Genomic DNA, 547,811 nt, shown 5'->3' on the forward strand with positions numbered 1-547,811 from the left:
ATTCAACACATCACAGGAGCTTCTAACAAAGTTGCTGATGCACTCTCCCGTGAAAGTTTCCCAGAATCCAGTAGTTAAAAAGTGTTCTTAAAATCTAAAGTCTGTTAGTTATATACTTAGTAGTATATGTAAAGGTGCATGTGTTGTATTAATCTGTTTATTTTCAAGTTCTAGAAGAAATTGCCGCCAGTGAGCTTCCCCACTGTCTGCAATTTGGGGGGCGTGTCATAAACAGATAGCTAAGGGTTAATGTCTCTTTCACCTGAAACACCTGACCAGAGAACCAATCAGGAAACCGGATTTTTTCAACTTTGGGTGGAGGGAAGTTTGTGTAAGAGGTCTTTTGTCTGTCTGCCTGTTTCCTCTGAGCTTTGGAGAAGTACTTTCTACTTTCTAGTCTTCTGTTTCTAAGAGTAAGGACAAAGAGATCAGATAGTAAGTTATATGGTTTCTTTTCTTTGGTATTTGCATGAATATAAGTGCTGGGTGCTTTGATTTGTATTCTTTTTGAATAAGGCTGTTTATTCAATATTCTTTTAAGCAATTGACCCTGTGTTGTATCATCTTAATACAGAGAGAACATTTGTATTTTTTCTTTCTTTTTTATATAAAGTTTTCTTTTAAGACCTGTTGGAGTTTTTCTTTACTTCAGGGAAATTAAGTCTGTACTCACCAGGGAATTGGTGGGAGGAAGAAATCAGGGGAAAGCTGTGTGTTGGATTGCTAGCCTGATTTTGCATTTCCTCTGGGTGAAGAGGAAAGTGCTTTTGTTCCAGGATTGGGAACGGAGAGGGGGACTCACTCTGCGTAGTTTCACAGAGCTTGTGTCTGTGTATCTCTCCAGGAGCACCTGGAGGGGGGAAGGGAATCAGGATTATTTCCCTTTGTTGTGAGACTCAAGGGATTTGGGTCTTGTGGTCCCCAGGGAAGGTTTTTCAGGGGGACCAGAGTGCCCCAAAACACTCTAATTTTTTGGGTGGTGGCAGCAGTACCAGGTCCAAGCTGGTAACTAAGCTTGGAGGTTTTCATGCTAACCCCCAAATTTTGGACGCTAAGGTCCAGAATCTGGGAATAAGGTTATAACACTGGTCAACGGGTTTCCCCTAGCAGGAATCTTGGGGCGGCTGGAATCAGTCTTTGCCTCTTATCTACCAGTACAGAATACATAACAGCTAATTATATTTACACATACAAACCACAAAAGTTTCATTACGGCCGGCAACCGGTTAGGCTTCAGGAAACGCGTGAGCCGAGAGAGCCTGCAGGGTGATCAGGCCTGGATACGGTTTCGACAGGAATTCGGGGGCTCTCCGCCCGTCCCCGGGAGGGGACCGGCAATATATAGTAAATTTGTCGTCATAGTTTGTGATAAGCCAATTGGGGGGTCGCGAGTGGCATATGCCCATACAAGGGAGGCAGACGGGCCCCAACATCTCTACCCAGGAAGCAACCGTCGCGAGGGGAACTGTGTCTCTGCAGGCTGGCTGACCACAAGGCTGCTTTTCCTGTTGCAAGTTCTGCTTTCAGAGCAGCTACGTGACCAGTGGCAGTTCTGAGGGCTGGGGGAAAAATCCGTTGGGGGGTGGAGGCCGGAGCACCCGTAGTCTGGCCCTGGGGCCCCACTTGGGGGTCTAACACCCAGAAGCACCAACTGCTCCAAGAGCTGATCACTCAACATCAGGAGTTCCAACACCAATGCATCCAGCAGCTCGCGGTGGCTCGGTCCGTCCCGGAGCAGCCCCCGCCGGGGGGCACAGATGGGGCCCCGTGGCCCAGTCCCCCGATCCAGCTGACAAAGATGGGCTCCGGCGATGACCCCAAAGCCTTCCTTGTCACGTTCGAGAAGGTGGCGGTCGTCGCAGGGTGGGCCTGCGACCAGTGGGCTGCCATCCTCGCCCCATACCTGACAGGAACCGCTCAGGTGGTCTATCGAGGCCTGTCTGCGGAGGCAGCCCAGGATTACGACCAGGTGAAGGCTGCAGTCTTAGACTCCCTAGATGTGAGTCCAGAAATGTTCCAATAGCGATTTAGAAGCCTGGCCTACCCCAGCGGGGCCCGGCCCCGTATGGTGGCCCAAGGACTCCACGAGACCTGCAAGCGCTGGTTGCAGCCAGAATGCCGAATGGCGGAGGAGATAATGGAGCAAGTGGTGCTTGAACAATTCACCCACATCCTTCTCCCGCGGGGAAGGGCCTGGGTACTCTGCCATCGGCCTGCGACCCTGGCCGCCGCCGTTTCACTGATGGAGGACTTCCTTGAGGCTGAAGTACTGGTAGGCCCGGTGGTTCGGGCGGCCCCACTGGGGGAAGAGTGCCCTAGCTCCGAGAAGAAGCCAGCACTCGCCCGGGCTGATGGACGAGTTGCATATTTTGGGACTGAGGCCCGGACCCATACCACGACAGCCCCTGGGTGACCTGCTCGGACCCCGACTCCAACGGCACGGGAGGGCCCCCGGAATCCTCCAGGGGACAACCCCAGGGCCTGGCCACGGTCCAAACGAACGGACCTGGGGCCCTCCTTTTCCTGCGGGGAGTATGGCCATCTACAGCAGGACTGCCTCCAACTCGAGTGCACCTTTGGCCAGGTCTGTTCAGAGGAATCCCGTGCCCGTCGATCCCAGGCCACCAAGATCACCGTGCCTGTGATGGTTGAGGGATACCCGACAACAGCCCTCCTCGACTCGGGCTGTGGACAGACGTTGATCTGGCAACGCTTGGGTCCGCCGGTTGATGCCCGTCTGGGAACAATCCAGCTACAATGCATCCACGGGGACATCCGACCTTACCCTAGCACTCGCACCCAACTGACAGTTGACGGGGTCACCCGCTCGATGGTGGTGGGGCTGGCGCCGCGGCTGGCATATCCGGTGATCCTGGGCCGGGACTGGCCCTAGTTTCCCGCAGTCCTACGCCGCCGCACAGGGGAGGGCCCAGAGCCCATGCCAGCCTTGGAAGGGGAGACCCCAGAAGCCGAGGAAGACGAGTCGGAAGCACCCGACCTTGCCGACCAGCCGGGAGGGTTGGAGGACATCTCCCTGGGAGCGGGGGAGGATCCCTTGGCCCCCACGGATTTTTGCTGAGACCAAAGGGCCGACCCTACACTCAAGCAGGCGTACAAACAACTGGCCACCATGGATGGAACCATCCTCGATCCCGACCGGGCGGTGCAGTGGCCGCATTTTGAACTGAGACGAGAACGCTTGTATCAGGTCGAGCGGGACTGTAGCGAGGCGGTGTGGCTTCCCTCCCCCTCAGGGAGGGTCGAGCCCCGTCAGTCATCCACAGGGGCAGAGCTGTTGAGCGGAAGTCCCGCCCCTCAAAGGGTCAGGCGGCGACCCGGAAGAATAAAAGCCGGGCCCCAGCCTTCAGTTGCAGCTCGGCCACCGGCAGGAGTAGACGTGCCTGCCGCTGCTCGTGACTGGGAGGCTGCCCAACTCAGAGGCCGAGACCAGGAGCTGCCAGAGCTGCCTCACCCCTACTACGACGAGGAGCTGCCAGAGCTGCCTCGCCCCTACTACGGCCCCGAGGAGCCCCCAAACCAGGCGTGGCCCGACTTCCCCAAAACCCTACCGGATCTGTCGCCCAGCCCGGATTGGGAGGAACCAATGGTCCTGGACGTCTCCGGAACAGAGGCCCCGGACCAGGTAGGAATAGAGGGGGAATTAGGAAGTAGCCCGGGGGCAGCTGACTCCGGTCAGGCTGCAGAGCAACCGTTGCCCATGTCAGTGTGTTGCCATGTCAGGACCCCACTGACAACCGCTACCAGGGCCCCGGGCTGGAACGCAGAGGAGTGGGTGGGCCTGCTTTCCCCCTGCCACCCGTAACCGGGTGGCAGATTCTCCCTCTTCCCAGTCGGAGAGGCCTGTAACTGTTTAACTGTGTTTGGTGCCCCGCCCGAACCAAGGGCTGGGCCCCCTTTGACTTTGCCACTGCTCTGCCCTGCTCCAAAGGCCGGGGCTGTTTAACTGTGTTGGTGCCCCGCCCGAACCAAGGGCTGGGCCCCCTTTGACTTTGCCACTGCTCTGCCCTGCTCCAAAGGCCAGAGCTACTTGTAACTGTGGGTTTGGTGCCCCGCCCGAACCAAGGGCCGGGCCCCGCTGACTTTGCCACTGCTCTGCCCTGCCCCAAAGGGACAGAGCTACTTGTAACTGCATGTTTGGTGCTCTGCCCTGCTCCAAAGTGTCAGAGCTACTTAGAACTGTATTTGGTGCCCCGCCCGAACCAAGGGCTGGGCCCCCTTTGACTTTGTCACTGCTCTGACCTGCCGAAAGGCCAGAGCAGACTGTAATTGCAGGGAAGACATCGAGGCTGGTGTGGCTCCCCTCCCCCTCCGGGGAGCCCCAGACCCAGCTCTTCGTGCCCTGAGGTCATCGGCAGGCGGTCTTGAAGCTGGCCCATGACATCCCGGCAGCCGGACACCTGGGCCACGAAAAGACACTGGCCCGGATACTGAGGCGCTTCTTTTGGCCAGGTATATATCAGGAAGTAAAACGCTACTGCAACTCCTGCCCCGAGTGCCAGCTGGCCGCTCCAGCAAAAACTCCCAAGGCGCCCCTACTGCCCATGCCCGTAATCGAGACCCCCTTCGAGCGTGTGGCTATGGATCTAGTAGGGCCTCTCCCGAAGAGCATTGCAGGGTTTCAGTATATCCCGGTTATGCTGGACTATGCCACCCGGTTCCCCGAGGCGATTCCCCTGCGAAACATCACAGCCCACACTATCGCAAGCGAGGTGGTGAAGATCTTTGCCCGTGTCGGCATGCCCTGGGAGATCCTCACAGACCAGAGGACCAATTTCACCTCACGATTACTACGCCAAGTGTGTGACCTTCTGGGGATCAAGCAGTTGCGGACGTCGCTATATCACCCACAGGCCAACGGGTTGGTCGAAAGGTTCAATCGGACCCTAAAGGACATGCTGCGCAGATTCCCCCAGCAGGACCTCCGCCGATGGGACTAGCTACTCCCACCCTTGCTTCTCGCAGTACGAGAGGTCCCCCAATTGTTGACCAAATTTTCGCCCTTTGAACTGCTGTACAGCCGCCGGCCCCGGGGCCTCTTGGACCTAATGCGGGAAACCTGGGAGCAAACCTCATCCCCCACACCCAGGGCCTATTGAAGTACATAATCCAGCTGCAGGAGTGTCTTAGGCAGGCGGGGGCTCTGGTCCAAGAGAATTTGAAAGCCACCCAAGAAACACAGGCCCAGAGCTATAATCGGGATGCACAGACCCGCGATTTTCAACCCGGGGACCGGGTCCTTCTCCTTCTTCCCTCCAACGAGTTCATGCTCCAGGCTCGGTGGCAGGAACCATATCAGGTGGTGAGAAAAGTAGGCCCATTCACCTATGAGATCAACCAGCTCGACCGGCGAAAGAAGCTACAGCGATACTACATTAACCTTCTCAAGCCCTGGCGGGAACGAGAAGGTCTTTTGATTAACCCCTACCCACCAGAGCCTGAGCTAGGACTCCAGATAACCGACACCAAGGACCAGAAGGGGCCCCATCTGTGTAGGAGGCACAGCTTAAGCAAACCCGGTGCCTCCTACAAGCCTTCTCCCATACGTTCACGGCCCAACCGGGATACACTACCCTGGTACACCATAGGATTCAGACGGAGCCTGGAGTGGTGGTCTGGGGCGCAACCCGGCCTCTGCCCTATCATAGGAGACTATAGTTGACGAGGAGGTACGAAATATGTTAGACTTGGGAGTGACTGAACCCTCGCAGAGTGAGTGGCGTAGCCCTGTGGTACTGGTCTCGAAGCCCCGTGGCTCCCAACAATTCTGCATCGACTTCAGGCGCGTTGATGCCCTCTCCAAATTTGATGCATACCGCATTCCCCGGATAGACAAGCTGTTGGCCCGGCTAGGAGAGGCCCGTTATATCACCACTCTGGATTTAAGTAAGGGGTACTGGCAGATCCCCCTTGATCCACCTTCCAGAGAGAAGACGGCCTTCGCCACCCCTACAGGCCTCTATCAATTTACCAGGATGCCCTTTGGCGTCCACAGGGCCCCGGCTATGTTCCAGCGCCTGAGGGACCGCCTCCTCCGACCACATCAGGCCTACGCTGTGCCCTATCTGGACGACGTGGTCATCTACAGCCGCCACTGGGAGATCCACTTAGAGCGGGTCGCAGCCGTATTGAGGTCCCTGTGGGCGGCCGGGTTAATGGCCAACCCTAAGAAGGGCCGCATCGGCTGGCAAGAAACCACCTACCTGGGGTACACCATCGGAAATGGACAGGTGAAACCCCTCGTGGGCAAGGTTCAGGCCGTTGCAGCCTGTCCCCCGCCAGCTACAAAATGCCAAGTCCGTCAGTTCTTGGGGCTGGCGGTGTATTATCAACGGTTCATTCCCCAGTTCGCAGCAATCGCCACTCCCTTGATGGGGCTCCTAACCCAGGACAGCCCACAACAAGTGAAATAGACCCCCGAATGTGACGAGGCCTTTCAAACTCTTAAGGCAAGCCTCTGCCGTGAGCCCGTCCTGTATAGCCCTGATTTTGACCGGCCGTTCATCCTGCAGACAGATGCCTCGGAGGTGGGGCTCGGGGCTGTCCTCTCCCAAAAGGTGGACAGGGAAGAGCATCCGGTCCTCTACATCAGCCGGAAGCTGTCTCCCCGAGAGGAAAATTATGTGGTGGTTGAAAAAGAAGCCCTCGCGGCGAAGTGGGCTTGCGACATCCTGCGGTACTACCTCCTTGGGGCCCCGTTCACCTTGGTCACCGACCACGCCGCCCTCCCATGGTTGGCACGCATGAAGGACCATAACATGCGGCTGCAGTGATGGTACCTGATGCTGCAGCCTTATGCCTTCACCGTTCGCCATAGGGCTGGGAATGATCATGCAAACGCGGACTTCCTTCCCCGCCTGGGGGGTATGGAAGGGTCTGGTCCTGCTGCATGGGGGCCAGCCTTGAGGGGGGGGATGTGTTGCGAGGCGCCCTGGCTCCCAGCTGCACCTGAGAGGGCCGAGCCACTGCAGCCTCCAACGTGGATGGAGTCACCGCCGCCCATTCCCACCCCCCAGAAGTCAAGAGGCGGGACAGGAAGTATAAAAGCTCAGCCCCAGCACTCACTTGGAGGCCGGTTGCCGAAGAGAACAGACGCGGGTGGCCGAGCTCCCCGTGCCCGGTATCCTGAGGAGCTGCCAGAGCTTCCCCATGCTTGGTATCCTGAGGAAACCATGGTCTGGGACCCACCAAAAGATGCCGGCGAAACACCGGAGGCACCTGAGAGGGCCGAGCCCCAATGCCTGATGTCTACAATGGCAAAGCTTTTATCACCCATAGCCTGATTAAAAATCAGTTCCTATGGTGATTCCAGATGCTAATTGAGGAGGTTCTCTGAATCTATAATTTATCGGAGGCATTCTTTCTTATAACTGTCATATACATTTCCATATGACCCACCTACATGTAACAACACTGAATTCAATTACAAAAAAGAAAAGATCTCAAGGATCAGAGAATGTAATTTCCAATTTAGCTTTTGTGTGGTGAACAGATTAGTGGTTATACTGAAAAGTCTTGCATTATCTGCAGAGGGAAGAGTGGGCATAGCACTACTACAAGAAACCAATCTGCTTATGGACAATAAATGCACAAGAGAAAAACAAGCTAACTGTCTTAACATGATCCTGTTAGCACCAAAAAAATGTGCAGTGATGGAATATTTGTTTATGCCATTGTTAAAATATGGCCAAGGCGGTTTATGCAATTAAACATTTTCAGTAACATCTCAGCGTATAAAAAACCACTAGAAACACATCACAATTATGGGAGAGAATCCAAATCCAGAAAAGTATAGGACTCTGGATAAATGTAATGAGTGGAAAAGTTCTCTCTATGGATGTGTGAAGATCATAATCTAATCTAAAGGCCACCTGGAGATTTTGTAATATTATGTAGTGGGATTATAACCAGTCTACTTCCTGCTCCCCTCCTGCAGCAACTCACAGATACACACACTTCCGTAATTACCTATATTGTCAAAAAAAGCCATATATGGGGTTCTCCCATGGGTGTAGGTAGTCTATCTCCCCAAAAGGCAGTAGCTAGGTCAACAGAAGACAGCATCTCCACCCAGAGTAAGGTTGGCATAGCTACATCTGTTGGAGGTGTGGATTTCTCACACCCAAGAATGTAGCTATGCCGAGGTATGTTCCCAGTGTAGACCAACCCTGAAATTCCAGTATTAATCTATTCTAAAGTCACTGCTCTACAGCATCTCTCCAGTCCTTTGTGAAGAAAAGAAGAAAAACCACCAGACAGATAATTTACTTTAGAAAGAACAGGTCTCGACTTAACAAGTCTGAAGGCCATTTGAGGCCATTTTTATCCATTATAAAAGAGCAATAAAGGGCACAGCTTCCCCCCACCCCCTCTTCAAATAAAATCTTTCATCTCTTAATTTGGTATGTCAAGACTTCCAAGAACTCAAAGATTTGCTGAGCAATACATTACATGGGTTTACTAGCTGGTTGAATTAATTGAAAAACTGTACAAAATTAAAAAAGAAAAGAAATGAGGAATATTTTTGTAAGTTAATTATGCAGGTATAAGGTATGCAGAGATAGATTAATGGAGTCAGAGATTAAGGACATAGGGGATCACTAAATCATCTGTTGTGACCGCCTGTCTATCACAGGCCACCAACACCACCCAGCACCTGCCCACTAAACCCAACAACCAAAATGAGACCAAAGTATTACAGCCCACAGGAGACCTGACCATCATGTGCCAGAGGCAGAGAATTGGAGGGCTCCAGGTGCATCAGTGCTTGAGGCCCCCCACAATGGCAGAGTGATGATTAAGTGAGATATACCCAGATTATCTTGCCAGGTAATCTACACTCACTCTCTGCACAGGAAGGTAGAAGAACCCTAAGGTTGCTGACCTGAGGGGAAATTCCTTCCCAGCTCCACACATGGCGATCAGTTTGACAGCTGAGCATATGAGCAAGTACCAGCCAGCCAGGCATCTGAGATACAGAATATTCAATACCACCTCAGAATCCTGACCCTCACTACCCAGTGTTTCATCTCCCTCTGGGGCCATCCCTGATGCTTCAGTGGAAGGAGATAAAAAACCCTCGCAGAATACTTTGGGGAGTGGTGGGAAAACTCCTTCCTGATGCCTTGATGGTGGCCATCTGAAACATTGAAGCGTGCGTTTCTAGGAACGCAAGACATAAAGTGGAAGTGAGCCCCAGCACTGTTGAGTCCTGCTCCTTACCATTACAAGCAATCCCATCATACAACTGCACTTATAAATTTGCCTTATTTGCTCTTAAAACTAGTTAAGTTGTTTCCCCCCACAATTACTACTGGGAAGCTGTTCCAGAACATCACCCCTCTGATGGTCAGAAACCTACTTCTAATTTCCAGCCTGAATTCATTCAAGGCCAATTTATATCCATTTGTTCTTGTGCCAACGTTGTCCTTCAGCTTAAATAGCTCTTCATCCTCCCTTGGTATTTACCTCTCAAATTTATTTATAGAGAGCAATCATATCCCCTTCTCAGCCTTCTTTCTGATAGGCTAAACAAGCCAAACTCTTCCAGTCTCTCTTCAGAAGATAGGCCCTCCATTCTCCGGACCATCCTAGTAACTTTGCTCTGCACCTTGTCCAGTTTAAAATTTATCTTTCTTGAATATGGGTGACTAGAGTTGAACACAGTGTTCCAAATGAGGTTCTACCAATACCTTTGTACAGTAGCATTAATACTTTTATAACCTTACTGGAAATGCCTTGCCTGATACATCCTAGGACCCCATTTGCCTTTTCACAGCTGCATCACATTGGTGGCTCATAATCAGACTGTGATGAACTCACACATCCATGTCTCTCTCCACCTCTGACCTTTCCAACGGATGAGCCCCTAGCTTGTTGCAGAAATTATTATTACTAGACTCTAAGTGCATGATCTTGCACACTATTGAATTTCTTCTCACTTCAGTCTTCAAGGGTATTCAGATCTTCCTGTATAATATTCTGATCTTCCTCTATACTGACAATGCCTTCCATCTTTGTATCATCAGCAAATTTCCTTAGCACCCTACTACTTTTTCTGACACGTTCATTAATAAAAATATTGAATAAGATTGGCCCCAAGACCAAACCTTGAGGAATTTCATTATTAACATCCCTCCAGTCTGATTATTCACCCCTCAGCACAACCCAATGTCTTCACTCCTTTAGCCAATTCCTTATCCACCTTACAGTGCTTGTACAGATCCCAATCTTCCCTAATTTAACTAATAATTGCCCAGGTGGTACCATGTCAAATGCTTTACTGAAGACCAAGTATATTAGATCTATTGCACTTCCTTTACGTTAAAAAAAATCAGTTATTTTCTCAAAGAAGGAAATCAGGTTAGTCTGTCATGTTCTACCTTTGATAAACCCATGTTGCATTACACCCCCTTTATCATTTATCTCTGCAAATTTGATTATTCTTTCCTTCACAATTTTCTCTAAAACCTTGCATACTACTAAGGTCAGACTAGCAGGTCTATAACTGCCCAGATCACTTTTCCCCATCCCCCTTCTTAAATATAGGTACACCATTCATACTCTCTATACTCTCCAGTAATATGGTACTGCCCCCATACAGATTGATTAAAAATCCTTGCTGCTGGACTAGCAATCTCACATGCTAATTCTTTCAGTATACGGGAATGGAAATGCACTCAAAATGGGGGGACCAGATAATTAAGCTCTTTACATTTTTCTTCCACGTTAGGCATGGTGATGTCCATCTCTAGACACTCATTTCTATCAACCATACTGCCTTCATACAGAAGTTCCACGTTATCATCATTACTGAAAACAAAGGCAAAGTATTCATTTAGTTTTTGGACCATATCTAAATTATTTTTAATCTTCTTCCTATCCATATTGCATAGCAGCCCAACCTCATTCTTCCATCTTCTCTTTTTATTTATATAAACTAAAAATCCTCTTCCTGCTTATTTTAGTTTCCTTGACAAGAATGAGTTCAGCTTGACTTTTAGCAATTCTCACTTTATTCCTACACTTTCTAACCCCACAATGTAGCTTTCTTTGTTGATCAGCTCCTTTTTCCACTCCCTGTAGGCTTGACGCTTACTCATAATAACCTTTTTGAGATGATTATTCATCCAGCTGCATCTGGAGCCTTTCCCTACAAGTTTTTTCCCCTTTCTTGGGATGAAAATTTCAGATAATTTTGTATAGCTAATGACCTGCCATTTCCAGTTCATTCAATATACTTTAATTCAAGGACATATGTACGTGGAGATCTAAAGGAAGCCATCTGTATGCATTTTAAGGCAGAATATGACTCATAACTTTGTACCATCATATTTCACATAATACCTAGCTCTTACATAGTGTTCTCCATCAGTAGATCTCAAAGCACTCTACAAATGGAGACCTGTATCATTATCCCCATTTTATATATGGGAAAACTCAGAAGCAAAGGTGATGTGAGTCTCCCAGGGTCACACAGCAGGTCAGTGGCAGAAATCCCAAGTTGCAGTCTCGTGTTCTATCCACTAGGACCAACTGCCTTCAATTAATCAATTCATAATATTTTTTAAAACACAGGAAGCTAGAAACTAAAGTTTAGGGAACTGATCCTGTGGTATTTCCCGAAGTAAATGTGCACCAAGTTCTCTGCTAGTGTAAATTAGCACTGCTACATTGAAATACTTTGGTCCTTATCTGTATTTTTTTCTTAGGGCACACATTCTATGTAGTTAGTAATTTCCTCAGAAAAACACAGTGTGGGTAACCAAAGAAGAAAAAGTATTCAGTAAAACTTGATAAACTTTTGTGAAACTCAGTCCAATGCCAGGATGTCCTATCCCTTCTATAAACCATTATGAATTCTGTTTCTTCATTGAACTAGCCCTGCTGTAATCTGGTGCAAAAGAAACTGAGATTCAGCATACAGCGAATGCAGGGCCAGTGCAAGGAAGTTTCGCACCCAAGGCGAAACTTCCACCTTGCGCCACTCCCCCCAGCTCACCCCGCCCACCGCCCCCCGTGGCAGCTAACTACTCCCACCCATCCTTCCCACCCGAGGAGTCCCTTGCGGCAGTTAACCCCAACTGCCACAGCTGCTAACCCACCCCCGCCACCCGGGGAGCCCCCCCTCGCAACAGCTGCCCTGCCTTGAAAGCCTGCCCCCCCACGGCAGCTAATCCCGCCCCACTCCATGGCAGCTAACACCACCTGCCATGGCAGCTAACCCCACCCAGGAAGCCCCCCCAAGAAGCTAATCCCACCCCAGAAGCCTCCCCACTCCCCCCCCCCCGGCAGAATCTAACTCCGTCCTAACCTCCACCACAGCTAACCCTGCCCAGGGAGGCCCCCCGCAGAAGCTAACGCCACCCGCTGCAGCAGCTAACCCCACCCAGGGAACCTGCCCCAGCTCTCCTCAGCTGAGCACGCCGGCACCGCTCTAATTCTCCTCCCCTCCCAGGCTTGCGGCGCCGATTGGAAGAGACTTAGAGCAGGGGTTGGGTCCTCAGCAGAGGAGGCAGAGTGGAGGTGATCTGGGGCAGGGAGCAGTTCCCCTGTGTGCCCCCCTCCACTCTAATTCACCTCCACTCCACCTCCTCACCTGAGCAGGCTTTTAGGTGTCCCCAACCACTAGGCGCCCTAGGCGGCCACCTAGTTTGCCTAAATGGTTGCACCAGCCCTGAGTGAATGCCATGAAAGAGTCAACATTTACTCAATACAGAAACACCCAAACTTTTGAATTGTTGTTTTGCAGCACTGATGCAGAGACTGCCTGACTTGACTTTCCAGGATGCTACAGTGGGCAATGAAATAACCCACCAATCCTCTGGGCTGTGACAAAGTGTGCAGAAAGAGACCGCTTCATTAGTATCCCCTTCATTCCTTATGGTTAGGCCTGAAGATTCGTGCCAAGTCCCCATACCCTGAGGAAGTGCACATAATCCTGTTAGTGTATCATGATCCCACACATGCAGTGTACTACATAGATCAGGGGTCTGCAACCTCTGGCACACGGCTCGCCAGGGTAAGCACTCTGGTGGGCCGGGCCAGTTTGTTTACCTGCTGCATCCACAGCTTCAGCCGACTGCAGCTCCCACTGGCTGTGGTTTGCCGTCCCAGGCCAATTGGGGCTGAGAGAAGCAGCGCGGGCTGAGGGATGTGCTGGCCGCCGCTTCCCACCACCCCCATTGACTTGGAGTGGTGAACCGCGGCCAGTGGGAGCCACAATCGGCCGAATCTGCAGATGTGGCAGGTAAACAAACCAGCCCAGCCCTCCAGGGTGCTTATCCTGGCAAGCTGCGTGCCAAAGGTTGCCGACCCCTGACATAGATGAACATGTCCTATATCAATCATCTTTGTCACAGCATCCCTACAGACAAAGCCACTTATAAACAAATGCGTAATCATTCCATGGATGCATTTGTGCCATTGCTTACAATATTACAAGGTTTAGTACACTTGGAAAAAGGAGTTTAATATTGGTTTGAGGTTAGAGAATGAATTAGATACTATAAAATACAATTGCCAGGATGACTGCTGAGGAGCTTGGTTTGACAATATTTCTTGCCTGTATAAGCAAGCATGTGGTGCTCTTGCAGGAGATTTTCAAGTATAAACATCACAGATCTATTTACATTTAATATATAACATGAGTCAGTCACCATTCACAACTACTCAAATACAGACTTTTGGGGGGGGAAACGGAGGGAGGAGGGAGGAATTTATCACACAATACTGTAGTTTTTTTAACAGTAAAGATAAATGTATAATATATCATGTACTGCTAGAAAACAATATAAATATAACAGCAAAATAGGTATCTTGATGGTATCAAGCTATATTGGGTCTGATTCTGAATTCAGACTGTTTGTAACTCCATTGACATCCATTAGCTATTTTATTTATTTTAAATTATACTAGTAGCACACACTGCTGGGGAAAGATAGTTTAATTCTTATGTTCAGCCAGCCACAATACTTAAAACAGTACTAGTAAGGACATGATGTTCAGTAGCAGTCTGATGCTTACCAACTATATAGCACTAGGAAATTCTCAAATCTGGTTGCGTGACCAGCATGCTCTCTGAGCTTCCTTACATCTCTTTACAGCTGTCAAGTATGTTTATAAAAAAAGAGTACAAAATAGGACCTTCCCAAAACCCATATTCTGCAAGTGAGCTGAGTCTTCCTGTAAAACTACATGGCAGCAGTAAACTTGTTTTTAAACAAAAAGAAATTGTTTTGTGGATAGAAAAAAACCCAGCTGCTATCACACTTTCTAATTAACTTAATTTACTTGCTTATAATAAAATTTATCAGTGAACCAAAACTGAAATATTGGATCTGAGAACTGATTCTGATGCAGCTTATATTTCTTAAAACAAAACAGTGAAAAGGCAATGTTATTTCAGCAGGATCTGAAGGGGACTACAGAATCAGTTGGTGAGCTGAATGCTAAATTTAGCACTGCATATAGGAAAGCCATCACCTCAGAAACAAAAAATGCTAAATCTTGCAGTGATTAAGTGGTGGATTAGCAGTCTGAATGCTTCATCAATTATAACCTTGTTTTGCAAACATTACATAAAGAGAGCCTCCGTGTGCAGTTTCTGCCTACCAGAGACACTTTGAATATCAACTCTACACTAATAAGCGGAGTACAAATTAGGATCCATGTAATTTCTCTATGGAATCTGACAAATAGGATTTTAAGAGTCAAGATATTAACGTAAAATGTTGCCATATATTTCTCTTCACTGGACGACTATCAAATAGATAGTAGGCAAGCCCTCACCCAATCTTATCTCTTCTACTTCAGTTATGGAAAGGTAATTTGTGGCTGTCAGTTCCATTGATCCTCTTCAAACAGGAAATGAAAAATGAAGTGTATAAATAATGGAGCCCTAATAACATAATTAGTTGACCCTGTGACAGTAGTTTTCATGAGATTAGCCAAAACCCACAAGATTAGTCCCCAAGGAAAACGTAAGGATGAGGCAATAAACACAGACTTCAGAGATTCACTGACTAGTCAAATGAATAATTACCTTATGTTAAGGTAATTAACTGGTCTTGCAGGAGCGGATGATGCATGCACTTACTGAGAGCAGAAACTGGTTCATTCAGCCCTGGATTAGGAAGGCACACTTGCAGGGACATCAGTCCCACAAACGCATGTCTTTGCTCAACTTCACATTATAAGTGTAGATGCCCATTCCACAGAAGCTGCAAGATTTCAGAATACTTCTATGGTAGAAGCCTGATTATACCCCCTGGTGTCGGAGGTAATTGCCAGGCCCACAACCGCTCTTATCAGCACTTCCTACTCAGATTAGTCCTGTTGGAGGCATAAATAGCTTCCACCACAAAACCCATTTGGGAGCTGGTAGAGATATTTTAGTAGGCAGGCACCTATACCACTGCTAACCTAATGAAACTTGGGAAGAGACATTTCTTCTTGAAAAGCAGTAGAGCATCATACTAAAGCAGTGCGGGGGGATTTTATTTGAATACTATTCCACTAGCCTCAAAGGGAGTTGCTCAGCTAAAAAAAACCCTATGCAATCCTGTACGCCTTGTGTAGCAGCTAGTGATAAAACCTTCCGTTTAAAGGGTATGTATGTGCACACATCTGTGGCAGTCACAAGGTTAGGGAGTAAAGACAGGAACCCACACAGCACAAGCCTGATTCCCCACAGCCTGGCACTTCATATGAGTTATTTTACACATGCTCTGATTTTACACTCACTTTTCACAGTCAAGTACTACACACAGTGCAAGACAGTGGAGAATCAGGTTCCTGCAGCCTTTTTGCGTTGTTTGCACTCACAAGTTATTGTGACAGATTCTGGTGAAGTTCTGTGCCTTGATGGGGAACCAGTATTCCCCTGCATCACAACTCGGCTTTATCTCTTGTAACTATGGGCGGGGAGGAAGAAAGTCAAAATTAAAACATGCCAGCAAATAGAAAGCCATGGAAATCCTCACAGAGCACAAAAACAAGACAAGATTTATGTACTGTTATGTGGGGACAGCTTTTCACTCAGCAGTGAAGCACTTTAAAGGCTCTTTAAAAGCAAAATCCAATAACTCAATTTTACTAGGCAGTAACCTCTCAAAAGAGGATAAGAGTTCCTCTTCTCCCAGTTAGTTTTACCTTTTTAAGGTATTTTAAAAAACAGCATGAGAGGTTGCTTAGAAGAGAAAACTTGTTTGCAGGATCATTGCTCTGCTAATGGCCACTCTCCCCCAGCAGGGCTATTTAAACAAGTGAGCTGTATGTTTCTACCACATATCATGGGATAGAATTCAACCTGAATGCACTTCAGCGCTGTATCAGATGGCAAGAACTAAGTCACCTCCCATTCCAGGCTGCTCTTTTCCAACAAGCTCATTTCACGGTATGGTTAACATAGCCTTTCGTGTTAAGAATGATTGCTCAAAGCACTTAGGGCAATGTTGTCTTAACGCAGTATCTATAGCGAGATGAAATGTAGTTCCTAGGAGGAGAATGGTTTATAAAGGTTAGTGGTGTGGAACAAAAACATCAAACCTTATATCAACACTTTTCTATAGCTGAAAGTTCCAATTATGTCTCTTCATGTATCAGACATTTCCCAGAAAGATGATGCTTGCACACTTCATTTTACTTATGGAACATATAATCACTTTTTAAAGGCTAATTCCCAGTATAACGGTTTCATATGACAGATCAGCTGACTTTCTTATTTCAATTCCACAGCTACCTAAATACTGTTGATGTTCTCTACCCATTTTTAATCTGGTAGCACTGCTAGCTCATCTTCATTCCCTTGCAAATGAATCTAGTTGAGATTAGCTCCCAGAAAGAAAGACAAAAAACCCACCACATATCAATTCACTTGATCAAATCAGTGTATTTTAAAAGAAGAAAATTTGACAGAAAACATTATTAAAACACAGATTTCTCTAAAAACAAAATATTCTAGAATAAAAAGGAGCATTCTACTTTCATTTCCTAGAATAATGTTGTGCTGGAGGTCATAAAATTTGAAATTAGATTAGGGGCTAGTTTCTGTCACCCTTACCCATGCCAAGTAACACCTTATTTCTCCAGTAGACAAAGAATTAGATTTTTTAAGAGCACCTAAGTGACCTTTGAACACAAAACCCACTGATTCTCAATGAGACCTGTACTCAAAGTCATATAGTTACTTCTGAAAAATCCCACCTCCATCAAACTATAATGACACACTAGGTTTACTGCCTTGTGGATCCACTGACCTCTTTTGCAGTTCATTACTTCAGAGATCCTGCAAGAGATCAAATGAAGCAATCATCATGTACATATTAGTTCTTTAAGTACTGTGCTGAGCAGAATATAATCAAAAAACTGAATGTGTATTTTGGTGGCTTGATTCATCAACTACATTTCTCTCATAGTGTCAAATAAATATGAGCTCACTATATTTGTCTGTGTACTTGCTTATCCTTCCATGCCATTTATTTTATGTCATCAGTGCTGCTCCATATTTCTTTGTAAATTTAAAATCAAGCATTTGCTTTTATGCTATTCATATTTTCACCCTCTGCTTGTCAAAGTCAGAAGCACACAGCAATGCACACTATTAAAAATGTAAGTATATGAACTGTATTTGAAGTCAAGAACCATCTTAGCTCATGGTGATGGTGACAGTTATTGAACTGTATCAGAGGGGTAGCCGTGTTAGTCTGTATCTGTAAAAGCAGCAAAGAGTTCTGTGGCACCTTATAGACTAACAGATGTATTGGAGCATGAGCTTTCGTGCATGCATCTGACGAAGTGGGTATTCACCCACGAAAGCTCATGCTCCAATATGTCTATTAATCTATAAGGTGCCACAGAACTCTTTCCTGCAGTTATTGAACTGTAGCTTTGAATAAGATACCTGTGTGTATCAAGTGGAAATGTACACTGAGATGTCCAGATTCCTTTGGTTAATACTATCTTATTGTGTCCATGAGTACTATAAATTTCACAGAGGTTTCCTATGGCCATGTACGAGAGGGGGTGTGAACATCAGAGATGATGTTGGATGGAAGCACCTGCTACAGTACTGTGTTCCACCCACATGGAGAAAAAAATGGCTTTAATCTCAAAACAGTTATTTGGGTCTAATGTTTTCCCCCATCTTTTAAGAGAACCTGAACGCTTTATGATGGACAAACACCCACAGGTTTGAAAAGATCAAAAGTTGCGTCTAGTTCAGTTAAGCACCTAGTGGTTCAGATGCCTATAGCGAGATTCCATTCTGAAAAGGGACACCAAAAATGGCCTTGTGTGGATACAGTTGTCACTCAAAGATTTCCACATCAAGTGTGTTCAGTTTACCATAAAAGAGATGTAGGGCAGTGGGGAAGAAGTCTAACTGCCACCCCAGAAAATTCACCCTGGACTCTTTGGATCACTAATGCCTAATTCAGTGCTTGACACCTAAGAGACAGATGCCTGTACTTAGGCTCTTCAGTATAGTTTATTTACATGGTCATAGTGCCTAAAAGCAAACATTGGATCTCTATGTAAAATGTGCAATTTCTTCTAATAGTTAAGTCAGTAATGACTGAGTGAGGAGTGTGTGTGTTGTTTATTCCCCATAAGAAGAGGCTACTTTAAACCATTGTGCTGGGTTTTGTCAGTGTCTTTATAAAGGCGAATGAAAAAAATAAAAATAAAGAGAGAAAAGATGTTTACAAAGGAACATAAATTGGTCTTGTTCATATTATTGCTGATTGCTACTGTATTCAGTTTATCTATGTGGTAAGCTATTTTGCACATGCGCACACACAAAATGGGCAAAGAAAATGGAATAGCAGAGTAGATGCACTGAATGTCAGAAGCAAAATAAAAAATACTGTTGGAAAATATAAATTCAGAAGAGGTAGTGTAGAAGAACTCATTTCCATGTCTCTTTAAATGGTCAAACAGAAGTTTATATTTTTTGCTCTTACGTTTTTATTTAAAGAATTAAAGATTGTCTTGCTTGGGTCATAAGCAAGCTGGAAGAGGAATCCCTGCATCGGAGTCCCACTAGAATTAAAGTAACTGTGCTGGACAGCTACTCAACAAGTTTCTAATATTTCAATTACTCCAACAAGGAAGATATGCTTATGTCTAAATAAGCACTTTACTTTAATTACTGTTGATTATTAACATGGTGATAATTTGGAGCTTCTTTCACAGTTACATCAATGCAGTTCTATGAACTGAATCATGAAGTTTCCAGAGGAAAGAAAAGTCCTACAAAAACCTATGTGATTCATTCCATAATGTCTTGCTATTTCTGGGAATTCAAATATCGTTATTAACATTCATGGGTAGTGAACAAGTCTGACTTGTCAACCTGAATTTGTCAACCCACTAAACTCAAAAACAATATAATTTTTTGTCATTCATATTTGCACTGCTATTTGGCTGAGAGGTTGTTAGGTAGGAAACTAATGAAATTTTTCAACATTTTTCTCTTTGTAAGTTACTGAGGCATCTTCTGTGTTGTTTACCGTTCTCTAGATTTCTGCATTGTATGGCTGCCTGGATCCAGTGTCCACTGAAGTCAATGGGACCTTTTTCACTGATGTAGTAGGTTTGGATAAGGCCCATCCTTAAAGATCTAAATACTCATACCTAAATGGCAGCTCTTTCTCTGCTCTGTGTTTCCCAACTACGGTTTTTTTCCTGGCGACCACATTTGCAGGAAATTCAGCTACTGTTACATGGAGTATTTACAGAGAATTCACCAAAAATGTTCCAGACTGAGAAGAAAAAAGGTTTTATAAATACAAAAATCTAAGCAATATAAGCACCCACCTCTACCCAGTAAAAAATCTTCAGAAGGGAGTATCGATACTAATATTTCAGATCAAATTAAGAGAATCATCTAGTTTAACTCACTGCTAAAATGCAGGATTTGAGGTGTCTAAAGCATTCAAGACAGATGGTTATCCAGCCTCTTTTTGAAAACCTCCAGTGAAGGAGCTTCTACCATCTCCCTAGGCAGTCTGTTCCATTGTCCTACTGTTCTTACAGTTATAATGTTTATCCTGAGATTTAATCTAAATCTGCTATGCTGTCGTACACTGAACCCATTGCCTCTTGTCCTGCCCTCTGTGGCAAGAAATAACTAATTTGGCAAAATTAGAGTGAGTTAAATGTTACATTTCTCTGCTCAGCCAATTATAGCAAATCTATTTCCAGCTCACTGTTAGAATATGACTGTACATGAAGTTCATTGATTGATGAAAAAACGTGAATAAGAACAAAAGCAACACATACCATTGAAATATGCTCAGGGAAATGTGAGAGCTCATAAGAATGTTGAGATGTGACTGGAGAAAGTCTTTGAGAAAACAAGCACAGAAAAGACAAGATAAGTGATCCTTGAGGGAAAAAAAAACCTGAAACCAATTAATTATAAACACAAAAGAGGACAATAAGATGACATCGTGTTTGCAGCAATATTCAATGAAATCATAAATGCGATGATACCCATAAATAGTGTTCAGATGATTTTCATCATGGCAAGAAGAAATAAATGGGAGCCAAGGCTGAAGTCAGTAACTCAGATAAAAAGCACAAAAGTTTTGGGTTCGTTCATGTTACTCCTTAAAATTATTACTACCTGGAAACCATGGAAGAATAAAAACAACCAAAGAAAACAGTGCAGAACTTCCCTACATTCACACTTTTCTGAAACACATCAGAACGGCCATACTGGGTCACATCAATGGTCCAGCTAGCCCAGTATCCTGTCTTCTGACAGTGGCCAGTGCGAGGTGCTTCAGAGGGAATTAACAGAACAGATAGTCATCAAGTGATCCATCCATTTCCAGCTTCTGATAATTATGAAGTGCTAGGGTAAAGAAAAGGGTATGTTGAAGTATATCAGGGGTTCTCAAACTGGGGGTCGTGACCCCTCTGGGGGTTGCAAGGTTATTGCATGGTGGGGCCTGAGCAGTCAGACTCCACTCCCAAACCCCACTTTGCCGCCAGCATTTATAATAATGTTAGATATAAAAACAGTGTTTTTAATTTATAAAGGAGGTCACACTCAGAGGCTTGCTGCATAGAAGGGGTCACCAGTACAAAAGTTTGAGAACCACTGAAGTATATGAAGACTTTAGGCATACGTCTGCCTTTGTTTAGAGGGAAGGATGGAAATGATGACTAGATCTGAAACTCCAACTAAATAGTTGAAAAACAAACAACTTTCAGAAGAAAGATTTCATGTAAATAATGACAAATAAACACAGGCTGGCACATCATCTCTTAAGTGCCTGTGACTACTGGATGGCTGTTGAGTAGCCTCCATGAAGTTAATCAAACTGCTAGTAGATAAGCTATCCACCTAATAACAGCTATCATTACAACTAGCATTAATTGGAACCAAGCTGCAAGATAGATCAAGGAATTTCACTCTTACAGGAGAGATTTCCACATAGCAAAGAGAAGCTTGAATTACTGGCTGCATCTATTCCAGGGATACAGAGAGGCCTTCCTTTTCCAAGGCCACTGATACTGTACCATTCACTAGCATCCAGGGAAGATCTGAGCTATACAGTTAAAAAAAAGTGTTTACAGCTTATCATGAATGATTAAAAAGATAATTTCTCATAGACTAAAAGGTATTGATTCATAACTGTTATTTTGTAGAAAGAGAGTGATGGTCTTTAGCTATTGGGTCAAAATAACAGACCAAATTGATCAGAGGGAATGATATAAACACACTATGTAGCTGTGGAAATGAAAGGTGTCTACATGTGTTCAAGACATCACTTAGTAAAATGCAGATTAGCCCCCAGAGATATAAAAGAGGTGCCAGTCGCACCACTTCATATCTGGGGTAAAAGGAACCGGCAGGTCTGAAGGCAGCATTCATTCCCAGGATGAAGCAGACACCAATTACCTCAACATCTCCTGAAAACATTCCACCTGAGAAATCAGCTTTAAGTTTTGACTGGAGTTCCGTAAGAGAGAGACAAAAATTAATGCATCTCCCAGACAGCCCAGCCTCTCCTACTTTTGGAGCTACACAGATTAACTGTGGGCCACTAATTGGCTGATGGTTATAAATAGTATCTGTGTAGCCTCCTCTCCAGGCAGAGTTTTAGCTACAAGGGACTCTTGGATTGGATTCTGTCCCCTTGCACTGGCAGAGCCCAATGGATACAGCCAATTATCTCCAGAAAACACAACAAGCATGTATGTGAATCTCGGTCCACCACTTTTCTCTAGCAACAACGGCCAAGATGTGACCTTACTGCTGCCTTCTGGTTTCTAATTATTAGTTAGAAAGAATACAAGTAAATCCACTAAACTTAGGGTATGTCTACATCTACAATTTTGCAGCGCTGGTTGTTACAGCTGTATTAGTACAGCTGTATAGGGCCAGCGCTGCAGAGTGGCCACACTTACAGCAACCAGCGCTGCAAGTGGTGTTAGATGTGGCCACACTGCAGCGCTGTTGGGCGGCTTCAAGGGGGGTTCGGGGAATGCGAGAGCAAACCGGGGAAGGAGACCTGCTTCCCCGCGGTTTGCTCTCGCGTTCCCCGAACCCCCCTGCAAACCGCAGGGAAGGAGACCTGCTTGCACCGGGGTTCGGGGAACGCGAGAGCAAACCGGGGAAGGAGACCAGCTTCCCCGCGGTTTGCTCTCGCGTCCCCCGAACCCCCCTGCAAACCGCAGGGAAGGAGACCTGCTTGCACGGGGGTTCAGGGAACGCGAGAGCAAACCGGGGAAGGAGACCAGCTTCCCCGCGGTTTGCTCTCGCATTCCCCGAACCCCCCTGCAAACCACAGGGAAGGAGACCTGCTTGCACGAGGGTTCGGGGAACGTGAGAGCAAACCGGGGAAGGAGACCTGCTTGATTACCAGAGAGGCTTCCTCAGGTATGCTGGGATACCTGCTTATTCCACGGAGGTCAAGAAAAGCGCTGGTAAGTGTCTACACTTGATTACCAGCGCTGGATCCTCTACACCCGAGACAAAACGGGAGTACGGCCAGCGCTGCAAACAGGGAGTTGCAGCGCTGGTGATGCCCTGCAGATGTGTACACCTCCTAAGTTGCAGCGCTGTAACCCCCTCACCAGTGCTGCAACTTTGTGATGTAGACAAGTCCTTAGATAAGAAACTAGAAATGGACTCATACTGTGAAGTTTAAATCTGAACTTCCCCACAGTTTGGGAGAGGCTGGATCTGGGATTTTGAGCTTGGGCCCCCATCTTTAGAGACAATGTCAAGGAACAAGCATATGACAGGTTTGTGCTTAATAATATGCCTTGTTTTAAAGAGCTTAGAATTAAATTAAAATAGAATGGGCCATAGAAGAAAATATAGGTTTTCCAAAGAGGAGTGGATATAGCCTGCCTGCTCTTTGTAATTTTGTCTGTCACTGTAGATGCAGGTGCTTTTCCACAGCTTTTAAACTGTGCCTGAATTGACTGGCTCGGTTGCCAGGGAAACTGACAGGATGATGCTAATAGACACTACTTAGGACACACTGTAAGAAGCTTAACAAAATTGTTTGACATGAAAAAACTCTGTCAGAGGCAATGCAACTTAGTTAACGGCTACTGTGAATCTTAGTGCAGAAGTGGGAGCTAGCTGAGATTGTTCTCTTCTTCCCCCTGACATTTCTTATGTAAGGTGTTTATTGGTATACACACTTCGACTGTCAGGATCACTTTGCAGCAATTTTTCTAGCCTGAGTTAGAAGCACACCTATCCCAACCATCAAGAATCATCTTGGACCTATAAACTGGCATCTAGGATTTTTTAAGTAATAAATCTTGTTCCGAATAAGTCTATGAATGTTCTCCAGATTTCAGAGAGATTTTCATTAAAAAACATATTTGATTTAAAACTTACCAACATTTTGCTCTCAAACTATAAATTCTGGAGGAGAGATCACAGGATGAGTGGCAATTTGCTATGGAGGATTTGATTTATTGCTTCAGAAAGATTTTATACCAGATGTGGCACTACTTGTAAATTAAACCCTAGATGTTATGTATTATTATGCTTTCAGGAACACGAGTTTGTCAAAAGTGTTATGCAGGTGGAATCATAAACTCTCCTGGCAATTTTTAAAGGGCACATTAAAGCTGTTCAGTAAAATCAGGTACAAAATAATCTAGACAGCGCTCACATATCTTTACAAAATGCCACTCTTTTATAATAGCCCTTTTATGTACTCAGTTAGAACAAAGAAATTTTTTACATGAAGAAAATCTCCATGAAGTGTAAGATCATTTTGCCCTTTTCACATTAACCTCCCTCCACCTCTTTCTTCACATTACTTCAAAGAATTTCTGTTACATATTGTTAGGATATAGATATTCAGGCCTGTCTGCAAAGGCCTATACTTTAAGAATTTGGGTGTATTCTTATCACTTAGCTAGTCATAGAGGTATAAAAGAAAGAATCAAAATCACTGTCTGTGTAATGGCCTTCTCTTACTATGACGGGCTAAGGCCTTCAGCTAAGATGTAGTTAAGCAGCCATAAGCTGGAAAGTGTATGGTCACATTCTCACATTCCAAACTAGTCACATTGAAATAAGGTGCTACTGGGCTATTAGGAATACAATTCTGTCCTGATATTCCTATTACCTCCAGAGAAAGGGAAAAGCCTAAAAGATGTAAAAGGAAACTTAGTTTGATCGCATCCTGTCTGGCAAGAACTCACTTATCAATAGACACAGCTGGAAAACCCTTATGTCTGTATAAATGTAGTTGTAAAATCCTCACTTCTGTATTGTTTTGTATGTTTATTTGCATGGTCTCTGTCTGGTTCTGTAATTTTTCTTGTCTGCTGTATAACTAATTTTGTTGGGTGTAAACCAATTAAGGTGGTGGAGTATAATTGGTTAAATAACCATGTTACAATATGTTAGGATTGGTTAGTTAAATTTCAATAAAATGATTGGTTAAGGAATAGCTAAGCAAAACGCAGGTTTTACTATATAGTCTGCAGTCAGTCAGGAAGTAAGGGGGGGGAATGGGAACAGGGACTGGGGGAATTGGGATCATGTTTTGCTAAAGGGGGAAATGGGAACAGGAACAGGGACACAGGCAAGGCTCTGTGGTGTCAGAGCTGGAAAGGGGAACACTAAGGAAGGAAACTAAAATCGTGCTTGCTGGAAGTTCATCCCAATAAACATCGAATTGTTTGTGCCTTTGGACTTCGGGTATTGTTGCTCTCTGTTCATGCGAGAAGGACCAGGGAAGTGGGAGAGTGAAGGAATAAGCCCCCTAACACATATCTGGAGCCAAATTCTAGTCTTAATTACATTGGTGTAAATCAAGAAGAACTGCATCAATCTGAAGCTATTCTGAAAATACAGCAGAGTAAAGTGTGATTAATCTGTGAGCAAAAGTATTGCCAAGCTTGAAATGAACAAAACTATTGTCAATGTTAGGCCTCAAACTTCTGTTTTGCAGAGGTGAAAAGGGCACACTTTACAGAGGTAAGCTAAGACTTGTAGTAAAAACGCACTGCAACCAGATAACACAGTATGCTGACTTCTATAAAGCGAGATAAGTTGTGCCCCTGGGCACAGCTTGTCTAACACACATTTAAAACAGTTGGCTAGAAGGAAATAAGTAGGCATAAATTATACGGTCAAAGCAACACAAGGAGATAAATAAGCATAAATTATACAGCCAAAGTGACAAAGCTAACCACATTAAAGTTTTGGCTGATCCTAATTGGTTGGCCTGTTTTAAGACATGGGCGACAGATCAGATAAAAAGTACAAAGGTTCGGGGACTGTGTGTGTATTTCGGTCATAAGAGAAACCTGACCCACATCCCCTGAACCGAAGGGACATGCACTTATCAATAGTCTGTTTCCAATGTGGAAAACGGCCGACTGAAGAGTAACCTATTTTCCAACAAATGCAGGGTAGGTTTATGGAATAAAGAAGTCTGGTTGCTCAAGCTGAATTGATCTCAAGTTGTATCGATACTATAGTGTTAAGAATAGTAGTTAAGTAGCTGATTAATAATAACTTTACATGTACTTGTGCTTGTCTTCAGTATAACTTGCTATTTATATTAATCCTTATTCAGTGTTGGTCTTTATTTTCTTATTTTGTCTGTGTTGCCTTTGTAGTTGAAAGTCATTTAAAACCTTTTCTGAGGAATAATAAGTAGTTTTAATTTTTTCTTAGAAGGGCACTACTCAACCTCATTACATCTGTGTTGGGTGGAGGGAAGTAGCTATCACCCAGGGCCCAATTAGGGTCCTGACGCATGCTTCCCTCTTCCTTTATCTCTGCATAAAGGAGCAAATCTGAGGAATGCGTTTACAGACTGAGGGCCTTAGTAGATATTTCCACACTGGAGTTGTTGATGCTGTACAGTTACCAGACCATATTCCCATATAATCTTATATCATGCAAAAAAAATTTCAAATGTAGCTGCGGGATGCTCCTAAAAACTCACTGCTTGGATGTTGCACTTGGCTGAAGACTACTTTGGCCCCTGACACATACAGGGTGCACTGGTCTTAAATACACTGCTTGCCATATCTTAGTGTTTAATTCATATTAAGTAGAGGCATCAAACATTAGCCAGTAACTATCAACATTTGCTGGTGGGCGGGGGGAAGATGGAAGGGAATTCCAAGCAATTTATAAGAAACAATGATTTTTTCAAACTCAAGTCTCATTAAAAGTGAAAATATATCCTGGGTTCTCTTTCTCATGTCAACACATGGGACTACACTCACTTGTGCATACAAATCAGGGATGGGAGTTTAAATAACGGAAAACAGTGAAACAAAGTTCAGTGAACTTTTTTCCATCCTAGGGTATGTCTATACTGCAATTAGATGTGTGACTGCAGCACATGCAGACATACCGGAGCTAGTTTTGATCTAGCTAGCTTGAATAAAAATAGCAGTGAAGCCGTGGTAAAGTAGGTTTCACCTGGGATCCTAGGTGGGTCCTTGAGCAGCTAGCTTGTGCTGCTGTGGCTTCACTGTGGTTGTTATTCAAGTTAGCTAGATCAAAGCTAGCACAGATATGTCTACACATGCTGCAGTATAAGCATTCCCCCATGTTAGGGGGAGGGGTTGTTTCCTTTAGCAGGGAGGGAGTTTTTTGTCTCTTCTATTTGCAAGTCCTAGTCAGACTAGAAATGTAAACACCAAAGAATCTTGGGAATTACTGGAAATAAACTGAATCGAAGCACAAAGTACCTGAACTCTTCTCAGATTTTCCATCTCAGTTTGAAGAAGAGCTGAACTTCTGAACACTTTTCTTAACTTAGGCCCAAATCCACAAAAGGACTTGGGTGTTATGACACTGAGCATTACAACACAACTTTTAGGTGCCTAGAAAAATCACAGGAACAACAATACAATCCACAAAGCCTGAGCTAGGTAGGGTTGCCAGGTGTCCGGGTTTTGACCGAAACACTTAGTCAAAAAGGGACCCTGGTGCTCCAGTCAGCAAAACTGACTGGGCTGTTAAAAGTCCAGTTGACACAGGATGGGCAGGCTCCCTATCTGGCTCCACACAGCTCCCCAAATCAGCGACATGTCCCTCGGCTCCTTGGGGAAGGGACTGCCACAGGGGCACTGTATGCTGCCCCCGCCCCAAACACCAGCTGCAGAAACTGCAGCCACTGGGAGCAGTGGGGGCAGTGCCTGCAGGCAGTGACGGCACACAGATCTGTCTGGCTGCGCCCCCGCCTAAGACCTGAGGCTATGTTGCTGCTTGCAGGGAGCCGCCTGAGGAGAGCGCTGCCCAGAGCCCACACCACAAAACTCCTCCCCAACCCCAACCTTCTGCCCTGCCCCAAAATCTCCCCTCCCAGAGCCCACACCCTTCCATCACCCAAACTTCCTCCCAGAGCCCACACCCTTCCCGCACCCAAACTCCTTCTGAGAACCCACACCCCAATCCTTTGCCTCAACCCACAGCCCCCTCCCGCACTCCAACCCCCTTGGCCTCAGCCTGGAGCCCCCTCCTGCACCACAAACTCCAGAGCCCACACCCCCAGGTGGAGCCCTCACCTCCCCACACACATTCCAATCCCCTGACCCAGACTGGATCCCCCTCCCTCACCCTGAACCCCTCATTTCTAGCCCCATCCCAGAGCCCATACCCCCTCCGATAGCCCAATCCCCTGCCTCAGCCCAGAGCTCCCTCCCACACACTGAACCCCTCAGCTTGGAGTCTCCTCCTGCACCCCAAACCCCTTATCCCTGGCCCCATCCCAGAGCCTGCATCTCCAGCCCTGAGCCTGTACCCGCTCCCACACCCCAAACCCCTCCCTCAGCCCGGAGCCCGCTCCCACACTTCAAAGCCCTCAGTCACACCTCCAGTCTAGAACCTCCTCCTACATGCCAAACCCCTGCCCCAGCCCAGTGAAAAGGAGCTAGTGAGTGAGGGTGGGGGAGAGTGAGCAACAGAGGGAGGGGGGATGGAGTGAGCCAGGGTGGAGCCTCGGAAAAGAGGTGAGGCAGGGCCTCAGGGAAGGAGCAGGGTGATCAGTTTTGTGCAATTAGAAAGTTGGCAACCCTAGAGCTAGGCACCCCCTTATTCTCTGAGCCATTGTGTATAAATATTTATAGAGAGTCATGTGGGGCCAGGGGGAGAGAGTGAGAGACAGAGAAAGAACTCTGTAGCCTGATGTTCAGAGCACCCACCTGGGATGTGGGAGACCCAGCGTCCAGTCCTCCTGCTCCAATGACTATTTAAATATTTATCCAAAGTAGAACAGCTTCGGTGGGAGAGACTGAAGGAGCCCTACATCAGAATATGCCAAAGCTCAGAGGTTATAATATCCCTTGGCTCTTAAGAGGTAGGATTTGAATAGGGGTCCAAGGCAGAGGACTATCTGTCTTCCCCTGCTTTGTGGATAGTTCTGGAGCATCAGCAGGAGACAGGCATCCAGATGCCTAAAATGAAGCAGCAGTGTGCATGACCAGAGGCAGAAACTTAACCACCTAGGGAACTTTTACAGCCAAAACATAGGTGTTAAGTGAGTTCAGGCACTTATGAGGTTAGGTGGTAGCTGAGCAGAAGTTGTGGATTGGAGTAGTGCCTAGAATGGGACTGAGGCTATGTCTACACTACGTAGCTTTCAGCAACACAGCTGTGCCGCTACAGCCATGCCGCTCAAAGGCGCGCAGTGTAGCCACTGTTTGTCAGCAGGAAAGAGCTCTCCTGCCGATAAAGAACTTCCTCCCCCAAAGAGCAGCATTAGCATTGTCAGCAGGAGCGCTCCCCTGCCAACAAAGTGCTGTTCACACCAGCACTTGTCATCAATAAAGCTTTTATCTTTTGGCGGAGGGAGGGGAGAGGGTGTTAACACCTCTGAACAACAAAAGTTTGGTCTTTCAATTGCCAGTGTAGACAAAGCCTTAGACACCTAAGCACCTTTGTGGATCTGGGCTTTACTACTTAAAGTTTGTTCATCACACCACACCCCCATCTGGCATAAATTAAGACAAGTTATGTTCAGATAGCCCTAGAGGACTTCAGACTTTTCAGTTCCAGGTTGTTTTCTGTCATCCTTCCATTTCTCCTCCATCTACTATCCCTTCCTAATACTAGCAATTCTGAAGGGCTGCTCCAACTTGCTGAGGCAGCAATAGCTTTCTAAGGGCCATTCTGTCTGATCATACATTACATGCTATTTATTCTAAAATTATGTAGCGGTCCTGTGTATATGGAAAATGTTACACCTTCTTAATAACCCAACCTGAAGCAAGGGCTCAGGATGATGTTTAGAAATTAAGGGATAAAACAAATTAAAGAAAAATAAATACTAAACTACAAGACTATTGTATATCATGCAAACATGAAGATTGTAGACTACCTTCATTCCATGCTTCGTTTCCAACCCATTTACAGACAATCCGTCTCTTGTGTTGTTTCAAAATATAAAGACCAAGCCTACTTAACACATACCAGTTAATCATCTTTGAAGCACAAATTTAATTCTATGTCTGGTATGATAATTTCTGTTATACCTAGCCCACAGGTAATAAATGTTGCTCACCTTCAATGTTTTGCTAACACTCCACCACACAACGATTCAAGCAAACTTAGGCCACACCATAGTAGTTTGCCAACATCACTTTCTAACCATAAAGGAAAATTAAATTTGTGAAATGGTCCAGATTAAGTATTGTACGTACAGCCAGAATTAGACATTAAAAACCCTCTCTTCTCACCTACCAACCCTGGTCATCTTTCAATTTCTTTTGTAGTCTCTAGAGGGAGTCCTAAAAATGAGTGATGGAGGTGATATTTTTATGGCCTATGAAGCTTAACTGGCTCTCTTCTTTCTCAAGAGTGAAGATTGTTTTTATTCCCCCTATCACTAAAAGTTAGTTCACTCCAATTATGGCTTCAGCAGAAGTAATGTTGCCCTTCAGGGAATACACTGACATTTCAAATTAAAAAACATTCCTACTAACAAGCCTATAAATCTTTCCAATTAACTATATTTTTCACTAGTTTATGAGTCTGTTTTCCAATTGACAATCCTAATCTCCAAGGATGGGTGGAGAACATCTTTGGAGGGATCTTTCCTTTTCTTACAGGAGGAGAGAGAACTGATTCCATCAGTAATAAGCCATTTATTTCATGCAAGCAGGCTAAACTGCACATGAATTGGAGAGAAAGATCTGTTAAAACTAGATAAGTGTCCTCTTTGCTGGTTAGGGGGCTCTGAGGGAAAGTCTGAGATCAGAGTCAGCCTGGAAAGAGCCAGCATAGAGCAAGGTGGGTTGAGTTGTGCCTCATTGTCTTAGGGGCTAGCTTGCTTTGTCTACTTCTGTTTTTGGCTACTGTGCGTTACTGTTCTGGTTTCTAAGAATAAAAGTAGTGCTATGTTGCAAATTTCCAGCAAGAGAACTGTATGTTTTTATCTAACTTCTCTGTTGGTATGTTGGGAACATAACACATGTTCTTATTCCAGAATAAGAGTTTCTCGTCTACACTGGCAGAGTTAGCGCTGGCAGTTACAGCACTGCTCAGAGAAGGCTGAAGGGAAACCACTTTTGTGTGTTCACACTGTCAGCTGCCTGCACAATAACATGTTCAGACTTGCAGCACTTTCAGCTGTTTTCGGAGTGATACACTCTGGGCAGCTTTCCCACAGAGCATCTCTTCCCCTTCTGCTGCTATGAGTTGTGGGAAAGCAGAGGGGATCACAGGGCATCCTGGGTCCTCTCCCAATGCCCCACAATGCATTGCTTTGCATCCTAGCAATCCCTGTGCTTCCATCTGCATTTGGTGCCATCTTTCAACAGTTTGTGTACTGCACGCCCTGCCTCTTTGGTCTGCAGGAATGGATCTTGCATTGTTGACCAATATGTTGCTCGCTGTCACTAACACATCACAAGTGGCAGTGGAGCTATTCCTTAAGCTACAAAGGTAAGAGACAAAAGCCTGGTTTTCTCCTGCCCCCAACAACTCACTTCAACGATTCCCAAAATCAAAGCACTTACCAGGGCCCTCCTCTCCTGTTTGCGCTTTGCCAAGCTCCGACAGCTGTGACTAGCTAGCCTCCTACTGGGTAGAGAAGAGCTCCTGATTGCATGCATCTCTGACATCTGAATCGTCCTCTGCCTCTGGCTCCCCGCCCCCTTCACATCCTCATCCAAGATTTCCTCCTCCTGGCTCGGTCCACCCTCAACTGTCATGTCAGCCACCGAAGTATCTACAGTGACCTTCACAGTGGAGGTGGGGCAGGGCCAGCTCTAGGTTTTTTGCCACCCCAAGCAAAAAAATATTTGGCTGCCCCCCCCATCCCAGTCCTGGCTCTTCGCCACACCCCCCTGCTGCCCCAGCAATGAGCTCTCCCCAGTAGCGTAGCTAGTGGGGTGCAGGGGAAGCCATTGCTTCCCCTCAGCACATTTTTAAAAAAGCCACGCATTAGGCAGGGTTACCATGGCACCAGGGGCAGGGCCCGGCCCACTCTCTGCTCTGAAGCTGGGCCTGCCCAGCTTCCCCCAGCTTGCTGCATGCCCCGCCCCTGCCAATCAGCTGTGTCTCCCAGAAGGAGGGAAACAACTGATCCCACAGCAGGGAGGGGAGGAGAAGACCTGAGCTCCAGCAAGCTGAGCTCCTGCAGGCAGGCTTTGCTGGCTTCCCCTAGTGTGCTGCATAAACCCTGTCCTGCTGATTAGCTGTCTCCCAGCAGAGGGGAGACAGACAGCTAATCAGTGAGGGGAGTGGGGAAAGAACTGAGCTCCAGCAAGCTGGGCTCCTGGGGAGGAGGAGAGGCTGGGGCCTTGGGGAAGAAGGGGGTTGGTTGGGGCATGCCCCTATAGGGGACAGGGGCACCCACCCACCAGTCAACTGTTTATGGAGCCGCTGAGGGTCCACAAGCCATCAGCTGTTTGTTGGGGGTGGGGCAGGGGTAGCTAACTAGGGGAGGGGGAGTGCGAGTGCTCGCTGTTTGGCTGGTGGCCAAAAACCAGCTAATCAGCGAGAGGAACTGCTTCTGGAGCAAGGGGCTTAGCAGCTGAGAGACCCCACCTCCTTCTCCTAACTGCATCTTGTGGCACTGTGGCAGGTGTGCCTTCTCTGGTTCTGCAGCAGTAGCAGCAGCTCCTTACCTCTCACCCAACTAAAGGTAGTCAGTAGCAGCAGCTGGTAAGTGTATTTCAAAGGGGGGTCTTTCTTGTGGTAAGGGTGGCTGGGGGGGAGGGACTGGAAACCCTCCAGGTGGCTGTGAGAGCCAGCACCTGGATGCTGGTGGGATGGCTGTCTGCATGGTGGCAAGCAGGGGGCTCAGCCAGAGGCATCTCCAAAAACATCCCCTGCACCTGGGCAGCTGGACCACAACAGGCACTGGTGGGGAGGGAGAGGCGCGTCTCCTGTGGGGTGTGGTGTCCCTGCTTCCCCTGCCTGCTCAGGCAGAGATGCCTGCCTCTCAGAGACAGTGGCCATGTAGTGTGCTTGGTTCCCCCTCCCTGGCATCTGGGTGACTGCCTCTTAGGGGGTGAGGGGTGGAAGGGAAGAGGCAGTGGGGAGGGGATAAGGGTGGGGGGGTATGAGAGTCTCAGTTTTCCTATCAGGGGAAATCTTCATAGCAGTACAATCTCTGCCTTGGGAGTGTGGATGGAATTGTCTCCCAAAGGAAGGCTGGAATGAACTATCTGCTGTTGTGTTTGGCAGAGAACATGGACTAAACACGTACTACAAGTCCAGGCACCATGCTGGGGGGCAGGGAGAGGTAGCCTGATTTTCCCTCTCCTATCAGGGGAAACCTGAATTGTCTCCTAAGGGAAGGGCTTGTGATCATGTTGGGAGGAGGGGGAGGCATCGCTGAGTCCCAGGGTTGAGTAATTCTCTGGTGATGATGGTCATTAAGTTACTAACTGCCATTCACTTGCTGCACATAATGGCTGGTGATGGTTGTTTAAATCAACCCAGCCATTTGGTCAATGGCTTGTTTTTTGGGAGTTGCCTTCTGTAACTTCTCTAATTTCATCCTACTCTCCTCTGAGTACAAATTCTGGTTCTAAGGACCTGGTGCCTGGATCCCATATTGCCTTGCACTGTGGTTGGGAATTAGTGCTATGACATGCAACTCCTCCTATTGTGCCAGTGTAGATCCTGCTGTTAGTACAGGTGCCCTTGTGTTTAGCTGAAACTTTGGACTTACTTTAGTGGGGATGGACTCAGACTGAGAGCTAAATTGACACTACTATCCTGCTGTGTGGATGTACTGTGAATTTTTGGCATGCACATGTGGTTATATTTATCTCATTGTGCTGATAGTACTACTTCCTTGGTGTGATTATGACATTATGCTAAGATTAATCGTGAAAATAGTGTCCTGGTGTGATGATGGTCACTCTGTGCTGTTCATGTGAATCTTGCATTTTTGTATGCTGGGTTGATATAGCCCTATTGTTCCCAGGAAATTAGAGCCACAAGGTGGGTGAGGTAATATATTTTATTGGACCAGCTTCTGTTGGTGAGAGAGAGAGAGAGAGAAGCTTTGGAGCTTTCATGGAGTTCTTTCCTCTTCTTGAAAAAGAGTTCTGTGAAAGCTCAAAAGCTTGTCTCTCTCACCAACAGAAGCTGGTCCAATAAAATATATTACCTCACCTTGATATATATTTACCCTCCCCCTCATATTACTTCACCCAGCTTTCCAGGAGTGAGTTTTCATGATGACACGGGAAGTGCTCTGACTGGTCCTGACTTCTCTGTATCAGCCCCTCTAGCTTGCACTGCAGCCCAGTACCTGGGGGCTGGGTGCCTGCAGCACTGAGACTCTATGAGATCAGGGACTCACAGACCCAGCTGGGAGGGGAAGGGCACTTCTCCCGAGTGCCTCATGATGCACAGAGCCAGTGTGGCTAGGTGCTGCATTGGAGAGTCTCCCAGTGCTGCCCCCCACCCCCTCTCCCCCATGCAAACCCCCAACAGACCCTGCACACCTCTGTCCGATTGTCTCTCTTATGCAGGGGACTGTTCCCCCCCCACCCCCGCTCCTGTGTGCTGCCTGCTTGCACGGGCCACAGATTGCAGAGCAGCCCCCTCAGGAGAGATGAGAGGGGCTGTCCCACCGGGTGTGTGCGCAGCTCCCCAGAGCACTGCTTTGTCCCATTATATCCGAATTTGTGTTATATCGGGTCGCTTTATATCGAGGTAGAAGTGTAATTTGATATATTGGGTGGTGCCTTTTCTATGTGTTCACTCCTCCGATGTTAGAACCTGGCTACGCCACTGGCTCTCCCCCCGCACCCACATCCCCTGCTGCCCCAGCTCTGAGCTCCCCCACACCATTTCCCCTACACACACACACCTCCTGCCGACCCAGCCATGGGCTATTCCACCCCCCCTTCCCCAGGGGCGGCTCTAGGTATTTTGCTGCCCTGAGCATGGCAGGCAGGCTGCCTTTGGTGGCAAGCCTGTGGGAGGTCCCCAGTCCCTCGGATTCGGCGGCACGCCTGCGGGAGGTCCACCGAAGCCGTGGGACCAGCGGACCCTCTGCAGGCATGTGACCTGTCAAGGTTCCTCCCCCACTCTGAATTTTAGGGTACAGATGTGGGGACCTGCATAAACACCTCTAAGCTTAAGTACCAGCTTAGATCTGGTTTCGCTGCCACCATCCAGATTTCTGAGTGTCTGGAACACCCTCTTTCCCCCTAAAACTTTCCCCTCCCTGGGTAGCCTTGAGAGACTTCCTCACCAAGTCCCTGGTGAACACAGATCCAAACCCCCTGGATCTTAAAACAAGGAGAAATTAGCCATCCCTGCCTCCTTTCTCCCACCAACTCCTGGTGGATCCAAATCCAACCCCCTTGGATCTAAAAACAAGGAAAAATCAATCAGGTTATTTTTTTAAAAAGGCTTTTAATTAAAGAAAAGAAAGGTAAAAGAAAAACCTCTCACAGACAACAGATTCAAAACACAGAGGATGTTCCCCTGGGCAAAAACTTAATTACACCAATGAAAGTACCCAGATACCCAATTTGATTCTTCCTCTAATTGCACAAGATGGGTTACAAAGAAATAAACATAAACCTATTTATTCCTTTCTAAAACTTACTACTCTGATAAGAGGCTGGTTCCTTGATCTTTTTCACTCCGGCTGAAAACTGAAAAACTGGCTAAACAAAGGAAACTTCCCTCCTTCTTTTTGAAACATCTTGTTCCCCCATTGGTTCCTCTGGTCATGTGTCAGCTAGGCTAGGTGAACTTCTTAACTCTTTACAGGTAAAAGAGGCATTAACCCTTAACTATCTGTTTAGGACACCGCCGAAGGCAACCTGTCTGCTGACCTCACAGCGACCAGCAGAGCGCCCCCCGTGGCTTGCTGCCCCAGGAACATGTTTGGCATGCTGGTGCCTGGAGCTGCCCCTGCCCCCTCCTTCCGCCACAGCCCTGGGTCACTGGTAACTTGCTCCCAGGGCAGGTCATTCGGCAGGAATTTTGGATGTGCACAGAACACAGACAAGATTGGTTCCCATATGGTTACAGAACTGCAGTAAAGTGGAACAATTTTCAGCTTGTGTGATTGGAGGATATCTGGATGCATATTATAAGACTGTCCTACATAAATGAGGAAAAGCTGAGGTGCCTTTATTATTCTTTTGTTCCACTCTTTCTTTCTATGGAGACTCAGGGGACAGGCAGCGGTTGGATAGGCACGGGAGTCCCAGGGGTTTGTCAGGGGACAGGTAAGGGGTGGAGTCCTAGGAGGAAAGTTTGGGGGGGGTCTCAGGAGGGGGCAGCCGGGGACAAGGAGAAGGGAGGCATAAATAGGGGGTGGGGTCCCAAGGGGCAGTTGGGGCAGGGGTCCCGGGAGGGGGCAATCGGGACAAGGACCAGTGGCGCTTAGATAGGGGGTGGGGTCCTGAGGGGCAGTTAGGGGCAGGGGTTCCGGGAGGGGGTGATCAGGGGACAGGGAGCAAGGCAGGTTAGATGGGTTGGGGTTTCTGTGGGGGGCAGTCGGAGGGAGTGGATGGTGGCAGGGTGGGGCTACCCTCGCTCCCCATGGAGTGTTCTATTTTTTGAATGTTAAAATATGGTACCTCTACCCTTCACAGTTCAGCTCTCCATTCACAGCAGGCTGCAGCATGAGGTCCCCCACTTCCTTTCCAGTTAGTAGTGGCCAAGGAAATGCTGGGAAATGTAGTTCTTTCCCTGCTCCAGGGCTGGCTCTATAGGCAGGGAGCTAACCAAGGAACTACAGCTCCCAGGGCCCCCTGTTGGTTCTCAGCACCCAAGCTGGATCCCTGCCGCCCCTGCAAATGGGCTGCCCTAAGCACGTACTTGCTTTGCTGGTGCCTAGAGCTGTCCCTGAGGTGGGGTCACCACTGAGGTTCACGTCCAGCTCTTTGTAGAACCAGCAGTTCACGGGTGCACCACTGGAGCAGCAGTTTGCCTCCCACGCCTTGTGAAGGTGTTCTGCAGCTCCTTCACTTTGACCCTGCACTGAAGTATGTCCCAGTCATGGCCCCTTTCTGTCATGCATCATGAAATCTGTCCATAGGTATTATAATTCCGATGGCTGGAGCGCAACTGGGACTGCATAGCCTCCTCTCCCCAAATGCTGGTGAGGTCCAGCAGCTTAGCACTGCTGCAAGCAGGGATCGCATGGAGCAGGCATAGCAACCTGGAAAAATGCGCTGAGACCACTGCACATGTCATCAAGCAAACAGGAAGGGGACTTTCAAAATTCCCAAGGAATTTAAGGGGTGGGGCTCACAGTTGGTTACCTGAGGGCAGGGCAGTACAGTTGAAACCAATGACCAGAGAGGCGAGAACATGCATTGTGGGACACCTCCCAGCGGCCAGTTGCAGCGCTGTAATCGACCAAGGTGTCTACACTGGCACCATAGCGCTGTAGCCACGATGCAGAAAGCTGTCCTCCTCTCAATGGGCGGGCTTTTTTTACAGTACTGCAACTGCGCAGTTTCTGCGCACTAAGTGGCTTGGCAGTGTGTACACCTCAGGAGTTACAACGCAAAAGCTGCTTTACTGTGCAGAAAGCTGCCAGTGTAGATAATGCCTTCATTTGCAGCAAACTGGGTTGTTTACCTTTCCCACAGTAGCCTGCTACAGATCAACTGGGTGGACCCTGCTGACACACACTAACAGCTCATTAATGTGCACTGATCTAATCCTTTTTGAAACTGGACTCTATCAAAATGCATTAACATATTGTGTATGTGCATCAGCATGGTCCACAAAGACAATTAAACCACCACAGATTAGTGCCAGGTAGATACACATCCCAGCTTACAGCAAACTAAATGTTCATGTAGACAAGCCCCAAACTAGCTTAAAGATTGGAAGTGGACTTAAACTGGTAAATACTTAATCCACTTTAAATCCATGCCCTATTTTATTATGGATTAACTTTCATATGTAGACAAACCCTAAAATGCATGGCCACCAGACCCATAAAATTAAAAGTAATAGAAATTTCGGCCTGCTTCGAATATGGAATAACTGGGAGCCAGTATGGTTTTGTGGAACATTTTGCATGTTTCCTCAGAGCAAAAAACGAAAGCTTTTAGAAACACTAGCTTTGATTACAAGATTAGCAATCCTCTGTTGGGATTGACTAATGCTCTTCTTACTCTGGCACAGGGCCCAATTCATGAAAAGCCTAACAGCTCGGTGCCCGGTCCTACAACCCTACTACACAAGCTGCATTCCAGGAACAAAGTACTGGATCCTGGAGATGTCTGATCTGCAGAGCTAAATAGTGATAGACAAGCAGAGTGAGGCCAAGTAAAACAAGATCTTGTCTACTCTAGGCTTTGTCCAGCTCCAGGGTCCAGAGCAGTGGTGATAGGCATAAGAATAGACAAGGAGTGGGCAGCCACTAGCACATATGTTATGTAGAGCCTCTCTGAAAAGGTTTAGATGGCATCATGATTAACATGCTTACAGTTGCCTGGAGCCCAGCCTATGCTGCAACACTAGTGTCTGCAACAGCAGGAAGTGGTTCAGAGAAAAGACTAATGTAAACACCTCCTTAAAGAAGAAACAGAGACAGGATAAGAAAGGTTCCTGAATCGCCCATGTCCAGAACTAGTAATCTGAAGGCAAATGGCACAAAACAAGAAAAACCAAGTTCCTGGCTCTCAGCTGCCATGGGAAAGCGGAGGAGAACTGAAAGAAAGTGTGTTCCTGGAATCGATGGGGAAAGAACATTAAGAGGTTTCCACAGATGGCCGTTAGAGAGAGACAGAGTGTTTGGGGAGAAGGAGTTTTGGAAGGGGCATAGGGAATAGTTTTGGAGGTGAGGATCCAAGACTCAGACCTGAGAATGAAGAAAGAAACATGGCAAAAGCCACTGAGCTTCAACATCCCCTACAATAAAAGACACATGAACAAGATTTGTCTGTAGTTGTATGGTGGCACAAAATGGGGGTTGAGCTGCAATGGAATATGGTACAAGAAGCGATATCTGACATGAGTACACCTGAAATTTTCATTTCTCTCACGCACACAGAAATAGGCTGAAGACCCAACCCAACAAAAAAACACTATTGATGGCCTTCTCCCATTCTTAAAGAATATTTACCTGATGCAACAAAACTAAATCCCATAAAATATGTTGCTGTACTATAGGGTTGTGGAATCGCTCTGGAAGAGATTATACCAATTAAGTGTCTGCCTCCCATATATTGCCATTCTATACGCTGAATATGAATATTTTATCGACACTCTCCTCCCCCACCCACCCTCAGTGACACACAAGTCTAGATAATTTAATACAGCTAACGGGAACACTTGACTCTGATGCTACAGTCAGATTAACAGGCTTTTGCCAGGAGGAAGCAGCCCTATATGTCTATGGTGCACTTTTGGAGGACATCTGCCAGTCTGCATCAAGGCTCTCTACTCTAAAAACAACAAAAGTCCTAGTGCAGCAAGCATGTTTGCAGATCAGGAGCAATGGCAATGCAGCTGCTGGCTCTGCAAGAAATCTAGAGATAACATGAAATTAGAAACATTCATCATCTTTTTCCCCTCCCATATTTGTCCTTATTAGAAACCATGACTAACATTATCTCATTAAGTACAGAAATAGAATGCATTATCTGAATATAGACTAGTAATGAAAGATGAATCTCATGGTCCATAAAGAAAATTGAAACAATAGCGTAGGATTGCCCTTACTACCTACAGCAGGAGAACACTGGCGAAGGTGCCAGTCAGGTTCTTTGCAAAGATTGGCTACCAGCTCTTCTCTGTTATCTAATGGGAGGTCATGTAGCTAGAGCAGCAACCTAGGATTCAGTGATCCTGAGTCCAAAGGGTACTGACATAAATTCACCATGTGATCTTGGACAGAGTCTCTTAACCTCTCCAGGCCTTATTTTTCTTATGGCCACTTTACAGATCAATATTCTCTACTTCAGAGTTACTGTGAAAGTTAATTAATTAACATTTAATACAGTGCTTCTAAATTTGGCTTAGAGATGCTATTTCTGTACAAGCATTGATAACCTGCCCTGTCCTGGTTTCTCACAGCAGCTAATCCACACTCTAATTTGGTGGACAGAAGGATAAAAATGGGTGAGCGAGACTCAATTTCAAACAGTATTTTTAATGAATAAAAATGATTTTTAAAAGAGATTAGAAACAGCGAGTCAGTGCACCAGTACTAAACAACAAATGCAACAACAAATTAAAATAATTTAATCACTTAAAATTGGAAAATAAAATAGGATAAAATAAAGGGAATGAATTAAAACAACAGAATAAAACAATAAGGCAGGGAATTGTACAAAGCTGCCATTATGAAGCAGTACTGGGACCTTTACACAGAGTGGACAACAACGAAGGCAAATTAGATGGTTAAGAGCAACAGCAGCATGGCCTGAAGCCATTGCCTCAACAAACAGACTGTTTATCAGGGTGTTAACTCCCTGCTGAATGGGTGTCAAATGGAAGTACAGAGGGTATTTGGTGAATGGAACTACAGAAATCCTGAACTACCCACCTACCTCTGAATCATAGTGTTCTTCATGCTTGCATCTCAAAAGTGCTTTACAAAGGAGGTAAGTACTATACCTGTGTCACAAACAAGAAAATTGAGGCATAGACATGAAATTACTTGCTAAAGTTACACAATTGGTCAGTGGCAGAACTAGGAAAAAAGCCCAGATTCCCCACCACCACCACAAGACTCAGTTTAGTGCCTTATCCACTGGACCTCGCTACCTCTCTTAAATAAAGGCAAAGCAGTTTTCTGTCATGCAGTCCTTGTAAAATAGCAGAAGAGGGTTAAATTACACTGACCACCATCATATAGAAGGAGAGGGCTGTGCTTCCAATGCTATGAGTGTTATAGTTTTGGGACTGTTCAGTGGCCGAAGATTAAGAACTGGGAAGGAGAAGTCCCCTTACGTAAGGAGTTTGGGTTACTAGGGGGGCTCATAGTAATGAAGTGAGCCCTTCGGTCTCTCAAACCTAAACTGCAATCCCTTAAAGCAGGCAGATGCTAGCTTCAAACATGCCCAAGCAGACAGTTAAGCAGCACCCTCATCTTGATCAAGCTCCCCTTCTCCCTCAGCTCCGTGCTACTGGAGTATGCAAGAGGGATGGTAGGGCATAAAAGAGTGATTTATTAGGGGGAGAGACATAGGGTTTTTAGTTACTCAGTACTCCTTGTTATGACGCAGGCTTTCCTCCCGCTGTAGCAATCTCATTAATGGTGCCCCTCTTCCGTCCTGACCCAGCAGTATTTTTTGCTGTGGAGCCCAATGCACTGCTCCTTATCAGCGCTGCTCACTATGGCCCCAATTCAGGAAAGCACCATCCCAGTTCAGCAAAGCCCTCAAGCACATGCTAAGCCCCATTGTCTTCAGTAAAAGGATTTTACCCTATAGCCCTCTTCCCTGGGGTCTTCTAAATGCAGAGAATTATATAGTTACCACTGAAATCCCAATCAAGTGACAACAGATACACTCTTCAGCAAGAGGGTGCCGAGTTTAGAAAGCCTCCATTGCTTAGTGTGGCTCATTGGCCATACGGGGTAGTCGTTGCTGTTAATGCAGTTTCTTCTATCAATAATGCTGCAACAGCTACTTTTCTCACTGTACAGAAACCTGAGGAGCAATGAGCCCTTCCACTGCTGAACCAAAATGAGAGTGTGTCTGCCTCATTAACTGGAAAACAATATCACGCTCTAATTGGTTCAGAAGACGAGGCAAAAATAGACAACATATGTCTTCACTCTTACAGAATCATTCAGTTAAAAAAAAAACATATTTGCTTATGTTTCCACTACTGTCTAGCAAAGTCTATAAGCATTAGATGCCTCACAGAACATTCATCGTCTCCTTCTGGAGCCATAGCTCACAGAGACAGTTCGCTCTCTACAAAGATGTTAGAAGTGACAAAGCCTCCCAGACACATGGCAGACGTGTCAACGGTTGCCAGGAAAAGCTAAAAGAGATCTTGTTGGCTACCTGAAAGGAGTGGTAGCCACAAACATCTGTGCCCTTTGACAAGGAACCCCTTTAATGGGTGTAAAAGAGAAGAGCCATTCAGAACATAGAAACATAACTGCCATAATGTATTAAGAACATAAGAACAGCTATACTGGGTCAGACCAAAGGTCCACCTAGCTCAGTAGCCTGTCTTCCGACAGTGCCAAAGTCAGGTGCTTCAAAGAGAATGAACAGAACAGATAATCATCAAGTGATCCATCCTCTGTCGCCCATTTCCAGCTTCCGGCAAACAGAAGCTAGGGACACCATCCCTGCCCACCCTAGCTAATAGCCATTGTTGGACATATTAGACCAATGGTTCATCTACTCCAATATTCTGCTGTCACCACCACCACCCAATACCAGATATTTCACAAGATAGACAATTATGGGATAACTTGTCCAGACAGATTCCTTCCTAGCTTCAGGCAGATAATTTTGGTTTACACCCTGAAACAAGATAGTTATGTATTTTAGTGCTATGTAAAGTAACTGTGGTGGTGGTTATCTGACAGAAGGAAAAGCAGACATGCAAAACATTGGTTTTAGTTAGTGCAGTGATTGTAATTTGAGCGGCTTTTCCCCACTCACTAAGTACAATGCAAGCATTAAATATTGTTAATGGCAAAAGTTTGGGAATGATGTTAACTCTTAAGAAACAAAATTTATAAGTTAGCATCCAGTAACCATTTCAGAACATCCTTGGTTCTGGATTAAAAAACTAGCAAGTGTAGTTTTCAAAGCTCTAAATATACATACAGGATACAAGGCCCAGTTTTGCACTTCCCACAGTCAATAGAGAATGCAGGATCAGACACACAAGGCACAGTTTTGATCTCACATCACTGTAAGATACCAGTAACTCCACTTAATGATTTACATCAATTAAAAACCTATGGCTATGTCTACACTACAAATTACTTCAGCATAATTTACATTGCTCAGGGGTGTGAATAATCCACAACCCCGAGCAACATAAATTACACCAACCTAAGCGCTGGTGTGGACAGTGCTATGCCATCTGGAGAGCTTCTCCCACCGACATAGCTACTGCCACTCCTGGAAGTGGAATTATTAAGCCAATGGGAGAGTTCTCTCCCTTCAGTTTAGGGCAGGTCTATACTATGGGGCTAAGTCAACCTAAGTTATGCAACTCCAGCTATGTGAATAATGTAGCTGGAGTCAACGTGCCTTAGGTTGACTTATTGCGGTGTCTACACTATGCTGGGTCAGCAGCAAAAACTCTCCCATCAACTTACCTTATGCTTCTCGTTCCAGTGGAGGACCGGAGTCAACGAGAGAGCGATTGGCAGTCAACTACACCCACTAAATCAACCCCCGGTGTATTGATTTCCAAGCATCGATCCCCCGGTAAGTGGAGACAAGCCCTTAGAGTGTCTTCACCAGAAGTGTTACGCTGCATCAGTACAGCTGCACCGCTCTAGCTGCTGTAGTGTAGACATTGCCTACACAGTAAGTGACAGGAGACTACACTGTGCAAAATACATTTTTAAATCTTAAGCCAATAGAAATACTTCCATGATTAGTGTGTGAGAATCCCAAGGGAAACATTTTAAAATAAACAAAGACATTCACTTGTCTGAAATCTAAGCATTGTGATGGTGTATGAGAGCCTAAAAGTAAAATGCTCGAAGATTGCTGTGTCCCCAAATATGAAAATTACTAACTTATTTTCTTTGTCCAGAATGAACTGCAAAAAGTGAAACAAAATAATAGTAGGCAGTAAACTGGTAAAATAATTGGTAAAATTCTGTTTTAGAAGATTTTTAAAGTCCTTTATGTAACAAATCACACGCATAACTTGTCCCTTTAATCCAGTCACTAACTATGTGGGAAAATACACCTTTTTCAATATAAATGGCATTAGTATTAGAAGAGCAGCTAGTGTACATTTGTCCATAGCAGTTTATGCCCTGATCCTGTAACAAGCACCATGCAGACAGACCCCTGTGCCCATGTGGAGCTCATTGCAAGGTCAAGATATCATTGCTGAGCTTGCATTGAAATAAAGAGCTCAAATCAGCAATAAAATGAAGGGAATTCAATAATTACATCCTCATAAAACTTAATACGGGGTTATTAACTATGTATTCCTTTCAACATGATTGTGATAACTATGAAATCCTCTAGGAATCTCTTAGCCATCTCTTTTTGTGCTGCTGTATCACCCTGCTTTCTAGCCTCTACCCCTCCCTCATCAGTGTACTGCCTAGCACCTTTTTAGTTTAAATGCCATACATATGGCTCCCCTTGGAAATCTAAGTATTGTACAAATCTTTTAATATGCAGGTTTGAGTAGAACCATCCAGAACTACAACAGATGGGAAATATTGCACCTGTGGATTAGAGATTTTACTTGGCTGGGTAATTGTGTGATAATTATACTTTTAGGTGCTCAGAAATTAACATATCTAGGGCAACTTGCTGATATAAATCCAAAAATGAGCAGGAGAGAAGAGCAACATTCCCACTCTGCAAACACTTTTCCATCATTTTATTACACCTGCATTTAAAAGAACAGAATTTTAAAGACTAGTCCATCAGCACTGAAATAAGAGGAATTCAATTACTACAGCAATTTGACCATATAAATCCAACAGGGAAAAAGCCTGTTGTGCCTCCAGCAACACAGAAAACACAGTCCAACCAATAAGCTCAAGCTCAAAAAGGAATAAGAAGGTACTGACCCTGCCCTGAAACATGTCCATGTGAAGGTTTAAAGACTAGAGGCCTGACTTCCAGTTATAAGAAGGCCCCTTTAACACTGCTCTGGCCCACTGTAAGGCCCTTTTACACTGCCAGAGCAGGGAAAAGGGGCCTTAATGTAAACAAGAATCAGAGTGTTGTCAATTCTTGACATTTTATTGTGAATCTCACAGTATTTGGTGGGTTTTTTTAAGTGCCAGCTCCTGGAGGCATGTGGTTAAACAAAAGTCTCAGCTTTAATAATAAAAAAGAAAAAGTTTCTACCATTCAGAAAACTCAGTGTGCCCAGTGCTTAATTTGTGCAAGGGCTAGCCAGGGTTGAGCCCCTGCACCTCTAGTCTTGACAGTTCATAGCCCCAGCACCTTTGGGCTTGCCGCGTCAGTTATGAGAATAAAAAAATTGCTTGAGCATCAGCACCTCTTTCATTATAAAGTAAGCACTGAGTGTACCCTAAAGGCTCCAAAGCCAGAGGGCCAATAAAACTCCTAAAACTTGTTATTTTTATGTTCTCTGTATGTGTATATATATTTCCTTACTATATGTTCCATTCTATGCATCCGATGAAGTGGGCTGTAGCCCACGAAAGCTTATGCTCAAACAAATTTGTTAGTCCCTAAGGTGCTACAACTACTCCTGTTCTTTTTGTGGATACAGACTAACATGGCTGTACTCTGAAACCTGTTATTTTAAAAGACATTGTGATTTTTAAGACACTCTCATAATTTGAGCACTGTGGACAGCAATACTGAAACCAACTACCTCTTTTTATATATGATAAGCGCATCCCTCTGCATCTGTGTTATAGACGCTATAAAGTTGCTGTTTACAATGCTTTACTTTGTAATGCTTTCTCCATGGTACCTTAGGTTCTGGAAACTGTTCACTTTGAATTCATGCACTACAGTATTTCCGAAGAGCAGCAATAGTTCATCATTATCCTTCTAAACTGGAAACTATCTACAAACATCTCTCTCATTAAAAAGGGATGTTTAAAGATGATCAGACATGCATAAAGCTCTCTCTCTAGTTCTAGTCAGGATTTTGCCATGGCAATGTCGCACCAGGCCTCCACAGGTCACAAAACCATCCTATTTTAGATGTAGTTCGAACCCGTTTTTAGAATCCTTTAAGTTTTTATAATTGGCTTGTTACATGTTTCCTCAAAGCCACCCTCACCTCTCCTCCCTTTTACAGATTATAAGCTAAGAAAGCCAGAAGGAGCAGACTTGATTTTGTGTTCAGAAAAACTGCCATTTGTTTGCATTGCATTGCAGGAGCTATGGGTGGAATTTTCAAAGCACTCTCCACCAAGATAACTCTGCCGCCATTGAAGTCAAGAGTAAAAGCCACTCGCTCCAATGGGAGCGGAGTTAGACCAACACTGAGTGCTTTTGAAAGTCCTATTTTACATGCTTCCTTTCCCTTACCCAGCATGGGAGGAAACAGAGAACCCTCAATTTTGAGAAGGGCCTACAACAACTGCATGGAGAGTTAGGGGGGTTATTAAATATCATCCCCCTACACACTCACAGCTTTGTCCCCCAAAAACCCCTCCATGCTCAGGGCCAGCTCCAAGCACCAGCGCAGCAAGCAGGTACTTGGGGTGGCCAATGGAAAGGGGTAGCACATCTAGGTCTTCGGCAGCAATTCGGCAGTGGGTCCCTCAGTCCCTCTTGGAGGGAAGGACCTGCCTCTGAATTGCTGCTAAAGAATGAAGTGGTGCAGTAGAGCAGCCACTGAAATGCCACCGGTAGCAGCTTTATTTATTTAATTTATTTATTTATTCCTCTCTTCGCTGCTTGGGGCGGCAAAAAAACTGGAGCTGGCCCTGTCCATGCTCACTTCCAGCAATAGTCACACGTTAGCAGAGGCCGGAAAGTCAGTGAGAGGGAGAGAGGAGTTAGAACACCACCCTGCACAGCATGTTTCCCCTCCAAACAGATGTAAAGTATAGTAAGAAATGCAGTTACAAATCTACCCATTACTATAATGTGCCCTGCTTTTTCATGCTGCAAGAGGAGAAGGTAGATACAAGTGGATGGGTGTGGACTGAGGAGAAGTGGCTGCTTCTGTCTTTCCCCTTTTCCACATACACCATCCTGAATGCCACCACAACTTTTCCCCAGGTACTCCTTCCCTCCCCACCACAGATCCCTCAGTTCTTCTCCTTTGCAATGTGGTCAACCTCACAGAAAAATGACCCATGTTCTCTTGCCCGAATCAACTCAAAACAAGTAAACAAGGCATCCAAATGGGAAAACAGTAACAAAATAACCTCCTGTTTCACATTAAGCACATGGTAAGAGAGCTATCCACTTCTGAGGGAGGGACAGCTGAACAGGGCAGAGGAAATATGGAATAGGTTACACCAGAAGAGAACCCAGTGGTACCAGACCTTTTCCTTGAGCTCAAATATGAAAATCCTGGATGCAGAGTTGGAATATATAAAGGACCTACTGCCTACTACATTAGAGAAATAAAAGTCAGGCCACTCTCTTACTTCAGGTAAGCGATCTCCTAAATAGGATGCATAAACCAGTGTTCTAAGTTCCTTTAGGAGCCAAAGGCACCCCAGAACCTGCTTACTGCGCAGGGTGCTGCCATGTTAATCATGTGAGTGAATCAAGGAGTACTTGCTTTTTGTAGCCCCGCACAGCACCACCTAGGGAGGGATATGCAGTTCTGCAGCCTCTCATTAAAAAGGATGGGAAACCACACTGCCCGCTGGTGTTTATTCTATTGTTTAAAAAATATCATTTTCCTTGAGATTGTTTGTTTTGGTTGGTTGGCTGTTGTTTGTGTTAGGTTTTTCCTTCTCTTCTGCCTTCATTGGTCCAGGTTGCTGGTGTCCCCTTCTGCCCCACTAACAGGAGGGGCTTCTGGAGACAGGTTATTTTTGAGGGAGGGTTAGAAAGGAAAAAGAGAACGATCATGGTAAGGAGAGAGGGACTGACTGGCTGAAACTAAATGGAGGTAGAGAGCCACCCAGCACAACTCCAACATTGGGTGAGCCTGGCCAGCCTTGCAATGTGCTGTTTGATGCATCGTCTGTGCAACTTCCAAGGCTGATGCCCTATGGCACCGGCCTCAAGTAAAATCATTGCTCCCCCTGGCATGAATCCTCATCCCCTCCTTGGCACAGCTGCTTCTGTGGGCACTGTGAGGAAGGGATATGATTTTGCCTCTCAGAGCCAGCATGGCCCATAGAATCCAGGTTGGATCTGCATAGGGATTCAAAATAAAAGACTGTCAGGATCCACTTCCCACCATTTCTCTCTAAAAGTGGTCCCTAGCCCATACTCTACTTAAGCCAGTTCAGGCCAGGCCTTAAAGGGCCAGCATTCCTGAGCAACAATCTTCCTGTAAATGAATCTGTAGGTGAAATAGTTGCTGCACCCCATTACCTGAAATTAGACTGATGTGTAGTTATTCAGGAAGATTCCCCTTCCCTTCACCCTTTTCTGTTAGTAGAAATCTAAATAAAAGCACTAGTTTCCATTTTTAAATCTCAGAATGCTAATTACTCTTCATAGTTCCCATGCTATGGGCTAAGTGCCAATTCCTGTGTCATAACTATAAAGGGAAGGGTAACAACCCTCCTGTATGCAAGTCTATAAAATCCCTACTGGCCAGAGGCACTGTCATGGTACAATTCCCCACTCTGAACCTTAGTGTCCAAAAGATGGGGTACCAGCATGAATTCCTCTAAGCTCAATTACCAGCTTAGTACTTGAAGTGCTGCCATCAACCAGGAATTCCAGTGTCTGGTACACTCTGGTCCCCCCAAAACCTTGCCCAGGGACCCCCAGGACCCAGTCCCTCTGGATCTTAACACAAGGAAAGTAAACCCTTTCCCTCACCGTTGCCTCTCCCAGGCTTCCCCTCCCTGGGTTACCCTGGAAGATTACTGTGATTCAAACTCCTTGAATCTTAAAACAGAGAGGAAAATTCACCTTCCCCCCTCCTTCTCTCTCCCCCTCCCAGACTCCCCTGAGAGAGAAAGTAATCTTAACACAGAGAGAAATTTACCTTTCTCTCCGCCTTTCCCTCCTTTCTCCCCACCAATTCCCTGGTGAATCCAGACCCAGTTCCCTGGGGTCTCACCAGAATAAAAAAACAATCAGGTACTTAAACAAGAAAAGCTTTTAATTAAAGAAAGGAAAAACAGTAAAAATTATCTTTGTAAATTTAAGATGGAATATGTTACAGGGTCTTTCAGCTATAGACACTGGGAATACCCTCCCAGCCTAAGTATACAAGTACAAATTAAAATCCTTCCAGCCAAATACACATTTGAACTCCTTCCAGCCAAATACACATTTGCAAATAAAGAAAACAAACATAACCTAACTCACCTTATCACCTAGTACTTACTATTTTGAATCTATAAGAACCTGTATCAGGGAGATTGGAGAGAAACCTGGTTGCACGTCTGGTCACTCTCAGAACCCAGAGAGAACAACCACCAAAAACTAACAGCACACACAAAAACTTCCCTCCCTCAAGATTTGAAAGTATCCTGTCCCCTATCTGTTTATGACAGGCACCAAAATCCTTTTACTTGTAAAGGGTTAAGAAGCTCAGGTAACCTGGCTGACACTTGACCCAAAGACCAATAAGGGGACAAAATACTTTCAAATCTTGGGGGCAGGGGAGGCTTTTGTTTGTGCTCTTTGTCTTGGTGGCGTTTGCTCTTGGGACTAAGAGGGACCGGACATCAATCCATGTTCTTCAAATCTTTCTGAACAAGTCTCTCACATTTCATACTTGTAAGTAACAGCCAGGCAAGGCATATTGGTTTATCTTTGTTTTCTCAACTTGTGAATTTTACCTTTGCTAGAGGGAGGTATCCCTGTTTTGTTGTAACTTTGAAACTAAGGCTAGAGGGGGTTCCTCTGGGCTCTTTGAATCTGATTACCCTGTAAAGTTATTCTCCATCCTGATTTTACAGAGATGATTTTTACATTTTCTTTTTAATAAAAAAATCCTTCTTTTAAGAACCTTACTGATTTTTCCATTGTCCAAAGACCCCGGGGTTTGGGTCTTTGATCACTTTGTAACCAATTGGTTAGGATATTACTCTCAAGCCTCCACAGGAAAGGGGGTGTAAAGGCTTGGGAGGGATATTTGGGAGAAAGAGGAACTCCAAGTGGTCCTTTCCCTGTTTCTTCTTAAATCACTTGGTGGTGGCAGTGTACCAGGTTTTAACCTAAGCTGGTAGAAATAAGCTTAGGGGGCTTTCATGCAGGTCCCCACATCTGTACCCTAGTGTTCAGAGTGGGGAAGGAACCCTGACATCCTGCAGATCAATATTGGCACACCTGAGCAACTTTACTCAGTGGCCCAGATTCTCCCCACATAGCTGGCTAAGCGAGCACCAACCTAGGGCAAGGGAATCCTTGATGACATACAGCCAACATTGTGGCCAGAGCATCATTACATCCTGGCTATCACCAGTTGCCATAAGAGCTCCTTGAGTGTACATGAGAGGGTTTAATGCCACCTTTACACCCTCGTCCCACGTTGGTCTGTTTGCTTCTCAGCCAATGCGATGAATCATGAGTAAAGCTTCCCTTATGAATAGATGTTACAGGACTGGGCCCTCAATCATGGAAAGGACGGAATTTATGCCTTTTTAAAAAAAATTACAGCACCGTAAGATTTTAACATTTACAGCGCCTAGACTTCATCATCAAGCTTATTCCATCTTCCCCTCCTCCTCTGCCTTCTGTCTTTGGTAAGCACTGCTTTCCATCTGGGCGTTACCATGGGCACTGAGCTAAAGCAGCAGGCTAGAGGGTGGCTCTGAAAACCTCTCTTCCCATGGAATCCTGCCAGCGTTTGTCAGCAATATAATGGCATGTACCACACAAACAATGTAACATTATAGCTCATTCTTTCCCTTTCATTTTCTACACCCTTAGTGGTAGCCAGAGCAATTTGTGAAAATGGTGAAATTCCTGCCTGGCCCATTTACCAAAAGATGCATCATTATGTTTATGAAAGTAATGTGTTCAAAGCAGCTTGGACTATAAATTCCACTCAATTGAAACCTATGCAGTAACCATCAACTAATATTTGAGCCACTGGACTGTCCATAAATGATGTTAATACTGAGACGCATAGCTGAGTGTTGCCTCAAATGGAAAGGAACATTTAAACAGTTTCCAGTTGGAGAGTTTTCAAAACAGAAATTGAATATTTAATTAAATCCTCACCAACTGCCTCCTCCTTCTAAGCTTTGTTGTTTTTTTAGTCAGGACTTGAATAATTAACAAAGTAAATATGGAATCCTGTAGTGATTTAAGACTGATTGCATCCTCCAGTGTCTTGTTTACTTAGACTATTGAATTACAGTGTTGAATCAGAATGAGTTGCAGATCCACAACCATTTGGCAAACAGCCAATCTAGATTTAGAATGCAAGGTGTGTAGGATTTCTAAACACAATTATGTCTGCAGTGAGAGGTTCCGGGATAGGAACACAGATCAGTGGTCCATCTACTTCAGTGTCCTGTTCCCAATACTGCCCAGTACAGATGCTTCAGGGGAAGGAGCAAGAAAACCTACAGTTGACAGTTATGAATACTCTGCCTACAGGAAAAGCTTCCTCTTAGCACCCATCAGTTACAGGTTAATTTATGCCCTGAAGCATAAGTGTTCATATCCCTTCCAAACTAACTGAGGTCCAATCCTCAGCTGGTGTAAATCAGCCTTCAATTTCAGCGTATATATTTTCATTTTTAATCCCTCTACTAAAATCCTAAGTGTTCATCAGCCATATAAACAAAAAAAGACTGGATGTTTGTTTTTTGAATCCTGCTAACAATTTGCAGCCTATAACTAAGTGCATTACTAAACTAATCCCTTCTCAAACATGTTTTCCCAGTAGGCTTTAAAAGGTAGATATTTGGTGTGACTTGATGACAGGAATGACTAGGTTATGGAGAATTAAAAGAAACTATGACATTTCTAATCACAATTATTTATTAATGTATAGTACCCAAAGTATGTTAGGCATCGTCTATGTGGGAAGCTTGTTTGGTATAACCTACGGCAAATTTAAACCAATGTTGTTATGCCAGTATAACACACACAACCCATGTAAACGCTCTTGTTCCAATGTAAGTCTGACTACAAGGGGGTGGGGGAATCATATGCATATGATTACATCTGCATAACTATATCTATACAAATAGTAAAACTCTGCCATGTAAACAAAGCCTTAGGTGCTTTACAGGAAACATGGAACGATGCTGCTGCTCCAGGTTCTTTCTTTCCCTGTACTAATTTACACCAATGCAAAATGGGTGGGAAGTGGTTGTAAAATGTTATATGCACTTGTGGCAGATAGAGATGAATGGAACATCAACCCTGGCATCATGGGTGGCATGGAGGAGGCAGGGCAACACAACAAGGGATGAGGCAGTTGGTGCAGACCTAAATACATACAAAGAAAAAAGTCCATCTAGAGTTAGACACCACAAGACCCTGTATACTATTCTATTTATCTTTCAGTTTTTTGTAGGACCCACCACCTTAGTATCTAAGCCCCGATATTGTACTCACAAAGACAGAAATAGCTAATTTACACTAGCTAAACCTAACAATTTAGGCTGATGCTACGTTCTCAATAAGAAAAGCAACAAATGCTCAGAGATATAACAACAGGTTTCAGAGTAGCAGCCGTGTTAGTCTGTATCCACAAAAAGAACAGGAGTACTTGTGGCACCTTAGAGACTAAGTAATTTATTTCTGCATGAGCTTTAGTGAGCTACAGCTCACTTCTATGGATTCATAGAATATAGAGATATAACAGTGGGGCTTCCTTTAGAAATAATCCCCTCCATCACTTCTCCAGCAAAAAACAATCTGCTTATCAAGCTTCCAAAACTCATCATAATAGAAGGGTATGGGTCAGAGCCTCCACTGATATAAATTGGTGTAGCTCCATAGGCTTGAGAGTTGCACTGATTTGCACTAGCTGAGATCCTGGATTGGTATGTTTTCCTCCCCAACCAAACAATCCACAGGCAACTGAACAGTCAGACAGCTGCTCCTGTATTAGAAATATAAAATGGATTCCCTTGCACCTTTAATCGTTGCTTGATTTGCTCAGCCTGTGAAATTGCAAGTCTGTTTGGATTTTGGGGATTCTATGTTTTGTGGGTGGTCCACCATTACCTGGTGTTTTTCTCTTTACTTCCCCCCTTTCCCGTCGACAGCCAGCCCTATATCTGATTATGGAGGGCAATGTGCAACTTCTCCCTTTACCATCACTCATCACCATCATCTGTGGGGCTCAAAAGCAATGCAAGTTGCTTTCTCCATCATTTTTGAGCACACTGGGCCCAATTCCTATTTGCTTTAATAACTTGCAGCTGTGCACTGCCAAATGAATGTAAGATACTTACTTTGCCCTAGTAAATATAGTGAATCAGGCCCATTAGTCTGACACAGTTCTCCTAAGTGCTAGTGGGCTTGCAACTTTAATTTTTGAATTCAGATTTCTCTTGTGGTATTCCAGCATTACGTTACTTAGCCAGCTGCTCAGCTGTGTGTCTCAGTGTCTTTATTCCATTGAACAGCAGAGCCCTTCTACTTACATGAAACAATCTGTAGGCCCTCTTTTAATTCCTTGGATTTTACTTATTCTAGTGAAAAACAAAACACATTACAAGTGTAGTTTATACAATGCCTCTTTTCCCCCGTAAGTGTCCAAAGAAATGAAAACAGCAAAGACACTAGATGTAATTGTAGGCAAGATCAAAAAGAAAAAGCAATGCTTATAACTTTAAAGCTTTTTATACAGTACAGCTTGGATTTTTGCCCTTTTTTACCAAGACCGGCCTGTACTTTTCCTAATGATTGATTAAGTCGCCATCCTAGAAATAGCTGCAGAAACACTAATGTCAAGTGAACTGTGAAGAATGGTGTGTGTAGTTTCCAGTACTTTGCTAATTATTGTCTGGGTAATGGAGCTGAATCCTTGCACAGCACTTGATATTTCTGCAGCAATTTGCCCTGAGGACTCAAAAGAGAACACGATACTTCTTTAGAAGTAGAAGTAGAGAGTACAGTTTAAAGGATCTAATTAAAATCTGTTTCATGGTATTCTAAGAAACTGGCCTCTAAGGATTTGGAAGAACATAACCCAGCCCTGCAGATAGGAAAGAGAATTTTACTAAGTAACAGAACATAGGAATGTAGAAACAGAAATTAATTCTATGGGTTCTACTCCTGAGAACCTGAAACAGAAGTAAAGGGAATGCGAAGATGTGACTATTTTCAAAACTCTAAAGCAGAATGTAGTATGATATTTAAGAAAAAAACATTAGCAATGTAATTAAGATAAAGCATTGGGATATCTCTAACTGTTGCAGCCACTATGTGGATTCTTTAACATCACTATAAACAATACTGTTGTAGAACTGAAATAGACTTGCTCTGGTTATGGAAGATGTATATTCCTTATTGAAACTACATGGAAATTAGGGTGACCAGATGTCCCAATTTTGTAGGGACAGTCCTGATTTTTGTTTTTTTTTCTTATATAAGCTCCTATTCCCCCCCCCCATCCCGATTTGCTGTCTGGTCACCCTAATGGGAATGCAATTTCTTGTACTGCTTTACATCTTACATACATGTACAGCTGCAAGAGAGACAGAAATTTATGGTGCTGGATTCAGGTCCTGCAGGTTAAAAAAACCTAGAAAACTAGGCTTAAGTTTACATGTAAAATTTATTTCTTTCAAATTTTGGGGGTGGTGCCTGTGTATTCTCACAGGGATTTGGCCCCTGAAACAGTTTTGGAATGCATTTATTTTAATTTTAGAAAGCTTTTCATTTAACCTTGAATTCCTTGAATGGCCATCAAATCAATAATTACTTTTGGTCACTTTCTTAATTTTCTTTCCAGTGCTTGCAGCAGGAGTGTCTGCACCTCTGAGATGCAAAATTGCAAGGTTCAGAGGTCCCTGCCTATGCCATTAAAAGCACCTTCACTGGAAGCAGTCAGGAGTTGCAGCTGACTCAGGCTCACTTAAGAAGATTGATGATTCACCTTTTAAGTGTATAGAGGTTACCAGCACAAATGACTTTGATGGAGGATTTGTGTGATTCTTGCAATGCAGCTGTGCTGGGCTGAAATCTGCTGGGGAAGAAGATAGCATGACATAGCTTGTGCTAGTGGAGTGAGATTACTGCTGTTAGATGTAGATTTAAAGCCTGATCCTAAGTCCGCTGATGTTAATTGGAGCTTCACCATTTATTTCAAAGGGCTTTCGATCGGGCCCTTAGGAAGAGGTGCAGGTACTGTAGAACTTGAAGTCATTGCCACATCTATTCCTGCCTTTTATTGCTACTTTCCTTCTTTACACTGAAGGAAGTCTAAGTGGGGAAAATTAGTTTGTGCCCATTTAAGTGGTATTATTTCTCTCCTTTGAGAGTATTGGCCCGTATACCAGCCTTTGTTTTCCGCTCCTTGTACTTTTGTTCTCCATTGTGATTTTGTCAGCTACCCTGACTTCACTCACTTTCTCTAATTCACAAAATAGATAAAACGAAGTGTATTCTTCTGCATCTAAAAAGAAACTAACAAAAAAAATCCTAACCTACAGCTAGAATTGTCACCAGTTTTAGCACACAGCTTATAATTCAGTCCCTCTATAGTAGTGTTTTCTGTTGCGCAGGGGATGAGTCTGACCTATGTTATTTTAAAGCCTCTCTCCCCTTTTATCTTTTCCATTGGCACTCATGCTCATAAATGACCTGATTCTTCCCCCTCAAGTTACGGGTTGATTCCCATTGGCATGGTATCTTGTATGAGGGAGGTGGAGGAGAAATGGATCCACTTTCTCTCCGTCTTCTCCAGGTGCACTGCCAAGTTTGGATGCAGGACCAGAATCTTAACTAAAAACATAGTGCAACAAGCTGAATTTAGCTTGGCATCTATTCTCCGCTTCTACTAACTTCCCTCTATCTCATCTCTTTGGGGAACCAATGAAGAGCCCATAATCTACCACCTAAAAAACAGGCAAGCAACTAGTCAGGTTTGCCAGAGTTTGCAGTGGGGTCCTCAGAAGGCAGCTTTATGACTGTCTTCGACAGTGCTTGTGCCAGGGGAATCCTCCCACAGCTAGAACCAGGATTTTTATGCCACTCCAGCCTTTTATGCAACATTAAAGGAGCCAAAATGTGTGGGGAGTGTGGGATAAAATATTCTGCTGTGTCTGGGATTTGTTGGGTTTGTATTCAGTCCTGTTCTGACATCATGAAGTGATTACAGATACTCAGCACACCATAGGTAGGGTAAATGCCAAACTGTCTTTGTTCTAGACAATCACAACTTACACCACACACCTCATCCTTAGTTTCCAGACAGAGACATCAGGAACTCCTACAATAGACCACAGAAAGTAAACTGCATGCAGTTTAATGTCTTTATGCTGGGGGTCAGGCCTGGAGAAAGCCATTTGGGGATTGAAATCAGATTCCAGAAAAATCTCAGTATTTTAAGACTATAGAGCCCCCTTTCCATATCACTGGCGAGACAAAAAGATGTAAAAAAATAATACCTAGGAGGTTTGGCAAGTATTTTAATCCAAGTAAAACAGTTATTTGCAATAAGCTTGTCTTTAACATAAAAGAAGACTCAAAGTCAGCCTAAAATCTGTGGATGCATAGATAACAGATCTGAGAAAGGGAGTAAAGTCCTGTGAGTCTGAGCAGCTGCATGATGCTTTTTATTCATGCCAAATAGTTTGCACGTTTCCAATACAAAGCTAATCATTTCTTATTCTGCAATATCTAGCTGCAGAGTGGCAGGGAGGATTAGTGAGTTTCACAGTAAAATGAGCTGTATCCAGCTCAGACTAAACCTGTTTTACCAATAAAAAACAAATGGAGCCACATCATCCAAACTCTGCCAGAAACGAAATCTACAAGCTAACCTAAATAGAAAGCACCGCGGCTGAATAAAAAGGGAGCATTTTTAAATGCCACGTGCATGGGTAAAGATTCAGACAACATCTTTAGCTTCATTATTTTGTCCCAGTCTGTCACAAAGCATATACAGAAATGCTGAATAGATCTTGTGCTAAATAGGGCTGCAGGTGACCCCTATTTTGGTTGTTTATGCAGTGGATGTCTTGTAAAAAATCTGAGAGCATTGAGTGTAGATCTGGAACTTGTAAATGCAAAACTGAAGGCTAAATTAGATAAAGAAGCACAAGCAATATGGCATAGTCTGATGTATTAGGAGAAGAACCCCTGAAACCTAAAGTGAAACTAAATTTATTTCTTACTGTAAGAAACAGCAGGTCCTCAGAAAAGAAAGCTACATTGGTTGCATATCTACAGCTCACTGCCAAACTGAATATGCAGTATTGGTGTAGCCATGTTTGTCCCAGGATACCCGAGAGACAAGGTAGGTGAGGGAATATCTTTTATTGGACCAGGTCCTGAAGAAGAACTCTGTAAGTTTCTCTCTCTCACCAAGAGAAGTTGGTCCAAATTGAATACTTCAGTAGATGCACGTGTCAATATCAGACTTTTAACTACTAACACGTTTGGACATTATTCTGCTTAAGAGAATCTATGCAGTAAATTACTTCATTCCAAAAGAAAATTAGAAGAGGACTGAAACAGCAGAACAGGAAGATGTTTTTAAAGGACAGGCTAAAAGGTAAGCTTCATAGAACCACATATTCAGTCTGACCTTCCAGTAAGCACAGCATAGAATGATAGACAATCAGAGGTGTGAAAACTGAGTTAGACTGGATGGTAGAACAGAAAGGGAAATATATATATAGGCTATGGCAGTTCCATCCTAGTAGTTATTTGGTAAATTTACTGAAGTTTATTTAAACTACAATCCAAAAGAAATTAAAAAAAATTACCCCCATAAGAATGGGTATGTAGAAATTACATGCATCAAGGACAATATCACAGAATATCTTTCCCCAGCCCCCACACTTGAAAAGAAAATCAGCCCAAAAATTAAAAAAAAAACCTGCAATAACTGTTATAGAAAGTTCCTTTATCCCTCAGTTTCTCTTCCCCCTGTGAATTTTTTTCAGCTGCCGTCCCTGGATCCCAAAAAGAGATTCTGGGATCCTGGCAGTGTATTCTGCATCTTTCTGTCTGGCTCCACAGCTCATCAATCTGCCTGATTTGTATTACTTTTGTTCTCCTCTACATCCTCCTCATTCCTCACCAATGCACTGCATGTTACCTCTATTGTCCAGAAAGCATATTGAGCTGAATGGAAGGATGAATCCCAAGGATCTAGCCAGCTCTTTGTAAAATAGGCTCCTTTTCTGCTCTGAGCTTGCTGACTTGTGGTTTCCTGCGCTTTACTGCACTGGACCCTGCAGCCTTTGATTTTCCTGTGACAATGGCTGCGTCTCCTGGTGATACCTATCTCAGCCACCTGGTCAGACACTATTGTACTGAACATGACCTATTTCAGCTGGCCCTGGATCTTCTCCTCTCCTCGCAGAGATATCAGAGCACACCTGTTGGCTTCTGCCCATTTGAGAAAATGCTCTTTTCCTTTTGAGACTCAGATGACGCTAAAGAAGTCAAATAAAAAAGTAGTTTTTTGTGAAAATAGCATGCAACTCCGTTCCACAGCGTTTACAGTTAAGTAGCTTTCATCCAACCTGGCCCCTATGCAGCAGAGTGCAGAAAGTGGACCATAACAGGTCACCTAGGCAGAGACCAGTACACTGTGGAACAATAGCAGGAAGACTATGTGGACCATTATTTGTGTACAGTTATGTACATGAGTACTATTTTACTAGTAATCTCCATGCACGTTGGCACTGCACCAATATGAACTGGCAAGATGCAGGACCACAGTTCCTCAAAACCAGTCTAGTCAAAACAGCTTTTGTAATGCCTGTGCACCAGGAATCCAAGATATGTGCTGGAGGGCACAGCTGGGACAGACCTTGATAAGCATGCAGGGTTAAATCACCTAGGTACCTTTGAAAAATGTATGAGTCTAAGTCCTATTTTCAAAAGTGACAGGCACTTCGACCCAGATTTTTTGGGTATTGTCTACACTACAATCAAAGGTGTGATTGCAGTTTGCACAGACATACTGACAGAAGCTTTAATCTAGACAAAACAGCTAAAAAACAACAGTGAAAATGCAGCGGCACAGTCCCCAGCATGGCCTAGCAATGCAAGTACATCACCAGGGTCCCTCACTGAAGCCTGTGTTGCAACATCTTCACTGCTATTTTCAGCTGTGTTTGCTGGATTAAAACTAGTGTGGATATACCTACCCAAGCTGCAATCACACTTCCAACTATAGCATAGACATACCCTGAAAGTCATAGACCTTGCAATGCTGAACAAAGAGTCTTAGATGGCTAAGTCCCATTTTCAAAAGTAAGTTGGGAACTTTGAAACTCAGTGGGACTCTGGTCCTAAGAGAATCAAGGGCCTAACTTGCTTAGGTGCTTTTGAAAAATCCCGCTAACACAGCCTGAAAAAGAAGAGTGTGGAAGCAGTAGTCACATGCTTCAAGTTTCACCATTGTGCCTATAAGCAATGCATCAATAAGTGAATGGGGCTGTAGAGCAGTCAGATATTTGCAACATATTATAAGTCTTTTAAATCGGCAGCTCTTGTAAAAAAGTTTGACTGTGTCCTCAGAGCACAAAATTGCAAGGACAAGTAAAGTATAACTTTGTGAATTGGGGCCTGATACTGAGAAAGATGCTGTAAAAGGTGATGAGAAATGCATAGTTTGTGGCCTTAACAAGTGGTGAGGTGTTTAATGCCCATCAGGAGAGATCTCTGTAGTAATCCAGTTAGCTTTTAAAGCATAATTATCACTTCACAGCGGAGTCTGGACTAGATAATTGAAAACTTCAATGCCTCTAAGATTCAAATAGACTCTTTGTGCAATTAAGCAATTATTTCCTGATTAGCAATGATTTTAACAGACACAGGTGACATAGAAGGAAATATGAAGAAGCCTGAGCTTTTGAAGAGTGACTCAATTAAGTGTCTGATTATTTTATCCATTTATGTAATTAGGTGGGCTCAGCTGTACTGAGTCAGACCATTAGCTCTTCACAATCCTGTTTAAGGAGATAGGAGTACCCACACCCCTAAGAATACACAGAAGAATACCAAAAATAGAAATATATGTGAGGGTCCACTCTCTTGCTTGGCTGAGGGTTGCCTATAACAGACGTCACTTCAAAGAAAGAAAAGCATGTGACTTCCAGGGATTAAAAGAAAAGCAAATTCAAAAGACTCTGAGAGACATATCTACCTGTAAGTAAAAGAGAACTAACATATGAAGAGAAAAAAAACAAAAAATATATCCTAGGCTCAGTAATCCAATAGAACACAATTCTTTTTTATCTTTTCTCCTCACCAGAGTACCTCTGCCACTGCTCATATACCCCTCAACATTTCACTTGACAGCAACTTTCGTTGATCCAGAAAGATTTGATAAGACTTGACACATAATGCTGCTCCCACAGGAGCTTCTCCCTTCCTCCACACTCCTGGGCCCAGTACTTCAAGGCTCAGACGCAGGAACTCAGTGTCACTGTCTTACCAGTATCTTAGATGCCTATATACAAATGCGAGAAGTATGGGTAATAAGCAGGAAGAACTGGAAGTGCTAATAAATAAATACAACTATGACATTATTGGCATTACTGAAACTTGGTGGGATAATACACACAACTGGAATGTTGGTGTGGATGGGTATAGTTTGCTCAGGAAGGATAGACAGGGAAAAAAGGGAGGAGGTGTTGCCTTATATATTAAAAATGTACACACTTGGACTGAGGTGGAGATGGACATAGGAGAAGGAAGTGTGGAGAGTCTCTGGGTTAGGCTAAAAGGGGTAAAAAAACACAGGTGATGTCGTGCTGGGAGTCTACTACAGGCCACCTAATCAGGTGGAAGAGGTGGATGAGGCTTTTTTCAAACAACTAACAAAATCATCCAAAGCCCAAGATTTGGTGGTGATGGGGGACTTCAACTATCCAGATATATGTTGGGAAAATAACACCGCGGGGCACAGACTATATAAGTTCCTGGATTGCATTGCAGACAACTTTTTATTTCAGAAAGTTGAAAAAGCTACTGGGGGGAAGCTGTTCTAGACTTGATTTTAACAAATAGGGAGGAACTTGTTGAGAATTTGAAAGTAGAAGGAAGCTTGGGTGAAAGTGATCATGAAATCATAGAATTTGCAATTCTAAGGAAGGGTAGAAGGGAGTACAGCAAAATAGAGACAATGGATTTCAGGAAGGCGGATTTTGGTAAGCTCAGAGAGCTGATAGGTAAGGTCCCATGGGAATTAAGACTGAGGGGAAAAACAGCTGAGGAAAGTTGGCAGTTTTTCAAAGGGACACTATTAAGGGCCCAAAAGGAAGTTATTCCGATGGTTAGGAAAGATAGAAAATGTGGCAAAAGACCACCTTGGCTTACCCTTGAGATCTTGCGTGACCTACAAAATAAAAAGGTGTCGTATAAAAATGGAAACTAGGTCAGATCACGAAGGATGAATATAGGCAAATAACACAGAAATGCAGAGGCAAGATTAGAAAAGCAAAGGCACAAAATGAACTCAAACTAGCTATGGGAATAAAGGGAAACAAGAAGACTTTTTATCAATACATTAGAAGCAAGAGGAAGACTAAGGACAGGGTAGGCCCACTGCTCAATGAGGAGGGGGAAACAGTAACGGGAGACTTGGAAATGGCAGAGATGCTTAATGACTTCTTTGTTTCGGTCTTCACTGAGAAGTCTGAAGGAATGTCTAGTATAGTGAATGCTTACGGGAAGAGGGTAGGTTTAGAAGAGAAAATAAGAAAAGAGCAAGTAAAAAATCACTTAGAAACTCAAGGAGTTAATAGAAGAGGTATCTGAGCCTCTAGCTATTATCTTTGGGAAATCATGGGAGACGGGGGAGATTCCAGAAGACTGGAAGGGGGCAAATATAGTGCCCATCTATAAAAAGGGAAATAAAAACAACCCAGGAAACTACAGACCAGTTAGTTTAACTTCTGTGCCAGGGAAGATAATGGAGCAGGTAATCAAAGAAATCATCTGCAAACACTTGGAAGGTGGTAAGGTGATAGGGAATAGCCAGCATGGATTTGTAAAGAACAAATCATGTCAAACTAATCTGATAGCTTTCTTTGATAGGATAACGAGCCTTGTGGATAAGGGAGAAGCGGTGGATGTGATATACCTAGACTTTAGTAAGGCATTTGATACAGTCTCGCATGATATTCTTATAGATAAACTAGGAAAGTACAATTTAGATGGGGGTACTATAAGGTGGGTGCATAACTGGCTGGATAACCGTACTCAGAGAGTAGTTGTTAATGGCTCCCAATCCTGCTGGAAAGGTATAACAAGTGGGGTTCCGCAGGGGTCTGTTTTGGGAGCGGTTCTGTTCAATATCTTCATCAACGATTTAGATGTTGGCATAGAAGGTACGCTTATTAAGTTTGCAGACGATACCAAACTGGGAGGGATTGCAACTGCTTTGGAGGACAGGGTCAAAATTCAAAATGATCTGGACAAATTGGAGAAATGGTCTGAGGTAAGCAGGATGAAGTTCAATAAAGATAAATGCAAAGTGCTCCACCTAGGAAGGAACAATCAGTTTCACACATACAGAATGGGAGGAGACTGTCTAGGAAGGAGTATGGCAGAAAGAGATCTAGGGGTCATAGTAGACCACAAGCTTAATATGAGTCAACAGTGTGATACTGTTGCAAAAAAAGCAAACATGATTCTGGGATGCATTAACAGGTGTGTTGTAAACAAGACACGAGAAGTCATTCTTCCGCTTTACTTTGCGCTGGTTAGGCCTCAGCTGGAGTATTGTGTCCAGTTCTGGGCACCACATTTCAAGAAAGATGTGGAGAAACTGGAGAGGGTCCAGAGAAGAGCAACAAGAATGATTAAAGGTCTTGAGAACATGACCTATGAAGGAAGGCTGAAGGAATTGGGTTTGTTTAGTTTGGAAAAGAGAAGACTGAGAGGGGACATGATAGCAGTTTTCAGGTATCTAAAAGGGTGTCATCAGGAGGAGGGAGAAAACTTGTTCACCTTAGCTTCCAATAATAGAACAAGAAGCAATGGGCTTAAACTGCAGCAAGGGAGATTTAGGTTGGACATTAGGAAAAAGTTCCTAACTGTTAGGGTAGTTAAACACTGGAATAGATTGCCTAGGGAAGTTGTGGAATCTCCATCTCTGGAGATATTTAAGAGTAGGTTAGATAAATGTCTATTAGGGATGGTCTAGACAGTATTTGGTCCTGCCATGAGGGCAGGGGACTGGACTCGACGACCTCTCGAGGTCCCTTCCAGTCCTAGAGTCTATGAGTCTATGAGTCTTCAGCATGCTAACCAAAGGACCACTAAACAGATGTACAGTCTATGCTTAAGGCACAATCATCCCACATTGAAGTCAGTAGGAGCTTTGCCGCTGACATGAATGGAGCCCATCTGGGGTTTTTTTTATTCTGAAGTTTAGGAGTGCTGGAATGACAGAGATAATGGTCCCCATTTCCAAGAGGCAAGTGCTATTTAAAAAAAAAGTTTCCTTGGCCTAGAAAAAAAAATTTTTCGGACATGAGTGAGTCAGCAGATAGAGAACACAGTCCCCAAATAAACTTAGGCAAGAGGACACAGAACGAAGAATATGTGAGGAGTCTTCCTCTCTCACAGCAGCCATAGCAAACTGTTGTTTCTGATTGGTTGGACTGTGATAAGGGTGACTAGCTGACCACTGCTGCTGATTATTGGTCACTCTTTCAGATTCAGCGACAAGCAGCATCGCTGACAAAAATGAAAGTTTGCAAGATACCCAAAAACTTGATACTGAGCATTTGAAGAGATTGACACCTCTGATGGCTAAGGTGGCAGCCTCATGACCCTAGTGCCTCAAGAAACGCAGAAGATGCTATCTAGACATTCTGGTGACATCTTGGATCACAGACATCATAGTGATCAAACAGCTGGTGCAGTGCAGTGACATCAGCATATTCTAGACTGTTTAAGATCTGATGAAATGCCCTATATAACTATTGATTTCTCCCATAGCATTCTCTTTTGGATCATTTCATGCCCTCTTAAGTCCTCCTTGGCAATGTTTTCTTGAAGAGAAGCTTCTAACCAAGAGATATTGCTTTTTATCTATTCCTTTCCCTTGGCTTGCCATCTTGTTCAGGACTGATTCTCCTAAAATTCCAGTCAGTCACCTTGAAATACAAAGCACTACATTAGGTCAAACACATCAATGAGAATTAAAATTCTGTAGGCTATACAAAGTTTTAGAGGAGTCTAAATGTAGGGCATAGCTTCGTTGATTTCAGTGCAGCTATTTCAATGTACTCCAGCTGGGCTTTGATGCTAAACTAATATTTCTAGCATTGTTGCCAACTTTATTTGACATGCCACTGCTGAAGTGCCCATGCAAAACATGTAATCAGGCTCATGAGACCTAACTGCTAAGCTCGTAGGGTCATGCTTCCTACTGCATACATTGGCCATGTTCAACAAAGAACATCACAACTTGCAAATCTTTAAAGAGACTTCAGCTTTAAAAACCACGCTTGTATCTAAAAGAGACATTATCATCTAATCTCTTTTAGAGTTCTAGTACTGTTAGGTGTGTTACTTGTAACAATAAGTACAAAATTCAGTTGGTTTACTTTGTACATTTGACAGCACTTTGTGCAGAGTGAGTTTCATTGTTTCCCTGTATAATCAGTTTTCCATTTTGTTCATGTGAGCGTCTGACACAGCAACAGAAGAGAGAAATGTTTTTTTTAAATATAACTGCAAAAATCACAAAAAATGTCTTAGGACTCAGAAGGAACTAAAATGGACACTGTGTAGAATCAAGCACATGGGTTTATTACTCACAGCATTGGCGGAGTGCCACTTAGCATATTAGGCTCAGAGACACTGCCAAGCAATTGATTACAATGGATTATATGGAATCTTCATGGGCAGAGGGAACTGATGGGGTGGGAGGTCCTGAGCTCCTGGATAGGTCTAGCAGCAAGACAAAATAACACAGTAAGCCAATAGTCTAAAGATTATATAATGTCTCCGCCCATGGTTTCAGGTTAACATGTAACATATTGTTAGTACCCAGGTATTTTCCTTTAAACAATGTATAAAATGTATAAGTATAAAATATATATGTTGAATTCTGATTTGGGATCCATAGGAATGAAGTAGCTCCTCTGATTGTCCAACAGGTACATTCCTGGGGGTTAAAGCAAAAAGACACTGAAAAGTACATGGCAATAGAAATTGTTTTTCAGGTTGCTCATTGTGTTTCTAACGGCTAACATTGGCATCTAGGAAGGAAGATGTGCACCAGTTAGAAGGGGAGATGTCATATCTCATACTGATATGCTTGAGCCTCTCCATGAACTCAAGGTTGGCATGTGGAGAGAGTCTGGCTCTCTCTTCCTGCAGAAGGAGTGGACATAGATACTCTGGTTTGTTTGAAGCTTCTGATAAAGACACCAATTCCTGCTTTCATCTGGCATTTTGCTGACCATGCTTATCTTAGTAAAAAACAAGGTTGTCTCTTGTTTGTTCAGCTTCTCTTAGCTAATATTGTTCACTGTTTGCTAGGCCTCTTTGACCAAGCTTTGGACTTTGGGCCTGTGAAAAGTTGTTGACATAGTCTGTTTCAGGATTTTACATGTACAGCACATGGATTTTGGCCCTACAATTCCACAGCAGATGTAGTTCTTGGAATTACTTTTAACTCATCTTTTGAAATGGATTAGATGTCAAGTTAATGCTGTCCCTTTAATTGCTCTCAATACAATGAAAATAATATTCTATATATATAGAGCATCTTTTGATCTGAAGATCTGAATATGCTTTGCAAGCATTCTCTGTACAGCACCACTGAAATGCAGCCGCCTCTGGGATAGAGACACTACCCAACCACAATGAAAGGAAAGAGAAATTTGATCAGAACACTGTAATATGGTGACTGAAACTGGAGAAAGGGACAGGTTTCAGGAGGGACTTAGTATGTTGTGGCATCAAGGGGCTCGGGAATGGAAGATGGCCCCCTGAACTGCTTACATATAAAAACTCAGCTGTGGCATATAATATTGGCATCTGTGCATGCTCTCTAATGAAGATATCTGGTTTTATAATCACATGGTCACTCCTTACCACAAACAGTGCAGGTGCTTGCTCTGCCATTGATGAGGCTCCACCACCTAAATCCATTTTTGCTTCTTGTGGTTTTCATTTTTAATGCCTGAATTGGGTGTACATTACTGCTATAAGGACAGTTGGATGTCCTCAAGAAACAGTAAGCTAGTATCCTCCTTTGTATGTATCCTTTGATTATACATCTTCTATTCCTCATATAGGACAGACTCTTAGGGATACAGATGCTCTCCGAGTTACCCAAACCCGACTTACGCAAATCCACACTTACAGAAAAAGTTCCGTAAGTTCTGTAAGCCTTTTTTTTTGTTTGCGTAATTGTTGGGTATACATTCCCGACTTATGCAAAATTCAGCTTATGCAAGGCATTCCATAAATCGGGGAGCATCTGAAGTTATGACATGACATAGCTGTTACCTTGGCAGATTGCCAGCCGTTTTCTGAACATTTTTATCATAGTATTTTTAAGTCCTGGCACATCGCTCTTTTGTAAAGGTTAATTATCTCTGGCTCAAGCAACTTGGTAAGTAATGACACTCAGATTTTTGTCCTTCTGCCCACCAGTCTCTGAACTAGTTGTACTAATGAAGCTTTGTGAGATGCACTGCAATACTCTAAAATGGGGTGTGCACATCCCTGGAGCCCACCAAGACCTTTTTTTTAAATGTGTGTGTATATATATATCATCAAACTCTTGGTTATTTGAACTGATATTTCAGCTAAACCATTTATCAAGCCCATGCCAGACAGACAAGATGTGCCTGAACTGATATATCAAAGAAAACTGCAGGAAGGAGCCACTTGCAAGTTGTGGGGCATTACTATGAATTCATTTGAAATACCCTGTGTCATGGTATAACCCCCACTCTGAACCTTAGCGTCCAAAAGATGGGGTACCAGCATGAATCCCCCTAAGCTTAATTACCAGCTTAGATCTTGTAGTGCTGCCACCAACCAGGACTTGCAGTGCCTGGTACACTCTGGTCCCCCCAAAACCTTCTAAGAGGACCCCAAGACCCAGACCCCCTGGATCTTACACAACGAAAGTAAACCCTTTCCCCCACAGTTGCCTCTCCCAGGCTTTCCCTCCCTGGGTTACCCTGGAAGATCACTGTGATTCAAACTCCTTGAATCTTAAAACAAAGGGAAATGCACCTTCCCCCCTCCTCTTTTTCTCCCTGTCTCCCACCAATTCCCTATTAAGTACAGACTCAATTCTCTCGAGCCTCAACAAGGGGAAAAATCAATCAGGTCTTAAAAAAGAAAGGTTTTTAATAAAAGAAAAAAAAAGTTGTCTCTGTAATTAAGATGGTAAAGGTTACAGGGTCTTTCAGCTTATAGACACTAGAGAGAAGCCTTCCACCCAGCACAAATACAAATTAAAATCCTTCCAGCAAAATACACGTTTGCAAATAAAGAAAACAATCAAAAAGACTAAACCGCCTTCTACTGGTACTTACTATTTGAACAGAAAATTAGAGAGCCTGTAGGTATGTCTGGTTATTCTCAGAACCCAGAGAGAACAACAGACAAACAAACAACACAAAACAAAGACTTCCCTCCACCGAGATTTGAAAGTATCTTGTCTTCTGATTGGTCCTCTGGTCAGGTGGTCCAGGTTCACTGCTTGTAACCCTTTACAGGTAAAAGAGACATTAACCCTTAACTATCTGTTTATGACACCCTGGCAAGTGAAATGCCATTTGCAGTGTGTTATTACATAGTTATTCAACATACTGTGCTACAGCTCAATTTTGTGTGTGTGTGGCTCTTCGCTCTTTTGGGGAGCGTGGGGGAGCAGAGACTGTGTCTTCCTATGTGTCTTTGTAGTGCCTAGCATATTTTGGTGCTACTATAATAGATTACTAAATCAGTCCATCCGCCTCTCTTTTCCACTAGATCTCCTACAGGTCAGCAGAAAATTACAAATTAGTGTCCTCATATGCAATACCTTGTCTCATTCAAATCCTATCAAAGATCCTAATATACTTACAGTTATATTCTTAATGATTGCTGCAATAGCTAAAAAGATATGATTTACAAAGATTAAAGAAACAAGAATCTTAGCACACAAGACTACGAAACAAGCTCTGGTCACTCTGTCTTTTCAGTTTGCAATTTTATATCCGTGGTTACATTATCTCTAGTCATTTAATTAATTGTCTGAGGTGAGGGAGAGAATTTGTTTTCATATCTGTTTGAAAAGACATCTTCCTCTTTCTGAGAGAAAATTAATTGCCTCACTGCCTCTGGAGCTGAACATTGTTCAATGAAAGAACAGTAGGTACAAGTATTTACTACTTCAAAAATGTGTCCATAAATGAAGTGATAAAACATTAATTTGACCATGTGCCAAGGACAGAGTTTACTTTTCATCATCTTCACCAAGAATCAGAGCATAATTCCCAGTATTGCTTGCAAGATGTATGTGGAAGAAGTGAAGTAACAGGAATCAGAGCTGCATTAACTTTTTGTGGGCCCGGCCCCAAACATAGTTGTTGGCCCCCATGGGACAAGGTGCAAGGAGGCAGGAAGGTCAGTCTCCAGAGTGAAGGGCTGGCTGGGGGCAATGAGGCACAGTGTGGCAGGAGGGCCCTGTTTACAAACCTGCAGCTGCCAGATGCACACTGGCCTGCCCAGCCCCGTGATGCCAACATGCCCCTTCCCCTTGAGGACAGGGCCACACATCACCCCCTTGCCCACTGCCCCTCCCTTATGCCCAGCGCCCCCTCGCCCAGAGACTTCCACTACAGATCTCTATGCCCAGGCCCCACCTCTCCCAGAGACCTCCCTCAACAACTGCACAGCACCCTGCACACCACACCACTTGCCCAGCGCCCTCCACCCATAGATCTCCTCATTGCCCACCACCTTCCTCACAGTCCCACTGTCACAGCTGCACAGCACCCCATATTCCTGAGGGGATTCTGCACCAAAAAATTAAAAATTCTGTAAATTTTATTTGTCAATAAATAAAGGTGAAGGCTCCAACATGGCAGTGGGGAGCACAGGCCACTGATTGCATGGACGTGGGAGATCACCCTGCATCCTCACCTCGCTTGACCCCACCCCAGGACAGGGACTCAGCCGTGAGGCTGCACCCAACCCTGACACAATGCAAGGGCCAGGCCTGCCCCAGAAACACCCTGGGGCCCTGCCGTCCTGTGCCAGGTGCACCAGGTGTGTGTGAGCAAGCTCAGCCCAGCAGCAGGATCCAAGTGCCAAGGGACTTAGTGGCAGGGGATCCAGGTTGGGGTAAGAGTTCTCTGTGGGGCAATCTGGGTGCGGGTGGCTCAGTGGAAGATCTGGATGCACAGAAGCTCATTGGGGGGGTTCCAGGAGCAGGGACAATGGGACTCTGCAGGGATCCAGGTGAAGGTGGGTGGAGGTCAGTGGGGAGGGTGTCTGGGGTGGCTCATCAGGTTGGTACAGATGGAGAGGAGGTGGGGCTTGTCAGGGTGAGGGTTCGATGGGCCTGCTTAACAGAGAGCCCCAGCTTCTGTCAAGGGGATGCCACATGCTGGGCTCCAGCTTCCCCCCTTACCCCCGCTTCCCCCATCCCCTTCTCTTCCCCATCCCATGCCCCTTTCTCACTGCTCCATCTCCTCCCCAGGCTTTGGGGGTAGTGGGGAAACCGCCCCCCAGCACAAGCCGGCAGAGTGGAGCTGGTGAGGCCAGGTCGCTCCACTTCTTGCCACCTGGTGATTGCAGGTCAGGCCCGACCCCGCTCTCAAGGGGCGGTGGGGTAACCAGACAGCAAATGTGAAAAATCAGGATGGGGGTAGGGGGTAATAGGAGCCTATATAAGAAAAAGACCCAAAAATCAGGATGGTGTCTATAAAATCGGAACATCTGGTCACCCTACAGGGCAGTGGGAAGTGGAGTGACCTGGCCTCAGCCTGCTCTGCTCTGGGCCCCTGGCTCCCAGCCTTAGGACTTAGGGGACAGGGGGAACCGCCCCCTAGCATTCACTGGCAGCGCGGCTGGCTGCTGGCAGCATGGAGCGAGCTGGGACTGGGTCGCTCCACTTCCTGCAGCCCGGTGAGTGCAGGGTGGGCCCGACCCCTGCTGCAGTCCCCCAGGACACATAGCTCAGGGGAAGGAATTTGCGGGGGGGGGGCAGAGGCAGCTTTCCTGTTCGGTTCAGCCAGCCATGGGATTGGGCAGGCCAGGGCCCCTTCTGACTCAGCTCCCAGTGCCATGGTAAAGCCAGTACTGCCAGGAACAAAGAATCTGTTCTAAAGACAAAACACACAAGAAGCTTGTAAAATTTTTGCTCTGAATGTAAATCAAATTCACAGGCCCAACTTATGTTATGACTTACTTGTTTTATGCCAATTGATTTAATTTGAATTACTCCTGAATTACATTGGTGTCTCTGAGATGAAAGCTGAAGAAAAAAGGCCTGAGGGTTTTTTAAAATAAACATTTATCTTGGGGGTTGCAGTGTTTCATTTCATTTGTAGGAAAATATGGAGAGTATACAGAGCATCAAATAAAAGGAAAATGCAACAAATGTAGGATAAGAAAAGAATTCCCATCTAGTTTACAAATACATTTGTTACAATATACAGATATTGGTAAAGAGGTGTAAAATTCTTGTCAGCCTTTTTGTAATGGATTATGTTCATAATGGAGAGTAATGTGGTTATTGCTCAGTGTCTAACGCTCAAGAGAATAAAAGTAATAAAAAGCTGAATGTTGAAGAGAAGAGAGTAGGGACTGTGGTGGGAGAAGATGGACAAGGTTAAAGCAAGAGGAGTTAGTGCTAAAGGTGTTTGAATGCAAGAGTCTTCCCTTGGCATGGGTTTCTGGGAAGACTATTATTTTGAGACTTTGACTACATCTGTAAAATGGTAGCAAACTCTAGGGTCTTGCATTGCAGGTGTTCTTGAGTCATTCTGTTAGCACAGGGGTTCTCAAACTGGGGGTCAGGACCCTTCAGGGGGTCACGAGCTCTCAGCCTCTACCCCAAACTCTGCTTTCCCTCCATCATTTATAATGGTGTTAAATATATACAAAAGTGTTTTTAATGTATAAGGGGGGTCGCACTCAGAGGCTTGCTATGTGAAAAGGATCACCAGTACAAAAGTCTGAGAACCCTTGTGTTAGCAGGTGAAGGTGCAGTTGTTATTGCTGACTCATACTATTACTACTGTAGGTGGCTACAATTAGCTCCAACAAGGATGGAGAGATGGGAGCCTCTCTCCTAAGCCCAGGGAGGTCAAGGACAAAAGTACAGCAAGGAAATCCCCAGGAACAGCTGAACTTGGGGAGAAAGCTTAGTTGAAGTTGATGCTGTGTTTGATTGATCATTGGAATGGGCAGCTCAAATTCATGCTGGGGAGGCCACTTGAATATTGTTACTCTCCAGCTACAGTTAGAGAAGAAAGGGAAAGTGTTGCCTTGTCAGCTCCACCTCCATCCCATCCCAACCCTGCTGCTGACTTTGCTAAGTAGAAGCACACTGCAGGCAGTAGGTTTGACTGAATAGCATTATACAGGGCTTCTGAATTTGGGTTTAGATGGCATAATATTTAATATCTATTAACGGAAAGTCAAAGGCTGCAGCAGTGTTAATCATCCATTGAAGAGGCCTTGAGCTACCATGGCAGCCTGTTTTAATTGGGTTTTTTATTAAGCCAGTTTTTCCTTTGTGATTTATCATACAGAAATGAAACATATTATTTAGTGTGGTCTTAAGTGATACCTCCCTGGGAGAAAAACAAAGCCCTGAAAAAACCAGCTAACGGTATATAAATTACTCTCCCTAAAATGCAAGCTGTGGGATAGCTCTCCACATCATTTAGTTACCACTGGCAGCTCTACAAGTACCCTGTGGTAGCCCATCTGGCTGGTAAAGTACCTAGCATCTTGCATTGGATGGACTCAAGAGTACTTCTGTGCCAGGCCTGGGTACACTGAGGATCAGGTACTGAACGAATCTCACTTCACCCAGCTGCTTTAACTGTGTAAACAAACCCCAGCCCTACAGCAATCTTACAGAGAGCTGAACCATTAACCACATCATTTTTAGCCCCTCATGAGTAATTTGTCTTCAGGCAAAAGTAAACTCAGCTCTCATTCCACACAATTACTTTAGTATAACAAGCAGTTACCACTGATGCAGTGGTTGCAATTGTGGCCCTATTGAAGCCAATGGGTGTTTTGTCATTGACTTCACTGGAGCCAGGATTTCACATAGAATGAAAGTTTTAGATTTTAAGGTGAGAAAGAACCATTATAACAACATAGTCTGACCTCCTGCATGACACAGGCCAGAGATCCCCAGCTCGTAACTTCTGCATCAAGCCCATTACTTGTCTGAGCTACAGCATATCTTCAAGGAAAAAAGCAATAGGGTGGAATTCACAAAGGGACGTATAATGCTGCTATGCTGTGTCTCACAGCATTGACCTCTTAGGCACCTAAGAAAAGAAAAGAAAAGAAAAGAAATCACCACAGGAACAGCACTGCATTCCCCAAACCAAGTTAGGTGCCTATTTCTCCCTACTCAATGTAAGGTGCCTAAGAACATGATCCACGAAAGCCACAGTGCTAGGTAGGAAGCCACCTCAGCTAGCCAATGGGAGACGCTGACCAGAGGGTGTGTGCTAAGTCCCTCCACTCTCTCAGAAATAGACACGTAAGTCCAGGCTGCAGAGAGGCACTTATTTCTGCTAGAGAGACACTAATGGGAACCAGCCACCTGCAGTCAGGCAACTAGGGCACCTACAGTGCTTCTTGCAGAAAAGAGATAGGTGCCTGCCTTGCTCCATGCAAAACAGCTGAAAAAGGAGCCCACATCATTACTTCTAGCCCAGTGAGTTGAGCACTCACCTGAAATGTGGGAGAAAGGAGACAGGGAGAGAGGATTTGAACAGAGGTCTTCCACACTCAGGTGAGTGCTCTACACACTGCACTGAGAGTCACTGGACCAGAAGAGGGAGACAGAATGATTCTGTAGTCAGTGGTTAGGGCACCCACCTAGAAGGTGGGTGACTCTGGGTCCAGTCACCTTGCTCCAGCAATTCTTTCATTATTTATCCAGAGTTGAACAGCATGAATGGGAGTGACTGAAAAAGCCCCATTGGAATGTCCCATAGCTCCATGGTTAGAGAGGTGGGACCCAATCTGGTAGGCAGCCTCTGAGTACATCTACCAAATCAGGCCCAGCACACGACTGAGGCAGGCAAACATCTATCTTCCCTCCATCTTTGAACTACTCTGGGGCTTCAGAAGGAGAGGGGCACCTGGGCATCTAGAGACAGGCAACAGCATGCATGCCCCATCACTAAAATATAAGCACCTAAGGAATTTTTACAGTGGAAAGTTAATCACTGAGCGAGTTTAGGCACCTATAAGGTTACGCAGCAGCCAAGTGAGAGTCTTGTAGATTGCAGTGGCCACACACAGGGGCTTAGGCACCTAACTCTGGAGATGAGACATCTAAGTTGCTTTTTGGATCACACCCATAGTCTTGATTAAAAGACTTCAAGCAGAAGTAGTTCTAGTGGTTAGTTACCCTCAATTAAAAATTTGTGCCTCATGCGTAGCCTCAGCTTCCAGCCAATGGACTTCTGTTATGGTGTGCACTCACTTCAGAGTACTCCCTGGAGTCCAGATACAACACTGCAGGGGTCTTCCACTCTAGTGCCTCATTGCCCATCCTGGTTTTGGGGAAGTAAGCCACTTATGTGGCCTACCCTTCTGGCAAAGTCACCTCTCAGTCCACTCCCCTTCCAGGGTTAACAAAAAAGTCCACAAACAGGAAAACCCAAAGTCTATTGGTCTTTGGCTCCCATCTGGGATTCATCATTCTTGGCCTCTTTCCCTCTTGAAACCAATACCTCCCCTCCGGATTGATCTTGTGGGGAGGCAGGGGAACCTAGGCTCACCTTTACCTCTGGGCTCCAGCCCAGAGACCCTGTTTTAGGTGGCTAAGGACTCCTTTTTCAATCCCTTGCCACTTCCATGGGCTGTTCCTACCTCTCCCCACTTGTCAGCATTTTCACTAGGTCTCTACAGACTCAGCTATTCCCACCCTAGTTTTATGGCTTCTTCCCAGCTAGCTGCTGAAGACCTCCTCAGAGACACTCCCAACCTCTATGGCAGCAGCTGGGCTGTATTTCAAGCAGTTCTTCTAGTTTCCCTCCTTAAGACGGGGGTCTGTCCCAACCCTCTTTCTGGAGCTGTGGATAGATTTCAGACAGTGTCTGTCTCTCTCCTTAAGGCAGGAGCCCCACATCCCTTCTTGGAGCTGGAGTTGTAACAGGCTAGCTGTAAGGGCCTTAGCCAGCTTCTCCTTCAGCTGGCCATCTCTGCCATTAATCCCCTGATGGTTCAGCAACTCAGACTTCTCTTGATGGCTACCTTGCTATGAGGGAGGAAGCAGCATATATGCTTTTCCCCTTCCTAAAACTCATCCCTGAGAGAGGGACAGGAGGAGGGACCTTGTCCCACCAACTCTGTGAGACTCCTGTCCTGATCCCAGGCCCTTAAGGAAACCATAAGGGGATTCCCCACTTCCTCAAGCACTACTTACTCCCTGGACGGTTGCCTGTTTCCCAACGCTTCATAGGTCCTGGTATATTAGGCATTCCAAAATCTTAAAATGGCCACACCACAGAATGGGGTGGGCTGACCCATAGGTACCATTACTATTAAAATATACATGTTCCAAGTCCTTCATTTAAAGACCAACAGAAAATAGGAAAAAAACAACTGAGTCTTCAGCCCAGCTAGTAGCCATCTTCCTTGTAGGCTAGCCCCAGCTTCACACTGGGTCCTAGGCTGCACAATACCTCCCCCCATCCTGAGTCTGTCAGACTCTCCAGGGTTTCAGGTTAAATGTCCTGATCAGCCCCACTCTCTCATCAGGCTCCCATGCTTCTCTCAGCTCCCAGCCCAAGAGGCAAAGCTCCAAGCTATCTCTCACCTGAGTCTCCTTCCTGGCCCTCTTCTAGGGCCTGTGGTAGCTGCTGCTTGCAGGCTTCTCCCTGTCTGTAAGGGCTTCTGCTTTGCCCTTCCTCAGGCACTCTCGAATGCAATAGGTCAGTCTTCCCCTTCTGAGCGGTCTGGCTCCCTTTTAGGTTCCTCTTCCAAGAAGAGCAGCTTACACTGGAGTGGAGTCAGCTGGGCCCAGAATGGCTCCATAACCCTTCTGTCCCAATATGGAGTTTATACACTGCATTATAGGTGCCTAGAGAATATAGGTACCTCTGGGGTTAGGCAGAAGCTGAACAGGAGTTTTGTGAATGCCATTGGCGCCTAAATGTTGGACTTAGCCACCAAAAGGGGCTGTTAGGCACCAAAGTCCCCCTTTTGAGTCCAGTCCTTGGTCTTTAGCCTCATGACATGAGATAAGTAGAACTCATGAGATAACCGCGAGGTAGTGCTGCTAAACTGGTATGTGAATAAGGAATTACTCTCCAAGTCCAAAGCAAGATCTGTGGCGACACAAAGAACCTGATTCTCCTCACACTTACATTAATGTAAAACTAGTTATTCCATCCCTGACTTCAATAGAGTTACTCTTGATTCACATCAGCATAAGTGAGATGAGAAACTGGTTCATAAAACCCTGTCGATGAAGTAAAGGGAAAGGAAAAGCAGCGAAGAACCAGCGATTTTATTCGGGAGGGCAGTCTCCAGATGAGGCCTATATGCATCCATTACATTTCTCAGTCCAAAGACACTTTTAGTGTTGCATACCTTAGCTGTAAATGAAAAAAATATTCAGGCTAAACTCATCTTCTGGAAGCAATATGGAGAAATCAATGATATTTTCTTTCTTCAAGAGGATTTAAAGAAAACAATCTCCAGTGAATTGAGCTCTGTTGACTGTGCCAGTCATTTGACATACGGTTAAAGACAAACCTCAAAAGAGAGATTTTTTAATTCTGCAGGCACAGACATAAGATTTACATCAGCCAGTTCATCCCCATGATGACATCTCAAAGAAGTGAGCAATGTTTTAAATGGCAACCGGAGACAATGTCAGCAGGATGATAGTCTAATTGGAATCTCACTGTTGAATAAGCCAGACAGTGTGTAGGGGTTTTTTTTTGGAGGGAGGAGTTGTGCCAATTTACTGTATGAATGAAACGATACAGCTTATAATTGCTATGTGTTTGTTTTTGAACAGCATCAATTAAGGGTGATAATTCTAGTACAGAACTTCAGTTATTCTTTTAATTCAGAAATAAGATATTAAATTCTCCTCTGCATACTTGTATCGGTATGCAATCCCATTGACCCAATGCCTTCAGAAAGTCCATTGGGGTAAAGGCTGAACAAAATTTTTACCATCCAGAATAAAAAGAAATATTGTTTCTCTCATCTCTTTGTTCCGACACCAGAGAGACATTTATTTTGTCATAACATCTATGAATCACATGAACTATTGGCATGTGCTTTCTTCAGCTGACAATACTTTTGAATAGAGGTTAAGTTCAAAAAAGTCCTTTAATGCTACTTGCACTGTCTTTTTTGTTTGTAATTTGACACGTTCTCTAGGAAGTAACACACTGTGTTGCTTCAAGGGCTCATGCACTTTGTTCTGAGAGGAATTTTTCAGAAAACAAGGAGGAAGGAGACAAAAACAATCACACACTCCAGCGACAGAAATTCAGTGGTACTATTGAACATGATGTGAGTAATTAACAAAGGACTAGTCAGTTATGGTATTGCAGTTATACTGTAGTTGATACTACAATTGTCGTATCATTACATCAATATGGCTATGCTTTTTAATCACTAAATACCAATAATTTGAACTAAAAGGCACTCTTTGGAGCAGGGACTGGCATTCTATAGGTTTGTACAGCACCTAACATAATGGGACCCCGCCTTGTTAGCCTCTGGATGCTATCACAACATAAATGTTGATAACAATGACAGAACCGGAGTGCATTATTTTGTATTACCTTTTTGGTTTTATAATTAAGATATGTTTTTAGAATCCATTAGCATTAATTAAATTGTATTTGCACTGTATTTCACTCAGTCATGGAGGTACCCCTCTACTTATAGGTAACTAGAGGTATGAAAATATAATTACATTGCAGTTGCACTGTATAATAAAGTGTGGCCAGTTTATCAAAAGCTGCTAGGTAATAGTATGCTGACTTCTGGAATGCTGATCAGCCAAAGAGAGCGTTCCAATTATGTAACATTTTGATGATTGTCGCTAATGGCCAGGCTCTCAGCGTTCACAGTTGGGACCAAATTTTCTAGAGCTCAGCTACCATTTAGGCACCAAAATAAGTGGACAGATTTTCAAGAGTTCTCAGCATGTTATGTGTTGAGCTCCTTTGAAAATCCCATCTGAGAGCCATAGTGGCAGTTGCTGAGTACTTTTGAAGATCTGGCCCTAATTAGGTGCCTAAAGGGGAGCTTAGTTCTTTTGAAAATCCAGTCCTCATTGTATCCCTTATTGGGGGGAGGGGGAATTGCCGAGGCACACAACTCTGAAGACATTGTCACTCTGAAGCTGACCTGGAAAAACAAAAAAAGAGTCTCGTTTGACTGATTATCTTCTGCCTAAATTCAGCAAACTCAAGGGCCATGACTAACCAGCCGCTGTGCACAGTCACATCACTAAAATACTTCTTGTGCTCCTTTCTCAAGGTCCATTTGCATCAAGTCTAGCTCTCAGGTGCTAACTCTCCTTTCACAGGAGCTTACTGCTATCCTAGATTCTGTTTTTGCTTTTGCTATTAAATGAAACAGTCCGACTGTGCAAATTCTCTATCAATTTCTTAGATTGGTTACACCACAAAATATTGCATAGGATCAGAATAGTTCAAATCCATTAGCACCAACAAAGGTTTTCCTGGGTTCTGAAAGGACTTGAACCTAGCTATCTTTATAATGCATAAAATGGATTCAGAGAATATGGGAAAGTATATGATTCCTCCTCCATATACTTTCAAGGCAGGATGGAAAAATGCTTGAATTTATGATTTTGAATTGGCAGGAAAGAAAAGGCCGACTATTCTTAGCTCAGGAGTCACTATACACAGTTAGGGTGACCAGATGTCCTGATTTTATAGGGACAGTCCCAATTTTTGGGTCTTTCTTATATAGCTCAAATTACCCCCCACACCCATCCTGCTTGCTGTCTGGCCACCCTATACACAGTGAAAAAGATGCCATCGTACTACCAATTATTGTACTAAGTACAAAGCTAAGTCATATTGAACTTAATTTTTGTTAGCTAGAAATTTGTCAAAAAAATGCCAATAATCTCAGTGATATTTAAATAACATGCAGCCAAACTCAAATTTTAGTTAAAGCTGCATCTTATGCTATCAGTGATAGACTAGCAAGGGAGTCATTGGCAGTATTGCTCCCAGAGTTTGAGAAAATATTCTCCATTCATAAGTCACTTTTCATCCCAAAATGCTTTATAAACGAAATACTCTAAAAAAAAAAAAAACTAATTTAATGCACTGAAGTGAAACCACCATTGGAGTACAACACTGACTGTCCAATGAAAACTCTGCACTTTCCTTAGGAAAAGGAGGTTGACACAGTCCTGGTAGATGAAGTCAGACAGATACAATGTTAACATTGCAGGTCATATGCAACTCAATAATATGCAGGCCCACATAGATGGGAAGTGATGTGCAACCACTGGTACATATATATTGTATAAACAGTATCATTCAAAACCATCTACAGAGATGCACAACAAAAGGAGCCTCACAACACCAATGAAACAGAAATATTGTGGTTACTATACAGGACTAGACCCCCACATCTAAATAGAGTGGATCAGATTCTCCTTTGTATGGCATCTTGTATAGTGATTTTACCTAGGCAAACTTGAGGGGAAAGTGGGTGTAAAGTGTAGCTACTGATGTCAGGGAATGGAGAATTCAGATTTGGTAGCATTATAAATCCCCACCTCCACCAAGCATTCACTTAGCCCAGCTGTAAAATAACTACACAAGGTACAACACAGTAGCAAATCAGGCCATTACAGTATGAAAAGATTCAGTATAGAAAAAATGCAGAAGAGGGGATCACTTTGCAAAAGTCAGCATTGTGGATCTACTCCCTCACCATGGCCAAGGAGCAGAGAATGAGGGAGGTAGAGGCCAGAACGATCAATCAAAAAACATCCTTGAAATATTGAAAAGAAAATCAAAACCAGACATTTCTCCCCTACTTGGAGTTCTCCGTTCCAGTGGGTGGGACTGTAGTGGTGGAGGTCTCCTGCATAGCCACCCTGCCTCCACTTGGTCTAAATAACCCTCCACTTTGCAGGAGGGTAGAGCTCATTTCTGGTTGCAGCAGATGGGGAGAAGCTCTCTGTATAACTGCCTACCAGTTCTGAACAATTTCTGCTGCTTCTCCCCTGCTTGTGTGGGGAAGCTTCTCAATTTCAGCTGGGGAAATGGATGTGGGAGGACTCAGAGTGCTCGGGGTCCTACACTGATGCACAAAGGGAGCTGAACCCTACACAAAACTACCTCTGTGTCAGACTAGTCAAAATGTAGCCCATATTCTGTTAGGTATTTGAGAACTTAAAGCATTTCAGTTCATTTTTCTTTTGTAAAGGAACCCTCTGAGAACATGCTGGAATTTTTCAGAAAGCTGGACTATTATGGGCCAAATGTATTTCTACATTCTCCTTCACCTAGAGAGCAAAGCTCATCAGAAAATCAAACATCAGTGCCAAAAATATTATGGCAGAACTGCTCATCCCTGGTGTGCCTGCTGAAATGGGATAATGGTCATTGGAAGCTTGCCATTGTCATTAAGCAGCAAATACTGACAGACATAGGCGGCAGGTTATATATGTTTGCGGTGCTCAGCCACCAGCAATATTCAGGGCTGGGGGCCCTGCTCCAGCAATATTTGGAGCTGGATCGCTCCCCCGGCCCTGCCTGGATCAGGCCTCGGCCCCCGCGGGTCTCTCCCCCCGCCGCACCGCGGCCCTGCCTGACAGAAAGCAGTGCGCGCCTGTCCCCTGCCTGCTTCTGCTGCCCTGGTAGAATGGCTCCCGGCAGAACTGCTGTCTGCTGCCCCAGGTTCCTAGCGCCCACCACACACTAATGGCAAGGCAGGTTGCCCTTACCCTGTCCTTCTGCCCTAGCCCAGAGCCTCTCCAATGCCCCAAACCCCTCAGCCCCAGCCAGAGCCCTCGTCCCCCTGCACCAGCCCTGAGCCCCCTCCTGCATCATGAACCCCTCATCTTCAGCCCCAACCCTCATCCCCCCACACCCTGATCCTCTGCCCCAGTCCTGAGCCCCCCTGCATGAAATCCTCATCCCCCGCACCCTGATCCTCTGCCCCAGCTCTGAGCCCCTCCGCAGCATGAACCCCTCATCCTCAGCCCCACAGCCCTCACCCCACACCCCAATCCTCTGCCCTAGCCTTGAGTCCCATCCTGCATCATGAATCCCTCATCCTCAGCCCCATAGCCCTCACCCCTGCACTCCCCCCTATCCCCAAACTCCCTCCCAGAGCATGCACCCTCTTCCAGATCGTGCACCACCTCCCCTTTCCCACATACCCCTTCCCACCCCCAAACTCTCTCCCAGAGCCTGCACCCCTCACCCCTTCCTACACCCCCACCCCCAGCCCAGAGCCTGCACCCAAACTCCGTCCCAAAGCCTGCATCCCTCACCCCCTCCTGCACACTCACCCCGTGCCTCAGCCCAAAGCCTGTACCCCTCCTGCACCCTAATCCCCAGCCTAGGACCTGCACCCCAGACCTCCCTCCCCAATCCCTCCCAGAGCCTTAGGCAGCTGGGGGCAGAGTTGCGGGGGCAGGTTCTGGGCACCACCAAAATTTCAACAAACTTGCCACCCATGCTGACAGACATCTGCAATTCAGTGAACATGAATTTCATACCAATTGCAGCCTCTTGCTTAAGAGAGAAAGGTGTCTTCAGGACCCGATGCTGCTGCTTATTGAACACAAGAAGGAACATAGGTTCACAAAAGTTAATAGGCTGCATTCACCAAGCCAGCAGTTGCAATCCCATCGCCTCTCAATACCAGAGACAGGCTTGTAAATGCCAAAACAGCAAATGTCAGTGGATCTAGCAGCAGTAGCTGCAGGGAAAACACTACCTATAGATTCCTAAAGCCTTAACTACACTTGGGATTTACCCCAGTACAAACATTGGTAGCCAGGGCAAATCCATAGTGTAGACAGGCAAAAGTGCTATAAACTGCAAGTTGCACTGGTCTAGTTTACTCCAGTTTCAAGCAAGGGAAAACTGAAGTGATGCTAATTGTAGCCTGTTTATAGTAGGGGTATGTATCTGTTCAGCTACACCACTGATGGGTGAAATCCCCGGTGTAACCAAGGCCTAAACCTCAATTCTCAGTTTAGGCTGAAGCCAGGAAAGGCTTGGCATTATAAAGTATTTTGTATAGCAATCAGCTTCCTTAAGTCATATCATGAATCAGACCACGGGTTTGGTTCTCATCTCACGTTAGTTTTACAGTGGTGTACTCCACTGAATTCACTTTGTAAACAGTAAGGATATGTGGACTTCAGTGGAGTTACTTCTGAATTATACTGGTGTTACTGAGAGCTGAAATTGACCTTGTATGTACCTAAGCTTAATAATAATAGCTGATTTTATGTTTATACATAATTCTCCCATTTGATAAAATACCAATAGCTGTCTTGGTTCACTGAGTGTTATTCATGTGTCAGAAAACAAATTAGTACTGCTAGTGACATAAAGCGGCCATAATGGGACAGACCAATGGCCCAGCTAGCCAATATCCAGTCTACCAACCATGGCCAATGTCAGGTGCTTTAAAGAGAATGAACAGAACAGGGTAATCATCAAGATATCCATTCCTGTCACTCAGAGGATTCAGGAAGCTCAGAGCACAGGGCTGCATCCCTGACTATCTTGCCTAATAGCCATTGATGGACCTAGCCTCCATGAATTGACCTAATTCTTTTTTGAATCTGGTGATAGTTTTGATATTCACAATATTCCCAGCAATGAGTTCCACAAGTTGATGCTGCATTGTATGAAGTAGTATTTCCTTTTGTTTGTTTTAAACCTACAGCTTATTAATTTCATTGGGTGACCCCTACTTCTTGTATTATGTGAAAGGGTTAATAACATTCCTAATTCACTTTCTCCACACCATTCATGATTTTATAGACTTGTATCATAACCCCTCTGTAACAGGTTCCAGACTCACCCCCGCATCAACTCCTGCTGGTCCACTCAAGAATTAGCTCTGTTCTAGTTGCAGAGCACCTGCTCAGCTGTGCTGTCTGAGACCCACGTTGCTCCCTAGTTTGCAATGTCCTCTTCTGGACACAGCCCTCTGCCTGTGCTCCACTCAGTTCTCTCCCCTTCCAGGGGTAACAGCAGCCTTTTGGCTTGCACCTGCCTCAGTGGCCAACTACACCGGAAAGTCTAGCTTCTCACCTCAGGGCAAGTTGCTGTCTGCATCAGCCACACTCCTCCACACCAGGTGCAGTGCAAGGGGGAAGGAGGACCCAGGCCCACCCACTACTCTGGGTCCTGGCCCAGGGATCCTCTAGCAGCATTCATGTCCTGCCTGTCTTCTCTCCCCTCTACTGCTCATGCTCCCTGGGCCACTTCCCTTTGGCCCTTACACCTTCATAGCCAGGGGCATCACCCTGACAGGTATCAGGCTGCAGCTTTCCCTCTGCTCCAGCTCTGCCCAACACTGCTCTATTTAAGGTACTAGCCCTAGGAGCCAGTACTCCTCCCTTGCTTGTCAGGGAAAGACTCCAATTTCTTCTGCTTTGCAGCCTTTATATAGGGCCAAGCCTGGCCCTGACTGGCTGCCTTTCTGCCCTTCTCTGGTTGGCTGGGTTCTGCACAGCAGTTCCAAGGGTTGCTATTAACCTCTCTTCTGCCCCACTACACCCTCTTAGTTGTCTCTCTTCCAAGCTGAAAAGTCCCAGTCTTTTTAACTTCTCCTCATATGGAAGCTGTTACATACGCCCAAATCATTTTTGTAGACCTTCTCTTTACCTTTGCCATTTCTAATACATCTTTTTTGAGGAGGAGTGACCAGAACTGAATGCAATATTCAAGGTGTGGGCATACTATGTATTTATATAGTGACATTATGATTGTTGATGTGCAGTCACAGGTATTTCATATTTTCTTCTATTTATTCCCTTTTGTCAATAAAGTGAATGAGCAGAAATAGCTTCTTTTGTGAAAGTAGCATATGTACTTATTTATAGAGGACTAGATGACTCATCAGGTTGGGAATGGAACAGAACATCTTTAATTCCTAGGTCCAGAAAGGTTAGTAGTGAATGGAAGTCAGATTTTAGACTTATAGGACAAATAACCAGGAACTCTCTTCTTCTCTTATATTGAAGACTAGTACTCTATTTGCTTTTCTCCTATTTGCCACCTTCCCAGATCTCTGTGATTTTTCACAAATAATTGTCAACAGTGCAGAAGTTTCATTAAGTAATTCTCTGAGGGTCAGTGTATCTATTGGCTGTCTGGGGGGTCTGAGGGTCAGTGTAGTGGGGTGGTCACCTGCTCCTGCCTGAAAGGTCTTAAAACCTGGGCTGATTGGAGAAGTAGCCACAGCTGGGGCACACCCCAATCAGGCCCAGCTGGCCATATCAAAGCCAGGGAAGCCAGGAACAGAGACACAGTCTCTTGGGAGGGAAGAAAAGCCTGACTGCTGGGATGCTCAGGGTGCCTAGAACAGGGGTCAGCAACCTCTGGCACGTGGCTTGCCAAGGTAAGCACCCTGGTGGGTTGGGCCAGTTTGTCTACCTGCTATGTTGGTAGGTTGGGCTGATTGAGGCTCCCACTGGCTGTGGGGTGGTGGGAAGCTGTGGCCAGCACATCCCTTGGCCTGTGCCGCTTCCTGCTGCCCCCATTGGCCTGGGACAGTGAACCATGGCCAGTGGGAGCTGCGATTGGCCAAATCTGCCAACAGAGCAGGTAAACAAACTGGCTCAGCCCACCAGGGTGCTTACTTTGGCAAGCCACATGCAAGAGGTTGATGACCCCTGGCCTAGAGTGAGGCAAGGCTGGGTAAAGGCCAGAGGGTCTGGCGAGTTCCAGGCTGGCAACTCCCCAGGCTGCAGAGCCTTGTCCAAGGAACCACAGAGGCACTGGGTTGCAGAGAGAGGCAGCAGGTCCAGGTCCAGACCCAACCTTGCCTATGAGGAGTGGCTGACACTGCAATCTGCCCCAGGGCATGGGGGTGAGTTGGTGACTGGCAGTAGCCTATGACTGAGGTGAGGTGGGGATAGGGGGTGGGGGTTCCCTGGGGAGGAGAGACCCTGAGAGAAAGGGGTTACTCCCAGGGGGCAGCACCCCAGATAAAGGGGCACCAGAGTCCAGGGAGGGACACAGGGGCCAAGCGGCAGCGGGATACTGGCCTGCAGAGGGTACTCCAAGGCTGGAGAGCTAATTCCTGGAAGAGACCAGCAGGAGGCACCACAGGGGTGAGTCCTACACACTTACAGTCAGAATGTGATATCATTACTCACACCGAGTAGCACCTTGTTCTACATGTAGCCTGTTATCTTCAGTGTAACCATGAAAGGCATCCGACTAATTCACAACTCATGACATCTAGGCCAGCTCATTTTTAAACATCCAAATGCTCCTTGCCTTACTTGTATGTAATCAATAGCTATTTTAACAAGAAATTCCTTATTTCTGAACTATCAAACTTCTTTTCTCTCTCTTTTCTAAGACAGATTTTTAGAAAAGGAGTTTGGTGTCCCAGCTATTTTAAACTCCTCATTAATCTCATCTCATTCCTCACTTATTAAAAGTGTTTACATATTTATAAAATCTTCCTGCTTTCCCCTTGGCTAGTATTAATTCATTCTGTTTTAGTGTCCTGATATTTTTCCTAAAAGCTTTGGCTCATGCTCTGCATTCTTGTTTGGCTGACTACTCCCCCATTCTCCTGTTTCAGTATAGATGGGCTTTTATAAACCTCAGATCCTTTAGTAGTCTTTTGTGACACTATATTGTCTGTCCTTTTTCTTTACGTTCTCATTTTTCCTCAGAGGAATGGTTAGTTGTATCTTAATTATGGCACATTTTTTAAATCCCTGGCTACCCATGGGTTTTAATGCTTCCTCTCTAACAGCTCATTCACTAGATTACTTAATCCCCCCAGATTTCCTCTCCTGAAATCCTTTTGCTGTCAGAGAATCCACTTCTTATTGGTGTGAATCCAAACAGTTTAGGGGTTACAGGTACAAAGCTTCCCACACTTTCACAGCCTCATTCCTTTTCTCCTTATTGGTAAGAGTTATTTCAGGATGGCTTCTCCATTAGTTGGAGTCTTCTCTTTCTGACTCTCAAAGCTATCTGCAATGTAATTTAGGAACCACAATGATGCTGCCCTTCTACTGTTCTAGAAAAATGTTGTAAGGCATCAAGTTACAGCACTTTTAAATTATTACCTTTGTGTTTTAAGGGCAGACGGTACATTCTCAGACAGGACTAAAGAACATAGACCTTGCATATTGAGGCTGAGACAGAAGTACCTCTATTTAAACCAGAGACTGCTTCCCTGTCTACACCAGATGGTGACACCAACAGAAACACCAGAGACAAGATCTTCAGCAGCTGTAAACTGCTGTCATGCCACCAAAATCAATGGACTGGTGCTATTTGCACTGATGGAGGGAGCAAGCAGAGGCCAAAAAGGATTACCAGGCATGAAAGGTGCTGTACAGGTGGTGAAGTGGCACATTACTGTTCTCCTTTGCTTTGTCAATGCCATTCTACAGAAATTATCTGCCAACCACCCTGAAGACATGAAATCCAGACTAGGATTCTAATTAGTTGCCCCTGACAAATTCATTGCCACTCTGACATTAATAAGTCCTACGTCTGAGGTACTGGCAGCTGGTGAACTTTGGGGCAAGTGGGGTGTAGCAGACAATAAAAATCATGGCCACTTACCCCTATGGCACCATCCCTACCCCTAGAGAAAGGAAGGATCAGCCCTAGGAAAGCTGCCTTCCTATGCTGGCTAGGGCCCTTGCCTGGGACTGCCTGGACCTCCTTCGTGGGAACCACCTCCTCTTCTCCCTCTTATCACATTCCTCCTCTCCACTGCTGCCTCCTCCTACCCACCTTGCCTGATGAAGCCTCCTTCAGCTGAATCTCCACCTTCATTGCAGGGCAAGGCCTCCCTCCAGCAGCTCTGCTGCCTTCAGTGCAGCAGTGAACCACCCAAGCCCAGCCAGCAGACCCTGAGAGAATGAGCAAGAACCCACCACCAGAGCCAGTCCTAGCACACAATGCTTCCCTGACATACCACAGGGGGGGCAGCACTCTACAGTCATTGCAGCCTGTGGCTTGGATGGTGAATCCAGTAGTCGAAATCCCATTACAGATTGCTGCAGCTTTGACTCCTATCAGGCCTTGACAGCATGTGCCACAGGGGTTGTGGAGAAGAATGCCCTACTACTACATAGGATTCATGTACAGCAAATCTATAGCAAGCTGTGATTCATATTTAAACACACACACAGGTGGGGCAGTGCCCCAATGCCTTGTATACATGAGACACCATTTGTCTGGGATCGTTATTATAAAGACACATGATACAATTTCCTCTTGCTCACAATATGGAAGCAGCCCTGCAAGCTTGGGCATTGCTGAGTGTCGATTCCTTTGGGTTTAATGCACCATAAGTGGACAATGAGATGGACAGATATACAACTTAATCATTTATTATTTATATTGCAGCAGTGCCTAGATATCCCCCCTCCCCGACGGGGACCCCATTGTTGTAGGCAGGCTATAAACTATAAGATAGTGAGAGCTAGCCCTGGCCCTGGAGATTTTACAGTCTAAGAAAACTGGCAGGATAAAGGAAGTGAAATAGGTGCACAAAAGGGAAGTGACTGAGCCAATATCACACAGTCGGGTACAGACAGAAGCCAGGATTGCATGCATCCGACGAAGTGGGTATTCACCCACGAAAGCTCATGCTCCAAAACATCTGTTAGTCTATAAGGTGCCACAGGACTCCTTGCTGCTTTTACAGATCCAGACTAACAGGGCTACCCCTCTGATACTAGAAGCCAGGATTGGAACTCAGGTCTGCTGATTCCCAGTCCACCTGGGAGGAGGCCCCTGATCTTGCATTTCCCACTAAGCCCGAGTGTGGCTGGCTGGTGGCAGAAGATTCTGAGTGACAGAGGCCATGTCTACATCTAAAATTTTGCAGCGCTGGTTGTTACAGCTGTATTAGTACAGCTGTATAGGGCCAGCGCTGCAGAGTGGCCACACTTACAGCAACCAGCGCTGCAAGTGGTGTTAGATGTGGCCACACTGCAGCGCTGTTGGGCGGCTTCAAGGGGGGTTCGGGGAACGCGAGAGCAAACCGCGGCGAAGCTGGTCTCCTTTCCCGGTTTGCTCTCTCGTTCCCGGAACCCTGAGCAAGCAGGTCTCCTTCCCTGCGGTTTGCAGGGTGGTTCGGGGAACGCGAGAGCAAACCGCGGCGAAGCTGGTCTCCTTTCCCGGTTTGCTCTCGCGTTCCCGAAACCCCGAGCAAGCAGGTCTCCTTCCCTGCGGTTTGCAGGGTGGTTCGGGGAACGCGAGAGCAAACCGCGGCGAAGCTGGTCTCCTTTCCCGGTTTGCTCTCGCGTTCCCCGAACCACCCTGCAAACCGCAGGGAAGGAGACCTGCTTGCTCGGGGTTCCGGGAACGCGAGAGCAAACCGGGAAAGGAGACCAGCTTCGCCGCGGTTTGCTCTCGCGTTCCCCGAACCACCCTGCAAACCGCAGGGAAGGAGACCTGCTTGCTCGGGGTTCCGGGAACGCGAGAGCAAGCCGGGGAAGGAGACCAGCTTGATTACCAGAGGCTTCCTCCTTCCACGGAGGTCAAGAAAAGCGCTGGTAAGTGTCTACATTGGATTACCAGCGCTGGATCACCAGCGCTGGATCCTCTACACCCGAGACAAAACGGGAGTACGGCCAGCGCTGCAAATAGGGAGTTGCAGCGCTGGTGATGCCCTGCAGATGTGTACACCTTCAAAGTTGCAGCGCTGTAACTCCCTCACCAGCGCTGCAACTTTCTGATGTAGACAAGCCCAGAGTTTGTCCAGGACGGCTCCCAGCAGCAGGAGAGCAGCTCCTCTTCTCCAGGCCTGGGAAGCACCTTTAAGGGCCCTAGCCAAAGCCAGATATCTTGTCTTTAAGCCCATGATCTGTGATCCTTCTGCACGGGAGAAGGGGGGAAGCTCTGGCTCAGTGCCCCCAGTGCACCCCACCAGGGGCGGGGCTTTGCGGTTTGGGAGGCGCCGTGAACAATGGGAAAGGAACTTACAGCGCCTGTGGGGGAAGCGCGGGTGGGGGGGCGCGGGCTGGGCTGGCTCAGCCCCTGCAGCGCCCGGGAGCGGCGGCGGAGTGCGCAGGCCCAGGGCGAGCCGGGCTCGGCGGGAGGGGACAGGAGACGCGGTGTGTGAGCGCGGAGCGGCTCAGAGCCGGGATGGGAGCCGCGCGAGAGATCTGCAGCTAGCGCAGCTGCACTTGCTCAGCCGGCAGCAGGGAGGCTCAGGTAACCAGCGCCGAGCGCGGGCAGTGCTGCGGGGCCGGGGTGCGGAACGGGCGGGGCTCCTCCGTGTCCGGGGGCTGTTGGGCCGGGCTTGGGCGGACACACTTGCCCCTGGCAGTTTTGCAAGGGGGGAGGCTGAGCTGAGCCCCCCCCCCCCACTAGCCGCTGGGGAGGCGGCACGTTTCCGGGCTAGGAACTGGCGGGTCAGACAGCAGCTCCTGCCGCTGGCTGTCACAGGACGGTATTGAACTTCCAGATGAGCCCCCGAGCCCTGCCCCCAGAGACAGGGGAGCTGCAAAACGCGTCCGCGTGGTTGCCAACCCAAGCGCCGCGGCAGCCCTGCAGTGGGCAAGGGGCTGCGTTTTGGTTCCACAGCGGGGAGACCGCGCCGGCTACAGTGCAGGACAAGCCAGGCGTTTTCGTTGCATATGTTGGTCTTTGGGCGCAGACCGTATTGGGCTGGCTGGGCGAAGGGTGCGTCGGTAAATTTTACACACGCAGAGAGAGAGAGAGAGAGCGAATTAGCAGTTGCTGGGAGCCGGCTGCTTCGCTGGATGCTTTGCAAGCGCTTGACAGCAAGTCTCGGTGAGGCCGGCTCGCCTCCTGAGAGTCGCGGCTGGGTTTCAGCACCATGGAGAGCGCGCTCCAGGCAGCAGTGAAGGGCACTGAAGGCCACTTCCTCCTGCAGAGCCGAGGCGTGCAAGGAAACCAGTTGCTGTGGGGGTTGCACTGCTTCCCTCCTTGCTGGTGCCATCGGTGGAGGCACTGGGAGATTTACTGCTCTCCCTGCTCCAAAAACAAGCAGTAATTCAGGCGTCGTTTATGTTTTCTGTAGATTAGCCTGAAGAGGAAAATATGGTCTTCTCCGTTGTTGGAGGGCGTTCTGCAGCTGGAATGTGTATCAGCTGATCAAAATAAAACTAAGCCTCAGCCATCTCTGAGATTCTGCTGATACCTTAGTGAATATAATTATAGAAGGTGGAGAAAAGTAACTGAAATGTAAACAAATCTCTTTAAAGAAGGGCTAACCTGCCTTCCTGGGGCAGAGGAAGGGTAATGAGTGGGGATCCTTGATATAATTAGAATGGGGGGTTCAATTCCTTTTGCAACAGATATTCACAGAAGCTATACTATCCAGTAAGTACCTCGGACGTTTTTCTGGGGGGATGCCATTGACCTTGTTTAATAAAGAAAAAGTAAAAAATAGCCTGCGTTCCTTGTTCCTACAGGCATGTAAGTATAGGAACTTGAAATTATGATTACTTTCATTCACAGTATGGTGCATCATATTGTAGTTACTCACCAGGATAAAATAGATTTTACCTGTTGCAAGAAGCATTATTTAAAATTTGTGATGCACTAAGTGTGAGACTGTGGCATTACCATGAGCCCTTAGTAAAGAGTACTGCCTAGTTGCACTGATCTCAAAGGAGACCCGGGGTCTCAGATGGTCACAATATGGTCTTTGCTTCCCCCTTCTTGACTAAGGGAAGTAATTCATGCCATTTCTCTCCCTGGTGTAGTTTACTTCCTCCTTTATGCTGCCTTGGCTGAAGTCAGGCTCCACCCACCTGCACAGACTGGGGAATAGCAGCTGTTCAATCCCTTGAGCACAAAAGGGTGTAGCCCATGCAAGAAATTAATAGGGTGCCTTATGTCCACATTCCCCTCTGTATGGCTGTGTGACAGAGCTCACAACTGACTCCTCAACAAGAAAAGAGGCCTGTACATAAAAGGCATGATGAAAAGCCCACTAAAGTCAATGGAAAGACTCCCATTGATTTCAATGAACTTTGGATCAGGCCCAGCCTGCCTTGTTTTGGTCTCTATCCTAAGGGAACAATAGGTATGGATATTAGATTTTGTAAGCATCAAGATTATCCCATGAATTATTATCCAATATCTATGTTATTTACTCCAGAATTCACTATTTCTAGGGGGGTCTTATTTTCCTGTAGGTAAGGATTGGAAAGATGAGCCTTTAAACAGAAAGGTCAGAGTGTCTAACATCAGAAGGAGGAGGAGGACTTAAAACGTAAGAACCCATTTTAATTTGTGCTTTACATTTGCAGGGTCATGGTCATGCACGTGCATGCACAGCAACATCACAGTTCTGTTTTCTTCTGTTTTAGCATAGTTTTCAAATTCAGTTTTCTAAAAGGTAAACATTTAATACTTAAAACAATTAATTTATCATGAAGCAGTTTGAAAATTCATTGAATAGTTTCTCCTGAAATATGCTCAATGTTTCACCCATCTAGTCACAAAACTGATCACCACCCTCCTACCTCCCGCCTGCTATATCAGTGCAGTGTAGTAAAGCACAAAATAAACACAAGATAGTCTTTACCTGGGGAATAAAGTTGGTAGGGGATTGCTACACTGAAGCTGCGTGTTCTGAAGTTCTGACTGTAATTTCTCTGTATTTCTAGAGATTGATAATGATTACACTGGTCCGCTGTTATGCTGTGAAAAGTTCTAAAGATGAACAGCTGTCCCTTGGCTTTATACAAGCTCTAAGCTCAGACCAAAACACTGATATAGGGTAACAGTGTTTACTCCACTTTTGGGCAAAAGATTCCCAAGCATAGGCTTTTTAGCCCCAGATCCTTCATGGTATTTAGGCACCTCACTCCCAGTGAAGTCAATGGGAGTGAGGTGCCCAAGTACCTTTAAGGATCTGGCCCTTCATACCCACATCCACAAAAGTGAAACCTGTGCCAATACATTCAACACCCCAACACAGTAGCTGTCGTTTATATTGATCTAGTACAAATGGGCGCCTTTGAACACTCCTCCACATATTTATTGTGGACTCTTTACCTCACCTTCCTTCAGCATTCTGTTCAATAACGCTGCCTCATTCTCATATAGCAAGAGCCACATTCATGTTGCAGCTCAGAAGACAGACGACATCACTCCAAATCACCACTGGGGACTGAAAAGCTCTCCTTCTTCTGTCTAGGAACTGATAGTATCTCTACATGAAGAACCAGAGACTAGGATAGATTTGCTCACATGTAACAGCTTATTTGTTTGTGTGTTTGAGCAGTGGTTGGAGAGGAGAGAGTGAGTGTGTGTGTGTGTGGTGGGGGGCAGGGGTTATAAAGGTGTTCATGAAAGCATCCAGTAGCACTGGCTAAATTGAATCGGATGTTTATTTCTTTTCATTCTAAAAAAGATCATGATTTGATGAACTAGTTGTCACAACAGTAACACTATGCTCCACTCTTGTGACTAAAATTTTATTTTTTTGTCTGCTAACCTTCATTCTGTGATACACTTATCTACATTTTAACTCCTAAATAATCAAATGCACTATTAGCATTCTAGATTTCCACTCTAAACTTGTTTTAGTATAGAAAAAAATCTACCTATAAAATAAGTAATCCCAGTTGTGTGTTTATCATGGGTTAATCCCACAGTGAGGAATTAGACTTTACAGCATATCTCCTGATACACAGTGTGGTTAGTGCAAAATAACTATACAGTACCTTTTTTAATGTGGTGCATAGTTAATTTATGCTGATCTTTACAAATTAGTCAATCTGTGCCATATTACCTTATGTTTTCTTGAATCAACTACAGTAAATTACAGAGGAGAATGAAGATCACTAGAGATATTGGGCCAGATTCACTGATAGGCTCCAGTTCTTTGCATAATTCTGCTGATGCAAAGCAAGTATCAACCTAGCTTAACTTCCCCAGGAGACTGCTGTGCATGACCAGAGCAACACAAAGCAGCCAGATACACTAGTCAAACTGATCCATTAGGCCTCATTCTCCCTTACCACTGACCTTGTGTTGTCCTTTACATCTGTGTAAAGTGCGAGTAAAATACTTCCATTCTGATCTCACTATGCACAAGTTAAAAATGATTGTACAAGTTGCAAGTCAGCGGAGACTCACACATACAGTTTATATGAGGAGACAGTTTTGTTCTGCGAGATATGGGACTTGACTGGCAGGGCCGGCTCTAACATTTTTGCTGCCCCAAGCAAAAACAAAGAGCGCCACCCTGGCCCGGCCCCCAAGCGTCGCCCATGTCCCCACCCCACAAACATCGCGTCACCCTGCCCCCCGAGCCTCGCGTCGCCCCAGTCCCCGCCCCCAAGCATTGCGTCGCCCAAGTCCCTGCCCCCCCAGCACGGCACCACGCCTCCCAAACCCCGCCTCCCCCCAGCGCTGCCGGACCGAACCGAAATAAACCAAAAACAAACCCCGAATGCCACCCCGTCCTAAGGTGCCGCCCCAAGCACGTTCTTGGTAGGCTGGTGTCTAGAGCCGGCCCTGTTGACTGGGAGTCAGGAGATTATTTGGTATGGGAGGGTTGGCAATCTGTTTCCTGCTCTGCCAGTGATGCTCTATATTGACCTTAGTCAATCCCTTAATTTGTGTGTGTGCACACCTCATTTTTTTTTTGGCCCACCCTCAGGTGATCTCAAGACACTTTACAAACACTAATTAAGCCTCATAATAATTTGCATGTGCCTCAATTTTCCACATCTTATAACTGGAGATATGAATGCTTACTCCTCATTGCAAGGCAGTTTGAGGTATATTATAAGATATTATTGTGCCATATCTTTGAAGGAATGTATGACAGTATGAAGCTAGCTATGAAAGGGCTGTGCAGATAAGGAAGCTATGGTAATTCATACAGCCACTTTATAGACTAGTGCAGTACACAGTCAAGTGCAGAGGATTAGAGGCCAATAGGCCATGATTCCTGGGTCCATTTTGGATTCTACCATTAACTTATTCCTGCCCATCCTGGCTAATAGCCATTGCTGGATCTATCTTCCATGAATCTATCTAGCTCCCTTTTGAACGCCGTTATAGTATTAGCATTCCCAGCACCCTCTGGCAAGGAGTTCCAGAGGTTGACAGTGCGTTGCATGAAAAAATTATCCTATTTGCAGTGCCTGTCTAGTAATACTTTGCAGGTGCCCAAAAGATTTGTAAGACAACATCTTGATATCCATGCAATTCTATCACCAGAGAAAGGCATGTACCCATGTACCAGCTAATTTATTTTCTGTGTTTCAGTCTACACATTGCGGATGTGTGGTTCCCCCTTGAATCAGATTGGCAGGATAATGACCAATAATCATATAGAATTGTCTTGCTTTCTGGGGGCTGCCTCCAGCTTTATGATGTCTGATTTAAAGACATCTACCTCCCTCTCTAACTAAGGGGAGTCTCTTGTTGAAGACCATTAGGCTGGGAGTCTATGCCATCTCAACCAATCAACAGAAAGCAAATCACTCAGAAAAATGAGAGTATTATTTCTTTGGCTTGGTCTGTGAGGAAACACCCTGGGGAAGAAGAACAAGAGTCTTGAGGCTGAAGGGGGAAAAAAAGAGAATGGGAATCTTTGGAGTCCCATCCCACTCCCCACAGGGAAAGCTTCTCAAAGAAGTGCTGCTCTAAGCACTCTGAAGTCAAGGGCTGCATCTGCAGACGTCCAGATGCTTAACAGAGAGGATCTAGGAACGCTGGGTGGCAGCTTTGCAAAGCTTGTTCATCAGCACCTCCACTCTCCAGTGCAAGAGGTCGTCATGGAGTGGGCTCCAAATCTTGTTGGACAAAGAACTTCCACATGCTTGCAGGCCTCCTGGATTTGATCCGTTTGGCCTTGATATATCAGAATGCTTTGAGGCCTTTCCACAGAAATTCTTACGATATTATAGTGGCAGGAATACATTAATACCAGCGGACTAGAAAAGCTACTACTATCAGAGAAAAGTGCATAAGATTCCTCAACACTGAGCCATGAAAACAACCAGGGATGAAAGCAACCAGTGGATTACAGGCTTAGTGTCATAGCAATGCCAATTTCTGTACCTACCAAGAGCCGAATTCTGCCATTGTTTTTAATTAGCATGCTCCAGATTTTTACATAATTTCAGTGAGTGCTGCAGTATTTGTCCATCTCATTTAACACAGAGGGAGCTGGTATTCTATAGTGAGTGAAATCATGTGCATTTGGGATATTGCAGTAGTTACTGAAGGGGATGGGGCTAGAAGCCTATAAAATGCAAGAAAAGGGGGTTGGAGTGGGAGAACCTTGTTAAAACAAACAGGTTAGGTATGCTTGCATCGCACTGTTTTAAGAAGTTAGATGTGTTACTTGAAGCTGATGTTAGGTCTCACTCATACCTGTTGGTTCATATAATCCTACTAAATCCATAACAAAGGCATTATAATACTTCTAAAATACTCATCTACAGATGAATATTAAAGTGGCATACTCATTTTCAAAAGGCCTGATTGATTTCACTTACACTTATTTTACACTACTGTAACTCTGCTGAATTCAGTGGAGTTATACCTGTATACGTGAGGTCAGGGTCAGGCCCTGGATATTTAAAACAGAAAATCTTTGTTTTACTAGTACTTTATTACAATGGAAAGAATTTAGAACACTGCATTTGCTTTTCGCAGTGCGTGAAATCCTAACCCTTTTGCAGTCAGTGGGGCCAGGCTTTACCTCACAAATTTACTATCTGCATCTGGTAAATTAAAATAGGCTTGTTAGTTTGTAATAATTTTCATTTTCTGATTTGTAGATAGTAGAACAAATGTTCCATGCTTGAGGGTATTTTTATTCAGAAAAACTAATTTTAAGGCTAGTCTTCATGACCAGGTCCCCCGTGGCTATTTATGTCACAGTTATATATAATCCCACAGTTATGTCTCTGTTTTACAGGCTTAAGAAAAAACGAAGCCATCAAGAAGAGTTTGTGAATTGTTCCAAATTAGCAAATAAAGCTAGCAAGCGATGCCTAACATGACTAATAGTAATGGCATTTGTATCAGAGATCAAGGCACTCAGCCCCGCAGTCATGCAATGTCTCTTTAAATTTACATAAAATTAAATGATATTCCATCATGAATTATGGAACTGGAAACGCTACATGTAAAAAACAACTGTGTTGACTGTTCACAGATCCATCTTTAGGGTGTAATCCTGCAAGGTGTCAAGGGCTCTCAGCACCTACTGACTTCAATAGGAGTTGAGGGCCCCACACCTGCCAGGAGTGCTCAGCACTTAGCAGGATCGAGCCCTTAGTTTGGGAGTGTGGGATGGAGAGAACTCCACAGGGCTTCTTCTCTTTCTAGAGCTGATATCAAGGGATTATTTGCAGTCCATTTTGATTGAGTCTGTCTTGTGTGAAATCTCTCATTGCAGATGAGAAGGATGAGCTCATATGCGGATATCTGTAGCTCCAAGCAAGCGCAGAGCAGCACGGAGGGAAGTTATCAACGCTATGGAGTTCGATCCTATCTGCATCAATTTTATGAGGACTGCACAGCTTCAATTTGGGAGCATGAGGATGATTTTCAGATCCAGAGGTCACCTAGCAGGTGGAGCTCTGCATTCTGGAAGGTACAGCTCACCACTCTACAGAAATTATTATTTGGTACAGGCCCAGTTTTCAGTAATTACTGAGCATCCACCCTTTGAAAGTGAGGCCCTTTTAACGTATATATCCCGTTGGGCATCAAAAAATAAAACACACAAAATCAAGTCACTTTTGAAATCTTAGCTGTAATTTGTAAAAGTATAGAGAAATGACTCTCTCAACACATTCACGCATAGCTTTCACTGACATTCATAAAAGCATAGGTGGGTGTATGATCAAACTACCAGGGAAACAATAAGGGCTTGGTTTACTAAAAAGTTAGGGATCTTATGGAAATCAAGCTTTGCACTTATTATTTAAACTGGGCAGGAAATGTAACGTTATGACTTATTTCTACCACACCATCCTCTTAACCTCTGCAAGATAAAACATTTCATGGACAGAAAACAGGAGGTGGTCATATGTAATGGGTCATCAGCAGGATTTGAATCCAGGACTTTCATTGCCAAAGCTCAGACCTCCACTCCCTGTGCTAAAGAAGGAGCTTTGTCACCTAGTAGCAGTAATAGGTTAAGAACATAAGAATGCCCATACTGGGTCAGACCAATGGTCCATCTAGCCCAGTATCCTGTCTTCAGACAGTGGCCAGTGCCAGGTGTTTTACAGGGAATGAACAGAATGGGTAATCATCCAGTGATGATACATGCTTACAGCCTCTACACATGCTTATTTCTTTTTCCTGGAAACTCCCATATGTATGTTGATTTAAACAAAGATCAGGTGTAGAAACAATTCCAACATGGCAATTCATCCACATATTTGAATTCTATGAATCGGGGCTCAGAAGACAAAGTTTGTTTCTTGGTAGGATTGACAAATATTTGTATAGACAATGAAAATGTTAAATGATGAGGCCACATTCATTTTTAACCTTGTTTGTTTTCCAGGTCGGACTCATCTCTGGGGCGGTTTTTATGCTGATCGGGTTAACAGTTCTTGTCGTAGGTTTTCTTGTGCCACCGAAAATCGAAGCCCTTGAGGAAGAAGATTTTGTTGTTGTGGATAACCATGCCATTCAGTTTAACGGAGCCCTTGATATATGTAAGCTGGCAGGAGCGATCTTATTTTGTATTGGTGGGACCACAATGGCAGCATGCCTGTTGATGTCTGCTTTTGCTAAAAGCTACTCCAAAGAAGAAAAGTACCTTCAGCAAAAGTTTAAAGAGAGAATAGCAGACATAAAAGCCCATGCACACCCAGTCACAAAAGCACCAGCACCAGGAGAATCGAAAATACCTGTCACTTTGTCCAAAGTTCAAAACGTCCAACCTTTATCAGAAACCTGACATTTCTCTTTTTAATTTATACATCATTTAATTTGAAAAGGTCAGCCTTTGTGAGCATATGAATTTGTGTTTACAGTACAGCTTCAAGTACTCTGCTCTGTAAGAGGGGGACTGATTGGAAACCTTATCTAGCAGAATTTAGATGCTGGCAAATGAGGGAAGTTTAGGTGATTAGTGCTTTGAATAATGTATTTACATGTTCAAATATATGAATTGTGTAAACAAGTGTTCACCTATGTTGATCTAGGTCAACCTACCAACACAGTTACAACAACACTGGAGGGGGAGAGAAAAGATTTAACTTCTTATCAGTTTCTGTGTCATTTGAGAAAAATGGGCATTTTTATACCAATTGTATCATGGCCATCCAAAATTATACTCTGTTTAAAGTTAATGTGGTGTGTTCTTTTTTTAGCTATGGTAGTTTTTAAAACTTTTTTTTTAGACTTGGTGTTCTTTCACTTTCCAGTCCTGCTGTACATGGTGTAATATCCTGACCTCTTTATCCATGTTTGTAGTCCTGTCGTTTTCAATAGTCTCTATAAAAAGAAGAGTGTACATATACACATTCTAGGTCTCTCACACAGAAGAAACTGTGCTGCCCCGATTTTGATTAAGGCAATTCAGTGTTTCCAGATGGGAAACAAACTTAATTTTAGGCCCAAATTTGTCACCATCTTTCCTTTTTAAAATCACCAAATTTTGTTAACAACAAATGCAAAATAAGGAAAGCAAGATTATGAAACATCCTATTTTAATTAAGAAAAAGAACTCCACATTTCCCCATTGGTTGTTTGGTGTGGTGTCCCTCATCATGAGTCTTTGCCAAACATTCTTAAAACTCGTAACACACATTTGGGCCTTGGCAGGATGAGAATTAAACTATGGTTTAAAGCAGTGGTTAACAACTGGTCAATCGCGATCAACTGGTCAATCCTAGAGGATCTCCCTGTCGATCGTGATTTCCAGTGGCAGTGCAGTGTGGCTGCCTAAGGCTACTCTGCCCCCACGCCACTCCTGGAAGCAGTCACTGCAGCCCTGTGGCCCCAGGAGTGGGAGAGCAGGGGTCTCCCTCGATGTGCACTGCTCCTGCCTGCAAGCACCACTCTCTCAGCTCCCAGTAGCCGGGAGAGCTGTAGGGGATGGTGCTTGCAGAGATGGGCAGGGCACGGAGCCACATGCCCTCCACCCTCCCTATCCCAGGGGCTGCAGGAGCACATTGGCCCCTTCCGGGAGCAGCGTGGGGGCAGGGTAGGCATGGAGCCTGCCTTAGCTTTGCTGCACCCACTGCTGACTTGGAGCCACTGGAGGCAAGTGCTGCCTGGTGGGAGGCCACACCCCAACCCCCATCCCTGAGCCCCCTCCCAGAACTAGCACCCCATACCCCCTCCTGCACCCCTGCCCTCCCCTCCCAGAGCCAGCATCCTGTACCCCCTCCTGTACCCCAACACACTGCCCCATCCTGGAGCCCTCTCCCGCACCAAAACTCCCTCCTGGAGCCTGCACCCCTTCCTGCAGCCCAACACTCCCTCCTAGAGTTTGGACCCCAAACCCCTGCCCCTGGCTCAGCTCAGAGCCCTCTCTCACACTGCAAACCCCTCAGCCCCAGCCCAGAGCCCACATCCCCTCCCAAATCCCAACCCCCTGCCCCAGCCTGGTGAAAGTGAGTAAGGGTTGAGGAGAGTGAGCAACAGGGAAGGGGGGGATGGAGTGAGCAGGGTGTGGCTTTGGGGAAGGGGCATGGCCTTGGGGAAGGGGCAGAGTAGATCCCGAGTTGTCCTTAGATTCAAAAAAGTGATCTTGGGGATAAAAAGAATGGAAACCACTGGTTTAAAGTGAAATTCCTAGCCTGCTGTGTCCTGTCTCTACATAATCCCATTAGTTGATCTTAAAGTATCTATCTACAGAAAATTTAAAATGTTGTTCTATTTTTATAGATAGTAAAGTAAGCTCTCCTTAACTGGAATACATTTATCTGGCTGCTTACATGAATATTTGTCCTTTCACTAAAGAAACTTAATTTTGTTCTCATATGAGGTAGATAGCTCATCCTCTTAATCTATGGATTTAAATTAAAGATGTATAATGAATGATGTGACCTTTGTATTCTCTGACAATACATTTCACCTTATAGTTCCATTTATTTTTTGAATGGATTCAGTAAAGTTATATGAACAAGCCAAACATAAATTTTGTGGTGAGTCCTTTCAAGTAACTATTTTCCTTTCAAAACATAAAATATCAGTTTCAAAGATGAATCGCAAATGAAGTCACTTAGCTGCATAGCACAAGTGAAGCTGTTTGTGTTGATGCCCTTTGTGTATGAAGCGCATTGCCAGTTTCAATGTATAGTGTGGAAATTGGTGACAATGACATTGCATCAGATTCAGGATGGAAAACTCTGGCTATCCAGATTAAGTCTGGAGGTGGCTGTGCTCCATGCTTTGCTCATTCAAAAGTTCTGGATCTGCAAAGCCTTTCATGGACTTTGGAGGTGCAGAAACCAGAAAGAGGGTTTTGGGGGTTTTCTTTGAGTTGAAACTGGAATAATTGTTATGAATGGTGATAGAAGTAAGAAAATCGTACTTGATGATGCTAAGAAAAATTTCAGCCAGACACAGCCAGGTAGATTACCATAGCAACATATACTTGAAATGCCTAAGGACCAACGCTCTGAAAGATGGACAATGATGACACCATCACAAAGAAGAAATTACACAGACTGAAACAGAATAAAATTCTGTGTATAACTGGCAATTTATTGGCACTCACAACTTGGAGTGCAAAAGCACATAGCAACCCATGTTCAAAACAAGAGTGTAGTTCACAGGAAGGAGAGGAGAGGATGAGTGGGTAATGGGTGTGGGACACAAGAGAAGGAATCAAATGTATGTACCAGATGCGGTTTTGGGTGCCACACTTTAGGAAAGATGTGGTCAAACTGAGAAGAATCCAGAGGAGAGCAAAGATAAAATATTTAGAAAACCTGACCTATGAAGAACAGTCTGTTTATTCTTGAAAAAGACGACTGAGTCTTCATATATGTTATGCTGTAAAGAGAAGTTTAACAATTCTCCATGTCCACAAAAGGTAAGATGAGAAATAATGGGCTTAATCTGCAGCAAGGGAGATTTAAGTTAATATTAGGAAAAAAACTTTAACTATAAGGAATGTTAAGCCCTGGAATAGGCTTCCAGGGAGATTGGGGAATCTCTGTTGTTAGGTTTTTAAGAACAGGTCACAAACACCTGTCAGGGATTATCTAGGTATACTTGGTGCTGCCTCAGCACAGGGGGCTGGACTAGAAGACCTCTTGAGGTCCCGTCCAGCTGTGTGTTTCTATGATTATATAAAACAAGCAAAGACTGCAAATGTTTCATGGGGGTGGGAGGGAAGAGTTCTGATGATTGCTCCCACCTGGTTACCTCCTTTAATGCCAATCCGCTTACAGGTTTTGATGGACAGGTCTGGGTTATTTTGGATCCCGCCAACCACTCAGCAGGGTGTATCATTTTTCTTTTTTTCCTATGAAATTATTAGGCAGTACATCCACCTCCCTCACTCCTTCCTGGCAGGGTCACCAGGACAGCTTGGGCGGAAAATTCTAACTACAGAGTAATCCACACTTACTTGCCAGATATTGGAGACTTCCAAGAAATAACACAAACACATAAAACTATATTCAACACAATCATTACATTAAACAGGAGACAAATACAACATAACAGGGTGAAACACTATTTTTAGGTCACCGGTGCCCACACTGAAAATACCCGTGACTTGATGTAACAAGTGTAAAATTAGTGTCCTGTTGGTATGCATACTTTGCTGAGGCCCTTGATGACCTATAAAATTCTTCTCTGCAGTAGTTTACCCATGTGGCTGACTGGGTTCAGTACAGCCCAAAGGACTCACAAGTGGGAGGCCGTGGTAAATCCCTCCACAGGTGTAATATGCAGCAGGTTATAAAATCCTCAAACCCTTTTTCCCTGGCTTGAGGACACAGTTCAGGGAGTAAGGGGTCCCCAAAACAAATTCCCTGACTAAAAGCTGGTGCACTCACAAACTCCATGAATGATCCTCAGGTTTGAAGCTGACATGGGACTCCTCAGTCACTGCAGAAGGGCTGCTGTCTGCTGGCAGGGATCCTCCTCAGGCAGGAATCAGGCTGTGTTGGTCCCAGGATTGCCCCTCACCACAAGGAGTGAAGGCAGGGCCGGCTCTAGACACCAGCCTACCAAGCACGTGCTTGGGGTGGCACTTTTGGATGGGGCAGCATTCGGGGTTTGTTTTTGTTTTTGTTTTGTTTGTCCGGGTGGCGCTGGGGGGAGGCAGGGCTTGGGAGGCATAGCGCCATGCTGGGGGGGGTGGGGACTTGGGCAGCGCGGTGCTCAGGGGTGGGGACTGGGGCGACGTGATGATCGGGGGGCGGGGCGGCGCTCTTTGTTTTTGCTTGGGGTGGCAAAAATGTTAGAGCCGGCCCTGAGTGCAGGGCTCAAGTGTAGGTTATACAACTACACTAACATCCAAACTGTACCCTCCTAGCCCAGCCTCTAGTCACACACTCAGCAGGCAGCTTCCCTGGACTAGCAGAGCTGACTGTGTGCTAACTAGGGGAGCTGGAGGGCGAACCCAGCCTGGCTCGGGAAGTTTCCCAGCAAACACTACAAATTGGGAATCATCAGTGGGGACGGAAAAACCCAGCGGAGGGATCTGCTGTCAGGTCCCTAGAAGCCAGTTCTCAGAGGGAACCCTGCCTGCAGGCCTGGGACTCATCAGCTCCCCACACAGCCAGTCCCGCCCTTGCCCTGGCTGGCTCCAGACTCCCAAAATGGCTTCTCCCTGGGAGGGCCTGTCACTCCCTATTGGTTGCCGGGCAGACTCTGAGTCTGCCTTGGCTCCCCCTCCCTTCTCCCTGAGCTGTCAGCAAACAAGAGTCCCAAGAATCTGTGTCATCTTCTTGGGGGTTACACTCATATGGTGTGTGATAAACACCACCAAAACACATCAATCACAGTTGCTTGTTCTTTATTCTATGCATTATAGCCAAGAGGTAGAACAGCAGCATAAGTCTTTATCTAGCTCTTTTCATGTCAGAAGGAGGCTTGTTTACTATCCCTTCACTGCTGTCGGGTTGTTAGTGTATAGGCAGCAGGGAGACAGGACACTAACTTTTTCAATGTGAAGTTTAATTAAAGATTGTGAATAGTGAAAATGTGACATTTCAGGTCTTACAGTATAGCTCACTACAGGAGATTAAAATGATGGTTCTAATATCTATTAGCTACTCCTATCTCTCCACTAACCTTTTGTGATTACACTTGAGATCAGAATGAAAATCCAACTTTCAAATGAATTATAGCTTTTCCCACAATGGCTGCATGGACACAGAATGTTCTTAAACATGCACTTTTATCATCTAACATTTTTGAATGGGAGGAGAGGTGATCAGCAGGCAATGAGCTCCGTTCAAGATGGGTTAGTACAGACACTGAGCATTCTACCATATTTCCCAGACACCTTCTTGGGTTAATATGTTTTGACACTGTAAGGATGAGTCACTGCAGCAGCCATATCTTAGGAAGAAGCAGGCCTTACAGATGTTACTGAAGCCTGCCATGCTGAGAAGCATGATTGGAACCCAGGAGCTGCAGGACATTGAAGGGTGAAGTGGGTAACACTGCCTCTAGCTAAGGTTGAAGACTTTCCACGGTAAGACCTTGTTTTCAGTCACTTAAAACTTTGCCAAAATTAAAAACTGTTCAAGCAGAAATTTTCCATGACACGTGCTTGCCTCAGGTGGATTTTTTTGGAAAGTTTCAGCAAAAACAGTTCTGTCATTTCCAAGAACCAGTTTAGGGCATTACATTTTGCTTCTGTTAAATAATTCTTACAGTCATTTCATTGTGGAGCTCTAAGTCTTTCCATACTTGACTTTGGTAAAGGGATAGCACTGGCTCTAGGGATGTACTGTTTGCCATCCTTGAGAAAAATCTGCCTATACATGGCCAAGTTAAAAGCCTCAATAAAGCTCAGTTCACACATTCTCAGTAGAGGATGGTTAGATTTTGGCAGCTAAATTCTCTGAATTTCACATCTGCACTGAGCAGGTTCCATCCCTGTCATAAACAGATAGCTAAGGGTTAATGTCTCTTTCACCTGAAAAAAAAAGTAACCTGAAGCAGCAACAGAGGACCAATCAGGAAACAGGATTTTTTCAACTCTGGGTGGAGGGAAGTTTGTGTGTGAGTCCTTTGTTCTGGGGTCTTCTGTTTGCCACTCTCTCAGCTTTGAGAAGTGATTTCTGTTCCCTGCTTTCTAATCTTCTGTTTCCAAGTTGTGAGTACAGAGATCATAAAAACAATAAGGGTTATTGTTTTTCTTTTGTATTTACATGTCTATAGTGGCTGGAGTGCTTTGATTTGTATTCTTTTTGAATAAGGCTGTTTATTCATATTTCTTTTAAGCAATTGACCCTGTATTTGTCACCTTGATACAGAGAGACCATTTTTATGTATTTTTTTTCTTTTTATATAAAGCTTTCTTTTTAAGACCTGTTGGAGTTTTTCTTTAGTGGAGAACTCTAGGAATTGAGTCTGTGCTCACCAGGGAATTGGTGGGAGGAAGAAGTCAGGGGGAAATCTGTGTGTGTTAGATTTACTAGCCTGACTTTGCATTCCCTCTGGGTGAGAGGGGAAGAGAGATTAGCTCTTGGTAATTCTGTTCTCCAGGCTGGGAATGGGGAGGGTGGAGTCCCTCTGTTTAGGTTCATGGAGTTTGCTTCTGTGTATCTCTCCAGGAACACCTGGAGGGGGGAAGGGAAAAGGTTTATTTCCCTTTGTTGTGAGACTCAAGCGATTTGGGTCTTGGGGTCCCCACGGAAGGTTTGGGGGGACCAGAGTGCCCCAAAACACTCTAATTTTTTGGGTGGTGGCAGCTTTACCAGGTCCAAGCTGGTAACTAAGCTTGGAGGTTTTCATGCTAACCCCCATATTTTGGATGCTAAGGTCCAAATCTGGGATTAGGTTTTGACAATCCCTCACTGCTCTTATGTGCTGACCAGCTGACCAGCCTGCACATGCGCCATATCCACAGAGCAGCTGAGCAGGCTGCAGGAGCTGCAATTGCTCTTTCCTGGCAGCCTGCAGTGGCTCCAAGCACTGGAATGGGGACAGATAAATAGTCAGTCCTGTGCTCTGAATGCTTCCTCTGCTGGCATCCAGGTAGTGTGACAGGAAAAGAGGAAACAGCATGACTAATACAGAGGGTTGAGGAGCACAGGACATTGAGGAATGGTTCAGAGGGGTAGGCTGATAGTGATAGGAGCTGTGCAGGGGGGTAGAAATAGGAAAAAAGACAGAATGGACAGGAGCTCTGGCAGGGAACAGGAGAAAAGAGGGACAGGTTATGAGAGCAGGGGCAGAATGGTCTAGAACCACTAGAGCACACTCACTTCCAAAACCTGGCATTAGGCTATGTCTACACTATGGAGCCTATACAGGCATAGCCATGCTAGCCCAGCCCCCTAGTGTAGATGCAGCCTATACCTACAGGAACACCACCTCCCCCAAACAATCTTAGCCGCGTTGACTGAAGCCCTCATCCATCAACATAGCTGTCTCAACAATGAGGGCTCTGTAGGTATAGCTATATAGGTCAGAGATGGGTTTTTTCTATGACCCTGAGCCACATAGCTATGCCAATAGAACTTTTAAGTGTAATCCATGTTTTAAACACAAGATTCCAGAGTCTCAACACTCCATGCTAACAGGCAAAGAGTTGTGAAACGAGCATTTCTTCCCTCCACTGTGATTAGTCCACATGGGGATAATGGCTACCACTTGAGCTAGGGATCTAATCCAAATTCCATCCATAAGTCCCACAGCAAATGAAGGATCCCAAATAGCTAAACACAGTTCTCACTCCTCTCCATGCTACCACTACTTCCTCGAGCTCTACAGTCCCCATCATGAACTCCATTGATGTTTGACACTGCCCCTCTTCTGCCCAAGTATGGGCCTTGGATTCAGCCTTCCTGGGTCCATGGAACACTTCCCAGCCCAAGAACTGGATAACATCACGTTCACAAGTACAATGGAATATCTACAACGCAGGTAAAGGCCATCTTAAAAGCAGAAATATTCCCTGCCCTTCCTGCTCCCCACCCAATTGCCTTCTATCAAATTCTTATGCATATTTGACTATTTTCATTTTTTATTCTATCCTTCTTAGAGTTAGAATTACAAGACTTCCTTTACTATAAGTGTACTCATGCTGCAATCTGCATGGAGGAAATCAAATTTTGCAGTTTGATTGGTTGCTTTTATTGTGTTCATTTGGATGAACACACACATGATGGTTGGGCCTGTTTTCCCTACTGCATCACACAGTGACTTCACTGCAGCATCTGTATTTTCTCCCTGCAGGCTCTATTGACCCCTTTATCTGCCTTTCATTCCCACTGTTGTGACTCACTGGCTAAAGACAGGGGGAAAAAATGCCCTCATCCTCATCTGAATGTCAGCAGATTCATTGAGAATTTATGGTGCAGCCCCAACATGACATTTTTAATTGTGCATTTGCAAACAAATGGCTATTCGTGGAAATAGGAGTGATAAGAGATCAAGAGGATAGACCCTACATTTCATGACTGTTTGGCCTAAGAAGCTGCAGAAAGGCAGCAGTGTATGAACAAGGGGGAGGAACTTTATCCTGGGTAATGTAAAGGAGAGAAAGCCTATAGCAAATTTCAAGAATCTAAGCTGTAAGTATTTTAAGAGCTCTTCTTTATCAGTGGGCTAATAGCCAAAGCAGCGATTTTAATAAAATGAAGGTACTAGGGTGTAGGGCCACTCAGTGTTAGCAAGTCACTCTGACATTATACACAAGGATGCCAGATAAAACTTACCATCTCGCAGTCAGTTACATCGACTATGATAGAATATGATGCCCTTGATCTCCAGGGACAGGGCTTGAAGGCGCTCTCTACTCCTCCCACTTCATTAGCAGCTAAGAGCCATGGCACATTTACAGAGTACATCCTCTTCAGAGGTTCTTTAGAAGGCCACATACTGCTTGAGATAATTATGTTTTGGGTTCTGCCAGTTTGCTCTTGTGGTACAGCTTGTCTCTTGGTGACATTGATACAAATGGGAATGTACTGTGTGTGCCTATGGTAATCTCACATTTCAGACATTTGAAACTACTAGTGTTTCTTATGGGTCTCTCAGATGCCTGTGTAAACAGCCATCTGTGTCTTCATTTTCAGGTTTGATTTGGGAGAGAGATTAGTATATTAATCTAATATTATACTGAGGCCCAGTTTAGCTGTCAGGTAATTTATAAGGAGATGTTCTTTTCCAAATGAACTCAACACCAATTTATTTGTATTTGTAACATAAATGCAATGAGAGAATCAAATATAAGGAAAAAAACTGCTGCAAATATTGCAAATTTTTAAATGGCCCTTAAGGTCTTTCCATAACAAACATTTTATTACACTGGTGGATTTTTTGCAAATAAGGAGGGAATATTTTATTTAAACACTGCCTATGAGTTAGCCAAAATATTTGAGATATGTTACTCTAAGAATTAGATTCTAGATTAGATGCTTCCAGCCTGATATCACCTGGAGCATCTATTCTGATGGAAAGGGGCCAGGTTGGAATTGGAGTGTTTGCCTATGGAACTCCTTTGGAAGCTACTGCTCCTACTCACAATGTCTTTTTCGGGAGCTCCAAGTTCCCTGCTTGAACTTCTGTGACCCCACAGATTTTGACCTTCTTTTAAGAAGTTTCATGGATAGTGGAGCAGAACTAGTTGCAGCTGCTATGAAACCCAAGGTCAGCACAGTGGAAGCTAAAAGAGAGGTGCTAGCTGACAGCCAGAGGAGGCCAGATGTAGGCTTTTTAAATAAGCCAGACATTTCAGTCTAGTGGCCATGGACAATGGAGTGCACATGTTTGAGAGCTGAGTTCTTTCTACTTAACTAGTTTTGCTGGCACTTGCCCTGGGACCACGTATTCTCACTTAGAACAAATGCAAAAGAAGAATTTCTTCATGAAGGTGAAGTTTTCTCGGCTGGCCCTCAGACAGCTATTGCTCAGCAAGGGCTGGTGAAAGTGCTGCTTTCCCTTCTCTCCTTTTGGTGAGGCGTTCCTCCTGAGGCTGGAGGTGAGCAAGTGTTAAACACTTTGTTTGCTGCCAAGGTGAATGTCCCTTGGGTTCTAAATAATGCAGGGCTCGCCAGTATCTCCAAGAAGCACATATTGGCAGAGTCAGAACCTATCACATTACAGATTTGATTTTGTTCCACATGCTGGAACACCAGACAGTGGTGTTGGAACCAGGTCCTCTGACTAGGTCATAGTCATTTAACATGGGTTTGTCTGTTTTTTTAAATTACTTGCTCTTATACACGAAAAAAAGTGTTTATTAACCTTATTTTTTTTGAAGTGTAGTGAGCGTTGTTTTAGTATCCTGTCCTGATCTACCCTAGTACATTTTCTACACACAGGTGAAAGTATTAAATTCCAACACTTTTTATTTCAACAAAGGGGAATTGTTTCTGAAAGAATAATGCTTATTTTCACATGTGAAACTGAAGTGCTCTTATACTGCATATTATGTAGCTTTGGAGACCTGCATAAAATCCCCCTATGCTATAAAGAGTTGAAAGTCATGCCATGTGTCTTAGGAAATGTAATTGTTTTTAGAATTTTGAAAGCCTTTGGCTTGACCTCCGATCTCTGTGTCTCAAAGTCATGACAATGTGAATCGATTCTGAAGGATTGCAGAGTCAGACTGGAACTCCTCAACTATTAGTGTCAAAGGTCACTGGAAAGATAACTATTTCTCAATTTGCTGATGTGACCTATGAGCTCCTTGCCAATTTTGGTACTCCTCATGTATTTCCACTCTTCAAATCTTTACCTCAAATAGGGTTCAATCTTATGAACCATGACACATGCAAACTATCCCATTGACTTCAATACATCAGGGTTCACCCCTTTGTTTATATTCAGGCAACCTTCAGATGTATTTCATTGAGCTGTTAAAATATGATAGAATTCAAGAAGTCAAACTCTTGAGCAAATTTCATGCTTCCAGGTTGCCTCATGTACCTCTGGTTTCCCTCACAATGTTGGGTCTACAACAGGATAAGGGGGAAAAAAATACACACAACTGAATGAAGGCATAGAATTCTCTTTATAAATAAATAGGTGTTTTCTGTTAACAAAAGCATTCTACCATTTTACAATATAATATTTGATTTATATATTTGCTTTGCAAAGTACATTTTTTTAATGCCTGTTAAATAAAAAAAATATATAGAGGGTTGGAGCCTCTCTCTTTAGAAAAGAGGCAAGCTCACATTAAACCCCTGTGATGATTTTACACTTATTGAAGTAATTTAAACAACTGATCCAAGCATGCTCCACATCCCTGCCAGCATACACCAAAGGACAACTGATGAAAATTACGGCCTTGGGCCCCTTTGAGCACCTTCTTAACTTTTTGCACTGACTTCCATGGGGCTACCCAGTGTGCCCATGTGAGTAAATTGTTGCAGGATTAAGGCCTAAGAGTAAAACGAGGGAGGGAGTCCTTGGGCCTGTGACAAGCCCACACCATACCACTGATTTGAAACCAGTGGGAAGCTTTGCAGTGCTTAATTTGTAACGAAAGAGGTGCTGGGGCTCAAGCAATTTTTTTACATTCATAACTGATGCAGCAAGCCCAGATGTGCCAGAGCTATGAACTGTCAAACCTAGAGGTGCTGGGGCTTAGCCCTGCCACAAAATAAGCACTGGAGCTCTGCCCTAACAACGACCGTACAGGATATCCAAGAGTTGGCTTCAATCAGTTTAAAAGAGCTACACCCTATAGCTGTAAAGGCTTTAATTATCTTCCAGAATTTTCCATCTCTTTCTGAGCTCCTCATCCATTGACAGCTTCTCTGCCAGGTCTAGGCTGTTCTCTTCCTCTGCATTCAGGGCTCAATTTTTCAAGAGTTCTGCTCTCAATCCAGCAAAGCATTGAAGCATGTGCTTAAAACTTTAAATATATGTATAATCCCTTTTTAGTAAGTAAGATATAATGGGAAATACCATGAGAACCAGTACTAAGTATAAGGAATAGCAGTTGAAACCAGAAGCATTTTACTTTCCATTAACAAAGTAACAGAAAGCTTTGATCACACATTATGTATACACCAGTACATAATTGATGCATACACTGATATGCCCATAAACAATAACCCATAAACAGGGGAATGGTTTTACTGTATACTGGCATCTCTAGAGTGCTTTGTCTGGCTACAGGCTACATAGAGGTATTTCTACCACACAAAATGGTATATCTATGAACAGTATTCCTATTTAATTGCTCCTCTTGTGATTATTTAACAGTTATATTGCAGTAGTGCCCAGAGTCCTCACCCATTGTTTTAGCAGCTGTGCAAACACCGTAAGTGACAGCCCCATGCCCAAACAGCCTATAATCAGACATGCTGGGGAGAGGATGAGTAATAAAAACATGATATTTAGCACAGGCTACCAGTGTGTGGAGTTCTTAGCCAGCCACTAGCAGGATATCACCAATCTTCCTGTGCACTAGACTCCTGTTTGGTCTATAAAATAAGTAACTTTTATAGTAAAATAATTGTAATAAAATTTTTCAAGCTACTTTATTTAGTATCTGACTAATTTTAAAGGCCATCTTAATGGGTGTTTGAGCCAAACATTAAGATACCCATGACGGACACTCTTTTTCAGTATTTTGCCATTTTGGGGGCTATTTCTTTCCTGCTAACAAGACAAGAAATATTTATTTAGCTTTATTTTAGATTGGATTTTTTTTATTGTCTTCACTTTCATATACTGAAATTGGGGAGGCATTTCCATTTCCTTATATGAACGTACTTTATTTAGACCCGATTCATCATAACACTTAGGCATGCACTTAACTTTGAGTGCATGCTGCAGTTCCATGGGACTTAAGCACATGCTTAAATCCTTTGCTGCATTGGTGGCTTCATCTCCTCCTTTAACTGCCTAGAACAGGGGTAGGCAACCTATGGCATGCGTGCCAAAGGCGGCACGCAAACTGATTTTCAGTGGCACTCACACTGCTTGGGTCCTGGCCACCGGTCCAGGGGGCTCTGCATTTTAATTCAATTTTAAATGAAGCTTCTTAAACATCTTAAAAACCTTATTTACTTTATACAACAAAAGTTTAGTTATATATTATAGACTTATAGAAAGAGACCTTCTAAAAATGTTAAAATGTATTACTGGCATGCAAAACCTTAAATCAGAGTGAATAAATGAAGACTCGGCACACCACTTCTGAAAGGTTGCCGACCCCTGGCCTAGAATGTGTACAGATTAGGAAGGCACCGTTGATTTGAAAATTTCCTGGGCTATCCCTGGTGAACAGCTAAAGCTATTATTTGCTGAATGCCAATTGTGCAAAACAAAAGTAAAGTCCTGTCCTGACCCGTGCATTTATAAGCACACTAATGAGATGCCTCCTTTCCTAATAGCTAAGATTTTCAAAAGTGATCAGTGATATCTAAATTTTGGTGTCCAAAGGAAATATCTTCAGTAGTGTGGTCGAGGGCAAACAGAGTTTAATTTGGTGAACATGGAATTTAGTTTAGCCACTTTTGTTATCCCTACCCTACACTACTGAATATTTTAAAGGGAAAACTCTTAATAAGGCCACACACTCAAGAATTCAGTGATATAAAATCCATCACTTTCACTTTCACTGTGATGTCATCAGAACTACCTGTTACAGACTATGCTTATCCTTTCTCCGCAAATTAAAGAGTACCTGGTACAACATTCATGTTCTGAATGATACTATATATCATTGCAGAAGATGACATACTGAAAATGCCTATATTTTTATTTTATAAAGAGTCTTATTTGCTATCCTGAAGAAATGTGTGCTTAGATGTTTGTAGGTAAGCAACAGAGAGAAATTTATAAGAATGAATGAAAATTGCCTGCTGTCAGACAATAAATGAAATAATCTGACATAAGAGTTAACTATATACTATCAACTTGAACTTTTTAAAACTAATTTGACAACAAAATTCATTTTAACCTTTTAAATAGCATGTCATTAAATAAAAAAAAAACCTGAAAAAATATGAAGGTTTATGTTCTCCCACTGATGTATATAAACGTCTTTTAAGCAAGGGAGGCACTGATTGTACAGGGAAATAATGCCACTGACTATACAGCGTGCTGCCAAATACACAGAATAAACGAACTAGAAAAAGAGAAAATATTATCGGGATCTCCATGTACCTACTGTTAGATATAAAGTTTTCACACAAATATGTTTTTCAAGTTGTATCTGTCCCTTTAAAGTTTTCATGTTTGCTATCTATTTGTTGATGCTAGGCAAAATCACAGGTACTGAAGATGGAAAGTACCTATTAGGTCATCTAGACCCTAATCCTGTAACAAGAGGTGCACTTCCACATCATATGGATCCCACTGACTTCTGTGGAGCTCAACATAGATATAACAGGCCCATGACCAGTGCCCTAGTTCCCAATTCAGCAAAGCACTTAGGCATGTGCTTAATACTAACTAGGCACAGGAATGATCAAATTCTGATTGAGCAAAGCGTGCTACAACAGCCATTTATTTGCTAGAGTTTTTACAGAAAGTTGAGCATATGTACCCAGACAAGATACAGATGTTTTTTGGTAGCTGACACACTGGCTGACTTTAGTTAATTTGCTCCTGCTTAACTACTAGAAGATTAATTGTCAGGATGCCTAGAGCTCTTCTACAGGTTTTTTTTCCATTGTTTAAAATGTAAATAAAATAATTTAAGCATGTGCTTAACTTTAAACATGTGCTTATGTCCCACTGAAGTCATTGGGACTTCAGCAAAGCACTTAAGGACATGCCATTGTGCTTTGCTGAATAAGGGTGGTCTTAAGCACATAGTAAGGGCTTTGCTGAATTGGGGACCCGAGTGCAGAATTGTTCCCAACAGGAATATTCCCCAGTGCTTTGCCCAGCCCAGTTCAATAAACCACACCCAAATTTAAACGCTATAAAAGTTTATCTTTGAGTTCTTGCAACCTGTACAGACTTTGTTCCTCTGGCTTTTAATGCCACCTTTTATATATCTATATTGCTAATACTGTGAGATATATTGGAGGGTCAACATACATTATTCTCATTGGGGTAAAATATCAAAATATATGCTAGAGAAATATAGCCGTTTAGGTGGTTTTCAATTACTGTGAATGCTTTTTTACATTTTTTTTAAGTTTGTTTCAGCGGCTTAGAATGAACTTTAAAAAAATAACTGCATGATAACCACAAAAAGTAAGTGTTTAGTAGTAATTTGCTAGCATTAACAAAAAAAAAACCCTCAAAATCGAAACCAAGAAACCGCCATCACATATCTATAGTTAGCTAAAATATGGTTAAGATCAGAGAAGTATTCATTTCTATGACTTGCAACATAGTGGCACTATCTATTGAAGTTTAGAAAAGAAATAAAGACAGTGGGAATCCATGTAATAAAGACAACCAATATTCTGGATGATACTCTTACGCACTAGTGCAAATGAAACCTCAGCTTATCTGGAACCATCTTACTACGACCAGTGAAGTAACATTTTTAAACTTTAAGAACTATGCTCAGGATTAAAACATACAGCATTTATAGTAGAGTTTTGTGCAAAAAAACCTAATGGGCCAGATCATCAAATGGTGTAAACAGAGATGGCTCCGTTGACATCGGTGGAGCTAAACTGAGTTATAGTAGCGGAGGATATGGGCTAGTGTTTTCATTTATAAATTACTTTCTCATTGGCTGATGAATCAGCTGCAATCCAACTTTTCAAAACTAAAACAGAAGTTAAATTTTCTCCCCTTAATCTATTAATCTACTACAGAAATTTAAAATTTCTTAATATTTGTTGTAAATAGTTAAAATTTAACATTGTGACTGGATAAACTTTCCAGTTTTGAAAAGTGAACATATTATCTTAGGGGTTTATATTTTAATGAAGTTGTCTTACCTTATAGCAAAGCTGGGTGAATAACTGATTTTTTGTTTTGCTGGCAGTTCAGCGAAAAAGGATTCAGTTCAAGCCAAACCGAAACTAATGAAGACCTCAGGTAAATCAAAAGTTGACAGAAATTTTGTTTTGTTTCCACTAGGGCTGTCAAGCAATTAAAAAAAATAATCATAATTAATCGTGCAATTAAAAAATTAATCGTGATTAATTGCACAATTAATCGCACCGTTAAACAATAATAGAATACAATTTATTTAAATATTTTTGGATGTTTTCTACATTTTCAAATATATTGATTTCAATTACAACATAGAATACAAATTGTATAGTACTCACTTTATATTTATTTTTATTACAAGTATTTGCACTGTAAAAAAATAAAAGAAATAGTATTTTTCAATTCACCTAATACAAGTACTGTAGTGCAATCTCTTTGTCATGAAAGTTGAACTTACAAATGTAGAACTATGTACAAAAAAACTGCATTCAAAAATAAAACAATGTAAAATTTTAAAGCCTGCAAGTCCACTCAGTCCTACTTCCTGTCCAGCCAATTGCTCAGACAAACAAGTTTGTTTACATTTGCAGGAGTTTACATTTTGCAGAAGCTGCTCGCTTCTTGTTTACAATGTCACCCAAAAGTGAGAACCGGCATTCTCATGGCACTGTCGTAGCTGGTGGCACAAGATATTTACATGTCAGATAAGCTAAAGATTCATATGTCCCTTATTGCTTCAAACACCAGTTTAGGGGAGATGCATCCATGCTGATGATGGGTTCTGCTCAATAACAATCCAAAGTAGTGTGGATAGAAACATGTTCATTTTTATTATCTGAGTCAGATCCCACCAGCAGAAGGCTGATTTTCTTTTTTGGTGGTTTGGGTTCTGTAGTTTCCACATCACAATGTTGCTCTTTTAAGGCTTCTGACAGCATGCTCCACACCTCGTCCCTCTCAGATTTTGGAAGGAACTTCAGATTCTTAAACTTTGGATCAAGTGCTATAGCTTTTTAGAAATCTCACATTGGTATCTTCGTTGCATTTTTTGAAATCTGCAGTGAAAGTGTTCTTAAAATGAACAACATGTGCTAGGTCATCATCCGAGACTGCTATAACATGAAATATATGGCAGAATGCGGGTAAAACAGAGCAGGGGACATACAATTCTCCCCCAAGGAGTTCAGTCCCAAATTTAATTAATGCATTATTTTTTTAACAAGTGTCATCAACATGGAAGCATGTCCTCTGGAATGGTAGGGAAAGGATGGAGGGGCATACGAATGTTTAGCATATCTGGCACATAAATATCTTGCAATGCTGGCTACAAAAGTACTATGCAAATGCCTGTTCTCACTTTCTGGTGACATTGTAAATAAGAAGAGGGCAGCATTATCTCCTGTAAATGTAAACAAACTTGTTTGTCTTAGCAATTGGCTGAACAAGAAGTAGGACTGAGTGCACTTGTAGGCACTGAAGTTTTACTTTGTTTTGTTTTTGAGTACAGTTATGTACAAAAAAACCCCCTACATTTGTTAGTTGCACTTTCATGACAAAGAGATTGTACTACAGTACTTGTATGAGGAGAACTGAAAAATATTCTTTTGTTTATCACTTTTAAAGTGCAAATTTTTGTCATGAAAAATAATATACGCTTTGATTTCAATTACAACACAGAATACAATATATATGAAAATGTAGAGAAACATCCAAAAAATTTAATACATTTCAATTGGTATTCTATTGTATAACAGTGTGATTAAAACTGTGATTAATTGTGATTAAGTTTTTTGAGTTAACTGTGTGAATTAACTGCGATTAATTGACAGCCCCAGTTTCCACTAGTCACTTTTGGAAGCAAAGGAAATGAAGGGCTATGTACACAGAAGAGCTAGAGGAGGAAGCGGTGGTGTTTGTTCTCTTATAACCTTCAGCCCAGTGGCTCAGGCACCCTCCTACGATGTGGGAGACTGATTTCAAATCCCTGCTCCACAACAGGCAAAGGCAGGAATTGAAGACAGGCCTCCCATGTCACAGGTAAGTGCTCTAGTCAACATTACCTCCTCCAGCCATTTTGTGAATGGTCCTAAGTCAGCCCCCCCAAAAAAATTGGCTGAAACAATTCTGCAAATTCAGGCCAGATTCTGGACTAGTTTGTGGTCAAGCAAAACTGCATTTTTTGGCAAAGAAATTGTGTCTGAAATATGTTGCCCAATTCTACTCTATAGCCCAAATCCTGCAAACAGTTCTATGTGCATGCAGACTTCCTACATCTGTGCAGAGTTCTACTGAAGTTAGTGGGTCTTTCTGCAGCAGCAGGGATCTGAGTACATGGATCAGGTTGCAGCACTGAAGTCTCGCTATCTCCTCCACTTTATTCATAGTACTATATATATGTGCTTTTAATTAACAGAACCACCACTAATGCTGCTGCTTTACTGGAAACATCTAATCAGAATAGATTCTCGACTCCAGTTTTATGTGGGTGAACTCCACCAAGAGGAGAATCTGGCCCATTACCTCTAAATTATAAGCCTGGAAATTAAGTGTACCTCATATTTCTAGCTGTTTATTATTCTAAGAAAAACATTATACATTTTTCCATTAGAAGTCACAAAAATATTGTTTTCTAAACAAAATTGCTAAAAAACTCTGATATCTAACAAATTTTTTTTTGGAGCACATTGGAAGACTAACACATGGGGTTGATTCTAGAACTATCATCTGATACCAAAGAAGGAATAGCTCACTTATTTATAGTATTTCTAAACAAAAACCCTTACATTTCCCCCCTAAAATCTCATCAGTAAGTCACATATTGTGAAAATAATTCAATCTTCCTTTTAATAGGATGTTCATTATCTCTGTCAATCCATATGGCATTATCATTTCAAGACTCAATAGGTGGTGCTCAACTATATCTTCACATTATAAATTATCAATCATAGATAACAACATGCTTTAAATGTCAAATATTACAATCCTTCATTTTCTGCTAAGCTACTTTTTAAAAAGTCTATGCTACAGCAGCATACTCATTGGTTTGGTCATTTTTTTCACTTTCTTGTGGGCTGGTGATAGTTACTCTTGGATTTGATGCTTTTTCCAGATGAGAGTCAATCTAGAGAAAAAAGGAACCGAGAATTGATATTTTAAGCTTGGCAGGTAACAGACTTAATTATATATTTGTTGACATGCAATGAAGTAGGCCACACTAGAATTTCTACTAAGAATTCTTCAAGTGAAAAAATACATACGAGCTAGTCACCAATGTAACATGGGTAGCTTATACATGAGGTCCTCCCATCAGGTACTGATAAGTAGGAAAAAAGGTGAAAGTAGCAGAACCTTTGCTCAAATTGGAATATTTTTTCCTGTTTATATTCCCATCTGAGAAAACATCCCTTCTAAATTAAGCCTCCCAAAGATGCAGTCTCACTTTGTGACATAAACCCTCTCATAGTCTCCACACTGTTCCCAAAAGCATTCCATCAACATATCAACACAGAAAATAACAAATCCTACTTCTGATGAGAATGTTGTTGCATATCTGTCTAGTAATCTTTATTTGAAAATGTCCTTGTGTGTCATACCAATGGCTCAGAATAAATCCCAAATTTAGAAGTATGGCAGAGACTATCCTGAGCATCATGGGAGGTACAGGAACTTTCACTTCTTAATGGTATGCAATCAGAAAGCTGGTCCCAGTTATCCTATCCCTGACAATGGGGAATCCAGTCAGGGAGTGCCATGTTAAGTTTACGACCTACGCACCGTGTAATCTCAGGAAATCTATCCACTGCTCAGGTTACCGAACACTTGGGATAGTTCACACGTGACAGACATTTCTGATTCCATTTCCTGCTATCGAAGACCCTCTCATACCAGCAAATGGAGGATACAGCATCAGGCACCTCTCCCTAAATTTGTGGCATACCCTCCTTGTCCTAAGGGACAAGACTTGTGTTTTAAAATCCCATGAAGAGAAATCCCCTGCCTTTAAGATTCTTGTTTATTTTAACAGTCCTTTTCTATCTGAAAATATAAATATTAAATAAATCAGTAAGACTTCCATAAAATGAGAGCAGCAACACTTATTAAATGCAACCTCTGTGCAGGGCAACTCAGCCAAACAAACAAGGCACTGGTTTCATAAACCAGTAGACATGCTTGTGCGCATCCCACTGTCCCCGATATGTCTGACAGAGGAAGTGAAGAATGAAATATACAATCACACTGCTCTTCTTGAGAGTGCAGGAGTCTTGTATTTCTAGTACCCTGCCTATCCACAAAGGCAGGACAAAAACCTGCCAGAGTGACGGAGCAACAAATACATTCTTTGCCAGTTGGAGAAAGAATTCTGCAGTTGTAGCCAGAAGATGAGAGGGGTTATAAATGAGGGGCAGGGCTGGCTCCAGGCCCCAGCACGCCAAGCGCGTGCTTGGAGCGGCATGCTGCGGGGGGCGCTCTGCCACTTGCCAGGAGGGCGGCAGGCGGCTCTGGTGGACCTCCCGCAGGCGTGCCTGCGGAGGGTCCGCTGATCTGCGGTTACGGTGGAGCAGCCACAGGTAAGCCTGCGGGAGGTCCACCGGAGCCGTGGGACCAGCGGACCTTCCGCAGCCACATCTGCGGGAGATCCACCGGAGCCGCGGGACCAGCGAGTGACAGAGCTCCCCCCGTGACGTGCCGCCGTGCTTGGGGCGGTGAAATGGCTAGAGCCAGCCCTGATGAGGGGAAATAGCTTTCCTGCAAGTTGAAACTCCATGAGACTCCAAGGACCTTATCGTGGCTGAGCTGGACTACATTTGCAGTACAGAGAGCTAGTGCTGGAATGAATGAGGCAATATCTTTTTTTTTTAAACAAAATATTGAAAGAATAAGCTGTTACCTGGCTTTGATTGTCAAAGTCCTCTGGTGCTTTTGTTTCTTCTTCAGGATGAAGATCATTGTAGTCATTAAACTGCTCCATTTCCTCACCATTTTCTTCATTAGTTTCACCATTTAAGCGGAAAGGCCCCTCTTCCTCCAGCTGTCCAAGATTCTCTTCTTCTTGCTCTTCTTCATAATGCTCATTTATTTTCTCTTCATTTTCTTCTATCTCATTATAGAGAACATTTCCATTAGTGGCCTCCCCCATTTCCTCTCCCTGATCTCCTTTCATGTCTCCCTCGTCTCCCTCTTCTTCATTTTCTTCCTCATCTACTGTTTCTGCTGGCCTCTGATGAAAGCAAGGGCAGAGTTATGTCATTTTCAAACATCTTTAATCAAAACATCCCAAGCAATGTAGTAATATGGTGGATCCATAAGTCATAATTGCATCATCATAAAGGGATAGCTGCAATATTTTACAACAAGGAAATTATTTATATAAATGGTCTATATATATTAGATGAATAGAATGGATATAAATGGTCTAAATATATTATCAGCCAAAGAATCATGTGTCCCAGACGCTTCTCTCTAACTAAGGGCTAGACCAGTGGTTCTCAAAGTTTTGTACAGGTGACCCTTTTCACATAGCAAGCCTCTGTGTGTGACCCCCCCTCCTTATAAATTAAAAAACACTTTTTTACATATTTAACACCATTATAAATGCTGGAGGCAAAGCGGGGTTTGCGGTGGAGGCTGACCGTTCGTGACCCACCCCCCATGTAATAACCTCATGACCCCGAGAGGTCCTGACCCCCAGTTTGAGAACGCCTGGGCTAGACAATGCCACGGAGATCAGCAGGGGGAAGAAGGGGGAAAGTCCAGTTTGTCACACCATGAGGAAGATGGCAGAAGGTATTGTGGGGGTGGGAATCTATGAGGGATCAACCACTGCACAATCCCATATTCCCCATTCTAGAGGGCTAAGGATTGGGATTTGCATGGTGAGAAGGAACAGTGAGTGAGACAGGCAGGTGCAAGGAAGCATACACATCACCCTCTCCTCAGCCTGTAGAGATTACTGAGGAAACAAAAACAGCCCTTGGCTGTGCTACCTCTTCTGTGGCTCCAACTTCCATTAAGGAGATAAGGAGGTGGACAGGAGTCCCAGATCCATTGTGGAGGGACAGGGCCTCTGAACAGATGAGATCTACCTACTGCAGATGCCCCAGAGAACCTGAAAACAGAGGTACCATATAGGTGTCCCAGACTGCTGGCAGATCTGGTTGTGGTAACCATTATACTGCACAACTTTAAGTGGGGAAAACTTTACGTTTAATAGAGAGCATTCATTTACCTACATTTTCAAGATTTCATAAGAAATCTACTTCCAATTCACATGCTCCAAATTTGAAAATCAATGGGCCCAATTTTCAGAAGTACCCAGCACCCAATCACTCACACTTAGAATGGTGGGAGCTACTGCATGCTATGAACGTCTAAAAAGTCAATTTAGGGGACTACACAGGAGCTGAGTTCTTCTGAAAACCCTGGCTCCAATTGTTAGAATTGAGAACTTTGGAAAAATCTGGTCCCACTGTTTTAAGTATTATTTTGGCATCAACAAAATATAATTTTGTGCATATCAAACAAATTCTTCATTTAAACACTCTCAGTTTAGTAAGGGTGGGTTGTGACACTCTGCACCATGTATTCACCATAGTAATATGATTATGGTATGATTATGATATAATTATGTTGCATCTTTTACAATATATGTAAAAGCAGCGAAGAGTCTTGTGGCACCTTATAGACTAACAGATGTATTGGAGCATGAGCTTTCCTGGGTGAATACCCACTTTGTCGGATGCATGCATGCTGAATATGATTATCCTATTTGTAAGAATGTATCATTTTTGTATCTGGAGTTATGAATATTGACTATGTATTTGTATTTCAAATGTGTTTGCTCCTGGATAACACCCAAAAGTTCATTTGAATTCAGGCTAGCCAGCACATCATGAATGGGCTATTCAAGTTGAATGGGGTCCATCAACAAAGACAATGGCCCATGGAAAAGGCTTGTCCTGACCTGGGGACACTTCAGTCAGCCTATGGATAATGGCTGCCATGACACATCAGTGCATGCAAGGGCTTTTCAGTAAATCACATTATACTGAACTCCTTTTTGGTACCTGTATTTTTTCCACAAACTCGGCTGGGAACTTGGCTTGGAACAAAGGGGTTCCCACTCTATGGAAGAAGCTATAAAAGGGGAACAGGACATCACCAATGAGTCTCACTCCCCTCACAACAGAAAACCTGAAAACACCTTCGAAAAAGACAGAATTGGGGAAATGCTGGTCCCAGGCTGGAAAAAGGATTCCTGCCTGTGTATGCAAAACCTAACCTGCCTGTACTAACAGAGTGAGACACTGCTTGATTCAAATCCTATCTAGTGTACCATAGAATATCAGGGTTGGAAGGGACCTCAGGAGGTCATCTAGTCCAACCCCCTGCTCAAAGCAGGACCAATTCCCAACTAAATCATCCCAGCCAGGGCTTTGTCAAGCCTAACCTTAAAAACCTCTAAGGAAGGAGATTCCACCACCTCCCTAGCTAACCCATTCCAGTGTTTCACTACTCTCTGAATGAAATTTTTTTTCCTAATATCCAATCTAAACTCCCCCACTGCAACTTGAGACCATTCCTCCTTGTTCTGTCATCAGGTACCACTGAGAACAGTCTAGATCCATCCTCTTTGGAACCCCCTTTCAGGTAGTTGAAAGCAGCTATCAAATCCCCCCTTATAAGGCTTAGATTGTGATTTTCTTTATTTCTTAGGTAATCTTCTTTAATCTGTACGCTATTACATATAATCACTTAAAATCTAACTTTCTGTAAATCTGTTTTATATTTTTATCTAAAAGAGTGTGCTTTGGTTGAAGTGCAAAGGGAAATCTGCTCAGGAACAGACAGCAGGTGCATTGTCCTCTCCACACTGAGGGAGTGGCAGACTGGGTAATAAATTCATATTGGTCAGGCTCAGAAAGTTATAGCTCTGGGATTCTAGACTGGAGAGCTGGCGGGTATTTTGGCTGCAGCCTTTCTATTGTTGGTTCATGAAGTAGCTGGTAGAGCATTCATGTCATGAACAGAGCTGGGTGTGGCCCCTGCCTATGGATGTTTGTGTGAGGGCAAGCTTGGAGGGCTTTGCAGCTTATCACAATGCTACAGTGTGAAAGGGAACCCAGACTGGTAAAACAGAGGGCTCAGTGGTACCCCAGTTCCAGGTGGCACCCCAGGGAAAACCCATGACAGCGGTTTCTTATCAGGAGATGCCATATGACCTGCAAGGTGATTATGAAAGGTCAGGGAACAGGCAATCTAATTCACTGCAAGGACACTAGTTTCATGGGTCTTATTTATAATTCTTTCCATTGTATCACCTATAAAAAAGTCACCTTTCACCCTTTCCCACCAATACAAAAGCCACTTTAAAGCAAAGCTCTCTCTTCCCTGACGCTTTCTGTGTTTGTGTGTAAACACGCATGGGCCTCGTTTATATTTAGTATTAGCAATAGTGGGAAATTTCCCCCAAATGTTCCTTGTGTAGAAAGGTCACAAGACAGAAGAACAGCCCCTTGCCCTGAGCCCAAAGGAAGGACAAGCAAGTCCTCATTACTGATAAAGTAACACCATTTAATCAAGGAGTTTTAAAGATTGTATTTGCATCAATCTAGATTATGTCAATCCTTTCCTAAATTCAACTATCAGAAAAATCACCTTGCCATTCAATGAACAACAGTGTCCCCACTGCAGAGCTGGCTTGGATATTTTTGTTTAGATTTTCATCTTTTATTTCCACTCAGATCTAGAGACGAGAAAAAGGGGTGACTCTCTCCCACTACTTCCATTGAGCTTCATCAGAATCTAAAGCCAATTAGCACATTTCAAAAGATTCTCACTCAGCCAAGAATATTTGGAATGTTATGGCCATTAGTGGATTGTTGAGATACAATGGTAATTGCTGCAGAATCTATTTTTTAAAAGTCATAGAAAAATCTATTAAACTTGCTGCTGACAAAACTAACATGCCAAAAAAATGCTAAGTATTAATAAAAGGCATTATAAGAATGTTATTAAATGATCAGTGGTCTCCTGATCCAAATGTCTTCCTTTGACATAACATTTATATAGCTCCATAATACAATTATATTCCATTGTCACCATATCATATAGGACGTCATCTTATTGCAATGAGCCACAGAATCTCTGGTAGCTGGTAATATTATATTGTAGCCTGACTAGCTAGACAAAGACTCAAAAAGGTGGCTTTTAAAGTACAATGATCTCAACATGTTCATTACTTATATGTTCATGACTCTATTTTACCTGATAGCATAAAATTGGCCCCATTACTGCTAAAATAAAAGCTAAGCAACACAAGCCTTTTTATATGCCTTTAAAAAGAGCCCAGTGTGTAACAATTAACTGCTGACTTGAGCCAGCCATTGTAATTGCCAGCACTCTAAGATAACACAGAATCCTTGATCTTAGAAGTCACCTGCTATTCAGTCTCCTGTGTGTTATTTATTAATGTATTCCAGTAACTTTTCACAATGGAAATTTTTATCACCCTTCCCATGCTCATATTGTTTAAGAAACCACCAGATTTAAAAATCAGCACAAATTCAATTTCAAAATTCTTTAATAAGACTGCTGCCCAAAGAAGAAAGCTCTCACAAGGCTTCAAAACCCCGACCCTTCATGTCCTGTAGGCCTATATGCTTGTTTCTCTTCAAAAGCCAGGTGTGGGGAGAAGCAGGAAGAGGGGCTTTGGAACACACTGAAAAAGTTAACAAATATGGGTTCTGATAGACTAAGTGAGTGGAGGAGAAAATGAATTCCAGGAGTAAGGTACTCCTCATTGAAAACACACATTTTAACCAGTGGCTCTCTAAATGGATTTAGATCTTAGTCTACTTTAGACGCTGTCTTGTCATAGGATATTGAGTGCATCTAACCGCTACAACTGCAGCAGTATCCTAGAGAGAGGATCCTAACAGACTAGGATGTAAATCATAAGTCTAAAACAGTGGTCCCCAAACTTTTTACCTCACACTCTCCCTTACCCCTGTCTGCCCCCCACCCTCAGAGCCAAGGCTGGGAATAGGGGATGTGGACTGGGGTAAGGGGGCTGAGGCTAGGGCCACAGCTGGGGGTAGGAGGAGAGCTCCTCTGAACCATTCCCCCCCGAATGTTCTTTGGCATTCGCCCCAAGGGGGTGTGCCCCACCGTTTGGGGAGATCTGCTCTAAAATATAAAGAGCTACATATTAAATAGTTCTTACAGTGCACAATAAGTCTGTGACAGTAGAACCTCAGAGTTACAAACACCTCAGGAATGGAGACTGTTCGTAACTCTAACTTTCCCTTTTTAAAAAAATAGTTTACGTTTAACACAATGCTGGGGTGTGTGTGTGGTGCTGCCTGATTGTATACTTTTGGTTCCAAATGAGGTCAGTTTGTAATTCTGGTGTTCGTAACTCTGAGGTTTACTGTAGATGGCAGTAGGCAGGAAACTGAAGACCAAGTTACCCACCCAGTTACACATTATTTCTGATATACTATGTGTGATATTCTCTACCAAGAAATTATTTCAATTAACCAATGGCAATGGAGGAAGTTGCAGTGTTTGGCTCTGGATGGCCTCACTTCTGATCTTGTCCTGCCGCTTAGTATGGAGCAGCTGATGCAGACAATGAGAACTGAAAACATAAATCCAATGTTATTCAGTCTTCCTCAGCACCCACATTTCACTTTTTCATTTAAAAGAGTTGGTCTAACAGCAGTTCTATGTATCTGAAGCTTCACAGCAAGCCTGATGCCATTAAATATGCCTATGAAGCAAACTTGATGCCCAAAACATGGCAGCAGCTGCTGCTACACAAGTGCCCACATCTTTCAAGCATTCTCCAGCACTGTCTATGACACTGCCCAAATATTTGACACATGTCACCTGCTCAATGTCCCATCCAGATAGGTTAATAGTGAGCTAGTTGTAATCTGGAGCTGGAGGCTGCTTGATGGCAATGGCCAGGGAGTTAGTTTTATCTGGATTAATGACCGACCAATGCACACTGCTTTCTCCCCCAGACAGATCAGCCATCAGATGCAGTGGTTCTCCAAACTGAGCCAACATCAGCAAATTAGTAAACTTTAACACATGTGGGAATGCAGGCAGGATCAGGCCCTGATCCAAAGCCCATTAAAGTCAATGGGAGTCTTTCAACAGAGTTTAATGGGCTCTGGAGCAGGTCCTTAGTTTGTCTTCCCCGTGGACAGGCAACCACATCACAAAATAACACTAGCACAACCGGCACCCTTGTTGGCAGTTTCAGCAAAGGTCAAGGATTGAACATGCAGGGAGACAACTACCCTCTAGCTCGTTGAGGTAGTCTCTTCGGGTAAGAATCAGAGCATATTAATAGAGCAGCTTGGGGAAACTTTCACTGCTACTCCCCATAAGGTGCCTGTTTGAGGTACCTTGATAAGCAGAGGAATTGAGCCTCCAGAGCTGTCAATACAGTATCTTTAACAAGCACCAAACCCATACCAAAAAAAAGTTAGAAGGGGGTGGAGAAAGAGGACTGAATAACATACTTAAGGTGTTGAAAGGACTGATGGGAAAGGGATAGGGCTCTACCTTTTATAGTGGGTATAGATGACCTTTCTTTTGCCTCCTAGAGTCATAGCAACTGACAATAAGTTTTCCTTTTGTATGATGGCAAGAAAGACGAAAGATGTATCACAAATAGTGCAGACGTTTTAAAATTAAGTGGGCTTATCTGTTTTTAAAGAGTAACATTTTCACAATTCACTAGTTTTATTGCACATAGCTTGGAGAATTACAAGGCCTGATTTTCAGACCAGGCTTCCATTTTTGTGGGCACAATTCTACGCTCTTAGTGATAGTCAATATAAAATTGTGTCTACAAATAAAGGCTTGAGGCCAGATTCTCATCTGGTATGAAACTATGCAGATCCACTGACGTTAACGGTGCTATGTCAGTTTACACTGGCTGAAGATCTGGCCCCTGGTTTACAGATCAGGCCCATGGTGGTCTAACAGCAGCTTAATGTAGAGCAGGAGTAAATTTCAGTTCACATACAAGAAGTATGATTGCTTGGTAGTATTTGGAATGTTGGCAAAGGAGCTTAAAAAGGAGGCGTATTCTAATTGCACTCATTATGGTACTATTCATTAAGAGCTATGGTTACTAAGTGCCATCAAAATTCCAAAAAGCAATACATCACAAAGACTTTCTACAGCAAGGCATTTTACTTCCAATCAGTTGGTTAGTGCATGGCTGCTATTAATATATTACAGAGACCAACATCTTAGAAATTCTTTTCAAGGTAGATATATTATATGGGAAAAATACATTTTTAAGGACCAAGTAGAATCCATTTTAATGTCAACTGTAATTTTGCTTTACTGAAACCATTTCCAAATGTTTACTCAGACAATGGTCACAGACAATGAAGTAGGCAACAAAATCTTAATGGTCATAAATAACATGGCATGCAGATATCATGAATAGAACATCAGGCTCATTTAGCTTTGAGACAACAACCATCTTTAAAATATAACTACTATTACCCAATGAATAGTGCTTTACAGATATATTGCATATATTCCAAAAGGAAAAACACTTTGTTCCAAATCCAGTTAGGGTTGCTAAGTGACAACATCACTTACAAAACCCAAGCACTTAAAAGCAAGGAAATGAACATTAAGGACTCAGTCTTACACTTCCCACATAATAAGTATGCTGTTATTACTCAGTATAAAAATATGTTTACCATCGTGAAGCCAATAACTTGAAATGCTGAGCCATTTGGGTGTGTTTTTATATATTATTTTGTTATACTGATGTCAGTATCTAAGCATTTAGGGCTGGATTTTCATGAATGCTCAGCACCCACAAGTCCAATTGAAGTTAGTAAGAACAGTGGTGCTCAGTACTGCAAAAAATCAGGCTTTCAAACTCTCTTCCTCAGTTACATGGAAAATGGATCTCTGCACATCCCCCCTAAGCCAATAGGCTATTTTGGTGAAGGAATGGAGGAAGAATCATTTTACCAGATCTTGGAGTTCTTTCATGTTTGAGAAGTAGCCACGCTAGTACACAAGTCAACAACATTTTTCCTCCATCTGTTTCACTGACAGAGAATCATGTTTGTTTTAATTAGTGACTGAGTCAGTGTTAAAACATCTACATTTCAGATTTTGTGAATCAATATGATTTATTGGGCAGACATAGGGACAATGAAACGTTAGACAGCTGGCAAACAATTCAAAAGGAGCTATTTTCAAGTCTCAACAAATATTTGTTTGACATTAATCATACAGTTTTCAAAAAGTATTCAACAGGCAATGAAAATTAAACCTAAAAAATTTAAAGTCTGAGGATTTGGGGAGGGGCTTTGGGGCACACTAGAAAGGAGAAATCAAAATAAATTTTATAATAGGACTGTAGTTACAATCTTAACTTTGGAGAAATTACCACCTCTCAATAATAAAATCACATGCACCCATAAATCCAGGGCTGGAATCCTTGTCAAACAGCTTAAAAAACAAAAAATCACAGGCCTCTACCACCTGAGCCAAGAGGATATCTGTTCTTTCTAAGCAGCAACCAACCAAAAGACAGTTACATGTTCTCTCTCTCTCTCTCTCTCTCTCTCTCTCTCTCACACACACACACACACACACACACACACACACACACACACACACACACACACACACACACACAAGTCCTGAGAGTATAAGTCAATGGATCTGAAAAAAACAAAAACAGCAAGAGAAGAAAGAACCCTTTATTAGCTACTGACCTGTCCAGTAATCAGTAAACAGAAGATCGAAGTGTTTTTATATGAACACATCATCGCTTGTTCTAATGAATTTTGAGGCTCATGCATGATCTCTTGTCTGTAATCTTTCTAAATACCATTTTGAGAAGCTTGCTCATTATAGGAACTGATGTAATATGAAATTTTTTCTCATGAAAAGGTCTGGTCTTTATAATCGAGGGATGTCTCAGAGCTGCCAACCTGCTTTAAGACTGAATCAATGCAAACGTAACTGTTTTTGCCTTTGGCAACAGGGAGAGAAATTTTGCATACTATTCACTGGGGTAAAATTCAGGTCTTCATCCCAAAACTTCTGCTTTATATTTAAAACAGTGAATTAAAGGTGCAATGCTTCTATTACTTATGACATACTCTGACTACACAAGCAATATTTCAGTGAGTTAATACTTTCAGGTCCCATCACATCTCCAGGAAATGTAAAGTCATCAGTGGCATCAAGAGAGCATTAATAAAAAGCCAAATCTGTATTTACAAAGCAGGTGCGTTGGGTAGCAAAGATTCCAACTCTGTGAGCATCCAACATAGCCACATCATGAAATCTTTACAACGATGTGCAAAGGAAAAGAGATGACGTGGGAGGAGCAGGGGAGAACAAAGTGCACAAACAGGGAAATCTTTTGAATGTGTTCCCCATTATTTACATTTAAATTAAGATAGTGTCTGTATCACCACTACTACATTTTATACATAGGAACTACCAAAAAACAGTAACTTCCGAATCAGATCTTTTATATTATTTTTAAAGTGAAGGTGGAGTCTCCCAGGCCCATATCCTCAGAGGTATTTAGGCATCTAAGACCCACCGATTTCAATAGGAGTTCAGCACCTAAATACATTTGAGTATCTGGTCCTCAGCTCCTACTTCCACTTCCTGGCTTAAAACTGGGGCTGGAGACACTTGCTGGAGACACTGCCTAATTTACGAGAACACAGAAGAGTAACCGGCAGCATCTCCTGGTTCCTATCTTGGGACACTGCAACAGCTAATTTGATATACTGCCTAGTTCCCACTGTTTTATCTCCTCTAAGAGTCCAGTGTGGGAGACAGACAAAAGAGCCAGATTCTTTCTGCTTATAGAAAGGAAAAAAAATAGGCGAGTTTCCTTTTACTGTTTTTAACAAAACATTGTATTAGTATGTTTTAAATATATTAAATAATAGCAGCACTAAAATATGAAGAGGGCTTATCTAAACTCTTCTGTCAGAAAAAGTTAATAGTAATAATAATAATAGGGACATTTAAAACACCACCCTTATGTCCACACATTAGATTAGTATTTCAAATTTACCTGACGAAGCCCCTACTATTTTGTTCCCCATCACTGAGAAGTGAAAACACCTTACTGGATAAACTGTTTTTCCCATCCCTTTGTCCAACTGATTTCATAGCATGTCCCTGACTCATAGACTCATAGACTTTAGGGTCAGAAGGGACCAATATGATCATCTAGTCTGACCTCCTGCACAAAGCAGGCCACAGAATCCTACCCATCCACTTCTATAACAAACTCCTAACCTATGTCTGAGTTACTGAAGTCTTCAAATTGTGGTTTGAAGACCTAAAGCTGCAGAGAATCCACCAGCAAGTGACCAATGCCCCAGGCTGCAGAGGAAGGTGAAAAACCTCCAGGGCCTCTGCCAATCTGCCCCGGAGGAAAATTCCTTCCTGACCCCAAATACGTCGATCAGCTAAACCCTGACCATGTGGGCAAGACTCACCAGCCAGCACTCAGGAAAGAATTCTCTGCAGTAACTCAGATCCCATCCCATCTAACATCCCATCACAGACCACTGGGCATACTTACCTGCTGATAATCAAATATCAATTGCCAAAATTAAGCTATCCCATCATACCATCCCTTCCATAAACTTATCAAGCTTAGTCTCAAAGCCAGATATGTCTTTTGCCCCCACTACTCCCCTTGGAAGGCTGTTCCAGAACTTCACTCCTCTAATGGTTAGAAACCTTCGTCTAATTTCAAGTCTAAACTTCCTAGTGTCCAGTTTATACCCATTTGTTCTTGTGTCTACATTGGTACTAAGCTTAAATAATTCCTCTCCCTCCCTAATATTAATCCCTCTGATATATTTATAAAGAGCAAGCATATCCCCCCTCAACCTTCTTTTGGTTAGGCTAAACAAGCCAAGCTCTTTGAGTCTCCTTTCATAAGACAGGGTTTCCATTCCTCGGATCATCCTAATAGCCCGTCTCTGAACCTGTTCCAGTGTGAATTCATCCTTCTTAAACATGGGAGACCAGAACTGCACACAGTATTCCAGATGAGGTCTCACCAGTGCCTTATATAAAGGTACTAACACTTCCTTATCTTTGCTGGAAATACCTCGCCTGATGCCTCCTAAAACTGCATTAGCTTTTTTAACGGCCATATCACATTGGCAGCTCATAGTCATCCTGTGATCAACCAATACTCCAAGGTCCTTCTCCTCCTCTGTTGCTTCCAACTGATGTGTCCCCAATTTATAACTAAAATTCTTATTATTAATCCCTAAATGCATGACCCTGCACTTTTCACTATTAAATTTCATCCTATTACTATTACTCCAGTTTACAAGGTCATCCAGATCTTCCTGTATGATATCCCGGTCCTTCTCTGTGTTAGCAATACCTCCTAGCTTTGTGTCATCCGCAAACTTTATCAGCACATTCTCGCTTTTTGTGCCAAGGTCAGTAATAAAAAGGTTAAATAAGATTGGTCCCAAAACTGATCCTTGAGGAACTCCACTAGTAACCTCCTTCCAGCCTAACAATTCACCCTTTAGTATGACCCATTGTAGTCTCCCCTTTAACCAGTTCCTTATCCACCTTTCAATTTTCATATTCATCCCCATCTTTTCCAATTTAACTAATAATTCCCCATGTGGAACCGTGTCAAGTGCCTTACTGAAATCGAGGTAAATTAGATCTACTGCATTTCCTTTGTCTAAATAATCTGTCACCTTCTCAAAGGAGGAGATCAGGTTGGTTTGGCACCATCTACCTTTTGTAAAACCATGTTGTAATTTGTCCCAATTACCACTAACCTCAATGTCCTTAACTACTTTCTCCTTCAAAATTTTTTCCAAGACCTTACATACTGAGATGTCAAACTAACAGGCCTATAGTTACTCGGATCACTTTTTTTCCCTTTCTTAAAGATAGGAACTATGTTAGCAATTCTCCAGTCATACGGTACAACCCCTGAGTTTACCGATTCATTAAAAATTCTTGCTAATGGGCTTGCAATTTCATGTGCCAGTTCCTTTAATATTCTTGGATGAAGATTATCTGGGCCCTCCGATTTTGTCCCATTAAGCTGTTCAAGTTTGGCTTCTACCTCAGATGTGGTAATATCTACCTCCATATCCTCATTCCCATTTGTCATCCTTCCATTATCCCTAAGCTCCTCATTAGCCTTATTAAAGACTGAGGCAAAGTATTTATTTAGATATTGGGCCATGCCTAGGTTATCCTTAACCTCCATTCCATCCTCAGTGTTTAGCGGTCCCACTTCTTCTCTCTTTGTTTTCTTCTTATTTATATGGCTATAGAACCTTTTACTATTGATTTTAATTCCTTTTGCAAGGTCCAACTCTACATGGCTTTTAGCCTTTCTCACTTCATCCCTACATGTTCTGACCTCACCAAGGTAGCTTTCCTTGCTAATCCCACCCTTCTTCCACTTCTTGTAGGCTTTCTGCTTTTTCTTAATCACCTCTCTGAGATGCTTGCTCAATCAGCTTGGTCTACAACTCCTGCCTATGTTTTTTTTCCCCTTTCTTGGGATGCAGGCTTCTGATAGTTTCTGCAGCTGCGACTTAAAGTAATTCCAGGCCTCCTCCGCATTTAGATCCACAAGTTCTTCAGTCCAATCCACTTCCCTAACTAATTTCCTTAATTCTTTAAAGTTAGCCCTTTTGAAGTCAAAAACCCTAGTCCCAGATCTATTTTTGTTTATCCTTCCACCTAGTTTGAACTGAATTAGCTCATGATCACTCGAACCAAGGTTGTCCCCTACAACCATTTCTTCTATGTCGTCCTCACTACTCACCAAAACCAAATCTAAAATGGCATCCTCTCTTGTTGGTTCTTCAACTACTTGGTGAAGAAATCCATCAGCTATCACATCCAGAAAAATCTGAGCCCTATTATTCTTACTAGCACTTGTCCTCCAGTCTATATCTGGGAAGTTAAAGTCTCCCATGATCACACAATTCCCATTAGTGTTTACTTCATTAAAAACATTAAAAGAGGTCTCTATCCATATCCAAATCAGATCCCGGCGGTCTGTAGCACACCCCAAGCAGTATCTCAGGGAAGGCTCTAGTAGCTTTCTTTCCCAGTGTGATTTTTGCCCAGACAGACTCTGTCTTATCCATTCCATCACTTCTTATTTCTTTACAGTTAACCTCATCATTGATATATAATGCTACTCCACCACCTTTGCCTTTATTTCTGTTTTTCCTAAACAGCACATAGCCTTCAATACCTGTACTCCAGTCATGACTACTATTCCACCATGTTTCTGTTATCCCTATAATATCCAGTTTCACTTCCTGCACCAGTAGCTCTAGTTCCTCCATTTTGTTCCCTAGGCTCCTCGCATTAGTGTACAGACATCTTAATTTTTGCCGTTTGGCTTCACTGACATTCTTTACCCGGTTAGGCACAGACATTCTACCATCAGCATCACCTGTTAGACTGGTATCTACACTACCCTTCCTCCTTACGTCAATTCTTCTGTCCACGGCTGTATCCCCTCTTACTTTGTTTTCTTCCCTCTCAAGGTTAAATTCCATTATGGAGATCACCTGGACATCTCCCAACCATCTCCCCCAAATTTCTAGTTTAAAGCTCTCTTAATCAGTTGGGCGAGCCTCCATCCTAGAAGTCTATTTCCCTTCTTACTCAGGTGAAGTCCATCCTGAGAGAACAGTCTTCTGTCCATAAATGCTTCCCAGTGGCCGTACATCCCAAAGCCTTCCTTATAGCACCACTGCCTGAGCCATCTGTTGATCGCCATAATCTTGTCACACCTTTGTTGCCCTTCTCTAGGAACTGGCAGAATCCCACTGAAGATCACCTGAGCCTCGATTTCCTTAAGCGTCTTCCCCAGTCTGGCATAGTCTCCCTTGATACGTTCCAGCGAGAATCTAGCCATATCATTTGTTCCCACATGAAGGACAATCAATGGATTCTTTCCTGCTCCCGTTAGGATCCTTTTCAGCCTCAGGTCCACATCCCGTATCTTAGCACCCGGCAGACAGCACACCCTTCTGTTCTCTGGATCAGCTCTAGTTACAGGCCTGTCTATTCTTCTCAGTAAGGAGTCTCCAATCACGTAGAGCTGCCTTTTCCTGGTGACAGTGCTCTTCTCCGGTCTATCCCCTGCACCCACTGGCTGCAAGTCCTCTCGATTCCTATTCACTCTTGCAATCCTCCATTGACTCCTCCCCTCTTCCTGTACAGTACTCACTTTATATTATTTTTATTACAAATATTTGCACTGTACAAATGATAAACAAAAGAAATTGTATTTTTCAATTCATCTCATACCAGTACATAGTACAATATCTTTATCATGAAAGAGCAGCTTACAAATGTACATTGTTTTAACATAACTCCACTCAAAATCAAAACAATGTAAAACTTTAGAACCTGGCACAGTGATGCAAACAGAGAAGTGTGAAGCTGGAGAAAGCCTGTATTCCACACAAAGCCACCATGCATTTTGTATTTGGAACCTTCAATCTTGGTTTCGAATGTAAAACAGAGATGTGCCGTTTAAGGAAAACACTTTTTTCCTACTTGATTTTCAATTACCACTGGCATCTAGCCTACAGTACAATAAAGGCAGCCATTTTAATGCATTCAGCTGGAAGTCAACATTTTGCAGCACAGTATAGAAGCGTGCATCTAACTGATATCACACTACATTTAGTCAATGGCTAATCTGGCATTTGTTCAACTGTACGCTATAAATGGTAAAACAGAGAAGAAGGCTCAAGTAAACAGCATCTTAACCACTTCATTTCTGGTGGCTGGAGAATGTGGTGGCATTATCCAAAGTGCCAGCATTCTAATGAAAAGTTGGCACATATATAGTAGCATCCCACACATAAAGGAAAGTACTGGTGGTGCGTTTTGTCCCATATTCCTGGTACATAAGGCAACAGTGCAGCAGACAAGGTGAACAGAAAAGCCTTCCAGCACAAAGTTTAAAACGGTTGAAGATGATCAATAAGGGTCTAACCCTGTAAGGTGATGGGTGCTTCCAAGTGGTGCTGAATGCCTCAGTTTGGGAGCATTGGAGTCTGAGACACACCTAGTCCCTTGCAATATTGGGCCCTAAGAGAATATACATATTGTTTTAAAGTTACAAATACATCCACTGATGTTTGAGCTTCTTGATCAGAGACAGAGTGGAGAGTATGAATTCTGGGCTTTTTCCTTGGAAAGTATGGAATCAGAAGATTCTTCATAGGTGGTGTATGTGCGCGGCGGAAGGGAGTGGGGGAAAGGATACTAGTTATCAAATGTGATGCCGATTTCCAGCCCGAGTTGGCGGTGACTGAAAGGTGTTAGCATTTGATGGCTGTACAGTGACCTTTGCAGAATGAGGTTAGTGGTCTCAAACAGGTTCCTTGTGTAACAAAAGTCATCAGCATGATTAACACTTGCTGGCAACCTCAGCAGACAGACCAAGTGCTAAACTGGCAATGGAGAATAAACTATTCTCTCATCTCTAAAGAAGGGCCCCATCAGGTTGTGCTGAGGCACACTGGCAGGGCTGTATACAAAAGCTTGCAGAGTTGCTGCTTGAGCTGTATCAGTATATGGGATAAGTAAGACTTCAATCATCAGTGCTGTCAAGTTGGCACCTTTCACAAGCAATAAATTCAACATGAATATTAGAACAAGCCAGTTCCTGATGACTGAATGCATTGCTGTCAAACACTACAAAATGCCCACAAGAAGCCTCTGTGGAGGTCAGTAAATGGACTGATGATCTCACTAATTTACTATTAGCAAGCCAAGACCAAGACAGGCTAATTCAGGCTGCCACAAGAAACACAGATGAACTAGATGGGACATGAGGTGGTGTTCTATCCCAACAGTAGTATCCACAGAGGTCTATCTATCACAAACGCTGCTTCTCTCTCAACAATGATAGTTACAACTAACAGGGAGGCTGATGGTGGTCCAGGTGAAACTCTCGAGGCTGTGGCAGGGTATTTTCAGTGGAAGGACTTTGGCTGTGGAATTCCTTACATCAGAGAGCAGGATGAACCAAACTCTTGCTACTTTTAGAGCAGAATATAGAATTCATGCCTCTCAGAGACCTTTCCTCAGTAACAATGGCAGCAGGATAGTCCAGCAATGCTTCCACCATGAAAATCAACTGGAGTGACCCCACTTACAAAAGCAGCAGAAAACAAAGGAGATGTGACAAGTCTGGTCCTTTTTCTGATAGAAACGATGCTGTTCTTAGTACTTTCTACAAAAAGAACAGGAGTACTTGTGGCATCTTAGAGACTAACACATTTATTTGAGCATACGCTTTTGTGGGCTACAGCCCACTTCATCGGATGCATGCAGTGGAAAATACAGTAGGAAGATATATATACACACAGAGAACATGAAACAATCGGTGTTACCATACACACTCTAACGAGAGTGATCAGTTAAGGTGAGCTATTACCAGCAGGAGAGAAAAAAACTTTTTGTAGTGGTAATCAAAATGATCCATTTGCAGCAGTTGACAAGAAGTTGTGAGGAACAGTGTGTGAGGGGGAATAAACATGGGGAAATAGTTTTACTTTGTGTAATAACCCACCCACTCCCAGTCTTTATTAAAGCCTAATTTAATGATATCCATTTTGCAAATTAATTCCAATTCAGCAGTCTCTCATTGGAGTTTGTTTTTGAAGTTTTTTTTGTTGTAATATTGCAACTTTTAGGTCTGTAATCGAGTGACCAGGGAGATTGAAGTGTTCTCTGACTGGTTTTTGAATGTTATAATTCTTGATGTCTGATTTGTGTCCATTTATTCTTTTACGTAGAGACTGTCCAGTTTGGCCAATGTACATGGCAGAGACATTGCTAGCACATGATGGCATGTATCACATTGGTAGATGTGCAGGTGAACGAGCCTCTGATAGTTTGGCTGATGTGATTAGGTTCTATGATGATGTCCCCTGAATAGATATGTGGACAGAGTTGGCAACGGGGCTTTGTTGCAAGGATAGGTTCCTGGGTTAGTGTTTTTGTTGTGTGGTTGCTGGTGAGTATTTGTTTCAGGTTAGGGGGCTGTCTGTAAGCAAGGACTTGCCTGTCTCCCAAGATCTGTGAGAGTGATGGAGTGATGATACAATCGTATTTGCTCCAACCCCTCAGACAGAGACAAACACCTACAAGATCTCTATCAAGCATGCTTACAACTACAATACCCAACTGCGGAAGTGAAGAAACAGACTGACAGAGCCAGAAGAGTACCCAGAAGTCACCTACTACAGGACAGACCCAACAAAGAAAGTAACAGAACCCCTCTAGCCATCACCTTCAGCCCCCAACTAAAACCTCTCCAGCGCATCATCAAGGATCTACAAGCTATCCTGAAGGACAATCTATCACTCTCACAGATCTTGGGAGACAGGCCAGTCCTTGCTTACAGACAGCCCCCAAACCTGAAGCAAATACTCACAAGTACGCCTGTTCTTTTTGTGGATGCAGACTAACATGGCTGCTACTGTGAAACTTAGTCTTTTCTGTGGCAGCTAGTTACTTTGGTATATTAGCAGTGCCTCGATTGAAATTACTACACTGTATAACATAAATCCTTCATTTATCTTCCCCAGAACACCTTTACTTTTTGTACACTGTGTTTGAGAATTAATCAAAAGGCCTAGTGTTCTTTTATCTGAGTCAAACAAAATTTAGAAAAATTAGCCTCTAGATAAGTAAGCACAAAAAAGGACAACCAGACCAGGTTTTCTGGCAGAGCTGGTTACATAATGATAACAATAAAGATTCACAAATATATGTGTTAATAAGTGGTTTGATTTCACTCCACTACTGTTTGTAGGTTCATACTAATCATTATTCTTGGGCATTGAGATGACAATCAGATATTATTAAAAATGGTTGACTCCCAAAATATGCAGAGATAATTGTTAGTATGAAACTTCTACCAAGTCAATGTTATTCATTATTCTCCAGCAAAGATTAAAAATACTGTGTTAGGTGGCTAATCAAAGGAGGGCAAACATATCAAAGACAAGCAGTCCCATATGCTAAAAACTACGACTGTTGATTAATCACAGTTAACTCACACGATTAACTAAAAAAATTAATTGTGATTAATCGCAGTTTTAATCGCACTATTAAACAACAGAATACCAATTGAAATTTATTAAATATTTTGGACATTTTTCTACTTTTTCAAATATATTGATTTCAATTACAACATAGATACAAAATGTACAGTACTCACTTTATATTATTTTTGTTACAAATATTTGCACTGTACAAATGATAAACAAAAAAATTGTAATTTTCAATTCATCTCATACCAGTACATAGTACAATATCTTTATCATGAAAGAGCAGCTTACAAATGTACATTGTTTTAACATAACTCCACTCAAAATCAAAACAAGGTAAAACTTTAGAACCTATAGGTCCACTCAGTTCCACTTCTTGTTCAGCCAATCGCTAAAAGAAACAACTTTGTTGACATTTACGGGAAATAAGCTGCCCGCTTCTTATTTACAATGTCAGCTGTAAGTAAGAACAGACATTTGCATGGCACTTTTGTAGCTGGAATTGCAAGGTATTTACGTGCCAGATATTCTAAACATTCGTATACCCCTTCATGCTTTCCCCACCATTCCAGAGAACATGCTTCCATGCTGATGTCACTTATTAAAAAAATAATGCGTTAATTAAATTTGTGACTGAACTTCTTGGGGGAGAATTGTATGTCCTCTGCTCTGTTTTACCCATATTCTGCTATATATTGTGTGTTATAGCAGTCTCAGAAGATGATCCCACACATGTTGTTCATTTTAAGAACACTTTCACTGAAAATTTGATAAAACACAAAGAAGGTACCAATGTGAGAGTTCTAAAAATAGCTACAGCACTCGACCCAAAATTTAAGCATCTGAAGTGCCTTCCAAAATCTGATCGGGATGGAGTGTGGAGCATGCTTTCAGAAGTCTTAAAAGAGCAAAACTACAATTGAGAAACTACAGAACCCGAACCACAAAAAAAGAAAATCAATCTTCTGCCAGTGACATCTGACTCAAACGATGAAAATGAACATGTGTCAGACTGCACTGCTTTGGATCACTATCGAGCAGAACCCATCATCAGCATGGATGCATATCCTCTGAAATAGTGGTTGAAGCATGAAGGGACATATGAATCTTTAGTGCATCTGGCATGTAAATATCTGGCAAAGCCGGCTACGACAGTGCTATGAGAATGCCTGTTCTCATTTTCAGGTAACATTGTAAACAACAAGTAGGCAGCATTATCTCCTGTAAATGTAAACAAACTTGTTTGTCTCAGTGATTGTATGAACAAAAAAGTAGGACTGAGTAGACTTGTGGGCTCTAAAGTTTTACGTTGTTTTAGTTTTGAATGCAGGTTTTTTGTACATAATTCTACATTTGTAAGTTCAACTTTTATGATAAAGAGATTCACTACAGTACTTGTATTAGGGGAACTGAAAATACTATTTATTTACTGTAGAAATATTTATAATAAAAATAAATACAAAGTGAGCACAGTACACTTCAGATTCTGTGTTGTAATTTAAATCAATATATTTAAAAATGTGGAAAACATCGTAATATTTATATAAGTAGTATTCTATTATTGTTTAATAGCATGATTAATTGCAATTAATGTTTTCAATTGCTTGACAGCCCTACTAAAAACTATTTGTCCACACTTTTGGCAAAATACTTATACACACATGAGAAGTAAATCAGGATTGGCTCATGAGCAATTCATAAACAGGAAAGGGATATGTTTGCAGCAAAGAGTTTGGCCAGGTCTATTCTCTACCTCAGGGACATAAAGATCTACTTAATTGAAGAGCTGGCTCAAGACATAAAATTTTACTTTTAAAAAAACACAATGAGGTGGATACCTCTCTTTTCCAAACTAGGTAAAAGGAAATAGTGCCTATAAAACATAACGAGCTCTGCCAATTTCATACAACGCTACTGAGGAAATAGTGGGACAACTAAATATCATGTTGGCCACTTCAGTTCCAGCACTGTGTGTACAGATTTATCAAAATCAAATAGACATGAGCCTATTTTGCCATTCAGAGGCAATCTAATGTGGTACAAGACTGCAAGAATCCTGGCCCTGATTCTGGGCAGTGGTCTAGTCCCTTTACACTGCTCCGCTGGCACAGTGGGACCAGAACCCAGGTGGACCTTTGAACTAAGGTAGCGTTTCCCAAACTTTTTTGGCCACAGAACACTTTTTAGCTTATTACGGAACACTTATGATATTATTTTGTAGTCGTTTGGTTTTCAAATAAAAAATTGCATTATTTATGCTCAAATATATTTTATTTTATAAAACAAAGCAACAATACAAATTTAAAATAACTTGAACTAACAATTTCTAAATTGAAATTGTGTATAAAGTAGTACAAAAATCAAGTGCAAGAGTCTTTCACAGGACACCTACTCACGTCACCAGTGTTCTGTGGAGCACAGTTTGGGAAACGCTGACCTAAGGAATCCTGACAGAGCAGGGCTCCACCTGCTGGCGTAAGACTGGAACAGCCCAATTCTGCCTTTCTTCAGCAATATGGCGAAAAGGGTTATGGCTAGAACATCCTGTGGTCTGGACAGGCTAGATTAGTAGTCCATAAGTGTCTTAATCAAGATCGCTGTAACATAGAACAACTTTGTAGTTTTTGTGGGTGAGCCAGAGAAGTAGATTTGGGAGTTTAGGGAAGGACTGAAATGTTATATTAAGAAAGAGTAATAGCGGGAGAGTTGAGGGCTTGAGAAAGTGAGAGGGGAGAGAGACTGAAAACATGAGGAAGGAGGAAGAGAACACAGTGCAGGTAAAAATGAAGAAGATGAAAGAAGAGAAAAAGGATACCCAAGACATGCAAGAGAAAGAAAAGTAGGGCTAAGGAAGGGAAAGGAGGAAGAACAAATGCAAGGGAGATATAAATTACAGTTAAAAAAAGTTGAATGTCATAATATTACACAGGAGTGATTGTTTTGTCTTTTGAAATATGCCAGATGGTACCAAATGGCAGGTACTTCCCAAGAAGCTTTCCGGGGTGGGTGGGTGGACACCAGCAGATCCCCTTTATTCAGCCTTCTTCAGTCTTAGTAAACTACTGAAGTTTTCTAGGCATCTTGAGGGATGGTCTACACTTTAAAACTCTTTTTTGCTGGTACAGCTTATTCCCTTTGGGAACTAGTTTAAGCTATGCCAGCAAAAGAACCCCTTTCCAGTATCAGCTGCTTCTCCACTAGTTGGGTAGCTTGTAAAACTCTACCAATACAGCTCTGCTGGCAAACCCTTTCAAATGAAGACAAGGAGTAAATAAGGGGTGTGGGGGCATGGTTACTGGAAACAATACTGTACACTTCGCCTCAGGACAGGGGCTTCTTTTTAAAGTAAACGTTGTCTGAAGACTCGGGGTATTTGAGTAGATTTTGGGAGTGCAAGGACTTTGCACTGACACACAGGAAACTATGATGGGGTGGTGTGCCCTCTTAAGGGCAGTGGTGCCTAGTGGGTCAACCCATCCCACCATGTGATTTGGCCCATTAAGGTTTTAAAGGGGCTTAAAGACAGTCAGGGGTGGGGTTGTCTCCTGAACTATGATGAAGAACTGACTTGGACTCTTATAGGGACCCAGAGTGGGATGATCTGGGTAACTAACAAAGTTAGTTTTTACAGAAAGATTTAATAAATCAGACCCCACAAAGAGGTGTGGGGGTTGGTTTTTGAACCAACCTAAGTCTGGTAATTGGTGAAGAAAACATCTGCAGGCAGGGCCACAAGGGAACATGCTGGACAGGCTCATCTCCTGACAGGAACAAATAACCGGACACAGAAAGCATTCAAGAAAAGGGAATGTATTCAAAATCAGTGCAACCTTGCATACAATGCTGTACCAATGAACGTTACAAATGAATCCTGTAAAAAATATGCAGCAACCATCAAGGGAAGCGACAAAATAAAAACACAAGATTTGTTTTCCACATTAGTCATTTGTTAAAAGCTTAAAGATTACCTGATCTACTGGAACCTCCACCTGAGTGTCTTCATCTTCCTGGATTTCCGCTGCCCCCCACGTTTCAGACCGTTTTTCACCAGCTTTGTAAATACCTTCATCTACAACCAGAAAGAAGTACTGAGTAGACATAAAGACCAATTGTGACACTGTGTGGAGCAACAACTGAACTGCACCTAAAATCTGCTTCTAAAAATAGCTTTCAAAGCTCAGATACCATTTCCAGTGCAGACCTTTTAATGGATTTTAAATGTCTCATTATGATCAATTTTGTTTCCTTTGTTTCTAATTACAGTTATACACATACTACATTATGTAGGGGAAGAAGGAAAAGGAGAGATAGATCTGAACAAACACCCTGGATCTGAACTCCCCTCAACTCTGGGGAAGCTCAAATGTGAACCTGATCTTCACAACACAGAGCTATCACATTACATATAAACAATAGAATATGCATATAGATTCAAAATTATGATATTAGCTCCTAATAAATGAGCTAATACAATTTCCAGTACTAAGCAAAACAGCACAAGCTTAGAAGAACAAATAAACGTGGTGAATTATTGTAGCGGTGATATTACAATTTAGGATTTACAAAGATAACCAGGGGACTCAACTCCAGTTCTCCATACATAGCCTGAACAACAGAAGAAACTCTGCAGTTCTGTTTTGCAAGGGCACTGGGAAGCCACAGAGAGCCTGCCCAGGACCATGGAGAGGGTTGTTTCAGGTAGGCAAGACTAATAGGTCCACCAGCAGATAGTCGATTCCCAACCTTATTCTAGTTCACATCAGTTTTATTTGTTTTTATTTTATTTGATTCATTTGTTATTGTACTCTGCAAGTAACTTCCAAATGCCTTAGCCAGGCACATTTTTTGTACCAGAAAACTGGGAAGGAAAAACTAGAATGACAGGTGTAGCTTGTAATCTCAAAGAGTAATAAGGGTTTAAAAAACAGAAAAAACAGTTACTTACTTTTCATAACTGTTGTTCTTTGAGATGTGTTGCTTATGTCCATTCCATGCTAGGTGTGTGCATGCCACATGCACTGTTGCCAGAGATTTTTCCCTTAGTGGTATCTGTTGGGTCGGCTCTGGCACCCTCTGAAGCCGCAGGCGTATGCACCGATATAAGAAGCACCAACAGCCCTATGCCATCTCAGTTCCTTCTTGCCAGTAACTCTGACAGAGGGGGAGGAGAGTGGGTCAAGGAATGGACAGGACCAACGCATGTCAAAGAAAAAGAGTTTTGAAAGGCAGGTAACTGTTTTTAATTTTTCGAGTGCTTGCTCATGTCCATTCCAGGCTAGGTGACTCACAAGCAGTAACCCAGGAAGTGGGCTCAAAGTTCATGAATGTGCTGACTGCAACACTCTTCTCCCAAAATTGGCATTGTCTTGGGCCAGGGGCGCCAGAATGGGGGGGAGCCAAGGGGCCATGGCCCTCCCACTTTTGAAAGTGGACGGGCTTGGCTCATCCACTTTTCATCATGGCCCCCTGTGCCTCCTCTTCCTCCCCAAAGCTGGAACCTGGCCCAAGGAGCTATGGGGAGCTGCAAGCCCTCCACCTGCCCAGGGCAGGGGGGATGAGAGCAGCCCTCAGCCTGTGTCCCTGCCACTCAGGCCATCCATCCAGAGCAGATATAGGGTCCGTGACTCCCCACAGCTGCCCAGGCAGCTCTTACCATGGCCCAGCTGCGGCTCTTCGGCCTCTGAGGACCCACCTCCAGGCTAGGCTGGAAGCCAGAGCCAGGTCAGGGTAACATCCTCATGGGCAACTGTGGAAAGCTATGGACCCTCCACCTGCCCTAGGTGGTAGACCTGGGGGGTGGAGACACAGGCCGGGAGCTGCTCTAAGGCTTCCCAACCTGGGACAGGTGAAGGAGCTGAGAGACCTTGTGCCCCCCCCACACTTTTAGGAAGAATCCGTTGCCCCTATCTTGGGCCTGTTGGGTGATGGTGTAGTGGGACGTGAAGCTATGAACTAACAACCAGGTTGGGGGCTCTGAAGATGTCCTGAATTGGTTCCTGTGTGAGGAATGCTGCTGATGGAGCCTGGGCTCTTGTGGAATGAATGGTCACGATGGCTAGAGGTGGGATATTCACCTGCTCATAGCAAGCCCGAATACAGGCAGTTATCCAGGATGAGAAATTTTTTAGGTTGATACAGGTAGCCCTCACATCCTTTTTGTTATTGCCACAAAGAGATGTGTGGATTTCCAGAAGGACTTAGTCCTCTCAATACAAAAGGCAAGGGCCCACTTAATGTCCAACGTATGAAGCCGTCATTCCTCAGAGCTTTTGGGAAGAAGACAGGTAGCAAAATGACTTTGTTGTGGAATTGTGCCATCACCCTTGGCAGGAAGCTGGATGGGGGCGCAGTTGAATCTTGTTCTTGAAGAGCAATGTGTAAGGTGATTCTGACATAAGGGCCTTGATCTGAGTGACCCTTCCGGCCAAGGTGATCACCACCAGGAAGGCGACCTTCCAGGAGAGAAGTAGTAGGAAGCATGATGTTAACAGCTTGAAGGAAGGCCCATACGTCTCGACAGGACCAGGTTTAGGTCCCGTGGGGAGGTGGGTCGGTCTGCGAACCTGAGGATAGAGTCTTTCCAACACCCTGAGAAACTGGGCTGTCATTTCATGGGAGAACACTGATTCTCTAGGGAGTGGAAGGCTGAGATGGCTACCAAATGAACCTTAATAGATGAGAGTGCCAGACTCTGGTGCTTTAGGTGGAGCAAACAGTCCAAGATAGACTGAAGAGAAGATAGAGATGGAGAGAGATCCCGTTCGGAGGCCCACCAAGTGAAATGTTTCCATTTGGCCAAGTAGGTAGCCTGGTGGAAGGCTTTCTACTACCTAGAAAGACCTATCGAACCTGTTCCAAGCAGGCCTGTTCTTCAGGGTTCAGCTATGCAGCATCCATGTAGTTAGGTTTGGGTGAAGCAAGTCTTGGTCTTGTGAAATCAAGTCTGCGCAGAGTGGAGTTGCCAACGAGAGATCCAGAACTGTGCCAAATCAATGTTGGTGTGGTCACACTGGTGCTACGAGGATAATTCCTGCCTTGTCCCATTTGATTTTCAGAAGAACCTTGTGAACCAAGAGGATCAGAGAAAACGCATATAGTAGGCAGAAGTGGCATTGGAATTGGGGGTGGGGGAGCCAGAGTCCTCCCACTTTTAGAAAGTAGGGGGACTGGCACGTCTACTTTTCGCAGGGGTGGACCTTGCCCCCTTCCCCTCCTCCTCTTCTGTCCAAGGCCCCACCCCTGGAGCAGGCCAGCACAGAGCCCAGCCGGGGAACTTGGGCAGCTGTGGCTGACCCTCCACCTTCCCGAGGTACAGGGGGCTGAGAGCAGCCCCCGGCCTGTGTCCCCATCTGGCCAACAGCTCCACAACTCCGCACAGACTCCCCACAGCTGCGCGCATGCCTTTCCCCAACCCAGCTCTGGCCAGGTGCAGAGGGGAGAAGCCTCAGCGCCGCAGCCCAGCCACGGTAAGAGCCGTGCAGGCAGCTGTGAGGAGCCACAGCACGGACCTTCCACGTATCCTGAGCAGGGTGCCCGGGGCACAGGGACACAGGCCATGGGCTGTTCGGGCCCTCTACCCAGGGCAGGTGGAAGGTCCACTACAGCTCCCCGCATGGCTCTTACCATGGCTGGGCTGCAGCTCTGAGGTCCCCCACTCCCACAGCCGGAGCTGGGTCAGGGAGAGTTGCATGCGCAGCTGTGGAAGGCTTGGGTCCCTCCACCTGCCCTGGGTGGGGAGCCAAGGGGAGGTTGGGTAGACAGCTGCTTTCAGGCCCTTCCCCAGCCCTGCTCCGGCTTCCAGCTTGGCCAGGGCCTGGGGAGGTGGAGGGCCCCAGCCCCCACACTTTTAGTAGGGCTCTGGCGCCCTTGGTAAGTGGTCTGCCCACAAGAGCAGGAAGGCATCTGAGAGAGAGCCCGGGCCGTGCCCAAGCAGTGAACAGAACTAATGGCATTTTCTGTTCTGCCTGGTGACAAACAGGTCCACCTAGGGAGGCCCCACTTTTGGAAGATGACACTGACAACCTCCAGGTGAAGAGACAACTCGTGGTGACAGGAGAAGGACCTGCTGAGGTAATCCGCCAATATGTTCCAGGTTCCCAGGCAATAAGATACCTCGAGATGAATGGAGAGTCTCACACAGAAAGAGAGGCTGCTGGGGCTTGAAGTTCGCTGCAGGCACCACCAGGGACCCCCAGGGCGGGGTAGAGGAGCAAGTACAGGTAATCAAATCCGTTTTACTGGCACATAATACTTTCTCTGCCCTCTTTGAAGTGGGGGCCAGAGAAGAAGAGGTTTGCCATAGGGCCTTGACTGGCCCCATCACCACCTCATTGATGGGCAGGGCCACCTTGGATGGTGTTGCTGCAGCCAAGATATCAATAAGGCTGTATGATGTTTCTTTGAGCTCCTTGATCTCCAAGCCCATGTTTGAAGCAACCTGCTTCAGTAGGTCCTGAAAGGCCCTGCAATCATCCTGGGCTGGGACCTGCAACAGCCTCATCTGGGGAGGTGAGGAGGAGGCTTGCACCAGAGGAGGGGTTCCTTCCTTTTCCTCGACTATGTCCCCAGTGGCATCTCTTGGACTTCAGCACTGGGGTCAGTACCAGAGTCAGGATCCAGTGCTGAGCAGGAAGGAGCAGTAGTCCATATCTCAGAGACCACCAAGTGGAAGGAAGGCCCTGGTACTGGGAGAAACCCCCAGGGATTCCAGTAGGGTCACTGCTTCGGCCAGTGACCCGCTAGCCAGGTACCTGCTGGGGGACTGGCACTGAAGCTCAGGGGGGGTGTAGGCTGGATACTGATGGTGGGCTTTTGGCGATACATAGGGTTCCCTTTCAGACTCTGAAGAGGATTCTTCTCTTGGCAACCATGGTGGAGTAGTACCTGCTTCCGCCTCTATATGGTGCCAGAATTATGGGGAACAAGTGGCGTGCCAGGGATTGGGATGCTGGGATCATGTGGGGCTTTCCCCTGGATGATGCCAGGAGGCCTGGTGCTGAGAAGGCACCTGATACACCTTGTTCCCTCCTGCTTCCAGACACCAGAGCTGGCAGGTACCCCATGGGGTTGGAGGGACCAGAAGAGAGATGCTCCAGGGTTGATGGCACCATGAGTCCACTGATACCATCGAGGCTTCGTGGTCTGAAGTCCCAACAGATTTGTCAGAACAAAGAAGGGTCATTCCAGCAACAATTCCAGGCAGTATGAAGGAACTGAGAGGGTGTAGGCTGGTGACACCCCTTATACCGGTACATATGTACGCAGCTCCACAAGATGCTAGAGCCGGCTCAAGAGATACCACTAAGGGGAAAAACTCCAGCAACAGTGCACATGGTGCGCACACACGTAACATTGAATGGACATGAGCAAGCACTTGAAGAATGATGGGTACCAGCACTAAAAACCAATGGGGAAAGGTTGCTCTGCAACTTTCTGATGAGCTACGCAAGACTGATAGATATCCATTTCTGATATACCCAAGTGCTGATTGTACCAGCACTGAGCATTGATATCACATGTAGGAAGAATTTCCCCTGATCATGTAGTAGCAGCATGTGCACTAGTGAAGCACAAGTACAGAAGTGCTGTGATAATGGACTGAAATAAAAAACTTGTGTGTAAAGAGCATGCTTGTAGTAACGACAGATTTTAACTAGGCAGGCATAAACTAGGGCACACCAAGTTAAGAGAATACATCAATAAATATTGAGTGAAATCCAATAGATATATTGGAGAAATTTAAAGTGTGTATAGGTACCTACATCATCAACCAGTAAATAAAAAATAAAAAAAAACAGTGGAGTATGTCAGGTACAAATATCAGTTAGAAAGGAAAACGAAAGTGTCAGAGAATAAAAGTTTTAGATGTGCACACGCACATACACTTTACAGAAGGCTGCCTACTGATACATTTAAGGCACCTTTGACACAACCTAAAAGTGCCCCTATGCAAAACAACATTCCAATCTAAATCAAGTGCAGCAATGCCATTCAATATGGCCCGCAACCAGAACCCAAGTAAATAAAAAACTAAAACCATCCTTCTTCTCTAACAAGTCACCACCCTTACTATTCAGCTTCATTGTCAAGTGCCTGGGGAGGTGGGGTGTAAGACGAGTTTGCAGCATGCCCTGAAGGTCATCAGATTCAGAACCTTTATGGACCAAGGTGTGGCAAGGAGCAAATTTCAAAGAAGTATGGCCCTCACAGAGAACATCCTTTCAGCAGTCTTATTTATACCAACTGGGCTTCTGTGCAAGCGTTTCTGTTGATCTCAACTGTGATAGCATGGCATGTGGAGAGAGTATAATATAAAAGCAAACTACAGTTAGAGAGTGAAAAAGAAATTTTCTGCGTAGGGGGATCACTAGCTGGAAAGGGCTGCTCCACCTCATTGCCTAGATACAAGTAGCTTTGCCTCCAAAGGATTTGTGCTTAGCTCTCTGGTCTTGCAATCCACCTTCTAACCTCAGGCGACAACTTCCTTAGCAGGTACTTCGAAACTAAATTGATTCACCTCTGAAAGTACAACTTGGACATAATACCTTAGGTGGGTCTTCCAGATTCATATAGAGTGACCCATAATTTCCACACCAACAGAAAAATTGCTAGCCTGAGCTCCCATTCCCATATGACATCTGCTAGATTACCTTAGCAGTTAAGCGACTGATCTTAATTGGCAAAGGATGCTGTTTCACCCAGTTCTTTAGTGCTGCTGCCTCTTGAGCTAGCCTTGTGCTCCTGGTGCTCCTTTACTTGTTGATGTAAGAGACTACAATCATGTTGTCTAGATCAACTGGGAGATATCTGTTTCTTGAAGGCTAGTTGGGTGACCTTCTCAGCTCAGAGCTTTCCTGAAGGACTGTCCCTTAAGTAGACTGATGAAGTAACTTCACTTGCTTGGATCCGGTTTCTTGAACTACAGAGTCACTCCCAATCTCAGAGGTTGGTATTTAGTGTAAATGTTATTCCTTACAGGTCCTGCAATAACATCCCTCTCTTCTGGCACACAGTCTTCCAACCAAAACACACATTGTTTGGCCTCTGGCGACAGAAGGATCCTTGCTTGTAGGTCACTGTCCCTCAGCTTCCACTGAGCCAACAGAAGATGCAGAAAGAGGATGTACATGTTCCTGTCCAGTGCTCCAGTCCTAAAAAAAGAAGTGCCAGTACACATTTTTGGCACTATCACTCTGTGAAGGTATGGGAGGTCACCCCAGCACACATCCCTCTGGTCAATCACAGCACCACACAGCGTCCTGCCTTGATCTCCCTCCACCTGGGTGTAAACAAGCCCAGACCAGTTTCAGATATTAAAGAGCGCCCTCCATGGAGGGTCTCCTCTATTTACCAGATAGTCTTTAACTGAACAACCTCACACAGACATACACAACACCTTTCTACCTCATCTTCCTGGTTTGTCATTTGTCTTGAGTTTAGTATTTGCCTCTGTCCAGGAGCTCTGTCTGGTTGCTGTTGCCTCAGAACTCCTGATGCTGTCTGGATGGAGTTTTCCTCTGACGTCCAGGTACGTTGTTCCAAAAGGCTGTTCCAAACATCAGGCAGGGCTCTCTGGCCTCTCTGCCCATTGTGAATTCTCTGCTCCCTTGGAGCATTTTTTCCAGGCTCCCTGCCCTGGTAGGCTCACCAGGGAGCTTTCTGATTTCAAGATCACCCTTTAGGCTCTCTGCCCTAGAAGCATAGTTTCTGTTTGGCTCAGATTCCATCTACCTCCATCTCCTTACACTGGGAGCAAAGGTTCCACTTAATTGAAGTGCGCTGTCTCTCTCTCTCTCTCTTCTAACAGCACAGCTTTTGTCTGGTTCAGGCTCTCTGGAAGCTCCAATCTGCTGGAGCTTCCTTTCTCTTCTGAAGTCTCTCTCTCTCTCTCTCTAATTGAGGTCCTTAGCCTTTTATCATGCTCAGGTGCTTCCCTGCCTAATTAAATGCCGCCAGTTACTCAAGTGATTTTTAACCACTCCCAGGTGAACCTGAGCTGTCCCAATCTCTCTTGTGGAGCCTGTCTGAGGTAAGCTGGGCCTCTGACCCCTTCAGAGGGTCAGCTACCCTCTGACACACTCGTAAGTGATAGTACTACAAGTACCACAATGCTGTTAAAAGTGCTGTAATGGCATTCCCGAGTGTTCTGGCACAACTTGAACTCTGTTTCTGGCCAAGGGAACCATATCTAAGAAAGTTGTAATTCTCCCCTTAAGCTGAAGAATCTGCTGGATCGAATGGGCTTGATCCCATCCAAAGCTGCCAGACCTCTTGATGACTTGATGACATTACCACCATAGCTACCAGACTCGTTGCAACAAAGGGACATTTTTTTTTTTAAAAAGATAGTGTAAAAACTTCAGAGGAGTTGTGGCACTCAATACATCTGAAAACCAGACCCATAGGACAGTGGTTCTCAGCCTTTTCAGACTGTACCTGTTTCAGGAGCCTGATTTGTCTTGCTTACCACAAGTTTCATCTCATTTAAAATCTATTTGCTTACAAAATCAGACATAAAAATACAAAAGTGTCACAGCACACTACTACTGAAAAATTGATTCCTTTCTCATTTTTATCATATACTAATGAAATGAATTGCAGCCTCCAGGTTGAGAAACACTGATATAATATATAGAGCAGTATAAACAGGCCATTTTCTGTATAAAATTTTAGTTTGTACTAATGCTTTTTATGTTGCCTGTTGTAAAACTAGGCAAACATCTAGATGAGTTGATGTACCACATGGAAGATCTCCAAAGGTAGGCACACCCTTGGTTGAGAACCACTGCCATAGGGCCCAGGATCACTGCTATTGAAGAAAAAGTCACATTAGATCATGTCTATCCCCCTACAATAACTAGTTCCCATTAAAGGACATATCAGATATTAGAATAATACTGCACTTGGTTATATATATTTCATAAAATTCAGTGGGGCTCAACCATCAGGCAGGACAAGTGTACACTCAGTGCAGATGAGAAGCAAAGGTGCGGGCAGGGGAGGGACGTGAATGTATCTTTCCACAACCTTGATCCTCAGCCAGCTGGAGCTGAAATGAACACCAGGAAAACTTAGGGCAGTTTCAGGACTGCTCTAAATCACACTGCCTGCAGCCAGCAGCCACAGTAGCCCAGGATCTGTCAGAGAGTCTACCCTGTCCCTTCCTGCACTCTGCTGGTTACGCTGGCTTTGCACCACCTGACAAGGGAAACCCTCAACTACCCCTACAGAGACACTCCAACTGCTGTAGGCTGCCAACTAAACCCCAAAGAGGGAAATGATAAATTAGTAACAAATGTGGTAGAAAAACTATAGATATCTCAAAACATTCTGAGAGACATAATTCACCGAGGATATTTTTCCACTGTCTAAACAATATTCATAACCCTGTGCAGATACGCCATTTAATAAATGGAAACACCTTTATCCTGTAGAAAGAACCACAGGAACTGCATATTTGGAACTTCTGAGGAAAACAGAAGAGCTGAAACGCCGAGACCCTTTCCTGTTCGATGCGGTTCAGTATTTCAGTTTAGCTTGACTAGAATCTTTTTGTATGCTTTGCTAAACAAGAACCTTACATGAATGTATTAAATGGTAAATGAGTTACACATTCAAATAACCAGTAAGAAATCTATATATTTTAAATAATTAAACACAGCAATTAATGCCTCTTGTATAAGCTCCTTTCCTAACCAGCCCTAACTATAAAAAATTTATTGTAGCACAAATCATAACATTATACCCAGCCATTTAATGCATTTCAGATTTGAAACTGATTGAAGTTTAGCAATAGGGATAAAAGAAAGTCATTGTAACAATGGCCTGCCCTGAATATTTTACGGAAATCAGAGACATTTATTAACTGTAAGCTCTGTATGTAAGCAAGAAAGTTAATATGACTATAAAAATATTAATGTGTATTACGAGACTCTGCCTCATAAAATGCCAAGTCAAATGAAAAACAAAATGTAAAAAATCTGTGGCTCATTAAATCTCATAGATTGCTATGAGGGATGGAGGGGACGTATGAGTTTATGCTTGTCTATGACAATTCCCTTTTTGAAAAAATCTCCAGGCTGTATTGTAGTGGAAGATCCATGATTTTTCCTTTAAATGGGTTTGGTGGTAGTTCATAATGTGTGAAGAGAGAAGGAATTAAACAGAAATTGGCGGCAGGAAACCTGAATATGAAAAATACTTTTCTTCATCTCATGCTAATGTGGTCGACAGGATCAAGCTTTTAAACATTTAGTTGCATGCTTCAGAATGTACTGAATTCCTAATAAGAATTCACTCGGCTCTAGATTGCTGACAACAGACTATCTCAATGGAAATTGCAAAAGCTGCTTCCAGAAGGCTGACCTTGTATGAAGCAGTCTCCTTTTATTGATAGGAATGCAGTGAATGCTAGAGCAGAGGAAAGGGTGTTTCACTTGTATGCCGTAGTTCGTTCTGAAAGGATCACGTTATTTATCTTACAGTTCGCTGCTACAAAAAAGAATGGGTGTGATATTTTGGGACTTGTTTTTCCCCCCACCTTCTTTGAACATTCCCCATATTTATTTTCTCTCTCTGCTTCTAGGTGTCTAATTTATTCATTTATTGCTCAGATGACAGTTATAGACCATTAAAGACTATGTGTATGTTACAATAATAAAGTATCACCTGTTTAGTCTAGATCTGTTTTGACTTCTTTTCAGTTTTAAAATACATCACTCTCTCAGATCCCTAGTGTAAGTTATCTCTCATAATGGCTTTTGTACAGGACCAGATGAAACATTGCAACTTATATTCTATTTTACTCTATATAGGGTCTTATTCTGCATTCAGTCACTGGAGTATCTGAGTGCTTTCCAGTACTGCATTAAGCAATGTGACTAATCTGTCACATGTGGTTTGTTCTCTCATTCTCTCCCCCAGGCAGAAATGTGTGTACAGTGGAGTGTTTTGCTTTGATAGGGAGAGTTTTACTTTTTTATGTACATGTTTCTATGATTATATTAGAGAAGGCAAAGTTGAAAAAGTGTGCCTTGCACTAGGAACGGAAGGTGTGAGGGTTGTGATAGCTATAAGACTATATTCGGTGTCACATGACTGCTACTAATGAAGCATTGTGATATAGATTAATTGTAAAACAATGATCTTATTTCCTTCATCAATTGTAAGTCCAGGAAAATCTCTGCAAATAAATATAATTATGATTTCTCTCTCATGAACAATAAATCAATAAATAAACAAACATGACTTTCTTCTTTACTGAGTTATTGTCAATGCTTCCCTTCCTTTAGCATAGTTTCATATGCATGGTAACTTCTCAATGAGCTGGTCATATTACTATGTTTGAACTACAGATTTTTATAAAACAACTAAGAGTCAACATTGTGTAAACATGATCATTAACATTTTTAACTCTGAATATCAGCCATGCACTCAACTATCCCAATGTTTACATTATGCTAAATTAACATTCTCTTGGTATTAGTGGCACTCATTCTTAATAAAGAGTGAAAATAAAATGCACTTCTATGGAAGAAATGTGTATATGGAACTACAAATTAAAGACGATGCATATTGTACGCCTACACAGTATTGATCTAATACCCACCAGCTCTCACTTTCTTTTTTATTGAACTCCTAATCCTCACAAAATAAAATTCACTAAGGTCTCAGGCTGAAGGAATCACTTTCATTCTTGAGGAAAAAAATTGAGATTGTGGTTTCTGTTTTATAATCGATGATAGTACAAATGTACTCGGCTTCTGATTTTGAAATTAAATTCCTATAGTTGCTAAAAAAATCTATAAGAGCCACTAGTGATTATGAAAGGCAAAAAATAACGTGACAGTAAGACAGGTCACCTCTCTAGGGGGACTCAACACCTTATATGCTGATTGGTTTTTGTTACTGAATGGTATTTTAGAGTAGATACCTGCAAAATATGTGTGGGAAACCACCACAGATATGTGTAATATATGACAAGGAGTTTATTTTAGGGGGAGATTTTCAAAGGCATAAATATGAGTTAGGTGAGGATGATTCAGACGGTTGAACCTCAGAAAATAGTACTAGAAGATTATACTAAACTATCACACCCTACAAAAACTCTGCACTGATGCTACAATCTACTAAAATATGGCATCAGAAAATAATCTTCTATGATATTGAGCTTGTATTAATGAATTGGTTCCAATGGAGCTTTCATCAATTTTATTAGGATCACTTGGATGTCTCCTTATGACAGACTAATGCAAAATGCTCTGAATAATTCCTATCGGGATGAGACTGGTATCCTGTTTCTAATGTTTCAGAATTTAACTGGGCTATGAGGAAATGGATGCCTCTGAAGGTGATGATGAAGCCTAACACAAAAAAGAGTGTGCTTTGACCTTTTAAAGATGGTTCTATAGCATGAAAGATTGTTCACCAAGTTGGCACTGAACAACATAAATGTGAGGGATATAGACCTGAACAGCTTGCACAGTTCTTTTCATTTTCCAATCAGATCATATAACTGAAATATTTTAAATTGGTTCGTATTTCCTAAGGCTAAAGTAGGATTTTACTGTCTAGAAATGGGCTAAACAACTATTTGCACAATAGGTGCCAACCAAATAAACAGTGTGGTAAAATTTCTAACACAACCATGGATGGAGGAGATATCACAACACCACATGCTTTTGGTATCACTATAATAAACTCAATTATTGCTGATGCACAGCTGCAGTAATCTACGGCTCTAAACCTCACTGACATTTCCAGTTGCAGCCACTGTAAGCAAAAACATGTTCAGTATTGCTTATGCTATTACCAGTGTAACACAAATCCAATAATATCATTATTATGTCTAATAGGTTAGAAAAACTGAAATGCTAGCTTGCAGTCTACCAGATCAGTCATAAATATGAAGGGATTTAAACACAAAAAAAAAAAAGTAATTCTTCAATCATCTTGATTTTATGGGATTGTGACATGCATGGTTATGATACATATGGCATACTGGTGAAACACTGTTTCTAGTATGTGCATTTGAAAAAAAAAAAAGGAAATTCAAAAATAATGTATGGTTAACTTTGCAGTCTGAACTGTGCTGGAAGATTTAGGTTAAGCCTTTAAATATTATATGGACCAGGGCTGCCTATAGGCACCAGCAAACCAAGCACGTGCTTGGGGTGGCACAATTGCAGAGGCAGCATTCCGGGGGTGGCAGTTGCGCCTGGAGCTGGCCCTGATATGGACATAATTCTTGATTAATTAAATCCTGGAATCAATGTCCTTCAAACATTTGCACTTATGTACTCAAACAGAAGAGCAGATTCTAAGCTTGAGGAGCAAAAACACATTGTCTCCAAAGAATATTTAGTTTTTATCCACTTCAGTATACTCCAAAGAGTGCACATTTCAATTCCGTGTATAGTTTATTTGGTCCAAATTAAAATGAAACCAATAGCAACTTCTAATGCATATAGCACATTAAAATATGAAGACTCTTAAAGCACTGTACATAGAAAACAAAAATCAGGAGGAACACTATCCAGGATGTGGCAGATGAGCAAATGTGGTGCTATTTTCAAATATACTGTTAAAAGTAGATGTATTTGTAATTTGTAAATCTATAACTGCTGTCCATTCTGTTCATTATAAGTGAAATGTGAAACCCTGTATTTATTTACAGTACAATCTATACAAATAAAGCAAGGGTGTAATTCTAAAACATAAGTTTTTCTTATTGGCAGCCTCTTTACTATGATTGAGTGGAAGGTCTCTCTCCAGCTCCCACCTTTTAAAAAAAATGTTTTGAACAGCACAATCAAGGAATAGTGACTTTCTTGGAGATATGCGATAGTCTGAGTCATTCAAACTATTTTTCTAAGAACTCTTTAGGAGAGGGGTAGGAGGACAACTCAAGGGAGATCAGTGGACTGATCTCTATGAGAACTAGAGTTAACTTTGGAGGAAAACTAGGTATCAAGTAGATGGATATTTTGACCTGAAGTAAGATCAGGAAAGAACCTATAAAAAAAGAACTGCTAGTTCTCTCATCCTCCACACAGCGGAAATGACCAACAACATGGCCATCTCAACCGAAAGTCACCCACCCAATAGGACCCTAAACTTATGAAGAGTTTATGCAAAAATATTTTTAGAATCCAAACAACAATAGACCTAGAAGAGAGATTCTTGTCTACTCTCATGAATCTGGTGACCAGACCCTGGTGTAATGGTGTGCTAAACTGTATTATACTGTTCAGCTACTAGGCACCATGTGTAACATATTTAAACGAAGCTCACATCAGCCATTCCTGGCAGTTCACATCTCTGGTATATCTCTCTGAGAAGGAGGCTCTGTAGCCAGTCTACATCTGGTACAGGAATCTCAGCTGCAAGCAGCATGTCCATCACTTATCTTGTACAAAGTATACATGACAGCGAGGTCCCAATGGCAAAACAGGCTATGTTTGCTTCCCAGTGGACATATTCAGGTAGAGAGATGGCAACATGCAGGAGCTGACTGCTCAAGCTATGGACGTTAGGAATTATCCAGGTCTCACCACAGGCATAATTCTCCAGGGTGATTGCATATTGATTTTTCTGTATTCTACTCTAGAACTAAACCTCTTCAAATTTAAGACTGGATGCAGAAAATCATAACCCTCCCACCAAGCTTTTTGTCATCACAGACAACAGAGCACAGACCCCTGCAAAGCAATCCTTGATTGGCACCCAAAGATGGTTCTGCTGTAGGGCCAGCCACACTGTTTCTTGCTTCTCTGCCTGATAAGAGATGGGAGATGGCACAAATCAGTGGGAATTTGGAAAAGACTATAAATCCACAAATATCCGAATGAGATCATAGATAGCACCCAGCTATATTTGGTAATCTGCCTTCACTGCTTACAAGAAAGGAGATTTCCTCTCACTGGAAGCAGGGATGGGCCTTGCTTCCCTGACATTAAAAACTCTCTTTCACCAGCATTGTGCACTCCTGCTGCCACAGGTCTATTCCTCAGGATTCTTGCCCAGTCGGACCTTGGGGCCTATGACCTCTACCAACACTTAAATGGGAATCGGAGGGGCTGGATGATCCTGGCACAGGAAAGATGATCAGCTTCTTGGGCTCCAAAAGCTTCTTGGGCTTCATTTCATCAAGGAGGCTCTGAAGAGCTTGATGCAAAGCTTCCACAGAAAACGTCTCAACTTTAACAGGAGTAGCTATGAGCGACTGCTTGGTCTGAATCTCCTGGAACTGTAGCCTTAAGAGGATTCTCCTCTCTTGAGCCTGTTTATCCAGGTGACCACTTCCAAGGGGACATCATTCATGTAGTTGGAAATGAAGTGGAGGCTAGAACAGGCTTCCTTCACCTACTTGTGACTCAGTAAGAATCCTGATCCACAGCCTGCTGCTAAATTGCTATAGGAAGTGCTCCAAAGAACGCTGAAGCTGAAAGGAGTCTTTTCAGAGCATAACGTTCTCGATGAATCCACCAAAATAGTTGTTGTGTGTCAAGGTATGATTTCCCCACTCTGAACCTTAGCGTCCAAAAGACGGGGTACCTACATGAAGCCCTCTAAGCTTAATTACTAGCTTAGAAATGATAGAGCTGCCACCACCCAAAAATATAGTGTTTTGGGACACTTTCTGGCCCCCAAAACCCTTCCCTGGGGACCCCCAGACCCAAACCCTTTGGACCTCAAAACAAAGGAAAATAAACCATTCCCCTCCTTTCTTCCTCCCAGATTCTCCCCTCCCTGGGTTACACTGGGAGATCACTTATCAGAGGGGTAGCCGTGTTAGTCCGGATCTGTAAAAGCAGCAAAGAATCCTGTGGCACCTTATAGACTAACAGACGTTTTGGAGCATGAGCTTTCGTGGGTGAATACCCACTTCGTCAGATGCATGTAGTGGAAATTTCCAGGGGCAGGTATATATATGCAGGTAAGCTAGAGAAAATGAGGTTAATTCAATCAGGGAGGATGAGGCCCTGTTCTAGCAGTTGAGGTGTGAAAACCAAGGGAGGAGAAACTGGTTTTGTACTTGGCAAGCCATTCACAATCTTTGTTTAATCCTGAGCTGATGGTGTCAAATTTGCAGATCCCTGATGATGCGTTGGAGGGGTTTTAGCTGGGGACTGTATGTGATGGCCAGTGGAGTCCTGTTGGTTTCTTTCTTGGGTTTGTCTTGCAGTAGGAGGCTTCTGGGTACACGTCTAGCTCTGGTGATCTGTTTCCTTATTTCCTCGTGCGGGTATTGTAGTTTTGAGAATGCTTGGTGGAGATTTTGTAGGTGTTGGTCTCTGTCTGAGGGGTTAGAGCAGATGCGATTGTACCTCAGTGCTTGGCTGTAGACAATGGATCGTGTGATGTGCCCGGGATGAAAGCTGGAGGCATGAAGGTAGGCATAGCGGTCGGTAGGTTTTCGGTAAAGGGTGGTGTTAATGTGACCATCACTTATTTGCACCGTGGTGTCTAGGAAGTGGACATTCCTTGTAGATTGGTCCAGGCTGAGGTTGATGGTGGGGTGGAAGCTGTTGAAATCGTGGTGGAATTTTTCCAGAGTCTCCTTCCCATGGGTCCAGATGATGAAGATGTCATCAATGTAGCGTAGGTAGAGAAGGGGCGTGAGTGGACGAGAGCCGAGGAAGCATTGTTCCAGGTTGGCCATAAAAATATTGGCATATTGTGGGGCCATGCGGGTGCCCACAGCGGTGCCACTAATCTGGAGATATATATTGTGTCATCAAATTTGAAAGAGCTGTGTGTGAGGATAAAGGCACAGAGCTCAGCAGCCAGTTGTGCTGTGGCATCATCAGGGATAATGTTCCTGACAGCCTGTATTCCATCTGTGTGTGGGATGTTTGTGTAGACAGCCTCTACTCCATGGTGGCTAGGATGGTGTTTTCTGGAAGGTCACCAATGCATTGTAGTTTCCTCAGGAAATCAGTGATGTCACGGAGATAGCTGGGGTGCTGATGGCATAGGGTCTGAGTAGAGAGTCCACATATCCAGACAGTCCTTCAGTGAGAGTGCCAATGCCTGAGATGATGGAGCGTCCAGGATTTCCAGGTTTGCGGATCTTGGGTAGTAGATAGAATAACCCTGGTCGGGACTCTAAGGGTATGTTGATTTGTTCCGGTGTTAGTGTAGGGAGTGTCCCGAGTAGATGTTGCAGTTTCTTAGTGTATTCCTCAGTGGGATATGAGGGAAGTGGCCTTTAGAATTTGGTGTTGGAGAGTTGTCTGGCGGTCTCCTTTTGGTAGTCAGACCTGTTCATGATGACAACAGCACCTCCTTTATCAGCCTCTTTGATGATAATGTCTGGGTGGTTTCTGAGGCTGTGGATGGCATTGCGTTCTGCACGATTTAGGTTATGAGGCAAGCGATGTTGTTTTTCCAAATTTCTGCCTGTGCACGTCGGCGGAAGCATTCAATGTATAGGTCCAGACTGTCATTTCAACCCTCAGGAGGAGTCCATGTGGAGTTCTTCTTCTTGTGCTGTTGGTGGGAGGGTACCTGTGTATCAGTGCGCTGTTCAGTGTTGTCCTGAAAGTATTCTTTGAGTCGGAGATGGCGAAAGTAGGCTTCCAGATCGCCGCAGAACTGTATTACGTTGGGGGGGATGGCAGGGCAGAAAGAGAGTCCCCGAGATAGGATAGACTTTTCTTCGGGGCTGAGTGTGTAGTTGGATAGATTGACGATATTGCTGGGTGGGTTGGGGGTACCATGGTTGTGGCCCCATGAGGCAGGTAGGAGTTTAGCCAGCTTACAGGCCTTTTTCCTTTGTAGAAAGGTGAAGTGAGTAATGTAGATCTCCTGTCTTATTTTAGTGAAGTCCGTTTGTACAGAAGTTTTATTATTAATGAGAGTCTCCAGGTTGGAGCTCTTTTCTGATGTTTTCCTGTTTGCTGTATAGGATGCTGATCAGGTGGTTCCTCAGTTTCTTTGATAGAGTATGGCATAATCTCTCACTGTGGTCTGTGTAGTATGTAGATAGCAATGGATTTTTTACCTTTAGTCCATTTGGTATGATGTCCATCCATTTGCATTTGGAAAGGAAGATGATATCTGTCCGTATTTGTGCAAGTTTCTTCATGAGGTTGATGGATTTCCACTCCATACGGCTAAATGCAGTGCCTTGCATGGTGTCAAGTATCAGAGGGGTAGCCGTGTTAGTCTGGATCTGTAAAAGCAGCAAAGAATCCTGTGGCACCTTATAGACTAACAGACGTTTTGGAGCATGAGCTTTCGTGGGTGAATACCCACTTCGTCAGATGCATGTAGTGGAAATTTCCAGGGGCAGGTATATATATGCAGGCAAGCTAGAGATAATGATGTTAGTTCATCAGGGAGGATGAGGCCCTGTTCTAGCAGTTGAGGTGTGAAAAACAAGGGAGGAGAAACTGGTTTTGTAGTTGGCAAGCCATTCACAATCTTTGTTTAATCCTGAGCTGATGGTGTCAACTGGCCATCACATACAGTCCCCAGCTAAAGCCCCTCCAATGCATCATCAGAGATCTACAACCCATCCTGGACAACGATCCCACACTTTCACAGGTCTTGGGTGGCAGGCCAGTCCTCGCCCACAGGCAACCTGCCAACCTGAAACACATTCTCACCAGTAACTGCACACCGCACCATAATAACTCTAGCTCAGGAACCAATCCATGCAACAAACCTCGATGCCAACTCTGCCCACATATCTACACCAGCGACACCATCACAGGACCTAACCAGATCAGCCATTACCATCACCGGTTCATTCATCTGCACGTCCACCAATGTAATATATGCCATCATATGCCAGCAATGCCCCTCTGCTATGTAGGTCGGCCAAACTGGACAGTCGCTACGGAAAAGGATAAACGGACACAAATCAGATATTAGGAATGGCAATATACAAAAACCTGTAGGAGAACACTTCAACCTCCCTGGCCACACTATAGCAGACCTTAAGGTGGCCATCCTGCAGCAAAAAAACTTCAGGACCAGACTTCAAAGAGAAACTGCTCAACTTCAGTTCATCTGCAAATCTGACACTATCATCTCAGGATTAAACAAAGATTGTGAATGGCTTGCCAACTACAAAACCAGTTTCTCCTCCCTTGGTTTTCACACCTCAACTGCTAGAACAGGGCCTCATCCTCCCTGATGAACTAACCTCATTATCTAGCTTGCTTGCATATATATACCTGCCCCTGGAAATTTCCACTACATGCATCTTACAAAGCATCCAGCAAACAGAGATACAAGCCTTCCAGCAAAATACACATTTGCAAATAATGAAAACAAACATAAATCTAATCCACTTTCTACCTATTACTTACTATTTGAATAGAAGAGACTTTTTCAGAAGATTAGAGAGTCTGTATACATGTCTGGTCCCTCCCAGACCCCAGAGAGAACAAAGAAAAAACCCAAAAAGCACAAACAAAGGCTTCCCTCCACCGAGATTTGAAAGTACATTGTCTCCTGATTGGTCCTCTGGTCAAGTGTTCCAGGTTTACTGAGCTAGTTAACCCTTTACAGGTAAAAGAGACATTAACCCTTAACCATCTGTTTATGACATTGTGTTCAGTTCATGCTTTCTTTTGGATTCCAGCTTCCTGTCAAAAGGATCTTTCAGAGAAAATTCCCTCCTCTATGTGAGAGCAGGTATCTTCAAGTGAGGAGTTAACTCCGTGTCTATATTCATGAGAGACCTGGGTTTCTTATGCTTCCTGAGCAGGTGGTCCATTAGGATAGGATGAGAACCTAGCACATCACAGGATTCATTGACACTTTCTTAGATGTCCTTGTGGGAAAAGAAATAGCCAAAGGGTTCTTCCCACATAAACAGCCTCTTCTAAAGGGCTTTTGTTCTTGGGAGATATCCTGGGGGAAATCCAGGATGGAGGATACCATTTCCTCAGCGGTGTTGAAGACCCAATCTCTAAGAAGCTCTCATCTTCTTCCTCTGGGTTTTCCGGTACCCTGGGACTGACAGCCAGATGGCAAGAGGCTGCTTCCCCTGGCCTCTGCTTTGACACGAATTTGATAGGTACTAAAGAAATTAAAGTGGAAGAATGCTTCCAGACAAGGATTGCCACCTCCAAGACGCAGAAAACTCATCCACTGTCCACTGACTCCCACCAAAAAAAACAGTCCTACTGCCAGCTATAGCTAATTATTACTAAAATGTTTGAGAGAATCATTTTACACGGACTCTCAGTGCCACTCAGGTTTGTCCCAGCCACCAAATAAATCTGAGTGGTGCTGTGACCTCATATGCCAGATCGCAATGCCTGGAGTGGAGAGCCAGGCCCAGCTCCACAGGACAGGACCCACCACTGCAAGGTGAATGTGGGGCAGGTTCATTCGCCAATCCCTCTGCACTAGGGCAGGATTAGGGTTTCAAAATAAGAAATTGCAGTTGGTGGGTCACGTTAGTAAAACATTTGGGAACCACTTCTCTAATGTATCCCAAGTAGAGAGAAAACGGCACATTACATCTTTTAACCAGGAAGGCAGTACAAAAACCACTCAGATCCATTAGAAACCAGCCTAACTAGTGGCAACCCTAGTTCAAACTATAATGCTTGGGACCCTCCCCAACATTGTGGCTGACTGCAACACTGGGTAAAGGGGACAGGGCACCAATCATCTAACAGAAATCCTGCTGGAGAAGGAACAGGCTAGCTATTTGTCTTAGAGTCACTACAGCGTAGAGCTTGTGGACTGGGGGATAGAGAGTCAGAAAGTGGCCTGCTCACCCCTCCCATCTTAAATTGCTCAAACACAGAATTGAGGCAGATCACAAAGGCAGAAGGAAGCTGGAAGGAAAGCAGGAACACGGAGTCCATTTACCTGAACTCATGCTCCTCCAGATCTGTGCCTTGGCCCCACCGCCTGCCATAAGACATGCTGCTTGTCTGATGTCTGCTTAGCAGGGGAGCTGCATCGTATTAAGCCTCCTATCCCACTGGTGAAGGGTCCCATGAGTTACCAGGATTGAAAGAAGCCTGTCACAAAATGGCTCTGGGTCCCTCTGTAGTCACTTCAGTACCTTATGAGACACTCTAATCCTGCTGCTCACACCACAACTGCAGGACCCTGCAGCAGGAGTTCCTATCTCCCCATAGGGTAGGAGACTGGGGCTGAGAGAGAGATGGTATTAGTGGAAGGGCTTTTCTGATCTCCGAAAGCACAACATCCAGCTAGGGGAATTGGAATTGCATAGAGTGATGTCACAGAAAGCAACAGTCAGATTCCAGACTGAGGAGCTTTCAAAGAAAGTCACCAGTTTGAATGGTAATTGGATTTTTGTTTAACGCAGGTTTTTCAGTAACAAAGAACTTATGACAATGAAACATGAAGAGTGAAAAACAGTTCCCCTTGAAAAGGAAGCCATTACACTATTGTTAATTTTGCCCAATTCTCAGTTACACGTGGGCCTCATTTACACTATTTTGGCAGAATAAGGCTCCTCTTCACTGTCAGAGCAGAGTAAACGAAAACAAATCTAAATATCTTTAAACAGTGACCCCAGGGACACTGTATTTTAAAATGCAATGCAGACCAGTGTACATCCAATCGGGTTTTTTGTAATTGAGTTAAAGATTCTTGTCCTTCAGTCATTGAAAAGCCTTTGCATTAACTTGTAATGAATACTTGAAAGAAAAAAACCCAATATTCTTTGCTCTTGTGAGTTCTTGTCACACTTCTAATATAATTATCTAGTAACTGCACGTAAATTACTTTTTGCTTTAAAAAATCATAATCCACAAATCAAAACCACAGTTCGAGCTTTTGAAGGAGCATTTAGACTGATCTGGCCAAAATAATAACTTCTAACTCGTAAAAAAAGTTATATTTCACATTTCTGTCATGACTGGAGAGCTATGTTTCACTAAAAGCAACTACAGAGACAAGAATTATGACTTTAATAAGGTGTAAAAACTCAAACAATTTTTTAGCTACTAAGTTTTCCTGGTAGTGTGGCCTATTTAAATGCCTAGCACAACCGTTTGGCAAGGCAAAGGTGCTGCAGTCTGTAAAGGGTTAACGGGTCCCCTGCCTGTAACATGGGCTAAGTACAAAAGGAAAGGGACACTGATCAAAGAGGAATGGTTTGTCCTCTCCCCTCCTAGCTGTTAGGGGAAGCCTATGGGAATTATTGCCCAGCATTTTTCAGGAAGTGGTTATACATGCCTCCTTCATTTTTTACTCGCTGGCCTAGTTCATCAGACAAATATTTATTTATCTGCCCATCTAACAGAGAAAACCGCTATGCTAAACTGCTGCCCACTCTATAGGTGCGCTGCTCAGATATGCTAGCTCACACAAAAAAACTGTCTGCTCAGCCCGTCCTTTTCCTCAGCAACTCCAAGCAGGCCTTGACTCCCACATTAAGAGGCACAACGGGGAGCATTTCTCTGTTGGGTGCTCTACTCTGTGCAGACAATAAGAGGTGCAAAATGAACAGACTCTGAAATTCTAAATCAGACCTGCTGAACAAGTAGGACTGATTCTCTGGAAGCTGCCAGAAGATGCCTTCTCCATCAGAGACTGGAAGAGAGACTGTGGTGATTGCAAGAGGAATAGGAGCCAGAGAGAACAACCACAGAGGAGATGAGAATGGTGAGGGAACCATGGAATAAGGAAGAGCAGAAAATCAAAAGCAACACTTTGCACTTCTATAATACTTTCCATCTAAGGACCTCAAAGTGCTCTGCAAACAGTGAACTGACTCTCTCAATGCTGATATAAGTATTTTTATTCACATGCTTCTGTCATGGTATTATAAAATGGGAAAACCAAGATATAGAAGTTAAATGACTTCCCCAAAGTCACACAAGAAGTCTGTGACAGAGCTGGAAGATCTCTTGCATTGCATCCTAGTCCTAATGAGAGGAGGAGAGAACAGAGAGCAAGGAACGGTATGGAGAGAGGCAACGGAAAGTGAGAGAGCAAGTGGATTGAAAATCGTGGATCACAGAAAACGGGGGAGGAATGGAGAGATTAGAAGAGAACAAAACAGGATGGACAGTAAGGAGGGGATAAGAAGACATTAAAAAGTAGTTAAATGGATGAAAAGAGAACTAGAGAAAGAAGTTGTGAGGCTAAATTCATTATAATCTTGGCGAACTCAGACACCATTGCATTTAGTACTACAGAAAAAACAAAAACAATAATTAAAACAAAAGGCAAATAAAAACCTACCCACTAGTACACAAGAATATCCTGCCTTAATATCAGGCACAGAAGAGAACTCCAAGTGTGAACTGTTGCAGATCTCATAACTTTAGGGCCTTCTGGGCCATTTTTTGCTGCATTTAGCAATGGTCAGCTAATATAGATGGTGCCATAAAAAAAAATTTACTGCTCATAGCAGCTATATATTTGTAGTATTTTCTGTTTGGATTATAGGGAATACTGTAAGTACTGTCAATTACTGCTCCACATAAAAAAATTCTCTCTCCAAGCAAATGTTAAGTATCAGAGGGTAGCCGTGTTAGTCTGGATCTGTAAAAGCAGCAAAGAATCCTGTGGCACCTTATAGACTAACAGACGTTTTGGAGCATGAGCTTTCGTGGGTGAATACCCACTTCCTCAGATGCATGTCACACATGCATGTCAGACATGCATCTGAGGAAGTGGGTATTCACCCACGAAAGCTCATGCTCCAAAACGTCTGTTAGTCTATAAGGTGCCACAGGATTCTTTGCTGCTTAAGCAAATGTTAGCAGCTTCAGGATTGGGAGCCAACTCTGAACTATTCGGGTCCCCTCAATGAGGTGTGAATTCTATCACACACACACACACCAATCAGATTAATCTCAGTGAGATGTGAACTCTAGTCTAGTTAAGGCTATCTAAATGCCAACTTTATTAACCACAGTCACATTTTTTAAATTATTTATTTTAAAAAAGAAGGAAATTAAATGCAGAAGACTACCATATTAATGCAACATTTAAGCTTTCATCAATATAAAATGACAGGATACGCAAAAGTTTCTGCAGCAATATTAAATCACCTATATGTACATCTTGTATATTTTGGAGTATACATTTTATAATGGACAGAAACATATATAAACTATATTTTTAACCAGCAAAACAGGAATAGGAAATAATACATATATAACATATGTCCAAGTTAATGTTGCTGTAGGAACTAGAGCTTTTATTTCTTGGTTTATATTTTATCTCAACTATAACTTGAACATTTGCTTTAATTGATTTTTTCCGTTTAATGTACTAAACACACACACACAGAGAACATATACTCAAATATATGCTGAATAACTGATAGGAAGCTGAAAAGTCTCTGTGAAAGACATCCCAAACACAAACAACTGATGTGCTCAAGGATGATTTACTTTCTTGGATTTATTGACTTTCATTCCAAGAGTAGAGGTTATAAATTGTTTTATATCAGATATGAAAAGACGGTTACTCACCTTTGTAACTGTTGTTCTTCGAGATGTGTTGCTCACATCCATTCCAGTTAGGTGTGCGCGCCGCGCGTGCACGTTCGTCGGAAACTTTTTACCCTAGCAACTCCAGTGGGCCGGCAGGTCGCCCCCTGGAGTGGCGCCGCCATGGCGCCCAATATATATCCCTGCCGGCCCGCCCGCTCCTCAGTTCCTTCTTGCCGGCTACTCCGACAGTGGGGAAGGAGGGCGGGTGTGGAATGGATGTGAGCAACACATCTCGAAGAACAACAGTTACAAAGGTGAGTAACCGTCTTTTCTTCTTCGAGTGATTGCTCACATCCATTCCAGTTAGGTGACTCCCAAGCCATACCTAGGCGGTGGGGTCGGAGTGAGAAGTCGCGGCACGGAGCACTGCAGTTCCGAAGGCCGCATCCTCTCTCGACTGCTGTACCAGGGCGTAGTGGGAAGCAAAGGTGTGGACCGATGACCAGGTCGCTGCCCGACAGATTTCCTGGATGGGCACACGGGCAAGGAAAGCCAGCGACGACGCCAGCGCCCTGGTAGAATGCGCAGTCACACGGCCCGTAGGGACATGGGCCAAGTCATAACAGGTCCTGATGCAGGACGTAACCCACGAGGATAACCTCTGGGAGGAGATAGGAAGCCCTTTCATACGGTCCGCTACCGCCACGAAAAGCTGGGGGGATTTGCGGAAGGGTTTGGTCCTCTCTATGTAGAACGCGAGAGCTCTACGGACATCCAGCGAGTGGAGCTGCTGCTCCCTGCCTGAGGAGTGAGGTTTTGGGAAAAAAACCGGGAGGAAAATCTCTTGGTTGACGTGGAAGGCTGAGACCACCTTGGGTAGAAAGGCAGGGTGTGGTCTAAGCTGTACCTTGTCTTTGTGGAAGACCGTATATGGGGGGTCTACCACAAGGGCTCGGAGTTCCGACACCCGTCTAGCTGAGGTGATGGCTACTAGAAAGGCAGCCTTCCAAGAGAGGTAAAGCAGGGAGCAAGTAGCTAACGGCTCAAAGGGGGGCCCCATGAGCCGGGACAACACCAGGTTAAGATCCCAGGTTGGAGCAGGGGGACGGACGTTAGGGAATAACCGTTCCAGCCCTTTAAGAAATCTCGACACCGTCGGGTGAGAAAAAACGGAGCGACCGTCCGCACCCGGGTGAAAGGTGGAGATAGCTGCCAGATGGACTCGCAACGACGATAAGGCCAGACCTTGCCCTTTGAGGGACCAAACATAGTCTAAGATTTCGGATACCGAAACTTCCATAGGGCGGAGATTTCTCTCTACGCACCAACAGGAGAAGCGTTTCCATTTTGCCGAATATGTGGCTCTTGTGGACGGTTTCCTGCTGCCCAAGAGCACCTCTCTCACAGGCGTGGAGCAGCACAGCTCGGAACCAGTTAGCCACACAGGAGCCACGCCGCTAGGTGCAGCGACTGCAGGTCTGGGTGACAGAGAGACCCGTGGTCCTGGGTAATCAGGTCCGGATGAAGGGGCAGGGGAACTGGGTCGGCTACGGCCAAGTCTAGCAGCATGGTGTACCAGTGCTGTCTGGGCCATGCCGGGGCCACCATGATCACACGAGCCCTGTCTCTGCGCACCTTCAGGAGGACCTTGTGAACCAGAGGGAACGGAGGAAACGCATAGTACAGGTGGGTCGACCACTGGATGAGGAAGGCATCCGCTATCGACCCCGGCTCCCTGCCCTGAAAGGAGCAGAACGCTTGGCACTTCCTGTTCCCCTTGGACGCAAAGAGGTCCACCCGGGGATAACCCCACCTCCGGAAAATGGAGAGAGCGACGTCCGGGCGAAGGGACCACTCGTGTGACAGGAAGGATCTGCTCAATCGATCCGCCAGCGTGTTCCGTACTCCGGGAAGGAAGGAAGCCCTGAGGTGAATGGAGTGGGCTACGCAAAAGTCCCAGAGTCGTATCGCCTCGAGGCACAGGGAGGAGGACCTGGTGCCGCCCTGCTTGTTGATATAATACATGGTCGTCGTGTTGTCCGTGAACACGGCTACACAACGACCCTGAAGCTGATGACAAAACGTTTGGCAAGCAAGGCGGACCGCTCTCAACTCCCTCATGTTGATGTGTAGCCCCACCTCCTCCTGGGACCATAGGCCCTGCGTCCGCAGGGTCCCTAGGTGGGCCCCCCAGCCTAGATCTGAGGCATCCGTTGTCAGGGATACCGAGGGCTGAGACGGGTGAAAGGGAAGACCCGCACACAATACGGACTGGTCCAACCACCAGCCGAGGGAATCTAAGACCTTCTGGGGGACTGTGATTAACATGTCTAGCGGTTGCCTTGGCCTGTAATGACTGATAAGCCACAGCTGGAGAGGCCTCATGCGGAGCCGAGCGTAGTCGGTCACAAAAGTGCACGCCGCCATGTGGCCTAACAGGGTTAGACATGTCCTCACTGACGTCAACGGGGCTGACCGCAAGCGTTGAACGATCGCCGCCATGGTCTGGAACCGCTGCCGAGGCAGCGAGGCCCTGCCCACAGTGGCGTCCAGGACGGCCCCGATAAATTCCACCTTCTGAGTGGGCCTCAGGGTGGACTTGTCTGTGTTTATCAAGAGGCCCAGACTCGCAAACATGCCGGTGATCACGCGGACATGGCTGTACACCTGCTGTTCCGACGTGCCCCGAATCAACCAGTCGTCCAGATAAGGGAACACGTGGACACGGTTGCGCCGAAGATGCGCCACGACAACTGCCATGCATTTTGTAAACACCCTCGGGGCCGTGGACAGGCCAAACGGGAGGACCGCAAATTGATAATGACGAGCCCCCACAACGAAGCGGAGGAAGCGTCTGTGGCGTGGCCAAATGGCAACGTGGAAATACGCGTCCTGCATGTCGAGGGCGGCGTACCAGTCTCCCGGATCCAGGGATGGAATGATGGTCCCCAGGGATACCATGCGGAACTTCAACTTCACGAGGTATTTGTTGAGCTCTCGCAGGTCGAGGATAGGCCTGAGGCCCCCCTTGGCCTTGGGGATCAGAAAATAGCGGGAATAAAACCCCTTGCCTTTCTCGTTTTCGGGAACCGCCTCTATAGCTCCTTTGCTGAGGAGCGTCCGCACCTCCTGCCGAAGGAATTGCTCGTGAGAGGGGTCCCTGAAGAGGGACGAGGAAGGAGGGCGGGAAGGAGGAAACGAAACAAACTGCAGGCGGTACCCCGTCTGCACCACGCTTAAGACCCAGCGGTCTGATGTTATTTGGGACCACGCCGGGAGGAAAAACGAAAGGCGGTTGGAAAACGGGGGGGAAGGATCCATGGGGAAACTGTTACTGCGCCCTCGAGCGCACCTTCAAAATGAAGGCTTAGGACCAGGCGGGGGTTTTGAGGAGCCTTGGTTCTGCCCCCCTTGGTTCCCCGACTGCCTGCGCCTCCCGTTCCTGCCGCGGTGCCTGTAAAGGTCCTGCCGCTGGCGGAACTGGGAAAACGGCCGACGGTGCTGCTGTTGTTGCGGCCTAAAGGGTCTACGCTGTGTCACGGGGGTGTGCATCCCGAGGGACCGCGCAATGACCCGGTTGTCCTTTAAACTCTTAAGTCTGGGGTCTGTCTTATCGGAAAACAGGCCCTGGCCTTCGAAAGGAAGGTCCTGTATCGTGTGCTGGAGCTCTGGCGGAAGGCCGGAAACCTGCAGCCAGGAGATGCGACGCATCGTAACTCCTGACGCGAGGGTACGGGCAGCCGAGTCCGCAGCGTCCAAGGAGGCTTGTAAGGCCGTGCGCGCGACCTTCTTGCCTTCGTCCAGGATGGCCGTAAACTCTTGGCGAGCATCCTGTGGCAGCAGCTCCTTAAATTTGTCCACTGCCACCCAGGAGTTAAAGGCGTATCTGCTCAGCAGGGCCTGCTGGTTAGAGACCCTGAGCTGCAGCGCCCCAGCCGAATACACCTTACGGCCAAGGAGGTCCATCCGCCTGGCTTCTCTGGATTTGGGGGCCGGAGCCTCCTGGCCGTGACGCTCCCTATCGTTCACCGATTGCACTACCAGTGAACCGGGAGTCGGGTGAACATGTAAATATTCGTACCCCTTAGAAGGGGCCATGTACTTCCTCTCGACTCCTTTTGCTGTCGGAGGGATGGAGGCCGGGGACTGCCAGATAGTATTGGCATTGGCCTGGATGGTCCGTATGAACGGCAGGGCGACCCTGGTGGGAGCATCGGAAGAGAGGATGGTGACAATTGGGTCCTCTATCTCCGAGACCTCCTCTGCTTGCAGACTCAGGTTTTGAGCCAATCGCCTGAGGAGGTCCTGGTGCGCCCTGAGATCCAGCGGGGGGGGACTGTTGGAGGAGGTACCCGCCACCGCCTCATCCGGGGAGGAGGATGATGAGACCCCAGGCACAATAGTGTCCAACTGAGGGTCTTCCTCAGCCCTCGCCTCTGTCTCCGGAGCCACAGCGGAGTCCTGCTGTTTGGACCCTTCGTCCCCTTCCGGGGAGGGAGGGGGGCGAGACAAAGAGGCTTCAGGGGCCCTACGCTCCGCAGTCGCCGGCCTAGCAGGGAGCTGCTGGGGGCCCTGGGCCTGATGGTACGCCCAGGGTGTCCAGAATCCCCACTGTTGTGGGCCTTGGTCCTGCAGCGGCGGATCAGCAAACAGCGCCGCCTGCCGGTCGGTGCCCAGCGCATAGCCGCTGTCCGTCTGGGAGGATACGGACGGCTGCCTCGAGGGCCACGGCGGGGCCGACCCTGGATGGTACGGGTCTGCGCGGGCCGGCACGGAGGATCGTCTCGGTGCCGGGGACCGGTGCCGGGAGTCATATCGGTGCCGGGATCGGGACCGGGACCGGGATCTGTCACGGTGCCGGGCGCCGCTTCGGTACCGGGCGCCGCTTCGGTGCCGGGACCTACTACCAGCTCGGTGCCGGGAGATCGACCGGGACCGGGACCTGCCACCAGCTCGGTGCCGGGAGGTCGACCGGGACCTGCCACCAGCTCGGTGCCGGGAGGTCGAGCGAGACCGGGACCGGGACCGGGACCGGGACCTGCCACCAGCTCGGTGCCGGGAGGTCGACCGGTGCGGTGAGTAGCGTCGGGACCTGCTCCTGGAGTCGCGGTGCCGGTGACGCCGACTGGAGCCTGACCGCGACCGTCTCGATGCCGACCGTTGCCGCGAGTGCGACCGGTATCGCTGAGGGGAGCGGTGCCGGGACTGCGAGCGGCGTCGGGATCTGGAGCGCCCAAGACGTCGGGACCTGGATGGCGAACGACTGTCTCTGGGCGGCGCCGACAGCATGGGCTTGCCTCTGGACACAACCCGCACCGGAGGTACCGGGGGTGGCAGCCGAGTGGGCTCAGTCAGGGCAATAAGGTCCCGAGCCGAGGCGAAGGTCTCCGGAGTGGATGGGACCACTATCTCAACCCCAGATCTCATGGGGGAGCTCGGCGGCACCGGACTCAACGGACCCGCCGGGCCCGGAGTCAACGGTGCTGACGGTGCCGGCGGTGCCGCGGCCGATGTTGAGGCCGGGCGCTCAAGCCGGGTCTGCCTGGCCGGAGTATTAGACTTCGACGGCCTAGGCTCTGATTCCGGTGCCGGAGAAGGTCGGTGCCGGGGAGTCTTCTCGGTGCCGGAGCGATCCGGTGCCGGTGCCGAAACCACGGTCTGCGAAGTCGACGGGTCAAGTGCCGCCTCCATTAGGAGAGTTCGGAGCCTCTGATCCCTCTCCTTTTTTGTCCTCGGCTTAAAAGCCTTACAGATGCGGCACTTGTCAGATCTGTGCGATTCCCCGAGGCACTTCAGGCACGCTTCGTGGGGATCGCTGGTAGGCATGGGCTTCTTGCAGGCCGCACACTGCTTGAAGCCTGGCGAAACAGGCATGAGCCTGGCGCCCGGTGCCGGGAAGGGCTAAGCCCCCGGCAAGGAACTACTTAACAGCTATTTACTAAACTATCTACTTAACAATACTAATTAACAACTATATAGAACTAGAGATAAGCGATAAACAAGCGATAGAAACTAGGAGAGCTAGGGACGTGGAGGACAGCTATGCCGCGCTCCACAGTTCCAACGACCGACACGGCGGTAAGAAGGAACTGAGGAGCGGGCGGGCCGGCAGGGATATATATTGGGCGCCATGGCGGCGCCACTCCAGGGGGCGACCTGCCGGCCCACTGGAGTTGCTAGGGTAAAAAGTTTCCGACGAACGTGCACGCGCGGCGCGCACACCTAACTGGAATGGATGTGAGCAATCACTCGAAGAAGAACTGTTTATTCCACACTGTTTAAGGATGATGCAGAGAGTGGCATATGTGATAAAATTGCCATTAAATATTAAACAACAGCACTGAATGAAGCTCCATGTTTTCCAGATGACCTGTGTGGTAATTTATATATTTCAGTTTTGGAATAAAATTTAATCTCTGAAGACACAATATATTAGGTCCTGATCCTCCAAACTCGTATTGACATGTTTACCTTTAAGCATGCAATCAGTTTCACTGAAGACAATGTAAGCATGTGTGTGATTGTAGGATCAGGGCCTATTCATGACAGCATTTAATCACATGTTTAACTTTAAGCAAACATACACTTCAAGTCTTGTCCACATACCGAAATTATACCAACTACACTAAAGTGGTATAGAAATTGATTTAATTAAATCAGTGCATCTCTCGTATAGGGACACTTAAATCAATTTAGAAGTCTCTGGTGCTGATTTAACTTAAGTTTATTTTTTATCAACTTAAGCTAAAATCAGTGTAATTTAGTCTTAAATCGATGTAGTTACATTGGTACAACCTGTGTGGGTAGACAAAGGCAGAGTCCCATTGATGTCCCATTTAAAAAGATAATCACGTGCTTATGTGCTGTCCTGAGTAGAAATGGGTTTAAACACATGCTTGAGTGCTTTACTAAACTGGGGCTTTACACTGGTAACCCTCGCAAACAGACACACACACACACACACACCCGACACTGGCCTTCACTGCTTCCCTCCCCCTGTAGCTTCCCATACTTCCTCCTGTGAAAACCTTCTGTACATAGCCCCTTTCACCACAGACTTCTCAGCAGTCAGGTCTGCTGATGCAAATGGCCATGTTATGTGCCACCAACTCCTTATTCCAGCCATAAACTGACAGAAAGCATAATTTGATAAGCCAATTTGGTCACTGGTGGAAAAAATGTGGGGAGGAGCCTGAAACACAGGCCAGATACCCTGTCAGAAATGGGTGTTCATTCACTGACCCGTCCATTCAACAAATCCATCTCTTCCTTCCAATCCAGTATCATCTCCCACTTCTAGCGCACAAAAGGCAGAATTTGACTTAATATATTTGGAAGTTTCCTTCAGGATAAGAGTCCTAAAATGTAATTTTTAAAAAAAATCACATTTTAGCACAAAAAGACAAGCGAAGTACCTGTTTAAAAAAGTTTGATTCATCAGTGTGTTTAAACTGATTTACAATTCCCACTCTGGAAGCAATTCCTCCGGAGATTAATACAAGTTAAATAACTGATTTGAGGTAAGCCAAAAGGGGATAAAAAAAGACTACTTTTTATTTCACTGTCCCATTCAACCTCAAAAAGGCTACTGATTTACCAATACTCTTCACTAACAAATGGATGCTACACTTCAAACGTCTGTTCTCCTAAGTTACTGCCAGAATCCCTATAAATATGAATTTCCTACAATTTACCTTTCACAAGAACATCTATCAGCTGCTTCACAGCATGCAAAGCACAAAAAAAGGCATTAGGAAAACATTTCTATAGCAAACCAGACTGATACTGCGTTTACATGGCAAAAGAAAACTATTACACTGCAGGCAGTAAACGCCTCATTTTAGAGATATTGGGCGGAAAATAACTTAATTCACTTCTGCCCATGTCATTTGAGAACTGTTACATTTTTTCCTGTCAGAAATAAAATGAACATTTCACCACCTACTGCTTAAAATTGCCAATTAAAGCTATTTAAAATAAAAGCCTATATTATTCAGAAAGTCAGTGTGTAAATAGGAACATAGAAACTGCTTTACTGGGTCAGATTCTTAGTCCAGCTAGTCCAATATCTTGTCCCTGACAGAGGTCAGCACCAGATGCCTTAAGGCTTAGAGGAAGATGCAAGAAGCCCCTCAGTATGCTGATGTGGAATAATCTGCCCCCATGACGCTCACATCCTAATCACCTAACAGTTACAGACTGGTTTATGCTCTGAAAAATGATTTTTATATATCTTCCAAAATTTGTTAACATTAACCATTTGTTAGCATTAACTATTATAACTCTGGATATTCTTATTATCCATATCAACGTCTGATCCATTTTCGAATCTTGCTAAATTTTTGGCCCCAACAAAATCCAATGGCAGTGAGTTCCACAGTCGTGTAAAAGAAAGCATTTCCCTTTATTAATTTTGAACTTGCTACTTTTAAATTTCACTCAATATCCTCTTGTTCTTGTGTTGTAAGACTGGGGGAACAAAAGTATCTAATCTATCTTCTCCACACCATTCATTATTTTATATACTTTTATCATGTCCCCTCTTCTCTAGGTAAACAATCCCATATTTTTCAGTCTCTTCATATGTATTTTTCCATGTCCCTAATCACATTCTTTGTCCTTATTGGAACCACCTCTAAATCTATAATATCCTTTCTGATATGGGGTGACCGGTAGTGCACACAGTATTCCAGCAAAACCAGGTCATACCACTGCCTTACATAATGACATAATAATTTCCATATATCAGAGGGTTAGCCGTGTTAGTCTGGATCTGTAAAAGCAGCAAAGAATCCTTCTTCACCTTATAGACTAACAGACGTTTTGGAGCATGAGCTTTCGTGCGTGAATACCCACTTCATCAGATGCATGCAGTGGAAATTTACAGGGGCAAGTGTATATATATGCCAGCAAGCTAGAGATAACGAGGTTAGTTCAGTCAGGGAGGATAAGGCCCTGTTCTAGCAGTTGAGGTGTGAAAACTAAGGGAGGAGAAATTGGTTTTATAGTTGGCAAGCCATTCACAGTCTTTGTTTAATCCTGAGCCGATGGTGTCAAATTTGCAGATGAACTGAAGTTCAGCAGTTTCTCTTTGAAGTCTGGTCCTGAGGTTTTTTTGCTGCAGGATGGCCACCTTAAGGTCTCCTATAATGTGGCCAGGGAGGTTGAAGTATTCTCCTACAGGTTTTTGTATATTGCCATTCCTAATATTTGATTTGCGTCCATTTATCCTTTTCCATAGAGACTGTCCAGTTTGATGACAGGTTGGTTGATGTCCAGTTTGATGACAGGGAGGTTGAAGTGTTCTCCTACAGGTTTTTGTATATTGCCATTCCTAATATCTAATTTGTGTCCATTTATCCTTTTCCGTAGGGACTGTCCAGTTTGATGACATCTTCATCATCTGGACCCATGGGAAGGAGATTCTGGAAAAATTCCACCACGATTTCAACAGCTTCCACCCCACCATCAACCTCAGCCTGGACCAATCTAACGAGAGGTCCACTTCCTGGACACCACGGTGCAAATAAGTGATGGTCACATTAACACCACCCTTTACCGAAAACCTACCGACCGCTATGCCTACCTTCATGCCTCCAGCTTTCATCCCGGGCACATCACACGATCCATTGTCTACAGCCAAGCACTGAGGTACAATCACATCTGCTCTAACCCCTCAGACAGAGACCAACACCTACAAAATCTCCACCAAGCATTCTCAAAACTACAATACCCGCACGAGGAAATAAGGAAACAGATCAACAGAGCCAAACGTGTACCCAAATAAGACTAACACACCTTGCCTGGCTATTACTTACAAGTTTGAAACATGAGAGACTGGTTCAGAAAGATTTGGAGAGCCTGGATTGATGTCTGGTCCCTCTTAGTCCCAAGAGCGAACAACCCCCAAAACAAAGAGCACAAACAAAAGACTTCCTCCCACCAAGATTTGAAAGTATCTTGTCCCCTTATTGGTCCTCTGGTCAGGTGTCAGCCAGGTTTACTGAGCTTCTTAACCCTTTACAGGTAAAAGAGGCATTAACCCTTAACTATCTGTTTATGACACACCCATAGGCACCGCCTCTGCCAGTGCCCAGCCAATGGGAGTGCAGAGCTGGTGCTCGGGGCGGGGGCAGCACACAGAGCCCTGTGGCCGCCCCTACCTAGGAGTCAGACCTGCTGGTCGCTTCCAGGGCGCAGTGCAGAGCCAGGACAGGTAGGGACTAGCCTGCCTTAGCTTCACAGCACCGCTGACCAGATTTTAATGGCTCAATCGGCGGTGCTGACCACAGCTGCCAGGTGTTCTGCCAGGTGCTTTTTGACCGGGTGTTCTGGTAAAAAAACAGACATCTAGTCACCCTACTCTGAACTGCTATAAATGAACATAAAACATGCAGAGCACCAGTGAATCAGGCCCATTACATGTAAGGGCAAAGGGTACATAATAGGGCGGAAGAGTTTATATCTGCTCTGGAGCGTGGATCAAGGTTTGTCTTGGTTTTACCAGGTTATCACTATTAGTCTATAAGAATTTGTATAAAACACTATGATAATCATATCATAACGTTCTATATTTCATCTTTTAGAGAATTCTGATTGTCAGAAGCTCTCCCAAATTGTACCAACAACCTGAATCGCATGTGCAAATGGTTGCACGCTAATAATGTTGTGAGTACAATTTATTACACTTTATTTTAAAGGATTTTTATTTCCTGGTACATTTGAATTTCCAAGAAGAAGCCTGCCTTTCATTTCTATGAAAAGAGCTACATTATCATCTGGGCTTTGGCCATGACTTGGCATATTGTGTTACACTGGAATAATGTGTTATACAATCGAAACAAATTAGTATGCTGCTCAGGTATACACTCCAGCAGAAATATTTTCATCACACTTATTTTTTTTAAATGACTTCCCCTCCCATGACAAGAAACAGAATTTTTCAAACTTAGCTAAATAATCGTATCTGTAACTCCAAATAATTTCTATCTCCCTGAAAGCCACTATTTTATCCAGGGAAAACATTCACTGAATACATCATCACACTTAATTTCAAATATGTCTGCAAGCTAATATTTGTTATATGCCTCAGGCCATCTTATACATTTAAATTTTCAATTTTGATGACAATAGATTAAATTGTCTACAGCAAATTAATTCATAATAATATGTCAAAAATATATTTTGATGTGCCATGTTCATACCATCAGCATCTCAAGCAGTACCGTGAAGGATTTATTTAGAGGACATGCAACAAAATGAATGCAACAAGTCTAAATTAAATACACACTGCAATGTTTACCTATGCAGCTGTAGTATAGTTAATGCGATCTTCTCTAAGTACTGCCACAGTGTCCTCTAAGTCTGATTGTGCATTTTATGCCTCTGTGGGAAAAGAGGATTTGCTTTATTTTTCAGATAATATGGGAGCATTTCTCTGAAATCAGCATGTGAGCAGATACCTTTCCTAACCTGCTTTAAAACAAAAGCTACACACAGTGTATGGTCAAAAAGTCACCCCCTTCCTGGAGTTTAGCTTTATTAATAAAGTAGTTGCCAACAACAAAGTTTGACTTCAGCCTTCTCCCCAAGTTTGGTGGTGTCCGTTGCTGCTGTCACCTGAGATTTCTGCCTCAAGACTTCTAAAATTCGGTCTCCCTAGAGTGGTTCTTCTACTTCCCTTATATTTAAATGGGAAAACGAGGCACCTGCCTCAGTAAGTCAGTAGAATCCACCGAACCTTTTCCCAACAGGATCAACTCCTGGTAACAGGAAGGGGTTTTTCAAAGAAACACTGCCAGACTATTACATTGTCAGAGGATCTAGGAAATGAGTGGGCAGGGAAACTGAATTAACCTCTCCCTGACAGAGACAGGTGCCCCAGAACTTGGTTTAAGTAAATGTGGTTCTGCAGTCGCTGCTGTACCTCTTCTGTGGATTGTATAGAGGCCTCTAAGTTTACAGGGCTCTCGGGCACTTTTATGATCATTACAAGAAAATAAGAAGGACACAGAAGAAAATCTTACTACAAAACATCTGCTCAGAATCCTGTGTAACGTCAAAGCAACTTCTACATGACAAGAACAACTTTTTATTTAGAAAAATGCCATGGTGGAACTACAACCTTCCAAGAGTTAACAATGCAAACCTTCTAATTGAAAGAATACCTGCCATCAGCTCCTCAAATAAAATTATATGTCTGGGACCATAACTAGCAGCTGATCTTAAATCAAAATCTAGTAATGCTGGCATTCTATCTGACTGCTCTTGACAGCAGAAAAGATCATACGTCAAGATGTGGGACAAGTACCAAGAAAAGCTGAAGAAAAGAAGCCATAGCATCATGAAGTGACCAAAATGAAATCTGAATCTTCTAACTAACAAGTAGAGTTAAGCATAATTGAAAAATAAGTGTAAAAATATATAAGGGAATAATAACATAGTCCTTGTCAAAATACATGACATGACTAGATATTATTTTGAAATAGCAGTCACATGATGAGAATCATGCAGCTGCTTCCTGGCTATGCTTTCATTTGATCCGGTTGAACAACTATCAGAGCCTTCAGTAAAGAAAACATAATTCCATAGCTGGTGGCAAGAAGGAATTCTGCAACTGCTTCTGAACATTCCTTAACCAAAGACTCACCAGAAAGAGAAATGTGTTTTTACAGTCTTAGGACCCATTCCAGCAAGTCAATGGGGACCCATGCAAGTGCAGAGGTTTCTAGGAAGGGGACCTTAGACACTGCTTTTTCTGTTAGCACAGCACTACTGCACTTTCAGTGTGGGCTATCTAGTGTCATTTAACCACAGGCAAAGTCCCATCTTTACTGTAATGGCTATTAGAAAGGATTCAGTTTGAACTCTGAATGGCACTACTGTCTGCAAGCTGTGTGTCTGATCATATCGTTTGTTAGTATTTAATTAAATATTAGATTTTAATTTCAGCATGAAAAAGAAATGATAACAGGATATTTTTTTAAAAGTGTTGGTGAGTCATTTTTACCGATTTTAAACAAGTGTTGGTGAGTCATTTTTACCCTGCACAGGCCTCTTCTGAAGCCTACATTTTATGGATCATTTTGCACATGGGCCAGTTTTTGAAGTGTGGCTTGCCATCTCAAATTGTCCTGCAGTCTGCATGACCTATCAGGACAGAGTCAAGACAGCCAGCAGGCAGGGGGAGAACGATCTGGAGGCTGGGCATCGGTGGCTGCATGTGTGCCTCCATCAGCAGCTGCCTGCAGGGCAGACCTAGCTGCAGGAGCTCAGTTGCAGTCATTTCCCACAGCAGCTGCCTTCAGGGCCCAGCTAAGCCCAACCTACAGACAGGCACATCTCCTTCCTCCCAGTCCCCTAGCCTTGGACTTATCTGTCTTCACACTTGGACTTGTGTGCCTTCACACTAGGGTTAAAGTAAGGGGAACAGAGAGGGAAGCACAGTCCTCTCTCCTTCATCTAAAATTAGAGAAAGACCTGCCCTCTTCTCAGTATAGGAGGCTCAGCTCCTTCAGAGCTCGCCCTTCTCTTTGGCTGATGCAAGTCATCAGGCAGGGAAATCTTACATGAAAGCAGCGTTGGGTCATCACCCCACCACACGCCCCTTAATCGTCTCTTTTCCAAGCTGAAAAGTCCCAGTCTTATTAGTCGCACCTCAGAAGGAAGTGATTCCATAGCCCTAATCATTTTTGTTGCCCTTTTCTGAACCTTTTCCAATTCCAATATATCTTTTTTGAGATGGGGCGGCCACATCTGCACGAAGTATTCCAGAAGTGAGTGTACCATGGATTTAAAGACTATCATAGAGTTACTGTGTGTGCCTTTGTTTTGTAACAGGTGTCAATCAAGAGTATTGTAAAGCAGCCTTCAAACTGAACAAGTCAGTGTTGTTAACTAAGATTGCAGAACACTGTACACAGATGTGTGTCTACCACAGTTAATGATTTCATACTGCCTTTCTAGTTGTAGATGTATACATACATAAATGAAACCAAGTGTGAAAGCTTCTTGACCTACACTCGGTCTATACAGTCTGCCATAAATGTAGTAATTTATTCTAGATAGTTCATCAGATCCTGGGGCTAGTATAATTAATTGGAAAATAGGTTAAAAAGGTTGACTACTATAGATCCATTGGGAAGGAGACCTTGGTAATTGGCATGTAAATAATTGATTAAATTGTCTTGTGATCTAGCTTTGGATTGTTCTTACTCTTTTGTTAGCAAACTGGAGCTGATAACCAATTAGCAGAAGTGAGGCCCTATTCTGAGGGACTCTTATTCAAAAATCCAAACAAAGTCACCTTCCCAAGATAGTAATTGAGTATAACTGTTATTTTCTTTTGTGGTCATGTGATTTGATTCTGAAAATCTGAATGGTTATCTTGGCCAGTTTTCTAGTCTGTTAGCCAAATCAGAGTCCAATACGATTTTTGCATTCTTGTATCCCAGGGATTGGCAACCTTTGGCACGCAGCTCACCAGGGTAAGCCCCCTGGTGGGCCAGGCCGGTTTGTTTATCTGCCATATCCACAGGTTCGGCTGATCGTGGCTCCCACTGGCTGTGGTTCGCCGCTCCAGGCCAATGAGGGTGGCGGGAAGCGAACTGCAGCCAGTGGGAGCCGCGATCGGCCAAAGGTTGCCAATCTCTGTTGTATCCTATACTGTTAGTTGCTATTATTAAGGATATTTAATAAACTGTATAAAACTACATTCAAATCTCAAGTCCTTTTTATTTAGTTAAGCAATGGAAATTAAAAGAAACCTAAGAAAGGTTGTACAGGTAATCAGGTAAGCAGTTGCTTAACTACGGTTTTGTTTTATGCTTTATCTTTCTTACAGTGGTGTCTACGTGAATTCAGGAACCCACCTAAAGAAGTATCTCCAGAACCAGAACCCTCATTTATGAAAATCCTCACTCCAAACAAACTGACACTATCAAATCACTGGGTCAGAGTTACATGGATCAGAGAAGACTGTGTACACTGACTCCTTAACTTGGAACCACGAACATCTAGTCCCAGAGGTTCAGGTTCAATACACCAAACAGGAGCAGCCGCAGCTCCAGTCTAGACTAGACGCGATATATAGATCCCCGAGCAATCGATTTTAACCCGCCGATACGGCGGGTTAGTCTGGACGTGGGCTGAGAACAGGTAGGAGGCAGAGCCTTTGATAACTGCAGCTGGAATTTCAGAATGGTGCATCCAAAGGTGACTATCCTGTAACAGTTAAACCAAATTGCCAGATTGCAAGTCATGGCATATAGCTTTTAAGAGAGGAATTTGCAGATGCAATTTCAAGAAAGGGAACCTGTGAAGATGGTCAGTTCTAAGAGGCAGACAGTAAAATTGCCTTTGGTCACTTTTAGTATAATAAGAAAATTATCTCTTTGTCAAGACACAAACATAGTTTGAACATGACCCATAAATAGCTGGATAATGATGTCAACCTATAATAACATCAGTACTACAATTAAAGGACATTAGATTCACAACGAAAATAAAGCAGCAATTCTACAATCTTCTTCTAAGAAAGATACCATTATACTACAAAGTGATTCAGAGTAAAGGGTTTAATTGATCTTTCAATGTCAATTTTCAAATCTACTCCTCAGAAGCAGGAAGTACAATTTGTAAATCACAATCCTGTAGCTTTGCAGATGCATTATTGGATCCCATATGTGAAAGTTATAAAGCATGATGCATAATTATAGCACATTTAAAACAGCAGTTTGGGGAAACATCAGAAGTTATGAAAAGTGTAATTTATTTTTGCTGACAGATATTAATTGCTCCATGTTAACAATTTTTGAACCATTATTAATAAGAAAAAATAGCACACTAATGTCTCAGCAACATATGTCCAGAGTGGATATTCTTCTAGACATAAAACAAATTCTTACACCGTAAGGGGAGGAAAGCAATTTCCCAAAGAGAACATTTATTATTAAATTTCTAAATTGTGCCATGACACAGTGGGGAAGCAAATCAGAAGTTGCCTCCAGCAAGTCTGAAGTGTGATTAGTCTCTGCAGCTATTGGCTAATTGGAGTTCTACATTTATTCTATTCCCTCTGGGTCTAAATCATTTTGTTTTATCAGAACCAAGCAGCCAGCATGGGATCCTCTGGGACATTGCAATGTCCTTGGAGCAGGACAGCTTTTTTTTTTAATTTTTTTTTTATTCAGTGCAGAACAATGACAAAGGGATTCTCACAGTGTTTTTCCATTGGTTATGCCTGTACCAAAAGCATAAAAGGCTGGGTAAACCCTAAGTTTTGTGAAAGTAGAATGAATTATATTATAAAAATAAGAATGGATTAAAGAAATGTGTAAGTACCTTTAAGCAGAAATAAGAAATGTTGAAATACAGGTACCAGGAAAAGAAACATTAGGCATAAACAAGGGTGTTAATGGCGAAACATTAACAGAAGATCAGTAATAGTTAGTAAGGAAATAAGGTATGCACGCTTAGCCCAGGTAAACTTTTCAGATTCTGCTTCCTTTGTTATCTTGTTAAGTGCCCACCCTTTTATTTGTATAAATAAGATAGTTTGTGTCTTGCACGGTGCTCACATTATCTGGGTGTTATTAGCAGAGCGCTGTGCTAATAAAACAGAGTGGTCTGACAAACTGTGAGCCCTGAGTCTAACTTTGACATTATTTAGCTTACATTATATATGGCATATACCAAGTTAGTCTGTCTTTTATAAATTGGGCGGAGGCTGTGAATGCTGCATACAGATACATTTGATACGTGATGATTTGATCTGGAAATTAATATGGCAGACAAAGTACACTGAAAATCTGATGACCTCATTAGGATTTACACCAATGTGTAATTCCAAATTTTCACCGGAATCTGGCCCTGAGTGTTCAGGAACCTACATGATGTTATACTCCACCTAAGTACTCACCATTATCTTGAAGGATATAAGTTGTTGCTCTTATATTTTGCTTCACTTTTGTGGGTTTGTTAGAAAAACTAATCTTCTCTTGAGTCTGTTCTCTCTTTTCCTTTCTCTTTGGAGGCTGAGGAGATGACACCATGTCTCCTGTGTCATGGGAGCCAACAGTCGATTTAGATTGGCGATCATTTCCCTAAGAAAAATAATTCAGAATTTTCACTGGTGAATATAGGATAGATTTTTTTTAAGTTTCACTGTAAGCTACCTAAGTCATAGTTTATACAGACAACAAGTATACAAACAGCTATATTCATTAGCTACCAGTGCTTTTAGATGCTATCTAAAATAATCTAAGAAACCATAACCTTTCATCAACCTGTGGTCAACTCAAAGAAAAAAAAGTGAGTTCATTTAACTCAATTAATGCTGTGAATTCCCTGAGGAAAATCAGGCATGCCTTCTTTGATACAAGATTCATTCAGGTGAATTAATACATGCATATGCATACACAAAATCATTGGATGTTCATAACCAATGTGACTGGTAAATAACTGATCACATGACCAAAACTAAAATTGTATGTTGTTCTCCTAAGTATCAACAGCAGATGGCAGAGGCACTGGCAGATATCTGGCATTCGCACTGATGTTCTTCATTGTAGACACCCTGAAAGAGGCAAGACACCCTGCTGCTTCTGAATCACTTCCCCATTTTGCATCTAAAAACTGAGCAGTGGATCTGGACCCATGTCTCTTTATGGAGACTTGCTATGGCAAATTCAGCAGACATATTTGAAAGTCATCTTTGAAGGAAGGCAAAATGACACAATAATGCATATTAAAAGGATATCTAGAAGCTGATTTTCATAGGAGCCCAGTCCGTCACAGCTCCCACTGACTTCATTTGGAGTTGTGTCAACCTAATCATTTTCTCTAATTAAGCAGCATGCACTTTTTCTCTTTAATTGACCACATTTAAACTTAACACAATCTTTAGCTTGAAAAAAATGTGACTTCCACATGTTTTTTCCTTAGTTTAAACCAGTTCACAATAATGTTTATAAAAGTTGTATCATAAATATGTATGCAGCGTAGATTACATATCTCAGACACATATAACGCTATTTAGTTAAATCACAAATGACAAGTAAACTCCACTTGGTACTTTCACTGGGTGCAGCTCTTTGAACAATTCAAACTACTTAAATGTTGAACACTAGAGGGCCCTGTAATTCTACAAAGTGAGCAGAATAGACAAGGACAGCCCGTTTTTCCGCCTCTGCTGAAGTTGAGAGGAAATACCTATCTTTAAACAAAGGTCTCAGGACTGACTTCACTACAGTAACCTTTGCTTTAACAAAATCCTGTACGTATTATGCACACTGGCATTTTTTAATAAAACGTTCATTGTGGTTCTTCTGATGTTTATTTAGCCAACAGAAATGTCACCTCGTTTCATTTAAAGATGGCTTTTTTGTTTATTGAAGAATGAGGATATAGCCACATTTCACCTTTTCTTTCAGTGCCTACAAATTCCAAAATTAATAACATATCAGAGTGCTGGTCCAAATCAGCAACAGCAGTAAAACCGTACGTGACCATTAAGGCCAATGGAACTCCAGTGATTTACACTAGCTGAGAATCTTGCCTCAGATAGTTAATATCAATACTGCACATTCCTAAAAAGTCTACATATATTAAAATGTCTACTATGCATCAGTGTGTCAATTGTGCATTTTTTCATTTTGTCTGTGTTACTTCTCTACATGGGATACAACCATAAAGAAGATCATTCTGAATGTTAGCCATTATTCTCATTAGCTTCTCGCTTCTTTTTTCCAGTCTTGTCATAGTGAAATGAGACTAATAAAAAAAAATGCTAGAATGCTGAAATTCACATACAGTGACCAAAACAAGGAAACTGCACTTTATATGTTTGTATCTTCTATTGACTTAAAACTGAATTGAATGGAGGCTTTTTTTTTCAATAGTTTCATATTTTCTTTGTGTTCCGTTAGTTGTGGGTTTTTTTTGCAGGGGAAGGGGAGTTCTTGGGACAGTGGGGTGGGTGGGACAGACTACAGAGTATATACTTATAGACTGTGGGCCTGATTTTTCCACTCCCTTCAACTTCTGTGGTCATTTACCTCTGTGCACAGTGAATGCAAGCATAGAATAAAATACTACCATTCTGATCTGGCAGCATTTTATATCCACTCTGCACAGGTGTGTAGGTCAGACTAGGTGATCATGATGGTCCCTTCGGGGCTTAAAGTTTATGAGTCTGATGTGTAAATGGCTTACAGGGTGTAAGGTTGTAGAGAATCAGGCTGTGAAGGATTCCTTGAGCATGGGATAGGCAACTCTTTTACAGCCTGATTCAAAGTCCATTGAAGACCATGAAAAGACTCCCACTGTCTTCACTGGCCTCCGTATGAAGTCTTGATTGTGTATTTTCCTTAGGTGCATAAACAGAATTAAAAGAGAATCAAAACTTACAATGATAGTTTACCAGAATTATGAGATATCTCAAAGGAACAGTTGGTCTTTGGCTGGGTTTCAGAGATGTTATACAAAATAAAGAGACCATTACAGTAACAATATTTTCTGATATTTCTTTTGTCTAACTGACATGTGAATAGTTCCATATTCTTCAAGCAGTGATAAACATACCACCAGGTGGCTCTGGGTTTTATCATCACACGTTTAACAAACCCAAAGGACAGTGACTTTCCATCTGTTGGAATTAAGCAGAGTTAGCAGCAAAAATCTTTTATTGTTACATTTGCTACTTACACTCCCTTTAGATTTTCGGGATCCCACAACAGGAGGCAGTGAAGAGGCTTTGGAACTGCAGAAACAAATAATACCTTAGGAGTCTGAACATGGTCTATAATGTAAATGCTATATGTGCCTTTATTATAATAAACAATGGTTTGTTTTCCTAACTATGGCAATGTAGTTAATTATTTTATCCAATCTACTATTGTACTAAGAAATCCCACTGATACTGATGTCAAATTCCTATTTACCAGGTTGCATTTAAATGCCTAATCCTTGTCTTATGCAAATAAATGTATTGTAATTCCCATAAGGTATACTTCAGTGGTTCTCAAATAGGAGTATGAGTAGTCCTGGGGGTATGCAGAGATCTTCTAGGGGGTATATCAACTTATCTAGATATTTGCCTAGTTTTACAACAGGCTACATAAAAAGCACTAGCAAAGTCAGCATAGACTAAAATTTCATACAGATAATGGCTTGTTTATACTGCTCTATTTACTAAACGCTGAAATATAAGTACAATATTAATATTCCAATTGATTTATTTTATAATTATACAGTAAACTGAGAAAGTAAGCAATTTTTCAGTAATAGTGTACTGTGACACTTTTGTATTTTTATGTCTGATTTTGTAAGCAAGTAGTTTTTAAGTAAGTGGAGCAATGCAAATTTATACCAGCTGAGGATCTAGCTCAATATCCCTTAGGCTATATCTATACAATGAGCCAGGGATGCTATTCTATCTACACAATGAGCTAGGGGTGCTATTCTATCTACACAATGAGCTAGGGGTGCTATTCCCCTGTTCGTGTACACATACTTCCACTAGCTCTTATTGGTGAGTATGTACTTGGCACAGCTCAGCAGTGCCGCCACTACCACTACCCATGCTACCATAACTTTGCTGCTATTTATACTCACACTAGCTCGATGAGAACTACCACAACTATATGTACACAAACAGAGGAAATCACACTCCTAGCTCGTAGCACAGACATAACCTTAGGTTATGCTTTGCATTACCTTTCCATTCATGCCTCAAAAATGTTTTTCCCAGAATAGTTTGCGTTACTAATTCTCGCTGTATACAGTTCACAAAAGTCAGTATGTATTGCACTGGAGTTAATTTGCAAAATAGGAGACAAATTTTGATTTCACATCAGTTTCTCACTGGCCCATCTCCACTGATCTCAGTGGAAATATTCACCAGAGAAAGTGAGAGAATTGGGCCCAAATTTTTCTAAAGAATTTAAAAGATCGGTCCAATTTTTAAATTACAGTGATCCATCAGATACCTATTATGAGCTCAATCTTGCAAACATTACCAGTGTAGTGCTTATTACTATGCATAGTCCCATGGAACTCCATGGGACTACTAATGGTAATTTTGCACTGAGCCCCACAGTGTTCATAGGATTAGTCCCTAAAAGAATATTCGTGTGACAGGGGCATTGTCTGGTCCCTGGCGAACAAATGGTTAACTCCAGCTCAGCTCCCTTTTCTCCTTGCACAGGTAGTCAGGGGAAGGGCTGGAAGAGTGTGTAACTGGGAAATAGAGTGTTTGTGGTGGGAAGGGGAGGAAAGAATACCTTTAAGGAAGGTCAAGCTCCACACCTGGGTCATAGAACTGGCTTACAGCACCTTTTGAAAGAATGCACGCTCTACACATCATACGAAATACAGTGGGCCTTAGACATGATAAATCAGCATAGTTCCACTGAAAACGCTATGTGGATTAACACCAGTAGAGGAAAAATCTGGATGGGGAGGGCTGCACCAGAGAATCTCTCTCAAGGTGTTCATGTTGTGCTACATAATCTCTCACTTTAATGGTACTTTTATGAGAGAAATACATCCTCCCTTCCTCTCAGTTTCCGTCCTCTCTCTGGTAATATTCTTTGTCCCCTTTTCTTTCTTATGGGCATCAGCACAGGTTTTTCAAAAAATATAAATACAGGTCTGCTTCTGTGTTACATTTTGTGTGTCTCAAATAATGATTTTGTGTTTTATTGGGTTTGGTTTGTAAACACAATGACTAACACACAAGGACACGAGTAGTATGAAAATACACACACACACACACGTGTATAAAGAGAGCTTACCCCTGAGGTCTTCTTATTGTAGACTTGCTAAACAGTAGATCACCATAAGGCAACTTCTTAAACTTGTCTCTGCCCACTGCAACATAGAACTGCCCATTCTCCAGATCTGACCCACTCTGAACAAGTTTTCCATCTAAAGTATAAAGCCTGACAAAACATTAATTGCAGTTTCAATTAGATTTCCTAAGTGCATTGAAACGCTGGAGTAACCTATCCACTTAAAAATCATGACTGATTCTTTTCGTCCTTAATTTACTGGACTTCAAAAGCAGAGCTATAACAGTTGTCATACAAATACCACTATACCCCCAAAGAATCAAATACAAGGGAAGAAATATCAAACTAACCATCTACATCACAACTTGGATCAAGCCACATGGTACTTGGGATCCAAGCAGGTGAACAGAGAAATCTAATTTGGGATTGATCTCTTATTGTCATGGGTGAACTGCCTCAGCTAATGAAACAAGAACTATTGGGAGACAGATGGACCCTCTATCCAGTAACTGGAATAAGTTTAAGAATTACTGGATTTCTGTACTCACAGAAACTTTATTCTCTAGAGCTACATGTGATCTGTTCCACTGGCTCTCAACCTTTTTCATTCTAGGATCCTCTTTTCCATATCAGGATTCACTTCCCATCCAGCTTTATGGAAAAGGAGGGTAGATCATTACCCCAAGATTCAGAATCCATCTTCTATTCATTTCAAGTGTGAACATAATTATGCATAGTACTTTTATTCACACAGGGTATCTATGCTGGATTGGGCTTTTTTTGTTGTGGTGGGTATTGTAAATATATTATCAGGTCACCTTTACATTATAGTAGCGTTTCTCAAACTGGAGCCACCTGGAGGTTTCCAAGGGTGCCCCGGGGGTCCCCAGGCTCCGTAGATGAACTACTTCCCCTCTCTCCTAGTGCTTCCTGAATGCTAAAGTCTGGAGGCACAGTAGAGCTAAGGTAGGCTTCCTTCCTGCCCTGGAAGGGGGTCTCTGTGCACTGCCCACTACCCAAGCGCCAACTCCACAGCTCTCATTGGCCAGGAACCTCCTGAGCCCACCGCCTAGGAACTGCTGCCAGAGAGATGTGTCAGTTACTTTCTGGAGCTGCCTGAGGTCCCAAAGTCCCTCCCAGGGTCCACAGCCTGCACCCCAATCCCCTATACTAGCTTGGTGAAAGTGAGTGAGGGTGGGGGAGAGAGTGAGTGGGGCCGGGGCCTTGGAGAAGGGGCAGGGAAGGGGCATGGCCTCGGAGAAGGGCAGGACAAGGGCTGCATGGGGGGTTTTGGGGAGGGTCCCCAAAATTTTTTAAATCAAAATGGCGGTCCTTGGGTTGCTAAAGTTTGAGAACAGATGCATTATAGCAAGGAACAGTATGTATAAAACAATTAAAATACCAAAAGCTAATGTCTGCGTTGTACCAGAGGGATCTTTATCATAATAATCTCGGTATACAGAGTAACAGACTATTGTGTGTACACATGTATTTACTGAGGGTGAAGGAAGAAACTTGTTGCTTGGGGATTTCTATTTCTCTTCTGTCAGAATCACCTCATTTCCAAATCTCTGATTTTACACAAGGAAGATCACAAGGGGGTGGAGGGAATTCATCTATACTGAACCGGTTTTACCCTGTGCAGCATGTTCCACAACTCAACAACAGGAGCACGTTTACATAAGTAAATTTAACATTCAAACATCTGTATTTAAGAAGCCTCCTAAAGTGTGTGTGCATGTTATCCACAAAGTGCACGTACAGCAAATGGATGCACACAATACTGACACAAACAAATATTAATTTTTCAACAAGTCCACCTCAACAAGCTTTTTTCCCAAGTGATATATACAAGATGACAGAGCTGAGCTAAGTCAGAAAATTCTGTATTTTATGAAAGAGAAAAAGCTACTTTTCCCCATAATCGTTTTACACTAACTTCCGACGGTCAGTATTAGTCAGATGAATCCATTGCCCTTTGAGGCCAGACATACACTTGGTTTAATCTTGCATGAAATAAAATAAAAAAAGCACAATTTGCAAAACACTCTGACATATTTTTGTAACCCATAATTCATCATTAATCCCCCCAGATGTGGAAATTCCTCAGTTTTCTAGGCGCAACAAATTGTATACTAACATAGGCAATGTTTTTGGTCTTATTTTATATTAACATCAATCTTAGCTTTTAAACTTTGCTGTTTCCTTGCATATCTAGTATGTCATCCCAAATGCACTTCCACTACTACAAAGTATACTTAGTGGTTATTTTTTAAATACAAACATTTCATGGTAATGGCAGCACTTGAAAAAACACTTATGCTTCATTGCCACATAAAAGCCACCAGTAATGATGAAACAACATTAATGAGCAAACAAGCCCACAAAGACAAGGAAACCTAAAATCAATAAGGAAACTCATTTCTGAATTCACCTCATTGTGTTTGTTAGACCACACATTCCTTGGAGAACCCTGGAAAACAGGAAAATTAATATAGCTTAGGAAATAGAATTCTGCCATCTAAATGTCAATCCGTGTGGGTATGGGTGTATGAAATAGATCTTTAACTTTGTCTAATGTATACTCTTCTGCTTTAAATGCCATATTTGTTGTTGTTCTTCAATGTTGTCAGCCTAATGAACCACCTGAAAACCTTAACAACAAATATCTGGCAGCCTCTAGCTAAGTTTCTCACTAATATTAATAAAGCCTAATAATTTAATTAAACATAATCAGCTGTTTAAATTGAAAACAGTAACAACAATGCATTTAACAAAGGAACTTTATTAAAAAAATTATTATAGACCTACCAAGTATCACATATGTTGTGTGACACATTCATGCCTACAGCTTTTTCCCCATCCACCCAGTCATACCTGCCCACAGCCCAGCTGGTTCTCATGTATTCCTGTTAGGCACCAGAGATGCCCCCGCAATGATACCTTCTGGGGGAGGCTGTGGCGGCTACTCTGCAAGGAGCCTCACTCTCTACTACCCTTCCTGCATCTGAGCCAGAAATGGGGAGCCAGGAGCAGAGGTGGTGGCAGAGACACCACGTGAAAGGCTGGTGCCTAGGCTCCTTGCCTTCCACAACCTTGCTCACCCATCAAGTTGCTTCAGGCTCTCAATTACCACCTCGCTCTTCCCTCACCTTGCCTAGACACACCCCACATCATCACAACTCCCCCAACCAACTCACTCGTCCTGGTATACACACACCCCCATGCCACACCTCCCCCTCATCTCCAGGCATCCTCTACCTCCCCACCACATACCCCTCAGGCATAGGCGATGCATGGGGCAGCATGGGGGGGGGGGTCAAGAGGTCCCCTCCCAGATTTTTGCTTGGCCTGCTGGGTGGAGAGAAAGGGGCTGTGTCCTTTTCCCATTGTACCTGTCCCTCAGCATGCTCGGCCCCTGTCCCTGGCAGCGGGCCCAGGTAGGGAGCAGAGGAGGCAGGCCCAGCCACTTCCCACACTCACCACTCCAGGTCACTGCTCTGTACAGCATGGCAGCAGCCTGCAAGAGCCCGGCTGGGGAGATGATGGCAACGGGCCGCACCCCCTGCCTGGGCCCAGCTGCTGGGGACAGGGGCAGAACGTGCCAGGGGGCAGGCGCAGCAGGAGAGATACAGAGTCATCTCCCCTCCTGCAGGTAACTCTGGTGGGTTAGGTTGGGCTCAGAGCAGGAGGGGTTTCTGGGCAAGGGGGACACATGGGGAGGTCCTGTGTCCTCCCCCTTAGATTGTATTCCTCCCCTCAGCATTAGGAGACACAAGTCGTTTACATCAGGGACCTGGCAATATCTGATTCAAAGTACTGCAGATAGGCTCCCATCTACCTCGCTCATAGATTCCCTTCCTTCTACTGCTCTACATGTATTTGCTTGTAATTCCCCATCCTTCCTGCGCCTGCCCCCACTCTTGGGGAGCTTGGCAGGGAGAATCAGTGACTTGATAAATGTCATGCATGAAACCACAAAACTTGGCAGCTATGTTTTTAATGATGCGGAAAAGAAAAACACCATAGGTAGTGTCATTCTCGTAATTCTGTTTTTTCTTGTTTAATAAGAAGTTTTATCTTTCTGGCATCAGTGGTCTCACAGGATGACAACATAGTGACTATAAACCACAGCAATTAATTTGTAACTTATTAAGGAACAATGATCACTTTTACTAACTTATTTAATATGTACTCCTAGCATTTTAAGGAACAGAATATGAAAACTAGGTTAATAGGAAACCAGAAAAGGAAAACACCGAATGGTTCAAATGCCATGCATAGACGCCAACTCCATGGGTGCTGAGCACCCACTGGCAGCCCCCCATCAGCTCTTCCACACCCCACCCCCAGAGCCTCCTGCCCACCGACAGGCCCTGCAGATCAGCACCTCCCCCTCCTTTCCCGTGCCTCCCACCTGCCGTGATCAGCTGTTCCGTAACGTGCAGGAGGTTTTGGGGAGGAGGGGAGAGGAGTGAGGACACAGCGTGCTCAGGGGAGGGGGCAGAATTGGGCGGGAAGAGGTGGGGCAGGAATGGAGCGGGGATGTGAAGAGGGAGGGTGGGGGTGGGACCTTGAGGGAAGGGTGGGGTGGGGTCCAGGGCAGAGTTGGGGGTCCAGCATCCTCTAGCACTTTGGAAAGTCGGCGCTTGTGATGTCATGTGTTATTTTTGATGATAAAAATGCACAAAACACTGAACTGCAACCATAGTTACCTACAAAATAATGTATACCTTTCTGTATATAAATTGGTTATTTGTTACACCAAGTAGTGACATCAAACTATGAGAACAAACCTCTAATGGTTTATTAATTTCAAAACAATCTGGAGGTGGAAACAGAGGGCCAGATCTTCAGCTGGTAAAAAGTGACATCATTTCACTGGAGCTACAATTTATACCTGGTGATGATCTGACCGAGAGAGTTGTCATGTATGTTTACATTTATTTTACTGTATACAACATGTTGGATGCCCAAAAAAAACATGGTGTTTTGTGAGTCTAGTGATGTTGATAGAAGCATGGGGCTGGGGATGAGTGAACTGGATGGAAGCTAGCTGGCAGAGAGTCAACCCACACAAGACTGAGGTTACGCAGCGGGGGAGATTCTTTCATCTCTTATTATTTGGGGGGAGTTTCTCTTTTTGTGATACAGTTTTACAACCCGAGGGTCTTACTGACTCCTACCTGCTCCAGAATAGCTTAGTAGGCATCAGTTGGAAAGAGTGCTTCACTGGTACAGGGCTGTAACCTTTTCTCTTGGATGCAGACCTTACCTAAGTTAACCATGCCTTTCCCATCTGCAAAGTGGATTATTGTAATGTGCCCTACATGGGGATGTACTGGAAGGCCACAAAGTTTGTTAGTGCAGGATTTGGCAGCCTGCTTACTTCAGTTTTTCCCACAGACAGCACATTTAATCTGTGCTCAAGGACTTGAACTGGCTCGCAAATAATTTCCAAGTACAATTAAAGGGTCTAATTTTACGCTTTAAAGCCCTAAATCTGAGGTCCCCAACGCGGTGCCTGCGGGCACCATGGCACCCGCCGTGGCATCTAAGCACGCCCACGTACTGTCTGGCGGATGATCATCCACCGAAATGCCACTGACAAGCTGCGTCATCCAGAGGCGTCGCTGTCAAAATGCTGCCGATTTTCAGCGGTATTTCGGCGGTTACACCTCTGGATGATGCTGTTTGTTGGTGGCATTTTGGTGGTGACACCTATTGACGTTGCCGCTTGGCGGAATTTTGGCGGATGCTTGTCTGCAGCCACAGTCCTCCGTGGCTCATCGCCTGGCACCCGCCAGATGGAAAAGGGTGGGGACCACTGGCCTAAATGATTTGGGACCTACTGACCTGAGAGATCATCTTTCCTCTAATCAATACTGTGGCAACTGAGATGAGCTGAGATGCTTGTATAACTTTGGAACCAGTTTCCCACCTTGGTCTGACAGTGATTGAGCTGGTCGACTTTCTGAGCATACTGCAGGGCCCAAGTCATCAGAAAATGGTGGGCTGTGGATAGAGCTGGTTGAAAGAAATTAGATGGTCCAGTTTCCCATTGAAAAATGCAGGGTTTTTATAATTGAAATATTTTGTGGGAACATGTTAATTTTGATAAAACACTTCAAGACAAAAGTCAAAATGTTTCATTTCAATAATGTTAAAACATTATATTTTGACTTTGTTTTTATTTTGTTTTTATTTTGTTACATTAAATATTAATGTTAATGTTGTATTGTCCTTATATATTATATTTAAAATTATAAGTCAAAACTATAAAGCCATAACAAAACATTTCAACTGTACTGAATCAACTTTTTTGGAATTTCATTTAAGTGGAAATGCTAAATTTCAGATTTTCATTCTGATTAGGAATTTTTTTTTCAAGATGTCAGAATTTCCTGTGGAACAGAAATTCAGTCCCCAACCAGCTCTATTTATAGAGATTTAAAGATGTGTCAATATGTAAAGTATATGTTATAAATATACAACTTCCCCATACCTGTGCACAGCTCCACTTCGGAGGGTTACTTTTTCTGTCACCATTTCAAGAACATGATCCCATTGATTTAGTGTTTTTCTAGGGATGAAGAGGCGCACTGCTGGATTTATAAGGTCTCCATTAGCAATCAGACTGGAAGAATAAAGGAAAGTTATATAACGTGTAGTTGTGTTTAAATAAAACTCAATAGAAACAAGAAAAAGACGATGGTGGATTACCTCCACTAACTGAAAATCCTACTTACAAAATAGTGCATGGCTCTTGAAGTGGTTTTCGAAACCGTGCTGACACATTGATTCTACTGTGGGTAACTGGTTTCACCTGGAAGAACAAAAGTATAAAGTCATTTATTCTGTCTTTATCTTAGGACAGGACTTTTTAAAAAAATGTATTTCGTTTTATTTTTACCTCACTCCTCTTTTTCCAGCAGTAAGTTTAACTTCATACTACTGCCATCTGGCACTAAGTACTCTCTGGGGTACAACAGCATACTATAATGGCTGGGGCCCTTCTTGGGGGAATTACATTAGGTTATTAAATTTGGATCTTGACCTTTTGCTTTCATAAAGACCTTCCTTCCTACCCCCTTATAAAGCTTTCCTCTATCCCTTCCAATATGCAGGAGTTATGTTACCATAAACATACACTGCCACAAAACCTGCACTGATGTTCAGAGCTCGGCGGATGCCATTACTGACTTGCCAGTAAGTGCTGTTGAGTCACACAAGGGTCAACTCCCAAACTTCACCCCTGACTTCTGACAGTGTTTCTGTCTTAGTTCTCATAGTTCATGCCTACTGGTTCGGAAAGTCAAACCTGCAGCTTCAATTCAGTACAATAGCTAAATGCCTCTAGGCCTTAAGAGTTTAATAAATATTTTGCTCTTATACAGCCCTTTTCATCCAGCTCTTTTTATTATCAAAGCACTTTACAAAAGAGGGTAAGTACGAGCCTCATTTTACAGAAGGGAAAGGGCACACAAAGGTTAAATGACTCACTCAGGTAGAAGTCTGTGGCATTCAAAATAGAACATGGGCTGACTGATCCCCGGACATTGGCATTAATCACTAGACCATACTGCCTCCCTTTTTAATAAACACTGTGTTCAGAGTGCTCAGTAGTCATGACATTAATATTTAATAGAAAGTTATCCAATGCTATCAAGCTAGGCTTCCATATGGCATTCATCACATTCTTTCAAATTTTCAAGTAAAAAAATAAACAAACTTCTCCCCCAAAAACAACTAAAGGGAAGACATTTAATCTACTATAATTCACAAATCATTGAGCCAAGTGGGTTGACAAAATCCCAAACAAACATCCAAAAATAAAGGAAAATGTATTTACAATCTCAAAATACCCCATGAAAGGGTCACAGTTTTGAAGGATTCAACACATCATACTCACAAATAGAAACATGCTTTGAAATAGTTATATAGTTAGCGCAAGTTACATGCCCAATCGTAGGATGAAAAATGGCCCATGCTTTAGTTCCTTATAAGCTTTATCAGTCCTCATCCACACACAAAAGTTGCATCAACTTAATTAATAAGCCTCATTTCAACTTGGGGGAAACTACCATTTATATCTTCAAATGGCTTTACAAACAAATTAATTCAACCTGAAAAAACCCTGTAAGTACTATCATCTACCTCGTACAGAATGGAAAACTGACAAAGAGGTTAAGGGACCTGCCAGATAGTCACAAATTTTAGGGTCAGGAGAGATTATGATGACCATCTAGTCTGATGTCCTGCATAACATGGGCCAGACCCTGCATCAAGACAATATTTAGAATAATTGAATCATAGAACTGTAAGGGACCTAGAGAGGTCAAGTCCCCTGCACTCAAGGCAGGACTAAGTATTATCTAGATCATCCCTGACAGGTGTTTGTATAACCTGCTTTTAAAAATCCCCAATGATGGAGATTCCACAACCTCCCTAGGCAATTTATTCCAGTGCTTAACCACTCTGACAGTTAGGAAGTTTTTCCTAAAGTCTATCCTAAACCACCCTTGCTGCAATTTAAGCCCATTGCTTCTTGTCCTATCCTCAGAGGTTAAGAAGAACAATTCTTCTCTGTCTTCCTTGTAACAACCTTTTATGTACTTGAAAACTGTTATCATGTCCCCTCTCAGTCTTCTCTTCTCCAAACTAAACAAACCCAATTTTTTCAATCTTCCCTCATAGATCATGTTTTCTAGACCTTTAATCATTTTTGTTGCTCTTCTCTGGACTTTCTCCAATTTGTCCACATCTTTCCTGAAATGTGGCACCCAGAACTGGACACAATACTCCAGTTGAGGCCTAATCAGAGCAGAAGAATTACTTCTTGTGTCTTGCTTACATCCCAGAATGATGTTTGCTTTTTTTGCAACAGTGTTACACATCATATTTAGCTTGTGATCCACTATGATTCCCAGATCCTTTTCCACAGTACTCCTTCCAAGGCACATTTCCTGTTTTGTAGGTGTGCAACTGATTGTTCCTTCCTAAGAGAAGTACTTTGCATTTGTCCTTATTGAATTTCATCCTATTTACTTCAGACTATTTCTCCAGTTTGTCCAGGTCATTTTGAATTTTAATCCTATCGTCCCTGCAACCCCTCCCAGCATGGTATCGTCCGCAACCTTTATAAGTGTACTCTCTATGCCATTATCTAAATCATTGATGATGATATTGAACAGAACCGGACCCAGGTCCGATCCTTGCGGGACCCCACTTGTTATACCCTTCCACCATGACTGTGAACCACTGATAACTACTCTCTGGGAATGATTTCCCAACCAGCTATGCACCTTATTATAGTTCCATCTAGGTTGCATTTCCCTAGTTTGCTTATGAGAAGGTCATGTGAGACAGTATCAAAAGCCTTACTAAAATCAAGATATACCACATCCACCACTTCTCCCCTATCCACAAGGCTTGTTACCCTATCAAAGAAAGCCATCAGATTGGTTTGACATGATTTGTTCTTGACAAATTCACGCTGACTGTTACTTATCACCTCATTATCTTCTAGGTGTTTGCAAATTGATTTCTTAATTATTTGCTCCATTATCATTCTGGGTACAGAAGTTAAGCTGACTAGTCTGTAATTCCCCGGGTTGTCCTTATTGCCCTTTTTATAGATGGGCACTATATTTGCCATCTTCCAGTCTTCTGGAATGTCTCCCATCATCCATGTCTTCCATGACTTTTCAAAGATAATTGCTAATGGCTCAGATATCTTCTCAGTCAGCTCCTTGAGTATTCTAGGATGCGTTTCATCAGACCCTGGTGACTTGAAGATATCTAACTTGTTTAAGTAATTTTTTACTTATTCTTTCCCTATTTTAGACTCTGATCCTACCTCATTTTCACTGGCATTCAGTATGTTAGACATCCAATCGCCACCAACCTTCTTCGTGAAAATCAAAACAAAGTAGTCATTAAGCACTTCTGCCATTACCACATTTTCTGTTTTGTCTTTCCCCCCAGGCCTACCCTGTCCTTCGTCTTCCTCTTGCTTCTAATGTATTTGCAGAGTGTATTCTTGTTACCTTTTATGTCCCTGGCTAGTTTGATCTCATTTTGTGCCTTGGCCTTTCTAATTTTATCCCTACATATTTGTGTTATTTGTTTATATTCATCTTTTGTAATTTGACCGAGTTTCCACTTTTTGTAGAACTCTTTTTTGGGTTTTAGATCATTGAAGATCTCCTGGTTAAGCCACGGTGGTCTCTTTCCATACTTTCTATCTTTCCTACACAGTGGAATAGTTTGATCTTGTGCCCTTAATAATGTCTCTTTGAAAAACTGCCAACTGTCTTCAATTGTTTTTCCCCTTAGACTTGCTTCCCATGGGATTTTACCTACCAACTCCCTGAGTTTACTAAAGTCTGCCTTCTTAAAATGCATTGTCTTTATTGTGCTGTTCTCCTTTCTACCATTCCTTAGAATCATGAACTCTAACATTTCATGATTACTTTTACCCAAGTTGCCTTTCACTTTCAAATTCTCAACCAGTTCCTCCTTATTTGTCAAAATCAAATCGAACACCCTCTCCCCTAATTTTCTGGTTTATCTACCGCATATCTTTTAGAAAGACATCCAGTATTGATTTAAAGACTTCCAGAGATGGAGAATCCACCACATAGCTAGGTAAATTGTTCCAATGACTAGTTACCCTGACTTTAAAATATGCATCTTGTTTTTACTCTGAGTTTCTCTAGCTTCATCTTCTAGTCATTGGCTCTTGTTACGTATTTGTCTGCTAAATTAAAGATACTTCTCTATCAGAAATGTTCTCCTCTCATAAGTATTTAAAAAACGTGATCAAGTCACCTCTTAACCTTCTCTTGAATAAACTAGAATAAGCTATTTTGTCTCTCCCAGTAAGGCACGTTTTCCAAAGTGGAATACCAGAGACAGCATTCCAGAAATGGTCTCATTAAGGCAGTATACATTATACATCTCCCTGTTTCTACTTGATATTCCCCTTAGACATCCAAAGATCATATTTGCTCTCTTCAGGACCAGCTCCAGGTTTTCTGCCGACCCAAGCAGCATGCAAAAAAAAAAAAAAAAAAAAAAGCCGCAGCAGCACGATCGCGCCACTTCACTCTTCAGTGCCAGTTCAGCGGCTAGTCCTTCACTCCAAGAGGGAGTGAGGGACTTGCCAACGACGACCCAGACCTGCCACCCCAATAGCAGTGGAAGGGCCGCCCCTTGGAATTGGCCGCCCCAAGCACCTGCTTCTTTAGCTGGTGCCTGGAGCCGGCCCTGGCTCTCTTAATCACCACATCACACTGTTGAATTCATTCAAGGTGAATAAATGGGCCCAGATCAAAGGTTTTAACATGATCCTGTAACTGTCCAACACGAAGCAGTTTTAAACAAGTTTCTGTGTTTGGTATACAGAGACTTCAGTACCATGGCAAACATACCGTTAAAAATCTTGTAACCCTTTATTAAAAATACAAAAAAGAAGGAAAAACAGTTATAGCGTTTGAAATGTTAAGTAAGGTTTTCATTTAAGCATCCCTCATTCCCTATCACTTTAACTGTAGAGAGCCTTTAAAAGGTGGGGGGACCTTGTTTGACAGTCTATGAGATAATATTAAAGATGGTAATAACTGTCCTTTTGGGGAGAAGAGAAGCAGTTGGTTGAAATGGGCTGGAGCTGTTGTTAAAGTCCGATCCCATTTCCTAAAAGGCAAAACAAGACACCTACAAGAGGGCAGAGGAAAGAAGAGTAAAGATAAAAAATCCAGCTTCTCTCTCTGATGTTGACTCTCACTTGCAATCTCACTTCTGGAGAAAACTTGGCATAGCACATGGTCTTATTAGCCACTTCTCAGACCTGACAAATTGTACCAGCATCAAGTTGTTTACAGCATTGCTTTTAGCTGCCTCTTTCTATTTGCAAAAGGAACGAAGAGTACTTGTGGCACCTTAGAGACTAACAAATTTATTTGGGCATAAGCTTTCATGGGCTAAAGCCCACTTCATCAGAGGCATGCTCGAGACTAATCAATTAAGGTGGGCTATTATCAGCAGGAGAACTCGTTAGAGTTGGTATGGCAACACTCATTTTTTCATGTTCTCTGTAGATAGATAGATAGATATCTTCCTACTGTATTTTCTACTGCATGCAGCTGATGAAATGGGTTTTAGCCCACAAAAGCTTATGCCTGAATACATTTGTTAGTCTCTAAGGTGCCACAAGTACTCCTCCTCCTTTTTGCTGATACAAACTAAGGCCATGTCTACATCTAAAATTTTGCAGCGCTGGTTGTTACAGCTGTATTATTACAGCTATATAGGGCCAGCGCTGCAGAGTGGCCACACTTACAGCAACCAGCGCTGCAAGTGGTGTTAGATGTGGCCACCCTGCAGCGCTGTTGGGCGGCTTCAAGGGGGGTTCGGGAAACGCGAGAGCAAACCGGGGAAGGAGACCAGCTTCGCCGCGGTTTGCTCTCGCATTCCCCGAACCCCCCTGCAAACCGCAGGGAAGGAGACCTGCTTGCTCGGGGAACGCGAGAGCAAACCGCGGCAAAGCTGGTCTCCTTTCCCGGTTTGCTCTCGCGTTCCCCGAACCACCCTGCAAACCGCAGGGAAGGAGACCTGCTTGCTCGGGGGTTCGGGGAACGAGAGAGCAAACCAGGGAAGGAGACCAGCTTCGCCGCGGTTTGCTCTCGCGTTCCCTGAACCACCCTGCAAACCGCAGGGAAGGAGACCTGCTTGTTCGGGGGTTCGGGGAACGAGAGAGCAAACCGGGAAAGGAGACCAGCTTCGCCGCGGTTTGGTCTCGCGTTCCCGGAACCACCCAGCAAACCTCAGGGAAGGAGACCTGCTTGCTCGGGGTTTGGGGAACGCGAGAGCAAACCGGGGAAGGAGACCAGCTTGATTACCAGAGGCTTCCTCAGGTATGCTGGGATACCTGCTTATTCCACGGAGGTCAAGAAAAGCGCTGGTAAGTGTCTATACTTGATTACCAGCGCTGGATCACCAGCGCTGGATCCTCTACACCCGAGACAAAACGGGAGTACGGCCAGCGCTGCAAACAGGGAGTTGCAGCGCTGGTGGTGCCCTGCAGATGTGTACACCTCCTAAGTTGCAGCGCTGTAACTCCCTCACCAGCGCTGCAACTTTCTGATGTAGACAAGCCCTAACATGGCTACTACTCTGAAATCTTTCTATTCGCAGGCTTAAAGCAAGTTGTGAAATACGCAGTCTTGGCTGGCTAAGCCAGACTTATTAGACAGAAGGCAAAAGGTGAGAGATAGTAAAAGAGAAGAAATAAGGCAGGAAAGGAAAAGAACATGTGGGATGGGGGAACAGGGAGGTGACAAAATCTCACATCCCAGGTTGTGTTCGGGATTTAGTAGGAGCTGGTGGAGGTGGCAATGTCATCTGGTACCTCTCTCTGGCCTACTCTGGTCAGAACATCTCTCAGGATTAGGACGAAGAAGTACAGGGCCCCAGGAGAAAGTGGGAGTGGCAGTCATGATGGTAAAATTCACTCTTCTCCTTCTCTCCCCTCAGTCACCCAGTGTCATGGTAGGCCCTCTGCTTCACTTCCACCCATCCATCCATATTTTCTCCCTAAAGTCTCTCTTTGAGGCTCCCAAAAGGGAGTCCCATCCCCTCATTATTTTGTCCATCAATTAGGCCTAATTTCTGACACACCAATTTTGGTTGATTGATTTCTGGTTCCACTCTTCTTCTTTTCCAGGCATAATCTTAAGACAGTCCTTTAGTTATAACAGTGGCCTTTTGATTTAGGCTAATTCAGTCTGCCTCACTTTTGTTGTTGTAGGTTATTGTGGCACTTTATAAACTATCTCATAGCTTTTACAGTTGCGCTCATGATTAAGATAAATGTGTATGCCCAATTATCACAACAGAGCTTATGGCAGATAGTTACTGATTCTGATCCGCAAATTGCTTTCAGAGTCACTACTTTCCAAAATACAGTCCCGTCATCCTATATGCGTGACCTACACCCTTTGTTCCCAAATATATGACCTTGCATTTGGATGTACCAAAACACAAATTGTTCAAGTAAGCTCACTTTACAAAGCAACCCAGATAATTATGTAGAACTGACTTGGCCATACCATTACCACTGCACCAATTATTATGTCATCTGCAAACTTTACCAGCTATGATTTTATATTTTCCTCCAGATTATTGATAAAGATTTTGAATAGCATGAGGCCAAGTACAGACCCTTGAGGAAGGAACCAATCTAGAAGCACCCCCTATGAATGATGATTCTCCATTTACAATCACTTTTTGAGATCTATCAGTTAGCCAGTTTTTAATCAATATAATGTGTTCTTCGTTGACATTGTATATTTGTATGTTCTATGTATACAGGTACCTTTGTCAGCCAAATTAGTCAACAGTAGAGCTAGGATTAGAACTCAAAAATTCTTAACTCTATGTTTAATCTACCAATTCAGTACTGTCACTCAATCTCTGCACATTTTCAGATAGTGCGTTGCTTAGAATTGCATGTTTTGCTATGAAAGGAAGGAGACTTGGGATGTTAGTTACCAAGGGTCACTTCTTGAGAGATTCTAAGTGTGTTGAACCCTTTGATTTTTTGCATTGGGGGTGGGGAGAGGGAGGAAGGATTTGCCTCTCCATAGCAGGGGTCTGAGGGCTCAAAGATTCCATTTCCCAAACCTGCAGAACTCTTGGGATGCACTTCAGATGGGGTAATCTGCGTAAAGACCACTCTCCTTCAAAAACTTCCTGCCCCCTTCACCCCATTTGACAGACTGCTCATCACAACCACAACTGCCCGAGAAATTCTCTAAAGAGTGGCTTTCAAACTATGGGGCAGGCCTCCCAAGGGAGGCGCGAGCTGTGTGCTTTATTTATTGTTGTTGTTATGAGCTCTGGTTGTCAGCCCCAGGTTGCTGGGGCTCATGCAGAAGGGCTATGCACACGTGAGAGGCAGGGATAAAGGGGACAGCCAGAGCTCTGCCATGTGGGCTCTCTTGCTCTCCCCCCACCCAAATCCCTCACCAGAAATAAGGGTTCAATGGGGCGCTAAGGCTGCTGTGACAAACGGTGGGTGGCGTATGGGTACTGGGCCGGGGACGGCTGTGTAAATGACTACAGACACAAAGAAGGGGACCCCAATCAAAAAAGTTTCAGAACCGCCCCTCTAAAGAGGCATGTCCACACCTTGGAGGAGTAAGCAGTGTAAATGACCTCAAACTGTCTGCAGTAATTGATGCTACTTTGGTGTGGGAGAATGGGAGAGGCTGAGGTAGAATTTAACAGACTGCAAAATGCTGCCCAGTTAGAATAGCGTTCCCCCCACTTCAGATGTGCATGAAATGACTTATCTGTACACAACAGAAGAATGGAATGTGGGCAGGAATGCCTGCCCTTAACAGAGCATAAGTAAGCGCTGAACGTTTTAGTTTTTCCTTTTCACTGTGGTGTTCTTAAACAGTATTATTCTGTTGTTGTGCCTAAAGTTTCAAATTTATTTACAGTCACTGAATATATTTTTGCGTAAAACCTATTTATGACGTCTTTCTGGATTCCAATCTTCTATCTTTTTTTCCAACATGATGATTTTTTCCCCCTTTGGCAGTGATGCATGTCAAAGAATTCAGTTGGAGGGGGCGTATGGCAACCCCCTAAAGAAACTCCCCTGGTTTACACAGTAATTACCATCAAAGAGTGGCAACACTTACCACTGGTAACATTTCAAGTGAGCTATAATATAAAAGGCAAATATGTATGTTAAAAATGGACTTAGAGCTGGCATTGTTGTAACTAAGCACCAAAAGCAGGGGGGATAAAAATAGGTTTAAAAAAAACGAAAGCACTTCTAAAAATTAAATCAATTAAAAACAGAGATGAGACTTAAAAACAAATTAGAATCTACAGCCCCCTATTGTAGTCACTTACATGGTAAAAAAAAGTTTAATACCATATAATAGACTATACTAAAATGCTATCCATTAAATAGCCATGCAAATATTAAGCACAGTAGATTCATGACAGGTCCCGTTCAGCCTACAATCTATTTTATTTAATACTATTAACGGAACCGAATTAAAGAGATGATGTAGCCTGGGACTGTCAGATGACTATTGGTCAAGGGGCAGATCCTGCCAACACTACTGAAATTAGCGCTTATTACTGTGAGCAGGCATATTAAAGTGGTTCACAGCAGTGAGTACTAAACTCACTAGTAACTGTGCATTTTCAGGGTCAAACATACTCCTTGTCCACTCAAGAAAAGCAGGCACACTACACAGGTCTGGCAGGATTTTGGGATTCCACGAGATGGGCCGGCATTCCTTTGGCACAGGGTAGCTGCAATCTGTGGGGACTAGCTGAGCCCCAGTGTGCGGGAAGCTTTTGGCTACACCCTCAGCAGGGGGACAGATGGAATGGCTGGGGAGGTTAGTGCAGCCCTAGACTCCAGAAGTGCCTGTGGAGGGAACTGGGAGGTGGATTCCTGGAACTCCTGTGGATTCCTGGAACTCCTCTTTACTAAAGCCATTTACTGAGATGGTCGAGGGTATCTCTTTGGAGTCTGTTTTGTTCGCCTGTACTATCTATCTGTAAACTAGTGTGTGCCTTAATGTCTGCTTTAAATCCCACTGAAGTCAGTGAGAGCAAGGGTTGCCACATGTCCCAGTTTTCCCAGGGTTGTCCCTTTTTTGAGATAGCTGTCCTGGGAAATCTTTAACGGTGTTCAGGGTACACTACCAGCTGTACAGTTTTATGGACTCAGGATGCTCCCAGATGTCGTGGTTTTTTGTACCTTAGAGGTAGCAACCCTAGTAGAAACCTTCCCATGAACTTCAATGGGCTTTAAATTAGACCCTGGGACTTTGGGAAATCCTGGCACTCAGAAGATTCTACATTACTAGCCTGGGCAGGGAGAGACAACAATAGCTTGTTGTGACATTGTTTGTAATTGGCATAGTTGGAGCACAGAGATTTTGTAGAGGCTGCCAAATTATGAAGGATCTTGATAATTTTTTGTGTCAGTTTTAAAGAAAAACATTTTAAGGTTCATTTTTTACAGTGTTACTATAGCAGTCTTTTACCATACTAGGCTTTTGGCGGAGGAGGGAAATCTGCCATGTCTCCAGATTGCAAAAGGGAGCCAAATTGGGAATATTTTGAAGATGTTCCTGTAGCTGCTGTCAATGTCAAAGGATCATTTACCAATGTAACCAGTGTAGCAAAGAGCTTCAAAGCCAAGAAGCAAGGAAACATTTTGAAAAGCGTGCTGCTGAGGGCTAGGCTGACAATCATACTTTAGTATTCACTAGTCTGAATATTTAGACCCAGATCTTGGGCTGTGTTCAAAGAACAACTGATGCAGAGCATATTCCACTCCCAACCAATGCTGGGTCTGTCAGTCCAATCTACAGCATAAAGCAGTACTTAACAGTACTTGTCTACCTAAAGATTGATTTGATCCTTTGGTTCCAGATTCCCTAAACCTGATCCTTAGGTCACTACTAACTATCCTAAGCAGCAACATCCCTGGGTGCTGGGGAACAGAGAAAGATGTTAAACACAAAGGGGCTTTTTTGTAGGGTTTCCCTGCTTCTTCCCCAGTAATGTGGCCCTTCAACACCCTACTTGTTATATTTCCTTTTAGATTCTGGAACGGATTTCCCACACTGAACACAAGGTCAGCAAGAAATGCATTTCAAGAATCTTCAAAAGCACCAGAAGAAGCAGATGGAGAGGCAACCACTTTTCAGACATAATAAAATAATAATAATACTTTTATATAGGACTTCTCATCAATATTCCTCAAAGCGCTTTATAAAGGAGGACTGTATATTATCCCCATTTTACAAACTGAGGCACAGATAGGTGAAGTGATTTGCCCAAACTCTGACAGAGCCAGGAACAGAATCCAAGTCTCCTGAGTCCCAGTATAGTGCTCTATCCACTAATCCATACTACTTCCCAGAAGAGGCTACCTCCCTCAGGCACATCAGCATGAACAGACTTTCCGATGTGTAGTTCTCTGGCTTTATATTATGAAATCATTCACTTTTGGTATTGGCTGTCCACTGCCTCTACATCCCAAAACATGGATGCATATGAAAGTTTCTTCTTTCTTTTTAATTAAATTAACCCAGTGATCCCATTTGACCTTCAGCTAGAAGTTCAAAACTACAAAGGTACAAAAAACAGCACAGAAAGTATTTATGCTTTCTGAAGAGAGTATATTTTAAAAAAATCTTTATAGACTGCTTCCTTTCAATGGACTTTAGAGGTCATTTTTCCAAAGGCCCTGAGCATTGCACCTACGAGCCTTTTGACTTTCTAACAATGGGGTAATTACGCATTTACCCTATTTCTGAACATAAATGAGAACTGTGTGCGTGCACACCCATTTTGCAGGTGCAAATTTGTAACCAATTTCGAAAACATTTCCCCAAGGTTACAATCCCAACTGGACATTCAAGGCTCTAGCAGCACAATTCCTTGACCATTAATGAGAGCTGAGTGGCTAACATTTCATGCGTCAAGTTTAAAGATTTAACTTTAAAAGCTTCAAAAACGTATTAGTGAATGCTTTGAACAGTTACTACTACTTATGATGAGATGCAAGCTAAGCACAGGTCTAGCCTATTCACTTGCTAAAAAAGCGGAAACTATTTAAGAACATATATTTATTATTTAGATTTTAAGAAGCAAGAAACTGGGTGTATCCACTTCCATCAGCTTGTTTCCCCTCATCATACCAAACCCTTCCCATCATGTAACACCTACACACTTTTTCTAATGGCTGTTCAACATTTTCAGGGCTGACTCCTGCATCTGACATGCAGTCACAGCCTCTCGTCTACCTTAATGAAAGTTTCTGCAGGCAAGAACTACATGACTGGGCCCGTTAACATCATATATATACTGCAAACATTAAATAACCTACCAAAACTACATTCTTCAATATACTTTGTTCCACCCAGACTTCAGTGACCCACACTTCATGAGAGAGCTAGTTAAAGAAGTGCTCTCTAATCACAAAGAACAAGCCATTTAGGGTATTCCCTGGTGTGTCCAATTAATTACTGTAGTTGTTTCTGGAAGCTGATGAAACCATAAATTTCTAGCCAAGTTCCTCAGTAGGCCACTATGTTGTTGCACGTGGCCCCTGAGGACAGATACAGTATGACAGCTGCTAAGGGCTCATTTATTATTGAAAGGTTTGTATTTCTGCCAATAATAGACACTCTGGCTTCAGTCTGCAAGTCTGTCTTTTGGGTTACCCTCTAAACAAATATCAGAGGGGTAGCCGTGTTAGTCTGGAGCTGTAAAAGCAGCAAAGACACCATCAACTCAGGATTAAACAGGATTAAACAAAGACTGTGAATGACTTGCCAACTACAAAACCAGTTTCTCCTCCCTTGGTTTTCACACCTCAACTGCTAGAACAGGGCCTCATCCTCCCTGATTGAACTAACCTCGTTATCTTTAGCTTGCTTGCATATATATACCTGTCCCTGGAAATTTCCACTACATGCATCTGACGAAGTGGGTATTCACCCACGAAAGCTCATGCTCCAAAACGTCTGTTAGTCTATAAGGTGCCACAGGATTCTTTGCCTCTAAACAAAGCCATTTTATTCCCAGTAGCCTTCTCTCGTCTATCTAGAAAACAAGATCACCCCATTTTTAAATGAGCAAATCATTAGTGAATGCAAGATGGGAACAGTTTGGGTAAAGCCATTATATTTTTCCTTTTTACTCCAAAAGTGGCACAAGTAAGAACAAAATAAAACCCTATACAGTTCTGCACATTTGTTAGAACCAAACGTGCCTTATATTAAAGGCAAAAAAGCTAAATTAGCACAACATTAAAGGTTGCCAGTTTAAGTACACACACAAAAATCAGAAAGCAGAAAATGTTAAGGTTTCCCCAGCAACATTAACCCACTCTAATGGCACACAAATATTTGCCGTAGTAGAACCTTAGTAATTGACAATACTGCACACAGTGTCCCAGACTGTGTCTAACAAGCACTGGACCTTTTGGGGGGCAGAACAGAACTGCAAGCCCTATAGGAAGTCCCTTTGGCATTCCTCACTGTACAATGGGAACAGACCGGCTGCATTGCTTCTAGGATTCTCTCTCACCCTTATGTGGACAGTTATGCTACATTGGCAGGTCTGGCAGGGGCAGGTCTTCCCCTACCCTCTTTGGGGTGGCTAACCCTTCAAGGTCACCACTACAATTATGCCTGACCCTGGTTCAGGTGGCAAAAGGCAAGAAACACTCTTTGCACCCATCTCCACACTATGCACACGCCCAAAGACCAAGCACAATCTTTCTCTGTATATGTGGAATAGGTACAGGAGAAAGCTAGGAGAAAAGAATAAACCGCAAAAAGAAACACTAATTGAAACACTGTGGAGTTCTGCATCTGAGTTTTGCACACCAGAAGTTTTAAAGTCAGTAAATATGTAGCCACATAAGCATGCTCACTACAGTGCTACCATTTTAAACAAAGCACAGCGTACACAGCATTACAGACATTTAAAGCCTCATAAGCAATGTGTAAATGAGAGAAATGTGGTTTTCTGTTTCACATTTCCCTAACAGCTATCAGTTCACACATTAGACCGACTTCTGCCTAGCTATTGCTAAGCCATCTCTAGGTATGAAAAGAGCTGTATTTTCTAAGAGAGCAATATATTTTAAATACATAAAACACATAAATAAGAGTAGGGTGATCAGATGTTCTGATTTTACAGAGACAGTCCCAATTTTGGGGTCGTCTTCTTATGTAGCTCCTATTCCCCCCACCCACCCGTCCCCGTCCTGATTTTTCACACTTGCTGTCTGGTCACCCTAAATAAGAAGCTGGGTGCTCAGCTGGTATAAACAATGCAATTCCACTGAAGTCAATGGAGCTATGCCAATTTACACCAGCTGAATATCTGGCTCAGTGTTTGTTTAAAGCATACATTGAGGTGCTCGTATTTCCTTTGTAGGAGAGACCACAATGGCATGGTGTCTGGAATAGTCTGACCCCTCTGGGGCTACCAAGTTACATATTAACCCAAGTGAAGCCTTGGGTAAATATTTGCACTTCTGTTAAGAAGCCAGCAACACTAGAACCTAAATCCTCTACTGTACAGTAGTTTAATTTCACTTTTTTCATAGTTTTATTGACTTCCATGAGAATCTGGCCCTCTTATGCTTTCATATCCAAGCTCCTTCAATTTCTTTCAAATGGGCCATTTCAAGGCAGTTTCCACCTACCACCTGGTGAAAACTGCCTAGGTAATAATTTCTTATTTGCGTGAGGTCCCAGTTTATCGTGTTACATGATAGCACACAGCAGGACTGTACAATTTTAAGAAAGGAAGCAAAGAGCACTGTATCCAACTTAAACTTCAGGGGCAATTTTATGTTATTACTTAAATTAGAATTTGTCAGTCTATAGGAAGCAACCCCAGTAGTCTTGTGAAATACAGCATGGTATCTCTAATGCTTACAACCATCATGGATGTCTATGTTATTTCATCTAAAAAGATGGCATCTCCAACACTGCGGTTCTGTTCCCTCTAATGCCATATTTGTTCATTAGTGACTCAGTCAGAAGAGTACTACCACTAAATCAGCAGAATGACTTTCTACAGCACACTGAGATTTTCTTGGAGGTCTCCCATACAACTACTAACTAAACCCAACTCAGTTTAGCTTCTGAAAGCTAAACCACAGCCCCAGGTGGTCATGGCTTCTGAAATTGAAGCATTCACAGAACACTGATTCTGAGGCCTCTAAAGTGTGTATTTTTAAGCCAAACTTTCATCCTCACTTTTTGCAGCATGACTGAAGCTCATAGCAAAACCTAGGGTACTAAGGCTGGGATTTCTATGTGAGGAAGCACCTAAATCCCATTAATTTCAATGGAGTAGGGTTCCTAACTCCCTTAAGCCCCTTTGAAAATCTCAACCAGCACGTGCATTAAACTTCTAATAAAGGCATGATAAATAAAAACTATTGTCATTCTATAACAAACATTCTATACATTATTTATCCTTATACTATAGTCCTTACAGGTATTTGTTAAATATTCATAAAATTTGGCAACAATATACACATACACACACTGCTAGCTAATACTGGTACTTACATCTTCCATTGTTAACTGTTGGCAAAAAAAAAAAACCAAACACAATATGTTTAGCAATTAAATAATTAACTCATATATACAATCGAATTATATATAATTAACATAAGTTTCTATCTATCAGATAAAAATTAAGCATAAAACACTTTCTAAGTCTATTTTGGTTTTTAAGTTTTAATAGAGAGTGATCTTGTGCTCTTGAAGGTGAGGGACTGAAGCATTAGTTTAACACTAGCATTAGAATTATGTTAATGATGAATTTATTTCTCATGAAAATGAGAAATTAACAACACTGGGTTGAGCACCACTTGTGAAAGTGAAGTCTGCAATAGCACCACATTGTTCAAGCAACCCAAGCAGTATGCAATTCAATGCCTCAAGCAGAAATCACAACTGATGAGGGTATGGCTACATTTGGAATTTCAAGAGCGCTGCCGCGGCAGCGCTTTGAACTGTGAGTGTAGTCGGAGCAGCAGCGCTGGGACACAGCTCTCCCAGCGCTGCATGTAAACCACATCCCTTACGGGTGTAGCTTGCAGCACTGGGAGCCGCGCTCCCAGCGCTGCCGCCCTGATTACACTGAGGCTTTACAGCGCTGTATCTTGCAGCGCTCAGGGGGGTGTTTTTTCACCCCCCTGAGCGCGAAAGTTGCAGTGCTGTAAAGTGTGAGTGTAGCCATGTGCTGGTATGAAGACTTTCAGCAACACTGCAGGGGCACAGGCTATATTGGCTTGGGACTCACAGACACATTCCAAGACTTTCATGAGTGTATTAACCATTTGAATCAACAGAAGACCCTGTTTACTCTGGGATCAGAACTATGCTTGCTACAACTGCGTCTCTCACAGCCAGAGCCATAAAACCATAGATGTAGCAAATGGTATATTTCTCTTTATGCTAATTAACATGTAAGCTTTTTTGTTGATTACCATATTTATAGTTTTAGAATCTATGAATGGTACACTATATGACTTCACTTCCCTCCTCCTCTTCTCCCCTTTCTCACACAAAGAGAGGACAGTCTAGTTACAAATAAGAAACTTAGGCCCAGTCTAGCAAAGTACTTAAACTTCTACTGGGCTGAGCATATACAGGACTTTGCAGAAGGTGCTCAACACTTTGCAGAATTAAGCTCTTAATACTTGAAAATTACATAGTTGATTACATACTATTGTCGTTTTATTCTGTGGTGGCACACGCCAATATTTAATCAGACATGAGAAGCAGTGGATTACTGTGAGGGGAAGAGGGGAACTGAGTCTAGTACATTAGGAAGATTGATTGAGACTAAAATCTAGGCAACTTTCATCACCTTGAAGAGAGTTAAAAATAGAATGAAAACATTCTTCTTAGCTTGTCTTCTCCTTCCAGCAAGCAACAAACTTGACTGAACATCTGCGATCTGAAATCCATGCGAAAGGATGAAAGTCTGGAGGCACCTGCACTGATTGCTACGCTGATGGAATTTATTTAATCTCTCGCTAAAACATGACATGACTAAACTGGTCTGCTGCCTTGTCCTGTTCAAAACAAACACCCTAGCAAAGGGGCTCACCTGAACAGCTTCAAGCCTTCCCTCACATACCCGCATGTATGTATTAAAGCCATTTTTTGGGCCACGTTCTCAGCTGGTGTAAATCATGTAGCTTCATTAAAGTTGATAGCGTTATTCCAATTTAAACCAGCAAAGGATCTGGCCCACTGCTACTGCAGTAAGTATTACAATATGTCTATGGCAAAACTAGCATCTGTCACATTACTCATGTTACTATATAGCTAAACCTTTTGAAATTTGAAAGATTTCAACATAGTGTTGCATACCAAACTTATCAGCTCATATAATGAGCCCCAGCTTGGCCAGTTTGTCACAATGGCCAGTTTGTTAACCCCAGGAAGATTGAGAACAAATGTTTGCTTTCCCTAAGGGCAGAGCTGGGGTCAAAAGAACAGAAACCCAATTAACATACATCATCCTGGATGTTCAAAGCTTGTGATGCAAATGAAAGTAGGTTCACGGTTCAATGGTCAAAAGCAAAGAAAAAAAATAAATGTCACCTTTATTTTATTTTATTTTATTTTATTTTATTTTATTTTAAAAGCTATCATAGCACATGAAACAATTTTATCCACCACATAAATAAGATTTTTATTACCGGTGTTCTTTATGTATGCTTCTTAAAGATATAGGACCAGATTCACCAGCATGTTCTAAATGTTCTGTACCATTCCACTGACCCAAAGCAGTGACAGACCAAATAAATTAGGTTTATGGCTGTATTACATCACTGGATGGTGCAAAGCTACCACAATGTACCAGTGGACCTGGCCACAATTTCTTTCTCTTTAGCTAGAGGCCTACCTCTATTGGCGTGGAAATAAAGTACTCCTAGAGATGTCTAGAGCAGCTAGCTCTACAAAGACACACTTAACATCCATGGGACATATTAACTGGGTTCTCTCAGCTTCCACGGATAGTCTGGCATTTGGCAGCTTACACAAAATCTTCTCTCCCATCAACCAGCACAATCCCCATTGAGCATAACTGAGCAGGAAAGAGGCAATGCCAGGCCAATATGTATTTGCTGATTCAGCAAATCTTCCAGGCAGCCTCTTACAAGGCTCCTAGAGAGCCCCCACAAGCATTTAAAGCTGCCCTGTTCCATTGAAAACCATAAGAAGGCTCCCACTCACCCCCAGAGTAAATCTTACTCCACAGCAGCTGCCTATATCAATAGAAGAGCATTGTCGTTTGTACCCTTTCTGCCTATGTGGGCGTATCTGGCCCCATGTATGCAAGTTCTGGAGGGAAAATTCTATTACAGTCAACATGTATCATTGTAAATGCCTCAAGGCAGAGATTACGGGCCAGATCTTCAGTTGGCATAAACCAGGGTAGCTTCATTGGCTTCAACATAGCTATACTGATTTACATCAGCTGAGGATCTGATTTCATGTCTCTGTCTTGTCCAGCATCAAGTTCACTGTGGGTGCTTAAATAATAATCTAGATAATCACCTGGAGAAACCTCATCAGAAACTAAATACATGGGGAGGATCTGTTATGAGGAAGGGGCAGAAGGGGCTCAGCAACTTCACCCAGATTTTTCTCATCGTTCAAAATGAATAGACAGACTGGGGGTGCCTTCTACATAGCGTATATGCTGTCTCACCCTTTTCATCTCTGACGTCCTCAGGTTTGAGCTTCATTTAAGATAAAATAAAAGGTCTTTGCCCCCCAAAGCTGCAGAGAAAAGCTTGAAGATGTGGACCATAACGGTGCAAAAACAAGAAAGCAATTTTTTTTAAAAAGTATTATTTTGAAAATTTCTTGTTTTTTAATCCTTTTTTTTTTTTTTTTTGGACCTGATTTGTGATTTTTGAACACTTGGGGAAGGCAATGCTGCTTACAGAAAATGCCAGTATTTATACTTACAGGCAGCAACTGGAGGTGTACCTCATTAAAGACTGCAGAACTGGACCCAAAAAAATGAAAGTATAGTTCGCTTCCTTGAAAACATCAGCCACATTAGTTACCTAGAAGAGACTAATTAGCTACCCTTATGTTAGATCCAATACAAAACCTAAAATCTCCATGGGCTTGACCCAAAGCCCATTTAAGTCAGTGGGAGTCTTTCCGTTGACTTCAAAGGGCTTTGGACCAGTCCGTAAATAAACTCATTACAAAGGTACATGGAATTATAAAAATTAAGATAATCTCTTCCATATACACTGCTAATACACATGGCAACTGAGTGATTAGCTTTCCAAAACACATAATCCCAATTAGCAATACATACAAACCAAAAGATACCGTCTGGTCAATTCCATACTGATTCCTACTGGTATTAGTTTGATTATGAACACTCGGAATAGTAACTATGTTTGTATGTCTTGTTGTGCTAATTACGTTACCAGGATACTAACTACCAAACAATGTCATGCAAAATTTAACTTGTAAAGATGTTGCTCCAGAGGTTTAAGAAACATATCAAATGTTTCATGTGCAAGCTCTACACAATCATGAATAGAAAGCTAAATCAAAACTTTGGCATCTGTACCCTATATTTTGACAATTTCATACTGTATGTTATACCAGCAGCAACATTTTTAGTACAGTTAATTATATCCCACTTCAAAATATGAGGAATTCCATACTCAGCCCCTGAAGCAAATTGTGAAAGAAATCAAGTTTTTAAGATGTGGAGCAATAAAGAACATTTACAGGGTCTTATCTGGCATATTTGTATGGCAGTATGAATGGACATCATGCATACAATAAAACTGTTTCCAAGCATACAGCAATATTTTGTGTATGCTATTTTTATAACAGGAGCTGTGATTGCTTATTGCTAAAAATCAGGAAATTTTTATTTCCGTGAAGATTAGTTTGGCCTGGCAAAGCCAATCCCATCTTCAGCTGCATTTTGAGAGCACTGAAACCATTTCTCAGCTGTTTTCAGAAATCCCTCACAATATTTTTCCTTTACTGAAGAAACAAGGAATTAATTTTCAGTGATCAATGGCTAAAAATCTAAGAACCAAATCAACAGTCCATTCACATTGTCTACGTAACAGCAACTTTTTCTCGGTGGTTAGGTGTAGGAACTATTTGTCAGGTAACCAAAAATTCATAACTTTCAATAAGTACGAAAAGCAAGAATACTGGAATTTATTACAAGTATTTTTCATACTGATTTACACCAAGAGTCGGCAACCTTCCAGAAGTAGAGTTTATTCACTCTAATTTAAGGTTTCGTGTGCCAGTAATACATTTTAACATTGGTAGAAGGTCTCTTTCTATAAGTCTATAATATATAACTAAACAATGTTGTATGTAAAGTAAATAAGGTTTTTAAAATGTTTAAGAAGCTTCATTTAAAATTAAATTAAAATGCAGAGCCCCCTGGACCGGTGACCAGGACCTGGGCAGTGTGAGTGCCACTGAAAATCAGCTCGCATGCCGCCTTTGGCACATGTGCTGTAGGTTGCCTGCCTCTGATTTACACGATATATCATAAGAAAAAGTCTACCCAGCATTAAGGAATTAATAATATGAGAAATTGAGCTCCCAATATCGGCTCCCAAAATCAAATTATTACAAATTCATCCAGTTACAAACACTACTTACAGACCAGTGCAGACCAGTAAGACATATTGTACCACCACTACTGTCTATTCTGAAAGAGGCACCAAAAAGGCTCAGACAGGTAGATCCAGAGAATTAATTGTCAAACGTTATGTAATTCTTAGTGATTCTGAAATAATTAAGTCACAACATATAAATGAAAAACGGGAAGCAGAAATCCAGGATATGACAGGGAATGGCAGACATCCTCCAGGATATGACAGGGAATGGCAGACATCCTCCAAAATACTATACACATACTTCCTCACTGTGCTTTGGAGAAAATTCCAGTGGAAAGATATAAAATGCTTCTTCTACACTCTAGCAATTACTAACCTCTGCTGGAGAAGATGTGGGCATATTGGCCACCACACACACACCTTCTGGACCTGCCCACAGACCCACACATTCTGGTCACACACATGAAAGCTCAAAGAAATCCTTTGACATATATTTCAATCAAAACCTCAAACTATTATGTCCTGATGGACACACCTCCAAATATTCATAATGACAAAGAGCGACACTTGTTCAAAATATTAACAGCTACTGAAAAAAAAGGCATCATTATACTATGGCTGACAAAACGAGAACCTACAACTGAGCTGTGCAGCATGGGGCACGAGTCACTTGTCAGTTTGAACTAGAGTAAATAGTGGATTCTCTGTAACTTGAAGTCTTTAAATCAAGATCTGAGGACTTCACTAACTCAGCCAGAGGTTATGGACCTATCACGGGTGTGAGTGGGTGAGGTTCTATGGTGTGTGATGTGCAGGAAGTCAGACTAGATGGTCCTTTCCAGCCTTTAAAACTATGAGAGTCTATAAAATACAAGAAATTAAAGGGATGAAATAAATCCCAGACAGAATCTGAAAATCCTAGGGACTGTTTGAAGATCACTGGGCTCTAGCCAGTACTCTATTTTTAACATATAAGAGACAAGGACAAATGGTAACAGCCCAGAATTAAAACCACATTACCTCACCCAGATAGGACATGCCCATCCATCCACCCACATAATAATACCTGGGCAGAAAGATTCTTACCCAACCTACTACGCATCTGCCTACGCCATACACAAACCCTACAATACGAGTTTGTGTACCTCTCTCTCTATGCTCCAATATATATTGACATCTCATTTTCTTATGTGCCTGTAAATGTCTTTTTAAAACACACACAACAAAAAGATGCTATTACATACAAATAATAATGATAATAATAAACAGTCTCACAGCTTGCCATGTGGTCACCTTGTTCCAGAAATCCATGTCAAAAACTGATCAGTGTATAAGACAACTGGGGGTTGTTGCTCTTTAGAAAAAAAATCTGTTTATTAGCTTTTAAGGACAAATATAACAATATGATCAGCAATGGGCCTTAACACTTTTAAGATCACCTAAAAACTCTCAAGAATAGATGTCATTCCATATGAACACTTATAATCTTCATTTGCACTTCTCAGTAACAGCAAACTGGTTCTTTAATATTATAGTACATATTCTCATTCAAATAAGGGCTTACAACTCTCTGTTTTCACAGTAACATGATGTTTACTTCAGTATGTTCAAATCTCTGTCCTCCATAAAATATCTTTTCTTTTTCAATTGAGTGTATTTTTCAGAATCAAATAAAGCTTAAAAGAAACTGTCACCTATAGGAGTTGCAAATAGTGCATGCAGCTCTGGTCACCCCATGTCAAAAACGATATATCATAATTAAAAAGTACAAAGTACAAAGAAAGGCAAGATTAGGGGTATGGAATAGCTTCCATATGAGGAGAGATTAAAACAACAGGGACTATTCATCTTAGAAAAGAGATGACTAAGGAGTAATATGATAGAAGTCTATAAAAGCATGAATGGTGTGTAGAAAGTGAATAGGGAGTGTCATTACCCCTTCACATAACAAAAGAACCAGGGGTCACGCAATGAAATTAATAGGCAGCAGGCTTAAAAAAAAATAAGGAAGCACTTCTTCACAAAACACGCAGTCAGCCTGTGGAATTCGTTGCCTGAGGATGTTATGAAGGCCAAAAGTATAACTGGGTTCAAAAAAGAACTAGATAAATTCATGGAGGATAGGTCCAACAATGGCTATTAGCCAAGGTGATCAGGGATGCAACCCCATGCTCTGGGTGTCCCTGCCAGAAGCTAAGGGCACATCTACACTACCCGCCGGATCGGCAGTTAGCGATCTATCTATCAGGGATCGATTTATCGCAGGTAGTGTCTACACCATAAATCGATTCCCGATCGCTCTCCCATTGACTGCTGAACTCCAGCTCAGTGAGAGGCAGAAGCAAAGTCAACAGGGGAGCCGCGGCAATCGACCCCGCGCCGTGAGGACGCAAGGTAAGTAGAACTAAGATACATCGACTTCAGCTATGAGAATACATTGACGTCTATGCTATTCTCATAGCTGAAGTTGTGTATCTTAGGTCAATCTCCTCGCTCCCCCAGTGTAGACCAAGCCTGAGTTGGGATGACAGGTATGGGAATGGATCACTTGATGATTGCCCAGTTTGTTCATTACAAACAATTAGGCTTTATTCATAATAATCAAACAGTAACTATGTTGACTCACTTTCCCTCAGAGATTAGACAGTTTAACACCTCATTTGAGATACATCTGTACTGTGGATCATTTTAACTACAAAAGGAATGTATTCCTTCAAAATGAATTCTACTGCCAAAAGAACTGGGGGACAGAAAGACCTGGGAAATATGTTGCATCAAGGTTGTAGCTTGAGTCAAGGTAAAATGTTTTTACACTACAGTATTTTTCCCATCAGTACTGCAGTAACAGGAATGAAGGTATATTTTGTCTGTGTTGGAATAAAAGCCCATAAGGGGCCTGCCAATGTAATTGACAGCAGCCCTGAGCCTGGCATACAATTTGCCCCAGAATCAGGGAGCCACAGCTGGCTCCTTTGCATTCTCCTTCACCTCCACTACTGACTCTAGCTAATACTGGGCATAATTGAGAATTTGATGCCATAAAACTGTTCTTCAGACTTTTTTCCCCAAACTTCCCAGAAAAACCTCCATGTGACAATTCTGGGGGTCTGCCTTGTTACTGGGGAAATTAAGGATATAGTGGAACTGGAAAAGGTTAGGAGGAGGGCAACAAAGAAGAGCCAAAATATAGAGCAACTTCCATATGAGGAGAGACTAAAAAGATTAGGGCTGTTCAGTTTAGAAAAGGGATAACTAAGGGAAGGATATGATAGAGGTCTATAAAATCTTGACTAGTGTGGAAAAAATCAATAGAGAAGGGTTATTTTCCCCTTCCCACAGTACAAAAACCAAGGATCACTCAATGAAATTAATAGGCAGCAGGTTTAATACAAAGTAAACAACAGGAAGTATGTTAATCTGCGGAACTCATTGCCATGGGATGTTGTGATGGTCAAAAGTATAACTGGGTTCAAAAAAGAATAAATTCATGAAGGATACATCCTTGGCTATTAGCCAAGACGGTCAGGAATTCAACCCCATGCTTAGGGGCTACCCTAAGCCCTTGACTACCAAAAGCCAAGAAGAGAAGACAGGCTTGGGACACTCCAACTGCCCTATTCTGTACACTTCCCCTGAAGCTTTGGTACTGCCCACTTGGAGCAGGCAAGATACTAGGCTACCTGGACCACTGGTCAGACCCAGCATGGCCGTTCTTCTGTTTCTTTTGTGCTGAGGGATAAGGGTGCCTGACTAGTTCCATCTTCTTTCTAAGAAGGCTTAGGAAGAGGCAGAACTGATGGGGAGGACAGATGTTTTCTCACCCTCCTCAGCACAACAAGAAGAGGTAAGGCAGTGGCAGTTGCCTTTAGAAAAAGAGCTTCCCTTACGCTGATGGTAGCCAGGAGCTGCTTGTGAAGCCACCAGTAAGCTCCTTGGTCAACATTTAGCACAAGGCAGCCCTGATCTGGATGGGTGCTCTAGTGGAATACAATTAATTAATTAAACAAAATATAAAATAGCTTCCTCTCTTAAGCTCTCAGAAAACTGAAAAGGTAGGCTCTGATGAGTCCATTTGCAGGAGCTGAGCCATAAATATCTTTCCTTACCAATTTTGCCCCTTTCCCTTAGGCAAGTACTGATTTTTTTAAATGAAACAAACTAGGAAGGCTGTATTTATGAAATTCTATTTAATTTAATGCCTTATCATACCAAAGCATCTTTGTGGAATAGCATCAAAAATTCCCACACAGTGCTAGGAATAAAAATGCATAGCAAACAGAGAGAATAAAAACAAAATACTGGTTTTTGGTCCCCTACCTCCTCCCAAAATGCATGGTTTATTTTTAATTCCATAATAATGAAGTGGTATATTAGCAAAAAGTAAAACAGGACTTGCTTCATCAAAAAGCTATTTTACACAAATAAATCTGGAGATTAAAGTTCTTGGCAGTAACCCTTTAAAGGAGATTTTCTGAAATGAAATGTTAATGCATTAAAAACAGTTGGCGCCATGTAGCTGCTCTTCATATCCCTGAATGAACATTTACAGATTATTTGGTTTAATTTTATTTTTAGACTCCTATATGCAAATACATTAATTACACAGAATTAAACAGCTAGCTATGTCTGCATTAGATACTCTGAAGATAAACAGAATCCAAAGTGCAAGTAAAATGCAAATTGAGATATGGAAAAATACTTGATTACGTGAAAGCAAACAGTTTATTTTAAAAATGTAATTTAGTCAAAAACCCAACTATCTATCCAAAGATAGTTTGATGGAAAATTTTCACCTGTATTTTTCGAACAGTGACAATATAATATCAAGTAGGGTAGGGTATTCAGTCTTTACCATTTCCAGTATTGTGCAGAACCTAGTGTGTTCTGCAATGGTATGATCCTGTGGGATGAGAGTTCATGTCACTTGGATATAGAAATAACTATTTTTTTTATATCTCAGCGACATTTCTTTTTACAACTCCTGACTGATGAAGAGCATCAATCCCAAGCACTATCCTTTCACAAGTATAAAGGACTCTTAGCAGTGCAAATAGGGGTTTAATGTATGTAACCTGGGGTAAAAGACACTTAATAATGAGAGATCCTCAAAGTTGTGCAGTATTAGCACCCAACGGACATTTGGTGTGATGCTGTGACGTTCTTCATTATCCAAAGGATGTAAAATGTGACTCATTCTGTCTGCTAAAAAACTATTTTAAATGTTGTATGTGAAAATCTGTGAGTCTTACCTATTATTACTAGAAGTAACATCTAGGAGTACTATACATGAAATATTTTTTCAGTTTACTTACACTGCATATTGAGCAACCCTTTATAGGAAAGTATTTTCACTGTCTCCCTGTACAGTCAGTTAGTTCTTTTTCCCTGTTATTTGTTAGTCTTAATGTAATGGAGTGGCACTCATGAGCACCCTTTCTGGTTGGGTGTGTCTGCAGTCTTTAAACAGTCTTGGCCCATATCCCCAGGGTTTCCTCCCTGGAGGAAATGGTTTCACCCTCTTGGTCTCTTCAGGCCCCAGCTCTCCAGCTGGGCCTCTTAACTGTTCAGTTCCCCTTCTGGGGATTTATTGCTGTACGACTGTAGGCCACTTTCCCAGTGGCCTATGTGGGGGGGAACTGCCCCTCCCCACTACTCCAGGTCCTGGCCCAGGGACCCTAAGAATAGCAGCCACATGCTGCCACACTCCTTTAATGAAACTATTTCAGATCTCTGGACCATTCCCTGCAGCCCCAGCCTTCACCAATGTGTCACCCTTTCTGTAGGGCTGAAGTCTTGTATTCAGTCCCAGCAGCCCTCCAGAAGTTCCTTCTTGCTCCCCTGGTCACTGCCAGTACTGAGCTGTCCATGGTGCTGCATATCCCTTTGATCAGCCAGGAGCACCAGTTGTACTCCTCTGGCTCTAGCAAGGAACTGACTCTGGGCTGCACTGCAGCTCCTTTTATACTACCCTGCAACCCTCTGATTGTCTAGGCCTTCACAGTCTCTCTAGGCCACTCAGAGGACTTAGCTCTACTGCTCCTTTCCTGGGATGGGTGTGGCAGAACCCTGAGGCATCCAGCAAGGGGTTTCTGGGCTTAGTCCACCCCATCACACCTTTACACAGCAAAAGGGAGAGAGAAGCAATTTTTAAATTAAAAAATGAAATTAAATACTGACGTGACATATGCCGAGGGCCTATATTGTGTCCCTGAGGTGCATACAAAACTCTTAGTAACTTTGCACAAGAAAGAAGTTGCCATAGTGCAAACATGGACTGTGCAAGCTTTCTCATACCATTTTTCAATGAAGCCTGTTCCTGACTTGCAATATCTTTATTATTCAAGTGAAGGGTCTCTTCTGAGCAAAGTCTGTAAATCTGGCTGAAAGTAGTTGACTTGTTTGTGGTTTGGTAAGGTGGACAAATGGAAACTACGATGAAGCCATCCCACTGATTCTCAGTTGTGATCCAAGTCAGAATGTAAAATTCTTCTTAAAGGGTAAAAGGCTTATCCACTTATCCATTGATGCACTTGTCTTAGGCCTGGTCTACACTACGCGTTTAAACCGATTTTAGCAGCATTAAACCGATTTAACACTGTACCCGTCCACACTATGAGGCCCTTTATATCGATATAAAGGGCTCTTTAAATCAGTTTCTGTACTCCTCCCCGACGAGAGGAGTAGCGCTAAAATTGGTATTACCATATCGGATTAGGGTTAGTGTGGTCGCAAATCGACGGTATTGGCCTCCGGGCGGTATCCCACAGTGCACTACTGTGACCGCTCTGGACAGCAATCTCAGCTCGGATGCAGTGGCCAGGTAAACAGGAAAAGTCCCGCGAAATTTTGATTTTCATTTCCTGTTTGCCCAGCGTGGAGCTCTGATCAGCATGGGTGGCAATGCAGTCCCAAATCCAAAAACAGCTCCAGCATGGACCGTACGGGAGATACTGAATCTGATTGCTGTATAAGGAGACAAATCTGTTCTATCAAAGCTCCGTTACAGAAGACAAAATGCCAAAGCGTTTGAAAAAAAAATCTACAGGCTACACAGTGCTGCGTGACAAGCATAACGGGAAGCCAGAGACTCAAATGGACGCTCATGGAGGGAGGGAGGGGGTACTGAGGACTCCAGTTATCCCACAGTCCCCAGCAGTCTCCGAAAAGTATTTGCATTCTTGGCTAAGCTCCCAATGCAGGTAGGTTCAAACACATTGTCCGGCGTGGTTCAGGGAATAGCTCATCAATTTACTCCTCCCCAAACACGTGAAAGAAAAGGGAAAGAAATCATTTCTTGACTTCTTTCAATGTCACCCTATGTCTACTGAATGCTGCTGGTAGACACGATGCTGCAGCAGTGAAGAGAAGTATCCGCTCCTCTCCCCTCCCTGGTGGCTGATGGTGCAGCAGGACTGGTAACCGTCCTTCTTATCAACCCGTGAGTGCTCCTGGCTGGCTTTAGGTGAGGCTGGCCGGGGGAGCCTGAGTGAAAATAGGAATGACTCCCAGTCATTCCCAGTAGATGGTACAGAACGGCTGGTAACCGTCTTCATCATAGCAACTGGGCGCTGAGCTTCAATCAGCCCCCCTCCCTTTCAAAAGAAAAGATTCTGTACTGCTTGGACTATCATAGCAGTGGGATGCTGGGCTCCTCTCCCCCACACTGCTTAATGTCCTGCCTGGACTATCATAGCACCGGGAGGCTGCCTCCCCCTCATTTTATGTCACTAAAAACTCAGTGTTTCTTATTCCTGCATTCTTTATTACTTCATGACACAAATGGGGGGGACACTGCCACGGTAGCCCAGGAAGGTTGGGGAAGAAGGGAAGCAATGGGTGGGGTTGTTGCAGGGGCACCCCCCGTGAATGGCATGTAGCTCATCATTTCTGCGGGATCTGACACAGAGCAGCTGTGCTCTCTGATACACTGCTTCTCTAGTACATTTGCCCCATATTCTAGGCAGGACTGACTCTATTTTTAGAAACCATAAAGGAGGGATTGACTTAGGGAGTCATTCCCAGTTTTGCTTTTGCGCCCCCAGCCGATCTCAGCCAGGGGCACCCATGATAGCAGCAGACAGCACAGAAGGACAGATAACCGTCATCTCATTGCCAAATTGCACTGGCAGCAGACGGTACAGAACGACTGGTAACCATCGCTGCTATCATGCAAAAGCAAATGAATGCTGCTGTGTAGCGCTGGAGTATCACCTCTGTCCGCAGCATCCAGTACACATATGGTGACTGTAAAAAAAAAAAAAAGCTGAACGGGCTCCATGGTTCCCGTCCTATGGCGTCTGCCAGGGCAATCCAGGGAAAAAGGGCGCAAAATGATTGCCTGCCGTTGCTTTCCCGGAGGAAGGAATGACTGACGACATTTACCCAGACCCACCTGCAACAATGATTTTTGCCCCATCAGCCACTGGGCTCTCAACCCAGAATTCTAAGGGGCGGGGGAGACTGCGGGAACTATGGGATAGCTATGGAATAGCTACCCACAGTGCAATGCTCCGGAAATCAAAGCTAGCCTCGGACCATGGACGCCCACCGCCGAATTAATGTGCTTAGTGTGGCCGCGTGCACTCGACTTTATACAATCTGTTTTATAAAACCGGTTTATGTAAAATCGGAATAATCTCGTAGTGTAGACGTACCCTTAATCTCCAACTCGCACTCACAACACAATGATGCAGAGTAATGTGAACTGAAATTGTTTTTCAAAACAGTTAAGTATCTATCTGATGCCATATTTACATTGGGGCACTGCAAGGAATAAAGAAGAATTCCTCCCACATCTCAAAGGTGAGCTATGCATTGCTGGATCAGAGAAAGTAATTTGAAATTTTCTCTGTAAATACATTTTCACTGTGATGTATGACTCCTGTTAATTACTGAAAGCATTGCATACCTAATTCTCATTGTACATCACTGAAAAGGTGCCTAAAGATGCCCTTCTTAGGCTATGTATACACTACAGCTTAAATCAGTATAACTCACTCGCTCACAGTTGTGAATAAGCCACTCCTCCGAGTGACATAAGTTACACCGTCCTAAGCACTGGTGTGGACATTGCTATGTCGGTGGAAGAGCTTCTCTGCTGACTCAGCTACTAGCCACTCCTGGGGGCTGGAGTAATTAAATTGATGGGAGAGCACTCTCCTGTCAGCTTAGAGCATCTGCAATAGCAGAACTACAGTGGCACAGCTGCAAGTGCTGTAGTGTAGCCATAGCTAGTCTGTGGGTAGCCCCTGGCCACGGAATACACTACCACTGGATATCGGAATGATTACAATTTTCTCTATTCTTAAGACCGGTGCAAGATACACCTCCTTTAAGCAGGGCTTTTCCCAGTAGTGGACTAATGTAATAGCCTTTGCAGACTGGAACCAGGTGAGTAGGAAGCTCAAAAAAGGGAGAAGCATTAGGTTCATTTTAGGGTATATTCTGGTGTGATGTAATGCTTACTCCTGTATCTAGGCTCCTGGCTATCCTGAAATCCTGGCTCCATTGAAGTCAGTGGCAAAAATCCCACTGATTTCAGTGGGGCCAGAAGTTGATATCTAGTGCCTAGAAGCAAAGGTGCTGTGTGCATTAGAAATGCAGACAGATATAAAAACTGGTGAAGCAGCACTATTTTCTCACTGATGCAATTATTCTTTACTTTCTGCTACAGGTTTGATAAGAAAGACCTGTGACAGTGTACCCCATAAGGCTTTATGGGGGGGGGGTGCTCATAAATGTATGTATGATACAACTGGAATAGGGTTTTGCTACACATGCCATGTAACATATCTGTGTAAAGGTTATGATCTAGTTGTATGCAGGCACCATTTGTGTGTTCAAAATTATGAACATTGGCTGTATAATTGCTTGATTTCTAAGTAGCCTTAGGGCATGGCTACACAGGAGAGTTGCAGCGCTGGTGATGGGGTTACAGCACTGCAACTCACTCTGTGTCCACACTTGCAAAGCACGGCCAGCACTGCAACTCCCTGGTTGCAGCGCTGGCTGTACACCTGGTTTGCTTGGGATGTAGCGATTCCAGCGCTGGTCATCAAGTGTAACCACCAAAAGCACTGTTATTGGCCTCCAGGGTATTAGGAGGTATCCCAGAATTCCTGTCCACAACAAACCGGAAGAATGGCTGAACTCCGATCTCCCCGTAGCTACTTGCTAAAAAACAAACACAGCTGCTCTGTGCTCCAGCGAGCGAGCGAGCGGAGGCAGGGGAATTGCTTTGGAATGTTCACAGCTGTTTGCTTGAGGAGAGAGGGGAGGGGTAGTGTTGAGCAGCTGCTTATATGGTCTGACGGCTATTTAGGAGTGCATAATTTGCATTTAGTGAATAAGAGACAAGTGGGGGAAAGGTCAAAACTTTTAAAATGATGGAAGGTAGGCACTGTGTATCTTCCAGTCCTTAGAACTTGCAAGGCAGGGAGCTGAGAACAGTGTCAGCTCCAAAAATCCACTCTCTCTGTCTCCCCAGCGCTCCCTGTCACACTCCACCCCACACCCCTCTTTTGAAAAGCACATTGCAGCCACTTGAACACTGGGATAGCTGCCCACAATGCACCACTCCCAAAAGCGCTGCAAATGTGGCCACACTGCAGCGCTGGTAGCTGTCAGTGTGGCCACACTGCAGCGCTTTCCCTGCACAGCTGTACGAACACAGCTGTAACTCCCAGTGCTGCACATCTCCAAGTGTAGCCATACCCTGAGTTAGAACATTTGGTCACTTCTTGCAAAAGAAATGTGCAAGTTAAGTGCTCAATCAGGAAGCACTTAACAGACAAAAGAGATTAGAAGACTCCAATCTACATAAGAAGTCTACCTGATGATGTTCAAGGTAGCATGTGGGTAATGGCTGCTACCTGAAAGTTCTGAATCATGCATGGGCATGTGACTTTCCTATCTGATTCTGAATCTCCATTTTGTGACTGGATTCTACATAGGGTGAGGAAGGGGTCTCCACCCACAAGAGAGTCTATTTAAACCCCTGGGAGACCCCTCCATGGTGGTCTTCAGCTGGCTAAAGAAGGAGCCTCTCCACCCCCCAGGATACTTGAAGGAAACTAGAACAAAGGACAGTAGCTACAGGGGGTGTGAGTGGTTGCTGAACCCAGGCTAAAAGGAGATTAGTCTGTAAAAGGGAGCTTCCTGGAACTAGAGAGGATCTTATCTGTATTTTGTTTGATTAAACATAGATTTGCACATTTTATTTTATTTTTCTTGGTGACTTACTTTGTTCTGTCTGTTACTACTTGGAACCACTTAGATCCTACTTTCTGTATTTAATAAAATCACTTTTTACTTATTAATTAACTCAGAGTATGTATTAATACCTGGGGGAGCAAACAACTGTGCAAATCTCTCTATAAGTGTTATAGAGGGATAACAATTTATGAGTTTACCCTGCATAAGCTTTATACAGGGTAAAACGGATTTATTCGGGTTTAGACCCCATTGGGAGTTGGGCATCTGAGTGTAAAAGACAAGCACACTCCTGTGAGCTCTTTTCAGGTAAACCTGCAGCTTTGGGGCAAGTAATTCAGACTCTTGGGTCTCTGTTGGAGCAGATGGGAGCGTCTAGCTCAGCAAGAAAGGGTGCTGGAGTCCTGAGCTGGCAAGGAAAACAGGAGAAGAAGTAGTTCTGGCACATCAGTTGGCAGCTCTCATGGGGGTTTCTGTGATCCAATCCGTCACAAGACCTTTACTGATTCCTCTTGGAGTTTGTTTCATTTCCTTGTTAGGTTCAAATGCCTATTCCCAGCAGTCACATGTCTCTGACATAAGCCTTAGAGGTCAGTGTAAGACTGTAGGGCTCTCCAGAAAATGAGAATTCTGCTTTGCAAACAAACAAACAAAAAAACACCAAAGGTTTTGGAATTTGGTTTCATTCTCTTGGTCTCTCTTTGGTTTTGACCAGAAATTCCATTACTGACCTGAGAAATCTTCCAGACAAAAAGTTTTGGTTTCCCAACCAGCTCCAGTAGGCTGTCCATACTTTTTTTCTAAAATTTGTCAGCCAGAACATGGAAAACTCATTTTTTTTCAACAAAAACTTTTTTCATTTTCATTAAAATTTTTCACAGCAAAGAGCTTCATTTTCTAATCAGACCTAATGATGACCACAATAAACTGTTTGTACTGATGCTTTCTTTTATTGCTAGACCTGCCAGCTGTTAGAGCTGAAAGGAAGACAATCAGTTCATTACAGTCAGAATTAAAATGTGGGAAGTGTGGATGGGGCTAACGGTCACATCAATAACACCTTCACAATGTTGAAGACTTGGTTTTGATCATTTCTGAACATGAGATACCAAAACACAAACCGAAATTTTCAATAAGAAATGTAGAGATGACTCTAGTATTAATGTTAGATTTTTTTTTAAATAGTTGAGTCTCATTACCTCATTATTGATTTCTGCAGGCTTTTTCTTTGCCTCTCCTATGTCCAGATAGCTTGGGGAAGAGAAAAGAATGGTATAGGTTACTTACAGCTGCATTTAATCTCAACAACAAATATTTATTCTTATATTTAATTAAATTAGCATGAGTAAAATAAGATGTAGAGATTTTTCACTTATATAATTATAACCAAAGTTTTATACTGAAACAAACTGACCACTTGCAGCACTGAAAAGAAACCATGCCACAATAGCATAAAGTGTTCTTAATTCAGGTTTCTAATTAAAAAGTTTACCAGATGCCTACAAGTCAGAGACCGATACAAAAGATGGAGGAGGAGTTACCAGCTAAAGTCAGGAACCCAGTCCTGGTAAAAAGCACAGCCCCTCACTAATCCAGTTCTTAGGAAGAGGCTCAGGCCTGGTCTACACTACGCGTTTAAACCGCTTTTAGTAGCATTAAATCGCTTTAACCCTGCACCCGTCCACACAACGAGGCCCTTTATATTGATATAAAGGGCTCTTAAAACTGGTTTCTGTACTCCTCCTCGACGAAAGGAGTAGCGCTGAAATCGGTATTGCCATGTTGGATTAGGGTTAGTGTGGCAGCAAACTGACGGTGACTGTGACCGCTCTGGAAAGCGATCTGAACTCGGATGCACTGGCCAGGTAGACAGGAAAAGCCCCGCGAACTTTTGAATTGCATTTCCTGTTTGCCCAGCGTGAAGCTCTGATCAGCACAGGTGGCGATGCAGTTCCAAATCCAAAAAGAGCTCCAGCATGGACCGTAGGGGAGATACTGGATCTGATCGCTGTATGGGGAGACAAATCTGTTCTATCACAGCTCCGTTACAGAAGACGAAATGCCAAAGCATTTGAAAAAATCTCCAGGCTATGATACAGAGTCCACAGCACAATGCTGTGTGACAAGCGTAACGGAAAGCCAAAGAATCAAATGGACGCTCATGGAGGAAGGGAGGGGGGACTGAGGACTCCAGCTATTCCACAGTCCCCGCAGTTTCTGAAAAGTAATTGCATTCTTGGCTGAGCTCCCAATGCCTGTAGGGTCAAACACATTGTCCAGGGTGGTTCAGGGTATATCTCTCTCCGCCCCATGAAAGAAAAGGGAAAAAAATTGTTTCTTGACTTTTTTCAATGTCACCGTATATCTACTGCATGCTGCTGGTTGACATGGTGCTGCGGCACTGAACAGCAGCATCCTCTCCCCCCTACTCCCCGGTGGCAGACAGTACAGTGCAGAAGGACTGGTAGCCGTCCTTGTCATCTTCCCGTGAGTGCTCCTGGCTGGCCTCAGGTGAGGTCGGCTGGGGGCGCCTGGGTAAAAATAGGAATGATTCCCGGTTATTCCCGGCAGATGGTACAGAACGGCTGGTAACTGTCTTCATCATAGCAACTGGGGGCTGAGCTTCATCAGCCCCCCCCCCCGCCTTTCATGTCTAAAGAAAAGATTCTGTACTGCCTGGACTATCATAGCAGTGGGATGCTGGGCTCCTCTCCCCCGCACCGTTTAATGTCCTGCCTGGACTATCGTAGCAGCTGGAGGCTGCCTCCCCCTCATTTTATCTCACTAAAAACTCAGTGTTTCTTATTCCTGCATTCTTTATTACTTCATCACACAAATGGGGGGACCCTGCAACGGTAGCCCAGGAGGGTTGGGGGAGGAGGGAAGCAATGGGTGGGGTTGTTGCAGGGGCACCCTCTAGAATGGCATGCAGCTCATCATTTCTGCAGGATTTGACATGGAGCGGCTGTGCTCTCTGGTACACTGGTTCTCTAGTACACTTGCCCCATATTCTAGGCAGGACTTACTCTATTTTTAGATACAACATAAAGGAAGGAATGACCCAGGGGGGGTCTTTCCCATTTTTGTCTTTGCGCCCTCGGCCGACCTCAGGGAAGGTCAGCCAGGAGCACCCATGACAGCAACAGACGGTACAGAACGACTGATAACTGTCATCTCATCGCCAATTTACAATGGCACAGCAGACGGTACAGAACGACTGGTAACCGTCTCTGCTACCTTGCAAAGGCAAATTAATGCTGCTATGTAGCGCTGCAGTACCATCTCTGTCAGCGGCATCCAGTACACATACGGTGACAGTGACTAAAGGCAAAACAGGCTCTATGGTTGCCATGCTATGGCGTCTGCCAGGGCAATCCAGGGAAAAAGGGCGCGAAATGATTGTCTGCCGTTGCTTTCACGGAGGAAGGAATGAATGATGACATTTACCCAGAATCACCCGCAACACTGTTTTTGCACCATCATGCATTGGGATCTCAACCCAGAATTCCAATGGGCGGGGGAGACTGCGGAAACTATGGGATAGCTACGGGATAGCTACCCACAGTGCAACGCTCCAGAAATCGACGCTAGCCTCAGTACATGGATGCAAACCACCGAATTATTGTGCTTTGTGTGGCCGGGTGCACTCAACTTTATGCAATCTGTTTCACAAAACTGGTTTATGTAAAATCGGAATAATCCTGTAGTGTAGACGTACCCTCAGTTACTACTGTGATGAGGGACAGTAAATAGATTAGAGGTATAGGTGTTGTTCTAGGATTCCTGTCAGGGTGTTAATTCTGGCCCCTGCTCAAGGATTCCATCTTTCTGATTAGCCTCTAGTACAGAGGTGGGCAAACTACAGCCCGTGGGCAACATCCGGCCCGCGGGACCGTCCTGCCATGCCTTTGAGCTCCCAGCTGAGGATGCAAGCAAGGGGTTGGACTAGATGACCTCCTGAGGTCCCTTGCAACCCTGATGTTCTATGATTCTATTATATTAATTTTGATTAAACACAGAATATAAAGTGTACAGTGCTCACTTTATTTTTTATTACAAATATTTGCACTGCAAAAAACAAAAAAAATGTATTTTTCAATTCACCTCATACAAGTACTGTAGTGCAATCTCTTTATCAAGAAAGTTGAACTTACCAATGTATAATTATGTACACAAAAGCAGCAAAGAATCCTGTGGCACCTTATAGACTAACAGACGTTTTGGAGCATGAGCTTTCGTGGGTGAATACCCACTTCCTCAGATGAACGTAGTGGAAATTTCCAGGGGCAGGTATATATATGCTAGCAAGCAAGCTAGAGATAACGAAGTCAGTTCAATCAGTGAGGATGAGGCCCTGTTCTAGCAGCTGAGGTGTGAAAACCAAGAGAGGAGAAACTGGTTCTGTAGTTGGCAAGCCATTCACAGTCTTTGTTCAATCCTGAGCTGATGGTGTCAAATTTGCAGACGAACTGAAGCTCAGCAGTTTCTCTTTGAAGTCTGGTCCTGAAGTTTTTTTGCTGCAGGATGGCCACCTTAAGGTCTGCTATAGTGTGGCCAGGGAGGCTGAAGTGTTCTCCTACAGGTTTTTGTATATTGCCATTCCTAATGTCTGATTTGTGTCCATTTATCCTTTTCCGTAGAGACTGTCCAGTTTGGCCGATGTACATAGAGGGGCATTGCTGGCATATGATGGCGTATATTACATTGGTGGATGTGCAGGTGAATGAACCAGTGATGGTGTGGCTGATCTGATTAGGTCCTGTGAAGGTGTCGCTGGTGTAGATATGTGGGCAGAGTTGGCATCGAGGTTTGTTGCATGGATTGGTTCCTGAGCTACAGTTATTATGGTGCGGTGTGCAGTTACTGGTGAGAATATGTTTCAGGTTGGCAGGTTGTCTGTGGGCAAGGACTGGCCTGCCACCCAAGGCCTGTGAAAGTGTGGGATCATTGTCCAGGATGGGTTGTAGATCCTTGATGATGCGTTGGAGGGGCTTTAGCTGGGGGCTGTATGTGATGGCCAGTGGAGTCCTGTTGGTTTCTTTCTTGGGTTTGTCTTGCAGTAGGAGGCTTCTGGGTACACGTCTGGCTCTGTTGATCTGTTTCCTTATTTCCTCGTGCGGGTATTGTAGTTTTGAGAATGCTTGGTGGAGATTTTGTAGGAGTATGTAGGTGTATGTACACAAAAAACTGCATTCAAAAATAAAAAGATGTAAAACTTTAGAGCCTACAAGTCCACTTAGTCCTACTTCTTGGTCAGCAAATCACTCAGACAACCAAGATTGGTTGCAATTTGCAGGAGATAATGCTGACCGCTTCTTGTTTACAATGTCACCTAAAAGTGAGAACAGGCATTCGCATGGCACTGTCGTAGCTGACGTTGCAAGCTATTTACATGCCAGATGTGCTAAAGATTCATATGTCCCTTCATGCTTCAATCACCATTCCAGAGGACACGCTTCCATGCTGATGATGGGTTCTGCTTGATAATGATCCAGAGCAGTGCGGACTGACGCATGTTCATTTTCATCATCTGAGTCAGATGCCCCTAGCAGAAGGTTAATTTTTGTTTTTATTTTTTTTATTTTTTTTGGTGGTTCTGGTTCTATAGTTTCTGCATGTGTTGCTCTTCTAAGACTTCTAAAAGCATCCTCCACATCTCGTCCCTCTCAGATTTTGAATGGCACTTCAGATTCTTAAACCTTGGGTCAGGTGCTGTAGCTATTTTTAGAAATCTCACATCGGTCACTTCTTCGCGTTTTGTCAAATCTGCTGTGAAAGTGTTCTTAAAATGAACAACATGTGCTGGGTCATCATCCGAGACTGCTATAACTTGAAATATATGCAGAATGCAGGTAAAACAGAGCAGGAGACATACAATTCTCCCCCCAAGGAGTACAGTCCCAAATTTAATTGATGCATCATCAGCATGGAAGCATGTCTTCTGGAATGGCGGCCGAAACATGGAAGGGACATATGAATGTTTAGCATATCTGGCATGTAAATACCTTGCAACACCAGCTACAAAATTGCCATGCGAATGCCTGTTTTCACTTTCAGGTGACATTGTAAATAAGAAGCAGGCAGCAGTATCTCCGGTCAATGTAAACAAACTTGTTTGTTTTAGCAACTGGCAGAATAAGAAGTGGGACTGAGTGGACTTGTAGGCTCTAAGTTTTACACTGTTTTGTTTTTTGAGTGCAGTTACGTAACCAAAAAAACCCTGCACTTGTAAGCTACACTTTCATGATAAAGAGATAGAATATCAGGGCTGGAAGGGACCTCAGGAGGTCATCTAGCCCAACCCCCTACTCAAAGCAGGACCAAGCCCCAGACAACTTTTTGCCCTAGATCCCTAAATGGCCCCCTCAAGAACTGAAATCACAATCCCTGGTTTAGCAGGCCAATGCTCAAACCACTGAGCTATCCCTCCCCACTGAACTTCAGTATTTGTATGAGGTGAATTGAAAAATACTATTTCTTTTGCTTATCATTTTTACAGTGCATATATTTGTAATAAAAAAATAATATAAAGTGAGCACTGTGCACTTTGTATTCTGTGTTGGAATTGAAATCAATATTGAAAATGTAGAAAAACATCCAAAAATATTTAATACTTTTCAATTGGTAGTCTATTGTTATAAGTGCAATTAATAGCAATTAATTTTGAGTTAATCGTGTGAGTTAACTGCGATTAATTGACAGCCCAAATTAAAACCTATATTCCCACGCAAAAAAACTTAGATAAGATGATGTTTGAACTGCAGTACGCATTGGTTGTTTGACTGTATATTGCCTTTCAAGAAAATTAGAGTTAAAACAAACAAAAAAAAAACCTCATGCTTAGGAACTTGGGGTTGGACTCCTTGAACAAAGCACCGTAACTAACTTAACTCTGCCCATACAGTTATACACTGAAAAACTAAGAAAAATATAGGTCTCCAATGTGTGCCAGGCACCAGGAGCTGAGAATGCACAGCGATTTTGGCTGTAACTCTGTGCAGGAACGTGCAATGGTGCATGTGCTGGAGCCCAGGATGCTGCAGTGGGTAGTTGTATCTGAACGCAGTGCTTCATTTTGGCACTTCCTGCAGAAGTTAAAGATGAACTGGTAGATGGCTGGAGTTCAAGTGTCTCCTTTAAGCTGTCTTTGCCAGGAGCATCAGATTCATTGGCAGCTGGTCAGTGTTCAATGCAGCGGTTTCCCCATTAGCACTTCCAGTTGGAAGACAAACATGCATCTGCAGGCAATCATCACTCAGTGCAGGGTCTGCCCAGTGACATTTTCTGCTGGGAGTTCCATATGCATCTGCAGGTGAGCTGAGTTCAGTAGAGGGTCTCCTCAACAGATTTTCTTGAAAGTAGTTACAAAAGTATTTGTAGATGAGCAGAGTTTGATACACATCTCCCACTGGCACTTTCTGCTGGGAATCCAGGATGCAAGCACAGTCTCCCAGAAGCACTAATGCTCTGTGGTCAGTGGCTGGGATCTGATGTGTCTGTGAGTCAAAAAACCTCTTGTGGCAAAATTTCAAATTAAGGAAGCCTGAATAAAAATGACGTTGCAATGAAAAAAACACCATTAACCTGGAAATAATGGTGCCAAAGCACCAAGGCTCTAGAATATTGAACTGAAGTCTTCAGAGCGCTGGAGTATCAAGATACAACAAGGCTTCAAGGCAACACGTCCAACACCAAGGCAAAGCACTGAAACACCAGAGATGAAAACGCAGAGACTCTTAAGGATAAGGGTCAAGGTTCCATAGTAAAGTGCCCAACTGCTGAGGCTTCTCCAGGTATAAAGATGCCAAGGCTTACGATGCGGGGGAGGGGGGAGGACACCTACAATTTACAAGGCTAAAAAAGACAAAGGTGTTGTAAGGAATAGATACCTCACAAGAAAAAGCGTCAAAGGCCAAGAACAAATCGCCAAAGCACTAAAGGCTTGTCCACATGGCAAGTTAGTGCACAGAATCCACAGCGCACTAATCAACCATGCACTAAGTCACAGTGTGCCTCCTGCTACTGCAGTACAGAACTTTTAGCGGGTGCACGCAGCTATTTAATGTGCGATAGGATACAGTCTTATAGCTTTACATCCCAGCTTGCCACTCACTATTAGTCTCTGTGTGGACAAGCCCTAAGATCAAGCTCTATACAGGGGTCGGCAAACTCTCAGAAGTGATGTGTCAAGTCTTCATTTATTTATGCTAGTTTAAGGTTTTGCGTGCCAGTCATACATTTTAACATTGTTAGAAGGTCTCTTTCCGTAAGTCTATAATATATAACTAAACTATTGTTGTATGTAAAGTAAATAAGTTTTTTTAAATGTTTAAGAAGCTTCATTTAAAATTAAATTAAAATGCAGAGCCCCCCGGACCGGTGGCCAGGACCTGGGCAGCATGAGTGCCACTGAAAATCAGCTTGCGTGCAGCCTTTGGCACATGTGCCGTAGGTTGCCTACCCCTGCTACACATACGTACACGCACAACATACATTCACTTAGCACAGTTGTAAATGACTACACAAGCAGGAAGGCAGTAGAGGATCAGGTCTGGTACATTTAGAAAAGTAATTTTATATAATTAGGAACTTTTCCTTTCCTTGGACAGTGGCTTTACAGTAGAGTGGGATTTTTCAAAAGTGCTCAGCAATGGTCTAATCCTGCTTTCAGTGAAGATAGTGGTAAAATTCCCATTGACTTCAATAGGAAAAAAATTAGGCCAATGCTGAGTGCTTTTGAAAATCCCAATCTATATCTATTGCACCATTTTAAAAATGAATGTATACTGTCAGAAGAGACAGACATGAAGATGGCATATCACTGGAGGTACGCTGCACCACTGCGTGTGTGCAGAATTCATGTCTCCCACAGATTTCTTTGCTTCTCCACAGAAAAATGATTTTCAACGGTGAAGCAAAGGGAAGCCATAAAAGTGGTCACGCACCCCTCCCTAGCAGCCTGGGCATGGTTTTCGAGCACTCAGAGCAGCCGGCAGAGAGGTACATCACCACTGGGGATGCCCAGACCTGTGGCTCCTACCCTATGTCAGGCTCAGCTGCTAGTGCCAGCTGGGCTGGGAGTAGGGGAGGACAGGACTGCCTCTTCTCCTGCAAGAAGCAGCCTGGGCCAGATCAGACACACCCCTATAAACCTCCCCCAGCTGTAGGAAGCGCCGCACATACCCCCAACTTCCTGCCCCCATCATGCCTCAGTTGCACAGGAAGGGGTTTGTGTACAGGGAGCTGCTCCCCCATCTGCCCAACCCCGTTCATCCAGACCCACCCATACTCAGACCCTGCTGTCGGGCTTCACCCCCCTCCACACCCAGAACCACCCCAGTGAGCCCCCCACACCTGAACCTCCACCTGCCAAGACTCACCCCCTGCATCTGGAGCCCACCCTGCACTCAGACACCCCTGCACCAAGCCCCCACCCTGCATCCGGACCTCTACCCCTACACCCAGGCTACCCCCACTGAGCCCCTTGCACTCAAACCCACAACCTGACTAGCCCCACACCTCCCTGCACCTGGAAGACCCCAGCAAACCACCTGGACCCACATCCTAACCCCTAACAAGCCCCTGTACATCCAGATCCTCCCCACTGAGCTGCCTGCACTCAGATTGTCCACCCAGAACCCTCTCACTCCACACCTGGATCCCCACACACGAAGCTCCTCCACACTTGGATTCTGCCGGGCTGAGCCTACCTGCCCATACCTGGTGTGCCTGGCATAGAGGGGCAGGGACCTGGGGTATTTCTGGGGCAGGCCTGGCTCTTGCACTGTGTCAGGGTCAGTGCAGCCTCACCACCGAGTCAGTGTCCGGGGGGTGGGAGGCTGCAGGGCAATGCTCCACCTCCATCCAGCTAGTGGCCTGTGCTCCCCACTGCCATGCTGGAGCCTCCACATTTATTTATTGACAAATAAAATTTGCATAATTTTAAAATACTGTGTCAGAATACCCTCAGGAGTAAGTTATGGGGTCTAAACACTTAACCTTAAATATATAATTCTGCAATTATTGAAAGCACAATTCCTTTCCAGTCCCAGCTGTTCACATGCTCCCCTTCCCACAGATTTCTGCTAGGATTCACACCAGAATGTCAGAACCATCTAGTGAGGGCTGCAGCCCTCATTCCCTTTGCCATGACCATAAGATGATCAGATGTCCTGATTTTACAGGGACAGTTCTGATACTCAGGGCTTTGTCTTATATAGGCTCCTATTACCGCCATTCAAATTTTTCACACTTGCTATCTGGTCACCCTACTTGCCCAGGAGCTGCCCTGGCCCATATCTTTGCAGAGCTCATCCCTTCCTCACTCCCTCCACTGCAGATGGCAGCAATTCCTGTCCCTTCCCGCTCGCACAGCACCAAAGGCGGCTAACACCTCCAGGCTGCTGCTGGCCACCAATATAACCCAGCCACTTCCTCTCCCTTGGCTGCAGTGCAGGCAGGAAGGGGTTAAGGAGGCATTGTACACTGTGGGGCCCTCAAGAGCCTGCAGGGGTGGTTGGGATCTGGCAGAGAGGAGGAGGAGGAGATGATGACACCAAACCCCAGCCAAGGGAAAGAGTGGTGAGGGGTGTCCAGTGCAGCCTGGCTTCTTCCCTCCCCTGCCAGTGCACAGTGATGCCATCCTGGGCTGGAGGTGACTCTTGACACCGCCTGCCCTTCCACACAGACAGCAGCAGGAGCCTGGTAGAGCCGCCTCCTGAATGTGCCCCTGGCTGCAGGAGCTGAGAGGAGGGGCAGAAATAGGGCACAGGAGCTCATCCCACTCTGGACAGCCGAGCAACCTGCCAAAGGTGGGGGAGGGATTACACTGAAGAAGGCACAGCGAGTGACTGTGAGGCCATGCGGCTTGCGCCCCTCCACTCCCCGCCCCAGCATCATCACTGCAGACAGGGTTCACACTAGAACCTTTAAATTGTGGAGGAGGGGCCACCAATATCAACAGTTATGTGTCATCTCTGTTAAAAAGCCCAAAAGTATGAAACTCACTGTTAGAAGAAATAAGAACAATAAGCCCACCACTTTGCCAAGGCTTTCCCATAATATTCTCATAACCATTCGTTAACAAAAAACCAACAACGCTAAGCCTGCTTTCTGGTGGCAGGGCAGAGCACGGAGAGAGCAAAAACACTCTCATCCTTTAAATAACAGGAGGTATTCAGCTACTAGGTTATATAGATAGCCATGTACCTACCTGGAATGAGCAGAATATTTTAAACATTTAAAAAAACAAGCAAGAAACAAAATTGTTTGGAAGGTCTAATCTGCAAGGCTCATTCAACTTTACCATACACACTTCTGCAATCTGCTCTTCCAGAGCTGCTTCCCCAAATATTACTAAGCACCATATATTCCTCCCAAATGCAAGCAGTTACCATGCAGTGAAAATAATACATTATGCTGCAAGGATAGTGTATCTCTTGGTGTTAGGGACTGTTCTTTTTATTTTTGTAAAGTACCAAGCAGAGATACTAGAATGCTAATTCTATGTTAAGCCTTAAAGAGGGAACTCTCCCCCTATCCCACAAAGCTGTATTAAATTTCCTGTCATATTTACTTAGATTTTAAACTCTTTGGGGCAGAGACTGTCTTTCTGTTCTGTATTTGTACAGCGCCTGGCACAGTGGGAGCCTAGTCCATGACTGGGGCTCCACGGCGCTGCCATGATACAAATAATAAAGGTTTAGATGTGAATGTTTCATTACATTTTCTAATTTTTTTTTCCATTCATCACTCACTTGAGTTTCTTGAAGGCCTCCCTGCCACCAGCCACGTAGTGCTCTCCACTCTGGAGCTCCTCCAGCTGATGGACGCGATGCCCACCCCGGGGGGTGTAGATGCTACGAACAGCCCCAAAAGGCGCCTTCACCCCACCTGTCACCTCTTTCAGGAAGACCTCGAAGTTGGACACCTTCTTCTCATGGATGACTACCCGGTGCCCTGGGAAGAACGGGTCCCCGTTGCGATACACCAGCACACTCTTCACCATCGGCTGTGACAGGCAGGTCGGCTTCGTGGTGGGGCTACTCATGTTCACCTCCTCTCACTGCTGTTGCTGAGGCCAGACAGTCAGTGCTGCCTTCCAGGCACCGTCTGCACCTGTTTATTCAGCAAGAATGTTCCTCTCTCACACACACTGTCAAATACCTGTGATGCATGAACTGTGTACACACATGCAAACAGTACCTGCACCAGGGACCTGCACCAGGGACCACCTCCAATAGGCAAATCCCTCTCAAAAGCAACCAGGGAGGGATGAGAGCCTCCCTAAGGTTTCCAGTACAATTCTGTTCAGTCCTTCAAGAGCAACCTCTGCTAGGCAACCGATTCTTGCTGCTCCCTGGAGCCTGGTGTGGCTAACACAGATTACACTAAGCCATACCCAAAAAAACATATATACAGATCTAAAGGAGGAGAAAAAGTGACTGAGCATAGTAAGGAACTCATAGTCCTGCTGGATCTTCACTTTGCACTTGCAGCTCTCTTGTTTCACAAGTGGTTTTACTCTGTTGCTCAGGAAACTTTATCCTGCTTCTTCTTCCCTCCCCTTCCCAGAAAGAAAAAAAAAAAAAGGAAAGAAACAAATCCAGCCAAGTGAGGACAGCTGCCAGACTGCAACAAACCAGACAGATTAAGCCTATACACACCAATCATATCAGAGCTGGGCAAGTAATGAGAAAAGGAGGGGAAGGGAGGGGGCTGCGTCACAAATATTTTATTTGGAAAAAATTGCATGAAATTTGTGACTATTTCAGAATTATTCACCAGACCCTCTGTAATGGGGAGGGTGGAAATGTTTTGGAAAAATTGCAGAAAACTTGCTGAATAACTTATCTGGTGTGTTTCATTTGCCTATCTCTGTATCAACTTAATTACATGGAAACAGTTAGCATCCCTTAGGCCCACCTGTGATCAGCAGTAGGTGCCTCATTCAAACACCAAAAGCCTGGCAGAGGGAAGAGAAACAGAAACCCCAGTGCAGACGGGACAGTAATTCAAGTCAGGAGTGACAGGAGGTGAGGGATGGGAGCAGTACACACACACACACACACACACACACACACACACCTCTCCTCTCTCTCTCCACCTAGCACTCAGCTCTGAGCCACCTGGCACATCACACTGCTGCACGCTGCACACTGTTGCTGAGTGTGTGTCTCATGCTCCTCTCTGGGGCTCCCGAGGGTGGGGAGAGAAGGAGGCACCAGTCGAGGCACTTAGTTCTTGCTGTTGCTCAAGGAGCTTCTCCTGGGGGCGGGGGGAGAATGTTGTTATTTGCCACAGTTTCCATAGCGACCCAGGTAGCTCAAGAGCAGGGGGAGCATCGATCTACTGCAGGGAAAGAAAAGAGCACTGCTGCAGCCCCCAGGGGGGAGGGAACAGGTGTGAGTCTGAAGGGGTGGAGGAAAACTTGTGAGACTCCAAAAGAGGGGAGGGGGGGAAGAGAGCTTGTTGCACTTGAGGCGGGGGGGGGGGAAGGGAGGAAAGAGATGAACTCTAAGGGCTAAACTTCAGGGAGAAGTTTAAAATCACCACACCTCTGGCAGGACACTATGCCATGCCACAATTCCCATCAACTCTCATGGACTATGTCTACACAGCACAGAGAATACAGCCATGCTGCATTACAGCAGATCAGTACTGGGATTATTGTCTTCATTATTATCTTCTTGTTATTTAAATAAATAATATTTTCTCCCCAGGAGCAGAGACTGTGAGTGTCCACCCTCATCATACAAGGTGTACAAGAGAGGGGTGAAGGCTCCTTTTTCCCTCCCCACATATCCACACACAAGAGCAGGATCTATCTATCCATTCATCCATTCCTCTTTTTGAATGTTATCCGTACTAGGGAAATTCTTTTGAATTAAAGTATTTCTGCCACTGTGAATAATAGTTCAAATATCCAAGATACATTGCACAAGGGAAACCTCAGCCTGCATTTTACTTATTAACCTGCTTCAAATTTATTCAGACAATTTACCTTCAAATATTCTAGTGTGATGTAATGCTTACTCCTGTATCTGGGGTGAAATCCTGGTTTCATTGAAATCAAAGGCAAAACTCCCACTGATCTCAGTGGGGCCAGGATCTGACCTCCAGTGTCTAGAAGCAACGGCATTGAGTGCCTTAGAACTGTGGATGGATGCAGCAACTCGTGAAGCACTATCTTCTCATTGGTGCTATTCTTCCTTCCTTAGTGTTACAGATCTGATAAGAAAAGGTCTTTATTGATTCTCTTGTTTGTTCTACAAGGAGATAATGTTAAAATGCCTATTCTGTTTTGAGATACATCCCTTAATTGTTTGCACAGAATCAGTTTCAATGTCTTCAGAATAAGAGACACTCAGTTACATAAAATATTGCTGGGAGGACACATTTCAAAAGAAGAAGGGCTTGGTCCTCAGCATATCTTCACTGCTTTGGGTTCCTGGTCCAGCACTAGGTGCCATGGTAATACAAATAAATAAATAAAATAATAATAATGATGGGAGGATTCACTAGCTAGTAATCAGCTCTGCAGCCTTTACTTGCACAAGCAATTCTCCTGACGTCACTGGAACTACTTTCCTAGGTAAGGATTGGGCCTTAGAGTTTGTACAGTGATTCAAAGATATAAAGTGCCATGTAATTGCTAAGCACTATTGTTAGACTTTAAAAGGGGCAAAGGAAATTCCCTTCACCATGGAGACTTGGCTCTCTCTTTTAAAAAAATCTATATAGTGGGGAAAGACTTTGCTGGAATAAGAAACATCTGAAAAACAGCCCCTTCATTTTGCACTTGGCATGACTTCCTGGACTCCTTTTTTACAGGGATTAGTTTACTCACTCTCAAGAATAAAATAGACTTTTATTGGACTCCTTTAAGACCAGATTCACTAAAAACTCCACTGATGCAGCACAGAAGCAAGGACAAGCCACAACAAACGAAGAATGGGGTGGGGTGCTCCTGGGGTATGAAAGATTAACAAAAGTGGGGGGTTTGTTTTGTTTGTTTTTTTATCGGCTCTGATCTGTGAGTTCTTAATTAGGGCTATATTTATTTGGTGCCAACGTTTGTCTTTTTGTTCGTTACTGGCATCTGATGGTTTCTCTTTATATGACATGGACAGTCTATGTATAAAGCAACTGACATACTGAAAACCATTCTGTATTTATATAATATATATTTTCTGATTTTTTCCTTTCCTGGTCTTCAATTATTAAGAACATTCACACAACAACTGGATTGGAACTTTGTATCTTTTTGCTGCTTATTCCTCACTTGAATTCAAAAACATGATTGGGCCATAATCAAGATATCAGTATGGCTGGGAACAAGTTCTCTGAATATACAGGTTAAAAAATCAGAGTGTGTGTTGGTTTGTTGCCTAGATCAGCAATACATGTAATCACGTATTTCGTAGGGGGATGCTCTCCATATGGCTATGTAAGTCTTTCCAATTAAATTATACATATAGTGTTGTTGCTTTTTTTGCCTTCTATGGTCCTTCTACTGCCTGAACGGGCAAGGTCTGTTGATAACACAAAGTGAAAGTCTGCTCCTATAATGATCAAGTAAGGCAGGAGTAAGCTCATTCCTGCAAAGTGAGTTCACTTTGGGTAGATCGTGTTCCCTAAAAGCATAGAGCTTTTTAACCACTCTTGCACTAGGACACAGTTGCCCTAAACACCAGAAATAACCTATTCCACTGCGAGAAGTAACTTGGATCCTCTACGAATCGAAATGGCTTCTGTTGAGCTGGAGACTGACCTCCTGTGGGATAACATCAGGCGATTAGAAACACAGAAGAAACCATGTGACTTGCCCAACGTAGCCTATCCATCTGAACCAGGATTGAATTCAAAACACTTCATGAATAATAGCCTGATAAAGTCTGTGGATATCCTAGGGCCAATAAAGTTTGCAAAAACAATCTGTAGAAGGTATTGAGAAAAAACAACCTAACACAAACTATTCATGGTTTACAGACAAAGTTAAAGTCAAGCCAGTTAATTTTGAGTACTTTTGACAAATAGTTAACATAATTAAACACAAAACAGTGATGTATATAACATACATATTAAGAATCCAATTCAACTTCCACTAAAGATAACAGAAAGACTCCCACAGACTTCAGTGGGTCTAATATCAGTCCTTAATACAGCAGCAATGTGGCACATTCATCTTAAATTACTTATAACTTTTCATAAATAAATGACCCTTTTGAATGAAATTTCCCTTTCTTGTTTTTAATCAAAGATGATTTCTGGTGTGTATAAAATTTGCTAAAATTCTTCATGGACATCTTTGCATTATCCAATCAGAATATAAAGATGTTTTATAATAAGAATGTTTTATGCTCTGATTACTCAAACGTATAAAAAGAAAAACAAATTTAAATATCTCATGGACTTACTCAATGAAAGCAAATGCTTTGATATATTTGGACACATTTTGATGACAAATAGCAAAATTTGTATCTTGAAAATAGCGTGTGCTAGCAATGCATGATTTCTTACTACATTTTTAACACTATGTGTTGCTCTATCCAGACCACTGCACAATAAAGCACTGTATAAGCCAGTTAAGACTTTGACCCTACTGGACCTTCCACAAACCCTGGCTAGTAGGAACTGTAAAGCCTGACAGAGATTAACAGAAAATATATTATATTTCATCTAATTTCTTTTTTGGCTTGTTTTTCCCATTGATGGTTGCAAGATCAAAATGGCTCCGTTCCTTCACACCTAGAGATTGTTCAATATAATCATCATTTTCTAAACTGATTTCAACACACATGATGATCAAAACATACAGGAATTTTTCTCTTGCTTTTTATCTTAACTTTTTATGAAGGAAAAATCACCCCCTGCTGTGAATTGCCAGGAAGGCAGTTAACCATTACAAGAGAGTAATTTCAGGCTGAGTGATGTCAGACATACTATTGTTATTGGTTAACAGTTATATTCTTCCACTCATTTCCAACTTCTGATCTAATTTATAAAGGGGAAAACTGCATAGTAATATTACTGTCCTCCTATCCAGTACTCTCTGGTAATCAGATAGTTCACCCAGATATAAAAAACATGTATAAAACATTAGTATTTTTGTGTAAAAGGCAAAAAGGGTGATGACCTTGATACTGTCTCAGAGTCAGGCAATGAGGTATAATCTGTCAACCAGTTTGTCAGCTATCCAGTGCCAAATTCAGCCATCCCTGTTGACCTTAGGCCAAATTCTCACAGTCACACAATATCGTTTTACAATGCACGGGCAAAATGGAGGAGCAGAAACAGCCCCAAGAATACCCTTTCTGCAGGGAATATCCCAGCTGACACAGAGTTGACATAAGGGATAAGATGCTCATCTACTCCAGCCTCCTTACATCAGATAAAGGAGTCAGAGCTGCATAAAGGGGCCAAGGATGGAGGAGATTTCCCAGTGCAGGCTCGGCAGAAGCCAACTATTATTTTACGCGGGGGTTCCGTTCCGCAGTTATCGTGTAAAGCAAAAACTGCATATAGTCAAAATTATATCCCCAAACCCTTTAAACCCCGCCCGCAGGACTTCATCGGGCTCCCTGCCGCCCTTTAAATGCCCCCCCCAGCCCCACCGCCGGAGCTGTGGGCGGGATTTAAAGGGCTCTGCCAGGCTTCCTGCCGCAGTGGGGAGCCCGGAGGAGCCCTTTAAATCCCGCCCGCAGCTTTGGCACCTGGGCTGGGGCTGGCATTTAAAGGGCCCAGAGCTCCATGGTGGCTGGAGCATTGAGCCCTTTAGTTCGCCACAGGGGCTACCAGCCACCTCTGCAGCTGGGAGCCCCTTGGGAGATTTAAAGGCCCTGGGACTCCCAGCCATAGCTGGTGCCCCAGGACCTTTAAATCTTGAGGCGAAGCCCCCCTACTTGAGGCGATGCCCCCCCTACTCCGGCCGTACACATAAAGTTGAAATTGTGCATGTTAAATGCACGTAAGTTGCGAGAGACCTGTATAGGCCTGCCTTCCATCACAAATCCTGGCATAACGAGCATGATCGTGGTAGCTGGGGGAGGTGAGACATGTTATGGATGTGTTGCGAGATTCTGGGCACTGCTGCAGTCCATAGGCCAGTGGTTCCTAAACTGTGGGGTGTGCCCCGGGGTGGAGGGCACAGCAGGATCCAGGGGGCAGGGAGAGAGCACCACCCAGCCCTGCTCTGCCTCCAACTCCACTATGGCCCCGGCCTCAGCCACCAGCTCCCAGCCCCACTCCCAGCCATGGCCCCAGCTGCAGTTCTGGCCTGCTCCAGGACCCTGCTCCAGGACCCAGCTCCGACCACAGGCCTTCTCTAGCTGCAGCCCCTAGCCCCAAGCGTGGCCTCAGCTGCAGCCCCTAGCCCCAAGCGTGGCCTCAGCTGCAGCACCAACCCCATTTCCAACTGCAGCCCCCAGCCCCAAACTGACTCCCAGCCGCGGACCTCATCCCAATCGCAGGCCCACTCCCGGCTGCAGCCCCAACAGCAGCCCCACTCCCGGCCATGGCACCAGCTGCAGCACTGTCCCCACTTCCAACCATAGGCCCGTTCTTGGTTGTGGCCTCCGGGTCTGGCTGTGGCACCTAGCCCCTAACTGCGGCCCCAGCTGCAGCTCTGGTTCCAACCGCAGCCCCACTCCCAGCTGTAGCCCCGTCCCAAGCCCAGCAGGGCCCCCAGCTCCAACCGTGGCCCCACTCCAGGCCGCAGCCCTGCTCACAGTTCTAATTGCACTGTTATATAATAACAGAATACCAATTTAAATGTATTATACATATTTTGGATGTTTTTCTACATTTTCAAATATATTGATTTTTCATTTACAACGCAGAATACAAAGTGCAGAGTGCTCACTTTATATTATTTTTATTACAAATATCTGCACTGTAAAAAAGATAAACAAAAGAAATAGCATTTTTCAATTCACCTCATAAAAGCACTATAGTGCAATCTCTTTATCATGAAAGTGCAACTTACAAATGTCGAACTTTATTTTTTTACATAACTGCACTCAAAAACAAAATAGCATAAAACTTTAGAGCCTACAAGTCCATGCAGTCCCACTTCTTGCTCAGCCAATTGCTAAGATAAACAAGCTTGTTTACATTTACAGGAGATAATGCTTCTTGCTAATTATTTGCAGTGTCACCTGAAAGTGAAAACAAGCATTCGCATGGCACTGTTGTAGCCAGCGTTGCAAGGTATTTACATGCCACATATGATAAACATTCATGCCTCAACTTTTTACAGTGCCAAAATCAAAAATAATAATGTATTCTGCATTGTAATTGAAATTAATATATAAATGCAGAAAAACATCAAAAAATATTTTTATATTTATATATAAATAGTTTTTCTTCATCAGCCAAATTCTGCCCTGATGTGCACCCAGTTCTCTAACGGAGGACAGAATCTGTCCTCATGTGCATAATTAAGATAAACACAGAACAGATCATCCTTTTTGGATAAATAATACACCTCTACCTCGATATAATGCTGTCCTTGGGAGCCAAAAAATCTTACCATGTTATAGGTGAAACTGTGTTATATTGAACTTGCTTTGATTCACCAGCATGCGCAGCCCCGCACCCCTGGAGCACTACTTTACTGTGTTATATCCAAATTTGTGTTATATCAGGTGGCATTATATCGAAGTAGCTGTGTATTTGAAAAAATAATTGGATGCACCATGGCATACTTGTGTGCACTGTGAAATGATTATTGAATGTTGGGAATCATTAAGAAAGGAATAGATAATACGACAGAAAATATCATATTGCTTCAATATAAATCCATGGTACGCCCACATCTTGAATACTTCATGCAGATGTGATCACCACATCTCAAAAAAAATATACAGTAACTCCTAGCTTAACACTATAGTTATGTTCCTGAAAAATGCTACTTTCAGCAAAATGATATTAAACGAATTCAATGTAATTATAAGAATTATAAGAAATTATAAGAATTAATGTAAATGGGGGGGGGTTAGGTTCCAGGCAATTTTTTTTCATCAGACAAAAGGACATTATATATATATATATATATATACAGTGTAAGTTTTAAATATTTTAAACAAACAATTTAATACTATACTCACCAATGATGATTGTGAAGCTTGGTTGAGGCAGGGACTTAGCAGGGTCGGGGCATGGGGGCTTGCCCCATTTCGCCCACCCAGCACTCCTGCTGGGGAGTGGGGACAGGAGCTTGCCGGCTCCTCGGCTGGAACGCCGTGTGGACGGTGTGGGGCAAGCCCCCGTGCTCCAACCCTGCTCCCCAGCAGAAGCGCCAGGTGGGTGCGAGGAGAGGAGCAAGCCAAACAACCTTACAACAGAACATTGCGAGACTTTAAAGGAGTATGTTCTCCAATAGATCAGCAACCTACTAATAAAACAATGTTAACCGGGATGGTTTTAAGTAAGGAGTTACTGTATTGGAATTGGAAAAGGTTCAGAAAAGAGCAACAAAATGATTAGGGGTAAGGAACAGCTGCCCTATGAGCAGAGATTAATAAAACTGGGAATTTTCAGCTTGAAAAAGAGATAGAGGTCTATAAAATTATGACTGATGTGAAGAAAGTAAATAAGGAAGTGTTATTTACTCTGTCTTGTAACACAAGAACTAGGGGTCACCAAATGAAATTAATAGGCAGCAGGTTTAAAACAAATAAAATAAAGTATTTCTTCACACAATGCACAATCAACCGGTTGAACTCTTTGCCAGAGGATGTTGTGAAGGCCAAGACTATAACAGGGTTCAGAAAAGAACTAGATAAATTCATGGAGGATAGGTCCATCAATGGCTATTAGCCAGGATGGGCAGGGATGGTGTCCCTAGCCTCTCTATTTGCCAGAAGCTGGGAATGAGTGACAGGGGATGGATCACTTGATGATTACTTGTTCTGTTTATTCTCTCTGGGGCACCACGCATTGGCCACTGTCGGAAGACAGGATACTGGACTATATGGACGTTTGGTCTGACCCAGTATAGCTGTTCTTATTAATGATGGAAATCTAAATTTTACATTACTGTCATTTAACTATGACACGTTTGTCAGACAGTAGCATGTTGTATAGCATAAATCAGGCTGTAAAAGCCATTCAGTCTTGATGCAAAGGGTGTAAATCAATTAATATAAGACAAACAAGTGAAGTCAGTGCACAGTATGCTCTTACATCAACTCTGAGCTTGGTCCTAATAATGAAAATTAACAACAACAACAAAATGTACTGAGAGGGTTAGTGTAAAGTTTCCAACAGAAGAGAAATTAATTTCAGTGCACTCGATTTTGCTAAATGGAACGCCCACAATACTTTCTTAGACTCACACTGCTCTGCGCAATGTATCTAAAAATCAGTCTGAGGAATCTCAGCCGGTTATATACAGCTGTAATTCTGCAGTAATAGGACTGCCTTCATTGACAGTTTGAAGTATACATTATGAGGCACTTTGACTCACTCACACTAATTGGAAGAAATAAAACACTGATGCAGTTGTAAATTTTAAAATCTACGCCACAGCGACTTCACTCACTTATACAATTCCCAAACCAAAAACTCCATTTAAAATATAATTAATTTTGTAAACACATATCTACTATTTGGGGGGGGTGGGATAGCTCAGTGGTTTGAGCATTAACCTGCTAAACCCAGAGTTATGAGCACAACCCCTGAGGGGGCCATTTAGGGATCTGGGGCAAAAATCTGTCTGGGGATTGGTCCTGCTTTGAGCAGGGGGTTGGACTAGATGACTTCCTGAGGTCCCTTCCAACCCTGATATACTATGATTTTTTCTCAAAAATCCTCATTGAAATGTTGCAGTTTAAGCCACACGTGTTGCTGATTCCACTTGTCAGCAATATGGTGTTTTTTAAAGTGCACTCAAGACTTCTGAGAGATACCTGAGGGAATAAGCAGGAGAAACTTCATAAACTTTTAGGCAAAAAACGCCAGATGGACAGCTTAAGTGGGAAAGAAGATGAAAAAACCCTCTTTCATCCAGTTCTGAGCAGTAGCAGCAACGGAAATGGAGCCAACTTGATCAAGGCTTCTGAGGCAGTCAGTAGTTTCTGATTTTTTCACATAACAGAAGCAAGTCTCAATTAAATGTGAATTTTATGTGTTTTTAATTTTCTACAGATTCTCTCTCTCTCTCTCTAGCTATTTCCTTGCAGGGCATGAATTCTGTGCTCGTCCGCTAACCCCTCATCTTGCAAGCTAAAGGCAACCATATTTATTATATTTTGGGGGCAGCTTTGAGCTGGACCCTTTCCTTATTTGACAGAATATGATGCATTCAAATTTTTTTTAAAAACCAATACAATAGACCTGCCCAAATGCATAACCATTGCCCTAGATCAGTGGTTCTGCTGCATCTGCAGGTTTGGCAAATCGCAGCTCCCACTGGCTGCAGTTCGCCGCTCCAGGCCAATGGGGGCTGCGGGAAGGGCAGTCAGCACATCTCTCGGCCTGTGCCTCTTCCTGCAGGCCCCATTGGCCTGGAGCAGCAAACTGCGGCCAGTGGGAGCCACAACTGGCCGAACCTGCGGACGCGGCAGGTAAACAAACCGGCCTGACCCGCCAGGAGCTCTCCCTGAACAAGCAGCAGACCGGCTTTAAGAATCACTGCCCTAGATGCACACTTCACAGGTCTGCATTCAGTTCTGAATACTAAAAAAGAAGCTGTAATCAGCACATCGGTAAGCTAAGCTGACAGTTCATGCCTATCTTGAAAGTATCAAGGCTCCATATATCTCTATTACATAGCAACATTTCATTACATCATTATATTACATATTACAACAATGCTCGACTGGCTATTGTTGAGTTTAAGGTGTTGGCTTCACCCTAAAACTATAAATGAGTCCTGTTTATGTGAAAAGACACCACTCCAGGCAAGACTGCCATAGTTGTAATCAGTGTAGGTGCTTGAGATATGTCTACCCCTCTGTAGGCCTGATTCTTCAATTCATTCTTTGTGGGATGACCTCTGTGCCCATGGAGAACCCATTCAAGATAATGGGGTACCTCATGAGTGCCAGAGTCCACCAGCATAGAACAAGTTGCAAGATCTGGTCTCAAAGGAGAGAGAGAGATGCTAAGCATTCTCCATGACTCTAGATTTACTTGGTCTACCAGAACCAAGATTTGTTAACCTTGTAGACCAAGAGTGGCCAGCCTGTGGCTCCAGAGCCACATGTGGTTCCTCCGAGGTTAATATGAGTCTCCTTGCATAGGTGCTGACTCAGAGGCTGGAGCTACAGATTCTAACTTTCCAGTGTGCTGTCGGGTGCTCACTGCTCAACCCTCTGCTCTGCCTCCGGTCCTGCCACCACTCCACCCCTTCTCCCAAGGATCCTGCTCCTTCCCCCAAGCATGCTATGCTTTCACTCCTCCCCCGTCCCCACCAGAGACTCCTGTGCACTGCAACCCCACCAGAGACTCCTGTGCACTACAAAACAGCTGATTGTGGCAGGCAGGAGGCGTGCGAAGGGAATGGGAGGCACTGAATGGCGGGAGGCACTGGGGGCTTGAGAGGGGTAGCGGATAGGGGGCTGCTGCTCTTTGGCAATGTTCATTGGTAAATTCTGGCTCCTTCTCAGGCTCAGTTGGCCACCCCTGTTGTAGACACTCTGTAAAGCTTGTCTTTTTCCATAGGTATTAGGAGAAGGAGGTGCTGGAGTCATTGGTGAGACATATGGATCTTACAATTAATATAACTGTGATAAGCAAATATTTTATATGAAATCATGTGGACTAATGATATTTTTGCTGTTGATTTTAGTTCTGACAATCTATTGTTATTTATTATGAAAACATCCAGGGGAACGGATGAATAAAAGAAAAACAAATCCAACATTTTTCCCTTTTGTCCTCATGCAAATTAAAGAAAATAAGCTTTCCTTTTATAATTGCTAAGGATTTCTTTCAAATTTGCTAAACATAATTTTCAACAAACTCTTTAAATACTCCCCCAGCATTTTCATTCTACTTATTCAGGTGCTTCTCTATAGATCCTACATGAGTAGCAATCATTTCCAAGAAATGGTGCATGTTAACTTACTTTCCCACTCTCTTGTGTTATCTTCTACAGTGCCTGGTATTGCCATGTTTTGTTTTGTTAAAGTATCCTTGGCATCCAAGATTACTAAATTCGATACTGTTGTACATACCGCCACCTACTGTGACCCAACAAAATTAAGACTAAAAGACTGGCATTTGTTTCAGTGGGCTTTGGATCAAGCCTTAAACCAGCAGCCAAATTCTGCTTTCAAATGCATTTGAGTTCAAGCTGGAATAACTCCCTTGACTTCAGTATACAGGAACTGAAGTATCACTATATAAGAACTGAAGACTGTGAACCTGCTTCATCATGGCCATGCACTTTGTGAAGTCATTTACACTTGTGCATAGTGACTGTAAAACATTATCATTTTGATTTGTTATGTTTCTTACTCCTATACACCACCATAAATGTCTTCAAAAAGGGGAGGCGGCAGGAGAATTGGGAGCTGGTTAAGGCCAAATTCTGCTCTCCGTTACACCTATGTAAGTTTAACATAACTCAATTGAGAGCAGAATTTGGCCCCAGTTCTCTTACCTCAAAAGTTTCAGGGCCTGATTCAGTAAAGCACTTAAAGTATGTCCTTATGACCATCTCTATATAGGGTAACACTTACGCAATTAAGCATATGCTTATAATTAAGCATATGCTTAGGCACCCTTGCTGAACAAAGGCCACAGTTCCTAAGGGGTCACAGCTCAGGATATTTGCAATTCTTGGTTTTAAGAAATATAGTATAATAACCATAAGCAGCAGCTGGTCAACTGAGGCTCATATTTAATTAGTAATCTAAGTTTCCAGCTTGGCTCCACTTTCTCCATTGAATACCACAGTACAGGAATTTCAAAGTGCAACATTGATGACAGAATATATTGCTAAAGGGTCTGGTTTAGGCAGGAGCATTTCATTAATTCAAAACTACACCTCTACCGGGATATAACATGACTCAATATAGCACAAATTTGGATAGAATGCGGTAAAGCTGAGCTCGGGGCACGGCCCAGCAGATCAAAGCAAGTTTGATATAACACAGTTTCACCTATAACGGGGTAGGATTTTTTGGCTCCTGATGACAGCATTATAGCGGGGTAGAGGTGTATGTGGTTTGAGTGCAGACAAAAGAAAGGGAATTCCTTTGCAGTATTTTCATCAGACCTTTGTACACAACAGAATATTTAAAACGCAGTATTTGGTGATGGGAGTGGAGCGGTAGGTTACTGAGGACCTCCCACACAGAGTTGTTCCTGTTCAGCTATCAGTGTGCTCACAAGTGGTTTGGTTAGGGCAAAAAAGGCTGTGCTGAACTCAAACTGGGAAAAAATTAAGAACATCCCATGTCTTTGTCAGGTGCTCCTCCCACCCCCAGTCCTGCTGGAGAGGGCACAAGCGCGAGATGCGAACAGGTGGGTTCTCTCCCGCCCAGCGGGGCCATTAACTTTCACCATGTGACCTTGTGCAAGTCATTCAACTTCTCCGTGCCCGGCTTTCCTCGCCTGGCCAAAGGGCTCCAGTCAGCCCCTTCCCTTTAGGAGCGGTCAGGCCCGAGGGTGCTGCCCGGGGCTACGGAGTAGTAAATGATCGGCACGTAGAAGGCAGTGGGGCGCTCCCCCTGCAGGGCACCCACCCGGGGATCTCGGGTTCGGCACTGCGAGCCAGCGGGCTGCCTCCGCCCACAACTGGGGCTCTGCAGCACGAGCCCCCGCCCCTGTGCTCCGCCTCCCGCGTGTCTGCAAGCGGGCGGGCGCCTCTGGGGCCTGCGAGCGGCCGGGAGCACCTCACGGAGCGGACCCATGTTCCGCCGCTGGCTCCTCCCCGCCTCGCCAGGCCGCTACGGGTGGGGGGGCAGCTGCCGCCGCCTGCTCGCAGCAGCGTGGGGGGCGCGGCGGCTGAGCGGCGGCGGCGGGGGGCCCTGGTGCGCCGCGCATGGGGCTGGGCAGCGCCGGCCGCGGCTAGGGGCCGCAGCTCCTCGCGGGCAGCCGTGGCGCTGGGCAAGTAAGTCGTGCCCCGGGATGGGGGCACCGCACACGGCGCAGCCGGCCCTGTTTGCTGCCCGGCCGGGGGGGGGGGGAGGCGGATCGGCCCCGCAGCGAAAGGCCCATCGTTTGATTTACCCTCTCACGTCACCCCGGTGCCGCCCCTGGGCGTTTTTCCTGCTCCTCGCCCCGGGACTCGGCTGCTCTTGGCGTAGGGAGAGCCGGCTGCAGGGCAGGGACTGGCCCCACCGCGGGGAGAGGCGTTTATAAACCCACAGCGGTGCTAATCCTACAGCAAAGTGCTCACCCCACTGAGCAAGCCTGAAAGCCACGGGCACGGGTCTCCACTTCCTAGAGTGACCGGGGGTCCTGATAGTTGGGGCTTTGTCTTATATAGGCCGCTATTACCATCTACCCCCCTGCCCCAATTTTTCACACTTGCTATCTGGTTACCCTGTGGGGTGCACAGTTATTGTTCTACCCTGTTCAGGCCTGGAAATGGGGCCAGGGAGTAGGTAAGTAGTTATAAGTCTCAGTGTGTGTTTTAGGGGGACAAGATAGCAAGTGTGGAAAAATCAAGATGGGAGGAGGGAGGAAATAGGTACCTATATAAGACAAAGCCCCAAATATCAGGACTGCCCCTATAAAATTGGGACGCTAGTTAGTTTCTGAATCCATTTGGCACTTACAATTTTTTTGTATCTTCCTGAAGTATTAGGCCAGAATTTCATCTCTAGGTGCCTAAACCTTAAATAAATGGCCTGAATTTTGGAGTTGTGGGTGCTCGGCTTCTTTGAAAAGTAGGCTGCTTTTATTTAGGTGCCTAATTGTAAATAGTGGACCTGATCCTGCAATTGACTGCTTGGGAGCTGTGTAGTGGGGACAATTGAGGCATAGGAGTGTACCCCCCACAGTCAGTGGCAGGATTACGGCCATTGCTGTAATTTCCAAACTCCTTTTCCAGTAACATCCAACTAAACCACAAATGGGTTTATGTCTACATAATTAACAGCTAACTAAGAAAAGACATACTGCTCCTTTGAAGTTCTGGCTGAGCCTGTCAGTCATTTACCAACAGCCCATGCAGTATGAAACGCAGATTAAGGCCTGCCATCCTGCAAACACTTACTCACTTTTTACAGGTTTCAGAGTAGCAGCCGTGTCAGTCTGTATCTGCAAAAAGAACAAGAGTACTTGTGGCACCTTAGAGACTAGCAAATTTGTAAATCTCTAAGGTGCCACAAGTACTCCTGTTCTTTTTACTTTTTACATTGAAACAAAGGGGAGTCTTGCTGAAGTCGGTGGGACTACTATGCACAAAGCATGTGAATGTTTGCAGGGCCTTTCTGTTAAGCAAGGAGGGGAAGTGGCCTAGCAGATAGACCCAAATTGGCCTGGCTCAGGAGACCTCCATTTTATACCCTACTCTGCAACAGGCTTGCTGGGTGACCTTGGACAAGTCACTTTGCTTCTCCGTACCTCCATTTTCTCATCTGTAAAATGGCATAATGATACTGACCTGCTTTGTAAAGCACTGAGATCTACTGTTGAAAAGCAATATCTAAGAACTAGGTATTATTCATTACCATAGTGCACTAATAAATCATTTGTTCAACAAATGTAGGCCCCAGTCCCCGCAGTCAACTTCATGCAGGTAGACTTGTAGAGCTGCACAGAGCTCATTGTAGGACTGGAGTGTTATTCTTTATTGCAGCTGCTTTGTGTTCTTAAAGGATACTCCAATTTAATCTAATTTCTATTTTTTTACCTATTATTGTTGCAAGTAAAACAAGATTACCACAAACAGGTGGAAAGGAAATGTGTTTACTTTGCAGACTTGATGGTACTTAGGTATAGTTAGTTTCTCCTGTTTGTATGGGTCTTTCACACAACGAGGAGAAACATTCTGAATAAGAAAACTAGTCGTAAAGCCACAAACGTTGGCTCAAGGAATTTTATTTCTATTAGATTTTAAGTTGACGGTGCCTCTTAAATCAGTTGGGTTGGTTGTTTGGTTTTGTTTTTAAAGCAAAATTGTATTTAACTGGGTTCTTTATGACAGTTTTCCACTTAGTGTCCAAGAGAAGAAAAAAGTATGTATTTATCAAAAGACCTTGTGCTGGTAATAGAAAATTATAACTGCCGTGTGTCTTTCTGCAGATGAACTGGGTCGACACTCGGCAACAGAGGCCTCTCAAGCCACCTTAGCCAGCGTAGTCCCTGTGTTTGCAGTGGTAAGTGTATTGAAAGGTTTCAACAAAGGACAGTTTTTCCAAGCTAATCAGCCTGTGTTTTTCTCAAACTATTATTTGACAGAACTGGTCGTTGTCCATGATGTGTTTATATTGTGTGGATATTACTAAATAATTGTTTTTAAAACCCTGATTTGAAGGAAAGTTATGTTTATGTCAAGATATTTGCAACAGGAGTATTATAATGTGCTAGCAAAATGCCAAGATTTTTTTTATGAGAAGATAATTCTTGTTAACTCACAATTTAATCATGAAGAGACAGTTTAACTGTTGAAGAATTTTTGTAAAATACATGCTTTCTCTATTAAAAATACACTATTTTTGCCTTTTTTTTTTCATTATGCAGTGGTCCCCAACCTTTCTGTTGCAATAGTATATTCATGTTCCCAGAAGAGTGTGGCAGGTGCCCAACTGCCGAAATACCGCCAAGAACCGGCATCATTGAGAAGCGTTGCCGCCGAAATGCCACCAAGAAGCAGTGGCATTTTGGCGGCGTCACTTCTTGGCATTGCTGCATTTTGACGGCTGGTTGTCCGGCATCCATGCTCCTCTGCGGTGGTTGTCCAGCGGAAGCGCTCCCTTGTCAGTAGGCAGGCACACACAAATGCCCCGCGAGCACTGCGTTGGGGACCGCTGTATTAATGTCATAGAGTGTGGTAGCTGCAATGCAGGACAGCCAATGGTTGAAGGAAGAATATCTTTTTGTAGGTGTGCAGCTGAGAGATGATGTGATCCCACATGAAAGCAGACAGTTGAGAGCATTGCTACACATACAGGCCCTGATGCTACAATGAGAACCACATAGTTGTTTCCTCTTATATACTGCTACTAGCTTTAAAAAGAAAAAAATATGAATAGCTCTTGAATAAGCTACATATCTCAAAGCAAGAGTGCAAAAACTTTAATCAAATCAATTCTTGCAGTTTTTCCAATAAAATGACTTAAGTTTATAGAAAATACTCATGTTATGTTAATACCCTGGAATATAAATGAGAAGTAAATAAGGTGTTAGAAACAAATTATTCTTTGCTTTGTTACATTAGCATGCTATCTATTCTTTCACTTACACATAGTGGAATTACACAGTAAATACCATTCAAAAATCAGGGAGTGAATAGCCCCCCACTGTTGTTGCCCTTTGCCTTGTAAATTGTTCAGTTAAAACAACACAAGATGAAACAACAAAATCTGAAACACAAAATGTAAAGAGCCCCTCTTGTGCCAACACAAAAATCTCATGCTCTGTTTAAAAAAAAATTCTTCCTGGGAAGTAGATATCAGTGCGAGCCAAAGATATAGTTATGAACTTAATTGGTGTATGTCTGAAAAATATTTTAATAGGTGTTGCTTTCCGGGTACCATGTGTAGCATCCACATGTTCAAATGACCTGAAATACGTTGTCTAAGGCATTCATAATTACCTGAGAAGTATTAGCAGAGACGACAGGATAGCATAACTTGCCCCTCCTTAATAAGTGGACTGATTCACCCCCACTAGAATTCAAAGCAAATATAAGCAATTTCACACAACTCCTTTCCTGTATGTTATAGCAGCTTTTTGAGAACAAAATACCTACTTCTTGTGTTTTCTTTTTTCTCTTTTTCCCCCCTTTAGATGAAATTTGACAAAGAAGGAAATATTACCTCTTTTGGTAGGTAGTTTTCATTTTCTTTTCCTATTTGCTCTTTTGTGCAATATAGAATTTTCTAAGTGGAAATTTATACTGGTTCAATTCAAGAAGCTTTCATGGGTTTAGATAACTGTCAGTGTTGCAGCATTTCCCTTGGTTTTACTCGTCTATTCTACACAAACTCTTACACTACATTCATCTGAGCACCTTCCGATGGTGCATTAAGCAATATGACTACCATCTTGTGTGGTTCTGTTTTGCTTTCATCCTTTTCCTCTTTGTCCCAGTCCACCACCAGTATATTTTTCCTTCTTAGGATGCCTTTGTGACATGACACGTGCTTGACATGAGCTTTGCTAAAGTGTTCTAACATGAAACTTACTGTCTTTGCCTGTTGTTGTGGTTACTTTTAGACTTTTCTTTATTAATAAACAAAGGGAGTTCTCTTCCACCCAAGTTATGACTATTTTGCTGTGTTAGACAGAATGATAGTACTTCCCACCTTGATCATCTAATATAAAGTTAGTTTCTGTCTGGGACTGCAAAACAGACTAATCCATAACTATAAAACACGTTATTTTTCCCAGATAAGATTTTTCTTTTTAAATGTCTTCTTGGTAGAAAGAAAGAAAACAGAATTGTACCAGGAACTGGGTCTTCAAGCTCGAGATCTAAGATTTCAGCATCTAATGAGCATTGCAACTAGAAACAACAGGATTATCATTAGAATGGAGGTAAAGTGATATTTTTATTTTCATTAACTTCAGTAGGTCTTAAATCTCTTTATAGGTGTCAATAGATGTTAAAATACACTTGAACTATGTCTCAGGGCTTGGCTACACTTGAGAGTTACAGCGCTGGTGGTGGCTTTACAGTGCTGTAACTTACTCCCCGTCCACACTGGCAAGGCACATACAGCGCTGTATCTTCCTCACTACAGCGCTGGTTGTACTCCACATGGACGAGAGGAATAAAGAGAACAGCGCTGGTGCGCCAGTGTAAACAGTGATTAATCTTACTACGCTGTAACTGACCTCCGGAATTTTCCCATAATGCTTTTAACTAAAGAACTCTTTGTTTTGTTCTGATGCCTCTCTTTGTTTTGTTGTGAACTCAGGGCTCCCGGAGCCACTTATCTAAAAAACAAACACAGCTAGTGTTTGCTTGAGAAGAGAAACAGCAGGGGGGAGGGAGTCTCTCATTGCAACTGCTTATCTGGTCTGAAGGCTATTTGTATTTAAGAGTGAATGAGAGAGGGGTGGGAGAAATGGTCGGAATTTGCAAGGCAGGGAGCTGACACAATGTCGGCTCCAAAAATCCACTCACTCTCTCTCCCCCTCCCCCATGCTCCCTGTCACACTCCACCCCAGTGCCCTCTTTTGAAAAGCACGTTGCAGCCACTTGAATGCTGGGATAGCTGCTCATAATGCACCACTCCCAAAAGTGCTGCAAATGTGGCAACACTGCAGCGCTTTCCCTGCACAGCTGTACAAAGATAGCTTTAACTCCCAGCACTGTACAACTGCAAGTGTAGCCAAACCCTCAGTTGCCAATTCAGTCATGTTCTAGTGAGATCGAGGGCCCTTTTAATACTAGCTATCTGTGGCCTTGCATATATTATCCATCTGTCCTTACAGATAACCCTGGCACTGAATATCTAGCAAGCAGAAGCACTTCATGTTGCACTTCATAATAATGAGCTCCTTGTCCTTTGTAGAACGGCCATCTCTATTCAGGAGGGCCAAAATTTTTCCCTTTGTGGGCATGATGAAAATTTTTAGAGGCACAGGATGAGCACAGCTAAAAAATTTGGAGAACCTTTCTTTCTTCCTGTCCTCCAGTAACACCAGAGGCCTCTTCAAGTACACTAAAGGAAGTGCTTCCAATGTCAGTCTGGTCCATATACTTCAGGGGTTGTGGGGGGAATGACAGTGGAAGATAGACACTTGGGTACCCTGCACACGAGTATGGCATAAAAACCTAGGTAAATAAAAAACAAAGCTTATCATAACAGTCTCCTTATGGGAAGTGGTTTTATAGAAAACTGAATTCTGAAATGCATAAAGGGGCAATGAGAAAATTAGAAACCTTCATAAAGTATTAGCTGGCTGCCTCACTGCATTCTCTTTTTCAGTTTTTGAAGGCTGTGGTAACACCAGAGTTTCTTCTGATACTAGATTATCGCAATTTAAATATGGAGCACTGGCTGTTCCAAGAACTTGCATCTCAGCTGTCTGGAGAAGGTCAGCTAGTTACATATTCCTTGCCCTTTGAATTTAGAGCCATAGAAGCAATACTGCAATATTGGGTGAGCTTCTGGTTACTTTAGCTACTTTTGAAAATGTTGTTTCATGGGAATGACAGTATAATTTTAATATTTTGGGTTTGCTTTGGGCTTGTGTCATAGTATCTTTCCCAATTCTGAACCTTAGCGTCCAAAATATGGGTACTAGCATGAATTCTCCTAAGCTTAATTACCTGCTTAGATCTGATAAGCTGCCACCAATCAGGAATTCGAGTGCCTGATACACTCTGGTCCCCCTAAAACCTTCCCTGTGGACCCTCAAGACCCAGACCCCCTGGATCTTAACACAAGGAAAGTAAACCCCTTTCCTCACTGTTGCCTTTGTCAGCCTTCCCCTCCCTGGGTTACCCTGGAAGATTACAGTGATTCAAACCCCTTGAATCACAACACAGAGAAATTAGGTCTCTTGGAGAGAGAGAGACAGATTCACACTCCGTGAATCTAAAACAAAGGGATTCCACCCTTCCCTTCCCTTTCCCTGTTAAGTACAGACTCAATTCCCTTGAGCCTCAACAAGGGGAAAAAATCAGGTCTTAAAAGCAAAACTTTTAATAAACTTTTACCTTTTTTCTTTCTTTTTATCTCTGCAATATAGATGGTAAAAAGTTACAGGGTCTGTCAGCTTAAGAAATTGGAGAAATAGCCTCCTCCAATAGAAATACAATTTAAAATACTTCCAGCCAAATATACATTTGCAAATAAAGGAAAAGAAATAAAAAGACTATACCGCCTTTCTACCTTTATACTTACAAAATTGGAATAGAAGATTATCGAGAGCCTGTAGGTACGTGTGGTCATTCTCAGAGCCCAGAGAGAACAAAGCAAAACCCCCCAAAAAAACCGAAGGCTTCCTTCCACCAAGATTTGAAAGTATCTTGTCTCCTGATTGGTCCCCTGGTCATGTGTTTGGTTCCCTGTCTGTTAACCCTTTACAGGTGAAAGAGACGTTAACCCTTAGCTCTCTGTTTATGACAGCTTGGTTGGTTGTTTTGGTTATGTGGGATCTAGGCAAACATTTAGCAGTGAGGAGAATTAACTATTGAAAGAACTTACCAAGGGGCATGATGGATTCTTCATCGCTTGAAGTTTTTAAACCAAGATTGACAGATATACGCAGAAACATAAAAGTTACGTTTTGATGTTGAAATTACTGGGGGAGGTTCTCTGGCCTGTATTATGCAGTAGGTCAGACTAGATCAGCATTTCTCGAATGCGATCACCAGGGGGTTTTCTTGTGGCCACAGCCTCCTGGGCAGTGACTGGGTGGGTGAGCTAAGCACTGGCCTGTCCCCCAGGGCCATCAGCAGGGGTTGGATCCTGTCCCCCCCCGGATCAATGAATACTGGAAGAGCAGACAGCCAGTGAGTTCCCTACCTTCCCAGGGGTTGTGGGGCTCGGGCTTCAGCCTTGGGATGGCGGTCGGCAGTCTCCAAGCTTTCACCGAAGCTCCCTCCAAGCTGTGCAGCAGGCTATCAAGGGCTGCACAGGTGGAGAGAGGCACCTCTCCTGTGGCCCCGCCCCAGCTAGGGAAAGGCATCACTTCCCCTGGCCCCAGCCCCAGTTAAAAAACTATTGCGGTGGGTAAACTTTATCTTGTCAATGTTAGCTGTATTCCAGGTAGCTCCTACGTATTGAAAAAGTAGATTGCATAGTGAACAGTGTAACAGTGAATTCTGTGTTCAGTGAGAGGAGTCAGTTACCCAAACCGTTCTAAAAGGATTATTTTAATTCTTATGAAGGATCATGTTGTTATCTAGATCAGCAATCTGCAAGGCAGACTTAACGTTTTGCAACCTCAGATCATTGAGACGCTGGAAGCTCTAGTGGATCCCAAGCTACTGTCTGTGGATAGAAGTAAACTACACATTTTGCTACAAAATGGCAAAAGGTAAATAAGAGTAAGCAATGGGGAGCATAGCTGAACTTCAGAAAATTGTGTACAATATACATTTCCTAGAAAACTTTACTTTTGAGATGTGCAATTTATTTGTTATTGTAAATTCAAATGTATGAACTATCTAGTTTGGAAAAAAATGAAATCCCGCTTTGGGATTTGTAGTCCACCTTCTAAAACTGTGTATAATGCAAAAAAATTAGTACTAGGCAATTTAATATGTTCATTCTAATGTAAAATCAGGAGCTGAAACCACTCTTCAAACCATCTGAGTACACATGAACTTATTGGGCTATGCTATGTGTCAATAGAACAAACGATACAATTGTCTGAATCAGATTACTTGTTTCTCCAAGTGCTCATGAACCCTTGAAATATGCCCAGAATACACCGCTAAATCCTTTTCAGTTAAGGTTTTGGTGATTTTGAGGCAGTTGATCCCAGAATGGACCAGTATCCTGGCTAAATGCAAAATGGGGATTTAAATTTTCTAAGAAACTCTTTCCTGGTGACTCATTCTGGCAAGATCCAGGGAAAATGAAAATATTACCTCTCTACAGTAATGCAAATGGGATTGTCTGATTGCTTATGCCTGTTTGTTTTTTCTTTAGTTTGTCAGAATTAGAAACAGATCTTAAAGTTTTCAAAGAAACAATCCTGAAAATCTTAGATGAAGAGGAATTAATAGAAGAGCTCTGTCTAACTAAATGGACAGATCCACAAGTATTGTAAGTAAAGTTGAGTAATCCAGAACACTTTTTAAAATGTGTCTTGTCCAGAGACAACCTGAATACCAGATTAGATTGTTTCTCTGCCCTTCTCCTCAAAAAAAAAAAAAAAAAAAGGTCTATACAGTGTTTTTAAACCATAATGCTTTACCTCTTTTTAAAAGGTGTTGTATCCCATCGCAGCCTGAGCATAGTGTTAGCAGCATTACTGATGTCTTAAAAATATAAGAGGGCTGTCAGGGCTCTCAGAGACCTCACTGTTTGCCTAGTCAAAAGAAAGATCCAAAAAGTTAACTCCAGAAACTTGTATGCTTGTTGTAGAGAAGGTGACTGGCTAGGTGCTCTGGGCCTTGTGGATGCTACCAGGCACCTATGATTCATCCGGTAGGACTGAGATCTCTCAAACTTCAGGAAGGGGGATAGTGCCAGCAGTTTCACATACTGTTACGCTGCTGTCATCAGTTCCTGTGTCCACAAAATGCTTCAACTAAAATGCTTCAGTTATTGTCGATGTGAAACTAAAAACATGTGTAAGTGCCAAGTAGATTTCAATATTATGTATACAACTTAGACCTCACTGTATGGGGGAACAGAAGGGAGTGTTAACAGCATCACTGTCAACTTCCACATCTGAGGGCACCAGAAAATTAACAGTCTCCCTTAAAAATGTCACAATGTGATGCTGGGACACTAATATCTATACATTGCCTGTGCATGTTTATAGCATGGCAAATGTTACCCATTTTACTGACCAAAGTAACTTGACTTTTTTTGCTCTTCAGCTGATAGACATTGGAAAAGCACGTACCTTCTTTTCGATGACACTCTTTGTAACAGCAGAAGTTCCCCATGCGCCTAACTGGATTTTGCAGCATTGTTGTCAAATAGGACTTGTGCAGAGTTTTTCCCTTGTCACTTCATTCTGGGCCCATGCTTCAGAACATGTAAACACGTTGTTGATAAGCACATTGCTGATCCGTAACTAGAAAATATAAATTGTTGCTCACAGTGAGGAGAGCATGTCTGGAATTGACCATGCAGAGGAAATGGAGCTGCTGCTGGAGAATTATTACAGACAAGCCGAAGATCTCGCTAATGAAGCACGTGAACTCAGAGTATTGATTGATGATTCCGAAAGTGTCATCTTCATCAACCTGGACAGGTTAACTATTCTTATGACACATACTACTTGTTATACTGCCAGAAGCTTTGCAGAAATATGTGCTGGTTTACCCTTTTTTGAATTCGAGTCTGAGAGCAGACATTGGGAACCAAGACTCGGAGGCACTCATTCCTTGTGGTTCTGGGGAGGTAATAGTTAAAAGAAATACCCAGATGTTCATGGGGAAAATATAACTTATTTGTGAAGAATTTGCTATGTAATGCAGCAAAACTGAAACTTTAATTGACTCTTAAATGTAGGTTACGCTTAAGTGTTGGTGTCTGCCTTCAAGAACATGCCCCTGGTTTTCCTGGGTCACATCTTCTGCTATCCAGTAAATGTTTCATCTGCACTAAGCATGATGGTACAATAATCAGCTTAGTTTGCCTCAAGTATTTAGCTTTATTAAGACTAAACTATTGTAAATAAAAAGGCTGAAATTTGTTATTACGCACTAATCAACTTTTTCAGTTTTCTGTATTTAAAAATAATTTGTAGTCTGAACATCTTGAAGGGTATCATATAAGCTACTGTTGAAAAGCAGTATGTGATATTCTCTCCTCCTTAAGTGTGGAGTTACCTCTAGAAGCATTTGGAGTGGACACTCCATCTGGAGACCAGCAAGAGTTGGGAAGAGGTAGATGTGGAATGCCCCAAAGTAGACTCTGCTTTACAGTCCACAGCATTTTCTGACCCTCTGCTTCTTTGTAAGTATACTTGCAAGGTAACAGTAAATGTTTCTTTTAAATAATCATTTATAAATTCCTATAGTTAATGGAAAGAAAACAAAATGTAAGTTTCCATAAACTTTTACTGTTACTTTACACACATACTTATAACAGGTGTGACCAGATGTCATAAATCCTGCTGATTGCAAAGCAGAGTCTGCTTCCTGAGAGGTGCATTGCTGCTGCAGTTTCAAAACATCTCTGGAGAAAAATCACCTGACACACTAGCTCTTGTTTCTGTGTTGCCTAATACCGGTGTGAGTTGCTCTGTCAATTTGTTCTGATGTAGTGCATCTTGCATAAAACTTTATTACTAGACAGCAAGTAAACATCTGTGTTCATCTCCTAAATCTTTCTCCCTTCTTCAGCCACCGAAATGTGATGATGAGACTGAACTTACAGCTGACCATGGGGACTTTTTCTCTCTCTCTTTTTGGACTGATTGGAGTAGCCTTTGGTATGAACTTGGAATCCTCCTTTGAAGAGGTGAGAACCACTGCTCTTCAGAATTGATTTTATAACTACTGACAGACAACACAGGTACCAATGCACCTGACGTAACCCAGGTTTTCTGTTAAGTATAACACTCTTCACTGATAAGACTCCAGTTTTATACTGGTGTAAAGTGAGAGAATTGGGCCCACTGATCCCAGCTTTAGTGCAATGACTTTCTTTTGTCGTGAATTAGTTCATGGCTTGTTCAGTTATGACTCTGCTGCAGGACATTCTTCTGGATGATCAGGAAGAGTAATATTCCAGGAGGAAAAGGGAGGACAATACTGTACTTGGGCATGGTGGCTGACAATAGGCATGGTTCAGCCATTCATACTTCTGAAAGGTCTTGGAGTTTGTATTAGAGTCGCTTTCATATGCAAAGGTGTAAATCAGTTAAATAATTTTCTAGACTTCATGGTGGAGCCATGACTCCACTGTAAATTAAATAATTACACTTAGATTGCTGGTAGCTATCACACTTACATGCATTACCTTTAAAAAGGAAGAAATTTCTTCTTTCCCCTTCCTTCCCTCATCGCCATCTTCACACAAAAAATATGAGGTGGGGGGGGGAGATCTCTAAATTCTTGGTAAAAACAAGAGCTGTCTTCGAAAGGAACCGTGCATGGGCTAGTGTGGTAGTGAGGAACACTGAAGTCCAGAGACCAGCACACCAGTGCTCTGGAAATGATGGTGTATCAAGTGGATCACTCTGCCTTGCAATAACCTGGAATCTTAGCCAACCTTCCCCAGCCAAGGAAGTTCACCATACTGTGGAGTCTTTGGAGGGGATGGAGAGGGGTTTAAATTAGAGATGTGGGAGGGAATCCACTGAGGACCCTTCTTCCACAGAAAGAGCTGCATGATTAATGGCTATTTTGTTTCCATTGCTAGGACCACAGAGCATTTTGGCTGGTGACCGGGATTATGTTTTTGGGAAGCGGCCTTATCTGGCGGCGTTTGCTTTCATTCCTTGGACGACATCTAGAACCTTCACTACCTCCCCAAGTACGTATGGCTGGCTAAAGAGGTCCACTGCGTTCTGTGTGCATAGTACCACTGCTACTTCCTGTGTTCAGTGTGTACTATGGAATTTGTAATGGATGTGATCAAGAGGGGGTGGACAAGACACAACTTCCACTTTTATGGAAGTAATTGGTGAAATCCATGTCCCCCAACTTGGGAGGGTGGTAGGGTAGGCTTCCCTAAGCAGGCATAGGGGGAGCACAGGACAGGGCAAAGGAAAGTTGTGACACCTAAGATGCCCTGCTTCACGCTGCAAGTATTTGCTGCTGCCAGAAGTGACGAGGCAGGCAATCCCTTGAAAGCTGCCCTTAGTGTAACTGGTAACAGGAGCGGCTCACATGTACATGGCTGCAACCATCCTTTCTCCGCTTCTGTAGCATTCAACTCAGCCATGCTGCTGTTCCACTCCCCCCATCCCACCCACTCGTCCCTTCCCCTCACCCAGAGGTAGCTTGGTGCTGGAGAGGGGGAGCTATAAACAAACAAGTCCTGGATAACACAGATCTCAGGGGGAGCTGGGTGGGGAACAAGAACAAAAGACTAGACTAAAGAGCAAAGAAAAAGAGAGGGTGGCACTTGTGCTGGGGCCTGGTGCCAGGGGGGCAGCCTGACCCAGCTGTTCCTCCTCAGATGCACTCCAGAATCCTTTGTGCTGACTTTCATAGCTTCTCAAAGCTTGATGACACTTCAAAGGAGGCTTCCTGAGAACTGGCTGGCACTTGTATGCTCCACCCCACCCCACCCCTTTTTTTTTTTTTTTTTTTAAATCATCATCATTGTGTCTTGCCTAGGTGCCCACGTTGCTGAAAAAAACTCATCCAACAGCTGGAAAGATTGAAGTAAAAAATGACTTTAAAACAGAAGCCTTTATGTCAAGCAGAAGCACGCTGACAAATCGATAGAACCGGAGAAAGCAAGTGGCTTTTTTTTGTTACATGGCGAACTGTACACACACTTGCACAACCGTTTTCCCTATAGTAAAAATTAAGAATTTTTAAACTCATAGAGTGTCAATCTATATCTTATGCACAAAAATGTTTTTAAGGTTGATATTTTAATGGCACAAAAGTCAGTAAATGCAGAGAGAAGTATCCCATAGGATCCTTAATTTTTTTCCTCATGTGTTACACTAGAGGATTTCGCTAGACTACAGCATGATGCACAGTTTGCAATTTGAGGCTCTCACAGTTTGAGGTCTTCCATCCAAAGACTGCTCAGGCCCAGCCTTCATTAGTTAGGTGTTGACAAGATTTCAGCCTAGGGCAGTAGTGCTAAAGATAGAGACTAACATTAAAAACAAAAACTGCTATATTTGTCCTCAATAGGAGCTGGTTTGATTTTTTGAAAATCAGGCTACTCATTCAGGAGCTGATAGCTGGAGATAAGAGCCAAACTTCAGGCTTTTTTTTTTTTTTTTAATGTAGGGTGGTTGTTTTTTTCCTTTAGTATTTCAAGGTTGCTTTCACTCTCTGGAGAATAGGATACCAGAAGCAGGAGAATCAAACTCGCATTTCTTGCAGAGCACTAAACCAGCACAGCCAGACCAACAAATACAGAAAACTGCTTTGTTTCTGTTAAAAAATAAACAAGTTTTGAATGTCCAGTGCTCACCTATTCAAGGTCTAATGAGGCCCAAATGGGTTTTTAAAATCAGAACAGCAGGCCTTTCAGACTGGTAGCAGATGCACATTTCAAGCATGCAACCACTGCCCTTTTAGTTGTAACTGACTAGATGTATTGACACGTGTAGTATAACAATTCCTTATTCAATTAGTAAGAACTTACCTTAGGGCCTGATCCAACTCCCATTTGAAAAAGAAAAGTCAGACTTTTTTCCTGACCTGACTTGTTTCCTTTTATCTCTTTCTGAAGACATAGATGACCAGGATCATGCAGCATACTGCAGTTGTCTTGCAGCTGGTTTCATTACTACATATGTTGGGTGAGATTAGGGGCAAATGTGGGATGAAATCTCTCTGCAGGTCAGGGGAATGGGAGGTAGTAGCAAAGTTACGTAACTAAGGGATACAAAGATCAGGTCTGACTATCAAAAAAGTGCTGATTTGATTCCTGCGATGGTGGAAGAGTTAAATGCCTGCTACTTCCACCCACCTGCTATTTGCCTCTCCTGAGGGCCTTACTCCACTGTGCAGAGTGACTGTAAAACCCTTCTAGATCAGAATGGGAACACTTACACCTGTGCCAAGTACAGTAAGGTAGCTCTTTAGCCAACAACTTAAACATTGTGTAAACCACTGCCCACCTGACAGGCTGAAAAATTTATTGTAGCAGCAAAAGTGTAATTAAATGCTCAGGTGAACAGAAAATGGAAACTAAAGAGTTCAGAAATTGTTATACTTCTGCAAGCCTATGGTCTTTCAAAGTAAAATCCTGTGTGGCATCTAATGATTATCAGCTAACTGATTTAAGTTTGTGTATCCTTACACTTTCAAAGCGTAACATCTTACAGGATAATGCACTGTTCTTTCTCTGTATTCTACTAGATAGTAGGGGATTGGATGGCAGTTGAAATCCCCAGTGGCCAAGTCATTACCATCTACTGGTTGTCAAATGACCTTTAGGAAGTGGTTTGGTCTTGATCCAGCTCCTAGTGGGAAACTGTTCACAATATGCAAACACCCATGACGTTGAGAACTAATGTTGGCATACCCAGAGAGGGCAAGGAGTGAATGGTATGGATACTGAGGTTCTGACTCGGGAAATGATCCCTTCAGGCCAGGGTTTGAAATACATTGACAGGGCTATTGGAAAAAATTGCATTGTTGCTTCCCCAGCTGTATTTTCTCTGTAGCTGCAGGGCATTATTTTGACTCCTTTCATCTGTACTTAATTGACTTATGTATATTAAAAGCATTTAAAACAAGACCACTAGTTCTTTTACAGGGCTGCATCTATGTCATGGGAGTTACCCAAGTCCAGAAAACCATTGGACGTTTAACACCTGGCTCATTCACACTGCAAAATGTAGGTGTGGTAACAGAATTCTAAGCTCAGAAGTGAGAAACTGAAGCCTGTGGTGGTTGATAAAGTTTTGAGTGAAATTGCACTGAATCAGACCTGTGAACCCCACTGTCAACTGATTAAGAGTTTGCATTAAGTGTAGTTGACAAAGCTGCACTTTGTTTGTAATACCCAGGACTCTCAAATAAAATGGCAGCCGGTTTTATCCTTGTGTTTGGCAAATTGTCCTCTTTGGTTTTGCTGACTTAACAGTAAGAGGAGTCTGTTTAGCTTGGATAAACTTCACTCATTTTCTTTACAACACAATTGACCGAAAAAAGCCTAGTGTTTTCTAGGGCTGAGGGTAAAGAACCTAAATAAGGCAATCCCCAGCTTGTCAGTCTGCCTCCTACAATCATTTGGGCTCTCCTCCACCTGACTACTTCTATCAGGCTTGTTGACAACTGGGATGTGCTTTCAAAAGTGGCAGGATGGCTTGGGATCCTAACAGGGAAGGTGTTAAGAGCAAGAGTCAATAAGGAAAAAGGTAAAATAATGACCTATGGGAGGAAAAGTGCACTGCATTCAGCTCACCCACCCTGATGCCTTCTAGTTCTCCAGCTACACCTTGCTTTCCATCACTCATCCAGAGAGTATTTCAAAGGGCTGGTCTACACTACAGGGGAAAATCGATCTTAGATACGCAACTTCAGCTACGTGAGTAATGTAGCTGAAGTCAAAGTATCTAAGATCGAATTACTCACCGTCCTCACAGTGTGGGATTGATGTCCGCAGCTCCCCCTGTCGATTCCACAACTCCGTTCGGGTTGGTGGAGTTACGGAATCGATATAAGCGCGTTTGGGGATCGATATATCGCGTCTAGATGAGACGCGATATATCGATCCCCGAGCAATCGATTGCTACCCGCTGATATGGCAGGTAGTGAAGACGTACCCAAAGGGTGGGTGTCATTTTCTTTTCCTATTTTATCAAAACAAATTTCAAACAGTTGCTGGTTGAAATGTTCAGCACAACATGCTCTCTTCCTATTTATCTTCACAGAGCCCTTGTTTAAGTACTTTCTCCCCTTCTCCCTCCCACCCCATCTCTTCATTTATGCTGTCCAGCTATCTGGTTCTTGCTAGCTCTGATGTTTATTGCTTTATTTAGGCAGGTTAAAACAATTATGCCCAGAACGGATGCCTTGGCAAATGATGATGTAGTAAAAACAAAAAAGTATAAATCTAAAATTCAGCTTTTAATCTTCTGTTTTAAAGCTAGAATTATCAAGAGCTGGAAGAGTCTTTAAAACTGCTTCCTGAAAACACTGAGAAAGTAGGAAAGATTTTGCCTTATGTATATTTTCCAAAGACGATGATTACTGTTTAAAATGCTCCAGTACTTTGCTATTTGCTTGTAACACACAAAAAAGTTTATCATAGTGTCATAACTTCTGACCCCCCCCCACATATACACCCACTAATGGTTGCAGACCTAACCCACAAACGAGATCATATGCTGTTGCTTAAGTTTGTCATTTAATTGTATATGGATACATGCTCAGCATTAACGTACCCCTTCAAAACCACACTACTCATGAGTCGAACACATAATATAAGTAACAATAAGAGCAGGATTTTAACTTACCAGAGTCACTGAGTTCTACATAAAAACATAAGGAACAGTGGAGTCCAACCTTGAGCTCCTTGCCCTTCTCTTCCCCTTGAAGCAGACTTGCTTCCTTAACAAATACTTTCCCTGAGACTCTCAACAGGCAAGTGCTATCCTTAAGGATGCCCTAGGCTTGCTCTCTACCACGCAGCTGCTGCTAACCCTTTACAACTGCCCACCATCCACCTATCAGGCATACCTTTATAGCACAACTTCATCTGTAGTGAAGTCAATGCCAAGGATCAATGTAACATTCTAGGCAGGTAGCATACTGTCCTGGCTCTGTGAGTGGGGTACTCCTATCTGAGCTGTGTAGAGTGGATGGGACAAAAATGGATGTGTGGACTGTTGCCCGAAGTTGGAGTCTCCTGCTTGTCTCAGGCAGTAGACTACAGGAAGTACAATGGGATTTCTGGTCCCTGGCAGAAGGGGAGGGTGGATGGAGTAGATTATATTTCAGCCTCAGGATTGGTGGTTTCTGGACTGCAGTTGGAAAATAAGATGCACGGTTGTGGGATAAGAAGAAAAGCTGAGGAACTGTCTTTCCATGGAGGATAAAGCAACCAGACAGCGGATGATCTGGTCCAGCAGCACCACTTAGTGCAATGCCGTTGGCGGACAGTCACTGCAGTGCCAATCAATCCAGCCCAGAGAGCATTACTTTAACACAAGAGGGTTGCACGTGTTGTGTTGAGAGTCCTACGCCAAGTCCTTATCCCTGGTGCTGGCACAGAGCTTGTAGCCAAGGTGCTGCTATGTTGGTCCTTGGATGGTTTAGTTTAGTCCTTTGGGGCACTGAGCAGCCAGTATAAGGCTGCTGGAAGGCAAGGAGCAAAATGTGGGGCAAAGGTGAGCTTAGTTACCTATGCACCCCCTTTGTACCTGCTCTGTCTGCAACGTGCCTGGACCACCACATCTGACCCAAGCTGCTCATGTGTCTGGATGATAAGTGGGTGGGCTGGAGAGCAGTGGGTGCTGATTGGAGAGCTTGTTGGCTGTATTACAAATGTCCATGATGTAAGGTAGAGAGTATATGGTGGGTGCTAGTGTACAGGAGGAGTTTGGGCAGGCATACAACGGCAGAGTTAAAGGTGTTTGTGAACATAAGAATGGCCGTACAGGGTCAGACCAAAGGTCCATCTAGCCCAGTATCCTGTCTTCCGACAGTGCCAATGCCAAGTGCCCTAGAGGGAATGAACTTAACAGGTAATGATAAAGTGATCTCTCTCCTGCCATCCATCTCCATCCTCTGACAAACAAAGGCTAGAGACACCATTCCTTACCCATCCTGGCTAATAGCCATTAATTAACTTAACCTCCATGAATTTTTCCAGTTCTCTTTAAACCCCCTTATAGTCCCAGCCTTCACAACTTCCTCAGGCAAGGAGTTCCACAGGTTGACTTTGCACTGTGTGAAGAAGAACATCCTTTTATTTGTTTTAAACCTGCTGCCCATTAATTTCATTTGGTGGCCCCTAGTTTTTATATTATGGGAACAAGTAAATAACTTTTCCATATTAATTTTGTCCACACCACTCATGATTTTACATACCTCTATCATATCCCCCTTTAGTCTCCACTTCCAATCTGAAAAGTCCTAGTCTCTTTAATCTCTCCTCATATGGGACCCATTCCAAACCCCTAATCATTTTAGTTGCCCTTCTCTGAACCTTTTCTAATGCCAGTATATCTTTTTTGAGATGAGACCACATCTGTACGCAGTATTCAAGATGTGGGCATACAATGGATTTATATAAGGGCAATAATATATTTTCCATCTTATTCTCTATCCCTTTTTTAATGTTTCCTAATATCTTGTTCACTTTTTTGACTGCTCCGGCACACTGCATGGACATCTTCAGAGAACTATCCAAGATCTCTTTCTTGATTAGTTTTAGCTAAATTAGCCCCCATCATATGGCACGTATTTAAGTGATTGCACCAACTAGGCATTCTGTGCTTTTCCTTACACAGCCAAATACATCTGCTGGAACTAGCCTCCCTCATAAGTTGAATTGATGCTAGGTTAATGTTTTGGCTCCCGTCATGCTACTTTGTCTGTGGCTGAGTTATCTAGCCTTCTGACTTACATGGATAGAGGTTTTTAATTGGTTTTCAACTCTAAAGCTGTATGGATGGATCTTGACAGTATTCCCCATCTATTTATTTTTCCAATCAACCCCAATTCCCTCACTGCTGCTTCCGTCCTCTTATTAGCTACATCCTGTTTGACCATCTAGTTTGTTAGCATGGCATGGGGAGGCGTGAAAAAGAACACCATAGATCCAGGGAGAATCCACCACTGAAAACAGGCATGTACCCAAACTCAACAAAAGAACATTTAAAGGGTATACATAAAAAGCCTTCCACTAAGTCTAGCTTTCACCGAACTTCTCTCAGCAGCTACTACAACTTCTCTCTGCAAAGATACAAAACAGAGGTTAACAAAATTCAACTGCATCACTGAGGAGACTTTGCCAGCATAGCTATGTCAGGAGCGGCAGGGGGAGGGGACCCCTCCCCCCCAACCAATATAGCTATGCCCAGCAAAAGCCCTAGCACAGACATAGTTGCACCAACAAAGTCCTTTTGCTGGTATAGCATATTTATTCAGGGAACTGATATAAACTATATTGGCAAAAACACTCTAAGCTGCATCTCTGCTACAAGGGTTAAGCCAGTATGTCTATGGCAGCAAACCCTTTCTAGTGTAGACAAGGCCTGAAAAAGAAAAGGGAAACATTTGCTTGTAGACCAGCCTTCTCTAATGAAAGCCAGGAATGGTGCTTGTTTCATAAGGTGTTTGTCATGAAAAATGGCCCTTTCTCTTAGGCTGGAAGCAGTTAAGATTCCAGCTGCTTTTTTCTAAAGGCTGTTTGGTGGGTGAGGTCAACCAACATTTGGGTAGGGATCACTGCAGAGATGAACAATCATCTCCTCAAATGATTACTGACAATGAGGAAAATGGGAAGGACCCCAAAGTCCTGGAGTCCATTTATATGAGCAGCCACTGAACCAACCTCAAAGTACAGAGTAATGGCAAATGAAAAAACAAACATTTGTGTCACACAAATGCAGGCATAGAACTGTAACTAGGGGTACAGAGGTGCTGCAGCACTCCCTGGCTTGAAGTGGTTTCCATTGGATACAGGGTTCACAGTTTGGTTCAGTGGCTCTCGGCCACCCCCACTATACAAATTGTTCCAGCACCTCTGGATGCAGGCAGAGACTTTGTCTCCCTCCAAAGGCCCATATCTTCATCCAGAGAGGAGTGGGGCATATGAAGGCCCTCCAAGATTATCAGGGCAAGGACTGGGCCTTGCCTTTGGGTAGTGCTACTGGAAACAAGCACTAAAATAGAAGACTGCATATATACTGACCATAATCATTTGCCCAGTAGCCAGTTTTACAGTATGTCATGAGTATCGACACTGCTTATAACGGGCTGTTGGAGTGTAGTCTAGTGGTTAAAACACATGATTGAGTCAAGTCTGCAGCCGACTTGCAGACACATTTTCCAAACTGACTTGGGCAAGTTGCTAAGAGCAAGTTTGGGGGGGGAGGGTGTTAAGTAGATTCCTTTTCAGGTGCTGAAATTTAGACAGCTGTGGCCCCTTTGCCTCATTTTACCCACTCTAAAAATGGGGTTAATATTGGCCCAGAGGGTTAATGGGGAAGCTTGATTAGCTTCTGTAAAGCACTTTGGGATCTCAGAGGAATGGTGCCATGCTAAGTAATATATGCAAATGACACAGACAAGTGTTGGCAAGAAATAAGCTGGCAGACAAGAGTGATGTTCATTTCTCTCACCTTTCCTGGAGATTTCACAGTGATGATGGAGCTCCCAAACCTTGATCTTTCCTGTAAAATGAGATTGCTCATTATGCTCTGAGAACATTAATTAAAGAATGTGGTTTTTTAAAAAAAATTTTTCTTCTCTCAACCACTGATTTTCCAGTTACTCACTTCAGGAGAAATTAGTACATATTGTGCCTGAAACAAAAGAAAGAAGGGGAGAAGCTGTTAGTAGAACCACCTTCTTAGAGTGTATTTCACTTGCAGACTAAAGGCCTCATGCATTAAAACTGCCTTACTCCCACATTGCAGAACTCTGTGCAAGGTTGCTCATGAACCCAAAAAAGGAGCCAAATTACCTAGATTTAAGAACCTGAGCAAGTTGCTGATGAAGGCAACAAGATGGAGTTTTTACTGAAACTTGACTCCGGATACCAGTCTATTATTTTCTTTTCAGTGGATGTAATTATTTAGTTGTCATTATGTTGCCTCCTGGTTTTACTGATAAGTTTTCTTACCGAATCCTCTGGACAAGGAGAAGTCCATGATTTGCAGTTGTCTGTCACATGACCAGAGGTGGTCTGGTTTCCATTGTAGATGTACACACGTCCAGCCTCCCCTCCAAACAGTACAGACGTGATGTCTTCAGTTCTCAGAGGAGATGTCACAATAATTTCATCTGTAAGTAATCACAGAAAGAGGATATATGATGTCAAGATGAAATCGTACTAGACCAAAACATGAGCTGGCATTTACACTGGTCTGTATACAGTAATTCCTATGAACATTAATGACTAACTGTCCATAGTATAAAGATAAAGTTAAGTAAGTTTTCTTGACTTATGACTGAATTGTTTGATTTTCTGCTGTAAAGCATCTTGGAATGTTTAAATCCATCTATAAAGTGGGATGTGTTTTGAGTTTATATGACAATGTAGGAGGCAAGTCTACTCTTGCTCAAAGTAAAAATCTCTTCACCCACACCCTCTAAATCCCCCTTGTTTTACCTAGTCCATCATTGTCCAGGTCACTTAAGTGTACATCTCCTCCAAAGCGAGAGAACCTCCTGTCCCCACTGAAAGTGCTGAGCAAAGAAGGTTTGGCACCATCTGTCAAGTCATACATCAGAACAGTTCCAGCTTGGTGCAGTACTGAGGATATAAATACAATCCTAGACATGCTGTCTGAAAGAAGCCAGGGTGACAGAATTAGACCCTCAGATGTGTACATTCACAGGAATAGGCTTAGTACATGTAGTGTACTAACAGCAGGTAATACTGGCATTATCAAATATATGAACAAAATGAAAACATACTGACTTTACGAAAAGCTATCAAATAGTTCATTATTTCTACTCCAGTTACAATGTTAGTTCTACTTTGAAAAAAAAATCAGTGTTCAAGAACACGTATCAAGTGTGTGCTCCTAAGTTATATAGTGACTCTTGACCATTTAATTATGCTGTCATTGGTGCCAGGGAATTTGTGGCCTAATAATGAATCAATTACATAAATAATGTGTTGAGAACACACTTAACAAAAGTCTGTTCCATACAAAAATCTTACCCTAAACCTATCTGAGGCTCTGGCAGATGGGGCTGTGGAAAGTATACCGTGCACTTTAGGATATCCATAGGGAGAGCATCATATATAGCACTCATAAATTCAGTGTGGCTATTAAGTCCATTTTATAGCTTGCTGTAATTAGCTTAGTTTACCATTCACTTGAGACATATATATATATATATATATTGCATAGCTAAAGTGTTTCAGTTTCCAGAGCAACATACCAGAGGTAGGTGCACCCACCACCAACACTTCTCTTGGAATTCCAGCCACAGACATGAAGCCACTGGCCAGCGATGAACCCAGTTTGCCCCGGTCCTGTTGATTGTTAAATATGTCAGTTGCACAGAATACCATTTTGCTTCACGTAGTTCATACCTGTAAATTCCCAGCATACTAAAGAAAAGGTCCTACCATGTCTCCAGTTACGGAAAACCAGCTTAGTGTGCTTGGTGGGTTATATCCATACACCTTTCCAACACTCTGTTTGGTATCCAATGAGCTGTAGCAACCTAGACTAGAACACACAATATTATTTTCAGTCAAAGTAATAACTTGAAATGTATTTTGTAGATACATACAGCATTGCTTGTATGCAGAATATTGTTTTCTTTTATTATGTGCAAAATGCTGTTCTGGTAATTATTGCATTCTTGTTTCTAATTAGAATTACAGTAGAACCTCAGGGTTATGAACACCTCAGGAATGGAGGTTGTTCTTGTGACCTTGCAATCTATATGATTTTATGAAAATATGCTGATGAATGTGAATATGATGTAACTAAAATATGCTTTATGCAAAAGGTCTCTTGTAAGGTATCATTACAAATCTTATAATCTACTGAGTGCAATCATTCTATTCGTATGAATATATCACTCTTGTATCTGAAACTAGAAATATGAAATATAACTCTGAGGTCCTATTGTAGTTATGCAAAGTGTAGGCCATTAATGGTGGTTTGGAATCTTGATGGCTCCCATTAACCAGGACAATTGACTGTAGATGTCTCTGTTTTACTTGTAAGTCTTCCTGTATCCATGTCTGCTGGCAAGTGAGTAATGAAGTCTTACAGTGACATGTCATCTGAACTGGAATCCATCTTTAACCTGGTGCTTTTCCATTGAGAAGGAGGGGTGGGACAAAGGATTCCCGCCTTATGCAAAAGATATATAAGTGGGTGGAACAGAACAAAGGGGGCGGCCATCATGAGAAATCCCCTAGCTACCACCTGAGCTGGAACAAGGGCTGTACCAGGTGAAAGGATTGTGCCCAGACTAGGAAGGTGTCCAGTCTGTGAAAGAAACTTCTTGAAACATCTCTGAGGATGAGATTTTATCTGTACTTAGTTTTATTACTGTACAAGGCTTAGACTTGCGTGTTTCATTTTAATTTTCTTGGTAATTCACTTTGTTCTCTCTGTTACTACTTGGAACCATTTAAATCCTACTTTCTGTATTTAATAAAATCACTTTTTACTTATTAATTAACCCAGAGTATGTATTAATACCGAGGGGGAGTGGGGACTGCTCTGCATATCTCTATCAGTGTTATAGAGAGCAGATAATTTATGAGCTTACCCTGTATAAGCTTTATACAGGGTAAAACAGATTTACTTGGGGGTTTGGGTCCCATGGGGAGTTGGGCATCTGCGTGCTAAAGACAGGAACACTTCTTAACCTGCTTTCAGTTAAGTCTGCAGCTTTGGGGCATGTGGTTCAGACCCTGGGTCTGTGTTGGAGCAGACTAGCGTGTCTGGCTCAACAAGACAGGGTGCTGGAGTCCCACGCTGGCAAGGAAAGCAGAGGCAGAAATAATCTTGGCACATCAGTTTGCAGCCCCAAGGGGGTTTCCATGATCCAACCCGTCACAGTTCTCAACTCTGAACAAAACATTATGGTGGTTCTTTCAAAAGTTTACAACTGAACATTGACTTAATTCAGCTTTGAAAATTTACTATGCAGAAGAAAAATGCTGCTTTCCCCTTTTTTTTTTTAGTAGTTTATGTTTAACACAGCACTGAACTGTATTTGCTGTCTATGCTGCTGCCTGATTATGTACTTCCAGGACCAATTGAGGTGTGTTGTTGACTAGTCCGTTCATAACTCTGGTGTTCGTAACTCTGAGGTTCTACTGTAAGATCTTTCAGAAAAGAGACCTTTTCCACCTCTATATTTGTACGTCACTTAGCACAATGGGACCCCGGTCATGAGGCTTGTAGGTATTACTCAGTATAGATAATTACCATTGTAGGATCAGGACTGCCACTCTGCTGGCATTTTTAAAAATTATATAAAGACCCCAAAGAATTTGTTTTTGATGAATACTTACAATAAAAACCAACTGCTTTGTAAAAAGAGTTAAGGAGAAGGTAGGTAAAATTTTGAATTTGCTAATCTGAAGTTTCCTCTAAATACGACTATTATTGTCCCCAAAGAGTGGAGTTCCACAGGTAAATTTACTGAAACAATATTATTCTACTATAGATCTTAAAGACTATAGGAAAAAAACACAGGTTGTGAAAGGAACTGTGTTACGATCATGTACAACTCCCAAATAAAAGAGAAACACACCCAATACACCTCTTCCAGGTAGGGCTTCCAATCAGCAGTAAGGTTTTGTTCTTCAACTGGTGACTAAAAAGTGAATATCCAAACCAGGCATAGTTCTTTTCCCCCTTCACCATCCAGTTGGCATCTTCTACTGACAGCAGCCCTGACAGATAGGATAAAACCAGACAACGGTTAAGTCGGGATGTTCACCAAGGATAGAACATGGATTTTCAGTTTCTAGAATATACCACATTTCAATCTAGCAATAGACCCTTTTGTTTTGATCGGGTTACTCTTCCCATGGTATGGTACCAGTGATTACTAATTTCATAATACACTGTATTTGGTGGCAAAGCAGTACTCAGCAGCTGTGTTTGTGGTGAAATTTTGGCTCTAAGTCACCCAAACATGACGTATGGGATGCTTTCAACTTCTAAAGGCAGGTATACAGGAGATATTGAACCAGTTTGAATGGAACTGAAATGTCTTCACTAGAATGGAGATAAAACTGAAGCCATTTATCTGAATCCAAAGTTCAAATAAATGAGATTATTTCAAGTCACTCCTGGGTTTTGGTTTTACGCAGACTTCAACTGACAAAGTTTTGTGAATTCAAAACCATTGCCGAGTTGCTTCCATCCTTATTTGAAATAGATATGGATCAAAATTAGTCCAATTTAGCTGAAAGCCTTCCCCATCTACAAACACCAGTTTTGAAAACAATGGGACTCTGATCTAAATTTAATTATGCAAAAACCAAACCTCAGCTGATTAAGTTTTGCACCCCTACATATTCACACTGACTTTCTCCAGTTCTAGGCGTCAACCTCTTTTTCTAGCTCGTCTCTTCCCGTCCCATAATAATCCAGTTTGACCCATACCCTTTAGTTACAGTGCTCACTTGCAGCATTCCCCTTTTGCCACATGAAGGAGCTCTTAGCATGGCACTAATGAATAATCTTGTGATATTCTCAGGCTCTTGCCAATTTGAGAGAAAATCCAGTTAGACCCCTCCTGATGCAAGGGGCTACCATCACTACCTGGCAGCACTTGTTGATAAGCATTCTTACCACACTGTTGGCCATTCATTTCTGTTTCACAGCCAAGTTCTGTAGTTTTCTTCAAGCATTAAACAGCTCTTGCTGTTGACTTTAATGGCACTACTACTCATCTGAGTAAAGTTATACACATGCTCAAGTGTTTGCAAGTCCAGGGCCTAAATTCTTAGGAGACTGTTTTCCTCTACCCCCATTTTTATGATGTACTCTTCTATTTGCCTTGAATTGGGAATTATGTGCACTAACCTTGGAATTAATATTTATACAATTAGGCTGAGGTCTGTGCAAAATTACTTACTTAACATACAAGGCACTTACACTATTATTTGCATTATTAGGCTGACATTTGTTAATCCATCATCAAATACTCAGAAATACAGGAATAAATTAATTTTAAATTTTCTTCAGCTGGGACAGTAGAAATCCAGGTAAGGCAATATAAATATTATAAACCTATTTTTATGTATTTATTTCTTTAATTACAGAATGCACATAAACCTTTCAAGAATCTGCGACAACTCATAGGTTGCTCAGGTTTCAGGTAACAAAGGATTCAAGTAAAACAAAAGTGTCAGAACCACAAATATAGCCACATAAAATATGGAAATGTCAGTTTTACTCAGTAAATATTACCTTTGTCACTCCTGTTGAAGTGAGAATAAAATGCAACTACAAATCCTCTCTGCTTCCCACCGCCAGGTGCATAAGGAGAACCAACAACCAGATCAGACTTTCCATCCCCATCAATATCAGCAGCCAGCAGTGACCAGCCAAGGTTACAGAATGTGTGCTGCAAGAGACAATATCTCAATCAAAATGTTAAAGTGCAAAGCAGCATTTAATTGTCTACTTGCTTTGTTATGTTACTTTAGATCTTTTCTAAAGAGTTAATTTTGAATATTCCTGATCAATCACCCTCCCATCTTGTAACCAAGTTGTTTGGTTTTTTAAAAAAAATAATTGGAGAATAGGGAGTCCATTTCCTGGAGTACATGTGCTCAAAGAGACATAACTGTTCAGCAAAGAGACAAGACTGAAGTACAATGAGGCATTTGTTTTTAATGTGTGGCCTCTGACAAATGCAATTATAGGGCTTGATTTTGACATCCTTTCTCATGGTGAGCAGTAAGGGGATAGCAATGCCCCAGATCATTAAAGGTATTTAGGCACCTAACTCCCACTGATTTCATAGAAGTTAGGTGTTGAAATACCTTTGAGGATCTGGGCCAACATCTCTACAGTATCCCCAGTACTGGAGGCTTGAGAATAGCAGTGTGGACAAACTGTTTCCCCGCTTTGCCTCCTCCTGCCATTTGACTTCAGGGATACTGTCCCGAAGCATGTGGTAGTAAAATTTAACCTCTGGTCCTGGACAATTGAAGGTCTGCAGAATATAGACCACTTATCTTAACAGAAGCCTTACGAAAAAGGCTCTAAATAGCAGTTATTGCACTTGACTTTCCATGTCATATGAACTGTGTCATGTTTCCTTTCTACTGTTGCTGATAACCTTGTGGTCCCTATGTAACTAAAAAATTAGGTTGCCTGTTTCATGCATCCCCTAGACAACAGCCTGAAAGGATAGGACAATACTGAATAAAATGGTATGGTGATCTGCCCCCCTCCTTCTGTCCCCAATTCTGCAGTTTTGGATTGTCCTTCTTACTGCTAAATGTACTGTACCTGGCAAATTATTGTAATGTTTGGCCAAGGTGACAAGCCTCTTCCTGTAATGCCCAGATATACATACACAGCACCCTAAACAGTGGGGGAGAAACCTTTGAGAATGTATACACCAATGCCAAGCATGGACTTAATAGTACAAGTTAGAGAAACTACTAATTCTGTGAAGACCATTAGTTAGGCTGCATTTTTCTTACCATCAGAGCCCACACAGGATATTGTGTCTTCCACCCCAAACCTAAGAACGAAATGTGATGACCAAATCAGCCATCTAGATTTTTTTTGGGGGGGGAGAGGGGGAAGGGAAGAATCAACATGCTCCTTTCAACAAATAAGGGAGTTTTCATTATGTTATTTGATAAGGACAATAGGCAATATCGTTAATATAAATAAAACATTCATGCAGCTTGCAGTGTAGTTCACAGTAACTTAAGGCAATGGTATAGACTGTATGTAGGCAACAAGAGATGTGTAGTATCACATTTTCCAAACTTGGAGGCCTAATGTAAGCACTTAAATCCATATTTAGGCAACTAAATAAGCATCACCTGATTTTCCAGAAGTGCTGAGCAGCTGGAACACCCATTGACTTAAATGGGGGCTGCTCGGGGCATTTCTGATAAATCAGACCATTAATTAAGCACTCAAATATAGATCTAGGTGCCTCTGTTGAGGCCGTCAAGTTTGAAAATTTGGGCTGTAGTTTGTATTGATAAAGCAATACTGGCAACCAAACCACATGTAAACATAGCAGCCATTATCCCACTGCAAGATGACACTGACTGGAAGAATATAGGCAAGGCCGGCTTTAGGCCGATTCCCCCAATTCCCCAGAATCGGGCCCCGCGCCCAAGAGGGCCCCGTGCCTTAGATGCCTTTTTAGGAAAGATCTGATGCAGTATGTCAGCTCTATGAATGGTGGGTGAAGATGGCCTATGTAGCCAGCTGCAGGTATAGGAAAAGTACAAGTATTGACTGAGGCTGAAACACAAGTAGAGAATCAACAAGCTTAGGGCCTGTAATGTAAAACAGCTTAGCATAACTAATCAAGGCCTTCACATAAATAACTGACAGGCAAGTGACTTTAATTCACAAGACGAAACATAGCAATAAATAAAAGTCAGTCAGTTGATGTGTGAAGTGAGAAATCACGTAAGTTACTGATATTTTAAGAAGATATGTTTAAGCAATACGTATAATATGTTTAACTGAAACTCACAAGATTTGACAGCAGTAATATTATGGCAACTGATTGACATAAATGCTCATGAATATGATATACCCTGTTAATTAACCTATAGAAAGTGGGAACTCCAACATAAGTAGGGCATGGAAGTTCAGATAAGGAAAAGGGGCTGAACCCATATGCATATTTCTTCTGGGGGGATTCTGCGCCCATGTGGGGGCACAGAATTCATATGGTCCGCATTTTTCTGTCTCCTATCGACAAAGCATAGTGTAGACCCTGCTAAGTACGTAGCTGAAGTTGTGTAACTTAGATCAATCTCCTACAGTGTAGACAAGGCCTCCGTGTTTACAGAACAAGATCCAGTTTGGGAACCACCAGCAAGCTGCCAGCTTATTCACCCTGAGTAATGTGAGGGATTCTCTCTTTAATGCTGATATTGGAACATAAACAAACAAACCAGATGTTTTAAATAAAGGGCTCTTACTGTATAAGTGAGATTCTGTGATCCCACAGAAGGTGCTCCCACCGCTACGTCTGGTACTCCATCCTCATTGAAGTCCAGTACTGCTATGGCAGAACCAAACCTGCCTGAAGGCTGAGAAGACACATGTCACACTCATGCAGCTAAGTAACATTAAAAACCATAAAACAAAATCTTGGCATTTGCCTCCTCAAGAAATTTTTTTAGAACAAACATCCTATGAAACAGCTGGAAATCCAGAACTGACAAAAAAAAACATCTCATAGTTCTTAGATTGTCAGTATTATTTACTCTTAAAAGAGCAGCTGAATAAACAGATTGTCCTGTACAGATGTACAGTAGCAATAGCTGAAGTGAGTACATGTGGGAGTGGTTTGTTTTGTTTTGATAGGGAGGGAGAGTTTAAAAAAAAACATAACATGTTTGGTCTCAGCTTGTTAATCTCATTATGACACTTGTGCTACATCCTCTTCTCAGCTTTTGTTTATCATTTAGGTGACGCTTAGAACACCCACTGTTACTATCATCCTGTCTGTGAATCAATAACATTTATGTTAAAAAAAAAAGCAGAAGACACCTCAGGACTTAAACATATTTGCTTTAGACACTATTTTACTTAAAGGGTGTGTGTGTGTGTCTTTCTGTTTCTTAGTAAGATGCTTACAACAAAGCATGATCTTTATATTGCTCAATATATCATCATTTAGTCCTACTGTTCAATCTCAAGCCAAAGTCACTCACCACCCTCTGTCACATCTTAGCAAAGCATTTCACATAAACCATTTGCATTGTTATTAAACTGCCCTATCAGTAAGCCTAACAGAAACAGATTTCAGAATGGTAGCCATGTTAATCTGTATCAGGAAAAAACACAAGGAGTCCTCGTGGCTCCTTAGAGACTAACAAATTTATTTGGGCATAAGCTTTTGTGGGCTAGAACCCACTTCATCAGACGCATGGAGTAGAAAATATAGTACAGGTATATTTATACATAGTACATGAAAAGATGGGAGTTGCCTTACCAGGGCGAGGCGTCAGTCTAATGAGACAATTCAATTAACAGCAGAATACCAAGGGAGGAAAAATATCTTTTGTAGTGGTAACGAGGGTGACCCATTTCAAACAGTTGACAAGAAGATGTGAGTAACAATAAGGGAAATTAGTATAGTAAAATTAGGTTTTGTAAGGACTCATCCACTCCCAGTCTTTATTCAGGCCTAATTTGATGGTGTCCAGTTTGAAAATTAATTCCAGTTCTGCAGTTTCATGCTGGAGTCTGTTTTTGAAGTTTTTTGTTGACGAATTGCCACTTTTAAGTCTGTTAATGACTTTCACTCCATGTTTATAATGAAGTGGGTTCTAGCCCACGAAAGCCTATGCTGAAATAAATTTGTTAGTCTCTAAGGTGCCACAAGGACTCCTCGTTTTTGCTAATAGAAACTGAGTAATTTATGTGACTTCCTATTCTGTTTTGTATCCTGAGGAGATGTGAATCCACAAAGAACACTCCAACAGGTAGGTGGGAGATTCCTAAACATGTATAGCACTTAAATAATGTGTGTCTCATCCTCCCCAAGCCCAGCGGAAATAGGTACTGAGCTCTCAAGAGTCAAATTCATAAGTTGTGGGGTTCCCAGCTCCTCCAATGGCCTAAGCAGTATTATAGCTACTACAATCAGAGGCACTATAGAAAAACTAAGATAAATAGCCCAGCATATAGAAAAAGAAGCAAAGGACAGTTTTCGGCCCAACTATGCAGTGGCCCAGTAGCCATGTATAGATTCCTTGGCATGGAGGGACTTCACCCTAGTGTCAGTTAAGAGTCCCAGTTTGTTTTAGTGTTACTTTGCCTAGTGGACAGAAGAGTAAACAGATCATCTTTAATTCAGCCACAAGGATCTTTCATAATAACAGGGATTGTTTTTCTTTAAATGCACATAACATCCTGGTTTACGGGAGAGACATTTCAGAAACCATGACAACTCTTTGTGAGAAAAAAATTAACAGCACCACTGATCAGTCAAGGGAAGGATACAGAGCACTGACCTTTTAATAAAAAAAAGAGGCAAATTGTTTTAAATGACAAATATGTGACTTGATTCCCCACCTGAAAACCCTCAAGCACTTGATCTGCTTCCTTGTCTAGATCCATGTTTACTGGAGGCAAACCTGACGGATTACTGTAGATTATGTACACCCGTCCTATTTGAACATGGCCCAATCTGCTGTATCCTGGTGCTCCAACCACTAGATCTTCATAACCATCTTGGTTTAAGTCACCTGAGGCCATTGCCCTGTATACCAAAGGAGAAAACAAAAGCATAGCATCAGTTGCCACATTGGTTCAGCAAATGTAAACATTCACATTTCAAAGCTAACTGGTCACTTTCACCATTTCTTAATACTAAGAGTCTGTAGAGCCATTTTCCAAGTGGTTTAAATTTATTGACTCTCAGACCTATTCTGTTGAACTAAACAGATTAGAGCCTCTGAGGTGCAGCTTCTATTAACATTGCTGTGATCTGCATGGATTGCCATCAGACAGTGTTCTTATTTACTGAACTGTACCACTTAGCAGCCAACAAGCAACATCAAACAAAGAAGCATGACAGAGTGCTGCTGACATCTGCCCCGATTTCTGCCCCAATTTCTGATCTGTTCATTTGACTTGGTTTGGTGAGACTCAGTTATTTGATGGCACTCACAGAGGCTGACAGAGAAAGAACAAACTGGCATTTATTTAGTAATTTTTTTAAAATACTGGTGAAGTTAACAGCCCTGGAGACTAAAGTCTCCAGTTCTGGTCCCAGAGCAGATACAGCAAGACTAGCACCAGTGCAAACTTCCTCCATCTCTCTTCTCCATTGCATGTCTGCCATAATCAGGATGGAGGAGAGAAGAGAGGGTAGGTATTATTCTCCATGCTGATTCAGTCCTTCATTTCTCTACTAAAAATGCTACCAAGAATACCAGTTAGTATCAACTGGAATAACCTATTCATGTCACATAGGCTATTAAATGGTCATCAGATGGTAATGATAGCCCCCAGTCATGTTGTTCAGATCCCGACCCAAATCTGGATCCAAGCTTTCACACAGTTTGTACATAATCAGATTTAGTTTTGGTCTTGTTCATTAGACAGGGGCTAACCAGAAAGTTTGGATCTAGATCTGAACATTTCCAAGAACTGGGGTTATCTGGAACCAGGGTTTTGCTTTGGATCAAACTTTGATCATGACTTTCAACCAGTATGGATGAGGTCAGCAGTAAACCAGTGCCCCAAAGTCAAAAAGGCTCCATATCTCAATACCTTACAGGAATGCCAAGCTAAAGTAAGTTGTTCTGCAGCTGACAGCATTTACATCCTGGTTAACATGGCCCATAACTGTATCTTTAAAATCTCTTCAAGGAATAAAGATTTAATACTTTAACTGCTGCTTAAAATATTCACAAATGAGGAGAGAAAGGAGAGAGAAATATGCACCAACCATCCAAGCCTGGCATAGGGTGATTTCAGAAAGTATGAGGCTGTGGGCTTGGAGACGTGGTTAGAGGATTGCTGATGCGTGACTGCAAACACTTTCCTGACATTCTGTGCAAAAGCACTATTAATAAAGTGGAGGGATTTCTGAAAGAAAGTAGTAATTCAAGAAATATGGGAATAACAATACAACATACACAAACACCCATAGTGTATTTTCCTTACCAATAGGAACTCTGAACAAATAAGGACCTGATCCAAACTCCATGCAGGTCAGTGGGAGTCTTTACATTGATCTCAGTTACTCCTGGGGGAATTATGTGCCAAAAAATTAAAAATTCTGCACACGCTATTTTAAAATTCTGCGTATTATATTTTTAAAATAACACAATATAATCACACTGGTTTCTATTATTTTGGTAATTTATTTAAACTACAATATAATGGATGAAGACTAGAAATGGGGAGCATTGGAGGAAATCCTCCAAACCCCTTGCCTAATAGTAATGTAGCTAGGTTTGACCCTTTATTTCTAGTTATTAGTCAACAAATATATGCAGCCATATGCTCGGGGTTACATTATAGGCAACTGAAGAGCAAGTGAGGGCTGGAGAATCAAACTCAAAATTTAAATTGGCTACTGACCGTCTCCAGAAAGGTCAGTAGCAAACAGTTCATGGAGCACATTTTGATAGGAAATGTTTTCAGTCCAAATATTTAGACCAATTTTAATCACTAAAGCACCACAAGGATTTATAAGGCCATACTGTCCTTTACACCACTGTGGCAAAGTAAAGGTGCTTTAAGACATTTATTCCTGTTTCATATTCCTGGGGGAATTGACAAAGACAATGGGAACAATTCACTAAGCAGGCAGGCTGCTACATTCTGCTCAACCTGAGGGGACAGAGTCCACTCCCCACCTACCTCCTCAGAAACACCCCGAAGCCCTGCCCTTCCACACTGAGCATGCTGCAACAGTGAGTGAGAGGGATAAAGTGTGTCTCTCTCTACACACATGACTGCCAAGCCCCTCCCCGGCAGTGATTTATATTACAACCAGCTGCTCCAGGAGCCCGAACCAACCTGCCTGCACTGCTGGAGAGGGGGGAGTGACTGCTCTTGCAGCTTCCCTTTGCTTCCCTGTCAGAAGTCATTTTTCTGTGAGGAAGCAAAGAAATCTGCAGGGGACATGAATTCTATGCACATGCAGTGACACAACATTCCCCCATGAATATGACTCAGTGGACTTTGGATCAGGTCCCTAGTGCTGCTTCAGACAGAGGCAGAACCCTAACAAATCTAAAGCACAACTGGCCAAGAATGCACTACTGCACTAAGAGTAAGATTCCTTCTTGACCTGTGAGGGTGACCAGCTGCTGCTATGAAGCATGAATATTAAAGACATACTGTAATATCATTATATACAACAATATAACAGCTGTTCACATGTGTAAAATGCTATCATCCCATCTGGAGACTCTCTTCCATCCTGCAATGTACCAGACCGAGGAACTAAAACAATTTATGGCAGATCCAAATTTTTCATGGCCCATCTATCTCCCCTTGCACTATTGATCTAAAAATACTTACTGTTGCCCAGGATTGCATATTAAAATAAACTCCTTTCTCCGTATAATTTATATTCTTTTCAATTGTTTTAGTGAGTGAAGAAATCACGCTCTTGTGCTGTTCCTCTTTGGACTGTTTAATTCTGTTGAGGTAAAGAGGCAGTAATAATTAGAAATGTTGCTGAGGGGACTGTTAACAAGATAAACCCATTAAATGCAATTTAATGACTGGACTGAAGATTTTATGCCATGATTATATAATGAGAAAAGCTGAAAGATCATGCCATATGCCATTCAGATGGCCATTTACCCAAATTTATAATAAAAAGATCTTAGAACCAGATTCACTACTGAGTTACATCAGTTTAACTTAATTGAAATTAGTGGAACTATGCCAGTTAACAGCAGCTGAGAATCTAGTATTACCTATTACATCAGTATCACTAGGTGTTTTCCCCTCATCACCAGTATTATTTTACTGATACACTATAAATGTGTAGGAACAACATTCAAACTATGTTGTCTACAGATGGATTTGAATTGTGATGTTGTACACTAGTCACTTGAACTTGGGTATTGAAATTCTTTTCTTTTAAAGCCATAAGCATACAAATTCTTTTATGAGTTATTAATGATCTCTAGAGCAGTAATGCAAGCAAATAAATGATTTGTTAATGTTATAACTAGAATATATTTCTAAAATACTCTACTTGCCTTTCCTCAGACTGGTAAATCCATTGCCATACACATATTAGACCAAATCCTGCTCCAATTTATACTCTATTGAAGTCAATGGAGTTGCAAGGAATGTAAGTTAGGGTTACAGAACATTTAATTGTCTCCCTTGACTAAGACTGGAAGCAAGCAAGGGAAAAATATGAAAAAAAAAGCTAATGTCTTCTCACTTGACATCCAAAATAACAAAGTGATAAGATAAAGGAAGGGCAACTCTCAGACCTCCAGGCTTCCCCAAAATGTGAGATTTATAACCATATCTACGTGCCAAGCAAAAATCCCCAGTCCTTTTCAGTTTGTGCATGGGGCATTAGTTGTTTGTTTACTAGTGAGGGTGAAGAGATTTATGCACAAATGGGAAGCACAGCCCTTAAAGGAAACTCCTACTCCTTTGCCATCTTGCTTTCTCTCTTTCTCTCACTACTTCTATTTGCTGATTCTCTTCTCTATCTCTATCAATTTTCTTTTTCTCTCCCCACTACTTGTTATCTCTCTGTGACCCTTTCTCTATGCTGTGCTGCCCCACACCACTACATTGCCTCAGTACCAGTGAGATGCAAACTGAAGTGAATTACATATGAAAACTTCAGATATACAGGCTGAGAAAACTCTGAATCTTTTTGTTATCTAAACTGAATATGTGGTCATGAATTTTAGATGTATCCTGAATGTAATTCCCAGGATTTAATTATGAATTCTTGGAATAAAAATATACCCCTTAGAGCGTGGATTTTAGTGGAATGATCTGAATTCTTATGATCAAAATTTGACTAACTCCTGTGTCTCTGATGTACTTAGGTCTGACTCATTGCAGTTTCAGTTCAATGGGAATTCACCAGTAGTGTAGAGGCCACACACAACACAAGCAGGAAATTAACTGTGGAATCAGGGGCGGCTCTAGCCAATTTGCTGTCCCAAGCATGGCGGCACGCCGCAGGGGGCGCTCTGCCGGTCGCCAGTCCCACGGCTCCTGTGGACCTCCCGCAGATGTGCCTGCGGAGGGTCTGCTGGTCCCGCAGCTCTGGTGGACCTCCCGCAGGCATCCACCTGCACGCTTGGCGTGCTGGGGCCTGGAGTTGCCCCTGTGTGGAATGGCTCCAGTGTCCTACAGAGCTGAACTCCATACTCCATACTCCATTTGATAGCACATAGACCAGCACAGTAGGACTTTTTGACGTTAGCTGTGTGAAAGACAGGCCTATGGCCAATGAGCCACCAGACCTCATGCATGGGTGTGCAGATGTTGCACTCCTACGCCAATCCAGGTGCTGGAACAACAGTCCCGAGGGGCAGAATGCTTACTCCATACCCTAACCACTGGCAACAAGATTATTTGGATTGGGGAGGGCCTAATTTTACCTCAAAGGAAAGATCAAACAAGTATCTCTCTTCATACATGAAGAAATTTCTCCCCTGGAGTAGAGTTTTTCCAAAAAGGAGAAGTGAGGGACCTCGATAGGTTACCCATGTAATTGGATTTCCACACAAATGGACATTTCTTCTTTCAGAGTAAATCTTCGCAGCTTTCAGGATTATACTTACATGTCACTGTTCTTGTGCTCCCCATTGCACTCTATAAACAGAGGGTTCTCAGGCATGAAGCAGCCACTGAAGAAATATTGAAAACACACAGTTTTTTATTTATTCTAATGGAAGTTAAACTAAATAGACCTTTCATCCATACAGATTCCTCCTCTGGGAAGTGAGGTCGTCTCCCTCAATAGCCCTTATTTATTCAAAATTAGGGCATTGTTATATTCCTTAGAAATTCCTTTTGTATTTTTTTAAGTTGTTGATGAATTATTTAGAATCCATAAGAATGTCATGTGTGATTATGTAACAACTTACTTTGGCACTAATAACCTGCTAATCCTAGTAAAGGTAAGTGGTTTTGGGTAGGTAAAATGTTTTTAACTAAAGTGACACTTTTCAAGCATGCAACACAACAGATTATATGATTTAATGTTTCCAACACCATTTTCCAATATACATTCAGCAATATTATTCATATAGACAAACAGTACAATTGTCTGAGGTCTGCTCTCCACAGCAAGGATTGTAAACCTATCAGGGCAAAGGTGAAATATTTGTGTAAGTGATATTATAGTGATAAAGTTTTCTATGAAAATAATACCAGCCAAATACGAGCCTGAACCTGCAACTCTTAGACAATTAAGGTTCATTCTAACTCTCTGAACTCAATGAGAATCTTCTCACTTCACTGGGAGTTGGATTGGGCCCTTAGTGTCACTGAATTCTAACTAAGTAAGCAAAGTCTTCAGTTTCAGGCTCCAATTCTGGAACTAGGCCTGCTTCCTTGAGAATAATTAAACAGACTTCATAACTTGAATACAGCAAAGGTAATTTATCTGACTTTACTGTAGTATCATAAGAGGTGCATCCTAACACATAAAACAACATCTCACCTGGTCCCATTTTCTAACATGTGGCTTGCTAGCTGAAAAATATTATTTGACCAAAATGCCATGTCATCCAGTCCTCCAAGGAAATACTCCTGGTACCTCTCCACCAAAAATGGAGATTTGATAGCATATGATGGGAAAAGCTATGAAACAAAATACAGTATAATTAGTGGAATGGTTCAGTGTATCTTAACGTTAATATGTACCTAGTCGCTAACAAGAAAAAAAATAAGTTACCTTGGCAACAGCAAGCATTTCTCCATGCCTGCAAAAATAAATAATCTTCAGATGAATGTGCTTCTAACAAATAATATGAAAATAACCCATTTCAATGCCTTTGTGGATCCCTATATAATAACCCAGTATTTATCCAACTTTAAGAATGGTAATGCTGAGATATTTCCTTGTTTGTTACTATATCATAATAAGATCTGTAAAATCAGAGATTGTGATCTTTATTGCATTTCTTAATATTTATGCCTTCTACACTGCTCTGCAACTGAGCACAACTATGGGTACACCCAGGGCCAGCTCTAGCAATTTCGCCGCCCCAAGCACGGCGGCACGCCGTGGGGGGGCACTCTGCCGCTCACCGGTCCCGCGGCTCCGGTGGACCTCCCGCAGGCTTCCCTGCGGGGGGTCTGGTGGTCCCGCGGCTCCGGTGGACCTCCCGCAGGCGTGCCTGCGGATGCTCCACCGGAGCCGCAGGACCAGCAGACCCTCCGCAGGCACACCTGCGGGAGGTCCACCAGAGCCGCCTGCCGCCCTCCTGGCAACCAGCAGAGTGCCCCCCACGGCATGCCACCCCAAGCACGTGCTTGGCGCGCTGTGGTCTAGAGCCGGCCCTGGGTACACCTACACTGCCTGCAGTACAGGTATAAATAGCAGTGGAGATGTTGAGGCACTCCTTAGACCAATAAAGTAAAGATAAACCTGAAGCCTTTGGGTAGGTACATGGCTCTCTACTTGCCGAAGCATTCCCTCCCCAACTACACTGCTATTTTTAGCAGTATACTGTCCCAGTGCTTCTCCACAGTTAACACCTTTCCCTACATCAGGAAAAGACTCTCAGGCCTGGTCTACACTATGCGTATATACCGATTTTAGCAGCATTAAACCGATTTAACGCTGCGCTTGTCCACACAGCGAGGCCCTTTATATCAATATAAAAGGCTCTTAAAACCGGTTTCTGTATTCCTCCCCGACGAGAGGAGTAGCGCTGAAATCGGTATTACCATATCGGATTAGGCTTAGTGTGGCCGCAAATCGATGGTATTGGCCTCCAGGTGGTATCCCACAGTGCACCACTGTGACCGCTCTGGAAAGCAATCTGAACTTGGATGCACTGGCCAGGTAGACAGGAAAAGCCCTGCGAACTTTTTGAATTGCATTTCCTGTTTGCCCAGCGTGGAGCTCTGATCAGCACGGGTTGTCATGCAGTCCCAAATCCAAAATGAGCTCCAGCATGGACCGTACGGGAGATACTGGATCTGATTGCTGTAGGGGGAGACAAATCTGTTCTATCAGAGCTCCGTTACAGAAGACGAAATACCAAAGCATTTGAAAAAAATCTCCAGGCTATGATACAGAGTCCACAGCACAGTGCTGTGTGACAAGCATAACAGAAAGCCAAAGAATCAAATGGACGCTCATGGAGGAAGGGAGGGGGGACTGAGGACTCCAGCTATCCCACTGTCCCCGCAATCTCCAAAAGAAATTTGCATTCTTGGCTGAGCTCTCAATGCCTGTAGGGTCAAACACATTGTTCGGGGCGGTTCAGGGTATATCTCATCAATTTACTCCCCCTCCCCATGAAAGAAAAGGGGAAAAATCATTTATTGACTTTTTTCAATGTCACCGTATGTCTAGTGCATGCTGCTGGTAGAGGCAGTGCTGTAGCACTGAACAACAGCATCCTCTCCCCTCCCTTCCCCAGTGGCAGACGGTACAGCGCAGTAGGACTGGTAGCCATCCTTGTCATCATCCCGTGAGTGCTCCTGGCTGGCCTCAGGTGAGGTCGGCTGGGGGCGCCTGAGTAAAAATAGGAATGATTCCCGGTTATTCCCGACAGATGGTACAGAACGGCTGGTAACCGTCCTCATCATAACAACTGGGGGCTGAACTCCATCAGCACCCCCCCTTTCATGTCTAAAGAAAAGATTCTGTACTTCCTGGACTATCATAGCAGCGGGGTGCTGGGCTTCTCTCCCCCCCACCGTTTAATATCCTGCCTGGACTATCATAGCAGCTGGAGGCTGCCTCCCCCTCATTTTATCTCACTAAAAAGTCAGTGTTTCTTATTCCTGCATTCTTTATTACTTCATCACACAAAAGGGGGGACCATGCAATGGTAGCCGAGAAGGGTTGGGGGAGGAGGGAAGCAACGGGTGGGGTTCTTGCAGGGGCACCCCCTAGAATGACATGCAGCTCATCGTTTCTGCGGGACCTCTGGGGCTCTGACATGGAGAGGCTGTGTTCTCTGGTTCTCTACTACACTTGCCCCATATTCTAGGCAGGACTGACTCTATTTTTAGATACAACATAAAGGAGGGAATGACCGGGGGGTCATTCCCATTTCTGTCTTTGAGCCCCCAGCTGACCTCAGCGAAGGTCAGCCCGGAGCACCCATGACAGCAGCAGATGGTACAGAATGACTGATAATCGTCATCTCATCGCCAATTTACAATGGCACAGCAGACGGTACAGAATGACTGGTAACCATCTCTGTTACCTTGCAATGGCAAATGAATGCTGCTGTGTAGCACTGCAGTACCACCTCTGTCAGCGGCATCCAGTACACATATGGTAATAGTGACTAAAGGCAAAACGGGCTCCATGGTTGCCATGCTATGGCGTCTGCCAGGGCAATCCAGGGAAAAAGGGCGCGAAATGATTGTCTGCTGTTGCATTCAAGGAGGAAGGAATGAGCGACGACATTTACCCAGGATCACCCGCGACACTGTTTTTGCACCATCATGCATTGGGATCTCAACCCAGAATTCCAGTGGGCGAGGGAGACTGCGGGAACTATGGGATAGCTACAGGATAGCTACCCACAGTGCAACGCTCCAGAAATCGACGCTAGCCTCGGTACATGGACGCACACCACCAAATTATTGTGCTTTGTGTGGCCGCATGCACTCAACTTTATACAAACTGTTTTACAAAACCGGTTTATGTAAAATCGGAATAATACTGTAGTGTAGACATACCCTCAGTGAGGAAAGGCTCGGCAGCAGCAGGCTCATTCTTTCCCCCCTGCCTTTTCCTGGCAGAGCCTTTACTTGCTGCAGTGAAAGTCTCTGGCAGTGGGGGAGCTGCTGAAGCCTTTCTCCACTGCCAGAGCCTTTCACTGACACATGTAGCTACACACGGCATCGTGGATGCAGCTTGCTTTTCATTGTGGCTACATATACCCTATATGCAGCCGCCACTGTTGGATAGTATAGACATAGCCAGTTAGTAAATAATTGAATTAATGAACATAGCTATGAGACTCAAAATATTCTAAAGTAGTCATTACCACAGTTCAGGTTCTCTGAGCTAAGAGGGACAACTTCCCTACCTATCCTTCAGACCTGTAGTATTCTGGAAGTGCCTGCATTGGTGTCAATGCCTGTGGGCAAGTGAGCTAGCTATAGCTATGCATCTATATTGCGCTCTTCATTGAAGAAGATCAGAGTTTTACTGCTGGAGTGTCACAACATGGCCATGCTTCAAAACATTGCTGTTACCTCACAACACAGGCCTCTTTATGTTGTTAAGACATACAGCCCAACTATTGTATTCATCTATTTATAAAATGTAACTGTGAAACTTGGACACAGATCCAAACCTTCATTCCAAATTTCCCCAAAGCTCAACGGTGTTTGGGAGAGAAGTTTGAGTTTGAGTCATCTCTAACATAGAGATGCAGGTTCAGTAATTTACTATGGAAGTTATTATAATTTTTCCCCATATGTTTTGTGAAATAAGAAGTTCACAACTCAGTGACTTACAATTCGAGAAACAGCAGGTAAGTGCAGTCAATAATTGTGCCTTCAGTTATTACTTCTTGGCCATAATATTCTTTATAGATAGCTAGCAGGTCTTTGACTGGTACATACCTAAAAACAATACTGAGGTGTTAGAACTAATATTTCCCATTTAATCCAATAAAACACAATACATTTTATATAAGTCCCGCCATGGGATTCTTGTCTAGTAGATATGACTAGTCTTGGATTGTGTCCTCTCCTCTGGCCTGTCCCCAGCCTACCCCTCGCCCTTCTGGGATCAGTCTATTCAGAGCTAACATAATCGTTCCTACCCCACCTTCCACACAGACCTATGACAGGGCTTAAACAGGGACAAGGATCTTCTGCACTGGGATGAACTTCACCCTAGTCACACAAAATATGACATAACCAAAGTTTCAGTGTAATTGTTAAATAAGTATATTGTACCTGAAAGTTGAAAGTTACAAGAAAATGTCTAAAACTGGTTTTTAAATGTACCTGATGATGATGTATTACTCTTGATTTACAATGTTTAATTGAAGCAAGTGTCCATTTGATATGAATTTCAAATCTTCTCTTAGCGATGTTTAATTTATGGGACATAAAATAACCAATAGGACCACTTTATGATTCATTATGCAATGAAAAAATACTTAAATACTGACAATCACAAATTTTTATTTCTACAAAAACTAGTAAGAATTTGTATAAAAACACCAAAAAATTGCTAAATTAAACAGAGGTATCCCCTATAAAGATATTGCCATTGAGTTATATAAAGAACGGCCAGGACTTTCCAGCAAACTATTTTTGTAGTTGTTGGTTTCCTGTGTGACCAGTGTGAATATCTTCATCTGTGTGTGTCAGTTTTCTCATGTGTAAAATGGGAATACTACTACTTCCTTTCTCCCTCCCCTTTGGCTGCTCTTCAGGGCAGGGACTATCTCTTGCTCTGTGTGTGTACTGTGCCTAGCACAATGACTTTCTGATCTCAGGGGGCCACTTGGTGCTACAATAATACAAACAAATAGTATTGTATTAGAACATCCTGAAATTATCATCTACACTGTGTTATGTGTGCAGCAAAAATTAATGAGAGTATTTCTTCAAAACATTGACAGCTTAAGCACAATGCTCTTACCAGTCTGCTTTCAGGTAACTAAAATCAAGCTCAAACTGGCTCAATACGTCACCTCCTACATTTAGAGAGAGGGGTTAAAAATCAGCTTTACTATATTAGCACAAAACATCAATTTTTTTTTAAAAGGTATCTATCACTGGGCCTTGGCAGTACTCCATATGGCTCCTGTGCGTGTTAATATTGTAGAGTTCCATTTCAGGTATGTAAATATTTCTGACTTGGAATATGTTGGTGGTACACTTGAAAGAGAGAAAGCGGATAAGCATTCTGCATTTCCAGAACATGATAAAAGCATTATCATATTTAAAGTCAGAGCAGTGACTCAGTTTAACTTTGAAGTCCTCCTGCTTACATTTTGGCTTTAAGTAGGAATGGCAGGTTCTGCAGCCTATCTTCTGAGAGATGCACAGCAGCTGCAGCACCAGGGTGAGAGGGCAAAGGTGATTTTATGCAGAATCTGGCAATCCAGAATCTGTTGCCAAGGGGAGCCAAAATGACAGGGAGGGAGAAGTGGCACTACTTTAATTTACAACATCTGCATTGCAGCCCAGACTCTACATAGTGATGAACAGTTTAGCAATCACCCTTCCCATTCCCAGCCACCATCCACATGGGTCATACACCAGGGTTTGCGGGGTGGTGGAAGGGAGACAGGACAGGGTCCTTGTGGCTCATTTCTGACTCCTATACAGCATCAGATCAGCATACGGGGGGTGGGGGGAAGGGGCAGAATCATCCCCATAATTTGACTATGCACTACACTGGTATTCACAAAGGGACTGGGACCTCATTGGTTCATATCAGTAAAAATAAAAATTACCAAAATCACCAGTATGATGAGCATCTGAGTATGAGCCATGAAAATCAATCTGGAGAAAAAAGAATATTTTGTGTATAAAACCAATTACAATAAGCCAATTTTGATCATCCTTTGGTACAAACAGAAAAGAACAAGTAAAGTGACACTACAGTGCGTGTAAGTCTTTCCAAGGTCAGAGACCTAGATTTTTCCCCTGGGTTAAAAGCCTATTTGTAAATACAAGTTATCAATACCAATATCTACAGGTATGATTAACCAACAAAATGATGTACACTTACTTCTCCCATAGTCCTTAGAAATCCTTGATCAATGCCCAAGCTATGCCAGCTCACATCTGCCACCATATGTGAGGCAATTCCAAACAGGAATGCCACCAGTTTCTCTGTAGCCTAAACAACAAGAATATGCACGTAGTAATGCCCAATCACTTTACTACAGCCCCACTATCTTTAAAAAAAGTTATTAGCATTTCATCTGCTTAGTGCATTTAATAAGGATACAATTCAGCAACCCTTTCTCACTAAGGGCTCTATATTGCAAGGTGCTGAGAACTTTCGCCCAGATCCTCAAAGGTATTTAGGTGCATAACTCTCATTGATTTCATTGGCAGTTAGGAGCCTAAATACCTTCAAGGATCTGGGATCTTTGTTCCTGATCCTGCAAAGCATTTAGTTACATGCCTAACATTAAGTACTGTATTAGTTCCAAGACTATGGAGTTACATGCTTGACTTTATTGACGTCAGTCGGCCTACTCATCTGCTTTGAGTTAAGCATATCAGTGCTATGCTGGATCAGGGACAGAATATTTGGCACGATGGCAACCTTCAAGACTGAGCCCACTTAGCCATAGTTATGCTAGTAGTGTCAAAGACAAAACAATGGCGTACCTGTGCAAGCACTACTTAACATAAAGGTAGAAGAATAAAGCACTGAATAATTTCAGAGGGATTCCTTTGTCACTTAGGAATAGATATATCCACTTGTAATACAATATGATATGAAGTCCCACCTTATGTCTAATTAGAAGTTTATTTCAAACTTTCATAGGCAAAAAGTTGTGACGTTATTTGTGAACACACTCCTCAGCAGTGTTGGTTGAGTTTCTTCAGGAATCAGTGGTCTTTCCTAAACCATGATCACTTTTAGAGATTTTCCCCCTCAACAACTTTACAGCTCATAAAAGTTAAACAGTCCACATGAACAGTACTGTTCAGAGCCAGGGAAAATGCTGGCAGCCTCTGCGCAAGCTCTTCTCAAACCTCCGAGGTTTAGGAATGCACTTCAGAGCTGACCTATAAAATGCCTTACATTGCTATTGCAATTACTGGATTCTCCTGAGTAAAGGCTGGCAAAATTTTACAAAACTGGCAAACTCTCCAGGGTGCAAGGACTAGGATATGACCCCCAAGGATATGATCCAGTTGTGGCTGGAAAAAAACAACAACCCTGACTATGACGCGTGGCCAGAAAGGGTTAAACATCCTGCAAAATAAATTACTCAAATTCAACCCTTAAAGACATGTGGGAGATAACGTTTGTGTTTTTGTTTATTTACATATGTATGGACAGTGGTCAACAATGTAATCAGCAGCCCGTGTCTATGCTGTATTCTGATAATTCAAAGATAAAAAGAACATCCTAGCATTTAAATGAAGTGTAAACAGGGGAGAGCTCTGTATTCATCTCTCTTTGAAATGTATAGCAAATCATCAGTGAATGGTGGAGGAACAGGCGATTGTCTTATGTTAATTCATATAGCTAAGTACCGATGATGGACCGACTTCAAAGACGCCCTGATTACCTATTGTTCCCCAAAGGACTCCAACTTGTCAAAGAAGACCTGAAATTGTATAAAAGTTCCTTGGGTCCTGATCTTTTTTATCTGAGATCTGTTTAAGCTTCATCTGGTGAAGTTTGAGTTGCAGGATGAGATCCCAGTTAAGCTGGTACACCCTGGATATGATATTGGACATTGAATTATAACCTATGAACTAAATTTTAAAGAAACTCTTTGCAGCTACAAAGCTCACCATCTTTGCTATTTATCTGAACCTCAAGAATTGAACTCATGTCTGTATGTATATTGATCTTTTAACCATACTCTCTCCCTTTTCTTTTTAAATAAATTTTAGTTTAGTTAATAAGAATTGTCTGTAGCATGTATTTGGGCAAGATCTAGAATATTCATTAACCTGGGAGGTAATGTTTCTGATCCTTTGGGATTGGTAATACCTTTTCTTTTATATGATGAAATAAGATTTTAGAAATCTTAATCATATTTAACATGGGTACCTGGATGGAGGCCTGAGGCTGGGTTACTTTAAGAAAACTGTGTTGTTGGTATCTGGGCAACCAGTGAGGTAATAAAGAAACTGTTTTGTGCTGGCTTGGTAAATCTAAGTATTAAAAATATCCACCAGCTTTGGGGATTATCTGCCCCATCCTTTGCTGTTTACCCTAACTGAGTGACCTCAGCTGGCCCCCATTGGGACCCCCGTCACACTGAAATCTGAGAGTTCTATCCCGAGATCATGAGTGAGACTTAATTTTACTTTGAAATTGCTGTCAGCCCCAGGCAACCAGGTTCCAACTGACAGCCTGGGAAGTGGGAAAGGGGACCCCACTGCAGCCTCACCAGGCCTGGGGAGGGCAAAGAATCCTAAAAGGAGCAGAGGTGAGGCTGGAGAGCTGAAATATCGCCTGGAGGAAGCTGGAGGGGTGAGGTGAGGAAAGTGGGGCTTGATGGGGCTGTACTGATGGTCGGTTCTGAGCAGATGGGAGTGAGTGCTGGGAGGATGAACTGAGGGTGGTGGTGGTTGAGGGGATGGGGCACTGAACTGATGGGATGGTGATGACAGAACTGACGGGGGTTTACGGAACAGGATTAATTGCTGGACAGGAGACGAGCAGATGTGGGGGTGAGAGTATTTGTAATGGGGCCAAATCACCTTATCTAGTACATGTCGGAGAGTGGGCAACATGCACATACCCTGGGGATGGGCAGGGGAATTCAAATATCAAGAGACTAACCTAAAAAACATAATTTATTTTTTAATCTTGTGATTTTTGGGGGTCTGTCTCATGACTTTTGATCTCTTGAAGTTGGCAATAATGTTTGGTTGAAAAAGGTGGTTGATGGAGGCTTTATGAAGTCCATGCAAATTCAAGGGGTTTTCCTACCTCCTCCCAAGGCTGAGGATACTTCTTCCTGATGTAATGGATACTAGTGTTGAGAAATGGTGCCCAGTGAGTGTCTTCAGAAATATAATGAAATATTCCTGCAACATCAAAAAACAAAATTATACCTTGATTTGAACTGCTCCACACGTTATATTTCTGCTCAATTGCACATTCAAAGAATGTTACTTTTGAAACATTTTATTGTACCAAGAGTCATTGAAAAGCATTTGTGCATATTTTATATTGTCAAAACAGATACTACATTTACCTGCCGTATTTTTCATGGAAACATGTGAAAGCCTTATTCCAACCCCCCACCCCCGCCCTCATGGTTTATGAGTAAGTGAGGTACAGAAAAGTATATTACACCTTAAGGGAAGAAGTCTAGCAGAGTGAAGAGAGAGGCTGGTGGCCAAATGAATGCACCGGATTTTATGGTAAGACAAGCTAGTGGGAAATCCAGGCAAATCAAAATCCCATGCTTCAGGGCATGAGCTGACTGCCACAGGGGTCTGGAAGGAAACGGCCATCATCTCTGTGTACAAGATTGCAAAACTGATTAGGTATACAGGTCTGTTGCATCTTACACTGGAGTTATGTTCCACAGTCAGCGCATAAAGTAAAAATCACGTATAGTCAAAATGAACCTTGAAAATCCCTTAAATCACCCATAAAGTACAGTTTTGTATATATAACCCTGTACAGTACTATGTATTGTATACAGCAATGTACAGTACAGTATAAAATAAAGACTACATATGCAAAATATAATTTTACAGTATTTTAATAACATAACAGAGAGATGGAAGAATGAAAGAATACAAAATGAAAACAGTAGAGTACAGTGCAGTACTGTAAACCTGAACAGTCACCAGTCATCCTGGATATTCTTGCTAGTCTTGTACTGTACACACTCCAATGATTAGTCTTCCTTTTCCCCTGGCAACACTGTAATTGAGTCGACAGGGGTTGATGTCGATCCAGGAGACGATGGACCAGGCTTGGGTGATGGAGAGCGAGTCGTAGATGAAGTGGTTGGCTCTGGGTCAGCTTGAGAAGTTGATTGTGTGGGCTCTGCTTCTGCTGGTTGTTTTTTCTTTAAAAACACAGTGATTGGCAACTGTCGCTGTTGTCTCTTGAGCTCCTCAAACATTTCTTGGTTCAAATCATCCGTAATACTACATGTGATTTTGAGGCTTCATTCCATAGAAGGATTATATTCAGAAATTAAATCATTCAAGTGTTTTGCTGCTTGGAACACTTCAGAAAATTTATGAAGATTCCAAGTTGCTGGCTCTTCCTGTTCATCATCATCTTCATCCTCTGTAGACAATTTTATCAGTTCCTTTAACTCTTCGTTAGTCAATGTTTCTCTATGGCCCTCAATTAATTCCTCAATTTCTTCCTTGAGGATGTCGACGAAGCCATCACCACCCACTTGCCTGGCCACCTGAACAATGAGTTTCACTTCTTTGTCAATGGTCAGGAAACCCTTAAAATCACTCACACAGTCTTCCCATAGGTTTCACCAACATACATTGACTGTTTCAGGCTTGATTGCATCCACTGCCTGTTTAATATAAGTGATGCAACCAGCAATGTTGAAGGACTTCCAACTCTCCATCACATTAACATTGGGATCAGCATCCATAGCGGTAAGGATCCTTGAGAATGTAAGCCTCGTGTATGTGGCCATGAAACAGCTAATCAAAATCCCATGCTTGGTCGAGAGGTTGGAGGATGAAGGTGGTATTGGGGGGGAGAAAGATGACTTCAATATTGTTATGCACAAACCGGAGTGCCGCAGGGTGGCCAGGAGCATTGTTTACGATCAGCAACACTTTAAAGTCAAGTCATTTCTCTTCAAGGTACTGCTTGACCTCCAGAATGAAACACTTGTGGAACCAATCCAGAAATACTACTGCCATCACCCAAGCCTTTTAATTTGATTGCCAGAACACAGGCAGGAGATTTTTGTTCTTGCCTTTTAGGGCACAGGGATTTGCAGCCCTGTAGAGCAAGCCCGACTTTATTAAATGCCCAGCTGCATTGCCACAAAGCAACACAGTTACGAGGTCTTTAGCTGCTTTGAAGCCAGGGCTTTGTCTTTCTGATTTCGAAATGTAAGTGCGGGTGGGCATTTTTTTCCAGAAGAGCCTGTCCGAGACCAATGTAGGTTCGAGTAAGGATTTGATTGAGTGAGGAAAATCAAAACAAAAACAGATTGTAATTCAAAACCAACTGTTTGTTTATTAATGGGGAATGAGTTGCAACTTGGGCTGGGGAGGAGCACTTTTACCAACTAACAACACTATCAGAACAAGAATATACACACAACCTGTAACAATCTATTTACATTCAACAACAAAAAACCAAGCAGTCTATAATCAACTGCTCGCTAAAAATCAGAACAGATACACAAAACTAAGTAAATTGTGCGCACATTAACCGAATATTGTAAAATACAACAATTAACCAAAATAGCAATCAATACAACAATTCAACTTTTATATACTATATACACAGCTTGGTATCAAATAAGGGAGGGAAAAAGGAAAAAGGCTAAACAAAACAGAGTATTTACAGCACGCTCCAGGCGCAGCTGACCAGCAGTACAGACACCAAGGGTATGACGAATTGATGGGAAAATAATCCAAAAAAGAAAGCAAATCGACACAACCCGAGCCTACTAAATCTGGAAGAGACCCTGGCTGAAAGGGTGATCAGGCCTTTCAGCTAGCCTGCGGATACTCCTGCAGATTCTGGCACTGGTATTTTGCACATGGCACTAGTCTGACCCTTAGATGACCAGGGAAAAAGAGTGGGAATAGGCACACGGCACTATAATGTTGCACACCGCACTATGGTGTTGCACATGGTACCAATGTGACCTTTTGACCGACAATTGGCCAAACAGACGCCGTGTTTGAGCATAGGCTTTAGGGCTGCGACAGAGCCCAGTCTCGTCAGCATTAAAAACTTGTTCTGGAAGATAGCGTCTTTCCTCTATGATTTTCTTTAATTGTTCGGGGTAGGCTTTTGTTGCCTCCTCATTGTCAGATGCAGCTTCACCAGTAGTCAGCATGTTTTTGAGGTTGAAGCGGTTCCTAAAACTGTTAAGCCAACCTTGGCTGGCTTTGAATTCCTTCTTATCAGAAGGCTGTCCCTCTTTGGCGGGAGGTTTGAACAGCGCATAGATGCTAAGAGCCTGTTCTTGCAACATGTTGCCATTGATAGGTACACATTTACGGTTCATGTCTTCCAGCCTTAAGTTTAATGCCTTTTCAGTCTTCACTAAAGTCTTATCACGCACTTAGCTCGTCACCTTAGCAGTTACTGGAGCACTTGATGCCACGGCTTGACGAATTTCTCTCTCTCGAATCTTGATGGCCCGGATGCTAGATTCGTTGTTGCCATATTTACGCACCACATTGGCGATGGACATACTATCTCTCAATAAGTCCAACACAGCCAGTTTTTCATCCAGCATTGGAACACATCGCTGTTTCTTCGGCTGAACACCAGATGAAGTAGGTGGCTTGCGTTTCGGGGCCATGTTATATGAAAAATACATACTGTACAGTATCTTTAAACAGTACGGGTACAGTAGAATCTCACTCAGGGCGGTGAGATGTGCACAGTATGAGAGACACAGGGGGACTGAGTATTGTAGTGGGAACAGCAGATTCACTTCTCCCATCTCACACTCACTCTGGGGCATACGCACTATTTAAACTGTTGGGTTTTTTTGTTTGTTTTTTTTGCTAACCCTCCAGGGTTATTACAGGGGAGAACCTTATCACAGGCCTAAAGATATGCTGTTGCTGTCAAGTCTCCCAAAAAATATTTTAGTGGGAACAGCAGATTCGCATCTCACGCTGGTGGAATCGCCCACCCTTTTTTTTTCCCCTAACCGCGTAAAGCTGAAATCGTGCATGTTAAATGCGCGTAAGATGTGACAGACCTGTATTATCAGTTTGTGTGGGGAGATTAGGTCTTCGTTTGAAGTATCAGTAGGGTGACCAGATAGCAAGTGTGAAAAATAGAGACAGAGGGTGGGGGGTAATAGGAGCCTATATAAGAAAAAGCCCCAAATATCAGGACTGTCCCTATAAAATCAGGACATCTGGTCACCCTAAGTATCAATCTCTGGCCTCACTTTGACTTGGACAATTCAGATCTGGCCTCATCTAATAGTGAGCCAGGAGAGCAAATTCTGTGTGTCGATGTAATGCTCTGGGAGTTAATTTTACAGTGCCTAGTAGTGTAACTTTGAATTCTATCCAAGTGCAGCTCTTTTATTGGGGGAGAAAGAGAGCAAATAGATTTTCTAGAATCCAGAAAGAAGATGGATGAAAAGAACATGATTTTATGTATAAATGGTAACAAAATTGACAGGGTCTTATAGATGATTTCACTGCCCACTATTTTCCTTTTCCTTTTAAGGGGAGATGAATTGGAAACATGGGAAGACTTAGCTATTGGTACCAACAATGCCAGTTGTAGTAGTAATTTTTTTATATGGACTTTCGTTCTCTAAAAAAAAGGATTAAGATTCAAATTTATTTCAAATAGGCCCCCAAACAGTCATGAGATAAGCTATGTCTACACTGCAGCTGCGCCACTGTAGAGTTTCTGGTGAAGACACTGGAAGTCAACTGAACAGAGCTCTTCTGTTGGCTTAACTTCACCTCTGTGAGAGGTGGCAGCTATGTTGGCAGAAGAAGTTCTCCAGTTGGCATAGCACTGTCCATGCTGGTGCTTAGGTTGGTGTAATTTACATCTCTCAGGGGTGTGGATTATTCACTCTCCCCTAAGTTATACTGATGTGTAGACCTAACTTAAGAGAAGACTGGTATGTGTCTGTGACAGGGTGCTGAGTGAGAAGCACTTAATCAGCCCCTGCCACTCCAGCCCCACTCTAGGGGAATGGATTGGGACTGGCTGGATAGCCCTGCATCTGCCTGGTAACGGGCAGCATCTTCCAGCCTCATTAGCCAGGGCTATAAAGGCTGAGAGGAAACCAGAGGAGTGTGGGGGGAAGAGAAAGACCAGGCACAGAGGGAGCTGGGAACCGTCTGGTCTGTTACTGGCCAGGCCTGCCCTTGGCAAAGTTGGCTGCGAAACTCATACATAGGTGGAAAGTTGTGGCAGGAAAACAACTGTAAATCAAGAACACTGGTGTTGCATCAAGCTGAAGCATTCCTGACTGATTGGAGAGGGCAATGGGCCAAAACTAGACAGGCCCAGGCATGCACCTTACTACAGTGTCTCTCCCCCAACTTCTGCCACCATTTTCAGCTCACCTTCCCTTTTGTGCCCCATTACGCCAGGAGAACTTTAGAGGCCACACATGCCCAAAAAGTCAGTAGAATCTGTGAATTTTAAGAGCTGATTCTTTCAGAGGATTGTGTCTGAGGAACCCCTTGCTCAAACAACCCCAAATGTGGATTGCTATCCCCATCCAAAGCTCCAGGAAGCCACAAAATTTCAAAGCAATCCGAGTAACTATGCAGATTTTAGAGCATTTAGAAATCTATCTTTAAACAGAAATTGTTCTTAACCTTAACTACAGCTCCACTATAATAAATCCTCTTCTTACCATTCCGGCAGATAACAGGATAAAAGGCATCAGGATAAAGGCTCCCAGCCTGAAATGCATCCTGGTGGTTTAGTAACAACTGGGAGAGGAAAGGATGAGGGAACAAGAAATCCGAATACAATTAATGACAACAGAAAAAGGTTATAGTGAACACTTAAGGTGCAATGAGTCAAAGAGAACATTTACACTTCAGCAAGATATTGCCAAAGTAAAACTAATAGTCAAATACATTACTTCAGTTTACAAGATTAGGGATGAGGCAGGAAAAAAAAAGAGTCTAAACTAATTGGTTTATATTGTAGTGATTTCAAAAACAAACACATAAAACAAAACAAAAATTTTCACATTATATAACAAAAAATAAAATATTGGACAGACACTTAAGTAAAACCAATACTCTGAGAAAAGACCAAATAATATAAATAGGTCTGTTAATTAATCACAGTTAATTCACATGATTAACTCAAAAAAATTAAATTGTGATTAAAATATTAATCGTGATTAATCGCACTGTTAAACAATAGAATACTAATGGAAATTTATTAACTATTTTGGGACTTTTTCTACATTTTCAAATATATTGATTTCTATTACAACACAGAATATAAAGTGCTCACTTTATATTATTTTTATTACAAATATTTGCACTGTAAAAATGATAAAAGAAATAGTATTTTTCAATTCACCTCATACAAGTACTGTAGTGCAATCAGTTTATCGTGAAACTTACAAATGTAGATTTTTTTTTGTTACATAACTGCACTCAGAAAGAAAAATAATCTAAAACTTTAGAGCCTGCAAGTTCACTCAGTCTCACTTCTTGTTCAGCCAATCGCTCAGACAAAGAAGTCTGTTTACAATTTGCAGGCAATATTGCTGCCTGCTTCTTGTTTACAATGTCACCTGAAAGCAAGAACAGGCATTTGCATGGCACTTTTGTAGCCAGCATCACAAGATATTTATGTGCCAGATGCGCTAAAAATTCATATGTCACTTCATGCTTCAGTCACCACTCCAGGGGACATGTGTCCATGCTGATGATGGGTTCTGCTTGATAACAATCCAAATCAGTACAGACTGATGCATGTTCATTGTCATCATCTGAGTCAGATGCCACCAGCAGGCCGATTTTCTTTTTGGGTGGTTCTGTTTTTTTACAGTGCAAATATTTGTAATAAAAATAAATAAAAGCAAGCACTGTATATTTTGCATTGTGTTGTTACTGAAATCAATATATTTGAAAATGTAGAAAACATCAAAAAATATTTAAATAAATGGTATTGTATTATTGTTTAACCGTGCGATTATTTTTTTTAATTGCTTGACAACCCTAAATGTTATAATAACATTTATATTGCACTGAAGGATACCAAAAGCACTTTAAATGCACTACAGTAAAAGCTGTGTTATCCGACACTGTTATCAATCAGAAAGCTCTATTAACCGGCATTACTGATATCTACCAATACAAATCTTCAATCTAGTAAGTGAAACTAGTATACTGCTCAGGAGGTTATGCAATTGCACATTCTGCACTCTACTCTTATGCAAAAGAGGCAGAAGACAAGTAAACAAGCTGATATCAGGGATTTATTCAAAAAAGCAGTTTCCAGAGTGTGTCATAGGGTTATTACAGATTCAGCCCAACCTTCTACATCTACAATGATAACTGATGTTGATAATGATGACCCTGATGCACTGCAAGATCGTGAAGTGCCTTCTGAGTCATCAGAGAAAGATTAAATTATGTCAGTATAGTTTTAGTGCTAAGTGTATTTTTAGTGATCTGGGTGTATGTCATGTGCAGGCCATAGTGATATGTAGTGTCATAAGATAACCTACTGTATAGAAAACTTTACTTGAATGCACCTAAGTGCTTCAAGAAACCAACCACTCTGTAGTGCAGTACTACTACTACTGGATTGGTGAGTACCTGTTTACTATTTTCTACTTTATTCATTTTATTGTATTCTAATTCTTTGAAAATTGGTATTCCATTGGTAAGTATAACTCTTAGTTAACAGGAGGTGCCAGTTAATCAAAAATTCCAACTTCCCCAACATGCCAGATAACAAAGCTTTTACTGTATATACAAGTATGTATGCACACATTTAATGTGATTACTCAGACATACTTAAAGAGAAGCACATGCTTAAAGTGTTTTTCTGGCTGCGGTAAGGCTCTAGGAGTGTGCTATAATTACACGAACCTTTTCTCTAATCTGAAGTGATATTACATGTGGCTGATGAAAACACAAACTTAACTCTTGTTTGTTATTTGTTTTTGTTGTTAAATCTCCATTCCAGGAGTCATTGATTAATTCCTCCAGACATCTACCTCAAGAGGAATGCTAATTAATTTAAGACAGTTGCAAGAATACAAGCAGAAAAAATTCTGTACAACTACACAGTGTATACCTAATGGTAGTTATTATGTATTTATTTTCGGTTGCGTGCAGCATAGGCAAAGCACTTTCCACACAGAAAAGGCGTGAATCTGATGAGCTCACTGTCTGAAGATTGACAAATAGACAAAAAGTGGGCAGAGGAAATTGTCACAACATATATGCAATTAAGCAATAATATACTTCCTTACCTTTCTATATTTAACATTCCCCTCATGTTTACTGAAAAATTCCAGAGCTCGGTGTGCTGAAAAACAACATATAATATTAAAAACTAACTTAAAAGTATTGTGGCTAGGCCCAGCTTTAGTTAGAAGTACTGTCAAAATGTAGGTTTCAGAGTAGCAGCTGAGTTAGTCTGTATCCGCAAAGAGAACAGGAGTACTTGTGGCATCTTAGAGACTAACACATTTATTTGAGCATAAGCTTTCGTGGGCTACAGCCCACTTCATCGGATGTATAGAATGGAAAGAAGTGGGCTGTAGCCCACAAAAGCTTGTGCTCAAATAAATGTGTTAGTTTCTAAGGATCCACAAGTACTCCTGTTCTTTTTGTCAAAATGTAGGTGCTAGAATGAATTGAAGTGTATTTATAATACAACCGGCATTGGCATACAGAACCTCATTCCTCTTGACATTTCCCATGTGGTAAATGACATGTTCTCTACTCATAGCAAATGGTACTCGGTTTTAATAAATATTTCTTTGATGCTTTTGGTCACAGATTGAGACCTTGTTCTCCTTGGCTCTCCAGTTCCCAGAAACCACAAGCTGCATTGGCCAGCCTAGTACCATAACGCAACAAAGGGTCTCCTTACATCCTAGCCCAGACTATCACAATTAAGGAATGGAATGCTCATTCACACAGCTTTGATATGGTATGTTCCACAAAATTCTAGGTACCACTAGATAGGCTACTTGGAATTTGAGTTTGAAAGTAATTCTTGTAATTTTAATTAATTCTTATTATAGATATACCATTTAAGTTTATTTGTTCCCCTAAGGTATTGGATCAGATATAACCTGTGACCCATTGTTAATGTTTAACTACTTGATTAATTTTTACCATACATGAAAAACAAAAATCTGCAGTCAGCAAAGTAAAGACAGCGTTTACTCACTGATCAGTTAGGCATGCACATTGCCAAGCAGTACTTACTAGGCAAGCATCACACTATAGAATAAAATAAATGGACATCACTATTTTAAAGTGAAATATTGTACAAACTTTGATTACATTTGACTTGTGTTAATGTGATAATCCCTGGAGACAATTTATTTACATATATTCTCTCTGTAAAATGATTTGGTTCAAACTGCAAACCCACCAGCTATTCAATTCTTGCTATGAAGACTGGTTTCATTTTGACTATTAATGTAAAACTATAGTATACAAAGCACCCACAGATACTTTAGGGAACAATCTCTCATCAGCAAGGGAGTAGACAAGATGACTTAATAGGCCCTTCCAACTTCTTAGTTCTATATTTTAAACAAAGAAGAGATATAATTTCCAGTGCTGGAATTCTTGGATTGGCAATTTATTTCTTCTATTCCTCCATAAACATGATTAATCAAATATATTGATTCTTCAAATTGTTCTATGCAAACAGATCTTTACAATGGTAGAGCCCCAGGAATGGACTTCAATGGAGATCCACTCAGATGTATATGTTTGTCCATGCACATCTTTTTGTATGGCCGAGCAAGCAGAGTGCAAGGAAGCATTGCTACCTGCACCAAATTTAGTCAACATTTTGACTACATAATTAATTTTAAAGTCCTTTGAGAAATGTGAACATGAAAGATGTTATATGAAATCAAATTCTATTCCATTTCTGCCAGGTTTGTTTTCTAGAATGTGTAACTCATGGATCTGTAAACTAGAAATGGCTTAGGAAATGAAATGTCTTTACCTGCATTAGCACTGGATATCTTTATTAACTATGGTATGGGTCCAGTCCTGCCACCACTTCAGTGAATGGCAGAACTCCAATTTGCTTCAGTGATAACAGGCTTGACATCAGTGGGAGAAAGATTGGGTCCAATGAGTGGTATTTTCAGACAAAATTGTGACCCAGTAGCGAATTATAAGGAACATTACTCAGGTAATCATGATCAATAGGTTAAATAAATGTAGCCTTTTTTTAATTTGGAAAATATATCAATTTTGTCCTTGATTAGAACGAGTGGATTAATTTGGATAAATCTGTCAAATTTTGTCTCTGAATTTTCTGCAAGCAGATTGGAATTATCTCAGTTTTGTTATTTCAAGTTACTGACAGAGGACCAGATTCTGCCATCCTTATTCACAGTAAGCACCTTAACCCTACATCCTGCAAAGATGTATGCACCTACTTAACTTTACGCACTATGAGTTGTCCTATTAATTTCAATGGTACTACTCATGGTGTACAAAGTTAAGCATCTGCATATGTCTTTGCAGGATCCAGCCTACAGTACTACACACTATAAGAGGGCACAATCTGGACCTGAATAAATTCTGTGCATAATCTTAGTCTGTAACTTGTTCACAATTGCAAATATTTGAAATTTGAAAGTTTGATTGGCCAAAGGCCACATGCTATGTTTTTATTCCATATTTGGTTAAGATGAATACTAAGAGTGAGGATTTCTGGTGCAAGTACTCACAAATAATGAATTAAAAATTTGTTGTGAGCGAACATTCTGCAATATTCACTTAAAATTCACTGTTTCCATTAATATTCTTGCCAGTAAACCCATTTGGTAGAATATTTACAGAAAGCAGATGCAATAAAATGAATTTATTTAAAAATTTAAACAAAAATATTTATAATTCCTCTTCCCTGCCCTCCACTCCAGTTTGCCCCATCTCTCCTTGATTCTGTGTTGCATAATGTTATTTGGCATTAGCTTAACTGGATATTTACCTACCTCAAATAAAAGTACAACAGAGATTTTGGCACTTTTATTTTTATATGACAAATTCAGCATCATACTTCACTACCTATTTTACAAACAAGTTAATATACAGTGCTTTGAAAATGTACAGTATTATTAAAAACAATTTGAACAGAGAAAGCTGATATAATTAAGACACTCATGTAGCAACAAAGAACATTCAGAAATATAAATAAGCCATAAATTATTTCCGAGAAAATCAGTTGTAATTTAAATATCCCATATTCTGTGATCAGAAAGATGATAGCATTGGTGAAGTTAAGCATTAGGCTAATTCTTCTCTTCTTTCTGCAAACCAGGCCATTTTTGGATAAGATCCATAGACAAAAATACAAACATTCCAATTACATGATGCACACATTTTAGAAGATAAAAGAATTCACATTGATTTAAACACCCAACATAAAAATAAACAGGAAAACTAGTGCTACAGCACAAGCTCCAGACAGGATATATACTCAGACATTCATATCTGCTATTTAGTCTAAGAAAGATGGAATTTGCATGATCACTGTCCTTCACTTTCCAGTGATCCGATTTTCTATCCAATCCTGGATCCACTTTCCTTTGCAAGCAATTTAAAATATTATGCTAAAATGCATATTTTGTATGTATCTTACCTATTTCAATATGTGTTGAAATACCACACAGCATACATCTTTGGCACAGACTGTAAACTATAATCAGCAGAACAGACCAAACCTTGAAACCATCCATATTGCTAATATACTGGCACATAAATCATGGCTTTTAAAATGCTAGGGGCAGTATTACTGTGACCTTTGAAATGTAGGTTACGGTATATTTCTCTCCTTTCAAGCATGTCACTGACACAGAGGCTAAACTGTCAGTTTATTTGAAATGCCCCCATTTTCCAGTTTGATGTTAATCATTATCAGCACTTATCTTTTACATCAGAGTGGATGTCTTTTATGACCAACGGCAAAAGAAATCTATACTACAGGATCTTTCCCTCCTGAAATCTGTAGCATTTCTAGACTATGGGAGGGTAACGTCTATTACTTATTTTCTTCACATCTGTATTTTAAATAGAGATATCATTGTAAGATAAAAAGGGTCATTCAAAAATATTTGTAGTATGGCATACAGCTGTCTTGTGCGTATAAATCAAATTTTATAGAAGACTAACACAATATTATAAAGTGGTACTTTTTAGCTGAAATCAACATAAGTTACAAGTTTCACGAGGCTTGAGGTGAGAAACCATAGAACTTCTTATCACTCCTCCCACCAACAACTGGCATGTATGTTCCTGTGGTTTAGGTCCCATAACCCAGGAAGTTTGTAAAACTGGTGTTTAGTTTGTTTTCCACTAAGAGTTGAGTGGGCTCTTGTAATACAGCTTGTAAAAGTGTTTGCTGAGTATTTTCAGTTTCTGGTACCTGCATGGAGTCCAATAGGACTGGGGCTCAGGTTTGTCAAAAGTTTCACAAGACTTTGAGCAAAGCTGATCCCATTTTAAAATCTGTCACAAAGAAAAAGTCACTTTGGGCCAGATCTTGCAGAGACTTATATGAATGCTTAACTTTACTCACAAGTGTTTAACAGGACAATGCAGAACATCTCAAGTTAAATCCATGGCATTGGGGCACTAATTAGAGGTTTGGGTGTAATGTTTTGCAAAGCCTTAAGCCAAGATCTTTGCTCCAGCAGCAGCAAACTCATGTGGACTCTGAGGGTAGAGGAGTGTTGCCACCATTGCCAGTATCACAATATTTGATTTGGTTTTTTTGTAAAGCCCGAGCTCCTGGAGTCAGGTGATATAGGTAAAACTCTCAGCTTTTTTTTTTTTTTTTTTTGAAGAGTTAAGGCTTGTCTACAGAGAGCAAAAGCCTAGAATAGCAATTGCTATTGGAAGTGGATTAACCTAAACAGCTAGTGCAGAATAGCTACTAGAGTGGCTGCTCACATGTTTCCAGACCGCAGGACATTCCAGTACTTCTGGGAACACCACAGGTGTAGCGTAGGAAACTGCTCTCTGTAGGAATGTGCTACTTAGGGTGTAGTGAGCATGCTCACATGAACTGAGCATGGTAGGTATCATCTGCTGAAGCCACTGCCTTTCACCCTGCCCTCATTAGCCATAAGATTCTGCTGACTGCTTCTTACAGAGGCTAAAAGGGGGTAAATTGAAGGAGGGGGCGTGACCAGGGGTCAAAAATTGACTGGTCAGGAGAGTAAAGCAGCTGGAAGCAGGGTTAGGATAGAGGCTGAAGGCAAAATCAGGGATGGGGGGCGGGAGGAGATGGAGTTAAGCTGAGGGGTGAGGCACTGCCAGAGGGTGGCAGAGGGTAAAACCCCGGCACAGGGAGGGGCAGCGGGGGTAACAGTTACCCCGGTGGACTGAGACCAGTGTTTGGCAAAAAAAAATAGGGTGGGTGGGCAGAGGGGCCTTTTTATTTGATCAGAGGGGCTTTTTTGCATGTTCACACAAACTGAGCACGATCAGTAACATCTGCTGAAGCCATTGCCCTTCACCCTGCCCTTATTAGCCATAAGATTCTGCGGACTGCTTTTTACAGGAGTTAAAAAGGGGCAAAGGGGGGAAATCAGAGGAGGGAGGTGGCCAGGGTCTGAGCATGGGGTGAAAACTGGCTGGGGGGGGTGTCAAGCAGCTGGAAGTGGGGTTAGGATAGGGGCTGAAAGCAAAATCAGGGATGGGGGGAGGGGAAGGAGACAGAGTTAAGCGTAGGTGTGAGGCACTGCCAGAGAGTAACAGAGGGCAAAACCCCAAGCACAGGCAGGGAGAGAGGGGGCAACAGTTACCATGGTGGACTGAGACATCAGTGTTTAGCCAAAAAAATAGGGTGGGGAGGAACAGAGGGTTTTTTTTTATTTCCCCTCCCATGGACTACCTCTCAGCATGGGCTTCCCAGGGCTGAGTTCTTAAAGGCACAGGCATCCAAATGCTTAGTCACTGCAGTTCCTCTTTGATGTAACCTACTGAGGTGCTGCAGCAGGAGACTTAATTCAGTGAAACTGGGCCTTCCCTACATCACCCCAGGGGGCTGTACATCCCCCCTGAATTTCCCCAACACTCCCACACTGGTCAGCTAGTTACAGCAGTGTTACCAATTTTGTCATTGGTTGAAAATTTGAATTGAACTTGGAACATTAATATACACTTCAAAAGCATATACAATGTATGATAAAATACTTGTACCTGAAAAAGTATAATAGGTTTGAAAAGTATGAACAAAAGTATGAACAAAGACAGTTGTTTTTTTCTGACAATGTTGGCACATTCGTTTCAGCAATGTTGGCCAACCTTATAATTTAAAATTATGATTTGTAAGAAAGGTCTGAATGAGCTCTTCCGTGACAGATAGTGATAAGGCAGGGTTGGGGGAAGGCTTCAGAACCAGACTGTATTTACAGGAACTCACCTACTCTGCCTAGGTATCCAGCAGACAGAGCTGTGTTGCCCAAGTGATCAATTTTGGCTGGTGTTTTGGGAGTTTCTGTACTAATCATTTTTATTATAATTAATTTTTACATAAGAACAGCCATATTGAGTCAGACAAATGGTCCATCTAGCCGAGTACTCTGTCTTCTGACAGTGGCCAATGCCAGGTGCTTCAAAGGGAATTAACAGAACAAGGCAATTATTTAGTGATCTATTCCCTGTCGTCCATTTCCAGCTTCGGGCAAACAGAAGCTCTCAGAGCATGGTGTTGCATCCCTGCCCATCCTGGCCAATAACCATTGATAGACATATCCTCCATGAACTTATCTAGTTCTTTTTTGAATCCTGTTCTAGTTTTGGCCTTCACAACAAAAAGTTCCATAGGCTGACTGTATGTTGTGTGAAGAAGCATTTCCTTTTGTTTGTTTAAAACCTGCTGCCAATTAATGTCATTGAGTGACCCCTAGTTCTTGTGTTACGTGAGGGAGCTTTTCACTTTCTCCACACCAGTCAAGATTTTATAAACCCCCCTCCCCCCGCCCCTTAACAGTCTCTTTTCCAAGCTGGAAAGTTCCCCAGTCTTTTTAATCTCTCCTCATATGGGAACTGTTCCATATGCCTAATAATTTTAGTTGCCCATCTCTGTACCTTTTCCAACTCTAATATATCTTTTTTTTTTGAGATGGGGCGACCAGGACTGCATACAGTATTCAAGATGTGAGCATACCATGATTTATATAGTAAAAGTGGAGGAGCTTGGTTTGCCAGACTGATCAGCAAAGCCAATGCTGACAAACTATGTGAAAAAGTTGAAAAACACCAATCCTCTGGACTGCATCAACATGCAGAAAGCCTTACAAGCCAGTCATTGTCAAAGCCAATTTTAGCATTACTTAATGAGGCTGTTAAGAATGCTGGAGACACAACACAGTTTATGTGAACAAACATGGCTGTCACATCATACTTTCTCTTTAAGCAAGAGATACCACACACTACAGACTGGAGGCCAATGTTAAGTGCATTGTCATTTGTTAATCCGGAAGTTGGACACTGGTTTCAACCAAGACCAGCAAATGCTCACTATCTTTCTGCAAGAAACTCAACTGACTGGTTAGAAGTATGCAGTGCAACAGTGAAAGACTCAGCACCTGAAAAAGTGAAGAACTCTCTCACCGCATTCAGAAAATGTGCATACATAGGTGAAGAATGCACCAATGGAAATGGGCGTCAAGCATTAAGTCACTGCCTATGTTATCTTGATATCAGTGGTAGATCAGTAGATGAATTTCTAGATGTTCAGTTTATAGAGACACATTGTCTGCATCTCTGACAACCCACATCTTAGAAGGGTTAAATGCTTATCAATTGAACCCGAAACAGATGGCTGCATGTGTATTTGATGGAGCTTGCAAACTTCTCTGGAAGACAAAGTAGAGTACAAGCTTTGCTCAGAGAAAAGTGTAACTCTAATCTCTCCAATACACACTGCAGAGGTCATCTACTACTAGCACTAGTACAAGATGCAGAATCTTCAAAAGGCATTTAAAAAGCTATAAACTTAATGTCTTCATTATACTCTTTTTCAGCAAGAGTCCAAAAGGACTGAATGTCTTGGAAAATATTGGGACGGAAGTTCAAATTAGTCCATCCTGTGAAAATCAACTGGCTTTCTCATGAGTGATCCTTGGCTGTTGCCTTAAAATTACTGCAACCATTATTATTGGCTTTGGAAAGTATCTACCGAGATGGGATGGATCTAATTAGTGAGGCTGGTGGACAACTTTTGCTACTAAGTTCAGAGAACACAATCACCATTCTGTCTTGTAAGTCTACTGTTGAAACCATTTGCGTCATTATACAATGCCATCCAGGCATCTGCTACAACAGTAATAGATCTCTGTCCGGCAATGGAAGCCACACTTGGATCAATCTGAGAGATATCCACTGAAAACACACTGGAAGAAGCAAAGACTTCAGTTCAGAAGTTGACTAATTAGGACACTTATATTAACTCATTAAATGAAGAAGACTAAGGGTACTTCTATACTACTCGCCGGATCGGTGGGTAGTGTTCGATGTATTGGGGATTGATTTATCACATCTCGTCTAGACGCGATAAATTGATCCCCGAATTGATCCACCTCAGCAGGAGGAGTAAGCGGAGTTGACAGGGGATCCGTGGCAGTCGACTCGCCGCCATGAGGATGGCCAGGTAAGTCAAACTAAGATACTTCGACTTCAGTTATGCAAATAGAGTAACTGAAGTTGCGTATCTTAATTTGAAACTCCCTCTCCGCCGCTAGCGTAGCCCAGGCCAAGTAGTGTTTGTTAAGCCAGCTCAAAAAGTAAAGTACATTGACTCAATTCTTACATTTCTACAACATTTGGATTCCATCAACCTCTACGTAGCTTTTACAGATGCCTGTCTTATAAAACACAGACAGTTGAGTGGAGTGAGGCACTACCAGCAATGAGGCTGCCACTTGATCAGGACAGAATAGAGAATTTGAACACAGAGTGGAATATCATATGATGAATGAATGTAGATTTGATTTCAACTTCTTCTTTATCATCACTAATGGTTTGACCCAATTTTTGTGCTATGTTTCCTGGGATGAAAGAAGTAGGAATTCATCTCTTTCTACTTCCAGTCACAACAGCTACAGTTGAGTGTTCTTTTTCCTCACTGAATAGAATTTTGTGTTCTGAAAGAAGTCGCCTTCTTCCTGATCATGAACATATCATGAAAGACTGGAAGTATCTAACACATGAGAAGCCACCAAAAATGAATGCACTGCATTTGAGAAGTTAATTAACAGAGTTGTGCAAAATTACAACAAGAAGGATGTGGATATAGTGCAGGGGTCAGCAACCTTTCAGAAGTGGTGTGCCGAGTTTTCATTTATTCACTCTAATTTAAGGTTTCGCATGCCAGTAATACATTTTAATGTTTTTAGGTCTCTTTCTATAAGTCTATAATATGTAACTAAACTATTGTTGTATGTAAAGTAAATAAGGTTTTTAAAATGTTTAAGAAGCTTCATTTAAAATTAAATTAAAATGCAGAGCCCCTTGGACTGATGGCCAGGACCCGGGCAGTGTGAGTGCCACTGAAAATCAGCTCGTGTGCCACCTTCAGCACGCGTGCCATAGGTTGCCTACCCCTGATATAGTGCTTCATAGTAGGCTTGACTAGCCAGCTTTAATTTGTGTGATGATTTAAAAACAAGAGTTAAATCTAATAAAATGATCATGAAATATTTTTCAGTTTTTACTATGGTGCCATATAGCCCACCTTTGTCCTAACAGTCTCACACCGCATCAGTCCTTGCCTCTCTTCCTGTATTTTCAAATACATACCCTAATCTCAATTTCTGTGGAAAACACTGCAGTGAAATATTTTTTCTGTGCGATATTTGTTTATATCACATTCTGTCAAATGCAGTATTCAGCATCAATTATCCTCTTAATGTAAATAGCAAGGTAGGTTTGTTTATTTTGCTAGGCTGCTTCACTGGCTCATTTGTTCATGGGAGAAGCCTGAACCTCTAAAGAGCTATTCACCTCACCAAAAACACCACACCAGTTTTTCAGCAGAACTCTTTGCCTCCCCACTAAGGTTTGTCTGAGTTTGAGATCCCCAGTAGCAGCAGTTATAATTATCCTATATCATGTTTTATAGAGATCATGAGCACCTTACCAACTGCAGGCTCAGTTATGACTCTAAAGCTCGAGCAATGGTGTTAGGATGACCAGATGTCCCGATTTTATAGGGACAGTTCTGATTTTTGGATCTTTTTCTTATATAGGCTCCTATTACCCCCCACTCCCTGTCCTGATTTTTCACATTTGCTGTCTGGTCACCCTAAGTGATGTGGAGGAAAAGAAGGTGGTGCATCTTCATGCAATGGTGGTAGGAGCGGTGCTTGTTCTGGTGGAAGACAGGGGAAGCCCTGGGGCCACCAGAAGCACTGAGGAATGAGGGTTGCCCTCCCCAGTACAGAATAAGTGTATCAGCACACACGCCACACAGTGCATTGCTCTTCTGGGTTGTTCACTATAACTGGCAGTGCCTTCTACCCCTACCCGTTTGCCATCAGGGAATTTAGGCAGCAGCAACATTATGGTTTCCACATGCATGGGAGTGTGAGGGGGAGGGAGAGGACTTTTGGGCCCACTTCTCACCTCCATCACCACTAATGCCTCTGTGTGATGGCAGCCATATTTTGACCCTATAATAAATAGATAAGAACTGCTTCTGACAGGAAAAATTTCAGGTGAGCATAGATGGTCCTCAATAAGGGAAATAGGAAATCCAAAATACTTGTCTCTCCTTTCTATCCAGCCCCCAGAGAATAAAATGTAGCTGCATGGAGACAAACCCATCTGGCTCATCTTTACCCTACAGACTTCAAAATCTGTTTCTGAACAAGCCCTTTCATCTCCAATGAGATATTACCCCAGGAGCTTGCTGGAATCTACGCTCCCTTTGATCAGAAACCTTTCTCAGTCAAGGCAACAGGACAAGTGCATTGCTGCCTGTGCCTGCCTGCTGAGTTGACAAACTGTAATGGTCAAAGATTGCACCAGCATAGAAGTTTATTGAAGGGGAACCCTAAGGAAATTAAGAGTTTAAATTATCCTCCACATGTTCCACATCCCACTACAAGGAATCCAGGCAGGGTTGTTTGGAAACTGAACACTTTATGCTTCCATCCCACATCACTGTCAAGTTTTAGCAAATTAGGACAAGTCAGCACATAAGAACAACCGTATGTATCAGCAACTGCTAATGGTAACAATTCACTACCTCTCCTGCAACAGGTAGCACATTCCTACAGACAGGAGTTTCTTACACTATAGGGTGTGTGAAACTCCCATCTGTACGAATTAGCTACATCAGATAGCAGTTTTTAGCAAAGTAGGACAAGTCAGCAAATAAGAACAACCTTATGTTCTTGGTGGTGATGGGGGAATTTAACTACCCAGACATTTGTTGGGAAAATAATACAGCAGGGCACAGACTATCCAACAAATTCTTGGAACATATTGGAGACAATTTTTTATTTCAGAAGGTGGAGAAAGCTATTAGAGGAGAGGCTGTTCTAGATTTGATTTTGACAAATAGGGAGGAGCTGGTTAAGAATTTGAAAGTGGAAGGCAGCTTGGATGGAAGTGATCATGAAATGATAGAGTTCATGATTCTAAGGACTGGTAGGAGGGAGAACAGCAAAATGAAGATAATGGATTTCAAGAAGACAGACTGTAGCAAACTCAGGGAGCTGGTACGTAAGATTCCATGGGAAGTAAGTCTAAGGGGAAAAATAATTGAAGACAGTTGGCAGTTTTTCAAAGAGACATTATTAAGGGTGCAAGAGCAAACTATCCCCCTGTGGAGGAAAGATAGGAAGTATGGCAAGAGACCACCCTGGCTTAACCAGGAGATCGTCAATGATCTAAAACTCAAAAAAGAGTACTATAAAAAGTGGAAACTAAGTCAAATTACAAAGGATGAACAACAAATAAAACAAGTATGTAGGGACAAAATTAGAAAGGTCAAGGCACAAAATGAGATTGAACTAGCTTGAGACATAAAGGGTAACAAGAAAACATTCTACAAATACATTAGAAGCAAGAGGAAGACTAAGGACTGGGTAGGCCCATTATGCAACGAGGGGCGGAAAAACAATAACCGAAAATGTGGAAATGGAAGCGGTGCTTAATGACTTCCTTGTTTCAGTTTTCCCCAAGAAGGTTGGTGGTGACTGGACATCTAACATAGTGAATGCCAATGAAAATGAGGTAGTATTAGAGGCAAAAACAGGAAAAGAAGAAGTTAAAAATTACTTAGACAAATTAGATGTCTTCAAGTCACCAGATGAAATGCCTCGTCAAGTACTCAAGCAGCTGACTGAGGAGATATCTGAGCCATTAGCAATTATCTCTGAAAAGTCATGGAAGACAGGAGAGATTCCAGAAGACTGGAAAAGGACAATTATAGTGCCAAGCTATAAAAAGGGAAATAAGGAAAACCCGGGGAATTACAGACCAGTCAGCTTAACTTGTGTACCCAGAAAGATAATGGAGCAAATAGTTAAGCAATTAGTTTGCAAACATCTAGAAGAAAATAAGATGATAAGTAACAGTAAGCATAGATTTGTCAAGAACAAATTGTATCAAACAACCTGATAATGTTCAATTATAGGATAACAAGCCTTGTGGATGGGGGGAAGTGGGCGAGGTGGTATATCTTGACTTTACTAAAGTTTTTGATACTGTGTCGCAAGACCTTCTCATAAACAAACTAGGGAAATGCAACCTAGATGTAGCTACAATAAGGTGGGTGCAAAACTGGTTGGAAAACCGTTCTCAGAGAGCAGTTATCAGTGGTCCACAGACATGCTAGACAGGCATAAAGAGTGGGATCCTGAAGGGATTAATTCTGGATACGTTTCTGTTCAATATCTTCAAAGATTTAGACAATGGCTTAGAGAGTACACTTATAAAGTTTGTGGATGATACCAAGCTGGGAGGGGTTGCAAGTGCTTTGGAGGATAGGGTTAAAATTCAAAATGATCAGGACAAACTGGAGAAATGGTTTGAAGTACATAGGATGAAGTTCAAAAAGAACAAATACAAAGTACTCCATTTAAGAAGGAACAAACAGTTGCATGCATACAGAATAGGAAATGCCTTCCTGGAGTACTGTGGAAAGGGATCTAGGGGGGTCATAGTGGATCACAAGAAAAATATGAGTCAACAGCGTAATGCTGCTGCAAAAAAAGGGAACATAATTCTGGGATGTATTAGCAGGAGTGTTGTAAGCAAGACAGGAGAAGTAATTGTTCCACTCTACTCTGTGCTGATTAGGTCTTAACAGGAGTATTGTGTCCAGTTCTGGGCACTACATTTCAGGAAAGATGTGGACAAATTGGAGAAAGTCCAGAGAAGAGCAACAAAAGTGATTAAAGGTCTAGAAAACATGACCTGTGAGGGAAGACAGAAACATGATAACCCTTTTCAAGTACATAAAAGGTTGTTACAAGGAACAGCGAGAAGAATTGTTCTCCTTAACCTCAGAGGATAGGACAAGAAGCAATGGGCTTAAACTGAAACAAGGGAGGTTTAGATTGGACATTAGGAAAAACTTCCTAACTGTGGAATAAATTGCCTAGGGAAGGGAATTTCCCTCAGTGGAGGTTTTTAAAAGCGGGTTGGACAAACACGTGTCAGGAATGCTCTAGATAAGACTTCCTCCTGCCATGAGTGCAGGGGACAAACTGCTATCTAGGCACTTCCTACATGAGGTGGCAGTTTTTAACAATAGTACTTTCTTACACCCCTTTGCATACCGGTAACTGTTGGAGGAAGCACAGGGCCAGGCCTGCCGACTGGGAAGCAGCTGTGGGCTCCCGGACTGTGCCGCACGCAGCCTCGGGGCCGACCGCTGCAGAGCGCCGGGCTGCCAGCAGAGCCCCGCCCGGCCCCTCGCTCCCCCCGGCCCTGCTGCTCGGCCGCCATGGCGACCTGGCGGCTCCCCCGGACCCCGCTGCTGCTGCGGGCGGCACCGCGCCTGCTCCCGGCCCCGCTCCGGCGCAGCGGCTCCGGCCCGGCCCCGCCGCGGCTGCCCGGCTCCCTGGTGCGCTCGGGCGGCTTCGTGGGAGGCCGCTGGGTGCAGGCGGCCGCCGCCTTCCCCGTGCTGGACCCGGCCAGCGGCGCCGAGCTGGGGCAGGTGGCGGACTGCGGCGTGGCCGAGGCCCGGGCCGCGGTGAGAGCCGCATGGGAGGCCGGGCCCGGCTGGAGCGCGGCCCCCGCCAAGGTGAGAGCCCCGGGGGAGGCGAGGGGAGAGGGGCCCAGCCCGGGGAGAGGAGCCAGCCCCATGGAGCGGGGGCCCGACGGGGAGCTGTGGCTCTGGGGGAGGGTGGCTCCTGCTGCAGCCGGGCTCCCTGGGCGAGCGGGGCACGGCAGGGCCTTGGCAGAGTGTGATTTACGCTCCCAGTGCGCCCAGAGCACGGCCGAGGCTGTGACTCTGCAGCAGAACCAGGCTGGCTGCCCCCCTGGTGGGCAGAGCCCCGTGCAGGGTTGGGGCCTGCCTGCAAATGCTGCACGGAGGGGACTGCTCTCAAATAAAGAGCTACAGCGGCCTTGATTCAGCTGCCTCTATTCTTGTGGGTGGTGTATCTAATCCCATGCTGTGGGGCTGGGACTGGTGCCTTGCAGCAACATGCGGGCCAGGGAGGTTCTAACAGGCCTCTAGGTCCTGCCTCTAATAGGTCTGTCAATATGAAATACAGAAGGAGGATTAGTGGAGGCTGTTAGTAGGTGGTGCTTTAAATTTTAAAACTGGCTTGAAGGCCACAGATCACCTTACACATACGTTGAAACAGTGGTTCTCAACCAGGGGTACAGGTACACCTCTGGGGCTACACAGAGGTCTTCTAGGGGGTATATCAACTCATCTAGTTATTTGCCTAGGGAAGTCAGTAAAGATTAAAATTTCATACAATGACTTGTTTATACAGATCTATACATTATACACTGAAGTGTAAGTACAATATTTATATTCCAATAGCTTTATTTTATAATTATATGGTAAAAATTAGAAAGTGAGCAATTTTCAGTAAAAGTGTGCTGTGACATTTGTATTTTTATTAGGGCTGACAAGTGGTTAAAAAATTAATCGCGATTAATTGTGCAATTAAAAATAATCACAATTTATTGTGCAACTAATCACATTGTTTAACAATTATAGAATGCCATTTAAATATTCTTGGATGTTTTCTACATTTTCAAATATATTGATTTCAGTTACAACACAGAATACAAAGTGTACAGTGCTCACTTAATATTTCTTTTTTATTACCAATATTTGCACTCTAAAAAACAAAAGAAATAGTATTTTTCAATTCATCCAACACAAGTACTATAATGCAGTCTCTTTATCATGAAAGTTGAACTTACAAATATAGGATTATGTACAAAAAATAACTGCAGTCAAAACCAAAACAATGTAAAACTTTAGAGCCTACAAGTCCACTCAGTCCTATTTCATGTTCAGCCAATTGCTCGGCCAAACAAGTTTGTTTACATTTGCAAGAGCTAATGCTGCCCACTTCTTGTTTACAATGTCACCTGAAAGTGAGAACAGGCATTCGTATGGCACTGTTGTAACCAGCACTGCAAGATATTTACGTGCCAGATGTGCTAAAGATTCATATGTCCCTTCATGGTCAACCACCATTCCAGAGGACATGCATCCATGCTGATGCTAGATAACAATCCAAAGCAGAGCTAACCGATCCATGTTCATTTTCATCATCTTAGTCATGCCATCAGCAGAAGGTTGATTCTCTTTTTTCGTGGTTCAAATTCTGTAGTTTCCACATCAGAGTGTTGCTCTTTTAAGACTTCTGAAAGCATTCTCCACACCTCGTTCCTCTCAGATTTTGGAAGGCACTTCAGATTCTTAAACCTCCGATCGAGTGCTATAGCTATCTTTAGAAATCTCACATTGGTTCCTTCTTCGTGTTTTGTGAAATCTGCTGCGAAAGTGTTCTTAAAATGAACATGTGCTGAGTCATCATCCGAGACTACTATAACATGAAATGTATGGCAGAATGCAAGTAAAACAGAGTCGGAGACATATAATTCTCCCCCGAAGAGTTCAGTCACAAATTTAATTAAACCATTATTTTTTTAAACGAGCATCATCAGCATGGAAGTATGTCCTCTGGAATAGTGGCTGAGACATGAAGAGACATACGAATGTTTAGCATATCTGGCATGTAAATACCTTGCAATGCCAGCTACAAAAGTCCCACGCCAACACCTGTTGTCACTTTCTGGTGACATTGTAAATAAGAAGTGGACAGCATTATCTCCCATAAATGTAAAGAAACTTGTTTGTTTTAGCAACTAGCTGCACAAAAAATAGGTCTGAGTGGACTTGTAGGGTCTAAAGTTTTACCTTGTTTTGGTTTTGAGTGCAGTTATGTAACAAAAACAATTCCTACATTTGTAAGTTCACTTTCAAGTAAAGAGATTGCACTACTTGTATGAGGTGAATTGAAAAATACTATTTCTCCTATCATTTTTACAGTGCAAATATTTGTAATCAAAAATATAAAGTGAGCACTGTACACTTCGTATTCTGTGTTGTGATTGAAATCAATATATTTGAAAATGTAGAAAAATATCCAAAAATATTTAATAAATTTCAAATGGTATTCTATTGTTTAATAGCGCAATTAAAACTGCGATTAATCACAATTAATTTTTTGAGTTAATCGCGTGAGTTAACTGCAATTAATCAACAGCCCTAATTTTTATATCTGATTTTGTAAGTAAGTAGTTTTTAAGTGAACTGAAACTTGGGGTACACAAGACAAATCAGACTTTTGAAGAGGTACAGTAGTCTGGAAAGATTGAGAGCCACTGCCTTAGAAAAAGTGTTGTGTTTTTTTTTAAAAGCATGTCCTTCTGTTCTCATTAACTGTTTTCTAAGCAAGTAGTTCTTTACATACATCTAAAGCATGTGAAACTGGATTCCTCAAGAAATTGAGACCAAGGGCTTATTAGTTTCAAAAGAGGTAGACCTGTACACAGTGGGGAGAATATATATATATAAAAAATAAAATACACACACACACAAATAAACATTCATGCCTGAGGATATAATCTACCAATTAACTTGAGGAAGAAACTTCCACTCTGGAAAGATTTTCCTCTGAAGTACCTGGTGCTGTCAGCGACAAGTTACTGGCATCACTAGTCCTCCAATACAATTTTGAATTCATGTCATCCTTGCTCAGTTACCTTTTTTCTGTTTGAACAGCACACATTCGCTTATACGTAAAGTATGAAGTTAATTCAGTATAGTAACATTTTTATCTGTGTTTAAAACAATGGCAGCTTTGCTAAAATATTTTTTTTCCTTGCCCAGGAGAGAAGTGCATTGCTTCGCAAATGGTACAGTTTGATGATGGAGAATAAAGATGACCTTGCTAAGATAATTACAGCAGAGAATGTGAGTTTTACATGTAAAAATGTACTAATTTCAGCATCTTTCATGCCTCTTTGCTAGCAAAGGACCCTTTGTCAACAAAGGATCTTATCCTGAGTGTTAGTATGCACCCACAACTCCCAGGCCTCAAGCAAGAAAGATAGATTAGCTATAGAATTTACCATGTAGGGCCTGATTTAAAAAGCCTATTGAAGTAATGGAAAGACTCCTATAAATCCTTAGCCCAGACTCTGTCCGAAATGTATGTAACCTGGAATCAAAGTGCCATTTGCAGTGCCTAGCACAATGATGAGGGCTCCTAAGTGCCATGGTTATACACCTCTTCCTCGATATAACGCTGTCCTCGGGAGCCAAAAAATCTTAACTGCGTTATAAGTGAAACTGCGTTATATCGAACTTGCTTTGATCCACCGGAGTGCACAGTCCACCCCTACCCCCCGGAGCACTGCTTTACCGCATTATATCCAAATTCGTGTTATATCGGGTCGCATTGTATCGAGGTACAAGTGTACAAATAATAAGAAGAGTAAAAATAATGACCTACGTGACTTTTTTCAATCACTTTGGTCTCTTTGAAGTATTTCTGCATTGTGATTTAATCATAGGGGAAGCCTCTGAAAGAGGCACAAGGTGAAATTCTTTATTCTGCCTCCTTCCTGGAATGGTTTGCAGAAGAAGCTCGTCGCATTTATGGTGACATCATTCCACCTTCTGTGAAAGATAGAAGGCTCTTGGTGCTGAAACAGCCTGTTGGAGTGGCAGCCATTATCACCCCTGTAAGTGCAGCTGAATCTGTCAGACTGATTAAGGATTAATTTAGGGCTTTCAGCTCAGCTCTGAGAATGGAGGAAGCAGAGACCGCCACTGCCCAGGAGAAACCCCCACTGAATCTCCTTCCCTCCACAAAAAAGAAGGGCCTTTTTCTGCTCCCCACTCATTTGTTCTGGCTGTGCTATACATCCCTGCATGGCCACGAAGGACAGAGCACAGGCTCTGCATAAGATATGAGAAAGTTATGGCACTAGTCTGGATGTGTTTCTTCATTGAGTTACATATCATGAGACAAATAATGGCTTCTTCATACTGAAAATACATGTCATGTTTTTGCTTTTCATGTTTCATGGGGTATACATTTGTTTCCTCATATCTTTTTTTTTCCACTTACTCTTAGCAGTAGGTGCCCCCCAAAAGGTTGAAGTTTTTGAGTTAATATAGGCAGTACCAGTTTCTCACTGATATAGAAATCTCTCTGCCATTTAATTACTAGAATTTTTAGAGCATAAGATAATTGGTAGTGGCATTATATACACCGTCTTTTATAAAGGCTACCTCTTCGCCCCTTTTCAGTTTTTGAAAAGTATTTAATTGTGAAAGTAAAGCAAATTCTCATTCTTATACAAGGTTTGTTTTGATTCTTGCTGGAAGTTGCAAAAATAGCCAGTTATTTGGGAACAGAGGGAAGTATTGAGCATTTCTGATTTTTCATTGTATATTTCTCTCCACCTAGTGGAATTTCCCCAGTGCTATGATTACACGAAAAGTTGGTGCAGCTCTGGCAGCAGGCTGTACTGTGGTGGTGAAGCCTGCAGAAGACACACCATTATCAGCATTAGCACTTGCTGAGGTGAGCTTTTGCGCTGGTATTACACTGGCAATGGACTGTATCTTACAGTAGCAATCTGTAAACAGGAAGTGAAGTGGCATTCAACCATAATTCTTGGCCACAATCTCACACTGAGAGAGTACAAATTTATTCTGTTAAACAGGTGGTTTAGATTTAATAGTTACCTTTAAAATAAATAAAAACATTGGAATATATTATGGGCATAGTACAAGTATCTTCCAGCGTTGGCCTAGCTTTGCAAAAGACAGGTTTAACTTTGAATATCTTTGCTTTACTTGATGTCGGCAACAGCCTATTTGTGTGTAAATAGCAATGCCAACATGTAATGTTTATGGGGCCCATTATTGTGAAGTGCTGAGCACCTTCAGCTCTCATTGACTCAGTGCTTATGTCTTCAGAGCAAATTTACAAATACATGTATGAATATAAAAATATTACCTAACTGATCCTTATACAAAGTATATTGTTTTGTAACTGCATATTCACTGTTTCTCATTGCAGCTTGCAAACCAGGCTGGAATTCCAGCAGGAGTATATAATGTTGTCCCTTGTTCCCAAAAACAAACCCCAGCTGTGGGGGAGGCTCTGTGCACTGATCCTTTGGTAGCAAAAATATCTTTTACTGGCTCCACTGCTACAGGAAAGGTACATGACAAGACAGTGAATGTTTGAAGGGTTTTTACTGAAAAGCAAGGGGAAGTGTTTTGAGGAGAGAAATGTGTATATAGAACATTTTCCTTTGGGGTGGTTCTTCCTCACACTGCAACAAACTTTTTTCCCTTCTGGCTGTTGAGTGCTTCATGCAAATCCCTGATCCTGTTAAGTAGTTTTCCTTGAATTGCTGTCCATTTAATCTGGTATCTGTTGGCTTTTTAGAGTAATGGTAATGTGCATCATTGCAGTTTGTAACACGATGAAGAGTAGTTACTCAGGAAAGTTCAGCTCCAGAAACTGCTGTTTCAGGTTATGTGATGACTTAACTCTAATGGGAACATGTTAGAATGTGCTGCTCAGTAATGAAGTGCATTACTGAAAGAGGGGAAGGGTTAATGACGTGAAACCTTTACTTAAGGCTAGATTCTACTCCCTTTACTCTGTGAGTAGTCTCATGGAAATCAGTAGGACTATTGAGGAATAAGATACTAGTGTGTGGGTTAAGATGGGTTAAGATTCCCCTTAACAAGGAAGGGGCATTTTCTAAAATGGTCTGAGGAGGAATGGGATGACAGCGAGAAGAGGAAAATTTTAAACTGGATATTAGGAGAAAAATCTTAACAGCAAGTTTTATTAAACTGTGGAATGATCTTGCAAGGGAAAGTAGAAGAAGCTCTTCCTTGAGTTCTAGTTAAATAAAGGCTGGACAAAGTAGCTGGATGAAATCTTGGCCCTATTAATGTCAATGGGAGTTTTTCCATTGGGGACTTCAATGTAGGACGGGATTGCCTGCTTTGGGAAGGGAATGGAAAAGAGAGACTATTGGCTCTGTGATGAACTTGTAGGTTCATTATGGGAGGTCACCCCCCACCAGAGTTAGTTCCCCCTGCCTCTAAATTCTGATTCATTAGTGAACTGATTACTTACACACTTATCCTGTTTGGTGTCTGCTGCATACATGTAGGTACTGCTGCATCATGCTGCTGGCACCGTAAAGCGGGTTTCCATGGAGCTCGGAGGACATGCTCCATTTATAGTGTTTGACAGCGCTGATGTGGACCGAGCTGTTTTAGGAGCTCTGGCTTCTAAATACAGAAACTCGGGGCAGGTGAGAGAATTTTTTTTTTACCTTGCCTATTTCACCTTTTGGAGCATGAAAGAGCCATATTTTTTGTGATTAAGCTATTTTTGCCTAACTTTATTTGCTTGTGAAAGGAAAGCTGCTGGATTTACAGCCCTAGACTTCAAAGTCCCCTGTCCACTGAACAGATAAAGCACAGATAGCGGCATTATCATGGCAACGCAGTTCAGTCATTACCTATAGTATTGAGAAGATGAGTCTACAATGCCAGTTTAGTGGCCTCTCTGCTGAAACTGCCAACAAGGGTATCAGTTGCAGATGATTTTGTCATATGGACATTTCATAGGCAGTAAACCCACATGAATTCCTGAAGAGTGGGAACAGAGTTAAGACAACTCTCAGGCCATTAAAGTAGACATTACAAAGTGTATTTAGCTCCATTTAAAATTAGTGGCTCATAAGTTTTAGGCAACCAAACCTGTTTGTAAGGATGTGCACCTAATCCTGTATTCCTTGTGCCCCTAGGATGCCAAGTGGAGTTAGTGGTGTGCAAGGAATGCAGGAGAAGTCATTTTCAGTAGTGACACGTCCCCATATCCCTTTTCCTGGAGCCAGTAACTTCTCTGTCCCCTACCTTAATGACAAACCTGAAATCCAGCCTCTGTTCTGGCACCAGCTGCCCCTTGTTCATTTCTGTGTAATCAAACTTGCATTGGAACTGAGGGCTGTTCAAACTCCCTTTCTCAGAGGATTGAACTGTGTTGTAGCTTAATATTCAGATAATTGAATAAGGTACATTCATGCCCAAGACAGAGGCTTCAGTGGCTGCCACTAGCCTGAATACCAGTCACGAGTCTCGAGTGCCAGTGGTTAGGAACCACTCTTGTAACCAAGTCAGGTCCCATACCTGAGTTAGACATATACAAAATGGAAATGAGGGAAAGATGAGCAATAGCACATAGTGAAAGTGTTTAACCAGATGGAAAAGTTTTTAAAATCAAGTTGACTATCCTTAACCATTCAGTATCTGTGCATATGTGTTCAGGGTTAGTTTATAAATGGTACAAACAGTTTAAGATAAAGAGATGGAAATAATTCCTCCTTTACGTGTCAACATTCAGTGTTTCTCCCCAGACACAGTTGCTGTCATTAGCACCTAAACAGAGCGTGTACAGCTCACTAAATTGGTTTAGAGCCAATCCTGTAAGATCTTAGTCAAGCGGGAAAAAAATAACCAACCCCTCACCTGTCCTGCACTCTCTACATTGCTTTAAGTGTTAATTATATCGGCAGTATCTTGGGAAAAACAGTGAATGGTGTTGTGTGCCCAGGTTGAGTTTGCAAGGCTGGCAGTTCAAAAACGCTTCTCTGCTTATATATGGAGTACGTTTGATTATTAAAAATAGTTTGGAGACAAACAAATATGGCAAAAATCTATCTGCCATTTTTAGAGTTACTTTTCAGAGTAGCTGGCACTTACATTGGAGTTCAGTGCACTTGGCATCATTAAAGACAATAGTTGTTTTGAGGTGCACACTGCCTAGAAGATGTGGAGAAGGCACATGACTGGTGTGGCTTAGTAGTCATTGACCTTGCAGAAGAAGCAAGTTTTAGGTGAATTTTGAAAGGGGCCTGATTAGCATGAAATAATTTCACTAGTCAAAGTGAGGGGACAGCATGAGAGAAAATGCAAAGACTAACTTGGGAGAAGAAAATGAGTAAAGTAATGAGGCTGGCTGGAATCTTTGTTAGACCAAAAGTGGTGAATGGGGACATGACAACATGAAACAAGAATCGAGATATAAACCAAGACAGAGCCGTGTAGGATCTCATATGCAAGGGTAAGGAATTTAGACTTGATGTAGAAAGTTACCAAAGGGATTCAAAGGGGGATAATGCAGTCTGACCTGCAAAGGAATATTATTTTAGCAGTTATGTGTTGGAGAACATCAAGCAAGAGGTTGTAGTAATTAAGGTAGCAGGAGAGGAGAGTGTGGACAGAACAAAGGGTCAGAGTGAACAGGTGTTCTTCCCCCCAACCTACAAATCCAACTTGTAAAATTCAGACTCTCCTTCTTCATGTGGGATTTGGCTATCTTAACAAAGACAACAATAACAAGATAACAGAAATGTCAGCTCCTACCTTGGCTTAGATGTGGAGTCTGCTACTTAACCCACATCCCGTATCCTTTGATTAGAGAATAACTCTCACTGCACCTCCCTGGTATCCTGGTAGATACGTGTATCAGAGAATCAGCAGCACTCACTTAACCTTTTCCTAGCAGGATCCACACTTGCTAACAGGGTGGGATGTTTCAGGGAAACACTTCCAGTTTGTTAGTGTTTGATTTTCAGAGTGTTGTAATGAGAGAAGGGCAAACCTTGGTAACAGCCTATGTGGGTGAAGAGAAGGCATGGAAGGAATTGTAATGATAATCAGTTACTGTGCTGTAAAAAGTGGAAACAGCACTAAGCTTTGTCTTTTGTTATTCTTTCATGTTTGTTTTCAGACATGTGTTTGCACAAACCGTTTTTTGGTGCAAAAAGGGATCCACGATGCATTTGTGGAAAAATTTGCCAAAGCTATTGAAAGAGAGCTACGTGTAGGAAATGGATTTGATGAAGGAACTACTCAGGGGCCATTAATTAATGAAAAAGCAGTGGGAAAGGTATGTGTATATGTGTGTGTATACATATGCTGATTTCACTTTTGAAATTGTAATTTATATTATTAGGAAGTATTAAACACATTGTATACCCAGTTTTGTCTAATACCGGTTTTGTAAGACTATATTTCTCACTCTACCTGGAATGGTCCCTTACAAGATATGCTATTTACTTATGCTAAACAATCTGTTCCACCTTGCATTTTGCTCTGATGCTGGGAGTACCTTTCCCAGATCTCAAGAAGAGCTCTGTAACAAAAGATATTACCTCTCCCACTTTGTTTCTCTGTATTTGCAGAAAATATTCTCTCCTCAAAGCCCACAATGATATGAACAGGAGTAATTATAGCCATCATTGCCTTTTAAACTAGGAAAAGAAAAGGGAATAATCTACCATGAGCAAACCTTTATTCCTAATTATATTCTGATTGGTATTTTTCTGGAGAACATTTGCAAAAGCTTAACAGACTGTGGGAGTTGTATTGGGTGTATTCATGTCTCTAGGTAGCATGACAGTTTTTGTTTTGAACAGTCTGTTTTTGCATATAAAAACAAAGCAGAAAAACAAATTAATGCTAAAACTATTGAGGGCTCTGAATGTGGAGGGTGACTTTTAATTTTCTTTTGCATTTGTACTTTTTAGGTATTTTCCTAAAGAAAAGTGTATTCTCATTTATATAAGTAGTTGAAGAATCTGAATAAATGTATGTTAAGTGGCACTGAGGAGGAGTGGCATTGCATTTATTTATTAGATGATGATTTTTTATTCCTAATTTGTGTGAAGATGCTTCAGCCCACTAGGTGCCTATCAGCATCTTTAGGTGCCTAAATATCTTTGAAAATCTGGCCCCATCTCCTTCAAATTTTTAGAATTAGTAGAGTTCATCTTCTCCCACGTGGGTTTTTTTTTCTTATTGTTCATAGATTGGAAGAGGAACACAAGCTTTCCAACTTTTTCAACTCCCAGTTGGTTTCTTAATTTGGATGAACTAATCCAAAGGAAGAAAATATATTCTCTGCCCCAGCTGGCTAAACTGAATCCAAAAGTAAAATAAAGGAAAAAGGTTTTCTGTATAACAGGAACTGAAAATACTTGTATTAGGAAAAATGTCCATACCACCATTCACTCTGTTGTAAAGATTGAAAATAATATAGATATTTAATGCACCATATCACATTGACATATTTATAAAGCTTGAATTGACCCCAATTCTGTTTACATTTTAAAAAGTAGTAGTCTTTAACTTACAAAAATTTGCAGATGACTCACTCATATAAAGTAGGTTTTTTTTTAATTAATCTTTTTAAATGATTTGAATAGATTGTAGTAAGTTTAGGCCTTACTGTAGGTTACCATAAATTCAAATTGAATTTTAAGGTCTTGTTTTTAAAAATAAAAATCTGATTTAAATTTTAAAAAAATCCATGTTTTAAAAAGAAATAATCAGTTTTTATCCACTCTGGCTGGTGTTCATAAAGTGCGTTCTGTCCATGTCAGAGTATAGATGGAGATATGGTCTCTCCACTCCCATCTTGAAAACTTGCTATTGTGGGCTAGTCTACACTTGCAGTGCTTTAACATGGCTTGTGTAGTCGTGGCAGAGCTCTCCCAGCACTCTAAAAAACCCACCTGCATGAGAGATGCAGCACCCAGCGCTAGAGCACTATCTACACTGGCGCTTTTCACACCCTTGAGCGAGAAAATTGCAGTGCTGTAAATTGCCAGCGTAGAGAAGCCCTGAGATAGGATAGTTTTCTTCTGTCAATAGGTAAGCACTACACGGTCTTTTGTATCTCTCTCTGACGACGCTGACCATGAATGTGTGGCCCTGATCCTGCAAAGACTTACACGTGTGCTTAACATTATACGCTGCCATTATTTCCCTTCACTTCAGCAGGACTAGTAAATGTCCGTTAAGCATGTGTGTAAATCTTTACTGAATTGCAGCCCTGCATTGCAAGTGATCTGGTATGTAAATCTAAAATTCAGGTTAAGTTCAGGAAGAGAGATGAAAATTCAGCAAAAAGGGAGGTTTTAAGCAATGTCTCAGTCCTCTAAATAAGGTGCAGCATAAACTCCTTTTGTCTAATGCCCTGTTTAATTTTGGGGAGTCTTGTGTATTCAAGGAAAAGTAGACCAAACCTTTACCCTAAATGCTAGCTTGAGTATCTCTTATTTTGCTCATCTCAGGTGGAGAGACACATTAGCGATGCGGTTTCTCAAGGAGCATCCATTGTGACAGGAGGGAAACGACACAGCTTTGGAAAGAATTTCTTTGAGCCTACTCTGCTCAGCAATGTCACAACAAACATGCTTTGCACGCAAGAAGAGACATTTGGTCCCTTAGCACCAGTTATCAAGTAAGATAATCCATTCTTCAGATTAACATAGAGTTTAGTAAACTTCAAAAAAATATTTATTTCATGTGAATAATTATACAATCTGCATTATTATTATACAGATTTTGTTTAGGTCTTTTAGGCTTCTGGTGAGATTAACTCTCTCTCTGTCTCGCTCTCTCTCTTTTATTTTTTTGTAAAATGGCACCTGCAGTTTAACGAGAGAGGATAACAGTAAAGACCATCAATTTTCATACTCCTTTAAGGGACTTGAGAGCATTTGCATTTTGTCACATGACCTAATAGTTCTATGTTTCTCTGATCCAAAGTACACTCGGGACAATTTTTCCTCTCTTGCAGTCTTTTTCTCTGAGGTCTTTCTCCCGCGGGCGCCCCCCCCCCCCCCAGTATGATTGAACTTGGTAGGACTCAGTGGGGGAAAGATTTACTAATCTTTCTCAATAGTGAGGTCTTGTCTAGACAAGGAAGTGAATGGCGTGTTTAAACCACATTAGTTGACAAGTATTAACACATTTTAAAATTTCATGTAACTCAAGAGAAATGGCAAAAGCACCCTGGCTTGAGACTGAAAATTAAATAATAAACACTAGAAATATACCAAGGAGAACAAACCTACATTCACTTTGTCCCATTGGCAGTGAGGCTGCTTCTCAGGGTTTGGCTACACTTGCAGGTGTGCAGCGCTGGGAGTTACAGCTGTCTTCGTACAGCTGTGTAGGGAAAGCGCAGGAGTGTGGCCACACACAGCGCTGCAGTGTGGCCACATTTGCAGCATTTGCAGCGCTGTTGGGAGTGGGCAGGGAGTGGGCATTATGGGCAGCTATCCCACAGAGCACCTCGTCCCATTTTGGCGCTGTGGGTTGTGTGAAGGGGGCGGAGGGGGCGGGTCATTCTGCTTCCTGTCCCAATGCCCCGTGATGCATCGCTTCACATCCCAGCAATCCCTGATTTTCCGTCCACGTTTGGCACCATCTTGACTCAACGGTTTCTGTGCAGCGCGATTTCTGTGGGAAATGGAGCCCTAACTGCTGAGGAGTATGCTGATGAGTCTCGCCAGCACATCACATTTGGCAGTTGAGCTTTTCCTGATGATCCAAAGTGATGAGGAGTCCGACGATGATAGCGATTCGCCTGACACGTATGACACTAAATTGCTTGTGGCATTCATGGAAATGCTCAGCACCATGGAACGCCACTTTTGGGCTCGGGAAACAAGCACTGAGTGGTAGGATCACATCGTCATGGAATGTGGGATGATGAGCAATGGCTGCAGAACTTTCGGATGAGAAAAGCCACTTTCATGGGACTGTGTGAGGAGTTCGCCTCCACCCTGCGGTGCAAGGACACGAGATTGAGAGCTGCCCTGCCGGTGGAGAAGTGGGTGGCTATTGCAATCTGGAACCTGGCAACTCCAGACAGCTACCGATTGGTCGGGAACCGGTTTGGAGTGGGAAAGTGGACCGTTGGAATCGTGTTGATGCAAGTTTGCAGGGACATTAATCGCATCCTGCTAAGAAGAACAGTGACTCTGGGGAACATGCAGGACATTGTGGATGGCTTTGCACAAATGGGTTTCCCTAACTGTGGAGGGGGGATAGATGGGACGCTTATTCCTATTCTAGCACCACCCCACCTAGCATCCGAGTACGTTAATCAGAAGGGGTATTTCTCTATGGTTCTCCAGGCGCTTGTGGATCACCATGGGCGTTTCATTGACATTAACACAGGCTGGCGTGGAATGGTGCATGATGCACACATCTTTCGGAACACTGGCTGTTCAGGAAGCTGCAGGCAAGGACTTCTTTCCCAGACCAGAAGATCACAGTAGGGGACGTCGAAATGCCCATTGTGATCCTTGGAGACCCCGCTTACCCGTTAATGCCTTGGCACATGAAACCATATACAGGGAAGCTTGACAGGAGCAAGGACCGGTTCAACTACAGGCTGAGCTGGTGCCGAATGACTGTGGAGTGTGCTTTTGGCCGTTTAAAGAGGCGCTGGTGATCTCTGTATGGGAAGTTAGACTTGGGGGAAAGCAGCATCCCCGCGGATATATCCGTGTGCTGTACCCTCCATAATATTTGTGAAGGGAAGGATGAAAGATTCAGTCAGGCATGGACCTCCAAGGTTCAAAGCCTGAAGGCTGAATTTGCACAGCCAGAGAGCAGGGCTACTAGAGAGGCCCAGCACAGGGCTTCAAGGATTAGGGATGCCTTGAGGGAGGAATTTGAGGCTGAAAACCAACAGTAATGTTTAGTGCCTTGCACAGGAGTGAAGTGCAGTGGTTACAATGTTAGTAGGAATCTGTGTTTCCTATGATGATTTGCAGTGCCTGTTCCTTTCCTGGGCTAAGGTATCTATGACTTTCTGCAATAATAAAGACTGTTTTCAAAGCCAAGAATTCATTTATTGAAAAGAAAATAACTTTATTGACAGACACACAACATTTTGGGAACCTAAAAGGGCAGGGGGGTGGGGTAGGGAACTGTACAGTCACAGGTTTGAGTATGTCCTGTCTGGCGTGCTGTGCAATGACTGTTGCACTTCAGGATGCCTATACTGCATGGTGATGTGGGTTGAGTGCAGAGGGTAAGGGTCGTAGTTCTCAGAGCTGGTTGGTGAATGTACAGGTGTTGGAGGCAGCTGGTGGTGGTAAGAACCTGGATGCTGGAGAACGGGGTTTTGAGCTGACATTGGGGCACAAGGGAAAGAGCTTTGGGATGGGGCGGGGAGGCGATGCGGTAGTGCTCTGCCTGCATGGCTACGAGAGCCTGGATAGAGTCCGCTTGGCACGCCAGGATGCTTATCAGCTGCTTTGTGCTTTTCTTCCCGACCGCTGCGTTTTTCTGGCAGATCCTGCTTTCCCTTTCCCTCCAGTCCTGCACTTTTTGATTCTCTGTGACAGAGTGATCCATAACTGCTTGCAGCAGGTCTTCTTTGCTTTTTCGTGGCTTCTTCCAGAGGTTTTGGAGTCTTTGAGCTGTTGATAACACGGGCAGCCGAGATCTCAAGGTTGCTTGTGAAAAGGCAAAAAAGGCAACACTTAAGAGAGGCAGCATTGTTTATCTCAGACAGTTATTCCCACACAGTGAAGGAGTTTACAGTTTTCACAATAGCATAATTTTCCCATACCAAAGAGAGTGCACATAACCCACAGGAGCCCCGAAATGGTGAGTAAGGGGGACTGATAACTTCAGGGCTGTACTATCCTCAGGGTTTCTGTGCGTTGGGGAAAGCAAACAACTGCAGGGGGCACCTACACTGAACACTCTCCCAACATTTTCCACAGGAGTTGATCCTGGAAGATATCTCGCTGCTGCGGGTCACCTGGGAAGAGCGGGAGGGTCTTCTACAGCAATGCAGATTCCGCCCTGGCCCCTATGCAGCTTGCTTGTGTGCAGCAATGGTCCCCCCACCCCTCGTGGCACAGTGGCGCGGACGCATTAGCCTGACTGGGACAAGGACCACAGTGGCTCTCTCAATAAACTTGCGCAAGTGCATTGCCCACGCTATTCCACATCTAGGCATGCATGCATGCAGCCCTAACCCTCTCTCCTCTCCCGAAAAATTTCCATCCTGAAAATAAAAGCTGCTTACCAGGAACCCGCTCGTCTGTTTGTCCTCCGCCAAGTACCGGCTGCTGCGCCTGGCTACCTTCTTCCTGGCTTGAGAGGAGCTCCTGACTGCATGCCTCCAGGGACTCCGGGGTGTCTCCCCCAACCGCAGTACCCTCACTCTTGGTTTCCTCCTCCTCCTCCCCCTCCTCCCCAAAGTGTCCATCGTGGTTCTCGGATTGGCGGTGGGGTCACCCCCAAGTAGCACGTCCAGCTCTTTGTAAAAACGGCAGGTCGTGGGGGCAGCGCCAGAGCGGCGGTTTCCCTCACGGGCTTTGCAATAGGCACTCCGCAGCTCCTTCGCTTTAACCCAGCACTGCACCGTGTCCCAGTCATAGCCCCTTTCCAGCATGGCCCTTGATATCGGCCCATAGATATCGTAATTCCTACAGCTGGAGCGCAGCTGGGACTGCACAGCTTCCTCCCCCCAAACACTGATGAGATCCAGCAACTCGCCATTGCTCCATGCTGGGGCTCATTTGGCGCATGGAGGCATGGTCACCTGGAAAGATTCGCTGATTGCACTCCACACTTGGCTGAACAAACAGGAAGGAGATTTTTTTAAATTCCTGGGGCATTTAAAGGGCGGGTCACCTGAGGCCAGGGCAGTAGAGTTCGAACTGATGAGCAGAGTGGCTGAACAGGCATTCTGGGATACCTCCGAATACCTCTGGAGGCCAATAACAGCGCTTTTGGTGGCCACACTGGCGAAGTAGCGCCACATCACCAGCGCTGCAGTCGTTATTCCCCAGGCTGAGGTGGAATACAGCCAGCGCTGTAGCCAGGGAGATACAGCGCTGTATGTGCCTTGCAAGTGTGGACAGTGAGTGAGTTGCAGCGCTGTAACCCACCACCAGTGCTGCAACTCTCCAGTGTAGCCAAGCCCTCAGTATCCAGAGAACAGGAAGGCAGTAAAGATTACTCCCCCCCCCCACCCCGCTATGTTGATTGCAGATCTCACTGGTATCTGTTTCTTTATATTGGCAGGTTTGATACTGAAGCAGAAGCTGTTGCTATAGCAAATTCAGCCAATGTGGGTTTAGCAGGTACGGTCTCCCTTTTCAGACAGATACACCACTCTGCAGCTACAACCTTGAGCTTAATGTTGCAATTGCATGAGATGAAGAATTTCATTTTGATTATTTCTGTTTGCTAATAAGCACCTTCCCCAAAACCTTCTGCTGCCATGTCCTTTTGATTTTTGTTCTATTTTAACAATATATTTTTACATTCATGTGGCAGGATATTTCTATTCTCAAGACCCAGCCCAGATTTGGAGAGTTGCAGAGCAGCTGGAGGTTGGAATGGTTGGTGTTAATGAAGGAATAGTGTCCTCAGTGGAGTGCCCTTTCGGCGGCGTGAAACAATCTGGCTTGGGACGAGAAGGTTCAAAATATGGTATTGATGAGTACCTAGAAATAAAGTATGTCTGTTTTGGAGGCTTATAATAATTTGCAAAAATTGCACAAATCCACAAAGGCCTGGAAAACAATGGCCTGATTCAGGTGGACTGTCTATATATTAATATGGCTGTTATCCTCTTCAAATCCAAGTAATGCTGTTGTGTGAGTAAATGCAGAGAGAGGTGTTTCATGTAGCTCTGTGCTGACACTTGTAAAACATGAATATTACTAGTTACGTAGATCTAGTTAATACCCAATAGTTGGATGTCAGTGCCTCTTAGGTGGTGGTGGTGGTGGGAGGGGGCAGGGAGCAATGGCTTCTGTTATTTGGGTTACCCTATGTAAACAGGAAGAATTTGGAGATTTGAGCATAATGAAGTTCATAATTCCGTTCTGGAGGACACCGGCAATTCCCCTCAGCCGTCTCTCCTAATATTCAAGCATCTGTGTAGGGAGTGGAGAGGGGTTGGGGAGTGTAACCTATCCTTTATGGTTTTGTGCCAAATACGCACTTAATTCTCAGCTTGCTACAGCTGTTATATAACTTTTTCAAATTGTTTACTTTTATTACAGTTTGCGGGAGAACTTGGTGCTTGTGAAGGGGAGGAATTAGTAGTAATGGCTGGAACAGGCATTCTTACAGGCTAGTGCACAGCTGTGTTAGTATGCATCACTGCTAATGGCATCACTACTTGCTGTTGCAGCTTTGGCCCTCTCCAGAGCAGACATCTTAACTTCTGCCTAAGAGCTTAGTAGTTTGAGGAACAGATACACAACCTGTGCTACCACGTAAACAAGGGTGGTAAGTTGCAGTAGTCTCTATAAACTGGTTGCACAATGAATCAGTGGAGCTTGGGGGATGGCTAGCTTAGTGTATGGCAGAGGAAGGTGAGGACTGTATGCATGTTGCAGGGACATTCTGCTGAGCTGTTCGGGGTGGGGGGCAAGATTTATGTAAATGAGCTCCACATGACAATACAAATGCATTCATTCCCCTGTGCAAGACCAGTATGATGCCATCTGGAACAGATAAGAGGATGGCCATCAACATAAATGTTGCCAACTAACTTTTTCCAGGAGTGCTTTCCTCCCACTCCTTCAAAGAGCCACTTTAGCTTGCTCAGCTACAGATCCTCAGCAGGCTGTACTGCTCCTGCAGCTTTGTGCCTTAAATGCTGACAGGCCCTGGATTGGGCTCCTTGTCACATGGGCAGATGTCCATTGCGGAGTGGAACAAAACCCCAAACTCATCTAACTTACAACCTACTGAGGATTGTATAGGTCTTCAGAGGTAGACTTCGTATGTCATCCCCTTAGTCCAAGTAGCCTCAACTGAAAGCATCATTAAAAGGTGATGTAAAAGTTCCTTAATGTGAAGCAAATAATGGTGCATTAACATTATTTTGACCTAAAATAAGCACTTTATTCACCAAACTAAACTTCCTCAGAAGATCCTATAGAAAATTTTAAACTGGCTTTTCAGAGGCTGGGAAGTAGAAGTTGTGTGTTTTCATTTTTTGGCTAACTGCTGTTTAGCCAGACTCTTACATTTAATTACAGAATTAAAGTGAGCTGGCCACTCTCTCTAGATGAATGTACCCTGTCAAATAGGCAAAGGTATTCAATTAAACCAAGGTAGGGGGAAATTATTTTTGGACTGACACTTAGGATTAACAGAAAAGCAAGGTGGAGCAGAGCTTCACAGAGCCTTCTCAAGCGCACATAGAGTAGTGTTGATTGCTACTCAACATTTTAAATGTTTAGATGATTTTTGTATTACACTGGGTGTGGCTGGAGCTCATTCCTTACTGTCTATGTAAAATGCATGAGTGCATTGTGCTGAAGTGATGCCACAAACGGGATTTGGAAAGGACACTCGTTGCCCTTACAGAAGTCCCTAATGCAATACATATAAAAATGAAGGCTCTGAGGCTTTATCAACTGCAGTGTGTGCTTTTGGAGTTAATAAGGAGACAACAGATGTGCTTGTTTATATTAACCACTTTTTAAACTCTTGCCGATGAGCATACATAGCACCCTGATTTGAGAGTGTTGTGTTTTGGCATATATGACAGTAGGGCAGCTAGAACAAGGTATTTTACTCATCCATTTCTTATTCAGTAGAGAGTGCTGCACAAAAATACAGCCAGTACTTGCTACATCCCAAAGTACAATAGCTTAAATACAGCAAGCACACAGGCAGTTTTCTAAGTACGTTAGACAGGTGGACCCATCTGTCATTTCAGCCAGGCACTCAAATTGCACTGCTCTGACTGGTTGCCTCCATGTCAGATGCAACACTGTTGGTTGTCTTCAAATCTTGGTGTCTTGTTTTGAGGCTGGATTTTCTTCTCTGAATAGAATTAAATAAAATGTGAGTAAATTTTTACTCTTTACCCAGCATAAGATATCTTTAAACTGTGTCTGACAACAGGAAGCACAAACCTTTTGTTACATAACTGTAACAGTATCTTAGGTTAACTTTAAAAAAAAGTTTGTCAAGTTTTCCTCCATGCCTGTACTCCAGTGCTTGAATATGTATGGTTGTCTAGGTAATGTCTACATCAAAGAGCACAAATGGATCTTTCTTACAAATGTTGTACTCATAAAAAACTGTGATCCTTTAACAAAAGACATACTTGAAATATTACATTTTAGTTTGTGTATGATTAGTTTGTCATTGTCTAGCGTTTTTCTAATGTAATGTATATGGGTGTTCAAATAACGCATACTACTTAGCAAAGAAACTGAACTGTTTTCAAATAAATATCTAACACCTGTGAAAGCATTGGATCGTGTGGGTATTCACTTTTTCTGTGTTAAATTGATGATAGTTAATTAGGCTATTTAATACTCAATTGCTGCTTAAGTCCAGGTTCCATAGATTTGCATTTGTTTTCATTTATTTCAGATAAACCAAACAATGGAAGAAATGCATGCTAAGTACATTCAACAGAGGCAGTTTTGTAAGTGTCAGAGTTTAGACCACATGGCAAACTCTTGAATTTATCAAACAGTTACATCACTTCAGAAGGCAAAGATTTGCATATTTGTCTTTCATCTGAGCATCTTCAAGCATTTTACAAATACTAGGTAATAAAGATTCTCAATAGCCTGGGTGGTTAGGGACTAATAATACATCAAGCATTCTTCAAGTCAGGATGGTGGACCTGTCACAAGAGTTTACACCCAGTAGCCTTTTAGGTCTGCATTGTTTTTTCTCCCCAGCAGGCACAAGAACATTTCTGACCACCCTAGGACTGCTTTTTCAGTAAGTTACTTTAAGTAACGCATTTCCCCACCAACATGCTGCCTTAACCAACTTAGTTCAATTGAGCAAAATAAGTGAAGGAGGCTCTTGATCCTAAGGCTTCCCAGAAAGTTGGTCCTGCAGAGGCAATAAAAAGTGTATTGCCATATTGTGTGGCACAGTGTGATTATAATAGTAGATGCAGCTGTAGTAGTTAATGTGTAAAATTTGCCTGGTATCTGTCAGAACTTGAATTCTGCTTGGAGAAAATAGCTAGCATGTTACACTGCACTTTGATTTGATAGTGATGTGTACAAGTCTAACAACTATCTTACATGAGCCAAGTAGCTTGCACTCTGCTGCATATTCACTTCCTAAGGAAAACTTGAAAAATCTGCCCTCTTCATAGAGACATATTTCAGTTTCTGCACTTTAGTTTTGTGAAACTTGTCAATGGGCTTGTCTGCTAGGGTACCAGTCTGAAATAACTGCATCCTATCATGCAGGTGTTCCATGTAGGAAATTTTGCAATCCTGTGAATAGGGAACGCACAGTAATCAGTGACTTGGCACTAGGATAGCCTTCCATCTTATAATGGCCATTTTCATTTGGGGTAGCCCTAGGGAAATGACTTTGGCCCTAACCCTACAATTTGATGACATAAGGTACATTCTGTTTCTCCCTCTGCTGCGATGTTGGGCAGACAAACTTCATAGAGAATTAAGTATGGCATACACAACTCAGAGGCTAAAGTTTAGCTGTTATCTGTAGCATCTCCTATACAAGACCCCTTTTCCTAGGAAACTTTGAGGCACCATTTGTCTCCAAGTGACTGGATCAGGTCATGCTGTCTTGATCACCTGAACATATTCCTACCTGAAAGTACAATACAGAGTGAAACTATGACTGTAAAAGTAGTTCCTTCTGACTCAGCAGTTCTGTTCCCAGGGTGTATTCAGCATCATAACTGGCTGCTGTAGTGACAGATGAAAAGAGTGGGGGATTTATTTACTCCGTTTAGTACTAGAGACACAGCATCTATGGGGAAGCCGTGGTCTTGTTCCTTTCTTTTTATCATCAGAATTTTAATTAAAAGTTACAGCTACAGGATCAAATGCAACCCTGTGGAAGACAATTAACTACACGTGTATCTTCTTGAAAACAATGGAGATGCACTTGTGTAAATGAAGGTAGAACACAGCCAATGGCATGTGGAAAAGGAGAGCAAGACTTGGTTTTCACATCTCAGACTGAGCTTGCACAGCTCGCAATTAGGACATTTTACTTAAACAAATATGATCTGTAACTGAGGCAAAATAGGGAATCTTACGGTTTCATTGTTTAACAAAGTCACTTTTCGATGCTAGGATGGACAAAACTTGTTGCAGCTGGCCCTAGTGCAGAACTCCTGGCCGAGCTGGAAATGCCTAGTATCTGAGGAAATGGAGAAACAGGATTATGCTTGCTTAAGTGTTACACAGTTCTGAAGGCTACCGGCCATGCCACTATACAGAACACTTAAGAATCATAACTACTCTATCCTCTTACCTGTAGCAAGGCATGAAGCTGCAATTTGTACCCACATGTCCAGGGGGAAGGCTGGGGCTATTCCCTTTATCTGAAAAGGGCACTCTGTTATAACAATACTTTGCTCGTGAAAAAGAAAGCAGGTTTTATTTAAACAGCTAGTAAAACATTTTGATTTGAAGTGTCTGTCAATTTTATTAAAGATGTTGTTAAACACTCTGAACCTCCCCCTGAAAAAAATGCTCAGTCTCACAAAATGAAATCTTTGACTTCAATTAACAGAAAACTTTCAAAAATTTCATTGTTGGAAAACATTCCCCTCCCCCCCCCATTTTTATGTAGTTGCTAGCAAATCAACAAAATCAGTTATTTGCACAGTTCTAGTATAGACAGGCCCCCTCTGAGAGCTTCAATTATCATTTGCGTTTCTGGCCTCTTTGTCCTCTTCAATATACTGAACTCATTCCTACTTCTTATATTTTCCTTGCCACTCAGTGCAAAGGGTCAAAAACAATTAAATTAACTCTTATGGTTTGGCGTATGAACAGAAAAGCTAAAGCAGGTAATTGTTTTTACTATACTGCTCTGATCTCAGAATTGACCGTCAGATACAGAAGAATGCAACATCCACAAGGACACATGACTGAGCCTCACAGAAGGAAAGACAGATCTTTATTAGGAAGGCTACATAAATATAATAGTATCACTTCAGAAATGGTTCCAGTTATAATATATTATCATTTGCAATATATAACATTTTCTAGAGACAGATTCCTATTAGAAAGTCTGCAACAGCTCACCCACACACAGGGCATTATGCTTCTATACAGAGGCAAAGTACTGACCTGTGGCTGAGCTGAACTTAATTCACTGCCTGTGCTACAGGGAAATGTATTTTCATTTAAAGTACTATCAGTTTAAAACGCTTGGGCTTTTTTCTCCCTTGCTACACCTGGATCTGACACTGAACTGTGTCCAGAATCCTAAGTACAACTATCCCTTATGCTTTAGGACCTCCCTGCCCCACTTTCTTATCCCACTCGCCCTTCTCCTAGAAGGATGCTCACCATTCATCTCTGTTTCTCAGACCAGTCTTCTATAAATTGTTCAGCAGGTGACAGTTATTTTCTCTGCACCATCGCCACCCCAAACTCAAGGTCACTATAACTTATTCCATTATCATCAACGTAGCAAAGACCAAAACCCACACTCGTTATACAGGCAATACACCCACAAACTTTGACAGGAATTTTACTTAAATGGGGGGCCTGAAGGTTTTGGCTTGTGATTTGTTTGAAGAAGGCCAGAGCTGTCTGAGGAATGTTAAGCTCTAGCATTTTTTGAGCTGCTCTCAGGTTTGAAGGAGTAGAATAAAGAATGGAGACAATACACACTGTGCTGTTAAATCCTTTGCAGATGAGTCCCCCTGCATGAACATGTGCACTTCCATTTCCTCAAGACAATCTGCTGAATAAAATAAAAATAGCATCACATAGGCAAGCATGTCTGGCAGCACAGGGACGGGGGGGGCAGGGGGGGAAGAGTGTGTGTGCCTGAACTACAGCTGTATCTGGTGCACTTAACAATGAGGCTGTTAAAGTTCCTTTTGTCCTTCCAGAAGGGAGTTGGAAACATATCTGACAAGTGTGAAACAAGATGAGATAACTGGGCTTGTCAAACATAACTTGGTCATGACCGTCAAACAACAGTTAAAATCAGCAACAGCTCCGGGGTTGAATTAGAAGACAGAGGCTTTGCTTTTACTGTTCTTGTCAGACACGTCCAGCTAAATTTCACCTCATACTGAAGAAGCACTTTGTCTGCCAAGGTTAAAAAAAAAAAGGGGGCTGGCTTGCTTATAGTGGCGTAGTTTGATGTTCTGTGAGTATGGATGTCCCCATATGCAACGATTAGTTTGTGGACTTATTAAATGCCTCTTATAGTAAGGAGTGTGAGAATCTTCAATATATCAACCGCACTCAGGGCTTAACTTCGAAGGGATGTGGGCAAGAACATAGTTGCCATGGTTGTCCTTATTAAGGTATTGATGCTTTCGTGTAGAGCATTGGCATCTCAACCCTCAGCTGCTTGTATAGTAGGTGTGGGAATTTTCTGAGTAGTTCCCAGCACCCTGGGGCATTTTTAATATTTTTATTTTGTCTGTCGGAGTGGATCTTGAGTGCTTCAAGTCCAGCACAGTCCATAAAAATAGGCAGACTTCCCCACTCAGTTCCACCAATACATTTAACCCTCCCAGTTAATAGCCATGCCCTCCCAGTTCTGGGAATTGCCTGGGCAGAGACTCCAGGAATTAGCATTACTAGAAATAAAAATTACACTGATCCAAAGTTCAGGGCTTGTTATATTCAGTCCTGAATGCCTGACAAAAAAGTCATGCTAGACTTAAGGACCTCTGAGGATATTAATATTTGATATCACAAATTCTCAGAGCCAGAAAGGTATTAACATTTAACTTAAAAAGGAGAACTCCACAAAAATGAGCATGCTTGTTAGATGGAAATCAAAAGGATTTGTCACAAGGGTCAAATGCCTGCAAGCAGAATGAGGACTATTTAAAAACACCATAACGGAGGCTCAGAATAAATCTATATCACAAATCAGAAAAAAATAACAACAGGACAAAAAGAATGCCACCATCGCTAAACAGCAGAGCAATGGAGGCCATTAGAGGCTAAAAGGCATCCTTTCAAATTTGAAAGTCTAATCCTAGTGAAGGTAGTAGGAAGGTGCCACAAACTCTGACAGGTAACATGTTCAAGTATAAGGCAGGCCACAAAAGAATTTGAGAAGCAACTTGCTAAAGACACAAAAACTAACGGTAAGAATTTTTTGATGTATATCAGAAGCAGGAAGCCTCCCAAATAGACAACAGAACCACTAGAATACCAAGGTGTGAAAGAAGCATTCAGGGAAAACAAGGCTATTGCAGAAAAGCTAAATGAATTGTTTGCATCCATTTTCACTGCAGAGGATGTGGGGGAGCTACTGACTTCAGAGCTATTCTTTTTTTACCACAAAATCGGAAGTACTATCCCACATTGATGTATCAATAGAAGATTAAGCAGTAATAAGTCACGAGGACCAGATGGTATTCACCAAAGAGTTCTGAAGTAACTCAAATATGAAATTGCAAAACTATTAACTGTAGTATGTAACCTATCACTGAAACTCTGCACCAGCTGACTGGAAGATAGTTAATTTAACACTGATATTTTAAAAGGGCATCCAAGGAGATCTTGACCATTGAGCCTAATGTCACTACCAGGCAATTTGGTAGAAACTATAGTAAAGAAAAGAATGATCAGACACAAATAAACACAATTTGTTATGGAAGAGACAACAGACTTTTGTCAAGGCAAGTCATGCCTCCATCAATCTATTAGAATTCTGAGGGCATCAATAAGCATGTGAATATGGGTGATCCAGTGTACTTGGATTTTCAGAAAGCCTTTGACAAGGTCCCTCACCAGAGGCTCTTAAGGAAACTAAGTAATCATGGGGTAAGAGGGAAGGTCCTCTCACGGATCAGTAACTGGTTAAAGGATCAGAAACAAAAGGTCAGAATAAATAGTCAGTTTTCACAATGGAGAGCGGTAAACAGCGGGGTCCCCGAAGGATCTGGGACCTGTGCTGTTCGACATATTCATTAATGATCTGCAAAAAGAGAGTGAACAGTGAAGTGGTGAAGTTTGCAGATGATACAAAATTATTCAATATAGTTAAATCCAAAGCTGAGTGCAAAAACTTACAACAAAATGGCAGATGAAATTCAACATTGATAAGAGCAAAATAATGCACTTTGAAAAAACTGGGTTTCTTTTTCTTGAGTAGTAACAGCTAATTTGTAACCCATCATTATGTATGTGTAGTTGGTGTTATATTTTCCAATCTTCCCTCATAGGTCATGTTTTCTAGACCTTTAGTTATTTTGTTGCTCTTCTCTGGATTTTCCCAATTTGTTCACATCTTTCCTGAAATGTGGCACCCAAAACTGGACAGAATACTCCAGTTGAGGCCTAATCAGCGCAGAGTAAAGAGGAAGAATTATTTCTCATGTCTTGCTTACAACATTCCTGCTAATACATCCCAGAATGAGGTTTGCTTTTTTTGCAACAGTGTTATATTGTTGACTCAGATTTAGCTTATGATCCACTATGACCCCCAGATCCTTTTCTGCAGTACTCCTTCTTAGCTCATAGGCAGTAATTTCCCATTTTGTATGTGTGCAACTGATTGTTCCTTCTTAAATGGAGTACTTAAGATGAAATTCAATAAGGACAAATACAATTTACTTCAGACCATTTCTCCACTTTGTCCAGATCATTTTGAATTTTAATCCTATTCTCCAAAGCACTTGCAACCCTTCCCAGCATGGTATCGTCCGCAACCTTTATAAGTGTACTCTCTATGCCATTATCTAAATCATTGAGGAAGATATTGAACAGAACTGGACCCAGAACCGATCCCTGCGGGACCCCACTTGTTATGTCCTTCCAGCTTGGCTGTGAACAACTGATAACTACTCTCTGGGAACAGTTTTCCAACCAGTTATTCACCTACCTTATAGTAGCTCCATCTAGGTTGTATTTCCCTAGCTTATTTATGAGAAGGTCATGTGAAACAGTATCAAAAGCCTTACTAAAGTCAAGACATACCACATCTACTGCTTCCCCATCCACAAGGCTTGTTACCCTGTCAAAAGAAAGCTACTGAGTTGGTTTGACATGATTTGTTCTTGACAAATCCATGCTGTCACTTATCACCTTATTACCTGTTAAGTCTTCGCCAATTGATTACTTAATTATTTGCTCCATTAACTTCCTGGGTACTGAAGTTAAGCGTACCGTAGCCATGAACAAATTAAGTCCACATATAAACTGGGTTCTCCTTCTACAGATCTCGAGGATGTGATAGGGCGCTTCAAATATGGCATCCCTGGGTGCTGAACAATAATTATGAACAACAGTGAGCTCAAAACTCACGCCCTTCTTCCTGACCCAAGACAGCCAACTCCCTAGCAAAGAGTAAACCAAAAAACCCCTCTAATATTCAAGAGAAAGTTTCAGTCAGCCCTAACTAGTCCTTACTGTGTGATCAAAGCTTCTGCTTCTTATAGCTCTTTGTTACAAGCCTTTGCTCAGTAACAGCATTGACACATTCTAACACTCCCCACTGACATATTCTAGTGTCCATCTCAATTTAAGTGCATTAAGGGTCCAATCTTGGAAGGTCCTGAGCATCTTAAACTCCCACTTAAGCCAAAGAAAGTTTAGGGTGCTTGACACATAGCATCTGCATGCCTCCTGCTAAGTCCTCCCTGCCCCTCTCCTCTTTATTACATACCCCTGGCTTGGGTCTTTAGGCCCCAGAGGGAACAGAAATACAAGCCTCAGTCATCATAATGGAAGAGAATAAAAGGCAGGATTTCTCTGCTGCAGTCATTTTTTCGACGTAAATATAGGGGGCGTATGCTTTGTACTGGATATAAACGTATCACATTAGCTTGTAGCTGATTAAGTGAAACTGCTAGATAGTAAACATCCCTTAAAAACAGAGGCATTTTCACCTTAGGAGTGCTACCCTAAAACCCACAGTCTTAAAGCAGAGCGTAGCGGCAAATACTATGTATTAAAAATGCTATTTATGGACCTCCCCTTTCTGTATCCAACTTAAAAACTGTATATGAAGATGGAGCTTGTAGCCAAACTCTCCTCTTTGCAGCTAGAAAGGAAACTCTGAATGTTGGCTTTTACTGTTTTACATTAGCTACGTAACATAACAGTGCTCCTCCCAATGATGGAAACAAAGACACAGCCTCAGACAGTCACCGTTGTTAGTAACAGAACACGCCTGGCTGGGGTCATAGCAGTGATTCATTGGTCTGTTATAGGAAAAGTGTCTGCTGACACTTATACATAGATGTTCAGCACAGAGCAAAGGAGGAATTAAATGTGCTTCTTACACCAATGACAAGAGTTAGTTGTCTGTTTAATCCCGCCCATCACTATACTGGAATTTTACTTCATCTGCTGTTAGGATAAATTTTAGGAAGCTTTAGATTTTGAAAAACAAAAGGTGGATCAACACTTTCTTGGTGTGTCAAATCAGCACGTCCTTTCATTTTACACTCATTCAATTATCTGTCTTTCGAGCTATAGGTAAAGGAAACTCCATTTTTGACAGAACCATTCATGATGTTCTTAGGATTCTCTCTTTCAACCTTTTCTCTGCTGAAGATAGTGTCCTGGTCGCTGTCGAACTCGGACTCTGAAACCATCAGACTGGAATTGTGTTCTGTACTTCTGTGTTTTATACCTGAAAATAACAAACCAAAAGATTCTCTGGAAAGTTTTACTTTTAAATTTAGTAACCTCTCCCCTGTGTAGTGTTGTGCAAAGTCAGTGATGATCTGCTGCACTGCCTCAAAGAGTAACTATTCAGACCACCATCCATATTAAAGATTATACAAACACACACTAAATATCGGGGGCCAGATACTCCATTGACCACAATGGAGATTTACATATTGAAACTACCTGAGCAGCTGGTGCATTGTGCATTGTGCCTTGTTCTGCCTTTATTTCACTACAGATGATCACAATTCTTTTAAAGCATCTCATCACGCAGCACAGTATTTTCTAACAGCTTGAACCAATCAATTAAATCTACCCACACATACAGCTCTAAAATTGACCACGAAAAGTTTGTGCTCCTGGGTGAATTTATTACTTTTTAGGATGTCTATTGCTTAGGAGGTTTTCCTCCACTGCACTTAAAGCTTCCCCCCAATTAGAATGAGGGAAATTAAAATTAAAGGCCTTTCATTGTAAATGGAAGCTGTTAACTAGGGGCATGCTCCAAAGCCCATTGAAGTTAAATGGGACATATTTGGGCCATGCAACATTGCTATGTATTAGCTAGAAAAGCGGGGTGGGATGGGTTGTTTTTGTTTTTAGTTGTTGTTTTTTTAACGTGTTACTAAGTTAAAAGTTGTTTTCATGTTTTCTTTTAAAATGAAGAATATACGTATGGAAAAGAACTTTGTAACTAACTGCTATAAAATTAAGAACATAACATAAGAACAGCCATACTGGCTCTAGGCCAGTATCCTGTCTTCTGACAGTGGCCAATGCCAGGTGCCCCAGAGGGAATGAACAGAACAGGTAATCATCAAGTGATCTATCCCTTTCGCTCATTCCCAGCTTCTGGCAAACAGGGGCGAGGGACACCATTCCTGGCCATCCTGGCTAATAGCCATTGATGGACCTATCCTCCATGAATTTATCTAGTTCTTTTTTGAACCCTGTTATGGTCTTGGCCTTCACAACATCCTCTGGCAAGGAGTTCCATAGGTTGACTGCGTTGTGTGAAGAAATACTTCCTTTATTTATTTTAAACTTGCTGCCTATTAATTTCATTTGGTGACCCCTAGTTCTTGTGTTATGAGAAGTAGTAAACAACTTAAACAAAGATTAAGACAAACATAGGAGTTTAATGATCCACTTCTAAGAAAGGTCCCAATTAAAAAATAAATCTTACCATATTTGGGCCTTAGCTCCATCCTCTCCTGGTCATCTATGTTATCTAGGATAGTGTATTTGGTTTTCTTTCTTATCTTTGTCCTCTTTCTGCTAAAAGGAAAGTTACCACCAGTAAATCAAGTTCTCATGCACAGTACATAAATTCACACACATACACTGAACAGGGACAGCCAAAGAGGCCAATTTTGCTCTCACAGTATCTCTACGCAGATGTAACTCCACCTATTTCAAGAGTCACTCCTGATTGATGCTGATGTAAATGGGAGCAGAATCTGCACCACAAAGTGCAAGTCTTTCTTTCATATGCAGAAAATGGACAAAAGTGGGCCTGCTTAACTAGGGAACAGACTTCTACATTACCTAGAGATGGGCCTGAGGCACACAGTTTGGTTCCAGGACAAAATTTTCCCAAAGCTTGGGGGTGTGTCCAGACCCAGCATTTTGGTTTAGCCCTTACGAGAGCAGAATTCAGATCTGGGTTTCCACCAAGTTTGGTTTGGGCTCATCGCTAACCAAACCAACCAAAATGGAGATTTCCACCTACGCATGAAATCCTCCTACTGCTCTGGTCTGCAAAGACAACTGTCTCCTCATTTAAATCCTTCCTCAATGTTCACGTCTCCCACATCACCTACAGGAACTACATCTCCTATGAATTTATGTAATGGATTTATCCTAGGAGTTACTTGCTCGTTTACATGGGGGGAAGGGGCTGAATGTCTGAGAGAGAATAAGAACACTAGACATGGGGGGAAGGGGCTGAATGTCTGAGAGAGAATAAGAACACTAGAAGGGAAGTGGAGAACTGCTGCCCAGGGGAAGATGAGGGGTTGAATGCTAGAAGGAGGAATGGGGAGGGGATTTTAGCATGTACAGTCAGGGACATATCTAACAGGATGTGCATTACTATCACTGATCACTTTGCTTGTATGCTGCATCCCTTTCCCACACCTTTCTGCTGTCTGTCTTTTTTATATGATAAGCTCTTCAGGGCAGGGACTGACCTCCCCCATTTGATAAGCATGTAGTGGGCACTACTGCAATTTAAATAAATAAACAGTAATAAAAATAACTTGGACTCCGCACTCTCCAGACAGGCTGACTTAATCTGAGATGTCAATAAAGCTATCTAAAAAACAATCCAGTCCCTGGAAGCCATGCATCATTTACGTATAAACTCCATGGGGCCAAGGATATCTCCTACCTCTGCCCCCCCCTCCACAGTCCCTGCCCTTCTCTCCACGTCGATCTCTGGACCAGTCAGATGCCCTCTGCAGAGTCTGAGGCAAATGAGGACAGAGTCACAGAGGCAGATGAGCCCCAGTTCCGTGCAGGAGTTCTACCAGTCCCTGCCACATGCCAGTCTCGGAGGTCCAACACCAGCCACCCCAGTGTCAGAGAAAGCAGTCCAAGGGGAACACCTTTTCAAACAATATCCTGTATGTCTCACCAAAATGTCATTGTGGGGAAGACTAAACACCCAGTATCAGAGGGGTAGCTGTGATAGTCTGGATCTGTAAAAGTGGCAAAGAATCCTGTGGCACCTTATAGACGTATTGGAGCATGATCTTTCGTGGGTGAATACCCACTTTGTCGGATGCAACGCCCAGACAATTCATTTTTTGTTTCATCAAAACAAATTGTCTCTCTACTGGGCAACAAAACATTCACACCAATGACTTGCACCAGCAAGGACCACGTGGACAAATACGTTACTTGGGAGAGAATTACTGATTGTCTTGCTGACACATGATTTATACTTAAAAGTTAGGTTGACATAGCTATGTCAGTGAAGGGGCGAGAAAAAAAAAATCACATCCTGGACCACCGCAGCTATGCTAACCTCCAGTGCAGATGCAGGTATGTTGACAGAAGAATGCTTCTTTGTCCATAGCTACTGTCATTCATAGCTACTGCAGTTCCTACACGAATGGAAAAAAATCCATTCCATCAGAGTAGGCTGCTTTACAGTATGCTGGCATAGTGATGCTGATAGAGCTAAATCAGTGTAGTCTCTCTAGTGTAACCACACCTGAGACTGATAATGAGATCAGAAAAAGCATATTAACAAGGCAGATAAAAAAAAGAGTTGGAAGCAGGGAGAAACTCCTGGGATAGATAGTATTAGCATACTTTGTACAGACTAGTTTCCTTGGATCTAAGCCAGACCCAACCTGCCAAGTTATAGCCATTCTCCATGAAGTACCCTCTGCTTTAGAGTTTTCTTCCTCCAGGTCCAAAACAGTCCTAGTTTAGTGATCTCCAGGAGATACGGCTTTATCTAGGTGTGAGAGACTGGGAAGATTCTAGTGGGAGGATTTTAAAGATCTTAAATATGTTTTCAGCCGCTGGGCTAGGATATATGTTAATTATTAGGTGGAGAAGTGGTGGGTGGTTCCAGCAGTAGTCTCTTTTTATAACTGTTTTTTAACATGTGTCAGGGAGCACCTCAGGCAAAGGACAGGTCTTACTTCTCAGTGGGGTAAGTATATAAACCCAAAGATAGAAAAATATCTACAGAGGACAGTAGAGTGTTTGAGAAGAGCAGAATGGTTGAATACTGAGGTGCAGTGAAGTCACGTTTAAACACACTGCACTGAAAACGATACAAAACACATACCTCTTGCAGTAGCAGATGCAGAGCCATGCTAAGCTCACCATGAGCACAACCAAAAAGAAAGTGGATACTGTCACGTAGAGTATGCTCCATTCTAGAAAATAAAACAAGAGAGTGATGCGCAAAGGTATTATGAATGTAACTATCTCAGTAACTGATCCCATGAGGTGGAGTGCGGCTTCATTTTTCATTAAGACTGACTGGAACTTGAGAGTTGTTCTCTTAAAAGGGAATCTGTAAAAATGACACCAAGGTCCCTATTTACCATTGCTGAATGCTGAGACTTAGGCCTGGTCTACACTACGCATTTATACCGAATTTAGCAGCGTTAAACCGATTTAACGCTGCACCTGTCCACACAACGAAGCCCTTTATATCGATATAAAGGGCTCTTAAAACCGATTTCTGTACTCCTCCCCAAAGAGGGGAGTAGCGTTGAAATCGGTATTGCCATGTCAGATTAGGGTTAGTGTGGCCGCAATTCAACGGTATTGGCCTCCAGGCGGTATCCCATAGTGCACCATTGTGACGGCTCTGGACAGCAATCTGGAGTCAGATGCACAGCAATCTGGAGTCAGATCCAGGTAGACAGGAAAAGCCCCGCGAACTTTTGAATTTCATTTCCTGTTTGCCCAGCGTGGTGATCTGATCAGCACAGGTGACCACGCAGAGCTCATCAGCACAGGTAACTAAACAGTCTGAGAATCGAAAAAGAGCTCCAGCATGGACCGCACGGGAGGTACTGGATCTGATCGCTATATGGGGAGAGGATTCAGTGCTAACAGAACTCCGTTCCAAAAGGCGGAATGAAAAAACATTTGAAAAAATTTCCAATGCCATGATGGAGAGAGGCCACAGCAGGGACTCAATACAGTGCCGTGTGAAAATTAAGGAGCTCAGACAAGCCTACCAGAAAACCAAAGAAGCAAACGGAAGGTTCAGGGCAGGGCTGCAAACATGCCGCTTCTACGCTGAGCTGCATGCAATTCTAGGGGGGTCTGCCACCACTACCCCACCCCTGTCCGTGGATTCCGAGGTGGGGGTAATCTTAGCCATGGCTGAAGATTCTGTGGATGGGGAAGATGAGGAGGAGGAAGAGGAGGACGAGCTTGCAGAGAGCACACAGCACTCCGTTCTCCCCAACAGCCAGGAGCTTTTTCTCAGCCTGACAGAAGTACCCTCCCAGCCTTTCCAAGCCACTATCCCAGACAATGAAGCCATGGAAGGGACCTCTGGTGAGTGTACCTTTGTAAATATAAAACATGGTTTAAAAGCAAATGTTTTTTAATGATTAATTTGCCCTGAGGACTTGGGATGCATCTGCGGCCAATACAGTTACTGACAAAGGTCTGTTAACATGTCTGGGGATGGAGCAGAAATCCTCCAGGGACATCTCCATGAAGCGCTCCTGGAGGTACTCCAAAAGCCTTTGCAGGTTTCTGGGCAGGGCAGCCTTATTCCATCCTCCATGGTAGGACACTTGACCACACCATGCATGTAACAAGTAATCTGGTATCATTGCATGTCAAAACCTAGCTGCGTATGGTCCCGGTGTTTGCTGGCATTCAAGCAACATCCGTTCTTTATCTTGCTGTGTTATCTTCAGGAGAGTGATATCATTCATGGTAACCTGGTTGAAATACGGGAATTTAATTAAGGGGACAGAGATGGTTGGGCTGTTTGCCTGTGGCTTAAAAGAAATCCTTCCCTGCATTTAGCCAAGCAGAGGGAGAAGGGGGGGATTGGCACTGAGCTTTATCGTGTTTGGCTAGCTGGGATCTTCCCTGCAACCAGCCACGTGGTGGGGGGAGGGGTAAAGCGATCATCCCAGAGAATTGGATGGGGGCGGTTCTGGTGCTGCATGCTAACAGGAAAGAAGCAGCACTCAATGGGCTTTGCTTGCTATTTGGGAAAGGAGGGCACTGGATATATGAAAGCTGCAGAAGCCGAAAGACAATGGCTTTCCATGGCTGCATGCAAGCCAAATTCTGATGCCCGTATCTGCGTCTGTGATCTCTAACACCAAAGCCGCAGGCACTCAATATTAAGATGCAAAATGCGACCTTGTAGTGAGATCACATGTGCTATGTAAGGTGAATAGTGTTGTTCACCGTGAAAGAGTATAACCATTGTTCTGTAAAATGTATCTTTACAAATACTTCTCTCCCTTTTTTCCCTCCCTCCTGCAGCTGCAAATTTTTCAAGTCTCCCTCCTCCCTCCCAAAGGCTATCTCAGATAAGGCGGCGGAAAAAAAAGACGCAAGATGAAATATTCTCGGAAATCATGGAAGTGACCTGCAATGAAAGAGCTCATCTGGATGAGTGGAAGGACGTGGTATCAAAGTACAAGAAAGATGCCAGTGATCGTGAGGACAGGAGGGACCAATGTGAGGATAGGAGGGACGCTTGAGATGAGAGGTGGCGGCAGGAAGATCAGAGGAGGCATGATGCAATGCTGGGGCTGCTGCGTGATCAAACTGACATGCTCTGGCATCTGGTGGAGCTTCAGGAACGGCAGCAGGATCACAGAGTGCCGCTGCAGTCCCTGTATAACCACCCTCCCCCCTCACCATGTTCCTTAGCCTCCTCACCCACCAGACGACTAAGAACGCGTGGGGGGAGGCTCTGTGCACCTGCCCATTCCACCCCAGTGGACAGCCCAACCAAAAGACTGTCATTATTGTGAAATTTTTTTAGTGGCCTTTTCCTTCCCTCCTATCCTCCTCCCAAACCCCACCCGGGCTACCTTGTCAGTTCTTGCCCTCTTTTTATAATTAATTAATAAAGAATACATGATTTTTAAATGAGAGGGATTTTATTTCCTTAGGAAGCAAGCGGTAATCGAAGGGGGAGGGTGGGTGGCTTACAGGGAATGAGTCAATCGAGGGGAGGGTCATCAAGCAGAAACAAAACACAACAGTCACACTGTACCCTGGCCCATGATAAAACTGGTTTTCAAAGCCTCTCTGATGTGCACCGCTTCCTGGTGTGCTCTTCTAATCGCCCTGATGTCTGGCTGCACATAATCAGCGGCCAGGTGATTTGCCTCAGCCTTCCACCCCACCATAAAGGTCTCCTCTTTACTCTCACAGAGATTGTGGAGCACACAGCAAGCAGCAATAACAATGGGGACATTGGTTTGGCTGAGGTCTGAGTGAGTCAGTAATGTGCGCCAGCATGCCTTTAAACGGCCAAATGCACATTCTACCACCATTCTGCACTTGCTCAGCCTGTAGTTGAACAACTCTTGACTACTGTCCAGGCTGCCTGTGTATGGCTTCATAAGCCATGGCATCAAGGGGTAGGCTGGGTCCCCCAGGATAACTACAGGCATTTCAACATCCCCAACTGTTATTTTCTGGTCTGGGAAGTAAGTCCCTTGCTGCAGCCGTTTAAACGGAGTAGTGTTCCTGAAGATGCGAGCGTCATGAACCCTTCCTGGCCATCCCACGTGGATGTTGATGAAACGTCCCTTGTGATCCACCAGTGCTTGCAGCACCATGGAAAAGTACCCCTTTCGGTTTATGTACTGGGTGCCCTGGTGCTCCGGTACCAAGATAGGGATATTGGTTCCATCTATAGCCCCACCACAGTTAGGGAATCCCATTGCAACACAGCCATCCACTATGACCTGCACATTTCCCAGAGTCACAACCTTTCATAGCAGCAGCTTAATGATTGCATCACAGCAGCCCCCACAGTAGATTTGCCCACTCCAAATTGATTCCCAACTGACTAGTAGCTGTCTGGCGTTGCAAGCTTCCAGAGGGCTATCGCCACTCGCTTCTCAACTGTGAGGGCTGCTCTCATCTTGGTATTCTAGTGTTTCAGGGCAGGCAAAAGCAAGTCACAAAGTTCCATGAAAGTGCCCTTACGCATGCGAAAGTTTTGCAGCCACTGGGAATCGTCCCACACCTGCAACACTATGCGGTCCCACCAGTCTGTGCTAGTTTCTTGGGCCCAAAATCGGCGTTCCACGGCTAGAACCTGCCCCATTACCAGCATGATCTCCAAAGCGCAGGGGCCCACGGTTAGGGAGAATTCAGTGTCCATGTCCTCATCACTCTCATCGCCGCGCTGCCGTAGCCGCCTCTGCCTCAACTGGTTTTGCAGGTCCTGGTTCAGCATTGACTGCACGAGAATGCGCGAGGTGTTTACAACATCCATGATTGCTGTCTTGAGCTGAGCAGGGTCCATGCTTGCCATGCTATGGTGTCTGCACAGTTCACCCGGGGAAAAAGGCGCAAAACGGTTGTCTGCTACTTGCACGGAGGGAGGGGTGAGGCAGGGGTGAGGCTGTACCCAGAACCACCCGCGACCATGTTTTTTGCCCCATCAAGCACTGGGATCTTAACCCAGAATTCCAATGGGCAGGGGAGACTGCGGGAACTATGGAATAGCTATGGGATAGCTACCCACAGTGCAACGCTCCGGAAATCGACACTAGCCTCAGTACATGGATGCACACCGCCGAATTAATGTGCTTAATGTGGCCATGTGCAATCAACTTTATACAATCTGTTTAAAAAAAACGGTTTCTGTAAAATCGGAATAATCCCGTAGTGTAGACATACCCTTAGACTTCTGGATCAAATAGTCACAGGTTGTAAGAAAAATATATTTTTTCTCCTGCCAGCCCAGCAAATTCAGCCTGAGATCTGAAAGTCAAAGTGGGTTCTTTCCAGCTTGGGCATTTCACCCAAGTGAGCTGTGTACCTTTATGCACCTTCTGTACAATACAGCTCTGATAGGACATGTGATTGATGATAGTGTGCTGTTAAGAAAAAAATATCATATAGGATCAGGGAGATCCCTCCTGCACCCCAACGTCCTGCCCAAACCCAGAGTCTCCTCCTGAACCCAACTCCCTCCCAGAGCCTGCACCCCTCACCCCCTCCAACACCCCAACCTCCTGCCCCAGGCTCAGCTCAAAGCCCTCTCCCACACTCCAAATCCCTCGGCCTCAGCTCAGTGCCTGCACCCCAACCCTCTGCTATAGCCTGGTGAAAGTGAGTGAGGGGGGATGGAGTGGGCAGGGCAGAGGGCAGGGCAAGGTTGTTTGGGTTTGTGTGATTAGACAGTTGGCAACACTATGTACAACACTATGTACAAACACATGGGTCCAGATTCTGATACTCTTGCTCATGGGGAGTAGTATCTTATTCCTCAAGTGATCCTATAGAAATTAATCAGACTACTTGAGGAGTAATGTATTTCTCGACATAAGAGTAGGAGACTCTGTCCCACGCAAAGAACAGAATTGCATTTTGGCTAAACTAATGCTATTAAAATTTTCTAATTAAATTAAGGCTATTAAAACTAAGTATAGTAGAGGAGATTTCAAATAGGATGTCAAAGGGGTGTCCTAACAAAGAAGTGATAGTCCTGTCAAACCATAAAATGTAAATCAGTGACAACTAAACTTTATTTTCCAGAGGTAATTGTAATACATGTGAGATTAATGCAATTAAAAAAATGGTGAAAGTGGTCAAATAAAAAAAGCGAAGTTTTTAAAACTGACCAGACTGTTTAGTATAAAACACAAGCATTTTGTAGCTACTGCTACAAATATCTAGGCCACCGTATTAAACATGATGCACAAAACACATCCGCCAGAATGCTGTGGTGAGTTATCGCTGTGTTGTTCCTCTTAACCTGAGCAGAAATCAGAAACTCTCAAGCAACTGCAGGTGCAGTACCAGGGTTATCTACAGAAACATCCATCTGGTCCAAAATAATTTCAGAGTGTCCCAGAAGTAACATTTAACTATTTTTATACTTTTCTCCTAAAACTATTATGCAAAATTTGAAAAAACAATATTTTAAAATGACGTCTAGTGTTATTCAGAAGATTCTCAATCACTTTAAACTCTCATGCAGATCATCTTCCACAGTGTAATATTGAGGGCCTGAACAGCCAGAAAGCCCCCTAATTTTTTTTTTGTTATTCATTTTCTAATTTTCTCCATTTCCACAAGTAATACAACTCCAACTGTGAGGTGTATTCTTCCTTCCTTCTGTGCATGTAACTGCTAATGCCAGTAATGGGGTCATAGCACACACATGGAGCTGCCAGGCCTGTGAGATGTCCTGCAAGTTGCTGAGTTCCCTCTACTCTGACTGCAGTTAGCGGTAGTAAGGCGTTTTGCACCTTACAAAATGCAACTCTGACAAACTGTTTGGGGGAAAAATAAATCTTAACAGTCAAGGGGGAAAAGAAATGCAGAAAATCTCCAGTATATATTAGCAAGTTTTACCAAGTAACAAAAGTTTACACTAACATTATTTCTGTCTTTTTTTCTAAGCTTTGCCTGTTACATAAAAATAATTTCCCCTTTAAAGAAGCAGTTACATCAAGGTCAATCCTGTAAGGTGCTGAGCACTCTGGTCCCATCCGGCAATTATGCACATGCTTTAGTTAAGCACATGAGAAGTCCTACTGCTGTCAATGAGACTGTTTGTGTGCTTCAAGTTAAGCAGGTCCCAAAGTGTTCTGATGGATCAGGCTAGAGCAGTGATTCTCAAGCAGGGGTACCTGTATCCCTGGGGGTACACAGAGATCTTCCAGGGGGCATATCAACTCACCTAGATATTTACCTAGTTCTACAACAGACTACGTAAAAAGCACTAGTGAAGTCAGTACAAACTAAAATTTCATACAATGACTTGTTTATGTTCTATATACTATGTATTAAAATGTAAGTACAGTATTTATATTCCAATTGATGTATTTTATAATTATATGGTAACGATGAGAAAGTGAGTAATTTTTCAGTAATAGTGCACTGTGACACCTCTATATTTTTGTATCTGATTTTGTAAGCAAGTAGTTTGTAAGTGAGGTGAAACTTGGGGTTGGGGGTACGCAAGACAAATCAAACTCTTAAAAGGGAGTACAGTGGTCTGGAAAGGTTGAAAGCCACTGGGCTAAAGTGCCTGGCAACATGCAGGATGAAGCCCACATGGACTTGCTTCTCTCATGTCATACGACTGCATTTCCTTGTTTGGTTGGTTGGTTCTGAAAGAACAGTTAGGTGTATTGTTCATTGTTTTTCAGTATGCATAATATTCATAGATACATTTACAGAACTGCTACACACAGGAAAGGGGAATCATTCTTGGAACATCCCACACAATGCCATCCAAACTCACCACAATTACTCTCTCCATCATTCAGGTAACGTTGGACCAAGTTCTCCATCCACAGCTGATAGCAAATACAACGCTTTGTGATGGGGTCACAGTGACCATGTCCAGAGCATTTTAAAAGGCAGACTAAGAACAGAACAAAGGTGAAGATAATTACGGTATAAAAGGGCCACTTGTAAAGCACACTCTGTTGAGGCATTAATGGAGGGGGGAGGGAGTGCATGATGCACTCTCTTGCCCACAACTCCAGTGCAGAGACTGACTAATGAAAAGGTCACTTAGAAATCCAATGGTGGAAATTTCACTGATGTGTTTCCATGAATCATTGGTAGACAAATATACCCCAAACCATTGCTTTTACTGTCACTGATAAACAGAACCACTGCTGGTTCCTAATCGTCCAGTCATTTGTTTGGGGTCTGAGTTAGGCCGATTTACTTTAAAGGCACAGCAGCCTGGTGGGTGGGATCACAAAGATGAAAATATATTATCCAACTGAATAGTCAGCCAGGTAGCCAATGTTAATTTACTGACACTAGACCTGGAGATCAACCTGGGTCAGGGAGTTCAGTTTTATTTGTTTATGTATTATTTACTGGTAATTCCATGGTGTATAGTCTCCAGAATACCTGAGTACTTGAGAAATATGAATGTTCCCAGACACCACCATAATGATCATCATACAAATACCTGAAATAAATGTAGCATCAGAACTCCTTAGGGCACAGCGTTCATATAGTTAATTTTTAAATGTTGGAAATGTACCAAGAGGTAGCATGATGTGTGCATTTTATCAAAATATAAAACAGTCAAAATAAACTGCTTTCCAAAAAAAATACATAAAACTTGCAGCAGCTTTTTTTTTTGCCTGAAAATTTTTAGTTACATAGCAGGTTAAGTGAATACAAATTTGAAAATTATACCTCCTTTTCTTCTATTTCAAAGTAAAAAAAATATATATATATCACTTAATTTTTACCGTATAACAGCTGTAGTTTTTTCCTCAGGGAGTAAATTCAAAAATAAAACCTATTAATCAATGACTATTTTAGAGCTACAGTTTATATCCCTCCCCTTGCATTCTGATCTTACAAAAAACCTCTCCTTTGGCTATAAATTATAACAAATTCAGATCTGTAATGCCCCAGTGTCACGAAGTGTTCTATTTCCCAGCAGCACTTCGACTTTATGGCAGATTAAAAACTTGAAACTTGGCTTGAAAGCCCAACCATCATTTTGAAAAGATCTCTCTCATTATGAAGAAACACGAGGGGCCTGTCTACACTACAATATTTACCACATTAGGGGACTGGGTTATAATACAATGATGGCCTGACCATTTTGCCTGGGGAGGTAGGAACAAATCATATTACAACTCCGTTGGGGAATAGTGTAACAACTTCAAAGGAATAAGGGATATAACACAAATTCTATATTACGGTTACAGCCTGGTTTGCCCCATCCACAGAGTAAGAACAGTGTTAGATCACAGCTGGGATAGTACAGTGTTATAACATGGTTTCCCAACATGGTAAGTTTCTTAGTATACAGTAAATAAGCCATAGGCCTTGGCTACACTGGCGCTTTACAGCGCTGCAACTTTCTTGCTTAGTGGTGTGAACCCCCCACCCCCGGGAGCGCAGCAAGTTACAGCGCTGCAAAGCGCCAGTGTAAACAGTGCCCTAGCGCTGGGAGTGCGGCTCCCAGCGCTGTAAGCTAATCCCCACGGGGAAGTGGAGTACCTGCAGCGCTGGGAGAGCCCTCTCCCAGCGCTGGCACTGCAACCACACTCACACTTCAAAGCGCTGCCGCGGGAGCGCTCCCACGGCAGCACTGTACACTTGCAAGTGTAGCCATACCCTTAGTTATATAATGATTGACAGCCATCATGCTTTCCTTTTAAAGATACAAGTGGCAAAGAGTAAGTAACTGGCAAAAGTCTGTCCTAGATATTTCAAGCATTATCAGCCTCATCACTCAGAAAACTGAATCCAAAATGGTGCAGAAAGGAAGGTCCTGCATACTGTACAATGTTGCTATGCTAATTAATATTCTGATGGCTGTGAAACTCAAGAAATAGGAAGCAGCATGCAGAACGTACCAGCTGTGTCAACCCGCAGAACTTTAAAAAGCAGGAAGTCAGCCTTCTCCTTTAGCAGCTGCATGTGCAGCATCCGTGCGACATCTGAAGCCTTTATTACTTTGAAAGGATGCCCATTCTGCACATAGAATACAACCACTGTGCTGCAGAGAGAACACACAAATAAAATTAAGATTTATGTTGTCCAAGGAGCTAAAATTTTTCAGTTTGATTGTAGGAGCCCATACTCTGGAAATTATAAGTTTAAAATCATTGTCTTTGGTGTATAGATATTATTTAATCTCCCGCCGAGTTAAGCAAATTCATCACAGTGACATGGCTTTTGCACTACCATTCAGTTCAGGAGCAATAACAGTTCTCCAGCTTCTCAGCTTCATGGGAGAAAGCTGAGGAGAGGGGGACACACTCTTCCTTCCCTCATCCTCCCATTTGTTAAACTTCCAGACCCATTTCAAAGCCCTCTCCCTCACCCCACTGTGCTTTCCCACAAGCATCTAAGTTCTGATCCAACACCCACCGCAGTCAATGAGAAGACTGGATCAAGGTATTGGGGGACTAGCAATTAAGAGAGAACCCATCTAAAACCATTATGTCATGTTATGCTGCATTGGGTGGGATGCTTTGGGGGTTTTCTGGGGTGTGGGGTGGAGTCTTTTAGTTGGAAATTAGTCATTGGGGTTTGAAATACTGTAGTGATGGTATTAGATCCCCTGCTCCAGCCCTGATCCCCGTCCTGCTCTCCAAACCCTTCGATCACAGCCCAGAGCACCCTCCTGAACCCCGAACTCCTCATCCACAGCCCCACCCCAGAGCCTGAACCCCCAACCAGAGCTCTTACCCCCTCCCACACCCCAATTTTGTGAGCATTCATGGCCCACCATACAATTTCTATTCCCAGATGTGGCCCTCAGACCAAAAAGTTTGCCCACCCTGATATATACACACTTCCCCAGGCTACTCAGAAGCCAGGTAGACTGCTGAGCATGCTCAGTGAGCTTCTGCTCACCCAGGGGGTGAGGTCCCCAATACTGATTGTGAAAAACCATCTAAAGCACCCAAGGCATCGAAAATTTTAAGAGGGGAAACAAAAAGTAGCTTTGATCATACAGACCTCGGCCAGACAAGTACAATTGTTTAATGAAACATTTGCTTATTGTGACAGTTTGTCTGTCTCACTCCATTTAGCCTTTGGAAGGACAAAAGACAGTAAATTAAACAAAGACGTCAAGATAAATAAATGCGTTTCTTTGAAACAGAGGGAAAGATGTGAAAGAAGGGTCTGCAGGGAGACCCTTTTTTAAAATGAGCTTCTCCAGTTCCAGATTCCTACCTCAGGGATTTTACCACCTGTAGAAGAACTTCTATTGCTAAAACATATGCTCCAGGGAAATCTCTCTCAACTTCTCTTTAGTCTTCCATGCAGCTTGCCAAAAAGCTACTAGTGATGAGCTTTGGCACAGGCAAGAAGAATCATGAGCTCATTTACTAGTTTTGAAAAGTAAAAATTGTCTTTTAAAATCTAACTTCTGCCATCCTGCAGCCCCACAAAATACTGTCAGTGAAAAAAGCCATCTTGAAAGGAAAATCTGCTTATATATATACCAGTATTTTGCTGGTATAACTTATATCAGTTCTTCAAGCAAAATAAGTAATACTGGCAAAAGCACTTTTATGCCATCATAACTGCACCTATAGTAAGGCTTTTGCTAGTATAGAAATGTTGTCATAAAAAGAATTGTATATAACAATCACATCCCTGACATTGCTAAATTAGCAAAAGTTTCTAGTGTAGGTCTGGCCTCAGTGTAGCTTATTTATAAAATGTATACAAGTCTTGGTTCCTTGAAGAGAGCTGGTAAAAAATGGCACATAGACATCTCCCTTTTGCAAAAAGCTCACATAAAGCTCAATAGCCCTGTCCCAAGAAGCAACTATCTTGGGCTGCCTCTCTCTCTGGTGCCTTTTCCTCTCTCAGCCTCATCACTTTTCACCTCGGAAACCCCTCGTCCAGTACTCCCCCTTGGACTGCAAGATTTGGAAAAGATAGTGCAACAATTTTGTGCAGCTTCTCTGCAACGCAAAATAAACTCAGAAAGGTCTAACAGCCCAGACAAAGAAGAGTGCTTTAAGCCACACAATATCCCTTAATGACTCTCTGTGTGCAGTCACTGTAGAGTTTCCCTAGGTACTTATACACAAGTGACCCCTAACATGCTATCCATTAGCATCTATTACAATATTTTAACTTTTATTTTATGATGTCACAGGGGAGCTGTCACCTCCATAATCCTACGCATCCTGATATCTGCATACCTTAAATCTGAATAGGCTTGTATATTCTGAACTTTGATGTCTGAATCCAAGACATTCAGCAGCACTGCTAGCTGTCTCATCAGGGTGCCCTTCTGTTGCTCAGTCAGCTGGCCAACTGCAACTTGCAAAATCAACTCCACCAGACCATTTTTTTTAGGGTCTGAGAAAACAAAAAACACAGTTTTTTTTCCAGAGACTGGTAAATATTTCAGGTTTCAGAGTAGCAGCCGTGTTAGTCTGTATCCACAAAAAGAAGAGGAGTACTTGTGGTACTTTGTTAGTCTCTAAGGTGCCACAAGTACTCCTGTTCTTTTTGTAAATATTTCAGTATTGACTGAAGGGCGTGATTATTAACACAGGTTCCCCTAACCTTGATCTTTATGGAGGAAGGTAATTTGGAAGGGTACTTAGTTAATTTTGAAACATACCAGAATATCTAAGTTTCTATCTCATTACCTTCTACCCCAGTTAGTTACAATCTAGCACTGTTTCTACAGACAGGAATGAGAATCAATGAACCTTTTCAGCTAATACCAAGTCTCTTCACCAGCTGCCCTGCAGGGGTTGCTCATGTATAAAGAGGCCCGACCCAGGTAGTTAAGTCAGTGGTTCTCAACCAGGGGTACACAGAGATCTTCCAGGGGGTACATCAACTCACCTTGGTATTTGCCTAGTTTTACAACAGGCTACATAAAAAGCACTAGTGAAGTCAGTACAAACTAAAATTTCATGCCGACAATGATCTGTTTATACTGCTTATATATTATACACAGAAATGTAAGGACAATATTTATATTCTAATTGATTTATTTTATAATTATATGGTAAAAATGAAAAAGTGAGTAATTTTTCAGCAATAGTGTGCTGTGCCACTTCTGTATTTTTATGTCTGATTATGTAAGAAAGTAGTTTTTAAGTGAGGTGAAACTTGGGGGTAGGCAAGACAAATCAGACTCCTCAAAGGGGTACAGTAGTCTGGAAGGGTTGAGAGCCACTGAGTTAAGTCACAGTGCTGGAGTTTAGTGCTTAAAACTCCGAGAGTGAACTCACACTCATTTATATGTGATCCATGTAAAACAAGCCTGATGTCACTTTCTCCTAAAAGCCTCCCTAAATGCTGTCTCATCGGTCTTCAGGGCCCAGAGTCAGGAAAAGTACTTAAGCATGTGCTTAAATCAGTCATTACTGGGACAGCATGTGTTAAAGTGAGTCTAAATGAGGAATATAAACTTGGGACAGAAAAGCTCGACACATTTTTGAGGCAAATTTAACTCGATAATTGTAGGTTTTGTTAAATATAATAAGAACATAAGAATGGCCTTATTGGGGCACTCTATCTAGCCCAGTATCCTGTCTTCCGACAGTGGCCAATGCCAGGTGCCCCAAAGGGAATGAACAAAACAGGTAATAATAATATTTTGCCCTCCTATGGGGCTTTACAAACGTCACAAGCCTCACACCAACCCAGTGACATAGTTAGTATTATCCTGATTGTACAGATCAAGAAAACATGGCAGAGAGGCTAAGTGACTTGGCCACAATCACACAGGCAATCCGTGGCAGAATCAGGATTAAAATAAAGATCTCCCAAATACCCGCCCGATGCCTTCATCACAAAACTCTCCATCCCCAAATAAGTTCTATAAAAAAATTAAAAGCAAGAGAAAACATTTCAATTTATATCTATTAAAGAATTCCAACTGAAATGAAGTCTTATTTAAACAAACGAAGATTCCGCAGAAACATTTTTGCACCCAAACATGGCAACTGGACGTGAGAACCAGGAAGTGTAACTGAGTGGTAAGTGACTAAAAGTAAAAGTGGTTGGTCCCTTTACCTTGTCCAAACTGACTGAAATGCAAAACTGAAACAAATAATGGAAAATAAGTAATGTAGATACATCTTTCAGTCTTAATAAAGAAAAGGTGTTACCTGTAATATAATCAGGAAAGCAACTATTTTTAAACTATGGGGCCTGATTCTCCACAGACTGAAAAGGGTGCGAGCATTTATACCTGTGCAAAGTGGACATACAATAGTATCACCAATGCATGTAAAGGGAGAATTCAGATGATGGTATTTTACACCCACTTTAAACAGGTGTAAACAACAATGCAAGGCGGTGCTGAATCAGACCCATGATTTTTAACCTGACAGGATCTTCCCAGCAGCAAAGAAAAGAATGTGGAGGTATACACAGCTTATAGATGACCTTTTAATGATCATACCAGGCCGCACTTCAACAGTGGCAGTGTCAACAGCTGAATCTCCTTTAGCATCTGTGACTTTCAAGTGAAAAGTATAGAGTCCTTCCACAAGATTGGTTAGCTGCAGAACTGCCTCATGGTCTGAGCCATGTATCACATCCTGCAAAAAAAGATAGCAGCAGAGGGTTATACTCCTTAAGAGAACAGAAGCTTGCGAGCTGTACATCAATCTAGCTGCAGAATGTGAATTCATAGATTCCAGGGCCAGAATGGACCCTGTGATTATCCAGTCTGGGCTCCTGTATAACACAGGCCATTGAGCTTCTCCAAAATAATTCCTAGAGCACATCTTTTAGAAAAACATCTGATCTTGATTTAACAATTGTCTGTAACGGAGAATCCTCCACAAAGCTTGCCCTTGGACCTTCAAAACAAACAACAAAGAGACCACCCTGAAAGAATCCTTCCCGGGATTCCCAGGGGTTACAATGGACCAGTGCAAGTATGGGAGGTGTTAATTAAGCTATGTCTACACTGCAGCTGGAGGTGTAATCTGCAGTTTGTGTAGACATACCCATGCTAGTTTTAATCCAGTTAGCTCTCTAAAAATAGCATTAAGGACATAGCACAGTGGGTTTCAGCATGGACTGTACAAGCCACACCTCTGCGCCTCCTCACGGCTATTTTTAGCAAGCTAATTAAATTAGAGATAGCACAGGTATGTCTGCACAAACTGCAAATTACACCTCCAGTTGCAGCACAGACATAGCCTTAATGCTGTGCACATGCCCATGCAGTGTGGTCACTTTTGATAAAGCTAGTAAAAGGAGATTGTGTGTTCAAGGCAGACATACAGTACTTAGATGCACATCTGTTTGAAAACAGAAGATTCCGTCTATATTTTTGTTTTTCAATTTTATCCTAATATTCTTAATGCTACTTCCTTGGACTCTAAACAATTCCTCTCCTTCCTTGGTGTTTATGCCCTTTATATGCAGACTTATCACTCTCTGTTGTTGTTAAGCTAAGCCTATTTAGTTCTTGTAATGTTCTCACATAAATCACTCCCTTCAGATCCATAATCATTTCCCCCCACTTCAGTTCCTGCCAATTTGTCACCATTTTTCTGATACCAAAGAGCTCTGACCCACACTCAACATTCTGGGGGTAGTTCCACCAGCGTCCTGTTGAGCTAGATCATCAGCTCTTTGGTCTAGGATAAAACGAGACTGGTTTCTTATACCATCTCACATTGCAAGTTCATATCTGATTTGCTGCTTTCCATCATTCCTCAGGCTTTATCAGCACTTTTGCTTTCCAATGATCTTCCTCCTTTTTGAATATCTGCATTTCACATTGTTTTCCCTCTGGCACATTAACTTGCATTTTCCCCAGATGAATCTCATTTTACTATCACATGGCCATATTTCTAAGCTCTCCAGCTAGTGTCTTTGGCATCTCTGTCCTCACTGCTCTGGCCCTCTGAACAGAGTATACTCTGCAAATATAATTAAAGTGCCATTTACCCCTTGTACCAGTTTATTAATATAGAGTTGTGAAATAAAACCAGATGTAGCACCAAACCCTATAGCAACTGACTAGACACATCTGCCAGCATTGTCCATTGAAGTTAGAGGACTTGCATGCATGCAAGAGAGGGCAGAATTTGTCCCCAAGTAAATACTTACACCAGCGGCTGGGCTCTGGCCATCCCGAATCCACAGATACGATACAATCCCTTGGTCGTCAGTAGACCGTGAGCCATCCAATGTAATAGAGTTATTAGGAAGCACAAGAACGTGTTTGCCTCCTGCATTAGCCCAGGGAGGAATGTTGTTTTCTAACCACAAAGACAGTAAAGCAGGAGGATTTTCTCTCAAAAGGTGCAAGATATAAATGATACACAACTGCAGAGAAACACACACAGCCTCTCCATAGTACAATCCTCTGAGTTTCAGACAGCCAAGACAAGAAAAATTATTCTGTTCAAAGGTGTTAGCAAGGGAGTAGGTGAAATTCAGCCCCAGTGAGAGAAGGCAGACTATTCTACTGATGTCAGTGAAGCAGTTAAGACAGGGCTGAATTTGACCTCAGGATTACTACAGTCTGGATAAACAGCTGCATTACTAACAGGATTACTATTGAAGGGTACTCCCACTTTGAAAATTGACCCTGTAAACATGACACTGTAGGGTTCTATATTGTCTCTCAATTTCCAGATTAGATTGTCTCAGTTTACAAGGAAAAATATCTTTTTCCCATAAGTGCTAGCCTCATAAACTCAACTTGGGATCTGAGAGTCAAGCTGGGTTCTTCTCTTCTTGATCACCACCGCTTGTACAGCCTCCATAGCTCATATGAGGCCCGCAGGGGCACCTGTGAAGCCACGTTGTCTTCAAAATACGCCCTCAGCAATACCTGTGCAGCTCCTTTGCCTTCAGTGAGTTGCCACAGGTCACCGATTGGATGTGTAACTGGAATTTGGTAAACCTTTAAATCTGCTATTGTATGTCCAAGGAGATTGAAGGTAGCCATCCTGCAGCAAAAAAGCTTCAGGATCAGACTTCAAAGAAAAACTGCTAAGCTTCAGTTCATTTGCAAATCTGACACCATCAGCTCAGGATTAAACAAAGATTTGCCAACTACAAAAGCAGTTTCTCCTCTCTTGGTGTTCACATCTCTACTGCTAGAAGAGGGCCTCATCCTCCCTGACTGAACTAACCTCGTTATCTCTAGACTGATTCTAGCCTGCATAATTATACCTGCCTTTGGAAATTTCCACTACACGCATCTGACAAAGTTGGTATTCACCCACGAAAGCTTATGCTCCAATAGGTTGGTTAATCTATAAGGTGCCACAGGACAGTGGCACCGCTATGGGTACCCGCATGGCCCTACAATATGCCAATATTTTTATGGCCGACCTGGAACAATGCTTCCTCAGCTCTCGTCCACTCAAGCCCCTTCTCTACCTATGCTACATTGATGACATCTTCATCATCTCGACCTATGGGAAGGAGACTCTGGAAAAATTCCACCATGATTTCAACAGCTTCCACCCCACCATCAACCTCAGCCTGGACCAATCTACACGGGAGGTCCACTTCCTAGACACCACGGTGCAAATAAGTGATGGTCACATTAACACCACCCTATACTGAAAATCTACCGACCGCTATGCCTACCTTCATGCCTCCAGCTTCCATCCCGGGCACATCACGCGATCCATTGTCTACAGCCAAGCACTCAGGTACAACCGCATCTGCTCTAACTCCTCAGACAGAGATCAACACCTACAAAATCTCCACCAAGCATTCTCAAAACTACAATACCCGCACAAGGAAATAAGGAAACAAATCAACAGAGTCAGACATGTACCAAGAAGCCTCCTACCCAAGACAAACCCAAGAAAGAAACCAACAGGATTCCACTGGCCATCACGTACAGTCCCCAGCTAAAACCCCTCCAACGCATCATCAGGGATCTACAACCCATCCTGGACAATGATCCCACACTTTCACAGGCCTTGGGTGGCAGGCCAATCCTCGCCCACAGACAACCTACCAACCTGAAGCATATTCTCACCAGTAACTGCACACCGCACCATAGTAAGTCTAGCTCAGGAACCAATCCATGCAACAAACCTCGATGCCAACTCTGCCCACAATTCTACACCAGCGACACCATCACAGGACCTAACCAGATCAGCCACACCATCACCGGTTCATTCACCTGCACGTCCACTAATGTAATATACACCATCATATGCCAGCAATGCCCCTCTGCTATGTACATCAGCCAGACTGGACAGTCTCTACAGAAACGGATAAATGGACACAAATTGGATATAAGGAATGGCAATATACAAAAACCTGTAGAACACTTCAACCTCCCTGGACACACAATAGCAGATCTTAAGGTGGCCATCCTGCAGCAAAAAAACTTCAGGACCAGACTTCAAAGAGAAACTGCTGAGCTTCAGTTCATCTGCAACTTTGACACCAATAGCTCAGGATTAAACGAAGACTGTGAATGGTTTGCCAACTACAAAACCAGTTTCTCCTCCCTTGGTTTTCACACCTCAACTGCTAGAACAGGGCCTCATCCTCCCTGATTGAGCTAACCTCATTATCTCTAGCTTGCTTCTTGCTTGCATATATATACCTGCCCCTGGAAATTTCCACTTCATGCATCTGATGAAGTGGGTATTCACCAAGGAAAGCTCATGCTCCAAAACATCTGTTAGTCTATAAGGCGCCACAGGATTCTTTGCTGCTTTTACAGATCCAGACTAACACGGCTACTCCTCTGATACTTGACAGGACTTTCTGTCACTTTTTACAGATTCAGACTAACACAGCTACCTCTCTGATACTTAACAATTCTGTTGATGATGCACATGAAGAAGAGAGACCAGATCTTCCCCCAGCTATGCTGGTGCTGCAGTGCTAGCCAGAGCAAAAAGCATTAAAAACACATATTTGTTACTAAAGCCAGCTCTGTTGCTTAGGCCTGGTCCACACTACGCAGTTAAACCGATTTTAACAGCGTTAAATCGATTTAACGCTGTACCCGTCCACACTACAATGCACTTTATTTCGATTTAAAGGGCTCTTTAAATCGATTTCTGTACTCCTCCCCAACGAGAGGAGTAACACTAAAATCAATATTAACATATCGATTTAGGGTTAGTGTGGCAGCAAATCGAAGTTATTGGCCTCCGGGCGGTATCCCACAGTGCACCACTGTGACCGCTCTGGACAGGAATCTGAACTCTAATGCACTGGCCAGGTATACAGGAAAAGCCCCGCGAACTTTTGAATTGCATTTCCTGTTTGGCCAGCGTGGAGCTCTCATCAGCACAGGTGACCACGCAGAGCTCATCGGCACAGGTAACAATGCAGTCTCCTGAGAACAGAAAAAGAGCTCCAGCATGGACCGCATGGGAGATACTGGATCTGATCACTATATGGGGAGAGGATTCAATGCTAACAGAACTCCGTTCCAAAAGACGAAATGAAAAAACATTTGAAAAAATTTCCAAGACCATGATGGAGAGAGGCCACACCAGGGACTCAGTGCAGTGCAGAGTGAAAGTGAAGGAGCTCAGACAAGCCTACCAGAAAACCAAAGCAGCAAACGGAAGATCAGGGTCAAGGCCAAAAACATGCCGCTTCTACGCTGAGCTGCATGCAATTTTAGGGGGCTGCGCCACCACTACCTCAAGCGTTTTTTAATGATTGATTTGCCACAAGGGCTTGGGATGCATTCGCAGCCAGTAAAGTTTCTGGAAAAGTTTGTTAACATGTCTGGGGATGGAGCAGAAATCCTCCAGGGACATCTCCATGAAGCGCTCCTGGAGGTACTCCAAAAGCCTTTGCTGAAGGTTTCTGGGCAAGGCAGCCTTGTTCCATCCACCATGGTAGGACACTTTACCACGTCATGCATGTAGCAAGCAATCGGGTATCATTGCATGACAAAACATAGCTGCGTATGGTCCCGGTGATTGCTGGCATTCAAGAAACATCCGTTCTTTATCTCATTCTGTTATCCTCAGCAGAGTGATATCATTCATGGTAACCTGGCTGAAATAAAGAAATTTAAGTAAAGGGACAAAGAGATGGCCATTTTTCTACTGGGCTGTTGCTTAAAAGAAAGCCCTTCTTGCGCGTAGCCAAGCGGGGGGAGGGGAGGAAGGATAGCACTGAGCTTTTTAGCGTTTGGCCAGCAGGAATCTTCCCAGCTACCAGCCACGCGGTGGGGAGGGGGAGAAAGGGGGGTGATTAGCAGTGATCTTCCATGATACCAACCATGCGGTGGGGGGAGGGGTAAAGCAATTCTAGAGAATTGGATTGGGGAGGGGAGGGGTTGGCGTCTGCTGCTCCTTGTTAACAGGAAAGAAGCAGGGCACTGTGTATATGAAGCTGGAGAAGCTGTGGCTTACCATGACTGCATGGAAGCTGAATTGTGATGCCCGGACCTGCGTCTGTGAGATCTGTAACACCAGAGCTGCAGGCACTCAATATTAAAAGTTTCCAAATGCGACCTTGTAGTGAAATCACATGTGCTATGTGAGGTGAATAGTGTTGTTCACTGTGAAAGACTATAACCATTGTTCTGTAAAATGTATCTTTTTAAATCCTTCTCTCCCTATTTTCCCTCCCTCATGCAGCTGCACATTTTTCAAGCCTCCTTACTCCATCCCGAAGGCTAGCTCAGATAAGGCGGAGGAAGAAGAGGAAGCGAGATGAAATGTTCTCTGAAATCATGGAAGTAACCCGCAATGAAAGAGCTCATCTGAGGGAGTGGAAGGACGTGGTAGCAAAGTACAGGAAAGATGCCAGTGAACGTGAGGACAGGAGGGACCAGCGTGAGGATAGGAGGGACGAACGTGAGGATAGAAGGGACGCTCGAGAGGAGAGGTGGCGGCAGGAAGATCAGAGGTGTAGGCAGGAAAATCAGCGGTGGCGGGATGCAACGCTGGAGCTTCTGCGTGATCAAACTGATATCCTCCGACGTCTGGTGGATCTTCAGGAGGAGCAGCGGGGTCACAGAGTGCTGCTGCAGCCCATGTTTAACCACCCTCAGTACTCACCATGTTCCATGTCTTCCTCACCCAGACGTGTAAGAACGCATGGGGGAAGGCTTTGTGCACCAGCCCACTCCACCCCCACGGACAGTCCAACCAAAAGGCTGTCATTAAATTGAAATGTGCTTAATGGTCTTTTCCTTCCCTCCTATCCTCCTCCCAAACCACTCCCGGGATACCTTGTTAATTCTCTTCCTCTTTTTATAATTACATGCTTTTTAAATGAAGGGGGAGGGTGGATTGCTTACAGGGAATGACTTTTAATAAAGAATACATGCTTTTTAAATGATAGTGACTGTATTTCCTTAAGCAAGCTGTAATCGAAGGGGGAGGGTGGGTTGCTTACAGGAGGAGTCAATAAAGGGGGGGAGGTTCATGAGGGGAAACAAACACAGCAGTCACACCGTACCCTGGCCCGTAAGGAAACTCATTTTCAAGGCTTCCCTGATGCGCACTGCTTCCTGGTGAGCTCTTCTAATCGCCCTGGTGTCTGGCTGCGCGTAATCAGCAGCCAGGTGATTTGCCTCAGCCTCCCACCCCGCCATAAAGGTCTCCCCCTTACTTTCACAAAGATTGTGGAGCACACAGCAAGCAGCAATAACAAAGGGGACATTGGTTTGGCTGAGGTCTGAGCGAGTCAGTAATGTGCGCCAGTGCGCCTTTAAATGGCCAAATGCACATTCTACCACCATTCTGCACTTGCTCAGCCTGTAGCTGAACAGCTCCTGACCACTGGCCAGGCTGCCTGTGTATGGCTTCATGAGCCATGGCATCAAGGGGTAGGCTGGGTCACCCAGGATAATGACAGGCATTTCAACATCCCCAACTGTTATTTTCTGGTCCGGGAAGTAAGTCCCTTGCTACAGCCGTTTAAACAGAACAGTGCTTCTGAAGACGCGAGCATCATGAACCCTTCCTGGCCATCACACATGGATGTTGGTGAAACGTCCCTTGTGATCCACCAGTGCTTGCAGCACCACTGAAAAGTACCCCTTGCGGTTTATGTACTGGGTGCCCTGGTGCACTGGTGCCAAGATAGAGATATGGGTTCCATCTATCGCCCCCCCACAGTTAGGGAATCCCATTGCAGCAAAGCCATCCACTATGACCTGCACGTTTCCCAGAGTCACCTTTCGTAGCAGCAGCTTAATGATTGCTTTGGCTACTTGCAACACAGCAGCCCTCACAGTAGATTTTCCCACTCCAAATTGATTCCCGACTGACCGGTAACTGTCTGGCGTTGCAAGCTTCCAGAGGACTATTGCCACTCGCTTCTCCACTGTGAGGGCTGCTCTCGTCTTGGTATTATGGCGTTTCAGGGCAGGGGAAAGCAAGTCACAAAGTTCAAAGAAAGTGCTCTTACGCATGTGAAAGTTTCGCAGCCACTGTGAATCGTCCCCCACCTGCAAAACTATGCGGTCCCACCAGTCTGTGCCTGTTTCCCGGGCCCAAAATCGGCGTTCAATGGGTAGAACCTCCCCCATTACCAGCAGGAGCTCCAGAGCGCAGAGGCCCACGGTTAGGGAGAATTCAGTGTCCATGTCCTCATCACTCTCGTCACCGCGCTGCCGTAGCTGCCTCCTCCTCGCCTGCCTTTGCAGTTCATGGTTCACCATAGACTGCACGAGAATGCGCGAGGTGTTTACAACGTCCACGATTGTGCTATTGATCTGAGCAGGGTCCATGCTTGCTGTGCTATGGCGTTTGCTTTCAGTTCACCCAGGAAAAAAGGCGCGAAATGGTTGTCTGCTGCTTTCAGGAAGGGAGGGGTGAGGCTGTACCCAGAACCACCCACGACAATGATTTTTGCCTCATCAGGCACTGGGATCTCAACCCAGAATTCCAAGGGGCAGAGGAGACTGCGGGAACTATGGGATAGCTACGGAATAGCTACCCACAGTGCAATGCTCCAGAAATCGATGCTAGCCTCGGACCATGGAGGCACACCGCCAAATTAATGTGCCTAGTGTGGCCGCGTGCAATCGACTTTATAATATGTTTTATAAAACCAGTTTATGTTAATTCGAAATTATCCTGTAGTGTAGACGTAGCCTTAGAAAGTGCCATACTTACAGAGTGCAATGGCAGGTAAGGCTACAAACAAATAACTTGGTAGAATTCACACAAGCAAATTTTGCACTAAGGGCCTCAGCTGATTTGCATGCAACAGAACAGAGTGCATCTTTAATACAGGGATGCAAGCCCATGGAGATCATCAGCCCCTAGATATTCAGACCAAGAGGGAACAATAGATGCTGGAATTAGCCACTCCCACCCTCTGCATCTTTCTATTAAAGACTAATGTAAACTGCAGGGTGAAGTGTAGATTGCATTTCTCTCCAGACTTGTATTTGGGCCACTCCAGTGACATAGTGCTGGACAGCAGACAAACCACATTATAACTACAGCAAGGCTTTCTGCAGGGATGAGTGTGGGGCAAAACACTGTTTCTCTGTCTCTGTCCTATAGATGAACAAACATGTACTTACTATGAGATTTTAGCTGGTACTTGAGCCTGTGTTTCTTGAGTATTACTTTAACTACACAGGCAGCGGCTGCTAACTCTTTGTGAGAATTCAATATTACTCTATTCACAAAGGATACATCCTGAGGTTAACACATTCCCGTGGACATTTATTAAACAATTAATACATGCATATTTGTGTATGTAATGAATGTAAAGAAAGTCCTAAAAGTAATTATATTACAGTCACATAAGAAACAATATCTCTTGATAAGATATTGGTTTTAGTTCAGTAAGTGTCTTCGAGTTCCTTTGAAACCGAACGTGTAATCTAGTTCTGTACTAATTTCCTCCCATTTTCTAAATAATCAACATAATCACAGTGCTTTGCACATGAAGAGGTGATTTGGCTTACCTTCCTTCACAGTAACAGAGAGTGTAGCTGTGCTGCTTAATCCCTGGTAATCTTTCACGGTCAGTCGGAAGTGATAGGTACCAACCTGTAGACCGCTTACAGTTGCCACTGCTTTGTCAGTGTTTCCTATTTGCACAGTGGTTGGCCCACTGAAACAAAATACCACAAGAAAATAATTAGGACATATTCTCCCCTTGGTGTCACTCCGTCATTCATTCTATTTGTATTTATGAAGCACTTATAACCACAGTGATTAAGCACTGACTGTACTGGAATTACACCAGGCATGAATGGCTCACAGAATTTGAATTTTTATTCCTGTTTTACAGATACACTAAGGCATGCCCATGGTCACACATCAAGTCACGAGCAGGAAAAGAATCCAGGAATACTTATTCCCACTCTCCTGCTTTAATATTTCAAGACCACTTATGGACACATTTGCTGTAATCACAGGAGTGCCACAAAGTCATTAAATATAAGGAGTGCCAGCAAATCAGGTGCCTGCTGCCTCACAAGTGTGATAGCTGACTGAGTTCGTATCGGTTACTTTTTATTAAGTATCTGGTCACTTGCTAGATACAAATACAATTACAAAATTTTGTAAAATATTGTAAATCACTGTCCATAGATGTTAAAGTTAAAATACTTAAACATAGAAACAGTTCAGTGCAGTCTGTTGATGAAAGCCTTGACTCAAACATATTGGGGATTTAAGCTATCTATCATTCAGTCCCCTGTATTCACTGAGAAGTCTAGGAACATCCAGTGGTAACTGTGTACATTACTATGTGCAAGTCTCTTGTTCACTTTTTAAGGGAGATGGGCAAGTTCCTGCCACTCTTTTTACAAACTTTCGTTTGTACTAATCTGCCATGACTCATTACAGGATGCAGGCAGAAATCTCACAGGCTTTCAAGTTGGATCTAACATTCCTATATGCCACTACCAGACATGCTGCTAATCCCACTTAGCAGAATGGCACGCAGATGCAACAGCATTACATGGCATCCAGGAAATCCAACACCTTTTTGCTTTCATATTTTGGTTGAGGTGGGGAGGCAGAGGGACCCAGTATCAGAACAGGTTTCGAACACGATCCTTCCTTTCCTCCCACCATCTTCCTGGCTGTGTACAAACAGTGGTACTTTTTGTGTGAGTAAAGTTACTCAAATTTGTAAGTGTTTGTAGGATCAGGGCTGGTTTACAGTGAAAGAAACAGGCTGAAGGGTTTTCCAGTCAACATTGTGGGGCATTAGTTTGCTCTGTTTAAACCCTTTACATAGTCTCACATCCCATCCTCCACCAAGCAAAGCAGCATGACCCCAAAGCTATTCTCCATCTTGCATCTCCTTTATAATAGGGTTGGATAATCTTTCAGCCAAGCAATTGGACTAACCTCATTTTTACTAGATACCTGATATTTTCCCAGTGATAGAAAACAATGCCTTGGTCATCATGACTTTTGCTTCCGTCCAGTGTAGTGCTTTCTACTGGAAACGTTAATTCCTTATCCGGACCAGCCACCGCGACTGGAGGACTGTTATTTTCTGTAAAAATAATTTTAAAAAAACCAAACAACATATTTCCTAATCAGTCACTTATTGGGGTTATCAATCACTGGGACCATTTTCAATGAATACAGAGATTTAGATTTTATATGATAAGCTGCACACACTTGCTCAAAGAATATAAAGGCAAGGATCCCCAGGGTCTGGTTTATAAAAGAGTCTGCAAGATCCTCCAGGGTGTTAGTAAGTAGTTCTGCAGAAACCCTATAGTGGGACAGATTCTGTCTGGCATTTAAGTGAGTGCTCAGAATGGGGCAGGGCATGTGGAGTTCTCCTCTGCCTCCCAAGTGTCATTTCTACAGTCATTTTTCCTGGCACAATCACACTTAAAGAGCTTTGCATCTTCTCATACACAACATTTAAAAATGCTTTGCCCCATCAGCGTCGGGGTATTTTTTCCTACTTTATCTGTGTTCCACTTAAATATGCTCCTAGTGGTCATGTGGGGTCAGATTCATCCAGCCCTGTGGAAGTCCACTGACTTCACTAACATGAATATGGCCATTGATTATAAAAGAAGGAACCTTGAGCCAGATCTTAATCAGCAAAATGCTTTTGACTTCAATGGAGTTATGCCAATTTATGCCAGTTGAGCATTTAATATGGAAATGGGTTTCACATGATTCTTCTTTCAATCTTTGCTCTTACATTTAGGTCACAGTCACGATCCCATTTCCCAGGATATTGGGTCATCCTTAGAGCAAAATTTTCAATTTTAAAGGCACAGACATGGGCTGCATTTGGGATTTGTGTTTCTGATCACTGCAGTAAACAGCTGTAGCAGAGCTTTACTGCACCGTGGTTATCTGCATAGATCTCTACTCTCAGGGTATGTCTACATGGCAATTAAAAACCTGTGGCTGGCCAGTGCCAGCTGACTTGGGCTCATGTGGCTCAGTCTATGAGGATGTTTAATTCTGGTGTCAACATTTGGGCTTGGGCTACAGCCCAAACTCTGGGACCCTTCCACTTCGCTGAGGCCTAGAGTCTGGCAAGCGCATTACCCAGATAAAACCTTCATGAACATCTGATGAGACCTGGACCATTTGGGGTGTCCACCAGTCAGCTTCAAATCCAGAAGATAATTGGAAAGGGGAAATCTTTGAACATTCATAGTGCAGTTTTCCAGCAACACTTATCGAGCAAGCCTATTGAGAATTCAAACCACAAAATAAATCCTGAAGGTGAACTGCAGAGCAAAACGAAAATTGAGTGAAGCACTGATTTATGTGCCTAACAACCTTGCTAAGCGGCCTGGCTGTGCAGGAAATTCAACATAGAACTGCATTTCAACTTTCCAAAAGTCAGTTGTGCTGAATGCCTTATGCAGTCTGCTTAGTGGGAGCTTTCAGCACAGACAGACGTGCTGTAGTCTATTTTTATTTTTTACTTTGCTGTTCACGTTTAAAAGAAAAAGCAAGAGAGTCTTTGATGCAGCAACCATTGGATACTCTGTCTGCCAGCTGAGAGATTCAATGCAGAAGCAATTCAGGTAAGAAGGGCCTTCAAGAACAGCTGTAATTATGATGCTGATGTATCAGCTACAAAGCTAAGGCTGTTTCCAGTCTACCTACCAGGCTGTACAATCACAGTGACATCAGCTGTGGATCGCTGTCTTGCTGAGTCTGTAACAGTCAGCTGAAATGTATAATCTCCTTCCTGCATTGCAGATAACTGGAGGTATGGAGTCCGCACTCCCTAGTCATTAGGTAAAATAGAGGATTACAGGAGATGAAGAAAGAAAAATAAAAAGGTACAAAATAGTCTAAACAATACAACTTAGTATAGTAGCCAACTAACAGTTTTAATTCATAACAATAATAAATGTTTTGTCTGCTCAAATGTGTCTCAAGGGAAAAATAGATTTAAAAGCAAATTTCAGATACACTATTCAGACTCTCTTATACAAACAGACAGTAGTATTTCATTTGTAGTCAAATATAAATTTCTTATTTTGTTATAATTGCTGATTGTTTTGAAAACAATGGCAATGAACAACAATAATTTCTTGTGGAGCACATGTGACATTTACATTCATAATTAACAAGTTAAATTATCATCATTATTATTACAACTTGTTTCATTTCCTGGCGGATATGTCTTTTTATTTAAACATGGCAAAGCTGTTTAAATGTAGTACTTGTAAAAAGAACAGCTTCTCTCAGTTAATATGAACACACAGTTTAACTAAAATGTCATTAAAATGCAAAAACAGATCTGATTGTATTCATATTGGGAAGATAATATAGGTTTGGGTATCTATTTAATATCAATAAAATACATCTAATAACATTATATTGTGTACTGTACATTATTGATATTTTCACTAGAAGTGAAAGAAAATATTTAGAATACAAAAAGACCAAATCCTGGGCCCCCTGAAGTTAATATCACTAATATCATAATAAGTTATGTCACTGACTTTAGTAGGATCAGGATTTGGTCCTAGAGGTAAATTGCCCATCAGGTGCTCTCTCATAAGGCCTACCTCATAATTAATGGTAATCTGATATTTAAATATAAATGGGTAAAGGGCCCATTATAGCTCACCTCCCAACCACCATATCAATAAGTGATCGTTTGTGGCTTCATAACAATGCCTACCATAGCAAATTATGACGCAGCACCATCTATGTCTTTGAATAAAGATGTCATTTAAAACTATATAAAGTGTAATTTTTATTATTAATTAACCAGAGCTCATTTCTGTACTAAAAATCAGCTATTGGCAAATGCAACAGTCCACACATCCTCAGCTTTGCAGCCACGAAGACTATTCCCAGTTCTTGAGCAGAAATTATAACATGCCCTCAGATTTCAGCATTAGATAATTGACGAGCCCATTAGATTTATTAAGCCAGTGTCCCATTCACACAGGAGAGTTGCTTTGAGCTGTAGTAACTCCCAGAGCTATAGTTACAGGTTGTACAGACATCCAGTTTCTCAGACTGAGAGCTTGTCTGCACAGTTTCTGTACCACTGAATCAATTTAGAAATCAATATAGCTAAAATCAGTGCAACCTTCTATTATGAACAGTTATAGCAGTAGAAAGCTGCTTATATGAATGGGAATAACTCTGTCCATATGAAGGGTTTGTACCAATTTAATTATAATCAGTTTCTAAACTAATATAATTATAGTGATACAAAAACAGTGTAGGCAAGCCCTGAAACATCCTTATTTTCAACATGGACAAGCCCACGTATCCTTCAAAAGTGGATTCTGTGGTTCAGCTGATCTGGAAATTAAGTCAGTCAACTCACTGCAGAATTAAGATCTGTGGCCTTGCAGAGTGCAAAAAGCCCTGGATAATTATAATTAAAGTGAGTTCTTAAAAGGGAAACAGCCATAAAAATTAATAGAGTAAATTGGCTTAACTTTAATACGACTGTACAATTTTACTGAGAGCAGAAGCTACTATTATGATGAATGTTGAGGGACTGAAGCTGATGGATCTAAAAGCTGCATTCTATTCATGACAAATGTAATGAGCAGCTAAGCTTATTTTTGGAGTGATCGAGAGCTGAAACAATAGGAGCCACCATACAAACGATAGGCCACATGCCAGGCTGGTCAGAAGCTGATCTTTGTAGGTGGGGGGTTTCACTGGGGACTGAATGCAAAGATAGGGGGCTGGGTATTGTTGGTGAAGCCCCCTCTCTCTCTGTGGGAGAAGCAGCCAGCAAGGGGAGCATTGGTAATGTGTGTCAGAAACCACAATGGGGCTGGAGCAAGACAATGGCTGGAGCAGACTAAGGCAGATAGGGGAAAATTCTAAGTCCTGGAGTGACATTAAGCAGACTGAATCCTGTGGCACCTTATAGACTAACAGACGTTTTGGAGCATGAGCTTTCGTGGGTGAATACTCATTTCATCAGATGCATGTAGTGGAAATTTCCAGGGGCAGGTATATATATGCTAGCAAGCAAGCTAGAGATAACGAGGTCAGCTCAATCAGGCAGGATGAGGCCCTGTTCTAGCAGTTGAGGTGAGAAAACCAAGGGAGGAGAAACTGGTTCTGTACTTGGCAAGCCATTCACAGTCTTTGTTCAATCCTGAGCTGATGGTGTCAAATTTGCAGATGAACTGAAGCTCAGTAGTTTCTCTTTGAAGTCTGGTCCTGACATTTTTTTGCTGCAGGATGGCCACCTTAAGGTCTGCTATAGTGTGGCCAGGGAGGTTGAAGTGCTCTCCTACAGGTTTTTGTATATTGCCATTCCTAATATCTGATTTGTGTCCATTTATCCTTTTCCGTAGAGATATTAGGAATGGTTCCAGGCACCAGAGCAGGAAGCAGGATCCTGGGACGGCCAATGGAAAGGGACAGCACGTTCAGGTCTCCGGCAGCAATTTGGCAGTGGGTACCTCAATCTCTCTCAGAGGGAAGGACCGGCCACTAAAGAATGAAGCAGCATGGTAGCGCAGCCGCCAGAGTGCCACCGATCGCGGCTTTATCTTTCTTTTTTTTCCCCCCTTCTTTGCTGCTTGGGGCGGCAAAAAAGCTGGAGCTGGCCCTGTCAGTGCATGAGGCTTAATCAGACTCTAGTTTAGGGATGACTCGTCACCTTAGAATGTGGCCCTTGAAAGAAAGCCAAGTGAGAGTGGGCAGAGTGCTGTCTGGAAAGAAATTTGGAAATGTGAACAAAGAAACAGTCCTCTGATCTGTCCCTACTGTGTTCAGGGAAATAGGACTTTGCATACATTCTTTGTACATAAACAGGATTGCGTCTAAGAAATACCTGACTCTACCATCAATTTCTCCTCCTAATGGAAATAACTTGCAAGACCCTAAATGCTTGAGTCAGAAGGGATAATGCTGCTGTTAACAGCTGGATCCAAGGAGAGAAATTGGGAGGTGGTATTCCTGTTGAACCAAGAGGGAACAAATAATGGAGCTGCTCATAGAAATCAAAGATGGCCAAAATAAATTAAAACAACGCCAAAAGGAATAAAAACAAGATTTCCAGACTCTAAAAAGAATTTAATACAAGAACTGCATACTTTGCATGAGTCAAAAGGAGTAACAATATGTTTTAAATAACAACCAGCAAATGTGGTGAGTGACAATTTCTAGGTATTTATTTGCTGAAATTAGAAGCAAACATAAAACAAGCTTTTGATATTAAACAAGAAGTAAGCTTACCTGCATTGCTACTACTTTGCCTTTACTTTTGGGGCTAAGTGACCACTCATAGCTGACAATCTCATGATCATCACTGCTCTGGTTTCCGTTCAGCGTGATGAAGTTTTGGGGCAAAGTTATTGCCTGATTTGGTCCTGTGTTGGCAATGGGTGGGTAATCCACTGGTTTGTTGACTGTCAGAAATGCAATTGTGGAGTTAGCTGCTCCATCTGAATCAATTACTGTTAACCTACAGGAGGAAGAAGGATATTGAAAATCCATTAGTTTGGATTTCTGCCAAGTTCTGAGTTCAGATGCCCATCTTTCTCTTGCAACAGGAGATGGCAAAAATAACACCTAAAACAAAGCAAAGTCAAGAGCACATTCCCACCCTGATGTAAAGTGTTTTTAATGTGATCAACTGCTACAAAGGAAATCCAGATTCCTAAACTCAGGTTTTAGGTAAATGATGCAGAAATAATTTTCAAACACTGCCTGCACTATACTGAAAATATACCTGAATTTTTTAAAATCTCCCTGTTCTGGACCATAGGTGAAATTTTGACTCCATTTAAGTCAATGGCAAAGCTCTCATTGACTTCAACAGAGACAATATTTCATCCCAAGTCCCAAATTCCTAACACCCAAGGATTTAGCTCCCCATCTAATTCGTGTTAATAACTGAAGAAAAGATTGTTTGAGAAGTTCTGAAATTAGATACCAGACATAGCAGAGGTGAAGTAATTTAGGTTCATAGTGCCCTCTTTTTCCTTTGAGGAACTAAAATTATTTACTTTAGTGGGGTTTAGCATCATCCAAAATTTTTGAAGACAATGTCAATTGAGGCTAAGTCACAATACTAAAACAAAGAAGTTATATTACTGCTAACAACAAAATGGAAATTCCATTGTACGTTAAATTACGATTGATATATAAATCTACAAGTGAATGAAACTCTGAGGTAAAGCTACCTGATTTAGGCATTTATACCGTGCTCTTCAGTGGGTATCAGAATACATCTTTAACTGAGCTCAGATGAACTAGCAATTGACTGAGCCCTCAAGGGTTAACTCTCACTCTCTAGAAGGCAGCAGGAAAGGTGGGAGGGCAGACAGAGACACACACCCTGTGTGTGAGAGAAAAAAATGCACATTTCTCCTTTAAGTAGCTGACCCCAGGCTTAAGTTAATTAAATCAGCTTGCTGAGACCGCAGCTACTGCCTAGAACAGGGGTCAGCAACCTATGGCACACATGGCAAAGGTGGCACGCGAGCCAATTTTTTATGGCACAAGGGACCATGTGAGCCACTCGGCCTGCTGCCACTCTGGGGTTCCCGCTGCTGGCCCCTTGCCAGCTGGGGTCCCGCCGCCAGTCTCACTCAGCACCCACTGCTGGCCTGGGGGAAAGAACCCCAGGCTGGCAGCAGGCTGTGATCCCAGCTGGCAGGAGCTGGCAGCTGAAACCCCAGAGTGGCAGCGGGCTGAGCCATTCAGCCCGCCACCACTCTGGGGTTTCCACTGCCTGCTCCTGCCAGCCAGGATCCCACTGCCGGTCCCACTCAGCGCCCGCTGCTGGCCTCAGGTTCCTTCCTCCAGGCTGGCAGCGGGCTGAGACCCCAGCTTGCAGGAGCTGGCAGCCAAAACCCCAGAGCAGGGTGGACTGAGCAGCTCAGCCTACCACCGCTCTGGAGTTCCCGCTGCTGGCCCCTTGCAAGTCAGGGTCCCACTGCTGGTCCCACTCAGCACCTGCTGCTGCCCTGGGGGAAGGAAACTCAGACTGGCAGCGGGCTGAGACCCCAGCTGGCAGGAGCCAGCGGCCAAAACCCCAGAGTGGGGCGGGCTGAGCCGCTCAGCCTGATGGAGCCAGAGGCCAAAACCCCAGAGCAGGGCGGGCTGAGCCGCTCAGCCTGCCGCCACTCTTGGGTTTCCACTGCCGGCTCCTGCCAGCCGGGGTCCCACAGCCGGTCCCACTCAGCGCCCACTGCTGGTCTGCCGTTCCTTCCCCCAGGCTGGCAGCGGGCTGAGACCCCAGCTGGCAGGAGCTGGCAGTGGAAACCCCAGAGCGGCGGTGGGCTGACCCGCTCAGCCCACCACCGGTCTGGGGTTCCAGCTGCTGGTCCCTTGCCAGCTGGGGTCCCCGCTGCAGCCCCAGTCACCTTGCTTCCGGTTGGAGTTCCAGTGCAGGCCCCCTGCCAGACAGGATACAGCTTCAGGTCCTGCTCAGCCCTACTAGCCGCCAGCTCCACTCACCTCAGTTGCCAATCTGGGGTTCCAGCTGATTAACAGCTGATCACTCAGAAGCCTGTGTGCAGCTCAAAGTATCCAAATACGTGCCACCAGACATTGGAAAACTCAGCAAGGAAAAGCAAGGGCAAGGATCACACTAAACTAATAAGATCTGCATTTTAATTTTATTTTAAATAAAGCTTCCGAAACCTTCTTTACTTTACATATAACAGTAGTTTGGTTATATATTATAGACTTATAGAGAGACCTTCTAAAAAACGTTAAAATGTATTATTGGCACGCGAAGCCTTAAATTAGAATGAATAAATGAAGACTCGGCACACCACTGCTGAAAGGTTGCCGACCCCTGGCCTAGAAGATTCCTCCTTCACGTGGGGTAAGCAGGGTGCAGGAGCAGGAGGGAGGGGAAGACACCCTGCAATTAGGCCCCCTCTTCCCCCCTTCCTCCCCCCAGCGGCAGCTCCAGGCAGCAGTGCTCCAAGCACGTGCCTGGGGTGGCAAGCTGCAGGGGGTGCCCTGCTGGTCCCTGCGAAGGCGGCAGTGAGGCAGCCTTCAGCAGCTTGCCTGTGGGATGTCCGCTGGTTCTGTGGATTCGGCGGCAATTTGGCGGCGGGTACGCCGAAGCCGCGGGACCGGCAGATCTCCCGCAGGCGCACCACCGAAGGCTGCCTGACTGCCGTGCTTAGGGCGGCAAAAAACTAGAGCCGCCCCTGCTTCCCCCATACAGCAAGCAGGAGTCTCTGGGAGCAGCTCCAAGGCAGAGGGCAGGAGCAGCACATGGCAGTGTGGGGGAGGGACAGCTGCTGCACAGGGAACTTAGGGGAGAGGGGAGCTGATAGGAGGGCTGCTGGTCCACCCCTGGTTCCAATCACCCACCAGTTAGCCACAACAGGCTGCTCTTCCTGCAACTAGCAGTGGACAAAAGAGGCAGCTGCCAAACCACATTACAAGGGAGCATTTCACAACTTTAAACGAGCATGGTCCCTAATTGATCAGCAACTTAACATCGCAACAAGGTTAACCGGACTTTAAGTGAGGAGTTCCTGTTCTTCAGTTTCCCCACCTGTACGTGGGTATAATAAATGGTCACCTGACATAGGTCTTCTGAGACTTAATTCATTATTGTATGAAGAGCACTTTAAGATCCTTATTCAGAAGGCACTCTAGAAGCATCCCCAATATGAGCAATGGGTCAATTTCCAGCCTCATTTACACCTCTGAGAATATGGAGTATCTCATGAAGTCATTAGAGCGACTCCAGACTTCCATCTGCATAACTGAGAACACAATATGGACCTATATGTCAAAGCAAGTATTAGCACACAAAGCTTGCACAGAGCACCACACTTTACACACATGTACGTGAACTCTAAGTTCCAACACCTCAATGATGTTACGTTATTAGGCAATTTTATAACAATTGATTTCATATCAAATTTAGGGCTCGCATTAGCAGGCAAATCACCTGTTGAAGTCCGTGACAGTTCTGCCTACAAAGGGAGTGCAAGATTGGGCCCTAAACTAAAAGTTTCTAGAAAATGGAGAATTTATCATACTGAACAAGCACTCAGAATTACAGTGGCAATCTCTGCTGTTGCACAGAAACCTGGATTGGCTCCAGTTTCAGCAGGCTATGCTGGGGGGCAAATGGTAACAGTGAAAAAGCTTTACTGAAGAAGTTAATGATTCTTGCAATATTGACTCACCAGAGTGCTTTGCAGTGATGAGTCTCCTAATCCCATTCTGTCTACAGTTAGTTCTAGAGTAGAACAACAGTTGACTACATAGGGATACCAAGGACACTTGCCAACTTGTAGAATGAAAAATAATGAAATGAAAATAGTCTCTCCTCAATTATAGAAAACATTAGGGCGGGAGGGGTGTTGAGTTTCTGATAGATCATTCTGCATAACACCACGCTGCAAAGCAAATTTTGATTTGCTGCAACATGTCACTCTTGTGAAATCCATGTAAGTGTTTCTGCATCATCCTACTCCCTCAGATTCTGCAACAAACTAAACTGAGAGGAATAATTAGCCAAAGACATAGCCCTCTTTTTGAGGAGGCAAACACCACCACAAAGAATATTGTTTATTATTTGTATTACCGTAGCACCTAAGAGCTCTAGTCATGGACCAGAACCCCAGTGTACCAGGCACTGTGCAAACAGAACAAAAAGCTGGTCCTTGCTCCAAAGGATATACAAAAAGAAAAAACATCTTGAATTAAAATCATGATGTGAGGCTTGAAACACAGGAGGAGGGAAAGCAGCCCACTTACCGGAAAGTGTAATTTCCGGGAACAAGGTTAGACAAGTGCAAAACAGGTGTGTCAGCTGATGCCTTCTGTTCTCGCAAGGGACCTTTAATTTCCTCCCAGTGGTACCTCAGTATCTTAGTGTCATCTCTACTTTCTACACCAATTAAAGGAAAATACCAGAGTCCAGTATTAACACGATGAATATTAAAAACTCATATTAAGAAACTTTAATTGGTTTTCTATATTTATCTTTTTAGACATGTTCACACACACATGAATACCCAGAGCAATCTCAATTTGCTGACAGGTATTAAACCACAACATCTGACCCACAGCAGTATTTCCCTATACTTAGAATAAGATAACTCCTGGTTATGTTGAGATAAATGTTGATTTTTTTAAATGGCAACAAGTCTATAAATATGTAAGTGTATAATACAGCAATTACATTTAGGAGGGGGTATATTTAGCTTCCTTATTCCATTTTAAAAGGCAAAAAAAATCATGAAAGGATATAATATACCAAAGAGACCATTGGTAATTCCACTCCAGCACTTAGGGTAGCTATCTATTTAGACTTCAATCCTGCTTAAATTTTAAAATATGTGAGTATTTCCATTGGCTTGTGTTTAATGGGACTACTTGTGCATGCAAAGTTAAGCAAGTATGGAAGTGTTTGCATGATTGGGGCCCACGGGTTGATGATTAAATAACACCAATAAAAACAGAAAGAATGGCTCAAATGATGATGAAGAAGAGTGACATTCAACACAAAGCAGAAGGAGCAACGGCAAGCTTTCTGAAGGCTCCTGCTGAACTCAACATTGGAGCTGTGAAGAATAAGAGCAGCTAGAAAAGAGGTTGTAGAAGAGGTCTCAGTATCCCCTATGTTACATGTTGAGATTTCCATACTGGCCCTGAACAGATTGGCATGACAGATGACAATGGGATTGTGAACTGGAGGAAGGACAGTCTATGAGATTAGTATGTCGGTGGGTCCAATGGCCCCCAACACACTGCTCAAGTGGAGAAGCAGCTGAGGGGGCTGCACCAGAGCCCTGCACCCTGACCCCAAATTGGAGGATGCATTTCATCTTCCCAGCCTCCCCATGCAATTTGATTACGTGAAATCTGATTGCCTGAGCTTTCCATGGGTGAAGAAAGTAGAAGGAAAGAAAAAGGGTGAGAGCTCAAGAGTGGATTATTCCATAACGAACTTCATTCAGCCTCACATCTTATACATGTTCAGCCTGATTATCTCCTGCCATGAACCATGTTTAGTCATATATGCCCTCATTCAGCAAGGTACTTAAACACATGCCTAACTTTAACCACAAGTAGTTCCATCGACTTCAGTGGGACCACTCACATGCTTGAAATTGGGCATGTCTTAAGGACCTAGGTGGATCAGAAGCTTATCCTTGTGCAAAGTGATTGTAAAACACCACCACCAGTAAGAGTGAATGACTGCTGATTTCATAGCATTCCCCACTCACATTCCCAGGCATAAATAACTGCAAAGTAGTGGAGAATTAAGGCCAAAGTCTATGCCCATGTTGCTTTCCACTTGAAAATCGATCTAGAGAGAGAAGCTTTGATATTTTAAAAAATAAAGGTAAACAAAAACTAGAACAGAAACAACGGGGCTCAAATTTCCTGACAAATATCATAACCAAGTGTCACTTCATCAGCAGAACAGAGATATAGGATGTAATGTTATAAACATATAATACCGAGGCTCCTATATATGATATGTTGGAGATGGTGGTAATAAATTAAATTTACCATCCATAAGAAACAACATTACAATTCTATATAAGGATCATAGCAAAAAACCAAAGAGTTGCCCAGTACATACGACTGCCATCAATGAAGGTAGAAGTTGTAGGCAAAGACACCTCCTGTGCGTTGGGGGAAGCAACTGCCACGGGTGGTTGGTTTACTCTGGCTGCTGTGTGAAAAAGAGGAACAGAAAACTATGTTTAAAGAAGACCTGTGCATAGAACTCTATTCTGTTGAGATTGCTATCTGTCAAGTCTATAGGCAAATCAATATCCAACCAGTGAGCAGGAAGATTAATGCTTAGGCAGTGGGAAAGTAATGGAGGTTTTGTGTGAAATCAGATAGAAACTTTGCACTTAACAATATATTATTTTCTATGGTGAGAAGTTAAAATGCACTTAAAATGGTGTTTTCTTAAAGAACTATGAGATAGATAATTAAACAGGAAAAAGTCGCTCAGCTTTGCTCAATCTATGGTCTACCACCACCAGAAAATTGATTTCCTGCAAATTTTGAGAGTCGCAATGCAGTCTGCTGGATACATGAAGTAATTCATGCAGTTTTGGAGCCATATTGCAGGTCTGTAAAACAACAGTCCCTCTAACCTTAATTTTAGGATCCAGACTGCAAGTGATTAGGGAGAAAGAACAATATGCTCATATACCACTACTGGTCCAGACCCTTAGCCAGGCCAAGTCCCCTTTGTGCCACTCTAACAACACAAAGTGGATTTAAGGCCACCCCATTGGAGTATCGAGGAATTCCCTTGATGTAGGGGAATGCCCTAGTGACATAAAGCTAGCACAGGCAGAATATCTAGAATACCTGCTGTACCTTCTGCGGCACTGTAGGGCAGGGCAGGGCAGGGGAAAGGATGCTAGGTCAGAGTGCACTGTGCTCCCGCAGTCCTACACTGGAGACTGTTCCAAATGGCCTAAGTTAGATCAGTGCTGTGGCTGCTTTAACTTGTGGAAGGGGCCAGTTCAGCCCCCAACAGTTCATTATTGGGTGGGTGAGTGGGTGGAAGTGGGGTCTATAGGGAGACAGACAGGTGAAATAAAGCCCCTCTCCATAGGTGCACGGAGCTCTGGAACAGCTTGGGATTCTGCACACTGCACTTAATTCAATTTAGAAAAAAAGTTCCCTGAAGAAATGTGTGGGACTGTATACAAATGTGCGTGTGTGGGGGGGGGGGAACGGCTAGTTATTCTTTTAACTCACTAACGAAGCTTTAAAAAGGTGATAAACGAGCTCTTGTGTTGAAAAATTTAGTCACTATTCCGGCAAACTGATTTACCTGGTTTGACAGTGACATTTACAAATCCTTCTCCAAATGCGTTTTCACCAGAAACAGTCACTTTGAAGGCATAGAAGCCTACTGACAGCTGAAGCATAGAAAAGAGAGTGTTTCCAGTTATAGGCAGGAATTTCACAGAGATCATCTGAACATTTAAAGATTTGCCCGTCAGACTGTAAACAAGCGACTTGAAATCCAGGCCTCTATCTATAAAGGCATGCACAAAGTGTGCTGGTCATTGCCCAGCGGTGGGAACTGAGAAGGAGCCACTTAAGACACATTTACTTTGCCCTAAAAAGGAGTTCTCAACCAGGGGTCCGAGGCCCCCTGGCGGGCCACAAGCAGATTTCAAGGGGTCCACCATGCAGCGCCAGCATTAGACTCTCTGGGATCCAGGGCAGAAAGCTGAAGCCCTGCCATCTGGAGGTGAGGCCAAAGCCTGAATAATTTAGCTTCATGGGGCCCCTGGTGGTGTGGGCTCCAGGGCAGTTGCCCCACTCGCTATTTCCTAATGCTGACCCTGACTTTGATATGCAAAAAGCCACTTGTTGTGGCACAGGTGGGCAGTGGTGTTTTTAATAGTATGTTGGGGAGGGCCTCAGAAAGAAAAAGGTTGAGAACCCCTGCCCTAAAAGATCATCAGACTCCTCTGAAAAACTTTATATGCCTAGTGAAGACTCTGACAAGGACAAAGAAAACAAGGGAACCTTGACAGTCGGTAAAATAAGAATAAACTTCTCTGTGATGCATAACTTATAAATTACAAAGACAGGAGGGTCCCATTTCACTCTAACACTATAGCTCACCAACTTTTTCTTTCTGTTGAGGAACATTAGGGCAGATCCTCAGCTAATGTAAACTGAACATGTAACAGCTCCACGGTCTTCAGTAGAGCTCTGCTGATTTACATTAGCTGAGGGTGTAGCTTTTTGGATAGCAGTTAGAATTGATTTATAAGCCAACAGTGCTAAAGCCAATCTGACAACATGCTGAGGGAAGCATAACTGAAGTACTCATACCAAATCAAAGATGCCTCCAATGCAGACTGAAAAAAAAAATCTCATGCAGCGGTTATGAGAGTGAAAACAATGAGGAGTCCTTGTGGCATCTTAGAGACTAACAAATTTATTTGGGCATAAGCTTTCATGGGCTAGAACCCACTTCATCAGATGCACGGAGTGGAAAATACAGGAGCAGGTATAAATACATAAGAAGATGTGAGTTGCCTTACCAAGTGTGAGGTCAGTCTAACGAGATAATTCAATTAACAGCAGGATAGCAAGGGAGGAAAAATAACTTTTTAAGTGGTAACGAGAGTAGCCCATTTCAGACAGTTGACAAGAAGGTATGAGTAATAGTAGGGGGAAATTAGTATTGGGGAAACTAGGTTTAGGTTTTGTAATGACTCAGTCTCGCTTACTTGAGAGAGTTTCAGTGTCCGTGTATGCTTCCGCTCCATTTCAACCTCATAGTCTGCAGGGTGACTGATCAAGCTCCACTCATAGCTGTAGGCTCTTTCTGAGAGTGAAAAATCGTACAGTATTTATTAGCCTTGCCTTCAATATAAACAACTATACAGACACATGGGGAAACAATGAAATGAGGTTGAATGTCTACAATGCAAAATAATATAGTCAGAAACAATGACTTAATAAAAACGTCAGACCGACTATACTGGGTCAGACCAGTGGTCTACTTAGCTCAGTATTCTGTCTTCAGACCACGGCTGATGCCAGATGCTTCAGAGACAGTGAACAGAACAGGGCAATTATCCAGAGATCCATCCACTGTCATCCAGTCCCAGCTTCTGGCACTCACAGGCACAGGGACACCCAGAGCACGCGGTTGCGTCCCTGACCATCTTAGCTAATAGCCATTGATTGACCTATCCCCCATGAACTTATCTAATTCTTTTCTGAACTCAGTTATACTTTTGGACTTCACAACATCCCCTGGCAACGAGTTTCACAGCTTGACTGCATGTTTTGTGAAGAAGTACTTCCTTTTGTTTTAAATCTACTGCATACTAACTTCACTGGGTGACCCCTGATTCTTGTGCTTTGTGAAGGGGTAAAAAACACTTTCCTATTCACTTTCTTCACGCCCTTCATGATTTTATAGACCTCCCCCATATCCCCCATTAGTCATCTTTTTCTAAGCTAAACAGTCACAGTCTTTTTTAAATCTCTCCTCATACGGAAACTGTTCCGTATCCCTGATGAGTTTTGTTGCCCTTTTCTGTACTTTTTCCAATTCTAACATCTCTTTTTTGAAATGGGATGACCAGAACTGCACTCAGTATTCAAGATGTGGACATGCCATGAATTTATAGTGTGGCATTGTGATATTTTCTGCCTTATTATCTATCCCTTTCCTAATGGTTCCCAACATTGTTAGCTTTTTTGATTCCTGCTGCACATTCAGCAAATGATTTTAGAGTTCCATAACAACTCCAAGATGTGTTTCTTGAATGGCAATAGCTAATTTAGATCCCATCATTTTGCATGGATAGTTAGGATTATGTTTTCCAATATGAATTACTTTGCATTTATCAACACTGGGCAAGAAAATGGCAGATGAAATTCAATCATCCAGTTTTGTGAGAGCCCTTTGCAATTCTTCAATCAGCTTTGGGCTAAACTACCCTTGGTAATTTGTATCATCTGCAAATTTTGACACCTCACCTCACCCCCTTTTTCCAGATCATTTCTGAATATGCTGAACAGCATGGGTACCAGCTCAAATCCTTCTGGGACCCCACTATTTACCTCTCTCCCCTGTGAAAACTTCTGATGTTAGAGTCTGATCTGAATCATTGCTCCATACAGTATGTGTCAAGCTGCTTCAACATGCTGTAACTCCTCACTTCGGCGGTGGGTCCCAGGGCGGAAGGACCCCCCGCCGCTGAATTGCAGCCAAAGACCTGGAGTGGAAGAAGCTCCTGGGGCCCAGGCCCCGCAAGAGTTTTCTGGGGCCCCTGGAGCAAGTGAAGGACCCCACTTCAGGGGCCCCAAAAAGCTCTCATGGGGACCTGGGGCAAATTGCCACACTTCCCCCCCACCCCCCGCCCCAGGCGTCTCTGCCTCACTGTCACTGATACCAGCTCCTGAACTGTCCTGGTGCTAAACATTCATGCACAAAGAATTCATTCTTTGCACCAGGAGCCAATAGCATTAAGAAAAGCTCATCTCAATGTTCTCAGCCTAAATTTGTTTCCAGCAGATAATGTGAGTGGACACATTAGTCCAGATCCTCCCTGGTGTAAATCGGTGTAGCTCCAGAGGAGGAGATGGTTAATTAATTTGCATGCTCAACATAAAAACCACACTCACTAATCACAGAATCATCGACTTTAAGGTCAGAAGGGACCATTATGATCATCTAGTCTGACCTCCTGCACAATGCAGGCCACAGAATCTCACCCACCCACTCCTGTAACAAACCCCTAACCTATATCTGAGCCACTGAAGTCCTCAAATTGTGGTTTAAACACTTCAAGGTGCAGAAAATCCTCCAGCAAGTAACCCATGCCCCACGCTGCAGAGGAAGGCGAAAAACCCCCAGGGTCTCTGCCAATCTACCCTGGAGGAAAATTCCTTCCTAACCCCAAATATGGCGATCAGCTAAACCCTAAGCATGTGGGCAAGACTCACCAGCCAGACACCCAGAAAAGAATTCTCTGTAGTAACTGAGATCCCACCCCATCTAACATCCCATCACAGGCCATTGGGCATCTTTACCGTTAATAGTCAAAGATCAATTAATTGCCAAAATTAGGCTATCCCATTATACCATCCCCCTCCATAAACTTATCAAGCTTAGTCTTGAAGCCAGAAATGTCTTTTGCCCCCACTGCTCCCCTTGGAAGGCTCTTCCAGAACTTCACTCCTCTAATGGTTAGAAACCTTCGTCTAATTTCAAGTCTAAACTTCCTGATTGCCAGTTTATATCCATTTGTTCTTGTGTCCACATTGGTACTGAGCTTAAATAATTCCTCTCCTCCCTGGTATTTATCCCTCTGATATATTTATAGATAGCAATCATATCTCCCCTCAGCCTTCTATTGGTTGGGCTAAACAAGCCAAGCTCTTTGAGTCTCCTTTCACAAGGCAGGTTTTCCATTCCTCCATTAATCTCTAAAACCCACTTCGAAATGCCCCTCCGCAGCTGGTGCTACAAAGAACTGTCTCTGAAGATTAAAAGGAAAAGTTCTGCCCCTTAGGTCCCCTCCTAGCTGTGGCTGTACATACAGCCTCGAAGCCAAGCTGTGTTCATGTGTCAATATTTTATGTCTCCTTGTTTGAAAACATTGTTAAATTCACCTGTTGGGGGTGGTGGCAGAACAAAGGCATTGAGTTCAGCTTCGTTTTTTGGTAGAGTCACCTGTAAATTATCTCCAGCTGACACCACGAGTTCTTTTACTGTATCTGAAGAAGATAAAAGTATTACATTTTTAAAAAACAGAATAAGGGGGGAAATGATTTGAAAAATAAATTGTAATAGGGATTGCATATTTATTGTACATCATCTGACAACTTTCTGGGGAAAGATGGGGAAGAGTTACATTTTCTTGATAAATTTGATTACAGATTAATCTTCTCTCACCAGCTTACACTTGAGAACAGCTCCCTCTGAAGCTGAAATCAGAATTAACTCATTTTTGTTTTAAAATCGATGTTGGTGATTTTTCCAGTATACCATGTATAGTCATTTTGCTCTGAACACACAAAAATCATAATTTTTCCCCCACAGTACCAACGTGTTTTTCCTTAATAAAAGTATGGAAATTTGGGACACTAAAGGGTAACAGTGGTGAATTAGAAAGGACATGTATGAGAATGTGAGCATGGCTGCATTCAATCTATATGTAGTTTTTCCTCAAGTTTCCCAGTCACTAGCTTTCCATTTCCATCTGATACCTATAGAGGGAACATACGCAGCAAACTAAGGGCCACATTTTGTCTAACCCTGTAAATGTGCACTACAGAAAGAAGAGAGTAAAGGAAGCTTCCTCCAGACTCTAAACCCTCCATACATGATGCTTCCAGAAAGCCATTGCTCATGTTTCCCAAGTACAGACCAGAAACCAAATTAGCAAATTAAGAAGCAGTCTAAATCTCAAGAGAGGCATAACCAGGCAGACTCGGAGAAGTCAGTTCCTGCAGACCAGCTAGCACCCGGAGATCAGTGCTGACTCTTTTTACAGGTAAGTGCTACTGCTGCATGCACTCTCCCTAGCATGCCCGGAGGCACTCTCTTTTTCTGCAGGATGCCTCTGATTGCATCTGCTCTGCCTCTATAGCTCTACACAGACCACCAAACCCAGCTGTGTCTGTTGTGCTTAAAGGCACAATTCAGCCCTAAATTCAATCAAATGTGTTTTTGAGTCATCAGTCAAACAGCTCTCCGTTATTCTGATAACAGGCTTCTGAATGCTTTCTAATGCTTCTTGGAAGCATTCCAAAGAAATCACATCCAATCAAGTCAGAACTAAAAAAGATTACACCAAATAAAGTAACAACACTTACTAATGCAATAGGAGCTTGCTTTTCCACCAACTGTGTACTTTTTACAGGTTGGCATGATGCCACAATTGGCATGATTAATATGTTATTCATAGCGTCACATTTTCAACGTCCATGAAAATAGCAGGAGAACATGGAACACACAGCTTGGCTAACAGGTGACAGTATGCTTTGCATCTTATTTCATGCTGCCTTCCCACTAGGAACAGTCTTCCACTTCTTGGCCACAAAGAGTCCTTCCTCTGTTCCTTCAAACCACTCTTCCATCTACAAGGTCCACAGATCCTTTAACCAATGGGATTTGTATAATAGTGCACTTTCAGGCAGGGTTCAGTTAAACAGAACTATATATACCCAGGGTTTTATAATCCTTCCCCAATACTGAGAGACAGCAGCCTGGAGCACCTTGCTACCAGAGGCTGCATTTGCTGATGCCTAAATGTCATTTGTAAATTTTGAGCAGGTATGCCCAGCAGACATCATCTGGTGCAGAAGATCTCTCAGCCCAGGAAGCTGCTACCACTCTGAGCGAGTGGGCTTTGATGCTGGTTGCTGGAGATATTCTTGTCTGAAAGGCTTGATATATGCACTATCCCAACCATCTTGAAATAGTAGATTTTGATGCTCTTTTCTTTGGATTATAGAGAACAGATCAAGCACAGAATTTGCAAAAGGCCTGTATGCAACTGATTTAGAGCTGAGGTCTCCATGAACATCCAGTGTATGCCAGAACTTCTCTCTTGTGTGGACAGGATCACAATTTCTTCAGTTCTGAAAAACTGAGTTCTATGGCAGCACTTGATTAATCTTAAAATGATGAAGTAAAGATGCAGCTCTGAGGAAACACTAGGGAGAGGGAGGTTCAGTGCTACCTGCCCCTTGACTTCTCCCAAGTCCCATTTTAAGTCCTCTTCAGCCCTCCCCGTCCCTTGGATGCTACTGAGGAGAGGCAGGAGGGAGCAGGGAAAAAGCTGCCTGGCCTGTGGTTGAAGCCACACACTTTGTGAGGTGGGGCTCATCTCATTGCTCAGGGGGCCCCTTTGTAGCTTTTTTCCCTTTGTCATGGTAGGAGGGACTGACACCTGCTTCAGGGTCCTGCATTCCTGCGTGTTTGGGTCCAGGCTGGCTACTCTTGGCTCAAAAGAGAAATTCTCCAAAAATCCCTGCCCTGATGGCTCTACTGAGGTGGGCAGGGCTCTTCTGCCAGGCACTCCCATGAGCAGAGTGGCGCAAACAGCACACATTCAGGCTTTCCCCTTCTTCCCATTCTCCTCCATGCTGAATTCAAGTTTTTCCCTCTAACAGTCGAGCAAGACACTGACTTTTGGAAATATGTTTGCACACTGACATTATCATCGTCCTCTCCATAGCAGGTAGGGAGTAAATGTACATACTGCAAACTAAGCCTGGGTTCTAACTCATGTCTGAGTCCAAGCCCCACTGCTGCCCACAAGCAAACCAATCTGACTCAGGTCAGCAAACATAGGGCACTGCTGGGGGGTGGGTCAGAGCCCAAGTACTGTTGTGGCTTGGGTCCAAGCCTGTCATTTTGCAGCATGGCATGCAGCTCAAGCCATATACCCAAGTCAAAAGGTCTGAGTAGTGCAATATGGATGTGATATCCTGGCTGTGAGACCTGGTTCCATCAACTGTAAGCCCAGGCTTACAATGCAGTGTGGACACTGAACTGTGGGCTTGGAAATACTGTCCACAAGTCTGGGTCTCCCAGGACCTGGCTCAGAGTGCAGTGTAGATATACCCAAAGTAAGAAAGTTTCATCAAACGGGGCCAGGCTTGCACTGAGACGCTAAATTAGCTTGCTCGCCTCTGGAGGCTCATTTCACAACCAGTGCTGCTCAACTGAGACCATCTTCTAAGCATTTCCATACTATCCATTGCCAAAGATAAACCAATGAACTCTGGCTTTCAGGGTTTTTCTTCATGCAACCTGTGTCACCATCTTAAAGTGCTGATAAGCTATGTTTTGGTATAAAACCTGCACTGCCCCATTGAAGTTGGTAATCAGAAATGACTGGAGCCACCAACATGGCACTCAGTGTCAGCACTGTCTGGGCATCAGAGTAGGGCTATTTGCCTTAGGAGGAGTCGACAGTTCTCATTTTATTTTTAAAAGCTCCTCCTTGAAGAAAAAAGTTACCTGCTTTGGCAGCAGCGGTGGGAGATGGGAGCTGCTGTGTGACAGTGGCCTGAGAGATGACAGAACTAGCTGGAAGTGGTGTGATCCCATCTTGTGTCAGACTCCAGGGGGCTGTTGTTGGGATTTGAGTTCTCTCTGCAATAACTTGGGTAGATTCCAGACTGTCTGAAGGAGGATTATGGGAAGGCATTAGAACCTATAAAGGAAACAGTAAGGGTACAATTATTATGAATAAATCATTTTTCCTACTCAGAAACACATTATTTATAATGCATGAACTAAGTCCAGCGATGTGTGTCATTGGGATATCCTGAACATGAAGAAAAACCATTACCAATGAAGGCCCACATTCTCCCATCATATTTTTAAGAAACTGCTTTCAACCTCAACAGGAGTTTCCACATGCAGAATACAAGGATATGGCTATTAACATATAGTTTGTCACATTCACTTGTGTCTAGTCTTAAATTAAGACTAAGCTTTTCAGGGCAGGGGGTATGTCCACTTTTGTGGATAACGATCCTTATCTACTGATAAATACCTGAACACTGACCAACCTTCCAGGGTTAAAAGCAGTGTTTCTGTAACCATGTAATATCCGTTAATACTTAACATTTATATGGTGCTTTACATATTCAAAGCACTACACAACTACTAATAAATCACCACAACACACCAAGGACATAGGAAAGTATTAGTATACCCATTACACTGACTTATTTTATTGAACAGAAGCCGGGATTTGAAATAACTTGGACAAGGCCACACACTGACACAGTGCCATGACCTGGATTAAGACGCAGGAATTTCGGAGTCCCCACCCCGTGCATACTACCCTAGACAGCTTTGCCTTAGTGCACATTAGAATGCATGTTGCTGTTAAAGGATGATGCATTTTGAAGGCAAGAAAGCCAGAATAGCTTACAGACACACTGTAACCCTGATCCACGTACACAAGTCTGAAAGTTTAAACTGGGATCCCTATACCCAACTACCAGACGCTTTACTCCTTACTGTTTGGTAGCTATCTGAGTGTCTTCCCTTGACCTAAGTCGCATTGCATTGCAATTACGCTAGCCAGGAGAAAGGCTGTTTGTTTGCAAGGAGCACACTCTTTTCTTATACTGTCATGTGACAGCAGTGGACAATGAAACACTGATTTCCTCTGGGGCTACTATACTAATCTATTTTGATTTGAAAAGGGCCTACAAAGCAGAACATTATGGTGCACACTTCACTGCTACTTCTGGGATCTTGAGGCAGCCCTACCTCTTTCCCAAGGTTGTCACTGGCTTGTACAGGTGGCTGTCTAGCTGCTTTGCTCTCAGTGGACTCCACTGGGAATGGTGTCATCTCAGCGAGAGATGGCAGCTTCTCCTTGACGTGTTCAACAGGAACAGAGTTTGAATTGGACCCACTTTTAATCACGAGATTTTCCAGCCTACTGCCTTCCCTCTGCTTTTCAGCCAAATCCTCATGGTCTTCTTCGGTATCAGCTACTGTAGAGTTGAAGCCATTTTCACTGGCCACCATCAGGCCCCAGTCCATGTAATCCGTGTTCACTTTCTGTTTGTGTTTGATGCTCAGCTGAAAGGGGTCCTGTTCCAAGTCTCTGTAGTCATCAGTGTATTCAGGTATCTCCTCAAAGCTGTGATCTTTACTCAGCAGAGACAGCTCCTTCAGGTGACTCACTTCCTCAGAGGGCTCACTCTGTAGTCCCACAGAGTGAGCCACATTTGGCAGCACCTGTCCATACCCTAGCAATGCACCTGGCCTCTGAGAAGGCCTAAGTACAAATGTAAGGTAAGACTTTACTGTTTCAATTTTCTTGGGTTCACAATTTTCTTTATGCTGGCAGTTCACAATGTAGCAGCGCCGTTCAAACATCCAGGATAAGTCACAACCCGAAAGATCGCAGCAAGCCGCTATGCAGTCTGACATCGACATGGCATGGGGAACTCTCATAATTTTAGTGGTGTCTAAATTAGGAGATATCACTGCGTCCGAGTACGTGGCTCCTTCTGTGCACTGCTCACAGAAATACCCTGAAACAACATATGCTGACATTAGGCAGAGAACTACAATCACACAGCTGTACAAGTTGCCATCATGCCTTGAGGGACTTTTCATACAAGGGCAAAAATGTAAACCATATTAAGATTAATTATAAATCCTTTTATCATGCACAAATTTCACCATTATTTTCCTTACAGGGTTTGCTAATTCTTGAAGATATGTGTGTGCATTAAGAGTAATATTTTACACTCAAGTAGCATTTCTCATCCAGTGGTCTCAAAGCTTCTTACAAAGTATCTCTTATCCCATTTTACAAATACAGATGCTGAGGCAAAGAAGTTACATGACTCACCGAACATCCTACAGCAAGCTAGTAGCAGAGCAGGGAACATAAGAACCCTGATGGCACAACATACATGTTGTGACATTAGTAGACCAAATGCCAGCTTTTGCCAAGGCTGTAGTCGTTGGCTGAGCACTGACACATTCAGAGCTGGAAACCAGACCAGCTCACATGTATGTTAATATTATTTAAGACAGGTGTTAGACTTGTAAGATGTGTTCAGTCTTAGGCGATATAAAATGCTTGTAAGTTGCTGTGTGCATTAATTTTACTTGTAATGTCTGTATCCCATGCTATAAGGTAGTATGTAACTTTTGCTTTATAACTGTAAAAATGCCTGCTCTGAACTTGTGAACCCAGGCAGGAGTAGTGGTTCACCTGCCCATCAAGGAGGATTATCAAAACTAAGTGGGCTATTGTGAAACATCACCATACAAAGACTGGGTTAATGGCCCTCTCACACCTGGGAAGGTGCTACGTGCAAGGAAGCTCGTCCCATTAGCTTGAATTCTGGAAGAAGGAAATAAAGAGAACTGACATGAAAATGCTTCATCTCTTTGCTCTTTGGACTCTCAAAGGACTGGAGTTAGGAAACAAAAGCAGGGATCCCCAGGGTCAACCTACGTTAGCCCTGAAAGGCATTCATTGCTGACAGATTACTACAACTCCTCCTCCTGGGAGAATTCTGCACCAAAGAATTAAAAATTCTGTACACAATATTTTAGAATTCTGCATATTTTATTTGCCAATATAATCATGGCACTTTCAATTTTGGTAATTTATTTCCAAATACCTGTCAGCAAGTATGTCTGTAACAATACAGATGACCAAAAAAGATTCTAGAAATGATTTTTGACAAATAGATTCCTTACTAGGCATATTAATAAAGAATTTGTAGTTTAAATGAATTATTACTCAAATACAGAAACATATTTCAAGCATCCCTCAGAAGCAGTGGAAAAGCTTGGGGGAGTCAGAGGTAACAGGGGAGCTGAAGGAAATGGAAGTAATTGATGGGCAGGAGCAAACCTGGAGGGTTGTTGGGTGTGAAGAGAACTATGGAACACGGGGGGCTTTGGGGGGAGGAGGGGAAGGAGAAATTATTAGGGAGTCTGGGAGCCTCACCCATGTAGACCCTGGCTGACCCCTAGCCTCTCCCATTCAATCAGGCACATCTGCCCCCATCCCCAATTGTCCCTGCACCCTCCTTCCCCTGTTTCTATGTGTCCCTGAACCCCTACTCAGCTGCCTCTCTCTCCTCCACCACCATGCGTTCCTGCATCCCCACTCAGCCACCCCCTCCACCCCATCCCCGTGTCCCTGCACCCTCAATCAACCACTCCTTCTCCCCCATCCCCATGTGTCCCTGCTCCCCCACTCAGCCACCGCTCCTCCCCCTGGGCAGCAAGATAGACTGAAGTGCCCAAGAAAACTGTGACTCCATTGCAAGACTGTCAGAGTGCTTCAGGAGTTCACATTTGTTACTTGGTTCGTGCAATATAATTGGAGAACATACAACTAGTTTGGGGTGTCTTCCCTGCTTTTGACAGTCTGCCCTGAGGTTGGCAGTCACCCAGGCATGGTCCTGCACCACTCCAGACAGCGTGACACATATACTTTTTGAATTTGATTTTAAAAAGTAACACACACATTTTCATTCTGGTAAGAAAGAAGGAAAGCACCACATATGTCAGATGTTAGTCACATCACTTAATGAACCACATGATGGTGCTCAGATACCAAGGTGAAGGGCATGGTACAAGAACCTGGATGGAATCTAATCCGACTCCTAGTCCCCTGCTTTAATCATTAGCTCCTGCTTCCTCCCAGGAGCTTGCTCCTTCCAACACAACATTTCTTTACTACTGTTTCTTTATTGCAGTGACATGTGTGACTCCACAGTTATTTCCATAACAAGAGACTATTAGGTCATGAATGCAGGATTATGACAACGCTGTAGGATGAAGCGGGGGGGGGGGATTTTCAATCGAGCACAAATAAAGACAATACTTAGGTCAGTCAATTACTTTTTGTAAAAGGAATTATGTTTCAAGTTTGCTCTAGTGTAAAAAAAATTCCTCTTCAGATTTGATTATTTGTGTATATAGTCTCCTCAAAAATCCAGTTGCTATGTAAAAATGGCACATTCTTATTAACATGGTTTTGAGTCAGATTTCCTGACTTAACTGATGAAACCAGGATGTTACTGCTGCAGAACACAATTTTGGAAGAGTGAGCTGGATTTCACTCTGCATCATGCATCGACAAAAGCGTCAGCTGAGTTCTGATGACAGAATCTTTATCACTGGTGATGGTAAAAGAGGCAGAAAGAAAACAACCAGGGATCTGACATTCAAGCCAGGAGTGACACCAGGGTTTCTGGCGCCCTAGGCAGAATTTGGGGGTGGGGCGGGCATTTTGCACACTCCCCACAGGGCACACGGGAGCTTCTGGTTCTGCTCCTGTCGCACTGCCAAAGGACCCTCCGCCAAAATGCCGCAGGCGACAGCGGCAGCCATTGCCAAAATGTCGGCAGTAGCTCAATTGCCTGCCACTGTTTTCTGTGGCACGTCGGTGGAGGATCCTTCTTCGGCAGCGCGACGGAAGCGGAATCTGTGGGGACTGTACAAAATGCTGCCCCCCGAATCCTGGAGGCTTAGGAGATTGCTTAGGGTCACCTAATGGAAGCACCGGCCCTGATTCAAGCTAAGGATCAAATCCTACTCTGCTGTACTAGTGAACGAGCAAGGATAAGTATGGTATCCCCAGTCAGCACTGGCTCCTGGGCAGACAGACCTCTGCTCAACTGTTACTTTTGAAAACCACGGCCTATATTTTTATAAGTGAACTTCATGCTGATGCAACGTGATGTACTGACATTCCGACAGATTGAAGTCCTTCATTTACCCACAGCATAGGTACAGCATGGATCAGTTTTACCTGTCAAAATATATTTCAATCTCCATGCTCTACCCAGCCCTGGGCCTCTCTGAGGGCAGTAGTTGTTTCAGATCAGTGATTCTCAATCTTTTTCATACTGTCTCTCCATGTCACAAAAGCAGAAGTTTCAGGACCCCTTCTAATTCATTCATTCAGAAAGGAAGAGTAGCAAACGACCCTCCTGAACCTGTTCACAGCCCCCAGGTTGAACACCTGTGTTTTAGAGCTTTTACGATTTCCCCTGCACAAGCAGGCATTAACCCGGTCATGTCTAAGCATTACAGCACAGGTAGGTAGCTTGATTTTCAGACATGCCAAGTACTCCCAAGCTCCCACAAATGTTAAATCTGGCCAACCCTCCCTTTCCCTGCCCCCCCCCCCCCCCAAAAAAAGTGTCAAATCTGACCATTGAAAAATCAGCTCAAGAAGTTCAGTGGTGCTCAGCATTGAGCAACATGCATCACCGAGGGAAGCTCTATACTTAAAAAGATGCAACAGTTCAGCTGCGCCATTATAGCACTACAGTGAAGACGCTTCTCCCGTCAGCAGAGTTAGCCCATCTCCACGAGAGACGCTAGCTATATTGATGGCAGAAGCCCTCTGGCTGACATAGTGCTGTCTATGCTAGGGGTTAGGTCAGCAGAACTGTGTTGCTCAGAACTGAATTTTTCACACCCCGAGCGACATGTTATACCCATGTAAGTTTATAGTGTAGACCTGGCCTGAGTGTCTTGGAAAGTCAACAGCTGCCCTTCCGTATGGATGCACGGGAGCGGATTTTTCAAGAAATGCAGTGATATGCATCACTCCTGACAAGGAACAATTGAGCCTACTGTGCCTAAGCCAAAGCCCCATGAAGTCAATGGAAGCTTTTCCACCAGCTTCAGTGGGAGCACCAACTGGCCCACTTTAGAGTCTGAAGCAGTAACTGGGCACAACTGGATGATGCAAGGATGAAGTTTCAGCCTCAGCACTACATTCTTGGTTGGTTGGTTGGTTTCAACTGGGATATGAAAGCCCTGCTTTCAAAGGCAACTCAGTCTGATCTCCAGTTTTCCCATCTGCACTCCACAGTGGTCCCAAGTGAGAGAATTTTGATGTCTGTCTATCTGATTTGTAAGAAACTTGCTGAAAAATTAGGTACTTAGATGGTCAAGTTTTAACACTTGGGCCTGCAAAACTGTGACCCCAATTGACTGCAGGCATAAAATTAAGCAGTTTTTAAAAACTGTGCCTAAAGTCAGTTGTGGTCAGAAAGCAATATGCCATTCCACTCCGGAAAGAGACTGTGCAAAAACAGCATCATGCAGTTCCACATTTATAGTGCCTGAATGACTTGCAGATCATGTGTGCTTAGTCTACAGCTAAAAAGATGGTTTTCCTAATTCGCCTAATTCCTAAGTCATGCTGTGAGCTTTCTGGATCATGCAGCATCACCAGCAGTATTCTGTAGGCCAAATATACCTACATCTGTGCTACCTTATAACTACAGCAGGCTTGCACAGGCATAACTGAGGACATAATTTGGAGATAATAGAGTTGCACAAGTGGCCCTATCACAGATGTTAATAATTCTGTTGATAACGTGTAAACCAGAAAAGAATAATCTCACACTCCCCGAGCTGTTTTGGGCTAACTTTAGGACAAATTAATAAAGACAATTTCCCCCCCACTAAAGTCAGCAGGCTTAGCTCTTCATACACGTGCAGGGAGCAGATCTGTTGAGTAAAAAGGCACCATTTTTACAGTCTCTTTGTAGAGTAAAGTTATTCCTTATAAGGAATCCCCCAAATCCCTCTTTGAGCTGCAAGGTTCCCCTGCTCCACACACTTCCTGCTTTACTTCTCTGCCTTCACTGCCTGAAATCATAACAACGATCTTTCTACCTGAGCAACATGGGACAGCATGCTTGAACTGGGCAGAAGGATTCCAGCAAAAACTAACTGAGGCTTCCTATTCTCTCACTGTCAGGTTTCATAGGCCAACTGAGGCATGAATGGCATGGAGATTGTGGTAATTTACTAGGCACCAAATTGTGTGTGGCCTGGTGATTATACGGTGATATATTGGAGGTTATCAGGGTTGTTTATAGGGCAGGTGGAAGCCCTTGCATGATTACGATGACAGTGCACATGGACTGGTTTGGTCATTGGGTCTAACAGTGAGCTGTGCAGCAGGAGAGTTTTCTGTATTTTAAGTGAGAAATATCAGATGGAACTAATCCAGCCGTTAAGAACTGCAAAGGGGAACCGCTGATAAGGAAGAGCAGGTCAATTTTAACCCCCGTCCCTTTAAGAAACTGATTTGATGTCAGTCTGATGCTCTGAGATTCCCCCTCATCCCACTTATTCCCTCTCCAGCATTCTTGGCCCTGGCCTCACCATAGCCAGTCAGAATTGGCTGTGGAAGAGGAGATCTTAGGGGAACAAATCAAAGCAGTCCCATCTCCTGGAGACTGAGCATACACACACACACAGCGCTCCTGGCTCCTGCCATTGTGGGAAACATGGGACAGACTCAAAGCCCAAACATGGCTATGCTGCCACTACTCAGCCAGGCTAACCTTAGATTTTAAAGTTGTAGGTAGGAATTCTGCTAATGCCGAAGAAAAACAAGCTGAAACTGCAAACAGGTATTTCTAACTGAGTGGCTGTTTCCAGCCATTTATAGCATAGCTAGTTTTCAATCCCCAGGCTTGCTGGAGTCACAAATTCAAATCCTCAAAGGAATGACTCATCTCTTTATCCTTCCAGGGTAGACAAATTCAATTCTGTGTATTTTCTACATGAGCATCTTTTGAAATAGACCTTAAATGAGGTCACATGGGCACAAACTACATGAATACGGAAGATCCAGTGTTAGTTTTCATAAGGATAGGGTAAGGTGGGGTCTGCCCCAGTATCCTGTGCCAAAATCTCCTCTCCCCATACCACTGTGCTGTGGGCTGGCTGGCTTCCACATCCAGAGGTGGCTGCATTTTAGTGGTGTTATGTGTACATTTATATTGGTCAGAGCTTTGGGAGCCTTTGAGAGAAAAGATGCAATAGAAGTGCAAAATATTGTATTATGCTATCCTTCTCCAGCATCATAAAGGGCTGAGACACTTTTGATGAGATTCTGGAAATAAATTAAAAAAAAAAAATAGCTGTCTCCCAAGATGAGAACTTTAATTCCAACTTTCAAGCCAGAGCCAATTTTCACAGCTGAGTTATAAGCCTCTGAAGAATAGGATTTATAACATAAATGCAGACAAAGGCTTAACTCCAGCAGCCTTAGCAGGGATCTATAAAAAAAAAATCACTATCCTCAAAACCAGAGAAGCCAAATTATCCAGAAGTTCATCAAAATCTAAAGTGGCACTGCATGAGTTTCTGAGGGGATGGCGTACACCTCTGTACATAAGGAATATGATTTCATTCTCTACCCGCAGCCTGCTTTCATCTTATTTAGAGCCTTCCCCTCCCTGAAATCTTGTAAGCTTTTACACAGAGATACTTCAGGGAAAGCAGAAGGCCTGTTTCTTGCTTCAGAGACCATTCTAATTGCAGATTAAACACTGGAGGAGGGGAAGAGCAAATAGAGAAAAATGCTAAAATTATATAAAAGCAAATCATTGACACGTGGACAAAACCAAGAGTATTGCAATTAGATTTACAAACAATGGGCTGCAAAGCTTTTACAGTAATTAGAGCTGCAGTCTGCAGGATGTTTACAATTCTGTTTTAGGGCCCAAGATCAGCTGCTGAGCCTCTCTAATTGGTTCACTGATCCTGATGGTTCATCTTCATTTCACAGGTTGCCAGGATCCCTGTTTGTTGCTGAGAAATCAAGAAGTACTGGTGGGCAGAGTAGACTGATTTGATTTCTCTCTTGACCACTTGGTGGGAATCTTTCCCTGCAGCTGTGCTCTGGGAAGGAAAAGGCTATTTACCCACCTCATCCCCTGTATCCCTATGTAATATTGGGCAGGATTTTGGGAGACATAGGTCCAGTTCTCTGCTCTGCTACTGATTTTTTGTATGACCCTGGGTAAATCACTCACTCTCTTTGCTTCAATTTCTCAGCTGTAAAACTGGGGATAAGGGTACTTCCCTAACTCACAGAGTGTTGTGAAGGTAACTACATTACAGATTGTAAGATGCTCAGATAACAGGGGCCACATCAATACCTTACATAGATATAAAAATTTTTTTTTGGAATGGTGAGTAATTCATTCAATTTGAAATATACTTAAAATATGTCCATATGGTAGGTGCTGTACAAAGCCCATAGACAAAGACAGTCCCTCCCTGAAATCCTATAGCCTAAAAAGACTGCAGAGACAGGACTCACCATGAAATCCAGAGGAGGAAATAGCTTCACGTGCAGTTCTGTTCTGAAAAGTGACTCTAAAATGGGATTGTGGTGTTCAGGTTTTATTAAACTTATCAAGAGATAATACCAAACTCAAACAAGTAAAAAGTTGGTCTTTCCAAGCCCTGCACATACAACCTAGACCCTGAAAGTCAAGCTGGGTTCTTTTCCTCTCCAGACATCATCAAACTCTTAAATTGTTGCTTTTGGGTTAAATTATACTGGCTGTTGTGCTGGACAATCCCACTATTTGAAAATTATGCCCTCAGTGACACTTGTGAAACCTCACTGCAATCAGCAGGCCTGCACAGCTGTGCCTCATTGGAACTGGAGAGTAAACAATTCTGTTGATGATCTCAAGTAGGAATAAACTCTAGGCCCCTCTCAATAAGCTATGTTGACTCCACAATGCTAAAGCTATAAAAATAGACTTGACTCACTAGAGTCAGCAGCTATGACTTTGCACAAATGAAGAAAGGAGAGGAGTTGCAGAGGAAAGTGCCATATTTACAAAATAATTGATCAGAAGAGAATGACACATTTGCTAACTCTCAGGATTTTATTGTGACTCTTGGCATATTTGGAGTTTTTCTTAAAGCCCCAGCTCCTGGAATCATGTGTTTCATGAAAATCCTGTCTTTCATTTAAAAAACAAAGTTTCTGGGCTCTGCAGTTGTGAAGAAAAGTTTTAAAAACATGACTCTAATGTGTCATAAATCAGAAAGCAAATCAAAAGAAACTAGATTTTTAGTCTCATTGTGATATTTTGGGGTTTGACTCACGATTTTTGAGCACATAAGGTTGGCAATAGTGTACTGAGAACTCACAGCTCGTAGAAATCTCAGGAGAAGTGTGTTATTAAACAGAGAAATGGGAATGGCACCTTTGTAAATGGCACTGAGAGGTTGCTTTATGCACACAGGGCTGCATTGCCCAGAGCAAGGAGATGGGAGTTCTACAACACCTGTAATTGTGACTATCTTTGTTATAAAGGCTAATCTCAGAACAAAGTAGCACAGCGTGAAAATGCAATAGCTGAATATTGCAAGTCAGACATGATGGCACCTCTGAGCTTTATTACGCCAGTGGAAATGAACTGCAATAAAATGATTTTATAAGATCACTGTGATGCCAGGTTGGAGTATGCCTCTGCAAGTGTCATATTGAATTTAATCCAATATATTGCACTGTCAACTAAACAGTTGTGTCTATGATGGTAACCAATGCATGCTGTCTTTATCAATGAGAGAGCTGTACATTCCCTGCTTTAGTTCAGTTGGAATGGCATTTTATAGTTATGAGATATAAATAAATATATAATCAATTTTGAAATGCATTAGCACAACCATTCCTGATAGCATGGCCAGAATAATTTAGACCTCATTCAATATAAAATGATTTTATCAATTAATGGATTTATATCAGTGGCAATAGACTCCATCAGTGTTTCTCGAACTTGGGACGCTGCTTGTGTAGGGAAAGCCCCTGCCAGGCCGGGCTGGTTTGTGTACCTGCCGCATCCACAGGTCTGGCCGATCGCGGCTCTCATTGCTCCAGGCCAATGGGAGCTGCTGAAAGCGGTGGCCAGTACGTCCCTCGGCCCACGCCACTTCCAGCAGCTCCCATTGGCCTAGAGCAGTGGAAGCCGTGATCGGCCGGACCTGTGGACGCGGCAGGTACACAAACCAGCCCGGCCTGCCCAGGGCTTACACAAGCAGCGTCCCAAGTTTGGGAAACATTGGACTACATTATAAGAGACTCATACATACTTAAGGCCTTGTCTACGCTACAGTTTTGTCAACAAAAGTCAGCTTTCAACAACAAAACAGTGGAGGTGAACACACTGAAATGCTCCTCCCACCAATGTAACTCCCCTTTACTGCTGACATAATAAAACCACCTTTACAAGAAGCATAAGGCTTATGTCTGTAGACACTGCGTTCCTTATACTGGTGATCATTCTTGTCTATTTCATGGCTCCCGGAAAGAAAGCTGGCTTCTGGCTCCAGGCCAGGCCTCCGCTCCCAGCTTGGGCTCCCCATTGGGAGCCTTGCTGCCCACCAGGATGCTGACTTCCCGCTGGAAGCATGGCAGCCAACTGGACTTTAGGTGCAGATTATCCCCCCCGAAGGCGAGATCAACGCTCAGATGGGAGTGGGGAGGCGAGAACTGCACGGAGCTGAGAGCCCTGGCCCTCAGTCCCCCACACTGTCCCTCTTCAGTCGGTGGAAGTGCTCCTAGCGAGGATGAGCACCACTGACAGGAGGAGGGTACTGTGAACATCAGCCACCACAGTAATTAATGCCGTGGCTGTAAGTCATAGAATCATAGAAGATTAGGCTTTGAAGAGACCTCAGGAGGTCATCTAGTACAACCCACTGCTCAAAGTAGGACCAACACCAACTAAATCATCCCAGCCAGGGCTTTGTCAAGCCAGGCCTTAAAAACCTCTAAGGATGGAGATTCGACCACCTCCCTAGGTAACCCATTCCAGTGCTTCACCACCCTCCTAGTGAAGTCGTGTTTCCTAATATCCAACCAAGACCTCCCCCCACTGCAACTTGAGACCATTGCTCCTTGTTCTGTCATCCACCAACACTGAGAACAGCCGAGCTCCATCCTCTTTGGAACCCCCCTTCAGGTAGTTGAAGGCTGCTATCAAATCCTCCCCCTACTTCTTCTCTTCTGCAGACTAAACAAGCCCAGTTCCCTCAGCCTCTCCTTGTAAATCATGTGCCACAGCCCCCTGATCATTTTCATTGCCCTCTGCTGGACTCTCTCCAATTTGTCCACATCCTTTCTTAGTGGGTGGCCCAAAACTGGACGCAATACTCCAGAGGTGGCCTCACCAGTGCCAAATAGAGGGGAATAATCACTTCCCTCCATCTGCTGGCAATGCTCCTACTAATGGAGCCCAATATGCGGTTAGCCTTCTTGGCAACAAGGACACACACACATCAGTTTGAGATTGTAGTGTAGACATGCCTTAGTGAGATATAAGGAGAAATTATAAGTTGCAACCAGAGTTTCATGAGGTCAGCTGACCCACGGATAGGATATGCTGAGTGTCAAAGACATGATACATAGCAGTGATAGTAAGACACCAATATTCATTGACACACTTGGGTCAAAGTTCATCACATGAGTCAGTGTCACATAAGTGTGTACATAAGGTCACACGGCAGGGGTCAGTACCCACTGACCTCAGTGTCTGCTGTTATATGTTCCCTTTACAAAAACCAAAAATGCTCTCAACGAAAAACAGCCATGCCAATCTAATTCAGACAACTAATAAAAAACACAAATAGAACCATCCAGTGTACAGGTCAGGGTAGCTCATCTCAAAGCCTCTCTGACAAAGGAGAGGACTGGTTTTTAGCACCTTCCAATAACTACTATTCTCTCTCAAGCATACTGCATCAAGCCCTTATCATGCAAAATCAAGCGAGCTAGTAAAAGAGTCAGCTCAAATAGCTCTGGAAGACTTAACAAATCCATGCTTAGGACTGTTAGGAAAATGCAACATACTTCACAGTTCTTTAGAAGGATCACTAGTTCAGAGAATCAGAGATAGAAAAGCTAAAAATTTTAGCACAAAAATCTAACAAGCTTCTTGAGCCACAGACAATTCACTTTGAAGGAATTACAAAAGGCTATGTCACTGTCACAGTGAGTGAGCATACATTGACTTGTTACAATGAGCATCTCCTGGAAGATGCTGAACACTCCCCAATTCAGTTCGGGAGTACGGCACGTCACAGAACCACACCCTTACTGAACTGTCTTGGCAGGGCACTGAAAGGGTTAGTGTCTCTGACTTTTCCACCAAAGTTAATGGAAGTGTGCAGAGGAGGGAAGGCACACAAACAACATTCGTTAACCCCTAATTTATTGTTCAGAACTATTGCCTCAGGGACAGAGAGAAGTCTGGAATACATACCCTATGATGCGAGAGATAAGTAACAGGTCTGGTTTGGAAAAATAATTGAGACAGGGTTAACAAGACATAATTAATGAACAAGTCTTTTTAGATATCATGAAGGGCTTTTTAGCCTAGTAATAATTAACTAGAACCATTACTATACACTCCTATAATTTGGTAACACTCTTAATGAGTCAAATTCATTATTCCTTACACACAATAAGCTCCCACTGAAATTTTCTTCACCAAAGAATACCAGTGTGGGCCACATATCAGGACGTCAAATATGGTTTAAATAGGATTGACTATATGAATAGACACATGCATCCACTGTTTACTATACAAAAACAGGCACATCTTCCCCTCAACGGACATACAATACGACCGTTCCACAGTGTTCTAGAGGATGGTTCTAGACTCACCACCAAAATGTCCAGGAGTTAATGCCATCTCATTCTCATATTCAGCAGTTTTATTAAAACTAGGCATACTAGCAAGAATCTCCCTTATTAAGCAGCTAATCCTCCTTGCATCTCAAAAGACTTGTTGGAGTCCAAATAATTCTTCTATTAATTTACTGAATTCCAATAATGTAGATTCTGCCAGTATCTCCACAGCCACAATTCCAAAAACTGTTAGCTCTCTGGCAAAATAAAGACCTTATATGTACATTTGACCTTTATTCTGTAGTGTCTGTGCTAACACTGCCAACATTAGAGATAAAATGATGGATGATAAAGAGGTAGTATTGAGAATCTCTACTACTTTTCATTTGTTTGCTTATAGCTAACAAAAAAAAAAGTCACCAGTGGTGGTTGGGGGTGGGAGAGAATTGGTAGCATTTCCCTAAACTGTGTCTTTGTGAAAAGAAATTCTACTGACCTGAAAAAAAATGCATCTTTATTTTCCATCCACCAGTGGCTTGATCAGGCCTCAGCTCTGATGCCTGAAAGCATTCATCCTTCAAAACGTTGTGCTTTCCATGGGCACCTGTGAGGACCTACTCCATCTAAAGAACAGGTGTGGTCAGTGCTTTTTCTCTACCACAGTGCTGCTGGAGCATATGGCCCTGCCCAGACCTAGATATGCCTCTTATAGTGCTCCGTTCCCTTTGCACACCCCAGCACGTGTACCTAATTATGGCTGACCCAGAATAGATAAGGAAAGGTTTCTTGGAACCTTTCATCCATCCTCACCTGCACCCTATCTGTGGCCAGAAATCAGTTTTGAACAGTCTCTGTATAAAGTCGCCTTTCTGCTATCAGATATAGAATTGTTATGTCACCAGAACTCTTCTTAGTGAGGAACAGCAACAGTCTCCTTTCCTCAGCCTATTCTTATTACAAAAATCAGTAACGTTTGCTTCATTCACTGTGCACGATTCAGACATTAACACAAGAAGTAAACTCCTACCTGTTATTGCCCACAGCAACAAGAACAGAGTGCGGAGCTCAAATGCCATTCTACACCAGGCAGGCAGTGACAACCAGGCTTCTGGCCAGCTGTTTGGAGATGATATGTCACCTTAGTGTAGGTTTCCTCTAATACTGTTTAGTACCTAGCTGGAGCCTTGAAGGGCTGTAAAAGGCAGCAGAGGAAGAAATAGGTCAGACATTAGCATTTTAGAGTGTCACAGCACAAGCAGAGAGGATAAATGTAGGCTTCACAATTACTTCCCCAGCTTCTGTGTGATAGATGAAATAGGAGATTGGGCAAAATGAAGAATACATTACTTACCTGTAACTGTTGTGCTTTGAAGGTACAGAAATAGCCTACACTCTTGGGTTCCTGTATCTACAAAACACCAGTAACCCCTCTATGCACTTATTGAACAAAGGGAGTTTATTTCTGCTTAAGTGGAAAGTGAAATGCAACCTTCACTGTGGAGCCATTAAAAACACCTTCAGTATTAAAATTCCAGGCTTCAAAAGATAAGTCTGTTAATTTATGGGACTTCTTGTGTGAGTAAGGCAAACAAAGGCCTCTTTGAGATTTTCAGGAAGACGACCTTTCTTCTCAAGATTGTCAAAGTTCCTCCAGGAAGCTCAAGCAACTAACATATGGGCTTAATGGGGAAGAACTAATTCCAACATCCCATTTGAGAAGGAAAAACAAGTTTTATTTAGCTACAATCTACTACGCATACAAAGGATACGGAGGCATACTCCATAAGGAAAGGGAGCTGAACCTTTCGCTTGGGTATAGCCCTTTAAGTACAGAGAATCACGCTAGTTTCCTTTGGTAGTCAGCAAATGGCTGGAGTTTGTTACCTTTACAAGTCAGTCACTGAGCTGGTTACTGATGTGCGCCTTACAACTTGGCAAGTGACTGACCTGATATAAAAGAAGGAGAAATACAGGAAGAAAAGACTGTTTTGACATGGTTCTTTTACACAAGCTGATCTAAACATGGTAGATATTGAAACCGCTCCAGATTCCAGCTGGACTTCATCTGCTCCACATAGAATCCAAGTGGCCATGCAGAACCAATTCATTAGGAAAGGAAGAATCTCCAAGGTCCCTACAAACTATCTGCAGTTTTGGAGAAGGGGAAAGTTAAAGAAGAAAAACATTTTGCTGAGAATCTCAAGTCCCAAATGTGAAAAGCAGGGAATATGGCAAGCTGCCTGCAAAACTGTGGAAGGTTATTCACTTTTCAGAAGCCCAACACTCATTTTAAAATATTGTTTGGCATTTATAAGCCTAATTCTACCAAACAAGCAATAAAATTCCTTTTTGAGAGACGCACTATTACAGAGAATCCATGGCACCAAGCATGGAAACCGTTATTCTGATTTATTCAGCTGATACAAAACCAAGGAAAGAACAACTATCCGTCACAAAATAACACTACTTTATGCTTAAGAGTGTTTTGATATTTGCAATTACAACTCCCCCTCCAAAAGAAATTCCTAGAAACAGGATGAAAATGTATTAATCCACTTTTTCTTCCCACTCTGACCACCCTTTGGTAAGCATCAACTATTAAACAAAAAAAATTTTATTTTAATCTAGGACTAGCATCAGCAAAAGCTTGCGCAAAGCTGGGGTGTGTTTTTGTAATTATTCAAATAAACTAAATTCAACCCAGCTGTAGCTCCACATAGGACAATGAAGTTATATTAGGAATTAATCTGGTCCAGCATGCTTAACTGAGAATGAAAATAATGATACTTTGTTCTTAAGCAGCACCTTTTTCCAAAGGATCTCCAAACACTTACAAGCATTAGTTAATTTTCATAAGACACCTATAAGCTAAGCAATTATTATTTAATCCATTTTACATTTTAGGAGCTAGGGATAGTGATTCCTATTATTAAAGTTGCCAACCATTTCTTATTATAACCCCAAACTTCAACTACTTATAACTTTTTCAAATTTTAACTACTGGGACTGAAACTTTCCATGTTTGGTCTCTGTTTCAGGTTTAAATTCCTTGGGATGTTTCAGCTGTTTTTGAGAATAACATTAGGGAAAAACAGGAAATTTTGCCAACCTTAACAATTTTTCCAACTTAAAAAATCCCCAGCACCTCGGGGTTTGAAACAGAAACTTGCAATTTGGCAGAGGGATAGATTCCTAGAGTCAGAAAGATTTTTTTCCGTGCTGTTAAAAATCCATCTAGAACTGGACAAGTCATGAGCCACAGAAAACCGCCATTTGTGCATGTGCAGTAGAACTTATTAGGAGCTTGATCCTACAAATCTAACCTCTGGGTATGCTCTCCACCCCTCATTGATTTCCTGAAGCAGTCCCACAAATCAGAGGTGTCTCTTTAGGATGGACTGGACACATGCTCCTCTGGCCTAGGGGAAGGTGCATTGGATTGGAAATCAAAACAAAGGGTGAAATTTCACCTATTCTTCTGACTGGAATTAATATTAAGGATTGTGAAGTATACAGAGTTATTAAGCAAGGCCTTACACCCTTCCCCCCAAAGGGAGGTAAGCATCAGTCCCTTCATTTTACAGAAGAAGTAAGTAAGGTTTCCACAAGGCCGTATCAGGCAGCAGAACTGGGAACAGAATTCAGGTCTCTAATACAGAAGACCCAAGACTTAGCTACACTGCCTCTCATAAATAATATGCCAATTCTAAGATGGCTTCAAAATGGAGCCCCTCCTGTATACATAACCCATTGTTTCACTGTAATATATTCCATAGGTGCCGACTCCATGGGTGCTCCAGGGCTGGAGCAACCAAGGGGAACTCCCCCCCTCACCTTCACCTCCGCTTCTTCCCCTGAGTGCGCCACATCCCCACTCCTCTGCCTACCTCCCAGCGCTTGCCACAGCCAAACAGCTGTTTGGCAGCCCAGCAAGCACCGGGAGCGGGGAGGAGCAGGAACGTGGCGCGCTCAGGGGAGGAGGCGGGGATGGGGCGGGGATTTGGGGAAGGGGTTGGGCTAGGGGCAGGAAGGAGGTGGAGTTGGGGTGGGGACTTTGGGGAAGGGGCTGGACTGAGGGCAGGGGGGTCGAGCACCCACCAGCGCAAGCAGAAGTCGGCACCTATGCTATATTCCCCCTTTAGTGGCTGGTTCACAGAGGTTAACAGCTTGATGCTGATGCCAACTAATATAGATATTGCTTTAGCAAAAATTATTAATATCTTTGCACTGCTGAATCTCTTGGATTCAAACCCTACTCATGATGCTTGTGGAACATGGGGTTGTTTATACAACAGAATTTGTATCTTTCTAGAAAATTAGGTTTCTATAAACCTTTGTTATAAGTATGAAAGTAAGGTGTCAAAGATAAGCATTAAAAAGGCAACAAGCTTAATTTCACCCAACTTGCATATGAATTATGATACAGACTGTTTTTACTCTACAGGCCACCTGCCTCACTCAGTGCTTTTTTATGATGATAGGTACCGATTTTTATTTACTTTCTATGTAAGAAAATCGCCAAAGCCTGCTCCCACTGAAGTCAATTGCAAAACTACCTTTGATGTCAGTGGGAGCAATATCAGATCCAAAATGTGTATAATGCTAAAACAAAGAGTGCAGCCTTTCCTCCATTAAAAAAATAGAACATCTGTTTAAAAATAATAATGACTTTAAATGTCTAAATAACTGGGTCCATGAACACTCTCCAGAGGAACGCAGGGTGTAGCTGTGGGGAAAGATTCCGAGGTTAAGCAAGTTCTGCAGACATATGCCACTAAAATGAAACTATTTTCTTTCATAGGAATACCATGTACCCTCACCCCTCTGATTTATCCCACGATATTACACTGTCTACGTACAAGTGACATCAGACACACTACATCAGAGCTTACTTATCTTGATGTAGATAAATCAATAAATGCATGTATTTAAAAAATGATGTGAATGAAAAGTCTGGTTTAAAATCACAAAGCCAGGGGATCTGGTATTATAGCTGAATCTCTGTCCTGCACTCACACATCACTGAGCCCTTTTATTTTCATAATGATGGGAATAGAGAAGATAATGCTGCCAGCATTAACTTTGAATTTTCTTGGCTTTCATCAGCTTAAGTCAGACGTATAATCACATTTCAGAGGAAGAGCTGCTTAAAATGGACTTTATGAAAATTTATATGACAGTAAAAATATACATTGCCTTACATTGAAAACCACTTTTTTTTTCTGAGCCAGCTTTCAGCTTTACTTGACTCAAATGGAATTCTGTATCTGGCAGCTTGAAACAATCATTTCCACTTTGTGATTTTTCAACATGCTCAGCAGCGGGGCAGACCCCAGCACCACTGTTCAGAGGACAAAAAAACAAAACAACAACAACTCAATTTCCCGCAGAACCTTTCTCTGTATTTCAAACCTCCTGGGTTTTAACATAGACTAAAATCATTTTTGCTGTTAGAGAGAGAAAGGGACCAGCCAAGCATTAACATTCCCTATACATAAATTACTCCAGGGTTAGAACAATAAAAAATTGTACAGACTGGGATTACCTAGATTAAGGATATCTGAATTCTTGGTCTGCAGAGTGGTGAATATAGCATAAGGCACCATATCCAGGCCCTATCTTCCTCCCATTGACATTAGTGACAAAACTCCCACTGGGCTCAGTCAGGCTCATACAGGAAAGCTCAGAATCTTGAAATGTAGTTCACTGTTGGTACTGATGGTATTTGCATCAGCTGTGAGAACAGTTCACCTTGAAGGTAAAATAATCAAAGACTGGAAAGAGTGTATGGTTAGGACAGTCTCAGAGCAGCTCTAGAGAACTGCAGACTGCCCACCAGTGGAATGACAGGATTCTGAATACCTTGCTCATTAGCAACAACTTTATTCCTGGGGGAATTCTGCATCAAAAAATTAAAAATTCTGCAGATAATATTTTAAAATTCTGCAGAATTTTGCAGATTTTATTTGTTAAAATAACGGTATATAATCACGCTGGTTTGGTAATATATTTAAACTATAATCCAACGGATGGAGAATAGGAGTGGGGAGTACTGGGGAAAATCCCCAAACCCTCTTGCCCAATAGTAATGCAGCCAGATTTGACCCTTTATTTCTAGGTATTAGTCAACAAATATATGTAGCCATATGCTCAGGGTTACATCATAGGCAACTGAAGAGCAAGTGAGGGATGGGGAATAAAACTCACAATTTATATTAGCTACGGACCTTCTCCAGAAAAGTCAGTAGCAAACAGTTCACGGAGCACATTTTGATAGGATTTTTTTTCAGTCAAAAATTTATGCCAGTTCTAATTAGTAAAGCACCATAAGCATTTATAAGGCCATGCTGTCCTTTACACCACTCAGGCAATGTAAAGGAGCCTTAAAACTTTTACACCTATTTTATACTCCTGTAGGAATTCACAAAGACAATGGGAACAATTCACTAAGCAGCCAGACTGCTACATTCTGCTCTGCCTGAGGGGAGAGAGCCTGCCCCACGCCTATTTCCTCAGAAACACCCCAAAGTCCTGCCCCTCTATGCCAAGCATGCCACAATACCAAGCAAGAGGGAAAGAGTCTCTTTCTCACACACACGACTATCTTACCCCCTCACCCCCAGCAGTAATTTACGTCTCTACTGGCTGCCCAAGGTGCCTGAACCAACCTGCCTGCACTGCCAGGGAGGGGCACATGACCGATCCTGTGGCTTCTCTTTGCTTCCCTAGCAGAAGTCATTTTTCTGTGGGGAAACAAAGCAATCTGCGGGGAACATGAATTCTGTGAACATGCAGGGATACAGAATTCCTCCAGGAGTAAACATCACCACAGGGAAGATTTTCCACTGCCGGGAACCCTGCATACTTTGGGTTATGAGGCCAGAAGAAGAACAAGTAGAAGTAATATCTGAAACACGTTTTTTTTTAAACTAGCCAGGGCTTGGCTACACTGGAGAGTTGCAGCGCTGGTGGTGGGTTTACAGCGCTGCAACTTACTCACAGTCCACACTTGCAAGGCACATACAGAGCTGCATCTCCCTGGCTGCAGCACTGGCTGTACTCCTGCTCTGCCTGGGGTATAACAATTGCAGCGCTGGTGATGCAGCGCTGCTCCGCCAGTGTGGCCACCAAAAGCGCTGTTATTGGCCTCCAGAGGTATTCGGAAGGTATCCCAGAATGCCTGTTCAGCCACTCTATTCATCAGTTCGAACTCTACTGCCCTGGCCTCAGGTGACCCGCCCTTTAAATGCCCCGGGAATTTTAAAAATCCCCTTCCTGTTTACTCAGCCAGGTGTGGAGTGCAATCAGTGAATCTTTCCAGGTGACCATGCCTCCACGCGCCAAATGAGCCCCAGCATGGAGCAAGGGCAAGTTGCTGGACCTCATCAGTGTTTGGGGGGAGGAAGCTGTGCAGTCACAGCTGTGCTCTAGCCGTAGGAATTACGATACCTATGGGCAGATATCAAGGGCCATGCTGGAAAGGGGCCATGACTGGGACGCGGTGCAGTGCTGGGTTAAAGTGAAGGAGCTGCGGAGTGCCTATTGCAAAGCCCGCGAGGGAAACCGCCGCTCCGGCGCTGCCCCCACGACCTGCCGTTTTTACAAGGAGCTGGACGTGATACTTGGGGGTGACCCCACTGCCAATCTGACGACCACGATGGACACTTCAGAGCGGGGGGGAGGATGGCGGAGAGGCGTAGGAGGAGGAGGGGGAGGGGGTAGGAAACCGAGACTGAGGGTACTGGGGTGGGGGGAGACACCCCCGAGTCCCAGGAGGCATGCAGCCAGGAGCTCTTCTCAAGCCAGAAGGAAGGTAGCCAGTCGCAGCAGCCGGTACTTGGTGAAGGACAAGCAGAGGAGCGGGTTACTGGTAAGCAGCTTTTATCTTCAGGATGGAAATGTTTTGGGAGAGGAGGGGGGGGTTAAGGCTGCATGCATGCATGCCTAGATGTGGAATAGCCCATTGATGTGGTCTATCACGTCACGGTAATCGGCCTTGGTAATCTCTTCAAAAGTTGCAGCCAGAGCGTGGGCAATGAGCTTGCGCAAGTTTACAGCGAGAGCCACTGTGGTCCTTGTCCCAGTCAGGCTAACGCGTCCACGCCTCTGTGCCGCGAGGGGTGGGGGGACCATTGCTGCACACAGGCAAGCTGCATAGGGGCCAGGGCAGAATCCAGATTGCTGTAGAAGACTCTCCCGCTCTTCCCAGGTGACCCGCAGCAGCGAGATATCTTCCAGGATAAACTCCTGTGGAAAATGTTGGGAGATTGTTCACTGGAGGTGCTCCCTGCAGCAGTTTGCTTTCCCCAATGCACAGAAACCCCAGCACAGCCCTGAAGCAATCAGTCCCCCTTCCTAGGTGACCCGCAGCAGCAAGATAGCTTCCAGGATTAACTCCTGTGGAAAATGTTGGGAGACTGTTCACTGTAGGTGCTCCCTGCAGCAGTTTGCTTTCCCCAAAGCACAGTACCCTTTACTCACCATATCGTGGCTCCTGTGGGTTATGTGCGCTCTGTTTGGTATGGGAAAAGTATGCTAAATAGAAGACTGTAAACTCCTTCACTGTGTGGGAATAACTATCTGGGTGAGATTATAAACAATGCTGCCTCTGTTAACTGTTGCCATTTTTGCCTTTCGAAAAGTGTCCTTGACTACTTGACTGCCCGTATCATCGACTGCTCAGAGGCTACAAAACCTCAGGAAGAAGCTGCGAAGAAGCAAAGAAGACATGCTGAAAGCAGTTATGGATCACTCTGCCAGAGAGAGTAAAAAACTGCAGGACTGGAGGAAAAAACTGCAGGACTGGAGGGAAAGGGAAAGCAGGATCTGCCAGAGAAACGCAGCGGCTAAGATGAAAAGCACAAAGCAGCTGATAAGCATCCTGGCGTGCCAAGCGGACTCTATCTAGTCACTCGTAGCCCTGCAGGCAGAACACTACCGTGCCCCCCCGCACCCCCTCATCCCAAAGCTCTTTCGCTTGTGCCCCAATGTCAGCTACAAACCCCCTTCCCCAGCATCCAGGTTCTTACCACCACCAGCTGCCCCCAACACCTGTACGTTCACCAACCAACCCTGAGAACTACGACCCTTACCCTCTGCACTCAACCCCCATCACCAAGCAGTATAGGCATCCTGAAGTGCAGCAGTCATTGCACAGCACTCCAGACAGGACATATTCAAACCTGTGACTGCAGAGTTCACCACCCCAGCCCCTTGCCCTTTTAGGTTCCCAAAAAGTTGTGTGTCTGTCAAGAAAGTTATTTTCTTTTCAATAAATGAAATCTTGGCTTTGAAAACAGTCTTTATTACTGCAGAAAGTGAAAGATATTGTAGCCCAGGAAAGAAACAGGCACTGCAAATCATCTTAGGAAACACAGATTCCTACTAACATTGTAACCACTGCACTTCATTCCTGTGCAAGGCACCAAACATTACTGTTGGTTTTCAGCCTCAAATTCCTCCCTCAAGACATCCCTAAGCCTTGTAGCCCTGTGCTGGGCCTCTCTAGTAGCACTGCTCTCTGGCTGTGCAAATTCAGCCTCCAGGCGTTGAACCTCAGAGGTCCATTCCTGACTGAATGTTTCACCCTTGCCTTCACAAATATTATGGAGGATACAGCACATGGATATAGCCGCGGGGATGCTGCTTTCCCCCAAGTCTAGCTTCCCATACAGAGATCGCCAGCACCCTTTTAAACGGCCAAAAGCACACTCCACAGTCATTCGGCACCAGCTCAGCCTGTAGTTGAACCGGTCCTTGCTCCTGTCAAGCTTCCTTGTATACGGTTTCATGTGCCAAGGCATTAACGGGTAATCAGGGTCTCCAAGGATCACAATGGGCATTTCGACGTCCCCTACTGTGATCTTCCGGTCTGGGGAAAAAGTCCCGGCCTGCATCTTCCTGAATAGGCCAGTGTTCCGAAAGATGCGTGCATCATGCACCTTTCCAGGCCAGCCTGTGTTAATGTCAATGAAACGCCCATGGTGATCCACAGGCGCCTGAAGAACCATAGAGAAATACTCCTTCCGATTAATGTCTTGGATGCTAAGTGGGGTGGTGCTAGAATAGGAATAAGCGTCCCATCTATCCCCCCTCCACAGTTAGGGAAACCCATTTGTGCAAAGCCATCCACAATGTCCTGCACGTTCCCCAGAGTCACGGTTCTTCTTAGCAGGATGCGATTAATGGCCCTGCAAACTTGCATCAACACAATTCCAACGGCTGACTTTCCCACTCCAAACTGGCTCACGACCGATCGGTGGCTGTCTGGAGTTGCCAGCTTCCAGACTGCAATAGCCACCCGCTTCTCCACTGACAGGGCAGCTCTCAATTTCGTGTCCTTGAACCGCAGGGTGGGGACGAGCTCAGCGCACAGTCCCATGAAAGTGGCTTTTCTCATCCAAAAGTTCTGCAGCCACTGCTCATCATCCCAGACTTCCATGACGATGTGATCCCACCACTCAGTGCTTGTTTCCCGAGCCCAAAAGCGGCGTTCCACGGTGCTAAGCATTTCCATGAATGCCACAAACAATTTAGTGTCATACGCGTCAGGTGACTCGATATCATCGTCGGACTCCTCACTGTCACTTTGGAGCTGAAGGAATAGCTCAACTGCCAAATGTGATGTGCTGGCGAGACTCATCAGCATACTCCTCAGCAGCTCAGGCTCCATTTCCCACAGAAATCGCACTGCACAGAAACCGTTGGGAGAGTCACAATGGCGCCAAACGTGGATGGAAAAACAGTGACTGCTGGGATGTGAAGCGATGCATCACGGGGTGTTGGGACAGAAAGCGGAATGACCCGCACCCTTCTGTCCCCTTCCCACAACCCACGGCGCCAAAATGGGACGAGGTGCTCTGTGGGATAGCTGCCCACAATGCACCACTTCCAATAGCGCTGCAAATGCGGCCACACTGCAGCGCTGGTAGCTGTCAGAGTGGCCACACTGCAGCGCTTACCCTACACAGCTGTATGAAGACAGCTGTAACTCCCAGCGCTGTACAGCTGCAAGTGTAGCCATACCACTAGATTTCATGTTGATGATGTCCCTTCCCCAAAACAGGAAGATACAGAAAATGAAACCTCCTACTTATTAGACTGTCCTGATTTTTCTTTAAACAAAAAACAATTTCAAACTGAATCTTTCCATTAAATATAGCATTAAAAAATCCTTCAAAAGAAAGGTTACACCAGGTAGAACTTTTCCACCAATTGCACCATTACAGTAACCACTGGCATCTCTGACTACCACAGAAGAGAAGGGAAAAAACCATGACAGCAGCACTCACCACTAGTATCACAAGGAAATTATCTGGGGCACAAGCAGGCATAATTCTAATGCCAAAAGGATGGTGTAACAGTGGCAAACATTTCCAAATTAGGTGTCAAATATTAAGCATCTAAATAAAGGAGCTAATTTTCAAACTATCAACAACTGCTGTTGAAGACAATGAGATTTACTGGTGTTCGAAACCTAAGCGAAACAGCTCCGTTATGTAGGTTTTGAAAATTGGGACCCATGGTTATAGACAAAACCTTCTTTATTGCAACTTCAGTACATATCTGTGATTCTGATCCTTTGTCTGTTCAATTTGTATGAAGTTCTGTATGTCTTGTTTAATAACTGCTATAGGTTATTATAGTCTAATTCTACTCAATTTTGTCAGTCAAATTCAGAACTCCTACAAAAAGTAATTATGGGGAAAAAAAACAAACTACTCAGTTAAAAATACCCTATTACATTGTACTGAAGGACTGCAGGATCACTTGTCTGTGTAATATGCCCAAACACTCATCACTGCTATCCAATGCAAGTAACACAGCTAAAGCAGAAAAGTAATGATTCATTTAAAGGGTCATTTTACTGTACAATATTAAGCAGGTATGATAGCTACCTCAGTAAGAAATGACTTTGTTATGATTTCTGCAGATACAGCAAACAACAAAGGAATTCCTAATAATGAGACACTTTAAAGATTATGCAGTACCAAGAACAGTTTACAGTTAAAAAAACTGTATCAGTGAACGGTGTAATTGCTCTGATGAAAAATTAAAGTGCCATTGTCAGCATCAGAATTTACACCACATTGTGACATATATTGACTGGAAACAAGTCAAAATCATTCAGGATTGCTGCCACTTAAACTGCTATGCAGATATCATTTGCACAGCACTTAGTGTATGCACATGCCAGAGCACTTCATGCAATGTGGTAAAAATAAGCTGAACTCAATAAATGCATCAATATAAGACTCAAAGATGCCAAAGTACTTTGAATCCTCATTTGGCATAAATCCTAATCTTAGAAGGGAGGCACCTGAGAACAAAAACTGATGGATTGTTATGATCAGCTGGGACTGTGATCAACAGATCTTTTGGTTTCCACACATTCTTGATTTTTGTATGAAAATGGTATCTCCTATTAGTTCTCTGTATCATTGCTGAATATTCATTATAAAGGGGAATACAGTTGTCAATTTTCAAAATGTATTGTCAATATCAAACTAAAGAGAGAAAAAAAAACAGGTTTCAAGGAGTTGCTAATGGGACAGACAGCCTCTTGGTTGATCTTGGTATGAATCCAGCTCATATTTGCAGTGCTGAAAGCCATGACTGTCCGATGGCTGATCAGTGGTCTCTGTGATGAGGCTGCATGGACATGGTCTCGGTCCAATTCGTAGTGGATGGGTCCTCATCACAAAAACCAATAGCCACAACTGGCTGCCTCCCTCAGCACAGCAAGTAGGTCTCCTTCCCCGCACCCCCGAGCAAGCAGGTCTCCTTCCCCGCCGTTTGCAGGGGGGTTCGGGGAACGCGAGAGCAAACCGCGGGGAAGGAGATCTGCTTGCTCGGGGGTTCGGGGAATGCGAGAGCAAACCGCGGGGAAGGAGATCTGCTTGTTCGGGGGTTCGGGGAACGCGAGAGCAAACCGCGGGGAAGGAGATCTGCTTGCTCGGGGGTTCGGGGAATGCGAGAGCAAACCGCGGGGAAGGAGATCTGCTTGCTCGGGGGTTCGGGGAACGCGAGAGCAAACCGCGGGGAAGCAGGTCTCCTTCCCCGGTTTGCTCTCGCGTTCCCCGAACCCCCGTGCAAGCAGGTCTCCTTCCCCGCACCCCCGAGCAAGCAGGTCTCCTTCCCCGCCGTTTGCAGTGGGGTTCGGGGAATGCGAGAGCAAACCGCGGGGAAGGAGATCTGCTTGCTCGGGGGTTCGGGGAACGCGAGAGCAAACCGCTGGGAAGCCAAAGTCTAAATGAGGATGGAGAGTGAACTACCCTTTCATATTAGAGGTCTTGCAGGTCATATTGGGACACATTTGTGGGACAGGGAAAGGGAAGTTTGCACTGCGGCTTCCCATCCTGTGCATGAACAGAAAGTCTCAGTCTCCAAGACTGATACCTTTCATGAATACTAAATTAAAGAGAAAACTCTCTCTCTCTATATATATATATATAAAATCTGAACTAAGTAGTGTTTTAATAGATATATTTAATATATATATTTACATATTGCATATACTATATATTTTTAAAAAACTACCTCTGATCAGATTACTTTAGAGTATTTTTGTACTTCTTTTGGTGTGCTTTTATATTGTCAAAATGGTTTACAGGATCTTTTATTAAATGCAATCAAAATTTCACTCAGGGACGCAGACTAAGTTGCAGTTAAGATCATATTTTTACAATTAAGTAATAAAAACAAGTTACTCAATTATGCCAACTCTCATGATTTGATCATGAATCTGATGATTTTTGCCATTTTTCTTAAAGTCCTATTTCCTGAAATCAAGTGATCATGTCAGAATCTTAGCCTTCATTTAAAAAAAAGAAAGAAAAAGAAGAAAGTTTCTAGTCTTCATGGCTGAGGGGAAAAGTTAGAAAACATACATCCTAAAGACTCAAAAGCTAGAAGGCAAATAAAAAGAATCCAATACTTAACATCTTAAAAGTAAAATCTCAGGGGATGAAATCCTGGTCCCATTCAACTTCAAAAGGACAGGATTTCACCCATGATTTTTAAGCTAATGTCATGATTTTTTGGAGCCCAACTCATTTGAACACTTAGGGCTGGCAATACTGTTATATAATGTCTGATTGTGATCTAAAGAACTCCCCAATGCCAAGTGGCACAGGGTTCACTGATCTGCAACTGTATCTTCTGACAGGTCTGACGAACTAACCACATCTAACACATTGTTTTCATAGTAGATATCCAAAGAGTGTCAAGAAAAGTTTCTAATAAAAACTTATAAGTCATTCTGATCTTAATTGTTATGAGATGTATGGATGGATGTTATTTAAGGAGTTGTGTGTATGTACACCGGAAAAAGTGTTTTAAAGTCTGAATCAAAGCAGGGTTGTCAAGCAGGTTTTGACTAGACAAAGGATGCATATTCACCTGCCTGCCTCAGGTCACAGGTAAAATAGGTATTGTAAGCCAACATAATGGAAGACCATGACAATGTCAACATGAGGATGTAAAGGCAACATGGAGCCAGCACACCAACTAATAAACCATCCTGACTCTGTGGACAAAACAATGAACTTTGGGGATACAAGGAGAAGACAAAATACATCTTGATCCTTCACTGAGGAAGCAAACAGAACAGCGTTTTCTGCATTCATGAAAGGGGGATCTCAGCCATGTTGATTGGAGAAGCTGGGAGATAGTTTATCTCATCTAAAGCAACTTTAGAAAAAAGGTTTATTCTGTTAAAGTTAAGTTTAGACTCTAGGAACAGTGTTATACTTTTTGTTTTATATGTAACCATTTCTGTTTCCATTTCTATCCTTCCTATCTCTCAAATCTTAGCCTTTGATAATAAACTGATGATTGTTTTCACTATAAATATATCTCCCTGCTGTGATGTTATATTGGTGCTGATCCTCATTTGACTCGTAGAAGCTGGTGTGTTCACTATTCCTTTGGGAACAGCTTATCTGGTAATTTCTGTGAGTGTCCAGTCATCATGCAGGAATTTGGGGATTTGGTTGCATCTATTGTTAACATGCAAAGCAAAGTAAGGTCTGGCACAGTCCTGAGGAGACTGTTAGGATGAAAGCCAACTGACTGCTGGTATCATGGAGCTCCCAGTTCAGCCCAAGCAAAACTTCCTCTCATGAAAGGCAGGTGAGTGATAAGGTGACTCAACAGTTCTGGGCACATTGAGGAAACATCATACCAATCAACTACTTATCTGCAACCTACTTTTTGACTGACACTCCATTACCTGTCAAGACCAAAATGTTCAAGAGTGGTCACCTTTTTTGGATGCCTGAGTTTGTGAGCACCCCATTTGAGACTCCTAGACCCTGATTTGCAGAAGTGCTGAGCACCCAGAATATCAGAGGGCGAGTGCCCCAAAATTGAGGCATCCAAAAAAATTACACACTTTCAAACATTTTAGCCTGAGAGATAGAGCTGTTTGCTTTTTGGATTTGTGATCACTATTTTCTAGTTCAGTTTGCAGTGTCAGCAATTCAAGAACATTCTGGCTTTTACTTTAAAATGATATTGGCAATAATACTACAAACATTGATGGGGTTTACATATGAAATACTTCACTTTTATATTTAAAATGAGGTAACTGCCAGAAAACTTCTGCAGTAAAACTGACATTTTAATGCAGAAGTTTTCTGGCAATTACCTCATTTTAAATATAAAAGTGAGATTCCCCTTTTTATGAACATAAGATGTTTTATGTCATTTTTATTATTTGACAATGTCAGACAACATATAGCTTGCTCAATAAATATGAGCAACCATTTTCTGGTATTCAAAGCCATATGCCCCTGTCAACTAATGAATATTCCTAATTTTAGGGAATCGATCAACTTTTTATATTAAGGGAGTGCACTGAAGGATTCATGTTGTAAAATACAGACTCTGAAGTTACATAAGTACATAATTATACATATTTATTATAGCCTTCAATGGCCAGTCACAGTCTGATTGGCTGAGACAGGCTTATGTGACTAAGGTAAGATTACGTACTATTGCCCGCATAGCTTTAAATTATATTTGACGCTAAAAATATGGACCATCGATCCAATGATGGAGGTTGAGTCAAATGATCTGGAGGAGAAAAGTCTCAGTACAGGATTGCTTTGATATTGCAGGGCATTGCCAGCAAAAACAAAATCCTGTAACTTAGACATACATACTTATTCCACCATCCTTATAGTTCCTTGAAGCTGCTTTTAGACATGATTCCTGTCTCAGCTGGATTTCACATATACCTTTCGAGCTCCGAGTCTGAGTTTGTGTATGGACGGAGGGAGAGAGATTAGATACATTACCTTGGCAAAAAAAGTTCATTCGCTCACTCAACCAGGGCGTGTATCTTTTGTTTCTCTTTGTTATAAGTAAAATATCACTATGATATTCATTATCACCAGTTATCCTGGGAAAGGCTAGAGAAGTATATCTCATGCCTGTGATAGTAAATTTTCTGACAGTTTTTCAAGGCTAAAATGGACAGTATTCCCCATCATCCCAAATCTGGAACATGAAATACAGTATGGAAAATGTTATATGCAATGTGCTCCACGATCAGATTGCCTGAAAGAGTAAATCACATCATGTGCAGTGAATAGAGGGGTGGGCCATTGGCATAGAGCCTGCTGGTCTTAGGACATTTTGCAGTTTACCAAAAGGCTGCAAAACTATAATAAACGTGATCAAGTGGACAAGACAGAGGACATGAAGATATCCATGGTGACCAGGGCTTGATTGACAGCCATACATAAAGCACCATCCACTATCAATAAGCAACACAGCATGGCAAAAGAAGATGTGCCCCACATGTAGGTAGTAAGCAGTTCCAGGAGTGGCCTCAGAGAGCTGGTAATATACCAGTGGGTTTGGGGAGATGCTGTAGAATGAACTGAAAATGAATTTGACTCCACTGGCACTGGTGCTGTGTGGCAGGAGATGCATATCACAACAGCATTCTGAGGGGCAAAATGGAGAATATGTGGGTGTTCAGAGGTTAGGCAAGGAAGCAGTTGATCCATACAGTCAACCAACTGGAGCAAAAACAACAGTCATATCATAAATAGCCACAGGCATGTAGGATTAACAGAAGTGTTTATTTGAAGACAATGAAGCTAAAGAAAGGGCTATCCACAGGTACAAATCACACAGTACCATAACCAGAGCTGGGTGTGCCCTTGGCAGTGATTAAAAAAGGAATTTTTTAAAAAACTCAAAACATAATTAACCTGTGGAACTCACTGCCACTTTATATAATTGGGGCAAAGAGATTACTAGTGTTCAGAAAGGGATTAGACATTTGTAAAAAATAACAGGAATATATGCTATTAAAATAGATAAGGATACAAATTATCAAAGAATAAGCCAACCACTAACTGCCTCAGTTGAGGAAGTAACTTTTTACATGGACATATTGTTTATTATGGGGCTTTGTACCTTCCTCTAAAGCATTTGGTACTGGACACTGTAGGACACAGGATATTGGACTGTTGTCCTGAACCAGCATGGCAATCCTTATGATCCTAATAAGGATACAATGTATATTAACTCCTCGCTTAACGTTGCAGTTGTGTTCCTGAAAAATGCAACTTTAAGCGAAACGATGTTAAGCGAATCCAATTTCCCCATAAGTATTAATGTAAATGGGGGGGGGGGTTAGGTTCCAGGGAAATTTTTTTCACCAGAAAAAAAGCTATTTTATATATATATATAAAATTACACACACACACAGAGTATAAGTTTTAAACAAATAATTTAATACTGTACACAGCAATGATGATTGTGAAGCTTGGTTGAGGTGGTGAAGTCAGAGGGTGGAAGAGAGTGGGATGTTTCCCAGGGAATGCCTTACTGCTAAATGATGAACTAGCATTCGGCTGAGCCCTCAAGGGTTAACACATTGTAGCTAATGTAGACTCACACTCTGCGAGGCAGCATAACTGGAGGAAGGGAAGATAGCACGGCAGACAGAGACATAGAGACACACACTCTGTGTGTGGGTGAGAGAGAGAGAGATGCACAAATGATGTTATAAGGGAGCATCACACAACTTTAAATTAGCATGTTCCCTATTGATCAGCAACGTTACAACAAAACAATGTTAACCAGGACGACTTTAAGTGAGGAGTTACTGTAGTAACAATACCAAAACAATCAACCACAACACGTAAAGTTACATACCTTCAGAAAATAACATTCTATAAGCAATGCCCATGCAGCAAACATGCCATGGAACCAGCAGCAATGCCCAGCATAACCAACAACTGTTCCCGCCACATTATCCAAATGGATAGCCACTCTCCCCGATGTGAGAGAGGCCAAGCATGATGAAAGCTCCACTGGATACATAGCAATAGTAAGACACACATAGTAGCACTGATAAAGTCACCAGCAGACATGCATCCCACACAGTTGATTAGGGAACCACACACAAGCAACAGAGAAGACAGAATTGCATCCAGTAATTTTCCCTGTGGAAATGAGAACATCCAGTGGCTGTTGCTTTATTCACTGCTTGTGTGTCCAGCACTTGTTTTTGGGGGAGGGGAGGGGAGGGGAGGAGAGGGAAGGATAAACTTCAAGGGCGCTTTCCAGAACACACTCTTGTTCCTTAGGCTATTCCTCTTTTAGGATTGATCCTACACTCACTGAAGTCTATGGCAAAGCTCCCATTGACTTTAATGGTGTAGAATTAGGGCCTTACTATGTCATCCTTTCCTTTGCACTCAGGGGTAGCACATAACCCCAGGGCTTTGCGTGTATACTCTATTCCTCTCACTTACACCACCCTTTCACACAATTTGCCCCATCTCCCATCCTTTGTGAGGTGTGCAGTTCTGCACACATTGTCTAAGCTATTAAATTAATCTATCCCTTTTTACAGGGACTATTGAGTATGAAAGATGAGTGTGGTTCAAAGTTGATAAGAGATTACAATTGTCCTGAGGCAGGTCAAAAATTATGGAATATCCACTTGAATAGTCAACCTCCCAAATGAAAAAGCTAATATAAATGAATGGGCATTATGCAAACAAGCGGAATATATTTGTGCTAGTATATATATACACTTTATGCTAGCAGATGAAAGTCCATGCTGTTGCACAGGTGTAATTCATAAAGTTGTGTAAAAAAAGCCAAAAATGGCTGAGAACTTAAAACTGAACAGTAACAGCCCAAGAATCTCAGTGATGATTGAATCATGGTGATATTCTAAACACAACGAGTTGTCCTCTATGCTTGTAGCAATTTCCATTGATTAACTCTGACTGTACAGACCTTCTAGACTTCACAGGGATGTTTTGGGTTATTGCGTCTGCTGCATGTGTTGACTTGTGTCTGGGGGGGGTTGTGCTGGGAGATTTGTGTAGGTGGCATTTGGATGTGGCAGCTGGGCCAGGTTATCCATCATCTGGGCAGTCTCTCATACACCCAATGAAATGGTTGCATGTAAATTTGCTGCAGAATAACACTTGTGATTGGTTAAATTACCTCTGATATCACAATGGTCTAGGACTCTGGGCACACATAGATACATGCCTTACTGTAGCTGAAAAACGCATGGGGTAATTCGTAAAATCAAAATGGCTGAGAACTTAAAAGTTGGACAGTAAATGATGGTGAATCAAAGCGAGGGTTCAGCCTGGTGATGTTCAGAACAAAAGCTGCTCTTAACCATGCTTGTAGTTGTTTCCATTGCTTCACACTGACTGTACAGACATAATAGGCTCCAGAGTGACACACGGAGTAACAATCCTGGATTTTTATTATATGGATTATAGTTATGCTGCTCCAGGTCAGGCCTCTTGTGCTAGATGCTGTACATCTTGGCGAGTTTAATCCACAAATGGCTATCATTGTAAATTCTTCAGGACAGGGACTGGGACTATATATATATATAATCTGTGTTTGTACAGCATGTAGTAGAAGAGACCTGGTCAGCACTACTTTAATACAATTAATGCACACACACATGGATTGAGAGAAGAAGAAAAAAATAGGCTTGTGTTGCATTTAATTTCCAACTCACCTTTTCATCCAAATATTGTTGATTTAGAGACTGCTCTTTGGGGCAGAAAATTTTTTTTTGTGTTTGTAAAGCACTTACTATTTACACAGCACCCAAACTCTGCTAGTAATGAAATTATTGATAATGATTTTTTCTTAGATTGAAATGAGATAAAACATTTCACTTAGCAAATATATAAGTGCTCACCTTAACATGAATACATATTTATAACAAAAGCACACACTTCAGTATCAAATTACTAATTTCCATTTGCAGTAATGAGATTTCTCAGCTCCATGACATCTGCATACTTCCAAAGCAACATCTGGAAGAGACTTTTCCATTTTTGACCCTTTTTAACCTAAGCGGAAATTGAAAAGAAATGTCCTCACTACAGCAGTGAAGCTGCTATATTAACTGTTTTTGTTCCTAGTCCAACAAGTGGCACACATTTGCACATACATTATAATAATGTTTTATTTCCCACACTGAGCAATTGCTATAGCATTTCCTTTATTTTTTCAAATGACCCTTACAGTCATATAATAAAACCACTTTGTCTAGTATTTCTTTACACATAGGCATTATATTGCTGTGTGCTAATTCAGCAGGAGGGGAGAGGTATTTTCCTAAGATCAGAGAGTGAAAACATATTTGCTAAAGAGCATTTATTTCCTTCCTTCCTTGTTGCTGTGAGATGCACAAGTGCAGCCAATTAGTCTTAGTTTTCAAGATCTAGACCAGTATACATTTGTGAAACTCTTGGAGGGTGAGAGCTTTAAGTGATTTTATGGTCTGCAATCAATATATACTGGTTGTCATAATATATTTAAAGTAATGCACATTTCCAGGCAATATCTATAGAACAGGGGAGACCATCCATTCTCTGGCTGGGAAGTTATTGAATGTCTACAGCCAGAGGGGGATGGGGATGGGAAATTCCATAGTTTCCTAACCCTTTCAAATAAATAACTGATCTATGCAACAATTAGCTTATGCAGCACGGGGTACTTATTGAACACACCGACGCAGACCCAAACAACACTGAACACATCAGCTCCAAAGCCCAAACAAGTGCTAGCATCTAAAGCATCCTTTGTTGTATCTATAACAGCCATCTGCCAGGCAAGCGTTGCATACAGAGTTAACTCGCTCTGCAGCACCTATAGGCAAGCGGGGCAGGTATGATGACCGTACCTGAGATTGCTGATGGAGATGCGCTGCTGTCGCTTCCCTGGGGCCTGGCAGCATCCTTCGCTGCTCCATCGATCGAACGGACACCAACCGGGAGGAGAGGCGTGTGCGCTGGAGGGAAGGGGCAGGGGCGGGCGGTAGCCAGGCACTAGGCCAAGATGCCTAACGTCTTCTTCCCGCTGCTCAGTCAGGCAGCTGCTGCTGCTGCCCGGATCCCCAGCGCGGCGGCTGCAGGAGCAAGACAGCAACGGCTGTTCCTCCGTTCACCTTCCAGCAGCAGCAGCGGCAGCAGCTGATGCTAACGCAGGAGCACCGCCCGCAGACGCCCCCTAGCGCCGTATCCCAGCCGCGGGCCAGGCAGCCGGGGGGTGCGCGCTGTCGGTTGCACAGTCAGCCCAGCCCTCGCCCGGAGTTCCCGGGGAGAGCCCCGGGAGATGAGAGGAGAGGGGGCGGGGCGCTGGGAGCAGGAGATGGAACCTGCCCCGGGCTCGCCTAGTAGCGTGTCACGCGCCCGCCCAGACCGGCCTCAGGGCCGTGCAAAGGGCGGATGGGCGTCTAGCCGTGGTGGAGGGTTGGGGTGGGTGGGTTCGCGGTGCAAGAAGCGGAGGGGTGGGAAGGGGGAGGGTCTCTGGGCAGTGGGTATTTCACCGCGTAAAGCAGATGTTTAAAAATGTCGATAATAAATAGCAGATGTGGATGCAGATTCCCAGCTCCTCAAAGGTGGGGAGTTGGTCCCACCCAAGAAAAACAGGCAAGCTATAAATCCCTCAGAGTCCTGGGTTTTCAAAACCTGCTGGGGATATTGATTCAGAGGCATCCTGCTTAAAACTGCACTTAGGCTAACAGTCAGGTTGACTTTTCCTCCAAGGAGCCAACCCCCTTTCAAAGGTGGACAAATATTATTGTTCTTCTCATTTTACAGACAGGGACACTGAGGCACAGGGCAGTGCTATGACATGACCAAGACAAAGCTGGACGTAATGCCCAGAAGCCTGGTTTCCCAGTCCCCTGCTCTATTTGAAAGACACAAAATGGAAGTGTCCATGTGACAACGATGGGTTTTAAAAGGTGCTTGCAAGCAACAGAGCTCAGTCTGCAGCAGACAACCATTAAAGCCAATGTGGGGTGAAAGGAAGGTAAACTGTAATGGTGATTATCCCACATCTGCAAGCTGGGGTCAGGTCCATGATCCCAGGGGTGATGTGAGCAGAGGGGTGCCAAACTTGCAGATTTCAGTTCATGGAGAAGTGGCTGTGGAGTGAACACTGTCAGTTTGCTGGGAAGCTTAAATACAAGGGACTCAAGGCTCAGGGGGACCCTTAGTTCTATATCCTCTTTCCCCTCAGCAGCCCTAGCAGTACCTCCTTACCACTGCCGCCTTCAAGGAGAACAGGGAGGCCTCCTCCCTGGGTCTTCAGGGTCTAGGAAGGAAGTGGGAGAGGGGGTAGTGGTTGTGTTCCTCCACCTTGTATCTTCTGCTAGTGTCAGCCAGACAGAGCAATGTCTTCCTCCATGCACATGAGTTTTTGGGGAGTAGGGGGATGAGAAAATGGCCTTACCTCCCCTTGTTCCTATACATACACTCTCTCCCTCCCCCATTGCACTGCTACACTACACTAAGTCTAGGGGGGAACAACTAGAATATAGCTGTCAGGAATCCCCAGGGGTTCCCACAGTTTACTTAATGTAGCAACAACTACAAGAGGAGATTGCCTTCCTCTCCTGCTGCCCTTTGAGAGATCCAGGGGAGATAGGGTTTTCCAGGGTAGGGAGACCAGATAGCAAGTATAAAAAATCAGGATGGGGTGGGGTAATAGGTGCCTATATAAGAAAAAGCCCCCAAAATTGGGACTGTCCCTATAAAATCAGGACATCTGGTCACCCTATTTCAGGGGGAGGGGCAGGAAGCAGCCTGGGTAGGTAGGGGAGGGGCATAACTGAAACTACAGTGAGAGGGAAAGGGGGAATGGGTCCCTATGTGAAATCCGTTTCGTACATGTAAAATATCAATCTTAACACAGTATTAGTTACTTCACTGTCCAATAATGTACATGGGGCAAAATGCACTCTGGGAGCTGCCATCTGTAAAAGTATTGGCAGTATTGCCAACCTCAGGCATTCAAAAGCCAGGAGCCAGCCCCCCTCCCTCCCAATTATTAGGGGAGGGGTCTTCTTGTTTGCCTTCAAGCTTTTCTCCATAATTACGAAGGCAAGAAACTTACTTATTCCTATTAAATGAAAGCTGAAATTCTCACAAATTAACATGACTCCAGAAGCTGGGATTTTAAGAAAACCACCAGATAGCACAAGACTTGTGATAAAATTTGCAAGAGATGGCAATAATATAGCAAATCTCATACCAAAGCACTTAATAAACCATATATACACGACACTATTGAAATGCAGCTACTTTTGGAGTAAAGCATGGTAGCCATCTTGCACACAGTACCCTGCAGAAAAGAGTTGTGGTAAGAGAAATCTTACCCAAGGACACCAGGGTAAACTTTGTTCACCAAAGCAGACAGGACTTTGATTTTAAGGTCACATCCAGACACCATAGAGACAGTAAACTGCGTGCAAAACACACACACATAGATAGCTAGATAATGTGCATATGCATACCTAAAAAGGATGAAGGTTCAAGCTGACCCTGGTGGGATTTGAAGTTTTGCTTCAACAGAAGATGGAATGCAGATACAAGAGGGTTAAAATTTAGTATTATGATGATCAGCACCAGTAATACTCTGGTCCTTGACAAGCTTCAACTTGGTTATTTTATCCTACATAGGATTAACGTAAGAAGAGTTTTATCTTTCCACAGACTTGACTGGACCCAGGCTCTGCAGCTGCAGATAAAATAGCAGGAAGCACACGCAGCAAAAATCTTAAGGTACTGAGCCTCTGAGTTTTAAGCCTGTAATAATGATTCAGATTTATGAATTTGGAATAGGAGTAATGGATCAGACAGCATCTGACTGAAATTCCCAAGGTGGCTGTGGGGAAAGAGGGAGATATTAGCCTAACTTTGTCACAGATTGAAAAGAAATGGACATGACCACCTGGAAAGGTGCCAGGGAGCCAAATCCAATATCTCCAGCTGAGCCTACCAGGACAAGAGAGAGCTTGGGAGCCAGTTAGGATCCTACCTAACACAACTTGGAGGTCACATATATTGCTGCTCAAGGTCCAACACTTTTGAAGACCAGTCTGTCAGTGTATGACTTCCAGCATGCACTTACAACCCCCTGCACCCTGGAAATATGAACTTGGGGCCCAAATCTTTCTAGTCCTCAAGGATGACCCCCCGCCCCTGGTCCAAACCTCCTCCACCAGCTGCCAAAATTCTCCCATCTCCAGTGATTAGAGACTGTTCCCGCCCAGGTGACAAATCCCTGTGTCCTAGGGATAAGTGCCTCCAACTAATACCTATGTAAAAATCACTATTTTTTTGTTTTATGGAGTTTCTCACTAAAATAGTCACCATTTTTTCATGAGATTTCACACTCCTTAAATGTTGCTTCATTTGCATTTTCAGCTCAATGGCTATGGCATGTTTGCATTCAAAGTCTGCAGTAATGTGAATTTTCACTCCAAAACAGTTGGCTCATTTTCATTCTTAAACAGGCCCATTTCTGCTCAATACCAGGTCCCACAGAAAACAGACCTGGTTTTGCTCAAATAAATCCACCTACCTTAACATTTTAAGCAAGCAGCTTCACTTTCAAGTAACACAGTGCAAAGAGATTTGAAATTCAAGTATTTAATTATAAATATATTGTATAACTCTGCTCCAACCCACCTACCTGCCAAACCCTCTCTTCTACTTCCCAAGCTCTATTCTGCCTAGTTCTAAAGCTATAGTTTCTCTAAGGCACCTATAACTGGCTCACTGTTATGTAAGTACTGTATTCCAGTTAAAAAGAGTGCCCTAAAAAGCAAACAAATTTTCATCTTTCAGTGTCCAGGAAATTGTTTTCTGCCTTTTTTCTTCCTTTCTACCTACTCCCTTTCTGTTTTCCCAACTGTATGCTGGTCCTGGGAAGATGCCATTTCCTGGGCCTTCATATCTACTTTTCCAGAGGACCAACTAAGGCTAGTGCCTGATTTGTGAGACAGTCAGGAATACAAGTCTCCAAACTGCAATACTGAATTATTGTTAAAAACATCTGAGTGGGGCCTAAGGGGATTAACCAATTAGCATTCACAGAAATAAAATTACAAGCAATATAAAATATGTTGCACTGCTGGTTTTGTTTCCTAGTTCTGCGATTCTCTGTATTGGCTGTCTAGGTCAGTGTTTTTCAGACGTCAGCTTGACAGCCCCTTTTTCCAAGTAAAAAATTATCATGACCCCCTTACATTTACTGTAAAAGTAAGAATTTTTTTTTTTTAATCCCTGATCAGCCTATATAATGTGTAAAAGATAAAGGTGCACGTGTGTGTATGGAATGAGATTTTCTTGGCTTTAGATTGTAACATTTTCAGTGCCTCTTGACCCTCCTGAGTGCCTTGGCAGGGGAAAAAGGTGTTGCTACACATTGATGGAGAAACACTGGTCTGGTTGCTTTACATAGTTACGGAAACCTGACTTTACCACCTGAAACAGCTTGGTGCACTCTCTAATAAATGTGACAGACATATTTGCACAAAACCTGCCTTGTTGCGTGAGTAGATTTTCACTTATATGCTCAACCACTTTCTGGATGGCCACACTAAGCTGTGCTTAGTGCTCCCGAGACATCCACAGGGTTAGAGGGACAAACTCTCTGCTCATCCTTCAAGGGGGCAAATCCCACTCTCCTAATGAAACAATAATGAAGCAAATTCCCAAGTTTCCTGCTGCTACGTGTTCTCTTTCTCCAAAGAGGATAATCTGGTTCAATGTGTTTAATTGTTCAACAAAGCGTCCCCCCCCATGGCCCCATTACAGGAACAAGTTGCAGCTGGTCACATTCAGACTCAAAGGGGTCAGAGAAAACAGTCCTGACTGCAGAGATCCAATGCCAGCAGTTATTGCCCAGTCAAAATTTGTAGCTCCAGAAATGCTGTGCAATGGAAGAACAGGACGGAAAGCAGTTTTGACGAAGATGGTGGAAGTTGGGTTGACATTCCCTGGCTGACCAAAGTCCTGCCTTTCATAACCATGCTGAAATAAGAGGATCTGTATGCAGTAAGAGTAGCTGAGGACTGCTAGAGCTTCAAAATGTAAAATTCCATGTGAAGTTGGTCAGATTACACAGTCCTCCACAATGAATTACTTAATTTAATCAGTATATGACATCAGTACAGTTCAGTCTCCAAAACATTCAGAGTTACTCTGGAAGCTTGGTTCTAATGTGCACCTCTCATCACAACTAAGTGGTACTCTGGCACTGCTGAGCTGTATTGCTTTTATTTAGGGAAAATTTGATTTTTTTCCTAACAGGTTATGATTCTTATAATGGAGAAGGAAGTTTGGGGCGTATCCGGTATCTCAGTTTGTGAGATCTGACAGTTTGACTACTTAGAGGTGTTTTATTTTTGTTAGATTGTTCAATTTCTATTTAATTAATTTTAAGAACCCCATATTTCAAAAATGATGGTAAATTCTCTGCATTATGTATAATCTGTTGGGTTCAGCCAGGAGAGGTGCCTATGAGCTTTATGGGGAGGATTTTGGGGGGTTCATTTTTATGTTATATGATGTAGTCTCATTTTGACTTTCCAGTGATTGGGGAAACTTTTGAAAGCCAATGGCAGTATTTCAGGTGGTCTATTTTGTCTTTTTCAAGCTTGCCTTGTTTTGATTGCTTGCTGCTCTGCTTCCAAGTAGGTTAGAATGACATAGTACATTCCTTCCTTCCATAAAATCATACTATCCTTCATCAAGGCAGATAGATTATAAATTTTTTTTTTTGCCTTAGTCAAATTAATTGGTGTGATGCTGTATAAAGAGGAAGATAACTAATGACCCTAATACAGGTCATCACTGTTACAAAATTGCAATAAATCTTGTACAAAGTATGTCATGTATCAATGGAAAGTATTATTATCCTGTTTAAATCCATGTATCATCACTGTATCTGAAGTTACAAATATATCTTGTATCTCAAACATGCCCAAAGACAGATTTGCATCAATGCTAGCCAGCCTGCTTAATGGTCCATTAAGGACATGTGATCTAAGACTCCATCTTTTGCCAGTAACATTTATACATTTAGGCCAAGAGCATGGAAACGAGACTGTGACATCACTTCTTTGTCTTCAATCCTGCTCCATATCTCTCGATATGATTTCTAACAAAGGAGAGCTTTGAACAATGGACTGATGACCCCCAATCGAATGGGTGAACGAGACTTATTACAAACTATCAGATTTATCACTGTTATCCTGACCTGCAAAGTTTTAAGGCTAAGATTTTGTCAGATACTTTTACTAGAAGTCACGGACAAGTCACAGGCAAGAAAGAAAAATTCACAGAAGCCTGTGACCTGTCCGTGAGTTTTACTAAAAATATCCATAACAAAATGGGGAGATATGGGGTTCTCACATCCTCTGTAGCAGCTGGGCAGCTGCAGAGGCCCCGACTCAATGCTCCGGGGGCCCCCACCACCCATGGGGGCTTAGAGCTCAAGGGTCCCCCACTCCCCAAGGGGGCCCAAAGCTGCAAGGTCCCTCCCAGCCACCTGCGGCAGCTCAGGCAGAAGGGGGACCCCACAGTTCCCAGCCTCTACAGGTGGGGAGGGGGATCCTGAAGTCACTGAGGTCTTTGGACGTCATGGATTACATGACAAAATCATAGCCTTAACTGTAGTGTATATAATTCCTTAAAATGGTCATCTTCACCGTGACTGTTTCTCCCCCTAGGCTCCCCTTAAGCTACAACGTGGTCACCTAACATGGTTTCGAGCATGTTAGGCCTGGTCTGCGCTAAGAAATTAGGGCAGTTTAGCTACATCACTCACCTTCTTTCGGTATTAAGAGTCTGATTCTTTAAGGTGATGGGCACCTACAGCTCCTCTGGAGTCAATGGAAGATGCAAATACTGAGGATATTAGGCCCTGCTCCTTTCAGGGTATGTCTACGTTACAATTAGCTACGTACTGCTGGCCCCATGCCAGCTGACGCAGGCTCTTGGGGCTCAGGCTAAGGGGCTATTTACCTGATGTGCCTCACAGGATCCTAGAGCCCAGGCTCCAGGCCCAGGCTGAACATCTACATGGTTAAACAGCCCCTTAGCCCAAGCCCCACAAGCCCGAGTCAGCTGTCACTAGCCAGCCGTGGGTGTCTAACTGCCATGCAGACATACCCTCAAAGCTCATGGATGAGCCTCACAGAAACAGAATCTGGATCCTGAACATTAAGCAGAGCAGAGACTAAGGCCCCAATCCTGCAAACACTTACACCTGTGTTTCATCTAAGCATATGACTAATCCTACTGATTTTAGTGGGACTATGCATGTGCTTACACAAAAAGACATACAGATTTTTCAAGTATTTGGTTGCCTAAAGATGCAGATAGGCACGCAGGTGCTGTTGAAAATCCTGTGAGGTGCCTAACTCCCTGTCTACACTTATAGGCACTAAATAGCTTTGAAAATCTGGCCCTTGCTTCTTGTCCCCTCACGGTACGGAACACTAATTTAGACTCCCTTACATCCCCTTTTCTGAGATGTTGCAGGTATTTGCCACCTCCGAAGTTTCCCTCATCTTTGGAACAATGTACATTACTCACAAGTTCAGCTAAACTGATTTAATAAAAGGCTTCTATATCTATTTAATAAAAGGCTATATCCATAGCTCCATAGTGTTCTCCACCTTCACTCAGTATTCTGAACTTTAGCCTTTAGTTATCACACAGCTTAATACTTTGTACTTCCATAAAATGTCCTCCAAGTGGTAAAATTATGCACATCCTAAAAACAAAAAACAAACCTCTTCTGTTTGCTCTTTCTTTTGGAAAGCATGAAATAAAATTCAATTACACTTTGACTGCTCCAGCTTTACACAGAAAAGAACATCTGTTGATGAAAATGTGGCAGCAGAAGTGCACTATATGAAGGAGGAATGCTCAGAAAGGTAAATTCACTCCAGGAATTTAAGAAATCTTACAGAAGATAATTTTCAAAAGTTACCAACATTTGTTCTTGTGTTTTAAAATATGCCTCTCCCTCATATCTAGATTGATGAAGTAAGCTATTTAATAGCCCAAGAGCATAACTTCCATATGTCTATTGTAAGGTGGATGACTGAAGAAGTTTATGATCCAATATCCTCAGTTCTTAATGCCATTCTGTGTAATATTTCAGTTTATTGAACTATTTTTTTTGTTAACATCTATTCATCCTTCTGTTATCCTTTAAGACTGAACTCTGAATTACACTGAAATGTCCTGAGTTACGCGAGACAAAACTAGGTGCCTTGTGAGAAATAAGACAGTGATTATGGCATTAGTCACGAAAGAAACAAGACATTTACACTAAAAAATTTACAATTTATTGAGACTATTACAACAAAAAGTGATAAAAGAAAAAAAAAAGAGCGTGAATGACAATGCTTTAATTCTTTGATGGATTATATTTGAGATTTCATCTTTTCCATTTAAAAAAGAATTTTGTTTGTATTTCTGTACTTTATTACCACATTAAAATATATATTTTAAAAAGCCTGCTAGAATGCATACCAAGAAAATAAAAAGGTTTTGGCTTTTTACTATACAGTCATCTCAGCAGATGTTAAATGAGGTGGTAACTCCTTAGGATTGTAAAATCAATCTTATATAAGCTTAGAATTTAATTTTTGTGAAATCCAAAGGTTAAAACATGTAAGAGCTTTTGCAATAATACACAGACTTTAAAAGCTTTTGTTTTCTTTATAGTATCACATCAAAATCACACAGAAGACCCCAGTGATCGCTGGGAAATCTACCACAGTCTAATTTTTCTAGTCCAATTAAGTCCAAACTCCGTGGAATAATTTGTCCCCCTTCTGCTGCACTTCGGAAGAATATGCGATCAAATCGGAACTTACATTTGTAATTTGCATCCAGGTTAGAATTGCAGTTTGTGTCCCATGTATAACGGCAGTGCTCTGGTTTGCCCAAAAATTCCCATATGTCCAAAATATTGTTAGGTAAGCCACCTACTTGAGTAACCTAAAGAGAGAAAAATGGAACAACATTATACCCACTAATGCCTTTAATATAATATGCATGACAATCATTTGCTGAACCTAGAATTTAGATATTACAGCATATTGTTTTTCTGCACAGCACTGGCCACAACAGGAAATCACAACTATTAAACCACTATTTAGAATAAGATAGCCCCTCAAGAATTTCAGAAATATAAAAATATAAACCACTTAAGACACTGATTGTTCATGCTGCATTTTCCAAACCAAAGTGTCTGTAAGAAACCACTGCATTTTTAAGTGGCTGAACCTGATTAGTATTACTCAAGGCCTAGTGTTGCACAAACACCCTCAGATGGAACCCTGGTAACAATTTTTCAAAAGTGATCTTATTTTCAGTCCCTCCATTTTTGGGTGCTCAAATTTAAACACATAGGATCTGACTTTCCAGAAGTATTGAGCACCAACAGCTCTTGCTAATTTCAACTTGAAGTGTCGGTGCTCAGCATCTCTGAAAACTGAGCAACTAAAAATGAGAAATATCCTAAATCTGGGTGCCACAAAGTTACAGCTTGCACAACAGACTCTGTGTATTTCTTTAGAGGAGCAACATGAAGCCAACTGGGGAGGAAAAACAACCATTCCTTTTAATTGTGATTTCACTTCAGCTGTAACATTGCTCCAAAGTAGACATGCACAATCAAGCATAAACTACTACTTGGCAGCAACCTCACTTGTCCCACTTTCACGTTTTCACTTAATGGATAGGGACACTACAGGTATGTCTACAGAGCAGCTAGACACTCCTGACTGGACGTGCCAACCTACTCAGCCTTGTTTCATTACTGTGCAGATGTCTGGGCTCCAGCTGGAGCCCAAGCAATAGTAGCCTATGAGGTGGGAAGGTCCCAGAGCTTGGGTTCCAGCCTGAGCTCAGAAGTCTACACAACAATGAAACAGCTCCACAGGCTGAGTCCTGTCAGCTGGCATGAGCCAGCTGTGTGTTTTTCTTTGCTGTGTAGAAATACCCTAAGAGGCACGCCTGTACAAGTATGAGGGTAGAAAGCTCAACATCTCTGTCATGTATAACTGATTTATGGGAAAAGTCACTGTACCCTATAAAATGAAAGAAAAGAAAACCCCCAGTAGAGTTCACCATGGTGGTTTGTCCTCAAAATAATTCTAAATGGTTTACCGCTATTCACCTCGTGGTCTCTTAGGTTTGTATCCCCTCCAAATATAATGGTAGTTGACTCCGATGCCTCCTGCATTGTCTTTAACACCTGCCTCAGTTGGTTTAGGCGTTCCTTGGCATGACCCTTTGTGCTCTCTAGATGGGAAGTCATAAGGCAGAGTTCATTACCAGATATATTCACCTGTTAGACAAAGAGATAAACATTAAATCATATGCCATGGAACAAAGTTGAAGGCCAAAGACAAAACGTACTGTTCAAATATTGAATAGAAACATTCTTCTGCTTGTTAAAACTGCTGTTATACAGAATAGAAGTGATTGACAACTTGATATTGGGCCTCTCTAATTCTACCGTCATAAGTGAGGTTTTTGACAGTGAATGTGCTACTAGCAGCAGGCTTAAACATTGATTTTTAACTAAGAATTCAAATCCGGTTCAGTTCACAGCTTATATATGGCAAGAAGTCCTCCTCACCCTAAAATCTTAAAATTTTGCTGAGCAAGACAAGGTCAACCTTGTTTAGAGTTCCTTTATGAAGGCAGAATTTTCAACTTTTTATTTCAGAGCCGTGCTAACTACTCCATGCTTAACGCTGAAGGTGGCTTTCGGTTAAAAAGCCAATGCTGACTTCTACTCCAACCCAAGTGAAACAAGTCTTCCGAAAATTTAAAATGTATTATCTTATACTAAGGTAGAATATTTTTCTGAAAAGTCTGAGGTGTATATACAACTATTTCGAAGACAGAAAGGTTGTAAATATGCATCAGTAACAGAAGGGGAAAAAATTAACAAGATGTAGTCTAAAAAACCAATACACACCTGCCTATCAGGAAAGTCAAAAGTTTAGGTTCTAGTTTACATTATCTGGGTGGTTTTCGTTTTCTTAAAAGTATATAAATGCAGAGCTAAGGTATCCCAAATAATCTAACTTTACCCTTCTTTTCCTACCATCCTATGCTCCCTCTGTGTAAAAAGATCATGTCTGGCAAGTATGAAGGTTAAACACTTTACTTTGGTGGTTTGATAAAAAACACTGCAGCATAACTTTGTTAGAGACTAAAAATCAGAGACTGACCCATGGACACTGGATTTATGTCTTACTACAACCATCTATAACCCACCAACCACTGGCCCCCCTCCAGCTGCCTATCCCCCTACTTCTGAAGGGGTATTAACAGGCCACTTCACCATGAATGGTCCCTTGAAATACGTGTTATCTACTTATGCTAAACAATCTGTTCCACCTTATACTTAGCTATGACACTCTGAGTATGTCTATACTGCAATTAAAAACTATGGCTGGCTGTGCCAGCTGACTTGGGCTCAGGCTAATGGGCTGTTCAATTGAGATGTAGACAATTCAGGCTTGGGCTCCAGCCCAAGCTCTGAGATCCGTCCACCTTGCAAGGTCCAAGAGCTCTGGCTCCAGTCTGAGCCCAAATTACACTGCAACGAAACAGCCGTGCAGCCTAAGCCCTGCAAGTCTGAGTCAGCTGGCACTGGGTATGTCATAAACAGATAGATAAGGGTTAATGTCTCTTTTACCTGTAAAGGGTTAACAAGCTCAGTGAACCTGGCTGACGCGTGACCAAAGAACCAATCGGGGGACAAGATACTTTCAAATCTTGTTGGAGGGAAGTCTTTGTTTGTGCTGTTTGTTTTGTTTTTGTTCTCTCTTGGGACTAAGAGGGGCCAGACGTGCAACTGGGTTTCTCCAATCTTTCTAAAACAGTCTCTCATGTTCAAAATAGTAAGTAATAGCTAGAAGGCGGATTAGTCTTCTGTTTGTTTTCTTTATTTGCAAATGTGTATTTTGCTGGAAGGATATTTTATCTCTGTTTGCTGTAACTTGTATCTTAGGCTAGGGGGGAGGGAGTCCCTCTAGTCTATGTATAAGCTTAGACCCTGTAAATATTTTCCATTCTGGGTTTACAGAGATAGAAAAAATAAAAATTTTCTTTAATTAAAAGCTTTCCTTTTCAAGAACCTGACTGATTTTTTTTCCCTTGTGTAAGACCCAAGGAGATTGGGTCTGAACTCACCAGGGAGTGGTGGGAGAAAATCTGGGAGGGGGAAAGGAGGGGGAATGGTTTATTTCTTTGTTTTAAGACCCACGGGGTTTGGGTCTTGGGTCCCCCAGGGAAGGTTTTGGGGGGACAGAAAGTGTACCAAAACACTATATTTTTGGTTGGTGGCAGTGCTATCAGATCTAAGCTAGAAATTAAGCTTTGAAAGGTACATGCAGGTCCCCACTTTTTGGATGCTAAAGTTCAAAGTGGGAATAATAGCTTGACAGGGTAGCCACGGGTTGTTAACTGCAGTGCAGACATATCCTCTGAGTATATTTGCCAGACCTGAAGAAGAGCTCGGCGTAAGCCTGAAAGCTTGTCTTTGTCACCAACAGAAGTTGGTCTAATAACAGAAATTACCACAGCCATCTTGTCTGTCTAATATCCTGGGAACAACACAGCTACAACACCACCGCATATTGCAGGTGGGGATAGATTAGACCTTGTATACTTTGTAGTTCTACCAGCAGTTGAGGACAACTTAATCTATACCTATTTTTGGCTTACTCAGACTAAGGGCAAGAGTATTTGAGATTTAAGAAACCCCCAGCAGAACAGACTTACCACAGGATTGGAGTTTAACCATTTAAATGGCTAAACAACAAATAGTGTCTGATGTGGGGAAAATTTAATGAAAAGGTGCAGTGGAATTTCATAGATCTTTGGTATATATATGAAACCTAAGAGGTACAACACTGTAGGTCTCCCTTGTTACGGGAGGGTTAAATGAGGGATAATCTCTGAATAGATGACACATGGTGGGTTGATAATGGTACAAGAAAATGGAGTAATGTGACCTATATAATACACAGTTGTTCGGGTTACCATGATTTGTTAAAAGCACGGGTATGTGGAAGAGAGTACAGTTAAAATTGTTTGATGCATCCTTTTAGTGTTTTTATAGGAGACTTCAAATGTAAATGCCCTACTTTTCAAGTTATTTTTTCTCTTAAATTATGATGACCTGTTGATGCTTTTTCCCTTCAAATTTAGTACCCATATTTACAACTTTAACTCCAGACTAAAAGATTTGCCCCCTTAAATTAGACATTCAACTGCTTTGTAACATATAGTGACCCACTTACATGCACAACTAATAGATTTCTCATCATTGAGGTTGTTGGGAAAGGTATTATTTCTTGCCTTAAAAACTTCACTCTTGATTTTTTCAGCATTACGGCAGTGAAATAACCATCTATATTACCTAAAGAGGAGTAAGGAAATGAAATAAAAGTTCAGTGCTGCATGAACTGTATTCATCTATCCCTTCATACAGAAGAATTATATATTTTCACAGAGATCTTTTCAGGGTGCACATTTCCTATCCTAATCCATACATGTAGCTATTTTCATTAATAGTAAAGGATACGAAAATGAATTAATTTTGACTCTGTCCTTAATCTTAAAATCTGCCTTTCTAAAAGAAAAAAAGCCAGAAGAAAGTGACAGTTAATATATTCATTTATAATTTGCATCAAACTAGATTCCAGAATTTAGAAGCCAAGGAAATTCATTTCACTGATTCCTTCCCCTACTTTTTTTTCCTTTCAGCTTCTACCAATGGTGAGAGGGGTATTAACAAGCTAGCGAGTAGAAAATAACATTTCTTGCTGCTTCTATCCACTTGAAGCAGACTTCTCAATTTTTTAGGCCTTCCTTTTTTACCTGGAATGATTGTGTAACTGACTGCTCTCTTCTGTAGGTAACTCAAGTATGGTGGAATAACCTCCTGTAAAAACACCACATCTGGACTGTATCTGAAATCAGCAAGACAAGTTTACGATATAACTTTTAAAACAGACACAGTTTTTCACATTGTAATGACAAATATAAAAAGAATAAGGTTTTGGGTGTAGGGTTTGTTTTTTTTAAACATGTGAAGTGGCTACAATGGTTTCCAAAGAAGCTCTGTCACATTTGTTGGCATTTAAACATGCCACCATATTTGGAGAGAAAAAATAAGATTCAAACCTGTATTTTACCAACAAGGTACTAAAATAAGGGGGCCTCATTTCCTCACGTAGATCTGGATCTCACAGCATCTGTCTAATTTTATGCACATGAGAGAATTTAAGTTAGTGACGGAAAATATAGCTTCAGGGCACATTTAGAAGTCCTAAGATTTCTAGGAGAGTCTAATTAAGACACATCACCTTTGTGATATCAACACCCAATATCTCCCTGCCCAAACTGACAGGTAAAAGGGCAATTGCTCTTCTTAGCCTTGTCTACACTAGATCTTTTTTTTTTAAATCTTCTGTTGCACTACTATGGGTGGCTCTCCTGTTACTAGTAACACTGGGAGCATTCATGTATACAGGACACAGACAGCAGCATGTCACTGTTTTTATGTAAACATGCTCTGAGCAGGTAGGGGGTTTGGTACTGGGATAATTTGCATGAAGGGAAAACAGGGCCTTGTTTATCCATGAAAAATTGCACCAGTTTAGTTATCAATTTAAAACTGTCCTGATAAACCAATTTAAATGTATCTAAAGGGTTAATTTGTTTAAATTGGTTTAGTTTGCACTGCTAAATTACAATATTAAAGATAATCCTTGCCTATATTGGTTACACCTGTGTGAGCGTAATCCAGCCATTTTACGGGTTTGCATAGATTTCACTAAAAATAATCATCAACTCTGTCATTCTAGTGTGTCTTCACAATTTTTACTGCATTCTACCTATCCTGCAAATTTTAGGTTTTAAATTTTATACAAATGGTTCTAAAGTTATCTACTGCAAAGCCATCACAATAGACCAACTGAAGACTGTTGAACAGCAGCATTTTTAAGGTGGGAACTCCCTGTTCCCAACCCCACTCACTTTAGCAAAGAATAAATGTCTCTGATGTAATGAGATTATTTAGCTGCTAACATTTTAAAAAGAATATTGAAAATAAATGCAACCCCCATGTTTCATGTTCAGATTGCACAATTCAAATTACAAGTAATATGGAAACAAGAGAACAGTAAGGTCAACTCAGCCACTTTATATGTAATCAGGATTTTGTATTCCTGTTTTTCCTTTTGTGAGTGACCTTTTTATGCTTTGTCTTAGACTACACACCATAAAATAATGCAAGCTGTGCAACATGGTCAAGTTAATACTGTCGCTGGAAGCATAGCATTTGCATTTCCTAATGTTAAATCTATTATTTCAACCTCTTGACTTATTACTATAGCTAGATATTTTAAATATAAGCATTAATTGCTATTAAAAGTTATATGTTACAGTGACTAGTTGGCAAAAAGGCTTTTTAGTACCAAAGCCTGCATATTTTGGGAAATTAGGTTCAGAATCTCTTTTGGCCAACCAAATTACAGCTTTTAGTCAAACTAGTTTAGGATTACACATATCAAATTTCTGTATTATAGTATTTCTGTATTCGGTGCTTGGATACACTGGGGGTATACATCCTATAGACACTTCAAATACGATATGATACTTCAGAGTCTAAATGTTAAACTGACTTATAAAGGAGATGATAATACTTACAATGCTAAATAAGAGCAGACTCCTCTAGCTCTGCCTTGTTGATTTCCCAGATCCAGACCATCAATATTCCAGGTAAGTAAAGAGAACCTGCTATCATCTTCTTGTTGCCTGCAGTCTGAGTTGTTGACTCCAGAACTACTAGTAGTAACATCAGTAGTCAGGTCAATGCTAGAAAGAATATTTAAAATTTTGCTTTCAGTAAACAGAGCATTCCCCTGCAGTAACTTCCATCAAGACATTTTTAGACCTCCCCAACTAAAAACCTATTATTGAACATAATGCAAAAATTAACATGAATTAATCTCTAATTTAAAAACACCTAAAATAAATACACTGACTGAGAACATATGCATCAATCGCCTGGTGAGTTTAGTATACAGCTGTAATTAATTTTTTTCATTGCAGACAAGACAAAAGGACTTGATTCTGATTTAAGTTACGCTGGTGGAAACCATCTTGACACAATTAATTTAAATTCTCTCCACACCTTTTAATCACCAGGGAGAATCTCAGGATACATGAAAGTATTTGAGCAGGTTTAATACTAGAAAAAGAAATAATGGGCACCTAGTTTTATATGTCTGTGTTCTGAAGCTACTTTGACTTCTCTGTGTGTACGCACCTCCTCTAAAATATTAATGACTGTGTATTTTGCCAAATTTTTTTATTTTATTTTTTTGGAAGAAGCACCCTAGTCTACTGTGTTTCAAAGATTAAGGTCCTGTCTACACTACAAACTTTACTAAGATTAACCAACATGCTTCTACAACGTGGTACACAGACTGTGTTGCCGTATCACTTGAGTTTTCTTGTGGGATTGGGAGCAAACTGTGTTCAAAACCTTGTTAATGAGGTGTGCTCCAATTCAAGTTCCTGTAGTAAAGCTGTAGCACAGCTTGTCCCCCATCAAAACTGGCAAGACAAGATCAAATGGTCTTTTAGGAAAGTTGGGGACACTATGGGATTTAATCATACTGCTTAGGCACAACAAATTTATTGTCAAGATAGGACCTATAACCAAAACATTTCCTCTCTACAACTTTTAAACATTAGTAAGTTATGCACTGTTGCCATGCTTAGCTCTTTAAAGATAAGATAATAAGATCCATGCCTTAAGGAGCTTCAATCTAAACTGGACAAAAAGAAAAGAAACCAGAGGCTGTGGGTACTCCAGGGATATGACAAAGTAAATAAGAGCTATATTGGGCATGCATTTCCAAGACTTCCCTGCCAAGATTAAATGTTATGGTTATACTGTAATGTGAACTCATATCACCATCCTTTTAATGTAGCTATGAGAACATGGGTGTTTGCTTAGTGGTGGAAAGCTAACCAAAGCAGTGTATTTTCTAAAAGGACTTGGAATAGGGAGGACATCCCAGACATAGACTATGTCTGTAGTAAGATTTTTCTATTAATATTCCCCAATTCAGTTCCACTAGTGGAAGGTAAATGCATGCTGTGCTCCTGCTGCCAACATGTGCTCCATCTACACTAGTCTAACAACACTGAACTGATTGTGAGAAATTTTAGCAAAAATTTATCAAGGCTTTGTCTACATAGGAAAGTTACACCAGGATAATCTCTTATGTGAATTTAGATTGACATAGTTAAAGTAATGACTTATGTGCCTGACCAACCTGATTGCCTTCTATACTGAGATACCTGGCTCTGTGGATATCGGGAAAGTGGTGGATGTGATATATCTTCATTTTACCAAAGCTTTTTATACAGTCTCCCACAGTATTTTTGCCAGCAAGTTAAAAAATAGTATGGATTGGATGAATGGACTACAAGGTGGAAAGAAAGCTGGCTAGATCATCGAGCTCAATGGGTAGTCATCTACAGCTTGATGTCTAGTTGTCAGCCGGTATCAAGAACAGTGCCCCAAGGGTCAGTCCAGGGGCCGGTTTTGGTCAACATCTTCATTAATCAAGTATCAAAGGGGTAGCCATGTTAGTTTGGATCTGTAAAAGCAGCAAAGAATCCTGTGGCACCTTATAGACTAACAGATGTTTTGGAGCATGAGCTTTCATGGGTGAATACCCACTTCATCAGATGCATGTAGTGGAAATTTCCAGGGGCAGGTATATATATGCAAGCAAGCTAGAGATAAGGAGGTTAGCTCAATCAGGGAGGATGAGGCCCTGTTCTAGCAGTTGAGGTGTGAAAACCAAGGGAGGAGAAACTGGTTTTGTAGTTGCCAAGCCATTCACAGTCTTTGTTTAATCCTGAGCTGATGGTGTCAAATTTGCAGATGAACCGAAGCTCAGCAGTTTCTCTTTGAAGTCTGGTCCTGAAGTTTTTTTGCCGCAGGATGGCCACCTTAAGGTCTGCTATAGTGTGGCCAGGGAGGTTGAAGTGTTCTCCTACAGGTTTTTGTATATTGCCATTCCTAATATCTGATGTGTGTCCGTTTATCCTTTTCCGTAGAGACTGTCTAGTTTGGCCGATGTACATAGCAGAGGGGCATTGCTGGCATATGATGGCGTATATTACATTGGTGGACGTGCAGGTGAATGAACCGGTGATGGTGTGGCTGATCTGGTTAGGTCCTGTGATGATGTCGCTGGTGTAGGTATGTGGGCAGAGTTGGCATCGAGGTTTGTTGCATGGATTGGTTCCTGAGCTAGAGTTACTATGGTGCGGTGTGCAGTTACTGGTGAGAATATGTTTCAGGTTGGCAGGTTGTCTGTGTTCCTCGCCCACAGACAACCTGCCAACCTGAAACATATTCTCACCAGTAACTCCACACCGCACCATAGTAACTCTAGCTCAGGAATCAATCCATGCAACAAATCTCGATGCCAACTCTGCCCATATACCTACACCAGCGACATCATCACAGAATCTAACCAGATCAGCCACACCATCACCGGTTCATTCACCTGCACGTCCACCAATGTAATATACGCCATCATATGCCAGCAATGCCCCTCTGCTATGTACATCGGCCAAACTAGACAGTCTCTACGGAAAAGGATAAACGGACACACATCAGATATTAGGAATGGCAATATACAAAAACCTGTAGGAGAACACTTCAACCTCCCTGGCCACACTATAGCAGACCTTAAGGTGGCCATCCTGCGGCAAAAAAACTTCAGGACCAGACTTCAAAGAGAAACTGCTGAGCTTCGGTTCATCTGCAAATTTGACACCATCAGCTCAGGATTAAACAAAGACTGTGAATGGCAACTACAAAACCAGTTTCTCCTCCTTTGGTTTTCACACCTCAACTGCTAGAACAGGGCCTCATCCTCCCTGATTGAACTAACCTCCTTATCTCTAGCTTGCTTGCATATATATACCTGCCCCTGGAAATTTCCACTACATGCATCTGACGAAGTGGGTATTCACCAAGGAAAGCTCATGCTCCAAAACATCTGTTAGTCTATAAGGTGCCACAGGATTCTTTGCTGCTTTCATCTTCAGTAATGATCTAGATGATAGGATGGGTTGCACCCTCAGCAAGTTCGCGGATAACGCTAAGCTGGGGGGAGAGGTAGATACGCTGGAAGGTAGGGATAGGGTCCAGTGAAACGTAGACAAACTGGAGGATTGGGCCAAAAGAAATCTAATGAGGTTCAACAAGGACAAGTGCAGAGTCCTTCACTTAGGATGGAAGACTATCATGCACTGCTACAGGCTGGGGACAAACCGGCTATGTGGCAGTTCTGCAGAAAAAGACATGGGGATTACAGTGGATGAGAAGCTGATATGAGTCAATAGTGTGCCCTTGTTGCCAAGAAGGTGACAGGTGCATTGGGCTGCATTAGTAGGAGCACTGCCAGCAAATAGAGGGAAGTGATTATTCCCCTCTATTTGGCGCTGGTGGGGCCACACCTGGAGTACTGCATCCAGTTTTGGGCCACCCAGTACAGAAGGCATGTGTACAAATTGGAGAGAGCCCAGCAAAAATGATTAGGGGGTTGGGGCACAGGACTTACAAGGAGAGACTGACAGAACTGGGGTTATTTACTCTGCAGAAGAGAAAAGTGAGGGGGGATCTGATATCTGCCTTCAATTACCTGAAGGGGGATTCCAAAAAGAATGGAGCTTGGCTGTTCTCAGTGGTGGCAAATGACAGAACAAGAAGTAATGGTCTCAAGTTGCAGTGGGGGAGGTCTCGGTTGGATATTAGGAAACACTATTTCACTAGAAGGGTGGTGAAGCACTGGAATGGGTTACCTAGGGAGATGGTGGATTCTCCATCCTTAGAGGTTTTTACGGTCAGGCTTGACAAAGTCCTGGTTGGGATGATTTAGTTGGTGTTGGTCCTGCTTTGAGCAGGGGGTTGGACTAGATGACCTCCTGAGGTCCCCAACTCTGATATTTTGTGATTCTACAGGTGTCGGTATCTATGCTGTTGTGCAGGGATATATGAAACAAACCGGACTCGGGCAGGCAGCTCACTGATACACACACGATGCACGGGAGGGGGGCTATCAGAGCCTGAGAGCCTCACACAGGGGTGGATTTTGAGACTCGCCCCGCCTTTGGGAAGGGGCTTCACGGCGGGGGACGAGCAGCATCAGCAACGCTAGAGAAGCAGAACCTGGCCGCGGAGCCCCCCTACAGCTGCAACGCGCCGGCCAAGGGGCAGTCAGGCAGATGAGGCGGGTGCTGGGCCAGGGCTCGGCTGTCACCTTCCCTGCGAGCTTGACCCCGACCCCCACAGCCCTCCGCGGCCTCGCTCACCAGGTCTCCGTCGGGGCCCGGGCCGGGGGGCTCCCGCCCACATCTCGCTGCTCCCCGGGCGGCTCGAAGTAGGAGTTCAGCGCCCTCTGGAAAGCAAAGGAGCGGGAGTCAGGGCCCGGCGCAGCAGCAGCCTCCAGCCCGCCCCGCACCCGGACCGGGCCCCACCTGCATGTGCCAGTCGTTGTCCGCCAGGCAGCAGCGAGCCAGGGCCAGGTCACTGCTGGTGATGGAGGCGAACTCGGCGCACAGGAGCTTCCTGCGTTTCGCCAGGGGCAGCGTCTCCACCTCCTCCTTCTCCTGGGGCCGGGGCAGCGCCTCCACCTCCTGGGGCCGCGGGGGCGGCTCTGACTGCAGACCCCTCTCCCCCTCGGGCCGCTGCTCCAGCGACCCTTCCGCTGCACTGTCCCCCTCCATGGCCCCGCGTCCCGCACAAACCTCCACCGGCCTCCCGGCCACCCCCAAGCAACGCGCCTGCGCGGCACTCACCCAATCCCCGCAGCCCTGCTAGCAGACGCACGTTCCGCGCTCGGCCTTGGCGGCAAGGGGGGCAGCGACCTCAAGCCCCGCCCCACCCCACGAAACCGGGGGGGGGGGGCGGGGCGCGCGCGTGACCTCCGTGAAGGTGGTAACAAGGGCCGCGAACGTTCAGCCTGTGGAACGTGGTGAATCGGGGAGGGGCCGAACCAGGCTGCTGTGGCCTCGCGGGAGGGGCCAGGGAGAGCGCGGGGGGCGGGCTCGGGCCAGCCCCCTTCTCGTGCTGCGTGTATTAGAGGTCACCCGGCCTCTTGTTGCTGCAGCTGCTCCCAGCCCCACGGAGCTCAGTAGGTGCTCCCAGTTTCAGGGACTCTTCCCAGCTGGCAGGAGCAGGTGCCGGTCTCTCTGCGGAAAAAGGACGTCACAACCAGTCTTTAAACCATGAGCTCCCTCACGATCCAGTCCTTCCGGGAGATGATGAAAAACCTGCTGAGCTCATCCAACTTTGATCGGGTGTTGAGTAAGGTATAGGTGTAGGTCGGATTGATGCCTGGCAATTACATAGCGCTTGTTATATGAGAAGTGCTTCCTCCAAAGTGTATCAGCAATTTGTGTGTAGCTATCGATATGTAGGCTTGGCAGAACTTGATTTTTTTGGGGTATGATTTTGATGGATAGTATTAATATTTATCTTAGAACATCTTTCTACATTTACTACAGCAACAAAAGAACTCCTTCAATGGTTGTAGCTAAATGTCTTCTCTATTGTGGTGCACCTACACCATTGTAATGTTTCTAATACAGACAAGCCCTTGGCAACTGTGCTAGCCAACAGTGTCATGGGGAGAAAAAACAAAGCAAACACTTTTCATTAGCATTATGTCAGGTATAAAGTCAGACAAGTCAACTTTCCATTTTTAATAAGAGTTCAGTAGAGTTTGTCTCAAAGAGCTACTGAAAGCTCAAAATGATTAGAATACACAAACAGAGTGCATAGTTGAGACACAGGATGGATGAGGTAATATCTTTCATTGGATCAACTTTTGTTGCTGAGAGAGAAAAACTTTTGAGCGTACACAGAACTCTTCTTTAGATGAAGTTGGTCCAGTAAAAGACGTTACTCACCCATCTTGTCTCTCCAATATCCTGGAACCGACATGACACCCCGACACTGCATACAGTATGCATATTTGTTTTTATAGGAGGTATGTATTTCCCTAGGGAAACAATTTGCAGCTGGAGATTTATAAAAACATCTGACTTGACACTTAAACCATAATGTTTTAGTCCTTTATTTTTCTCCTCCCCTCATTAGTCTAAAAACTGAACCAAGATTTATTTTCAAGTTGATCTGTTTACTTTGAGAGCACTCACCGGACTTGTAATTGTCCATAAACATATGGACATCCCCTTATGGAGATTCTGAATTAACAGAATTTTGTTCCTCATTTCTGTTTGTTCAGATGACAGTTCTTTCTGCAACTTCTGGAAAGGTTGTTTGTGAAATGAAAATAGAGGAGGAGCACACAAACAGAGGTGGAACATTGCATGGAGGTTTGACCGCTACACTGGTAGACGTAGTGTCAACAGCAGCATTGTTGTACACAGAAAGAGGAATGCCTGGGGTCAGTGTGGATATGAACATTACGTATGTATTGAACATGCTTACTGTCAGATGTTAAATCTTAACATATGATGTGTTCTACTAACAGGGACCAGATTCTGCTAAGTTGTTCTTCCATGATCTAACTACCACTTTAGTGACAAACTGCAGTCTGAAAGAACAACTTCTAATAAACTCAGTATAGATCTTGTTTGGGAATATCGTCACGTGGTTGAGACACTAGTTTGAGGCAGTCAAATCTTCTTTAAGCTCCCTCTTTTATTAAGTTTGGTTTAATGTCCTAAGTACTTTTAGGTAACAAAGTCCAAATTCTATAATCTTCTCATGCATAGAATTTCAATGGAAACATTAATGTGAACTCTGCCTGAGGAGAAGCTGCAAGAGTCAGGCTTGGGAAAAGGTGCAAGGGGTTAACTGCAAACTAAGTCTGGTAGCTCCTTCAAAAAATAATTTTAAACAGATGAAAGTTCCCTGATTTGTAGCATGTTATTGTATAAAACAATTGTTCTGTTTTTTATTCAAGATACATGTCTGCTGCTAAGATTGGGGAAGAGATATTGATCACAGCTCAGATTCTGAAGCAAGGAAGAAGTATTGCCTTTGCCAGCGTGGATGTAACAAACAAGGCAACAGGAAAGTTTGTAGCACAAGGAAGACATACTAAATACCTAGGACAGTAATAGAAGAAAATGATATCTAAAAAGGAAAGTTTGTGCTTAAGAAGCTAGCATTGATGTTTTTTTTTTTCTATTTCAAGCTGTATCAAGTTACCACAATCTGAAGGCAAGTAAATGATCTATGTAAAATAAGTTGGTCTCAGTCCCATTCCTAGTGGAAAAGAGTTCACATTGTAACTGGCACTAATTCTGAGCTTGTAGCAGTCTTGGTAGAGAGACCAAGGACTGAAGAGACATGGAGACCCATGTACTTTTTCTGTACCTGAAGATAAGGTCAGTATTGAGGCTCACTAGTAGTACTGTGTGGGGAAGCTTTCTGCTCCTCATTTTGTACCTCTCTTATGAAAATATGTTTGTAGTCTCCAGGGCTGTCAGTTCATAAACTTTCAAAAACCAAAGCAACTAATCAACTGCATTTTTTGGTCCTATACTGTAAAGTGATATTAAAGTAACAGGTGTTACTTGTGCAGTATTGCTATTTTAAATTATTAATCTGAAATAATATTTTGCAAATGGAAAATGTAATACATTGAGAACATAGGTAAGTCTTTATATTTGGCAAATGCCTAACTGCTTAGAAAATTCAAGAAGTGCACTTTTAGTAAAAGCTCTCACACTACAACATTAAGGCCTGGTCCACACTACGCGTTTAAACCGATTTTAGCAGCGTTAAACCAATTTAACGCTGCACCCGTCCACACAACGACGCCCTTTATCAATATAAAGGGCTCTTTAAACCAGTTTCTATACTCCTCCCTGACAAGAGGAGTAGCGCTGAAATCGGTATTACCATATCGGATTAGGCTTAGTGTGGCTGTAAATCGACGGTATTGGCCTCCGGGCGGTATCCCACAGTGCACCATTGTGACCGCTCTGGACAGCAATCCGAACTCGGATGCACTGGCCAGGTAAACAGGAAAAGCCCCGCAAACTTTTGAATTTCATTTCCTGTTTGCCCAGCGTGGAGCTCTGATCAGCACGGGTGGTGATGCAGTCCCAAATCCAAAAAGAGCTCCAGCATGGACCATACGGGAGATACTGGATCTGATCGCTGTATGGGGAGACAAATCTGTTCTATCTGAGCTCCGTTACAGAAGACGAAATGAGAAAGCATTTGAAAAAATCTCCAGGCTATGATAGAGTCCACAGGACAGTGCTGTGTGACAAGCATAACGGAAAGCCAAAGAATCAAATGGACGCTCATGGAGGGAGGGAGGGAGGGAGGGGTACTGAGGACTCCAGCTATCCCACAGTCCCCGCAGTCTCCAAAAAGCATGCCTGTAGGGTCAAACACATTGTCCAGGATGTCTCAGGGTATATGTCATCAATTCCCCCCTCCCCCCCATGAAAGAAAAGGGAAAAAAATCATTTCTTGACTTTTTTATATGTCACCCTATGTCTACTGCTGGTAGACATGCGCTGGGGAAATGAATAGCAGCATCCTCTCTCCTTCCCTCCCCGGTGGCAGATGGTACCGTACAAAAGGACTGATAGCTGTCATCATCCTGTGAGCGCTCCTGGCTAGCCTCAGGTGAGGTCGGCCGGGGGTGCCTGGGTAAAAATAGGAATGGCTCACGGTCATTCCTAGTAGATGGTACAGAATGGCTGGTAACGGTCCTCATCATAGCAACTGGGGGCTGATTTCCATCAACCCCCCCCCCTTCATGTCTAAAGAAAAGATTGTGTACTGCCTAGAATATCATAGCAGCTGGAGGCTGCCTCCCCCTCATTTTATCTCACTAAAAAGTCAGTGTTTCTTATTCCTGCACTCTTTATTACTTCATCACACAAATGGGGGGACACTGCCACGGTAGCCCAAGAAGGTTGGGGAAGGAGGGAAGCAACAGGTGGGGTTGTTGCAGGGACACCCCCTAGAAAAGCATGCAGCTCATCATTTCTGTGGGATCTGACACAGAGCAGCTATGTTCTCTGGTTCTCTGATACACTGGTTCTCTAGGACACTTGCCCCATATTCTAGGCAGGACTGACTATTTTTAGATACAACATAAAGGAGCGAATGACTCGGGGTCATTCCCATTTTTGTCTTTGCACCCCCGGCCACCCTCAGCGAAGGTCAGCCAGGAGCACCCGTGACAGCAGCAGATGGTACAGAACGACTGATAACTGTCATCTAATTGCCAATTTACAATGGCACAGCAGACAGTACAGAACAACTGGTAACCATCTCTGCTACCTTGCAAAGGCAAATAAATGCTGTTGTGTAGCGCTGCAGTACCGCCTCTCTCAGCGGCATCCAGTACACATACGATGACAGTGACAAAAGGCAAAACGGGCTCCATGGTTGCCATGCTATGGCGTCTGCCAGGGCAATCCAGGGAAAAAGGGCGCGAAATGATTGTCTGCCGTTGCTGTCACGGAGGAAGGATTGAGTGATGACATTTACCCAGAATCACCCACAATACTGTTTTTGCACCATCATGCATTGGGATCTCAACCCAGAATTCCAATGGGCGGGGCAACTGCGGGAACTATGGAATAGCTATGGGATAGCTACCCACAGTGCAACGCTCCAGAAATCGACGCTAGCCTCAGTACATGGACACACACCACCGAATTACTGTGCTTTGTGTGGCCGCGTGCACTTGACTTTATACAATGTTTTACAAAACGGGTTTATGTAAAATCGGAATAATACTGTAGTGTAGACGTCCCCTAAGTAAGCTCATTCAGCCCAGATGAAGAAACTATTTTCACTGTGGAAAGTTGTATAGTTATATTGTGCTAGAGCAGTGTTTCTCAGTGCCTCAACCTCTAGGGGTGGGACTGTGCATCACAAAATGCAATCAGGAGGGTTGTGAGATGTTGAAAATTTTACAACCATTCTGAAGCAAAGAATATTTCCAGAATAACTTTAGGGGCAGCCAAAACCTTAAAGTGTTTGAGGTCAAGTGGTAGTAGTTGTATTATAGAGGTTTATCATTAATATTTTTTATTTTTTAATATAAAATGCAACTTTTTCCAAGATGACCATTACCTCCTTTTTAAAAATTAATGTACCGTGTATACTCGTTCATAAGCCGAATATTTCTGGCAAAATGACAGATCAGAGAGCGGGGATCAGCTTATAAATGGGTCTACACCAAAATATGATGATTTTAAACTCTGTGGAATCACTGAATTGAATATCTAATACATTGTCATTTCTTTGATCCGCCAGATGGCGCTGCTTTGCCGCGTTATATCCAAATTCGTGCTATATCGGGGTAGAGGTGTAAGTGAAAATTATTCACGCAAAAAGGCAGGATTTGTACAAATACGTCTGCCATATTTATTAGAGCTGTTTCAGGTGGTAAAGTCAATTTTCCATAACTATATAAAGCAACCAGACCAGTGTTTCTCAATCAATGTGTAGCAACACTTCCCCAAGGCAGTCAGGAGGGTCATGAGGCACTGAACATTTTGTTACAATCTAAAGCCAAGAAAATCTAATTCCATGCACACACACACCCCCTTATCTTTCAAGGTCAAGTATTCTATGTCAGCCTCTTAAAACACACACAAAGGCTGATCAGGGATAAAAAAAATATATTCTTTTACAGTAAATGTAAGGATAATTTTTTACTTAGAAAAAGGAGTCTGAAAAACACCGGCCTAGACAGCCAATACAGAGAATCACAGAACTAGGAAGCAAAACCAGCAGCACAACATATTTTATATTGCTTGTAATTTTATTTCTGTGAATGCTAATTGGTTAATCTTCTAAGGCCCCACTCAGATGTTTTTAACAATAATTCAGTATTGCAGTTTGAAAACTTGTATTACTAACTGTCTCACAAAGCAGGCACCAGCCTTAGTTGGTCTTCTGGAAAAGTAGGTATGAAGCCCCAGGAAATGGCATCTTCCCAGGACCAGCTTACAGTTGGGAAAACAGAAAGGAAGAAGGTAGAAGGAAAGGAAAAAGGCAGAAGACAATTTCCTGGACACTGAAAGATGAAAATTTGTTTGCTTTTTAGGGCACTCTTTTTAACTGGAATACAGTATTTACCTAAGTGAGCAGTTATAGGTGCTTTAGAGAAACTATAGCTATAGAACTAGGCAGAATAGAGCTTGGGAGGTAGAAGAGAGGGTTTGGCAGGTAGGTGGGTTGGAACAGAGTTATACAATATATTTATAATTAAATACTTGAATTTCAAATCTCTTTGCACTGTGTTACTTGAAAGTGAAACTACTTGTTTAAAATGTTAAGGTAGGTGGATTTTTTTGAGCAAAACCAGGTCTGTTTTCTATGGGACCTGGTGTTGAGCAGAAATAGGCCTATTTAAGAATGAAAATGAACCAACTATTTTGGAGTGAATCTGTGAAAATTCACATTTCTGCAGATATTGGATGCAAACATGCCATAGTTATTGAGCTGAAAATGCAAAAGCAGCAACATTTAGGAAGTGTGAAATCTCATGAAAAAAATGGTGACTATTTTAGTGAGTAACTCCTTACTTTAGTGAGGAGCTGGGAATCTGCATCCACATCTGCTGCTTATTATCAACATTATTTTTAAACATTTGCTTTAGTGTGTGAAACACCCGCCTCCCACTTACACTGCCCAGAGACCCTCTCCCTTCCCACCCTTCTGCTTCTTGCATCGGGAACCCACCCACCCAAACCCCACACGGCTAGACACCTACCCACTCTTTGCATGGCCCTGAGGCCAGTGTGAGCGGGAGCATGACACACTACTGCGAGAGCCCAGGGCAGGTTCCATCTCCGGGCCCCGCCTCCCCTACTCTGGTCTCCCGGAGCTCTCCCTGGGAACCCCTGGCAAGGGCTGGGCTGACTGTGCAACCTACAGCGCGCACCCCCACCCCTTCCCCTGAGCTGCCTGGTGTGGGGCTGGGATACGGCGCCAGGGGGTGTCTCCAGGCGGTGCTGCTGCGTTAGCATCAGCTGCTGCTGCTGGAAGGTGAACGGAGGAACAGCCGTTGATGTCTTGCTCCTGCTGCCACCGCACTGGGGATCCAGGCAGCAGCAGCTCCCTGATTGAGCAGCAGGAAGAAGACATTAGGCATCTTGGTCTAGTGCCTGGCCACTGCCCGCCCCCCCCCCCCCCGACCCTCCCTTCCCGGTTGGTATCCGTTCAATTGATGGAGCAGTGAATGATGCTGCCAGGCCCCGGGGAAGCGACAGCAGCAGCATCTCAATCAGCAATCTCAGGTACGGTCATCATACCTGCCCCGCTTGTCTATAGATGCTGCCAAGCGAGTTAACTCTGTATGCAATACATGCCTCGCAGATGGCTGTTATAGATACAACAAAGGATGCTTTAGATCAGAGGTGGACAAACTTTTTGGCCTGGGGGCTGCATCAGGTTTTGGAAATTGTATGGAGGGGCAGCAAGGGGACGCTGTGCCTCCTAAAACAGCCAGGCATAGCCTGTCCCCGCCCCATATCCACCGGCCCTCCCCAGACTCCTGCCCCATCCAACTGCCCTCCCCCCCCATTCCCTGATGGGGCAGGAGTCCCGGGGGGGGGGGGGCCCATCCACCCTCCCCGCTCCCTATCCCCCGACTGCCCTCCCCGTGTCCCATCCAACCCCTCCTCTCATTCCTGACTGCCCTCTGGAAACCCATGCCCCATCCAACCAGCCCTTCTCCCTGTCCCATACCTGCCCCTGACTGTCCCATCCAACTCCCCCTCACTTTCCTGACTGCCCCCCTAGGGCCTCTGCCCCATCCAACCATCCCTTCACCTCCAGAACCCCTGGTCTTGCCTTGCCCCAGGAGCTCACAGCCCCGCTACCCAGAGCATTGTGCTGGTGGTGCAGTGAGCTGAGGCTCTGGGGAAGGGGAAACAGCGGGGGAGGGGCTGAGGAGGGTTAGCCTCCTGAGCCAGGAGCCAGATGTGGCCCACAGGCCACAGTTTGCCCACCGCTGCTCTAGAGTAAGCAGCATGTATAATGAGGTATGGAGAAACTTATCTGCACTCGTGTTTTCTTCATGCTTCTCTGACTTGTCTTGTGATTACTGCTACCGAAGCCCTTTGGCTGTACTCATGAAGCCTCTTGTTTTCATCACTTCCTTTGTCCTAATTAGCCCACAGTAGTTTCACTTGGTCTGATCATTTTTATTCACTTACCTACATTCTTCCTTTAAATATCCATAGATGTTATAAATTTTTATAGGAATTATAGTGACAAAGCTCAGATTTTTTTTTCTAGGAGGTAGATGCTGTGTAACAGATATTCACGCATACCATGTGAATGTTGTCATATTTTAGACAGTTTGACTTTATACATGTAATCTGTTCGATAAAATAGAATTTGCACTTAATTATATTGCACTCAGAGTCTGATATCCCTACTCTGAATATGTTTCCCCTATTGAAATGGCAGGGATTACTCAAAATAAGGGACTAATTATTTTGAGTAGAGACCAGAAACTGAGTGCAGGTTAGTCATATATACCTCAATATAATAGCAGTAACAAGTCTCTATGAAAGAGAAATACCAGATCAAATGTCAGTAAAAATGACAAACCAGCAAGTGGAAAAATGCCAGAGCTGAATGGTTTAAATTCATTTTGAATATTACTATAAAAGATTATTTTCTACCTGGGTTTATAACAGCAAACACACCAAGAGATCGAGAGATATAATTTTGGACCTCCCAAGTGTCTAGCTAAAGTTATGGCTCGGAACGCAAGATTAACCTGCTTAGTTGCATCCTACACTTACGATTTTTTTCTGGCATTAGAGCTGGTTGGAAACTGTCAAAATGAAGTTTTCTATTAATTTCTTGTGTTCCGTGAATGTTTCAACTGACTCTGATAATCACCTTTTAAAAGTCTGAAAACTATCAGTTTGCTTACCAGTTTCTCTTTACTTTCCTCCAGCTCAGGAACTCCTGCCTTTCTGATTATATTCAGGATTAAAATAAACATACCTATATTTGATTCAAATAGTCCTATAACAAAAACAATGAGGTGTCCTTGTGGCACCTTAGAGACTAACATATTTATTTGGGCATAAGCAATGCCCAAATAAATATGTTAGTCTCAAAGGTGCCACAAGGACACCTCATTGTTTTTGCTGATACAGACTAACACGGCTACCACTCTGAGTCCCACAATGTTATTTTTGTAATATCTGCATATAGAATTCTACAGAGTTTCTAGACAGAAAAAGTTGGTTAAATTTAGGCTAATCAACCTTGACATTGTCCTTAAGTACGAAGGAGTAAAAGCAGGAAAATTTATTAGTTCAGCATCTCAATGGAAACCCCATGTAAATAATTAAGAACACAAGGTATGCACTAATTTAAGTGAAGGTAGATTAATCAAGAGCACAAAAGAGCAGCATTCTGCCTGATCATTTATCTATCAATTTAGGCTCTGTCTACACTGACAAGTGAAAAACAAAACTTTTGTTATTCAAAGGTGTTGAACACATACACACACCTCAAAAGATGAGTTTTGCCAACAAGCGCTGGCATGAACAGCGCTTTGTCACCAACACTAACACAGCTCATTGTGGGTAGAAGTTCCCTCCTGCAAACAGCGGGTACACTGCATGCTTTTTAACTGCATGGCTGTAGCAGCACAGCCATGTTGCTAAAAGCTGGATAGTGTGGACATAGCCTCAGGGTTCCAATCCTAAAACCTAATCTGCAGGCAAACCCATGCACCATTGACTTTAGTGGACCTGAGGATAAGTGTCTGCCCTTGCAGAGCAAGTTGCAGGACTGGAGCCTAAGTTTAGTATCTGGAAGTGACCTTCATCTCTATTAAGGTGCGATCTCCATATCATGAAAGTTTAAGAACTCCATACTTTAGAGAAGTTTGAGAGCAGCCTAGTGGAGAAAATGAGTGATTGCCTCTCTCTCTCAAGTAGAGACAGTTAAATTCTAGTTAGGTCTTGATGGATAGAGCTGGTTCCAATTTGCTTCTAGGTTGAAGTTCCCTTTCTTGTACAAGTGGGTTAATAACTTATGCTGACACTTCTGTAGTTCCCTAGTTGTGGGAGAACATTATGATCTTTGAATGGCTCTGTGCTTATGCTTCATAAATCATTATTTTAGGGCAGGGGTTGACAACTTTTCAGAAGTGGTGTGCCAAGTCTTCATTTATTTACTGTAATTTAAGGTTTTTAGAAGATTTCTATAAGTCTATAATATATAACTAAACTATTGTTGTATGTAAAGTAAATAAGGTTTTGAAAATGGTTAAGAAACTTGAGGACCCGGGCAGCACGAGTGCCACTGAAAATCAGCTCACGTGCTGCCTTCAGCACGCGTGCCATAGGTTGCCTACCTCTGCTTTAGGGTGTTGCTAGTACAGGGCAGGGAATTGTAACCATTGTTGGCCTTATGAGTTTTTGCAAGATCTCCTGTGCTGAAACTAAAAATACTTTTTCACAAAAACAAAAAACTGCCACTAAGGGGAAAAAACAAGTAAAAAAGCTAAGTTTTACACTTTGAAAAATTGTATTACTAGTCCACTTAAAGACCGTGCTACTACTGGCAAAAATCTGCTCCATAAGTGATTGCCAAAGTGGAGGAATCCTCCTCTGGTGTCCAACCACTGGGAAGCAGGGCTTCAGAACTTGGAATTTCCAGTAAAACTACTATTCTCAGCAACCCTTCTCCTCTACGTCTCAAAGAAGTCTCTTATTATTCTCAACCCCCCTCTGCTTTCTTAAGGTCTGTAGTACTCAATGCAGTGGAGGGTGTAACCAGCACAGAGAGGCAGTGGAAAGCCTGCTGCAACAAAAAAGGAACAACCCCCTACTGGCCCTTGCTGCTTTAAGGCCAGAAATAGTTTTTGGAAAGGAAAAACCCTAATCTCTACAGGAAGCGGAGGATGAATGATATCTTCCCTTGATTCTAGGCTCAATTAAAAATAGGGAAACAGCTAATCTATACAGTTTGCACATTTGGTTAAAAATGTGGACTATGAAAGTTAACCTTACATATTCCCACACTTACTTTGATGCATGAGACACATGGACTTTATCCATATACATAACTATAAAAAACTCTCAAAAGTTAAAATTTCAGAGTAAAACACTAAAATATTATGAACACAATCTTAATGTACTCCCATTTTGTATATGCATTAGGATGCTGCCTTTCATTACATAATCATATACTCTTTCCCACCGGACCCTTGGGAGGGGAAAAAACAGTATCAAGTGAATTCAGATGATCCTCTGCATTGTTCATCAGCGCTATTCACACCCAGGCCATGGCTACACTGGCACTTTACAGCGCTGCAACTTTCGCGCTCAGGGGTGTGAAAAAACACCCCCCTGAGCGCTGCAAGATACAGCGCTGTAAAGCCTCAGTGTAATCAGTGCCGCAGCGCTGGGAGCGCGGCTCCCAGTGCTGCAAGCTACACCCATAAAGGATGTGGTTTACGTACAGCGCTGGGAGAGAGCTCTCCCAGCGCTGCACGTAAACCACTCCTTTACGGGTGAGAGCTCTCCCAGCGCTGGCGCTCCGACTACACTCACACTTCAAAGCGCTGCCGCGGCAGCACTCCGAAATTTCAAGTGTAGCCATAGCCTCAGGGTTTTCAGTGTCACAGCACAGACCTTGACTATTTGAGCTGAAGGAGTAACTCCATTAGCGAGTGTACTGTACTGTGTAATGCACTGAACCACTAAGTTACATACGGAGTGATAGCCCCATTTTGCAGACAGCAGACTCAAAGCACATGGAGATGACATTATTTGAGGTAACTTGACTGTAAATAACACTTGCCTCTGCCATATTAGAGAACTGTGTAAGCATATAAGGCCTTGCTCAGTAATAATGGCTGTAACGTGCACACAATACCAGGCAGTAGTACTACAGTAGAATTCATGATCATCTTCCCAATCCAGTATTTCCGTTTTCGGTCTCTCCCCCACCCTATGTGAAGATTTCATCTCTATGTAATTGCTTTGGAACATGGGTGATGTAACTGAAACTTTCAGAAAATGAAGAAGCACCCAATAAGCTCTCTATGCAAGTACAATCCTCAAAAATTTCTAACTACCAAATCTAGATGGACTGGACTTTTACAAGGATAGCCAAAGGCACGTCCCTGTTCCCAGCACTATCATCTTGGTTAATTTCATAGTATTACTTTACACCAGAGCTGTTTTTAAAAAGTCTAAATAGTTAAAATTAGCATAACTTTCTACTTTTAGGGTTTGTGTGGCTCATATATGTTCCTCACCCACAGACAACCTGCCAACCTGCAACATATTCTCACCAGTAACTGCACACTGCACCACAGTAACTCTAGCTCAGGAACCAATCCATGCAACAAACCTTGATGCCAACTCTGCCCACATATCTACACCAGCGACATCATCACAGGACCTAACCAGATCAGCCACACCATCACCGGTTCACTCACCTGCACGTCCACCAATGTAATATACACCATCATATGCCAGCAATGCCCCTCTGCTATGCACATCGGCCAAACTGGACAGTCTCTATGGAACGGGATAAACGGACACAAATCAGATATTAGGAATGGCAATACACAAAAATCTGTAGGAGAACACTTCAACCTCCCTGGCCACACTATAGCAGACCTTAAGGTGGCCATCCTGCAGCAAAAAAGCTTCAGGACCAGACTTCAAAGAGAAACTGCTGAGCTTCAATTCATCTGCAAATTTGACACCATCAGCTCAGGATTAAACAAAGACTGTGAATGGCTTGCCAACTACAAAACCAGTTTCTCCTCCCTTGGTTTTCACACCTCAACTGCTAGAACAGGGCCTCATCCTCCCTGATTGAGCTAACCTCATTATCTCTAGCTTGCTTCTTGCTTGCATATATATACCTGCCCCTGGAAATTTCCACTTAATGCATCTGATGAAGTGGGTATTCACCAAGGAAAGCTCATGCTCCAAAACGTCTGTTAGTCTATAAGGTGCCACAGGATTCTTTGCTGCTTTCATCTTCAGTAAATGATCTAGATGATGGGATGGGTTGCACCCTCAGCAATTTTGCAGATAACACTAAGATGGGGGGAGAGGTAGGTAAGCTGGAAGGTAGGGATAGGGACCAGTGAGACGTAGACAAACTGGAGGATTGGGCCAAAAGAAATCTAATGAGGTTCAACAAGGACAAGTGCAGAGTCCTGCACTTAGGATGGAAGACAATCATGCACCGCTACAGGCTGGGGACCAACCGGCTACGTGGCAGTTCTGCAGAAAAAGACATGGGGATTACAGTGGATGAGAAGCTGATATGAGTCAATAGTGTGCCCTTGTTGCCAAGAAGGTGACAGGTGCATTGGGCTGCATTAGTAGGAGCACTGCCATCAGATAGAGGGAAGTGATTATTCCCCTCTATTTGGCACTGGTGGGGCCACACCTGGAGTATTGCATCCAGTTTTGGGTCACCCACTACAGAAGGCATGTGTACAAACAGGAGAGAGCCCAGCAAAAATGATTAGGGGGTTGGGGCACAGGACTTACAAGGAGAGACTGACGGAATTGGGGTTATTTAGTCTGCAGAAAAGTGAGGGGGGATTTGATATCTGCCTTCAATTACCTGAAGGGGGATTCCAAAGAGAATGGAGCTTGGCTGTTCTCAGTGGTGGCAAATGACAAAACAAGAAGTAATGGTCTCAAGTTGCAGTGGGGGAGGTCTCGGTTGGATATTAGGAAACACTATTTCACTAGGAGGGTGGTGAAGCACTGGAATGGGTTACCTAGGGAGGTGGTGGAATCTCCATCCTTAGAGGTTTTTACAGTCAGGCTTGACAAAGTCCTGGTTGGGATGATTTAATTGGTGTTGGTCCTGCTTTGAGCAGGGGGTTGGACTAGATGACCTCCTGAGGTCCCTAACCCTGATATTTTATGATTCTACAGGTGTCGGTATCTATGCTGTTGTGCAGGGATATATGAAACAAACCGGACTCGGGCAGGCAGCTCACTGATACACACAGGCTGCACGGGAGGGGGGCTATCAGAGCCTGAGAGCCTCACACCGGGGTGGATTTTGAGACTCGCCCCGCCTTTGGGAAGGAGCTTCACGGCGGGGGACGAGCAGCATCAGCAACGCTAGAGAAGCAGAACCTGGCCGCGGAGCCCCCCTACAGCTGCAACGCGCCGGCCAAGGGGGAGCGAGGCAGATGAGGCGGGTGCTGGGCCAGGGCTCGGCTGTCACCTTCCCTGCGAGCTTGACCCCGACCCCCACAGCCCTCCGCGGCCTCGCTCACCAGGTCTCCGTCGGGGCCCGGCCCGGGGGGCTCCCGCCCACATCTCGCTACTCCACGGGCGGCTCGAAGTAGGAGTTCAGCGCCCTCTGGAAAGCAAAGGAGCGGGAGTCAGGGCCCGGCGCAGCAGCAGCCTCCAGCCCGCCCCGCGTCCCGCACAAACCTGCACCGGCTCCCGGCCACCCCCAAGCAACGCGCCTGCGCGGCACTCACCCAATCCCCGCCCTGCTAGCAGACGCACGTTCCGCGCTCGGCCTTGGCGGCAAGGGGGGCAGCGAGCTCATGCCCCGCCCCACCCCACGAGCCCAGCGTGGGGCGCGCGCGAGACTTCCGTGAAGGTGGTAACAAGGGCCGCGAACGTTCGGCCTGTGGAACGTGGTGAATCGGGGAGGGGCCGAACCAGGCTGCTGTGGCCTCGCGGGAGGGGCCAGGGAGAGCGCGGGGGGCGGGCTCGGGCCAGCCCCCTTCTCGTGCTGCGTGTATTAGAGGTCACCCGGCCTCTTGCTGCTGCAGCTGCTCCCAGCCCCACGGAGCTCAGTAGGTTCTCCCAGTTCCAGGGACTCTTCCCAGCTGGCAGGAGCAGGTGCCGGTCTCTCTGCGGAAAAAGGACGTCACAACCAGTCTTTAAACCATGAGCTCCCTCACGATCCAGTCCTTCCGGGAGATGATGAAAAGCCTGCTGAGCTCATCCAACTTTGATGGGGTGTTGAGTAAGGTATAGTTGTAGGTCGGATTGATGCCTGGCAATTGCATAGCGCTTGTTATGTGAGAAGTGCTTCCTCCAAAGTGTATCAGCAATTTGTGTGTAGCTATCGATAGGTAGGCTTGGCAGAACTTGATTTTTTTTGGTATGATTTTGATGGATAGTATTAATATTTATCTTAGAACATCTTTCTATATTCCTTCAATGGCTGTAGCTAAATGTCTTCTCTATTGTGGTGCACCAACACCATTGTAATGTTTCTAATACAGACATGCCCTTGGCAACTGTGCTAGCCAACAGTGTCGTGGGGAAAAAGCAAAGCAAACGCTTTTCATTAGCATTATGTCAGGTATAAAGTCAGACAAGTCAACTTTCCATTTTTAATAAGAGTTCAGTAGAGTTTGTCTCAAAGAGCTACTGAAAGCTCAATGATTAGAATACACAAACACAGTGCATAGTTGAGACACAGGATGGATGAGGTAATATCTTTCATTGGATCAACTTTTGTTGCTGAGAGAGAAAAACTTTTGAGCGTACACAGAACTCTTCTTTAGATGAAGTTGGTCCAGTAAAATACATTATCCATCCATCTTGTCTCTCCAATATCCTGGAACCGACATGGCACCCCAACACGGCATACAGTGTGCATATTTGTTTTTATAGGAGGTATGTATTTCCCTAGGGAAACAATTTGCAGCTGGAGATTTATAAAAACATCTGACTTGACACTTAAACCATAATGTTTTAGTCCTTTATTTTTCTCCTCCCCTCATTAGTCTAAAAACTGAACCAAGATTTATTTTCAAGTTGATCTGTTTACTTTGAGAGCACTCACCGGACTTGTAATTGTCCATATGTTTCCCCTTATGGAGATTTTGCATTAACAGAATTTTGTTCCTCATTTCTGTTTGTTCAGATGACAGTTCTTTCTGCAACTCCTGGAAAGCTTGTTTGTGAAATGAAAATAGAGGAGGAGCACACAAACAGAGGTGGCACATTGCATGGAGGTTTGACCGCTACACTGGTAGACGTAGTGTCAACAGCAGCATTGTTGTACACGGAAAGAGGAATGCGTGGGGTCAGTGTGGATATGAACATTACGTATGTATTGAACATGCTTACTGTCAGATGTTAAATCTTAACGTTTGATGTGTTCTACTAACAGGGACCAGCTTCTGCTAAGTTTTTCTTCCATGATCTAACTACCACTTTAGTGACAAACTGCAGTCTGAAAGAACAACTTCTAATAAACTCAGTATAGATCTTGTTTGGGAATATCGTCACGTGGTTGAGACACTAGTTTGAGGCAGTCAAATCTTCTTTAAGCTCCCTCTTTTATTATGTTTGGTTTAATGTCCTAAGTACTTTTAGGTAACAAAGTCCAAATTCTATAATCTTCTCATGCGTAGAATTTCAGTGGAAACATTAATGTGAACTCTGCCTGAGGAGAAGCTGCAAGAGTCAGGCTTGGGAAAAGGTGCAAGGGGTTAAATGAAAACTAAGTCTGGTGGCTCCTTCAAAAAATAATTTTAAACAGATGAAAGTTCCCTGATTTGTAGCATGTTGTTGTATAAAACAATTGTTCTGTTTTTTATTCAAGATACATGTCTGCTGCTAAGATTGAGGAAGAGATATTGATCACAGCTCAGATTCTGAAGCAAGGAAGAAGTATTGCCTTTGCCAGCGTGGATGTAACAAACAAGGCAACAGGAAAGTTTGTAGCACAAGGAAGACATACTCTATACCTAGGACAGTAATACAAGAAAATAATATCTAAAAAGGAAAGTTTGTGCTTAAGATGCTAGCATTGATTTTTTTTTCTATTTCAAGCTGTATCAAGTTACCACAATCTGAAGGCAAGTAAATGATCTATGTAAAATAAGTTGGTCTCAGTCCCATTCCTAGTGGAAAAGAGTTCACATTGTAACTGACGCTAATTCTGAGCTTGTTGCAGTCTTGGTAGAGAGACTAAGGACTGAAGAGACATGGAGACCAATGTACTTTTTCTGTGCCTGAAGATAAGGTCAGTATTGAGGCTCACTAGTAGTACTGTGTGGGGAAGCTTTCTGCTCCCCATTTTGTACCTCTCTTATGAAAATATGTTTCTAGTCTCCAGGGCTGTCAGTTCATAAACTTTCAAAAACCAAAGCAACTAATCAACTGCATTTTTTGGTCCTATACTGTAAAGTGATATTAAAGTAACAGGTGTTACTTGTGCAGTATTGCTATTTTTAGTTATTAATCTGAAATAATAATATTTTGCAAATGGAAAATGTAATACATTGAGAACATAGGTAAGTCTTTATATTTGGCAAATACCTAACTGATTAAAAAATTCCAGAAGTGCACTTTTAATAAAAGCTCTCACACTACAACATTAAGGCCTGGTCTACACTACACATTTAAACCGATTTTAGCAGCGTTAAACTGATGTGACGCTGCACCCGTCCACACAACAAGGCCCTTTATATCGATATAAAGGGCTCTTTAAACCAGTTTCTATACTCCTCCCCGAAGAGAGGAGTAGCGCTGAAATCGGTATTACCATATCAGATTAGGGTTAGAGTGGCCTCAAATCGACAGTATTGGCCTCGGGTGGTATCCCACAGTGCACCATTGTGACCGCTCTGGACAGCAATCCAAACTCAGATGCACTGGCCAGGTAGACAGGAAAAGCCCCGCAAACTTTTGAATTTCATTTCCTGTTTGCCCAGCATGGTGCTCTGATCAGCACGGGTGGTGATGGCAGTCCGAAATCCAAAAAGAGCTCCAGCATGGACCATACAGGAGATACTGGATCTGATCACTGTATGGGGAGACAAATCTGTTCTATCACAGCTCCGTTACAGAAGATGAAATGAGAAAGCATTTGAAAAAATCTCCAGGCTATGATACAGAGTCCACAGCACAGTGCTGTGTGACAAGCGTAACGGAAAGTCAAAGAATCAAATGGACGCTCATGGATGGTGGGAGGGGGTACTGAGGACTCCAGCTATCCCACAGTCCCCGAAAAGCACGCCTGTAGGTCAAACGCATTGTCCAGGGTGTTTCAAGGTATATGTCATCATTTTGCCCCTCCCCTCCCCTGTGAAAGAAAAGGGAAAAAAATCATTTCTTGACTTTTTTATATGTCACCCTATGTCTACTGCTGGTAGACGCGGTGCTGGGGAAATGAATAGCAGCATCCTCTCTCCTTCCCTCCCCAGTTGCAGACAGTACCGTACAAGAGGACTGATAGCTGTCCTCATTATCCTGCGAGTGCTCCTAGCTGGCCTCAGGTGAGGTTGGCCAGGGGCGCCTGGGTAAAAATAGGAATGACTCCCAGTCATTCCCGGTAGATGGTACAGAATGGCTGGTAACTGTCCTCATCATAGCAAGTGGGAGCTGATTTCCATCAGCGCCCCCCCCCCCCCTTCATGTCTAAAGAAAAGATTCTGTACTACCTGGACTATCATAATAGCAGGATGCTGGGCTCCTCTCCCCCCCACTGTTTAATGTCCTGCCTGGACTATCATAGCAGTTGGAGGCTGCCTCCCTTTCATTTTATCTCACTAAAAACTCAGTGTTTCTTATTCCGGCACTCTTTATTACTTCATTACACAAATGGGGGGACACTGCCACGGTAGCCCAGGAAGGTTAGGGGAGGAGGGAAGCAACAGGTGGGGTTGTTGCAGGGACACCCCCTAGAATGGCATGTAGCTCATCATTTCTGTGGGATCTGACACAGAGCAGCTGTGTTCTCTAAGACACTTGCCCCATATTATAGACAGGACTATTTTTAGATACAACATAAAGAAGGGAATGATTATCATGAATTTTACTGTAGTACTAGTGCCTGGTATTGTGTGCACATCACAGCCATTATTACTGAGCAAGGCCTTATATGCTTACTTTTCATTAGCCTTGTTAACAGGATTAAAAACTGTTTCTGCTCAATAAATCAAGCATGTAAAATTTCAGCCAAACCAGTTAATTTACTATTGTTATGAACATTTAGAAGCATGGGTTTAATAACAAGTGTTATGTTACCTAAATGTGTTACAGCTGCTTGACTTATGATGCATCATTTATTGTAACAATTTAAGTGTAATCTAGTAAAGATCTTGGGAAGGGATTTTATTTAAAGTATAATGGAGGAATAAAGTCTTATCAGTTATTCAGTAGGTGTATAAGATACAAAAACCTAGTTCAACCTCCAGTAAGCTCCTGGCTCCAGCCCCTTCTCAGGCCCACTCTTCTCTCACCCCAAATGCAACCATTTCCTCATGCTATCTGGTGCACCACAGTAACTACTTACCGGTTTCTTCCTCTGGACAAAAGCTATGCTACTGAATAGGTTAGGAGTGGAGATTTGGCATTTTGACGCTTAGGAGGATTATAAAAGTGCTTGCCCCATAAATTCATATATTCCATAGTTGGTAGGAAGCATCCTCTTCTGCAAGCATCCTTTTCCACTGCCAAGGTACATGGAAATCTTGGACCAACCACAGATACTTCTAACTGGTCTGCTCTGTTGAAACCTCTTCAGGGATTTGGGTACAATTCCTATCAGATTCAGATATAAGAGCCACAAGAGAACTCTACCACCAAGAATCAAGTAGGACTCTTGCTACAACAGAGGTAGCGAGAACAGCCTCACTGAATTTTGTATTTTTCCTATTAAATTGTTTAAGGAAGTACAAGGGTGGTGTACATGTGTCAAAGAATATTAACTAATCAGCTAAACTTTTTCAAAAGGTATGCTTTGAGTGTTTATGCAGAGCTGTTACATATACTTAAGTTAGCACAACTATGTGTCATAAAAGATTTAATAAAATGAACCGTGGCCTTTAGAGTTGTGAAGATTGCATCAGCTCTCACACCTCTAGCAGGATATGACCCCAAAGATGGCCTAAAAACAACAGCTCAATGACATGAACTGCTCTCATAGGGTGGGAACTTTAACACCAGAATATTCAATGTTTTCCATAGTTGGAAATACTCTGCCTCATTTTGTCAATGTGAGAAATTCAACATACTTCCAAAATGTGAGAACTCGTGCCCTTCCCAAGAGAAGAAAGATGGTGAATCCCCTTCTCAGAGCAAGAGATTTAAGTTTCGTAAATACTGGGGGGCAGGGTGCGCCAGCCTCCTACACCGTCCCTGGAAGTCAGAAGGCTCCAGTGACATCCCAACCCACCTATTAAAACCTGTTTCCCTTTCTCCTTTCCTGACAAACTTCTACAGTTCTGTTACTTGTCAGAAAGTTGAAAGTTTGGTAGTGATATACAATAGATTTAATTTATCAAAAAGTGTAAATAATGTATAGCTGGGAAAGGCACATGTTTTCAGAGTATACTGCTGCTTAAATTGAGGTCTCTGCCACATAATGTAGGTCTGATACCTATACATCTAAAATTCCTATACAAATCCACAAGACACCAGCAATATGATTGAGTACAGATTACTTTCTGTAACAGAATTTTAAATTAAGATGAAGGATCTGGCCACTGTGGATAAAACCTGGAGATGTCCTCATAAACCAGTATCTTGATTTTCTTTTAAGACTGTTAAAAGATTCTATAAACTAGAAACACCAATTCCCTCACTAACTCTTATCCTTTGAGTCATTTGCTTGTCAGTGACCAGAATCTCAATTGAAATGGCCAATACCGCACCCTATAATTAAAGTTTGATCAAGGACAGAGTGAAACATTAATTTCCACCCGAGATGCATTGCCCAAGACAACACAGGAGCAACCTTGAACAGCTCATTAGTAGGTCACAGCGTTCAAACAAGACTGTTAGACAATATTCTAGAAGTGGAACTCAAGTTTCACCAAGCTGTAGTCTGGTATTGCTATTTGTCTTATAGGTCACTGAAAAACAGTTACCAGTTAGGAACTGATCCTACCAGTACTATTGGCAGTAATGCCAATTTTCAAGTATTCTCAAATGCCTGGCAGCATTTTTCAGGATCAGGCCCTAAAACAAGAGAAGTAGGGAAAGAGGAAGCAATTTTTTTAATAGACTGAAATTACGTAATTTCACTTCAGCAGCCCTTCCCTTTTGAGAGACTTGCCAGGACAAAAAACAAAGGGGGAGGGTGGGAGAGAATAATCAGAATTCACAGTGCTTCTGACACCAGCATGCCCTTAAACTAGTGACCAAAAGCAGCTGAATTCACTTATTAATGTTGTCACATCACTATATTTTTAAATGCCAGACTGACATTACCATAACCATATCAGATGCTGAGAACACGTCAGTCTTTCCAGTGAAAATTAGTGGCAATGTTTAGACTACTCTACAAGCTTTAAGTCAAATATTTGTGGATGACATATTGTAAGAAAATAGTATAAGCTAAGTAATTAAACTCATGAGCTTTGCATAAAATTAACATTGTCATCTTTCACCTAATTTATTTAATTTCCAATTTTTCCAATTCCAAACAAAAGCTAAATACAAATTTAAACAGGTAAGCACTAGTTTTACCCAAAGGGAGCAGGCTTATTTACTCCAGTAAAGTACTCAACCCTTAAGCAAAGCCTTCTTTGTCATTAAAACTATACAGTAGTCTTCCTTATTTCATTGCACAGTCTTAAAATGTTCTGCCAGAACCAACTTTTGACACTCCAAACACTATTTTACAGTGAAGTTCACAACGGCTTTATAACATCTATTTCAAAAACCCTCAGTGGGTTCTCCATAAGAAATGTTTTAGAAACCAGTATTTTCCTGCAGTTCGCCAGCAAGTTTACAAGTCTCAACTCTCAAGAAAAAATAATCCTCTACCAAGAACATGGTTTCTGCAGCTACTATTTTACTTTTAGCTGCTTTAACTACTTCAGACTCCAGGTCTGCCTCATAATCTGTATAAATGTATCCAACTCAACAGAATACTTTTTTATACAGTTATACAGCAACTTGGGGAAAGATCCAAAAGTGAAAGTGCCAGTAAACTTAAACATGGCCCAGCAAAATAAAAAAGGCAAGAAATGCCTACACTGAATGAGATGCTTTTTTCCTTATAGGAATTCTTTCCCCACATTTATATTTCTATTTTAACAGCCACTTTTCTGTTCATTAGAATGAATCGGATAGTGCTCTCTGATACAATCATTAACAGCAAAGCTATAAGGCTTTTATACCCGTTACATTCACTTCTCACCCTCCAAATACTGATGACTAACATCTAATGTTAGGGCCATGATCAGCACAAATGGGAACACCACCGCAAATGATCACCTTGTGCTTTCAGATACATTTGTTTCAGTGTACAACAGTCCTTTCATTTCACATTTTAGTAAGATGCTGACACAGTGCAAAAATATGCAGAGCATCCTCTCTTTCACAAGGTCCATGCAGAAAACATTTAAAAAAATTGTAAAGTTCTGATACACAAATGATTAAAAAATAAATCCAGGATGATGAAGTTTCACAATGTATAGTGTTCTGAACATGAGTCCATTTTCTTCTAAATTCTGAAAGAATGAAGTGGTGAGGAAAGTGAGAATTCATTGCTGCATTCTGTGATCTTCCCCATTTTGCTGGCCAGTACCCTACTCTGGCATATAAGGACAGAGGTGATCCTCTATGGTACCAACCGCCCAGTGGGTGAGCTGTTCCTGTGGCAGGTACAGGCAGATGCTGCATAACTTGAAGATTGTAGCTTTGTTTTTTGGAGTCTATGGGGGGGAAAAAGTATTTAGTTTGTTCAGACTTAACATATAGTCAAACAAAAAGTTACATTTGCACAGGTGTAATATTTACCCTTCCCCACTCAAAACAATCCCTAAAAATAAAAAATATTCTTATAACCACTCTGTTTCAACCCCTTCTGTGTATGCAGTCGGATCGAAATATCGGACAATGTCAAACTATTTAACATTTTTACAACCATGAGTGGAATCTGACAAGTAGCACAGTGTCTTTGTAGGAGGGGCTACCAAGTTAGACTTATGTGAAGATTTAACATTAGCTGTATAACAATCAAGAGATTCTCCAGAATATATTTTCATACAAAAATAAGTTATTCAGCTCTGCATGGGGAAGCTACACAGCCACATCATCTCAGGCTGAGATCTCAGCTCTCAAACTAAATTGAATATAATCTGGTCAGCATACAGAATAGAGAGGCAGCACTATTCTCTGCTTCAGTACCAAATCAATACCCTAATATTAATGTACACTGTTTGAGCTCCCCGTGCCCCCGCAAAGATGAATGGCTATGGGTAGTCAGGATCTGCTGAAGATCACTTGGCATTTTGAGACTGAAGGTGGTAGCTGCAGTATTTCCTAGCCAGAACACAGTTTGGATAAATTAGATTTCACCAATTTCCTCCAATAGTTTCAAACAGATACTGTACTTGTCTCCTGTTCTGTCAGCTGCAGTTAACAAGCTACCAAAATAAAATGCTGTTTTCAACCCCAAGATTGCTGAGTTTGCCTCAAACTCAGCAGTAGTACAGCTCATTTACACAAAGCTGTTCTAAATTAAGGAGTGGGAGAAGTAGGTGGTAAGGTGGTATAGAGGTAGGCTTCTGCAACCTTTTGGGGTTTGTGTGGCTTATATGGTCATGCATTACGATTCAGGTCAAAAGCATGAAGAGCTTGTTCAGAACTACCAGCTTTCTTTAGTCGTTTTAAATTAACCCAAACATTTTAAAGTATTTATTTAGGAAACACTGAGGTAAACCCAAGGATTTCAAGGGAATCTTGAAAAGAAGTTACATTTGGAACAGCAGGGGTTTTACAAGTGAGTTTTAAAAGGTAGCCCTCTTTTGATGTTTGAACAAATGAGAATTACAGTTAAGTGAGAAGTCTTTAGATCCTGAATTGTTGGCCCTGCTTGAGGTTATTGCAGCAGCCACTCAATAAGAAAATACTTGCTATTGTTTGATAACTTTACATTTGGATTTTTTTTATGCCATGGTTATGCCAGTTTGATCAGTTTAAAAAAAAAAACAAAACTGTTTCAAGCATTAGTGATTTAAATGTAATACATTTTAAAGTTGATATTGATTTTCAAAGGTCCACATATGGTTTCTGCTGTAGGGAAAGGGGAACAGTATTAGGGATTTGCAAGTCACCAGTAGCCTCCTGGAACACTGGAAGATTGGGCTGGGATCTCTTCCCCCCATACACAAGAAACAGTCTGCTTTCCTTCTCAACTTCACCACTGTGTTGACCAAAGGCAATATTTGGGGTGGCAAGGGAAATACCATTAAGAAAGGCAAAAGACATTCAGTAGTCAAGAAGGCAGTTACAGATCACAGCCATCCTACAACTATTGATGGAGGAAACTGGGATAGGTTATATCATTGTGGAAGCCCTAATTTAAAAGGGTTTGCCTTACTGTTTTCTGAGTGGGGCATATGCAAAGCAGTGTTCTGAGCAAAGCTTCTGGTGAGTCAGTGACTAGTAAGATTCTTTTCTTACACCAGGTACCTTAAACTTGAAAAAGCCTGGAAAGCTAAAGATTCCAAGAGAAAAGAGTGGGTGGCAACTCTTTCCTTCCTTGAAATTTTACATCAAGGAAGGTGTGGTGAGCAAAGGAAGAAAAACTTAGTGAAAACTCCTCTACCCTGAGATTAGGTGGAAGTGGAGACAAATTAGGTTAGACTACTAGATACACACACACGCCTGGAAATTTTACTTCAGACAAACTAGAGACTCTTCCAAATCCAGCATTTTATTCTTATGAAAGAAAAGAGGCAATCTGTATTAGCTGTTTCATGCTAGCTACTGTATATGGAAATCAGACAGACAGAGTCACTGGCTTCCTCTTCCATTAGGTTTTACATAATGGTTTAGAGCAAGGGATTGGTCTGAAAAGGGGCTCTGTTAAAGGAGAAGCAGAGTGAACAAAGACATAAGTTTCCACAAAGTTTGTTGTCCTTGTTTACAGGGCTTTGGAGCAGAGCCCGGGGCTGGAGCATCTCTGGAGCAGTAGGTTTTTGCCTGGAGCGGAGCCGGAGCACAGCTCCAAAGCCCTGCCTGTTTATATAAAGTCCTGACATCTACTCTCACAAGTAGCATGAAAAAACTTGATCTCAAAACAACATCAATATTCTGTGATGGCAATCGTTTGTTAACACTGACTCTTGCTTCTGGGTAAGCTAACATAAATGGCAAAATATAAACAGTGATTAGTTTGATTTAGCAATTTCTTCATCAATCTATAGCTAACATAACTAATTGTGGAAGGTATATTCCTCCTCCAGCAATAGTAATCCTACTTTTAACTGCTGCTGTTCAAAAAAAATTGTTAAAAAGCATTACCTAACTTTTGGACAAAATTATCAGTTTTAAAACCTAAAAGAATAGGGGCTGTTGCAATGAAAGACAGATTCTGTTCTACATAGGTACTAGTGAGCATGGTATAAGAACCTGAGAGCCTTCCAGTGCAGCATGACTAACATGTCATATGTTTGTTCTCTCATCTTCTCCTCGGAGACAAGCATGTGCAGAAATTTTCAAATACATGTGTATAGTAGAGAAGGAAAGGTCAAAGAACTTCTCCAAGTTCAAGCTACTTAAGGTGGTGAGGTTTGTAATGGTCCTTAAAGAGCTCATTCCAGTCTTGGGCCGGCCCCAGACAAAGGTCAGTCTCCTAAACAACCTAGCTTTACTTTGTTGTACAAAGTGTTCCACTGTGCCACAGGAGCAAAGCTTTCAACACCAGAGCTTTAGTCTACCTTATATGTACACTGAGTCTCTTCAGTAAGAACAAATAAGAGTACTCCACTTAGGAAGGAACAACCAGTTGCACACATACAAAATGGGAAATGACTACCTAGGAAGGAGTACTGTGAAATGGGACATGGGGTCATAGTGGATCATAAGCTAAATACGTTACATCCCAGAATGATGTTTGATTTATTTATTGGTATTAGCAGGGGTGTAGTAAGCAAGACAAATAGTTTTTCCACTCTACTCTGCGCTGATTAGGCCTCAACTGGAGAACCGTGTCAAGTTCTGGGTGTCACATTTCAGGAAAGATATCAACAAACTGGAGAAACTGCAGAGAAGAGCAACAAAAATGATTAGAGGTCTAGAAAACGTGACCCATGAGGGAAGATTGAAAAAAACCTGGGTTTGTTTATTCTGGAGAAGAGAAGACTGATGGGGAACATGATGAGTTTTCAAGTATACTAGAGTTGTTACAAGGCTGAGGAGGGAGAAAAATTGTTCTCCTTAACCTCTGAGGATAGGACAAGAAGCAAGGGGCTTAAATTGCAGCAAGGGTGGTTTAGGTTGGACATTAGATAAAACTTCTTTAAACTGCCTAGAGAGGTTGTGGAATCTCCATAATTGGAGATTTAAGGGCAGGTTGGACAAATACCCTGTCAGAGAAGTGGTTCTCAACCTATTTACCACTGTTTGCCATATATGCAGTTCTGTGTTAGGTGGGTTGCATCCACACAAAATATACTACTTGTATGCCCCAAGGATTTCACATGGGCTGCAGTTATGTGATGACTGGGCCGCACACAGCCCGTGTGTTGAGAACCACTGGTCTAAATAATACTTAGTCCTGCCTTGAGTGCAGGGGAGTGGACTAGAAGACTGAGGTTCTTTCCAGTTCTATGATTCTAGGAGTACAGGCAACTTAGCACCCTGAAAACAGATATTTTGAAAGAGGATGCTATTTAGGATACTATTCCTGTCTAATGGGAGATTTTTCGGTAGTTTGATGAGAAACATGGCACAGCTCCAAATAGGCCTCTGATTGATCATTGGCCTGAGTAGGAGGGATTTTTGACAATGACCATTTTGTATGTATAAGAATTAAGTCTTCAACAAGATCTGCAATGTTTAGAAGATGAAAATGTTATGAAGCCTCTGAACTGTTCTTCCAATAATTCTCCATTCCTACTGTAAGTTGTGAGTTGAGTTACTTAATAAAAACTCCAAAAAAGGATTCATCCAAAATTGCTTTGACTTTCCAAAATATAAGGAATCTGTTTTAAGAGTTATTTCCAATAGATTCCAGAACAAAAAAGTCCTGAATCAATCTTATTTGGCAAGATTTTTTGCTTATATCTAGTTGCTGCATCTTTAAGTCTTCAGAATGGTGGTTTGTAGTACCGTTGGTTAATAGCAAGAATACGACCATGGCAATTTTGTTCATGTAAACTTAGATAAATACTTACAATTAGATCACTTATAAACCTTTGGACAATTATTCTCATTTCACGTGCTTAAAAAGGATAAAGTGTTGTTGCATAAGCTAAGAGCTAATATTCCAAGTCCTTAGAACTATGCTCTGAAAAGTGTGAAGATGACAAGCTTACCTGCAAGTGCTGTCTGTCAATGAAGAGAAACACTGACTGGTTAGGATTGTTGATAACAATTCCAGTCTTGTCCTTTCGGCTCAGAACATGCAGAAACTGTTTTTCATAGTCACCATGATGAAATTCAAACTTGGCCTGTACAGGAATAAAAGGCAGTGTTTACAAACAAAGCTTACCACATTAAATTTCTAACATTCTGTGTTTGATCTGAGTAGCGTCAGACTCCTAAAACGCTGAGCTGATCCTCTCTACTGCTCAAATTTAAGCTTGGGGGAAAGACACTACGATCAGTTTTACTGCTACCCATTAGGTTCTTAACAGTGGAGAACATGACCAGAGATGTACGTTTCATTCTGCTACTGGACAGAGACATAAGCAGTGCAGAGGCACATGAGAAAGCTGCAGTATTATAACAAAAAAAATAAGCTATAGGTTTATTTATTTTGCACACCTGACAGCACTTCAGAGTATTGTCAGTTTTTCCTGTAGTATGAGTATGAAATATTTTTTTTGAGGGGGGGGTAGCTAGTAAGAGCAGTATGGATAAAAATTACCAATTTCAAGGGCATCAAATTACATCAAGAATGGAAGAACTATTTATAAATGCAAAAGAGACATTAGCATGGCTTTACAGGCTGTCAGATTAAGAAACATTTTAACAAAAACAGATTCCTTTACACACCCTGAACTACTAAAACTGCTTCTTTAGTAGTTACATTCTCAAAACCAGTTTTGTTTTGGGTTTTTTTGCATTTACTTAGCTTTGACAAGAAAAACAGTGCTTACAGTACTTCACTTTCTGGTTCTCATGCACTAGCACTATTTGTGCATTTAGGCTGCAATACAACAGAATTATTTAAATGCGTTTAAAATTAATTTAAGTTCTAATAGATCCCTAGAAGTTTTATAAAGTAAGAAAATCGAAGTGGTTTAAAAAACAAAAACAAAACAAACAAAAAACAAAAAACACACATATCCCAAGTAGTTTTAAAAACAAAAACCATGCCAGCACCCCTTTGAAGGTGACTGACATAGCAATGGGTCACATATATTGTACAGCAGACAACTTCTTCCAAGGCTTGTCAATGCTGTTAATTTAATGGGTGGGATTTTTTAAGTACTTGCCCTCCTTGGGTTTTTTTGGTTTGTTGTAGGTGAAAAACTGACAGGGTAGTGACTTGGAGAATTTGACACCTGAGCAACTTTCCCGACCCTCAATTGAGGAAGACGGGGATGTTTGAGCATTCTGCTGAGTTTTCTGCTGAAACAGAAATTTTATAGACATGTGGGAGATGTCAAGAAAAATACTCAACATCTCCCCTTCAACCAAAAGCTGGGAAAGCAGCAACTTATGATTCTACTCATTGTGAGTAGGCCAATTAAAAACTGGGTCAAAGTCTTCATGGGACACATCTCTCACTAGCATGAAATGTCATGGTATTTGTCAAGTCAAATAGAAGCTTACAGACTTTAGACAATTTACACATTGCTAAGCAGCACTACAGGGCACATGTACTTTTCTCTGCAGTTCACTTTTACGGCATGGCTATACTTGCAGATGTAGAGCGCTGGGAGTTAAGCCAGCCTTCAAGAGACCGCAGCAGAGAAAATGCTGCCGAGTGTTTACACACTCAGCTAGAAGCACACTGGCGTGGCCAAATTAGCAGCTCTTCCAACACCACAAAGAGCAGTGCATTGTGGTAGCTATCCCAGCATGCAAGTGGCTGCAACATGCTTTTCAAATGTGGGGGGTGGAGTAGAGTGTTACAGGGTGTGTCTTGTGTGTATGTGGAGGGAGAAAGTGGGTTTTGGGGGGCTGTGTGTCAGCATATGGTCTTGTAAATTCAGACAGCAGCAGACCTCCCTCCTCACCCCCGCCTCTCTCATAGGAAGCAGCATTCCTTTATACTGAAGCAGATAAGCAACCAGCTGTCAGAAACTGAGCTTTGAAAGGACATATCCACATTCCTACAGCAAGATCAAAACAATGACAAGAGTGGCCACTTGACTTAAGGAGATTATGGGACATTTCCAGAGGTCAGAGCACAGTAATGTAACATCTAGTTCACACTGGCGCCACGGTGCTCCAGTGGGGGCGCAGCAAACGTTATTCCACTCGCTGAGGTGGAGTACCAGCAGCGCTGTACCCGCAGAGTCAGAGCACTCTACATGCCTTGCCAGTGTGGACAGATAGTGAGCCCAGGGCTCCTTTATTGCGCTATAACTCGCAAGTGTAGCCAAGCCCTTAAAACTGAATGCATCTGCAACTAAGAAGATAATATATTCAGTAGAATTCTTAAAAAAAAAAAAATCACTTATTTTTGCAGAAAACTCGTGGCCATCATGTATGCTGCACAGTCAAGTCCTTATCAGTTTTCCAAATCTAAGAGTATTTAGATTTTATAGGAAAGAATGATATATTTAATTCTACTTTGACTCGAAGCTTGAAGTGAGATCTGTGCAAAGTCTGTTCGCCTTTCGTTAGGAAACACTAATCTTGCTCTCTGGTGTTTCAAGTGTAGCTGAAATTAAGACAGCTGGCTGCTTAAATAAAAAGTGGAGTTGCAAGTAGTTTCAGGTACTCTGCCGGCTTTCCTTTCCAGCTTGCAACTTTACAACCAGATTTTCCTTTTGGTTCTCACTCTGCTTATTTATGAAACACAAACAGGGGAAGTGATGCTGACTGTACACTTAAAGTGTTGACAAACAAGTTAGTAAACTCAAGGAATTATGTAGTCCCTCACTCAGACATTGTAGGTGTTAACCGTAACACAGATACATTAAAAATGTAGACAAAGGTACCATTTCAACCCAGTGTCTAACAGGAAATTCATCTTATTTTGTTAGAACACCTTCATATCACCGATGGCAGCACAACACTTGGAATTGCTTATTGCCCATTACGCAATAGCAAGGAGCAGAGAGCATAAAATATTTTCAGTATCTGTATGTATATAATGCATTAACTTCAAGCCAAGAAATGAAAGAGGACTAGTATCTAAACTTTAGTTGCTTCCCTCTTCCATTTATCAAACATTAACAACTCCATTTATCAGGAAAGAAGGTTGAACTAATCAGGTTTGGATTGTACTGAAAACAGGGATGTCCAATTCCAGTTTCTGCATCTTCTAACATTCACAAAAGTTGGAATTGCATCTCTTTCATATTCTAATAGCGGTATTGGCAGACTTTTAGTATGAGTAACAAAAGAAAGTATGCATTCAATATTTTAGCTGCTTTGTAACAGAAGTGGCCAATAAATTCTCAAGCATTTATAAACTATCACTAGTATCTTGATACCAATTAATTGGTTATGAAAATGAATACACTTTCACAAGCAACGTGTACAACACGCTCACTATCATTCTAGTTCAAAAGAGAATACTATGCTAAGTAAAAGCCTGATCCTGCATCACTGAAGTCAATAGGAGCTTAACCATGGACTTCAGTAAGCACAAGCTCAGGACCAAAGAGGAGTAGTTTGACAATATTTGAACTAAAAATCCTTTCCCATATCCTATGGCAAGCTGAAGCTACTTGCACATTCACCTAGCTGTGATGACTTCTCCTGCATTATGTTTGTAATAGCATTAAATGGGCAGAAGCTCACTACACACTGCTACAAAGAGCCTAAGGAATAAATGGGCATTTCACAGGAAATATTAAAATCTTAACATTTCAAATAAGTTAATGTGGTTATTTTTTTTTTAAATTTACAAAATACCTGAACAGGCCTGTAGGGCTCATCATCAGATCCCTTCCACCGAGAAAACAGGAGACAGACTATCTTCTCAATATCATTCCGAGGCCAAAGAATGAAGTCCATCTCCTGGGTACAGCCAATCACATCCTGCAAGGAGTTGAGTGGTTCACTTGTAAATTAATCTTACAGCATAATCAGTGCAAAAGCAGATATAATTCACTTTTACATACGGTAACAATGTTCACAATTCTTAAATTTGTCTCCACATTCTTCCATCCTAACCCACTAGTTTATCTGATTTACTTGTTATGTCTAGTCTGAGAAAGCAAATGATTTGGGACAAGAACTGGGAGAAATTTTCTGTGTGCACAAGAGATAGCATAGAGACCTAGCTGGCTTTTTTACATGCTACAGCAAAGTAAGTGTTACACAACAGTCCCCACTTTTGCAACTTCTATTCTCAAAGAGGTTTATTATAATTTTTTCATGGATTATCTGAGTGTCATTCATTTCAATATTCATTCAAAAATGGAATAAGCATTTAGCCATCCTACAAAAATACTGCTTTTTGAAGATTAATATTTGCCCACTAGAAGAGGGCAAGGCTGGCAGGAAGAAGTATTTTCAAATTTCTAAATATATAATCTGTCCCATTCAAGTACAAATGGAGAATTTCAATAATTGCACAAATACATAAGTAAATTTGATTCCAGGATAAGCACATGTGCCATGTTTCAGTTCAGCCCTCAACTTATACCCATAATTCACCATTCTTTATGTACCCAAAGTTCTAGTTCAACAAAAGATTGGAGGAATGCAGGATTGGGCCCAGGATTTGTAAGAACAGCTCACAATTGTTCAGAACTCAGGCCAAAAACTAGTAAGTTTAAACAATAACTTTACCCTGCGCATAGACTGGTAGCGGGGTGCATGAAGCTGTACTACATCCTTCTGGAGAAGCTCTATGGAACTTTCCAAGGAATAGCTGGAATCCCGCACACCTTTCAGGATATTTTCTTCATAATTATTGGTCATGACTGGTATCACTTCAGACACTTCAAAAAGTGCTGACTTCTTCTTCTAAAAAAAGAAAAAATAGTAGTCACGTTAGGATTCTATACTTTTTCCAAGCAGTTTGTGATTATAACAACATTTCAAAGCCTGCATGTTTCCCCCTCATTGCTAGTGTTGCTTAAGCACTGAAAGTAGTGTGTCTCAGAGTCATAACTCAGTCTCAAGAAATTATTCGTAAAACTCTTCAAGACAGAGAATAAGTCAGATAGCTCTATTAGATAGATGGCTCAAGGCCCAATCCCCACAAAAGCTTTTTTACGCACATGCTTCAAGTTAAAACACATGCACAAGCATTGACAGGACTGGAACTGTGTCAAAATTTGACAGCTAGATACAGATTTCTGCTGGTGAACCAAGTTAATCAAAGGCATTTCATATATGTAAAGTTGTCAATTTCCATCAAATGGAAGTTTAAGCATCTCTTCCCCCTACTAAAAAAACTCCATCATCAGTAGAAGGGAGGCAGATCCAATTTGGGAACAATTCTAAGGGCTAGTCCATACTAGAAACACTGGAGTGTGTGTCTGCAATCTAAGCCAGACAGAGCTCTCCTGTCAACTTAATTACTCCACCTCCATGAGGGCCAGGAACTATGTCTGCAGGAGAAGCTATCCCACTGACTTAGTGTAACTTAATTTGCTCACGGGTGTGGATTATTCACACCCCTAAGGGGCACATTATACTAAGCAAGTGGTAGTGTAGAAAAGCCTTAATTCTAGCAATCATACTGTCAACCAGTGAAGAGTTACTTCATTTTCTAACTCACTTTCACAGCTGATTCTTGCATGGTTTCCACACTGACAGTTACCTACTAACAACTGCATCAGCATCTCTCATTCATGAGAACACTTACAGCAGTAATTCTCAAACTTTTGTACTGGTGACCCCTTTCATATAGCAAGCCTCTGAGTGCAACCCCCCTTTTAAATTAAAAACTTTTATATATTGAACACCATTATACGTGCTTGATGCAAAGCAGGATTTGGGGTGGAGGCTGACAGCTTGCACCCCTTCTCCCATGTAATAACCTCGTGACCCCGAGGGGTCCCAAACTCCCCCCCTTTGAGAATCCCTGAGTCATAGGAACAAAAAGCAGCTTTATATTGCACATACATCACCTGTAAACAAAGGCTGTTTGCCTGTAGGGCTTTCTTATAACTCACCGAGGCTCTTGACTTCTCTTCTGAACATCTCATTAGAGATATGGCACATATTCAGTCTCTGTAATAGGCATTATTTTATCTTCCCCTTTTTTGCATGCTCCAGGCTGGGCTACTCTTTCCTACACTCATTAAGCTTTCAAACACCCTATGTCTTAGTGTGCAGGTCCAGGACTGACAGCAAGATGGACTCTGGAATGCTCTACTTGGATGTAAGCAAGGTTTCAGAACGCCTAAACAAATTTGCATGCGTAGGACACTTCCAGAAACCATCTAGGAAGTTTCCCTGGTATTACCACTAGTCTTCAAGCAGACAAAGCTGAGACAATGTAATTGCTGTCATTGCTTAAACATTTACATTTCTCTTAAATACAGTGGCATACACTGCCACCTTATTACTAAGCATAGAATCTTAGCATGATAGTGGCCATGAATAAACTAAGAAGTCATCTTTATTGCCCTATGACATAGCAGCTAGAGACTAGCAAGTCCACACTATCACGTTCCCATGTAGATGTTCACAATAATTTTAGTTTGTGCTCCACTGAAAAGGCAGAGAAAGGTGTAACACAGTTTGACCAAAAAATCAGTTACTTAGATTTTCACTTCCTTTGCGTCTGGTTTTCATAGATCTGTTATTGCAGCAATTGTCTATGGAATTTGTTCAGGAAGAACTGGGGAGACCAGCATATCCATTGTCATCAGACAAACTCTGAATACCATTTGCCATGAATGGGTATCACTCCCACAAAACTGAGGTTAGAGTTAGATTTAGAGCTAGAGGCTTGTCAACACCACCTCAGGAGTTCAGGAAAGGAGCTTTCAGAAAGTAACTGCAGATTAAGGTCATGTCTACACTTACAAGCAGCATAGATATAGCTGTTATGCTGATGACATAACACCAGCTGAATCAGAGAGAGCATCTCCCACCACATCAACATGAGCACATAAGCACTTATGCCAGCAAAACTTATGTCGGGGGGGGGGGGGAGGGGGGGTTCCACACCCCTGAGCACCAAAAGTATTGTTGACATAAGTGCTAGTGTAGACATGTCCTAAAAAAGTGTCTTAAGTCTGCTCAGCTTCTTAGCATCACATTCTAGAATATAGCCTCCTTCCTCATTCCTGGAATAAACACATACTGCAGTAGTTAAAAAAGTTTTCATCATAGTTTTTAAATGTAAACTAGTTTAATTTCTAGAATAATTCATTAGTATGTCAATCTAATTCTAAGTGAACCAAGTTCTACAAACATTAAAGTGAAAAAATAGCTGCCAACAGTTAGACAGAACCCACACTGAAGACACAAATGCAGGAATAGATGAGTTATCCAAGGAGACAGACAGACATGACAACATCCAGAAGTTCTGTTCACTGCAGCCAAGCAAATAAAACTTGTTTTCAAGCATGACAGCAGCAGCTTCAGATATACATGCACATTCGTACCATTTCAAAAGGTGTTTTAAAATGCAGTCACAGCCAATTTCTGTTTTAATCTGATAAAGGTGATAACTTCAGTAGTTGTGCAGCCAATTCTCTGTCACACCTGAGACTCTCATAAGCACATTAGCAGCAGGGAGCTCGGAGGAGCCCTTTAAATGCCACCCCAGCCCAGCCATCGAAGCTGCGGGCAGGATTTAAAGGGCTCTACCAGGCTGGGGCTGGCATTTAAAGGGCCCAGAGTGCCATGGTGGCTGGAGCCTCAGGCCCTTCAGTTCACCCCAGGGGCTACCAGCCACCTCTGCAGCTAGGAGCTCCCTGGGTGATTTAAAGGCCCTGGGACTCCCAACCACAGCTGGTGCCCCAGGACTTTTAAATCTTGAGGCCACACCTCTTCTGCTTGAGGTCCCGCCTCTGGACTCCAGCAGCATAAAGCTGAAATTGCACATGTTAAATGAGCGTAAGTTGCAACAGACCTGTACTTACTTTTTAATTTCCTCCCACTCTGGGAAAAGATTTATTTGGATGCAAGTGTCCCAATGATGAGTATGCAATCACTATTTACAAGCCTGTGCAAGCACATGACAAATGAAAGCCAAAGTCACTTAAAAGGAAAACCTTAAGACAGTATGGTGACAAATAGATTTTAAATTTCATTTTTGACCTTGGATCATTTCGCAAAATAACTGTTACCAGTATACAAAGAGGTGAAGTCCTATTGTAACAGACAACACAGAAAAAAATTTTTAAAATGAAGTTACCTTGTCCTTGAATACAAAGGCAATATACATCTTGAAATCAAACTGGTCAGCTAAAGATTCTTTTTTCTTTCTAAGCTGAGCACGAAGTCTGTTCAGAGCTTGTTTCTTCCGGGAGTTTGGGTCCCCCATTTTGTAACACAAGTGGTACTAAAGCCTTTGGAAACTCACTAAACTATGGGCACTTTTTCATAAGACTCAAGTACAACAGAAACAAGTCATTTTATTCCCACTAATATGACTGAATAGATAAAACGCGAATGTAACCCAAAAAAACGCACCTCAGGTTATATTTTATGAGGCTATCACATTAGAGGGGTCAAGAAACAAAATATGTAATCGTCCAACCATGACTGGACAAGAAGCAATTCTGCAACAGTACCAAGAAAAAACAAAACCTAAAAATTCTGAAGAAAATATGCTTGTGTGAAGTGTTTAACCACACGAATAAGTGGGTGAGAATGAAAAGAAAAAAAAATATCTTATCAAGATTTATGTGTACAATAAATAGCAACTGGCACAAGCCCAATCCATGTGGGGTTAGTTTTGCCTTGCTTTAAAAAAACAAATTACAAATTGCGTTTTACCCCAGCCAGATTCATGACTCTGCTGATTATTATTCTTAGATTTCTGCTATTGCTATGTGGCCCCCCCTTTTTTTTTTTTTGGATTACTACACTTGATGGAGAGCAGAGAAGAGAGTGCAGAGGAGGAGGAGTGCACGTCCCGGGAGGTACGAGATTTCCCTGCCAACAACAAAATCAACTACAAACAACACGGTGCTGGTTTGCAGAAGAGCAAAGAGGAAAGACAGCGGAGTCATTTCTAACTTCATCCTACTCATCATCAGGCACATCATGGCTCTAAGGCTGCCGCTGCCAAGGAGAAGAGGGATCATGATGGCCACAGATGAGGGGTGGGTGTGGGTGAAGGGACAATATTATTCACCTAGAGACTCAAACACGACTTGATCCCCCGGTCCCGACTCTCCCCACCGCTCAGGGTGAGAGTCCTACATTCCCCAACACCCCAGTGTCTCCCTGGGCTGCTGATCCCCTGGGGTTCCTCCTCTCTCTGCCGCTGCTGCGCTCCGCAGGGAGCCCGATTTAGCTGGGGCTAGGCATGGCCGACGCTTTTCACTTCCCCTCGGGGCCCCTCCCTACACAAGACGGCGGCGGGCGGCCTGTGCCCAGGGCAGCGAGGCACCGACTCAGTGGCCTGGGGTTCCCTCTCTCACTTCATGGTAGCGACTTCACAGACATGGAGAGGCCGGGGGGTTGCTTTGAAAACAGACGGGGGGGGTGTAAAATTTTTACCAATTTTTCCCCGTTTATTTCGAAAATTTGGTGGCAGATTTTTTTGCAAAAAAAAAAACCAAACAAAAAAACAAATACCCTTTGTAGGTTATTTTTGCCTCACTCCAGCCATTTTTTCTAGGGGTTGGGGCTTTTAAAAGGGTTTTAACCCAAAATAAAGTCGTCGGACTAGGTTGAAAAACCCACCGATTCTTTCCTCCCCTCTCAAAAAAACACCCCCAAATCTCCCCCAAGCAGGAGACGGAGGAAACAGGCAGAAACCGAGGCCCGCTCGCTACCCGCAGCCGGCGGGCGCAGGAGGAGCAGTGGAGGCGGCGGCGCTGCTAGCAGCACGGGGAGGAGCCATGTCAAGATAAAGCCACGAAGTCGCCGAGCCCCCCCATCCCTGCTGCACTGGACACGGTGACCGGGCCGCCCGCTCTGCCGCTGCTCAGCCCCAGCGTGGTCCCCATAGTCTAGCTCAGCGCCCCGGTGCCGGGGGAGGGGAAATGGTGGCGGAGGCGGCAGCGGAGGAGGGAGGAGGAGGCCGGGTCCCTGCGCTAGCGGCTCCTACGGAGAAGACCAGGCGCTGGCGTCGAGTCCCGGCGGCGGGTGCGTGGGGAAACCTCGCACCGCCCAGGCGGCCCCGGCGTTTCCTCTCAGGCGGCGGCGAGAGCGCAGGCGCCTCTCAGGCCCGGGAGCGACTGGCAGCCACAAGACGGACCGAGAACAAACAACTTAAAATGGCAGCGCCTGCCCGAGTCCCAGAGCAGACGCCGCCCGGGACTCACTGCGCAAGCGCGCTCCGCTGGCCCGTACCATCTCCCAGCTCTGCGGGGGGTGCAGCGCGAGCCTAAGACCCAGCAGGGAGCCCATAGTAGCGGCCGAGCTAGTGGTGCCTTTGGCAGGGGGGAAAAGCCGGCTTATGCCCCGCGTGTGACAGGGGAAACGGCGGGGGAGGGAAGGCTGTGCATCGCTTTACGGTAGGGAACCCGGGTGTCCCCCCCCAGTTCAGCGCAGGTCACGGGGCTCTAGCGACGCACGTGACCCGCAGCCATCGCCGCCGTTTCCCGCTCGGAGACCCGGATGGAGTTGCTCTATCAGACTCACGCTGCCCCTCCCCCTCGTGTCCCTGTTGGGGGAAGGGAGCGGGGCGTCTCGGTCTCGCCCTATGCCCCGCCCTTAGCGGCCCCTCCCCCCGCCCCACAGTACCGCGTGCCCTGGCGGCGGCCAAGGCAGCTGCTGCGCGTGGCTCTGCTTGCGGGGAGGCGGTCCCGTGTGGCTGCGCATCGCCCAGGACGGCCCGGCAGCTGAACACGGAGTTAAGGGGCAAACTGCAGCCTCGCAGCCAGTGGCACTGAGAGCCCGGAAGCCACGGCCAAGGAGACACCGAGCACTGGGCTGTGGCTCCAAGAGCGCAGGGTATCATGGAGGAAGGGGCTGTCCATAAATTACATAACACTTTTTTTGGTAACTTTTCAATCCCAGCCCTCTCTTGTACCATGAAAGAAACGTACAAAATTAAGGATCCACTGTTACATAATGTACAGACAGCAGCCTAGTAGGTAGCCACTAACCACCTGCTAGGGTGACCAGATGTCCTGATATTTAGGTGTTTGTCCCATGTCCCAACAGCTGTTCCGTCGGGATGAAATTTGTCCTGATATTTCGTGGCACTCCGTTTTTTTTGTTCTTGTTTTTTTTGCTCTGCCAGTGACATGTGGCCCGATATTTTCTTCTTCTCATCTGGTCACCCTACCACCTGCAAAGGGGGACACAGTGTAAGAATCCAAGTCCCATCCTCGTGCTGTGGTGTTTATTTTGTCTCAATACAACATAATGGTATTGTGCCAGCGCTGAAATGATTTTTAAGTGCAGCATGAGAGTCGGGACAGTGAGTATGAGACTGGGTACACACAGAGAGTGTGGGAATAACATTTGTCTATATTAAACTCTGAGCAACATAACTAAAATAGAAAGACTTTATGCTAACAGACACGGATCTGTCTGTGGCAGCTAAAGGCCAAGACGTGTATTAATGCCCTTGCAAAATCACTGAATCAGAAATAAGCTTTTTAGAGGGCTAACATGGGAGAATGAGAAACTTTTTAACCACAAAATCCAAACAATGTATGTTGGTACTATATTGTCAGCAAATTCTTAGCTACTCAGTATCCTCTGTCAGAGGGGTAGCCGTGTTAGTCTGGATCTATAAAAGCAGCAAAGAGTCCTGTGGCACCTTACAGACTAACAGACGTTTTGGAGCATGAGCTTTCGTGGGTGAATACCCACTTCGTCGGATGCTGATGCTGATGCTCCTAAACGTCTGTTAGTCTATAAGGTGCCACAGGACTCTTTGCTGCTTTTTCAGTATCCTCTAGGACTGTTTTTCAAAGTTCAGGTCGCAACCCAGTACTGGGTCATGGCATGTATGGTACTGGATCGCCTTGCTCAGTACCCAGGGATCCTAGCAGCTCTGGTCAGCACCACCGACCGTGCAGTTAAAAGTCCTGTTGGCAGTGCTCCCCAGCTAAGGCACGGTAGGCTAGTGCCTACCTGTTCTGACACCACGCTGTGCCCCAGAAGTGACGAGCAGCGGGTCTGGCTTCTAGCAGGGGGGCCATGGAGCACTGTGCACTGCCTCTGCCCTGAGCACCGGCTCTACACTCCCATTGACCAGTTCCCAGCCAATGGGAGCTGGGGGGGCAGTGCCTGCGGATGAAAGCCATGTGGAGTTAAGGTGACCAGACAGCAAATGTGAAAAATCAGGAGTGGACAGGGGGGAATTGGCGTCTACATAAGACAAAGCTCCAAATATCGAGACTGTCCCTATAAAATCGGGACATCTGGTCACCCTATGCCGAGTCGCTTGCACGCCTCCACCTAGGAGCCAAACCTGCTGCTGGGTGCTTCCGGGATGCAGCATGGTCTGTGGTGCCAAGAACGTAGGAAGCCTGCCTCTGCACCCTGGCTGCGCCACTGACCTGGAGCCACTGGAGGTAAGTCCATACTCCAACCCCATGCCCCGATCCTATGCTTCAGCCGTGAGCCCCTCCAAACCTGGAGCCCCTCCTGCACCCCAAGTCTCTCATCCCTGGCCCCACCCCAGAGTCTGCACCCCCAACCCAGAGTCCTGACCTTCTCCTGCACCCCAACCCTCTGCCCCAGCCCAGAGCCCTCTCCCACACCTTGAACCCCTCATCCCCAGCTCCGTTGTGTCATGAGCATCAACAGTTTTCTTCAAAAGGGTCCCCAGAAAAAAAGTTTGAAAATCTTGAAAACCTGCTCTAGGACAGTTAATTCTCAAATAATTGTACAAAAAAAAGCTCATGACAGGTATGAGCTAAAGAGTTTTTCCTTTTTACTAGTCAACAGAAATAAAAGAGAACTGTTGAAAAACTGATCTTTTCCACATTACTTAGATTAATTTAGAACTTGCAACATTAAAACTTATAAGTGACATGCATCACTTTGTACCTAGACACCTAGGATTGTATATAGTAGGGAATTTTTAGAAAAATTTCCAATAATTGTGAACCAATACTACCCAAAATGAGAACAGTAGTGTAGATGGGGTTTGACTGGCATTACAGTTTTCAGTAAAGCATTATTTAGTCACAAACAATAGTGCTGATAACTATCTTAGCAGCCAAAACCTTGTCTACACTAGAACTCCCATATCTGCTAACCCCAGGGCAGGCCACCATTAACAATGCAAGACAAGACCTTACTGACCTATGAAGGGCTACTCCAAACCTGGACTGCTACTGCCCTATGAAAGGCTGCCCCAGATAGGTTTGTCAGGGTATGTCTTCACTAGCACAGCAACACTTTAACATGGCTGTGTAGTCGTGGCATCAGCGGTGAGAGACAGCTTTTCCAGTGCTGTAAAAAAACCACTCTCACGAGGGAAGTAGCTACCTATGCTGGGAGCGTGGCTCCCAGTGCTGGTGCACTGTCTACAGTGCCACTTTACAGTGCTGAAACTTGCAGCCCTTGGCGGGGGGGGGGGGGGGATTTCACACCCCTGAGTGAGAAAGTTTCAGCGCTGTAAAGTGGCAGTATAGACAAAGCCTCAGTTTCAGTGGTGTAAGAAGAATTGCTGAGCAGGAATTGTCTTTGCAATTTTGTGCACTCAGCATTTTGCAGGTGCCACAAAAGGGAGGAGGAACAGTCACAGAACCTGTCTAACCTTATACCTTCAGGGCTTGTCTACATCTGAAAGTTGCAGCGCTGGTGAGGGAGTTACAGCGCTGCAACTTTGAGGGTGTACACATCTGCAGGTGATCACCAGCGCTGCAACTCCCTGTTTGCAGCGCTGGCCGTACTCCCGTTTTGTCTCGGGTGTAGAGGATCCAGCGCTGGTGATCCAGCGCTGGTAATGCAATGTAGACACTCACCAGCGCTTTTCTTGACCTCCGTGGAATAAGCAGGTATCCCAGCATACCTGAGGATACCTCTCTGGTAATCAAGAAAACTCCTCTGCCCTGTGCTCACCTGACCCCTCCTTTAAATACCCCGGGAAATTTAAAAAATCACCTTCCTGTTTGCTCAGTCAGGCGTGGAGTGCAATTAATCAATCAATCATTCAGCGACCATGCCTCCACGCAGCAAACGAGCCCCAGCATGGACCAATGCAGAGCTGCAGGATCTAATTAGTGTGTGGGGAGATGAGGCTGTTCAAGCACAGCTGCGCTCCAGAAGGAGAAACTACGATACCTATGGTCAGATATCGCAGTCCATGATGAGAAGGGGCTACGAACGGGACGCCTTGCAATGCAGAGTAAAAATTAAGGAGTTGAGGAGTGCATACTGCAAAGCCCGTGAGGGAAACCGACGCTCAGGAGCAGCCCCCACAACCTGCAGGTTTTACAAGGAGCTGGATGCCATTCTTGGGTGTGACCCCACCGTGAATCCTAGAAGCACGATGGAGAGTTCAGAGCAGGGAGAAGTGGGGGACGGTGTAGAGGATGAATACAGTGATACTACTGGCGTTGAGGGGGACACCCCGGAGTCTCAGGACACAGGCAGTCAGGAGCTCTTCTCTAGCCCTGAGGAGACTAGCCAGTCCCAGCAGCTGGAAGCGGACGTTGATGAGGAAGCTGAGGGTCGTGCTCGTGGTAAGTAGACTGCAATGCTTTGTGATAGCAGGATTCTCGTTATGGCTGACTGCCAGCATGCCTAAACGTGGAATAGCCCATTGATTTGATCTATGACATCTGTGTAATCTGCCTGAGTAATCTCTTGAAAAGTTGCAGCTAGATCTTGGGCAATGTGCTTTAACAAGTTTATAGGTAGAGCCACCGTGGTCCCTGTCCCGTTCAGGCTAACTCGTCCGATCCACTGTGCAGCGAGGGGTGGGGGGACCATGGCCGCACACAGGCGAGCTGCATAGGGGCCAGGGCGGTATCCACATTCCTGTAGAAGACCCTCCCGCTCTTCCTTGGTAACACGCAGCAGTGATATGTCTGGCATTATGAAAGCCTGTGGATAGTTTAGGGATAACTGAGGGCAGGTAGCTAGAATCACGGCTCCCCAGCGCAAGGCGGTCTGTTTCCTCTGCCCCAATCCACCCCCCCCACACCCTTCCCAGCACGTAGGCATCCAGGCGGGGTGCTTCTTCCTCACCTGCTCTGCGGTGTGTTCGTCCCCCACCCCCCCTTCCAAACGTGAAACCTGCTCTGCGGTGTGTTCGTCCCCCAACCCCCCTTCCAAACGTGAAACCGGCTTTGCGGTGTGCTCGTCCCCCACCCCCCCTTCCAAACGTGAAACCTGCTCTGCGGTGTGTTCGTCCCCCAACCCCCCTTCCAAACGTGAAACCTGCTCTGCGGTGTGTTCGTCCCCCACCCCACCTTCCAAACGTGAAACCGGCTTTGCGGTGTGTTCGTCCCCCAACCCCCCTTCCAAACGTGAAACCGGCTTTGCGGTGTGCTCGTCCCCCACCCCCCCTTCCAAACGTGAAACCTGCTCTGCGGTGTGTTCGTCCCCCACCCCCCCTTCCAAACGTGAAACCTGCTCTGCGGTGTGTTCGTCCCCCACCCCACCTTCCAAACGTGAAACCGGCTTTGCGGTGTGTTCGTCCCCCAACCCCCCTTCCAAACGTGAAACCTGCTCTGCGGTGTGTTCGTCCCCCAACCCCCCTTCCAAACGTGAAACCTGCTCTGCGGTGTGTTCGTCCCCCAACCCCCCTTCCAAACGTGAAACCGGCTTTGCGGTGTGCTCGTCCCCCACCCCCCCTTCCAAACGTGAAACCTGCTCTGCGGTGTGTTCGTCCCCCACCCCCCCTTCCAAACGTGAAACCTGCTCTGCGGTGTGTTCGTCCCCCACCCCCCCTTCCAAACGTGAAACCTGCTCTGCGGTGTGTTCGTCCCCCACCCCCCCTTCCAAACGTGAAACCGGCTTTGCGGTGTGTTCGTCCCCCAACCCCCCTTCCAAACGTGAAACCTGCTCTGCGGTGTGTTCGTCCCCCACCCCCCCCTTCCAAACGTGAAACCTGCTCTGCGGTGTGTTCGTCCCCCACCCCCCCTTCCAAACGTGAAACCTGCTCTGCGGTGTGTTCGTCCCCCACCCCCCCTTCCAAACGTGAAACCGGCTTTGCGGTGTGCTCGTCCCCCACCCCCCCCTTCCAAACGTGAAACCTGCTCTGCGGTGTGTTCGTCCCCCAACCCCCCTTCCAAACGTGAAACCTGCTCTGCGGTGTGTTCGTCCCCCACCCCCCCTTCCAAACGTGAAACCTGCTCTGCGGTGTGTTCGTCCCCCAACCCCCCTTCCAAACGTGAAACCTGCTCTGCGGTGTGCTCTGTCCGTCCCCCACCCCCCTTCCAAGCGGGAACCGTGTCCTACGGGGTGCTTTTCACCCGGCCCCCCTTCCAAGCAGGAACCAAGGCATCCCACTAACAGGGGAGAATTTTAAGCAAAAGTACTCACCGCACAGCTAGACATGTCTTAGCTTTCTTGAGCTCTACAGTGTTATGTGAGAGGGATGCTACCTACAGTTTCCAGTGTCCTTCAAAAGTTGATAATAAACAATGATGCCCCTGTGTTTTACATGTCTCTATCTCTATTTTTTCTAGACAACTGGAGAAATGCAGCTGTGTCACCAGCCTCACGTAGATTGCAGAATTTGAGGCGCAATCCTAGAAAATCAAAAGAGGAGCTGATAAAGACCGTTCTGAACCACTACGACAGGGAAAGTAGGAAGACTGAGGCGTGGAGAAAAAGTTTACAGGAATGGAGGCTGACTGAAAGCAGGAGACAGGAATTGTCTGCCAAAAGAATAGCCAGGCAGATGATGAGACTCCTGTTTCGCCAAACCAAGTCTTTTGAGTCTCTTGTAGCCATGCAGACAAATATAAACCGTGATATCCCACAGCCTTCCCAAAGCACTGTTCCTTGTCCCCCTGTGTATCCTCAAAATACCTTTATGCAGCACCCAGTTCCTTTTTATCCTCAGCTGCCCTCAACACCTATAAGATCACCTAGTAACCAAGATATGTTTAATTCTTACCCAGTGCACTCCACCCCAATCATTCTGCAGCAAAGTAATGGTGAGTTGCATCAGGCGGTTACAATTGAGTAAAAGAGGAAATAGAAAAACCTGTGAATGTACTGTGAACCAACCATACCCCCTTTCCTGTTTTTTACTGTATGACAAATAAAAGGATTTGGTTTGTATTTCTTTCCCTATGTTTTATTGGTGATAGAAATGGTTACTTATACACAGCAAGGTAAAGCAAAGCACTACACATGCACCAAACATTACTGCTGGCTCTCAGCATCAAATTGCTCCCTTATAGCATCCCTAATCCTTGAAGCCCTTTCCTGGGCCTCCCTATTAGCCCTGCTCTCTGGCTGAGCAAACTCATTCTCCAAACGTCTAACCTCGGAGGTCCATTCCTCACTGAACCTTTCACCCTTCCCTTCACAAATATTATGGAGGGTGCAGCACGCGGATATAACAGCGGTAATGCTGCTTTCCATCAAATCTAGCTTCCCGAACAGACTGCGCCAGCGGGCTTTCAAACGGCCAAAAGCACGCTCCACAGTCATTCTACAGCGGCTCAACCTGTAGTTGAACAGTTCCTTGCTCCTGTCAAGCTTCCCCGTATATGGTTTCATGAGCCATGGCATTAATGGGTAAGCGGGGTCTCCCAGAATCACGATGGGCATTTCCACTTCCCCTACTGTTATCTTGTGATCTGGGAAAAAGGTCCCGGCCCTAAGCCTCCTGAACAGGGCACTGTTCCTAAATATGCGTGCATCGTGCACCTTTCCAGGCCATCCAGAGTAAATGTCAGTGAAATGCCCACGGTGATCCACAAGCGCTTGCAGAACCACAGAGAAGTACCCCTTGCGATTAATATACTCCGATGCCAGGTGGGGTGGAGAGATAATAGGAATATGCGTCCCATCTACTGCCCCTCCACAGTTAGGGAAGCCCATTTCTGCAAAGCCATCTAAAATGTCCTGCACGTTCCCAAGAGTCACGGTTCTTCTTGTCAGTGTTCGATTAATGGCCCTGCAAACTTGCATCAGCACCATTCCAACGGTGGACTTTCCCACTCCGAACTGGTTCGCCACCGATCGGAAACAGTCTGGAGTTGCCAGCTTCCAGATTGCAATAGCCACCCGCTTCTCCACAGAAAGGGCATCTCTAAATCTCGTGTTCATGCGCCGCAGGTTGGGGGCGAGATCATCACAAAGTCCCATGAAAGTGGCTTTCCTCATACGAAAGTTCTGCAGCCACTGCTCGTCATCCCATGACTGCAGGACGATGTGATCCCACCACTCAGTGCTGGTTTCCCGAGCCCAAACGCGCCGGTTCACGGAGCAGAGCACGTCTGTTATTGCCACTAGCATTGTACTGTCTGCATATTGATGCGATTCAGTACCATCGTCCCTCTCCTCAATGTCAGTCACACGCATATTTAGCAGCCTAAGGATTAGATCAACAGTACGGAGAGATGTGCTGGCAATAGTCATTACTAAGGCATTCAGTACCTGAGGATCCATTCTTGAAAGAAAATGCAGAAAAACCGCTTTAGAGTCACAATGCTGCCACAGGGCTCCGCATGTGTACCAAAGCAACGCTGGCCGTTGGAACAGAAACAGGAAGCAGAAGGACAATCACACTTCCTTCCCCTTCCCACAAGCCCCAGCGCCGCTTTGGGACGAGGTGCCCTGTGGGATAGCTGCCCACAATGCATCACTCCCAACAGCGCTGCAGTGTGGCCACATCTAGCAGCGGTTGCAGCGCTGCTAGCGGTAAGTGTGGACACTCTGCAGCGCTGGCCCTATACAGCTGTACTTATACAGCTATAACAACCAGCGCTGTAAAGTTTTAGATGTAGACATGGCCTCAGTAAGAGTTGTGGCAACCAGCTCATCTAAGCAAAGGCAGCAAAATGGGAGTACTTGGAAAATTTGACAGAAGGCCAGCCAATATATAACTTCTTTTGCATTACAAAAGAGAAGTTTCCCATTCAACCAAGTCCTTTGCACCTGAACAGGAAACCCAGGTTAAGAGACAGAGGGTAGCTGTGTTAGTCTGGATCTGTAAAAGCAGCAAAGAATCCTGTGGCACCTTGCATCTGAGGAAGTGGGTATTCACCCACGAAAGCTCATGCTCCAAAACGTCTGTTAGTCTATAAGGTGCCACAGGATTCTTTGCTGCTTTTACAGGTTAAGAGAGAGTCAATAATTGATAACAGACACTCTACAGTTATTTCTTATTCTAAGCATAGGTGATTAATTAGTAATTAGATTTCAGAAGCAGCCACTGTCACAGTTACAGAGCTAGCTGAATCTGTCTCCTTTCTGGTCCCTCTGAGTGCTCCCCCTCAGGGGTCAGGCCTCATGCATTTACCTCTTCTGGGATGGAATTCTGCAATTCTCCCATTCTTAGGCCCTGATCTACAGTATCCTGTGGATCAACCATCCTTACACAACAGGTCTGACTTAGTTCAAGTACCTGTATTCTTCCCTTCAGGAGCCTGTGACCTGGGGTATACAGTAAACAGACAGACTTTTAAAAACCAAAATACAATAACAGTAGGAGCAAAGCGTTTAGTGAAAAAGTATTTTAAAAGAGCAAACCGACTACACACATGTTTATCTTACGTAAAGGTTTATCATCCCTTGATGGTAAATTAGACAGGCTAACTTTTTCAAACACCCCACAGAGTGTCTGTATCGGTTTGGTTCCCCCAAATAATTACCCCCATCTCTTCAGAGACAGCTTCCTTCCAGAGTTCCTTTGTTCGTGTGAGTTCCCAGACGTTTACCCCTTTGATCCAAACCAGTCTGATAGGATCAGCAGGACATAAGGCAGCATCCTCAGAGCCAAGGGTCCTGGCATTGTCTGCTAACAACTCACAAGGTTCTCTAAATATATTAGCAGCAAAAGAAAGAAAAAGGAAGCTAGGTCCTCTATTTAGCAAGGGAGGGAGAACAATTAATGACATTGAGAAAACTGAGGGGTTGAATGGCTATTTTGCTTCAGTTTTCACAAAAAAGGTTAATAGTGACCAGATACTTAACACAGTTAATATTAACAACAAAGAGGAAGGTATGCAAGCCAAAACAGGGAAAGAACAGTTTAAAGAATATTTAGATAATTTAGATGTATTCACTTCAGCAGGGTCTGATGACATTCATTCCAGGGACCTTTCAGAAGTAGCTCAAGCAATCTCAGAACCATTAGCAATGATCTTTGAGAACTCTTGGAGGACAGGTGAGGTGCCAGAAGATTGGAGAAGGGTAAATAGCACCTTTCTTTAAAAGGGAGAACAAAGAAAACACTGGGACTTAAAGATGAATCACCTTAACTTTGATACCTGAAAGATACTGGAACAAATTATTAAACAATTCATTTGTAAACATCTGGAGAATAATAGGGTTATAAGGAATAACTAGCATGGATTTGTCAAGAAGAAATCATGCCAAACCAACCTAATTTCTTTCTTTGACAGGATTACTGCTTTAGTGCATGGGGGAAAAGCAGTAGATGTGATATATCTAGATTTTAATAAGGCTTGTGACACAGTCCTACATGACATTCTCCTAAGCAAACTTGGGAAATGTGGTCCTGGTGAAATAAGGTGGGTGCATAACTGATTGAAAGACTGTACTCACAAAGTGGTTATCAGTGGTTCACTCTCAAACTGGGAGGGTGTATCTATTCGGGTACTACAGGGGTGAGTCCGTGGTCAGGAGCTGGAGAACCAGGCCATACTGCTCTGAAATACACTGCATGGCGAACCATAACTGAGGGGGACAATGAGCTCATTGTTCTGCAGCTATATGAGGAACAAGAGGGGTACCACAGTAAAAAGGATTGGTGGGATGAAAGTGTCTTTCTCACCTTCTCCCTTCACAATGTCTGTAAGAAAATAGTTTATGAGAAAATAGTTGATGTTTATGCCTTTACACATCACTGCTTCAAGAAAATGTTAATCTCCTCTGATGTTTTTTTATGGCAATGCTTGCTAACAATACCTCTGTATTTAGGAGTAAAAACAAGCAGTTTAAATAGGAGTACCTAATTAGCCCTAGATTGTCAAATGTTTGTCATTATAACATTAGTCTTACTTTAACCAAAGCTATATTTGGTTATCCACATTTTTTCCTGCCCAATAAAGCTTATCAGAGTGACAACCCAGCAGTAAGGGTAACCTATAACATGAATGGACAGTACTGGGTAGTAACTAATTACAAGACATTTATATATAAAGGCCTCATTTGTAGTGTCACTACTCCAAATTTCTGTTTTATTTCTCATATATATGCCACTGGGGCACACAGTAATAATGCCTATCCCAGTATTTCAAAACACTTAGCCTACTACCAATAATAATACAGGTGGTAACTGTAAATGCCCTAATAGGAGTGTGTTGCTATCTGCAGTACCACAAGGGCCAAATCACAATACCAAATTGGAAAAGAATTGTTATGTTTAAATATAAGGTGGTATTATATGTACACATACATACTATACATATATGCCCATATACATCACAAATATATACAAGTATCCATATTATTCATATATACTAATTATCTGAGAGTGCCCCCAAGACTCAGTCACAAAACTACATACAACCAAAGTCCTAGGCCTAACATTCCCAGGCCCGTCTTAAGAACTAAAAACTAATTGACTAAAAACAATTAGAAAATGAAATCTGTCCATTGGTTGTAAAAGGGAATGTGCAAACCAAGTGACAGATGGGACATGAATATGTGAAGGGCAAAGTAAGGTAACCACATAACAGTGTTTAGCCCACCGAGTCATCTTCAGTCCATGCATTATGCTTTTCCGGGCCAATGGGTAAATATCCTCTCCATAAAAAGACAAAAAGTGGGAGAATGTAATAGGAAGAGAGCCTGAGACATAAGCCCTTGTATCAGAGGCCTGGACTAAAGTAGTGGTCAAAACTTTGTTGATATGAAACAGTCAGGTAGTGAGCAAGAGGCAGGCCCTGCTCACAGAATTTGGCAAGAACAGAGCTGATAATGTAGAAATACACATTCCTAAGAAGTGCTAGTCACAGAGTGCTCACACAAACACATCCCAATATCAAGGTGTACCGGAACATTCCGATATCAAGGATTGTACAAAAACATTTCCCAAGGATAACAGTGACCTCTCCTAAAAGATAAGGTCAGGATGACAGTACATATTAGAAATCTTTTAATCGAACCAATACGTACAAGATAAAGGGTGATAACCAGTGATGTCAGGGGTAGTAACTAACTATGACAAATGGGAAGTACTTCTTGTTTGTATCAAGGTATAAAGATATATCTCAGAGGGATTATCTTTGTCCAGCCGAGAAGGCAGTGGAAAGTCCCACCACTGACTGAACTGCATCCATTGTCATGGGCATATATGCCTTAGTATCCTTGTAGAGTCTGCCAGGTGCTATTACCGTGTTTCATCGACAATAAACCTGGCTAGGTGCCTTCGCTGAAAACCGAGTTTGTGGATTTATTGGGCAGTTTAATTGAGGTCTGCTATCTGCGCAGAGCTGGGACAGCACACTGAACACACACACAGCCAACTTCTGACCACCCCCCTTATCATCAAGCAGGCTCCAGCTCCGGATTACAAACAGCTCAGAATTGGGACACTGAGCAGGTGACAACTTTTAAATATTTGGGCAGCATCATAGATAGTGTTGGTGGATGCTCGGAAGGTGTGGACAGTAGCATAGCAGCAGCTACTGCCATGTTTTGGGTCCCTCAGTAGCTGCTGTGGAGACATTGTGACATCAAGATTGCTACAAAGCTGCAAATCTGTGGAACCATGGTTATATGAACTCTTCTGTACAGCAGTGAAATGTTGGTGTTGAGGAAGGCTGCAGATCACCAGACTGATGTTTTCAATTCTCATCGTCTTCATCAGCAGCTGTATACACCATCAGAAATAAGGATATTCAAAGCCAAACTCAACAACCCCCACCATCAGTACTGATTCACTTTCAACAGCTTTCATATCATTAGAATGGAAGACCAATTAATTCTGTGTAGAATGCTGCTACACAGCTGGCAATCACATTGGCATCAAATGTTTCAGTGGCGCAATAAGATTGCCAGTGATGGACATAAACTGAATATATAACCAGAACACCTGAAATCCCTTGGCAGAGATTGATCTGGGTTTGCTCAATTTGCAAGGAGGCCACATTCCTTTGAGATTTTCCATGATAACAATGATGATGATGCACTTCACCAATGATGAAGATCATATGGCAGAGAAAAGTTGATATATACCAATATCTTCATTTAAATGGTAATGCTAAGCATATTTCTTTATGTTTTCATCTCACCTTAATGAATGGAGGATGAACTAAGGTCTGGACCCACAAAGGGACTTAGGTGTTGTGAGTGCTGAGCGTTGCAATGTCTAATTTTTAGACACTTGAAAAAAAACTGGAATCCGAAAAGCCCAGGTTCCCAGGTTCCCTATACAATGAATGGAGAGAAAGGATCCTAAGAAGGGATCTACAAAAGTCAGTATGCTATAGGCAGCTTCCCGTCTAAAATAGCCAACAGCGGATACCAGTGACAGGGTGTCCTAAGCCCCACCATTCCTTGGGATTAAAGCGCCTAAATCAAGACCAGAAGGATGTATCTATCTCTGTTTGGGATCCACAACCATGAACCCACTCCTGGAGTTAGGCACCTAAGCTGTTTTTTGAAAGAAACACAAAAGGAGGAGGAGGTGCCACCAATGTACTTATAACATTTAGTCTAGTGGTTAGAGCAATCATCTTGGATGTGGGAGAGAGTTTAATTTACTCCCTCTGCCTAATGGGGAGAAATGATTTGAACAGGGATCTCTCACTTCTCAGGAGCATGCCCTGGGCTGTGGGATATTCTGGTATGGCTCTCACGCAGTCTCTCCTGCTGAAGCTGTTCCACTTTGGATTAAATAGAGATATAATGCAAATGAGAATGCCTTTGTAGTCTGCTGGTTACCACACTCATCTAGGAGGTAAGAGACCTAGGATCCTGTCCTCCTGTATCAATGATTCTTTATTATCTAAAGTGAAATATCTTCAACAGGAAAGATTGTTGGGGTTTATGCATGATATAAGTATCTGGACTCCTAGTGTGAAGCATTGTGCACATGTCCAGGGGAAAAAAATTAGATGCCTACAGGTGTTAGATGCCTACAGGGTTAGCTGAGCAGGTTTTGGGGGTTTTTTTGGACTTAGGTGGCTAAAATAGAGAGTTAAGTCCCTACGGTTATGTATACACTGCCCTGCAGTTCAGATTACGGGCATGTGAATAGCAATGCGCACTCAGTGCTGAACTGTATATCCTCCATGTGGTACTGTGGGGTGCAACTAAAAAGGTTCCTAGTTTGCATTAATGTAGTCCAGAGCAAGAGGACTATGTTATCACAAACTTGGAATCTTTTATTTCACACCCACAGCATCCACACGGGTGTTACAGCATAGCTGTAGTGCACACAGCTATTCACACCTCCGTAGTCTGAACTTCAGAGAAGTGTAGACAAGCCCTAAATCCTATTGTGGATCTGGGCATAAGGTCCTGTGAGGGAGAGCTTTATGCAATATCACTCAATATTTCTCCTGACCACATGGCTTTCAATACTTCAATATGGTTATGCTTCAGATTGATTGTGTAATACTGTATCATGTTAAATCCAGTCAACACAAACTTTATTTTTAAGACAATGCTAGAGAGGTTACAGTTGATTTGAGAAACAGAATTTTGTTTTAAAATCCTTGAACATGTTGATCTTGTTTAGGTTAAACATGCAAAGCAAACTGTTAATGTTCCTGTTTAAAAAAATAAGATCATTTAACAATTCATTTTATACTTATGAATTTTTAAACTTTTAAAAATATTGTTTTGCTTCTGTTTTTCTTTTGTTTAATTTGAGAATTATAGTTTTTGTAATTAGAATAATTTTCATAGTTTAATATAAAGGAATTCTAAAGAAAGCAAAAATGGTAAAAATGAAGTTTTTTAAACTTTTGAAGATTAAGTTGCTAAAACAGACTTTTACTAAAAGAGCATCTTGGGTTACCCCTCGTTAACAAAATGCTATCTTAATTCAGGACTGCTACTGTATCAACTATGAATTGAGTGTCAAATGCTCTGAAAGGGCTGTTGCAGCACCACATTTTTTGTTGTGATAATTTATGTTTGTGATTGTTTTGTTTGTGCATATGTGTGTTATCTGTTTTATTTTTGATGTTGATGTATTTTTTGTTGTTGTTTTGTTCATGTAAGACAGCAATTTTGGGATACAGAATTTGCAAACCTAAAATATAACTAAGTACTTTTTCTTATATACTAAACATAAAATAAGATTTTTGTTTTACAATTGTAGCTTATGTACCAACATTTGATATCAAGTAGATATAGTTCATAAAGAGGAAATGTTCTATAGAGGCCTGTGCTCTAAGTTGTGAAGGTAACAAAAGTCTAACTCAGCCCGTTACATACAATTGTTTATAAAAGTCAGCAAAAGTTAAAATCAGTAAGACCTGGATTAGTCCAAACAAAAAGGCTTGCTGATGCCATCCAAGGACTGTATTAAGATCATGACTAGTAAACAAGAGGAGAAGGGAATCAGAAATTAATGGACCAGAATTGGTCTATTGGAAATTAGGCCTAACCCGTGGACAAAATATAGAGGGATGGGCTATTCTGCCCATCTTCCCCATTTTGGGATCCTTAAATATAAATACATAAATAAAGACTTTAGGGGAAGGGCGGGGGATCAGTACACCAGGTTGGAGGGTGGGTGAATTGGAAGAAGTGGACTTTACCACCCTGAATATCTCCTGTGACACCAGGATCCACTGTTACATCATTAGACCACCATCATCCTGATCCTGAGAGCGTCCTGACTAGACCGTCCAGGGAGAGGGAACTGATGACATCACCATCTCCACCAGTTTCAGCTAAATCATGAACACAACCTGGAGTAGGACACTGGGTTTCTGCTATTACCCCCTCGTGTGTGTGTCCTTTTCCTTCCCCACCATTCCCCCCCACCCCCCACTTTCATATCTTTCTCCTTTTCACTTCTGTTTAATGAGAGTCTGGCTTAGCTGGCCAACACTATGTATTTTGCAACACTGCTGTGAGCCCATGACTATAAAAGCAGCTAAAACCAATGCCATAAACAGCCTGAGTTTAATACTAGTTTGCCAGGTCTCAGAGTGGCTGATAAGACTTTGAGCCACGCCTGTATTTTTCCAGAGGCAAGGTTGCAAGTAAAAGCACAAGAGACAGAAGCTGCATTTTCCATCTTGGCTCTTTTTTCTCTCTTTTTTTGTGCATTTGTCTTATTTTGTCTTAAAGGAAGCAAGATAGAACAGTAACAACAGCTCCAATCTATCTCAGCTAACTGTCTTTTTCCCAGAAATGACAATTATTACCATCTTTAATAACATCTAAAAGACACTCAGACAAGGAGTTTTCCCCATATATATTCTCTACACATAAAGGGAAAATGAATAAGAGATATTATTAAAGTAAAAGATTTACATAATATGCTTTTTAAATGCTTTAATTGTTTTTCCTTCTTTTTCTGTATCTTTAATAAAAGGTTATAAACAGATTTAATTGAGGTTGTTGCCAGGGAACTAAACAGTCTGAAGTCTCTGTACTCAAACCCATGAACCATGTTTAATTGTTTAGTGTTGTACAGTGATAGGGTCTTGTTAATAACTTTGACTCTAGGCCTATTTATTCCATCAAAATTAGTACAGCAGTGGTACGAGGAAGCTGCCCTGGCTATAGTCAAGGGCGGCAGGTTTGTATAATTTTTGGTGGGGCCCAGAACAGGTCCAAGTCCCCTGCCTAAGGCTCTGGAAGGGGGTTTGGGTGCAGGAGCAGTGCAGGCTCTGGCCTGGGGCAGGGACCTGCGGTGCAGGAGGGGGTTCGGTCTCTGGGAGGGAGTTTGGGTGTGGGAGGGGTGCGAGCTCTGGGAGTTTGGGTGCTGGGTGCGGGCTCTTGGCTGGGGCAGGGGTGCAGGAGAAGATGAAGGGTGTGGCGCTTACCTCAGGCAACTCCTGAAAGTGACCTGTACACCCCTCTGGCAGCGGCTCTCCGTGCACAACTGCTCACAGGCACCGTCCCCATAGCGCCAATTGGCCACAGTTCCTGGGAAATGGCAGCTGCAGAGTTGGCGCTTGGGGCAGGGTCAGCATGCGGAGATCCCGGGGCCCATAGGGCCATTCAAGCCGCTTCCAGGAGTAACGCGGAGTGAGGCCAGGCAGGAAGCCACCTTAACCGCGCTGTGCTGCCGGTGGTGGCAGCGGTGACTGGGGGCCCCCAGGTCCTTTTAAATCACCCGGGGGGTGGCAGGCGGGGCCGGGAGATGCTTCGGGGGAGGCGCGTGGGGGGTGGCAGTTGGGGCCAGGGGAGAGACCCGGCCCCGAACGTTGGTGGAGCTGGGCCCCCAGGCCCTGAATATTCCTGGAGCCTGGAATATAACCCATATAACTTGCCACCGCTGGCTATATTATCAATTTACCTGGTCCTTTCCTAGGTGAAATTCTATTTTTTCCATTCCACACTTCTTAATGACTTTTAAGTAGAGCCTCGCCCCCAATTAGCTCAGCAAAGATAATGTTCTTGCATTTTTATTCATGGTAGAGCAATATGGTAGGTAGAGTGGGAGAGCCTCTGTTTGCCTCCCACAACCCAAGTATATTGGTTGGTATGTTTTACTCCTCCCTTTGTTCCTCCACTTCCAATGAAGATTTCACATGTTATTGGGTGGCTGTGGCCCTGTAGCCTTTGAGGAGTAAAATTCTTTATATGCATACACATCTTTAGGGGCTTTCATCTCAGCAGGACGGGAAGCGCAAAGATGGGGAACAATGTTCATTTGTCTGTTCTAAGAAGCAAGCAGAATCAGGCAGCATGGGCAGCCACCATATAGGAAAGAGCAAATATAAATACATTTCTTGTTATAGGCTATTCAACTGAATAGAAAGAGTTGCAGTAATGTAGTTCTGGGGAAAATTTAGGCTCCTAAGTTATTGAGGTGCTTTTGAAAATTTTACCCAGGAAAATTTTACCTAGTCTCAATTGTTTAGATTAAGACAAAAATTGCACTAATTTTAAACAAGATATTTCTAGGGTACTGAGAGGGAAGCAGAAAGGTGTGTCTGCTTCTTATGTTCTTATGTTCTTTGTGGATCACAATCTAAGGCAACATTCCCTCATCCATTGTATAGGATCCTAGGTACTTAACTCAGGCTTTGTGGATCTCAGGATTGTCCCTGTGATTTGCAAGGCACCTAAAACTTAGGTGCTGCAATGCCTAAGTCTCTGTGGATGTGGGACTAAAAATTTATGCTAGTCTCTGAAGTCAGCAGCTATGTCTCTGAATACTTAGAGGGAACAGAGTTATTGCATTTTTTTACATAGATTTTTTCAAAGTAAAACCACACGTTAGAGATCCCGTTGTATGTGAAGATATGGGCCCTAACACTGTTCCAAGAGACAGCTTTAATGATTCATACAATTCTACACTGAAGAAAAATCTAGGAGGGGAAAGGCACTTTTCAGCTTTCTCCTTTCGTATTTCTCCATTGAAGCATGAGGGATCACTATACTTGTAGGAAACTCTCATTTTAACAAGGAGGAGGCTATCACGGATGCTCAGGGGAGAGTTAATTTATAGCAATGGGGACCACGATAAACCGGCATGCATTGTGACTAACTACTTTGAAGATTGTGTATGGATGATGATAATTTCTTTGAAGATATTTTAATAAGACTGCAACCTTATAAAAACAAACAAATAACACAGGGAAAGAGCAAAACTACAAAGTGGTTTGTTGAATGCACAGGAACCTAATATAAAATACTCTGACCAAAGGAACTGAAATGTTAAGCAAATTGATGTTACACTGCCACATAGTGGACTCCTAAAGGGTGCTAAAGCCTAGTTTTTACCAAGTATCTAACCTTAAGGGAATGTCTACACTGAAATTGAAGGTGCAATTGCATCTCGGGTACAGGGCCGGCTTTAGGAAGTGCGGGGCCCAATTCGAACACTTTCGGCGGGGCCCTGGCAGGGATGACTTAAAAAGAAAAAAGTGTAAAAAAAAGCCTTCCATTTCTTCCATGTATTATTTACTTTCCATAACTATATAAATAATAAAATTGTATATTATGTACATTGCATCATATATGCTGTTGATTGGTTATTAATGACTGCCATTTCAAATGTGTGGGTCCCCGCCACTCCCTGGGGGCGTGCACATGTGTGGGTTCCCGCTGCTTCCTGCCCCCCTCATTGAAGCAGGTGTGCAGGTTACTGGCCTGGGAACTGCAGGGCAACAGTGGACATGGGGCTGGTTCGAGGCAGGGCAGGGGCTGACTGGAGGTAGGGTCTGGCTGCAGGCAGGGCAAGGGGTGTGGGGCTGGCTGGAGACAGGGGAGTGTGCGGCGGGCTGGCTTCAGGCAGGGCCACAGGGGGGTGCAGCAGGGGTTGGCAGGGCTGGAGACAGGAGTATGGGACTGGCTGGCTTCACACAGGGGGGTGCAGCAGGGGTTGGCTGGAGACAGGGCAGGGAGGGCAGTGCAGGGCTGGTGCGGGCTGGGTTGTATGGCAGGGGTTGGCTAGAGACAGAGCAGGGGGTTTGGTAGGGGCTGACTGTGGGCAGGGGTGCAGAGCTGGCTGCAGGCAGCGGGGGGCGGGGCTGGTGCGGGCAGGGCAGGGGGTGCAGCAGAGGCAGCTGGAGCCCGGCCCTTTAAAAAGCCCCCAAGCCTGCCGTTATCCCAGGGCTCTGGGGGCTATTTAAAGGGCCCGGGACTCCCCTGCTTCTACCCCGCCCCGGACCTTTTAAATAGCCGTGGGAGTCCTGGGGAAAGCATGGGGGTGGCGGGGCTCCGGCAGCTATTTAAAGGACCAGGGTGGCAGAGGCAGCTGTAGCCCTGGCCCTTTAAATAGCCCCCAGAGCCCCCTGCTACCCCAGGGCTCTGGGGGCTATTTAAAGGGCCCAGAGCTCCAGCCGGGGGCACGGGGCTTACTGCGCTCCAGCTGGAGCTCTAGCCAGGAGAGCGGGACCGCAGGGCTTGCGGCGCTCCGGCCGGAGCTCTAGCCGGGGCCACAGGACTTACCGCGCTCCGGCCAGAGCTCCAGCCGGGTCGGGGGGCTTGTCGCGCTCCGGCCAGAGCTCCAGCCGGGGCCGCAGGGCTTGTCGCGCTCCAGCCAGAGCTCCAGCCAGGAGAGCGGGGCCGCAGGGCTTGTCGCGCTCCGGCCAGAGCTCCAGCCAGGAGAGCGGGGTCGCGGGGCTTGCGGCGCTCTGGTCAGAGCTCCAGCTGAGAGAGCGGGGCTGTGGGGCAGCCTCGCTCCCACAAGAGCTTTGGTCAGGGGAGCGGGGCCATGGAAGACCCCGGAGCAGACCGCAGCCAGGGTAAGTAAAAAAATTTAAAAGGTGCCTAAAGCGCAGAGCCCTCTTAGGTGCGGGGCCTGATTCCCAGGAATCGGGCGAATCGGCCTAAAGCCGGCCCTGCTCGGGTAAACATATCAACACTAGTTTTATCCACACTAGCATGGCTAAAAGTAGCTGTGAAGATGTGCAGCACAGATCCCAGCGCAGGTTAGGAACATAAGTACATACCCAGGGTTTTGGGTGAACTTGGACTCAAAGCTTGTGCCACCGTGTCTTCACTGTATTTTCAACCACACTAACTAGATTAAAGCTGGTACGGATATGCCTACCCAGCTGCAGTCACACCTTAAGGAATAAATTCAGTCCTGGAGTAAAAGTTCCTAATTGCTATTGTCTCTATTAGGAATTACACCTGTTTACTCCAAGTTCTCAATTTTTTTTTTTAATCTTTCTGGGGAGTGTAGGGAAGAACCAACAAATTCTATATCTAAAGCCAGATCTGTGTGAACACCTGCCCACTAGAAAATGAACTGACACTACCAACTCATTTAACATAGGCCAAGGTTTCGCAAACATTTTTTATAACATGGAACATAGCTTACTAGATAGATAGGGCAAGATTCTCACCCCCATTCTGGCCCCTTTATGTTGGGTAGAAGGGCCAGAGCAGCATGAAGGGGCTCTGTCATAAACAGATAATTAAGGGTTAATGTCTCTTTTACCTGTAAAGGGTTAACAAACAGGGACCCAAACACCTGACCAGAGGACCAATCAGGAAACAAGATACTTTCAAATCTAGGTGGAGGGAAGCCTTTGTTTGTGGGTTTTGGGTTTGTGCGTTGTTCTCTCTGGGTCCTGGATGGGACTAGAGGTGCAACCAGGTTTCTGCCAATCTCTCTGCTACAGTCTCTTATCTATTCAGAATAGTGAGTAAATACAAAAGGTGGTTATAGTCTTTTAACTTGTTTTTCTTTATTTGCAGATGTGTACTTGCTGGAAGTAGCTTAAATTGTGTTTCTGCTGGAGAAAGCTTCTTTCTATTGTCTATAAGCTAAAAACCCTGTATATTTACCATCTTGATTACAGAGACAGTTTTTATGTTTTTTCCTTCTTTATTAAAGTTTTCCTCTTTTTTAGACTCTAATTGATTTTTTGGTTATCTTTTGTAAGACTCCAGGGAAGGGAGTCTGCACTCACCAGGGAATTGGTGGGAGAAAGGAAAGGGAGGAGGGAAGAAAAACCTGCTCTCTGCATTTATCTCTGTATCTCTCTCTGGGGAAGAAGGGAGGGGGAAGGTAACCTTCCTCTCAGGGTGGGTCTCCTAGTGTACCCAGCGTGGGAAAGAGCTGGGAGAAAGAAAGGAGGGGGAAGGGAAATGTTTTGTTTTGAGACTCAAGGAATCTGGGTCTTGGGGGTTCCTCAGGGAAGGGGTTGGGGGGGACCAGAGGGTATCAGGCCCTGGAATTCCTGATTGGTGGCAGCGCTACAGAATCTAAGCTGGTAATTAAGCTTAGGGGAATTCATGCTAGTACCCATATTTTGGATGCTAAGGTTCAGATTTGGGAATTATACTATGACAGGCTCTTAAAACCCTGGTTCCTCCTGCTGTGGGAAAATTCCACTGGTGCAGTCCAGAGATTGGAGAAGACAATCTTACGGCACCTCTCTCCCCGCTGAGGTCTGCCCCACAAGCTTTGGCGTATGGGGGTGGCTGAGGCAGGAAGGGCATGGCAGGGCTATGTCTCTTAGTGGTGCTGCACAGTGACAAGATCTAGTCTCTTCAACCATCCTACCCTCCAATTCACTCTCCCATAACAACACTGGGAGTTTTACAGCAACTGCTTACATGAAAAAATAATATTAGGAAAGTATTTAAGATTTTTTATCTATATTTGATTCAGCAGCTGGAAATAAAGAGGATCTTTAGCATCATCTGGCCAGGCAGTTCTCTATGGACCACAAGTGAGTGCTGCCCAGACCACAGTGTGGGAACCTCTGATCTATAGGCCACAAAAAGCTGTCGGATGGAAATGACTTTTGGTCACAACCTACCAGGGCTAATTAGATACAGAGATCTGGGTCTCAACTCTGCAATGAGCTCCACATAGAAAGACCCATGTAATTTCACACAGGTGCAGGGGTCTGCCCACACAGAGATAGTTGCAACATGGGAGCCTTAGAAATTAATATAAATCATGTATTAAAAATCCCCTGATCCAGCCAGACCTTTAACTAACTGCTTCTATTGTCATGTAAAATAGATTAGAACATTTATCATTTGCCACACATTATAAAAAACCCTAAAAAATAAATACATTCTCTCTGGCAATACACGATCAAACAAACTGGATGAGCTCAATGGGAAACCTCTGTGTATTTATTCAGATTCCACAGAAGGGCAAATGGTCATAGCTATTCATGACATTCAGATTTTCATTCTCTGTGAAACAAACACACTGAAACCAGTATGGCACACTGAACTTGGAAAGAGAAATACAGCTAGTTTTGAGACTGAAAATTGTTTAAATCAATCTAAAAAAGGTCACAACATCTGTTTTTTTAAACTAAACTTTTGTGCTCAGTGGGCTAAGTTATAATTATGCAACCTAAAACCTTTCAGTGGGATTTCTGGTGCAATTACAATGGTCTCCACAATTAAATCCTATCAGTTAGCTTCTGACAGAAGGAAAAGATCTAGTGAAGGGATTCTTTACAAATCCTTCAAACTGAAGAGAAAGAAAACTCACACTGAAGCATAAAGGTGCACAATAGCAAAAATTCTTCAGCTGGTTAAATGGAAGGAGTGGCTCCATTGTTATCCCCACCTGGATAGCATACCTAAAGCAAGGGACAGATTAAAAGGATAAATAAACAAAACTTGAGTTTATCAAATCACAGCCTTCTTTCACTACATCAGCTCATTCTAATTACCAACATTTCCAAAAGCAAATTATGCCATTTTTCAGAGATAAATCTCCCAACACTTTAATTCTTTTTATAAATGCAAACACAGCTTTATAGAAGTAACTGCAGTCATCAACTAAGATGAGTTTGAAACAAAACACATACACTGCAATTTTGCATTATTAGAAAATATTTATATAGTGCTATCTATATATATATAGCACACGTGTATTACAGATAAACATGCATTCCTTGCCACAAGAAGTATACAAACTAAGGCCCTAATCCTGCAAAGACTTATACATGTACTTAACTTTAGCATTTAAGGAGAGGAGGCTGTCCAGTCCCAGTTGCGCTCCAGCCATAGGAATTATACCTATGGACAGATTTCACGAAAGGGGCCATGACCGAGACACACTGCAGTGCAGGGTCAAAGTGAAGGAGCTGTGGAACACCTTGTTATAAACAGATAGCTAAGGGTTAATGTCTCTTTCACCTATAAAAGGGTTAACAAACAGTGACCTGAAACACCTGACCAGAGGACCAATCAGGAGACAAAATTCTTTCAAAACTGGGTGGAGGGAAGTTTGGGTGTGAGTTCTTTGTCTTGGTTTGGTGGCCCTCTTGGCTCTGAGAGCAATCTCTCTATCTCCAGGCTTTCTAATCTTCTGTTTTTAAGTTGTAAGTACAAGGATAGTAAGACAATAGGTTTATATTGTTTTTTTGTATTTACATGTGTGTAGTTGCTGGAATGTTTTAAATTGTATTCTTTTTGGATAAGGCTGTTTATTCATTTTTTCTTTTAAGCAATTGACCCTGTATATTGTCACCTTGATACAGAGTCTTTTTTTTCTTTCTTTTTATATAAAGCTTTCTTTTGAAGACCGGTTTGGTTTTTTTCTTCCCCCTTGTTGAGGCTCGAGGGAATTGAGTCTGTACTTAACAGGAATACAGAAGTGGGGGGAAGGGTGAAATCCCTTTGTTTAGATTCACGGAGCTTGAATCTATATATCTCTCCAGGAACCCAGGGAGGGAACACCTGGAGGGGAGGAGGGGGAAGGGAAATGGTTTATTCCCCTTTGTTGTGAAACTCAAGGAATCTGAGTCTTGGGGTCCCCCAGGGAAGGTTTGGGGGAGACCAGAGTGAGCCAGACACTGAAATTTTCTGGCTGGTGGCAGCGATATCAAATCCAAGCTGGTAATTAAGTTTGGAGGTTTCATGCTAGCTTCTCATGTTCTGAACTATAAGGTTCAGATCTGAGTAAGAAAGTTATGACACACCTACCACAAGGCACGGGAGGCAAACTGCCACCCAGGAGCTGCTGGTTCTACAAAGAGCTGGATGCGATACTTGGTGGCGACCCCATCTCCAATGTGAAGGCCACTGTGGCTACTTTGGTGGTTCATGTGCCAGTCGAGAGTGGACTGAGCTAGGAGGAGGAAATCTTAGATGAGGATGTGGAAAGGGAGAGGGATGCAGAGGTCAGAGATGCATGCAGCCAGGAGTGCTTTTCTACCCCAGAGGAGGCTAGCCAAACACAGTTGTCAGATCTTGGTGAAGCGCAAATAGGAGAGGAGGCCCCTGGGTAAGTGAGTTTGATTTTGGGAATCGCTGAAGTGAGTTGTTGGGAGCAGGAGGTTTGCAGAAAGCAGGTTTGTGTCTGTATGATGCACATACCATCACATGCCTAATCTGAGTGGCAGAACAGGCTATTGATTGATTCCGTCACTTCATGAGAATCTGCCTCAGTGCCGCAAGTGTGAACATGCTATTGTGCAGGCAACTGACAGTGTGAACACAAAACAGCAGTTTTCCTTCAGTGCTCTCTGAGCAGTGCTGTAAGTGCCAGCGCTGGAACTCTGCCAGTGTAGACATACTTTAATGAATCTAAATAAGACAAAACACAGGACAATACTTCAGAAGGAGAAGAAAGAGGAATTTATTAATAATTAGAAGAAGGGAGAAAGGTTACTGTGACCCAGGGACCTCATGGTGCTGACTGGCAGAGGGTAGAAGGGTGCATAAAGATTACAGGGATCCCCTGGATCTGGTATCTACATACTATGTAAGATACCAAAGAGTACCACGTAAGGTCTTTACATAAAGGCTGTGTTCACACTCGTCTTCATAATCATTGTGAATCACATGCATGAATTATATGTAAGGATTGATGTATATATGCTGAAAATTATGTTCTTAAAATCTGGGGATTTGGGGCTGGTCACCAAAAATGTGAGGAACCGGTTTCTTTCAGGCAAAAGATGTTCACTTATCTGTCTGGTTACATGTTACTTGAGTATTGTATACTTCACAATGAATGCCTATTTACAGTCTGAGTAAAGTGCTAATCAAGGTTATGTCTACATTACGAAATTACTCTGATTTTACAGAAGTCGATTTTTGGAAACAGATTGTATAAAGTCGAATGCATGCGTTCACACTAAGCACATTAATTCGGCGGTGCATGGGCATAGTACCGTGGCAAGCATCGACTTTCGGAGAGGTGCACTGTGGTAGCTATCCCACAGTTCCTGCAGTCCTCACTGCTGATTGGAATTCTGAGTTGAGCTCCCAATGCCTGATGGAGCCAAAAATTTGTTGTGGGAAGTTATGGGTAAATGTCATCAGTAAACCCTCCCTCCGTGAAAGCAACAGCAGACAATCATTTTGCACCCTTTTCCCTGGATTGCCCGAGCAGACACCATAGCATGGCAAGCATGGAGCCCGCTCCCTGTCCCCGGGACTCGTTGCCCGTTATCCATCCCCCCAGGCCCTGGCCCCTTACCATGCCATTTACCCCCGCCTCCCCGCTCTCCCGAAGCCTCAGAGTGCTGTGTCCAGGAGCAGCTCTGGAAAGCACTGCAGCGACGTGGCTCTGGCAGGGCCTGTGCTCCTCCTGCTCAAAGCAGCGTTGTAAGGGGGTGGGGCTGCGAGCTCTGGACTGACCAGCAGGAGCTCAGGCCCCACTGGAGCCTGCCACTGCAGCACTGTCCAGGGCCGCTCCTGGACGCATTGCACTGAGGCTCCAGGAGAGGGGGGAGGCGAGGATAAGCAGCATGGTAAGGGGCTGGGGCTGAGGGGGTTGGATAAAGGGCAGAGAGTCCTGGGGATGGGGGGGGTTGGATGGGGCAGAGGTTTGGGGGTGGTGGTCGGGGATGAGGAATGGGGGGGTTGAGTAGGCGTGGGAGTTCCGGAGGTCTGTCGAGGTGGTGGTGGATGGGGTTGGGGGCAGTCAGGAGACAGGGAGCAGGGCGAGTTGAGTGTGGGGGGTTCCTGGGGGGCAGTTAGGGTGGGGGGTCTTGGGAGGGGGTGGTCAGGAGACAGGGAGCGGGGGGGTTGATTGGTTGTGGGTTCTGAGGGGAGAAGTCGGGAGCAGGATGTGGGTTGGGGTTGGATGGGGAGTGGGGGGAGAGAGGTACTTGATGCTTGTACTCACTGTGCAGTTCCCTACTGGGTCTTCGGCGACACTTTGACAGTGGGTCCTTCACTCGCTCCAGGTGAAGGACACGCTGCCAAAATGCCGCCGAAGACCCAGAGCAAGTGAAGAACCCGTCACCACCACTGAAGTGCTGCCAAGTACCGGGTGGGGAACCGGTTCTCGGATTTTGGTAGCTCATCACTGCCCTGGGGTAGTCAATAGGAAGCCTGCAGTCAATCTGGACCACCAGAGGCTTCTCAATGGACCAGAGGGTCCAGAGAAGAGCAACAAGAATGATTAAAGGTCTAGAGAACATGACCTATGAAGGAAGGCTGAAGGAATTGGGGTTGTTTAGTTTGGAAAAGAGAAGACTGAGAGGGGACATGATAGCAGTTTTCAGGTATCTAAAAGGGTGTCATCAGGAGGAGGGAGAAAACTTGTTCACCTTAGCCTCCAATGATAGAACAAGAAGCAATGGGCTTAAACTGCAGCAAGGGAGATTTAGGTTGGACATTAGGAAAAAGTTCCTAACTGTCAGGGTAGTTAAACACTGGAATAGATTGCCTAGGGAAGTTGTGGAATCTCCATCTCTGGAGATATTTAAGAGTAGGTTAGATAAATGTCTATTAGGGATGGTCTAGATAGTATTTGGTCCTGCCATGAGGGCAGGGTACTGGACTCGATGACCTTTCGAGGTCCCTTCCAGTCCTAGAGTCTATGAGTCTATGCTGAAACTTGTGGCTTCAGCCCCATGGGAGCATTGCAGGGACTGATTGATGTCCCCACAGCAGGGCTGAAGCCATGAAACCCAGGACACCTCCAGTGGGGATGAAACCATGAGTTGCGGCATGCCTCCCACTTGCACTGGGACTCATGGCTTCAGCCCTGCCGAGACTCACACCAGGACTTGGGGCTTCAGCCCCACAGGAGGCGCACCAGGGCTGAAGCCCCCCCATGGGCGCTGAAGCCTCGAATCCTGGCACAAGCAGAAAGTGCGCCGGGACTTGGAGCTTCAGCCCTGCCGGAGGTGCCCCAGGACTCATGCCAGAAGCAGGGAATGGATCACTTGATGATTACCTGTTCTGTTCATTCCCTCTGGGGCACCTGGCACTGGCCACTGTCGGTAGACAGGATATTGGGCTAGATGGACCTTTGGTCCTACCCAATATAGCTGTTCTTATATTCAGGGCTTCATCCCCACCTGGAATCAGAGCTTCAGCTCTGTGGGAGGCATGCCAGGACTGAAGCCTCCCCCACAGGGTTCAAGCCTTGATTCCCAACGCAAGTGGGAGGTATGCTGGGACTCTGAGCTTCAGCCCCATTGGGACTTGGGACTTCAGCCCATCACTGCTGGAGGTGCGCTGGGACTCGCAAACCCAGGAGGAGTACAGGTGAGGCTAAGGGCACTAAACTGGGCTTTGTTGGGTAATTATGTGGGCAGTACTGGGTTTACGTTGCCAGGTCCACACTGGGAAGGGGCCCATTAAGTACCCGTCTAACCCATCCACACAGCCAGGTCTGGCCCCTCGCCTGGGGGAGTCTAGCTCCTGGGACTTGCTGTGTGTCCAGCAGCCGAGCTCCACCATGCAGGCTGGGCAGGACTGCTGGCTGTGGGGCCTGTGGGTGTAGCTGGGCCGGAGAGGCTCTCAGGGGTTGCATCCTAGGCGTCTACCCCACTACTCAGCACAGCTCCAGCTACTGGGGCCTCACCTGCCTCCCTGGGCCAAGCTTCCTGGTACCACTGCAGAGGCTGGGCTGGTCTCTCAGCCAGTGGGGTAGGGTCCTGGAGGGCAGCATGCCCTCCACCCCGCCAGGCAAGTGGGACTTCTGGCTGGTCATGCTGCTGCTCCCAATGGGCCGGAGCACTGCCCAATCCACCCAGGACACTTTGCTGGCTTGGTCTGGCAGACACAGTCACGTCCCAGTGGGGTCAGTGAGTGTGGCGTGTGAGGCAGGGCGTGGGGGAGTGGGTCCCTGAGTGGTTTTGGGGGGGTGCTGGGCAGTGAAGGGTAGGGGAGGTTTGTTTGTTTTGGAGTACTGGGCAGTGAAGGCTCTGTGTGGGGGGTTGCTGGCGGGGGGTGGTGGGAGAGGTCTTTGTGAGCTGGGGCACTGGATAGTGGGGGGGTCTTTGTGCGGCACTGTGCAGTTGTGATGCTGGTGGCATAAGGAGTGCTGGGCAGTGGAGGTTTTGTCTGGGGCCCTGTGGGGGCACTGGGCAGAGGGTGGTGGTATGCAGGGTGCTGTGCAGTTGTGGTGGTGGGGGCACTGGGCATAGAGGACTGGGGGGCTGGGCAAGGGGGCATCATGGCACATAGTGTGGGCCTGTCCCCAAAGGTGTGCAACTTGTGGCTGCCAATTTGTAAACATTGCTCTTGCACTTTGCTGCGCAGAGCAGGGCACCATGCCCCACGGCCCACTGTTGGATTCTCGCTTTGGAAACCAACACCACCAGTATGGCCCATTGCACCCACGGGGGCCCGCAAATATGTTTGGCACCGACTCCGAGCCCACAAAAGGTCAATCAGCCTGTATGTGGATGGAATTAATGAAAAGGGAGAATGGATTGGGAGGACAGGAGTCATTGCTGGGTATGACACAAGCAGAGGGAGTTGAGAGCCCTAGCCACAGGTGATCAAAATGACCGTACCGAACACATTTGGGAGAGTGGGTAACATGAATTCTCTCTCTCTCTCTCTCACACACACACACATACAGAGAGATTTTGGCGGGGGGCAACTTTAACTGTTATTTCAGACAGGGGCTACTTAAGCACCTGGAAATGTTAGGTGTGTTTTTTTTTTTTTTTGCAGCTAATAACATTTCAAAATTATCTGACAGGAGCACTCTATCTAATTCCTCTATAAAAAAGAGAAATAAATACACACAGTGGGATATGGGAGTGCAAAAGTCAAAGGACAGATAAAACTAACAAGCTCTGATTGTGGTGGCAGGGGGCTGGGAGGAGGGCTGGTTTATAGTTGTTGATCGCCTGAATCTGGCAATACTGTAATACCCGCTCCTTGGAGAAGAAGCCCCACTCGCCCCGACCTACCCTGGCCACCGCTGCCAACCAGGGATTTGTTACCACCCATGGTCTTGGGCAGCGGCAGGGAGGCTCCGGAGCTGTCCCTAGGTCTGGTGCAACCCATTAGGTGACCTAGGTGGTAGCCTAGGACGCTAACATTTGGGGGGCGGTAACCACGGCAGCCGGACCTTCTGCCGCCTCTGTCAGGGGTGGCATTTCGGGGGCGGGACCTTCTGCTACCTCTGTCAAGGGCAGCATTTGGGGATGGGATCTTTCACCACCTAAGGTGGCAAAAAAACTGGCGGCACTCCTGGCTGCCCCAACTGTGGTCCCAGCTTGGGTTGGTGAGGGGTGCAGGCAGGGGCAAGGGGGGGGCCTAACTCAGGACCCCGACCCTAAAAATTGTCTCAGTGCCATGGGCCCTACCCCTTCTGGGGGCCTGTAGCTAGGCCCCCCCGCCTTGCCCCGAGTATGCGATTTAAGTTACTTTCTCCCCTGCCCCCCATCCCAGCCAGCTCTGTGCAAATGAGCGAGAGAGGGAGGGGGAAGGAGTGAGAGGGGGCGGAGCCTCAGAAGAGGGACAAGATCAGGATGTTCCCCTTCTCCCGCCCACTGCCCGCCCCCAACAGCGCCCCGCCCCCTCCTTCTCCTCCCGCGGGCGGGGCGTAGCATTGACGCGCAGGGCCTGCTGGTCCGGGATTGGCGGGGAAGGAGGAACAGGATACGGTTTGGGATTGGCGGGGGGGGGAGGCGATGAGAGGACGTACGGTTTCACTGACCCCACCCCCTGCGACGCGCGGAGCTTCACGGGAGGAAAGAGGGTCACGAGGGGGCACGTGACCTGAGCCGGTGGCTATTTATAGGGGCGCGCGGGGATCTGCAGACCGATCTGTTGTGCTTCCGGGCAGCGCGCGGCGGGACGGGCGAGGCACGCGCGGGAGAGGAGTCGGGTGGGTCTAGGGGCTCTGTGTCCCCTGCTGGGCGGCGGTGGCGGCGCAGGGTTCCGCGGTGGGGGGGGGGGCAGGGGAGAGGAGTGCGGGGTGCGGGGGGCGGGCAGCCTTTTCCGGGCGGTCTCGCGCGATTCGGGGTGGAGAGGCTCGCGCTCGGCTGCGGGACTGGCTGAGTGTTCGGGTTTTGGCGGGTTTCTCTCGCCGGGTGCGGTCTCGCGGGGTTGGCCGTTGGCGCGGGCTTGCGCCCTGCGGTGGCGCTGGCCTGGCGGTTGGGGTTTGCGCGCGCTGGGATGCGGGGGGGTGAAGCCGGCGCAGGAGGCCAAGGGGCACGTCAGCCGCTCTCCCGGGGGCCTGGCTGGGGCAGTAACCCTGCCACAGGGGGCGGCCGGCAAGTGGGGCTTGGTCCCGGCAAGTGGGGCGCGATGTGAACCCATTGCAGGAGACTGATAGCTGTGACGGGCTCAGGAAGCTGCGCTGGGGCTCACTGCCCTTGTGGCAGGTGGGCGCTGACAGCCGTGCATGCCACTGGGCAAACTGAGCTTGTGCTTTCTGCTGTGACTAATTTGCTTTTCTGTGTCTCTGTCTCCATTGGTATAAAACACAGCTTTGTAGTCAGATGAATTTCAGCATGAAGCAGAAATTGGATGCAGGAAAAGCCGCAGGAACGATAAAGGTTTGTAACCTGACTTAGCATTATTCAAGTCTTTAAAGTGATATATGAAGGTAAAAATAAATAGGTCGGATTGTAATGACAGACTTTGCACTGTCATCTGTATTTACTCCAGATGTAGCTCCGCTCTTTATAGCCACACCGTTTTATAATGGTAACTAAAAAGAGATCATGTGCCTTTCTTAGACTGATGCTCTGGAGACTCAGTCCTTCTGTTTTTTTGCAGAACAGGTACATAGTTTACAAAGATGTTGAAAATATGCCCCCCCTCCCCAGGATAAAAAACTACAGATGGCTTAGCCTGCACTGAGTTTTCTCCCAGTGCTTCAGTGATCTTTTAAGTGTGTGTTTAGTTCCAGGCACATGTTAGTATATGGCAAATTTCAAATGCTAATAACCTGGCTTGCACTTGAATTGGTGACCCACTGGCTTTGTATCTTGTTACCAGTTCCCTAAGCCACCCAGTCAATATAGAGCTAATTATACTAGTTTTACAGGGTTTTATCATGCAATAATACATAAAATAGTATAACTGATTTGAGAACTCTTTCAAGTCTGCAGTTCCCAGCCATGTAGCTGGCTTCCCTTATCTGCATGGGTCTTAAACAGCAAAGAAAATAAACCACAAGAGTTAGAGGGCTTTCGAATCAATTCCATATGAGACTACTTACTTTATGAAATTAACTCATTTAAGTTAGGTTTGGTCCCTCTAAACTAAGATCCTTATAAAAAAAAAAAAACTTGCGGTTTTCTGAAGCAATGCTCTTATTTTCATGCTTGGAAAAAAATCATTAGACTAAGACTAACACAAGAAGTTGGTTACTTGACCATTGCGTTAGTCTTCAGGTAGTATTTTTGGATGTACACCATAGCATAATTCAGATATGCTGTGCATATAAAATTGTCACTAAATACACAAGGGGGACCAAGTTATTAAATAGACTGACTTTAAGGTTGGAAGGGACCATTATGATCATCTAGTCAGACCTCCTGCACAATGCAGGCCACAGAATCTCACCCACCCACTCCTGTAACAAACCCCTAACCTATGTCTGAGTTACTGAAGTCCTCAAATCGTGGTTTGAAGACCTCAAGCTGCAGAGAATCCTCCAGCAAGTGACCTGTGCCCCATGCTGCAGAGGAAGGCGAAAAACCTCCAGGGCCGCTGCCAATCTGCCCTGGAGGAAAATTCCTTCCCGAATCCAAATATGGTGATCAGTTAAACCCTGAGCATGTGGGCAAGACTCACCAGCCAGTAAATGTCTGATTTGTAAGTAGAACTGCCATAATACCAATCTTCAAAAAATTCCCCACTTTGGGAACTCTAGAGCATGTAAAACTCAAAATGGGGTGCCTAAGATAGGAAGTTACTGGGTTATTTTTATGACCTTTAAACTGAGTGAGGATTTCAAGAGATCACCTGCCAATATCAATGTCCAGCCCAGAGGAAAGGGCTATCTTCACATCGTGTTTGGCTTTAGTAGGGAATGTAATATGCTGTGCAGTTAGTACCTTAGTAATGTTGCTTTAATCCTTTTTTTAGATTTGCCTAGTATGTAGTCAGTCTTAAATCCAAATCTAAAACAGAGTAGAGCAGCGATATACCCAATACAAGATGAGTGTAATCTGGGGGAGGATCCAAATTCTAGACAGTTCAGAACAAGTATCAGACTTCCCTAAGAGCCTGTAGCAGTCTTGAGTTTATTTGGTGTCCTGGATGACAGTCATGGGGGTAAAAGTCACCTCGAAGTAATGTGGGTATTATGTTGAGTGGCACTTAATCATATGTTCCTCATACTGCAAGAGCTGTATTCTTGTCATCCCTGCCCCTCCCAAAGAAACTTACAGGAACTTTAAAATTGCTCAGTGTTGTAGGATGTGAAGACTAATTCTGTACCCTTAAGTCAGTTTTAGTGAAAAGCATCAGGCATGTCCATGACTAAACATTTATTCTTGAGCTTTTCTTAGTGAACATATGGCCATTATTTTAGAGTCTGGCTGACTCACTTTTTTGGATGCTTCACTGGTTATCTCAAATGTGAAGAACAATGAGTTAACTTAAGCACCTGGCATAGTATTAAACTGCATTTTGCCAGGGGAACATTGACCAATCAGTCTTCAGTAGCTGCAAATAGTATCTGTAATGCTGGTTCCCACAGTAGCTGGCATTTGTCCTCTAGTTCAACACCAAGATAATTGGTGGCAGAAGTTTTACCGTGGGAAAAGTGAACTGTTATGTGAAGTACAGTGTGAATCAGTAACTTTCTCACGCTTGTATGGTACTGTGTTCTTGCTATCCCTGTTTGATTGTCTACCATTGTTTACTGTCCCATGGTGGCAGTGTAACTAATGGTTTAAAAAGCTTTAATGCAGGAAATAAGTATTGACATAGGACAAGGAAAGGTGATAAATAACAAAACAATAGCTTTCCTGGATCAGCGTGTTATGCCCCAAGCAAGGAAATTCTAGACACCTCTTGATGAATGATTGAAGCAGAACTTCTGTTAAATGCATACAACCCTTGAAGAACCATTTGCCTATAGATAGTAAAAAATGAACCTTACATAATTACCTGTGCATGTTTTCCAGTTTAAACTGGTGAAATCACCTTGAACCAAAAAAATCACTAACACTTCAAAACAGTTGTCAAAGCACAGAAGCATTCATCTATAGTGAATGGCTAGTATAACTTGCAAGATTAAACAGAACACTTGCACTATAATAACTGAATTGGGAATCCAGTTAGAACACAGCTGCTATCTGACCTGTTTAAAATAGTTCCACTTTATAGTGTAAATGAGACTGAGCATCTTAACCAAGGTAAGGCGTATGGAGGTTTTCAGCATTTTATAAAAGTTAAGATCCAGCTTTGCTACAAGCTATATTGTAGTGTAGTAAACTCTAAACTAGATTAAAACAAAACTTGTTAATCCTGTCTGTAGGAAAGGCAAGTGGATTGAAAGCTTAATCCATTACCTTAATGTGGCATTCAAAACGTCATAAATTACCCTTCTCCATCGAGGAGTTTAACTGATTTGTATTAAAATTTTCTCTTTTCAAGAAGTACTTCACAGACAATGCAAGCTCAGCCCCAAGACGGACTCTTAAAATGATTCAGCCTTCAGCAGCAGGTTGCCTTGTTGGCAGGGTAAATGAAGTAAGTATTAAGATGTAATCCTACAACAGGGGTTCTCAAACTGGGGCTTGGGACCCCTCAGGGGTCATGAGACTCTTACATGGGGAGGGTTTGAGCAGTAAGCCTCCACCCCAAACACCTCATGTTCTTAATTTATAAGGAGGGTTGCACTCAGGCTTACTGTGTGAAAGGGGTCACCAGTAAAAAGTTTGAGAACCATTGCTATACAACACAATTTGTAACAGTAACTAAATGCTATCATGTTTAATGTAGAAGGGCTGAAGTACTATAATCAGATCATAAATAGCATATGATACCCATTAACTGTAATGAGTACCTTAAACTGTATAGTAATTACATCATTTAGCTTTGTTGAATAGTAAATCTAGCATAAATATTTCAGATACTTTGAAAGCACCTGAAAATAAATTCTTGGTCATCAGACCTATACTGCTAGTGCAAGAAAGCTGTCCAAGGGCTGAGAAAATGTTTTGTGAGTTAAGCTTGTTGACAAGAAGTTGTGCCACTCTTGAAATACAAATTTCCTGTTGCTTATAGGGACAGATGTTAAGTAGAAACTCCATCTGTTGCCGTTAGTATAATTTAGATGAGTTTGCAAGTGTATGAAGACATGTAAAATGTCAAGGAGAAATAGCATCTCAGAAAACAAAACTTATTGTATTACAGCCTGCTAAATGTTCAATCAAAAGGAAACTTTGGAGTGATCAGCTAATTGCAAAGACCTGCAAAGCTGAGGTGGTGGATCCAGAACAGAAAAATGAAAATCTAAAAGGAGTCACTCAAGCTGTTGATCTCATGGTAAAAAGTATGTTTTCTTTTACACTTCAAACAATATGCTATTGCTGGGAACTTCACATGTATTTCTCAATACTACTACTAAATTTTGGTATGCTACTAAAAGCAAGTAATGGGCTTTGAATTGTTAAATTGGCACTTGCCAACATTAGGTAGCAACACTAATTATTTTAATGATCACGTCCTCTCAAGCATCATTCACACAGATCTATGTAGAGTTTTAAAGGTTTACACTGTCACTTAAGATGAGTTGGCCAGCAGTAGGTGAGGCTCAAGAGCATTTCAACTTCAGGAATTGTACTTTAGTTTATCATGCTGTCACAATTCAGGCCATATTACTACTTGCCAACCAAATTATGCAGATAATCTGACCTGGTTTTTTTAAATACTTTTCTAAAATAGATGAGAATATGTGGGTTCAAGCTATATGATTGGTGGCTTGGAAGTTGTCAGCCTTTGCTATTTCTAGCGAGCCTGTTCTGCTGCTACTCATTGCAGAAGTGATCAATGTGTCTTGCAGTTGGGACCATTCTGCAAGTGCATGTTGTGACACTTATTGAAGTGGCTTCAGAAAATGTTATGTCAAAAGCAAATTAGTATAACCCTGAATTTGACCAAGCTGCCAAATCAAATGTCTCAAGTTACTAAAAGCTCATTTGTTAACTTTGGTGGTTTTTTGCAGGTCAGAATGGGTTAAAGAATATTGAAATGACAAATACTCAAAACATATGGAACCCTGTGTTTAAATTTACTCTGTTTTAATTGTCTTGAATTTAGACTTGTTTACATAAGAGGTGCACAAGTGATTTTTTTTTTTATATTAAACTCTTCCTACAGAAAATCCTTCCTCTCAGTACTGGAAGGAAGTGGCTGAAGAGAGGAGGAAGGCACTGTATGAAGTGCTTCAGGAAAATGAAAAGGTAGTTAATCAGGTTAAATACCTCTTCACTTTTTCTCTTGGCTAGTCCCTATATAAAACATCATCTTTTTTTCTAGCTGCACAAAGAAATTGAACAGAAAGATGGTGAAATTGCCCATCTAAAAGAAGAAAATGATGAACTGATATTACTTGCAGAACATGTGCAGTACATGACAAACATGATTGAGGTAAACTCACATGACTTGTTTTCAATCCATAGTGTTACCTGTGATGTAAGTGACAGTAGGATCTATATCAAATCATGACTTCTGTTGTGAGTGTATTTTTGTATTCTGTATAGCAAAAGTACCTGATCATAAAGTCAGTTTACTATGCTGCAAGTGCTGGGCACCTAGCTGAGTGAGTGACTTAGAAGCAATCACAGTGTAAGCAGTCCAGGGAAATCAACTTTGTCTTATCAGCTTGTCCAACCCTTCTGATTGTAATGAAGGAAATGAAGTGTCTCCACCTGGACAGAGATCTGAAGTAAGACACTGCATTGAAGGGTGGTATCCACCACCACATGTAGGCAGAATGGAATGAAGAGAAGGCAGGAAGAGACTCTGCCTAAAAGGTGGACAAGACCTCATGCACAATGAGATCAGCCTGTGGGTCTCAGGATTTCTTGCCTTTCAGAGATCTTTAGGGCATTTTTTCTAAATGCTAAAGTGACTGGTTAAATTCTTCTGAAAATCTTGTTCGTTGCCTTTTGCCACTGTCACCAAAGGGATTAAACTAGGAGCCAGAATTACTTACAACAAAGTAGAACTCTAGGGAAGTGTGTTTAAGCAACAGAGGCTTAGAAAGCTTGAGGCACTGGTTTTATGGACTAAGGTCGTGGGACTCCCCAGACCCACAACCCAAGAAGGGGCTCTCAGACAAGATCTGTGCCAGTGTGCCTTAGCCAGAATCTGTGCGTAGACTCTACGCAGACCTAGAGGGGATTAGAAGGGTTGGGTCCACTTTCAACACACAATCTGGCCCTGTCCTTCTGGTCAGAGAGTAACAGTAATTGTTCTGCCAGGTGCTGTGGCTCTTGGAAGATAAACTGTGGGTGACTGAAGCATCTTCAGACTCTTGGTTGGAGTGCTTCCAAAATGAATTTGGGTGAAAGATGAGTATCTAGTGACTCTATGTGATGGGGACTCTGAAGTTGGAAGTACCCCTAAAAGAGGTATTTGTGCTGAGTAAGATTGAGGACTTCAACCTAGGAATCTTGATTTAATTCTTTCAAAGGCCTGGTCTAAACATTTGTACTGATATAACTAAAGTCTTACCAGTGGAGACCCAATGTGGACACTTGTATATCCGTATAGCCTGTACTTGTAAGCTTACAGACACAAGCTAAACTGGATAAGCCAAGTTTAAATCAAGATAGGTGCTCACACAGGGTTTTGAACTGATTTTTTTTGGACTAAATTAGTCTAATCTGTATATAGACAAGCCCTGAGACTGAAATGTATGCACAGTGGTGCTTCTCCAGTTGGATAATTCAACTCGTGTTATAACATTTTTTGTACAGAGATTTATTCCTTCCACATTACTGTCCTGTAGGATTGTAAGACCATCGCCAAAACTACTGTAAGAGGGATAAAGAAAAGCTTTGCTCTGAACTGATATGAATAGTGAAGGTTGCTGTTCATAATGCAGTACTTAAGTTTTGTCTAAATGGAGCCCAAAGTCAGATGTTAGCTGACTCTTGAATGTTCTAAAGCTTGCTGTTATATCTGATAAAGAGAAATAACGTAGACAAATTGTTCTGGGTTACCTAAATCTTCAAAACTGTGCAGTCTGCTCCTCTGGGACCAAGAACCAACAGGTCAGTACTGAGCTTTTTGCTTCTGGCTTGGCAGCTTGTTAAACTACTTGTAAGGCTGACATCATAGACTTTACTTTGTCATGGTAATATGTTGTGTGGAACTGTGGAAACACTATTAAGGTGGTATAGTAATAAACTTAATCTCTCAGTCCCTTATCAAAAAGTTCACCTCTTGGTTAAAATACTTTGCCTCAGCTGCCTGGAAAATGTGGAAGATCTTAATATCAGCAAGCCAAATGCAACTTGCAATTGTAGACTGCATTTTTGGGGTGAGAGCTTCTGCTTTTTAGTGGGCAGGGTTTTTATCGCTCAGATGCATAACCTTATCACTTGAGGGCTTAGCTAATATGTGACTGATCAGTAAAACTGAATGCATGTAGACTCAGCACTCTAAACTTAGTATCAATATCGTCTATGGAAATAAAAGTGCATCCTTATGGAAACACAACTTAGCACATCTTTAAGAGTTCTCTCCTGTATCTTTTAGAGACTAACTGGGCAGGTACCTGATGGCCTTGAGTCACTGAAAAATCTAGACTTGGAGGAATTTGAGCAGGAGGATGAAGAGAGTGATTCTGAGGGTGACGTAGATGGTGATTCTGAAGAGTTGCCTTCACAGGTTTCTTGTGATTCTAGGGAGAATGCCACAGATTCATCTGCAAAGAAAGCTAGAAGTCTGTGAAAACGGCTTGGCAAACTTGAGTGGCCAGTATGCATATGGCTTCCTATTTTAATTGCTAAATGACTGTTGGAAGAATATACTGCCAAAGTTTACCTCAGATAAAAGTTACAAGTCTTGTGGAAGCTTTAAAAGTTCACAGTGGGTTTTTAACTGGTAATATGTAGCAATGGAAATAGCTGTATACTACCTAAACAAGGTATTACAGACTGAATTTGGTCACTTCTATAAAATGGAAATACTATGTATTTCTAACTTGTGTAAATAGTATCTGTTGCTTTGACATGAGAATGTGTACTTGATAAATAAACTAAACTCTCTGCCAAAACACTCTGCCTCTTTTATAATGTGGTGCACGGGGACAGGTTGTTAGTCTCATACTCTGGGAGATGTAGCAGTCTGGCAGTCACTGAGCAAACAAACATACAGCATAAGCGCTTGATAAAGTGATACTTAATGCCTCATGGAACTGCTCAGTGTAATACAAATTTGAGTACTGTATAACTGGTTTTTAGAAGTTCTTTTGTCTCAAACTAGAATTAAAGATTAACAATTCTCTAGGCAAGCCTTCAGGGTGAATTGTAAAATAAAATCTACAGCTGGGCTATTAAGATATAGGATCTAGTTATGGCAGTTCTGCCTGTAGAAGGGCATAGCAGCATCATGCTACACTCGCATAGGATTTTCCCACTCTTTCATGTTCCAAGTTGTATAGGCTAGAGCTGCAGTTCTGGCATGTAGTGAACTCTCCCCAAAATAGCTATTTAGGGAATATCTTGCATGGATGGTGTTATGGATGGATTAGTTTAACTCCATTGTCACCTGCTCTTTCTGGTAAAGACTAAGCTGCATCAAGAGGAAATCTACAAATGATTTCTGTGGAGAAAGGAAGATAGGATAAATATCCAATGGGAACTATTGATACCAGACACCTGTAATCACTTCCTGCATCTTATCCTAGTAGATACTCCTCAAATCCAGGTACAGCTTGTGTAAACACTTCTCTCCAGTGTTAAAAGTAGTTCATAATGTTCACTCTATCTGCAGGAAGAGAAACTATTGAGTTTTTCAAAACAAATGTTGAGGGGTACTGGCTTTTCTAAAAGGGGGGAAATGGCTGCAGTCAGTGCTGAAAGCAAAAACACCTCATAATTGTATTATGTTGATGAGTCAAACTTCATTAGTCCCTACCCCAGCGCACTAACTTGTTTGTACAACCCTTAGGCCACGTCTACACTACAGCATAAAATCGAAATTATTAAAACCAGTTTTATAAAATTGATTTTACGTGTCCACACTAGGGCACACTAATTTGGTGGTGTGCGTCCATGGTCCTAGACTACCATCGATTTCCGGAGCGGTGTACTCTGGGTAGCTCGGTAAAAGTATGAGACCAATAACTTTGATTTCCGTCCACACTAACCCTAAATCGATATAGTAATATCAATTTTAGGGTTACTCCTCTTGTTGGGAGGAGTACAGAAATAGATTTAAAGTGCCTTGTAGCGTTGACGGGGACAGCGTTAAATGGATTTAATGCTGTAGTGTGGACCAGGCCTTAGTGCAGTAAAGTCCAACCCATTAGTAGTCTTGGATACTACTGCAATATAAATGCTTAACAAGAACAAAAGTGTGTAAATTCTACTTACAAGGGACCACTCTGAAATGTAATTGACTTGTTAGAATATTTGCCAATAGCCCACAGCTAATAAACTCAATCAGACAGCTAAATGGTGGTGAATTTTTAAATAAGGTTTGCATTTTACCTAAAACAACTCTAGTGCAGTGGTTCTCAACCTGGGGCCCATTCAGCACACAGCTCTGGCCCATGTAACATCCTTGTGGCCATACAGGTGGTTGGTTGTGTTTACAGTAACTCATTGTTTAACATTGTAGCTATGTTCCTGAAAAATGCTACTTTAAGTGAATCCAATTTCCCTGTAAGAATTAATATAAATAGGGGAGGTTAGGTTCCCTGGAAATTCTTTTGCCAGACAAGACTTATATATATATATACACAGTGTAAGTATTAAATTGTTTAATACTACACACAGCAATGATTGTGAAGCTTCATTGACATGGTGAAATAAGAGGGTGGTTTATTTCTCAGGGAGTACCTTACTGATAAATGATCTAGTACTGGGCATGAGCCCTCAAGGGTTAACACTTGTTAATGTAGCCTAACACTCTACAAGGCAGCACAAATGGAGGGGAGACAGCATGGCAGAGACATGCTGTGTGTTATGTGCATTGCCCCTTAAGTACACTGACCCCACTCTAAATACCTTGCCTTTTTAAGTAGATCAGCATGGTGAGACAACAGTTGCTGCCAGCAAGCTCCCTCTGTCAGTCCCCCCTACTCTGTAGAGTTGGAGGACACCCTGATATTAGTATCTCCTTGCACAGCAAGGAGGAGGCTCCCACGAGCAGTCTCAAGGCAGAGGGCAGGAGATAGCACATAGCAGTCGGGGGGAGGAACACCTAAAACTGCTTGGCAACTGAGTGCCTGCTGGCTGGCTGGCTGCACAGGGGAGTGGGGAGCTGATGCGGGACTGCCAGTCCACCCTGGTTCCAAGCCCTCACCAGCTAGTTCCAATGGGCTGCGTTTCCTGCAAGGAGTGGACAAAGCAGGCGGTTGCCAAACAACATTATAAGGGAGCATTGTGCAACTTTAAATGAGCATGTTCTCTAATTGATCAACATAACATTAACCAGGATGACTTTAAGTGAGGAGTTACTGTATGTATTTGTGTATACATTGGATTTGGCCCACATAACACAACTGCATATGTGGCCCACAATGGTAAATAGATTGAGAACCACTGCTCTAATCAACTAAAAATTTTTCTACAGAACTGACAGCTATCTAGCTCTTGAAACAGAAAATACTCTGGGGGAAGGGTTTAATGTAGCTGTCAGTCTATCTTAAAATGAAAGGTAGAAACCATTGTTCAGTAGCAATACTTAAGTGACCTATATGATCAACAGTTGATTTACCTTTATCTCTGCAGTGTGAAGGAACAGTGAATTATGTAATTTCCTTCAGTTTATGTGGTTTCAGTCCTCATTTTTGCTATAAAATAGTTTGCTTTTTCCTTATGTACTCATCCTCAGTACATTGCAATAAGTATTTTTATCATGCACTGCAGTCCTGCATGTTTCTGTACATGCTTCAAAATAAGCTCCCTCAAAAGAGCCCAAGCATCACCTGTCAGTGTGCTTCATAAGCTGTTTGCTTTACATGTCAGAGTACATCTGCTCTTCCTCTCACTTCAGAAGCCTACAAGCCCTGCTCCTTCCCCAAGTCAAGGAATAGATAGGACCTGCTTCTAGGGAAGTAGACCATAGTGAGAAAAATCAATGAAAAAGGGTTCTTGGCATGGTGGAGAGAGGTAGCTTCACCTGGCCTTTTCTTGCCTTCAAGTGCCTCTAAGGTATAGGCAACTAATCAGTATTACCACTCTGAAGTGTTTTAATAGCGCATACATTTAAAGCACTTATCTGAAGATCTCAAATGTAGTCCCATTGATCTCAATGCGAGTCATAGTAAAGATAATCAGGTGTTTGCACAATGAAAAGCAGTTTTCCTACTCAAATTTGAAAATTTGCTTTACGGGACCTCCTACTGATATAACTTTTGATGTTCTGAAAATGTGAGCTCTGTTTCTGAAATGTTAGTTTAAAAAAATATTTAGTCATCATTTACCATTTGACTTTTTTCTCCAAAAAAGTAAATGAAATATATAACTGTCTGTACAGTTCTTACATGTTAGAAAAAATGTACAAAATACCTGCCTTTGTAGAGTCCCTGAATGTACTTGCCATGCACCTCATTATGTATTTTCTTTATATAAAGTAGCGTATGTTACAAGGAGGGTGGAAACTGGCTTGTATTTTCTCAGATGTATGCAACCTGCCACAAGCAAATTTTCAACAAGTTAAACATTTCAATCATAAATGAATGTTTAGTTTGCTTTTACAATTTGTGGCATTTTTGGGACAACTGTTTCACATCAAATACATCATGAAATACAGTACTTGAAAACAATTCAAATATCTTTTAATTTTAAAAGACAGTCATCAGGAAAAGGCGGTGAAGAGAAAAGTAAGATCAGAGCAGGCCAGCCTAACAGTGATTACACAAAAACATTGGGGAAGGAGAGGGAGCAAATATTGATGCTTTTTAAAGGTGAGACGTGATGGATTGTAATACCACATTCATGCTCCTATCATAGCAATGGTTTGTTCACCTACTGTTCTCAAACATCAAGCAGCAGATCCTTAAAAGACAACTAGTGGTGTGAGCATAGAAAGCCGGGAGCACTGGAATCAAGGAGATGGTATCCAATATAGCCATGTCTTAAGGCCTTTCAAATGCTCCTCCCCTTTGATAAAACACTTTGGGATCTAGATGAAGATTTCGATATGAGCAAAGTATTAAAAAAAAAAAAAACAAACCCCTCAACCCTACCACCTTAAAGCTTATTACCTGTTCATAAGCGATCAATGCAGAGGTGTGGGGTGGCCATAGTTGCTCAAATGAGCCACTATGTTCTAAACAAGTTTAAGGCTAGATGTGCACATCTGGAAGCTCTGAAACTTAATACAGTAACTCCTCACTTAGTCATCCCAGTTAACATTGTTTTGTTATTAGGTTGCTGATCTATTAGAAAACTTACTCATTTGAAGTTGTGCAGTGTTCTGTTATAAGGTTGTATGGCTCGCCCTGGTCTGCCTGTCTGCCTGGCGTTCCAGTTGGGGCTTGGGGGGCTTGCTACGCTCTGCCCAGCACTGCTGTTGGGCGATGGGGTTGTGTCATAAACAGATAGTTAAGGGTTAATGTCTCTTTTCACCTGTAAAGGGTTAACAAACGGAACCAAACACATGACCAGGGGACCAATCAGGAGACAAGATACTTTCAAATCTCGGTGGAGGGAAGCCTTTGTTTGTGTTTTTTGGGTTTTGCTTTGTTCTCTATGGGCTCTGAGAGTGACCACACTTACCTACAGGCTCTCTAATCTTCTATTCCAATTTAGTAAGTACAAAAGGTAGAAAGGCTGTTTAGTCTTTTTGATTGTTTTGCTTTATTTGCAAATGTGTATCTGGCTGGTAGGGATCTAATGTGTATTGGGCTAAAAGTATTTTAAATTGTATTTCTGCTGGAGAAGGCTGTTTCTCCAATTTCTTTTATCTGACAGACCCTGTAATATTCCATCTTGAATTTACAGTGATTTTCTTTATTCTTTTTTTCTTTTATTAAAAGTTTTGCTTTTAAGACCTGTCTGATTTTTCCCCTTGTTGAGGCTCAAGGGAATTGAGTCTGTACTTAACAGAGAAGGAGAAGGGAGGGGGAGAGAAAAGGGGGGGAACCCACCTGATTTCTCTGTGTTGTGATTCAAGGAGTTTGAATCACGGTGATCTCCTAGTGTACCCAGGGCGGGAAAGATCTGGGAGGAAGAAAGGAGAAGGGGGAATCCCTTTGTTTAGATTCACAGAGCTTGAATCTGTATATCTCTCCAGGAGCCCAGGGAGGGAACATGTGGAGGGGAGGAGGGAGAAGGGAAATGGTTTATTCCCCTTTGTTGTGAGACTCAAGGAATTTGGGTCTTGGGGATCCCCAGGGAAGGTTTTGGGGGAGACCAGAGTTTATCAGGCACTCTACCCTAAGTCCTTGTTGGTGGCAGCACTACAGGATCTAAGCTGGTAATTAAGCTTAGGGGAATTCATGCTAGTACCCATATTTTGGACGCTAAGGTTCAGAATTGGGAATTATATTATGACAGGTTGGTGCATGAGTGCTTGCCCCATTCTGTCCGCCTGGCGTCCCAGATGGGGAGTAGGCAAGTCGTCGACTCCACTACCCAGCAGAAGCGCTGGGCAGGCAGATCCGGGCAAGCCCCTGTCTTCTGACCCCGCTACGCCCCTGCCTCAAGCATCACAATCACTGGTGAGTACAGTATTGTTTGTTTAAAATTATTTAAAACTTATACTGTATGTATGTCTTTGGTGAAAAAAGTTTCCCTGGAACCTAAGCCACCCCTATTTACATTAATTCTTATGGGGAAATTGGATTCACTTATTTCACTTGAAGTAGCATTTTTCAGGAACATAACTACAACATTAACGAAGTTACCATATGTACTTTCAAAGGACTGTTATCAGAACAGGTGCAGTTGTTTTGAAAACTATCATGGGAGAGGTTCCCAAAGCACTTCCTGCTTTATGAGCTGTACCTAGCATGAACAGCAGTGAGAGGGGACCTTTCCCAGAAAATGCTCTTCAGTTTATAGGGCAGGCATTGAGAGAGAGCCTGGCAACAGGGTTTTTGATGGAGATACTAGAGACCCTCTGTGTCCCAATGTGATTTTAAAAGATTCACGGTCCTGGCTCTGTTCATTGGGACTATTTGTATGTGTAATTGTTCGAAGCATTCAGTCTTATGATGATAAACTCTTCAGGACAGGGGCTTTGTCTTTATACATGTTTGTAAAGCACCTGGCATCCTGTGCACATTTTGTAAATCATAATCTCATGCTTCATGTTTTCAAGACCTTGCTCTCTCTCTCCAAATATCCTATTTTATTGTAAAGGCATGCACCAAAGAGTGGGTAGCAGAGGGAGGCTAGCTTCCTGAAAGGTTCCTGAGCCAGTGCAGGGGAGAATAGATTTGGGTAGGTGGTTAATATTGATGTATCTTACTATTCCTTTAGAGTCTGATACTACCCATTTATTGTAATGTTAATAGGAGCAAACCTTTTAGAAAGAAGCAGTGTGCACTCCCCCAGGTTCTGCTGAATTGGTATGCTGACTAGCATCTTCACACACATCACATCCTGTTGGGGCTATGGTGCACTAAGGTCATACTAACCCCTGCTCCAACGTAGTATTCAAGAGAGTATTAGTCTGGAATCCTTTGAAGTGACTGTGCAGGGTGTGTCAGGAAGGGAAAGGAGAAGAACGGTTTTTAGTAAGGCATTGGCTCAGGAAAATGAACCTGATGGCAGATTACTTGTTCAGTAATGTAGTCCTGACTTTCCAGTCGGGGAAGAGGATGAAGAATGGATGAGCATAGGAGCTGAGCTAGGTAATTTATTAAATTCCAAAATAGTTCTTGGGGGATGGGGAAGAGGAAGAGTGACACTATTTAATTTTTATTCATTTTCTTTATTATGCCATGTAAATAGTTCACGTTATAACAATCCTTGAGGGTTACTTCATTTTAAATAGCAGAAGTAAGTTGACCTTTGTGAAACCCCAAAAGGGAAAACAGTACTTCTGCATAATTATCAGGCCAGCCAGACCATTCCATGTGAGACAGGCTTTTCAGCTTTGTTTCCAGCATTTGACCTCCCAGTTCACGGAGTATTCTGATGTATGGGATATTGTTGCAACAAAGGACAGTCAGAAGGTAACAAACCCAGAACTTAACCACGGTAATATGGTTGCTAGCTGGGGATGAATTTTCATCTTCAGTGAGACAAACAAAAAGAACATCAGCAAGATTCAGATCTTTTACCTTGTTTTGGTTACTGTAATTTATATAGCAAATACCGCACAGCCCTTGGAGCACCAGGATCCTCACATTTGCTGAAGTATCTGGCATGTGCAAGATATCAATTAAGTCCTGGATGTATTCTGAGGCATAAATTCCAGCATTTGGCCCACCTGCAATGGAAGAAGCTATCTTTATCTCTAGTAGGTCATTGGCTAGTTAATCATTTGCATGTACATTGGAAATTCTGAGCTAAGGCTACTACAGAACCTTTAAATTAGTTCCATTGTGTTAGAACACAATCCATTGTGTGTGCCATTAAGGAAACTACTGTATAGGTGAAGGATAGCCATGAGACTGAGGCCCTGTCTACAGTGGCAAGTCTGTGTGCAGTAAAACAGCTTTGAGCCCTGTAACTCCTGAGGTGTACACACATCCAAGCCACTTAGTGCACAGAAACTGCACACATTCAGCGTTCTAAAAAAACCACCCGCACAAGAGGCGTGGATCTTTGAGGTGCCAGTGTAGACACCGTGGTGACTACAGTGCTGCAATTTGCCTCTAGGAGGTGTCCCACAAGGTCTGTTCTCACCTCTCTGTCAGCCCCACCCTATAAATGCCTTTGAAAATGTGAAAGTCCCCTTCGTGTTTGCTCGGTGATGTGCTGAGACCACTGCACACACCTTTTTCAGATGGCCATGCCTGCTCCACGCACCAGGTGATCCCCCACTTGGAGCTGCTGGACCTCATTGGTATTTGGGGAGAGGAGACAGTGCAGTCACAGCTGCGCTCCGGCTGTAGGAATTATGATACTATGGACAGATTTCTAGATATGTGATAGAAAAGGGCCATGCTGGGACATGTTGCAGTGCAGGGTCAAAATGAAGGAGCTGCAGAACGCCTACCACAAGGTGTGGGAGGCAAACCACCATTCCGGTGGTATGCCCACGAGCTGCAGTTCTACAAAGAGCTGGACGTGATATGTGGTGGTGACCCCACCTCCACTGTGAAGGACCCTGTGATTACTTGGTTGGTTTGCATGCCAGTTGTGAGTGGACCAAGTCAGGAAGAGGTAATCTTGGATGAAGATGGGCAGGGTCGTCCTTACCCATATGCAAAGTATGCAGCTATGCAGGGCACCAGGAAATTTGGGGCACCAAATTTCCTGGTGCCCTGCATAGCTGCGTGCTGCCCCAGCTCGCTCTAACCCAGGGCCCCCTCTCCTTCCCTGTCCAGCCCCACCTCCACTTCCCTGAGCTCTGCAGCGGGGCCAAGGCTGCACTTACCAGTGGCGAGAGGGCAGGGACCTGGCCGCAGCCACACTGCTGGTGAGTGCTGGGGTGTGGGATCTGCTCCTCCCCCTGCAGAGGCCTGGGGCCAGCCTGGGCATGCCCCACTTTGCAGAGGCCTGGGGCCCGCTCCTCATGGGCTCCCCCTTCAACATGGAAGTTTGGGGCCAGCCCCCCTACTCCCTCCCCCCTGGAGGCTTGGGTGTGCCGCACCCTCCACCCCATGGAGGCTTGGGACCTGCTCCCCCTCCATGGAGGCCTAGGGCCCACTCCTCACCCCCACCCCACATGGAGACCTAGGGCCAGCCCCCCTGCTCCCGCCCTGTGGAGGCCTTCTTCCCCCCTGCCCCCCGGTTTGCTTGGGACCTGCTCCTTGTTCGACCTCCCCCCACGGAGTGCTGGGGGCCAGAAATGCATGCAGTCAGGAGCTCTTTTCTACCCTGGAGAAGCCTAGCCAGTCACAGTAGTTGGATCTTGGTGAAGTGCAAGCAGGAGAAGAGGCCTCTCATAAGTGGATCTGACTGGGAATTGCTGAAGCGAGTTGGGGGCAGGAGCATTGTAGAAAGCAGGCTTGTATCCCACCTCATGCCTAATTTGAACGTCGGAACAGGCTGTTGATACACTCCCTCACCTCATGGGAATCTCCCTCAGAGATCTCCAGGAAACTCACATGGAGATATTGGGCAATCTGCTGCTGCAGGTTCCTCAGCAGAGCTGCTTTGTTTCTTGCCCCATTAACGGTAACTTTCCCACACCACTGTGCCGTCATAGGTCGGGGGGACCATTGCTGCACACAGGCTAGCCTCATAGGGGTCAGGGTGGATGCTGCAGGCTTCTTGCCCTCAGCATCAAGTTATCTTCCATAGTGATCATCTGTGGAAAGTGTGGGGACAGGAATGATTATCAGGCACACCCTACAGTGCTGGCTCTCCCCAAGTGCCCAAGAGCCACGTGCCTAATATACAGCGGGGTCCGGGAACAGCGATTTACCCGCCCCTGTGGCTACTCACCATTTTGAGGGTCTTGTGGCTTTTGTGTGCTTGCCTGGAGTCAGCCAGTTAGTGACAGGTATGAGAGTACTGGCTGTGTTTTGAAGTACTGAAACAGTGTTGTCTGTGTTGCAAACAATGCTGTTTCTGTAAAATGTTGCATTGAAACTTCACAGCGATGACCTTGGGAGCACAGCCTTCCTCTTTATGGGCGGCAGAATGGTTGCAAAAAATTAGAAAGCATCCAAGGAGAACTATGGAGGACTTTATGCATGAGGTTTTGATGCACTCCGCTACCAAGAAAAAGGAATTGAAAGGGTGGCGGGACAGTGAGAAGAGGGACCGAAAAGAGAACGTGGCACACCAGAAAGAAGCCATGGAGCAGCTCTTAACAGTTACGGAGTGCTAAGTGGACATGCTCCAGGTGTTACTAGCTCTTTAAACCAAGCACCTCTGCGCTCGCCTTGCCCTGCAGCTGCTGTTGCAAAACTTTCCCATGTGTGCGCCCTCTCCCCTCCCACCACACTCTTATCAACCTCCTGGCTCCAGGCTGTACCCGCTGCATTCCACTCCTACCCTGTCACAGTCCAGCCCTGCAGACTCCCAGTACCCACTGTGCTCAACACCTGTCCCTCTGCAGTTTAGCTCTGCTGAAGTACAGCATCCATGGCTTTGTTCTCCAAAGGAGAAGGCTGGGTATGATCCCTGGACATACACAAATCTGTAGCCATCCCCAGACCTCTTTGCCTCTTGAGAACTTCCCTTCCCCCATTCCCATCCCTGCTGATGATTTTTTTCTTTTGACTCTTTCCTCTGGTTGTTGTGTTTGTTTGAAAGGAAAGCAATCTTTATTCTATTAAGTGAGAGCAAAAAGAGCACTGCAAAGCAACATACAATTATGTTAAGGCCCCTTCTTGCATCAGGTACACTAATCCTCTTCTTACAAGCAGTGCAGTCCAGAGCATAGCAACACACATTAATGGCTTTCAGCTTCAGATTGCTGTCTCAAAGCATCCTGATCTATTATAGGCCCCTGCTGTGCCCCTCTTATAGCTTTGGTCTTGCTGTTCAAACAAGTGCTGAGCCTCTGGTCCAGCCCTGAGTGAAGCTTTCACCTTTCCCTTCACAAATATTATGGAGTGTACAGAACCTCTCTCTAAGCATATGAATGTTGTCATTGGCCATGTTCAGCTTCCCCTATAGGCATTTCCAAGGGCCTTTTAAATGGCCAAGTGCACACTCCAGTCATTCTGCACTTGCTCAACTTTTTGTTGAACTGCTCCTTGCTGCTGTCAAGTTGCCCTATGTACGGCTTCATGAGCCACAGCATTAAGGGGTAGGCGGTGTCTCCCATGATTACAATGGGCATTTTGACTTCCCCTATGGTGGTGATCTGGTCCGGGAGGAAAATCCCTGCTTGCAGCTTCTTAAACAGGCCAGTGCTCCAAAAGATGGGTGGGTCATGCTTCTTTCCGGACCAGCCTGCGTTAATGTCTTGTGAAATGCCCATGGTGATCCACAAGCGCCTGGAGAACCATTGAAAAATACCCCTTGTGATTAATGTACTTGGTGGCCTGGTGCCAGATTTGGAATGTGCTTGCCATGTATTCTCCTCCGCAGTTAAGGAAGCCCATTTGTGCAAAGCTGTCCACAATTTCACTCATGTTGCCCAGAGTCACGGTCTTTCAGAGCAGGACGCAATTAATAGCCCTGCACGCTTCCATCAACGTGACTCCAACAGTTGACTTCCCCACTCCGAACTGGTTAGCAACCGATCGGTAGCAGTCTGGAGTAGCCAGCTTCCACAGTGCAATTGCCATGCAATTGCTATGCACTTCTCCAGCGACAGGGCAGCTCTCATTCTCTTGTCTTTGTGCTGCAGGGTTAGGGTGAGCTCATCACACAGTCTAATGAATGTGGCTTTCATCATCCAAAAGTTCTGCAGCCACTGCTTGTCATCCCAGACGTACATGATGATGTGATCCCACCACTCAGTGCTTGTTTCCCAAGCCGAAAAGCAGCATTCCACTGTGGTCAGCACCTCCATGAATGACACAAGCATTCTTCTTGTGTTATAGCTAGTACGCGTGGTGAGATCAATGTCACATTCCTTTTGCCTTTGTAGTTTAAGGAATAACTCTGTTGCCACTCATGACATGTTGGTCAGTGCGAGCAGCGTTCTGGTCAACAGCTCGGGATCCATTCCTGCAGCCAGAAAGAGGTAGGGTAGGGCATGCAGTACACAAACTGTTGAAAGATGGCCCCAAATGCGGATGGAAGCACAGGGATTGCTGGGATGCGAAGCAATGCATTATGGGGCATTGAGACAGGATGCCCTGCAACCACTTCCGCCTTCCCACAAGTCTTAGCGGCAAAAGAGGTGCTCTGTGGGATAGGTACCCAGAGTGCACCGCTCCGAATAGTGCTGCAAGTGCAAACACGCTATTGTGCAGACAGCTGTCAGTGTGAACACACAACAGTGGTTTTCCTTCAGTGCTCTCTGAGCGGCGCTGTAACTGCCAGTGCTAGTTCTTTGCAAGTGTAGATGTGCCCAAAATTGTAGGACTGGGAGATGAAACACAGAGGTTCTCTTCCTCTCTCTGCCACACGCTTGCTTTGTGACCTTGGTCAGGCCACTTGTACCCAGATCCTCAAAAACATAGGTGCCTAACTCTTACTGATTTCAATGGCAGTTAGGCACTTAAATTCCTTTGAGGATCTGGGCTTTAACCTTTCAATGCAGCAATTTCAGTATCTGAAACATGGGGCCAATATTTGCATATGCCCACAGGGGTGTTGTGATTAATTAAAAATGTTTACAAAGCACTTGAAATATGCTGTAAAAGTGCAGAGTTGGATTTATTACAATATATTATCCCAAGAATCCTCATATACTTTTCAAATTTAATACACACATTAAAAGTATCCTACATGAGACTTGGCAATATATATATATAATCAGTGATAGTCACTTGACACATCCTGCATGTGTATATACACACACTACATCTAATATGTATGTAAACTACTTCCTATACATACTGTAGGCTGTTTATGGTTTGTGTGGTAAATAAATAGGGAACATGTTTATGGAATGCAGCTGTGTTACAAAAGCAACACTACTTAGCAGATGAACAGAAGAACTTGATATCCAATTAAACTGCAGTGGGAATTTAGTTTGGCAGGATAAAATGGCCAGTGATGGAATCGGAATATATTGGGCCTGCTTTTGAAAAAGCCAGGCACACCATTGTGCCTCTTCATTGGGCAGCTGGCTCACTTTCCTTCTCACATTGCTCATTGAAATAACTCCTCTCATTGCCTTAAAGGAATGGGGGGCCTGTCTGCTTCTATGCTGTGGTCCTAGCATGTCTTACTTGAAGTGTGCTCTGATGCACTTGGGCTCTTGGGTACTCCAAACCCTACAGGTTTGCCAGATTGGGAGTTAGACTCCCCTCAGATCTCAGATATTTCAGCAGGAATTGTTTGTGCAGAGATTCGGCATAGAACCAGCTGGCCCCTGTTTTTTTATAGTAGGAAATAAGGGTACTTAAAAGTAGTATAGGGGAAGAGGCGCTTATTTACTGGCAAATAAGGCCAAGTAACAATGAAAGGTAAAATTTAAAAACCCATTCTACCCAAGGTATAACATCTGAAGACGTATGCATTATACATACTCACTCCCTTCCATTTTGGTTTTTATTTTGTTTAACACTTCCCCGGAATGTATTGGTTTTTGTTATAAAAAATGAAGAGAGAGGTGAAAAATAGTGCAAAAAAAGTCTCAGTTTTCTGGGTAAATATTGAGGCTAATGTTGGGGGGATGAGAGGGCAGAAAAACAGCAACAATTAGCAAAAAGTAAGGATATTGAGAGTAAAAGCAGCTTAATGCTGTTTTATTTCATGAACTAGTAACAGTACGGACACATGCACATGTATGCATCTATATGTGTGGGTATCTTCCATTATATTGCCTTACTTTAGCAGCTTCACATTTTCACTTAGTTTAATTTATTATTTAACATCTACTTAATGTATTGGATTTTCTTAACATAATCAGTATTTTCATGTATGTCAGTGATCCAAAAACTTGAGCAAAAATTGGTAAAAAAAACAAATAGCTTTTGTAAAACCTGGGAAATTTTCCTTAAAAATTGGTAAAAACTGAAAATGAAGGGCTTTTATTATAGTATAATTACTTGGAAGGGCTACTGAAATCCCTTGGTATTTGGCACTGAGGTGCCTACCCGAGGCATGTTGGTCTTCTGTGTTTGTTTTCCAGATTGCACACGTATAAATATGTTCATCAGCAAAGAGGATACACATTGCATTATTTATTGTTCTTAAGTGGTATTTCTGCATGTGTGTTACTCCTGAGGACATTCTGCACCAAAAAAATAAAAATTCTGCACACAATATTTTAAAATTCTGCAAGTTTTATTTGTCAATGAATAAAGAAAGAGGCTCCAGCATGGCAGTGTGGAGCACAGGCCACTGGCTGTATGAAGGTAGAAGATAACCCTGCAGCACCTGCACCCGTGGGACACACTCAGTGGTGAGGCTGCACCTGACACAGCATAAGGTCTGGACTTGCCCACAACCTGGGGCTCTGTGCCAGCACACCAGGTGTGGGGCAGGCAGGCTCAACCAAGCAAGATCCAAGTGTGGAGGGGCTCAATGTGGACGGATACAGGTGTGGGGATGAGAGGGTTCTGTGTGGGACAATCTAGGTGCAGGCATCTCGGGGGGGGGCGGGAAATCTGGATGCACAGATGCTCATTGGGGTCAGTGTCATGGGGGTCTGGATGTGGTGACTCAAGGTGGTGTGGGAAGGGGGCTCATTACTGGAGGTTTGAGTGCAGGGAACTCAGTGGGGGGTGTGGTCTGGTTGCAGGGGTTGAGATTCAGTGAGGGGGCTTCAGGTATGCAGTGCTAGGGGGGTTCTAGATGTATGGGGTGAGGGTTGGCAGGGGTGTCTGGGTATGAGAGGTCTGGATGTGCAGCGGTTAGGTGGATGGGGAAGCAGCTCCCTGTACAATGATCCTTCCCTCCCACAGCTGAGGAGTGATGGGGGCAGGAAGCAAGGGTGGATGCTGAGCTTCCTGTAGCTGAGGGAGGTTGCTGGGGGCAGGTCTGACATAGCTCCAGCCACTCCTTACAGGGGCAGAGGAAGTCCCGTCCTCTCCTGCCTCTAGCCCAGCCGGGACTAGCAGCTGATCCCGGATCAAGGTGGGCGCCACTGGCTGGGATGTCCTCAGCCCCCGAGTGATTTACCTCTCTTCTGGCTGCCTGAAACGATGTACCTGCACTGCTAGGGAATGGTGCATGACTGGTCCTGCAACTTCCCTTTGCTTCCCTGTCAGAAAGTCATTTTTTTCTGTGGGGAAGCAAAGAAATCTGCAGGGGCCATGAATTCTGCGCATGCACAGTGACGCAAAATTCCCCCAGGAGTAGTTTGTGTTTTTTCAGAACTGCACTTGATATTGGGGGCTAGCAACTTGAAAATCTGCTGAGCCTTTGAGCGGCTTACAGTCTTGTTCTTTAATCTGATTCGGATATTTATCATCTGTATTTCTTGCTAGAGGGCATATTTATCACACATTATTTTTCCTTTTTTTCAGAACAATAGCACAATGCAATTAAAAAAAAGGATTTCATGTCCTAAAAAATTTTGGGGCCTTTGTCCATGGAATAAATGCTGAAAAGGCAACTTGTGGCGTCAATGTGGTTACTAAAATGCAATCTAGTTACATAAGGGTAAATCTGTCACTGCCCCCTCTTCTCTTTCCTACTTCCCTTTCACCACAATTCCCCCTCTGTCAATGCAGAATTCACTGCATGCTGCAAAACCAATGTGGTATCATTCAGGAGTGGCAGAAGTGAGACAGAATTTGGGGATCTCAAACCAGTTGTGAACAGCTACATGGACTAGCCATGTAATCCAGCAACATAGGCAGGTTGAAGGAAGAATTGAGAGCAGGCTCAGTAATATTACAGGTCCACCAGTCATTCCCATCAAAAAGCTGCAGCTCAGCTTCAGAGAACATCTTCCCCCACAAACTCATCAGGTCTCTTCAGTGCCCCGTCTGGTTGATTGGGCTGTGCAGTGGGGTCAGGATTTGCCATTTAATGCAATGAAACTGTCAATGGCAACAGATGGAATAGACTGGAAATAACCTCAGAACAAGAACCACTGTGTTGTCTTTCTTGCAAATGACAGGTATCATAGGGGTAGCTGTGTTAGTCTGTATCAGCAAAAACAATGAGGAGACTTGTGGCATCTTAAAGATTAACACATTTATCTGGGCATAAGCTTTCATGGGCTAGAACCGAGTAAAAGCATCTTTTTTAGTGGCAAATATTCATTTAAGTAAGCATTTTACAATGCAGATGTTACTAGTCATGGTGATTTACGTGGGTTCTTGGGCACTGTTGTTGCATAAATCCACTGACTGCTGCCAGTCTTGCTTCTGAGCTTGGCTGAGCTATTCTCTAGAAAACTTGGCCAGATTGTAGAACACATGATGAGTGAGTTACATGTAAATTTTCTGTGAAAAAAATTGTACGATGGAGACATCATGTCCATTAGATCTCTCATTCCATGACTGGCCGCCTTATTCCAGATTCTAGATGGCCAAAAACCTGACTTTCACATCTACTGAACCACTTTCTTTTTGAGTTTTGGCTGACTTTACACTCCCAAAGTAATAGAGTATCTGTCAGCAATGTGTACTTGGATCACAACATACCAGTAACTTTTCTCTGTACTTTTTCTAACATTTAGAAGGAGGAAGGTCTCCTCTACCCACAGTGGTACTATGACTTTAATTAAGATATCACATTTTTTAACATTGATGGCAACTGATTATGAATATTTCTGACAATTACGGTAGGCTTGCTGTCTGGCAGGCTCAGAGAACCGCTTCTTTTCTTAAAAAGGCTCACTATATTATTACTATTTATCCTTACAGTTCATACCGTTTTAAACTGTAGTGCAGTGCTTCTCAACCAGGGGTATGTGTACCCCTGGGGGTATGCAGAGGTCTTCCACGGGGTACGTCAGTTCATCTAGATATTTGCCTAGTTTTTCAACAAGTACATGAAAAACACTAGCCTTATTTTCAAGTATCAGAGGGTAGCCGTGTTAGTCTGGATCTGTAAAAGCAGCAAAGAATCCTGTGGCACCTTATAGACTAACAGACGTTTTGGAGCATGAGGAAGTGGGTATTCACCCACGAAAGCTCATGCTCCAAAACGTCTGTTAGTCTATAAGGTGCCACAGGATTCTTTGCTGCTTTAGCCTTATTTTAGCACATATATGAAACCGTAGGTTTAAATTATACTGAAATAGCAAACAAGAAAGCAGAAGAAATATTTCAACAAGCCAGTTTGCCTTGTTACCTGTGTACGCTAGCAGTCCAATATTTTTTGCAGCTTGGGCTCTCTGTTCCAAGGATAGTTGTGTGTTCCTCACGTTGGTGCCATATCTAACAATTTTTTGCTTATGAAAAATGCTGCCAGTTGGATTGTAGGGCTCTTCCTTCACAGAAGAAAAAAAGGTTTTGATGTAAGTTTCATAACAAGCTTGGAGCTTCTTAAACATCCTTTCAGGGACTCCTAAAGAAGTTGTCCTTAATGACTTTCTTCAATGTGTGTAGAAATCTGTGTGCTCTGAAATTAAATAGGAAACAGCTGGAAAGCAACAGTATTAATTCTGATTTTGAAGAAAATCACTCGGGTTAGTAACTAAGCAACGCTTTAGAATAAAATTAGTAAACAGAATGAAAAATAGAAGCAACTCTTTGTTGTAACAGAATCTGATGACATCAGAGGATTTATTTTAGCAAATGAATGTTCTATGCCCTAATGCCCCCATTTCATTGTAACACATTACCATCTTCAGATGTCTGAATGTAAATGTGTTCTGTTGGTTTAAAACGGGGTTCTTAAACGGGGGGTCGGGATCTCTTAGAGGGTCATGAGGTTATTACATGGGGGGGGCGAGCTGTCAGCCTCCATCCCATACCCTACTTTGCCTCCAGCATTTATAATGGTGTTAATTATATAAACAAGTGTTTTTAATTTATAAGGGGAGGGTCACACTTAGAGGCTTGCTATGTGAAAGGGGTCACCAGTACAATAGTTTGAGAATCACTGGTTTAAAACAATGTGTGCAGCATGCTATAACCAGGGGCTGTAATCTTATTTTACAGTAGGAAGGGAAGGAACAGAAACCAGACACAAGCCTATTATATTTCCAAAATAATGTTTTTATTTAAAACACAATTAAAATAATTTCTCATTTTGCTTTGTAGAAATTCAGATAATACCAATCACATAATAATTACGCCCCACCCTGGGTCTAGTGTTGTGAAAAAGCTCTACACCTTAAATAAATCTGGCTTGAAATGCCTTGTGTACATGGTGGGTACTGGAGACTAGCATTAGAGCAGGGATAGGCAACCTATGGCACATGTGCCAAAGGCGGCACGCAAGCTGATTTTCAGCGGCACTCACGCTACCCAGGTCCTGGCCACCCATCCAGGGGGCTCTGCATTTTAATTTAATTTTAAATGACGCTTCTTAAACATTTTAAAAACCTTATTTACTTTACATACAACAATAGTTTAGTTATATATTATAGACTTATAGAAAGAGACCTTCTAAAAACGTTAACATGTATTACTGGCATGCGAAACCTTAAATCAGAGTGAATAAATGAAGACTCGGCACAGCACTTCTGAAAGGTTGCCGACCCCTGCATTAGATCATTGGCTCCACGTTTCTTTGACTTCAGCTAATCATACCCCTCCACCTTTCCATGCTGATTTTTCTTCCCTTTGTTTTCTCTGCCTTTTTTGTGTGTGTTTTTGGTTTTAATAACTAAAACAATATGTCACTATAGTGTCTCTTGGCCAGCAGAAAGTTAGGGCTACAAATCTAGTCACCCATGAAAAGGCAAAAGAGGAAAAAAAAAAAACCAAGTTAGCCTTGCAGTTTTTGCCATTGAATTCCATGAGAAGCTGCAGTACTGCATATCTGCTACCATGTTGTGCTGTGTAACACTCTAAATTAACAGCATACAGGGGCCCAGCCCCATTCACGTTTCCAAGGACTCATGGATGTAGTGAAAACCAGAGCACTTAGGTCAGTGGTCCCCAACCTTTTTCATCTGATGGGTGCCAGACGATGAGCCATGGAGGACTG

At 43.4% G+C, this 547,811-nt stretch overlaps 12 protein-coding genes and 1 long non-coding RNA gene across 29 annotated transcripts; 6 read left to right on the top strand and 7 right to left on the bottom strand.

Moving 5' to 3' along the window:
- Positions 1-88,303: 88,303 nt before the first annotated feature.
- Positions 88,304-98,565, top strand: NRSN1 (neurensin 1). Of its 3 annotated transcripts, none has more exons than XM_030552534.1 (4): positions 88,304-88,445; positions 90,380-90,477; positions 95,638-95,835; positions 96,760-98,565. In XM_030552534.1, the coding sequence occupies exons 3-4, from the start codon at positions 95,638-95,640 to the stop codon at positions 97,156-97,158; spliced, it is 597 nt and encodes a 198-aa protein (XP_030408394.1). In that variant the 5' UTR covers positions 88,304-88,445; positions 90,380-90,477; the 3' UTR covers positions 97,159-98,565. The 3 variants fall into 3 exon arrangements, with proteins under 3 accessions (XP_030408394.1, XP_030408393.1, XP_030408395.1); XM_030552533.1 differs by having other exon boundaries at positions 90,401-90,477; XM_030552535.1 differs by lacking the exon at positions 90,380-90,477.
- A 16,472-nt stretch (positions 98,566-115,037) lies between these two features.
- DCDC2 (doublecortin domain containing 2) lies at positions 115,038-237,469 on the bottom strand. Its single transcript, XM_030552531.1, has 10 exons — positions 236,736-237,469; positions 226,179-226,230; positions 193,289-193,365; positions 193,045-193,176; positions 186,543-186,689; positions 184,453-184,507; positions 181,667-181,850; positions 140,320-140,420; positions 118,108-118,437; positions 115,038-116,340 (listed from the first exon to the last, which is right to left on the bottom strand). The coding sequence occupies exons 1-10, from the start codon at positions 237,026-237,028 to the stop codon at positions 116,236-116,238; spliced, it is 1,476 nt and encodes a 491-aa protein (XP_030408391.1). The 5' UTR covers positions 237,029-237,469; the 3' UTR covers positions 115,038-116,235.
- Positions 237,470-250,411: 12,942 nt separating this feature from the next.
- MRS2 (magnesium transporter MRS2) lies at positions 250,412-266,433 on the top strand. 4 transcript variants are annotated; one of them, XM_030552537.1, is made up of 11 exons: positions 250,412-250,455; positions 253,186-253,259; positions 254,893-254,929; positions 255,530-255,642; positions 257,043-257,216; positions 258,971-259,101; positions 259,719-259,835; positions 260,845-260,997; positions 262,094-262,211; positions 263,115-263,228; positions 264,038-266,433. In XM_030552537.1, the coding sequence occupies exons 1-11, from the start codon at positions 250,446-250,448 to the stop codon at positions 264,146-264,148; spliced, it is 1,152 nt and encodes a 383-aa protein (XP_030408397.1). In that variant the 5' UTR covers positions 250,412-250,445; the 3' UTR covers positions 264,149-266,433. The 4 variants fall into 4 exon arrangements, with proteins under 4 accessions (XP_030408397.1, XP_030408398.1, XP_030408396.1 ...); XM_030552536.1 differs by lacking the exon at positions 250,412-250,455 and adding an exon at positions 250,843-251,044; XM_030552538.1 differs by lacking the exon at positions 257,043-257,216.
- Positions 266,434-269,741: 3,308 nt separating this feature from the next.
- Positions 269,742-319,446, bottom strand: GPLD1 (glycosylphosphatidylinositol specific phospholipase D1). The gene is made up of 25 exons (XM_030549437.1): positions 319,278-319,446; positions 305,748-305,803; positions 303,153-303,231; positions 297,551-297,648; positions 294,647-294,757; positions 294,369-294,417; positions 293,549-293,603; positions 292,408-292,515; positions 288,647-288,674; positions 288,413-288,552; positions 287,529-287,594; positions 285,274-285,394; positions 283,688-283,827; positions 282,307-282,493; positions 280,203-280,313; positions 278,530-278,604; positions 277,480-277,636; positions 275,810-275,951; positions 273,654-273,756; positions 273,464-273,557; positions 272,682-272,858; positions 272,193-272,353; positions 271,846-271,872; positions 271,690-271,740; positions 269,742-270,298 (listed from the first exon to the last, which is right to left on the bottom strand). Exons 1-25 carry the CDS (start codon positions 319,444-319,446, stop codon positions 270,221-270,223), a joined length of 2,583 nt encoding a protein of 860 aa, XP_030405297.1. The 3' UTR covers positions 269,742-270,220.
- On the top strand, positions 319,445-339,139 carry ALDH5A1 (aldehyde dehydrogenase 5 family member A1). Its single transcript, XM_030552540.1, has 10 exons — positions 319,445-319,744; positions 322,868-322,951; positions 323,554-323,724; positions 324,456-324,572; positions 325,074-325,217; positions 326,191-326,334; positions 328,818-328,976; positions 331,165-331,334; positions 335,936-335,994; positions 336,191-339,139. The coding sequence occupies exons 1-10, from the start codon at positions 319,445-319,447 to the stop codon at positions 336,394-336,396; spliced, it is 1,554 nt and encodes a 517-aa protein (XP_030408400.1). The 3' UTR covers positions 336,397-339,139.
- Positions 339,140-345,915: 6,776 nt separating this feature from the next.
- On the bottom strand, positions 345,916-431,944 carry KIAA0319 (KIAA0319 ortholog). Of its 4 annotated transcripts, none has more exons than XM_030552544.1 (21): positions 431,667-431,944; positions 411,495-411,659; positions 397,777-398,552; positions 396,508-396,703; positions 393,147-393,251; positions 390,245-390,342; positions 388,825-388,912; positions 387,604-387,696; positions 385,767-385,899; positions 381,261-381,489; positions 377,691-377,814; positions 375,963-376,095; positions 374,546-374,694; positions 366,766-366,917; positions 365,099-365,237; positions 362,871-363,030; positions 360,558-360,700; positions 358,460-358,582; positions 351,311-351,401; positions 348,689-348,777; positions 345,916-347,464 (listed from the first exon to the last, which is right to left on the bottom strand). In XM_030552544.1, exons 2-21 carry the CDS (start codon positions 411,541-411,543, stop codon positions 347,286-347,288), a joined length of 3,249 nt encoding a protein of 1,082 aa, XP_030408404.1. In that variant the 5' UTR covers positions 411,544-411,659; positions 431,667-431,944; the 3' UTR covers positions 345,916-347,285. The 4 variants fall into 4 exon arrangements, with proteins under 4 accessions (XP_030408404.1, XP_030408403.1, XP_030408402.1 ...); XM_030552543.1 differs by having other exon boundaries at positions 348,689-348,780; XM_030552542.1 differs by having other exon boundaries at positions 375,945-376,095.
- An 8,171-nt stretch (positions 431,945-440,115) lies between these two features.
- Positions 440,116-452,696, bottom strand: TDP2 (tyrosyl-DNA phosphodiesterase 2). The gene is made up of 7 exons (XM_030552545.1): positions 452,404-452,696; positions 452,239-452,324; positions 447,538-447,705; positions 445,705-445,796; positions 445,125-445,243; positions 441,980-442,150; positions 440,116-440,796 (listed from the first exon to the last, which is right to left on the bottom strand). Exons 1-7 carry the CDS (start codon positions 452,650-452,652, stop codon positions 440,515-440,517), a joined length of 1,167 nt encoding a protein of 388 aa, XP_030408405.1. The 5' UTR covers positions 452,653-452,696; the 3' UTR covers positions 440,116-440,514.
- A 33-nt stretch (positions 452,697-452,729) lies between these two features.
- LOC115646574 (acyl-coenzyme A thioesterase 13-like) lies at positions 452,730-470,264 on the top strand. 2 transcript variants are annotated; one of them, XM_030552550.1, is made up of 4 exons: positions 452,730-452,860; positions 467,525-467,901; positions 468,806-468,990; positions 469,490-470,264. In XM_030552550.1, exons 2-4 carry the CDS (start codon positions 467,818-467,820, stop codon positions 469,644-469,646), a joined length of 426 nt encoding a protein of 141 aa, XP_030408410.1. In that variant the 5' UTR covers positions 452,730-452,860; positions 467,525-467,817; the 3' UTR covers positions 469,647-470,264. The 2 variants fall into 2 exon arrangements, with proteins under 2 accessions (XP_030408410.1, XP_030408411.1); XM_030552551.1 differs by lacking the exons at positions 452,730-452,860; positions 467,525-467,901 and adding an exon at positions 467,424-467,524.
- LOC115646573 (acyl-coenzyme A thioesterase 13-like) lies at positions 452,859-455,641 on the top strand. 2 transcript variants are annotated; one of them, XM_030552548.1, is made up of 3 exons: positions 452,859-453,237; positions 454,176-454,360; positions 454,860-455,641. In XM_030552548.1, exons 1-3 carry the CDS (start codon positions 453,154-453,156, stop codon positions 455,014-455,016), a joined length of 426 nt encoding a protein of 141 aa, XP_030408408.1. In that variant the 5' UTR covers positions 452,859-453,153; the 3' UTR covers positions 455,017-455,641. The 2 variants fall into 2 exon arrangements, with proteins under 2 accessions (XP_030408408.1, XP_030408409.1); XM_030552549.1 differs by having other exon boundaries at positions 453,145-453,232.
- On the bottom strand, positions 463,113-472,593 carry LOC115646575. The gene is made up of 3 exons (XR_003999066.1): positions 472,583-472,593; positions 463,645-463,657; positions 463,113-463,610 (listed from the first exon to the last, which is right to left on the bottom strand). It is a non-coding gene; the product is annotated as an uncharacterized LOC115646575 (long non-coding RNA).
- A 1,275-nt stretch (positions 472,594-473,868) lies between these two features.
- C2H6orf62 (chromosome 2 C6orf62 homolog) lies at positions 473,869-488,865 on the bottom strand. 2 transcript variants are annotated; one of them, XM_030552547.1, is made up of 5 exons: positions 488,306-488,865; positions 484,774-484,950; positions 483,892-484,017; positions 480,168-480,302; positions 473,869-475,556 (listed from the first exon to the last, which is right to left on the bottom strand). In XM_030552547.1, exons 1-5 carry the CDS (start codon positions 488,432-488,434, stop codon positions 475,431-475,433), a joined length of 693 nt encoding a protein of 230 aa, XP_030408407.1. In that variant the 5' UTR covers positions 488,435-488,865; the 3' UTR covers positions 473,869-475,430. The 2 variants fall into 2 exon arrangements, with proteins under 2 accessions (XP_030408407.1, XP_030408406.1); XM_030552546.1 differs by having other exon boundaries at positions 483,889-484,017.
- Positions 488,866-520,692: 31,827 nt separating this feature from the next.
- GMNN (geminin DNA replication inhibitor) lies at positions 520,693-529,162 on the top strand. 6 transcript variants are annotated; one of them, XR_003999068.1, is made up of 8 exons: positions 520,693-520,795; positions 521,400-521,468; positions 524,527-524,622; positions 525,289-525,427; positions 526,255-526,337; positions 526,414-526,524; positions 527,361-527,510; positions 528,643-528,710. XR_003999068.1 is itself a non-coding variant. In XM_030552552.1 (7 exons), the coding sequence occupies exons 2-7, from the start codon at positions 521,412-521,414 to the stop codon at positions 528,835-528,837; spliced, it is 681 nt and encodes a 226-aa protein (XP_030408412.1). In that variant the 5' UTR covers positions 520,694-520,795; positions 521,400-521,411; the 3' UTR covers positions 528,838-529,162. The 6 variants fall into 6 exon arrangements, 5 of the variants coding, with proteins under 5 accessions (XP_030408412.1, XP_030408416.1, XP_030408414.1 ...); XM_030552552.1 differs by lacking the exon at positions 527,361-527,510 and having other exon boundaries at positions 520,694-520,795; positions 528,643-529,162; XM_030552556.1 differs by lacking the exon at positions 527,361-527,510 and having other exon boundaries at positions 520,694-520,795; positions 524,530-524,622; positions 528,643-529,162.
- A 6,891-nt stretch (positions 529,163-536,053) lies between these two features.
- Positions 536,054-546,207, bottom strand: ARMH2 (armadillo like helical domain containing 2). The gene is made up of 2 exons (XM_030549438.1): positions 546,006-546,207; positions 536,054-536,499 (listed from the first exon to the last, which is right to left on the bottom strand). The coding sequence occupies exons 1-2, from the start codon at positions 546,205-546,207 to the stop codon at positions 536,054-536,056; spliced, it is 648 nt and encodes a 215-aa protein (XP_030405298.1).
- Positions 546,208-547,811: the final 1,604 nt, after the last annotated feature.

The sequence above is a fragment of the Gopherus evgoodei genome, chromosome 2 (genome assembly GCF_007399415.2).
Source record: "Gopherus evgoodei ecotype Sinaloan lineage chromosome 2, rGopEvg1_v1.p, whole genome shotgun sequence".
Classification (NCBI taxonomy): Eukaryota; Metazoa; Chordata; order Testudines; family Testudinidae; genus Gopherus; species Gopherus evgoodei.

Excerpts from the sequence above, each read along its gene's own strand:
- NRSN1 (XM_030552534.1), top strand. The coding sequence starts at position 95,638 with ATGAGAAGGATGAGCTCATATGCGGATATCTGTAGCTCCAAGCAAGCG. Across the intron at positions 95,836-96,759 it reads GGAGCTCTGCATTCTGGAAG|GTCGGACTCATCTCTGGGGC; the intron begins GTACAGCTCACC and ends TTTGTTTTCCAG.
- ARMH2 (XM_030549438.1), bottom strand. The coding sequence starts at position 546,207 with ATGTTTAAGAAGCTCCAAGCTTGTTATGAAACTTACATCAAAACCTTT. Across the intron at positions 536,500-546,005 it reads TGGACTGCTAGCGTACACAG|GTGGGCCAAATGCTGGAATT; the intron begins GTAACAAGGCAA and ends CTTCCATTGCAG.
- LOC115646573 (XM_030552548.1), top strand. The coding sequence starts at position 453,154 with ATGAGCTCCCTCACGATCCAGTCCTTCCGGGAGATGATGAAAAACCTG. Across the intron at positions 453,238-454,175 it reads TTGATCGGGTGTTGAGTAAG|ATGACAGTTCTTTCTGCAAC; the intron begins GTATAGGTGTAG and ends CTGTTTGTTCAG. Across the intron at positions 454,361-454,859 it reads AGTGTGGATATGAACATTAC|ATACATGTCTGCTGCTAAGA; the intron begins GTATGTATTGAA and ends TTTTTATTCAAG.
- GMNN (XM_030552552.1), top strand. The coding sequence starts at position 521,412 with ATGAATTTCAGCATGAAGCAGAAATTGGATGCAGGAAAAGCCGCAGGA. Across the intron at positions 521,469-524,526 it reads AAGCCGCAGGAACGATAAAG|AAGTACTTCACAGACAATGC; the intron begins GTTTGTAACCTG and ends TCTCTTTTCAAG. Across the intron at positions 526,338-526,413 it reads TGCTTCAGGAAAATGAAAAG|CTGCACAAAGAAATTGAACA; the intron begins GTAGTTAATCAG and ends CTTTTTTTCTAG.
- KIAA0319 (XM_030552541.1), bottom strand. The coding sequence starts at position 411,543 with ATGGCATTTGAGCTCCGCACTCTGTTCTTGTTGCTGTGGGCAATAACA. Across the intron at positions 381,490-385,766 it reads CCCGGAAATTACACTTTCCG|GTTAACAGTAATTGATTCAG; the intron begins GTAAGTGGGCTG and ends TTCCTCCTGTAG. Across the intron at positions 358,583-360,557 it reads TCTGCGGGTTGACACAGCTG|TCTGCCTTTTAAAATGCTCT; the intron begins GTACGTTCTGCA and ends TTCTGTTCTTAG.
- GPLD1 (XM_030549437.1), bottom strand. The coding sequence starts at position 319,446 with ATGGCGGCCGAGCAGCAGGGCCGGGGGGAGCGAGGGGCCGGGCGGGGC. Across the intron at positions 278,605-280,202 it reads CACAGAATCTCACTTATACA|GGTGCTGTGTATGTATATCT; the intron begins GTAAGAGCCCTT and ends CCCACTGTTTAG. Across the intron at positions 272,354-272,681 it reads CCTGGACAATGATGGACTAG|ATGAAATTATTGTGACATCT; the intron begins GTAAAACAAGGG and ends GATTACTTACAG.
- C2H6orf62 (XM_030552546.1), bottom strand. The coding sequence starts at position 488,434 with ATGGGGGACCCAAACTCCCGGAAGAAACAAGCTCTGAACAGACTTCGT. Across the intron at positions 484,018-484,773 it reads GCTACCAGTCTATGCGCAGG|GATGTGATTGGCTGTACCCA; the intron begins GTAAAGTTATTG and ends AACTCCTTGCAG. Across the intron at positions 475,557-480,167 it reads TTGACAGACAGCACTTGCAG|ACTCCAAAAAACAAAGCTAC; the intron begins GTAAGCTTGTCA and ends TCCCCCCCATAG.
- ALDH5A1 (XM_030552540.1), top strand. The coding sequence starts at position 319,445 with ATGGCGACCTGGCGGCTCCCCCGGACCCCGCTGCTGCTGCGGGCGGCA. Across the intron at positions 325,218-326,190 it reads GCTCCACTGCTACAGGAAAG|GTACTGCTGCATCATGCTGC; the intron begins GTACATGACAAG and ends GCATACATGTAG. Across the intron at positions 326,335-328,817 it reads AATACAGAAACTCGGGGCAG|ACATGTGTTTGCACAAACCG; the intron begins GTGAGAGAATTT and ends GTTTGTTTTCAG.
- DCDC2 (XM_030552531.1), bottom strand. The coding sequence starts at position 237,028 with ATGAGTAGCCCCACCACGAAGCCGACCTGCCTGTCACAGCCGATGGTG. Across the intron at positions 186,690-193,044 it reads CGAAGTGGAGCTGTGCACAG|GCTTTATACTTTAGATGGAA; the intron begins GTATGGGGAAGT and ends ATGTTTTGTCAG. Across the intron at positions 118,438-140,319 it reads TGGAGGTTCCAGTAGATCAG|AGGCCAGCAGAAACAGTAGA; the intron begins GTAATCTTTAAG and ends TGCTTTCATCAG.
- MRS2 (XM_030552536.1), top strand. The coding sequence starts at position 250,843 with ATGTTCCGCCGCTGGCTCCTCCCCGCCTCGCCAGGCCGCTACGGGTGG. Across the intron at positions 254,930-255,529 it reads AGGAAATATTACCTCTTTTG|AAAGAAAGAAAACAGAATTG; the intron begins GTAGGTAGTTTT and ends TCTTCTTGGTAG. Across the intron at positions 259,102-259,718 it reads TTGCTACAAAATGGCAAAAG|TTTGTCAGAATTAGAAACAG; the intron begins GTAAATAAGAGT and ends TTTTTTCTTTAG.
- LOC115646574 (XM_030552550.1), top strand. The coding sequence starts at position 467,818 with ATGAGCTCCCTCACGATCCAGTCCTTCCGGGAGATGATGAAAAGCCTG. Across the intron at positions 467,902-468,805 it reads TTGATGGGGTGTTGAGTAAG|ATGACAGTTCTTTCTGCAAC; the intron begins GTATAGTTGTAG and ends CTGTTTGTTCAG. Across the intron at positions 468,991-469,489 it reads AGTGTGGATATGAACATTAC|ATACATGTCTGCTGCTAAGA; the intron begins GTATGTATTGAA and ends TTTTTATTCAAG.
- TDP2 (XM_030552545.1), bottom strand. The coding sequence starts at position 452,652 with ATGGAGGGGGACAGTGCAGCGGAAGGGTCGCTGGAGCAGCGGCCCGAG. Across the intron at positions 452,325-452,403 it reads ACAACGACTGGCACATGCAG|AGGGCGCTGAACTCCTACTT; the intron begins GTGGGGCCCGGT and ends TTTGCTTTCCAG. Across the intron at positions 445,244-445,704 it reads CAGTTACACAATCATTCCAG|GTAATATAGATGGTTATTTC; the intron begins GTAAAAAAGGAA and ends ACTCCTCTTTAG.